Source organism: Anas platyrhynchos, chromosome 1 (genome assembly GCF_047663525.1).
Source record: "Anas platyrhynchos isolate ZD024472 breed Pekin duck chromosome 1, IASCAAS_PekinDuck_T2T, whole genome shotgun sequence".
Classification (NCBI taxonomy): Eukaryota; Metazoa; Chordata; class Aves; order Anseriformes; family Anatidae; genus Anas; species Anas platyrhynchos.
Window position 1 is genome coordinate 47045923 of NC_092587.1, and position 558950 is coordinate 47604872.

A 558950-nucleotide genomic window follows, 5' to 3' on the forward strand; every position below is an offset into this window, starting at 1 on the left:
TTTTCCTGGGCATCCCAAATCTTGGAAGCATTCTATGCCAGTTTTCTCCAGCTTTGTGTAACCCAGATAACAGCAAGATGGAAATAAAAGCTTGTTTTCCTTCTAAATGCAGCAGACTGTGCAAATATCTCTCACATCTTTGCAGATATTTTTTACTCCAGAGCTTGAGCCTCAGGCATGATAAGCAGTTTCTTGTTTACCGCTGCCCAAAAGATTTGGCTGATGTGGCTTCTTCCATGATACTGTCTAGCTGCAGAAACAGCTGAGAAAACATCAGTGTTCATACAGGTGTAAATCTTAAGGGATTGAATTCCTCATCGTGTATATCTTTGACAGAGCAGTGTTTTGGAGAACGTGGCCACAGAACCCTATTTTCTCTGGATTTCCTTTATCGCTTCCTCTTCGTGGCCCAGTGTGGCCTCGTAGACAAGTTAGCCAACTTCACCAAAATGTGGACTGCCAGCACCACTGATTACTGGTTCCTTAGGCTGTCTTACCTCAAAAGCACCAGAACCCCAGTCATGTTTTACATCACTTTCAGGTGTTTTACATGTGCCCTTGCTGTTCTTTTTTGATGCCTGTCATCTCTGGCTGGCAGCAGCAGATCCAGATCCCAGTGGCTGACTTTTTCCCCTTCCACATCTCTTATTGATGTATTCCTGGTGAATTCCAGGGCTTCATCTGGGATTTTTTATAAATAACTGAAATCAGGAATTCAACCCCTTTATGTTTTTCTTCTTAAATCCTGTCTCCAGATCTGAGTCTACCCTTCCATCACATGTTGGGTAGCAAGGGATTATCATCAGTCATCTTGCTTGCGTGTGACGAGAGACTGTCAGGTATCTTGAATCTAGTTATCTTGACCAGGTGAGAGACTGAACAGGACAGCCATCTCCAAACCCGGTAACAGACGTGATTACTTCAATGTGAGAACAGTAAGGTCATGTCACCATCAGCAATCGGGATATCTCAAACTACATTAGGGGCTTTGCTCAATAACACCTGTACGCATCATTGCCAAAAGGACAGTGAGTTCAAGAAATCTTCAACCAAATTGCCAAGAAGTGTCTGCCAGCCACCTTGTTCTGAGCATGTGGGGACAGTTAATTACAGGTTGTGTGGCCCCATATATATGCACATAAAGAAAAACTTCTTATATTGAAGAGACTCCAGTTGCTTTTGTTGTCCACGTGTGCGATAACCATACACCCTCTCCCTTGCTATGTGTAGCCAACAAAATACGTAAGTGCTGTACTCACTGCCAAATGAAACAAAAGGGGAGAATTGAGCGCACACCTGCAGTATCGTGAGGGCCCCAAAAAAACATGTTATGATCTTGGGTACCTGATCTGATGTTTGGACCTCTGTAGAGATAATGTGCACATATGCAATGCATTGCAAAGAGCTCTGGCTACTGGTAAGTAACTTTTTTTCCCCAAAGTTTATTACATTTTTTCATTGTAATTTCAGTACTGGTTTAAACATAGGGTGCAGGCTGGTCTGTGCTGCTTAGCAAGTAATCTCTCTCTCCTTTCTTTGCAATGATCAAGAAGCCAGACAGTGCTGGTTATTGCTTCAGTTTATTCACTTATCAAGATTTTTTCTTTAATCCTTTTGGATTCTTAAACGATGAGTTCATGCTCTTGATAAGGAATGAAACATAACTGGGATTTCTCAGAAATAGGAGCTATAAAACAGGTAAATTAATACAAGGATGAAGATGCATTTTTCTTATTTCTGGCTCTTGACCATTGCAGTTATCTTTGAGAATAATGTGGCATCTTACGGTAGGTCTAAACAATGAAGTTCTCATTTGGTTTGGTTTGTCTGAAGGTAACCGTTGCTCGGTTAAATGGAGCATATTAAGTTACCTTCAGCTCAGGCTGTGAACGTTTTGAACAGCTATTTTTTATGGTGACAGGATCTCACATTACCACCTGTGTGATTTATTATTTTTAGTCCTGTGAATAAATGTTCTTTGCTGCTGAACGAAAGGCTGGCAAATATTACAAATATTACTGTTTTTTCATGCTGTTAGTAAGACTGTTGTTCTGCTAACAAAAATGTACACAATGAATCTCACTTAACCATGGATGTTAAAATATCTCATTATTTTTGTGACATTCTCCTTTAAATTTTTATTAAACTTTTGATCTTCAGCATTCTGACAATTTTCATACCTATTCAGGATTCAACCAAACTGTGGCGTTTTCTAGCCATAAAAATAATGAATTTCTTTGCCAATGAAAGAACAAGTTTAGTTTCAATAGCTTTAAAATGTTCAATGTTAAGAGCAAGAAGATTCATTTTAATATAAATCACATGAATTGAAAAACTATTTTATACATTTTAGAATCCTGTCACTTCAGACGGGAGCAACGTTACACATAATGAATTGACTAGATTGAAATATTTTCCTTGAAAATGTGTGTTGTACATGTACACATGGGTTTGGGTTATTTATTCCATACTGGTGGCGTTCCTGGTACAAATCATTGTATATTTTAACTTTATTTTTTTTCTTTTTTCTCCAAAAGTACTTTGATTGCAATACCTTCCGCAGTTACAAACTTAACCTGTCCATACATTTTGCCTCTTCTGTGGTCATCAGGGTCATCAAAAGTCAGTCACTGGTCTGTTATTTTGTTCAGCTTCTATGGTTCCTAGCACATCAGTTTCATTGTAAGCATTAGAACGTAATTGTCTGCTGTGGTGTAACAAGATCACTGTAAATGTCTTGAAAACTGACTAAATTTTGAAAATTCTATTTTGGGTGTATTTTTTAAAATAAATTGTAACTTTCTATTATAGAAAACAATTGTAATAACCTATCACTTTGTTAGTGTTTTATACTGACTGTCCTATAGACCTGAAGCAGTGTAAATGATTACAAAGACTTTGTGGATATTTCACTTCTGTTTTACTATGTAGTAGTGTCAATTATCTTCAGTCTCTGGGATTTGTGATAGCTGCAATATCTTGCCGTTTTCTAGCCCTTGTTGCTATTAACTCTGTTTCTGTGCTTACTATTTTCTGCCCAATGCAATTGAGTATTTGAAAATGTAATAATTTATTATAAAATTTAATTCACCATCATTTTTTGCCTTTAAAACACTACATACAAATTTGCTATAATGAATTCTGATCACAGGTCTTTGTGCCATACAACGCAATAATCTATATTTGCAAATGTTTACTCAGTTCATTATGGATCGGTTTTAGGTTGAAAGTTAAAATATGGCTGAATACATTTTTCTTTTTACATAAATACAGACTTCAGGTGTTTAGGTTGAATTACCTCAGTTTTAAATATTACTGGATAAATAGTGAATTTATTCTTGTTCAAATTTGTGAAAATATCACAAGTTTTGATTCATTCCAGAATTGATTTCTCAGTGATAATTGAAAAAGTGTGATTTTTTTTCAGTCTTCTTTTATAAATGATTGTGCTACTTACATAAATATGCAGACAACCTATAAGTGTATTCCAAATGAGAAAGGAGCTACCACTCTTTCCATGTTTCAATTCTGAAATGTCTTTATCATGCGGTAAATGGAGTATCATGGAGAAAATGAATTACCCACTGATACAGATAAAAGATAAAGCTTGGATAATGCAGGGAACAGATGACTTACAAGAAGTAAACATTTAGACTGTCTTCCCCATTAGCATTTACACCAGTATCTCTCTTGCTTCTGTTCAAAAACGTACCTTTCTCAGCACTCCTACAGCACCCTGTTCTCCAGTCAGACTGCTAATAAGTATTCCCTCCTCCTCATACCAGTAACTTCCCACAGCCTTTTGGTCACCTCTGAAGGAAAAAGGAAGAGCTCTCTAGTGACAAGTGCTCTTTGGGTAAATAGCTGTCTGGGAAAACAAAACAAAACAAAACAAACAAAAACAGTCTGGGAACTCTCCAGCTTGGTTACTCTGGAGTATCTTCTTTTCTTCTCCCTGCTTAACAAACATCCCTAACAGTCCTGCCTTTCCTCCTCTTCTGTACGAAATAACCCCAAAGAACATCTGTACTTCATCATATGAATGCTTCTCTCCTGAGCTCCTACGTTTTTCTCGTAAATATAAAAAGTCATGTTAACACATGGAACAGCCCCGTTCAGCCACCTCAGTCTCCCTTTTACCCTCTGAGCTCTCAAGTGCCACCCTCACTCAGATATGTAACTGCTAAAATGTAATACCATCTTCTATTACATTCATCTTTCATGGGAAATCAGAGCTGTGTGTTTTGGCTTGAGTGTAGGACCTGAGTGTGTCCCCAAGTCACTGCAGTGGAGTTGAAGGTAGGTCATGTGGACCACGGGAGCACCACCGTGTTCAATATCATTACCTCTGGACACGTAAGGTTTTTGTGGCTATCGATGCATTTCCTGATCTCTTTATTTATTTATTTATAGCAATCGGATCTTGTAGCAATGCTTGCTCAAAAACATTTTCAAATGAATTAGGCTGAGGTCTGGGGAAGGTGGATGAGGTGCTAATAAGGAGAGAAGAGTATTTTGTGGCTTGGTTGGAGTGATAGTGGAAAAGCGTACAGCACAGGAGCAATGCTGGGGGCACCCTTATCTAAACTTGTGTGGTGGAGTGCCCATGATAACAGAGAAACCAGACGGGCCTGCTCCCCCGTGGGCTCTCCTGCATTAACATGGCGCCCTTCACTCAGCAGAACCGCTCACTGCACACCCAGAGCACCAAACTGCCACGCGCTGAGCCTCCAGGTAACACCAGGTTGCTAAACACAGAAGTTAGTTGGCAGGAGGCTGTCCAGCAGCTACAGATGACCTGCTTCATCTTGTTATATATGGAGTGGTGATTTATGTCCAGAAGATGGTTGATATTAACAAAGAAGAGGGAGATGTGGGAGTGTGGCCATGGGGGTTGGCAAGCCCCATGGTTAAGAAGGGTGATTCAGGAGACTCCATGCAGTCTTGGGTTGCTTGCTCTCCAGCCCTTAAGGCATGGAAGTTTCTGGGTATTTGCCGTTGCTGTTATTTGCAAAGTTGTTTGACCAATTAAAAGTTGTTTTTGAAAAGGACTGCGGTGGGGAGAAGGGCATAAGAGGGGAGCCTGCCCTCAAGATAAAAAAAGGCAACACGATGAAGTTATGTCATCAATAAAGAAACAGAAAGAAGGAATGAAAAGGAACAGGCTGGCAGAATGGAGACCAGGATGGGAACAGACACACTGATCGCCTCATGAAGATAGGTTCAGCCAGACTCAGCAAACTGCTCAGAGAAGCTTGTACAGAAAGTCGCTGGAAATGGGCGCACCGGATTTGGGAAGAAGCTCAAGCTAAGAGAAGCGGAGCCGCGCACACAGCTGCCCCTCGCTGGTAAGCAGTTGTGCATTATGGGGAATCATACGTCCTTAGGAACAAAGACTGTCCTGGTAACCTTACAGCTTATTCTCCTTATTAACAATGACAGTTTATGATCCTGAAACATGGGAACAAATTGAGGTCAAGGTGTGGGACTCTGCAACTAAAAACGACAAGGTTGCAGCGGGATTGTTCGGCACCTGGTGAGCAGTCTCTGAGGCCTTAAAGAGCCGTGTGGGGCCGCAGTCAGACACGTGTGGTTTGCCAGAGCGTGAGGGAGCTGCGGGCTCCTTTACTGATCCGACTGCTACGCCATCGGCCCCCCCACCGCTACTGCCATCGAAGGGTTTTGCTGTTACGCCCCCCTGGTGACCTGGACGTGCCTTTTGACCCAGACCGATTGGCCTTGAAAACGAGATGGATATGCTTTTCGTTGATCCGGGAAGAGCAGGATACATGAGGCCCAAAGACCGAGTTGCTTGACAACTTAAAGCGAGACATATTGCTCAAAAGGAATGGAAAATGGAGACTTGTTAGTAATTAAGAAAAGGAATGGAAAATGGAGCCTGTTAAGTCATGGAACTTAAAGGATTGTTTGTTACCTTTTCTGATTGTATAGGCATACTCGGGTTTAGTATGTAAAGCAATGTTCTGTGTATTGAGAAGGTTTGATGTTTGTGTGTGAGTGTTGGTGGAGCGTAGACTCCCCGCACACCCAGCACTGTTTACTTGCCTTTTATACCTTTTATAAATATTCCTTTCATAAATATTACTAAATTCAGATTGAGTTGAGACTTCATTTAAAACAATCTTAAGGAGTTACAGGCAGATTGTGGGGCAGATTTGCAAAATCTACATGGTCTGGTCTGTATTTATTTGTCTTATTTGTTACATAGCCAGCCCGCTCTGCTGGGACGCGTCCCTGCCCACGGCAGGGGGCTGGAACCAGGCGATATTTGAGCCCCCTCTACCCACATCACTCCCTGAAGCCGTCACCCCCGTTCCACCCACACCCGGCGCCTCACCGCGCCACCCCGAGCCTCCCCGAGCCGCCCTTCCCGTCCCTTCCCCGCCCCGCCGGGCAGGGGCCGGGACGCGGCGCGGGGCGGGCTCGGGGCGGCACCGCCCCAAGATGGCGGAGTACGTGCAGGTGGCGAAGCGGGCCCTGAAGCACCTCAGCGGCCACGGCGGCGTCCGCGGCGCCATTTGGCAGCTGCTGAGGTAACGGCGGGGCCGCGGCGCCCGGCGGGGGCGGCTCCCGGCTCCCCGCTCCTGCCCCGCCGCCCCCGCGGGGTCACCTTGACGGGAGGGGCGGGCCCCGGGGCGCTGTGCCCGCGGGGGGGGGGGGGGACGGGGGGGGCCGGCACGGGGCCGGCTCTGTAGCGGGGCGCGGAGCCGACCGGGTGTGGGAGGTGTGAGAGGTTTTAGAAGTGTGAGAGGTGTAAGCGCACGGCCAGAAGGCTGCTGCTGCTTCCTTGCCAGCAGCGGGCACGGCAGTGCAGGGCCGAGGGGCTGCCGAGTTCCCTGCTGCACCTCAAGGACTCGCGCTAGGATAAGCCAAGCTTTATGGCCCCCCTCCAGTCATCGTAACAGCGCCTTCTGTGGTGTTTCTCGTGGCTTAATCCGGTTGTTCGGAGCTGTTTCTGCAATTTCTGGTTAGGCCTCAGCAGTGTTTTGGTACGGTGGCTTTCATATGTGCTTGCTTTGCGCTCTAGAGGGGCCTCACCTGATAAATCCTAGCAGCAGCGAGTGGGTTTTATTTTCCTCCACGTCACTTAACTGGCAGCTGGTTCCTGCTCCGTGACACCCAGGTGCTCTTCTTGTCCTTACAGTCACGGTGCTGCCTGTCTTACTAATCTCCAGGTGCCATGACCTCATGTGACCGTCATGCCATTGAATTTCCTTCTGGTGGCAAAAGAAAGAGAAATATTTGCAAGTTGGAGTATTAGGTTTCAACTGGGTGCCTCTCCTAAACGCATCTTAATGCCTTGTCAGGGAGCGTTTGTGAATGAGAGGTGCCAGCACAGCCTGCGATCTGTCCGCTAAGCAGAAAGGGGGTAGGCAGTGCTGGAGGCAGCGCTCTTCATTTTCCTTTTGGAAGAATGAAAACAGAAGAGAGGTGTGCAGGGTGCACAGTCATACCTGTTCCTCACGGCTGCACCAGCTACAAATGCTTTTGCTGCTGCTCCGTCTCCTTTCAAGTCACATAATCCCCAATCCTAGCTCAAGGAATAGAGTTGATGCTTACTGGAGGAGTGATTAAGAGACATCTTTCTTGAAACGATTACTGTGTTTAAGAAGTAGCAAATGGTAACTGGGAAAATGATTTACCCAAGTCAGAAGAATTTTTCTTTGCAAGGGTTTTATGCCAAATTTCCTTGCTTTTCTTTATAGGCATCCCACTGAGGAAGGTAGATTAAATTGTATGCAGTAGAAGTCAAGTTATTAAGGGTTTGTGTGCCTGGAAACATTCTCCTTGCTCAGGGCTCAGTGCAATTGACTGGGAAAGCCATCTCCTGCTCTGGAAGCCATAAATACTGCTTAGTGTTTGGTAATGGTATTGAGGGCATGAAGTTGGGACAAGGGCATAACAACTCTTCCAAGTTAGAGAAGGGAAGAAGGAAGGGAGAGCAGCAGCAAAATGTCCATTCGTTTTATGAAGGTAAGAGCTCGGGCTTGAATAATGTAGAGGTAACTGAGTTTTTCCTTGGCAGAGGAGAGCAGTGTCAGGGAATAATCCTGTCTGGGACCTCTTGGTGAAAAATAAAAATAAAAAAAATCCAATTTCATTCTAGGACAAAGTCAATTAAAACTGTTGTTTTGGGAATTCACAGGGTCAATGATTTGAAGACTGGTACGCTGGTAGGAGTTGACAAATACGGAAACAAATACTATGAAGACAAAAGAAACTTCTTTGGTATGTGTGGTAATGTGAACACCTCCTGACTGGCCGCCCAACTTTGTATGGGTGGCTAGTGAATTAGGATTTATTGCCTGCCCAGCTTCCTTACACTTGTGTAGGTCCTTAGAGAGGGAGCTTGTAGAAATGCCTTGACATCCTCTGCTTCTCTGCTGCTTCCCTCAGTTCCTTTGCAAACATATTCAATCTGACTTGATAACTGTGGGATACATCTAAGCCAGTCAGGTGCTTTACATGCAGGTATGTCTTTATGATAACGTGACTGAGAGCTGGATTTGATCCCAAACCTAAAAGCTGGAAGCTTACCAGGTGGGGGAAGAAAGAGAACTGCCTTTAAAAACACCTCACAGCTGGGCTTACTTGGATGATCACTTCAGGGCAAAGAAGCACAGGTTACCTTGAACTTCCTATTACCTTAAGCAAGGGGTTCTTAAATAATATCTGAAGAGTTCTTCAAAAGTTGGCACCTGCAACAAGTCAGGTAGCATGTAAGCAGTTGATACTGGTTAGGCACAGCCCTGCCTGCTGCAGGAGTCGCTGGGGAAAGCAGAGCTGCTGGTAAACTTGTTGATTAAAAATAACAATAAAAATAAGCTTGTATGGCTGAAACTTAGTTTAATCTTAGGTTACTAATGGCAATGTCCTTTTGGAAAAGGCTTCTAATGGGACAAAAAAAAACCAAACATTTATCTGTCTGAAAATCTTAGAAGCTCCTATTTCCATTTACTCACACAATAGATATATTTGCTTTGTTGTGTGAGCATTAAGTTCTGTAAAATGTAAAAGTGTAGAAATGCTGTGACAGTTTAAATACAGAGAACTCAGAAAAACAAAAGCCTGATCTGCTTTATGGTCATACCTGTGCTAATCTTGAAATGAGTGCCCATAATGGTAGATTTTTTTAGGCAAAATACTTTGTTTTGCGTTTTCATGAATCCTGTGCTTTATATGAAAATAATTTATTTTCTTAAGCTAATACGGCATTTGTTTGTTTAATTAAGGTCGACACAGATGGGTCATATATACGACTGAAATGAATGGCAAAAATACGTTTTGGGAAGTTGATGGAAGCATGGTGCCCCCTGAGTGGTAAGCCTTTTAACTTAATGTGGGCAAGTTGTGTAATTGCCTGTACATTTTCTTGTATTACATAGCAGAAGATAAGAAAAGAAAATACCATTATTTGGTAATAAGTTTTTGCGGATGCCGTTATCATTGTGTATGATAAGAAGGCTGCAGACTGGTTAATATTAATGTAGAAGGGAATTTGTTGGAGGTTTACGTTGTGGAAGGAAGGTACTGTCCAATAGGGTGCTTCCATAGATGAAGAGATTTTTCCTTGTTTAAAACAAATATTGGTGAAGATATTCTGTGATTAAACCGTTTATTGGTTAATGAGCAATAGGAGAAAGCTGATCTAAAACCTACAGTGCTGTTAGCTGCTGTGTCCAGGAGTGCTCTGTGCAGGTTCAAGGTGCCTGTTCTTGCAGCTTAATGCAGTTAACACTTCTTTCATCTCCAGTGAGAGTTTGATGGCATTGTTTGTTTTTTTTTTTTTGTTTAAAGATGACATTAAAATTTAAAATCTTCACCACTAGCACATTCATTCCAGTTCATGCTGGTCCATATTGACTGCATAATAACTGCTTTTAGGATTTACTTTTTATCCTTCAAGCTATAAGACTATGCCTCTTCTCAAGTTTATCCTAATCTCGAGGTGCTGTTAGTTTTTGTTCTTTCTTGTGTTTATGTGTTGTGTCCTTACAAGCCACAACAAAGCGTTTCTTCCTGAGTATCTGTCAGGTTTCTAGGGTAAGCAGTCCTGCATTCCAAGATATTTTTGTCAGGTTCTGCAGTACTTCTTAAAAAATTGCTGATAAATTCATATATCCCATGGCAACCTTGGATATTTATTATTCTTATTCTAATCCTGGCTTTGTGGTGCATGTAAATCGTTGAGCTGTAATTCTACACTTTTTAGATAAGTTTTTCAAAATTGAAGTATTTTGACTCGTAATAAACATCTTTTAAATTGTATTTTTTTTCCATCTGATAGTATACTATCACAGACTTTTAACATGGCACAGATGTCTAATTTGAGACTTAATTCATTTTAGGAGCTGCTGTGCATGGAGCTCTGGTGTTGTACAACCACTGACTTTTTTTTTTTTTTTTTGAACCCCCATTTTTATTGGAGATTGGACTGTGTGAAATTGCTTCTTTTAATAGTTTCAGTTGTTCCATAGTATACTAATATCTGGCCTGCCACTTTTAAAAATGTTTCTTCGCGTGTTAGCACTTTCCTTCAACAGATGGAAAAATGAACATTTGTCACCCTTGGGTCAGTGAAGAAGTATATCGAGTATGATCATAACAGTTGGGCTGTGATCTGAATGCTACTTCTAAACACTGTTTTTTGACTCTGGGTTTTAGTTAATTCATCTTGGTGGAGCGTTGCATGGGTTTGCTGTCATACCCTCTGCAGGTGGAAGCAGGTTTTATCGTGTTGTTCATGCCAGTGTTACTTTCAGAAAATATTTTGCAATTGTCATGACTAAAGATGGCACTTCTGACAAAATGCTGGTTTAAGACCAAGGCTAACCTAGAGATTTCAGATTTGCCTTTTAGTGGTAATGCTAGCTAGTTTATAATGATTTTGCAGTATTCTTATAAAAATCCTACTGTAGGCCTACGTATAGCCATACTATTTTAATTGGGAAGAATAGAGAGCACAGCAGATATGCAGGAAAAACATTTTCTTTTATTCAATGTAAGTCATACTACAGGTAGGTTTTCTCCATGTTTCTGGTTGTTGAAGACGCCGTGCCATCCTAAAGGGTGATTTTGTGGTCAGCGATGTGCCTTTGGGATTGTGGAATATGAACAACTGCTGAGATACAGCCAGATGAACCTTGCGTGTCATGCATGATGAGTTGGGAAGGAAAGAAAAAGAAAACATTGGTATAGTGGAAAACTGTAAGAACAGCTGTCTTAGAAAAAATAAAATAGGAGTTAATTAAGCCAGTATTTACATTCCATCAGGTATTGGAGAAAAGGAAAAAAGCAGCAAGAGGAAACATCTCGTATGTAATGTAGTGTAGCACCATTTTTGTGAACTACTGAATGTGTTCAGTATTCTGAAATAATTGGTGTAAGATTTTTGACAATGGATGCATTGAAATCACAGTGTGAAGGAAATCAGGAGTTGTTTTGACATGATTTCTATACAGGGAATTGGGAATGCAGCTGTTCTAAAGTTGCCGTGCGGTTTATTTTGATTTAATTTATCTTATTTAGCCTCTCTTACTCTGGGTTTTCTTATCAAAATCAAGATGACTGTATCTACTTTGTTTGAGACAAGTTAATTAGATTATTTTTTTTTAAATCCTTTCAATACTTGTGGAACGATTAGTATGAAACTTCTTGTAGTGCTGTGCAGCATATGGGGCTTTTTTTTTCCCCTGGATAAAGATGTCTTTTATGCTGTTAGCTTTGAAAGCCAAAACCTTTGTTTCATCTCCTGATGTATAGAGTGTGTATTTTGGTGGAACTCCATTTTTTAACATGCTGATCCTGTGAACGTACAGTGATAAAGTTGTATCTGCTCGTACCAGTGCACAGAGGCTCTGTATTTAGTGCTTTCATAGGCATTGCCATTAAGAATTGCTCTAATTGTTGTCCTGTGTATTGAGCTCATTTCCATTTTATTGCTACTTTAGAAAGGTCTGTATCCCTTTTGTTTCTTCATTCATTTGTCTCCCAACCTAAAAGTATTAAGGTTAGCAAATCGTCTCCAGGAGCCTTCAGGTGATGCTCTTTTTGCACAACTGGCATGTGCTCGCATTCACTTGCTGTCTTAACTTGGCATATGGATTCACTTGTTAAAAGCAAAGCTTTCTTCAATTGGCTCAAAAATAATCAAAAAAAAAAAAAAAAGCAAGAAGCTGGTAAGGATAAATGACTTTCAGGTTTTAGTATTTTGTACTTCTGCCTCTGTAGAAAAGCTTTTGAAAGTATTCAGAGAAGAAAATCCTAATGTTAAGATCAAGAGGAACCTTTCCTAACGTGACCCTTTATGAATCTCTGAACAGGCAGTAAACGGTAGTCAGGGTACAAAACTATTTTCACAGGCAAAACAGTTTTTGTAGTAAAAAAAAAAGAGAGGGAAAAAAAGGCTATCTTGAATGTGTTCTTTGTGATAATAATCCAGCTTGCTCTTTTCTAAGGCAAGGGTTATCATCTCTGCTAATTCTATCCACCCCCCTGCAGAAGCTGGTTTGGATCAGAGGCGAGCTGAGGCCTGGGTGAAATGCACTGGGAAGAGCTGTTAGTAAGGAGGTGTGCTTAAAGCAGCGTTAGCTTTTCTCTTTCTCCCTTAATCAGGGGCTGCACAGAGAGGTGAAATAGTAAGGCTATAAAATACAGGTGAATGAGTCAAAGAGCTCAGTGCTGCTTTTTCATGGATGTGATTACCGGCTGCAGACTATCTGCCCTTGTAAGTTCAGCAGAGTAGCAAGCTGCATTGTCCCACTCTGTGATCAGAAGTGACTTTTTTCAAAGGTGTGAAATCGTGTGGTTGGGTGCGGGGACAGAGGGCAAGACCCTGCCCTCCTGGCACCGCTAGCCACTCACTTTATGGCATGCAGGAGAGCAGCAGGCAGTGCTGCAGGATGATCGAGTGTTGGGGGGGGGTGGCAGGTTGAGTAAATCTCCATTGCCATACTGCTGAGAAAGAAGCGTGCCTTCCTGAGGAGCAGAAAGAATTGCTGCCTGCCCTCATGCAAAGCAGCTCTTCCTTTCTGCTTAGTACCTGGAAGACTTCATGTAGGATGTGGTGCTCAGCTCTGGTACTGTGCTCTTCTGGGGAGGATGCAGGGTAGGGGTTTATTTGTTTGAAAATATACTTTTTTTTTTTTAATTTAAGATTTTATTAATCTAAGCCACAAACAAGCAAACTGGACCAGCGGAAGAAGCTTAGGGAAGAGCAGTGAGGACCATCAGACCTCCAAGGACGGTTGAAAAGAATTGTTTGCTTAAGAAGTAGAGAAATGACCATGGATATAACCCTTAAGCAATTAATCTTTTGCAGAGGGGAAAGGCACAGGCTGTCTTCCAAAGATAGATGGGTAGAATAGGAAGTAGTAGGTTTAAATTGCAGAAGAGGAGGTCCAGATTGGACACTGCTATCCTTACCGCTAAAAACTTCTGCTCATCTTCAGTGGTGTAACTTGGTTTGGGAAGATTACTAAACCAGTGTCACATCAGTTTTGTAACAACTTCAGTAGGTGTCTGCTGGGAGCAATGTGGATGCAGCTGATACTTCCTTGGATCTAGAGCTTGTGCAGTGTTTAAATCCCTTCCAGGCTTGTACTTCTTGATTCTTTGCTTCTCACAAATAAGATGTTTTCCATTACTTCCAAAGAAACGAGGTGAGGGGAGAGGACTAAGCATCTCACTGTCCTTAATCTGCTTGGGATCAAAGAAGAGAGTACCACTGTTCTTCCCCATCCCCCAATTCTCTGTATCAGTCCTGATTTTCAGGTTATGTTCATTTCTCATGCAGAAGTTCCCTGCATGTCTGCCTATTCCTGTTGTGGATAGCTATTAACTGTTTGGAGGAGCACAAGGTTGCATTTGGGGAATTCTGGGAGGCTCAGACTGAGCCCACTGAGGGGCAGCTTAGAACCCAGTTTTCCAGTTTCAGCAGAGCTGTGCTGTCAAATAAGGCTGCTTCTTAGGAGTCCATAAGGTCCATGCAAGCTGAGGCCTGATATCCTGCTGGATGCTGGAGGCTTGATTACTTTGTATCATATTCAAAGCCTTTCATGACTGGCTGCATGCCTTTTCTTAACCATTTTCCTGGTTAATGCAATTTGAATTGTGTTGGATTTGCTCAATATGTGTTATGTGCCGTGGAGAAAGCAGCACTGTAATTGCAGAGTAGCTTTCTCCTTTCTCGGGAGCGCTTTGTTTTGCCAGCGTCGTTCATTGTGTGTGCAGTGTTTGTCCAGCACTTTGGTGTTCGTTTCCTTGTAGTGCAAACCTGACATCTTTGGAAGGAGCTATCGGAGTGCTACCTTCATACAATGAAATTTCAAATTTAACTTCATTCCAGTAATCTACATCCTCTTTCTTAGACGATCTGACAGCTGAAGGAGGGAGGAATGTGGCGTCTCAGTGCTAGCACACCAAGAAATGTAAAAGAATGTGCTACTCTTGTAAAACTGCTGCTGTTCAAGAGTGCCTGCAAGGAAAACAAAAAGATTGATCAGGAAAGGAAGGAGAGGGAGAGAGGAAATAAGATTTTCATCCCTTCAGTAGATTTACAATAAACTTGTGGGCTTTCTAACTAGATTTAATGCTGGTGTAGTGCTTTTAGGTAAATGGGTTAGTCACATTGTACAATGGTATCTAAGGGTAGCTTGCCTGAGAAATTGCATATCTCCCATATGTATACAAATAAAAATGTTTCTTGTACTTTTTTCCTTCCCTTCTGTCGTGGTTCCGCTCGAGTGGGCAGCCGAGCTCCACCACAGCCGCTCTCTCACTCCCCCTCCTCAAAGAGGAATGGGGAGAAAATAGGTGAAAAGGGCTCAAGGGTTGAGATAAGGACGAGAAAATCACACAATAATTATTGTAACGGGCAAACCAGACTCAGCATAAGAAGACAGATAGTAAGATTTATTGCTCATTACTAACAAGCTAGAGGAGTGAGAAACAAAGGAAAGAAACCAAAAGCACCTCCCCCCCTATCCACCCTCTTCCATCTCCTCCTCCTGAGCAGCGCAGGGGAATGGGGTTATGGTCAGTCTACAGCACTTCTTCTCTGCCGCTCCTTCTCGGTCACTCTCGTCCCCTGTGCTGTGGGGTCCCACCCACAGGATACAGTCCTTGATGAACTGATCCGGCGTGGGCTTCCCACAGGCAGCAGCTCTTCCAGAGCTGCTCCAGATATGGGTCCATACCACGGGGTCCATCCCTCAGGAAAAAACTGCTCCAACCTGGGTCCCCTATGGGCAGCAGCTCCTGCCAGGTCACCTGCTCCTGCGTGGGCTCCTCTCCACGGGCTACAGGTCCGGCCCGGAATCTGCTCTGGCAGGGGTCTTCCACAGGCAGCAGCCTCCGTCCATGCAGAGCCACCTGCTCCACCGTGGTCTCCTCCACGGGCTGCAGTGTGGAACCCTGCTCCACCGTGGTACTCCATGGGCTGCAGGGGGACAGCCTGCTTCACCATGGTCCTCACCACAGGCCGCAGGGGACTTCTGCTCTGGCGCCTGGAGCACCTCTCCCCCTCCTTCTTCACTGACCTTGGCGCCTGCAAGGCCGTTCCTCACTCCTCTCACTCTCCCAGCTGCTGTGTGGCGCAGCGTTTTTTTCCCTGTCTTAAATGTGCTCTCACAGAGGCACAAAACAACATCGCTTATTGGCTCGGCTCTGGTCAGCAGTGGGGCCCTTCCCAAACATGGGGCAGCTTCTAGATCTTTCTCACAGAAACCACCCCTATAGCCCCCTGCTACCAAAACTTTGCCATGTAAACCCACTACACCTTCCAACACACAAACCTGGAAGAATAAGTGAGGACCATCTTTAAAATAGTTTGACTAGCATCATAAGAGGATCTTTTGATGTTAAACCCCTGGTTTCTTGCTCACTTGAAGTACTTGGGAAAGCACCAAAATAGTTCTGCCATTTGACCATGACACACATCTTCGCTTCTCTTTTGTCTTAACGCAACAGAGTTAACTTGCTGGAGAAGGAGGAGATGCTATCAAGCTGGCAGGCTTCCTGAACTTACGTAGACAGTGCCCGAACTTTGCAGATGCACATATGGTAGTAGCTACGCAGTTTGTATGGCATCGGTGCTTGTTTGACAGCTTGTACATCATATAATTGGCTCCGGTCCCTTGTAGCTTCAGTTTGAAATCTCCTTGCTTCTAAATATTTGTCTAAGACTTGGGAGAAGATCTTGCAGAGAGCATTTGAAGGTGTGTTGATGGGCGTCTCATCTGTTTACCCAAGCAAAAGACCAGAAAGAGGCTTTACTCTCCTCAGACTGCTTGGTAGTTACTTTGCTCTGAGGCTCAGGAAGCTGCTCCAGCCTCTCCAGAGTTTTATCTTTCTTATTTTCTTTGCTGTAAGTCATCTGCTTCTTTTGTAGGTTTTAAGTCATTAGTTGCTTTTGAATCCTATTTTTCCATGCGTGGATTTATGGGTAAAGTTTGTATAGAAATCTGGCCATCTGCAAAATGTCAGATCTCTATTCATGCTGATCTGTCGAGTGCATGAAAAGCTTTTCTTGAGCATCTGGGAGGAGAGCCTATGAGACATCAGGGCTTCAAAGGACTCTTTGAGGGAAGTTGTCAAGGGGAAAGTCTTCCCAAAATAAAGTTTTCAGTTCTTGTTTTGCTTAAATGGGGAGTGGATAACAACAAAAGCTCTTCTGGAGATAAGTGTTTCAGTACCTGTGACTGTACTGCCATTTCTCACAGGTAAGCAATTTTTGTTTCTACTTCCCAGTGAGAAAGCGGGATTTTAAGGGGGCTTCTTCTGCAGATCCTTTTAAACTTGAGCTCAATTTGATGTTGATGTTTTAGTGTCAGAAAATCCTGAAAACTAATGTTGTAATACTTGGACTACTCCAAAATACTGCGTGTTAAGAGACCTCATCGATTTAGTCTTGGAAAAACTGCAAAGTTTAAATTACAGAATAATATTATCCTGTGTTGTCATCCAGTTTAAATGGGCAAATAAACTCAGTGTTAACATAATTACTTTCCCATTTCAAGGAGTGAATGTATGCTGTATATACCCTTGAAATGAAAGAAGTGCTGGGCATCAAGTAAGCTTGAAATGTAGTCAATTTAAACTAAGCTTTCATACGTGCTTGTGCTCCACCTGCCCCAGCCTGTCTTTCAGGGCCTTTGTAACAGCATTTCTAGCCAAGAAAACAATTTTCTTTTTTGTCCTGGTGATTTGTATGGCTCTCAAGGGAGTGGGAGGCTTGGGAGGATGGTGAGGCTTGGTGACAGGTGCAAAAATAGGATTTTGCTTGCAGGATTCCTATCTGCTATTACCAGAAATGTCAGTAGGTGAAGGTGTACGTGGTTAAGTTGTCTCCGCATGTTACGGTGAGCGAGTTTGAAGAGCTGAGTGGAGTGATGCAAAGCATTTTGATACGCAGTCAATAGTCAGTGCTGGCAGGATGCAAATGGATACTTGGATCTTGTCCCTTCATCCTGTGCCACAGGTCTGTTTCTTTGTATTATCATTGGAGAGCTGGCTTATAGGGTCTGTGATCTCACCTCTGTCAAATCAGCTGTTTTACTGTGCTTTTGCTGACCTTGGTGCAAGCCCTCATGGGACAAGTGATGTCCTGCATAGTGGGAAGCCTGCTAGCATGCAGAATCCTTCTAATGGCTTTGATCTGGTATGGTGCCTTTACAGAAGGTCAGAGCTTTGTGTAAGGTGGCCAGGGCACCGTCAGATGCATGTAATACCAGATCAGAAATCAAGCAAGGCCTGATTCTATATCCTCGGGCCACAGCATGACTGATGGAGGTGCTATGGGGCCTCCTCCTTCCAGACAGAAATCATTGCCCCTAATCTTTATTTTAATAGAAGTAGTGGGAGAAGGGTAGTTCAAGTGATAGCAGACTTGCAAGGGGAAGTTGTGGAAGAGAAGGATCCTCCTCCTATCCATGTTGCATTGTGTCAATCTGAAATTGTGTATAATCTTCAAACTCATCACTGGATTATTTTTTTTTCTCATGAGAGGAGGTTCTTTACCTCTGAACAAGCTTTTTCTTATTTTCAGAGGATCTTATGCTTCCATCCAGTTTTATATTCAAGTCAGTTTCCTGGCAGTTGTTAGTCCTACAATGTGTGGCTTTCATTTGAGGTTTTTGTTTATTTTTCCTTTTTCTTGTAGAATGAACATATGGCTGACATATTTTTTACATGAAATTTTGTTCTAAAGTTATATCCAAAGTTGGGATTTTTTTCTAAATAAATGTTTAGAAGCTACTTGACTGAAAATTATTCAGCCTTCTGTAGAGCCCTTCGGATTAAAAATATACTTGTCAGTCAAGCACATGCATCTATTTCATACTACTTTTATTGTGGTTTTGTATTGATGTATCAATGAAGTTTGCAGGAATGGTTGCTGAAGGCTGAAGCTATAATTTTTAGGCTTTCTGATACCTGGAGTTAGAGGGTTTTTTATTTTTAGGTGAAGTCTTTGGCAAAAGCTGATTAGCAGAAGCTTCTTTTTAAGTCCTCTTCAGTAAAAATATAGATAGGCTTGCAAAAAACTCGCTTCTGTCATTATATGTACTTCATGCTGCGTGCATAGTTAATTGGCATATAATAAAAGTGATTCAGGTTTGAAAGTTGCTTTGGTCACTGAAATAGAAATGAGGTGAAATCAATTCTTGCTGTTTTGTTTCAGTAAATTATTATCGAAAATACTTTGCTTGATCATTAATGTTATTTGCACAGGGGCGGGTTGACCTTTAGTTCATAGGTAAAGGATAATGGCTGTAATCACTTGGTAATTACCCCATTACTGACTGGTATTACACAATTCATTGTGGAGTCAGTAAACATTTGCATGATTGTTTTAGGTGAATTTGCATCATTAGTCTGTATTTCCCAAGTGGCAGCCTCGTGAAGGCTTTGGAGATGGGTATAGAAACTTGTACAGAATAGTCTTCTGCCAAAAAAAAACACTTGGTTTTGCCCTCTGTAGTGCTTGCCTTGAACTAGCTGGCTTGTTAAGGCTATACAAAGGTAACAACAAAATGCTCCCTGCCCAGAGACCTGTTGATCTAAGCCTACAAGGGAACAGGAAATTGAAATTCAGGTGTACTTCCACTTCCTTTGAAGCAGAACTTTTTATTTGTCAGCTACATTTCTGTAATTATTTTACATCATTATCCTGTAGTCTCATTCAAAGTTATACTAGAATAAAATCAGCTCCGTCCAGCTCCCTTCAAAATAAATGCTTTTTTTCAGTGGAGAGGACCCTTGGGAGTCAGGTGGAAGGCTTGTTATAGATCATGTAATGCTCCTTAATGTGTCTTAACAATGTTTCTTTTTCCTCCTAAAGGCATCGTTGGCTTCACTCGATGACGGATGACCCTCCAACTACTCATCCACCAGTTGCTCGTAAATTTATCTGGGAGAACCATAAATTCAATCTGAGTGGTACTCCCGGGCAGTATGTACCTTACTCTACTACTCGCAAGAAGATACACGAGTGGATCCCACCCACCACAGCCAGCAAATAACAGCAAAAAAAGGAAGTAATTTGCCTCAACTTTGGCTTTCAGTGTAAATTGTATCTCATTGGTTTTGTTTAAAATAAAAACCTCCTATAACTGCTGTGGTTTAGTTTATTGAGCTGGGGGGGAGGGGGGGGGAATTAAATGAGAAAACACCGGGAAGATGTAGAGGACAGAATACATGGCAAGTCTTAATTTCAACAAGATACTGGGCTTTTTGTCATATTATCAGTGGCTCTTGTCTTTACAAGTGGTTCTCAAACTTTTTTTAGCATGCTAATCATTCCTGTGGCAGTTTGTTCTCACCACTCAAAAGACTACAAATATAAATTTGAAATACATGATCTTAGCCTTATCCTATTACATTCTTTGCATGGCATATGATGTATAATTCCTGTACTATTTTAGGAAGCAGTCTGTTTAAATATTTGCATGTCAAGTTAGATTAAGGCCAATCAAGGATTATGTTTTTTATTCATAAATTTCTTGCACATGGGTATGTGTTGGTGTATTTTAATATGGTGTGATAGGCAGTATAAAACATGTAAAGCTACAGTATATACAGTATAAAACATGTAAAGCTAAGTCCTATGAGGAGCGGCTGAAGGAGCTGGGCTTGTTCAGCCTAGAGAAGAGGAGGCTCAGGGGTGACCTTATTGCTCTGTATAAGTACATTAAAGGAGGCTGTAGAGAGGTGGGGGTTGGCCTGTTCTCCCATGTGCCTGGTGACAGGACGAGGGGGAATGGGCTAAAGTTATGCCAGGGGAGTTTTAGGTTAGATGTTAGGAAGAATTTCTTTACTGAAAGGGTTGTGAGGCACTGGAACGGGCTGCCCAGGGAGGTGGTGGAGTCACCATCCCTGGAAGTCTTCAAAAGACGTTTAGATGTAGAGCTTAGGGATATGGCTTAGTGGGGACTGTTAGTGTTAGGTTAGAGGTTGGACTCGATGATCTTGAGGTCTCTTCCAACCTAGAAATTCTGTGATTCTGAGTAATCAAATAATATCCTGTTCCCCAAGAAAATAACCATAAGCAGGCACAAAAGCTGTTCCCTGCTTCTGTGCATCATCACTGACCAGTCGGTGTACTGGTTTTAGACCCATGAGCGTTGTGAGTAGAAAACTTGGTTAAAATTGCCTGTCAGGTAGACTTGTAGGGGTGTTTAATTTCTTGCTGTATGGTGCCCAACCAGCAATCTTGCTGATTCAAGCAGGTACAAAGATTAGACCCTGTCACAAAGATTTTATTGGTTGCTTCTGTGCCGTTGGGTTTCATTAGAAGGGGATGGGATGTTTGTCCTGCTGTGACAGGACCTTAGAGGTCTGTGGAGGCTTAGGAGTACATACTGTGGGAGATTGAGAAGCAAAGTATACCAGAACCCATCTCAAAAAAGTAAGTAATTTGCAACTTAAAGAGATCTGGGACTGTGGCAAAAAATACATGTATATATCAAAATACATGTATATATCAAAACACCATCTTCCCTTCTGCCCCTGTTTCATAGGCTCAGCTTCACTCCTTCATTCCTCCACCATTTCCTGCCCCGAGGAACATCTGGGAATGCCTGGTTATGGTCATTTTGCAAGTTTGCATCTGACGATACCTTTTCCTCATGCTTTGCCCCGTGCTGTGTGGACTCTCCACAGGCTGCACAGGAATCTCCTCCAGTGTCTGGAGCACCTCCTCGCCTGCTTTCTGACCTTGCTCACATTGCTGCTTCTCGCTGTTTCTCCTCTCTCTCTGTAATGTGTTTTCCCTTTCTTTCCTGTGCTATCACTGAGGCGCCGCCATCTTAGCGCCTGGCCCTGCCCTGTGGTGGTGGTGGCAGGGCGTGGCCCTGGCCTCGCCTCACAGGGGAGCCCCACGGCCCCCTGACACCCAGCACGCTGATTTTTATTGCCTAACTGGTCTTTATTGAAACTGCTACTTCTGACAGTGGGAAATAGCACTTTGGGAGCTCCTAACGTAATTGAAAAGGGTAGCGTTTAATTTATGTTAAAAGCACAGAGCGCAACCGAAAAGCAGATCGCGCCATACTGAGCAGCATGTATAGGAAGGACTCGTTCAGTATTTCCACCTTGGGAAATCAGTTGACCTCAAGAACCAAATTTCTCCCAGAGTTGTTTAAGAACTTCATTACCAACATTCATCTCTGTTTGTCCTACAGGCACGTGCCTGGGTAGAGCAATTAACTCTTAATAGTTTTAGCCTCTACTCTTTTAATGTGTTTTTACCTATTTCATGCCTCTTCCTCTTCTTGTGTGTGTGTGTGGTGTTTTTTTTTTGTTTTTTTTTTTTTGATTGCAACCTCAACACATACCAGCATGTGCAGTTGGGAATATTTTCCTGCATTTAGGGAACAGACAGTAATGTAGTAGCTTTCTACAACTTCTCTTCTGAAGAGACAGGCTCAGAGGTGGTACAGGTCTTTGCTGTCATCTGGGACTGAGATGTTGAGGGAGCGCAATTTTTATAGTTTGATGTGGCTTTGCGTGCAGAAATGCTCCAACAGAAAGGAACAGCAGGAAGACAGCTTTTCCTCCTGCCCCGTGGAGCTGAACCAAACCTAGGATTTGGCCGTTCAGTCTGGGAAATGCCATCAGTCACGTTTCTAGAGGGCACAGAAACTTGCTGGTCCTGCGTTAACCCACAGGGACCATACGTGCAGGACTTCAGAAGCAGAATTTCACTGGTAGTGCCTGTAACATTGCTTCCTCAAGGGAGATTGCAGAAAATATGTACAGGAAGCAGAGTGAACATATGAAGGAACAATAGCGGTCTTTCACAGGGCTCTCTGTAAACACTCCTGTGATTCAGCCCTTTTATCAGCAACCTCCTTCACTTGCGGAAGTTCACCTTTGCTGATGACATCTGTCTCAGTAGATGGAGGATGCTCACTCGCTTTCTGGTTTAAATGACGTTTTAAATGCCAAGCTGGCTGAGTGCTGCAGCAGATGGTGTCTTCAGTCAAGTGCAACTGAGGCAATGACAGGAACATTCCCCTTACAATAAATGTGTCTTTAAAAGAGGCAACTTTCTGACACGCAAACCATGTCCCATTAAGAAGACAAGTACTTCCTCCAGGAGCAGCAGTGCTGAAACTTGTTTTTATTTTGAAGCTGTGTCCTTACAAGTACCTTTGTGTGTCCCCACAGTCCTGGCCAGCCTCCCATGTGCCACGGCCAAGCCATCAGCTGCTGTATGCAGGACACCTGCCCTGTCCCCTCCACCGCAGTGACTCTGCCTGTGGAGTTACCCACAGCTCTGGCAGTGCAACAGGCCAGGCCAGCACTGCCTTCCCATTAAAGAGTTGCTCCATCAACAGCATCCATCAGCAGCACACTGCTCACTGGGCCTCTGGATTTTCATCTAAAGGACCAAAAATAGCCCTGGCTGCGCAGGTTTGGAGAAGGTGGAGGTTGCCTTGCAGACAGAGGTCCTGTGCTGTAGGCAAGTACAACACTGCCCACTGCTCTCCTGGGACTTGATATGGGCTTTGATGCTGGAAGCAGCTAATGAATCTGCAGTAGCCCTGTTTGGCAAAATGTCTTCAATAGCAGGGAGGCTAGTGGCAGCTCAGGTGTCCAGATGTGCCATAGCGAGCGGTTAGGGAAGGGAAGGGCTCTGCTGCTCAGCCCTGCTCAACCTGTGCAGGGGCTGGGGTCCCCAGGGGCCTTCCTGACGCCGCACAGCTGGCACCAGAGCCAGGTCTGGCCATGTCCTTCCCCTATGGTTTTGAGTTGCTTGAACCCACCTAATGTCATGGCCCAGAACAATGGGTTTTGTAAATGCTCAGGAACAGTTTTTGGCTTTGTTCACATGTGACAAATACCAAAGCATGTTTTGAGAAAAAGGCAGTATTTTTTAAAATGTATATATGAAATATATATATATATATATACATATATATTTAAAGAGCCCTGTAAGACTTACATTTATATTTTCCTATATGAGTTTTACTAAGAGGTTTTGGTTCAGGATTTTCCTCCTATTAAATTTCAACAGACTAAAAAAAAAAATCAGAACACAGCTACAGGTGTGCTAAGCAATGTGTGTATACATAAATGTGCATAGATATATTTCTACTATTAAAAAATAATATCAAATTTAGTATAAAGATATTTAGTTGTAAATATGTATTACAAAGTTTCTAACGAAGCTAAACTTCATGAAATTATGAGCCTATGTAAAACAAGCTAAAAACTGATATTTAAATCAAAGCTTCTTGTGTGTTAATTGAAAACATGAATCACTTAAATTTATAGAGTCATCTAAGTTGGAAAAGGCCTTTAAGATCATTGAGTCCAACCATCCACCTAACACTACAAGTCCACTGCTAACCCACGTCCCTTAGTGCCATGTCCACACATCTCTTCGATACCTTCAGGGATGTTGACTCCCCCAGTCCCCTGGGCAGCCCGTTTCATTGCTTGACCACCATCTCCGTGAAGAAATTCCTCCTGATCTCTAAGCCTCCCTTGGTGCAACCTGAGGCCATTGCCTCGCAACCTATCACTTGCCACCTGTGAAAAAAGCCCAACACCCTCACTGCCGCCTCCTTTCAGTTACATGTAGACAGTGATGAGGTCTCCCCTCACCCTCCTTTTCTCCAGACTAAACCACCCCAGTTCCCTCACTATCCTGCACTACAAACCTGGTAAGGTAGAAGACATTGATGCTGCAATGAAAATTTTCTTTTGTGTTCATATGAGTGAAAATAAGGGTTACGTGAAGCGCTTGCTAATTTTTTAAGTGGGTATTTAGATCAGGAGCAATGATTAAGGGGCAACTTCACACACTGTTTCTAAAATCCAAAATGTTTTAGAATTTGTTCTGATTAAGAAATATATGCAGCAAATTAAAATTTTAGGTGCTTATCTTTTACTTTATGTAAATTACCCACAAACAACTGCATTAAGTACTTAGTGTAATCTAATCTCTGTAATATCAACAGTGGATACAGAATCTATTGAAATGATCTGTAGTACCGTCAGCACCACTTAAGCAAATTGTAAATCAAGAGACTTCTGTTTTACATTGATTTATGTTGGTAGAATATTGTGCCTATTTGTTTCTCTTTGTCTGCAGGGTAATATATATTTTCTGTTCCTCTAATGGACTGCTTCATTTTTACCTATGATACATATTTTAAATATTAGTTTTAGATAAAGTGGTTGCGGGGCTGTTCTATTTCCTTCATAGCCCGAAGGATTTGTAGTTGATGGAACAGCAATCCATCAAAACACAGCCTGTATTTAACAGATGAAGTCTCATGCGGTTGAGCATTCAGACACAGGCCTATTAATAGTTTGTTTTTTGAGGGTAACCATCCATAAAAATTCAATGAGGCAAAACCAAATTCAGCAATATCTGTCTGTGTGGCGCTTCCCGCATGCCTTGCAGCAAAACAGTGTCCAGAGAAAGCAAGAAAACACTAATGTGTTTTAATTTGAGGCAGCTGTGTTAAAAAAGAAAAGAGCATTTGTTTACCCTGGGTATTTGGGAGTTCATGGGGCTGCTTAGCTTTTTTCTGTGGAAAGTAAAGTGCAAGGGTGGTAGAGGATGAGCCTCAGGTACATGTCACTTGTCCACAAAGCAACCGTGGTTGACACAAGCAGCAAGTTTCTTTTCTGTGGCACCTCTTGACTTGACCTTGAGCATCTCCAGCCTGAGCTCCAGGTCTCCCTGGGACCCAGCCAAGGGGTGCTTTGGCCACTTGGCACAAAGCCACCCTGAGACAGAGCCCCCTCTGCCTCTGCTGGTCGAGGTCACCTCCAAACCTCAAAGTGAGCCTCATCAGTGCGGGTCTGAATAAGGTGCTGGATGCCAACAGCCCTCCTGGCCTTCTGCATATATCAGAACTTAATTTCTGGATGTCTGTGCCCAGAAAGTCCATTAACAACGTGAATCTATTCAGAAGAGCAATTCTGAAAATAGAAAATTCAACAAGGGAGTGGTGCTATCTCCAATGTCACGAGCGTGAGGTGACACCAAGAGCTCTGCCCGGCATCTGGGAGCCGTGGTGGCTTCAGAAGTCTCTCCAGCTGGAGCCTGGCCAGGCAGTCAGAAAACAATTTGCTCCATTCAAAAATTCTCTATTTGCTGTGAATAGCTATTAAAAGGGAGAAAAACCCACATCCACTAAAATAAGCCTGCTACAGATTGCCCAGAGGGAGCATATACATCGAGGGATAAAGTGATGTTTGTGTATTGAGATAGCGAGAAATTAAATCACAAAAAGTGAAGCAAGATTTCGATTTCTTACATTGGGGTGTGAAAAATTCAGAGCTTTTACACATTTAGAAGAGGAAGAGTAAGGGAAATATCTGGCTTTATTTCTGCTGCCTTAGAGAAAGCTTTCTGAGCTGACAGTCTTAGCCATGAGAGTTAAAGCCCTGACCTGGGAGATGCATAGGGAGGTGATACCAGCTCAGACACAGAGATGAGATAAAAGCCATGGGATGAGGGACAGGACCCAATATTAGGCTATCTGAAAGAGCTCAGCCTGAAGGTGCTCATACTATTTAAAAAACAAACCAAACCAAAACAAAAACAAACAAACAAACAAACAAAACACCACTAACAACAAACTATCAGATTGAGAACTATTTGGCTTTCCTATAATTCTTGTTGTTTAGCTTGCATCCTCCTCCAGCAGGATCTGGTTTCATCGTTGTAAATGAGCAGTTTCAGTCTGGGGCTCTCCGGCCTGCTGTGCTGTTGCTGTAAATGCTATCAGGGAATGGTAATTTGGCTTTTATGATCTTCAGATGATTTCTGAGGGACTTCAAATGGTGAACTTCAAATGATTTCTGATGGATATTTTCTGATTATTTTTTCTTCAAAATAATGTCTTACCATCTGTTGGTCTTTGGGTTTTAAAGCGCGGTTTGGCCATTACAGTTTACATTTGAAAACCAGCAGCAGAGGCAAACGCATGCTGTCAGAACCACTTCAAACACTGAAAAAAAGAATCCATGCTTAATTTAGTTCTTCAGTCATTTCTGCTAATTGGTAGCAGCAAGACATAATTTGGCACTGGATGAATTCCTGCCCTTTTCAGCTCCGTGCTGTCCCACACATCACAAGCTCGCTTTGGCCAGTGCTGGGTGTGGGGCCGTGACTGCTGGCAGTGCCCCTATCACCCAACACAAACTGGTTCCAGAAAATGCACACGGAAACAGCCACGTCTCCCTCATGGCCAAGCACAGACCGGATTCTCTAAATCCAAGCTGTGAGCGTAACTGTGTACCTACAAAAGCAGAGCGGTGCGCAGTAATTAATTTGCACTATAGCAGTTGTCAGATTACACTGAGTAAGCTTTTGTTTCTTCTAAAAGCCAAGCGGGATTTTACCTGTTTTTGTAGCTCCTATTAAGGGGATTGTAATTACTGTTGGTACTGAGCAATAGGAGGACACAAGTCGTAGGTGCCAGCGTGCCAGCCCAGGCCTGATTGCTGTGACGGGTCTTCTGCCCACTTGTCTAACTCCACACTGAGCAAAATGATGCACAGCTACTCGCGCCCTCATGTCACAACACGTAATCATACAGTATAATTAACTTCCTGCGCTGCAATTAACAAAATAGCATCTTGATACAGGAATACATCCAGGAAACAAACAACTTTTATCACCCACCATATGCTGCCTAGAGCCAGACATGTAAGAGCTGCTGCAGATCAGCAGTTGCACATTATAATTCCTATAGGTCTTTCAGGGAGGATGATGCTTCACAAGCATCTAGGCAATATTGTTCCTCAGGCAGCTTGCCAGTACTAACAGGGAGCTGTGAGTGAATTTGTGCCACCATCCTGCCCTCCTTTCTGCTGTTCCCTTTCTGCCCTTCCCCTGTGCCTCAATTACAAAAACATTTACAATTACAAACTCTCCTGGAAGAGACCGACCTCCTAAACAGAGATCAATAAACATGCATGCCTTTATGTACACAGGGAATGTGTGTGCTTATCCCCTGAGCTGCTTGAGCCTGTGATTGTCCTTTGGTAGCTATACGTTTCATCTACAGGGGATCCAGTCTCACCTCCAACATTGCCTGCATCTCCACTTCCCCCCAAAACACATGCCACAGTGGGTCAAGAGAGCTGAAGCCTGGGGGGAACATAAATGTTTTGTGTCTATGTTTCAGTGAAACCGTGAAGAGCACTGAAAAGCTTCTCAGTCACTGTGCTGGGTTGCTGGAGGAGTGGCTGAGAGCACTGCAGCCATGGCTGGTGGCCGCTGGGAGCAGCCTCTCGGTGCACCTTGTCCCCCAGCAGGACACACCACTCCTGCAGGATGGCTGTAGAAGGCCGTGGGGGGCTGGCAGCACACACATTTGTGCTTGTAGTCACTTCTGAGAGGAAAGCAGGGGAAAAGTACAGCTGTTTTGCTTCCCTCAGAGCAGTAGATGAGCTGGTGTGCCAGTGCTCTGAGGTGGCTCCGTGCATCTTTCACCATCTCTCCTTGGTGATGTGTTGTAATGACCAGTTGCCTGCACTGTTATAAAACTGGACTGAATTTCTAATTTAATTTGCCTGTGTCCAGCTTCCAGCCACTGGATCCTGTTGTTGTCTTTCTCCGCAAGCTGAGAGAAGTGATGACTGCCTAGCATTTTCTGCCTGGGAAAGCACTTGAATGCTGTAATCAAGTCACCTCTCACTTTTCTTGTTGACAAGCCGAACAGCTGGAACTCTACATCTGTGACTGAAAAGCAATTTTCCCTTGTCATTTTTGCGGTTCTCTACCCTCCCCAGTTTTTCATTAGCTTTTTCAGAATGAGGGTTATCTATCATACCAATCCTGCACACAAAGTGTAAAAAATCATCTTTCTTCTGATGCTTGATTTATTCCCTCATGTGCAGCAAGAAGTCAAGGACACATTAGCCCTTTTTTGCTGCAGGATTGTGCAGGGAGCTGTGTTTGGGTTACTCTTCCACCAAAACCCACTGTGCCGCTCCTGGAGTCACCACTTGCCAGCCTCTGTTTTGCAGCACAGCTTGCACCCTCTCTAGAGGGACACGTTTACTTCTGACTGCTCAGAGATGGGTATTCTGTGCACAGAATCCAGCTTACAGGGTATTTCAGACAGAGCCACCAGGTGGCTCATAAGAAACCTGTCCCTTTGGCTGTGGCTCTCTCCCTGCGCAATTACACTTCGAAGTCTGTCAGTTTGTCCACTTGTTTTGGAGCAGGGAAGCAGCTGTATGTTAGCTGTATGTTAGCAAACACTGAGAGTGAGGACACGATGGGATACCCTTGAGACACAGGGGGAAGAGCCAAGTAGAAAATACATTCATGGGAACTGCTGAACTAACCCATTCTTAAACCAAGTAAGTGCTTTCAGACGTGGTAGAGTGCTATCTTTCCATCAGGTTTCACACAGGACACAATTAAGCCCCCAGGTGTGTTACATCTCCATGTTTACCTGTACAAACCTGTAATCTGAAATGAGGAAATAAGACCTCTCTGGCAATTCTCAGTATGTCACAGCAAGACGCTCTGTGCCTACCATCGGTGCTGAGTGCTGTCACCCCCTGTTGTCTCCACCGGGAAATTTTTCCACACTCCTGGTCAGCCTTAGGGTGTATTTATGGTTGTCTATTTTATATATTAGCACAACAAAAATCATTTTCCAGTCTCCTTCAGTTTCCCCAGTGCCTTCAAAATCAAGGCGACTGAAGAAGAAGGATCCTTTGCTAATTTTTTCACCATGTTCGGGGTTCACTTTGTAGTGTTCATCCCCCTCAGTTACTGACAAAGAACAATTTCTCTCTAGTTGATGTAAATACATAATCCTACTTCTTTCCTGATACAAAGTAAATAATTAGCACTTGTTAAATTAGCACTTAGTAAATTATTAGCACTTCTAACATCCAAATCTGGATCATGTACTCCACAAGATGTTTTGCTCTTCACATCCCTCTGTACTGGCCTTAGCCTCACAGCTGGCCTGCAGTCCTCAGCAGGGACTGTGAGACCTTTGAATGTGACAGTGAGGAGAGAAGCACCTGCAGTGCTCGTGTTGCCACACCTGAGGAGCAGGGAAGCTGCTCTCCCAGAGGTACCACAGGGCTGATGACACCTGTGGGGAGAGCAGGCTATGGAGCAGCCTTCAGTTCCCCGCCCATTGCTGATGACTGTTAATACCTTCAGCTGATGATAACCCCCTCACAACTGCGGCAGTTCAGGTCTCCGGGTGCAGGGAGTGCCTGAGCCTGTTGCTACCACCTGCGGGGGGCAGAGAGACTGTGTGTGTGAGGTGCGAGCAGGTGGACGACCTGGTCTGCCTTGTGGCAGACCTGAAGGAGGAGGTTGAGAGGTTGAGGGATATCAGGGAGTGTGAGCGGGAGATAGACTTGTGGAGCAACTCCCTGTGCGGCCTGAAGGGCAGGTACCGGGGTGAGACACCCCAAATGGGGTTGGACCCCCTGCCCTGCTGTTATCAGGCAGAGGGAGAAGACCTAGGAGTTGAGGAGGAATGGAAACAGGTCCCTGCTCGACATCGCAGGTGATGCCCCCCCCACCAGCCCCACCTTCCCAGGTGCCCTTACACAACAGGTTTGAGGCCCTGGAGCTTGAGAGACCAGTAGCTGAGGAAGAGGTAGAAAGTCTACCCAGGAGGATGCCTAGGGCGAGGAAGTTGACTCCACACCTCAGGACTGCCTCCACCAGGACAGAAAGAAGGGTGATTGTTGTGGGCGACTCTCTTCTCAGGGGAACAGAGGGCCCTATTTGTCAGCCTAACCCTACCCGTAGGGAAGTCTGCTGCCTCCCTGGGGCCAGGGTCAGGGACGTTGCCAGAAAGCTTCCCAACCTGGTTTGCCCCTCTGACTATTATCCTCTTTTGATAGTCCAGGCTGGCAGTGATGACATTGAAGAGAGAAGCCTGAAGACCATCAAACGGGACTTTAGGGGACTGGGACGGTTAGTGGATGGAGCGGGAGTACAAGTGGTGTTTTTGTCCATCCCTACAGTTGCAGGGAGGGGTACAGACAGGACACGGAAAGCCCACCTGATAAACACGAGGCTAGTGCCAACACAGAAATTTATTTTTTTTTGACCATGGGGAGCTTTACTTGGCACCCGGCCTGATGGCCACAGATGGGCCCATATCTCTAAGGGGAAAATGGATCCTAGGCCAGGAGCTGGCGGGGCTCATTGAGAGGGCTTTAAGCTAGGTAAGAAGGGGGACAGGGCTGAAACAAGGCTTGTTAGAGCTGTGCCAGGGGGAACAATGGCAAGGCTGGGAGAGAAGGCAATGGCCCAGCTGAAGTCCATCTACAGGAGGAGCTGGAAGCCATCGTGCGGCAGGCAGGCTATGACTTGGTTGCCATCACGGAAACGTGGTGGGACCGTTCTCATGACTGGAGTGCTGCGATGTCTGGCTATAGGCTCTTCAGAAGGGACAGGCAGCATGGAAGGGGTGGCTCAAGAAAGGCCCAAGAGCAACCTTATTGCTCTTCATAAGTACATTAAAGGAGGCTGTAGTGAGGTGGGGGTTGGTCTGTTCTCCCATGTGCCTGGTGACAGGACGAGAGGGAACAGGCTAAAGTTGTGCCAGGGGTGTTTTAGGTTGGATATTAGGAAGAATTTCTTTACTGAGAGGGCTGTGAGGCATTGGAATGGGCTGCCCAGGGAAGTGGTGGAGTCACCATCCCTGGAGGTCTTTAAAAGACGTTTAGATGTTGAACTTAGTCATATGGTTTAGTGGAGGACTGGTTAGTGTTAGGTTAGAGGTTGGACTCGATGATCTTGAGGTCTCTTCCAACCTGGACAATTCTGCGATTCTGAGTAGAGCCTGCCCCACGCTCAGATCAGCAGGGCTTGCCTTTCCAGGTGATGGCTGGGTGCCTGATGTGCTTCAGCTGTTGGTGCTGTGCTTGGCCTTGGTCTAAGCTTAGCCCCATCAGCAACACTTAGTCCCTGCTGACTTAAGAGCTCCGTCAGGTGTTGAGAGAGCAGTGCGACCTACAAGAGTGCACGTACCTTCTGAAACAGGCAGCACCCACAGGTAAAGGCATAACAAGCCCCAGGCTTGCACCCCGTCCCTCTGAGCAGGGGGCTGACCTGCAGGGCCGGGAGTTGCCTGACTGAGCTGGCTTTGCTTCAGGCCCCAGATCTGCGTACTGACGTGGGGTTTTGTGCACACCCTGCAGGCAGCGGGCTCCTAAGGAACAGTGGGAACTCCTGCTCTGCTGTTAGTCACTGAGTGTTCCCTCTTCTCTCTATTTCTACCAACACAAGAGCTACACAGGGACCGTGTTCCCTGATCACCAGGGAGGACTGCGATCGCTCTGATCACCCTCCATTTAAAATCAAACAGGAAATTAGAATTAAAATGGAATAACAAAAGATCAAAGCCAGGATTCTCATTGGGTTCTGTTTCCTGTGATATTTCCTGTATTCACATTTCATTCGAAAAGAGTTTTTTTTTCTCCTTTTGCATTTTTTTTTTTTTTTTTTTTTTTGTGGTAATCTTTTTAGTAGGTTTACTTCTAACTAACTGGCATCAGTGAAAACTTCAGGGGATTGCGGGTCTATTTTTTTCTGTGTTGCACGGCTGTAGCAAAGCCAGAGCGTAGGAAGCAGCGAATGCTAAAATTACACCTTGTTTGTATATTTAGCGAAAAATTACCCTGCAGGCTCCAGACACCCGGAGCGCTCTGCTGGGGAGCGTGAGCATTGCTTCTGTAGGCCTCCCTGTGCCCAGCCATCCCCAAAATGATGGGGGGGTTGCACCCACTGTTTAGCATTTGGGGGGCTCTGCGAACACAGTGCTTTAAAGCTGTTTGTCAAAATTCCCTGCTGGGTGACACTACCAAGCCCTGTGTGTCTTATGCGGTGTGTTTGGCCACGCTGCCTCGGTGACACCAGCCCCGTGTCGGGCCTGTTACTCTAGGTGTGGGAGCTTCTGAAGGAAACCAGGCTACCCTTCTCCAGTTCTGTCTGACTAGGCTACACATTAGGAATTTTTTTTATCACCACCAGTGCTTCCTGAAACATTGGCTTCCTGACACACGTGCACCCCATGAAGAATTTGGTGCTGCGACAAGGCTGTTTTTGTTTGTTTGTTTTTGCTTTGAAGATACCATGGCTGCTGCTCATGGTTCCACAGAGAAAAGTATGCTGCCAAGCAGAAAGCGAGGTGTGAAGGTGCCAGGGATGCCTAGCCCCTGCAAGGTTTGTACACAGTAGCAGCTGGGTGAAGGAGAACTAATTAAATTAATTACTCCCTGTGCTTCTCTACAGCACTTCGGCAACAATGTTTGTGTTCACCTACATTTAACAGCTGACCTATGGAAAATAATAAACCAAATCATGAACCGAAAGGTTGCCTTACCATTACCATGCTGTCCAAGATCCCACCTATTTTTCCTATTTAGAAAGTACGGACCTTCTACAGCTTGACTGACTGCCACTGCAGTAAGCATGTGTCCTTTCCCTTCCCTTCTCCTTCCAGCCTACAAGAGTCAAATCAGTTTAATATGTGCTGCCACACAAGATTTATTTAAGTTTGTTCAAGAAAAGAAATCTTTGGGTATAGTAATTGCTAAAAACCAAGCAAACAAAAAATCCTATGTCAGAATACATTATATATTGAACTTGCAGTTCTAGCATTTGATTTGCCATTCAGCAGCCAAAATATATACAAACATCTGCTGTGATGTGAACTGATTTTTATATGATGGGTTTTATGAAGGAGGAAACGTTATAGTACTTGCCTTCCTTGGCTAATTCAATGCAGCCATTCGTGGCTTTCTGTATTGCTCTGCACAGCCCAAATGCCACTCTTGACATTTGGGGTTGAGCTACAAGATAGGAAAATGCCAATTAATAAAAGTCATCTTTCCAGTGTCTCAGCTTTGAGTGCACTAGTTCTTGCGGTCTTCAAGCTGGTCACAGTTTACATTGCTCAGCTTTAAATGGAAATTATCTTGGTGAAAGCCTTTTTAAGTCTGAGAGATTCCATTTTTGTATTGAAATACCAGATGTCATCCTGAGATTTAATATATTTTTCCCTCTAATCTACAGCAGACAAACTGTTTGATCTGACACTGAATGCTGAAGTTATATTTTTTTTCCATGCTGTGTGCTAAAGATCACTTAAAAAACCTGTCAGTAAATGCCTGACAGCTTTATTTGTACTTGGTAATTAAGGGGCCCAATTTGATATCCAAATAGCTCTGGAAAATATTATGTTTTCTTTGTCAGATTTGTAATTTATACTCTCATTACTGCTATTGTTTAAAGTATTTTCTCCTCTGTTCTGCAGGAAGGGAAATGGCTCCAAATATTGGCTTGGGGTGGGCAGTTGAGTGGAGGGGATATTCACACTACCTATTTTAAGTAAATTTACCTAATTTGCCATTTAAAGAGCTTCCCTCTAGGCAAGGTAGAGGTAAACAACTTCTCAGCAGCTGAGCTAGACTCTGAGCATCTGTTGTGTGAATACCCTCCATAAGACACACAAACTGGGAAAAGCAGAGAAATACTTCTCGATTCAGCCTGACTTGCTATGTTCACAAGTCCCTGCTGCTAACAAAAGTAGGCTGTTGTTACAACTTCGAGGTGGAGCACGCTGCTTTGCATACACCAAGTTATCCCATACTTAGAGTTTTGTGCGGACGTACACACCTGTTCAGCTCTGTATCCTTTATCACTATTACCAAGAGAGGATCTGTTCCTCAGAATATCCTCCACGTAGTGAAGGTAATGGTAGTGGATTGTGAGGGAAGGCAGTGCAGGAATGTTTCTAAAACAGCATGTCTTCTACAGAGGCGGTGGAAAGCAACGTTGAGGAGGACATAAAGTAATTTCATGAGAGTCTAGTGCTGTATAACATAAGCTCAGGAAATTGTTTCAACGCATACTAAACTGTAAGTACTTTAAGCAAGTGCTTAAGGGACTCGAGTATATTATTAAATGCTTTCCTGAGTCAGAACCAGTGTCTTAGCATTTAAATAAAATTTAGAAATCTGTAAGCAGAGGCAGAATGCAAAATCCAAGTCAAAACTGAGCTTGATAAATGATGTGCAGCCCAGACAGGGCAGGGACTCTCAAATGTCAGTGTCAGTTAAGAGATGCAAAATATTCCTTGTTAGAGTGAGCAGAGCAGCAAACCTGACATGGGCTTGGACTTATTTTTACAGCAGTTGGGGGAGATCTACTTTATCTATAGAGTAAGCAAGGCCCAGTGTAAACATCTTTTTTATCTTTTAGAAAGTCTACAGGGTAGAATCAGAACAGCAATTACTGAAATTATTGCCAGTGCAGCTGATATGCGGAGTTCAACTAAATTACATTTCGATAAACTTGCAAACAGCAGGGTTAGCTACCCGCCACGTTGCTGGAGAAGAAGGTGCTGGAGAAAAGCACAAATTCTGGCTGAGCTTGTTTTCTTAGCCACTGGATAAAGTATTTCCATTAATTCTGATCTGTTCCACCTGCCTAGAATATTTTGTTTCTTTCAGTAGGTTTTTAGTCCTTGAGACTACCCAAGTGCCTTAAAATACTGGCTTATGTGGCTTTGTTGATCTGTATTTGCTTTAATAACAAATGCTGGATACTGGTACTAATGCTATCGCTGTAATAATTCTCATCTCAGGATTGGGTGATGATATTGAAATAGTGATATTGAATGTGTATCTTTATTATTATTCCTTTGTCTTCTGTTTGGGGGAAGTTATCCTTTTATATAATTTATCTTACATATCTAGATCTGTCTACCTATCTGTTTTTAAAAGTATATCAAAATAACAACACCATAACCAGTTATTTAGCTACAACCTTTTAATATCTGTTTCTACTAGTTGTATTTTAAATGTGATGCTTATTTCACAAAGCTGATCTCTTTCATCTTCCATTATTAGCTCAAATGAAAATATTCCCATGTAAAATTTTCTAATCCCTTGCAACTGTCTATGGAGGAAGAAAAGCAAGGGCAGATTCAAAATCTCTGCTGGACTGAAGCACTCAATTCCTGACTGTTAGGCAGTTGGCTAACTCATCTAATTCAAGTATGCAAAAGGGTGAGTAAGCAATAAACCATTTCAAATCAATCCATCTGGCAGTAGGTAAAATAGCTATAATGAACAACATGTTTACAGAGCACATTTCCTACTCAGTCTAGTCATTTGCAGGATTCAGGGCGCAGATGTCACAGGTTGTCTGAGAAGCATTAGATGCAAGGAGATGACTGCATGTGAAAGGGGAGTTTGAGGATAATTTATGGTGATGGATGTTTGCTGTTTATGCTCACTTCATTAGCTAAGTCAGTCTGGATAGCAGTCATGGGACTACTCTGCTTCCCCTACTGCTTGCTGATGGCCATTTGCTCCGGAGTTCATAGGTGAGTGCACACAAGCATATGTTTTTTGGATAGATGATTTGCTTTATGATGACTAAGGAATGCACATGGCATCTGTTCTGGAGTTGTTAGAAGTTGCCATGTCCTTTGGTACGGAAGTCAGGAAGAATATACTATCATATATCCCTCTTCTTCAGGCAGAGGAAAGGCACAATCTCTGAAGTTTCTGTCTAAAATAAAGCAATTACATTTCGACTTCAGATGCTCTAGGAACTAACAAGATCCTAAATCCACTCTTAACATGAGAAGCTTTGTATCTGCCTCAGCCAATGCTATCAGCTTAGTGTCTTGGCATTATGAATCTTTGGATTGCCTTAGGTGGGAACATGTGTTCATAAATAATAGCAGGATTTGGCTTTTTGTACATAAAATCATTAGGCAAATCAGTAGGAGCAGCAAAACCAACCAAATAGCTGTCTGAAAAGTGAGAACATGAAGTGCTGTATAATGAGCCTGAACACGAGACAGCTAAATTCACAGTGAGTTAAAAGTTGCATTGCAATTGTGGCAGAGTACTATTTACCAAGAATGAACTGGTTCTTTCCTCTTGTGAATGAGGAATACCACTAAATTTTACAGTCGTAATCAGATTCCTGGTGTAAGTACATATGGAAGCATTTATTGGGGCAGGAACAGTTATTTGATTAGCATCACGTACCTTCCAGATTTCTAGGAAGAAAGAAAGGGCACTGCAAACAAGTATATATTTGGAATTGTATCTCTTTATTATGAGTGACAGCTCCCAGGAAATCCTGCAAAGGACAGAACTGAACAGACAGCTCACTCAGGCTGCTTTGCACAGCTTGAAAAGTGCAAATAGCAAGAGCTGAGAATATTACAGTAAGATGAAATATTGTAAGTGACAAAGCAAGCCCCCTTAATAAATTCAATTTTCTGTTCCACCATTTAACACAGTCATCAAGGCACCTCTGCAGGTGTTGCCAGATAACCAGTACGCATCAGAAGGAGCTGAGGCTGCATGCCCATGGCACAAGCAGCTCAGTAGTAAAACCACTTTAAAAAACGTGCTCCCACTTCCTTCCCAGCCCTCCTTTCCCCACATGGTTTTTCCTTCAGTTGTGCTGCACATAATTACATCAGCTTAACAAATTCAGCAAAAGAACTGAACTGACAAAATGCTCCGAGCTTAGGCACAATCCAAGTACTTACATTGGAAATACTTGTCCTTGAAAAGAAAATTAACTATCCTGCTATAATTGTCCTTTACCAAATAGCTTCTTTATTGTACCTGCATTTTTTAAGCTTGGATAGCTGAAATAGCAAGCGCTCTCATACTCCTAACTGAGAAACAGAGCTAATAAAACTGTGATGCATAGAAAAGGCCTCAAGACCTTCTTCTGTGTTTATTTTGAAACATCTCCATTCTCCTTGCTAGAGTGGTATGACTCACGCTCTGCAGTACTGGGCATCTCTTCATACCAAGGTGGGAAAGTGGTGAGGCAGCAGCCCTGGTTGGTCCTCAGCATGCTGGGCACTTGAGTGCTCCAAGCCCTCCTTAAGTTCTTCATGAGCACCCCCTCAGACTTCATGATATCCACACATTTTGGGCTGAAGTCTGCTCAAGAAACTCCTTGTGCTTCTCTGGCTATTTACGTCATGTGCATGAGCAAAGCTATTGCATCTCTCCTGTTCTTAGGGTTTGCACTTCCCACAGGGCAGAATTTCTTAATGTCTCTGCAGGATGGACCGAGCCCAGGATCTGCCCCCTGACTCTGAGTGATTACCGCATCGGACAGCACCCTGACTAGCATGAGACACTGAGGTGTTGCCATAACACAGACCATCACCGTTTCCTGCTTTAAATCCTCCTATTGAATGAGGTTTGTCTAATTTTAAAAGGTTTAGTTGAATAATGCTTATATGAGACCTGAATGTAGGCTGATCTGTAACTGAATAATTTATGTCACTATAATTTCCTATCCACCTGTAAGAACCACAAAGCACAGATCATTCTTCTATTCTAGATAAGAAGAAAATAATTAGGGTGATACTCAAATTCTAGTTTGTATTTATAAATATGGTGTTATTTTATTTTTATCATGGATCTTATGAACACACTGTTACTTTCTTTCTCCTGTGGACTGTCTCAGTTTTAAATTGACAGCTCCTGGAGGAGAGAGACAGCGTGTGACATGTGAACAGAACCGGAGATTGATAAGGGTATGCATTCATTCATTATAATGACTAAGAAGGAATGAAGATTGACAGTTCCATCACTCATTAATAAAGATTTACTGTATTCTCATTCATGTATGTGTTAGTCAAATTCTAAAACATTTTAAAAAGATATTATTATTATTATTAAAGTTTGATTTAGTGCTTTCTCCTTACTTGACTGTAGAAAATTCTCTATCAATAAACAGAATTTTAATTAGTCTGAAAAATACCACAAAATTAATGATTTTTTTTTTTTTCATTTTTGGAAATGTCTTTTCTGTTACAGACTGATGCGTGGCAGGACTTAAATATTTGATTCCTGTAGTTTAACAGACTGCTAAACCTCAGCTGAGCCAGAGGACTAATGCACCATTCCAGACAAGGCAGGCACAGGCTAAGTTATGTTACTTTTAATTTGCCCTGGTCAGAGGTCTCAGACTCCCAGTGACTGAATTAAGACCTCAGTGACAGAGACTAATGACAGAGTGCACTGTGAGGGACTTGGCAGAACAGGGTGCAAGCCTTGCCTCACAGAGCATCTCTGTCCACAGCCCCCTTTTTAGGGGCTGCTGCTGGATCTCGGGCTGGTCACTGCTCCTGCGGGGCAGCTGTACACAGCGCAGCTCCCTGGGGGAAGCCAGCGGTGACCTTGTCTCCCATGGCATCCTTGGTTGGAGCCTGTGTAAGAGCAGCCTGGCCACCTTGCAGTGTGACGGGAAGCAGAGCTGCTGGCTCAGGGTACGTGGTGCCAGCTCAGGGAAAAGCTCATGGACATGTAAAAACAGTCTCAGTACAGACACGGGGTAAAGGAGGCAACCAGAGAACCATGTTAAATCTCATCCTGTTACAACTCTTCCTCTTCCAAATTCTTTGAGCACCTCTTCAAGCAAATGCTTTCTCTCCCAAGTTAAGACTCAGATTTGTACAATTCACGTTTTGAGCAGCTTCACACCCATTTGTTTCCTTGATTTCATTGCCAAATGGGATTGATGTGTCAGTTTGTGTTATTGTCTGTTCGTGTTCTACAATAAGATGGCAATCTCCTTTCCCTAAAAAGACCTTCCTCCCCTCCCCTCCTCTCTCTCTCTCTCTCTTTTTTTTTTTTTTTTTTTTTTTTCCTTCTGGCAGTGAACAAGTCATGTTTTTTCACTGTTTGGCTGTGAAAATGACTATTCTCTGTTTCATGTTGACTGATTAGGTGAAGTGCAGATATAGACAATTTTTAATTTAAAAGAAAATATCCTCTTGGTTCAGCTGGTCGGGTGGAGAGAAGGTTTTGTTCCCATGGCAACATTTTGCATTTGAGCCTGCAGAAATGAAGCTGCCTAGAGGCATTTCAAACATGCTGCATCCAAAGAGCTGCTTGCACTCTACAACGTGTTTTCATTTTTGTGTATGACAATTGCTTAGCAAGCACCAGCGAAACAAAAGGAAAAATCTTTGCCTCCAAATACATTAAACTCGAGCTTGCTGATATGAGGTACGCAGCATCGTACTGATACGAGCATTGCTCCAACTGCTCCTGTAATACGCACACAGCGAAGCAACCCTGAAGCTTTACTAACAGCTGTCTGCACAGACGCCACAACTTCAGGTAAAAATCCGTCCAAAGCTCAGGTGTCACTTCCGTAAGAGTTCTTCTGCCACCTCCATCTGAGACAATGCTGAGCACGGCGTTGTGAAAACTGGTTTGGAGGGAACTGGCTATCAGGCTGGGAAACACAAACCCCATGCAGGAGGTTGTGTCTCAGAGACATGGGGCTGGAGCAGGGGAAGGGCTGTAAAATGCTTGCAGAACGGTGAGATGGGGTGGGAGCAAAAAGCCTTTCCTAGCACAGGGATCTGCCGAAGGAATACACCCGTGGAAAGAGTGGAGGACAAATCCAGTTTAGGTTCAGGTCTTTGCACTTCATACCATAAAATTTGACCATACAATAGCAGCGGATAAAGAAGAAGGACTTAGACTTCAGTGGTGACAGAGGAACAAGACAAGGAACAGATTTCACTTCAGGACGTTTGGTTTACTTGTAAAATACTGGGAAAGAAGGACAAGACACAAGAAATTCAAAGAAATCTTTAAGGGCAGTGGTGTACACTAGCCCTTCCTCTTTGGCTACTGTCTGCCTGTGTTTCACCAACCAAACCCTCCCACTCTGTACAAATCTTGTTGAGGCAGAACTGGAAAATTCCATGTTCTTGTCCAAGATTGAACAAGATTGTCTGGGAGGGACACAGACCAGTGACACAGAAGCACGTCAGCACAGAAGCACAGTAATTTTTTCCAGGAAAAAAATGATGGAAAGTCACCCAGGAGCACAGAACTGCAAATGAAATGCACACACAGAATCAATGTTATGGTATCTTATGAATTATATTGTTAATAGAAAGTGATACTTTCATGGGAAATTCACTCACCTTTTGTGTCTGTCTTTGGGCACCAATAAGCAAAGTAGTGACATTAACAATAGTGGTGTTATTGATAAATACTTTAGAGGGAACAGGTTGACAGAGCACTGAGGTGTCATAGCACCATTTGGTTGGTAACATAAAACTGTAAAATGCCCCCAGTATTAGGAGGCAGTAAATTGTTACCTAAAGCTTCGTGGGGGGAAGGAAATAAAAGCAGAGTGGTTTCGGAAGTTTTGTGGAAGGAAGACACCTCAAACCAGGAAAAGTGAGTGAGACAGAGGAAAGAAGACGAGAGACCAGCAAATTAGCATGGCATTATCAAACCAGGCTTGCAAGTAACAGTACAATATGAATTTTGGAGAAGGAAGTACCTCTGTGTAAAGAGAAACTGATCAGGGGTCTGTTTGTGGAGATCATGGACCAAACCCACCAAACCATGCTCTGCTTCGTGCCCAGACTTCCTCTGAAGAGGCCTCATACTGTATGAGCATGATAAATGGGCTAAAACTGTAGGAGAAAACTGGCACACGGGGTGACATAACGGGGAGTGTGCTGGGGAGGAACGCAGAGATAGCTTACAGTAACATGGGCAGGAGAAAGGGTGGGTGCCGAGAGCCATGCAGAGTCAGAACAACTGATGAAGATCACAAAAAAGAAGATAGAGATGGGATGAAAGAGTGGAAACATAAGCAGTGCTGAAGCCTTGAAATGATATTATCTCAGACAAGACAAGACAAGTCAGCAAAGGTAATTATTTACTGCTGGTTGGCCAGATGGTCCTGGAGTCGTATCAAGAATCCCTGCCCACCACATTTCTCTACAAGTCTGGAATCCAAACTTTTCATCTACCCTAAAATGCGTGCGTTTTCAAAATAAAAGGATGGACTCAAACTTCTATAGCTCCAGGCAAAAAAAAAAAAAAAAAAAAAAAAAAAAGCAGAGGTCTACAGTGCAAGAAGGAGGCAGCAGTATTCCTGCTGTTATGAGAAGACAAATAAAAAACACCCCCTGAGGTGAGAGATCTAATACAGCTTTTGAAAGATATGGGTGCCAGATCTATCTCCAGGGCAAATGGCTCAGCTTTGCACTTTCAGAGGACAAAAGCTCTGGTCCTGAAGAGGGGAAACAGCTTTCCAACAACCTGTTGTTAGAGATCGGGAGCAGGCTGCTCTATGGAAACCCCTGGACAGGAGCCAGCTTTCAATGGGTTTTGTCTCATCAGGGAGGTAGATTGCTATGAAACCTGTTCTAGGACACCGAACACATGGACGTTAAGCATTACAACACTCGTATCTTATGGTTCCAGCTGTCTTTTAAGTAGCCTCAGAGATCTCCTTCAGAAAGAAGTTATTCAAGAGTGTATGTCTGTTAATGAGTGTAACTACAGAGAAAACAACCCAAATACCCAGAATGGATTCCCAAATATCTATATGCCTATGGTCCAAAATGATTGCTGATGTTTTTACTCCTCTTGATTATCCAGTTTCATTTATAGGTAAACAAGTAACTTGATCAAGCTCACACAATCAGTCCTCATGCGAGAAGGACACTTGCACTTCAGTGAGAAAATGTCTGGAAGAAAGGAAAGCACAGAGCGGGACGGCAGCACATACACCGAGAGGGGTTTGTCCCTTACTGTTTTACACAGGGCAGTGGATGAGAACAGTCAGTGACTGCAGCAGGTAGCGTTCTTGGAAATGCCACAGACTTTGGTAAATAACCATCATAAACTCTGTATGCATCTGCCAGCAAATACTCAGCCACTTAGGCTAGGCATCTCCCGTCCAACTACAAGTGTAAACGTAACGCCACTTTGCTCCGCTTCTCTTTCATCCGGAGCACAGCCTGTAACTCCGGCAGCGCGTACAGCTCTGGAGCCGGTCAGTTCTTGTGGGGTGAGGCTGCTTTGGGTGCGGGGAACCAGCACCAGCACCAGCACCAGCACCAGCACCAGCACCAGCACCAGCACCAGCACCAGCACCAGCGCCCTGCCAGCAGCACCGAGCCTCAGCCCACACCCCCCGGCGGAGCCCCCTCAGCTGCAGCCTCCTCCGGCCCGAAGCACCCAGCCGGGACCGGGGGGGGGCTGCAGGGACCCCGGGGGGGGCTGAGGGGGCCGGGGGGTGCTGAAGGGGCCCCGGGGGGTGCTGAAGTGGCCGGGGTCTCCCCCCGCGGTGCCCGGGCTGTGGCTGGGGGCCGGGCGGGAGGGGCCATGCGGGTGGGCCCGGCCCCCTCACGGCCGCGCTGCCTCGTGCCGGCCGCGGCGCCGCCGCTCCGTGAGGGCGGGCAGCGAGCAGCGAGGGGCCGGGGGGCTCCGGGAGGGCTCCGGGGGGGCTCCGGGGGCAGCGCGGCGAGGGACGGGCAGCGCCCGGCGCCTCCCGGCCGGCATGCAGCGCAAGGTAAGCGCCCGGGGAGCCCCGCAGAGCCGCCGAGGGGGTCCCCAGAGCCGGGGGCGCCGCCCCGAGGGGCCGCCAGGGGGCGCGGGGGGACGCGGCGGTGCCCTGAGGGGGCTGAGGCGGGAGCGGTGCCCGCAGCCCCTCGGCTGAGCCCCGGGCTGTGAGGCACCAACGGCACGGGGGGGTTGGGGGCGCTTCGCTGTGGCCGGGGGAAGAGCCCAGCGCCGAGCCCGGCGGCCAAAACCCAGCGCTGGGGAGCTCCTCACAGAGATAATCCCAGAGCAGCGCGGTGCTGGTGCTGGTGCTGGTGGTGTGGCTGCTGCACGGCGTGGACAGGCTGGGGAAGGGGAAGCTGATGGGTTCAGCACTGCGAGAAACCTGGAATGGGGGTTCGTGAGATGCTCCTTCCACGGCTCACCACACTGCGTTATCTGCTCGGAGTGCAGGCATCATCGGGATCTGGAATTATGGGCTCCGTAAAGGTCAAAATGACCTCAGGAGCCGTGGATATAAGCTGTCCGAGCCCTGGTTCTTCTTCATGCTTAGTTCCTAGGCTGCCCGAGGGCTGATTCACAGCCTGAGGGTTGCCCTGCCCTGTGCCCTCCATACCCAGCCGCCCGTCCCACAGCAACCTCCGGGTGAGCTCAGGGCCGCCTGTGCTGAATCCCTCTGCGCTGTCAGAAGTCGAGCGACACGAGGAGAAGTTACGCTAAGCTAACTTTAGGTCAGAAGTGATAAAAATAGCAATCCCTAATTCTCTGGGGACACCTCAGGGCTAGTGAAGGCTGGACGAAGAATCTTCAAAGAGAGGGAGTCTGCTGAGAGGGCATCTTCTAAGGGAGGGTGGAAAAAGCAGCAAGAAATAAGAACAATTGCAGACCCCACTTTGGATCACAAGTGCCCAGATCCTGTTTTAGGCATCCAAACGGAGAACTTTCACTGGTTTGTGGATCAGGTCCTTGGCGTGTCTTGGTAAACCAGTAATGGTGTTGGCAGCCAACAGATAAAATTAATTTTGTGCCGTGGCTGAAGTGTGGAACCACAGTGTCACACTCTTTATTCTCTGCAGTTCCAGGAGGTTCTTTCATCTGTGGCATGGGGTCCCCGTTCTGCATTTATACCTGTCGGGAAGGGGAGGTGGAACAGGGAGAAGCCCTGGTTTTGTTGTTCCTCTGCTGCTTGGTGTTGTGGTAACAAGAGGAAGCCTCGCATTTGGGACCTTTCTGACTGCGCTGTCACTAAATGCACTCGGTGTTTCATTGATTGCTTCAAAAATAAATTAAGCTGGAGAGAACTGGGCCACTGAGTAACAAAGCTGAAATGCTTGCGCGGGGTTTAGTGCGGGTCGGCAGCTCAGCGTTAAATCCACGTTTTCTGTTTAGATCGAGTTCTCCACTGCCATCTGTGCTCATACAGGAGCAATAAATAGAAAAGTTTCAGACATCTCGGAAGCATAGTAAAAAAACACGATTCTGCCGAGGAAATAATACCCTTGCTCTTCCCTCTGGGGGTGTACCAAATTTCACCTGCAGCATGGAGCACGTGGACTCGGGATGGGTGGAGTCGGTGCCATCCTCGTGTGGTGTCGGAGCTGTTTGTGTGGTGACCTCTCTGTGGGGGCTCCTGGGGTGAGCCAGTCTGCCTGGGGGCCTGCCTGCGCCCCGTGCTTCAGCCATGGCAGCAGGCAGGGGGGAGCCAAGCCCTGCAGCGTTGTGCTGAGACCTGGCCTCAAGGCTGAGGTGTGGTGCTGCGTGCAGCTGAGAGCTGTGCGGTGGGGGTGGGAGGACACCCCAGGGAAGGACAGGCAGTGGTGTGATGCTGTTAGTCTGCTGCTTTTAGGGCTTTCTGCTGAACCTGGAGCCTAGCCGAAGCAGCTCTTGCTGTGTGCTCCTGCTAGGGAGCAGCTGAGACCCCTCTGCCTGCCGCCAACCTCCTTCTGCACCTCCAGCTACACGAGCTCAACGTGTTCTCCATGAAGGGAGTGCTTTCTAGATCCTCTGGGTGTGCGTGAGGTCAAGGTTTCCTAATTCTCCTAGCGTCTTATTTGAGGTGCTTTACAGGAGTCTCACCTTTCCAGAGAATGTCTCATATATTGCCTCTGCACAGTCCCTTTTTAGACTTGAGAGACACGACGTACAGAGCTCCCAGGTCAGCGCTGCTTTTCCTCCCTCCTCAGGTGGACCAACATAGTTAAAGATGCTGTAGGCATTTCCTCGTGCTTTCTTGCTTATATGAATACACATTTTTAAGAACTCCATTGCATAGCATCTAGGTGCAGCAGCAGGATTTATAGCTTAGGCTGGTCTACTTGCTTTCATTCCTAGCGGAAAGCCTGTTGCTTTTTCTCACATGTGCCCATCACTTTTCACTCAGTTCTGCATTAGTATGAAAATACCAATGCAAATACAAGCAGGAAGAAAATCCCCGAGGTTTTCTCCTGTTTTTACATACCTCCCCCTCCTCACTGTTCAAATAAAATAGATAAGTGCTCCTGTTAACAGAGACAAGCTGCTGTTAGACGGCGCAGGGAGGCGGTAACAGGTAGGAGAGGAGACAAAAGACTGCATTTCCAAGCAACTAATGGAAAACCAGTCCTTCAAACCTCAGCATTCTTACCTCTTTGAACTTGTTTCTCTTTTCAGCTCCTTTTACCAGATGTATGTGTCTTAATTTATCATATTAGGAGGTAATTTATTCAGCCTAGACAGTCTTTTACCAGATCACTGAAGTACATATTAGATATAAACTGCATTTGATGCTTTTATTCTGTTTGAATATCACCACTGTGTATCTTGTTCATTTTCACCAGGGAAAACGGGAGCCCAATTCACCTGTCAAATTCTGCTGGAGCTATTTTTTCAGGCATGATGTACCTACCACTGGAAATTAGTGGAAGTCTAACACATCAACACGAAATTAGTATTTAGAGACAGCAAAAGGAAGTCATTAGTGCAGTGAGAATATACTGAAAATACAAGCTGAATAAAACGTGTAATGAAGGTGAATGTGTCTGTTACTTTTGTTTTTATTAGGTGTAATTTAACATTCCTATTTTTTTTTTCTTTTTAGCCTCTGACTCTCAGCTATCAGTAGCTATGCTTGTAGGTGCAGATGAGGCGGGGAAGAGAACAGGCTGCTTGGTGATGCTCTGTTTAATTCCTCAGGCGTTTAGGAGGGATATACATATCTTGATAGGTACAGATCAGCACCGCATCTTGCTGTAAGTTTTAGTCACCGGATATTCGAGCAGAATGAAAGTCTTATTTTTATCCAAGTTGTCATTGTCTTTTCTCTACAACCTGTGCAAAGCTGTACATGCTGGAACAACTCGGGATAATGGGAGTGGGTGGCACTGGAGCTGTGCTGGGGAAAGAAGTGCCCTTTTGGTGCTTTTAGTTGCTCAGAGATTGTCTTCAGAGCACTGCCAGTCAGAAACTACACTTCAGGGTTGAGGTAATAACGAGGTTTTCCTTATTCAGCTATTTTGGAGGTTGTACTATGTTGGTTGCCCTCAGGGAATATAAAATACACTACCAGATATATCCATGACAACAGGTAACTTGCTTAAGCGTTAGATTTATCCCAGCTAACATGCAGGCTGGATAAGACACAGGGCATCCCAGGAGCACTGAGTAAATTCCTGCTGCAAGCACAGCAGTGAGGATTTCAGTACAGGTCTCCTGCCTTGCTGCTGGGGGAGACGGGACAAGTGGGCAATCTGAGATTTCCCCTGGAGCTCGGGCAGGCGTCACTGGGAGGGTTTCAGTGGATTTTGCCAATTCTGTCAGTGAAAACTTAGCTGCCTGGAGGAGTTTAAGTGCCTAAAAGACTGCAGGATTTCTGAGTGAGGATTTCAGTGGGACATTGGTGTTAATTTTGAAGGACTAAAGGTGAGAGGATCCCCTGCCTTTACCTCCAGTACCCCTGTTAGCTAAAGAGTTCAGCTTTCCCACCACTGCTTTTTTTTCTTCTTTTTTTTTTTTTTTTTTTTTTCCCCATGGCTCAACTGATCAGCAGCTCTACCTCTCTACCAACAGTGAACATGATGCAAATATGGACATGTTTGCATGCATTAGGAAGTTCTTGCCCCAAAAAAGTAAAGGCTTGAAGCAGGAGCAAGGGAGTCAGGGGGATGAAGGTGGTGAAGCTGAGGCATCAGGTTCTGTGGCGGTGTGTGCTGTGGCGGGCAGCAGGTGACAGAAAGGCGACTCGTTCTGTGCTGCAACGTGAGGGGGGTGTTCGGAGGGTAGGTTGGTATTCCTGCCAGAGTCACAGACCTGAGGCTGGAGGTGTCGTTGTGGTGCACGTAAAAGTTGCTGGGCTGTATCAAAAATATCTACCATCTATTTGAAGTTCTTAATGTTATTTTCTTAAGATTCTAGAGTAAAATTCTTAAAAGTTGGGCAATAAGGAGCCACTGTCTGATGGAATGACAGTGAGGTTTATGTATTGTAATCCCCAAATTTGCTTTTGAAAATGAGATTTAAATGAGTGGTGCTTACTGGCCATACTGTTATCTGCCACCTTGGTTGGGAAGCAGAGAGGAGAGCAGGGAGTAAATGGCTCAGAGAGGAAGAATTCAGGCCTGGTGACTGATTGTTCGCTGTCTCTTTGAGTAGAAGATCTGGGGGCACCACGTGAAGCTGTCAGGCACCAGGTTCAGAGCAGAAGGCATAGCTGCAGATCTCCTTCCCACCGGGTGTTGTGGAGGACACAAGCTGCCCTAGATTAAAAACCAGAACCAAATAGATTCAGAAAGAAGAGTACTTCAAAAACTCCTGAGTACAAAACTGACACTTCTGGCTCAGAAAGCCCTCGGCCTGCAGGTCCCTAGCAGCTGGCAGGTATTCTAGGGAGCATCATTACTCCGTTATCCTGGGCTTGGAGTCTTCCCTGAACATCTGATGTCAGCCACTGTTTCAGCCAAGATACAGGTATGGATTTAACGCGAGCCAGCGTGCTCCTTAAAGACCTTAAAAACTGAGCTTTGTTTTCCCCAAAGGTTGTTTGTGAGATGCTGAACCCGCTGGAGTCATACTGTTGGTTAAGCAGGTCAGCTGGGAAATGTTTCATGGGTCTAAGCTGAGAATGTGTGCATGACCTATAGCTGAAGTGGTGGAAAAACAAATTGAGGAAGATTAAAATCTTTTATGCATATCGGCTTCATTAAGCTAAAAACAGTAGGATTTTTTTTAAAGTCATTCCAATGGCCTGGACATGACTCCTGTTCAGGGGGATGGAGGTCAGAGTGTCTGGTTCCAGGTTTCCCTATAGGATGCCCACGCCAGGACTGAGATTTTCCGGGCCTCCTGTTCTGAGCTTGTGACAAAGCAGAATTTATCATGAAAGGTACCAAAAAGGGCAGCCAGCACCTCTTCCTCTTGATGTTCCCCAGTGCTGGAATGTTGTCCTGGTGAAAAAACAAAATCTTAACTTTCAAAAATACGTATGAAAAAAAAATCTCCTGACATGGAAGAAAATAAAAGAGGGACAGATGTGTTGACTTACCTTTTTGTTTGTGAGGGTGGAGGGGCAAATTTTGCCTCCTTTAACATTTTTTTTTTCCATTTCCATTGCTTGGGAGCACGCCTGTGTTTGTTTGAGTGGCCAAATAAATAGAGTTAATAGGTTCACCTTGGTATGGGTTCCTGGTAAGTGAGCCACGTGTCGCTATGTTTTCCTGTCAGTCTTTCCTGCAGTAGTTAGCAATTAGTGCAAAAATGGATTTCTTCAGGCTGACACACAGCAGAAGTACATTTAGAAACTGGCATTGGTATTTTGTGTTTCTGTCTCCAAGGCTGCCTGTTTCCTCCTGGAGAAAAATGACTCCTGCTCTGGTCCGTGCTGCCTGCTGGGTCTGCCCAACGCACCAAGCACCAACAGCCCCGCTTCCAACAACTCAGCGGGGATTGAGCATTTTGTATGTCCGGGGTTCAGGACATACAAAATGAAGACACCGGCTCTTTGGTCACTTTTTTTCCCGTGCATTTGAACAACTGGTCTTAAGCTATTGTGTGTAACGTAGAGGAGCATGACCTTGCATGCCAGAAGCCATTTTAAGAGAAAATGCCTCACTGGTCCACATTATTTTTGTCAAAGAAAAAGAAAAAAAAAAAAAGCTACTTGCAGAAAATGTATTTCTGCTGAAAATATAGATCATTCCCTGAAAAACTAACCTCTAGTTGAAAAATGATTTAAAGCTCTTAATTCACAGCAGAAAGTCAAAATCTTTTCCAGAAGGGGAAACTATGTATTGTTCCCCAGCAGCAACATAGTAATAACGCTTGCTAGTTTGATTTAGGTATCCTACTGTTTTGTAAATAAGTATTTACGTCTGGTTTTTTTGTTTGTTTTTATTATTATTCTTATTATTCATCTTGGACATTTGCTAGCATGTAATTATTCATGCCAGTATCTGAATTTACAAATCCCCTCGTAGTTCTCTGTCCTTTTCAGGTGCACTAAAAGCTGTTCTATTAGATGTTCTCTTCATCTTTTTTTTTTTCTTTTTCTTTTTTTCATGCTTATTTCTGGAGAGATGAACAAACGGACTTTTTAATGCATTTCAATTACCTTACTTTTTGTTAAGATATATTTTCAGGTAACACAATTAATTAAAACTCCATTAACCGTTTAGAAATGAAATATCCCCTAGTGGCAGGTCTTTGGTACTGACCTACTTGAGGTAATGATTGCAAATGGATGTATAATACACATTGACTCGCTCAGAATTAAAAGAGGGTTTTTGTCCTTTTTCTTGCTCTTTGATGTATAATGGAGGCCTGATAGATACTCTTCCCTTTGCTTTCTACCATTTAGATTCACTTAATTCTGGTCTTCCATCTGAGCAAACGGCTTCCCTCTGACCTTTAATAGCAAAGAATCAGGGAGCGTTTTCTAAGTTTTTTGACATTTGCATTAGCTCTCAGCTGAGGTGCCTGGCCTTGCAGTGGAGAAGCTGTGTCCACCCTCGGATGCTTTATCCCTTTTGCCGTCAGGCTGATCTGCGCCCATCTCCTGCCGCGTTCTCACAACCTGAGCAGGCGGTCCCGGGGGATGGTTGTTGTGTCTGTGGGAAAGCTCGGCAAGACCGAGTCGTTTTTCTAACTGCTTCGTAAGACAAAGAAAACCTTTCAGAGAGGTCTGCTGTAAGCACCACTCGCTGATGCCAGCTCATCTACCACAGAGGCAAACCAGGTTCTTGTGCCTTGCGAAGCACCTGCACTGGGAGGCCTTCTGCATGTCGGCACAGAGGCTGCCTTGATAAGAGGAGAAGGCAGGCAGGTAGCAAGGGCCCTCCTGCAGTGGGATGGTATATTGCAATACACCTCCCAGTGTATGTTACAGCGGGGAATATTGCAACAATAAAGTTTGGTGTTTGTTATTACCGGGGAGAACTGTAGCAAGAGAGCTTTTTAGGCTATGAGTGCTGTCATTGGAGTGACTGTGCAGAATGAGTTGCCAGTATGCAAAATGAAACATCCCCAGCTTCAGGTGGTAACAGAAGCTACGTTTTCCTGGCACATTTCATCTCTCTCTCCTTTTAATATGTGATGCAAGAGGGTTTTCAACTTAGCCCTACAACAGGTGACTTTTTTCAACTACTGTTTGCTGATCTTTAAAAGTAGGAGTGCAGCTTTAGCAAGCAAGAATATCCATCTACATACATAATGCTCTGGTAATTCACACCTGTTGAGAGAAAAATACAGATTGATATCTTAATAGCCTGGCGTGACAGATCTAGAGGTGAGAGTGAGTAGTCAAGACTTTTGTACTTGACACTCTGCCAACAGACAGTACAGAAATTGGAATAATTCAAGGAAAAGGTAAAGTTACTTTTATTAGGTATGTCTCTTACAGAAACACGGGGATGGTGGAGGCTAAAGGAGTCAGAATCACTGGCAGCGGGTAGTAATCTAATGTAAATCCCCAGGCAGGTGAAGTTAGCCTGTTCTCGGCATGCTGCCCGGAGTAGGGTGGGGGGAGGGATGGGAAAGGATGAATCAGCTCTGGTGCTTTGCAAGATCCTGCCTTCTAGTTCAATATTGTCTTGTTTTCTTTGCCTGAATTTATTCCTGACAGGTGGTGACAGAATGTTTTCATAGCAGATATGCTTATGCCTTGTTAGAATCAGAGAAACCAAATAAAGTCTCCCGTGGCAAACTAGCGTTCACACTGACAAGCGGATGGGTTCTCTTCTCTGCTCCCGTGCAGCTTTGAAAATCCCCATTGCTGTACAACATCCCTTTTTGCTCAGCCCTGTCTGAGGAGTCTGAGCAAAGCCAGGCTGGGGGCAGTTTCCAGTTGGTTTTGGTTCACAGGGCTGCCACCTCCAGCCTGGAACAAGTGCCCGGTGTGCAGGCTGGGTTTGCTGTGCTCTCCGGTAACTAAATTTAGGCAGGATATGATTTAGAAATGAGAGGCACAAATCACTAAATTGGAGGGAAGCATGGCATTGAATCAAATGAGGAAAAAGTAGTACTTTCTGAAAGCTAAATATCAATCATTAGTTACTTGATTTTGAGCCCGCATTGATTTCATAAGAGCATTTTTTTCCTTGGCACTGCTGCTTTAGGGGTTTTAAAGGGTTCTCGGGTTTTCACTGTGCATAAGAGCTGCAACATGCACTTCACTCATCGGACTGGCTGGTTCCTTCGGAGCAGCGGTCAGCTTTTTGTCCCACGGGACAGATTCTGGCAAACAGTTTTAGAGGTGCTGATATAAGGAGGTGGTAGAAGAGTAAAGATATTCAGGGTAGAGATGCAACTACCACAGGTGGATTTGTGGTTGAGTGCAACGCACACAAAAGTACATTAATCACTGTAGGGTAGAAATGAGTAGGATGAATTAAATTTTTCATGCGAAGGATTTAAACTATTTCTATCTGTATATAATCCACTCTTTTGAGTGAGAATCTTCTTTCATAAATAAAATGCTCAGGTAGAAATAAAAACCTATTTCAGTACTGTCAACTTCAAAGGTAGCAGAAATGTTTTCTTAACAGCGGTCATTAGCCATCGTTCCAGTCTTTCATATAGAACAATTCTAGAGATGCATTGGGAGTAATATCTCATAAGACATTACATTAGGTATCGTGAAGAACTAGGACACGGATAATTATGTTTCCTTTCTTATCAAATTAAGCTTCTGCATACTGACATAGCCACGAAACAACCCTCCTAAGGTAATAGAAATGGCATAAAACTCAGCAGGTTTTCCCTGCTGATTTCGTTGCCCATTGCAATCCATGTGCTGTGCGCACCGCAGGCCTGAGACTGCACCTTGTGCCTATAAAGGGTGACCGGGTTCATTCGCTTGCAGTAACGCAGTTTCAGAAGCTCTGAAGGCTGTATTTTTTGCTGTAGGAGTTGCTCCACGATAACCTCTGCTTTCTGCTGGCACTTCCCTTTCTCCCTACTTCTGAGGAGCTGCTCCCCAAAATACTTGGAGTTCACCCACCAAGGCCACCTCCTCTCAGACTTCCTTGTCCTGCCGGAGACGTGGCAGTCCTGACTTGCCTTAGCCCAGCTCCCCAGCTCCTGCTATATTGCTTTTCTTTAGCTCTTCTTTGTTCCCTTGTCTGGCTCTGGGAGCTGCTCGGTCTAACCTGCAGTCACTGGGCTGGAGGGGTACCGGGCATTTCTCAGCCCCTCTCCTTTCACTGAATCCCAGTTCTTGCAGAAGAGATCCCCTCCGAGTCAGAGCCTTTGCAGTGTTGCCCTGCCACTAGTGCTCTGTGTACGTGTCCCTCTGAGCTATGTCACACTGTTCAGCTGCTTTAAGGCAATGAGCTAGGAAAGAGCTAAATGATTTACTCAGTCTTGTAACTACTAAGAGCTGGTGCAGGTTCATATATCACCTGTAAACCTGTCTTCCTGAAAATAGAGCAAAAACTGATGTCCCAGTTTTCACTCACGATCTGTTTTTAGACTTTCTTTGTTAGCAGGATGTGCTGCTACCTGAGAGCCCAACTCCTGCGATGTGGAGCTTTCCTGCGAACACCGAGTGCCTGGTAGTGAAACAGAGCTCTGTGCTCCCTGGACTTTGATTGTGCGTCCCATGGTTTTGTTTCCTCTCGTAAGAACGCCAGGCAGACACTAGCAAGGTGATTAGTGAGTCTGGTGCCCTGCTATTTTTGTGTATTTCTGCCTTTGAGATAAACACAGGGGAATTAATTCATTCTGTGGAGTTCTGCGCAGGCTGTCACGAGGATATAAAAAGGGTCTATGTGAAGGCATATGCTGAGCTCGCTGTGTTTGAGTGTCTTGCGTGGCTACAACAGGCTAAGGATTAGTAACTCCGTGCTACATTTCATAGTACTAGCTTAAACTAATTGAGCTGTGTGTGATTTGCCTTCTGGGCTCTCACTCCTACTAAAACCAACTGATAGTCAGTGCCAGCGTAAGTTAGACATTAGTAAAATGCTGTTCAGCGAAACAGCTTGAATAATGTAACAAATGGTGCCATTTCGCATGCCTTTTCAGAGCACAGAAAATCAATCTACTTCAAAAGCTGGAGCCATGCCCCACGATTTTTGGTTCCTAGCAGCTCAGACATAAAGCAGTTTACCTTATAGTTAGCATAATCATGCTGTCCAGTCATCAGCATATAAACTTCATGCATTATGTTAGGGAATTGCATTGTGGAGATACAGATGGGTCTGCTTAATGAGGAACAAACCCCGTTTTGCATGAAATTTATAAACCTCAATTACCCATATGCCACGAGGGACAAAGAATAATTTTGATAATCAAGCTTTCAGAAAATGGAATGACTGTTCAACATGATAAGCACTGAGAATCATGACCTCATCTAGCACAAGACTTGGATGACTGAAGTGCTTCTGTATTGGATTCTAAGAGTGTATTTAATGCTCGGGCTCCCGTTCAGTAACTGGTATTAGTATCCAGCTCAAAAAGATCTGTAAGAGCCAGCTAGGTCCAAATGCTCCTCACTGCCACTGGTAGTCTTCAGTTAGCTATTTTTGAGGACAGACAATGAGAATTTGATAGCCTGCTTCTCAAAGAAAGGCAATGTAAAATTTTGCACAGTTAGTGTGTCTGCTGACTAAAAAAATAATAAAAAAAAACAGGCTTAATTTTCTCTGAATGTTGTTTTTTTAAAGTTAAGTCTCTCTCTCTCTCTGCTAAGGTTTGGAGCTTAGAATGCTTTGGAATATTTTTCCTGCTCATTTAGAGTAAATCTGTCTTCATTTGTGTTAATTTCTGCTCCTATGGTGATATTTGAAATGCAGGCAATCTATCTTTGATGCTCAAAAGAGGAAAAAAAAGGCAAAAACTCATCATGAATCTTACTGATAGAATGTTATTAATTCTGCATAGCGATGTTCACAAATTCCTGCCGTTCTCCTGCCTCCCACTGTCTCCGCATTTTGTTCAATAAATCCACGGGAGATTTTTCAGGCAACTCCAGCATCTGAATATAAGCAATCCTTTAGTAAATAGTAGATATTAAGTAAAAATTAGCTGAAATGCTACACATTGGAGAGATCTGTGCTTACATTCTTGATACGAATTAGCATATTCTTCTGTTTGAAACTCCAGTAAGTTTATAGTAAAGTAATTCATCTTCATGTTTGTGTGGTTGGGCCATTCCCGTGACTCTCCATCTGTTTTACTTCACTGCTTTACATTCTGCCAGGCTGTGTATGGGCTATGTGTCCTCTGCTCCACTGTCAGGGTGACTAGATGGATGCTAACAGGTCGGGGAGCAGATAGATGATCGGATGTTGGTTTTCAGCTGGAATGCAGCTGGGTCAATCTGCTGGCAGCCGCACACTCCTGAAGTCAGTCTGTAGCTGACACTGCTGCATTACTCCACCTCATACTGCTCTTGGGAGGAGGTCTGTGGCTGACCATTTATCAATGGCTTTTTGAACACTTTAAACGATAGTCAAAAGGAATGCTAGTGCAAGGTCACTACTGGGATGTAATGCTAGATCAGACGTGTTTGTGAAAAAGAAAATGCCGAAGCCTGGGCTCAGGTAGTTATGCTGACAGTTCCTAGTGAGCATGGCATGGGGTAGCTGGAGGTGGGCAAGCCGTGCTCTGTGACAGAGACTGCAAAAATAACAGCTGCTCAGGAACTTGCATGTTCAGAGCACAGGGCTGCCAGAAAGCTGAGCAGTTCTTTTCAGTGCCACCGAGCAGCTGGATGCAGAAGATCAAGGGAGACCTGAACTCGTGGCCTTGATGTTTTTAGATCAGTTGGGTTCTTACATGAAAACCTTCCAGAACGTTCTTCAGTTGGTAAGCCTTTATCTTCTGACCCATTCCTTTTCCTTGCACTATAAATAATTGGCACTGTACACTGTCACGCAACCAGCGTCTCACCCTCGGCATGTGCACAGGATATGTGGCAGATATGAGCTGTTCAGGCAGGGTCTTTATCTTTGCATTTGAGAAGATTTGCTACGAGTGACAGTCTTATAGAATCACAGAAACACAAGGTTGGAAAGGACCTACAAGACCAAATAGTCCAACCGTCCTCCTATCACCAATACTACCCAAAAGCTACTAAATCATATCTCGTAGCACCTTGTCCAGGGGCTTCTTGAACACCGTGAGGGATGGTGACCACCACTCCCTGGGCAGGCCGTTCCGGTGCCTGACCACTCTTTAAGAGAAAAAGGTTTTCCTGACATCTAATCTAAATCTCCCCAGGCACAGCTTGTGGCTATTTCCTCGAGTGCTATCATTAGTTATCTGAGAGAAGAGGCCAACCCCCTCCTCATCACAACCTCCTTCCACTACTCCCTCATGGACTGTCATCACCTCCTTTATTCTTACACCTGCCTTTAGGTCCCTTTCACCATTCATTTAAAGTGGTGTCTGCTCTACTGTGCAATTTCACAACAGCAAATCAGTAGCACAGGGAATCTCTGCAGTTCCTTTTGCCATAACCATCGTTCATCTCCAGAGATTTCCAGTTGCTGGTGCCCTGCTCACAAGCCTGCTTTCCCAAGCTCTGTGCCAGTCTTGTCCTGCACATGAGAAGTGAAAGAGAAAATTACTTATTAATGTGTCTTTGTTGGGTGTTCGTGTGGCACAGAAAAGGAACAGAATCCTTATTGTGCTAGATGCCAGAGGACAGTCAGTTGTACAAAGCGTGGGAGGGGGAGGCGGTGGGTGAGGGTGTTACCCGTACAGCCACTTTGGAAATACACTTTGGAACTGGAGGTACGGTATTTGAGCTAAAGTATCCAAGACATCTTGTTTTTTCGGGACAAAACTTAGCAATTTAAGAGTAAACAATATATGTGAAAGTATGTATGCCAATAACGTTAGCCCTCAGTGTACTCAGAGGTCTGAAGGATGGCTTTTTTCACTCGATTTCAGGGGCAACTGTGTTCCTTAGAGTGTAGATAATAGCAAGTCATGGAAAATACTGGGAGGTAATGCTTCAAGGCAGTGCCACCTAATGGTACGTTTCAGAATAGGAATGTGTGGCCTCCCACTCATGCAAAACATGGTGTGTACGAACATAGCTGGGCTCTCTAACTTCCTTAAATAGTCACCTTCTGTGTTTCCTGGTCACAGGAGGCAACGGTGGCCTGTACCTATCCCTATTAGGACTAACTGCAGGGGAACAAATGCAATTAATGTCCTGCTTCTCAGAGCCGTTCCCACTGTACAATTAACCATCACATGGGCAAAAACTCCTGCCCCTAGGTCCCTCCTTCCCAGTGTGCCTGCAGAGATGCACGTGCAGTTACTGTTTAGGACTCCAATTTCTGCTGAGACATTTTTCTCCAACCCAGTGTCATGATCTATAAGCCAAAATCACTTGACCATGTCTATGGCAGCCAGCAGTTTGCAGCAGAAGTTCCAGGAAAGCAAGATGTTTTGTTGTGCTAAGGACCTAAGGCAAAGAGGGAAGGAACAAGATGGAAAATAACTTTCCCTCCATGTAGTTTTGCTCTACAGGGAAGTGGCTGTAAGGCTGGCTTCCCAAAAGTGAGGTCTTTCAGGCTGTGGAAACTAAATAAGCTACTTTTTCCCCCACCTTGTGCAGGCTCTGTACTGGGCCACCGTGGGCTTTCTCAGCCCAGCAATGCCTAGCAAGTTTAGGGTAGAAGAAGAGAAGAGTGTAAAAAACCCTTCTGCTGTTCTCCCACCAAGACTGGCGGTCGGAAGTGGGGGTAGTTTCTGCAGCTGGGATAGAGGAGATGGAGGGGCAGAAGGAAGAAGTGCTCTGATCAGGCTGCTAGCCAGAAGCTGGTAGTATCAGAGACACAAGGGTATCTTGTGAAGCCTAGGAAGGGGGTGTTACTGGGAAAGCATGCTCCATGCGCATTTCTCCTCCTCTTCCTTCAAAAAAGCACACCGACTTATACTTATGTGCCCTTAAAGATCTCTAGCTTTTCAGCAGGGGAACCTGGTGCTCTTGAGTTCAGCATTTCCAAAAGGTAACTAAGCACACATTACCACAGGCCACACTTTCATCCTGAACACTGTGCGAACAAACAGGAAAAATACTAACAGATAAAAGTAGTATCTTATTACTGTTTCTCCTTATCATTTACTTTGGTTTCTGCATTCTGCTCATCTTTAATGTGTATGCCTATATTGGCCCTTCTGGAAAACAAAAAAACAACAAAACAAAACAAAAAAAAAAAAAAGAAAAGAAAAACTCTATTTTATGTTTAGTATACCTTTCTGAGTGATGATTCCATAGGAAACTATTTCCAAAGCAGTTCTAACATAAGGGTGAAGTCTTATGTCAATTCATATGTTGCTTGCTCCTGAGACAGTGTCCCAGGTGCATGCTGTGCTGTCATCCTGCACCTGCTCAGGCAGCTGGCGTGCAGCTTCTTCCTGTGATCCAGCTGGGACAGGGAAAGATTTCCCAACTCTGGGTGCTGTGTGCAAGATGTTGTTAAAAGTCTGGAGTAGTGGGCAGTGAAACAAACCTCCTTTTTCTTTTAGAAGAGGCATGTAAATGGTGGCAGATTTAGGATTGCAGGCCTTTCTGAATCACTCCTTGTAAACTAGTGATAGATGCCACCATGAAACATAATGGAAAATGCTCTTTTCAGCTGAGTGCTTGAGAAATCTGATGCCAGAGGTAGAGTAATGGGACAGTTTCTGTTGGTTACCCTGATGGGATTCTGGTACATGCAGGAGTCATCAATAACTTTTCATTACTTGTGTTGATGACATTTTATTGACAGCTGCACCCCATATTCATCATACCTACTCCTGCAGTCCTGTCATTCACACCACAGCAAATAGTCACTGACTGGTCAAGAGCAGGAGGAAAGGTTTTGAAGTGTTGCAGGCCTGCTGCTCACCAGTGCCCAGATCCCTGATCCTTAGGCAACATGGCTTCAAAGGCCTGGATGTGACACTGCACCAGATGATCTTAGAAAAATCCTTGCAGAACAAACTGGCCTTAGAATATCCTGAGTTGGAAGGGACCCACAAGGATCACTGAGTCCAACTCCTGGCTACACACAGGATCACTCAAAAATCGAACCCTGTGTCTGAGAGCGTTGTCCAAACTCTTTTGAACTCCAGCAGGCTCGGTGCTGTGAACATTGCCCTGGGGAGCCTGTCCCAGTGCCCGAGCACCCTCTGAGTGCAGAACCTTTCCCTAACCCCCAGCCTGACCCTCCCCTGTCCCAGCTCCATGCCGTTCCCTCGGGTCCTGTCACTGTCCCCAGAGAGCAGAGCTCAGCACCTGCCCCTCCGCTCCCCTCGTGAGGGAGCTGCAGGCCGCCATGAGGCCTCCCCTCAGCCTGCTCTTCTTGCTCTTGTTCCAGTTTCTGGCAGGACTAGCTGCTGCCAGGATGCCAAAAGCTTGTCAAAACTGTTTGGTTGTGTGGCTGCACTGAATTCTCTGAGAAGTCAATTACAAATTGACATATGCTCATGTGTTAATTACAGCTACTGGTACAGCTTGGAGACCTCTTTTGCCTGCAGTAGCCATAACAGCTTGTATAATTCTGGTTAGCCTGAGAGAAAAGGATCACTGAATTACATGAGAAAAGTCCTGGGGATGCTTTAATTAAATTCTAGGTTTAAAAGTAGCAGTTACTTCCAACAGCTGCAAAGCATTAAGGCCCAGAAGGTGGATTAAGGAAGATGGGCTTCCTAGCCACCCTGCTGAATGCAGAGGAAACCATTTCATGTGGAGATTACTGTCTGAACCGGAATGAGAGGCGGCACAGGCCTGTGGCTGGAGCAGCTGGGGCTCATGTTCAACCCGTACTGCAGTGCTGCTCAGTGCAATCTATCAGCCAGTACCGTCGCTCTTCTTGGGGTCAACCTGCCATCAGCTGCACTGTGGGTAAAGTAAAATACAAGCTATTAGTTAGGCTTCACCTAGCCTCTCTCTGTTGGACCAGTTCATTTGTATCCAGTCCTTTCTTCTTCCTTGTAGGTACATTGAGTACACAGCAGCTTCACCAAGCGCTGCAGAGATGGACAGCACAGCAGGACAGTACTGCTAAATTCCCCCTCGGTTTCCACCAACAGTTCCATTTATCATGGATGATAGTAAAGCTTAAAAATAAATATCATTAATATTAGCTTAAATATAGCTACACAGTTTGCAAAGGTGTGTGTGTTAAGTCCTGTGGCTACAGAGAATGCTGAAGTCAACAGATTGTAAATCATCCTTCCGTGACCATTAAAGGAAATCATTAAGTTGTTCCTGAGCAGGGGAACTAATGAAACTCAGTTTCCTATGGTCTTGAGCACATTCACTTTTAGACGTTTAAAAATTAAATTATACTACTATTTTCTATTCTTGACACATACCCTATAAAATTCCCATCCATTCTCATATAGCCATTCTTCTGTCAAATATTTTGATAGCTGCGTGCAAGCTGCCTCATTTGACTGATTTGGTGAACAGGATCAAAAACTTGGCCTTTCCTTGCTCTAGTTTTAAAAAACACATAGGAAACTCATCATGGTTGAGATCTCTTGTACTGGTATGAAACTAAAAGTTTACTATAGATATATGCACAGACCGATGTTGGCAATCTGAATTCCATAGGAACCAGGCTAGCTATGCAATGTCAAGAATATGGGACTTAATACCAATGGGAGATAAAAATGAAAATGATGATAGTACGGAGATATAAGGAAACAGTCATGCTACTCTAGCTGCCTTGTAAGAGCACTTGAAACTTCACTGTTTTTCATGGTTTGGGGAATATTGCAAACTTTGCTTCTGAATGTCTTGACTCCTTTACTGGGTTCATCTTCTGCCTGGGAATAAATTGTTCCAGTTTTGCTGATGGCAGTTTCACACTAGCACATTGCTGAACACCAACTGAGGAGGAGTGCATTTTGAAACAATTTTGCAATATATCTTGAATTGAGTATTTCTTGAATTGCTTCAGAAGAACTGTGCTACTCTGCCCTGGGGCAGCCATAGCAACTCTATGCATGGTACTGATTTGGCAGGCCTTTCTATATTTTACTTTTTTTGCTTGATGTTTTTTCTATATAGTTGATACTTCCCTTTCATCGTAATAAACATTTTTTAAAATCAAATGGTGATTGTATAGAAAATATAAAAATGTTATAAAAATATTTATCCTAAATGAGGGGACTCACTGACAAGAAGCTTTACATGTTTATCTGTGCCCTTGATGTAATCTTTCAACAACACTGTCTGTTCATAATGTATATTCTTGTTTGGATGCATGATGGGTTCATGGGTGTCATACAAACTACTCAATATCTGAATGATGAACGATTAGGGAATTAAGTATCTGCAATGCTGGAGACATTCCCAGTAGATAATTTCAGTCCAGGTTCAGGTGAGTTGTAGATACATATGGGAGGTCAAACAAAAATTATAGGATAAATGAACATGCTTGTGACCATGCATAGCTTGTCATATCAGCCTAGAACTGCAATTATAAGGGCTGCAAGTAAGAGCTCCCTGCTCAGCAGGCTTCCCTTGAAATACATGTGTAGCCATATAGGACCAGTGACTCAGAGGTATCTAGTGCTGATTGTGTTCAGCAGCATGTGAATGGTTGCATTTGTGCACTCTCACTCTTTGCAATATTAAATAAATTGAATGCTTTTGCTCTCCCCTTTCTTTATATGGAAAGGGGTTTAAGTTTTAGGCAAAAAGCTGACTTTGGAAAAATAAGTATATTCTCATTAATGATATTAATGGAGTAATTGTTATAGCTTTGTTTTGAGTTCTCATTTGACTGCTTAGCATTTTCAGTGTATAAATTCATTTTGTTTTATATATTTTAGAAACCTCAGTTGTTAGTTTGACTTCTTTTTCCCTAAACACATTTTAAGGTGAGACAGAAGATCAGTTTTATACAGTTTTTCTTATCTTCAATATTATGTTGCTGAATTTGAGAAACAAAGAAACAAGACTGTTAAAGATTCTTCCAGGTTCTTTAATGTTAGGTATGGAAGAAGACATTTAGAAAGGACTAATGGTTGTATGAATAGTGAAAGAGTTTTTTGGTTTGCTTCTGAAGACAACTTGCAGAGGCTGTACAGCTGGCCTTAGCCAGGTTCATGAGTGCTCACAGGTCTAGTGAGACTCCTGCCATCAGCAAGTCATTACTGGTGAGAGCTCTGTGATGCATTTCCACAAAGAGTCTTCTGGTTTTCTTACGTCTTTCTTTCCCTTACTCTCCCTAATTTTCTTACCTCAAAAACAGTATGTATTTTTGTCACAGTTGTTTTAGTTTTCTCTGGCGCGTATGGTTTCAGGTGTGAAGTGGTGAAGTGGTGACACACTAGTTCTCAACCCCTGCCATTGGTATTCATGGCTGGATTTAAAGATGTGCTGATCGTCCTTTGCCTCCAACACTATTTGCAGGTTTATAGCATCTCTGATTTTCAGATCATGAATGTTTGCTTATATTTCACATACAAGATCTCACTGTTACATATGTAGTTGAATATTGTTTTATTTCTTTACATTAGAAAACCTCCCAGCTTTGTGCAAGATAAGAAGATTGAAAGCCATACTGTGTTTTTTACATCTGTCAGAGCATTGTTATTTGTGACACTTAAACTATGATAAGCTTCTAGCCTAACTGCACCAATGCTAAATATTCTTGGCATACTTTTATATTGTTTATTTTTAATGCATTTGAAGCCGTTGTATTGTTCTCACATTTTTAGCAAAGAAATTGTTGTTGTTGTTTTTTAAAATCGTGTCATAAAAAGAATCAACATGCCTTTCTCTCCCTTTTTCCCTCACAGATGCACAAATACACAAAGTTTGTGCACAGTGATTAAGCATGCAGTGCACAGAATGATGAACTGTAGTTGTTTCTCCTGTGAGTACATTTTCTTTGTTACACTGTTTGCTGTATCCCCTGGAAAATTATTACAGATGCTACAAACTGTATGGAAAAAGCAGTGCTGCTAAAGAGCGTGGGGCTATTACTGATCTGTAGGACTTCATGCTTGCCTGGATCCTGCTGCAGAATCGATGTGTGATGTTGGTGTGAATTCGCGTGAGAAGCTTAGCCTGTGAAGTGGAAGTGGCAGGCTTAGGGGTCTAAGATGCAATATAAACCTTTGTCTTTCAGTTTGTTTTTCCAAGCTCTGCAGTAAATGCTACCGCTTGAATACTCTCCTCTTGATTTCCTTTCTTAGAGGCCCTGCCATGCTCAGCAGGAGTGCATCAGAACTGAGATCTTTCGGTAGCTGAGCTTTCAGCCTCCAGTTCTGTTGTGTCCTTCTAACACAGCACTGCAAGAGAAAAAGAATTATTTATGAGAGATCATACTAGGAGCTAGGCTTCCTGCAAGAGATGGTTAACCCCATCTCCCTGCAGAAACAAAGCATATACATGTATTTTCCTGCATCCTGAATTCCTTTTGTACAAAATGACTTTAAGCTCCCACAAGCTCTGTGTCTGCTGGTGCAGTCAGTCTCATTTGTTCCCATACACTCAGTTTTCAGAGGTGTAGGTTTTGTGCATACGTTGCTCTCCAAATCCAGGGTTTACAAGAAAGACATGAGGTACCCAGTCACTTCAGTGAGCTCTGGATCCCAGCTTAACTGATGGCTTTCAGAGGGCCAAAGATTAGAAAGAGTTTTGAAGCAGGTGAATCAGCAGGATCTGTATGCAAGGTACAACATGTGAATCACAATCTTCACCTATTCTGAAAGTTACTGCCTCCCCTCAGATTAAGGGATGTGTTTTCATACCAAAACTAGTTTGTGGTGTGAGAAGGTAATACAACTTTCTGCTTTCTCTATGGTTATATATAGCATACATAATGTGTAAATGCAGTTGCAGTAACACCTTGGTTACCCATTTAGCCACTGAAGTCAAAAGGAGTAATTTTTTTTTCTGCAGTCTCTAACATGATTTTGGATCAACTCTTTAAAAGGGTCAACAGTTCATGGTTGTCCTAGGGGCGAGTTCCTTGTTAACAGGGGTGTGTGGCTAAGCCCATGTGTGGCCACCAGAGCAGGAACACCAGGAAAAGATCCACAACCTCCACAGGAGGGGCTTACTTCCATTCACACATTGGCCAATCCCTGTGTAGCAGGAGAAATTCAAGGGATCTCAGAAAATGTTCAGCCCTAAAATTCAAGCAGTGGCTGTTGTGGGTTGGGCTTTCTCCAGGCTGCAGCAACTGAGAGCATGGTTCCAGACGCGCTGTGGGGCAGGAGAAGGCTGCTGGAGTCTGGGATGCAGGAGAAGAGGGGTCCTCCTGGCCCACCTCTGGGGCCAGTGTGGGGTTGTGCCTCCCACAGCCACAGGTAGTTCAGTCAGGTGCTGCGTCCTCAGAGAGGTGTGAATACAGGTTTCTGTTTAAAAATGCTATGAACTTGTAAATTCATACAGTACTTATTTTGTAAAAATAACAGAATCGCACTTCTTTGATAAAGCAATAAGTACATACAGCTGAGAAACCCATGTGTTGTGATTGTAAAGGGGGACTATAAAGCAGCTCCTCTCACTGTAATCATCTCCCTGTTTCAGAAGATTGGCGTGCCAGTGAGCTTTCACCCCTCCTCTGTCTTTTTGCGTGGGTCCTGAGATCAGTAAGGCAGCAAATATTTGTTTCATTCTTGCTCAAAGACTCCTCTGGTAGCACAGAAAAAAAACCAACAAAGGTGTATGGGGAAATGCAGTGCTGTTGTGTGGTTTTGGCAGTGGGATTTTATTACATTCTTAAGGCAATTTCAGTTCTGGGCTGTTCAGGCCCATGCAGACTGCAATGAGCATGGCAGCAGCGCAGGCCGGCGTGCCGAGGCCCGCTGGTCGCAGCTTGCCATGCCTCACTGCGAGGCCTTGTCAGCGCCGTGCCCCATGGCCTGGGCCACAACGGGGCCGCTGAACTCTCGCCCAGCCCAGCTCTCATCCTCAGCCTGCGAAGAGGGGCCGCCACCCCAGGGTCATGGCAGCCCGCAGCCTGCTCACTGAGGCCCAGGGCTGGGAATGTTTTTTTTTCTGGATGTCACCACTCTGTGCTCTCCGGGAAGCCATTCCAGTCTTCTGAGCAGTGTCTGCTCCCCATCCCATGCAAAGATGAGTGTCATTTAATTGGCTTTGCAGCGTATTCCCATGTCTTTAAATGTAAAACGATCTACAGAAATGAAAGAAGATCTGTTTATATTTAGCTACGGCCAAAAGCCTCACCAGTCTTTTAAGTTTCACTTACGATACAGAATTGCTGGTGTTTTGTTGCTGGTCCAAAAGTTATGAGAGAATAAAACTCCCAAGATCAGCTAGTTCGAAGGAGAGTTGTTTTATTTTGAACAGTATACATCTTCTGAAACCGTTGTTGACTAGGGTTTATTCTTAACCAGTCTTTTCAAGTTTTGGATCTAATCTCACCTTAAAAGCACAAGGTTAAATAATTCTTTACACCTGTTTGTGGAGTTCAAGAGAGGCTGCTTCACAGTTGCTGTTTGATCTGATTTCAAGGTCTGCCAGCTTGCGAACAGAGTTATTATTTTGTTTTTTCTACCTCTGCTGAGGAGTCATGTGAGGTTTTTTTCAGCTGTTGTTGCTTCATTTGAACAAAATAGCAACAAAACCTTCAGGTACAGCACTCCTTTCTGGAAAAATGTTCAAAGTCTGCTAAGTTATCAAAAAAAAAAAATAAGCACCTAGCAACAGATTGCTTAGGATACATGTGGATTTGATGTGATTCAGTAACAAACAACTCAGCAAACATTGCCAAATGTCTTTTCTGCACTACAGGACAGCAGTTTTAGCTCAGGGTCTGAGCCCTTTGATTTCTTCTTATTTTTTGGTGAGTCACAGGTGGGTAGTGATTTTAATTTCCTATAGCTAGTGAGGTTTCTGCATGGTCTGAGCAGAGGAGGATCCTGCCAAATTAAAGTGTTCTGTGGTTGCATCAGCAACACAAAAGTAGAGCTAGGTGGTGAAATGTGCAGAGCAAGTTGGGTGCTACTGGGTAGCCACCGGCTGGCTTGACGGGGAGGGCTTGGTCGATCTCTTTGCATCAATAATCAGGGATTCAGGATTCAAGAGGGCTAGAAAGGTGTAGAAAATTCCTTGCTTCCCTTCTTTTGGCTGAAGACTCTCGCTACAATCAGTGGCAGCGAATTGTCCTCACTAGGAGGTGTGGTTGTTGGGCTTGGCTGAGGACGTGGACCCACCAAGGGGGAGGGCTGCAAACTGAGCTGAGCCTTGTCCCAAGCCCCCTCCATCATCCTGCTCTCTGGTGAGGATTCCCAGTGGCTCTGCCTGCCAAAGCAGGAGGAAGAGCAGCTTCTGAGCTTGGAGGAGGGCTGGGAGGCTATGCACATTAGCGCTGGAAAAGCCCCATGAAATGCAATAGAAATCAAAATACCATTTGTTGTCTTACCCATTGGAACAATTCACAGCAAATATTTCCGTTTTATGAGGACAGCAATTTATTTGAAGATGTGTTTCATAGTCATGTTCTTAGCATGTTGTTGAAAGGCCTTGCTCGTTCCCGTTGTGATATTTCTAAGAGTGATTTGGCAAATGAGAAAGGGGAAGTGCTGTGTAACAATTGCAGCAAAGGCACAAAGTAAATTGAAAACCAGACAGGCCATGCTATTCTTTGTTAGCATCTTTTGCTCCAGTGAGCTTAGAAGTTGCTGCAACTATAGCAAGTAAAATTCAAATCATGAGTGTGCTATTTGTGTTCCTTTAATCAGGTAGCTCCTTCCCACATGGTGGCTGAGAGTAGCTGAAGTGTTTTGTTTCCTCTCTACTGTATGGCTTAAATAGACCCTTTTTAGTAGTAAGAATATTAGCTTCCATTTCGTATTTATCTTGGGTCTATTTATCAAGCTTGTTGTATTAAACGATCTAGAAGAAGCAGCTAAAAACTCTGAAGATACAGCCCAGTATCAGAAAAAATAGGAAGAAAACGAAGTTGCAGCAAGAACCTCAGCATGGTTTTTAATACTAGATGAAATGTTACATGTTGCTTGCATGTGCAGAAGCAAGTTTTACAAGATATGCAACATTATTTGTCTTCACCACAGGGCCAAATGCAGACATAATGTTGGGGGAAAGGGAAGGAAGGGAAGGGAACGGGCTGGGTGGTGGGCTGGCAGCTCCTTCATTGTAAGACCAGGACTGCAGACCAGCCCAAGCAGTATTACTGAGGGTTGGTAATGCCTGTGCTATCTGCTTCCACCTTACCTTACAACAATTCCTTCAGGACAAAAAGAAAGTAAATCTTTAAAGATATAAAATGAAACAGATTTTTTTTCCAAGAGAAAAAGTGGTTTCTGTGGCATTATCTCATTCCGTGGGTATGGTACATTAGTCAGAGATTTTATTTTGAAAAGCAGAGTTATCATTGCTTTTCTGTAAAATCACCATTTAACATTTTTAAATAAAATTACAGTTTTTAAGCAATAATCATTTTGCTGAACATGAGAAAACTTTGAAATTTTTCTTTGGCTAGGAATTTAGAAAGTGCTCATTTTCACTCTGTAAAAAAATAATAATCTTCTGAGAAGGAAGAAAAAAAAGGAACAATAAGAATCCTTTTGTCACTTACAAATGCCGTTAAATGCTATGTGAGTAATAATATTTATTCACTTGTTCCAATGGCAGAAACTAGCTCAGGGACATGCTTCTCTTGTCTGTGACCTAGCAGTCAAATTTTAGGGGATTCAGTGACAGATACGGTCTCTCCTGTCCCTCAGGACCATCGCACAAGGCTGGATTTTTCAAGAACAACCCCTGGTTTCTGGAGGGCCTTTGGTTGACATCTCCAGGCAGAGCCCATCTAAAAAAGTCAAGGCAACACTGTCCATGAGCTAACCAAGTTAGCTGCATCAATGGTTGCTTATTTTGAGCTCTTCACCTTGTGGTAATGGTTTCGTTTCCTTTTGCTGAGCGTTTTGCTCAGAAGCTACTATTTCAGGCAAGCAACATCCGAACCAATTAAACCTAATTTTAAATGTGTGTCCAAAATGGTATTACATCTTCAAAAATGAGGCTTGGTGTGGTTTTGAATACAGGCTTTGGTCTCCCATCAGTTTTTTAAATGCACGTCTCAAGAGTTTTCAGCTGGCTCCTCCCCTTCTTCCTGCAGAAATTAAGGGAATAAGGTTTCCTTTAGAAAAACGTCACATCAAAATGTTCCTAGCTACTACAGTCCTGTTCTATTATCACTGTGTGTGCACAGATGTAAGAGTTCATAAATAGCTTTTGCTGTGCTGTACAGCTCGGTACAGCCCAACACGCTGTGGTAGAAGAGCTGTAATAGAGGGGAAGGAAAGAGCACAGCCGCAGGTGTTGTGCAGCGCCCTCAGGCACAGCCTCAGCTATGTTTCCCTTGCAGTGTGCATATATCCCGGCTGTTGGGAGCCATGAATTTTCAGTCTCTAATTCTAATTAAGATGAAGGAAAGAAAGGATGGGATGAACACCACTGTCATCTCACAGTGCTAGACTGTATGCCATAAGGTAGCATTTGCTTCTTGGTGACAGACAGAAAATAAAAGATACTGACTGAGAAAGGTCTGAAGCAGATCATTTTGTCTAATTAAACATATTCTCCAAGCTCTGTATTTTAAATGAACTAAGCTGAAAAAAATCAGTTCACCTTTTCTTTCTCTAGACCTTTTTCAAATGCCTCACTTTTAAATTGTATTGTTCTTGATTCCAGAAAATAAAGCTTTCAGGTCATTAGTGCTAAAATTTATTTCTGAGGTCTTACTGGCTTTTCTTTTCTTACATTTTCTTTTTTACAAAACATCTAAAACCCATTCCTGACACACAGAAACAGGGTTGTTTGATTTCAGTTTTGTGCTAACTAATTAACTTACCCTCTTGCTTTAACTCTCTTGTGGTAATTGGTATTCTTGGTATAAGCTCTAGAAGTGCTTGCAGGAAATATTAAAGAAAATCACCTTAAACCTGTAATTTGGAGAGGAGGGCTGCGAATACTGACCATGAGAGAGAGCTGTGCCAATTGAAGGGAATGTTTCTCTATCAGTGGTGATAGAGCTATGCGACTGCCCGTGTACTTTCAAACCACTTTTAACCTGGATTATGTGGTAAAAATACAGCTCCAAGTTAAAGCAGTAAAGCCAATATCAGATCAAGAAGAACATCTGTCAGCTCTTCAAATAGCTGTTTCAAGATGAACTCATTAGACTTGTGTGTAGGCAAGCAGATGTGTGCAGATAAAGTCCAAAACAAACAGATATGTCAACAGGGGCTTACAGTGCACCCAGAGAACCTGATTTCTCTTTCCTTTGCATGCTGTATGTTTCTTTTCACAGCTGTGTGAGAAGAATGACAGTGTTACTGAATTCACACAGTCCACAAAGCCTCCAGTCCTGCAACCCTGGTCCTTTATCTTTTAACAAGCTTGCACTTCATTTTCAGTGTGTGCGTTCAGGCTTTACTTTTTCTATCACCAATCAGATGAAATGCAGAGCTGCGGACTAGATTCTGATCCTATTTATAGAGTCTTCCTGCTAGTGTAACTGGACTGAGTTTGCTGGAGCCAGTCCTGATTTTCACTGAATGTAAGAACAGGGCCAGACCCTTGCTTTCTTCATCTTTCGTCTTGATCACTCTCAGATTTTTTTTTTTTTTTTTTTGTAAGAAATGACTGTTGATGCTGACACGTTTTTGAATATAATGTAACTTTTCCCATCCATTTCCCCAGCTCAGTTTCCAGGCTGGATTAAGGTACTGCCTTTGAGGAGGGATGTAAAGAGGAAGCTGAGCATGTGTTGCTGCAGGGGGACCAGCACCCCCTCCCACCTCACCACCATGCTCAGGCAGCAAGCACTCTGTAGGCCAGAAGGACCAGGATATCTCAGGCAGCACAGATCTGAAGCAGGAGCTGTAAGGCCACTAAACTTTCTCTTCTTTTTGTTTAAATTGCCAGGGCTGCTTGTTAAGAGCAAGAGCAAGGCTTGCTTTCTCATACTTTCACTCCCTAATCCTTTATTCCAAGATGGCATGAAAGCCTGCTTTAGTCCCTGGCAGCACTTAATACGTACATGTAGGTGTGAGCAAAAATACCTAATTTGTTGTGAAATGTGCTGCCAGCTACAGGCTTTGAGAAAGCCAGAGAGTCCTTAGGTTGACTTAAACCTACTGACAGTCTGCATTATCATGTGTGTTACCAGACAGTGTTCCCATACTTAGTCAAGCACGTATTGCTCCAGAAGAACCAGAATCCATCCAATGATACGTGCTTTTTGAGTACGTTGGTCATACCAGGGCTGAAAAGGGGGAAGTGGTTTTTTTTTTCAGTGCACCCAAGTAGAACCAGGGTGTCCCGCAGGCCTCCCTACATAGCCAGCTCCCTCATCGCCTTTATCTCCACTGCAACAACAACCACAGCAGCACTTGTCTCCCTGCCAGGTAACCTTGCTGATCTCTAAAGCACACACGTGCCGTGAGGTGAATGAGGTGGAAGGTGGAAAGGCTGCTCGCTGTCATCTCCCTGACCACAACCAGGTGGCAGCGTACCTCAGGACATTTCTGCTGCATCTGCACATGCAGCTGGCAAGCCATTAGCTGCCCCATCCCTGTGACCCCGCTGGCTGTGCTTGTATGGGGCCCCTGCTGCTGCAAGAGCAGGAGCCATGAGAAGAAACCTTATCAATTATAAGTCTCTGATAGTGGCCACAGCCCGCTGTAGGTCTTGAATGTAAGCATCAAGTTGTGTGGGTGTGTGCTCCCTGGTGGTTGTCCTCCCTGGCTCCTGCAAGCTGCTTCATTCCCTTCCAAACCGGAGGCTGACGCCAAGGTGTGTCAGCAGTGGAAAGACAAGGAATGTAGGACTACTTGCTCCCTTTCTGAAGACGTCTTCACCAGTGTGTTTCAGAGGAGCAAGTCGTTGGGCTTTTTCACTCTGAGCTTGCTCAGCTGCATGCAGGCCCACAGATGTATGTAAAATGGAGGGCAGATATCCCTACCAGCTTGTAGAGGTAACACCAGTTTTTGTTCATCTGGAATAACCTTTGTTTGCTGGTTTTGCTGGCTGATATACGAGCCTTTTGCTCTTTGTTGCATACACAGCGTCCTGATTTACGGCGGTGTGGGGAGGTACCATTGACTATTTTAGTTAAAACAAGATTCTTATCTGAGATGTTTTTGCTTTCAAACTTCTCAGAGTCAAGATACCCACTCTCCGCTGGAATTATATTCTTGTTTTACTTTTCAGCCTCCTTTTGTGCTTGGATTGAATTTGGCTGTTCTTTTGCAGTCCAAACAAGAACATATTTCTTCTGGTATTTTTGCTTCAGAGTTTTGACTTTGGGACTGTGTATGAACAGACACAAACTTCCTGAAAATACTTCTGGAAGGGAACAAGCTTCAACTGGTGACTTAGTCATACAACTTTTTCTTATAGTTGTAGAAATGTATCCTTTTAGCAAGCGATCCTACAACTTCAGAGGTGTAATGATTGCAGAGCTGGATTCAGGCTTGAATTCATCACAGGTTCGCTGGATTTATAGCAACTTTTGCTGGTTGTAAATCCTGTCACAGGTTTTCAGGATTCAATCAGGAAGGTGAAAATTTTCTCTGCTACAGCTGTCTGAGGGAGACAGCCCTGTCTGGAGAAAGGTGAGACTGGAGCATGTCCATCAGAGTTTTTCAGCAGCTTGCTCTGAAGGACTGCAAAGCAGAGCTGAAGCTGTTCTCATTCCTCTGGGAACACAAGGAGGCTAAAACATTGACTAATCTTTCCTGAGGGAGGTGTTTTGTTGGAGAACACCGGTTCACAATAAGCCATTTCTCTAGAAGTCTGATTTCACATTGGAAGTAATTCATGTCTGGCCCACAGACTGGGAAAAAATGGTAGACGATAAGTATATTCAGTCCTTGGCTGAAATGGGTATCTGCGATCAGGTTGGAAAGCAGAGGCATAAATCAAAATGTGACAAGTTCTGAGGCTTGCGTTTGTTAGTTCCAGGGTGTATTTCACTGCTTTAGACTGCTTGCATAGCATCAGGAAATAAAATCCAATTCCAAGGTTCAGAGTGTTTACTCTGTGAAAATCCTCTGAGTTGAATCTTTGTTAGAACATATGTATGGTCCGATGAGAATTAAACCTTAGCAGAAGGCTTACGAAGCATGAACATATACATAAACAAATGTATGTGCTTGGGTATGCACAGCTGCACACACTGCATCAAAGCCCTGCTTAAAAGAGAGGAACAAAACATTAATTGGCTCAGAATTACAGAACTGAATTTAGTTCCTTGAAGTAATTAGGGCAGCCTATATGGCTTGTAGAGGAGCCATGAGAGTTGACTGTAGCAGATCAGTACAATTGTATGAAATAATAATTCCTCCTAAGTTTCTAACTCATTAAAAGATGAGGTGTGTGTACTGGCTCACTTGTTTCAGTGGTGCTCAGGGAGAGAACTTGAGCATCTTGTTGTATCAAGGCTGCAGCTTCTCCAAAACACAGTGGTGGTTCAAATGGGACTTCCCAAATGGTGTTTCAGTCTGATCAGCACAGCCAGCTGCTTTGGAGATCATCCACAGCTGTGAAAGAAGAGGTACTGGTTGCTCTGAGGGGGCCTGTGTAGTATGGGATATGAGGGGACTAATAATACATAATTCTGGCTTCAGTACTGCTTGTGTACTTTTTGCACAGGGAGGGAATAATCCTTTGTGGAAATCATTTAGGTCTATCTATCTCCTCTCTTTTTCCACTTGTGTTGAGGGTTGTGGTGTTAATCCTTAATACCATCTGGGGAAAGAATCCCTGTCTTAACAGATTTGCTTTTACCCATTTATATTTGCAGTTTTCAGCTTTTTGTGGCGTACTGTGTAAAAGATGCTGCGTGCACAGTACATGGAATGGGAGCAAAAGGTAAACTGGAACAATAGGCAGACGTGGGGGATCTAGAAATGCTAACACCATTTTGAGCTAAATTGCTAACAAGTACTTTGCAGTAGACAAAAATTAAATTGGAGCAATTTCTTGGCATTCAAATGTATCTGAGAACAACTACTATTATCATTCTAGCTTTATGCGCCCAGTGAATAGAATCCAATAAATGTTACATTTTGTTCTCATTTTCCTTACACAGACTTCAGTTTCAATTTGCATAAATCATACGCTGTGGACTGCTTTGCTACTTCCTCTGTTTATCATTCTGTGTATATTCCTGTACACGGTAATGCTTTGAAAAGATTTATAGTCTTCGTGAGGCATACTGAACTAGGAGACGTATTCCCCGGATTTATTCTTCTGGTGTTAGTTGCCTTAGTTTGTAAATAAATTCAGCAAGCCTAAGCCAGAATATTACAACTTATGTTGATGATGATCGTCAAGTGAATTGGCAAATTTACAGGTCCTGATTATCCTGTGCTTCTTGGTTCTTCTACTGCCACAGTGTTCTAGGTTATCTGTCTTTGTCATCAAATCAAAATATCATAAAAGTTTGTTTAGACCGTGTTGTGCTTCTGAATGCTTTTATTTAGCAATATATGCAGTGCTTGGTAGGCTGCAAGTCTGATTTTAGAGAATTTCTTGTTCTACAGTTCAGGGGGATACAATTATTTGAAAGTCAGTTCTGTGACATTTTTTCACTTTCCTGCTACTTCTGATTGTTTAACAGATGTACTTTCCTACAGCTTCTACTAATCCTTGGTAATATAAGTATTATTAACAGACTTAATAACAAAGAAGAGAAGTATAAATTTTAATTTTACTTTCCTTAAATGTGGTGCCACAAAACTTCATGCAAAACCTAACAACCCTCAGGTACTGTACTCACTTATTGCCTCCAATACCTGGACTCTGTAGGCTGGTTTGTCTTCTGTCTGAATCTGTTAACATTTTTTTTTACATTAAAAAAAAAATAAGAGGCTTAGCATTCTCTCAGAGACCTAACGCTGTACTAACCAGTAGCCTCCATTCACATCCTAATTTTGCAGTCGTAAAATGGAGTAGAAAAATATTTCTTTCTGACGTACAGTTTCGTTAGCTATTCAAGAGAAAGAACTTGTGACCATCTTGTGTTTTAAAAGGAGGCATAATTAAATCATTGGTAACCAAGAAGACAAAAGTTCTCTCGCTAAAATACTTAATTTGCAGTGTTAATTCACAAAACCCTGGGGGATGGTGGGGGCTGATCTGGTGAAGGGTGTTTAATTCGATGCTTCTGGTGCATGCAGTGCTCTAATCCTAATGGCTTTCAAATGCTGGAAGAAATGAGTTGTGTTCATCTGCCACTGTCTGAGGATCTTGCTTGCATATATCAAATGCTGCCATCAGTTGCGAGGACCAATGGAAAATGACAGCACATCATCTCATTTCAGTGAATCTGCACGCTCTTGGTAGGTTATTACTGGGTTTCTTTTGATCCCAGCAGATTCTGCGTGTTTCTCTGTCCTGTAATTTTTCAGACCTCCTTCCCAAACCTGTGTCACCCATGCAGCTACTGCACGAGGCAGCAGAGCTGACTGATGGGGCGAAAGAGACAAAAGGCCTCGTGGTCTCCCCTATCTCCTGTGCCCTGTGAACAATATTCATCCTGTAGTCATAAAAGCTTCATATGGCTGTGCTGGTAAACACAACAAGAAAGAGAATTGTTTTTAAAATTTACTGATGTTCACTTACTTTTTATTTCTTGGTACACCCCTCATTTGTCTTTAAAATGTTCGTCCAAATACAAAACTCAATTTCCTTATGGGTTTTCTGTAGTTGACCAGAAGTGTAGTGATGGCAAGTTCATAATAAATGTACTGCTTTACGCTGAAGGTTGAAACCCTTCTCTTTGGCCCCGTGGCAACCTGCAGGAGGGCTCGTGTTTGTCCTGCAGCCCGAGCGTGCGTCAGCGGCACGGGGAGATGGAGAGGCCTTTGTAAGCTCAGGCCTTTCTCAAGGCTAAAGTGGTTCTGCTTTCCTTATCAGGCAGCAGTATCTGAAGCAAACAAAAAGGGCCTGCGAGCCAGCAGATATTTTGTATGACATGTATTCATACTGAAATTGCCGTGGCCTCTGGATCACCTTAGCTTATGTAAGGGAGGGGAGGATGGTGAGGAGGGAGGGAGCCGGCTCCTCACCCCGCAGGGGAGCCGTGGCACCAGGCAGGGCAGCTCCGACATGAACACAGATCCGGGGTGGCAGCGGTGGCTGGCCTGTGACCAGGAGGTAGGTCTCCTTCGGGCTGCTGTGGGGCTTTTCCTCCCCGTGTGCCTGCCCTGGGTCAGGGAGCACAGCCAGCCCCACGGCCGGGCCCTGGCTGGAGAGAGCGGGCAGCTGCTGCTGTGGAGAACCGGCCCACAGCAAAGAGGCTTCATGTTTTCCTGAAAATAGCAAACACAAAAGATTTTCAGAGGCAGTGTGTGGTAGCCTTAGCTTCCTACAGGCATTGGTGTTGAAACAGGGCTGGTTTGTGTTTTCTGGTCAGAGGTAAGCATACCTTCTCCGGACATTTCCATAACTTAACTCCGGAGGAGCTGAGGTTTCTGATCCAGCACTTCACCTCTCTTACTTACCTTCTCCTCAGGTATAGTGTTTCCCAAGCATTTAGTGAGCTGAAATCACAGGTTAACTGCAGCGTCTCGCAATAGGAAAATGTCGAGGCTAATCTCTTCCATCTCTCTGTTTTTCACATACCTATGCAGTACAACAAAGAAGCACAGGTCCCTGTGAAGTCCCTTTCTGCTTCTAAGACATCTGCTGCTTTTGATTTCAGTGTGCCTGGTTGATACTAATTAACACTAAAAGGAATGCTTTTATATTTCTTTCAGAGTGCTTTTGGTGCTAGAATCACTGGTGAGTGCATTTGGACTCTGGAGGACTGTCAGATGCAGGGTTTTCTCCAATTAGCAGCAACTCTCTGTCCACTGGCTTGCTTGCTTTATCTCTTTGAGTATGCCACTTTCACTCCTCCTTCTCTTTTTCATCTTTTTTTTTTTTTTCTCCCTGTCACTTTGCAATAGAAGCTGTAATGTCACTGAACTACTGCTGTGTCTCCCTGTCCTTCCTGCATCAATCATTTCATCTGGGACAGAGAGAAGAGCTTCGAGGTCATTCTTTGCTCTGGCTGTACAAAAAGGTGGAGGCAAGAAGGAGATAAGCCATGCTTTGAGTGGGATGAGTTGAACCCTGGGCCTTCTTTGGCCACTCTGGTAGTCCATGCTTCCTGAGAGGTGCAGTGCCCATGTGGAGTGCAGGACTCATGCTGAAGCATTAACACCTACAAGTAAAACAGAAGGTTTATAGACTCCAGTGTAAAGTTTATTTTAGGGTCATCTTTCACTTGTCTGTTTTGCAACAGAATGACATGGTTATTTAGGACCCTATCTATCTGCACATCCTTTCTGGTGGAACTGCTGCGTATGTTCCCGCTCTGCGCATTGTATTGTGCAGCCGATAGCTTCAAGTGTGCTCTTCTTCCCTTGTTCATACTGTGTAGCATGGTATTTGGAATTGGTGGAAATTCCACTAATATCTCAAACATTTTCAAATTCTAATTCTACCCTAACATGTGCTTACAGCCCCTTCCAGATGCTATCTGTATTGTGTATAGAAAGTGGATATTCTCTGTGTTGCTATCCCGTTGGAGACCTAGGAGAATATCACAAGGCACATAGTTCCTGTTTGGCAGTGAACCATCGAGAAGCGCTTTCTTGCTGGAGATGTGTATTGTGACAAAGTGCAGAAAAGGTGTGCATTAACCAAACATGCAGAGAGTCTCCTCGTTCTCTTGTACCAAGGATGGCCTTTATCCTGCTCTTGGAGGAAGACTGACATGGTCTCTCTCTGATAAATCCACATTATCTTTTTCTTAACACTGCAGAACCTTCTGGGTACTTGCAAAGACAGCTTGCTTCCTCCACTGTTTCCATGTTTCCCGTGAAGTGAAGTTGAGCGGGGTCAGGAAATTGCTAATCAGCCAACATATTTGTTGTTCCCAGAAAGACAGCAAGTTTTCTGCTGAATGGAAATTCCAGAGCTCAGTCTGCCACATCTCTTACGTGGAGTTAACTAGCAATCTATTTCATTCCTATTTTTACAGCAGAAAACCAGAATGATCTGCATTTTATACAAACTGTCTTTTCCATCTATACTTCTGATGGAAGGAAGATTCCTGGCAAGCTTTCCTTCAACAACCACTAGTGAATACAGTGTCCTTTATTTAGTGAATTATGATGGCAGTGAAAAATGTGGTAGTCTACTTTTCAAAATAGTGGGAGTCCGAAAGCAGAGTCCTACCCGCGACACAAAAGGATTGATCTGTCTGTGGTTGTCATTACAGGGAGTTCTAGATACATCAGCCCAAATTAGTTCTGTGTAGCTTTAAGTTTTAAATGCTAACTCATTTCTCTTTGCACAGAATACAGAGAGCACCCAGGCAGCAATTTAGGTACCACAGTAAAATAAAACAAGTTAGGTGGATGAACTCAGGCAACAGAGAGCAACTAAATGCATTTGGAAGTCAATGATTTACGGCGTGCATTGATGCAATCACTTAACCTCCTGAAAAAAACATGGAGACCTCACTAAAATTGGAATGCTCTGACAGGGTCTCTATCTGTAATCAGTTTGGGCCAAAAATATAATGACTGTGACTATCCAGAATGCTGAGACTAAGAAGACAGGCTGGTCAGCCAGCTAATTTAGGTCGTGATCCAAATTGCACTAAAATTAATGGATGGACTGTGACCTCATGAGAGCCAAATTGAGCTCTAATTGATAAAGGAATTCACTAAGCACGAGGCACTTCAGAATGTTTTTATTGCTGCTCAGAAGTCATACTTAGTCTAAAAGTTTGGAGCCTCTTTCTTAAAATAGCATTTGCCTAAGGTGAACTGTAAATGACTGGTCTGGTTTGCAGTAGAGCAGGAGTTAATGAAACCTCAGTCTGCTCTCGTCTGTCCTCTGAATTTTCAGTTAGCAAATTATCAGTTACCCTAGCAAACATAACCTCCTTCGACTGTTACCTTGGTTATTTTTTTACATTAATATCTTGCAGAGATTCAGCTCACTGGTTTTAGAAGAGAGATGAATCCGAATCAGGTAGGTTGGGCATGACTGCTGGATGTCGCTATTCCCTCCTTTGCTCAAAGCAGACAGAGCAGCTTGCTCAGGTTCTTTGCAGCTGAGTTGTGAGTATCTCCAAGGATTGAGCTTGCACAGACTTTCTGGACCACCTGTCCCATGGTTTGGCCAAAACAGAGCTCTGTTGAGCAGATGCCATGCAAAACAGAACTCTGACAGGCTTTGCTGTGATCTCCATGGGCTCCATCCTAACACAGCCTCAGTTGGGATCTGACTAGTGTATATGGTCTGTGACCTTGTTGGAGTTTTTCCAGACGAGGAGAAAACCCAGTCTTAACTTGGTCACTTTATTTACCATTATTTTTTCGGGTTGTATTTCTTTGTTATCTTTGTTGGCTGCTACAGAGGCTGCATTTTAGGGTTGTTCATTTGGATTGGTGATTGATGGAGCTGTCTGAGCTGGCTTCTGAGTTCTTTGCCTTGATCCAGTCACTGTGGTGCTTTCTCTGTGCATATTTGGCATTGCTTTAGTTGAAAGCCTGTCTGCATGCCAACAGGAGGGAGAACATCAGCTCTGATAGCCTTTCAGCAGACACTTGAACTGAAGTCTGCCGTGATGCTAGCCTCCATCCCTGCTGGGGTGATAGCCTTCATCCCTGGCAGCTGCAGAAATCAGTCTGAGGGGATCAGAAAGACCAGAGGAACAGTAAGACCCAGTTGTAGAATTAATGACGACTCCTCTTTTGTGCCAACCCAGGCCAGGAGACTGCAGAACTTGCCTCTTTCAAGATTTAGCTTCCTCATTTCTTGAGGCTGGGCCCCCCTTTGCCAAGAGGGACTGCAGGCAGCTGCCCCCTTCCCTCCCCATCCTGTGAAGCTCTGTCTGTAAGGCTGCTGTTGGCATTTAGAGGGACCGAGGCTGCTTTTTTCTCTTGCAGCCTCCCGGAGATGCGTCAGTAAATCATATGCATCATGTTATGGGAAATATTAAATGCAATAACTTTATTACAAGATCCATTTTTTTTTACTCACTGAGCATCATGAAGATTAAATATATCGGTTGAGCAGAATGGCTGTATCACTAGCAGCGTGCACCTCCGGGGACACCCACTGCACTGTGCTGGCTCTAAACTGACTTCTTTTTGGGGTGATTATACTCAGTTCTCACCTTTGCATACTGTTTGTAGTTTCTGAAGATACAGGAAAAAGCTGGGAGAATAAGAATTAAGAGATTTATAAACCAGAAGACAAAAACATTGGAAATAATAATCTAAATAATATCTAAATATCTAAGTAATAGATAATTAAATAATCTAAATAATATCTAAATAATATAATCCAAAATGTCCTGAATGTTTTCGTAAAACAATGTCTTGAATCTCAGGGACTGCCCTCAGCCATTTCTCAAAATGCTGATATTCTGCCTTGACTGCCCTTGCTGTGCAGCTTCATGTTGTCTAAAGCAGTTGAAACCAACCTTGGCTTGGACCTCAAGACTCAAATGTTAATATCGCTAATTAACTTTTGGCGTGTTAAAATGGCAAGAGTATTAAAATAGGTTTTCATTTTGTTTCCCTGTTTTGACTGGTTTGTTTGGATGTCATTAAGCTACTTATTTCCAGCAGCAGTACGAACGTTGCACTGTGAGCAGTGCAAGTAATTTATGGCTGCTTAGCTAGAAGTCCAAATGTTAATTTTTGTTAGTGTTTAAATTAAATGACAGCACCATTTTATTCTGTTCTTCAGTATCCAAATAAATTGATTACAGAAGTGCAATTAAGACAACAAGCTTAATCTCTCCTTTTATTGTGCAAGTTGGCAGTGCCAATATTAGCCTGCAGTCTTCTTGAGTTGCTTATGAATATTTTACATTGCTTTGCAGTCACTTAATAAAATTAAACTTCCTGAACTGAAGAAAAATAGTTCAATTATTTTTAGAATAATAGACCAGATGTCCATAGCATGGAGGTAGCAGTCTTATTTTAATCAAAATACATCCTCAGTAGAAGATATTTTGCAAAACATGTCTCAGTGGAGACAGTATTTAATCCCACTGTTGCTTCTGGATTTTAGGTACGTGATTGAGTTCATGCTCCAGCACTGTCTAAGACAGTGGTTATTCTTGATACAATGTCCTTAGGTTGCAGAACGCAACTCTTAATTAGAGCAATGCCTTAAGGAGCTAAAAGTCCTATTATGAACAACAAAAATACAGAAAAAACAAATACTTTGTGACAGGAAAAAAGTTAGGAGCAACTGTTCCCTTCGAGCAGAGACTGCATTATGGACTCAGCATGCTCCTCCTGCACCAGAACTCAATTAATGAACTTTCCTTTTGTGCCTACGAAGACCTCAGCCTTACAGAGCTCCTGCCTCCCTCCCTCAGCTCTGGCTTTCAGCTCTTTTCTCTCTTGTTCCTCTGCATCTGTAAAAGAATTGCACTCTACATTTGTTTGACAGTCTTTGGAGTCTGTCTCAAGAACTTAACCATTTCTGTAGATTTTTTTCACCCTGACAACTGAGTTTGTATTCTTAGGTCATCCCATTGTGGTTTGATAGCCGTGGAGCCCCTCTAGCCTCTGTGTGGAGATCGTGGCACCTCCAGGGATTTAGGTAGTCCCATGGTCTTTAGGAGAAATACCATTGGGTTGCACAGCAGCCCGGGACCGAGCTAAGAAGAAACTATCAGTCCGAGGAGCCTCAGTTTGGCTTTGCATCTCCTGCTTCCACCCTCACAGCCAGGGCAATGCCTGTGCCTAGAAGTCCCCTTGTCCCTTTTGTTAACAACACCTGCTGGAAATGGATGGACGTGTCAACACGAACTCTGTGCAAGTAAATCAAAGTGGACCGTGATGCTTCATCCACGGTCCGTGCATTAGCATTCGTTGGGAGTTACGTGTTAAGAGTTCAAGCAAGGGAGTGCTCAGCAATGTTGATGTGCTTTGGACTGAAGCAGTTAGCAAGGTGGACCCCAGCTGGAGAGTAAATGTGGCACTTAAGTCATTATGTCACCCTGGAGTTAAAATCTGATTAGGATACCCGACAGAAAGCAGCACAGGGAATGTATTTACAGGAAATCGAGTTAAAAGTACTTCTAAAAAGGGAAATGTAGCTGAGTAGGAAACAGAGTGAAAGTGCTAGTGAGCTAAGTCCCGTTGGTATGCTTTAGCTGTCACTCAGAGTCTCCTCAGTAGGGACTGTGTTTTGGAGCTGCTTTGTGGCTGGAATACCACGCTGTTTGATAGAAAGCAGCTCATGTCTTCTCTAAGTCTGCTGATTTTGCAGAGCGCAGGGAAGGGTGCAGAAATAGGAGCTGTAGGCAGTGAAACCACCTTGGTTGTGTCCATAACTAATAAAGCTGCAAGGGTGCAGGATAGGGGAAAGACCCTCTGCTGTATTTGGGGCTCTGGTGACAACCAGTGGAGGAAGGGAGCAGGGAAGAAGCGAGAGTGAGCCACCACCTAGCTGTGCTTTCTGGTTCTCTACTGCACTCGTGTATTTTCCTAAATTTGAGCAATATCCTTGCTGGAAATTAGCATCAGCTTTATTGACGAGCTGGGTGTGGGTCTTGGGATCCTGGAGTTCTTATCTGTTCTCAGACTTGAAGAATGTTAGAAGTGTTTTTATGGTTTAAAATGAGGAACTTGGGATCTAAACTTGAAGTCCATTTGCAGTTTTATAAATGTTTCCATTTATAATGCAGTATGTGCTTAACGAAATCCTCTGTGTAGACTTAAACATAATTCAGGGGAAACAGAAGAGTCCTGAGGCTTTCTGTGGCTGGGTTTATGCAGTTCAGGCTGGCTGGTGAGCATAATAGTCTTCCTGGCATTAGTATATATTAATTCAGATCATGTCACTTATTAACTGTTCATCTTTTTCCTCTTCTTTTTTTAGAAGAGGTACTCACATTTTTGATCCGTTCTTAATGAGGTGACTCTGTCTGATTCCTTTGAGTAATTGCAATTTGTGCACATCTGCAAGAAGCAGTTTTGAGTTTTGCTTTTCATTTCTTCCTGTTCCAGTAAATCAGTCACAGGAGAAAGCGTGGAGACATCTGAGTGGAAGATCTAAGTAGGCTGCCAGGCTGCCTTAAGATCTGACATCCAGCAGACTGGACTCGAAAGAGCAATGCCATCTGGACATGGAGACAGCTCTGAAGATGTCTTTGCATCGCACGGAGTTATTTATGTGGTTAATGTGCTGCAGCAGAGCCTGCCAGGGATCTGATCGCAGGTCCGTGCGCTTACCAGCAGCTGTGGCTGTTACAACTCCAGCACTAACAGCCTCCAGTTTCACTTTTGTTTGCTCCTCATGAGTTTCAGTTCTCACTGAAGTTCAGTTCCTAGACAGTAGGACTACTTAAATCCAATGAGACTTCTATTTGTTATTATTTTTGGTTCCCTGATATGAATCTGTCCCAAAAGCTTTTTCCCTGACAAGAGCTGAAACACCCTGCTTTATCCAAGTTAAAGCGTGTGCTGGGGTTCTGGGATGATTGCCTGGCCACCTACAAAATTCAGCTTCTTAACTAAAACCGTTCAGAAGAACTAAACAAAGTTCAGAAGAACTAAACAAAGACTCACAGAGCTGTTCATGCCCATTCTCCAGACTGGTGTCTGGCAGACACTAAAACTTCTTGTTACAAACTTCCCATTGAGATGGTTTGATTCAGCCGTTCACCTAGCAGAAGCTCAGCCGATCCGTTGGGTTAACATGGCCAAGGCAGCCTGGTTTCTGTGTCCAGCAGCCCAGAGGAAGCCTGCCATCACGTGTGGCCGCGTTGCTCAGTGCAAATAGGCGTTATTTGTGTCTAGGGTGCCTGGGGCTGGGGGTTGGGATTGTCCTGGTTTTGGCTAGGATAGAGTTAGTTTTCCTCCTGGTAGCTGGTAGGGTGCTGTGTTTGGGATTTAGGATGAGAATAATGTTGATAACACGCTGATGGTTTAATTGCTGCAGAGCAGTGCTTACACCAAGCCAAGGACTTCTCAGCTTCTCGCTCTGTCCTGCCAGTGGGCAGGCTGGGGGTGCAGCAGGAGCTGGGAGGGGACAGAGCCAGGACAGCTGATACAAAATGGTTAAAGAGATGTCCCGTACCTTATGGAGTCGTGCTGAAAAACTAATATGGGGGAGCTGGCAGGGGTGGAGGGACCACTGCTTGGGCATAGGCTGGGCATCGGTCTGCGGGTGGTGAGCAAGTGCACTGTGCATCACTTGTTTGTACACATTATTAGTAGTAGTACTGTTATTGCTACTGTTTCCCCTTTCTTTTCTGTCCTAATAAACTGCCTTTATCTCAGCCCACAAGCTTTTGCTTTTTTCTGGTTCTCTCCCCCACCCCACCGAGAGCGGGGAGGTGCTGAGCTGCCGGCCGGGTTAAACCACAGCAGGGCTGCGGCTGGAATAATGTGTCAGCCCTCGGCAGGAAGGAGATGCCCCAGTGAGTCCATCGCTGCGTTCAGTGCCTGGTGTTTGTTATCACTGGTAAATCATGATTTTAGGGCCAGTTTTTCACAAGCTTCCTCTCCAGGTCTGGAGGAACATGTTTGATCTTAACCCCTCTGAACTGAGGGGGGGTTATACTGCATCCTGTAATTCAGCTGCTCTCTCCCTACCCTTCAACAGCTGTCTTGGCTTTGGGGAAATGTAAATGATTTCTGCCATGTTCTGCTAAGCAGGACCTTTCCAGGGGTGAGTCCAGCTTAAATCAAAATGTGACGAGAGTCAGGTTGAAAGGAAAAAGGCTTAAAAGCCAGCCTGTGCAGTAATCACCCCATGAACCTTTCCCCCCTCATTTGGGCTCCTCATCCCACCTGAGGAAGCTTAAAATCAGACCAAGTGCAGATGTTGTTGAGCACAGTCCCGTACCCCGTGTGCGGCGCTCTGTGCCGCCTCCTGCCTCTGCTCCATTTTTAGCCGCAGAGTAATGTAGTGCTCTCATGATTTATTACACAAAACATTCTGGCAGCAGAAAGGATCAAGAGTAGGTGGGTCCATTAGAGCTGTTATCTAATTCCTTTTGAATGTTAGAGACTATTTAAATAAAAAAGCCTTTTTTTTTTTTTCTTTTTCTTTTTTTTCTCTCTCATGTGTGCTCCAGGATTTCCATTTTGTGTTTGAAAAGAGTGATGTATCTAACAGCCTGTTGACCCTCGTTAAACAGGATAAGATCCAAACACTGAATATCAAGAGCGAAATTTATGGTGTTTCCAGTAACCTCAGGAGGGACAGGGATTTTTAATACCTGTGATGTGACCACAGAATAAATTTCTCCCCGCTCTCTATGGGGCAGCCTGGATCTCTCCCCCCATCTGCATGTGCTCCTGCTTTTGTGGAAGCGGAGGCTCTGCTCGAGGGGAACAGGAGCTCCCTCCTGCTTGTCCTGCTGGTGTGTGACCCCCTGGCTTGCTCAGCAGGCTCCTCTGAACCTCTCTGGATTATGGTTTAAGTAAGGAGAGAGTAGGCAGGGACAAATTCATGTTTTGGAGAAAAACAGTCTGATAAAAAAAGAAAAAAAAAGACAAGCCGCTGGTTGTACTGCTCCAGAGAAGCTTGCTCCTCAGTGCAGCACACTGACAATTGCCTTACTCTTTTGTTTGATCTAGAAGTGCATTAGTCAAATTATAAGAACAAAAGAATAAACTGAGTAATAGCCTGAGAGTGAGACACAGCTGGCCTGCCTCTGCAAGAGCTCGGGGCATTTGCAGGCTGCGAGCACTCTGTCTGTCTGCCAGGCAAGTGGCTGTGGCTGGGTAGGGAGGAGGAGCAGCAAGGGGCTTTTCTTCCCCTCGTTGGCCTTAGAAACCTTGCAGTGGAAATTCAAACCAGTCTACATATTTTTGCGGGCTTTTTAGTGATGTTTACGAAGAAAAAATGCACAACTGGAAGTAAAGTCAGCTCCTTCTTGCAGTTTCTGCCTCCGGTGTGCTCCTGCTGGGACCCCAGCCTTGTCACTCAGCTACCAAAACTCAGACAGGAAAGGTTGCTCACACACCTGTGCTCTGAAAGAGCAGCCTTCAGAAGAAGTGGAGGCACTGCATGCCCTCCTGCAGCTTCTGCACATCCTGGATGGCCAGGGCGAGTAGGCTGATAGCTGGTGTCAGCTCGGTGCCGGGCAGGGTGTGCTCCAGCAGCGCGAGAGGCTTTGCCTTCACGCCTGCTCTGCGTGTGCAGAGGAGTCTGGCTTTGAGGAAGACTCTCGGGCTATCTTTAGCAGACAGACCACGGCTGGGTTGCACTTCCAGAAACCAAAGCAGCCCTACTGTCTCAGCTCACGCTTTCATTTCTCTCCAGGGAATAACTCATACAAGCATTACATCCAGGCTGAAAACATCCACCTCTCCAGCAGTTCGCCGTGGCGGAGGAGCAGTGTCCTTCTGGACTGCTTAGGTAATGCTGTTGGCTTTTGGAATACAACTTTTCTCTATTAGATACTGCTTTTATCTGCTTTTCCAGCCACGACTAGGTGGTCTGCTGCGGTGGTGGTCTGAGAATCAAGATGTTCTCCAGATCCTCCAACAGCTTGTAGTCTGACCATGCTTCTGCCCTCTTCGAGCAGCCTTACTCCTTGCCTTCACCAGTGAGCCGTGCCGTGTGTGCTAAACAAGCAGCAGTCAGCCTGCAGAGGTGGCTCTTACGTAGGACGGATTGTGTTTGCATCCCAACTGTCAGGCATTTGGCAGTAATAGCTACCAGTGATTAATGGTATGACACGAGCTGTATGTGATAATACCAGTATTTATGGGAGTTGCTGTACTTTTGAAGTTCATGCAAGATCAGAAAATAGGTCAATCAGCATTGCTCTAGTCCTTGTTTGCAACACTTACTGGCAAATGCAGTAGTTTGGCTTCAGGTACCTCACAATTTTGCTTCCATTTGGAAAAGCAGAGAAAGATTGCATTTACGACGTTCTGTATGTATTTGTCATGTTCCTCACTCATCTCTTGTTTTGCAAGGGCTCGTCTTGAGCATTCATTGCTCAAGTTAGTGGTTGACTCAGCTTCTGAATCTATTATCATATTTTTTTGGAAAAATTGGCTCAGGAAACCAGTTCCACTGGCACTGACTTGAGTGCCCAGATACAGAACACAGCGTTATAAACGAGCAACAAATTTATCAGAGTGGGTTTTGGCCTGTTTTATCTAGTACTAATTTTTAAAGCTGGTTAAAATCATTGAGAGTTATTGATTCCTTCCTTTTAATGTATTTTTTTTTGTTCTGATACCTGCTACAATAGTCAAGATGCTCCATTTTTATTGTATTGACTATATGAGAAGACAACATGATGTTTCTTACTTCAGAAAGAGAACATATTTGGGATTTAAGGGCTTCTTTAAATCCTGACTAGCAATTGACAGTACAGTAACCTGGTGCTTCGGGAGTGGGGGTGTTGTTCTGCGAGACAGAGGGAGGACACTAACCGAAAGTGGAACAAGTTATTTTACAGTATCCCCTGACAGCATGGTCACATGAAGTAAATGCATTTTGTGGGTGGGAAAAGGCTGGTTTTCTACAAGCAAACCCAAAGAGGAATGGGAGTAGTTTACGTGAGCAACAAATACATGCAGAGGACAGAAAGCAGCAGATGTTAAATGACTAAGGGCTGGGAAAACAATTCTTTTTTCTTTTTCCCAATTCAGGGAAAGAAAACCAGAAGTAGAAAACACACAGGCAAGTAAAATTGATTTTGAAAAATATTTTATTATTATTTTTTAAATGCTGAGCAGGAAAGCGTCGGGGGCTGGGAAGCCCAGTGGGGATTCCTGCTCCATCACCGTGTCAGCTGGGGTGCACCTGGCCTACCTCTCCATAGCGGGGACTGAGACAGCGACGGGGACAGCCCAGGTCAGCCCACTCATGGCCACTGGTAATCAAGGGGATTTACACTACAGCCACCTTGCAGTGTTATAAATAAGACAACTTCCAATCTGTTCGAAAAATAAGGCAGTTTGCAGCCACCGGGTTGCATCGGTGAACATGCGCAGGGTAGTTCAAACAATCAGGTGAGGTGGATGTGTGTGACGGACTGACTCCTGGCACTGCAGGAGCCCTTTCCCTCTGCCAGAGCTCAGGTGCCAGGCTGCAGAGCGGTCGGTGAAAGCCCGGAGCACCTCAGGGATGTGCTCAACAGAGGCCCCTGGCTGCTGCTTCACCTGGGGCCGAGCTGTGCCCGCTCCTCCCTGCTCCACGTGGCGGCCCCAGGGAACATCTCCTCCTGCTCAGGAGCTTCTGTAGCATGTGTGTGTGTGTGTGTGTGTGTGTGTGTAACTGTGAGGAGAACAGGAGGTGTTACCTCATGCTAGGCCTCTCCTCACTCTGCCTCTTCCCCGGCTGCTGCCCGCGGTGCAGATGAGACGTGGCAAAGCTGCTGTGCTCCCAGCCTGGTCAGAGAGCCCCGCTGCTGGGTCAGCTCCAGTGAGCGGTCTTTGTTTCTGTGGGGCACGCGTGTTTGCCTGGAGTTTGCCAGAGCAGCCTGGGTGAACACAAGTGAAGTTTCATGGGGGACATGTGTAGCAGTCGGGCGAGGTTGCTGCAGCCCCTGGAGGGTGGATGGTCTCCAGCTGTGGGTCTCCAGCTGAAGGAGAACAGCAGCGGGGTTACCTTACTGTAAGAAGGAAAACTGCGAGGTCTCGGTTCTTTCTTAAGTCCTCCAATAGTTCTCTTAGCAGGAGGAGATTTAAGAAATGGGATCCCAGCCTCCCTGGAAGGGATGATTATCCGTAGTGACTGGTAATGCAGCATGCATGTTAAAAGCATATAGGTAAAGGGAGGCAATTAAATCCCTGGGGAGAAACTGGCCTGACTTGTGCTTGGATTTTGAACCTCTTAAACGTAATGTAATGGTGTGATCATTGCAAATATCAGCGAGCAGTTGCCCTTGGCTTCCCCTGACCTAACGCGGTTCCTCTGAGGAAGACGGTTGCTGTAGCATTTTCATCCATTTCAGCCCAGTTTTTGCCACTCAGGCTGCCTGAAAGGCAGCAGCTCCCCTCTGGCTTTGGAGCCGTGTCCATAAAACTGTGCATGAACTGATGTAATTCCTGGGGCAAGAGGTGTGCTGTTCTCCAGCCTTCTACCGCTCCAGCCTGAGATTCACATAGCGATTGAAGTCAGGAATAGCAACAGATTGGGAGATTGACCTTCTCCTCCGAATTATGCACCTCGGTGAGCCTGTGCTAAGGAAGGAATTATGTTTAAGAGAGGAAGAGGTCGAGACATGAAGTGTGAGACGCCTTCCCAAGAAGCACAGGGCTTCACTCTTGTTTTCTCCATGGCACCTCCAGTCTGTCCAAGCAGGGTAAAAACACCCGGAGTGGGTGTAGGCCAGCCTTCGCGTGAATCAGAGTCAGGCCTGGGACAAGCGAGCTGAGGTCAGCGTTCAGTCACGAGGCTCAGGAGAAGTCGCCTCTCCACCGGGGGATTCCTGGGTGATTTCTGTGTCCCATGTGATGCAGCAGACCCGAGTTGCAGGTTGTGGCCTTCTAAAATGTCTCTGCTTATATGAACCAGGAACCAGCGAAAAGTGGTGCAGTTGTGTGTCAGAAAAACCAAGAGACTGCATTGGCACTGGGTTTAACGCAAGCCCTTATTTTGCCCTGTGTCTTGTTAATTGGATGCTATTTTGAGTTCAGCGAGGGATACGATGTTATCCAGACCTTTGTGTTGCTGTTACTCCTTTAAACAGTTATTTGTGTTGCAGGATTTGGTGGCAAGTTATCTCCATTATTAATGGCTTTCACCATTAGAGTATTTTTAGCCTTGTGAGAGAATGCCAAGCAAAAAGGAAGGAATCCACTAGCAGATACCCAAGACTGAAGTATGGCTTTCCCTTCAGCAGGTTTTGTTACTGCTTTTGATTTTGGCTGTCTGGAGTGTTCACAGGTAAACGTCCCTGGGTGACCTAAGCTGGTGCCTCTCTTCGTGAGACAATCAGTTCAGGTGCTCTTGCACCTCTGTCAAAGTTGGACTTTTTTTTTCCATTAGGGCTGATAAAAGGCAGATAAAGATGACTGAACCAATGAATTTTCTACGTGACACCCATGTGCACTTGTAGCCCTCTTCTGGAAAATTAAAAGCGTAACACAAAACGTCCCCCAAAGTGTCAGTCACTCAAGCCTTGCAGATTTTCACCAGTCCTGAGCTGTAAAAGAACCTACTTTCCTCTTGCTTTCTGGCTCTTGGCTGCGTTACTTCCAGTCAGGATGACTTGGCCAACTGGTCCGGGTCCTTACTAAACAGGAGACAGAAAAAGGGAAGTTTGTAAGGGGGGAAATGCAGAAGAAAGAATGGTTTGTATTTTCTGGAGCTGTAGGATTTAACTGATGTCACTCGTAACTGAGGTATTGCACTCCGTGTCACTGGCAAAGTTTTCATTAGTGAACAGAATGGAAACAAAAATTCTGGTTACTTCTGCTCCTTTCAGATCATCCTCAAGGTCCATTGACTCTTTGTGTCTTCTAGGTAGGTAAGTTCCAGAGAGCAACGCTAACTGCATGCACTCCAAATTACCCCTCTGAACGCTTTCACTCCAAACCTGTCCTGCTTCAGTCTAAACCTCCCATTTCTGGATTATTCATGGTTGTGCACCCAAAACCTTCAAAAGCATTGGTCGATTCTTCTGCTTTAAAATACAGATGGTGTACAGTGATTTTTCCTGTATTTTTTTCATTCTCCTTAGTTTTATGACTGCTGCTTTTATAGCCACGTCTCTGTGTAGTGACCTGAGTTGGATTTCATTGCCTCGAACAAGAGACCTCTGCCTCACGCCCTTCTGCTCACGCACAGCTGAGCTGAACATTGCACACATTTACTTCAAATGGAGAATGAGAACATACATGCTCTGAGAAAAAGGTCTTTTTTTGTTGTTGTTGTTTTCCAAAACTGGGATATTGCAGTGTGATTGCATTATTAATGGGCAAAGTGCTTTGGTTACTTTATTTTTTATATGGTTTCTGGATCAGATTCCACTCCCTGTTAGTTCTGTCCTTGTGAGCTGAGATTGTGATGTCTTCAAGCAAAGTTACTGTATGGTTTAGTTGTGTCATGGGAAAAAAGTAAGGACGGTTATCTTTCTGCAGCTGACACATTAACTGACACTGCTAAGCCTGTATATAAATATGTCCAAAATCTTCAGAAGAAGAGAGAAAAGCTTTCCAGCACCTGGCTTTTAGAATACGCTGGGATTTATGGTAAAGTGTGTAAATGGTTGCAAAAATAATAAAAAAAAAAACAAAACAACTGAGCCCCTTCCCTCAAATTTATGGCCTCATTTGAAGTCCAGATGAATTGTGCGTTTCTGGAGACTTCAGCAGGCTTTGGATCACGCTGATATTTTGAAAGGAAAGTATTTATCTTCAGGGGACACATGTTAAGAGGCAAAATAATAATGGGAGCAGTAAATTACGAGCGAGAGAAAGCCCCTTGTATCATATTCTTCATTACCGTGACTCCTCGATGAATTTCCCTGTGGTATTTATGTGGTTCTTTTCACATGATAGCAAATCACTTCAGTAATGAAGCTTCTCCCAGCTGCCAGAGGAGAGCAGTCCTCAGCGTGACAGCACTGACTTCCCGGCACCCGGCACCCATTCTCCCTCCCTCAGCTGCAAGGAACCCCTTGAGAACAAGAGCTTGCTGCCTCTCAGCCTGGTTTGTTTCAAAGTGTTATCCTCTCCCTGCTCTCTCAGGCTAGCAAAGGTCAGGGGCTGCCTTTACCTTTTAATTTGCTTTTGCAGCCACTTCTGCCAGAGGCAGAAGGCGGTGTGCCAGCCCCAGGGCTCCCCACCTGTGCTGCCCCATGGACTGCTCGCATTGCTTTAGGGGAAGGAGGGATGGCTCTCCCAAACTGAATGACCCGTGTCCCTCCCTACAGCATGGATAGCTGCTGCTGTAGCTAATTTTGTTATAAATATCACTTTTGTTTGTGTTTCTTTAAAGACTAGGATCGGGCATGAGGCTGTGTCTCTCCGAACAAAGCCCCCTGAATTATGTATTCTGCTTCGTGTTTGTATTGTGCCAGGCACAGTGGGAGCTTGTCCTAGGCTGGAAGTGCCACTGTGTTATAAGTAATAAATAACAGCATCTAACAGTAATTGTTTCATTACTTTGTGAGTCAGACCCTTCACCGGGGGATTTGCTCGCTGACAAACATGTTGTTCGGCTCTGCCTTTCCATTAGGGAGACCATGCCAGGCTCTTCTGTGGCTTTGTTCTGCGACGGAGACTTGAAGTCATTCATAGTATTAAAAAAACAAACAAACAAAGAAATTAGGCAAATACATTGAAATTCAGTGCTTAATGGCCTGCTTTAGGGTTCTCCCAAGTGCTCTGCGCTGCTTGTAGCTGGTGCCTGGGGTGACAGGAGGCAGGGTGGCCCGGCCATCCCCATCCCCGTCCCTGTTTTGTGCCAGCCTTGCTGCCCTGCTCACAGCCCCGTGCCCCAGGGCCAGCTCCAGAGCACCAAGGGACAGCCTAGGTGTAGGGCTAAGCAGAGGCCTGATGCTGATCCGAAATTGGAAATTCCCCTCCTCGTTCTGCCACAGGCTTCTGGTGATGCCTGCAACGTGTTGCTTATCTCCTAATTTCCAAAGAACCATGGAAATACTAATTTCCTTGCACCTTGCCCTGTTTCCTCCCACAAATGTTGTTTTCAGGGAGTTAGGGACGTTTACTGATTAAAAGATGTTTGCTTAGCCTCTGTGAAATGGCACTGAACCCAGAGCAGTGCCCTCTGAGCAATGTGGCAGGTCTGCTGTCCCTGCGGTGCTGCTCTGCCCTGCTCCAGAGCTCGGTGCCACCAAAGGAGGGGCAGCAGTCCTGCCTGGACAGGGCTTGCTGACACTGCTGTATTAATTTCGTACTGCACAGGTGATTCTGAACAGCTTGTGAATTGTTTTTCTGCGTTATGAATAACTCCTCATTTGACAGAGGAACGCCACTTTTCTCCACGATGTTTTCCAGTGCGTTTTCATCTTTCGTGCCAGTTGCAGATTGGTGTCTCTCCACATTTATTAATCGCAGCGCGTGAGTGCTGAGCTGGTGGGTTAGGCTCTGCTCTTACTGTAACCTGATTCTCCTCCCGTAAACTGGATGGCATGTGATATTCTTTTTTTGCGACTACAAGTTGTGAAGTGGATTGAACGAGAGGAAATTGTGCCATATGGTGCTCACTCTCCTTAGCTCGCATTTCTCACTCTGCCAGCTGTGACTCTGCTCATGTGTCTCTAGAAGGTGGTTTCTGCGGGCACTTCTGCGTGCAGGCAGGGCATGGCCAGAGCCCTGTCCCCACCTAAGGGACAGTCCTGACATGGGTTGTGGTGTACAGGAGAAAAAACACGGCATTCATTTTCTTCCTGTCATTTTGGCAGCATTGCCACAACATTCGTAGCTCTGATTTCACCCTAGTAACACATAGGAAAGTTACCTGTGTTGGGATATGAACACAAAACCAGAACTGATTGATATTTTTTTCTCCAGATTCATCCCTACCTGGCAGCTGAGCCCTGGCAGCTCTGTGTGTGCCTGCTCAAGGCACCAATCTTGTGGCTTACACCAGCGGACCCTGCCTTTGTGTGGGGCACGCTGAGGTTCGGTGCTGTGCCCTGGGTTGTGCAGGGAGCGTGCACGCAGCCAGTCGTGGTAGCACAGTTGATGCACGACAACCCAGCGAGCTGCAGGCCAGTCACTTCCCAGCTCATGCCCATGCTGTGGGCACTCTGCTTTGTACTAACTCGAGCAGCTTTAGCCTCACCTGAGAAGGCTTGGCCAAGCCTTCCCTTCCCCTGCAAATGCCCAGGTGGCAGCACCAGCGTTTGGGTGCTGTTGGTGTGCCCGGATCAGCCAGAGCAGGGTTACCTCAGGGGGTTGTGCTGAGGGACACCAGAGCCCTAAGGACTGGGGAGCTGGAAAGCTCCTGAACCTCCTCGCATATTTTCCACCTTCCCATGGTGCAGAGCAGAGCTCCGGTCTATTGCCCGGTTTTCTTGTGCTCAGATGCCACCAGTGAGACTGCTCAAACCATGCTAAAAAAAGGACAGCACTCTGAGAGAGAAAATAAAGAGAGTTACTAGGATCAAATAGATCCACATTTTTCTTTGGACTGCAGCCTGTTTTACCATATGGTTCAAAGTCTCCCCTGAACTCTAGTTGAGCCAGAAATCACAAAATGAACTGAAATACCAGTTTTAAAAATGTTAACTTTAAGCTGCATTTTAAAATATTTAAATGCCAGTAAATCAATTGTCTTGGAAGGAAGGGAAAAGTTCAGATCAGACTGATAAAAAATGTCCTTTTGCTTTGACCTCTTCTTTTGCTTTCCTAATCTCATAGCATAAGCTAGCTCCAATTCTGAAATGCAGAGATGTTAAAGATTGCTGTAAATGTCAGAACTGCATAGGCTGAGCATTCCCATTCTCTTCTCAAATCAAGATTTGCCATAAGCCAAGCATTTTATGAACAGTTCATTTTTAAGAAATCTGTCAACGAGAAAAACCCTTAGGAAAGTAAATGGCATCCCACTTTTTAAACTGTCTGTCTTTGATAGGATAAAGACTGATCAAAAAGAGAGCACGTAAGTTTTGCTTTCCAGACTTTATATATATATTGTATGGTCTTTATTGTGGCTTAATACCGACTGCTTCAGAAGCAAGGAATTCTGCCTTTCCATGTAGGGAGGCAATACATTTAAAGAGCAGGAAGCCACTTTTCCAGAAAGGCTAACCCTAAGGGTAGGAAGAAAGTTAATTCCCCACCTAGAACTGGGACTCCAGCCCCCTGATGCCCAGCTCAGCCACTGATGAAGCTGTCCTCACCAGGCAGGCAGAAGGGATAAAGGATCTCCGCTCCTCTTGGAGTGAACGCTTCCAGAAAGCCTCCAGTGCCAAAAGTAATGATGTGGCAGTTTCTTTTTGTTGCCTAAATGCAGATGCTGTGCTATTCACTGTCCAAGAAACAGATTTCACATCTGGCTCAGCAAGTAAGTAGCTTCTTGCAAGAAACACCACAGTGCGTTCATGCAAATAAAGTTACACAGGTGCCAGAACGCTTGCAGGACAGTTTTCAGAGAGAAAATGGTTCTGACACCATTTCTAAGCTGAAAATACCCTACTTTGTAACCAAAAAGGCTTTAATTGAAGTGTGACCTGCACTGGCAACTTCTGGTTTTGTTTTCAATGTATGCCTTTGTGAGTGGTGATGGGACAAAAACTTTCCATGAGCAGGATTCAAACGTGCCGTTACAAACTCATGTAGTGGAAAAAAGTCTATTAAATACGATACAGAAGAGACCTTTTTTCATATTCAAATTGTAGGGGGCATAAGGAGGGAGGTAAAATTAGCATTTATTCATTTTTTTTAATCTTATTTTTTATATTAAGGACGAGCTCTACTTGTAATCTATTTCTTTTTTTTACTTTTCAGAGTGCCACTATAGTTAGAATCTGAAGAGGTGGTATTTTGGGGCAAATAACTGAACTGCTAATGTCAAGTGTTAAAAAAAAAATCCCAAGGCAGCAATCTTTGCCAGACCAGAAGACTGACCAGGAAAACCCAGCCAAACAAAACAGGCTTTCTTCGTTTGTCTTTTGAGTTCTGAGCCTTCAGACGTACCGAGATCACATTTCTCATTTTCTCTAGGAGAGCTAAAATCTTTGAAGTGCTGCATTGTTTTATTCATGCTGCTGTATTCATCTGATGACAGGGATGCAGGAGCCGGGTCCTTTAGCACTGGTGTGGGATTCATCACAAAACCACGGGTGTTGGAACTGTGCGCTGTAAGGCTCATGTTCCTGTGCTAGTGGCTTTGCAGTCCTTTGAGTGTTTGAGCAGATATGATAATGCTGAGTGTCTGACTTGGGATGAAATCTTCATCAAGAATTTGAGAAAAAGAGCATCAGTTCATCAGTTTTGAGGGCAAGATTAAGGAAAGTAGTTTGGCATTGCCTGCTTGCTGGTCTTTGAGACGCTTTGCTTCAAAACACAAGCACAGAAACGCAGATATCCTGCTCATCCCGTATCCCTTGCTGACCCAAGGGTTCAGACAGTCCTTGGGTTGTGCTGATGAGTTTATCTTCCCCTGAGGGCAGCTAAGCAGCAGACTGCTTGCTCCCAAAAGGGTCGTGGGATGCTCTGCGGCATGCTGGTGTGTCTGGCCTGGAAGGAGGAGGATGAGGGCATTTCCTTTTTTATGCAGGCAGATAGCTCCAGAACACCAATTTTGGCCCCAAAAAGCAGACAGGTGGAAGCCAGTTCTGGGAAAAGCTTAAATCAGGGTTCACAAACACACCAGAGTTCAGGAAGCCAGACTGCAGTCCTGCTCCTCAGAGAACTTTCTGTCTCCTTAGAAGATCTGCAGAATAACTGAGTGAGCCTACTGCAAACCATACCAATTAGAGATGCACTTTACGTTGTATTAAGTGCTGCAAAGTGCAAAGTTCTGTACAAAATGAAACCAAAATTGGTGGATATTATGGCACTGATGTTTGTGTCTCGTTTTCCCTCCGGTAAAATTGTACCCTGTTACTTTCTAATGCATTTGAGATAACTCCAGGGAAGTTTGAGCACTCAGGGAGTCTCGTGCAGTCATGCCCTCAGAGAGGTGCTGGGTTCAGGGATTGAGTGGTGACATTAGAAAAGAAGGAAAACACAGCTCGAATGCCGGATGAAGAGCTGGCAATATCACCTGGAGGAGAGGTGGGAGCATCGCTCCAGATGGGGCAGGCGGAGCTGGGGAAGGTGTGCTGCGAGTTATTAATTGTGCGCTCGCTTTAGGCTGCCTAATCCCCTCAGTGAAGCCTGGTGTGGTGGAGCCCAGGGCTGGACCCTGGAGATTACTGAGCAGGGATATTTGTAGGTTCTTTGGCACTGGTGTTCATTTCAAGAGCTATTAAAAATAATGAGATGCTGCAGCTTTGCTAATGATTTAAGAGATTCTCCCTGCATCTCGGTATGAGGCTGATCTGATGCAGCCATCTTCGTGATAGCATCCCACAGCGTTTTGTCTTTATGGGTACATCTTGTTCTGGCTTGTTTCAGAAATCGGCTCTTAGCTCTAAGGTCTGCAATCGTTGGCCTGTAATTAGTACCAGTATTACAATGCTATTACTGCGCTGGTCTGAACGGCTGGCTATTTTTGGCTATGACGTTGCTCAGGTTTTTGTTGCATAGCTTGTTTCTCTCATCATGAATCAGCAGGCCTCCGAGTATACCCGAGCACTGTTGTGTAGAACAAGTTGTGCAGACCTGCGTGGATAGCTGCTGGCCAGCGTTTACGCAAACACGGCTTTAGATGGAGACCACGGTGCAGTCCCAGGCTGAGGGGGCTGGGGTCAATATTCCCTTCTGGTGGCTGGGTTGCTGAGTCTCTGCCTTGCCTGCGGGCCAGGTAGTTGGCTGGATTTGCATTTAGTTTCACGGAGATCAGACACTCGGTGTGCACACGGGTCATGTAGGCAGTATTTACCACAACTGAAAATGTGAACTGGGTTTTGAGAAGCAAAATGCTGCTGATGTCTTACTGGGAAACAGCCAGGCCCATGCCTTATGGAGGGCTGATAACAGGAACCCTGATTTCATGAAAGTTTGGGTAAACACTGGGACAAGTACTGTGTTTGATCCCTGTAGCTAATGTCTGAGGTCTCTCAGCTTGTACCTTCTCTCTGAATAGTAACGTGCTAGCCCTCCGGTGGCTGGAGTATCTCCGAGCATTAATCAGAGGTTGGGTAGCTTTGCTAAACGAGCGGCAGCTTCATATTTCAGAAATCTTCCTTGAATGCCCTTAGGATTTATTCACAAATAATCTGCATTCTCATTTTCTTTCTCAGCTCTGTTGTTAGAGCACTTGCTTCCTGTTACGCTTCTAAAGCACGACCAGGAGATGCTCGGTGTGAAGCCCCCTGAGCCTGGCTCAGAAAAGGAACCGTGCGGTGTTGGAGATCCAGCCGCTGGTTCTGCAGCAGAAACGTTTAAGGCTGCAATCCTCCAGAGGGCAAGGCCACTCTGCATAAAGGCTCAGACTGAGCGAGGGGTAATTAAAGCTAAATGAGAAGCAGGCAGCTTCCATCTGTGATTCGGGAATCCTAGAAAATATTTACATTAGAAAGGAAGGCATCAGAGCACAGAATCAGAAAAACAGAAATCAGGAGCCTACCTCCAACACAGTCGTTCACTTTCCATGCGTACTGAGCAAATCAACAGAGAAACACACAAATGGGGTCAGAAAACAGAGCGAGAGTCGGTCTTAAAAATGTAGATCTGGGGGGAAATCTTCATAGAAAGAGAAACACCTGAAAGGATTAATTTTGAAAAAAATCTCTGGATTGAGTGTATGCAATTAATCGTGTATGACATTGCAATTAGTATGAGTTATTCCTTATAATTTGATAGCATTCAGAGATATCACAACTAAATCAGCATTAGTTTTTTTCTACATATTTCTCATTGTTTGACCTATACTGACTGGCTAATTATTGTTTAAATCTCAGTGTGACGAAGCTTAATTCATTAATGCATTTAAAGAGCTTCGATGCTCTGCGCTAAAATATGGCATCAATGTAAAAATCATAATTTAGCACTTACATTTTAGTTTCATTCCCGGATTTTTATAGCTGACAAATTGCTCTAGCGTGTTCCAATGTATGTTATGAAAATGTATGTGTTCTCAGTTTCAGATCTGGATGATATGTACTCTGCTCTTGTCTTTTACACTGTGTTTCAGAATGAAATTTAGTGATAGTTATAGAAATCAAATTTCTACGCAGTGGCATTGTAAACCTTACATTTCAAGTGAGGAAAATACATCCTGAGATACAGCTGACCAGAGCTGAAACCACTGTGTATCATGAGCAGACAGCAGGTGGGACAAAATGTCCATGACCTCACGGCCTAGAGGACTGCTGGCGGTGTTCACTGTGGAAGGTGTGGATGGAGTCAGGACGTGTCAGCCCTTCTGTAGGTGCTCCGTATCCAGATATCAGGGCAGAGGAGACCTCAAGACTGGAGTGGCTGAATGTTGTGATGTTCAGTCACAAAACCCAAGGGGGTTTCTGGAGAAACTGGGGCCAGGACATTCTTGAGTACCTCCAGTGGCAGCGATCATGGCCTCATTCCTCCAAGTGCAGACATGAGCCTCTTCTGTAGGTAAATATGAGGAATTAATAGCACTGATTAAACTATCTTGTAGACACGTATGCACAGCCATGAGATGCTAATGTGGCCATTCACCAGAAGGAAAAAACCCTTCACTTAAGCAAGAGGCTGCCGCTGACAGGACAGCAATATTTCTCAAGCCAATTTTCCTGTCAGATTACTGAGCAGTCTGCTCTCCACAGGAAAGCAGAAGAGAAACCCTCTTAAAAGGTTAAATTTGGCTACTAAATTGAAGTCTATTTTTTGTCCTTTTTGTTTATTTCCTTTTTTTTTTTTTTTTTTTTTTTTTAGATCTGAAGTTTTATCTTTGGGGAAATAAATATATCTTTATTAACCCTACCAGGAAATGCTGCCGAAGATCATCAGCTCCTTTTAGCACGTCACATCTAAATGCACACAAGTGAAATTTCTCGGCCTGACTGAGCTGTCTCGGTGCTGAATGTATCTCCTCACTTTGCCCCGGTGCATACCCTGCTTGTTTTATGAGCTGACTGCAGCAGGTTCTTGGCAAGCTTCGGGAGGTTGTGTACCCCAGCAGGGCAGCAGGGTGTTCCTGTACCTTGTGCTGCCTGACCCTCAGGCTGAATTGCAGCTCCTTAGGGCCTTTGCTTAGTGCCTCTCTTCCCCTTCACCTCCTTCCATGGTTGTGTTCAGGAGGGCAGGAGGATTGGGATGGCTTCACAGGGATTGCATGTGCTTCCTCTTGCATTTTGGATTCTTGCCTTTCCTGGCTGTTGGAAACCCTCAGGAAGTTGCTAAATCTGCAGATAAACAAGAGTCTCGAACCTCCTAGAAGAAGGGAAGGCTGCTGACTCCTGCTGGGGTGCTGCAGGCTCTCGAGTTGAACACTGAGCACTGACAAATCCATCTACCTTTGTCTGGAGACACAGTATCGCTTGGGGATTAATGTGGTGCAGAGAGACATCTCCAGCTGCTTCTGATTTCCTCACTGGGAGCCCAGCTGTCGAGCTGCCAGGTTGTGGCAGAGCCGTACTGCTAGGTGCATTGACTCACGCTCTTTTCCTAGCGATGCACAGGGATCAATTACCCATATGTTGCCTCCAGCATGTCAGTGTGCCTTTCAGACCACCCGTCCTGGGGGGGTTATCAGCGTTCCTGTGGAGTGTGAGAAACGGGGGGGACTATGGTCTATGGTCTATGAAGAGATCCCAAAGGGGGAACTGGGAAGTTTCCCTTCCCTTATATTGTTAGGTGATAGACGAGTGTCTGCATCCTCCCTAGATGGGTTTTCTTTTCTTCTTGATTTCTTCATTAAAAGGTGTGCCACACTTATCTTCTTACTATTGCTTACGGCTACTGTGCAGCCGAGCGAGTTTTTCAGTATCATGTCAAGACTGGAAAACAGGAGAGTGAGCTGGCTCATTCTCCGTGCAGATAAAACTGGCTTGGGAAAAATACCCTGAAAAATACCAGTCCTCTTTACCCAGAGGCAGCGTTAACACCCATCTGCCACTGGTGGCCTCGGTTAGACTCCAAAATATGGGAAGGTTGCTTTTAGGAGGTTGGTTTTGACTGGGCACAGCGGCACATGGGAAGCAACAGGACTGTCTGTACAGAAATGGAGAGTTAGCGTTCTCTGTCTTAACACAAACTGGCAGGAGCAAAACCTGCTGCTGAACTTAGCTTTTGCAGCGTGTTGGACTTGGAGCATTTATTCATGCTTAACTTTGAATTTCCACTCCAGATCACCGTGGCAGGTCACCAGCTCTAGTTGTGATCACAACCAAGTGCATCAAAGGGAAGCATAATGAAATGTAGCATCCACTGTACTTCATAACTTGTCTCCACAAAAATGACCTTCTCAACCTCTTGGCTGCTCCCTTTCCCTCCCCCAACTGTGAAGACCTACTTTCGAACATTATTTCAATTTCTTTATTGTTTGTTACCTGCACTATTCTTCATGGACTGTTCAGACAGAGAATTGTTGGGCACACGAGTCCTGTTTGTTCCCCTCTCTGAAGCGATTTCCTAACCATGAAGATTAGGCCCTGGGCGTCTGTGCTGATTCAGGTGGCAGCCGGTCCCCTGGGAGCCCCGGCGCTCACAAGATGTCTGAGTGAGGTCTGTGAGGGTGGGGACAGAAAGAGACCCTGCGGGGGAGCCGAGGAAGAAGCAGATCAGGAAATAACCTTGAACAGCAACACCACCAAGCATCAAACTGGGCGGGATGGAAACTTCTTTGTGAGCTGTTGTATTCTCAGAACGTGATTCTGTCAGATGGCCATGGGATGTGTCGCAGGCTGCGAGGAAATAGCTTTTCTGCCTGATGTTCCTCTGGAAGGCCACCAGCCTCCAGCAACCGTTCGACTGCCCGCTCGTGTTTGCCACTCCTGGGCTTGATCTCACCCAGACCATCGGACAGTTAAGCATAAAGGCTGTGAACCTTGTTTCCTGCATCAGTGGGGTATTGGTTTGTGCATTTATCGGCAGGTGAGAGCAGAGCACTGAAAGCCGTGCTGCTGCAGGAGGCACCTGTACAAGGCGTGAGGCTGGCTGTGCTGCAGAGGCTGTACATGTCAGCCTTTCCAGCTAGGAGGGAAAAAACAGACTAACTAAAACTGCACTGGAATTGGGTATTTTTGTCCATTCTTGTAAATAAACAGAATGGCATCCACATCCCTCTGCCCTGCGGGCCCTAGGAGCCGGTGACTCAGGGCAGGGTCCCTGCTCCCATCACAGCGCCGGGGCCAGCCAGCAGCTCCCGCAGGCTCTCTGGAGTCTTCATCAGTCACCCCTGCTGCACTTGTGCTGGCATGCTGGAGGTTTCTTCTGGTACAAACTGTCTCTCTGAGCTTCTCGTACTCATCTGTCACTCACACTGGCATTTCTGACTGAAGCTTTCATTCTCAGCAGAGCTTCACTGCCCAGAGTCCAGCAGCCTTTGGCCTTTCCCTGGTTTGGGAAGGGTGTGTGGATTTCTGTCAGCAGCCATCAGTCCTGCCAAGAACTGTGCAGCTGGCTGGTCCCCAAGGCAGGACCAGCTCTGTCTCTTTTCAACTCTTTCCGTTTTTTTTTGTTTGTTTGTTTCTGTGAATTGTGCATTTTCTGGATTTTCTTTTAATCTCTTTAGGAGAGTAACCAACCCCTTGCCAGTAAGGGGATGTGATACCACCGCCCCCTCATTAGTGTTGTGGAAAGTGTGTAACTGTCTTGTGAATTTAGCTGGAAGAATGAATACTCATGGACATGAGTGAATACATTAACTGTTTTACAAATAACTTACCTAATTAATTTCAACCAAAACTTTTCAGTGAATGCTAACTGATAGCATCTTTTCCCAGGTGAACTGAATCTGCACTGTTTTTCTGCAGATTAACTTTTTGTTACCATACTGACTCAGTCTTTCACATTAGTCTACTGTCCTGCTTACAGTACGTCAAACCCAGCTATGCTGTGATAAAATAAGCATGTTTCCTTTGTCCTGTTATCAGTTTCCACTTCATCATGGGGACACTACTCTGGAAACGGGGGAAATACGTGCATCTGTCAGAGCTCCGGTTTGATTAGAAAGGCTGAGTATCATCAGGTAAAACAGATTTGTGAAGCGGTCACTCATTAGGAAATTTAGAACTACTCACTGAAAGGTTAAATGAGCCGGGCATGCCACATGTTTTCCCATTTTTCTTTTCACAGAGCAATGGAATAGTTGGATGCTATTTCCCAGACAGGGGCATCTCGTGAATGAATCCCTAAAATCCCTTCCTTTCATAAATATGCAATAAATAGATTCTATCTTTGATTAAGATGTTTTCTAGTGACTATTTTGGTATTACTGGAAAAAAAACATGACCATTTAAATAACCTTAAATGAAGCAGTTGTATTACAGCTGAACAGCAACAAAACCAGAACAGTGTGCCTCTAACATATACCCAAAACACTCGTGTATTGTTTAAAGCTATTTCAAGGACCTAGTTAGAGTGGGCATCTTTAATAGGAAGGGTAATGTTGAACTGTACTAATGCCATAATTAACTTGCACTGTTACTAATGAATTTTCTAAATCCATTTTTATGCAAGTTGTTACTATCCAATTGCTGGAGGCAAGGGAGTGCTGGGGAGCCCTGCAAGCAGTTGCAACAATGTCTGTGACTAATTGCATCTTAGGGCTTGGCCTTGCCAAATTGCTCCGTTTTTCAACTGCAGTGATTTCTTTTCACAGAACCAGAGTCAGAGAATAAGAAAGCAATCAAGAAGTTTTGCTTTTGAAAGGCCTCATCTGTTGCTCGTTGTCAGCAAGTGCTGAGACAGGGATCTCCTTGGGCTGCTGCAGAAGGAGCCCAGCTCCTGGCTTAGCTGCACTTGTAGTAACTTCGGTGAATTGTTTCAGCCAAGATGCTCTGCGATATTAATCAATTTTTTTGCTACATCAGATTTTGGGGGCAGGATCCACAGCTGTTTGAGGCGGTGTTTAGATGTACTGTGTCCCCACTGCCAGCTCTAGCACTGAGCAGCCTGAGTCAGAGCAATGAGATTACAGGCAGTGACTTTTTTCATTGCCATCTGTTTTATGAGTTGTCAGGTGACACTCCTGACAGATTTTCAGCTTCTCTTTGTAATCACAAATTTGCACTATTAAAAAATAGGAAAGCTGAGAATCTCATTGAGTTTTATCATTCTGGGATTGGGAGCTTTGGGAAACTCTAGATGTCAGGAAATTTGGCTAAAATCATGGATGTAGACAGGGCTGCCACAGGACAATAGAGCCCTCATCAGGATCTGCTTATGAGCCTGCTGAGGATGTGCACACCTCTCGCAGGGACATCAAGGAGTCAGTGCCTGCTGACCCAAGAACCCTCTGGGACAGGAGGAGACCAAAGTTACAGTATATTGCTTTTCCGAAGCCTGTGTTTTCTTTTCCCTGTGAGGCTGAGGCTTGTTATTGTGGCAGGACACAAGCCAGGAGCAGTTGATGAGTAAATGACAACGAGGAACTACAGAGCAGGAGCGTGGTCTCCTTTGAAGGGTTGTGCAGGATCCTAGCCACTGCTTGCCCTCATTCTCCAAATCGTTAGCCGTATATGGATGAGCTGCTGAGGAAACTACCTCTTCCTCAGCTGTAGTCAGTCCCTGTCAAAAATTGATTACTTGGCCCACGTGCAGCAGTACTGTAGAGAGAAACACTCTTTAGCTGCTTCTTTTGAGTTACGTGCCATGAGAAATCCTACTCTTGGTGTAGGGAAGGTCATGGTCAAACCTATGTCTAAATCTATGTCTGTGACAACAGTGCAGTGTTAATCTACCCTTGAAGAAAAGGAAGTAATACCTGAATTTACTCTTTGGTAGTGAGTGCAGGGATTTACTTGGTCTTCTTAGACAACTGTGCAATGGAAGAAAAACAGTGTTTACAAGACAGAGCTCCTTACTGCATTCTGCTTTCCAGCTGTTTGTCAAAGTGACTGCAGCCTGTGCTACAAGGGCACAAGAATAAATCCTAAAATTAGCCATAGGGATTTGAAGTTGTCCGTATCCCCTAAGACTTTGTAGCTGCCTCCAGTAAGGAACTCAAAACAGAAGGGTTCTGTTAACCCTGGGTAATCCTTATTTGGTGGCCAAATAGGAGAATGATTAGAGAAAATGTCAAGACAGAAATTACTCTTGTATTTTACAGAAATAAAGTAAAAAGTGATTCTCTCTCTAAATTTCTACCTGTTGGCATCAGAGTTTAAATTGTTTTCTCCTGTAATGATTTAAATAAGATGTTAATGTATTCCTCTGATCCAAAATGCTGGTTATTTTATCCTAAGGAAGATTTTTGCATCGTTTTGTGACGCACGTTTTGGGAGCTGCCTGCGTTCTGCTGAGAAGTCATTATACTAAGGATGAGGAATGGGATATATTAGAAACGCAGCGGTGTAATTACGTGCAAGGACTCTGTTACAGCCTTTGTTGATAAACTGCAGTCTAGATCTAGTCCTAGAGGATCCAGACAGCATTACCTTGTTGAGTTACTTAGCCTGACTCATTGCTGAAACTCTGCTCTGTAGTCTTACGCTGCATGGTGTGTTCCCACCCTGTGGGAAATCTGAAGGCAGTGGCCAAAATAACACGTCTGTGATCAAACCATTTCCTTTCAGTATTTGTATTAGTCTCACATCCTTTTTCTGGATGTGAGCAAGTGAAAGGTGTCAGCTTTGCACGCAGGACTCAGATATACTCTTTTTAATCAACCAGTCTAAAAGAAGGTGATACATATTTAAAAAGCCAACCATACGAAGAAAAAAGCAACCAAATGTCCTGTAGCGTAGTCATTTTGGTTATGATGTACACATGCTCTTTGATCCAGCCAGCCCTGTGGAGTCCACAGCCTCTCTTCTGGAACTGGGGGAAGTTGAGACATGAATATTTAGAGCAAGATGTGTTGACCGTACAGAACGGTCGATTTCCCCACCCCCGATGACACTTTCGCTTCGTATCAGCCCTCTTGCTTGTACACTGTGTATGTGCTGCTCCTATGGCTCTCCGCTGGCAGTCTGCGTGCTCACAGCCAGGCTCTGCGTGGCTCTTATGGAAGTGGTAGGCTGGATGGAAGGATGCCCAGGGCAGAAGGCACGAACCACACTCAGCGTGCAGAGAGGGCGTGAGAGGAAGAGGCAGCTCATTGAGCTCTCCTGCTTCAGTTCCACCAGATGTGTCTGATCAGACATGCAAGAAATTGCCTTTTTTTTTTTTTTTTTCCCAAGACTTAGAAGGCTAAGGCAATGACAGCTTTAATGTTATGAAGGAACTGAGAAGATCTGGACCTGTGCTGAGATTTGCAGTAGGTATCATATTTGGTATATGCCTAGAGGAATATCTAAGTGGTAAATTATATATATTTCTCACTGACCCCCGTATGAATCATGGAGAAGACAATCTGATCTCAGAAGACTAGTGAAAATTCTAAGCAAAAATGGGAGAATTGGGCAAAACATTGGGAGGTCTGTTGGGCTGAAGGAAGCCAGCTTCTTCTCAAAAAATGAGATAGCTTTAGATAAAATCAGGAACCAAACCTGCTACAGGTAACTTTATTTTTGATGTTATATCTGACATGGATTTTTTTGAAAGTGGCTGGCAAACTTATCTTTGTTCTCAAAACTCAGTGGAACTCAGTAGTCACTGGCTGCCAAGGCTGGTAAGAACAGGACCTGACTTTTCTGGGTATTTTGAAGTATTGAAGAACCCCCCATTTCATTTATTTATTTATTTATTTATTTATTTATTTATTTTTGGATTGCTTTAGATATGCCAAACTGTCTTGAATGCATTAGCATTCTGCATTCCGAGGTGCACTGGTTATGAGACAGGTCTTTGACTTTTCTGAGCTTTAGTTGGCAAAAAATTTATTTTCTAAGTTTTACTTAAAATCAAGTATAACTGATGACATTTGTGTAGCTGTTTTTTTTTTTTTTTTTTTTTTTTTTTTTATTGGAACAGTGATTAGTCATTTTTCATTTTGTATTTGATTTGCTTATGTAAAGTGCAAACAACCTTTCTGGAAGCTGATTATTTTGGTAGAATAGCAGGTGCTATCCTCTATGATCTTCATTAAATGAAGGATTGGGGAAGAGGCTGTGTTAACTGTGTGCAGGTGAAGGACTGTGTTCCTCCCTGTCCCCATACCTAACTCAAAGAATCCTGGCAATTGGCAAGCTGGTGAGAACGGACAATTTAGCAATTCAGATTACACTTACAACTAGAATAATTTATCTTTGTGTTTCCCATGGTGATCCAAGCCAGATTAGTGCTAGATATGCCTCAGAGCATTCTTTCATAGACGAGACTGGACAGGTCGGGTGGCAGGTCTGCTTCTTGTGCTGGGGGCCCACAGGCATAGCACAAAAGTAGCTGGAGATGGTGAGTGGGCCCGTGCATTTGACATCCCAGGGGAAACTATCTAGAGAGTCTGAAGGCAAGCTTAGCTGCTGTTGGCCACCCTGCAGCAGCCATTTGACTTATGAACAGTGGATCATATAGGGCTGGTTGAGATAACCTTGCAGCTCCCCACAGCTTTACATCTATATTTGCATCTTCTGTGGCAGTTCAGCTAAAGGAAACCCCTTTGTTTATGTGGGAGCTTTGACATATGGTGAGGAGTCTTACAGGTGCTCTGTTTGCAAAAGGATGCTTTGCTGGCTTGTAATATGCTTCCAGCCTTCTGAGTCTCAGTTAAAATGTATATATATATGTGTGTATATATATATATATATATATATATATATATATTTATTTTCTTTATTTGTGTCTTTCCTAACCCATGGGTGGGATTTTTTTTTTTTTTACAAGATGAGCCCAGGTCATGGACTCAAAGAATTTCACCTGATTTTTTTTCATTGGATCATCCCATGCTTAATGGTAAGCCATCTGCCAATAAGATAATTGACTGTAATTTGGGGTATCTCATCTGAAGACCTCAATCTCCACCACCAAAAATGGGACTAATGCATATGACACAAGGATATTATTGTGTAGAATGACTCCCTGTATCTAACTACTGAAGAGCTCTTTGCATGTGTAGAGTGCTTGTTAATGGCTAATTAACATTATTTAACTGTACTTCCTGCCATTAAAACTCCACTGTCCCAAATTAAACCAAATCAAGCTTTTATTCTAACCTGTACATAGAGAATATTTTTTCCAGCCATAACTGTGTGTAACTTGCCATTTGCTCCCATCTGAGCTCTACAGCAACTTGAGTTCAGCCTCATTTGACTCAGTTGAGGAAGTAGCTCAGGTGTTCCCAGACCTCTTCCAGAACATCTTTGCACACCAGTGTGCATTAAATCCCCATTTTGTTTAATGGGATGATTGTCCCATTTCAAGCAGTTGAGGGGTGAGTGTCCTATTCAGAAAGTAGGGTTGCAAGTTAAAAAAATCACTATGCGCCAAACTCAGCAGGGTGCTTTTGGGACTGGTAGAAACAAGACGCAGTGATCAGTCAGGAGGATCGCAAAGCTGCAGGCTGCAGAGAGCCCTTCTCCAAAGGAGGCAACAGCTTGGTCAGTTCAGGTGTATCCAAAAATGGCACATGCTTCATCTCTGCATGTACCAGAGAAAAACAAACTAGGATAACACAATATTTTCTTTTTTCTTTGTTTCAGTAGCTGGAGTCAAGTTCATTACTCATTTTCTCAGCACAAGTGTCAGAGCAGGCTGTGTGAAGTAGCACAAGAATACCAATCATTATCTGTAATTTCGCTGTGATGCTTATTACTATGTTTTTCAAAAGTGATTGTCTTTATGAGGCAATTTCATGCCTTACTATGTCCTAATGCATCTTGCTGCTACCTTCCACAACTGGAGTGCTGCAGTGGATGGCTACAAACTCTTCAGAAGGGATAGGTTAGGAAGGAGAGGTGGGAGGGTAGCCCCGTATGTTAGGGAGTGTTTGGACTTCAACATACCAGATATCTGCTAAAAATACAACACAGTAGAGAGGAAAGTCTAGGAGGTTTCTGGATTGTGTGGAAAGTAACTTCCTGACAGCTGGTGAGTGAGCCAAGTTAGGATGGTACCCTGCTGGACCTTTTGCTTGTTGACAGAGAAGGACTTGTGGATGATGTGAATGAAGGCTGGAGGCTGTCTTGGGCATAGCATTCATGAATTAACAGAGTTTTTGATTCTTGGGGAAGTAAGGAGGGGGGTTAGCAGAATGGGACTTCCAGAAGGAGGTGATTGAATGCACTCTCAGTAGGTTTGCAGATGATGCCAAGATAGGCACGAGTGCTGATCTGCATGAGGGCAGGAGGGCTCTGCAGAGGGATCTGGATAGGGCAGACCAATGGGTCAAGGCCGACTGTATGAGGTTCAGCAAGGCCAAGTGCCGGGTCCTGCACCTGGGGCACAACAACCACATGCAGTGCCACAGGCTGATGGAAGAATGGCTGGGCTGGAAAGCTGCCTGGCAGAAAGGGACCTGGGGGTACTGTTCGATAGCCAGCTGAATATGAGCCAGCAGTGTGCTCAGGTGGCCAAGAAGGCCAAGAGCATCCTGGCTTCTGTCAGAAATAGTGTGGCAAGCAGGGCTAAGGAAGTGATTGTCTCTCTGTACTTGACTCTGGTGAGGCTGCACCTTGAGTACTGTGTTTGGTTTTGGGCCCCTCACTACAAGAAGGCCATGGAGGCCTTGGAATGTGTCCAGAGCAGGGCTATGAAGCTGGTGAAGTGTCTAGAGAACAAGTCTTGAGGAGTAACTGAGGGAGCCAGGGTTGTTTAGTCTGGAGAAGAGGAGGCTCAGGGCAGACCTTATCGCTCTCTATAATTACCTTACGGAGGCTATAGCAAGGTGGTAATCATCTCTTCTCCCAAGCATTAAGTGATAAGACGAGAGGAAATGGCCTTAAGTTGCAGCAAGCGAGATTTGGATTGAATATTAGGAAAACTTTCTTCACTGAAAAGATAATGAAGTATTGGAACTGGCTGCCCAGGGAAGCAGTTGCATCACCATTCCTGGTAGTCTTTAAAAATTGTATATGTAGAGCTCAGACATGTAGTTTAATGGTGGACTTGGCGGTGCTAGGTTAAAGGTTGGACCAGATGATCTTAGAGGTCTTTTCCAACCTAATTTATTCTATACTTCTATAGCTCTGTGATTCAAACACACAGTTTTAGAAGGCATTTCCACAAAATCCTTTTCAGTTCCTAAATTTAAAAATTCTCGGTATACTTCACTGTGAGTGTCATTAGGCTTTGGAAACTATAGAACACTCATGTTTTATTTTAAATTTTGTTCCCTGTAAGTATTCAGTTACTTAGAGCAATGTGTGATTGCTGATCCTGCAGTCTGGTGAACCCAATTACTTGTTCAGCACAAGTTCATTTTCGAGGGGTCACAGAGGGAACACATTATCTTAGAAACAGTTTTCATCAGTTTCCCATTTTCTCCTCCTTACATGTACCTGGGAGTTGTTTCAGCACTGGTTATGCTGTGCTGGAATCGTGTCTCCACCAGCGTGGTTCTTGCTCTGGGTGTGTGGTGTAATCTCACTCATACCCATCCAGGTGCTGTGGCTCAGTTTGCCTTCTAAACCAGAGAGCTTGACCCAGAGCGCTTTGAAATCGGGTTTTCCATTTGTGCTTACAGGGCCTCGCACGGAGCCCTGGGTTACCAGCACCCTCCGGCCAGCTGCGGGAGCAGCGCAGCCCTTGGCCTGGGTTTCTTGAAGGCAGGCAGAAGGCAGCTTGTCTTCATCTCTGTCATCCTTCTGCCGGTTTTCTTCAGTTCAGCCTGAGTGCCTGCTGGCTGAAGTTTCTGCCACAGGACATGTGTTTTTACAGTACCCAGGGGTTGTTTTAATTTCTCCAAGGTAAATTACCTGTGGGGAGAGGAAAAATGTGTAATTACTCAGCAGTGTGAAGTTTGTCCTAGTGGGGAAATGGGAATGGTACACGTGTGTCAGAGAGTGAGAGAGACAAAGGCAGGACAGCTTCACTTCAAAACTTCAGTTTGTTCAGCCTGGAGAACGGGAGGCTGAGGGGAGGCCTCATGGCGGCCTGCGGCGCCCTCACGGCATGGAGCTGGGACAGGGGAGCGTCAGGCTGAGGGTTAGGGAAAGGCTCTTCAATGAGAGGGTGGTTGGGTGCTGGAACAGGCTCCCCAGGGCACTGCTCATGGCACCGAGGCTGGCATTTGGGCAACGCTCTGAGACACATGGTCTGATTCTTGGGTGGAGCCAGGAGTTGGACTCGATGGTCCTTGTGGGTCCCTTCCAACTCAGAATGTTCTATGACGCTATGATTCTGTGATTCACAGTAACTGGAAAACAAGAAGTCAAAAATCTGTACATGTAGATCTGATGCTAGTCAAATTTAGTAGTTCTGAATGGAAACCTAATAACTCCCAAACCTAAGTATCTTTGTGTTGTTGGTAGTCCTGCCAGCTGTACATGTAAAACAAGATTTTCTGTGTTCACAGTTGAAAATAAACCTGTATAAGTCCCTTCACCCCTTAGTTAAACATCACTTTAAAGTTTTCCAATCTTGAGCTTCTAACTGGGAGGAATCAGGAAAGGACACTGCTGGATCTGCAGTACCATTTGGCCACGCGCACATGGTGTAATTCTGTGGCATGCCAGACAGGAGCTGCTCTGTGTCACTCCGATTAGCAAATGGCCTCTGTATCAATAAGCTACTGCCCGTCACGATGTCAGTCTGCACAATGCCGTTGATTTGGCAGACTTTTTAGATAAAGAATTCTAACCTCTTTCCTCTTGATCACTTTATTAAATCCAGATTGATCTCTCCTCCAAAATGGCAAGGAATCTGCCAGCAGCTTAGCAAGCAGAGAGAAAAATGGCCTGCTGTAAAACAAACGGCTGTGAAGTAGAAGTACAGGCCATGTCTGCATGGTCCAACGAGATAAAGATAACTTTTCTTCAGCTGTTATTAATTCTCATCTTTAACGATTACTTAGATACTAGGGAGAGAAGGTCCCTGTTAACTGCAGTTAATTCTGGCTCCTGTCTGAGCACCCCTGAGGCCTTTGCCCTCCAAAGGGGCAGCTTATGCTAAGGCTGCGGTACCGCCCCTGGCCCCGAACATTTCTCTCTGCCCTGTTTCAAAGGTTTCCTGCCCTTGCTATGAGGATTGCTCGCCTAATCATACAGCAGTCATTGATCTGCTTAAATCGTAGTGGATGCACTGGGAAAGACCCAGACTGTCATCAGTCTGCATGAATACACCAGACCCATAGGGCATCTCCCTCACCAGACGCTGAGCTAGCTTTGCCAGGAGGGAGGGAGGCATCTAAAATGGGCAGATGGTTAGGGCAGAAAATTCTTCTAAGCTTCCCTAAGCTGAGCTCTATCTGCTAATGACCCAGAGCCTTAATGCCCAATGAATTAAACAGATCCTTCCAGAGGGCTTTGTACTTGAGAATCTTTATGAATCCTGTCCTTAAATTCCTGAGATATTTCGATGGTAGGACTGAAGCTCCTAAATCACTTAGACTTGTCCAGTGTTGTCTGTAAAAGACTGTAATTCCTTGTAATAATTCACACAGCTGTGATACAATCTCCAAAAAAAAGTTCTTGATCAAAGAAGCTGCATGCTCCAAGAACATGTGCTGTTTCTGGTTCACAGTTAAAATTAAAAGGGTTTTATTTTAAAGGCTAAATGTCTTTTATTTTTGAACAAACATGGAAGTGAAACTGTTTCAGGTTAATGTAAATTTTAATAGCACTTCTACTTTCCTTTCATGTTGACAAAAGCCATGTTGTTAAGATTTTATCTGACTAAATGATAAGAAACATCCCCACTACAGTACTAGAGAATGTGGGTAAAAGCACAGTTTAAGTCAGAGGCAAAACCCTCATTTTACTTGAGTGAAATCAGAATTTTCCTAGGATATATTCCTAGTTCGTTATAAAACTTATTGTTCTTTCCCTTCTAATAAAACATCAGAATCTCATAAGTATATGCAACAACAAAATCAAAAAAAAAGTTTAATCAGGTTGAAATCCAGTCAATTACAAAAGCAGAGGTAATTGTTTCAAGGATGATGCTTGCATGTATCATTTTTTCCTGTTTTTATTTCCTCATTCTATTATTTAAAAATAACCTGTTTTCTATTTTGCTGTGGAAAGACCCTACACAGAGAAGAGGTACAGCTAGAACTCAGTTTTGCACAAAATGGTGTTGAATGAAGGAATGAGAAAATGAGGAAAAGGAAATAGTTTTTCCCTTACCTCTTTGAAATCCAGTAAACGGGGCTTTATACTGGTGAGTTTAAAACTTGGCCATTTAACCTGAATGGAGCACTGGGAAACATGTGCTTGTATCAGGGAATTTCTCTAATATGTATAGTGTAAGCCTACTTCTCTGCTGAACAGGTAGTGCTTTGCAGATGTCCACTGTAGTATCTATTTTGTACCTTGTTGCATGGAGCTTCACATCCAATTCAGATTATCCAGCATGTTGTATTTAAGTGGTGGTTGTGTTTCATTCATCAGCTCATAATTCTTTTTATGCACTCAAACATGACAAAAGGCATGCCAAAATATCTGCATTTGGATCAGAATGATTCATTAACGCAAAAGATGGAGATATCAACATCATTTGTATGCTGTATCCGTGCATATGTTAACTAATTTTGTTTTCAGAAGAGGTATGTCATGGCTCTCTGACTCTGAAATAATTACAAGCCTCAGCAATGGCTGAGGTGTTAGTCACAGTGTTTTAGCTCTGCTGGTAATGTTGTGAATATACAGAATATTAATATGGTGTGGGGCAGCTGTAGCAAAGAGGAATCTCTAGCTGTGCTGAGTGTCCACCTTTCCAAACAGCAACATGCATCTGTCGGTCAGTACTGGCACCCATCCCCTGGTGTCAAACTGGGAAACCCTGTTAAAAGCAGATCCTTATGTTCAGGGAAAAACATTTTTTAAAGTGGCTTTCTAAAAAAAGACAGCTATATCCTTCAGTTTTCCAAGCCGTTCTGTACCTGTTGTCGTGCCCATCCTCATGTGCCCTGGTGTCTCTGTGCTCTCAACACATTCTGTACTGTGCTTAACAATAAGACCAGTATGTGCCAGAAGCGTTTTACTCTATTACTCTGACTATATTGTTTTGCTGATATTCTGGTTTCCTCAGCCTTTCTCAGAATAGCTAGCACTCACAACTTCTTTTATTTTTTCCAAAATACCAGGCATATCTGGAAGTGACGGTGCAGGTAACAGAAATAGGAATTCAAATAAGCTCAAGTACTTTGTTAGGAGATCTTTCTGATTGACTTACTCATAGACAATGATTGGTCTGAGCAACAAGCACTGTAGTCACCACTATATTTAACTATGATTAAACTCCTTTTTTTAAAGACAAAGGAAAAAGATTTCCAGCTGAAGAGGAGAAAGTTCCAAGTTGACAGAGGTTGCTCGCCACCTGCAAATGTATGTTCTCATGGACTGAGGCAGGTTGTTGTTCCTCCTCTTAGACTGGGCAGCAAAGAAAGGCAGAACAGCAACCACATCCTTGCTGTGCAACTTTGTGTTCTGAGCTGTGGCATGAAGATAACCAAACCACTGATTCCTCATTCGGCAGAGCCACCAGCTAGCTTCACTTTTTGGACTTCTGCAGCCCCAGCCTGCCCTGCCCCTTGGCATGCGTTGCTGCAAGTGGGGTGCTGCAGCCTGTGTCCTCTCCACGTTTCTCCTGCCTGCCTGCAGAAGCTACCTGAATAGAGATGGTATCTGATCACTGCAAGTATAGAGCAAGGCTTTTTTTTTTTTTTTCCTCTAACATCAGTTTTAATTTTAGCCATTCTTCCACTGAATTTTTGAACATTTTTCCTCATTTGGGTGAGTAGCAATTTACTGAATCTTACAGTAGATGTTCAATTGTAGCTTGTAGCGGGAGAGTTGATGATGCGTCATCAGTGAATTACATGGTAACAAGTGAGTTTATCAGGATAAAGTGCAAGGACAGCAAGTTTCCCTGCATTATTTTTCGTAATTAAGGAAGAGAATACCTGTAGGTGGCAATAGCGCAGTAGCTGTAGCCACATCATACCTTTTTCTTTTTGTTTAAATTAGTAGGTTAGCATCAAGTTAGCTTTCTGCAATCCCAATTCAATAAGTAGCACTACTGGTACTGGAGACTGACCCAAATGTTGGATTCCAAAATGCACCACGTTCTCTGTTCTCCCAGCACTGCTGAGCTTAAGCAAATTCATGGATAGCTTTAGAAAATTAGTTTCAATATTTATTTGTTCGTTTATTTTCAACCTGGGGGCACTGACACAATTTTTTAATGCCGGTGCTGAGAGAGATGTGTCACTTTTACCATTAGCATTACTGCAGTGCGCAGTATGAAAAGCTGCAATGAAATGAAATGAAAGCATTCTCTCAGTGCGCACCTGACATTAAAAGATGATGTTGGTGGGCCCACATTCTAGCCTGTGGATGCCCTTTCAAGATGAATTTGTTGTGCAGATGGGTGCCGGCAGCATTTGGGGAGCATGGCAACACCTGTGCAACTTTGAGAGGGTGGCCGAGGGAGAAGCGCTGCTGGGAGCATGAGCAGCGTTGTGGGGCACCCTGCCAGGGCCAGCAGTTGAAGGGTTGGTGTGCTCTGGGTTTCACGCCGGTTGTGCAATGCCTTTTGCAACTCACTGCTTGAATAGCAACGCATCTGAAGTGTCAGGAGTCACTAACTCAGCTGGTCATTGCACGGTGATGCATTGGATATATCAGTGTTGGTTAAAGACCAACTAAGGGTACAGAAGTATTGCAAACAACTGCACAGATAGGAAGCAATACAGAGTTCTTAATTTGCAGTCTGCATCAGTATTTCTTCTGTATAATTATTATTACTTGGTGGGCTGTTTAAATGCCTACTGAAAATTAAATAAGATCCTATCTTGACACAAATAGAATGCATTAAAGGAGGCAATGTTAATGGAACAGAAAAATCTAAGCTCTATTTATGGCCCACTGTCTGTGGAGGTATTTTTCTTAAATTTCTCAAAATGGGGAAGCAACATATCCACTCAGAGCTGTATATGCCAGTAGAATAACTATTTGTCCAGAATATTGTTTTCTGGGAGACTCTAATTTACGCATTCCAAATGCTTTGCTGGGTGACAGTAGTTCAAAATAAAGAATATTTTTTGCAGAAATGTAATCATTATCTTTAGCTGTAAATCCCCATTACTCAGTGAAAATTGTCGATGCTTATGTTCCTGTAATTGCACTATCATTTTAACTGGCATTTTAATTAAGGCTCTTCTGCTAATCAGCTCAAAACTGGGGGCCATTTGTTGTGCACCTGAATTCACAGACTAAAATGAACACGTTGGAGAAGTAAACTCTGTGTAGAATTTTGGAGAGTTATTTAAAATAATGAAATAGTTGCAAGTGCCAAACTAACGTAAAATCAAAGCCACCGAGAGCATGCCTCGTGTGGCTCTGGGAACAGCAGGTGAGGTGACGACTCCGTGACCTACTTTGCAGGGCAGGTTTGTTGGCATTAATCCTTCCGGTAGCTGAGAACCAGAATTCCACATCTGATGATATTGCTGCCCACATGCTGGTAAGGGGAAGTCTGTGATGGCAGTTTTAAGCACAGCGGTGATTTAGCTCTCTGTAATTCACCCTACCTGACTCAACTTGTTGTCCTTCTAAATAGGAGGTTGGTGTGTTTTTCTCCTCTATGTATTTTATCCCTCTTTTTCAATTCCTCTTGCTCTGCAACTTCAAATAGTCCAGAGCTTTAAGGAATCCTTTATGGTGGTAGAACTCAGCCGTGTAATGTCTGGGAAAATACAGTTAAGACTAAGCGTGCAACTGGTGTGGTTAGAGCTTGTCTTGCATTTAATTATTGATCCTAACTTATTTGAACTATACAGTAGCATATGTCTGCTTGCTTGGGAGTCTCGGAATTCAAGCTTGCAAGGAACAGTGTTACAGCCTCCAAAGGTCAAGAAAAATGAGCAGCCAACACAGATTAGAGGAGTTTTATAACAGTAGTGGTTGGTAGAAACAAGGTTTAAAATCTTTCTGTGAACCACATATCAGACACAGGTTTCTATTGTCGGGACTGGGAACTCAGTGAAAGGATGATGACCTCAGCTGAACTTAATTATCTTGTTGTATAATGGTCATAAAAAAGGGGAGAGGCTTAGAAACACTTCCTTTGCTGTTCTCGTGTAAGTGCTGGGCAAGGAGTCATGGGTTGAGGTTGTTTGTGTGTACGTGCATGCTTCAAATCTGTGCATGTGTTTTCTTTTTTCATACGGTGTTTCAAAAAGATTGTGAGAGAATTTAAAACTTGACTTGGTTTACAGGTTATTTAACTGCTGAGGAGCATGGGACGCCACCCAACCCATGATGATTATGCTATACAATATAGATCAATGGTTTACAGACCAGCTGTAATGTTCTAATAATAGGGCAGCTTCTCAGTTTTACAACACGGGCAGAGCCTACGCACATGCTGCTGGGTTCATGCAGGACACCAAACAACCCTCCAGCAAGTCACAGAGTTCAAGTTTCCTGTGAAATGGTGCCACTGTGTCTGTCTGGCTTCTCTCAGCAGTTGTGTCTTCCCTGGAGAGCTTCACATGAGGGTGATGGTGAGGTATTTTAAAAGAAACACAAAAAAATGCTTGTTCCTCTGAAGAATGCAAGCATACAGCCACTGCTCAAGCTTTCCTGGTCTCCTCTCTTGGCCCATGTCCTCCTGCTTTCTCCTCCCCGTGCATCCAAGATAATGGTGCAACACATGGGTTAAATGTAAGACTTCTTGAATGAAAAACATATTTACAGCAACAACACAGGAAACAAATATCAATAGAAGTGGTTTTATGGTTCACAGTTTCATTAATGTTTTCAGCTTTAAACTGATTTAAGATTTTTGTGAGGTAGATGACCCATGGCAGGTTACACAGACATTTCAAGTTACATAAAAACGTTAAGGCATGGTCAAGTGCTCGTGCATGCTCCTGGGGATTAAAAGGTTACTTCAGATTTTAGTGTTTTGTTTGTTTGCTTGCTTTTTCTGTGCATTTTATTTGGAATCTTGTGTTGTATGGATGGAAGCAGAGGTAGCAGGTTGTTCAATAGGTTATCTGTGGAGCAGGAAGGTTTTGTCCAAGTGTTTCAGGTATCCCCCATCCTGTACATGGCAGGTGCTGCCTGCTCTCCTGTCTGTCAGCTCCTCGCTCGGGACTCCTCTCTTATTTTTGGGCCTCCAGAGCAAACTTCAGCAGCAGGTCCTGTTCCCCTGCCCTCACCCCCATCCCACTCTTGTAGAGATGCACCTGGAGAATGGTCACCAAGCCACGTTGCCCCCATCACTGCCAGCGCTGCCCTCCCAAATAGGAAGGCCACAACCACCGCCATAAAGCCAGAGCTGCTGACGCTGCACTTGTCCCGGCATTCATCTGGAGGAACCAGCTCTGTAGATAAGGCCGGGGGCGGGTTTCATACGGCAGAGCCCAGCCTGAGGATTCACCAGGCCACGTGGAGGATGTGTGGGAGCAGGATATTCCTGCACGCTGCTCCTCGAGGGCAGGGCGAACGGGAGCTGCCCCGAGGGCCCTGCACCTCAGGGCAGGCCTGGCCCCGCCGAAAGGAGTCGTGCGCTGCCTCAGGGTGCTCTGCTATGGGCAAAGCTGGGGCTAAAACGCCTGCAGGACAGGGTGGTTTTGGTTTTTTTAGGCTTCCAGTCTCCAATATAAGTGTTGACAAATATAAGCAGATTGTTTACGTTGAGTTCTCTCACCTCGGGGCAAGTTTGAATCCCGGTCCCATTGCATTACAGATGCGGTGGGTTGTCTCAGGCAAGCTTTCGTGCGTCCTGCAGTGTCACCTACACAGCCGATTGCTGGGTGGTGTTGCCACGCTGTGTATTAGCTGTAACTTTCTCGGTGCCCACGTGCTTTTAACTTCCCTTGAAAAGCGGCTGCTGCCACAAAATAACCCAATTTCTGTTATTATTCTAACATTTAAATGACATAGCAGGGTCAAAACAAGCCATCTGTGCTGACAAGAATGTTCCACCCGTACACAGCTGAGGCGTCAGCCTTCAGCAGCAGAAGAGACCCAGCTAACGGCATCCATCTCCCTTACAATTTATTTCAAATTCATCCGTCTGAAGCATCCATCCACTGCCTTCCATCTCTCAGAGAGGCTGACAGAAATTAGATTAGTTGGAAACCATCTGAGGGGTGAAATTCATCCTGCGCTGACACAGAGCATGGAGCCCGCTGCGGAGATAGCTGCAGAGGGATTCCACTCCTGGAACGGTGTCATCTACATACCACTTGGGTATAGCTGTCTGTGCTGTGCTAAGCACAACTGATCGAAGGAAATTTTATACATACATATATATAAATTAAAATACCCTTCAGACTGGTATTTGAAAGATCCCTGTATGTGTCAAGTGTTTCAAGAAAGCCACAAAATCAAAGGACGCAGAAAGATCAAGGTTGAATATTAATCAAGGGTTGCAGCAGGAGGGCTTTCATACTCCCTGGGTAGTGGTGTTAGTGCTGTGGCTATGTCTGAAAGTTAATGCCATGCTTTTTTTCCCCTTGTGTGCGTGTGTGTCAGTGCCTCACCTCCAGATCTTCAGGACAGAGAGATTAGTAATTAAGTAAAAAGACCCAGTAAATTATTCAGGGAAAGTTTAGTTTTAATAAGTGATTCATATACTATAACCCTGATTAATTCAGTAAAATAGCAGTTTGCCTTTGAAATAAACCTCATGGAAGAGGCATTGACCATAAATTAAGTCAACAACTTGTATGTGCCCATTTTTATTACCTGGAAAATAGAGAGCTTTCATGATCTCTCTCAGGTACCACATGATCTGACAAGGTCAGCATATTCTTCAAAGTACTTGCATAAGTACATCAGTGTCCTTGCAAAACTATGTGAAATTCAGAGTACACAGAATGCCTCCTGAGCATCCATTGCAGTCAGTGCCTCACCTACCTGGTAAATCCTGCCACGGCTGCTCCAGGGACCGACGCTGGTCGGTGCTGACAGCATGATCTACAAGGTCGAACAAAATTGTGGCCTCTCATGCATAGGAATCCCTGCATGTCTAAGCAGCAGCAGCACTAGTATGCTGATCAAATCCTTGACAATCAAAATCACTTTAATTACTGTCATTAGACTTGAAACAGAGGTAACATACATGCAGAAACCTAGGATATATTTTTGAAATTTCTTATGAGCAACAAACTGCTGTCATGTAGATGGCCTTCAGGTAGCTTTTCTGCACTCCTTCAGTTCAACCTTGGTAACTGACTGTCCTGCTGGCAGCGATCCTGCCAGCTTGCAGGCCCACCTATAAAGCTGGCTTTCCTCACTGACATAACAAAACACTGTAGCTGCTCAGTGTTAAAAATCAAGTTCTTATACAGTGTCTCATATTTGTGATTCAAGAAATGATGCTGTGATCTTATAACTTACTGCATATTCTCTTTTTAATGAGTATTTATATATACAAATACATGTATTTATGTTTATATTTACTTGAGGTATCTAGATCTGCACAAGGAAGTGTGACTGAGAGCTCTGTATCCAACATTCAAAGGTATCCATATGTCACAGAATTTATGGTGAATATTACTTTCAAGTTTACTAAAAAGCAACATTTTATTGCATGTCTCCAGTAGGGCTGTAATTAGCCACAGACTCTGGTGCTGCATCTTATTTGAGTGGTTCTGCAGACCATGAGAAGAATTTGTTCCAGTTACAGGACTGATTTTTTCTGTGGTTTATTGGCTGTCCACACTTTGCTGAACTAAAACCCATTAGTGGTAGCAGAAGAGATTTGGAAGGATCCTTAGCTGTTGTAAATTGGTAATGGTTTCAGAATTCAATAGGTTTGTCCCAATTTCTTGACATTTACAAAAATCTGTTGCAAGAAATCAGCTCAGAAACCCCTACAGACAAGCCATACCATGCAGAACAAGTCCATTTATCCTTTTTCTTGGGGTAAATGCTCTCTTTGAGTCTGCTACACCCCTCCTGAAACAGCTGACTTTCTCCCCCCTGCCCCGTTTTACTATTTACTCTTCATCTAATAGAGTGCCCACTTGACAGCTGCTCAGACTTGTGGCAGATGATGAGGAAGGCACAATGTGTGTGTTCCCCAGCACGCTGCCCTGTGCCACAGCTAAACTGCTCTGCCTGTGATGTGCGGGAAGTCTGGGGGAGGCATAACTAAATAATGTGTGTTTATAGATGCGCGTGTCTGTGGAACGGCTAATGAGCAAAGAAAAGATAGCTCGCACAACGTATTTTTAACCTCATCAAGTTTTCTGTCTAGTATTTTTATTTCTGCAGTGCAGAATGAGGACCTGTTGAAAATAGTGGGTGTTCACGTGCCACTTTAAGCATCCTTCACGACTGCTGAGGAACACTGAAAAACCAGAGGAGGGGGAAATGCTCACATGCAGGTGTTTATCTTTATCTGCACACGTGTACCTACACATCTAGCTGTGTGTAGATCGGATGGTACAGAAGGAAACAAGAGGGCTGTATCTACAAGTTCTGGGGGAAGAGGTGTCAAGTCAAAGTGAGGTTTGTCGCAATACAAACAAGGTGCTGAGAATTTAGCTCTGTGCATGCAATAAGAAAAAGCTTTTCATAATTAGAGAACATGCCTTCTGGGGGGGAAACCTGATGGTTTAGGGTCTGTTAATCTCTTCTGTTTTTAAATCACTTATGATTTTGATATATGGGTTGAAGATGTCTTGCTGAGAACAGTTAATAAGCATTTGTTTGTTTTTATTCGCGTCTTAAGAAGAGAACTCACTTTAAGGATTTTAAATGCTCAGGGACATTGTTTAACTTTCAGATGTTTACTCTGCTGCCTGTCCACATTCACTACAGAGGAATGCAAGAAATCTCTGCTGATTTCATTGAGTTCATTTGCTTTTTTCTGCATCAGTGAAGCTGAGTTGTGTACAGATGTGCCCTTGTTTCTTACTATTGGATGCCTTAGAAAAATAAATACATTATGGTCTGGGAGGCTGACCAGGCAAAGTCCAGATAACTAGAGGAAATTTCCGTATCAGTAGCAAGAGTAAATTTTAAACAGATTTAGTGAAGCATCCCCAGAAGATGACACATTCTTACAGATGACACACAGGCATAGGTTTCCTGCTGGGTCATTTATTTTGGTTATATAGAGAGTCTTTCCCTTTCCTAGATCAGATAATTGTTTGAACTATTACCTTAGATGTTTTATCTCCACAGATGTTCTAATGCCACATTTGCATTTTCCGCAGTCCTTCGGGCAGTCCTGTTAGTTTTCATCTCTCCCTCGTCAAAACTTCAGCAGCTGGTATTGTGATACCCAGAGAGATGACTTTTCCAGATATGATTGCTGATCTCAGGTTCACCAGAAGAGTCACTCTGAAGCTTCCTGCAAGGTTTTTGCTTGGATAAAGCTGCTTGTGGTATTTCCAAGGCCTGAATGCACTACACTATTTTTGAAGTTCTGTTAGAAAAGGGGGAAGCAGTCCATTTTGGGGTGCTCGTGCTTGTACAGCTCTCCATTCATAGATGTTAGATGGCTTCACACTTGTCTGTATCCCCATTCCTTATCTTTTACAAGGATCTTAAATCTCTATAAAGATCCACAGTATACTGGTGGCAAGGGTCTGGGTGCAAACGTACTCAACATGCTGCAACACAACAAAAAGCATGGCAGCTAGGAATGTGATTTCATGACCGACTTAAATCCTCACTTCTCACTCTGCTGGACTCTGCATCCTGCCTTCAGGCTGCCCACTTGCCTAAGTCAGCCCCACTGCTTGAGCAGCTGTGCAGCCAGCCAGATGCTAATCGAACTAATTTCTCTCTATGTTGCAATCTAATAATTTACTTTGTTTTGACAGAGGTAGTTGTCACCTGGACCAGCTCTCTGACCTGCTCTACACTGTTGTATCCAAATTACAACCGAGCCTCAAGGGTAAGATACTAGACCAAACACAAGCATTAAAGGTACACATCCCTCTGCCATGACAATACATATGTGTGTAGCATTACAGGGTACCGAAACGATCATTTCTGCACACTAACTCTGAATCAGGGTCACCCAAGCAGTCTCTGTTTTTTGTTGCAGCTTAGGAGTGTGATATAAATCCACCTCCGCCTGTGTTACTGCCTGAGGGCAGCCTGCACGCCTTTATGCTATGTCTGTATCAGTAATGGGCCATTTGAGTTTATGGCCCTGGGGCTTCTGATACCATCCCGTGCCGGTGGTTTCAGGGCCACTGATGTCATCCTGCTGGGAGCACCTACCTGGAGCTCTGATCGTTCTTGTGTAGGCAGTCTTTATCTACGCGGCGGTGGCATATATATAGCGAGCCCTTTTACAGCTGCGTGTTATTACTCTCCGTGCAGTTCCAGCAGCGCTGCAGGTATGTTTCCCAGAACTGCTCTGCTTCCCAGCCAAGGCAGAACGGTTCCTTTCAGCCTAAGCAAATCCTCAAGCCATGATTAGAGTTTCAACAGTACAGAACAGAACAGAAGGAAAATGGTAGTTTTTTTTTGTGGAAACTTGTGACTGCAGTGAAAAATATTTTTTTTCTCTTAAGAAAAAAAACCAGCACAGGACTATTTTATCTGCTGAGGCTTCAAATGGTGTAAAGTTTGTACTACTATTTTTTTTTTTTAATTGAAAACATGAGAAAATACTTTGTTTAGGAAAAAAGCAACCTCTCATTGTAAGAAATGCAAGATTTTGGTGAGTGTTAATGAAGATTATGTTCCACCATTTCATGACTGTAGCAGACCTGTTTGTCTGAGATGCTGAAACTTGTTGGATTTGTTGAGTGTCAGAGCAGGTGGCGAGGTATGCACACTTTCCATTCATACAGTAGGTCTTTGCGATGCCAGTTGCTTCTGAATAGTTTGTGTTTATTGTTGTAATAGGACTTCTCCTCAGCTAAAACTGGTGGACATCAAGCTGTCTTACTTTGTCATGACTTTTATACGCCTGGTCACCAGAGCTCTGAATTACTTATGATATGTACCATGTTGCTATTAGACATTTTATGTTGCTATTAGAGTTTACATATTGCTTCAATGATTTCTACTAAGACTTGTGATTACAAACGTTTCAAAGTCTACGTGTAATAATTAATCTTTATTAGCATAATAGGAAAGTTGGAGTATTCAATTTCTCCGCTCATAATAATTTAAATAGAATTGTTTATAAGGTTGTGCATGTGAGGCACACAAACAGAAATAAATTCAAGGGAACATTGTAAAACTACAGTTTCACTAATAAGTCTCTAATTATTTTTAATAATTTTCAGTTTTCTTCCGTGTTTTGATTTGTAAGCGTGTGCCTGTTAGCTTCCTGTTGATAAGGTCATGCCTTTATACTGGGCTTGAAAAATCTATCTGACATCTGGAAAATCATTGGCCTGAGGTGGTTACACAGAAGAAGTGGGGAGCTGGTAGCTCGAGCAGAGGCAGTTCCATGCCATCGTTCTGGATCAGACCAACCCCAACCCTGCTGACATGTATTTAAAATTTTATTTTATTTATTTATTTAAGGCAGGAGGACAGACAGCTTCATCTTTCAGAAGCGCTTGAGGCTAGCTGGTGTTGGACGGGGCAGCAGCTCTGGGCACCAGGAGGGCAGAGGATGTTCGGCTCTTCCAGGCATGGAGCTGCCCAGCTGCTGCGTGTCTCTGCTGAGCTCTGCAGCGGGGCCAGGCTTCTGCGGGCACGGGGGCTGACTGAGCTTCTGTCCCTTGGCATTGCTTCGCATAAAAGTGCTTGATTGACATGGCTCTAGTGGGTAAAAAGGTAAAGAAAAAGGCCCACTCTTCATGTAACTTCATTAAGAAAAGCTCAATTAGCAAAGTTACGCTGGGCAAAAAAAAAAAAAAAAAGAAAAAGGTTACTAGTTTTGTTCCAGAAAATTATGTTCCTATATGGCAGAACGGGAATTCTCACTGACAAATGTTGTATCCCCACCATTCCACACTCAGGTGATCTCATGTATACATTTTCCTTTCACGGAACTTCAGGGGAGAACTCCCCTGAAATGCTAGGATTGTACCTCGTGTTGCTGCAGTTTCCAACAACAATGCAAAGTATGCTGCTGTTTATATAGTCCTGCTAAAACTCAGGTCTCAGGGATTAAAAATAAACCACAAAACTGTATGATATCTCATACATTTTATTTGTTGTAAAAGAACAAAGCAGAAGAATTCAATCTTTCAAAAATCGTCGCCAGATTTCATAACAAATGATAGCTTATGAATTTACAGTTTTGAAAGGTCCAAGAGGGCATGAGTAGATGTTGAAAGTTCAGATTTTTTTTTCTTAGTATCTGTATTATCTCACAGATTTAAAAATAGAAATAATGTTATATCGTGATCTAAATCATAATTTCAATAGTCAAAGTTATATGGTTCTGATCCATAAAAGTATGTAAACAGGTGCTACAGTTTGCTGTTGTGAAGAATAAATACTCCTGGAAAATTTATTCCAATTAAGCAGAATGGCATTTTGGCTTTTCTGCTTAGTTGAGGTTACTTCACATCCCTGTCACCCAAATCAGAGATGAATGTCATATGTTTAGATCTGACACATTGAGAAGTAAACTGGAAGGAGCTTTCTGTTTGTACTATGCTTAACCGTGTTGTATTAATGCCTGATAACCCATCAGACAACATACGTAACGCAGTTCCCCGCATAGGTAATTGTAAAGGAGAGCTTTCATGTTGCAGTGCAAAAAGATTTAGCAGAACCACAGTTAGATGAGTCATAGGTGCTCGCCTGATAGTGGCGAGGAAACTCGAGCTTCATTCTGGTGTCTGTAAACAGAGAGTGACTGTAGTGAAACCCGAAGGGCTGCAGCAAGTTTCAGGGCTGTACAACACTCACCAGGAAGAGGTGCAGTCTTACTTGTATAATCATTAATTTTTCTGTCCTCTGATAACCCATCTGTATTTTCTGGTTGACTGGCAAAGAAGTCCTGCTCCAGCATTTGACATTGTCTGTTGGTATGGAAATCATTGATGCCACACATTTAGCGTGACATAACGCTTGCAGTCACAGCCATGCAGTGCGCTTCACAGGCAAAGAGAATTGACAGGTTCCTACCCAGCACAATCTCTCTGTGCAAGCAGAAGCCACAAATTGGGCTGGGGTGTCTGTGGAGCTACAGCCAAAAAGCAGTAGGGTGAAACCTGTGGTGCTCTTGTATTCACTTACAGTGCCTTTAGGAGCGCAGGTGTCAGCTACCCAGCTGCACACAACTGTGAGTGCTTCTCTGAATGGTGGGTAGAGGTGGCATGCCCTGAGAGCAATTCTTCTGCTCATGGGCTATATCTAGTCTATGCTTTTGCCTTGTTTATTTTAATTTGGGACAGATGATCTCACTGATAAAACCACCAGGGTATGCAGATTTAGGCTTGTACCTTCTGGCTGCAGTCTGAATGGTTTGGATGCAAGTTCACGTTCACGTTTTGGAAGGGGGCACAGCTTTACGTGCCAGCCAGCTGCAGCCTGGGTTCTGCAAACCTCACAGCAGCAGCAAGGAGGCTGATCTGGGACAGACAGGTTGGATATGCTCATATCCAGCCATTCCCCATGGGCCCCGAATTGCATACTGTGAAGCAGAATAAGCATTGTATGCTGGTGAGCAGCAGCCATTCCCATTGCCCAAGGGAGGCTTCTGTACTTGCCTCTGCAACACGGGTTATCTTTACTGTAAATAGCCGGGTTCCAGGCAGGCTCTCGGCACGGCTGTTATTTACGTCTGCTAAAAAGGTGGCTCTTACTCATAGCACTTAAAATGCAAAACACTGCCACCATCCTGCAGGTAGTTTGCACTAGTGCTGTCACTGCCGGCAGCAGCAGAGGGGAACTTTGCAGCATAATTTCCTTGTTTGTAGAAGAACAAGAAAAGAACCCGAAGGAGCAAGGGACAATAAATAGTAAGCAGGGGAAGGAAAGAAGAAGAAGGACTTCTGCTACCCTCAACTGGAATTTTTCACTTGCTTCTCTGTCCTTCACCCTCTGTCAGTACACTGCACTGAGGGGCCAAGACAGTCCTGGGTTGGGAGCTTTTTCTGGTGTACAGAATGGGTACTCACAGTGTACATGGCTATTACATCCTGAAAGCTCATAAAAAAACCCTCTTGATGAGGAGGGGACAGAGAGGAGAGGAGCTGATTTAAAATTTTAATTAGATACCTGAATGTTTGTCAATATCTGATCTTCAGAACGAATGTCACAGCCTGGCAATGCAGCCTGTAGATCTCAGAGTGGTCCCTTGGCACTTTGTGTTGGTGCAGACAGAGTATCTCCTTTCCTGTGGGTGTGAAAGGCTCATGCTTTGGCAGAAACACTGAGAACGGTGACCGCGTGCTCGTGGATGACTGCAAGGCCGGTGTCACTCAGCACTGTCCCATTTGCTGTCAGATTTAGAAACGGTGCCGACAGTCTCTCATCACGTAGGACTTTTCCCTGGAGACCGGTCATGACAAGCTTTTGGAAAAAGGTTTGGAGGGCACGTTAAAAAGTCTCTCATAAAAAGCCCCAGTATCCTGTTTAGCGTACAGATGTTACCGCTGTGGAAAAAGGGACCTTCGCCTTCTTCCTGAGTGTGCCTTGGCCGATATATACTTAGCGCTGTATGTTATCAGTTTTCCCAACAACTTCAGAACACAGCATTTAATAATAGCACTTTTAATTCTGGAAAGCTCAAGGTTCTCCACGGAAGAAAGGTGATGTGGTTCTCTTCTTATAAACACGTGCTCCCAGATGGGATGGCTGCGTCTGGTGAGTAGGGTCATGGAGCAGGAAATGGATGACAACGATGCAGCCCATGCAGGGTCATGAGATGGGACTCATCCGTAGAGATCTCACTTGGTCACTGCCTCTGCTGCCCCTCCAGGGATCTTACTTTCCCAAAACAGGACAATGCAGGCAAACCTGCACTGACGTCTGTCCCACGGGGAACTGCATACACTGGTGTATGCCCTTGTTCAGTGATCCTAAGCTTAATCGGATCTTCAATAATTTGCAACATTTTTTAAAAGGTCACTTCTTAGAAAAGGACAACAAAATGATGTAAACATCAGGAGTTAATCACTGTGGGTGGTGCCAGTGTCCTGAAGTGAGGAAAGGCGTTGGAAAAGGATGAAATTACTCTGTGCCTCTAAGGACGGCTGGGAAGTTGATGAATGATTTTGAGAAATCTGAACTACAAAATGACACAATGGATGGCTGGGATGATATAACAGTTCTATCATTAACTTAAACCACAGAAATGAATTTAAAAATTACCTTGTCAGAAGAACAAGGGATGAGAGAATTCATCTAGGGGCTACCACTTCTACCCATGTCACTTTGAGCTCAGCCTCAAGTTCCTGCCAATATTTGGAAGTCTTTGCTTTAGTGGATGGAAAGTTCAGTTGGGAATGGGTGCAGTGTGTGGGAAGAGCATTTATTCCAGATCTGTGGGCTTCTGAAAATAACTGGGAGGAAATATCTGGTGAGGCTGCCAGAAGTACTGTGCTGCGCAGTGTTGTGCCGTGTTCAGGCAGTCCTGTCTTTCGTAGTGGGGAAAGAGAACTGTGCAAACCAGCTCTGTGTGTGTGAGGAGGGGAGTTGTCTGTGCTCAGCCAAACAAAATGAAACACGTTCAGCAAATGTGCTGTAGGATAGCGGTCTTCCTGCTCCTGCTACAGACCTGCACAAGGGTGAGGGGGAGGAGTAGAGGGGAAAGGAGCAGCCTTCAGCTGGACAGATGGCTGCGTGGCACCACAGTTTGGTGTACACTTGATTGTATTCTGAAGACACAGATTATCTATCCAGCATAAGCAAGGAGCCCTTTACTGGAGATGCTTGCAAAGAGCGGCACCTGCAGAGGCTGCTGAGATGGCAACAGCTTCTAATTCAGCTTGTGGGAAGGGCTCTTCTCACCTGTGGGACGGGTGCTTCTGCCCAAGCTGCTGTTTCTGCTCCACGGTAGCTTTCTGCTGTGCCCAGCAGGTGTTCCCAGCTGCTCAGCCGGCTGCCCCGTGCTCACAGCTCCTCTGGGAAGCCGTCAGTGCACAGCACAGGGGAACTGCTGGAGCTGGTATGCACGGCAGGGACTGCCACCGCCGATAGCGGTGCCCGAGCAAACAAACCTGACTGGAAGGCACACCTAATGCCACACCTGGGTCTTGTGAGGCTGACTGTGTCGTCTTTTCTTCCTAGAAGCTGTGGCAGAAGAGAGTGCTTTCTTTGTTTATGTATTGGTATATGTGTTAATACCACTTTGACCAACTGCACACAACTTCCTTCTAAATATAAAGTACACACCCCCGTCTTGGAAGAGAAATTTCATGATCTTCCTGCTAGCCTCTGATATTATTTAAATAAAGCTGATATTATTTAAATAAAACTCTAAATTTTTGAGTCAACTATGATTTATAGTAAGCCTTCTGTTACTCAAAAGCCAACCAACTGAAGCCTTTTATGTGCCCTTTTTCCGTCTACCTATCCTCTCTATGCTTTGATCAACTACATCTGGCAAGGCTTAAAAAAAAATCCTGAAAGTTTCTGAGGAAGTGAGGACGTTTCATCCTAGGTGCTGGAAATTGCACGGTCCTCTTTGGAAATGTGCAATTATCACTTCAGTGAAAACCCCAAACCCACAACATTTGCCTATTTAATTATTCTTACTGACCTTTACCTCCAGAGTTTCCCTCCGTCGGGCACATTTTGAGTCATGAATTAACTTTCATGTCTGAGCTGAGGGACTGAAGAAACCCAGTTCCCATTTTAAAGCCTTTTCCCGACAGCCTTCCAGCTTCAGCTGCCTTGTCCAGCTACATGAGTACAGGAAGAATGGCAAGGCATCACTTGTGTGCAGGCAGCCTGTGTGACTGGGGTTACACCAATACTGCACAGGGCAAATAGTGGTCTTTGAATTTGGGATAACTTTGTAAAAGACTGATGTTAGAGTTGAAGAAGAAGCACCTGCCAAGAGGGTTAGTTCTAGGATTTATTTTTTCCCTTTGGAATGTCAGTTCTTTCGTTTCTGAAAACCTCATTTGATGAAAACAAGGAGGCCCTTGTGTCAGATAATTCCCTCTGATAGCGGTGTTATCTCAGTACATGAGATTCCAATAAAAATGTAAATAGTGGCAGGGATTTATTTATTTTTTCTGCTGTAACCCCCTCCAGGGCAGTTCGCTGTGTTGACATGTATGTATGTTTATACATGCGTATGCCCTGGGACACTTGCTGTCTCTGACTAGAGCAGAAAGGCGGCGTGACTCATGCATGCACATCGCAGCAGCTGCCTAAAAGGTGAAGTCCTCGTTCACTTTGGAAGGAACTCCACGTTCACTTTGTGTCACAAAGAAGAAGTGCTGACAACTATTATACTTATTCCAGGAAAGGGAAAAGTACTTCTGTACAATTTGCTGAGTGACTATAGAAAGAGTATTCAGCTTTTACTTTTCAAGAGTTTAACATGTGTTCAGTGTTACTGATTTAAATATGCTTCTTGGCATAGGTATTCTGAAAATAAATGCAAAAAGAGTTCTGCTCAGCTCTTAGCAATTTAAGTAGAGGGTGATGCGCTGCAAGATGTGCTCACAAGCATGGTTTGGAGCTCCTGAAGGGTTTATCTCGTATGTGTAACAGGGACTGAAATGTCATCGGCTGTCATGCTCCACCGCTTTGGAAACTGTGAGCACTGATTATTCAGGGGCTTTGACGGAATTTGTGTGCTTTGTGGAAAGCCCTGCGTGTGGGGGACTCCCCAGGTGCGGCACCCAGCCGTGCCCAGGGCGCCTCGCCCCATCCCAAATTGTCAAAACCTTGCGCTGATACCGCCCTGAACGGCACCATTAGGGCTTGTGGTGCCTTATGTCGGATTTCTGAACCTTTACGGTTTGGTTGTGCTTTCTGGGGCTTCCCTGCGGCCACGGCACCTCGGTTAGTGCAAATCTACCACAGGAGTGGAACCCGAGGTGGCCGCTGGAGTCCATCTGGAGGGTGAGGAGCCGGAGATTTCCTGAGGAGCCCGAACCAAAGCGGCAGGAGGACGGGGGCTATGACTGTGGGGGCTGTGACTACAGGGGCTGCGACTCTGGGGGCTGTGACTGTGGGGGCTGCGACTACCAGCTCAGCTCTCCCCGTCCCGGTGCGGAGGGGTTAAGGCGGGTGTGGCGGCTGAGGCGCCGCCGAGCCATGCCGCCTCCCCCCGGGCGTGCCCGGCCCTCCCGCGCCGCGCCGGCCCCGAGCCCTCAGTAGCGCGGCCGGGAGCGGGGCGGCGGGGAGCGGGACCCCCGGCCGCCGCCATGCCGGGCAGCGACACGGCGCTGGCCGTGGACAGGACCTACTCGGACCCCGAGCGGCACCGGCGCCGCAAGACGCGGGTAAGGCGGGGGAATGAGGGGGGCGGACAGCACACAGCCCCGGGGCTCGGCTCCCACAGGTGCGGGGCTGTAGGGCGGGCGGCTCCTGCTGCGGGCTGTGGGGCTGGGGGAGCTGCTCAGCCCGCCTGGGGTCAGCAGGACCCCCCCGCTGTCCTCAGTGCCCAGGTGAGAGCCCGGGTGCGCTGCTAGGCGAGCTTTTTCCAGTTTGAAGCGTGGGGATTAGCTCTGTGTGAAGAAAAAGGTGTTGGTTCGGCTTTCTGCTGCTTACTGTGCTGCAGGGCAGCCGCTCTGCTCATCCCCTGCCAGCTCCTCAACAGGGCACTGAGCAGGAGGCGGCGAGCCCTGGGTGCCCTGCTCCCGATGTAGGGTGCTCCTCGTCCTGCAAGCCGGGTGCAACAGCCACAGCGCAGTCAGGGATTTTGTGTGTTGCCTTGGTGTTTCTCGTAACGAGTTGAGCCAGTTGGTTTTCCTTATTGCTTTTGCTGAAAGAGTAATTTGCTCTCTAACTTAATGTGGCCGTGGAAGAAAGTTGCTTACCTTCAAGGCTGGTTTTAAACATGCTTAGGAGTTGAAACAGAAGCCTCCGTCCTATAGTCAAGTTTATCTGCTTAACAGCATGAGGTACCGTGATTAACATTCAGCGTAGTACCTGTGTATTGAAAAATAAATCGCACTCTTAAGACAGTTTTACAAAAGCATCGGGCTTCTGTCTGGTTCTGAGTTTATTTTCATCAGGTTTAGCCTCTCCTTCTGTTTCTGCAGCCACGGGTCGGAAATGTAACTCATTAAAGAGTTCCTAGAGTCGCATATAATTGCGTTGCTCCAGGGTCTTACAGGTTGTGCCAGATCTCATGCAACCTGCAATATAATTGGCAGGGATGGTAGCAGCAGGTTGTATTTTCCAGATGATGGCAAGAGCTTGCACTAAATCCATTTGTGCTTATTAGGGGCAAATAGGATTTTTTCCTGGGTAACTTCTACGTTCCTCTTAATGCCTTAACCAGAGGAATAGAAATGGTCAGGCTCCGGAGCGGCTACAATCGGTGGTATTACGCAGGAAAGAAGCAAGAAAGCAGGATGCTGTTTCTCTCTTACAGACTGAATAAAAAGCAGCTGAGCAGCTGGAGATAAACCTCCTGTTCTGAAACATTCATGGCAAAAAGCAAGACAGAGAACAAACACAGCAGTACAGGGTTGGTGGGAGGATGCTCAGGGAACCCTGCACACCTGGGGGACCTGCCAGGGTGAAGAAGGTCTTGGAGCTGGTTGTATCGGCGTGATGGGGACAGCATACAGTAAATAGGGTGAGATGCATTTAATACAGCTTGGGGGAAGGAGCGGCAAAGTAGTTGCTGGGCCTCACAGTCTGCATGAAACAGGCTACCGAGTCTAGTTTTTGGGTGGGAAGGTTCTGAAGGACTTCCCCAGTCCTGTGGCTTGCTGTCTGTGTCCTTTATGCCCCTCTAAGGATTTTTCTCATGAGAAAGTAAAGCCTTCTCTGTGCATGGGGAAGAAGACTGTGCCACAGCTGTAGGAAGGCATCGCCAGATTCAGTTTGCAGAAGTGCTAGAGCGACTTACTGTGAATGTAGCCTTCTGAGTTTGTAAATATTAGTATCTGAGGGGAAAAGGTTTTACAATTTGTGTTGCAGTTAAAAACCACCTTCAGCACAATGCAACGGGTCTCTTTGGTACCTTCCTGTTTGAGGCCACTTGGAGTACAGCTTCCTGGGCTGTGCTAACAACTTTCTGATGAACCACGTCACGTTTTGTGCAAAGATCCCAGCGCCTGAAAGGAAGAAAATATTTTAATGAGGGGCAGCCAAGTCGTTCTAAACGTGGGGGGATTTATTGCTGCCTAATGAGGTCAAGTACTTGGAGGGAGAGGTCGGGCGCCTGTTCCCTTCCCTGTCTGGGGCACAGGTGGGAGCTGTGCGGGGTGGTTCAGCTCACCTCTGCTAATAGCAGCTGCCGTGGGCTGCAGCTTCCCTGCGCTTCGTGTCCACCACTGGTCAGTTCCTGCAGCACTCAGAAAACTAACCCAAATCTCTCAAAAACAACCGAAGCCAGGAAGTAGAATGAGATACAGGAGCAACGGCTGTGTTTTCAGCTGTTGCGTACCAAGTACTGCTCTCACTTGAATGTAGCTTGCCGGACAGCTGAGGAGTGTCTTGGTGCTTTCTCAGGGACTCATTTTTTGCAGCAGGTACTGCAAAATGAGACCAGAGGGGCTCAGGTTCTGTCCACACCAGGCTTCTTAGGGGGCAGGTCTGTGCAGAGGGCTGTGCTATTACAGTAGCAATGCTCCTTATGCTCAAACTAGCTTCACTGTGCTAATTTTTGCCTCGTTGTGTTAACCTGTGCTTCAGGACCACCCGGCAAGGCCATATTAAAGCTCTCACCTCTCAGTGCTCACCAGCTTGTCCTATTTAGACCTAAGAAGCCTGAGTGCTGATTTCTTTTGCTGCTGATCAGGGTATTGCTCTTCACCCTTGATCTTTTAACCATTACAGAGCAAGAGTCCTCCACAATTCATCAGCGTTATGAATTTATGCGTGTGGTCTTGTAGAAGGAAAGCCCTCTTCTAGCACAACTAAACCACGAGTCCCTTACTGCACCCCATGAGAAGTCCCTGCAGTGATACAGCCTGCTTTTAACCAACACCAGGTGCTTGGGACAGAGATGCAGGAAGTCCTAGCTACATGATTCCTCTCAGGCTGGAGCGTATTCAGAACTTTTCGTTAGTATCTCATCTGAAATAGTAACAATTATTTCTTATATATAAAGAAAAATCTCACCTGGAACAGATGTGGATGTGCTATTTTTTTAATCAACAAATGGGGATTCCTATTTTCAATCTTGTTGTGCGCTCAGCCTTAGTGAGACTCGCAATAGAATCAGTGTGCTGTGGATGAGCTGATTCTTATCTCAACACAACCAAAAAAAGGCTTACATTAAAAAAAAATGCAGAAGTCTGCTGCTTTTCTTGTATTGTAGTGATGAAAAATGTCCTCTGGCCTGTCTCTTCTAATTTTCCATGTCTCTTTTATGATCCCTCCCATTCATCTCCTCTGTACACGAGGCAGTCTTTTTAATAATCTCTCCTCATATGGAAGCCTTCCTAAGCCTCTAATCACTTTCATCATCTGCCGAGGATTCCCTTTATTTCTTGTAATCTTCAGTCTATTTAGAGGAAATAGCATAAAGAGATGGTGGAAGATTATTACTATTATTTAAAAACAGTAAAAACAACAAAATCCATCACCGTTTCAGGAGAAATTGAGATTTAATCTGTATTTCTGGTGTTCTTTAAATACAAGGGTCACTTATGTTGGAGAAATGTTTGGTCTGGGCTTTTGTGGCTTCTAACCAAACCTCCAGATACTTTGTGCCCGAAGAACTTATGAATGGTTTTGTTGCTGTTTCATTTTTTTGACATAAGATGAGGATAACGTGATGAGACAGAATATTCTGAAATATCAGCTGTAAATCCACAGCGTGTCTAGAAATGTGCAAAGCCTGTCAAAGAGTAGGCTCCCTGGTGCAGGGATGCGGGGAATCAGGGAGGGAAGCCTCGATTGTGGGATTAACCCCGTAAAACTGATCAGCTGCATAGAACTGAAGACAAGCCCCTTCATTTAAAACAATTATGGTTTTAATATTTTGTCACTGTAGAGCTGTTTGGAAAACTGTAACGGTGTTTTACTAGCGCTAGAAAGGACTGTTGGGAAGTTTACAAAGCAGCTATCCCTTTTTTTTTTTTTTTTTTTTTCCCCTATGTGTACTTTGAGTTTTGGGATTAAATACATCTAAATGCTAAAGGTCAGTGTGAGGTGTAATTTGTTGTTGCCAAATGAAATAAAGGGGGGCAAATGCTGCTATACAGCTTAGCATGGTGTTGCCGTGCTCCCCCTGATCCTGCGGAGTGACCCTACATGGTAGAGTCACGAGCCATAAATATTTTATTTTCACCCAGTCCATCTTCTTCCTTCCAATCCAAGATGTAAACAGCAAGTGAAGGTGGGGATTCATGTTCTTTCCGGGGTTTAAGGTGACTTCTAGGTTTGGAAGTTTTGGAAAGGTACTTAGACCTTTCATAGCTTTGGGTCTCTGCCGGAAATGTAGCATCTCTGAAGATTTTGTCGTCTTCCCTCTGCTGTGCTTTTGATCCCTCCCTCCTGCAGTGGCTGGACTTGCTTTAAGGGCTGGGGCACCTACAGCAGCTCTTCAGATGTTAGGTCTGTTTCAATCAATCAAACAAACAGCCCCACCGACTTAGCTCCTGGTGGGAAGTCTCCATCCTCTTGGCTCACGCTCTTCTCGAAGGACGCGCAGTTGCCCTCCTGTCAGGGTGCCGGTGGTGGTGCAGGGGGTGCAGACAGCTCCAGCTCCTGGCTTGCCTCTTGGCATCGTCTCCGCAGGTGAGGCTTCAGCTAGGTGCCCCCTGGCACGGGGTCAGCAGTGAGGCAGAGCCTGCGATTGCTGCTGCCCCTTGTCTGCTTTTAGTGGTCTTGGCACCACGAGCAAGTGCGCGGCTTATCCTCTTCGCCCCTGGAGCCGAGCGTGGTGTGGGTGGGAGAGGAGACCGTGCAGTGTTGGGGTGGGGTGGGACAATTCCCACTTCTCTTTTATATGTTTCGGAGAGCGCCGCTTTAGCAATAGTGCAAATCCTCATTAGCAAGGAAGGTCGCATTATTTTTACTATAGGCATTTTCTGCCTATCTTCCCTTAGTCCAAAGGAGGAACAGAGTATTAATATACAAAGCCAGAAATACCCCTGCTGCTCTAAAGCCTTGACATATGGGGGCTGGTATGCAACTGGGCTGCGTGTGCCTGTGCAGCTAGCCTTCTGCACGCTCGCTCAGCAAGTGACAACTCTGCTCAGGCACTTTTTGTATCGTCCTACGTAATCTAAGCTTTAATTTAGGGACAAGAATGGAAGAGGAGGGTTGTCCCTGCTAGCTGAGCTATAGAGAATATCTGCAAACGGCAAGCTGCGATGCTGGTACTGTAGAAAGCTGGAATGAGGCTTTTTGTTCTGTTTTTCTTTTCCTTTAAAAAAAAAAAAAAAAGGAAAGAAAAGAATAATACTTGTCCCACTTTATTATTGTCATGTTTTTAGTGTTGCAAAAGCATAAAATTGGAGAGGATAGAAGGTGGTAGTAGCAGTGGTTTCCCTAATATTTTCTTATTTACTTACATTATAGTGGATACTCAGACTGTGGAGTGCTTTAGTGGACCTTTGATATAAAATATTTGGCATCTTGATTAACTGTTAGTTCAGTAGGCACTTCTTACTTGTTTTATTTATTTGTAATGGTTTGGTAACAGCTACCTTCCCTCATACATTTCGGTTCAGTAGCCCTGCCCGAAGAGGTTGCAGGGGATGCGAAGCACTAATGCTGTGCTATTGAATCGAAATCAAAGCGTGACGCACGCAGTCCTGAGCTCCAGTTGGACCCTGTCGCTGCCAGCAGTAACCTATGGAACTCATCCCAGATGAATTAGAGCAGCCTGATGGAAGATTTTCTGCGCATTAAGCAAGCGCTCGTACAGGACAGCAGGTGCTCCTGTCTGTTTGGATGCCAGTCTCATCTGGCTTTAGTCAGGATGGTTTCGGCGGGTTTTACTCTTTGGTTTTGTTTTGTAAATAAACCACCTTGTAGCAGGCTTGGCTACAAACGTGTGGAAGCATGTGTGCTTTCTGGCAGAGGTGAGGAAAAGAGCAGCCCCTGTGCCTGTGTTTGTTTTAACTTACTTATATTGATACACTGAGGATTGCAACAACTAAACATTAAGTAATGGTCTGGGTCATGCGATTTCATTGGGATAATCGGGCTGTGCCTTTCAAAAAGGCTACTCACATCTACGAGATACTACACCACTGGCTCCTTAAGCATTAAATAAGATTATTTCTTTTTTATTGACCTGCTAATGCTGTGTTTAAAGCAATGGTTTTTATCTGAAGACAGAACATTGTGATGGAAGCTGCTGTTTTAAAGACTGGGAAGACTGCAGTGCTCCAAAATCAGTTTATGTGAGCAAATGGTGTTGATTTTCAAGGGTGATACAATCCTTTAGAACAGAGCTGGGAGAAGTGTACATTCTCCTTTCTCACAATAAAAAAGCTTCCTAACACCACCAAAAAGGCCCTCCAGTTCAGGTAAGTAATTCAGCTTGGAGGAAACGTGACGAGTCAGTGCTCTGGGGTCTGCAGACCAGCAGTTTTCAAATGTAAGCGGGCTTCCAGTGCTGTTCTTGAAGCCTGCTGTGACAGGAAGGGAAGCCCAGCCAGGGTAAGTTGATGCAGCAAGTCTCTCTGGTGTTACAGCATTCGCTTCTCCTTTTCTCCTGAGTTATTCCAGTGCATTTAATCTGGACATTGCGATTAAGCTGGTACTTACTATTCAAATGCAGAATGTCATGAATATGCAGACAATGTGCTGCTCTGTGCCAGCGTGCCCGGACACGAGAGCGCCTCCCAAAGCTGGGGCCAGCAGAGCAGTTAGTGCTGACCCCTCGTGTGGTGTGACCCAGCGCATTACCACCTGGGAGCAAACCGTGCCTCAGCTCCACGCCTTCGCTCTCGCTTCCCAGGAGGGCTCATCCCAAATCCAGTACCAGCACCCCTTACCCTAAACTCGCGCCTTGTCCCAGGGCTTCCCTTGGGGGCAGCAGCTGGCCCCGAATTGGGAGGCTGTGGGGTAGATGGGTGGTGGAAAGAGGGATCCAGTGGGACTTTGTGTGCTATGCCTAGAGTGTAGCCACTCCCATTTTCTCTCTTCCTTCACCTTTTTTTTTTTTTTTCTTCCTTTGGGGGACTGTCTATGTGCTGTAGGTGCACCCTGGTCACTGAATCACCAGCCTTTTATGTAAGTGCATGAATTCCCATCTGATGGGAAACAGGAAAGGACAGAAGAAATGCTTCTTGGTGTTGGGGGTGGGGCATGCACAAGCAGAGGAGGAAAAGGTAATAAAATGTGTGAGAGTGACTAAATCCAACAGATAAGAAACGTGCATTTCTCCTGAGATCCATCTTTTGTTAGGCATTTTGTTATGTGGAAGCTTTGTTAAATGTCAGCTTTTGCAACCCTTTCTTCTCTTGCCTGCACCAGTTCGACTGTTTGCCAGTAGCGTTCTGACACATTGTCTTATGAAGAAGATGCATCCTGCATCACATCACATGCCTTTGGATTCTCTTTGGCGTGGTAAAATAAGCTTGACAGCACTTCTTGAATTATGTATCTGGCTTTTTTTATTATTATTTTTTGTACTTAAATCACTCAGGAGAATATGCAGTGTGTTGGAGAAACTGTGACAAAAGTGGATTTGGCTAGAATCACACTAAGAACTTATTCCAAAGGTCAGATGTAATTTTCTTGTTTCCTTTCTTGACACCACACATTTATAAAATAAAATGCTTTGGTACTTGGTATTGCTCCACTTATCAATGTATGTGCATAGTATGGGTGCGTGGCTCTTAGTATGTTAGGAATCTGTTTAATGAGAGGTTTTGGCTGGAATAACATGATTTTGTGGCATGGTTGTCCCTGGTATTTATTGCCAAATCTGCAAAGTACCTCTCTACCTCCTCATCAAGTTTCTGATATCCTTTTCCTGCTATGTCCATAGAAATGGGCTATCTCTGTTCAATTTTTCTCAATTTCTTAAAAAAAAAAAAAATAATAAATCTGGCCACATTTTATCACCTGTAACCAGTCCCTTTTTTTTGAGTAAATTCCGTGATATCAGTTTTGATGATCAAAGGAGGAGTGACAGCCTGCTCCTCAGAGTATCTCTCTTAACTCTTATCTTAGGAGTCTCTTTAGAGCCAGGCAGTGAATGGCAGCAGACCGACTGGGTTGCTGCCAGGCTCCTGCTGTGCTAAAATGGGCCCGGAAGGTTCACGGTGAGTTTGCCATACTCCTGAGTTGCCTTTCTCCACAGCTTTTTGGGAAGGTGAAGACCTTCAGCAGCGCTGCCCTTTCCTTACCCACGAATCCATAACACAGGTGACCGTCAGGCCCTTCCAAAATAAGCGTTGTCGCCAGCAGGTGTGCCTGGCCCTGGTGAGAGCCTGCAACCTGCGTGTGCTCCTCCTGTCCTGTGCAAGAGGATGGTGCCTGGCAGACGTGAGCCAGAGGCATGGGGTGGCTGGGGGATGAGAGAATGAAAGCAGCTCTTGATGAGGTCTGAGCAAGCCTTAAGAAAAGGAGAAGGGTGAAGACAAGGAGCTCTCTGACAGTCGGTGAGAGTTTCCTCCCTGTTTGCCAGTAGGTGTATCCAAGAAACTCTGAGGCCGTCCTTGTTGATGCCTGCACATTTTGTTCCCAGAAATTGTATGGACATAGTCCGTGTAATTTGTTCTGAAGAGTACCAGGGAGCATTGCTGTCTTTCAGAGCTAGACACAATGCTGCTACTAAAGGATGTGTGCCACTGTCAGGTTATCCTGCTGTCTTCCCAGAGCTGGCTCCCGTGGTCTTCTCTATCTTTAGAGCAGACAGATCCCGCTAAGCAAATCTGTTTCTGATAGTTACAAAACCAGCTTCCCGTGGTTTTACACCTGAGAGGCATGACTGTCTCTTGCAATATAAACTTAATGTAGAAAAAAAGATGCATCTTCCTTTGTGCTTAGTTTGTTTGTTTATTTGCCTACAAGATTTCTTTTAAATTTATTTTTTACGTATACCAAGGAACTGGAAGGTGTGGATTGCAGGTAAATATTCAGGAGGATGAATAAGAAATGTACTGACAAAGCTTGATCTGAAAGTGATCAAGTGGCATCTCTAGTGGCGCCTTATTTATAGAATTTGGTATCTAGCTTTGTCGGTGATGTATTGATGCAAGAAGCTGTGATATCCGCGTTCTTCTAGATTTAGGAAAGGGCTTTGAGCATTGAGTGCAGTAGTTTACAAATTGTGTTTTCAGAAAATGTTTTGACCTGTGTTGCCACTTTTCACGTGCACCTTGGGTGGATTTCTCATTCACTAATGAATGTGTGCATTTCACTGAAGCGTATGTATAAACTGCTCTATAGTTTTGAAGAAGTACTCTAGCAGTGAGGTTACACCTACCCATGGTGTTCAGAAACAAACAGCCAAGCCCTTGCTTCAGTTATTCTTGTTTGGACTTGAGAGCGTCAACCAGACCAACCTGCATGTGCTTTGTGCCATTATGCGGCATGGCAGTTCATGTCAGAGGAGGTTGAAGCTCAGTGGTTTGCTTGAGATAATCTCTGTTCTGAAACGAAGGCTGGAGCAGCGGTGACAACGTCAGCCTGAGGCCCTGCAGACACGGGTTCAGCAGACTGGCAGTGCTCGGCCCTTGTGCAATGGTGGCGTCGCTTCGCCCCTCCCAAGATGATGGGATTTCACCCGGTGTGCACAGATATAACTGCTGTGCAGGGTCTGTAGTTCAGTATTTCACAGAACCTAGTCGTCTGGATGGCTATTACCTTTTCTTTTTAAAGGGGAGGGAGGGAGAAGAGGACAATGAAACAACAAAACCGAATGAAACCCAACAAAACAATTTTTTTTTTGATGCTCCAGGGATACATAGCACCCTTCTGCTTTCCATGTAGGCAGATTTTAAGGACACTACCTGTCGTAGGTGGCTCTTCCCTAGAAGTAGTGTAAGCCTTGTGTAACTTCAGGGTTGTCCACCTGCTCCTAAGGCAGTAGTGGGGGGCACTTGTGTAGCTGAGAGGGGCCCAGCTCCTGCGGGTGCCCTGTCTGATCTCTACTGACTTGGTAGAAGCTTGAGCTAACTCACATGAAGCTGGGCATCTGAAGCTGATTTAGATTAAATCCACCTGAAACAGCTGTGTGGCTGTGGACACTGCAGGAAAGGTGCAAATTTCACCGTTTTTCAAGTATTACAGAACTCGCTGTACGTGGTGGATACCCAGGCATCTGTGCCAAGCCACCTTGACTCCTGAGTGGGAGAGTCCTTAAGGTTCTTGTTAGGCCGACAAGCAAAACATTTTTCTGGCTCTCCCTCTTGCAAGGTGCATTCTTAATAATTCTGAATGTTCATTTCACATATGCTTAATTATACTGTTTTATAGAACTTCTCCTCCGCGATCTCTGTATTTTGCCAGCTTTGCCATTATGCATAGAAACTATTGCTCTCGGGTCGCTCAGACACTTGGCAGTACAGGATGTTACCTTTCCTTTTCCCCTCCTCTCTCTGTTTTGGCTCAATTATGGTTATTACAGAGTGCTCCTGTTGTGAGTGCTGCACAGAAGTGCACAATTTTCCTCTGTGTAGTTAAGCCAAAATTAAATTGTGGATGGATTGCTTTTTTCTGTTCTTTTTTTTTTTTTTTTTTTTTTTCCCTGAGGAGGGCAGGTGAAAGAATACCAACGTGTGACTTGGAAGGAGGGAGAGGAATGCTGGTTTAACTTGTTACTGCAAGAAAGTGAACGATCGCTTCTGTAAGTGTGTAGGGCTCTCCTTACTTCTGGCAATGTTAGGTTTGGCAATGCTTGGCATTTTGGTAGTGGTGTGTTAAATTGGAATCAGATGGGTACTGCCTTTGGTGGGTTGTCTTCTGCTTCTTCTGGGTGAACAGGGTGTCTTTGTGTATATGCAAGAATACTTTGGGTTTGAAATTATATTTTTTTTTTATCCAGTAAAAATCCTGTTGGTTTAAGGAATTCAGCTCAGCCTTGCCTAACCTACGGCTAAAGATGTGGCAGTAGGGAAGGGTGGTTAGCCCTCATCTGGCTGCCAAACAGACCTCGGTCTCCTGTAAACTTTGGGGCAGGTTGTGCCAAGTTAAAATGGATCCTCGCAGAGGAGCATCCCTCAGAGCTTTCCTAGGATACAAAGATGTCTAGCAGTTGAGCACGTGCAGCAAGTCTTCCCCATGCGGCGAGAAGCGCCGTGCGGCAAGTTTGCAGTGTCATTGCTCATGTGAGGCTGCTGCATGCCAGACCCTTGGCAAGTTTTTGTGCTTTTGTTCCACAAGATTTCTGTGGCTGAAGGAGGAGCCTGTGCAGCACAGTGGCAGGGCAGAAGGGCACGCAAGGCTGAACTCTGAGCTCTGCTGTTACACCAAAGGACGTATGGGATTTGTAATCAATTGCTCTGTCGGAGGTCCAAAATAGAGGCTGCCTGATAAAATACGTAACTTCACTTGCACAAACCCTGGCCTTCAGAGGAAGTATGATGCTGTGTCTTAATTCCTTTGAGACTTAGTTCTTATGATGATCTTCTAATTGCTTCTGTTCCAATCCTCCGAGGAAGAATACAGTCGCTCCCTGTGTAAGTGCTTCTTCAGCATGATCTGTCCACGAATCCCCCAAACTGCTGTGTCATCTTCTCAGAACGTGCCCCACGATCTTCAGTATGTAACTGCTTTTGCTGCTGTGGAGTAGTCCTTCCCATCCTGAGGAAAATGGGGTGAAGGAGGGAGATGGGGACACCTTTCTGTGCTTCATCTACAGTGCTGTGGCTCAAGTGGGTGTTAGGGAAATTTGTGTCCGATGCTCATCACTCTTCAAGTGTAACCGTGTAGATGATCATTGGCATGTCACTGTGAGCGATGGTACATAGGGAGTTGCAGCACCAGTCCCTGTTCCTGCAGACATACCTGACTTGTCCTTTTGCCTCACTTTTTCTTTCTCTAGTAATGAGAAGGCAGAAGTGGTTCATGTATATACTGTTTCTATGGATGCTGAAGTTGTTAATACGCACACTGAATTCTTACTTGAGAACTTGGGTTAGCATATGCATTTTTAAAAGTAGAGAAAGAAGTTACATGCATAAAACAGAACTATCATACTGCTTGGTTTCTTTCTAATGTGTTTGTGACTGATTTTAGAAAAATAAAGAGTAACAGTTGATTTAATTAAAGAAAGGGCTGCCCAAGAAGCTGACTTGACAATGTCACACCGTTTAATTCGTTTATTGCTATCCCTTGCAAATTGCAGTAGACCCTTTATGTCTATTTTAAAGAAGAAACTTTTGTCTCTGATTACATCCAGTGTAGCTCACTGGATGTAGCTAATTTTAGGGGTGTGAACTGCTCACGATTGAGTGAGACGAAGTTTTAATAGCTGTGTCTGAATGCTTGGTTAAAATTTGTCACTGTATGTCTCTGTGTGGGGCCAAACATGTTGCTTGTGCTGTTGCTGTTTTGATGACTAACAAGCTGAGTGATAAATATATGCCTTTATTAAAGTAGGGGTAGTGGAATGGGATGAAATTCTCATTCGGAGATGATTTTGAATGGTTTCATGTCTTGATAAACCGAGTCATGGCACCAGTGTGTTTTAATGCCGGAGTTAGAACTGGCAGGAAGGTACCGCAATTGAACTGAGTTCTTGAAATTTCCATCTTGGTGGTGAACTTGACGTATGGTTTGCTAGCAAACACAAAACGTTACCTTTATCTTCTGGAGTAATTCTTCTTTGCCAAATGTGGGGAAGCTTTAATTTTAGAAGGGTAGCACCTGGTGTCATCCAGTGCTGTGATTAACATACTGGGAGGATTCGGTTCGAGCTGCTCCAAGACTCCTGTAAGTAAGTTGCGTCACTCTCTGAAATGTTTTTTCCTCCTGGGGCAGACAGGTCTATCTGTTGTCATTATCTTTGCAATAGCAATAAGATTTAGGAGACAGTCATGTTAACAAAGGTACAAGGTGTCCTCAGTTCAGCAGCTCATTTCCAAACACAAAAACTCAGCATTGTCACAGCAAATGTGCGTGCTTTTCTGAAAGTTGAATGCTCAGAAGTAATCCTTAGGCTAACACTATGCTCAGCTTTCTTCTGCCTGAATAAGTTTTGTATTGTTTATTCAGCCCTTTTCTCATTTTAAAAAGGAACAAGGACTAAAGATGATGTCCGTGCATTATTTGAAGTTGGAAGTATATGTTATGTATTCTGCAACATTCCTGCGTAGCTTTTTTCAATGAGTGAACAAATTTGACAATGGGAAAATTGCAGCGTTCTGATATTTGAACATCCCAGAAGATGCACTTCTATTTTTAACTTCCTTATTCCTGGTTATGCCAAGTCATCCCCTGTCCCCACCAAAGTAACGGGCTGACTCTATGCTGTATAGAGCTCTTCTCTGGCAAGGTGTGTGCTGTTTGTGCAACGGAGCACTCTCAAGAAAACTTATTAAAGTTATTATTTACCTGGACTCACAACTCCATATCCTTACTATACTGGTATACCAGATACACCCCATGTACTTAGGATACTCTTGCAGGTGCCAAGTGGAGCTTCCAAATTGCTAGACGCTAATTAAAATGACTAAGGTACTAGTGGAAACTGGAGCTGTAGCTCCTACCAGTTCCTGTAGTTTTCCATCTCTGAGCGCTTGCATCAAAATTCTGGCTTATCGACTTTGTTCTGAAAAGAAGCTGGGAGAAGAGGGGTGTGATAGCTGTGAAGATTGGGAAGCTGCTGTTGAGCGTTATCGATCTCCAAGCCACCACAAGCAGAGCAATTTTATTGTTGTTGGCTCAGGGCATATCCTCTTTTGGGTTTTAATGGCCAGTGTGAATTATAATAGCAGTACATATTAATTATTTGTAAAACGTTCGTATTTCTGTGGCTAAACTGTGCCTCCTCCTGTGTGTGACACCATGACTTCAGCCACAAATCTTGAGCTGTGTTGCCCGTGGTGGCTGTAGTGCTGCCAATACTTGTGTTTGGTAACACAGAGCCTGTGCTATTGCGTCCACATGGGCTTTTCACAACATTAAAGAAAACCCAGAAACCCTTTAAACAGCTTCAAAAGATCCTCATGTTACAGCTCTAAATCCTGTTCAGAGATCTATGAATTTAATGCAACTCTCTTCAGATGTTTTAAGCTTTTTTTTTCCACTCTGAGGAGCACAGATTTCCAATTGCCTCCTATACTAACCTTTCTCTTCCCTCTGCATCCATCTCATCTTGCAGCAATATGTTTAATGCTCTTTGGTCTCATTAGGCTTCATCTCTCTTGGATACATTTAAATTGTTTATTAAGAGACTCAGGCACTTGTTTCAAAGGCATTTTACTTAATCCCTTGGAACTAGAAGCAGTATGTTCCACCCTGTAAATAAAGAGAGTAGGTAAATCCCCCAGGGGAGATTAACTGGGAATGAGATTAGCCTGTTCAGGTATCTGCATAGATTCCTAAATGGTTAACTTGGACGTGGGTATTCAGCAAGATGCTCCTGTTCAGTGGAAGAGTGGAGGCAGACTGGCTAATCAGGGTGTGTGGAAAGGAGAGGTACTTGCAATCCAGGTGAAAGGAAGACACAGAGACCTTCAGCTTCGGTCTTTGTGCTGGAGTCGGTGGGGCTGACCTCCTCCAGGAGAACGGCCAGCATGGGACCTCTGTGGGGAAGAAAAGAGGATGTTCCAAGTAAGTAAAACCCTTGGCATCGCTCAAGTGATATGGGGGGGTTGAAAACAAATGGATCCCTGGGCAAATTTTCAAGGAGAGAGTAATTAAGTGCTTAGTTGAAGGCTTGAATGTGAACTGAAGACAAAATAGACTTTAACTTTTGGGTTAGCTGGTGATGGATTCTCCCAGCTGAAGTGGTCTGTTATCTTGGCAAAGGTGAATACCAAGTCTGCTGAGTTCCCTTTGCTTAGGATATGAGAATATGCAGCCCTGAGTCAAACAATTGTTATAGTGTCACAGGATAAACAGTGTGAGAAGCTGGAGATTTCACAAGGGAGGGGGGAACAGAAGAGAGATGGAGGTCGAGGTGGTTAATAGTATTGCAGAGCATCTGGTATAATTCCCCTTTAAGCACAGAGAAGTTTCAGCTATTAAATGAGCTGTCACTTACTGTGTGTCAGCCTGCACCTGTGCGCCGGTACCAAGGAGGAATGATTGAAATCAGGTTGGGTGTAGAAGAGACAGACCTAGCTGTGAGTTAAGCCAGGCTAGGAATCAAGATAAACTTATCCCTGGGAGTGATGGTGTTCTGAAATTGCTTTCCTAACGTGAGTAGCAGGAAAAATACATAACTCCTTTTGAAAGGAAGCCTGATAAGTTTATGAACGTAACTTTTCAGTGTTAGGAGCCAGGAAATTCCTTTAAGTCCTTTGTTTCTGCACTGGAAATAATTTTACTTGTTTCCTGAGGCTTCTGCATTATTCAGATCCTTTGAAGTGAGTGTATTCTGCCCATTGGATTTGGCCTGGCTTCAGCCAAATTTGACAGGAGAACAGAGGCTTCAAAGGTAATGAGCACAGACATTTTGTGAAAGTAATTTTTCCATCTCCTCACCAGGTACTTATCTGTCCTTTTAGGGCATGAAAGCTGGAGATAATTTGCCCATTATCCACTTGCTGGCATGCTGTCTGGTCAGCAGGTAGATAAATTGAAGATTCTCCACAGAACATGCCCTCTTGCCCACCTGCCAGGCCAGAAAGTTTATGGCAGGGACACTAACAAAGTAGGAGCTGTTATAAATGGCAGGAGAAAGCAGAAAACACTCTCTAAACTTTTAGGGACATAAGAGGCTCTTGAAGGTATTGTGGTCAGGGTAGGGGATGTGGGAAGATGCTGCAGATGCTGTTGCTGTAGGAAACGAGCGTAAGGGCCACGTGGTACCACATGTCCTTGGTTTTGCTAGCCGTCCAATCCATTCAGTGGTAGGAAAGCCTTAGTTTCCTCCAGTGTTGAACTACAACGTGTTCGCTGCAGCACTGTCTGTCAGCTGCTGGTCCTGGTACCTTCCAGGTGTGCTGGAAGAAGGAGCGTGGGGAGATGGGCAGTTTTGCTGCCAGAGATTGCTGCCTGGGTCATTGAAGCCAACCACAAATCATTGCTTTTAAGCAGTAACGCTGTGTTAACAGAACGATGGGCCTGCCCGCAGTGCTCACCAGTTCAGGAATTAAGTCACAGTGTAACAGAAGATTTATGTTCCAGGGCATCCAATCTATTATTTAAAAAAGAAAAAAGCTAGACTTGTGGGCATATGTGGTTTGTAGCCGTGATTTAGGGATGCTGATGGGAAGCCGCACACAGTGTCACGGGAACTTGTTCCTGTCACTTCTCAGGTGCAAGAGAGCTGTGTTGCTCTCATCTTTAAAGCAGTTACTGATGTTTGCCTTCAAACTGTAGACCTGTAGACAGCTTGAGTAATGTAAGGCCATGCTTAGGCATGAGATTTCCTATTTAGCCCCTTTGGTACCTCCAGAGGTGGATGCCTGGTCACAAGCACAGCGTGGTGTTGCTGCCTGTTGGTTTGCCCGTCAGCAGCCCTGCAGAAGGGCTCTTTCGTCTCTCTGCAGAAACGAATAGTTAATTATCCATGGTGCTATTTGCATTGTGTGGCTAACAGTGATGGCTCTCTTCAGAAGGAGCACGGAGTTGCCCACCTGCTGGTGAGCGCACAAAGCACTGGTGCTTATTCAGGCCCAGGTCAGGCCTTGGCTGTGACCTCTGCCGGTGCCTGTACTGTGGTGCTCTCAGCTGTACACACTGACTGGGATGAGGCTGTTACATCAGCCAGTAACGAAAAGTTGACAGAGTTAATGGTGAAAGCTCTGGCAGTGATCTGCTCTGAAGGCTTGGGTGGGCCTGCTGCAAGGCCCTTGGTGCGCCACAGGGCAGTGCAGAAGGGGGGGAGCGGGCTTGCCGGAGGGAGAAGCTCTGGGCAGGCAGAGCACAGCTTCACGGTCAGCCCCTGTGCTCTGAGCAGCAGGCTGGTGACCAGGGACCAGCGCAGTGCTGAGGGAAGGCAGCCCGCCCCGTTGGGGGTGGTGTGCCTTTGGGAAGGCAGGGCGAGCTGGGTGAGCAGGCAGGTGCTGACATCAGGCGCTTTGCTCCGCTGTGGTGCTCGGTGTAACTCGGGCTGCCAGCCACAAACCAAACGCATGCTTCTTCTGTCCGCTGCTTGTAACGGGTCTGCATCCCATCACACTGCTTGCTCGCTGACGGCAAGTGCCATAGGAAGTGGGTTCTGGGTTTGCCTTGACACAGATAGGACCCGTCACTGAAATGTTAGAGAGGGGCAAGTTCCCTTTTCTGTTCTCTTTGACCTTTCTCGTGGTTACACTTGTTATTGGAAATGGAAATTCTAGGTTTGGTTTCAATCTGGTCATTGGTCTTTTTTATTATCATGCACGTTTCATGAGTTAATTTAAGAGTCACAGAAAACCAGTGTAACTACGTTTGGGCATGTGCTTTATGTGGCAGGGCATATTTTCTTTATGAAAGCTGTCAACCCGTATTCGGAATTGTTTCCAGGAGCATGGTGCATTCGCTGCTGTTTAGTGTGTTGGGTCTTTTGTTTGTTTTCATTCATTAGGTGCACTTAATTATTTTTGACTGTTTCAGTCTCTGCAGCTGCATGATATAGTGATGTTCCTGATCATTTTTTGGGGAATGTGGTTTCATCCATGCTTGAAAACACAAAAAGTAGTTGGTTAGTCAGATATTTGAGATTCCTTTCTGCACTGTGTAGCTGCCACATAACATGGAATAGCAGTCTGTGTTGAAGGACCTCTGGTTGCTGCTTCTCAAACTCCACATCTAGGGGCCTTGACAGAGCTCGAGTTTCTGACTATGCTTCATTGCTGTGCATGGCGCGAATATTTCACTTTCATGAGCACTGAAGCAAGAAAATCATGACCTTCATTAAAAAAAAAAAAATTTGCTTTTTTGGGCAATGGGTTGTTGCACAATGTCTTACCAAGTGTTCAGTGTTTAATGCCTTGCCTACATGTAGTGTGCTTTCATTAAAAAATAAGCTCTTGCTTTTTAGAAGTGTTTTGCTGCATACAAGGCTGGCTGTTGCAGGTAACCCTTTGGCTCAGGTACATTTTTTTGTTTTCTTGCCAAATTTTAGGCACCTGTGTTAATATCCATAGTCTGAGAACTAATTCTGAAGTTGATTCAGAAATCTTGTTTTCCAAATCTGTCTATTACCTTTTCTAATACCTGGCACATAAAGCAGGATTGCCCAGGAGAGTGTTAGAAAGGACGTAAGCTGTTTTGTGCAGGTATGTGCTGTTCTTTGAGTAACTGATGAAAATAATTCATGAATATATTTGGTGGAAAAAAAATAAACAGTGTTTTAAAACAGCACAGACTGTGCAGTCTTAACAGTTGATTTTTTTCAACTAACAGCCTGGGGTTCTTGAGTCAGGAGATGCATGCAGAGGAATCTCAACAGAGACAGACCCTTGGTGCTTACTTCAAACTGGAGTGCAATCACTGCGCTTCGGTGGTGAATTATTTAGGTGTATAAGTCAATTCGAGCCTACCATGATTTGAGAAGTAATTGGATGGCATTACTTGAGTTATGCATTTACTGGAGAGGTGAAACAGCGTATGGAGATCAGGTTCTGCCTGCAGTCTGTTTAAGCGCTCTGGCTCGCATACAATCCCTATTTTCAAGCTCTTCCTGTCAATATCAGGTAGTGATGGATGTGGGGTTTGGTACACTCTGTTCTGCTCATGGTGGGAAGCATTACAGCACAGTGCTTTTTTAAGTGGAGAGATGTGTGGCTCAAGCACTCCTGATTAGTAAAGTACTGAAAAAATGGTCCAAAATACAGTGTTACAGGTATAGGATAAAAATCAGACTAAAATGTTTCATGGAAGTTCTGCAGCTTGAGCAAGCTGCTGCCGATACAAGGAAAGGAGTCTGCTGGGCTCCTTGTGTGCTCCCTGATGTCTCGTTCAAGCTGCCCTCTTTCAATAGCAGCATATTTCTTCCCAGCACATCTGTGATGTGAGCACAGTGTGCATGTTCTCCCAGGGCATGTCCTCCCTGCCGAGCTACTGCCCTGCTCCCTTGGGTAACCTCTCCACAGGCCTCAGGGTGCTGTGGGCTTGGTTCCTCAGGAGAGGGAGAGGAATGCCATCACCTTAGCTAGCAGCGTGGTGCTTGGGGGGCTTCCTTCCCCAAAGCTGAGTTCGAACATGTCTGAAGCTGAGGAGCACCTAGAACCCAACTCTTACTTCCTTGATGAGTAATCTTAACTGAGAAGGAAGTCTGCCGGTTATTTTTCTCCCCTGTGCCTGTTGATGAAGACACACGTGTGTGTATATATATATGACTAAACAAGTGATTCATCTTTGGGATATTTCTCCCCCCTTGGTTTCTGCAGTGATGTCATGTTACTTTGTGCATCTGAACTGATTATCCTGGCAATGGATTGTGATATCAGTGCTTCAGCTAGTAGACGGGTATGAAGTCACTGCAGAGAAATCCCTGAAAAAGGAGAGAACAAACTCCTCAGGGAAATATTTTTTTCAGCATGTGAAATAATAGAAAAAGAATTTGGGAAATGACTAGCTAAATGCATCTTGTTTGAAACAGTGACATTTGCCTTAGTACAAAGCCTTCAGCCTACCTGGGTTAGTTCTTGTAGGTTGTTTAGAGTTACGGCTGTTCCAGTTAGCTGGAGCTGCTGTTGAAATGTAATGTAGCATCCTTCCAGTCTTTGTTCTCTCAGTGTCATGGAGGGAGAAAAAAGATGTTAAATTATGTCCTGTTGTATCTGTATAATAAAAAGAATTGTTCTCTTAATTGCTGCTGCAAGCATTAAAAAGAAAAAGAGTAGCTAAAAAAGATGAAAAGTATGTTTTAGAGCACAACTAAAATTGTTCCTACCTCATGCAGTGTCTGCAGGACAGCACAATTAGGTTCTAAGGCAGATGTTATTTTGCTTGACTCCTACTTAAACTTTCAGTATTGCCCTGTGTTGTATGTATTCCTCCAGGTTTGGGTTTATTTGTTTTTAAGATATACGATCCCTCTGATATGTCTTTGCACTTCTAATAACTGAAGGTGCGGACATGGGAGAGGAGAGTTTCTTCCAGGTAGGGGAAGGCTGTGTCAGAGCTCGTTATGTGGCTTACAAAGCTCATAGCTCTGCATTGTATTGCTGCTGCTGCTTCCTTGTAAAGCTACAGCTACGCAATTAAAGCCTATCTGCACACTTGATAAGGCATCTTTTGAGAGACTGGGAATGACCCATTAGAAAGATCACGCTTGGACAAAGGGAGATTCTCTTCAAATTGCTGAAGAGAATTTACACCTAACTGGTAAGTTGTGATTTGAAGCAAAGTCCTTGTGTGCGGCATCCTCCTGTGTGCCAGGAAGGAACAAAACAGGCCCTGCAGTGTCTTCCCCAAGCTTAACGGTGGGAAGTTCCAGGCCTTCCTGCTTCACCCAGCATAGTGACCGATTCAGCCTCCCCCTGCCAAGGTGGGTACCATCATCACCGGTGGATGCCATCCATGCCAGGGCTGAGATAAAGTGAGGGCAGAAGAGTCCAGGCTCGAATTTGCAGGTAGCAGAATCACTATTTGCAAGGTGTCAGATGCCTGCGGTATCAGATTGAGAATGAAATTTCATCTGAGGTGGCTGCAGGAGCCATGTGGCATCTAAATCTGAGCATGGATCAAGTGTCTCTGGTTGTCAAAGCCACACTTTGTTTAATTTTGGCTGAACACAGTCCTTGAATGTTTCAACGGTGAAAGCAGTTGTGACACTTGCTCTGTGGGCAGGAGATCACAAATTTTTCATCTTCTGAATTTATGCTGAGCAGGTTCAGGGGGCAACGCTGACAAAAAGGGAAATAAATAGAATGTGTCTTAATCCTTGGAACCTGTGACTGGCACGAAGAAACAATGCGGTGATGAGATTTTGGTCGTTTCATCTCGGGCTCCAATTCCACACCCTGTGCGCTTTGAGGGGAGGGGGAAAGACAAATTCCTGTGGAACAGCTCATTGAGTATATCTGGCACGACTATCTCAGGGCAAGCTTTGAGAAATAACTTCCCACTGGAACTTCTCTTGCGTCTGGTGGAGTTTTCCCAGGGTTGGCCTTTCTGCAGGTCAGAAGTACTTCCCAAACCGTTCCAGCAGGTCATTGCGGAGACGGCTATCTGGAGCTGCCAGCTCTAACTTCTAACTTCCAGTATCCCTGTGAGAACTATTAAGAAGGTGATCAGAAAGACATAATACTCCAGCTCTGATAATTCTCCTCTGAAAATGTTTTGACTGGGCTAGGTTTGTTCACTCTAAGGGATGCCGGCAGGCTGCCAAGTCTGTCAGCAGCACTGTGTGTGCTCACACAGCTCCTCACGCAGCCGCTCTGTGGCAGGGTGTCTGCTGAAGGCACGAGATCCTCCGTTAGCTGCACCGTCAGATGTTGTCTGACAGCGAGAGCTCAGCAATCCGGCCTGTAACAGAATTTCTCTGGTTGGGTTAAAATTTACATAGTGCCTGCAGCGTTTTTGCTATGTATAATGAAATTACTGACTTCCTGGAGCAAAGCTCTTCCCAGGAGGTATTTCTAGGAAGATTCCTTTCCTTTCCCTACAAATAATGGTAAAACTGCAAGAAAACTTCAAATCGGTTCTGACATAAGACTTTCAACCCCAGTACATTAGATAATCAAATATCATAATGTGTTGTAAACATGGTGAGACCTTTTCCTCTTATCTATTCACTTTGTTTGACCCAGAAACCATCTAGAGATTTCAAGAAACAGAGGTAAAGTGCTATAAAACTTGTATTACTCCACATCATAAGGCTCTTAATTTATTTACACTCTGCTGACCCGCAGCCCCAGCCCTGCGTGCTAAATAAAAATTCATGCGTGGCATTTTGCAGAAATCTTTTAAAACCTGTACTGTGAAGACAAAACCAGTAACTAAACATGACCTACCTCACAGGAAGAGGAGTGAAACTGCTTTTCAGGTAAACAGCTAAATGACTCAGAAATAGCTGTTTTACTGGTCTATTTTAATCAGCTTTAAATGTGCTTAAGAGTTGTTACATGGGCGTTCTGCGTTGTGGTGGACCCACAATGAACTAAGCAAACCTGAAACCATTTGAACATACAGCTTTTTTTTTTTTTTACTTTGAGAAATCTTCAGCTTTCAGCTGGCAGAAAGGTTTAACAAGCATTTTCAATAATTTTTAAGGTATCTTCTTGCTTTCAGGCTGTATGGCTGTTGTCTAAATAGCTTTTAATTACTTGGAGGAACATAACACCTGGCGTATTTAATTCTGTACTGACCTTTGTTTTTATAACACCCATGTTAGAACAGTAAATGAACAAGAAAGATAACCAAAAGCAAGTAAAAAGCCTACAGAGCAAAGGGGACAAGTAATTAAGTGCTTCGGCCTTTCCATGAAGCTAAAATGATGCAGTGGTGCCTGGGTAGTCCCAGCATCATATGTACGGACAGGCTTTTAAAGTCTAAATTTGGAGAGTAGGTCAAGCCACTAAGGGACTTGTCATTTGCTCTTTTGTTGTGTGTGGTTTTTTTTCATGTGTAGTGTATTTTTGTTGTTGTGTTTTTTTTTGTTTTTTTTTTTTCCCCAGGAGTGGGGTTGCTCCTTGTGTTTGTGTTCTGTTGCATGAAAGGTTTGGGCCTGTGCAAGTCATTACAACTCATTACAGGTTCCCAGAGCATTTCATGATTGTTTGCAAATCTGCAGGCTTCCCTGCTAGCTGACGTGGAATATAAGGCATCCAGTACCCTCTGAGTAGCTTGAACATCAGGTATTCTTGGCTTTAGTTCACTACCTACTTCTCTTTCAAACCTTGCTTATTATAAGCAATGCTAATTTAAGCCTGCAAGACCTAACTTTTAAAGTATATTTCTGTATAAATTTAATGCCAATAGCAAGTACTTTTCTCAGCTTTGGAAAATAGTTTAAAAAAAAAAAATCTTCTTAAAAAAAAGAAACTGAAGTCAAGGTGTGATGGGCTCCTGGCTGAGCAAGGAGCAATAGTTGAAGAAAAGAGTGGGATTTGCGTGAGGAACTGTTGGCACCGTGGGCTTGCGAAGAAGCTGTGGTGTGATTTATGTTTCTCAAATGCGTTGAGTAACTGCCTACAGAAAGTGAGCGTATTTATCAGTCTGTTTCTCTAGGAAGAGTGTCTGGAGAATGTTTCCTCAATGTGTAACAGTGTAGGGTATTAACTGACTCCGTGAAAGTTGTAATTAGCTTAGGGTTGTCTGGCTGATCTGGCAGGAGGGGCATTTCTCAGAGTGTGTGGTGCGTGCAGAGCTTCTCCTGCCTGTCGAGAGCACCGCATGCTTCATTTACAGCCCGGAGTTCATGCTGCTTAAATTACTCCACGGACGCGACTACACGAGCGATGAAGAGAAAACAACATCCAGCCAACTTCCCACCGCCTTGCTCTTTGAGAATCAGCGCGGTGTGTTGGGTTGGTGCTTCTCCACCTCCAGCGGTGTGAGGTCTCCTGCGCCAAGCATCCAGCCGCTTCCCCTGGGTGCGGAGCTGAGCTCCCCACTCCCATACCCCAGCACCCTGCTGCTGCCTCTGCTCGGCCTCCAAGGGCAGCGGGACTCTTGTCTGCTTCCTTCCCCTCTGCTCTCCGCTTTGTTCCTTTTTTTTTTTTTCCTGTGCCGTTGCTATGACTGAATATGGTAATATGTTTATGAATCTTTTACACCAAAGCCAGCCGTGTGATAAAGCCGTATCCCTTTAGACTGCCTGAATAGAAACTCGAGAGGAGGAAGAAAATAATGAATCTGTTCAGAAAGCTCAAAGGAGAGGGAGGCAGGCAGATTAGAAATGAAGCCGTGACCAATATTCCCTTCCTAACCAAATCGTATTGGTCAATAGGCTGTAAACATCTCCACAGCGCTAAAAATAGAAAAACATAATGCAAGTTTAATATGTAGGAGCCAGCATTTTGGAAACTGGTGTTTCCAAACTATAGAGCATTGAGAAGCGCTCTGTGTTTACCTTGAATGGGTGCTGAACACACGCAATTTGCCATTGCTAATGTCTGTTGGACACTGAATTAAGATTGCACTCTGGTATAGAGACCATCGGGCTTATTGCGGTGGTTAATGGCTTAATAACAACATTTCGGGAAGGTGGTACCAAATCCTCTGACTGAACTGCTCTGTCCTGCTGAAAGCACTGTGGTTCTGACCAAGAACACAGGCAGCAAACTTGGAGTTGGGCAGGCTGGGGCTTTTGTCCTGACGTGTTGCAATGAGAGGAGTGCAACTGTTTTGCTGTGTTACGCTAAGCCGTGGCAGGAGCTTGAAAGATGCTCTCCTGATCCTCGCTGGTTAGGTCGGGGAAGTGGTGACTTTCATTGACCTGAAAGTTAACCATTAAGAAAACCGTGTGTATTCTGTCGCTTTCATCCATTTCTCAGAGAGCTTGACCGCGGTGCTCTGTGACTCAGTTCCTGGAAGGTACAAGTCCCAGGCAGTGAGCGTCGGTGTGACAAGTTGACCAGCCTGATCCGCTCTCGTTTCTGAAGTACGTGCTGGACTGGCCTAGCTAAGAAAGGTTGTGGCTCTACAAGAATCTGTGATATCTTTTTGTGTTACAGGACGAATAACACCTATTATTACCATTTCTGCTTGGACAATACAGGTAGCTTTCGGTTTCTTACTAGCAAATGAAGGCTGCTTCCAATGACGGAAGAGACACCAGTAAAACACAGGTCTATGCTAATGACAAACTTGAAAATTCATGTGCATTTTTACCACTTGACTTAACAATCACTGGCTTCAGTAATAGATGCTACTGAGGATGTAGCAAAGCCTCTTCTCTTAGGATTGCATTTTGTTATAAGTGACGCTATCGGTTGTGTCAAGTATCCATTCAACTTGAAATGTACAGATTGCATAAAGTCATGTGCTTTGATTTAGTAGTATCCAGAATAAACTCTTGTTATCTGTGTAGCTGTATCTGTAAATTATCCCTATCCCATCCTCGTTAAAAAGACAAATTGTTCTGTGATAGGCTTAAGTTCCTTTATCTCCTTCCATGGAACTCTTAAGAAACATTAATATGTAGTTTAGCAGTTTTTGTAACTTCTGGCAAATCCTGTGCCAGGTAAATTATATTCCAGATAAAAAGCACGATTAAACTTAATTCAGAAAAAAAATGAAATTGTGAACGTTAGGGCACAAGCAAGATGGGAAGTGGAAAGATAAAAGAAAAATGCACAAACTCAGAGCATGAATAAGCATGTCACTGCCAATGTAGATACTATTTCTCCTGCAAGCTGTATTTATTTTTGTTTCTGTAAAGTCATTAGAATAGCACGCAGTACAGTCAGCAAGTACTGGGGGTTTCTCTTCCAGCAAATCTCTTTGGTCAGCTCGTGGTCCTTGCTAATACAAATTGGCAAGTTTTGTCTTCAGACTCTAAATTAGAGTTAGTATGGCGCCTGGCTGCATGAACATCTCGGTGAAGTCACCCTCTCCAAATTTTAATTAAGTTTTATCAAATATTATTTGCAGAAATCTTATCACTGCCTCAGAGACATTATCCCAGAACAATTGCCCGATGTGCAGCGTTGCCCTGCTGGATTGAATAAAGTCCTCTGACACCACCCTGTCCTCTGGAGGGCTCGGGTGAAACAGCCACGATACCTGTCATGATGCCGAGATCCAAATTAAAAACATTGAATGGGCCTTAATTCCCTCTGTCCACCTGGACAGTTTTTAACAAAAATACAAAAACCTGAAAGGCCTTGAATATGGCGGGGTCCTGCAGCACTCACCCAAAGGCAAGAGAGGACAGGGAAAGCAGCACAGGCTGCAAAGCCGCCACAGCTTGTTGTTTCTTTCTGTGACTCTTGACAGCCGATTGTTGCTGCTGTTTTCTTAGCCCTGCTGCCCACTGTGGTACGTCTTGACTAAATCTGTGCTGCAATGAGCACAATTTCACTTAACTATATTAATGTAGCAAAGAAGCGCCATCAAATTAGTCTATAACATCTTATCGACCTTCTCCATTTCAGTATCTATGATAAGTGTTTTTAATTTCCCTGTATTAACTGACTTCTAGATTAGCAGCATGGCTTTAGCAGATTAGGACCGACCAATTTGGACACCGTTTTCCCACTGCATCTATTTTATATCCTGCTCTGTGCAACTTCATGTGCTGTGGGAGCGAGCGGTTTCTGAGCCCTTTCCAGCAGTCGGTTAAACAAAGTCACTTCTGTTACATGCCCCGACCCCGATCTCACAGCCCTGTGCTGGGTGGCAGGGGGAGGGCAGGGCAGGGTGGTTTTGGCTGTTTGGTTTTACAGAATTGCTGAGCACTGCGTTTGTGCACACATTTTGTGTGGAATACACAACTCTGTGTGTGTATACTGCAAAAAGAGATGTTCAGCAAACGTGCCTTGCAGTCGAGGTGGAAGGCAGTGAGCTTTGTAACGGGCCTTTGGTATCCTTGGGAGCTCCTTCCCCCCAGCATTTGAGATCTGGCCGAGCAGAGCGAGATGTGTGTTTAGCTCATGAGCATCTCAGTGAGAAAGGGTTTGCCTCTCCTGCCCAGGCTGCGTGTAGCCGTCACTGCTCGAGCACAGGAGGCTTTGTACCGTGCTCACGAAGTTTTATGGATCCCAGTTGCTTAAACAATAGTTTCTTCCTTTATCCCTGAAACTTTAAAAGCTGTGATTATCTCTTTTTGTTAGAAACAACACGGTGGCATAAGTATAATTAATCCAAGTTTATCTTCTGAAATTGTCTGACTTGCTATCTCAAATTAATTCAGTTCAATAAATCTGGCTAATTGGGGATGTGTCCTCTCAGGATATGAATATTTTCACAACTAGATAAACACTTTACTGTAGGGCTTTATTCCTCGCTAATTGGGTGAATCTCTTTGATTTCCCTTTCAGTCGAACAGACCTTCTGCATTTCAGTTTTTTTTTAATTAATTGATGTTATCTACTGCCTTGTAGAACTTCTGCCATCCAGTTTTTCTTACAGGTTGTGATATCTTCTGTAATGTACGTTAGTATTTGCAGTGTATGGTGTATACAGAAAAGAAAAAGAAAACAAAGGAGTACGGAGATGACCCACCACTTAGCACTTATAGCGGGTTATTTTAGTTCATGAGATTGTTATATCAATTTTATTGGATATTCAGTCTTAGCTGAACTTTGTTCTGGGAGAAAAGACTGACAGGAAAGCTTGTTTTTTTTTGTTTTTTTTTGTTTTTTTTGTAAAGAAAAAAAAAAAAAACACCTTGGACATGACTCAAGCCAGTACAAGCTGATAAGCGTTTTGAAACACTGTGTGAGAATCTGTCAAAATCATATGCCATAAACAGTGTTTTAATGTGTGGTGGTTCTTCTATTTCAAGTACCAAGTGGGCAATGAGTGCAGAGTGTACTGATTGACACGTTGCCGGTCATGGCCTGGGTGTGGAATCAGAAGGCTGCTGTCATTGTGTTGCCCTCTTGGCAGTTTATATGAAGTGAGCAGGATGATTTCCATCATTTTCCATCATGGTTCCCTGAAATAGAGTTGTTTATTGGCTGGTAATTGTCATCTTCATCACTTTAGAGCTATTTGTCAGTTCAAGTAAAACTTCCTGAATATCTTAGTCCAGGAGAAGAGATTCAAATCTACAGAAACAGGAAGGCAGAAGGTGCTGCCTACATGCATCGAGGAAGCAAAGCAGTTGCAAAGTGGGCCAAACTCAGGGCATTCTGCAGCACTGGGGATTGCAAGCCCAAGTGAAATGCTCCTGGAGGATGCACTAACTCTAGCTGAGGAGATCATTTGCTCTGTGGTGCTGATGTGTGCTTATTGAGCCCCTTCAAAAAGAGGGATTCAGGAAGAGCTACTTGTGGGGGCACACTTACCTTTAAAATGTGTGCTCTGCCTTTTATTTTCTGGAAGGAATTATCTTTTTTGTGAAGTCATGTTTAGTTCTGACCATTTCAATTGATCGTTAGGGTGTAAACTTAAAATACTGTGCCAAGGGCAGGTTCTCTAGAAGGTGCACGTCAGCTGAAATACGGTTTTAATTTCTGTGGGATTTTCTGCAGACTAGTACTTATAATAATAATTTTGTCTATAGTATGCATATTTATAAAATATTTATAAATGCATACTTATGCATAAATATCCTTTTATTTAAATAAGACGTGTAAGCATACAAATAGCATTTGAAGATACTTGCTCAAGAACAGTTGAAGCTGCTCTCAAAGTCTGATTTCCATTTATGAGGAGAACTAAGCATCGCTTGTGACCCTGTTTAGTAGCAGAGTCACAGCATCAGAAAACCTTGTTCCATCGTATTTTTACTTTTAAATACAAAACCTACCACATTGTTTATATTAACTTAGGGGATGTTTCATACTCCTCCAGGAAGGAGATGTGCAATAAGCACTGCCCAGGGGAGGAACTGTTGCCGTGTTGCCTGATGTTTTATACTGCCCCATCAGTAAAAAGAAAGGACAAGATTTTGGCATTTTAAAAAAGAAATGTGAACAAGAAAATGCCTTGAAGTTCTGTTGTGGTCTTCAGGAGACAGAAGGTTAAATTCTGCGGAGAACGTTGGCGCTTACAGCGCTGCCATTCAGATGTTTTCTCCAGCGTTTATTCAGAGCCCTGTTAAACAGTGCCGTGTGGTAGCTTAAAATGCCATTTATTGCAGCAGTGTGTTTGAGTAACAAATGACCCATGTAATAATAATGAGTCTCTATGATTCCAGTTTTAGTTGTCATTATCGTGCATAATGAAATACATTTTTGATAATAAAAGTTATTTTAAACTCTTTTTAAAGTAGGCTTTCAAATAAAGCCTTGTGTCTCTGTTTCCTGGGGTTGTCTCCCCCACACTTTTTTTTTCCCCCCCCATTTCCTTCTTTCAGCACAGGTGGATCATGAAATGTGGCCCAGGCTCTTGAATTTTGGTGGTTCGATCTCCCTGCAGTTTTGAGGCCTCAAAGCCTTTCGCCTGCCCTTACGGCACTGGGTGCAAATACAAGCCTTTGGTAGCAGGGATGGGAACACAACTGAAAAAATAAATGTTCTTCGTGGGTGTGTAATGTGACAGCCACAGCTTGCCTGTGTATGTAGGTAAGTCAGCTTTGAGATATGTGCTGATTATTCTGGAGAGGCAAACAGTGTGCTCTTCTAAACAGGGCAGCCTGATGCGTGAGGGCAGGGGTGGAAGGAGAGACCTGACGGGCTCAGAGAGGTTTAGCTGGCTGCTGCTGCTACGTGGGAGGAGGGCTGCCAGCTGGGGGGCTTAGTGGACAAGCGCTGCTTACAGCCCCTAATGCCTGAAAGTCAGAAAAATATCAGATATGTGCAAACTCTTCTTAAAGTGGGATTAAAGCCCCATCTGTAAGCTTTCCAGGAGCTCCCATAACACTGAAAATTGGCATCGAAGCTGTTCAGGCAGCCCGTGGCTGTCAGTCACGCAGCGTAGTGACACAGACTGAGTCTGGGGATGATACCTTCACGTGGAAAATGAGCTAAGGGCCCCCTGTATAAGGCAGAACAGCACATGTAACAAATGTTTTTCCGAGGTTTTACTTCATCAGTCCAGTGCGCTGAGACAGAAAGGAGGGAAAAATGAAGAAAAAGCAGGCTCCTTTCTTTAACTAAGTGGCTCGGTTCACATACAGGACAAGATGTGATTGTTTATGTGCTCAGGATGTGCTGCTGCAACATTAACGCAAACGAAGAGCTCTCCTGCGTGCTGGAGCCATTGTTCTATTGTTTAGAGCTGGAAGCTTCGCCGTGGTTAAAACAAACAAAATACCCACGGCTCGGGTCTTCTGCACACCACGCTCATTCTGTCTGGGTTTGAAGTGCCTCGTCTCTGAACGGTGGTACTGCCAAATTCCTGCTACCGTTCAGTCTTCATAGTCCCGTGACAAAATTGGTTTTATACAAGTGTTGTCATCTAAGAGCAATAAAATATCATGAATTAGACTTCCTAAAATGAATGTTGGATTGAGCTTTAGATTTTTGTGCATCTCTAAATCAGTTTAGAAAATAAATCCATAACATTGTCTGTGTTTTGGGAGAAGGAGGACTTTGTTGGTTGTTGACCACTAAGTTAGATGTGGAAGTTATTTCTCTCTGATAACAAGAAACTTTTAGTAATATTCCCTGAGAGTATCTCGTATGATTGCACACTTCCAGGAGCCAGGATTTCAGGAAGTGCCGAGGCTGTGTGACTAGCAGGTAAATCAAAAGAACTGATGGTCAGCAGAAAGACCCAGGTAGGGTGAGCAGGTGACCTGCTGGCGCTTCCTCCACACAGCACAGATGAGCTGTGATGCCAAGGAAGATGTGCTTTAAGTCCCTGGAGGTGGGAAGTCAGAAGGATGTGCTTAGCTCTGAGAAGTGGGTAGCGATACAGGTGTGCGCCTGCCTTTTTATCAAATTCTCCTTCACAGCGAAGGATTTAATAATTGGACATGTATAGGGGCTGGCTCTTCACTGAGTATTTCACAATATTCAGGGAAAATCTCATTCTTGCTGCCTGTTTTGAACACTGTTGGAAAAGGGAAGTAATTATTGAATGGGAAGGGAAGAAAATCTGTAAGAGCTCGTGGGTGGGGGGAGGCGCTTGTTAGAAACACTGAAACTGAGTTGAATAATCAGTTTACAAGAAGAGATGCAGAGTGTGTTACATGCATCACTCTTCAGGAGTCTGCCACCCCTGCTGGTTCGTGCTGGCTGTAACAAGAGGGACGTGTGTAGGGTGCAAGGCACCTCCCTCCAGCGGGAGCAGGGCTGTGGGATGGCACCCCGAGGCCGTGGGACCCCCAGGTGTTCCCTTACATTGTGACGGAAACCCGAGAGGAAAGGAACACACAAGTATCACTTATTGTAATTTAAGAAATCAGGAGAGAGCATTTTATTGACTATTTCTTTATTAACGGTGCTTACTTCATGAGTGGGACTGACCCGAAGCGAAGTAAGTAATTACGGGGTGTGGAGCCTACCTCTTGCCCTGTTAGGAAACTTTATAAGTGTCTCACATTTATAAATGTGAGTGGTGGCTCAGCACCATGTTCTTTGCCCTAGGCAGGACGGTGACTTCAGGCAGCTGCCGGGCAGTGAGTGGGGAGCGGCTCCCTGGCTTTTATAAGGGGCTGGTGGGCTCGCAGTGCCTGGGCACGGAGGTGGTTTGTGTTGGTGCTGCTTTGCTCGTGGCAGTTTTATGCTGCAGAGCAGCCTGGAACAGGACTCGTCGTGGGTCACGAAACAGGAGACTTCTCAGTGGATGCTGTTGTGTTTTGAAGGATTTGGTGTTAGTCATTAAGCAGAAAGCTGCCGCTTCCCTCCTTTGTTCCCTTCCACCTTGTTGGTTTAATCTGAAGTAGTGCTGTGTTTAGGGACTTACCTACAGGCAAGCAGTGACCTAGCTAATTTGGCTTCAGTTCATTCGTTTAAAGTTCATTCCTTTAATTAGGAATTAGAAAAATGGATATCTTGTGCTGAGCAAAACCTTTGGAAGTACGGAAGCAGCTGGCTGGGCTCCCTCTGTCTGGTGCCTTGCTCATGGGGTGGCCTTGGAGCTCCCCAGCCTCTGAATGCTGAAGTACAGGTGTATGCCAAAGGGTGTCATTGCCTCAGCATCTCTCCAGGTGGATTTAATCCTCTAAAGAGACGAGTTGTACACAGCCTGGGCAGAGCCGTGCTTCGGGTTGAGGCGTTGATGGGACCGGGGCTGTGGAGCAGGATCTGCTCTTGGACAGCCACCTGGAATCAACCCCTTGTGTTTGGGTGAGAGATCCTTACAGCTTTGGTGTTCATCTTCTTGATAGGCAGCAGGGGGACCGCTGGTGGTAAAGGAACCGTCCTTGGTGCTGTTTGACATGCTGAGCGTAGGCACTTCGCGGTATTACTATGAAGTAGCTCTTTAAAAGAAAAAAAAAAAAGAACATGAACGAAAACATTAGCAAAGGGGTTTTGCTGTGACATACTGTACAACAATAATTTTGTGGGCTGGTTTTATATGACTTAAAACCTTCTATGATCACTAACCCTGTTTTGAGCCTTCTGTGAAGGGCTCATCTGTGGATTTTAAAAGCAGCAGCGAATTCGTGAGCAGTGCTGAACCTCCCCTCCCAAGCACAGTTCAGCTTTGATAACGTGCTGCAAAAGTCAGAAACTCCTGTGTGTGCTGTCTTACCCGTTGGGACCCCTGTACTTCTTGTGTGCATACACTGACAGAAAAAAAAAGTCGTGCCTGGCCCTGATGCAGGCAGGGAGCCTGCACTGCTCTCCTCCTCAGTCACTGCTCTCTAAGGAGCTCTCTGCTGGGCTGAAGGCTGCTAACATTTGTGACCTGCTCCATAAAATCCAGCAGTCTCTAAGCCCCAGGCTTCTTTCAAGCTAGTGTTAGATATGGCAGTCCCAGTAACCATGATCAAATTGTTTTTTCCTGCTTTTCCTAGAAGCCAGGCTCTGGACACGTCTCTTGTATTTCCTTGGAAATTTCTGGGTTTTTCTCGTTACCACTTATCTCAGGGCTGCTTCCTCTCCTCCACTGCCAATCCCCAGCTCCTGATAATTGTTATTGTGATACAATACAATACAAATGTTATTGTGATAGGAGAGATGGATGGTGATTGCATTCTCTTTTCCTTTGTGCTTCTCACTAACACAGGGTAATTCTTCTCAACTCCAAACAGGAATGCTGCAGCAAGCAGGATTTAGGATAGAATTTGCAATTGGACCCCTGGCGTCTTGGGGTAATGTGGAGGTTGGGCTACAGAGCAGCCACAAAAGGGTTTTTGCTGAGCCGGTCAACCTCGTCGTTGGGGTAGAAGGTGGTAGGGCACTTGTCCTCCCTCCAGTGTCTGCTCCTTTCAGGTTTAAAAGAGGGGGAGGGGGAATGTTTTACATCAACAATATTTTGAGAACTTTTGTTGTTAGAATAACCTGGAAAAATGATGGTAAGAGCAATACTGCTGCTTCAGCCAAACACACTCAGGGAATGCCTTGGTTATAATTCTTCTGCACCCTCGCAGAGCTCTCAATCCCGTAAGGTAAAACACTACTCCTAGCAGTGTTTTGGGAATCCAGATAGTTCTTTTTCTAAACTTTGCTGAATTTAAACTGAACCTCCAATTGATGAGCCTACAATTGGTTTTACTCATTTCAGACGTAGACTCACCACGTGCTAATTGATTTTCTCAGCTCTCCTTATCCCTGCCTGTAAAAGCAATGAAGCTTTCAGCTGATGTAATCCTTTGTCAGTATTGTTCCTCTTTCCCCTGTTGCTGCTGTGACCTTGGTGTTCCAGGAAGGCACAGGGTGCACGAAGGTGACAGACCTTGCCAACCGCTGGAGACTCCAGAGAAGGAGAGGACATAAGGGAGAAGGGATCTGCTTTGGGCTTGTATCCAACTATTGCAATATATTTTTAGAGTATTTTGTACTAAGGAAGTAAACATTTAATGCTGTGCAAAGGTTACAGACGGAGCCACCCATTCCTGGAAGTATGTACAACTTGTCCTGAGTAACACCAGCAATGGAGCTGTCTTGTGTGTGTATGTGATTCAGTGATTTATTAGAGTACGCTTTGGGGCCAAAAAGCTTATTCAGAAATGTCTTTGGTTGTTTCAGGAAACTATTGGTTTACACTCAGTTTTTTCTCTTTACTGAATTTGTCCAGGCCTAGTAGATACATTTAAAGAAATATCTGCAATACGGTGCACAGATCTAGCATCTAAGCTCTTGAAGGATTGCCTTGGTTGCTTTTCTTGCCTGTGTGAGTCTATTGAAAGGTCCAAGTATCCCATGTGAAGCTGTTTTTGCAAATTTTAGCTGTCCTAGCAGTATTAGGAGTGTTCTCACTTTAAAAAATGATATGCAAAAGCTATTTTTTTTGCCATGAGTTATATTTTTAAGACTTGTTCTAAATAAATATAATTTTGAGCCACCCGTAATTTTTGTCACTCTTCAAATTAGACGTAGTAAATATAGAATGCCATCCGTCTCTCATCTGTGCTGTGTACAAAAATGAGATCCCATTAATGAGGTATCTTTCATATGAAATGCATATGACCTTGGATATGATATCATATAAATCTCATATATATATATATATATATGCTACTTGTATCCCTTTTCAATAAGCATGCAGCTCAATATTAATCCTTTTAATCAAACTGGTGAAGTGCAGAGCTAAGGCTACAGCACTGGCTTAATCCTTGGAATAGACTCCTGGTCTTAAATGTCACCATTAAACCAATATTCTCTAGAAGAAATTGTCAAATCTGGAGCTGTTCAGTTTGCATTTTTCAAGTGTCCATTTATCTCAGAGGTGAACGTGAATGTGAACTTTTATGTTACCTGCTTTTTTCCACTGCCAGAATCCTGGCTCTGCCCAGACCCTTTCCCAGCAGTGATGCCGTGATTGGGAAAGAAGAGGCAGACTGTTCTGGCTTCCTAGATTTATATAGAAAAGGGTTAGCCAGGAAGGTTTGGGGGTTAGACCTTGAATAATTGATTATGATACCACAATAAATTGGTATTGTGGTTTTGGTGTCTTGCGTTTTTCACTATCTGCTTGTGCAAGGCTTGGTGAAATGCCTTTTCTGAAGCAATTTCTGAAGCAGGTATTGCTGGCTGGGGCCAGTTTGGTATCCTGCTGCCTGTCCTTACAGGTAAATTTGTGAAAAAGGGAACAGAAGAAAAAGGAGACCTGCAGACTTCCAGGCAGTTGTAAGCTGCTGCTTTAATGAGTGCAGTAGCAACAAAAACAACCAACCCAAAACAAAAATCCTAAACAAACAAAAAGAACCCCTGTAATCCTCTATAATCCTCAGTGATACAAGGATAAGAATATACAGTCGGAACAGAGATGATGTTGCCTCTGAAATGTTTAGGTAGAGATCCAGTTTGTGGCTGTGTTTGTAACCCATCTCAATGGTTCTCGTGATCAGCCTGTGCATGATGCATGCCGTTAACAGTAGGATGCCACGTCTGGCTCCTGAGGCTGGATTTTAAGAGGGATGGAAGAATGCTGGCAAGAATTCCCAGGAGGACCACCAAAACTGTGTAAGATTGGAAAAACAAGTCTTACAGCAATGTTTAATGATGCCTTTATGTTCTTAATCAAGAAAAAAATTGAATGGTGATGACTGGGCAGGTATGTGCACGCAGGTCTTGCTTGCAAGGACATCTACAGGACTACAGACAATAGCAAACACTGGTTGGAGGTCGACCTTTGAATGCGGTGTGTCAGGCCTTCTGCAGCAATGAGTAGCCACACATTTGAACGGTATTTCACAAATGCATCTTTAAAAGATGTACTTTAATAAAGTTTCTGTCCTGTTTCTGCAACGGGATTGCTCAAGCAATTTTATTTGATCCCCCTGGTGTTAAAGCTGTGAAAACCCATCGTGGCCAGAAGTGTGTTAAGCAGTCTCTCTAGATGCGATGTTGCAGCAGCTTTAATGAAATGAACCTTCTTTGTCACGGAGACTGGCATGGGATGGTAGAGATGAAGCTATTCTGGTTAGGTCATTCTCATCTCATGGATCCTCTGTGGCTCTGACTTTCTAGGAGGAAATACTCTGTATATTTTGTATCAGATCATCTTGTCTGTCTTCTGAGAAAAGTGAATAATCTGTGCTGGTGTTGTGTCCAGGTTGCCTGATTGTTTTTGCTAGCTCTCTTTTGCTAAGAACATTATTAAGGTGTATGCATCCTACACTTAAGTGAATGCATTTTTTCCCCTGAGTTCCTTTCAGCAAAACCCACTCAATTAATTTGGTATTAAAACAGACTTAGTCACAGCAGATCGAGTTGTTAGGCACCTTCATCAAGTGTGGAAAGTCAAATATGGGCCAGTTCATTCCCTGTGCTGTCTGCACTAAAAAGTAGCAGCTGCTTCCTGCTGAAGTATACAGTAATCTTCAGGATCATTCAGCAAGGTGTGCAAAATGTGATGAATCTGGATCACTGAGTGGTTTGCGTTGGAAGGGCTGTTAAAGAGCGCCCAGTTCCAACCCCTGCCATGGCAGGGACACCTCCCACCAGCCCAGGCTGCCCAAAGCCCCGTCCAGCCTGGCCTTGAGCACCTCCAGGGATGGGGCAGCCACAGCTTCTCTGGGCAGCCTGTGCCAGGGCATCACCACCCTCTGTGGGAAGAATTCCTTCCAAATACCTAATCTAAACCTACTCTCTTTTAGTTTAAAATCATTCCCCCTTGTGCTGTCGTTATTTGACTGAGCAAAAAGTTGCTCTCCGTTTTTTTTCAGCCCCCTTTAAGTATTGAAAAGCTGCAGTGAGGTCTCCCTGGAGCCTTTTCTCCTCCAGGCCAAACAGCCCCATCTCTCTCAGCCTTTCTTTGTAGGAGAGGTGCTCCAGCCCTCTGATCATCTTCATGGCCCTCCTCTGGACTCACTCTAACAGCTCCATGTCCTTCTTGTGCTGGGGGCCCCAGACCTGGATGCAGCACTCCCATGGGGGCATCACAAGGGCAGAGCAGAGAGGGACAGTCACCTCCCTCCACCTGCTGGCCACACATCTGTTGATGCAGCCCAGGGTGCAGTTGGCCTTCTGGGCTGCAAGCATGCATGGACCTTTCATCCACCAGACCCCCCAAGTCCTTCTCTGCAGGGCTGCTCTCAATGAGTTCTTCTCCCAGTCTGTACTCATGTCTGGGATTGCCCTGGCTTAGGTGCAGCGCCTTGCACTTGGCCTTGTTGAACCTCGTTAGATTCACATGGGTCTACATCTCAAGCTAGGAGCATGTATCAAAAACAGGCTTGAACCTGGTAAAATATACTGTTCTGTACAATTACTGTCACTGAGTGAAAAATCTGTTTGCAGCTCTATCAGTATTTGACCGTTTCTAAGAAAACAATAGTGATTATTAGCTGTGAACTCTTTGAAACTCTTAATAGTAATGGAAAAATACATCGGAACACTTGCTAACTAGGCATTGATCTGATTTTGTAAATGTAAGGGACTATGATTACCTGCATAATTTTCACCATAATTAGTCTTGCTTTTTTTTTTTGAGAGAGACAGGTAGTTCCCTTATCTGTTTATCAACCCAGGGAAGTTAAGAAAAATGCTCCTTAATTTTAAAGAAAGGCTCATTGTATTTTGCTACAATAAACTCCCTTATGTTCTGTGTTTTTATAATTGTGTGCAGTGATGGAAGTTGAAAGTTGGATTTCTAAAATAAAACTCAATTTCTGTTTCTCTTTTGTCTCCTCAGGTGGAAAGACATGACATGAATACTCTCAGTTTGCCCCTTAACATTCGCCGCGGAGGCTCTGACACCAATCTCAACTTTGATGTACCAGATGGGGTCCTAGAGTTTCACAAAGTCAAACTGAGTGCAGATAGCTTGAAACAGAAGATCCTCAAGGTTACAGAACAAATCAAAGTTGAACAAACAGCTCGAGATGGAAATGTGGCTGAGTATCTGAAGCTGGTAAACAGTGCGGACAAGCAACAGGCTGGGCGCATCAAACAAGTCTTTGAGAAAAAGAACCAGAAATCCGCCCACTCCATTGCTCAGCTACAGAAGAAATTAGAGCAGTATCACAAAAAATTGAAGGATATTGAACAAAACGGATCTTCCAAAAGCACTAAGGATACTTCCAAAGATAGCTTGAAGGATATTCAACATGGAAAGCCTCGTGCCGCCGGGCATGGACCAGAGAGCAGCAAGTCGGGTGTGCCGGGTGTATCCTTGACACCACCGGTCTTTGTTTTCAGCAAGTCAAGAGAGTTTGCAAATCTGATCCGAAACAAATTTGGTAGCGCAGACAACATTGCTCATCTCAAAAACACCCTCGATGAATTTCGGCCAGAATCGAGTTCTAGAACCTATGGGGGCAGTGCCACCATTGTTGCCAAACCCAAATACGTTAGTGATGATGAGTGCTCGAGTGGGACCTCTGGCTCAGCAGACAGTAACGGGAACACTTCATTTGGGCCTGCTGCGGCAGGCTCCCTGGACAGCCAAGGAAAGCTCTCCATGATTTTGGAGGAACTAAGGGAAATCAAGGAAACGCAGTCCCAATTAGCTGATGATATCGAGAATTTAAAAACACAATTTAAAAGAGACTATGGCTTTATTTCTCAAATGTTGCAGGAGGAAAGATATAGGTATATTCTTTTAACTGTTCTCTTGAAATGATTTGTATGGGCATGTGAGCATTTGGAAAGAAAAGTGTGTGTGAGAGAGAAAGAGAGAGAAAGAAAGAGATAACTTGGAATTATTTTTTCCTTTTGCTTCTAATGGGTATCTGGTACCAAAATGTTATTCCTTCCAATAACTGAACATCTATGCATAACACTGTCACATCACTCGATAAGAAACATTAGCTCTTTGCCTTCAGACTAAGGCCTGTCAGAACACTTGGTCTTCTTATACTGTAGTGGCATATTGTGAATACTGCGTATAGGTGGTGCCAGTTGTTTTGTGGGTGATGGAAGGAGTCTGATCTGTAATGACTGGAAAATGGCAACCAGTCTGTGGTGTAACAGCTGCCTTACAGCTGATAAATATGTCCCTAGTCCCAAGTACCTTGTGCAAATACTTCTCAGACACGTTGCTATCTAGTGGATGCCATGTCACAGCGTACCCTGGTGTAGTATAATTTTCGGTTGCTGTAGCACAACTTTATCTTGCATTTCCTACTTGTAATTAGTTCTTTTATTATCCACTGTGGAAAGTGAGATGTTATGCAGGGGGTTTGCACCTGCTGTACCTACATGCCATTTGTCCTATCACTTGTTAAAGCAAGCATTGATTCTACACTAATGGGCAAAACCTCAGTATGAAACCATATTTACTGTTGTCCTTGCTTACAGATGTTGAAACACAGGAAAGGCTGGATGTCAGATGGTAACATGAGGGAGGAAAGAACAGAGCAAACATCCTATTGCTCTGAAGATTTGGTTCCCTGAAAAGGCAGAGTGGCCTTTTTTGACAGCTCACTTTCTAAGGTGTCAGGCCTCCTGCCATCATTTCTACAGCTAGACGATCTTGCTTCCATCATTTTTGTGCCAACTTCATCATTTCCCTCTTTGCCTGCTAAACCAAGTTAAAAACTGACCCCCCAAAAAAGAGGGAAAAAAAACCAGCTTTCTGATGGTTTAGTTGAACTGGTTTACCATGTAGAGATGTGCCAGAATGGCAGGACATTGCAGTTGTGAGTGAGAGGGGATCCAGGGAAATGTTCATTTCCTTTCACTACTGTGAGTTGTTAACTGTGTCAAGTTTGCTCATGAAACCATATTTTCTTGACTGAGTGAAGAGTGAGAAATAGAAAAATGTGAATTGGAGACTTTTAACCATTGGTTTATAGTTCATATGATTCACCAATGATACACAAATATTTGCTCTTTAAAACCCACTGCCAGGAAGGGACGTTCAGAATAGGATTTGAGTTTGTTGAATAAATGCTTATGGAATGTTTCCAGTATTTCTAATGGTTTCTCTACTGCTTGGTAATGCCAGTCAGATGAATCCATAGTACGCTGAGAAGTTGCCTTTTTAAGTGTGTAATTGTTTTCGTGACCTAGCATTACTGAAATAGAAAGCACTAAATTTAGACCTTTTTTCCTGAAAAGATACGAAAGATTGGAAGACCAGTTAAATGACCTCACCGATCTTCATCAACACGAGACAGCAAACTTGAAACAAGAGCTAGCCAGCATAGAGGAAAAAGTGGCGTATCAGGCTTATGAGCGATCACGAGATGTTCAGGTACTTTCTTATGCTTATCCAACTTCTAACACTTGCTATAAATCACGTACTGTAAAAATATTGTACTGTAAAACACTTGCATCTTCCCACATCTTTGTATATAAAAATGTGGGGAGACACTGAAGGCCATGTTTTCTGCTTTTTACGGTGAAACTCCAGCACCTTTAAATCAGTGACAGTCTCCATTTGTTTCAGTAGACCCAGAATTTTATCTGCTGCAATTGATGATAAAATCTAGGCAGATTTGTGGATGAAGAATGGACTGTTATAATCTCTTGCACCAGAGGAGGAAGGATTTGAGTCTATTAACAGTGTCCTAACACAATCCTCTTGCTCAGACTTTCCCCAGTGTATAGTTATATCACACGACAAGGCTTACTGTAAATTGTGTTTAAGGTTAAAAAAAAAAAAAGTGTGAGATAGACTTCAAACAGATGGTTTATAGTCACATCTGTCTTCAGGCAAAAGCCAGTAATGTCTACGAGTTTGTCCTGAACAGCATGTAGTTATGTACTTCAACATTTATGTGCAACATAAGCATCAGTATAATCCGTAATGTTTCTACCCAAAATCTGAGGAAGTGGTAAAAACATTGTTTGCGTTACCTTTGGGTTTGCATTCAGTAATGACTGGGGGATGCTCAATGACTGCCATCTTACTGGCTCAGATAGTAAATAAAAACCTTCCATCCAGTACATCCCTGTGCTCACATTTCTAAACGTAGAGAGCAGAGGCAGCAGGTCAGCAGCAGGAAGATCAGGCTCTTTCCTGGCTGGTATGAGGGTTAGAAAACCCCTGGGAATAGTGAGAAACGGATAATATTGCATCTGAGCATATCAGAGGTTCCTTTGTAGGTTTAAAGAGGTCTCAAGTTCAGGACTCCTTTCTGTGTAGGCATCCTGAGGATGTAAATAAAGAATGAGACCAGAGCTTTTCAGTAGATGGGCTGTGAAATGTTTGTTAGCTCATTAGCTGAACCCTGAGGGGACAGTCAGCACTTCAGTTTGTTTTAAAAGTCTCTCAGTTGATACAGGCTTGCTTCTGTTATCTCTCTACAGTTGGGCCTGTTTAATCTTATCTAATTTGGGGTTTGGCAAATAAGCTAAGATAAAAGAAAAGCATTCAAGTTGTGGATATTTCATGTAACAACTGACCTTTGGAGCACTCTGACCTTAGGGGTTGAGCAGATGAGTTTTAAAACACTGGCTGGTCGTGTGGTAAACCAAAAACCATAGAGAACTGGCCCAGCCAAAGAAAGATAATAACTCTTTGTGCAGTGTTTCTGTTTCTACACAGAACACTGTATTAAAGGAGTTTGCTGGGTGATCAGGAGAGAATTCAAGGAAAATGCTTCAATGGAAAACAGCGATCCATCTCCTGAAACTAGTCTTACGTGGTGTCACCCAATGGTGCCCAAGTCACAACTCGAGCAAAAAGGGGCATTTTGGCAAGTTGGTGAATTTAGCAGAATTTGGTGGTTAATTAATTCACCTTTCCATGCGAAGGTTTGAGTGTGGAATTAGTGATTCAGCCACCATTTTACGAAGACTGTTTTTAGTTCGCTCAAGCAGAAGAGGAAGGCCTACTTGCTTTGAACAAATGGTGAAGTGGAACGTATCGTGAGAGAGAGGGAATGCCATGCAGCGTCGCCACAGGTGTCTGCACTGCATGTTGTCCTTGTGGGGTGCAGGTGAATGAGCCTGCACGCTGACAGAGCAGGGCATCAGCAGGACACTGAGAGGACACGTGCTGTGGCTTTGAAAACAAAAGTACTGGAGGCCAGAGAGGTGGTGTAAACCAAATGGTACGTGTTGCACGGTAGATTTAATTAGTATCACAGCGAGTCATTACTACTGTAATGATTTCTGTGGTGTATACAAAGAAACTAACTTTGATGCTGTTTTAATGCAAGGGAAGCTGCCATGGCAACAGCTTTCCCAGTATTTTATCTCATCAGTATATGCAGGAAACATTATCTACTGTGAACATTACAGCTATGATACTTTTTTTTGAAGCATGAAAAATGGAAATAGTACATTTTGGACAGTGTTGTCAGACTTCATTATGCCTGGGCAGGCAGTGATACATAGAAGTAGATAAATACATGCATTTATTTTTAAAAGAGTTGGTGGTTCATTGAAGTTTGAGGAGTCCAAAATAAATTACACTTTCTAATCTTAATGATGGATGGTCCTGCTGCTAAGACAGGAAGTGTTGTATGGAAATACAGCTGCCCTGATTCTTGTTTTCTATCTCCAGGAAGCCTTGGAATCGTGCCAGACCCGTGTTTCGAAGCTGGAGCTCCATCAGCAAGAACAGCAGGCACAGCAATCCGAAACGGTTAATGCCAAAGTGCTCCTGGGGAAATGTATAAATGTTATCTTGGCCTTCATGACTGTCATCTTAGTGTGCGTTTCTACTATTGCAAAGTTCATTGCTCCTATGATGAAGAGCCGTTTTCATATCATCTGCACTTTTTTCGCAGTGACACTGCTGGCAATATTTTGTAAAAACTGGGATCATATCGTTTGTGCCATAGAAAGGATGATTATACCAAGATGAAGCTGCTGGTCTGGCTGTTCTGTTTTTGTTTTCTTTTCCTCCCCGTTTTCAAGTGCTGTGTATATACAAGTTTTTGTCAGTTTAAATGTGCAGACTGAGTGAAGAAGGCTACAAAGACTCTTGGACTTTAAGGGGGTGTAAATACATAAATGCATACTAGTTGGCAGTCGGTAGACTGTTCAGTCAGATTGTGTCTAATTGGGTATGTCTGTGATGAACTGCTTGCTTATGTCAGTTTTCTGCCTTAATCCCACTGTTTTTCCACTTTGCAAACCTAACAAAAGAAGGTAGGATGCTTTGGGAGGGATCTGAGGAACTGTAAGTGTAAGGTGTGCTTTTTACTGGACCGGAGTGTAAAGAGTGTGGTCAGGAGGGAGTACATCATGATGTGTATCACCTGTGTTAGGCAAATTATCTCTTGTGAGTCCAGCTAGGATGATAAGCTGAATTATATAGTCATATTTATTAGTAGTCTCAGATACTAAATTAATGAGTAACTGTATATGGGGTTTTCAGCACCAGCAAAACTTGATGCTTCTGCTAGTAACCCTTTGCAAGAAGAGTTTACTGTTCAAAAATTAGACCACTGATGACTAGTGACCACAGTTAGCAGTTGTTTTATCCTGGCACTGTTCCTTGTCACACTCAAGAAAAACGTAAATGTGGCATAAAGCTTCCAACGATGAAGAACTGAATTAAATGACAAGATCTCCAGGCCACTTCATAAGGGAGCAAAGGAGCAAGTAACTGGTGGGTGTGTTGTCATGCAGACCAAAGTGCTCGCTTGCTTCAGGCACTGCAACCTGCAAGGAGAAGGAGGTAAACAGAAAGGCAGCACTCAGGTTAACCTTTGTTAGCCCTGAATTTGTTGGGATTCTCTAACTGAATGGAAGGCAGAGAGGCGGTGGGACTCTGGGTATGGTGGAATTTTTTCTTATGTCAGATTAAAGCATGCAGAAGAAGTATGGGGGAACACGTCCTTAGGGGAGCAGGGAGTTAAACTTCTGTAAATATACAAACACTGTGCAGACTCTCTTGACAAACATTCCTGAAATAATGTATTAGCATACACTACCACTACTAGGAGACGGGTGGTTTTGTTTTCCTACTGGAACTTATTTTAAGAACTGCAGAAAAAAATCCCTGAAGTCCTCTGCTTGGCTCTCAGTCATGATGTGAAACAGTCTTTAATAAAAAGGAAAAAAAAAACAAAACCAGAATTCTCCTCCACTCTGTATTAAATGGAAAAAAAAAAAAAAAAAAACAGTCTCTCTCGTTATTTGGGGTTCAAGGTTACTTTTAAATTAACTGTCATGATGGATTTTTTTTTTCTTTGTAGTATTTGTTATGCTGGTTTTACAAGAAGGGGGAAAGGGGATTACTTGATGTGTGGGGTTTGCCTTTTTTTTTTTTTTATGAATTGCAATACTTGGTGTAGGGATTCAGAAATCCTTATACTGAGGAAGGGGAATGGGGAGGGGAGGCAAGGGAAGAACTTCTGACCTTTTACTGCTATTGAATTACCAGTGACTACAGTTACCTTCTGTGGCTTCAGGGACTGAAGAAAGGACAGAATTAACTGCGTAAATAATTATATGACTCAGCAGTTAGAAAATTAAATTAAAACACTGTAAAGGTCATTAAAGAATTACTTGTGTGCGCTGCAGCTTTGAACACAGAGATCAGGAAGGATTGTGCCTGGCCTGCAGGCACCGGAAGGGGATCAGCTCAGGCACACCCTTGTTGTCCTGACCCTGCACTGCCCCAGCCTCGGAGGAAGGTGGAGGTGAAGGCAAAAGTCCTGCCGCAAGTGGTGTCACGGCATAAAGCCCAAACTCACCAGTAGCCTTTTCTGTGGTTGTGTCAGGAAGAATTATTGTACAGATAGGTTCTTATTCTACTTAATCTTTTTTTTTTTTTTTTCTCTCTCTCTCTCTATTTTTACCCTCTGTATTCCTACGATCCCTTGAAGATGGCTATAGCGATTGTGGTGTGCTTAACCTTCTCTGTCTTACCTCTTGCATGTGCTCCTGCTGCTGCTTGGTTCAGGAAGACCTTTCTTCCTGTGTGCTTAGCCCATTTTGGCACCATGTGCATGCCTAGCACCAGGCCTGCACCCCCACCTTCCCACTATCTGCACTTCACCTCCTTTACTAGCCAGCTGATAAACAGAGATTGCTTCCCTGGATACAACTGACAAATCTATCCTCACAGGAAAGTCTGTTCCAGAATGCTGAAGAGATGGAAAGGAAAAAAATACTTCGTTGTTGTTGTTGTTTGTCCTTCACATCACAAGGAATGATTGCCCTTGGGTTCTTTATATGCCCTTTAAGTAACCTGAGATCCTCTTGGTCTTTTCGACTGTTTTAATATAATTTGTTCCCACTTTCATTTTTGAAGAGGCATGTAATATCTTTTTAGTTTGTACTTCCAGTTTTTTTAGCTAATGAACGTGCTTCTATTCAAATTCAGAGTTCATTGTTTCCAAAGTCGTCTTGCTGAATTCCACCAGGTATTTCACTAATAATCCCTATGACTGTGATTTTTTTCCTCATTTCCTGAGGCCACAAGTTTTTTTTTAAAAAAAAAAAAAAAACAAACAAAAACAGTGGGAGTGATCCTCAGAAATCTGTGCCTCTGTAGTGCTCTCTTGCCACCTTTATTATAGTCTTTGTTCTACTTTGTTTGCACAGCCCCCTTCTGGTTTGGCCACTCAAGAACACGCAGTTTGTCTAGCATTTTGTTACATGGGTTCAGAAGGGTACATGGGCAAGAAAGGTATGGTAATGTTACTTAAGGAAAAACTCCTTTGCCTGTTGCATGATAAAGGGAGAATCCTCACCGTACGTAGTTAAACATGTAATGTCAGGTAGTTGTCAGTTGTATATCACAGGGAAGTTGGTGTGGTACAGCCTGGGAGTGTGAAGGCGTCTGCTCCAAGGTTATCCTGTTACAGTGCCGAGAGATGTCCTCAGTGCGAAATGAAGGTAGAACATAAAATCAATGGGCCTCTGAAAGATTGCTCTCTGCCCTGATAAAATCTGACTGGGTCCAAATTGGAAGCAGAAAGGCCTTGTGTTGGCTTTTATCTGGCAGAGGACACAGAAAAAGCTGTAAACTCTGAATAATGTTATTTATGCAAATTAAACTTTAACTGGTAAATGGGCACAGCACTTCTCTAGGTTATTTTCTGTGCTGTATTTAACTCTCTGGGTGTTGTGACATGCATCGAGAAATTAAGGAAGATGTGAAGGGCAACAGGCAGCCTTTGGGTGAAACTGCTGTAGTTGTGCACACAGCAGTGCTGAGAGCTCTGCTAAGCTCCTTCCCACCTGAAGGGGAGGGAGATCTCCGCTCCTGGCTTCACTCATTTCTTACCTTACACTGGTGTGTTGCAGCCTTCCCTGTGTCGTGTTGGCTCACGGGGCTGGCAGAAAACTGAACCAGCAGAAGAGCAGGTAGTTCTCCACCATACCAGAGACTTGAAGGGGCTGAGGGAAAGGTCTCAGGTGCGCCAGCACCGGCAGAGGAAGTGGAAACAAGAAGATGAGCTGCTTTCCTTTTTTGCTTCAGTGAATCTGAACCCCTGAAACTGTGCTCTAGGCAGCTTCCCTAGCGGAATGATGGCACAGCTGCAGCACCAAAGGCTCTTCCTACCTCTTGCCTACGTGGAACAGACACAAACAGCAGCAGGACTGGGTAGCACAGGCTCACTGGCTGTGTCTGTACCCAGCATCAAGAGCAGGCTGACAGCCAGGCCGATGACTTCAGTATCAGCATCACTTCCACTGCTTGGGCTGCGGACAGAACTCTGCTTGCTGAGAACATATGTCCAGGCCATGCTGAACAGTAGCAAAACCTCTATTAATGAGAACTTCAACTTCTCAAGCAATTAACCATGTCTGGTTGGGACAGTGTTTGCTTTATGGTCTCCTACAACACATCAGGTGTAGTTCTTAGTATGCCTGTTGCACTTAACTCATTGTGAGCCTGTAAAACACTCCCACCCAACCAAATGATGAACAGCGTCTTCTCTGTTTGATACTGCCTGGTAATGAATTATTTCTCTTCTCTTTGTTCTCTAACTAAAAAGTCCTTCAGTTAATATTAATACCTGCCCCATTGGCGTTTGGCAGCTTTTTTTGCTCAGAAGCATCTGGAGACTTAATTTCTCATGAAGGTTGGCACAATTTTCCTCTCTCCTATTTAGGCATAAAAATCTAAACAGGGGTTCCTCTGAAAGCTGTGTAATGGCTCCCTCCACTAGCTTTAACTCTAATTCGATGTACAACAATGAGGGAATTAGTCATTGTCAACACTGAATGAGACCCAGTTTAAATCCCTTCTCACTTCTGGTTTGCCTTATGTGCATTTGTACAGCTTCCCATTTTACTGCAGTCCTAGGGTGTCTCCTTGTTCTGAGTTCTTAAAAGAGCCCCGTCAAATCTGACTTTTCTGCTTTAACACCAAAATGCCTGTGTTATGCAGTGTCTCTGCGCAGGAACATCAGGTGTAGACCTGCTGTCTGTGCTCTATGAAGGATATTTAAAAGCCAATGTTTTTCTTCAAACACAATTGTGAATGCTTATCTGGGGACTAGAAAATCAATAGACGAAGACAACTTGCTCTAGCAAAGATACAAGATCCAGTGACTAGAAGTTGAAGCTAGACAAATCTAATGCAAGTACAAGCTTCAGTTTAGTAATCATAAGGGCTGTGAGCATATTATTAGCTACAGAATAAACAAGGACTTGAAAATTTTAGGCTAAAGTTGAGTGGTGTTCAAAGAGGAATCAGTCCAGGCTTATGCTTGATCCAAAATCAGTTGTATAATCACAGGCAGTGCTTTCTGGAGTTGCATTCAATGAACAAGAAACTTTTTTTGGGGTGGGGGTGTTGTAAGATTGTGGTTAATTTAATTGGCTTGGAATTTTGAAAGCCAAGCCCATTTCCATTGTGATATAGACATTTTATTTCTGGATTCAGTGGTTCAGCAGAAGGTAAACACAGATTAATGTAATTAAACACTTTAATTTGGATAACAGAATTTAATCACTTCTGCAAGTCCAGCTAGGAATAGCAATCAGACAAGTTTGCTCTCCTCTTTATTAATCAAGCAAATATCTATCAATTGTCTGTTTGTTTCCATTTACCAGCATGCCAAAACACATCCTTTAATTAATTATATTGCTCCCTTTTAGAAAGCAATAGATTTGTTTTCAAACAAAGTTCGAATGGTCTCTTTGATGCTGGGTAGAACGCAGGAAAAAGAATCAGTTTCACATTACAGCAGTGAAAGACTAGGAAAAAAATAATTTGAGTTAATGGACTTGTGTATTATCCCTGCAAAAGCAAACTGAGTTGATGTTGTATATAAAGACTGCATGAGGACTAGTCAAACTGTCTTGTATGACTAATTTGCTGTATGTTTAGCATATGAAATTACACTGTTGTTGGAAAGTTTTGCACAGTCATCTTTCCTTTTTTTTCCCCCAGAGAATTTGGGCCTGGTGTAGTATTAAACTGTACCCCAAACTGTCTGTTTTAATTGACTAAAGTTAATAGTCTCAGTGTGTAATCTACAGTGTTTCTCATAGCATAGCCATTTTGTGCAGCACTGTGGAAAGATGCAAATACAAAAAAGTAATTTTTGTATATTTTGTTCTGTAGTCATGACTGCCTTTAAGGTGTCATTAACATTTTTTAAAATAAAAATACTTACATTTATTTGATGATGTAAGTTGTTTCTTAAACTTTTTCTTATCACTCTGTCCCACATCAGTTTCTCTTTGTCAGTAACAGAGTTGTACAACCGAGAGAAAACCCCAGCTTTAAAATACTGGTAAAACAGGATTCTGCTCTGTTGCAGTTTTGACCAAAATCGGTCATGTGGATTTTATTTACAGCTATGACATAGCAGAACTGCAAACATTAAATGAAGTATCATCACTGCTCTCCTCCAGAGCTTGTGTGAACATGCTATGCAAACATTATGTTAGTGTGCCAAGCAGTTGGACTTGCTTTAGATTACTTTTTGGGAAAACTGAATTAGAAACCAAAGCTGATTTTTTTTTTGCATGATTGTCAGAGATCCTGGTCATGTGCCAAAAAATTGAATATAGGCATGCATAATAGCTAACATAGCTGACATAACACAAAACATTTGCATTTATTTTTCACAAAACAGAGCTCTTGTCAGCTGGCACCGGCAGCCATTAGAAATGATCTTATTTTTATACCAAGAGCAGAGTAGACACAGTGCAGTAACTGTGTTTTGCTTTGCAGTCATGCTGCCTTTCTGATTTCCTCCTACGGAAGCACACAGCAGGTCCCGTGTCACCTGCAGACAGGTCTCGTCATGCTGAGTTTCACGCATATGCCTGGAACTCAACTTCTATATTAAGATAACTCAATTCGACAAACAGCAGGCTCCCCCTAGCTGCTAATAACATTTGCCCGCTTCTGACATGGGCTGCATAACCCCTGCTAACACACTGACTAACCAGACATTGAAAAGGCATCTGACTCATCATTGCTTCTGAGCTGCTTGTAACTGGTTTTGAAGAGTGCGTAATGCACCCTGACAAGTGTTTTCATAGCAGTGTTGAATATCCCCAGTTGGAAGAGACCCACAAGGACCATCGAGTCCAACTCCTGGCTCCACACAGGGCCACCCAAGAATCAGACCATGTGTCTGAGAGCGTTGTCCAAACTCTTTTGAACTCCATCAGGCTCGATGCTGTGAACATTGCCCTGGGGAGCCTGTCCCAGTGCCCAACCACCTTCTGAGTGCAGAACCTTTCCCTAACCCCCAGCCTGACCCTCTCCTGTCCCAGCTCCATGCCGTCCCCTCGGGTCCTGTCGCTGTCCCCAGAGAGCAGAGCTCAGCGCCTGCCCCTCCGCTCTCCTCGTGAGGGAGCTGCAGGCCGCCATGAGGCCTCCCCTCAGCCTGCTCTGCTCGGGGCTGAGCAAACCAAGAGACCTCAGCCCTTCCTCATTCATCTTGTCCTCCAGACCCTTTATGATCTTCATTGCCCTCCTTTGGACACTCTCTAATAGTTGTATGGCCTTCTTATACTGTGGCACTCCAAACCGCACACAGTGCTTGAGGTGAGGCTGCCCAGCGCAGAGCAGAGCGGGACGATCCATCCCTCATCCAGCTGGCAGTGCTGGGCCCGATGCACCCCAGGGTAGGGTTGGCCCTTCTGGCTGCCAGGGCTGAGTGTTTTAGCACCCAGAAAACAGAAAGGCAGAGAGGAAAATACAATGGTAATGTCGTAACTTAACACAGGAGGAGAAGTGTCATGCATAGGCAAGCAGTGGTTTCCATACAGCACTGACAATCACTGGATGAGACATTTGACAGATGACCCTTACCATCACTGTACACCAAAAACACTTCACGGTGGTGCCCGCAAGTAACTCCAAGAAGCAAAATTTTACAAATGAACCAGAAACCAGCTGAAGGCACCCAGGACTCCATCTGCTGTTACACTGAACAGTAACCACAGCTCATTTAGACACACCAAAAATGCGCTGAACTACCAATGTACCTGCTGCTAGCAGTGCAGCTTAAACTTAGAGATAAATGTTTCCCGAATGCATGCATGCCATCACTGTACTTGTGCTACGGTGTACTGTGTACAGCAATCAAAAGGTGGGTTTTGACTGCTATGACAACTAGCATAGAGTTGTTATCACTGAAAAGAGGAATATTCACATTGTGCCCTCCTGAATGTATATCTGGACTGTTGATGTAGGTGAAAACTCAATAGTTTTACAAAGTTACCCAGTGGAGCAATGTTGTGTTACTTTTCATGTGCAGCCTACAAGGCAAAGAATCCACGCTCCTTTGCCTCAGAACAAGCTTGAAGCTGGCCAGTGCCCAGTTGCTGAAAGAAGCATAGATACTCTTTGGACAAGAACTCTGCGAGCTGAGCTTACATTTGATGCAGTCATGGTGGCTTCAGCTGATGAGTGAGAGGTTCTACTCACCCACAATGTATGTGTAAAATTTGGAAAAACTCTTTAGTTGTGGCTAGAATGGAGCCAATCTAATGGAAATGAAAGCTCAGTCAGAACTGAAGCCCATAATATGAGTACAATGTACTTAAATGTGATATAGCAGACCAATAAATTCCATCTGCATTTTTTATGTTTATTTATTTTTTTAGAATACCATTTTAATAACTTGGTACTCATCTGGGAAACATCCTTTTTTACCATAGCTTCATGTATAGACAAGCGGTTAGAGGGGAAGGAGGCAGACGGTCAGTGTTGTATGAACAAGAATCTATGTACACGCTGAACAGAAAAGTAGAGAACACCTCTGTGCAATCACTACTGCATTTAAAAGCAATTTCATCTTCTGATTTTGCAATGCCAAAGCATTATTTTTGTCAGGCAATCTCCACACAACTACGTACAGTTTTAGCTCTCCAACACAAACAGCATGCTACTTGGACACAGATGTCTCTGCCACAATTGTATGGGATGATGATAGCGTTTACATGCTTTCAGGCTCTGCTGACTCAGAGGCTGACGGGGCTTGCACTCCTAGCAGTAATCCCCCATTTGGCCTCTGTCCTGATAGGTTGGATTCAGGTCAAGGTGACAGAAACTAAGCATGGATTAAACTACAGGTATGAACAGCAGCATATGTGCATAACGGCAATATCCTTCTCTAAAGATATGCCACTGGGTGACAGAAGATGAGGATTTATCTAATCTAGCAATTATTTTCAGCTTGCTCAAGTAAACCAGAAAGGAAGTCTAAACAAGCCTATAAACTCATCAAGATATTTTCTGACCATACCTAAATATTATCTATCTTTCTCCAAAGAGTGTATCTGCAAACCACTTCTAAATATTTTCCGGAGGTTCGCCACTGATTTAACAGCTCTTTGTGTGTTGTTTTCTTTGTGTGAGGATGAACCTTGCTGCTGTGTGAAATGCCGATCTACCCAGAACTAATCTGAGATGACATGCAAAGAAACACAAATAACCTCTAACCGTATCAACCAAGTACCTTGACGGTCTCTAAATGAAATCTGTACTTTTACTTGAGCCCCACAGTGCATTTAAATTGTGTATGTTAAAGAGAATTTTTTATTTTTTATTTTTTTGTAAAATAAGCTATTGACATCTGTAGCTGCATACATTTCTATTCCTATGAAAAACCTTAGTGTTGGGTGATGTTGCCAAGAGGTGAACTTGCTACTGCCTGAATTCAATATGTTATGAGGGTGTTTATTATTCCTGCTTCCTTTAGGCACTGACTTCATTAGCAGAGTCGGACTGACACAAAGAGAAAAGGAACAAACACACACCAATGTGTCCCCCTTTTTCCCCAACAGTTTGTTTTCCTTTCATATTTACTTATTGCTCTTTACATTTCTCATTTGCCTTGTACTATATAATTTTCATTTTCTAGCTGTTTCTCCCTCTTGTTCTCTAGGCTCATCTCTTGTCTGACCCTTTTGCCTCTCTGCTGTGTTCCCGAGTCCCCTGCCTGCCAGTTCTTCTTCCCCCAGCCATCTCCTCCTTGTGCCCTTGGTCCCTTGCTTTCACTCCTCTTCCCCTGCACTCTGCAGGATTCCCAGGCCAGGCCCATCTGAGTCCCTACAGCAGCATTATAGTAAAAGCAATCACAGGTAGGAGCAGGTTTTCCGTACTGCTTCTTGCACAGCTGTGAGATGTCACTGGGGAGACGGTCACTGTAAGGCTGTTGAGCAGCTTTGCTGGCAACAGACACCTAACCCTGTCTGCTGATTTTAGTTACCTAGATAATTTAATATTTTAAAATTTATATTTTATTTGTTTTTCACAGGGGGACGGGTGCCGTTTCCCTGTGCCTGGGGGCACGGCCCCGTTGTGCGGCGGGGCCGGGCCGGGCCGGGCGGGCTCCTCCTCTCCTCCCCTCCCCTCCCCTCCGCTCCCCTCCGCTCCCCTCCCGCCTCCACGCACGCGCGCGGCCGTTCCCCGGGCGACACCGCCCGTCCCGCCCCGCGCGCTGCTCCCAGGCCGCCCCGCGCCCCTCGGGCCGGCGGCGCCATTTTTAAACGGCTCCCGGCCGGGGGCCGCTGGGTGTAGGGGGAGCCCCGCGAGGGCGGCGGGGAAGGTAACGGAAACAGTAACGGTAACGCAACGGCCACGCAACGGCTGCGGGCTCCGCGCTCCGCGCTCCGCTTTCTCACACGGGCTTTGCCTGCATGGGCACAGCAGGGTGGGTGCTGCCGCGTTTGCCTGCAGGGGCCGCGTAGGGCACGCAGGCTGAGGTGAGGAGTGAGCCCTGCCTGGACGCCGCCGGTTTGCAGTCAGTGTGCAGAGTCCTGTCAGCAGCAGGGGAAGTGTTGTGGGCTGTGCAGATGTGTGCGGCAGGCTGCGGGCTGTTGCATCTCTAACCCCAGCTGCAATGTTGAATGAGGTTTTAGTGAGAAGTTTCTTGTTTGTATCTGAAGGTCTCTTGTCACAGGAAAACAAACAAACAAACCCTACCTGGTGTATGCAGACAAATTGCTCTGGACTGCAGCTAAGAGACTTACCAAATATAACTCCTGTGACAAATTTTAGTTTGATCAGTGGCTTGTGCTAGCAGCTTGGCTTACTAGTGTATGCTTTTAAAGCAAAACCTTTAATCCTGGGTTAGCTTATAACCCTGTTTGTTTTCTTTATCTAACAAAAATAACCCTATTTCTAGTATAAGACAGAAATGGCAAGAGTAACCCCATGTGCTATGCATGAAGGTGGCACTGCGAAATCCCGTGTCACAGGGTGGGTTGGGTTGGGAGGGACCCTGAAGGATCACCCAGCTCCAACCCCCTGCCAGGGGCAGGGGCACCCCCCTCCCCCAGACCAGGTATACTCTGACATGCCTGGCAGTTGGCACGTGTACTTTAAACAGCGTAGTGAGAGAAGTGACAGTTGAAATGAGACTGATGTCTTTCGTAAGTTATAAATCATAGAGGTGTTCTCCTATTTCTGCACTTAGGCATGCAGAAGCATTAAGTGTTTATTTTCACTGGATTCTCAACAGTGATGTCTGAGCAGTTACCCAGATCATAGAGATTCCTATAATAAAGGTTTTCACCTTTTGCTGATTTTTTTCCCCAGTTTATTTTGTTTTTTATTATTATTATTTATTTTATTTCTTATTTCTTAAATGTGGTTACTTTGGCTATTGCAAAATGTAAAATGTAAACTGTTAGAGCAGTATACAATCTAACTTCTCAAATGATAGATAACTTTGCTTTTTTTTTTTTTATTTGCTCAGTGTTCATGGGAAGTGTGACCTCGGGTGTGTTGCATAGTCATTTAAGGTAGGGCTAATTTAACCTAACTTTGTTGAAAAGCCGAGTGTCTAGCCCAAGGCTGTGACCGCATGAAGGTCTGAACTCCTGATGTGACAGTTCTCTGCTCCTGAAAGGAGAGAGGCGTGCTCCTCCTTCCGCCACCTTATTTGTCTCCTTGTTTCTTTGTGCAAGCCAGTACCAGCTGCCTACTTTCACTGATTCTGTGGCTTCTTGGGTTTTTCCTTATGCTGGAATGACTCACTGGCCTCACCAGAAAAAGAAACTATTGAGTGTTTTCTGCTCGTTTAACTATTGGCTTCTTGAGTTAAAGCAGTTCATAGAAGGGTCTGATGAATGGCAGTTCCAGGAATAAGGATGAAGGAGGGAGGAAGGCAACCTCTCATTCCTGGTGACAGGGAGCTGTCAAGTGGGTTACGGTTTCTTGTTAGCTCCTTATCTGCTCCGACTCCACAGACCCTTAAGCAGAGCAGTAGTGTCTGGAATCACTTGTGTGAGGCTCTGCTGCCTTTGAGTGTCTCACTTATTCTTCCAGACAAATAGCTTATTGTTCCACGAGATGTGGCAGCAGTCGTTGCAAAACTACATTCAGAGTATCATCTAATTTAACTGTTCAATGTTCAACCGTGGTAAATTTATGTGTTAGCATGGTCAGAGGACACAAAGAAGAGCCGTGAGTGAGTTGTCACCCAGGCTGGTGCGTGCTGGAGTCCTGGAGTTGGGCTATGCCAGGGAAGTGAGAAGGAGGCTGTGGTGGTCAGAAATTATGGTGACGTCTTCATGTTTTTCTCTAAATGCAAGTTTTCTCACAATTTTAAGTGCTTGTAGAAAACAAAATTTAAAATAATGTAGCTCAAAAATCTTGTGAAAGAAAAGTCCTTTCATGATGTGTAGATATAAAGGAGAGAGATGTGAAGTACGTATTTAAAAAGTGTTTCTTTGCGTGTGAAAATAGCTCTTTGGAGGAGAAAGGCAGAACAAAGGTGACTCTTGGAAATGTAGTCGAGTTACTTCACTTGACTGGATATTCTACCAAAAATATTAACCAATATCAATATATAGATATATGTATATTATGTAATTTCAGGTATTAAGTGTGCAAAACCTGGGCTTCAGGACTTTGTACCAATACCTTTCCTTGTGTACCTGCACAAAATGATGTTAAGATTGCATAGTATGGATTCGGGGCAGTTGATACAAGTTTGCAGCTTTGTAAATTTACCAAGTTTTATGTTATGTTATAGGTGGAGAATTAATTTTAGATATGCTGGGGTTTTAGTTTCTTTCAAGCATGTTTTATGGTTCTCTACCTTTTTTGAACAGGTGTACAAGGGAAGGAGTTTTAACTAGTGTTCCTGTAAAGTATTACTTAAAAAAAAAAAAAAAAAGTGTAGTCCTGCATAATCTTGAAGAATATTTTAGGTCTAATAATTGACTATGAGAAAGTGCCACTAGTACAGAAGAGATTCATGTTAGTAGGGTACTTACTCTATAGGGCCAAGACAATGGTGAGTGTTTGCAGCTCTGTGAGGACTTGTTTTGTTTTTGAGGGAAAAAAAAAAAAAGAAAGCTATTTTATTTAATTTTATTGTAAGAAAGTGTGTAGGCTAAATATCACAAGTTGCTGTCAATGATTTCAAGGAGGGAGGTCTTACAAAGTAATTGCATTTCTGGTACTGTAGATTCTATCACTGGGAATGTAAATCCTGAAGTTTGCCACTAGATGTCCCTGCAAGCCTAAATAGTTTTGCTTCCTTAACTACATATTGCTTAGGTTTTTGAATGTGTGAAACGGATTTGTAAGCCACATTTTTACCTCCTTCTGTCCTTTTTTCTTTTATGTGAGATCTTTAGGCAGATGCGCACACAACTGTGTTTTGCTTTATAATCTGTGGACTTTCTGATAGTAGCCAAAGCTGTGAGGAGAGGATGCATTTCCCACCTTCAGCAGCTTGGGGCTGAAATTACAAACAGTTGCATTTCCATTTTTTTCTTTTTTTTTTTTTGTTGATCATAATGTTGCTTCAGAAGCATCTCCTTCTCCTTATCCTCTCAGCAAATTTGAGTAAAGCAGGATAAAAGAAATGGCTATTGCCACCTTGCCTGTGCTGGTATTGGGACACTTTCCTCTCACCTTTTCCCCATCCTAGTAGTGGAGGAAGAAAATGGGCACTAAATGTGCCGTGCTTATTTATCTATATGGAAGATAATTTTCATCTCGCTTGTAGCTCAGGGTTTATAGAATTAAATAGTGAGTGCTTAAGGTAGGCCCATGAGAGATGTTAAGAGTGGAATACTAGAAAGCGTTACGTATTCAGCTGTGCTCGAGAAGGAGGCTAGCTAGTTGCAGTGATGCTGGAGATTTAACTTTTTTTTGCATACCACTGCAAATACAGAGTTTTTAGGCACCAGTCCAGTACTGCCGAAAGCCCAAAATGTCAGGGTAGCTGGTTTCAAAGCTTTATAACTTCCCTAAAATTCAGTTGCAGTCCTCCCTCCCCCAGATCCTTTAGAAGCACCAGCAATAACCAGTCTCAGGCAGTGCCTGGTTTCTAATATCGAGAAGAACCGATGGGGCGCATGTTATAATACTTCCTCATTTCTCAGCATCTGGCAATCTGCAGCTTTCTCACACCCATCCGAGATTGTCACATTTAGCAAAACTCTTGCTGGAAAGGTCACACGAAACCACCAGAAAAACTTCAAAAACTAGAAGTGACACGTATCACTGATACGTTTCAGAGGTGAGCTTTGGACAATCTGGAAGATACCAGCCTGTTAAGTCGTAACTCTTCCAGAAGTGGCCTGATAGGAGCTCACCAGTGAGCATCATCTCCTGTTTGGGGTGATGTGATGGTGTGTGGAACAGTGCATCATGTTAGGATAGTGCGACAGACTGTGATACAAACAGCTTTTACTACTTCGTATCTGATGTCTGTGACCCCTGCTTGAATCCTAGTTAACAGGGCATAATTAACATCATGGTTTGATTCTCAGTGTGCAGTGCAAGTAAAAATAACATTTTGTGTGGCCTGGTGGTTAAAGATGCTTGTTTTGTATTGGCTCAAATAATCTCCAGATTTAACTTTATTCTGTGTCTCTACGACAGCTAGACAGCTAGTACATCTCAGGGCAGGTAGAACGAGCAGAGAAGAGTGGCCCTTTCAGTAGGGGATTTCTAACGTGAGCTACAGCCAAGCTAGGATTCTTCTGTATTGAAAGCAAAAGTAGCACGTGAAGTCTTTGAAGTGTGAATGTACTTGATTGCTAACTACACGGGTTTGTATTTCTGTCAGGTGACCTGATCTCCTGGGATGTCAGCTGAAAAGGTGCACGGCGATGTAGATTTGTAATAAGTTCATTTTTTTTATTTTTTTGTCCTCTCAATACCCATCGTGAAGAGTCACCATAAAATGGATGCTTTGGGTAGTCTTCCTCCCATGGCTGGGAGTGGTGATGTGGCTAATTCACAAGAATTACAAAAACTTCTGATTGATGAAAAAATGCGATGTGAGCACCATAAAGCAAATTATCAAACTCTAAAGGCAGAACACATAAGGTACAGTATTTTAAACAGGTTTCTTCATTAGAGCTGTTAAAAGATGAAGCAAAATCTTAGGTAGAAGGGAGTTTGTGTGTGTTAGCTGTTTGTGTATTTAAGGACATATTTCAGTATTGTTCACTTCAGAAAAACACAATTCAAAATACCTTAAGATATTGTAGGTGAGGTTTCTGAAGTACATTATATGTTTGTAAATATGGGATAAGTTTTCAATATGTTACAGGATGAAGGTATTAACTTCTTAGTTTTAATTGATATTCTTATTTTTGCATCTGAAGATGAGGTTTCTGAGCTTAAATTTATTTTAGATTTACTCTCCAAATGAATATTTTAACTTACAGGTTACAGGAGGAATATACAAAATTACAAGATGAACTGAAGCGGTTGTTAGTTGAAAAGCAGACTGTACATGAAAAATTCCAGTTTCTCCTTGCTGAATATAGAGAGGAGTTGTTGGGTAAAACACAAGAGTTGGAAAGACTGAAGACGCAGGTGAGGCAATTTACTAGTAGAGTTTAATATGTATTTCAGTCCTGGAACAGGGCCATGTTTATGTTTCTGTAACAGGCATACATTTGTCTTGAATCTATTTCAGCTATCTTGAAACCGCCCCATCTGAGGAATGTTTCTTCCTTAGAGTGACTGACTATAGGATGAAATTGTTTTGTTTAATTAAATATTCTAAATTCTGCTAGGTACTACATTAATAGTAAGATCCTCAGTCTCTGTCCATGCATGTTCTGTTCCTGCTATGGGGAAAATCGTCTGCCCTGTTGGATAACTTAGATGCCTTTTAGCATAAGTGGTTACAGAAGTAGGTGTTTGTTTCTCTTCATGGTGGCAACTTTCTTCATCCTAAAAAGGAAACAAACAAAAAAAAACTACCAAAAACATTTAAGATCATTTGGATGACATTTTCTATAATTGCTTGTTTCCCTAAACTAATGCAGGACGTAGCTCTTAGGAAACAAACACAGCATCTAACAAAGGATCCCCAGACACTGATTGACATTTGTATTGCTTCTACCAGTGAATGCTGACATTTTAAATGTCAACATTATTATCTTCCCAGAATATTTTTAGATCATTAATATCACATTTCTTCTGTAGCTACCATTGAAAAATTCTTTAGAAAAACAGAAAATAAAACGGAATTCTTAAAGCCATGCTTGAAATACTTTATTCCTGGATATTTGGCCTGTCACAATGTAAATAAATGAATAAGACTGGTTATTTATGATACCTTTCTGTCTTAAGGTCCTAACTCCTCAGAAGTTAGAGCTGTTAAAAGCACAAATACAGCAGGAATTGGAATCTCCTATGACAGAACGTTATCGGAAACTAGAAAATGTAAGTATAGAGTATTTAGTAGTATTTTATTTCATTTAGAGTAGTGATGACCAGTTTGTAATTGTTTCTAAAAACCTTAGGAAATTAAAACTGAAGGGGGAGCAAAATAGGACTTCCCTTTGGCTGGCTGGTACTGTTTGCTACTGTTGCCTGAGGTAGTGGAGGTTGAAACCCTAGAAAAGGGAGAGGGAGGGATTCATGTCTACAAATGAAACTTTTGAAGTGACAGGAGCATTGCATGGATGTTTGAGAGAAATAAAACTGAAAACTTTGGACTGATTTATTTTTTGTCTCACTCAGGAAGTGGAAAAATACAGAACAGAATATAACAAACTTCGTTATGAACATACTTTTCTGAAGTCAGAATTTGAACATCAAAAGGAAGAACACGCACGTGTTTTAGAAGAGAAGAAAATAAAGTATGAGGCAGAGGTACATGGATTGTTATGTTAGTTTAAATTGTATCTGATGACAAAACCACTTGAGGGGTTATCAGTTTGACATCGTTTCATAATGTAATATTTGTTTCTGATCTTGTAATTCTCAAAACGCTTTAATGACTTAACCCTAAGGCTGTCTCTGTAGGTTTGTTTGGTGATGTGTTGCAATATCATTTGTGCTATTATAAGTTAGAGTAGACTTGCCTTCTGATAAGTAAAGCTACTGGCTGTCATTTAAATGCTTCTTTAAAATCATATTTTTGATAGAATTTGAGACATGAAATTAATAAGTTATGAGCAAGTGATAGAAACTTAAATTTTTAAATTGAGGAAGTCAGGCAAAAACACCAGGAGGCCTGCATGGTTGAACAAAGGAGCTTCTGGCCAAACTCAAGCAGAAAATGGGAGACCTGGTTACCCAGAGTATGGTGAAGGCTGAGGTACACGATGACTCTTTTGTCTCTGTTTTCACTGGCAAGAGCTCTAGGCACACAGCTTAAGTCCCAGAAGGCAAAGGAAGGAACTGGAAGAATGAAGAACCACTCACTGTAGGAGAAGCTCAGGTTTGGGACCATCTAAGGAACCTGAAGGTGCACAAGTCCATGGGACCTGATGAGATGAATCCCCAAGTCCTGAGGGAACTGGCGGATGAAGTTGCTAAGCCACTGTCCATCATATTTGAGAAGTTGTGGCAGTCTGAAGTTCCCACTGGCTGGGAGAGGGGAAACATAACCCCCATTTTTAAAAAGGGAAAAAGGAAGGAGGACCCAGGGAACAACAAGCCATTCAGTCTTACCTCTGTGCTTTGCAAGATCATGGAGCAGATCCTCCAGGAAACTATGTTAAGGCACATGGAAAAGAAGGAGGTGACTGGTGACAGCCAACACGGCTTCCCCAAGGGCAGATCATGCCTGACGGATTTGGTGGCCTTCTAAGATGGGGTTACAGCACTGGTGGATAGAGGAATAGCAACTGATGTCATCTACCTGGGCTTGCACCCTTCTACCTCACGCTCCTGAGACACCACCTGCGGTGCTGCATTCAGCTCTGGGCCCCCAGCACAAGGACGTGGAGCTGTTAGAATGAGTCCAGAGGAGGGCCACGAGGCTGATCAGAGGGCTGGAGCACCTCTCCTGTGGGGACAGGCTGAGGGAGTTGGGGTTGTTCAGCCTGGAGAAGAGAAGGCCCTGGGGAGACCTGACGGCGGCCTGCCAGTGTCTAAAGGGGGCCTGCAGGAAAGATGGGGAGGTGTCAGGGAGTGGAGTGATAGGACATGGAGTAACAGTTATAAACTAAAAGAGGGGAGATTTAGATTAGATCTAAGGAAGAAAGTCTTCCCATAGAGGGTAGTGAGGCCCTGGCACAGACTGCGCAGATAAGCTGTGGCTGCCCCATCCCTGGAGGTGCTCAAGGCCAGGCTGCATAGGGCTTTGGGTAGCCTGGGCTGGTGGGAGGTGTCCCTGATTATCTTTAAGGTCCTTTCCAACCCAAAGCATTCTATGATTATATCCATGGCAACTGATCATAAAAGAAGGAAAGAGAATATACTGTTGACAGGACAAGGATACAATTTGAAACTATGTGGGATCAGGACAGTGATTGTTGAAAGGATACTAAAAACTTTTTGGTATCTTTATTTCAGTTGTGTTAACTCTTGAATAAATAATCCATAACTTTTTTGTTTCAGAACTGAACTTTGAAAGGCGTAGCTAAATAAATTGCCAGTTTATGTGTTTTAAATATATGCAGCTGTGTAAATGAGTGTTGCATATGTGATTTGCATATTCATTTAAGTATTTGTCTGGGAGTATATCACAAGATGCTAGATTTGAATGTATTAGTCCCAACATGAGGTACAAATCAAGGGCAATCACTGCTTTCAAATCAGTCCAAATTCACAAATGTGGTGCATCAAAAACAGAACGCTTGTCCTTCACAGAGCTAACCCACCGTGCTGCTTTATAGCCTGCCTCTCTTGTGGGCTTGCTGGCTTTGTGCTAGTCCTGCTGCAAACCAGCATGCTTAGAGAACGTGGAATTACCTGGATGGAGCCCAGGGCACAATGTAATCTAGTTTCACTTATTTAGAATCCTTTTAACCTCCCCTGCCATTTAATGCAAGGGTACTACAGAAACATCCTAATTCCTAAATGCTGGCTTGAACATGTCATGCAGTAACTCTTTGATCTGTTCATAAAAGGGATTGTGTGGGTATATGCTGCAGAATTTGGCATTGTTCCATAGAAATCACTGATTAAATTCATAAAAACAGTGCAGAGTTGGGAAAGTGGTCTCCAAATATGGAGAGAACTCTTTTGCACCTTACTTTCTTACTCATTTGCCCCCAGTCTGCACAGAACATTCTGTCACTGTAACTTAGTTTGAAACTCTGGGATCTATATATTTATAGTGTTTGCTAGTTAGATTCTCAAGATTAGTTCATACCTATCACACTGCCTCGGGAACTTGCTTTGTTTTCTGTCTGACAGGGATGGTTCACATTGACTATCTTGAATTCTGGGCACAGTACACCAGGTGTGGTCTTAAAACTGCTGGAAGGATGCAGAAGATCACTTTTAGGGACCTGCTGGCTATTCTTTTCATAGAATCATTAAGGTTGGAAAAGACCTCCCAGATCATCTGGTCCAACCATCCCCCTACCACCAGTGTCACCCACTAAACCATGTCCCTAAGCACCACGTACAACCTTGAACACCCCCAGGGATGGTGATTTTGTTAGTCTCCAGGAATCAGTTGGTTGTCTTTGCTGCAGGGGTGCTCTGCTGCCTAATACTGCAACTGCCCACAAGGACACCCAGCTGCCTTCCTGTGGAGCTGCTTCCTAGGTAGCTGCCCCCAGCCTGTGCAGCTGCAGTGGGTTACTCCACCCCAGATGCGTTGCTGTGTACTTGCTCTTGTTGAACTTGAGGTTCCAGTCAGCACATTTCTTCAGTCAGAGGAGCAGTTCTTTCAAGCATATTGACCATTCCCCTGAGTTCAGTGTCACCCACAAGCTCGCTGAACGTGCACTCCTGTCATCCAGGTCATTGATAAGGACATCAATCAGTATGGGACCCTATACTGACCCCAGAAAGGTTCCATCAGTTACAGGTAGTCAGCTGAACTTTGCATCACTAATCACCACACCTTAAGCCATCCAGTTTTCCGCCCAATGCATCATGTGTTTATTCAGCCCATATCTCACCAATTTGGTGAGAGAGGGAAGATTATGGGAGATTGCATGAAAAGCCTTGCTAAAATCAATTTTTTACAAGATCTACTTTGCTCTCCTTTTCTGCAATGCCAGTCCTAGAAAGAAGTAAGCTGAGCAAGTTTTGACCTTGATAAACCCTGCTTCCCATTGTCTTGTCTTTCATGTGTTTAAAAATCAATGTTAAGAAGATTTGTTCCACAGCCTTCCCAGAGGCTGATGTGAAGTTGATTGTCCTATAGTTACCTGGGTCCTCCTTCTTGACCCTTTTGCCCTTGATGAAGGGTGTGCTATCTGCCTCTTCCCAGTCTTCCAGAGCCTACTTGGGTTGCCATGACCTCTCAAAGATGAGAATGGCCTTGCGATGATATGAGCAAGTTCATTCAAAGTGCTTGGGGGCATTCCAAGGACTAATGTGTTTCCAGTGCATTAAGGATCCCTAACTTTTTTTTCCTCTACTCTGAGTACTGCTTTACTTCCACAGATTGCTAGGTGGTTCACGGACATCTGAGGACAAGCCTTATCAGTGAAAATTAAAGCCAAAAAAGGTGCTGACTACTGGGACTGTTGATTGTCCTATTTTGAGAGAATACAAATGCAAATATAATTTCATAATTTTTAAATGTGCACTGCTGCACTTTCCTGAATTGTCAATCATTGTATTTGTTGCTGTCTGACACGTAATCAATATAAAGGCTGTTCTTTTTCCAATTAACAACGATCAGATTGCAAGGCTGGAGAAAGATAAAGAAGAACTCCATAATCAGCTGCTGAGTGTTGATCCCACGAGGGACAGTAAGCGTGTGGAGGTACTCTCCAGAGAAAAGGCACAATTGTATCAGAAATTAAAAGGCTTAGAGGCAGAAGTAGCAGAACTAAGAGCTGAAAGAGACAACTGTGGTGCACAAGCAGAAAGTGTTCAAAGAATACAAGTCCGACAGTTAGCTGAGATGCAGTCTCTGACAAGGTCTCTAGAGGTAAGATTATTATTGTTTTTTATTTTTTAATTTTGTCTCCTTGTAGAGAGGAGTGAGAATAACACTTAACCTAATAGAACTGTCACTGAGGTCACTGATAATTTTGCTATTGAATCCACAATTTGAATTTGTAAATTTCAGATTTAAAAATAAGGTGCAAGTACATTGCAGTCTTACTACCAATTTAGCTTCGGAAAGGTGGAGAGCTTACCTGAGAGATTTTAATTGATTTTCCGTCTAAACATTTTAGTAATACCATGTACGCAGCCAAAAAGGTGTTCAAGTCAGCACTTGTCATTTAGTTGGAGTTAGAAACTGGTGACAAGATGTTAATAATCTGCTACAGTAAATTTTCAACTTTTAAAAATTCCTTTTGTTTTTAATTTATCTACCTGTGTCTCTCTATTCTTCAACATATTACCATAATTATTTGGTTCTCAGCTTTTGCTTGCCCTTTGAAGAACCTTTGGTATTTCTGAACAGTTATATTTGATGGGATTCCTCTGCATTCCTCGTCTATGGTCTTCAGGTCTTGCTACCTGTCTAGGTAGTGAGTCTTTCTGTGTAGACTTCTTGGACAGCTGCAACATACAGATGCATGGTTCATTTTCCTTTTTACTTTATAAGTGCTATATGCACTTGTAACAAAATGCAGTGAATCTCTGTCAAGTACTCTGATTCCAACTTAAAAAGCGTCACGATATTCTTCATTTAGAAAACTTTAAAAGACCCTGCCAGAAATAGGAAATTTAGCTTGGAAAAAGTAAGGTGAAATCCTAGGTTATACTGCCTTTTTGATACTTTAGTAAATCTCATGGTCTTGAGCCTATAATACTTACACACTGGTGATACCGGTGTTTAGAGCCGAACAGGAATTTATGGGTAGGAATATGTGCTGCTTCCTAACTAAGCTCTGCCTTTTCAAGTAGGATTGACAGTGTGTGTGATTCTGTGCATGCAGTGTTAATAAAAGCTTTTGTTACTTCTGAGTAAAGTACAAAACCACGTGCTGTTGACCAGAAGTTAAATATTTTTAGGTATAATTATTATAAAAGGTCATTAATATCTTGAAGCCCAGATCAACGGAAACATGCAGGTGAGTAGCTAGAAACAGCCTTGCTCCAAAAATGTAACAAACACCTCCTTTATTCAAGGCAGAAAAGAAGTCAGCTGAACAACAGATTGATCGAGTTGAGAAAGAATTGCAGATGAGTCATGAACAAAACATTCTTTTAACTAGCAAACTTCACAAATCTGAAAGAGAAGTCAATTCCTTAACTGCTAAAGTAAGTGCTATTATGATATTCTAAATATACATTTTTCATATCATGTTTAAGTTTCTGTTCATATTTTACATTAAGAATAAAATGACAACATTTTTCTTCAGTGACTTAAAATAGGCTTGGAATTTTTTTTCCCCAATTTCACTTGGAAAATATAGAATGTGACTTCACAGGAAAAACTTGATCTCTAGGAACATCTCTAAAGATTGAGGTTACACTTTTTTAATTTTATATTCTAGGTCTTTTCTCTAAACATAACAGTGCTCAAAGAGGTGTCTTCAGGTTTTTAATACTCATGAAGATAGCCAGACTTCTTCGACTGCAAAAAAGAATTTCTAACCCATGAAAAGTTTTATTTATTTATTTATTTTTATATCCTGTGTAAAGTGCAACGGAGCTCTAAATAGATGCTATTTTCCTTTCTTTAAGTTGAGGTATGGCTTGTTGATTTAATTAATTAATTAATTAATTTTTAAGTATCCTTGGAGCAGGCTATGTTAGCTAGAGGCAGCAATCAGCATCAGAATCACTGCTGAGATCTAGGTTGTGCTAGAAGTGGGACAGTTGTGTAGCCCTCCCCTTGGGCTAATGTCAGCATAGCTTATACAGAAATGTTTCTGTACAGAGCTGCATTGTATCGTTTTAAGTAGATTATTGTTTTACAAAGTTTGAGTATCTTAGCTGTTGGATCAGCACCGTATCTAAGGGATTTTGTTTTGTTTCTATGCCTTTTCTCAACACCTTAGAGAAATTTTTAGAAAAATACTTAGGTGAAAAAAAAATCAAAAGACTTCTACTATAGGGAAAACCTGGAAGTGCTTAATAAGAAACTTGGCATCACTATTTAGTAATTCAGAATAATTAGATTGGTATTAGATGCCAGATTCAGAGTTTTATCTGGTTGCATCTACTCCTCAGCTACATAATGTACAAAAGACAGACCTTTATGTAATTTTGTATGTGGTTATTTGAATGAATAAGCAAAATTGAAGCACTAGTAAATTGTTTTACCTTCAAATGTTGCAGAATAGTTTTATTGCTTTATGTAAATCTGAGTCAGCACACTCATATTTCATTCCTAATGAAACAGGTACCTGGATAAATGTTAGCATTCTGTTATTTCTCATTCTGTCCTTTCTGCAGAAAATATTGGATGATCATTTTTAGCACATTTGTCAGTTCTTGCTAGCAAACTTAATGTCCTGTGTTTTCTCAGTCTACTAGAAAGGCTTTAGTTATTTCTGAACTAACTGTAAAGCCAGTAGTTTTGGTCTTGTATGTATAGTTGAATGCAGAACTATTTTAAGCTCTGTGTTGACTCAAAGCTATCCTATATTTCTAAATATTCTCTAAATTAACACTGACATGTGCATTGTATGGGTATGACAGACAACATTGGCATAATATTTCTCAAAAAAAAGATACCATATAGGAAAAAAAATCCTTCATTTTCTTCCATAGTTGTTCTTCAGCAACCTCGGATTTCATTTAAGACGTGTTTCAGAGTACACATTTATGAATGTGAAGTATTTCATTTTGATCCTTTGTCCTAAAAAGTTCAAATTTACCATAATAGGATCTGCTGGTATTTTAATGTCTTAAACTTGTCTAAATGAAAAATAAACTGGAGGAAGAAACTTCTTTGTTAAACATTTTAAAATCAGTAGCCTATCAGAATATCTAATCATCACCAGTCTTTTTGTATCAGCTGGTGTTCTCAGCTTTACAGCTCTGCGCACCTGCAGAAGTAGGAGAAAATTATGTTTCTTGAAGGGATGAAAGTAGGAAATAATTTCTATATACTAATGTCCCTGTCCCCCAAACACTTCTGTACCCACTCATACTCATTGCTGAACAATTGCATGCATTTGTGTTGTGAATCTGTGCCTTAAAAAAGCCACCTTAAATCTTTCCAAGTTGCCCTCAGATGTTCTCAACATCATATATAAGCAACCAAATCCACCATGTAGTTACTTAATAAGCTACTATGTCATTCTTAACCTTTTGCCACTTGCATGTGCTAGCAGGTTGTAATTATGTTTGTCACTGTGAATGGATTTTCAATATAAGTGCTTTCCTCTAGGTATTTAATTCTCATTGACCGTGTAATTACTGTGTATGAATGCCTAAACTATAAAAAAAAAAAAAGTTTTTGTGCAAGCAGTAATTGTCTTTGATTTGATATTCTTAAGACTGCTTTTATGAGGCTGTTTGATGTGCATGTCTTAGCTGCAGAGAAGTATTTGATTTAAAATGCACTTTAAATCTATGAAGACTTCGACTTTGAAAGTAATGTAGCACTCCAGGAGGTCAAGGGTGATTAAGGGATAAGTGGTTATCAAATTGAAATGACTTAGGGGAAGCAATGGATACCCTGGTTTTGCATATCCCTGCTTTGTTTTACTCCAGGGAGATTACATTTAACTTTATTTTAGTTTGACTCAGAGATTTTCAGTCGGAAGTGAGGTATGAGCAAACTGACATGCTAATGCCTGAGTTAGTGAGGCATCCGGGTCTTATGCAATATTGGTTCAGTGTCATAGCAAGAGAGTTCAAATGAGTAGTCTTCTCAAAAATATGCCAGTGATCACAGGCTAGCTTGGAGAATGTCTAGTATTTGCTCAGAAACTGAGTTTTTGTAGGCAATCCTGCACGTTTCTGTGCAAATCTTTGTAGAGAGTATCTTCTAGACTTGTAATAACTTGTAATGAACTGGCTTGTAACAACTGGCTGGTTAAAGATGAAATACGTGCCCGTAGTCAGAAAGCTTGTTTCCCGGAATGGATAGTATATTTGGGCACTTTAATGTCTTCGTCAGGGAATATGCAAACCTTGTGTTTCAAGATAACTGATAATACATCCATTAGCCTGTAATAATACCAATCATCATTTGGGGAACCAGATCATGTCAATAGATGTAGTGCTGCAGTATCCATATAAGCACCATTTAAAAATTATCTGCAAGGCTGGATATTCTAGAATGGCTTTCAGAAAAGCAGTAGATGGAAAAATATTTACAAAGGTGTATTTAGAATAAGCGTAATTACCCTTATTTCACAGATTTTCTTGTTAGCAAAGTATCGCCTGACAAACTTTGAGCTGCAAATACATACGTATTTATTTTCAGTGGATTTTTTATTTTTCTAATTCTTAGGTAGAGGAACTTAAACATTCACACAAATTAGAAGTAACAAATGTCAAACTGGAGGCAGCAAGAACAAAAAGCGAAGCAGAAAGAGAGAGAAACAAGATTCAAAGTGAAATGGATGGTAAAATGTGCAATTAATTTCTAGTGGTTTCTTTTATAACTTTCAGTTAGAATACTTCAATTATTTTTCCTCTAAACATTCCCTGGCAATCTTTACCTTCTGCTTCTGGTCTAAGTGATAGATCAAAAAATGAATTTTGTTATCTGAACTGTGTCCTATCACTTGATCTGTCACACAGGTTTTGAAGGACAGTTACAGAACAACTTGCATTTATGTAAATTAATGGATTTGTGATACAAATTGCACGTAATCTGTTTCAAATCATGTCCCTTCTAGGGCATTTTTTTTCTCTATTGTCTAATTCTACAGCCTTTTGCACTCTGCTTGAAACCTTAATGTATTATAGGCTTCAGTGTTTTGTTTTCTGCTTCTGAATCCATGGAATGGAAAAAAAATGGGTTAGGCTGTCATGTGAAACAAAATCTAATTTCTAGTTTGTTCTTTAAATAAAATAGGCAATGGTCTAAGCTACCTAATATATCTGAGCCTGTAGGCAATGTGTAATAGTCTTCTGTAGTGAGAAGAACAAAGCTTTCTAGTACCAGTTGCTGCTAATTTAAATCACTCTACAGCTTTTAAGTGGACTGTCCTCCCTGATTTACCATAATCTCAAAATGGTACCTTCTTCTTCCTGGAACAGTTATTTCTGTTGGTTTGTTTTACTGTTAAGTATCCCAAGAGCAACTAGGTGCTGATTTCTGTATCAACAATGCACTTATTGCAAACTAAAAATGTTGGACCCTATGAAATGTGAAGTACAGACAAGATTAGAGCCAACCTGAAGCTGCCTGTGGAATCTGACTTGTATCACCGAATTAGCTAAATAACCAGGAGTTATTGTTATAACTTGTCTACCTATTTGCCTGTGGAACACAGCTGCCTTTTACCATGTGCATCCATTGTTCCTTTGTGTGGAGTCACAATTGTAGAAGTGAAGAATTTGGTAATATGACTGGGTTAAAATGGGAGATTTGCTGTAGCTGGGTTATTAATTTCAAAGGTAACCTGCTACTGGTTTCTGTAAATGTAATGTCCTCTGTGAAAATAACACATCTTGCTTGACCTTTTCTTAGCTATTGTGGGACTCTTTTTTAGCCATACACAACTGTGTACTAGAAATAACTTTCAAATTTAAATCTATAATACCACCTATTACATTTGTATAAGGATTCCAGTGCAATGGTCACTCTTCAAAAGTTTTCTGAAATGTTGCTGTTACACGAATGGTCTTCTCTCTTTTATCTGTCATTTAATTTCCTTCATTCATTTACATTCAATTTTGTGAATTCTGATGTTTAGTTCCCTTTTTGCAATTTATAGTTATGCTATTAATGGATTTCATCAAGTTGATATCAATAATGACATTTTAACTTTTTTTTTTAATGTGTACTGTAGGATTGCTGTCAGACAACGAAATTCTTAAGGCAGCTGTTGAGCGTCATAAAGTGCTTTTAGTAGAAAAGGATCGAGAGCTAATTCGTAAAGTGCAAGCTGCTAAAGAGGAAGTTTTTGAAAAAATTGCAGCCTTACAAGATGAAAAGTATGTTTGTTGATTTATTGCTCAACTTCTAAAAGGGCTGGGAAGAATGTTTTGAGTAACTTATTTAAATGTCATTCCTAGTAATAAACTCTTGGCACTTTGTCATGTTCTTCGGTAAATATTGTTTAATATCTCAGGTTAGAACTTGAGAACAGATTAGCTGATCTAGAGAAGATGAAACTGGAACAAGATACTTGGAGACAAACTGAAAAGGATCAGTATGAAGAGAAGCTACGTGTTGTACAGCTGGCAGAAGAATCTAGCAAAAAGGAACTTCAGCGTCTGCGGTAGTGGTTTTTCTAACCTTAAAACAAATTTCTCATTTTTTTCCATAATTTCTTTACAGTAGTCAGTATAAAAGTTAACTATTTACAGGTGCATAATTGTTCATTATGGTAAATAAAACAAATGACCATGTGCAGTGTGTAAAAAGATGACAGTAGAAAAAATATGCTGTTTGTAAAGAGTTAACATTTTTCATCCAAACCTTAACAAAAATTACAATTTTAATGAACATTTTAAAGAAGTAAATTTGCATTACCTTTGTTAAAACTTGGTCCGTGTTGGCTGCTCAGAAAAACACAGTGTTAAAATGAACTGTCTTTCTTTCCACAATAGCACCATATCATCAACTGGCAAACTGGAATCCTAATATGATATCTTTCTGAGATGGTTATTAGAATTCTCATTGAAGTTGGTTTGCTACAGTATTTATATGAAGATCAGTATGAGGAAACGAATAAAAGTCATACTACAAAAAACAAACAAATAACCTATTTCTTAATCCTATATGAAGCCTAATAATCAATAAAAATAGATTTTTAATCACTTAATTTGAAAGGCTGCTAAATATTTATACCATATATTTTGTTGGCAGGCTGATTTTTACTGACTTCTAACATCAATATTTTAATTAGATTAAAATAATTGTATTTTATACAATTTTTAGATTAAAAATTCAACAGCAAGCTATGCAGGCAGAGGAGCTAGAAGAGAAGAAACGTGAAAGTGGCGATCTAAAACAGGTAAGAGTTTATTGCATTGTAATATTTTATAGAGAAATACAGTCTTTCCTGCAGTGATCATGTCCAGCATTTGAAGATCAAATTGAATTTTTAAGGCTTTTTTTCCCCCAAGGGACAAAATGTATTCAACAGATATATATATATATATATATATATATATATATATATATTTTTTTTTTTTAAAAAAAAAAGGTGTACAGGAATCAGTCATGCTTTTGTGGACCTTCATAAATGGATTACAGCTTTTCGCTCCATGCAGTTTTTAGGTATCAAGGATTTCAAAGCTGAATGTTTATGGACTGGTATATTGAAAACGGTTATGCACTATTTAACTGGAGATTCAGTTTCCATGGAAACTTATAAATTGTTTCTAGGTAGTGCTCTGCATTTATACTGCATCTCTCATCTGAGGTTCTTCAAGTGCTTAACAGATGTTTGATAAATGAATAAACTGGTGTAAAGTGGTATATTTCTATCACAAAGTGAATTGATGGCAGTGTTGGAAATAAAACCTAATTCTTTTAACTCCTGCTCACCCATACTGTTACCTAGTAGGTAACAATATGGGTGTGGATTGAAGTCATCTGGAACCTGCATGCACCTGAAGGTCAATGCAATATTTTCTTTTCCACTCTAGAAACTGGGGTATCTGTGGGTGGGGAGAGGAAAAGAAAAGGGGAACAATCGGCCTTTCTGTGTGCTGACTGCAGAGATTGGACTTCTCAGACTCTGTAATGACTTGCTTTTGTGAACTGGTTGGTACAGCCATTGAGGGCTGTAACGCGGTTGGAGTCAGCATTGTGTGTTAGGAGAGAGAAGAGTCTGGGTAGCTCCAAAGCTAGGCTGATCAGTGTGGCGTGGTGCTCTAGTTCTCTAAGTGCTCTAAGTTGTAAAAGATTCTCTGAGTTCTAGGAAAAGACTGAGGATTCCTCTCTTCCTTTCTCTTTCTCATTTCAACCACAATTGAAGATTTCTTCCTTGTCTAATAGTAATTTATTGTAAAACTTCTGGAGAAGCTGTTAAGTAAGGAGAAAGGGAACAAATGAGATAGATTTATGTAAGTTAATGCAGCCAGTTGGTGTCTGCATTTTGTTCTCAGTATCTCAAAATTAATTGTTAGTTATTTGCATATCTTCTCAAATGGAAAAATTTCATTTTTATAGCAAATTCAAGACATGCAACTCCAAGTTGCTTCACTTTCTCAGTCAGAAAATGATTTGCTGGATTCTAATCAGAAGCTGAAGGAAACAATAGAAAGACTGAGACAAGAATGTCAAAACGCCAGGACTCAGGCAGAAAAAGCTCAACTGGAAACAGAGAAGTAAATTTTTTTTCTTCATTTTTGGTTTTACTTTTCATATTGCCTGTATTGCTTTCACATGGATTACTTAGAACGGATTGTGGATTCCGAATAAAGTCTGAAATTAAATGTGAACAGGAAATACTAGACAACTGCATATTTTTTTAAAGCCATAGCTTCTGTTATCTGTTATGCAGTATGTATACAAGCTTTGCTTGTGATAACTTCAAAAATAGGAGTTTGTTTCTATTCATGTCTGTTACAATTTACTATTGACTAATGAAATACACAATTTAATAGAAATAGGATCACATTTTATAAGGAGTGAATGTCAAACTTACTACGTAAGAGTAGATCCAGAATTTTGTATGCGGTGTTTTAAGAGTGTTAAGAGTGTTTAAGCATGAAGAGTGAAAAAAAAAAGTGGTTGTGTGTTACATTATGCTTTGATAAGATTTCAGGGACCCAGTCTATATGTGTGTATATACGTTTTTTCCCTTTCACCACATACTTTTAGCTGATATGAGGCAAAAAAATAGCCTCTTGGGTGTCTACTAGTTGCTCCCATCAAAACGAAAAATAATCACTTTAGTACACATGTGTGACCACATACAATCAAAACATGCTAAAAATTGCTAAAGGAAACCAAATCTTGTCCAGAGGCAGTCCAGTAATGAATGTTTTCCTGGAATTTAAAGATTAATTTGTCAGTCGGTATGAAAGAGCTGTTCAGTATTTCCTAGCCTAGTAACCAAATAGATGTGTAACTTGTAATGGATTATTGTGCTGTGGGTGTTAAAGAGAGTCAGTGTTCCAGATCAAATAGAAAACTTCTAAGAGGTGCCACGTGGTATACATATATATATATGTATGTATGTATATACTAAATCCTTCTTTGCTATGGGTTGCTAATGCAATTGCACTATTGTCGCTGATTCAAGTATTGCTTTTCAGTTTCACATTTGAAGAGATTATTGCATTAGCACCACAGAGTGCTGTGTTTTAATGCCATCAATGCAGGTGTCAGTAGCATGTTAAATACTTTGGATGTTTACTTCAGGAAAGAGTATCCATATTTTGAGTGAGATCATCACTCATTTACACATTTATGGGATGTAGATCTTTTATCAGTCAGGAGTCAGTTTTCCTGGGAAGGCAGTGACAGGAGCTTGGCAGTCCTCCGAGGTGATTTTATAAATCTGTAGGTAATGTGAGATGCACCAAGTCCAATACTGCAGAAATTAAGAAGCTTTGCAGCCTACATGCAAGTCCTCCCAGTCTGCCCTCCTCTTACCCTGGGAGCCTTGGTACATTTCCATTTCTCTTCTGACTCTGTGGGTGATGCAACTTCCTTCCTTGGTTCAATAATTCTTTCGAGCTTGAACTCCAAGGGTAAAGTTGCATCAAAACAACTTAGCTTAAAGAGGAAGTGAAGTAAGGACCAAAAGATAAGAAGGCCTGAGATACACAGTTTCGGATAAGTTAAAATAATGCTAGTTGGGCCATGAGTAGGTAAAGCAGTTGGCTGGGTCTGGCTTAGGCTTGGAAATGAAAACGTGAAATGAGAAAAAGCCAAAGGCGAACTACTGAGACTGATAAAGATGAGCGATGAACTCAAGCAGGCACTTGTTTAGTGTTTCAGGAACAATATTAGTGGCATTTCTTTAAACAAAAACTCAGGGCCTTTTTAACCACTGTCTCAGCTGAAATTCTTTTAACGTTAAGCAGTGCTTTTTGGGAAAACTCTTGGGTTCCTGGGTAGTAATAATTACTTATAGTCAATAGGAAGATACAATCCCCACTGGATCTGCTAAAAGAACTATTATGGATATCAATAGGGCCAGGATCCTGGTTCTGGTTTGAGAGTGGATGACTCATAATAATTCCACTGTGGGGAAGGTAAAGGGTGTTTGGTGAGAAATGTATGGAGATTCATTCAGACTCCCTGCAGGGAACCTGCATCAGCCCAAGACCAGAGTGGTATGGATGCACTGATACCAATCCCTGGGCTGCATTTCTTAAAAACTGCTGCACAGAATCTCACCGTTTGATTTTTATATAACAGCACAGTCAAATAGACAGTTGTTTCTCTGCTTTGACCCACAGTGCAGATAACCACAACAAACAAGACGAGAAGCTAGCTCCTTTCCTTTGCACTGCTAGAGAGCACAGCCTCATTTTAACATCTTTTAACCATGCAAAAATCTAAACAAATTACAGATTTGGGTGTCAGTGTGGGTTCAGCTGGATGTTGTCTAGGAACCGTATCTGTGGGAGCTTCCTGTTATATTGGTGTTCTGGTTGGGAGCACACAACAGTCAAGTCTGTACTTCTCTGTTACAGAGGAGTAGAGCACAGAGGGCAGCAAGCTACTCCCTTAACATCTCACCTCCCAAACACAGAAGGCAGTTGTCAGCCCTTCTGACAACTGACACTTGGCATAATTGTCTAACGTTGTGCTCCAGTGTGAGTATTTGATTTGAATTTAGAAATGTTCTCTGGACAGTTGGGCAACATGCCAACCAACAAGCAGCCTACAATTACTGGAATTAGTTTTCAGAATTTGCCTTGTGGTTGAACAAAACCTAGGATTACGTTAAGGCACAGGTTGAAATTTGGTGAATCTTGGACACAAATTTAAATGATAAGCTTCAGTATATAAACGTACGAGTTGTGAAAAGAAGCATTTATTTTAAGAGCCTTAAGGCCATAATCTAAAACACTGCTTTGTCTATATAACATTTTACTCTTTTTACCTGATTTTTCTAAGGACTTTAGAATACAGACGTATTGAATGGCTGGAGGAGAAGCACATGCTTACTCAGCGCATCACAGAGAAAGAGGAGAAATACAATGAAGCGAAGAACAAGCTATGTCGGGCTGCTGTTGCTCAGAAAAAGGCATGTTGGCTCTTCCTTTATGAATGATCATGTTTATGAAAAGATCAGTGTTGCTTTGGCCAGCTAGAATTGTTTTAATATTACAAGTCTATTTGCAATCTACTGTGTATAATTATAAAGTACATCAGGTTCTTCAGGATTAGCAAAGAAACATGTCGAAGTGATATGCAAAGGAATATTATGGCTGGCAACTTTGTTTTAGTGCCATCAAAGACTTTGTAAGGTTTTCCTGTGTGTATTTAAATGTAATTTTTGTGTGTTATTTTAAGTCCTTGATTAGTAAGGATGTTGTTTCAGGTATCAGATAGATGCTGTTCTCCTTTTCCTTGCTTATGTGTGACCCATCTGTTCTGTGTTGCGGTGTGGTACTCTTCATATTCTAAGCTAGCTTTTTATGTAATAGCTTGAAAGGAAAAAAATGATTGTTTATAAAAACTCAAGATTAGTTGGCAATTTTATACGTTGTTCGTATACTGATTGTGAAACTTACAGAAAGTTTCTAAGCTCGTTAGAAGTTGAGGTCAATATGAGCAAAAAAAAGTCACAGAATAAAGTGTACAGGTTTTTGTCACGTTTATACATGGCCATGTAAGGAATGATTCTTGTAATTGCACAGCCAGTGAGTGTTAATACAGGCAGTCATCGACCAACGGGTGACTTACTGTGCCTTTTTCAGTCATAGCTCTGGGTTATTTCCCGTCTCTTTTGTTTTCTATCCTGGGGATTCAGAACCTCCTAAGAGCATAGAAAGGGAAATTCCTAAAAACTGTCACAACATTAAACCATGTGCAGTCTGGGTTTAATTCTTACAGAAGCTCATATACCAAGGCGTTACTTAGCTTTGTTTGAAATGTCTGCTTGGCAGAGAAAGACGCTCAATGATAATAAACAAAGGAGAATGCAAGAGAAACTACAACTTCTGGAAGCCAAGATAGAAGAACTGGAAAAAGAAAATCATGTGTTAAATAGGTAATAAACATTCATTTTTCTTACCTTGAAAAATTATGTATGGCTCAAATCTGACTTAGAAATATGAAGTACTTATGCCACTTAGTTTACTAACTGGAGCCAGTCTAATGGCATTTTCAGTACTAGAGTTCTTTGGATGGAATCTGTCTGTGATAGTTGTGTTTGTGGACAGCTAAGAGTTTATAAGACAACTGTAGGGCTGGCTCAGGTAGAAATGGAGGGAAAATATCTGAAAAGTATAGATGCTGTTGCAGGAATCCCTTCAAAAAAAGGATTTATGTTTAAAAAAAGAAAAAAAGGAAAAGGTGTGAGCGAAGCAGTGTTGGAGTTGAAAGCACAGTATGTGAAAATAAATGGAAGACCGGAAAGAAAAAAAGACTTCAGAATGGCAAGGGAAACAGACTTAACATCCTCTTTGAAAGAAAAGCTCCTTTTCTTTTTTTGCTCATTGAGCAAGCATGGAGGGCATGGTTCAAATAATTAATGCAACGTGGTTCACTCCTGTGAATGCTATTAAAAGCTTAATTTATTCCATGTAAATTCTAGTCTGTAATGCAGCGGGTAGGTTGGCGTGTGCAGGGACTCTGAGGTGTTTAGGCTGAAGAATATACACAGATCTTCCACCTTCAGGATCTTCTGGTACATAGCTTGCCTTCACAGAGACAGTGAACAGCAGAGTGCTCATGGAGAGGTGTGCTTCTGTGTTGTGATAATTAAGGTTGCGAGCAATAAGACTTCTCTTATTCTGCAGGCAGAATGTGTCCTATGAAGAATATGTGCGCCTCCAGAAGAGACTGAAGGAATTACAACGTAGACACAATGAGTTCCGGAGCTTAATTTTGAATCCTAACATACCATCACTCGGTCCAGCTGGTGTAATGTCATCATCTGCCCTGCCTCCTGGGCCTGAAGTGTCCTTCCCCCTCCTTCAGGTGGTGATGTATTACCATGTATACGTGAGAAAATAGTATGACAAAAGAGGGGTATTAGAACAGTCCTTCACTGAAGACCTTAGTCTTAAGGAAGGAAGGAGCTTTAGCTATTTGAAAAGAGGAAAACTCTTTGGAATGCATCTTTTGGTGTTCCCTTCCTCTGAATAGGAAGGAATTCTTCAAAGACAAAGGATACATTACAGAATGCCACAAACAGGCAATTTTAACCCTGCTCTCTGTAGTTTCTCCTTCTCCTGAGAGGCTTTAAGTGGCGCCTTTTGGACAAGAAATCCCATTCTATTTGTATCAAACCATCCTTTCATAATTAAGCACTGATATTGCTGCTCTTGATTTCTTGTGTGCTTAAAAGCATTTTATTTACCCCGGTGAGCTTCTGAGGGTGGAAAAATCTCTCTAATTGAGGCTGGCCAGGCCGACTTTACTGATTCTTGGTAAGTGACGTAAGGCCTCAGCTTAGTGTGCATCTTCATACGAGAGAAGGAATGCCTGCGCTCATTTCTCGTTGTGGTTATTTGTCTTGAATGTCAGAATGATATCCACTAAAATTTGGGATGGTGGTGGAATCTAATGAGTAAAAACATTCTGCTCTTCACAGTTTTTATTTTAAAACCATTAATAGTGATAATAATAATAAAGAAATTATTGCTCATTTTGGTCGCCTGTAGGTGTGCAAAATGTAATACAGCAACTTTTATTGGTTTTAAGGAGGAACAGCATCAAAGAGAGCTTTCCCTGCTTCGCAAGCGTCTAGAAGAACTAGAAACCACACAGAGAAAACAGCTGCAAGAGCTTGGACCATCTAGAGAGCGAGTAGCAGTAGGAGCATACAGGGACTTAGCCAGAAACAAGACAGCCGAGGAAGGTGGTGCACAAAGTGAGGACTCCAAATAAAGCCTGTGAATTCTACGTAGTGTTAGTTTTCAGTAGCTTATCGTTTGTACATGCTTTTGGTATTCTGCCAAACCATGATTGTATGTGCCTGAATTGCGTAAAAAATACTCTGCATAGTTTTGTATTTATTTTTGACAGACTGTTTAAATTATCAAGAATGTTGTTTTCTAAACAAAATCATTGTAAGAGTAATGGCATTTTTAAAATATCTTTATAAATGGTGTAAAAATATTTGGAAGTCAAAAAACAAAATAATCTTGTTGCACAAAATTTTAAAAAATATTTTAGCAAGCGTTGTGTGGTGCTGAAATTTTTACATTTAAAAAACAAATTGAGATTCAATTTTCTGGAAAAATCCTAAAATAATGTAGTTGATAATATCCTCTTCCTCCTTTGATGCAGAAGTTATTGTATTGGTGTGGAATTTTGCTGGGTTGATATTTGGATTGTAAACCAGTTGCTCTAATCTACATTTGGAATGTTATTTTGAAGTTCCCAAGCACATAGACAGGATGAAATGAATTGAAAAAGCGATGAAAACTTTTTTTTGCTAGTCTTGTCAATGTGCCTCTTGTATTTTTATAATGGGCAGAAGCAATAATTTTTTTTTTTTTGAAATAATGTAGTAGAGTTGAAGTATAACAAATTGCCTTCACATTATGAAAATAAGTTTGTATTTGTTGTTGGTACTGTAATTTGTTTACTCCACTACAATAAAATCTATTTATTCAAGGTTTATTTGCTTTATTTTTTTCCCTTCGTTACCACTTTAGTAACAGAAACCTGTAAAGGACCAATTAGTCTTTATGATTTGATAGTGAAAACTTTTGTGGGTGTAAAAATTGTATCTGCTGTTTTTATGAAGATTTGCAATGAAAATGTATTAGTGACATACGCAGTATGTTTTTAATATTGTTGTTAAATTGTAGTACTAGACACCTGAGGAACGAAATTGCATTTAGTGACATTGTCGTTAATATTGACTGAGCTTTGCTCTCCTGATGCAGCGTTTTTATTTTCCATGCCGTGTGTCAATGTAAGCGTGGTATTGCATTTTCCTGGGGAATTTGTTAAACCGTTCTGAGAAAAGCGCTGTATTAGCCTGTGACCACTAGAAGCCATGGAAGGTGCTTCTGTCTCCTGGAGGATTAACCTGGAAAAGGTAACGGTCTGTGCCTGAGCTAACTGCCAAATGTTGTGCTCACCAGTGCTGATCATTATGTGGCGCACCGTGCATAGTGGTTGCCAAGAGCTAGCGCTCAACAGTCTTGTTTCTGCCCGTGACACTGGGTATGTGTTGTTTTGCAGGGCTTCTACACACTGTCAGGGCACGGGGAAGGGGATGGATACAAACTAGGGAAGCCTTGGAGGGTAGAAGGCGGCTAGGAACAGGAGGAAGAATGATAATTAGCCACAGGTGTTGTGGGCTCCCTTTCCCAGTTGGTCTCAGGCTCTGTTCCTAAGAGTTAATTCCTCTCCTGAAATAACAGGTACCAGGTTATCCTCATTTTTAGTTTTTTAACTTAAAAAAAAAACACCATTATCATCCTCAGAGCCTTGAAGCAAATGAAGCCATGCACTGCATCTTCAGCCTGCTGATGCTTCCCCGGGGCTGGGAGGCTGCAGGGAATCCCCCTCCACGTGCCTCCCACCCCAAGCCCCCCGCAGGGAGGCTGCTGCTCTGTTTCAGGCCAGTGACTCCCCACCCACAGCATCACCTGATGCTGCATCAGGCCTTTTCTCTTCCTACCGCCCAACTTCAGGGGCACTGTGGTGGCCGTAAAACACGGGGCTGTGCCTCGGAGCCCCTGAGGGGCTGGAATCAGTGGTGCCTCCCAGGTGACGCCAGCCCGTGTCTTGTACAACCACAGCGTGGCTACAAGCTCTTTGTTCTCTTAACCATATTTAAATACACAAACTAATCAAAGTAACCTTCAAAGGCATTTTATTCTAGATAAACCCATACAAACACCAACATGTATTTGTCATTTGCACTTTTTTTTTTTTTAAACCATTCATTTTAAACAACAGGTTAACTTCTGTACAACAGGAATTACTTTACACATTAGTAGCATTTGACTTCAAACTAAATGACTGCAAAATAATGCTCTGTAAGCTAGTGTTAGAAAATATGCTGTTTGCAATAGCAGTTTGCCTGTAAACATGTGAAAATAAGTTAAAGAAGTTTGCTTTCATTTCAGAGAATGCGATTAGAATTGTTGGGTTGCCATTAGGTAGCTTTAGTCACAGGTTGGTTGTTTTGTCTGTGTAACAAAGTAACAGCAAATTGTGAATGTGGAAGGTGTGCCAATGTTTTGTGTGCTGACCCAAACCTACCAAAAGAGCTACAATCACTTAATTATACTTCACATCACTTTGTGAGATCCACCTTACGGGTTACAAAGTCCCAGCATGACTTCAAATGGGTTACGAACAGAGTGAAGCTGTTTAGGAGGCTTGAATAAAAGGCAATAATCCTATTCCAGGCTGTAGGCTAAGGCTACAGGGCCTGCTTTAACACATAATCTCTAGAAATCATCAACGCTATTGTAGCAAACAAGCAGTAGTACAAATACAGAATAGGACTGATTTTTGTTTTCTCATCATAAAAACACATAGAGTGAGGTTCACAGGTTCAGACCCACGCAAACAGATTATATTTTACAGCTTTTCAAGCAGAAATTTGGGTTGTTTTTCTGCCTGTACAGAAGATTACTGTTGAACAAAACGACCACATTTCCTTCAAATGCACTTCCAGCAAACACTTGAATTGGAACTGAACTTCTGAGACATCTGTCTAACCAGAAAGAGTAAATTGCTTATGCCTGTCCTTCTGCGTTAATTACTGTGCTTTTTTTGTTTGTTTGATGCTGCTTTAAAAGTTTAGGTTAAGAATGTTAAAAATCAAAGCCCTTAAGTACAGGTAATCTAAGCTTAAGTGCTGCTCAAGCCATGGTCTGCTCCTTTAGGACAGAGAGCAAGATAGGTTAGGGTTGTTTGTTTGTTTGTTTTTTCCCCATTAAAACTAAATTTATATCATACTACATGTATATTGTGCCAGGTAGAGAACTGCTGAAAGTACTGCAACACTGTAGTGCAGCTTCCTGAACAAAGCCATACATTCCATCAAGTATAAAGTGTAAACTTAATAGCAAGTAAAAGACTTGAATTTTAAAAAGCCATCACAGTATGGACTGGTGGCTCCCCTCTCTGATATGTAAGAGGTACAAGTTGTGCAATCACATGGTAGGGAGGGGGCAGACCAGTAGGCAACGTGTTGCTTTGTTTTGTTTCGTTTCCCGTGTTAGCAGGCGGCCTCGCTGCTGCCAAACCCTGGTTAGCATTCCCTGGCACCGGCCTTGGGCCTGGTACCAGCGTCTGGCAGCGCGTGCAACAAACCCAGCCGTCCCCCGTGTTGTGCTGCAGCCTCCGGGCTCCTCCAAGGCCACGGCTCACAGAAATAAATGGGGGCCGTGCTCAGGCATCGCTGTCTCGGCCCAGCCCCAGCACACGCTGCCTGCCCTAAGCGTGAGCCACCTGCACCTCTGAGGGGTGCCCCTGGCGCTGCCCAGGTGCGGCCCTCTGGGAACACGAGGCGAGAGCTCACCGCCTCCTATGGTGGTGGCTGGTGTGTGCGAGATGCCTCTTGCCAGAGCCCTGGCTCAAGTCTAAGGGTGTCTGCAGCCTTAGTGCGTGCCACCACGGCAGTCGCAGCAGAGCCTGTGGTGACCAAACGTGGGTTTGTGGTGGGGGGGGGCCGTGCTGGCGCAGCAGCAGAGCCAGCGCTGCCGCTGTTCCTCTGTAGCTTGGCACCGCGGCCACTGCACCAGCAGCAGCATGGCTGCACTCCTGCATTTCAGCTGGGCTGACTTCAGCCACAAATGCAATCCTCCCCTTCCCCCCAGGCTCTGAAAATAGCCAAGCCTCAGAAAACAGCCCCGGCAGGACTAAGGCGGGCTGTTCCCCTCCTGCCCCCAGACCCTGGCTATACCATGTGCACATCGACCAGGGGTTACCAGAGGCCTCCTGCTCTTACACGTTGTTAACCTAACCTTCTTTTGACAAAGCTTTTGTTTGGACAATCTGGAAAATCAAACTAAACTAAACTGAACTGCTGGCATTCGGCTTGCAAGCCCCTCGCACACGGACGGCAGGACGGGTGCGTGGGGCTGTGCCTCATGCACCCGAATACGGGTCTGTGCCGCCGTCCTCACGGCCTGGTCTGACGCTGTGCAGCCGCACGGGGGTTTCACCTGTGAAGCTGCTCAGGAGTTTCACAGCTTTTGTAAGGGTAGAAAGGTAACTGCAAACAGGGGCTGGTGCCAGTCTGGCTCCTGTCTCCAAAAGCCTCGCCCCTGCTCAGTGGTTGGCTTCACCTCGCGATTTTTAAGCTCAGAGAAAGAAGTCCCGCCACGTGCCATTTGCACTTCAGACCTCAGGCTCACTTCTTCTGCTAAGCGAGCTTGTCCTAAGTGTCACCTGGGTGCTGTTTTTTATTCAAACAGGAGCCAGCCTACATTTGTCTGGAAGGAAGGAAACTGCAGCTGACCTGTATTCTGACATCGGAGCTCATCCTCACAGCCAGGGCTGCTGAAAGGATGTGGCAAAACATCAGCTTTCTGTCTTAAAAACAGAGCTAAGCAACTTAACACGGGCGACTCTGACCTTGCAGTGTGCATTTGCACCCCCTACAAACTTGTTAAGTAAGCAGAATGCTTACTGAGGCAGTATCTTTGAACAAAAAGGTACACACTCAGGTACCTGACAGTGCCGGCCCCGCGGTGCCAGCCTCACTTTTGCTTTCTCACACTCACACTGGAGTACCTACCCCTGCACACACGTCATTCCCAAACTTGGATTGTACTTGGAATGGTCCGAGTGGAGAAGAGTGTCCAAATGTTTCAAACCCTGTACATAAAGTCAGTCAAAGCTGTTCTGGGAGCAGTAGCGCTTATTTAAAATTCCCCACAGCGAGGCTGTGAGTCAGTGCTCTGCTCAAATCCATTTGCATTTTTTCTTCTCATCAAATAAGGCTTTTACTTGCTGGAGCTGTTTCTGGACTTCTTCAAACCCCCGTTCTCGCTCGAGTTTGCTGACAATCTGTTAACAATTAGCAAAAAAAGAGAATAATTTTCTTAGTGCTTATTTGATTTGCAGTTCTTTAAAGCCCGCTTTTCTGCATTCCAGTGACTACTGGCAGAAAAATCCATCTGAATGCCCGCCTGTATGTAAACATTCTCTTCTGACTTTAACACTTTATTTTGGTAGTTTCCCTTTCAAGTCATTATGATTACAGGATTTGCAACACTTCCACAGAGGGAAGAATGACAGAGCCAAGCTGAAACCAAAACAAGCCCCACACATGTTCAGCTATTAAAGTGTGAGGCAAGGCCACTGCTCCAGTTTCACCCCGGAGCAGCTTTGCAATTGATCTCTTACTTCTCTTCATCTGCCCTCCAACCCAGGGCAATGAACCGCTTCTCCTCCTCCAGCCGACCCACTTGGCAGTGGACCAGGTGATGGGAAGGAGCACGACTGGTGTCTGAGAACTCTTTGCTGGCAGCTCTACAAAGGGACTGAGGTCTCGGCAAAAAGCGAGTGAGGTTTAGCTGCTCCTCATCAAATACCAGAGCAGGGAAGAACAGGGGGAGGGAGGGAGGCAGGGATGTCTTTCTAAGGATGGGACAAGCGTAGCTGGTGCTACCTTCAAAAAAGCAAAAAGGGGCATTAGGATTAGAATGGCTGCTGAGCTCTTCTGTGTCAACAATTTTAATGAGCTTAATGAATCGCAGTCCTTCTCCAAGTATTACTCTAAAATTCTTTTAAGAGGCAAAGATTTGATGCTGGAGCCGTGTAGTTCAAGATGTTAGAGATCAGAAGCATCAAGCCAGCTAACAGGTGACTGAGAGCTGGCTGATTATAGCGAGCGCTGACGCTGTGCTGTCGGGGATGAAAGAGAAGAAGGTCCCGTTGCTGGGAGACCCAGCCAGCCTGCTGCAAGCCGTAACCAGGCCCCCAGGCTGCACACGCGGCCGGCTCTCATCTGCATCCCCGCGGGCACACGCAGCCGCTGTTAAGGCTGCTGAGCATCACGGCGTGCAGAATCCGCCAGGGTAAAGCTGAGGGCAGGGATTGTCTCACAAAGCAGCTTAGAGGCAGCCTGTGACTAACTGCATCCAGGTGAGAGAAGGCCTCTTCTGTTGGCAATCGCGGGGACTGGACGCTAGAGCTTCTTTTCGTTAAGGGGAAGTACTGGAGCAGAGGATGAGAGAGCCGCGATGGGAAAAGAGCACTTGTCTTACTGCAAGGCCACTTGTGCCCTGCTGAGGGGTTTGTGCTGACTGTTACATCGAGATCCCTGGTGCTACGGTCTAATCAGTTTTCTGAATCTCCAGGGAAAAAGAGGGCAAGCGCAGGAGTTGTGACAGGCATTAACAGATACACTGCAACCTGAGATGTGTTGACTACACAGGAACTTCCCCAAAACTGCAGGGAGTTTCATTTCTATCGCCTGTGCAAATGCCAGTGGCAACAGCGAGGGCACATCACGCACCCTCGGCCTGTGAGCCCTGTCGGGGTGGGGACTCGGGCAGCCCCGTGGCTGCGCTGCTCGGCCCTACGCAGCTCGGGGGCGGCGCAGCCTTGGCACAGCACTGCCGGCTGCCTCTGGAGTGGGCACCCAGGAAGTCACAGCACAGCCCCCGGTCCGTCTGCCAAGCCGGCTTTCATCCTGCGATGGCAAGTGGCTGTCGGGGGGGAAGCAGCAGGAACTGCAGATGTGCTTACCTCATCATAATACTTCACTATGTATTTGTAGATTTCAATCAAGGCCACTTCCTCATTAAATTCATTTTCATGTTTCTAAAACAGAAAACAGCTCTGGTCAGATGGTTCTCCTTTTTTAAAAAAAGTAATGGGAAGGCAAATGAAGTTCCCACTTTTCGACCACACCTTAGATTCCTGAGTTAGAAATTCGTCAACCTCTGAAGTGGTCAGCTGGGGCAGATCCCTGATGGCTTTGTAGTACGCTTTCACCTCCTTCTTGTAGAGCGGAATGTCCTTAGCGTAGAGGAGTTTATTTGTTGGTGCTTCCTTAAAAGAAAATATTTGAAGCCTTGTCAATTTTCGCAGCACAGATTTCCTGAGGTTCCACCTGCTTATAGTTAATTGCGTCTAATTGTGTCTCTGTGTGACTCATTTCTCTTTGCAGTGGTTACAGGCAAGGAATCAAGGTTATGAGAGAAAGACGAACAGCCTTCAGTAACAGCGCACTGTGCTTCATGACAGTTGCCATGTGATTATTTCCAGTGGCATCGGGAGTGCTGAAGATCTGTCCCTTAGACAAACTTCTCTTTCTAGCTTCCTCCCCACCCCTCTCTGGACCTGAAAGACTGTGAAAGCTGAAGCAAAGGGCTTGAGCTATTTACATACAGGATACAGCAGAGCTGGGGAAAGTTCCCCTAGGGTCACATAGCGGAGAGCCCTGCAAGACACTGTGCTGGCAGAGGTTCCCCTAAAACACTTTGGTCCCTACTATTCCCCCCTCCCAGGGCTTTAGCAGTGTGGGGGGCTGACTGCCAGGCATACACAGCCAAAGGGATTTTTTTTTCCCCCAGGGCTTCAGCAACCCAGTTCAGTACTGACTGACCAGGCAGCTTTTGGCTGCTGAGGAAAAAAAATGCTGCTGTTTGTGGCAGGAGCTAAAGCCCCACCTGGAAACCATGTTTTCAAAATGTAAAAGTGGGGGCCGGTAGTTTCCTGTGACTGCTTTTAGTTTTAAATTCTGGGGAATAAATTACATGAGCATGTGATACGTTGTCACTCCTGTTTCCACTATGTGATAAAGGGTTCAAAGTATCTGTATCTTTGTTTTCTAAGCAGCTAAAGAATGTTTTAAGATGAAGGGCTAAAAATCATGGCAGTAAATACATTTCACTAACATCTAACAGGACGGGAACTATGTTACAAAGCATCACGTTTCAGCACCCCTTCCTTTTCCCAGTGGCTAAGGGGAGCTGCTGTACCAATAGTACTTCACAATCCAGGTTGACACATCCGTGTCTACTTCACAAGTGCAGAAGCTTAACAGACCATGCTCATTTGCAGGTTTTCATCAAACAACTGATGTGATTAGTTTTAATTCATGACACTTCACTCTTGAAGCAAGATAAACAAGCACATTATTTGTTATTTACCTTTAGCAGAAGAGCAGTTGCTTCAGACCACATAGGATATTACTCCATTTTTCTATATAAAATTTTAGACCGAAAAATCTCTAGCCTTTTTTTTCTTGGTACCATGAGCCTGAACACATACTGCCTGCTCTGGTCCAAGGAAAATGAGTATATCCTCAGGAAAAATTAATTATTTCTGATCCCCAGGGTTCTGGATATTGTACTAAAGAACTTCTGAATTTAAGATTTCTGTACCTGTTCCTCCGGCAAATAATTTTGGATATAAAAAGGGTGTAGCTAATATAGATTAAAGGAATTTTTTAAAACTTAGAGCTCTTTCAAGAATTCATACAGATCCCAGTAGCTTACTACTTTTGTCTTCTGCACATCTGTGTCTGGCAGGCAAAGTCTGGACTACTTATTAAATAATGATAATACTGTTAAGACCTCTGCTTGAAAACTGTTAAAAACTTGATTAAAATTTTACAGTTTGCACCTTCTTCCACATATTCTATCCACTGCACAGAAACTAACTGCAGAGAAGACAAGCAGTAGTTAATTATAAATACAGCATTTTAGTAGGTGTGCCTGTCTACTCCAACAGACTTTTTAAAGTCTTGTGAGACAGAGCAACAAGGAATGGAAGCCCAACTTAATGAAGCCACTGTCAGTTTTGTCCTCAGCTTCAGCAGATGCAGGGCTCCATCCCCCAAATCAGTTGAAAAAGTGATTGTTTGAGAAGTTAGCAAAAGACATGAAGTGCAGCATTACCTTCCCCATTGTCTGTTCTGCTAGAGAAAAGGCATCCATGAAAGCTTGTGCGATTACAGACAGGCAGCCATCTATATGTGAAGTCTTCTTAATATCAAAGACAAACTGGGGATTCTTCAGGATGTTCACCCAGAAGCGCAGAGGAAGACTAGACAGGGAAAGAACAAACATCTTTAAAATTAACTGCTGAGGCTGCACAACTGCTTTAGAATAGCAGTTTAATTGCACTGTGCTCATGAAAAGAAGCACATTTTGTGCTGCTTATTCATGTTAGAAGAGAGGTCACGGAACAAAGGCTACGGAGCGCACACATCAGTCGCTCACCCCTCCATCTTCAAACAGCGCCCTCAACCTGCAGGCACTTCTTTCTGAACCTGAAGTCAATGTGCAGACTCTAAAGTCCTGGAGTGGTTTTTATCAGTACCTAATCGATCTACTAAAATTGTGGGGGGCCCACAGGGCCAAACCACACCTTCACCCTGACATAACAAAATCTGATTCTTCTGATCACAGGCGACCTGCTCCATCTCTGCAACTACACTTTTGCAGACTGCGTGCACTCCCGTGCTCATCACACGGATGTACCTGTTGGTTTTCCAGATGTGAACCACATCGGGGTCAGTGATTTTTTTGCTCTCAGCCTGGGCATCCAGAAAGTCAAAAAAGTACTTGATGGCAACAGGTGCTTTATTGTTGGGTAAACTCCAAATGCTTCTGAAGAGATTTTCGACAACTGAATGAATGGCAACCTGAAAAGTAAAGAAAATGAGCAATGCCACTGTCACACAAGAAAAGAACAGTATTTTTTGTCTCGGAGAGCCGAATCTGCTCCGGGGAACCACACACACAAACTGCAATATGCTTGTGGCAAAAATCTAGGCCACAGGCTACTGGAAACACGACAGTCGGTAACAAAATTGAAACTGCAAACACACCATAACGAGCTGCTTTCACATATCACTTCCATGATGCTGACCAGAGAATTGTGAGAAACGTTGTGACAAATTGTATGTGAAGGGAATCAGTTGCTAAGTTTCCCGAATGGAAGACATCAGCTCTCCAGACACTGAAGAAGGATTTAATGAGATGGATTTAAGTGTATCGCACGGCCTTGATGTGTTACTGTCTGTTTCATTGTGTCTGTGTGCATGTCTATGTGATAGGAAGAGGCAAAGAGATTTAATGCCATTTCCTTCAGTGCCCGGCTCATCACAGGCAGAATTTCACAGCGCTGTTGTTCAGAGCACTCTCTTACTTTGGAGAAAGATGATTCATTTAAAGCCCTCTGAAGGACTGCTTCCTAAGAGGCTGATCTTTTCTTCGGTACTTCAGACTTCCACTGTAAGATTTTAATGGTTTTTCCCCGGCAATTCCTGAGGGCTTATGGTAGTTTCCATGGCTAATGAGAAGTGACCAGTCTTCACTCTCACTTTGAGTAGTGTCCCAAATTACTTCAGAAGCTATCAACAATCTCATTAAATAATGACTGATAGATTTTTAAATGCAAGAAGGTCATAATCATCATCCCTTCAGGCGTCTTGCATTGCACAGCTCTCAGTGTTGTGCACTGATTAATACTGTAAGTAATACGCTGCTGCAAAGAGTTTTATATCCCATCTGAGTCAGTCAGAAACCAGATGACATTACTGGAGGGAGCGAGCACGGCTTATTCCAAAGTAATGGGTACTGTATAAATTAGCTAACTGTATTACAAATGCTAAGGGCCTTGTTTTTAAAATTCATTGTTATTTGGAGATATCATTTGAGACCCTAAAAGATTATTTGATTTCATGGGCAGTATTTGCTGAAACTCAGGCCTTGGGAGCTTTCCCTTTAAGCTGGGAAAACTCCACCAGAAAGCAAGGAAAAAAGGAAAATGTTGACTGAGAGCTGTTCCTACAGAAGGGACTGTTTTTCCTCTGTGGAGCCCAGTGGCAAAACTCATTTCTATAACCCCAATAACTACATTTTTTATTTAACCTTAAAAAAAAAAAAAAGTTGTGCTTACTGGGGAGATGGAGACTGAATAATGGAGTATTGTAAACCTTGAGCATTAGAAAACCTGAAACGTGGTCATCTTTGCAAATGGTTATAAATTGTAGTCAGCAGGGTGACTTTCATAAGTTTTTTATTTAACGTTTGATGTACATACAGAAAGCTTGCATAATTTCTGCTTAAAATTCTGTTTCCATTGTGCCAAATTAGCCAAGCCTGACACCAGCCCTCCCTGCAGAAAAGACCTTCACAGCTCACCTTGGTCGACAGGAGCTTTGTCAGATACATTTCTTTCACTTTGAATTTCTGCTTTCCTTTGTGGCCCGCTCCTTTCACGTCTTTGTTGGCTTCAGAGTCTGGTAAAATCTGTCAGCGAAGAGATTAGAGGTGACACAGACACAAATACAGGCCAGCATTAAATCTACCGCGCAACAGTGTGCGGACTGAACTCACCAGATGACAGTGTTCGTCGGAGTAGTCCACACCTAAACAGCAGGAAGCAAACAGGCATTAGCAACACACACAGCCACGAGCCTGCGAACCGTGCTGTGCACCACGGCGCGCGTCAGGATGCTGAGCGAGCAGCCTTGGTGTCACACTTTCTTGCCCGTGGTTTGGGGGAAAGCCTCAGAAATGCAGAGGCCCCAGCTTCCCTCCCCGTGTGCCAACCTGGATGGCTGATGGTCATCATCTGCTGCCGGGTGAGGCGGGTGCAAACCACAGCTCCTCCGAGGGGAGGACAATGGGCAGCAGAGGGGATGGCCGCCTGCTTTGGGTCTGTTAAGGGCACTCTGCAGGCGGGCAGAGGTCAGGCTTGAGAGCTGGCTGGGAACAGACAGCCCTGCTCTTGCCGCGGGCGAGGGCAGTGCCACCCGTGACTCGTGCCCCGGGGCCACATCTCTCCTGGCTGCAGATGTCTGCTCTGACGGCGAGGTGAATCGCACGCCGGGAGCTGCTTCTCCCCTGGGGCTGATGCACAGCAAGGGTGCTGGAGCAGGGCACGTTTCCTGTGCCGATCTTATCAGTCAGCACTTTCTGTCATCTTCCCTGCCCTCTTTTCCTGCCTGCGAGTTTGCACCTTGAATCACTCAGTAGCCGAGGGCTGCAAGTCCTCCTGTCCTTTCCTTCACCTTCTTCCCTCCTAGGCCTGCTGTGCCTGCCAGAGGCGCAGAGCCAGGGTAAGGTGGCTCTCCATTCGGCTCTGTTATACTGAAGTGCCAATTTTGCTGCCCTCCTGTTGCCCAAGATACAACTGGCCACAGCTCACTTCTCTGCATCCCCAGCCCACTCTCCACACAAGATTAAATAGAGCGCAGTTTCTTTGTTACCTGGTCGAGTGTTTGTCTTCTTTTTAAAGACTTTTATGGTTGCTCCATTTGAAATCTGAAAGCAAAACCGAAGATATCTTGCTGAAATAGGTCATGGTTAGGGTCTAACCCACTTCCCCTAAGAGCTATTTTCAAACCTCAGTTCCCAAAGTGACCAAAATATTTATGACCCATGGACTGTAAGGTCAAAATCCATACCTAGTTACCTTGTGATTTCTAGGAAAAATCTTCCCCCTCCTTGCCTGAATTTATAGTGCTGCCAGGATAGAAACCATTATCTTTGAAAGAAAGAGGCAAGTCATGCTTTTATTGTCAAAGGAAAGTCCAAAACAGCTCCTGCTGAGAGCTACACCACTGCTCTGCCGTCACACATTGGGTTTTGCCAAGTGCTAGTATACTTCCCTCTATAATTACAAAAACAACTGGCCAGTTCTAGGAAGGGATGTCTGCCAAAATAATTTAAGTATTTTTTAAACCTTGGCAGCCAGCCCAGTGTTAGAAACCAGTTTAAACACTAAGATACTCTATCAAACGCTGTGTCTTTGTGCCAAAGAAATCTGCTCTTGGAAAGTAAATCCCATGTATTTTATAAGCCTTATATTTTGCAGGGTTTCCATTTATCACACCGAGTCTCAGAGCTCTTCCAGATAGCACAGAGCACTTTAAAACCCAGCAGCAAGTGCGGATATGTTCTAAGGCTATCTCGTGGTGTGACACAAGCACTCAGAGAGACTAAGAGTCCTCCTGCTCCTCCCTGAAGACAGGTGAACAGGATCTGTCTGTTCCTAGTGTGTGAAGCTTGGGAATTGAGATCTGTGACTGGACAGCGGATCTAAAAGTGGGTCTCTAGCTCACTTCTTACATGGGAAATAAGATTGCTTTTTTGTTGTCGTTGGCTTTTTTGTTGAGACTTGTGGTTACTCTCAAGTAAACAATGGTGCAGACCTCATAAATAATCATAACGATATCCCTATTAAGAGCACAGACTTAGAGCAAAAGGAGCATAAAGAGACACATGAAGGTCTTAAGAAGGGTGTAGTGATTTCTCTCCCTTCAGAAACAACACACAAAAAGCAAACATCCCCTATTTGTACATCTTTAGAATTACTGTAGGAATTAAGTCTGTTTTTTCAAGAGTAGTCGATGAGCCTGGCACCTTTACAACGCAGCCCTCATGCTTGACTATCTTAAAAAGACATGATAGTACTTCCCAGTTCCAGATACTTGGTTAGTTTTGAGTGCTTAAGGCAGGCAAGCAAAAAGAAAAAATCAGGTTTGCCACAAAACTCTAGGTCCTGTCGAAATGTAAGCTGGAGATCCTCAGGCAATGTTACTAAGCTCACACTGTGTACGCAGGTTTCCTTTTCTTGCTCTGCTTGATAACTAGACAGCTTTACATTCCTTTTTGCATTACAATGCATACAAGAAAATAAACTGGATATGCTAATTGCTGATACCTGCCACCAAGCCGCTGCCTAAAATGCCTCTGAGCTTCTGCCTAAAATCTACAGCTTTGTCAAGGTCAAAAAAAAAGGACTAAAATATCTACCAGATACCCAGCACGCTTTCCATAAGGCAGCTGCTAAGCTATAATTAGTATAGTTACAGCTTTGCAAAAACAACCGAACCTCCTATCTAGCTTGCATCTGCCTGCAGAAACCACAGATGAAAACAAGGTCTGGGACAAAGATACCCAGGGATGGCGGTGACCAAGTGGAGCAGACTCATCTGCCACGAGGTGTGGCAGCCACAAGCCTTAGCGCGCCACGAGCTCAGAAGTGCAGAGAGCTGCCACGGGGAGTTAAGGAGCACCTGTCCTGTAACAGGGCTGGCAGTGTTGGTACCATCACATTAGACAGAAGTTCGGGTACCTAATCAGATTCAAATCTATGATGACCTTTGCTGCACAGACACTGATTGCAACACTGCAATGTCCTAATTTGTACAAAATCTTTACTGAGTGGAGGGAAGTTCCACGCTATACAGATATGATTCAAGAGAGGCACAGAGGAGACTGTATTTAGAACACTGGACTGGGACTGGGGACATCTGGGTTCACCTCTGCCTCCCTACAATGTAAGGAGGGCAACAACCTCCCACAGAAATCTGTAAAGTGGCTCCAAAGGGGCTTGCTTCATCCCTGAGCAGCCTTGTGCTCTCAGGCTGCCACAGTCCTGCTAGGAGTCCTTGCTCCTGTCTGTGGATGGTGCTCTACTTGCTCATGCAGGCAGCAGCTCAATCAGGGCTTCTCAGCACCATGCTACATTGCAGGACACAGATCTACACTTAGCAGCAAAACTTTCAAATAAATAAAAATTGAGTTTGTGCCAAGAGCCAGACTTTCAACTTCAACGTGCATGAAAGCATGAAGAAAGCTCACTAAAAGCGCTCAGCACACTAACTCCATTTCCAGCATCTATCTGTAAGCATCAAAATGTGAGCTACCATATCACCTGAGGCCAGTTGTCTCCTGTACATCTTATCCCAGCTTCTTGCCCTCTATTTTGGCTAGCTTCAGTGGAAATTCCTTACACAGGCAACGCTTGCTATGATTTTGCAGTGTGCTATTCCTGAAAGGGCTCTGCCACTAGATATGGCACTGCATGGAGCTGCAATGATGGAGAGAGAATTGCAGCTTTGAAAAGGACTGGTTTGCAATTGGAAGTGGATGGGCAAAAATAGAGTATAAATGGTGACAGTAGAGAGAAGCAGAAAGAGACAAAAAGAGAAGGAGTGATGCAGAATGTTTCAAGAGAATGAAGATCAAACTTAGCCTAGTCATTGTTTTATTTTGGCTCTTAATGATCTTTCACAAAAGTTCAGAGAAGAAAATACACGGTAGGATAAGGTGCACAATTCTTCATGGCATGACAAAAACTCAGCAGCAAAGACTAGAAGAGGCTTAAGGTAGTGTCCATAACTGGAAATCTGATGATCTGTTAACTGAATGACTGCCTGAAGTAAGAGTTTCTCTGCAAGAAACCCTGCATCAAGTTACTCTCTGAAGAGTAACAGAAAATGTGACTCACTGGCAAGAAAGTTGTGTCATACTTGTTTCCTTCTGTTGATGATGCTCAGCTGTATCTTCATGATTTTGATCAATCATGCTATTTCTGTGCAGTCAGCATTTAGGAGCTGGGAAGGAACTGCTTCTCAACTCATCGGTATGGTTTTCATGCTTACCTCATAATGGCCGATGGTATTTAGCTTCCTTATTCCATCTTCCAACACCTCTGAGGTACCATCAATGTCTAACAATTCTCTCTGCTGCTCCTCAGATACAAGTTCTGCAGTACAACAGCAACAAAAAAAATTACACCTCAACCATATTCTCACTGTACAGATGCTTGTAAAACACCACCTAATTATTTTAGTACCAGTGGCTCCCAACTGAGCTCTGTTTTCTCTCTGTCCCTGTGCAAGTTCACACAAGAGTGGTATTGCAATCCCACACACAGATTCCTCTTCTGGGGTGACAGCCTGGATGGCTTCCTGGAAGCTACTGGCCCTTCATTTTGTGTTGGTCAAGACAGCGTTTTCAGAGGTGCTTTCACCTAACGATGCTATTTGTTCACACAAGTGTGCCCTGGCATTATGGTCATACATAGAAGAAAGATGCACAAGGTAACGTGTTTGCTGATAACTGCATGCTGAACTCCTTGCAGAAGCAAAGCAGATGTAGTTTAAAGCCATTACTCCTTGTTCCATCACCACACTCCCTGACACAGATTCCCTCCCCAGCTCTCCTGCAGGCCCCCTTTAGGCACTGGCAGGCCGCTGTCAGGTCTCCCCGGAGCCTTCTCCACAACCCCAACTCCCTCAGCCTGTCCCCCCAGGAGAGGTGCTCCAGCCCTCTGATCAGCCTCGTGGCCCTCCTCTGGACTCGCTCTAACAGCTCCATGTCCTTGTGCTGGGGGCCCAGAGCTGAGTGCAGGGCTCCAGGTGGGGTCTCACAAGAGGAGAGCAGAGGCGGACAATCACCTCCCTCGCCATGCTGGCCTCACTGCTTTTGCTGCAGCCCAGGGTACGGCTGGCTTTCTGGGCTGCAAATGCTCATTGCCAGCTCATGTTGAGCCTCTCATCAACCAACACCCCCAGGTCCTTCTCCTCAGGGCTGCTCTCAATCCATTCTCTGCCCACCCTCTGTCAGTGAAGCCTTTGAAAATATAACATGGTAACACACTTACCAAGACCAATTTCATCCATCTGAAGACCGTAGAGAAAGCCATTCTTATTCAGGAAAGCCTGAAGGCTCTTCTCCTTGGTTTGGCCTATGGTGTCACAATCCAGCACATTCACTTGAATGGTCTGACAGGCATCTCCACTCTCATTTTCCGGGATTTTTTCAAAGATCACATTCAGTGTCTGGGGTAGAAACACATGTTATTCTGACTTACAGGGAATACCTGGCATAGAAAACCTCCTGACAGCAAACCTGACAAAATTACAACTTATTCATTATTAAAGCTATTTCAAATAAAGATTATTTGAAGGAACTAAATGATGAAGCATTTAGAACTCCTTGTGTCTGAAGAATCAAAGACATGTATTTCCAAAAACGCATCTTGCATTTTGCTTTTGCGCCAACCTACTTCAGTGAATTACAGCAAAGACAGTAGACCAGAAAAAATACTGTTCTAAAAAAAGCAGATCTTTTTTTTTGAAATGAATGCGTTAAAACTATAACTGACTAGAGATCTGATAAGGTTGCTAAGTAAGTCTCGTGGTAAACATGACTGACTTCAAGCAGAGAGGAAGCAATGTTAAAATATATATTTACACCAGCAGACTATGCTGAGTACCTTGTATCATACCAAAAAATACACCTCCCTTGGATATGTCAGTGTCCGACTGCATACAGCCATGTTCCCAGGAGAGCCAGGGCCTACTGCAGGAGCAGGGGAAAAGGAAAGCATGTTGCAGGAGACACAACCCAAAGCTCTGGTCCAGATCCACATGGAAAAGAGTGATTTACCCTGTGTAGTGTTACTCCAGGTCATACTCCAACACGGCCTGTCTAGGTACAACACCCCTGCCCTTCAGCTCAGAGCAGCTCTTGGCTGGGAAACAACTCATCTGCCAGGCTGCAGACACACAAGGTAAGTATGGGCCAGAGGAAGGTGCCAATGAGACTGGGTGAGCATCTCTGGGGAACTTTTTTAGTCAGGCTGTATTTCTGGGCAGGTCAGGCGGATCAATTGCTTCCGAAAGGCAGGGAAAAAAAGGATGAGCACAGGATACCTAGTGCAGGGTAATAAGAGAAATCTTTTCTAGTGCCGCAGCCTGCTTCCCCCCTGCTTCACTGTTCACTACACCAATGCAGACGTTCTGCTGGAGATGTCTGGGGACAGAATTAAAGTAAGAGTTGTAGGTGCCTGCATGGGAAAATCTACTTACTTGACTCATTCTGGCTGTTGGACACTTCTGGTACAAAAATTATCTCTTGACTGAAATGTGAGGACTATAGGTATGACTCAGTAAAGGAATGATTGTTAAAAGAGGAAGCAACGAAAAATGTTTATTTTTTTTCATGCTGTCATGTGAAGGAAAGAACTTCTGTCCAGGTTGCTCCAGGGACGTACTTTCTCTCTTCTTAGAAAAATGAATAATTAATATTAGCTGTAAAGTGCTATTTTCTGCTCTACTAGCCAGCAAGAGTGGAAATTCCCACTCACTGATGGTACGAAAAGGAGTCCAATAAGACATTAATTAACTTTACTGTTTCTATAGAAGCAAAAGAAATATTAAAAGCAGGGTTGCAAATCTATGAAGATCAGGATTCAATGAAGACTAGGACATACCTGAAGTAACTGACAATAACTTAATCGGGACATGGAGAGGCTTAATTGTGATGAAAATGAGCTGACCAAAAGGACAGACAGAATGGAGGAGAATGAGATGTGGCAGTGGTGGCTGCAGAAGGAGAAGCAGACTGGATGCCCTGCCTCAGGTTAGGATTTCATGCAGAAAATTAGTAAAAAATGTATTGGCATAGGAACAAGGGAGTCATGCTTGGTTAGGCCCACAGACCAACTGAACAGACAACAGTCCTGTCCTTGACTTTGACTGCCCTGAGGTCATGGCCTTGTAGGATAAAAATGTGGACAGGGACTAACTGTATTTTGTCTTTGGGAAGCTCTCCTCTACATCTGAATCAGTCTTTGTCAACTGATCTTTCTGCTCACTCTGTAACTGATGTTGATTTGCCTTTACATCCTTTGAAACATCCCTTCCTTTAGTCAATCCTTTCATCCTAACCTTGTTCCTACATTGCAATATTCACGTTCCTGCTTCTCCTTTTTTTTTTTTTTTTTTTCCTTTTGGACTGTCAAGAGAAACTGTTCTTTACTCTTCTGAATCTCCTTTTCAGCACATGCTCTCACACAGATCGCACGTAGAAGTGCAGCCTCTTCACTTATTAGCATGCGAGAGTCCTCCCAGCCCCACTCAACTCACTGCAGAGTGACTGGACTGCAAAAAGAGAAATGTAGTCCTTTAGGTAGGTGGAATATAAGTCATTTACAGGCTCCTTAATCTAAAGTATCCATAATGTGAGGACAATGATACTTTATGACTCAAAGAAGTGGTCAGATGGAAAGAAATATTTGAACACATAAAAAATCTCTAAACCAGGAGAGCCAGGCGGTTTTGCTGATACGATTTCCTGCAGAAGTTAATCTTAAGAAATGAAGCAATTGATGAGGAGCTAAGAAAGCCAGTTATTATTATGTCTTCTCTCTGTAGCTGAAGTTTTCATAAATCAGATTCAACCTGTCTGACAGCACAACCCCTGGCTTTAGAAACCATTAATCAGAAACTGACAGTCGCAATCACTGCATTTAGACACAAAGTGCAGAACAGGAAAAAGAATCAGAAATGACCGTACAATTATGAAAGCCTTTTATGATTAGCTGTGAAGGTCAGAAAACACTAAGAGAAATAGCAGGCGGACACATGGAAGTCATGAGGAAACCTTGTAAGGCCCTTTCCTAAGCTTGCTAACTTTGTAAAGGAAACCAACCAAACAACCAAAAAAAGCCAGTTAGCTTAAGGAAAGACTCAGGAAGAAATTATAGGACATCTGGTGCAACATAGCAATATCTTGAGTTGAGATTTTGCGCACTAGAAATTAGTGGTTAGCAAGACAAAGTCACAGTGCTCTTCAGCAAAGACTCAACGCAGTTTGCAAGAATTGTTAAGGGCTATTTCAGGAGAACAAAGCAAGCATCTGGAACTACTTGTATGGGAGCTAGCTTGGAACCTAACTAAAACACGGGGGAAAAAAACAAACAAACAAAACCCAACATTTTTCACTATTGCTGTGACAGTAATAATGACATTTGAAGACAATGTTTACAGACGATTTTTCAGATTTGTAGCTTTCCTGAAAATGAATCTCAAACAAGGAATTTTTCTGTAAAGCTCTTAATAAACATAGCAAATAACAAATCAGATGTGGTTTAATAAGGGAATGCATTACACCTTTTTTATTAGATGTAAAGAAAATTCATCTCAGAAATTCAAGGGCTCTTATTCATTACCCTGTTCTCTGTTCAGCTTTGCATCTGAACAGCATACATTTCCATTTATCAGACAGTCTAACAGAACATGAAAACCTTTTGATCAGTGAAAGAGATTTGTGTAAAGGAGACAGCACCATCATGTACAGACAATACTGCCTTAAACCTACGTCCTTGTATCCCAGACCATGAAATACAGCAAACAAGAATAATCAGATTGATTGTATGATCCTTCCACAGCAGCCAAAAGGTTATAGAAAAGCCGAGAAATTGGCACAGAAAATGTTACGGGAGTTAAATTTGGGCTAGATGGGCACTGTGCTACAGTATGGTATTCGATCCGTATCTAACTCGGAAGGCTCTTCTGTAGACAACAGCTGCACTGCTGACTTCCTAGCAAGGGCTGCTGTGTCCCTTCCTGTGATGAAAATCCCCATGTGTCACATGCCTTTAATAGTTTCCTTATCTCTCACAAGTATGACCAATAATACCACATCCATGGTGTCTCAGTAGGAAATTGGGTTCTCTCTCTCTGCTTTGCTCCCTGACATCCCTCCCACTCTTTTAACACCCTTCTTTTAACTAGTGAAGCAGTTCAACACTTTAAACAACCTTTTACCACACAGCTTTGCTTCACTTTCGATAAAAGACTTGTCTGAATGGGTGAATTAGATTGTTTCTTCCCACCCAAAAATGCAAACTTATTTCAGCACATAGAATTCAACAGCCCAAATCCCTTTTTAATATTAAGTAGTGACCATTCAAGAGAAGTTTGTAGCTCTTAAATGCCCAAGCATGAAGTCTACCGTATGAACAGGTCCTCCCCTGATTTCCCACAGGAGAGATTCCACCAAGAATTTCTCCTAGACTGGGTCCACACTGTGTAGCTTTTCTATTTAAAAAAAAATAACAAACAACATTTCAGTCAAATGTTAACACTCAGCTGGACAGCGTTTTTTCATTAGTCATTGAGCAAATTGTCTACCGAGAGGTGCAGCCGCTTGTTTGCTTGTGAGAGAGCAGACTTGCCTCCTCAGCCTCCGAAAGGCTCTGTGACACATCCAAGTCTCTTTAAAGGCAGTTTTATTTCTCAATACTCAAATATAAGCACAGCATGAAACCACACAGCTCCCCAGCTCACACTGGACCAACGCTTTTAAAAGCATCCTTCTTTCAATTCCTCTGCTTGAGTATTGACTTCAGAAGCCCAGCCCTATTCAATATCTGACCCTTTCCAGCAGAGAGTGGTAACAGTAGGGGGTTGGCTGATCCCAAGGTCTGTGGCCTTTTTAAAAGAGGCACACAGCCCAGCTCTAATGTAATTCAAAACTAATGCACTTCTTAGTTTTCTCTCTTTTTTTTTTTTTTTTTTTTTCCTCATTACAAATGGCCTGAATTTTAGAAAATCTCTCCTGTCCTTCTTTATGCACACCCAGCACTTCTTCCTTCTCCTGCCCAAGGGCCTAAGTGATGTGTTTAGGAGAAGACTCTCCCTGATTTTCAGGAGCCTGGCTGTATCCTGCTTTTATTGGTTTGGAATGGAAGTCTCACTCCTGAAAGGATTTGCATCTCCAATGCCCACACCCTTGTTTGTGCCCTGCCACTGACTTCAGAGTTCAACCCTGTACTAGCTGCCTCCCTGCATCTTCAAGTGTCTACATACCTCAAAACTCTGGACACTATCTGTCTGCAGACATGCTGCAGTAACTTCCTAACACCCACTTTTGGGTTGCTTTGTATGCTGTGCTCTGGACAAGCGTGCTTTAGCATACCACTATGGTGGGACCTTTGAAAAGCACTAAATACACCGCTTACAAAAGACTGCAAGACTTGGAATACTATGGCAGTGACCAAATGTGCAAACACAGCTCAGAATTTATTTGATGCAGAAAACAACAACAACAAAAAATGCAATCTTTTAGGCAGAGATTTGCTTTCAAAGAAAGGAGAAAAAGATGCTCGGTTCCCTGTCTGTACACTCACAGCTCCTGTATGTCACTGCAGTGCATGTGAAATGGTGTTAGTGACAGAAGAAAAGCTGACTTCTTCTGCATCTTGCTAAGAGCTATTCTTGAAGAGAAAACGTGCACAGTTGGCCTGCTTTCCCAGCCCAGAAAGCCTCTCTGTTCCACCTAAATCTCTTCCACAGTACAGCTTTAATTTCTGGCATAAATCTTATACAAAACACCAAACAAAACTTTTTCCTTGTCCATCCAGAGCTAGAGTCCTTCTGCTCCATCCCCATAATTCTACTGCAGGATCCTCTCCCCTCTTCTGACAGCTTTAAAGGGAATATTCAGCCACTTCTCACTTGAGTCCAATACACTGCTGAACCTCAGGATAGCAAGCTGCCTTATTAATCTTGTAACACTATCATTTATTAAAGCAGTATCATTAAAAAGCAAGAATAAGTGATAAAAGTAATAAAATAAGAAATAATGAGAAGTACAAGGGCAGCAACCAACATTTGAGAAAAGCTATCTACTCTCACTTCCTCATCCATCTGCAGACAGCCTTCCCCACAGATACTGAGTCCTTCAGACCACTTCTCGTCTCTTCTCTTCACTGCTGGCTGCCTGCAAGACCCTATCAGCAACTGCATGCATAGAAGTAGTACTAGGAAAAGTATTTAAGGCAATGTTCCGTAGGTTCACAGTCAGCTATCCCCCGAGTCATCTCTCAGTGTGGATTTGTGCTATAAATAAGAAAAGACAATCAATTCCACAGGACCAGATATTCCTGCATAGTCTACTAGTAACAGGCATATTGAGCTTGCCTGAAAAATATTTATCTGCATAACTACTGGGTTTTGTATCCTATGGCTACGTATAGTAATGCATTTAAACTTACCCTCGATCCCAAATGCAGTGCACAAACAAGGAAAACAAAGATATGGTATTATGCATTTAACTAATTTTCAGTCCAATGTCCTTTCCGAATGCACACAGTGGTAACTTAGCTTGAAGTATCTTCAAATGATGCTTCCAACAGCAGTTTTGTAAATGGCTCTAAGAATTTGAGTATAAATTTGGTAGTTCAAGAACTTTGGTCTATTTGACTATAAATTTGGTAATTCAAGAATTGTCAGCTGAAAATGACAACTCAGAAATGTGCCACAGAAAAGCAATCATTTTGGTGAGCTTCCTACATGACCCAACTTTTGTCCCAGCCAGTCCAATGGGTTGCTGACCAGCCACAAGTTCCAGGGTCATGTAATCTACTCCAATACAAGGCATCTCAGGACCTCCAGGTTCTTGCTGCAATCATGGAAAACAGGCAGACCTGGAAACTCCAGCCCTACCCGAGGCTCAAGATCTGGGCTGTGGAAAGGCCTGATTTCTCCTCCAGAACCACTGGCACCTGCACTGTCCTTTCCATGGCAGCTGCTGCCTGGCCATTTTTGCTCCCAAGCTCTGAATTCCCCTGTCAGACATACTTCCCATACTCCTAAGTATGTCTGGTAACTCCAATAAGAAGTGAGGAGCTGAGGAGCAAGGAAGCTGAGGAAATGACTGGAAATGTGGATTTTTAAGCTCTCAGCCTCAAAATCATTTAGAAATTCTGGAAAAAATGGACTCTGGTTACTCTGAAAAGTATTTCAGATCTTCTACTCAAAAAGTCACAGCTTTTACACGCTTAAAAATGCAGTAATCTTTGCTGTCCCTTCTCCCCTCAGTTTCAGAATGACAGTCAGGGAAGTCCAGTATTCAAAGAATTCTCTTTGTAGCTGTAAAATAGGAAGCACTTTGCAGTTGTTTTGGGAAAGAAATCTATGGTAAAGTTCTGAAAGTTAGCTAAGTTTCCCAGTTAGCTTGTTTTTAACCAAGCAGCTAATTAAAATGCACCACTCTGTAACCTTGCTAATTTGGAGCTAATAACACGGAAGCCCACAGCTGCCTGAAGATTAGCCACAACAAAACACAACAGAAAAATAAAACCTCTGCATTCCATTCCTTCATTCGTTGAAGAAGTGCAATTTAGTTAAAATTCTAAGCTTATATTTACATTTTTGTAATACACTTTAAACTAAGAAGGAATTTTAATACCCGGACACTTCATTTAACCTAACCTTTGGCGATTAATTTTGTTCTTCTCTATCTGGGAACTTAACCATCACCTTAGTGTGATTATGCCTTAACAGCCTTAATTTACCTTCCTAGAAAAAGAAAAAAACATTGTAGCTGTCTGGTTTTGTAATGCAAACTGCCAAACGTACCACTGTTTTGAATTCAGACACTTGCCACAGCAGCCAGTCTTCGTTAAGTGTGTACAGGGCTTTGCAAGTTATTGCATCCACAGGTCCTTTGTTTATCCTCTGATTGAGGGTTGTCACTAGCAAATAGAAAGGTTCACCGATTGTCTCCTAGGATATGAAACAAACACAAGGAACATGTTTATATTTGTAGTCACTAAAGGGGCATGAATAAATAGAAAAAAAATCAAGTGTAACAAATTGAGTTATTTCCGTTTAACTAAATTGTTATCTTGCAATTAAGAAAGAAAATCCCTGTGAGCAGACTTACCAAGTTATTTGTTTAACCTCCATCCTTTGACTTTGCTTTTCAGTGTGAAAGTCTCATGCAAATAGCAAGAGACAGCTGGAGTGTATGGCAATAGAGCTCACAGCCCCTTGCTGTGCACAAGTACACTACAGACAAGCTGCTCCTTCTCCACCTGGCAGATGCTTCCTAGTTCCACCAAAGAGCTGGTGGTGGGGAAAACGTGCATGTGTTCACATGCATACATCAACTATTTCTTCCTTTTCAGTCTTGTGAGAAAACAAGCTAACATCTAACTTCCTTTTAAACTGGTTTCTCCTCTTGTGACCCCTGAGAAAAGCCTTGGGAGCAAAGTGGTGGGACATACACTGGTATCAATGAAAGAGGGAATGATATTGGGGTTTTCCTGTCCAGCCTGAAGCCCAGGGCCCAGGTAAACACCCGAGCAAGGAAGGATGGATCTTCGCTTCCATGCAACATCAATCCCGCAGCCCAAATAATCTCACTAGCCCAGCTCCATAAAGATGACTGGTGTGTCAAGAAAAAAATCTCTCAGACAGATCCTTGGCTTTCTCCTGGGGTTTCAGGAAACCAGTGCTGAACCCCAAACAATTCTGCTACTGTATCGATGGTACAGCAAGGATTGATATGACTGATACCAAGCGTGATACCATCACACCAGTGAGACAGGAAGCATAACCAAACACTGAAACCAAGATTGAAGTGCTACCAAGTGGGCTAAAATAACAAGTTGAAAAATGAAAGAAAACGCTTATTTTGTTTCCACTTGAAGTCATTTAGCTCTTGAAATCTGCAATGCCGCCTGGGGGTTAAAAAGTTGGAAGGAAGATGGTCTGCCTTAAACTTCCATTACAGGGTAGCTTTTCAGCAGCTCACATAGAAAGGTACAAACTGCATTTTACAAGTGTACCAGTCTTTTACTATTATCGAAATACATCTCATAGAGATGAAATAATGGCTTACACAAGAAAAGGATATGCAAGAGTTGCAAAATTACCCAAATCTCAGCCAAATAAATGAAACAATCATCTCTTACAGACCTTCTCTTTTTCTACATCCCCTTGCTGATAGCTAGCTATGTCACCTAAACTAGAAGAGGGTACCTTAAATGTTAGACATTGCTTAGTACAGATTCCATTAATATTACTTAGGGAAGACATCAGTTAACAATACTCTTTGTATATCTTATGCAGTGAAAAAATGTACAGATACCCGGAGAAAACCAGAAAGGCAGACGGACATCCAGTTTGTCAGCAATTTTTCTACCACAGATTCAGTTCGTCTAAGCAGGAGTTTAGGCTGTACATTGCTTGATTGTTCCATCAAGTCCTTTGTCAACACTTCCAAAATTTGGGTTAGATAAACTAGCTTAGTTTGTAGTGCAATAGTCAAGAAGGATGCAAACAAGCACCTGTTCAGAAAAGGAAAAAAAAAAAAGAGACAATGCTGTATTATTTGGAATTTCTCTTCCCAGTCATCTTCAATAAAAGAAACACACTTTAGCAGAGTTCATATCCTAAGTTTTGCTTTCTCAGGCACTGAATCTGTCCACTGATGTATAAAGAAATATAAAGAAATGCAAGTCCATCTGCTCTTGTGATTATTTTTTAAACACAAAATTTGTGTCTCTGCATTTAATTCTGCAGAATAACACCTGCTTCAGTGACAGTACATTTCTAAACTGTAAAACTGTTGACGTAACTGCAGGAAGTCTTTGTAGTTTTGAAGTGAGTTTTCCTGCTCCTTTGCCTCTGTTTACATGCACAAACATTCTGTTTTTTCTTTAATAGCTTGTTTAATGGCAATGTTTTTTTCTTCCTCAGTGTGTGCAGATGGAGAACATGGAAAAATGTTCTGGAGTAGTTCAAGCTTATTTTGCAAGAAGTGGAAGTTACATTTGGGTGCTACAATCTATGCTGATTTTTTCCTGCTAGCTCTTTGTCTTGAAGATGATAAGCATAATCATACTATACCTGTCTGTCACAGAGAAATTTTTCTGCTTTTCAAGGGTGTGAATGAGAGTAACAAGAAAGTTCTTGTTACAAATTAAAGCATGCAACATGTTGAAGCTTTCATCCTTGCGCGTTTGGTCTCTGCTCTGGAACAGTTAAAGAAAAGTAAGTACGCTGTAGTTTGGCTATGAGGGATTCTTAATGCTCAGAAAGATGGTAAGCAACACATAGGGCAAGATCCTGGCCTCATTTAAATACATGGGAATTTTGCATTTATTTCATGGGTCTCATGATTTTACTTAAACGCATTTGTGTTTGTGTACAACACACTGAGAGCACGCTTTTCTAGTACACCCACAAAATCATGCCAACAGTTTGCCTGTTATCTGCCACGACTAGATTCTGTTTATTTTATTTCAGTAAGTCGTAACATACACTAGGTAACAGAATCTTACACATCAAATTCCTTTTATACATAAATCCATGTAACCCTCCCCATGGGGACAAGGAATGTAATGAAAGTGCCATCTGATGTGTTATAGCACAACACTCAGATAAGGGATGCAATCACTCATGACAAAATATTCAAGGCATATCACACTCCATCGACTTACTTGTGGCATGTCTTCACTGAAGATGGACGCAAAGCCTCCTGACTAAAATACAAGACAGGTCATATGTATCATTCTGATGTATACCACAAGTTTCTAGCACATGCACATTAAATACGCCAAGCCTGTTCCTGATGGCATACAACTTGAAATAGAGCCTAGGATTTCCATTAAGCGTGGCTACAGTATAAAAACTCTACGCAATGACTTCTGCCAGGTTCACTGGAAAATAAACTCCGAAAGATGGCCTGATATTAACTTCAGGACTACTGTGTGTTACTCTGGGCTGCCGAGCTGCACTAGCACTGCAGTGAACTAATGCCCTGCAGGAAGGGCTGTTTATTATCTTCATCTGCCAATGTGCTGGTGTGCAAGGGATCCTCCCGGCTGCACTGTTCTGGAAGGCAAATATACAGTTTCTGTGATGCAGTGACACTTGAGTTCATCTGTCTCCATTCATTGCAAAGCACTTTACGGATGTTCACAAATGAACTCTCCGGGAGGTCTCCACGCTGTCAGTCTCCACAGAGGCACAGGTGCCACCACACACCCAGCCCTAGCAAAAGCTGCCACAGCAAAAGGAAGCCCACAGTTCTCAAATACTTTGTAAATGCTTCTTGTCTGACTCTCGCAGCCTGCAATGGCCCCAATGCACTTGCATGTTCCCAAAGCAGTATCCTTGAGCATCAAATTTACACTAGTAACATTTACTATTGCTTGCTTTATCTGTGGTGCTGGCAGCCCCTGTTTTTTTAATCCTTCCCTTTCCTCATGCCTCCTGTTCTCTTCTTTTCTAACGTCATATTCCTCTACTGGCTATATTCACATTTTTTCATAACTTTTCTTCAGCATCCCTACCAACACCTGCCAGTAAAGCTCCCTCTCCCTAGTCATGTTGTGCCTCTCCCCCCTTTTAAGCAGCTGGAACCACATAAAAGGTGAAAAATGGTTGCAAACAGGGAACAAGCATGGTACCATTAAACCAAACAGTGTGGAAAATGGAGGGAAAACAAAAGTAATAAACCAGATTTAACAAGTAAAGCAAAAATCAGGCTGAACATAAGGAATATTTTAAGAATAGCTGTAATATCTGTTTAACACCTATAAGCATTAAGCATGAAACAAAAGCTATCAAGCCAGACTAAATACAGAAAACTGAATCAGCAGGAAGCTAGAAGCTCACAAAGAAGGGGTTCCTCACTCCTAATCCTAGTTATCTGACTCCCTCCTTCAGCAACTACTCCTGTCCTGAGGCAGATGTCTCAGGCAAGTGGGGTGAATCACATCGAGCTGTCTGTCCTCACACTAACTACAGAAGATGCTCAGAAGAGAAGGTTAGCAAGGGAAGTGATGGTTTATCACTTTGACCTTTCTGACCGTTGGTTGACAGTTTATCACTTCGACCTTTCTAACCGTAGGTTGTAATCTACTGTCCCCGAACCTTTTCTGCTCATCTGCAGTATCTGCTTAATAGAGCACTTCTCTCCTGCCACATGCACATAGCACAAAGTATGTTTGGATGCTCCTGCAATATAAGTGATAACTACTTTGCAGGAAAAATTGATACAGAAGACATTTAATAACTTGCCGGACACAGCATGTCTGTAGAGAGTTAACAGTGGCAAGTTTACATCCATGTTACAGGTATTTCAAACTGAGACTAAGTCTTAATTGGAAACATCTCCAGGATGCAAGGTGGCATGAGACTCCCTAAGGCAAAAAAAGGATTTCATCCTTTTCTGACCTTACATAATGCAACAGAGTGACATACTTTGTGCCTTTTTTTCTTTCCATTTTATTTGCAAAGCATTTCCACCCAGACAGCTTCTACAGATTGTTACTGTTTTGACAGGGGATTATCAATAGGAAAAAGATACATTCCTAAAAATAAAAACACAATTTTATGCTAATATGCCTGGCAATAAAACCGACTGAAATGAAGAAATGCAGAAAGCAGATTTTCTTGGTCCATTTTATTTGAACCTTGCAATGACTCCATTGAAAATAAACCCAGAGCATTACAACAGGTGAAGGAGAGATACTGCCAACCTCCTTTGGTGTGAGAACTGGACTCAAGTATATAAAGATCACATATACGTACTTGTTGAATACAAATCTGATTTAGTATCTGCTGTTTGGCATGGTACAAGCAAGGGACCCAATTCTGCATCCGTCACATGGGTTTAACCTTATCACGATGAACCTTCCGTTGCATTATGCACAGCAATAAAGTGAAGCAGTGTGCAGACAAGGCTGCAGGACTGGGCCACAGCAGTGGTAAGCGACACATGTTGACTAGTATAAACTATGTACCAGCTATAACTTAACACACCACTACACTAACCAAATGTTTCTGCTCATTGGTGTCAGTTACATAACAAATGTTACCAGCTGAGACCAGAGCTTCTGCCAATTAGTAAATGCCAATAAGCGCTGGTTAACGTGGCATAATTTTGAAAGCTGTGGCAAGTGCACTTACCAGCTTGTCAAACTGTGACCAAAAAAGAGAAGAGAAAAAAACAAAACATTTAAGAAAAGGCCTCTCCTGTCCTTTTATCATGCTGTGGCACAAACTGCTTCAAAGAATAATGAAAATACCCATTTCTAAACTGGACAGCACTTAAGTACTTATGTAATTTTTAAGCATTTGATCTGTATTCCTTTGAATCAAGGTCCTACCATTTCTGTCAGCAGCACAAGTCTAATTGGAAAGTGTCATGATGTTAGCTAGCATATTAGCTTGCCTGACTGTTACTTTAATTAGCTATAGCATGGGAAGTGAATACATGAGAACAAAAAAGCAATGGATAAATTATAGCTTTGTTAGGATGGCCTGAAAGGCAAGCAACTTAGCGAGGCTGGGCAAAAAGAAACTGATGAGTACACAACCCTTGAAAATTCAACAGTGGTGCTTTAACTACAGCATTTAGGCTTGGTTAAATATAGAGATGTACAGCCTTAAGTGTTCTCTGGGAGCTCTTGATTTAAGAAAAGTTTCTTGTGAAAACAATGTGCAATGACTGTGTAGTATTTACTTGAGTTATTTATCCTTATATTCCTAGCTTTTTTATTATTATGAAGGGCTGACAACTGAAAGACTTGTAAATATTTACCTCTGGAAAGAAAGTTCTAATAGCAAAGTGTTTGTAGTCAAGGAAGGGAACAGTTCCAAAACTGTCCACCACATCTAGTTCATCCATCTGCAGTTCAGCAAATCCTGAAAAAACACCCCCCCTCCCCACCCAGAGGGTTAGTTTAGTTGACACAAAATCATCTCCACAATTATAACTTGGATCCAATAGATGTTCCTTAAGAGCAGTTTTCAGGCAAGAGGGGTTGTTTTTGCAAAGCAATTAAGAGCTGGAAAGTATCAATCCATTTTTATCTTCACTTTTGTTGAAGGAAATTATTACATAAAATCCTATTAGCTTAGGGCTATCTGCTACTCCAGTGCACACCAACATTAAAGAGAAACTCTGATACAACACAAAAATATTTTAATAGCTATAAAATTAAAATGTTTATATTATGTGCGCTTCTCCTTGAGCATTTCATTTCAGAAATAATACTGTGTACTTAAGCACTATAAAGCTCTTTAGACCTACCCTCGCGTATTTCTTTCCGAATCTCGTACTCCAGCAGTTCAAGTTGCTGACTCTGTTTACGGGTTAACTCTTTGGATTTGTATCTAGTAACTATGAATGCCACTAAAAAGGAAGGAAAAAAAAAAAGAGTAATGAAATTTCAGAACAGACAACTCCTCGACAGGACGTATTTTAATATTATTTTAAGAAACAGAAAGATTAATATACACTTGCATTCTTCAGAAGGGCTAATGCTTCTACTGTCACCAGTGTGATAGTACCCATGAGCACTAGTTACCTGGATCCAAAACCATGTTTAATAAAAAACATTTCTTGTAATGAGGTCATGTCAATCCAACTTTATTTGAATGTACAGCATATTCTGGTATATACAACCTGCACAGTGAGTCAGAGACTCTAACAAGCATTTCTGCTATTAACAACCTACTTAAGGTAGCCCTGATTAAGCAGAAAAAGCAGTTTTAAACAGGAAAACCAATTCCTAACTGTTAACTTCCCTAAAGCTTATTTTGAGAGAGAAAAGGCACTAGATAAGGTTGTTGTAAAGCACTTTAAAAAAAGAAACCCAATCAAACAAAAGAAGAGTCAAACCCCAAACTTATTACATTAAACTGAAATTTATTGAGCACATAACTGGGTCATGACATTTAGAAAAAGAGGAGTGACAAAAAGACAATGGGATAATTATGAAATTATGATACCTCCTCAGTTTCATAATGAACTATTAATTCACAAATGATCCAAATGAGACTGAGCAGAAACACCACAAACACTGCCTGTGGATAAACTGTTGGATCGAGAACATCTGCCCCAAGGTATGGGAGGGAAGCCCAGCTCTGACAGCTGGAAATGCCTGACTTGTGACACAAAAATGTAGGTCCTAAGGCTTGCTTCCCTACATGATGGTGAATAATCCCAGCAGAATGGCCAAAACTACTGTCTTATAACATGCTGCAGTAGAAGATGGACTTCACTACCAGACCAGAGTAAACTCTCCACTCTTATTGGGAACAGGCAAAAAACCACCTGACTGTGACCGTCTTACACAAGACAGTTTGGTTTGTGTATATATCTTTGACAAATTTCAGTTTGTGGGTAAGTAAGTTTGGGGTTTGGCTCTTCTCTCTTTGAAGTGTTTCTTTGTAGGTGTTTATGTGTTGTGATTATCTCCTGCGGCTAATCAAAAGCTGAAAACACATTATGGTACTTACCTATAATGACACCCACTACAATAGGCAGCAAAATAAGGACATATAAATATATATATGATGATGTTGGTTTGACTTCAAGCTCAAAATTTCCTAATTTGACCTGAAGAAAAACAATGCCTTTGTTAGTAGAGGACAGATGTTACATCAATACTTAAAATGCCGTTTAATGAATATTTGAAGCATATTAAGTACCCTGGTTCTGCAGATACCTGGGAAGATGGTAGCAATTTGGAAAAAAATATGTGAACCAAAACAAACAACTTCTACTATATTTGTTGTTTGATCAGGATAACAGAGCAGTGCCTAAAGAAAAAATTGGAAGTCCTCGTGAAACACCAAATTTTGCCACTGTTTATGCTGCAAACAAGAGCCCTCAACTGAGCATAAAGAAGGGCAGAAGGAGGCCTCCAGCTGTCCAAGTGGCTCATGCACTTTAGAGTCACAGCTAAACGTTCTGGTATGTTACAGCGAGGGAGGCACGTGTTGATAGCTAAAAGCATTTCCTTGCACTCGCAGTGTTAATCTGCTGAGCAGAAAAGCAAGGTAAGGCTCAAGCTGATAATGAGGGAAGTAACATTTGTGATAGAGGCCCTGGCACAGTCCTCTTCCCCATTTCTTGGCAGATGTTTCAACCTCTTCAAGTAGGACTGCAGGGCGTTCCCGAAGGTCAGTTGCAGAACAAATACAACATACAAAGCATGTACAACATTCCCCAACAACCACTGGCCTTGTCAAAGGCAGGACAGACGTTAGTTCTTAGGAATACACTGAAGTCTGCCAGACATCGAACTAAAGCATTCACCAATGATAATTATGGCAGAAATTTTGCAAAGGAGAATCTCCAAGAGGACAGTGAAAACATGTAAATAAAGGGTAGCTAAGACTATAAACAGACTAGAAGTAAAAATACACTTGAATACAGAAAAAGAATACCACCAAGTGCTGGGGATAGAAATGAGCCTCAGATAATTGAAAGGAAGAGTTAGGTTGAAATTATTTTGGGTTACAGCAGGGAATGCAGAGATGTGGTGATTCATTCACTGGCTTGTCACAGAATGTGAGCAGCCAGGGCAGCTGGAGACTGCCAACTGGATAGTCACATTGCAGCTACAGGGACAAGAGCAAGCAAAGAAACTAGGGCTACAAAGCGCAGAAGACAAATCAGGTCTATTTCTCCCATCAAATGTATTTTTCCTTGTTTGTTTATATGTTTTCACTGTTCTTACACAAATTACTTTTGGTCTGAGCCTTCCTAGAATCCCATTTGCCTTTTGTAAGACTGCAATACACTGGTGGCTAAACATGTTAGTCATTCCATGACCAACACACCTGCCTTTCTCCTCCTGTCATGTCCAACCAAAGTGCTCCTAAAGAAGAAATTCCTGTTATTCATCCCTGCTTATTGAAAACTGAGGCAAAACACTCATTTAATTTTCAGATCATACTTAGATTATCTCTAATCTTCACCACAACCCTCCTAGTCAGTGGCCCCATTTTGTTCCTTATCTTCTATTTATTCTGCTTATGAATCATAGACTAAATATGGTACACCTGAAATCATCTGACTCCTGTTCCTATATTAATTTCATTCCTCCTGCATGATATTATAAAACATCCTCTGGATTGATAAAGCCTCCGAGCTTTACGTCATCAGCAAATGTTATTAGCACATGCCTTATTTTTGTGCTCAAGTCACTAGTGATATTAAATAATATCTGTATGAAAACCAGCATTGCCCAAGGGCAGCTCCCCATACACAGCATCCAGTTGTTCTTATCCCTAGTGTCTTCATAATGATCACATTAAGTAGTTTACTGAATAACTTCCAGGTACATGTGAACTACTGCTTCTTGTTTCCGAGGAAATCACTCATCTTACCCAATAAAAATATCTAGCATAACTTGCTTTTATTAAAAAGAAGTTGACAATTATCTCATTTTCCATTTTCCTCCAGGTCTTTCAAGAGCTTCTCATTCAAAATACATTATAAAGCTCTGCACAGAGTTAGGATTAAAGCAACAAACCTACATCAAGTTTTGATTTGTTTGCTTTTCAAACACTGATGGTACATTTGCTGTTCTCCAGCCCTACACCAACTCTCATAACTCTACCGTTTTGTTTTTTTTTTTTTTCTTCAGTCTTTCCTACCAAGTCTATAATATCACGTGCCAGTTCTTTGTCAGTGCTGTGGTAAGAATGAGCCCACTCTTCCTGTCTTGAGCTCCTTGATCTGTCTGAATCTTACTTCTGTCACGAGAATGGCATTTTCTCTGACACCTCCACTCTGACTGATCATCCTGTCTTTGAGCCAACACTCAATAACCTCTTTCTTACTGAAAACTCAGGCAAGAGAGACATTTATTCATGGGCCATACCTAGATTATCATTAGTACCTAGCTTATCCTTTTTTTCATAGAAACCTCACTTCTTCTACATGTATAATGATTCATTTATATGGTTGAAAAAACACATGCTTTTTTTTTTTTAACGTATCCTATTTTTACATTTTTCTTGATGTTAGAAAAAGTGTTTTTAAGGCACTAGAAGTAAAAAGTTACATTACAGCTACTGACCTTGATTTGCCTTAGTGAAGTGGTGACCTTTTGATGACAGTTACTCCTGAAGCTTGCAGGATGGGCATGTAATACTGCAAGGCAACACTAATACTAAAATGCAACACCAATCTCAGAAAGACTTTTCCATGCCATAACTGGCTCAGATGGCAGGATCCACAGATGGGGGACCAGTTAACAGTGATATGGAATTGAGAATAGCTTCGTTAATCTTTGCTGTGTGCCATATGCCTTGAAGTCAATAGAGTTATTTCAGTTTTATACCAGTTTTATATCACCATACATTGCAGTAAGAGTCTGGCATCATTTTTCTCCCTTATAAATGGTGATGATTGCATTTAAAAAAAACATTTCTCCATCTTAATCATGGAGCAAATATCTTAAGATGCCATTTAGCTTTGACATCCACGCTAATGTTCCTATATTTGGGCCTGGCTTTGTGCCATATGTTCATAGTCTTTTGGCCTCCTTGGTGCACATTGAAATTTCCCCTTTTTTTCCTCTCCTGTGTCTCAGTGATTACTATGCACAGTTCAAGATACTCATTTAGTTTTAATGGGGAAAACTGAACAGGATGACAGAATCCTTTTCTTCATGACCACACTGCAGCAGCAGATTGCTTACAGATCTAAGATGAGGGGCACTCCTGATCCCATTAATATTTTATCACCAATGCCTGTGCTATAGCCAGAGGTGTGACAAGCTACTGCTCTCCTGGAGCTCAGCAGGAGGGAGCTCAGTTTGGTCTGCAAAGACTACTTCTGGCACCACAGCAGTAACCAGGCAGTAAGCTAACTCAGTGCTGATAGAGGTACCTAAGCTACGGAGGCATGCTGAGATGTGAGAAATATAACCTGACAACCAAGTACCAAAAGAGCATGATCAGAGCAGTAATGCTACATTTACTACATAAACATCCAAACACTGTTAAATTGCAACAAAAGGGAAATCTACTTACAAAAACTTTCACAGTGGAAAAGTCAATCTTGTCTGTTCCTTCTCTTTTGAATTTGCACAGTATGGTGCTACGGTCTGGTTTTTTGGTAATATTTTGGACATTGAACCACACCTTTTTGGTCTGTGTACCATTCATATATGACAGATAAACCTCTACCTCAGTTTTAGAAATATTCAGGTTGTCATTTTCTTTCTAGAGGGGAAAAGAAATTAAGATAACAAATAGTCACTAAATATGGTAAGACAAAAAATGACCCTCAATGTTATAACTAAGGAATTGTAGTTTATGACTTTCAAACTTACATATATTTTTAATTCCAGATCGGGATCCAGCTCAGTGTGCAGCTGGTAGTTAATGAACACGGGGTCAGGGTGATAGTGTAATTTGACACATGGTATAAAGGTAGTTTCCACTTTCAATATCATATCAACAACTTTACCCTCTGTTGCATGGCTCAGACTTGGCGTTAAGTAATGATATTCAGATTCATTTCCAGAACACTTAGAGACCTAGAAAAGCAATAGCAAAGCTGTAACAGTCATTAAGCACTCAACGGTGGGTACAATTACAAACAGAGGCACTCAAAATCATTTTAAAGCCTTCCTGACTTCATACAGATACCTGGTAAACCTCTTCTCTGTGATCACGGCTGCATGCGGAGCACCTGAGAAAGTTTCTGCACTGAGCCTGTGTCTGCCTTTAAGCACATTTATCACACTCTCCGTGTGCTGTTTTAAGGCTGATTGCACACTGCTCAGGCAGCTATTTCCTGCAGTGAGACAGGAATAGTGATAGCAAATTCTCCTTCCTTCCCCTTAATGCAGGTCATATGAGACAGGCAGGACAAGCTCTCCAGTACCCCTTGAGCACTGCCTCTCCCCACCCCTGCTCCTGTTAAAGGGGGGGTTGCTGCATTTGCCCAACAGACAACTCCATGGCCTGGTGCTGCTGTTTTCTGGTCTTTGTGCTGCAAGACCAGGAAGCAACGGGGTGCCCACTGCTTCAGAGCCTCAGATTTCATTTCAACATTAGCTTCAGTCACCTCCTGCTTGCTGAGGCATTGGCACCATCTGTGTTCTCAGCACAAAACCAGAGAGATGTACAAGACCCCCTCCTCCAACAGACCTGCAGCTGGAGGCTGGGGATGGTGGCTCAGGAAGGACGGTTTTGGAACGAGTTTTTAGAGCATAGAAAATGTCACAGGGAATCATGCTGAAGAGTAGCTTATGTTTATCCATGATCCTGTACTGAGGATATGTGCAACCATAATCCTACAAGTGGTCATATTTATTTCTGTAGAATGCCTCACATTTCGTGTACATAAGCATTTGCAAAATACTGAGATCCTCCTAAAACCTTAGGAACAAAACCTAATCCCTTAAGAGACCTCTATTTGGTATTGTAAAGGAGATTAAGACTTACGGTGAGGTTTGATCTCTGGTCATCTGAAATAATCACACTGTCCACCACATTAAAATTTCTACCACTTGCAGTTATTTTGCGACCACCACTGGAAAAAAAAAAAAAGGGAAGGGGAGGCAGTAGCGAGGTTAAAATTATCTGCTTTCCTACACGTAAGTCCCCCATTAAAGCTTTAGCTGTGAATGAATTACTCATGCATTTTGCTCTGGTAGCAGGCAATACAATAAAGTCAAACTGCAGGACAAGATAATTTGAGCTACATAGTGTAATGTCATTCTTTCTTCATAATGTTATGATAAATGCTTTTGCACAGAACCAAATGACTTGATAGCACACAAACACATACTTCTTTTCAAGAACTCTTAATCTTGTTTTCTGTTCATGCAACCTAAGACTATATTGCAAGTTAATATTCTGTCTGGAGGAAAGAACATGATGGTATTTCATTGCCCTAGAGCAGTCCTGCCGTGCTTAATTCTTGCTTTCCTCAGGACAAACCGATGGTGCCAGGCACCTCGCAGGGAACATGCTTGGCAGTATTCAGACCATCTGTCTCAGCACACACAATGGTGCTTGTGTCTGAGGGCTCTAGCCCAGCATCTCTGCTGAACGCAGTTGGAGTGGTTTAAGGTATTATTAATTTCCAGCTGCCTGCACTGCCCCTCACCTGGAGGTGAGGGCACGTGTCCTAGCTGCTCAGCTGCTGCAGCTGCCAGACCAACCCATTACCTCAAACCCACGCTTGCTGGTGTTTGATGCCAAGATGTCAGATTGAGAACATGAAAGTGGGTAAAATCCCTTCTGCTACTCTGCTGTGCACGCAGAGGGACAGGCAGGTGGAAAGCTGTGCTTGAGAATATCTCAAACTGCCCTGCATGTCTCCTGCAGAACACAGCAGGGGCTTGAAAGGGCCTTGTTTGGCTTTAGGGAACCCCGTCCTAAAGCAAGTCTGCACCTATCACTTCAGTGGAGATAATTTTCACCTCATTCTCAATTCACTGATACTTTATGCTGTTTCGAAGGTGAAGTGTATATTAATACCAAGAATTCAAAGTTATTCTGAGGTTGAATTTGTGTGTGATGCCCAAAGTTTTGGATTTAGCTTCAGTATAAAGAGACTATTTTTCACTTCTATGATGGAGACTTGGGGTGAACGGGGGAAGTTTATGGAATCCTACAAAACACAGGATCTGTCTTGCAGCTATTGTGACTATTGTAAGTTAAATGTTAAACCAGTTCACCAGTATAAATTCATCCTTCACAACAGGTTACTGCAGTCATCCAAGTTCCCATCAACTGCAGTCTGGCCAAGGAAGGACGCTCATATTGGCTCAGTGGAACTACATTTTACTAAATACATAAAAAGTACGGAAAGACACACTTTACCTGATCCAGGAGGTATTTGGTGTGATTCCAAAACATGACGGCGGTGAAACATAATGCAGGGTTATTGCTGGTGAACACCTTCTCCCGTCAGCCTGTATACATACACTTTTGGCCTCTTTACGTGTTGGTGGGAGAGCAAATGTCATTTGTGTATCATTTAGCACATTTCTAACTTTAATGCTGGAGGAGAGAGAAAATAGTCACAGATGCTGAATCACAGATTCAGCCACTCATTTGGTGTTACTGCATGAAGCCTATAACCTAAAGCAAAGGATGAGGAAAGAAGAGGAATAAATCTTTGAGCTGCCAGATGGAGGTGAAAAGAGAGAGCAGGGAGTTGAAAAGACAAAGTAGGGCATCTTTTGAATGAAGTTGCTGTGTGTCACAATAATCACACAAGATGGTACAGATATTGGTCTCATAGCCTTGGGATAAGGCTATGTAATGTAATGTGTCATTCTGCTGTTTATTTTTTTAACTTCTTTGTTCTATCAACACGGTTCATTAGCTAGTCAAGAATGAGAACCTTCAGTTTCCTTTCCTTTATTCTTTTTTACTCTCTTCCTCTTTCCCTCTTTGTCTTTTTCTCCTTCCCCTCCTCCTTTCTCTCTTTCCCACCCCGCCCCTTTGTCTCCCCTTCCCCTTTCTCTCTGTCCTTCCCTCCCTCTCTCTCCTTCTCTTCTTTTGTTTTCTGGGGTCCCCAGTAAATTCATGGTTGAAGTAAAAATTGAGCTGTACTATGTGAATACTTTTTCAAGTGCGAGCTATGTACAAAGGACTTGGTAATCACAGGCAGCCATTGCAGCTGCACCTGAAAATGATTGAGAATAAGATAGCCTAATTATCTAGGGGTTTACACTGTGCAATCATCAACAGAGAAAAGTACAAGCTGTTGCATGAGAGATTCCCTTCCTGGCACAGTGTCTGTGCTTTCACAAGCCAAATCCTAGAATATATGGGGGATAGTCTGAAGCAAAGGAGAGCCAAACAAAAGCCAAGGCTTTCCTGTGACCTAACTTCTTGTTGCCTGATGCAAGACCAGAGAGCCACAGGTGCAGACCTGTCCTAACCACTACTGAGAACTGCCCACACACCCACGCCATCCCTTGTATTGTACCAGCACCACATTCATGTCCATCCTCTAGGAATTTAAAGTGGAAGAATAACTAAAGGAGTGCAGAGCACCCCCCCTCCACTGAGGAGAGGTCCATGACAACTGTTCACACAACTGTATTGCTAGGGAAAAATGGGTTTTGGGTTATAAACACATAATTTACACTATGCAAAGTAAACAGTAGTACTTTTCAGAGCTGTGCTAACTCACATGTCTGGTTTACAGCCACTGATGCCCGTCAGTATGAGTTTTATGTCCGATGCACGTGTGAAGTTTTCTCCTTTGACTGTTATTTCACTTTTGCCTAATGTTGAAATCCACAAAGGTTCGATGGAATGAATTTTGATATGCTATTAGAAAACAAAGCAAAACAGACTGTTTACAAAAAGGCTAGGCAGTTAAAACAGCAGCAAAAACAACCACTGCACAGGAATGTGGGTTTGACAGCACTGAGATACATTTTTCTTATTAATTTCAGATCTTGTTAAGTTTGATCTTGGGAAGTACTGTCAATCACAACTTCTTTACAAGCCAACTATTTTTACCTACATAATTTATATTTCAATTTATCTCATAACAAAGTTGCCAAAAGGAATCATAATCTGACATGCTAGAAGGTATGTATCAGAAAAACTCAGCTTGAAATGACACATTTAGCGTGACCCTCGAAGAACTACAAAACAACACGAGACAAAAACCATGGTGCTGTCACTGTGAGAGATCTGAGAAACAAATGAAGGCATCTCTCCTGACCTGAAAAGGGGAAGCAGTGTCAAATCATAGAACGAAAAGTCAAGAAAGAGCCCAGAATGAGCTTTACTAGAAAGTCTTTTCAAAGTCATACGTTGACCTGAAGGTATAGCACAATTGCAGGGATCTTTTGGTATCTCATTTTGATGCAAACAAGTTCAGGAATCTCTCTCTCTGCATTTGAGAGTAACCCTAGGTTGCTCTGATGCTGTCTGTCTTAAAGAAACATAGCCAATTTTTAAACTGGGCTTTTCTTTGTGTATCTTTCCATTTACTTACTCTAACTTACTAACGCTACTGAGAACAGAGATTTTTTTTTTCCTAGTCTATTTGCTTGATGCTTCTGACAGCATCTCGCGTTTAATCAGTTTTGCTTCCCCAGTTTTATAATCAGACAGTCAGCCTCCTCTCTGTGCATCTTTCAGACATCAAGAGAAAACTGAAAACATTTCAAACAAATAGGAAAACACTCATTTGAAATCACAATGCTTGGGACCTTTTCAGGCAAACAATTTCTAGCTTGGTTTTGGACTGCCCATACGACCAGTTTGAGTTTTTAGTGTTTTGTGATTGTCTTGATTTCTGTTGAGTTTGCCTGTGGATGCATCGATGGGTAAGTTCAACTTCCCTGATACTGAGAACAGAGCTGGTGTAAAACCTCTAGGGAAGTTAGGGAACTGCTTGCCACAGTGGTTTTCTCCCCATTGATCTTTTCATGTCCCAGAGCAGCATCAAGACTTCAGGCTCATGGCCTGAGGGGACCACCTGTGTCCCTTCTCCAGTCCTCTGCAAACACAGCATTTGCCTGTTTCAGAAAGGACCCTGGGGCATTTTCCCCACACACTGCCATGGCCCAACAAACACTGAAACACTACAGAAAAAATGTGAGACCTGTCACAGCTGACCAAAAGCCACAGCTTTTCCCTTAGGAAAGAGCAAGAGAGGGCAAAGGCCAGGGCCAAAGGGCCTGCAAAAGTAAGGAGTTTGTTAAAGAAATTCTTTCGCTCCAAGGTGACTTCTGACAGGAGTAATGGAGGAGGGCAAAGGAAATGCCTGACAAACTGCTGAAGGGGAAAGTTCACTCCCACCCTGACCTGGGGATCAGTTTAACTCTTAGTAAGCGAGGAGCATGAATGAGGCAGAAATCTGAGAGGCTGAAGTCTGTGAAAGAGCAGTGCTTTATTGCAGCTATCTCCTGTCCTGTCCCTCCAGCACACTGAAGGAACCCAAGTATCCTCACACACACCCAGCAGCCAAATACTACATAAAGGAGTGCAAAACTGCTTATGGACTCCTGCAGGCAAGCAGCAGGGAGCCCTGAAGGACAGGATTGTTCACTATCACACAAGCACACAGGGACCCCCAGAGCTACTTTGGGACTGCGAGCACCGGAGAGGAAACACAGGGCACCCAGAGGTGCTGCAGGCAGGAAATGAGGCTTCCTCAAACTTCAGCTTATGGCCAGCCTCTAAGCCAAGAAAGAGAACGATGGCATGGTTGTACAGAATGCTTTGTTCTCCTTCTTTCCTTTTTTTTTTTTATTATTTTTTTTTTAACGCTAGCTGGAAACTGCAGCGAGCACAGTTCACCCAGAAGTTTCACCGCACAGCTGCACCTTCCCTGCGGTGACACGCCGCCGGCCTCCTCGCTGGGCCCCACCTCAGACTTGTGGTTTCAGGCAGACACCAGCGGTTCTGGGGCCAGCTGGCCTTGGACACTGAACAGTCCTGACCTGACTGTGGTGGTCTGCGACACCTTCCCCAGCAGCAAAGAAACTGGATTTCACCACTGGATGCAGGGGAGGCAACGCTTCACTGCGGGCTGGCTGGGCCTGCGGTGCTCATTTCCAAAGGGACCCACTGCCCCCTCAGCCCCTGCACACACAGCCACTGTGAAGGGAAACAGCAGAGGCAGAAGGACGTTTATAAAAACCAGTAGTTGTGAGGCATGCAGATGCCATGGTGATGAAAGAGAGACACGCAGCAAGGGCGCAGCAGGTCCTCAGGTGATGTAAATCAGCACCACCCTGTCAGCTTCGATAGAGCTCTGTGCTGCTGAGACTTAGCCCCCTGTCCCTGGACAGCGCAGCGCTTCCCTGGGGCTTTGTAAACTGTGACAGACACATCCTCAGAGCTGTGGTTAGCGCGGCTGCAGGTCACAGCGAGATGTGTGGCTGTGGACCGGTTTAATCAGCCTCTGACACCCCAGGGAGCACATCCCCGTCCCTGTGCTGCTCCTCCACCAGCACTGGTGCAGGACTCCAAGGCCACACAAAGACCTGGATCATGCAGCTAACCCAGCTGAAAAACAACCTGCCAAAAGAAAACATTTATTTCCAGCCAAATCAGTTTCCTTGTCGAGAGCATGTGCACAACCAGTCCAGCTGCTGCTGCAGCACAAGGGGAGGAAGGTGCGGGCATGGAAACCAGCAGCTGGAATCGGGAGGAGGACTGGGGCTGCCATCCCCAAAATAAAGTGTATTTATATAAATGCTTGGCTGGAGCTGAGGATGTGGGAAAACATAAATCCTCCTTCTCAGCCCTCCAACACGTTCTCCTTAAAGCACCAGCAGCCAAAGGAAAGCAGGATTTCAAAAGCAATTTCAAGCCCTCTGAATGGCTCAATCACATCTAAATAAACATCTGTCTTTGGATTGCCTCTAGTGTTTTCAGAGCCTTGTCCATCACTGTCTTTCCCAGATAAGGCATGTGGAAGAAAGCCATCTCTCAGGCAATTCCAACTATTTACCAATGTCAAATTAATGCACTTGGAAGAAGAGCAAAGAATCTTCTCTGTTCTTTCACCAGCACTAATGCTTGTATGCACACCAAATCCAGAATATTAATGTTCAGAAGCCCAAGTATTGCAATTCCACTCACCTCTGCAGAAAACAAAACAGATTTTGTGATCTTGTTTAAGATACCTCAGCTGAACTGCTGGGTTTAAGAGGTAATTCCTGTCTTCACAGGTAAAAGTTTGGGTAGTTCTAATGAAACACTTAGAGGTAAGAATGCAGTGCCTATTTATACCAACCATGTTATCATTCACAGAAAAGCAGAAACCCAGAAGTGTAGGCAGCAAACCTCTGTGCACTTACTCATCAGTCAAATTTCTCTTCACTACTCATTTCTCTCCTAACACCTGTATGTCATAAGCAACCACTGATGACAAGATTGCTCAGTTTTATGAAAAAAATAAATACATTTGGTACCATAAAGAACAAAGGGATAACCTCATGGTTAAAGAGCTGTCCCTATGAGAAAAAAGGGATAGGTTCACACAGTCTATACAATTTCAGAAGAGAACCAAACAACCAGATTCAGAAAGGTCTTTTGCCACCAGTAACACTCCTTCCTTTCCAATGATTCTTCTTGGGTGGGATGGATGGAGGGTAGTTCCATCTCCAGCTAATCCACTGGCTTTTGTCACTAGATCACCTAAACACAGTACACATGGATTCTGGCATTTAAGGCAATATTGCAAATACCGTGTCTAAAGCTAGGCACATGACTTCTGCAGTGCTCTCAGTGGCTGGATCCAAAATCCAAAACTTAGTTGGAATCTTTAAGCACCATCCAAGCACTAAGAAAAATAGTACTAATCCAAGTTTTACATTATCTTTTTGTATAACAAACTGTTTCCTCATCCATAACTCAATTCTTCCTTCAAAGTTCTTTCATTTTACATGAATTTCTTCTCCAACCCACATTACTTCAGCAATGCTGATCTGAAAAGGCTAACTTACCTCTGATTTCTGCGTGGTGGCGATCCCTTGGGAAGCAGTTGTGGTGCTGCAACTATCCTGAAAAAAATCAGCATTTCTTCATGTCAGGACAAGAAAGAGATAGATTACTGCTCAGATGTAAAAAAAATACTACGAAAAGGGGATTCCAGCTTTCCTCATAAACTTCACCTGGCAGGCAGTGGCAGGAGAGACCCGCGTCCATTTACAGCTGGCACAATCACCATCGTTTATACACCGTGGACAGCTGGTAACACAGAAAACAAGGTTTTGTAAAACACAGGGACTCAATCTAGAGTCAGTCATGAATGTGAAATTTCAAGTGACAGAAAAAAGCACAAATGCAAGAGAAAAACCTGGCAAGCATGTAATGAAATGTGTAAAACATAACCTGAGTTTACCCTCCAAGCCTATTGTTCTGTTCTGCTTATTCTGAGGACAAATTTAGTATGAAATATCATCTGTGCTAAGATGCTGAAAGTCATACATTTCTAAAAAGCGTGAAGCAGACAGAGCACTTTGGATTTCATTTTGATGTGTTTTTTCCGGTATTTAAGTGGCCAGATTGTACTTTCTATCCTGAAAAGGACAGAGAAAACCATCACTGATTCTTTTACAGCTTTCCTGAACTTCTATTCTTTGTGTGTAGTGTTAGCAAGTATTGTTGGTTTGCTGTTGTCTCCTCTTTCCCAAAAAAATGCCTGTTGGAGACCAGCTCATTGCTTTTCCATGCATCAATGAGCACAGAGGACAGTGAAGAGTAGCATAGGCTTTCTCCACACATGTTGAGAAATGCTGTGATTTAGAGGAAGACAGCTCTTTTCCTGTGTTGCAACAGGGACTGGGCAGTGATGTGCCACTTCCCAAAACGCAGGAGATCAGTTTCATCACTGGTGCCTATAAATTAGGCTCCATGTAAAGGACAGGGGTGTGTAACACTGCAGTTACCTAGAGTATACATTAGTCACATCTAAGTTTTAACAAACAAAAATCATACACTGTTAGGTGACATACTGGGTAGAAATGATTTCTACTACAACCTCTCAACAAGAAGTGCAGCTCTGAAAAATAGTTTGTACAGAACAATAGGCATTTACTATTACTGTTAGGAGATTAGTTGTTACTTTCTGTTTTAATTGTATTCATTTTACCCATGTACCACATCTAAATCACAACCTATTCAATTAAAAAACAGCTCCATAAAGTTACTTTCAAAAAATCTCTTTGATTTCTCTGACTTAGGTCTTATCCTGAGTATCAGAGGACCACCTTTTTCATACAGACAAAAAAGATTTTAATGGCATTATGGCATCCTTTATTATTTTTTCAGACATTTGTCATTCAGTCATTATAACGCCTCTCCTACAGCTGCCAGGGTCCCATGAAATAAGAGAGTTGTCAAAAGAAGCAGCTCTTTAAGGGCAATAAAAAAAGAGGTGAAGGAGGAAACAGGCCAAGAAAAGGGATTCGGGTATCTTTAGTGGAATGTATTTCCTTAAAAAATACCAGAAAAAAGAACAATCATAGTTCATACCCCCCCTTCCTGTGCACACACATAAACCCCTCAAAGAATTTCAATAGGAATCAGGCTCTTACTTTTCCAACTGAAATGTTTGTGAGATATTCCAAGAGCTCGAGGACAGCGATGCTTCAAGGACTAGACAATCTGGAAAAATGTGACTGTTAGACATATGCTGGATATTACAAGAAATACCTGTTAAAAAATAATTGACTTGAAGACTCATATGCCTTCAGCTGTTCTCTACATGGTATTCTCAAACACATATTCCTCACACTTTTGACTGATAAAAATAACCAGATTTTATCCTTCCATAGCATCCTTCTGCTGAGTTATTTAAAGACTATACACACACTCATTAGTTTAGCTTGATGCCACCTATGCACAATATAGACAAGTAATGCAATTGTAAAGATACAGATAAGGAAATGTCACTGTAAAGTGGGAATGTAAAATCATCTCCTAAAGAGCATGCAGTATACCTGTGGCACAGCCAGACCCTGAATTCAAACGTTCTAACACAACGGACTGTTCTAATGCAAGACACCCCAACATACTGTACTTCTATTTCTTTCTGTCTCACTTGGTTTCAGAGTCTTCTTTTGTAATCTGTGCAGTAGCAATTTTCATCCTATTTAAATCTTTTATGATTGCATGAGTCAATTTGCCATTATTTCAGCTAGTAATTACTATACCGACAATTCGCTGGCAGCTGTGGAATGAAAGACTATCTTCTCCCATGAGCAGAATACCACATCGAAAAACAGAGTTAGATATATACCACTTAAGCCATAGTCTCTTTCATCTGTGTGCCTGCAGATGTGTACGTCTGCAGAATGAATGGCTGTCTGAGATCAAATGAAACCCATGTGTGCAGACCTTTCTGGCTTTTCTATGCTAAGAAGCAGATAGCTTTTTAATGCAGGAAAGCTACATAGATTTAAAGCATACCCACCTTGTAAAGGTAGGGAAAGCTTTATCTTTACCGCAGGCTGGCTTATTCAGATGAAAACCAGCTTTGGCTACATCTAAACTGCTAAATCAGTACTATCTCCTAGCTCCACATGCCAGCACGGCACATGGGTGCTTACTGCAAAGGTCACCTGCCCACTTTTCAGAAACAGCCCTTGGAACTGTTCATGTGCTTAAATACCTTGCTAAATGGAAAGCAAAGAGTCTGATTTTTAAAGGTATTTCAATGCTTGAAGATGTAGATGAGTGCACACAGACACTCTGAAATCCTCCACCAAACACCTATTTGCATCTCCAGAAATCTACCTATCCGCAGAAATCTGACATGCTGGGCACAAAATTGCCCAAATCACTTGCCTAGGTCATTATATGAGATAAGTCTTAAACCACAAACTACTGGAAAACAGAATTTTACTAGGAGTAATAAGTAAAAGCAAGCAAATTACCGCTTCTGGCAAAGCTTGTCTTCTAAGTTTAAATACTTAAAAATGACACAGTCAAAAATGGTTTCCTGATTTTGTCTCTGTTGAAAATAACAGAAAAACAAACAAACAAACAAAACAAAACAAAAAACTTGCTTTCTGCATGGTCTGGTCTGACCTTTCAAAATCCATCCAACTGCATTGAGTAGCAGATATTTTCAAAATGTTTTTTCAAGAAATTATACCTGAAGCAGTTTTGCAAATGCATGTTCTGGTGAGATTGAGGTCACTTTACACGAGGTGCTATAAACAGTCAACATAACTCCCACACTTCTATTACCCACTAATGTAACTCTTAAGAACATGTGAACGGCAGTAACACTGGCAGGCATGAGCTAAGCTCACAGCCTTCTGGTTAAGACTGTAAAACATTCATCTTTGGCACAAAACACAAGCAAGGCAACCAGGCTTCCATAATACTATACTCCGAAGACCTGCTAATGGAGTAAGAGAAAGCCCTAGTCCAGAAAGACACAGAACCAAAATGACAGAGAACTCCATAACTACAAGAAAGCATGGCATTTGGGACTAGGTCAGTAAAGGACATATTTTCTTCTCTAATGCTTTTGTCCTTAAAAATCCATTTACAGTGTTTACTAAAGCCACCTTAATACTCTAGAATACCCAATCCATATCAGCCTAGCTGTCACCTGCTACGGAAAAAGTCTTTTCCTCTTGATTCTCAGAGAGGAACATGGCACACAAAGACATATGGTATCAGAGGAGTTTTTCCTGTGCAAAGGCTGTGGATAAGCTCCTGAGGTCATCATATTCCAGGGAACCTGCCTCTATTCTATTTTGTATTCTAACATAGGCAACTGAAAAAAGGTGAAAAGACAACCTCTAATAAAAGAACCCTGTGCTTCTATATAGATCCCTGAAGCAATGCAAGGGGGACATTTTACTCCTGCTAGTCAAAAAGACTCTACTGTGAAGGATTATCATCTGAACTTTGAGAACCTAGAGAACAGCTCAAGAAGTTCAGATAATCAGTAATTTACCACATCATTCTATTACTTAATGACAGAATCATAAAATCATTTAGGTTGGAAAAGACCTCCAAGATCATCAAGACCATTCCTGTGTTCAGTTTTGGGCCCCTCACTACACGAAAGACATCGAGACCCTGGAGCGTGTCCAGCCTTCACCTTGGGCCTGGAAGGGCCCGGAACACAAGTCCTGTGAGGAGCGGCTGAGGGAACTGGCGTTGGTTAGTCTGGAGAAGAGGAGGCTCAGGGAAGACCTTATTGCTCTCTACAACTACCTGAATGGAAGGTGTGGGGAGCTGGGGGTTGGCCTCTTCTTGTAGATAACTTGGGATAGGACTAGAGGGAATGGCCTCAATTTGCTCCAGGGGAGGTTCAGGTTGGAAATTAGGAGTCACTTCTTCTCAGAGAGAGCAGTCAGGCATTGGGATGGGTTGCCCAGGGAGGTGGACCCAAGTGCAGCACCCTGCACTTGGCCTTGTTGAATGTCACGGGATTGGCCTCGGCCCATCAATCCGGCCTATCCAGATCTCTCTGCCATCCAGCCAGTTCTTCACCTAGCATGCTGTACACCTGTCCAAGCCATGAGTTTCTCCAGGACAAAGTTACCCACAAGATGCACAAAACAGATGACACAATCCATGCATTCAGTACAAATGGCTCAGGTCTCTAATTCTGAGAACTACCAGTGAACAAAGTAGAACAAAAATTATTAATAGCAAATGGATTCAACCAGTAATTCAGAAAGATTAAAGAAACCAAGTCAAACTCAAAAAGATATACCAGCCAAATTGCCCTTGAACATCTAATTGGGAAAATCCCTTTCTTACAAGTATCCAAGATAGGTTGACAGAGGGGTTCACTGAATGCTGAGGTTATTCATTTTACAGACATTCACAGATTCTCCTCTTAATTATGCCAGTACTGATTGTTGCAAAGACAAATTCTGTTTGCAGGTGAGAGAAGGGCTAAGATAGGTTAATTTGTCAAGGCAGGGCACTGGAACAACGCTGTTTCTATGGCTCCAGCCAGCTTGATTGTCATTGAAGCTAGCTGAAGTTTCCTTACATAGCTGCTAACTGCACCACGTAAATATACTCCCCAAAGCCAAGAGACTGCACTGCTATAGGCTTATTTGAAGAAACTGCTTCTAGTTATAGGTTAATATGTTTTATTACTTCTAGAGAGGATTCCATATTAACAGATATTTAATTATCAAGAATAGAGTAAGCATACTCAAATCACTTGACAAAACAGGAACTTTTTTTCAATGACATTTAATAAAGAGTATTACCTACTACTATACTCATAAGGCTAGTAATTGTGCTCATTTCTCCTCAGCAATAAAAGACAGCGAATAAGTACTAAATAAATGTAATATTAAAACATACCATGATCCATTGTCACCCGATTAGTTAGTGTGCAGACACAGGATGTGTTTTCCAGTGCTATTTCACAAAATATTTCAATAGGTTTTACAATTTCTATCGTGCAGGAAGTAAGGGGTTTGCTTATGCTTGTAGACACAGTGACCTATAAAACAATAAAAACATAAAAATATAACATACTTCTTGTAAAAATTGTTAACTTGTCATCTTTTTTTTAACAGAAAATTTGAAACTATGAAATGCAGGAAAGAAAATTTTTATGGCAGAAGCAGACGGTTCATTAGGTAGCCTCTCCAAGGAGAGGACTTCTCCCAACAGGAAAAACAATACAAAGAGTCCTGAAAGGAACAGCATTGCTTACTTATGGAAATTAAATGGATCTCTAAGGTATGTGAGGGGAGCATTCGGGAATATTTTTGATCTAAAAAAGAAAAAAGAATTTTGCTATAAAAGTATTATATGCTGTTATAATTCCTTCAAAATATTTGAGCAAGAGCATTCAAGTCCTCACAGAGAGCCTACATTTGCATCCATATCCAAAATGCACTTAATTATGAAACAGAATTTGTCTTGTAATTAATTATTCTTTGTTTCTTGCTGAGAGTGCTTTACAAATATGAACACACTAATGCATTCAATCAGGAAACCAGAAACAATAGCATGCAGATTAAGTGGCCGGTCACAATACTTGATAATCAAATACTCAAGGCTATGTTTGCTGTGAACAGATACTGAGTAAATACTAATATCAAGCACTTAAAGACGCATTTGTGTTAGCATATGCGCCCCAGTGAATGTTTTGTAACTTGTTACAAAGCTCAGAACTTACATAATGCACTCAATCCATATTCACTGGAAATATGAAAATAGCTGATAGTGATATAATGGAAAAGTTCTTTTTGTCAGCATAGTGAATCTTTGAGTCAACATCATGAAGTATAGCTTCAAGATACATTTTATGGGAGAGGAAAAGAACATCTGTCTGATCTACATATTCAGCATACTGAGATTTCCAGTACTTTTGCCAATTGTTGAGGTAAGAAGGACATACATATGGAATGTAGTGACAAAAGAGGGGAAGCTGCAATAAGTGACAAAATTACACGTTTTAAGTCACAATAAACAAATACACATAAAATTGGGTGTACATACCTTATTTCTCTCAGGGAAACTTAGCAGGATTTTCAGATCTTTATCAGGTGCATGTGAAATGTTATACCAACCCTTTGTGCTGTTTGAACGTGTACAATTTTCTTTTAATGTGCACCTAAAATTATACATAAAATTATACTAGCTTCCTTACGATGGCTTTGATTTCAGACACTGTACTTCAACTTATTTAGTATGCTATTGATTTTTTACAGCAACACTATTGATTTTTTTACAGGAATATGGTTAAAACTGCAAAAAGCTCCAGGGAAACAATCAGCAAAATCTTCTGCTTATCAGAATAAATTACTCTGCATTGATATATGCTCTAGGGTCTTCATTACGTCAACAGAACTTAAACATATACAAGATACTTGGCTAGTAACAACGGACGTGGTAGCCTGAGATGGAATTCATCATCCCCACTTTCAACTACTTCATTGTACAGATCTAGATCTGACCCCTTTTCACTCTAGACTCAATGGGAAGAAATATGCTCTTTCAGGGTAAGATTCTCCTAAGTTATTTTGGACATTCACACAAAAATGAAATGAATCACACTATAGATTCTGCTGCTTCTCTCTAATAAGACTAAGAGGAGATGGGGATGAAACTCAGACGTGGAGCTGGGCTTTGAATGTGTAGAGCTGAGATGAATTCTTTTTCCTAATCACCTGTATTGTCCACTGATGTGAATGGTAATCTTTGCTCTTGGTTAAAAACACCTGTTTTGAAAAGGTAGTTCTAAATAGATTTCTCCATCTTCAGTAATAAATTAATTTCAGAAGTATGATGGCAAATAGTAAACAAGAATGTTGTAAATGTCAAATTGCAGGAAAGAAAAACTATACAACAGCACAAAATTAAGTAAGAAGGAGGGAACACCAGGATATATAAGTACTATAAGGATAATACATATTAAAGCATGCAATAAAAAAAGAGAACCTTGGAATACAAATTAGATAGACAGTCACTGAGTCTGAAAGATGAATCTTTAAAATACTGTCTGTTGCGAACAGCTAATGAACAATTCATAGATTAACTTCACGTAATTTCCTATAGCTAGCAAGTAAAGACAAGTTACTGCCAAATGCGTATAACTTAATATTTTAATATGAATTTGAATATTCATAAACGTGATACTTAATGTTTTAATAATAATACTTTTCTACAAAAGGTAGAAGCATGTCTTGCTTCAATCATGTGACCAGTGACATGTTTATTAGGGAACTATTCTTTTACTAAAAACTAGAAATGTGGACATTCTTGCAGAGCATGGACCTTGATATAATTTTTCCATGAGGAGCTCACTGTTTAAACATAATTCACAATGTTTTTGTTCTTTGGAAGGAGTAACACATAAAAGACTTTCAAGAAACATGTCCACCACTTTCCAAAATGCCCCAAATAACCCCACAAACCATACAAACCCTAAGGCCACCTTCTCTGTAAATTAAGATGTTGGCAATAGCAATGAAGTTAATCACAGGGTCACTTCCTTTGTGGTCTAACTGAGGAAACCGCTATGTAAGAGCCTGGTGGAGCTTTGCATCTGAATACATTCAGAACACAACTACACTGTCAGAAATTGAAAGAATGGCTAACAATCAGGACAAATTGAAGTCTCATTTATATCTCTGTTCACCTTACTGAGATCACAAAGGTCCATCAGCACCAGCTTTAGAACTACAATGGGTGGCTGGGATCTGTCATTAACTCATGTCCGTAAACCAGATGCTCAAATATGTATACATAAATGATTTTCACTGGGAATGAGGCATGGCAGAGAGACATCCAAAAGTTTCTGATGGGCTGAGGATCACACTCTTGACCATGCAGCAAGGCAATGTACTTGTCAAACTTGGTACTAAATAAATACATACATTTCAGTGACACTAACATTAACACAATAAAAAAGAAAACAGTTGATAAAGCTGAATATTTAAAACCATCTCAGGACAAAGATAGTTACATTCTTAGGCTGACAGAGGAACACAAGGAGGGAGCCAGTTTCCCTAAACTACAATGAAGAATCTAACAATTTCATTGCAAAAAATGTACTATCACCTAGGACCAAGGTCTGAAACTGTCTATTCCAGGAAAGAAATTGTCTTTTGTTGCTCTAAAAGCTGATCTTTAACTTTCAAACAATTGGCAATGGAAAATGGTCATTTCATTGGAAACAGACACATAAGGGGAAGTAGAGCATCTGATACCTCTCAGCATAAATTTTCACAATTGCCCTGTAGAAGCCAAGAGTAACAAGAAGTCCACCCATTTAAGGATGAGATTATTTTGTTTTATTCCTATTTTGAGACAATCTACACTGTTTGCAAGCACGCTGTAAGGAATACAACAGACAAATATTATTTGTGAATCACACGGTTCTGAAAATTTACATCCAAATTTATAGAGAAATACTAAGAAAGTAAAAAATATCAATACAGCAAAAGTAGCTGAAAGTTTCTGCAGTCTGGCTTTCTTGGAAAGGTGGAGTAGCCCAGAGCCCATCCAACACAAAAGAGAATTTAGACATAGTAGCAAGACAAGACACAAAGCAGAGGGTGAGGTTAATTAATTGTCGTGGTTTAACCCGGCCGGCAGCTAAACACCACGCAGCCGTTCGCTCACCCTCCCCCCTCCCTCTCTGGGACGGGGGAGAGAAATGGAAAGTGAAGCCCGTGAGTTGAGATAAAGACAGTTTAATAAGACAGGAAAATAATAATAACAAAATAATAATAAAATAATAACAATAATAATACAATGGTGATAATAGGAAAGTAATAATAGTATGTACAAACAAGTGATGCACAATGCAATTGCTCACCACCCGCTGACCGATGCCCAGCCTAACCCCGAGCAGTCCGGCCCCCTCCCCCCGGCTAGCCACCCCTATATATTGTTTAGCATGACGTCAGATGGTATGGAATACCCCTTTGGCTAGTTTGGGTCACCTGTCCTGGGTCTGTCCCCTCCCAGCTCTTACTGCACCCCCAGCCTGCCCGTTGGCAGGACAGAGCAAAAGGCTGAGATGTCCTTGGCTTAGTATAAGCACTGCTCTGCAACAATTAAAGCATCGGGGTGTTATCAGCACTCTTCTCATCCTAAGCCAAAACACAGCATTCCACCAGCCACTAGGAAGAAAATTAATTCTGTGCTAACTGAAACCAGGACATTAATTAACTGGGGGAAGAGAGCAAATTGAGAGAGCAGGATTCCGAGGCTTCCATGAGAGGCAAAGGGGCACCGTCTGCTTTAAATACCCTTTGGAACTTCAGGTTCAGATTTCAGGCACCCATAGACATACTCTGTTATGTCCATATTGAAAATACATGTAAAACATCAGTGCCTTGTACTGGAATAATTTCAACATACTTTAGGTAGATCTGATTCATCTATTAAATATCTATAAACACTAGGAGAAATCACACTATGCTATGACTAATTGTTTTGAATGATTTTAAGGGAAAAGAAGAATTTATATATTTGTCCCTACGGAAGACAGAGTAGACATGGGAAGATTGGCAACATTTTGTTTCATCTGTAATAAAATATGCATATTTTTTCGTCAAAATACTGGATTTGAATTCATGCAGTCTTCAAAATGAATCCCTGCTATTAAGTTTTATTTAAAAAAATAAGTGCGTATTTAATACAAAATTTATTTTCCAGTGAGAGTATAAAACATATAACTGATCTCTAATTCAAAATAAAAACTTTTGTGACAACACCATGTGCATTTTTTCAAAAAAGAATAAAATATTACATATTGCTATAGTGGACTTTGATAAAAGTATCTGTTAAAAACATGTCCTCTTTTTCTAAAACTTTAATTAGAGCTCTCTTTTCACAAAAACATTTAATGATGCCAAGTGCTAACAATGAAAAAATATGTAGGTGTTGAAGAAGATCCATATTGTAGTACTCCATTTTTTCTCCAAAAGAGTAAACTACTTCTTTTTCAACCGGGTGGAAACTTACGGTGATTCCCCTACTAAGTAGGGGATTTACTGACTGAAAACTGTTATTTGTAAGCTCTTTATAAGGTAACTAGAAGCCTGAGAAGCTTAATGCTGTAACTTACAGAGTCTCTAATAAAACAGGAAAAGAGGATATGAAAAAAAGAACAAACAAACAAAAAAAGCACCCTGGAGAATAAACACCTACTCTCTTCTGATAACCACCTTTGCAAACACAAAGAAGCAAAATCATGGTAACAGTGAAACAAAATCAAAATGAGTTGTATTAACCTTTTAAAGGATGCTTACTAGTGGAAATCCTTAAAAATAAATCTTTTAAGCAGTTTTACTTCATGTTTTAATCAGTGACGAACTGGCATAAAAATAAGGTATACGCTGGTAACATCAGCTGATGATACAAAGTTGGGAACATAGCCATGCAGAGTAGGATGAGACTACCACACAGCAAAGCTTAGATAACTTTGAAATAGGATGACATTTCAAAGCACAAGTACAAGAATGTGTACCTACAGCAACAAAAACCTCACAACCCATATGTGCTATAGACTGGAAACTCATCAGTTGGAAAGAAAACAGAGAAACAGAAGGGCCTGGGGGCTTTATTTGATCATGGATGATTGTGGCCCATCAATATGATGCAGTCATGAAAAAGACATTTATGAACCCAGGACACAGTAAGTAAGGTGCTTCCTGGACAGACCGGGAGGGATTAAAGACCACTGAACAAGCTGAAATCTCTTGTGAAATACTTTGACAGCCCGGTCCATCCTTATTTGAAAGGGATGCATAAAAACTTCTCAGAAGATCTACTGGAATGGAGTTGAAGAAAGGAGTGCCTTATGTGAAAGGAGCTGTTTCAGCACAGCATAACGAAAGTGAAGAATGGGACTGCAAAACCAGGGAGACAACAAATGTGAGGGACAGGGAAAACCACTGTGGGCACTAGAACAAGTATAACCCCTCAAGTAGATACATGTGTGATGAAAATGAGCAGAGAGATTTTAACCAGGATAGCCATTTGGATAGCCATGCAATCAGAACAAGCAGGACAAAAATCCTATCTAAATTTAAGATGGAGCTTGATCAGTTTATGGTGGGTTTACATTATGTGATTTCTTGCAATTGCCAAGACTAGGCTCGATGACCCAGGAATTGTTTAAATCCAGGCCAAAGACATGCAGTAGCTTTAAAACCTTATTCAAAGAAAGCAGCAAACCTAATCACTCAAATGCAAAGATGAAGTACTTAGAAACTAATTCTCCTCTAGTCTAGACCAAAGGCAGTGGATCCAAAGTAGGGAATTGTGAATACTGAAGACAACTGAGTGCTCTTTCCCTGTACTAACCTGCAAGAGACTCCCAACTATTAAGATAATTCAAGTATGAGTATACAGTTTTCTCTCTCAATCAATTTAGAAAGCAAAAGCATCTGCTCTAAAACCAGAGCAATTTCTTCTTTTTAGCCCAACATACATTTTATGGATAGATCTCAAAAGTCTAAGGGTTAACATAGGCTGTAAAAGGTACAGAGCTCCTTTGCACATAACAATAAAGTGGGTCATAATTACGGCTATGATTGATTTCATAAAAGTTCAGTAGATACAATCTTGATGCTGAATACCCCCAAGCCTGTAAAAATGTACACTGAGTAATAATGCATTGCTTTTATATGCAAGGCTAAAATACCAGAAAATACCTTCGATTCAAAGAACACCACCCACAGTAGGGATCCTTTGCAGATAAGCATTCTTGCTCGGAAACATATCTACTGCAATTTGCAACTGGTATTCTTCTCACCTAAAACCAAAGAATGCAATAATACACTGAATTATAATAGCCTCCAGAAACAGGGAAATCGAGGGTTACCATTAAAATTCTGACAGCAACCAAGCACGATCCCTTCAGGGAAGTTTCCTTACAGACTCCCCTCTGCCAGGAGACCTTTGGATAGAAATATGCGGCCTATTTTACACACACTGCATTTTGTCATCAGATGATGAAACTCCTCTGACAATGACAATTTGGTTGTACTACTCAAAGGCCAGCATGGACAGAGTAATGCAGGAAAGACTGATTAGCATAGTGAGTTATAGGTAATAATAGAAAGGAGGCGTATTTTACAAATAATGCTCTGCTTAGCAGCATAGTTCTCCTCTCATTAGAACTGAAATTTTTAAATGATAGATGAAGATGCATCCAAAAATGCATGCGCAAAACAAAATGCATCTGTGTTTACATCAACATGTCAGGTAACTGCATGTGCACACTGGAACAAGCGCATGCAACTACTTAGCATGCATGCAAGCAAATGCTATTTCAATAAGCAAATATAATTGTGGCTGTATTGTATATATCTATACTTGTACATTCAGCTTGAATATCCTAGTCAGCCATTTTCAGAAAAGGGAAGGAAAAAGAAAAAGAGAAAGCTGTTTACAAATACAATAATGCTATTAATAACAGTGCTAATTAATACTTTTAATAAGAAAAATGTTCCTGATTCAAACCATTTGTTTACAAATCTGTAAAAATTAAAAGTTTCTATGTTTACTGAACAGAAAGAAGGATATATAGCTTTCTGCAGAACTGCATTTACTTTTTCCAACTACAAATTTTAAAATTCAATTTAGCTGAAAGTGTTTGAGATTTAATTTCAGAAACTAGACAACATCTTAGACGACTAGCAAGTAGAAAAAAAAGACAGTGTAGATGCCTTATTTAAGCTACAAGAGATGATTAGAAAGGCATTTATTCCTAGAAGCCGTTGCTCCTCTATAACAAGTTGCTCTTGCCAAAGAAAACGCGAGTCTTTCCTTTGAATATTTACATATATTTTTGACAGAAATTTTGAAACCTTCTGCATTTGTGATAGATGGTTTGTATCAGTCAGGAGTTGTCCCACCAACTTACCCACTCTCTCAGACGGCAGGTTAAAATGGTATGTCCACTGCTGGAGAAGGGATCTTACTGTAATGTAAATGAAGGTAACCAAGTGCTGGGTAAAATCCTGTCCGGCTAAGATGGACAGCCAGCCCTTACATTTTCACTTCCATCTTCCCAGCTGCTGGCAAGACCACGGGATTTGCTGAGTTGATGCTCAGCAGCCCTGCTGCAGGACATGCTGCAATGACTACACGGGCTCCTGGGAGCCACTGCTGGGATGCAGCTCTGACTCAGATGCCCACACGCAGCAGCTTCCAGGGATTGTCGGACTCCTTGGCCTCACTATGCATACACATTAATCACTTCTAATTCTGGGGTTGTTTTGTTTATTTGTTTGTTAAGTCTAGGCCTAACTGAAGATAGTGAGAACTTTATCACTGTCTTCATCAGGACTAAGACTTCAAACCCATCTCTCACAAATTAAGAGATTTCTCCACATCAGAAAATGCATAATTGAATAGCAAGCCCTGGCCTACCAATACCTGGATTACCACTTCAGAGGAACTCAATCTCCAAAGAGCCTGCAAGTTTTGTTTGCAACCTCCAGGCTTGATTCTGCATGATTCCAGCCTCCAGGAAAAAAAGAGAAAAAAAAGCCTCTCTTGATTGAATGACATAAAATAATCATGGGATTAAGGGCTTTGCTGGATCAGAACAACAGTGGGCAGCACCATGGAAACAGAAGCTCTTCAGAGCTCTGCAGAAATGCAACCAAAACTTAGAGAACATAACCCAATCTTAGATATAAAGCTGGTAACTGCAGTTTGGATGTTTAAGTTTGGACTCTGACCCATACTGATGCTTCACCTCTAAAGTGTCAGAAATCCTTAGAGCAACAGTTTACTTTTTTATTATTATATTTTTTAATGCTTTGCTTACCTTATTGGCAGATGACAGATAGATGTAGTTATTATCTACTGGATCAAGTCGAAGTTTGGGGAAAATAGAGGTTTCTTCTTTAATTTCATATAAAACCTCTGGGCAGTTAGATTCCATATCCTCATTAAGAATAGCCTAAAACACATGAAAGAAAATGATTCACAAACCTTTTTATTGATCAGTTAGTATTTTAACCAAAAGCCCAATTTCTGTTCTTTCAGTAACTATATCAGAGTCTCTGAGCTGATTTACTGGGCCCTGATACTGTTTACTTACTGCACTGGGTCTCACGCTGTGGGAAGATGGAAGAAAAGACCATCAGAACAGAATTTCTACAACATACACAGCAGACACATTTTGCACTGAACCTAGCACTGCTTTAGTGTATGAAACATCCCACTCACCAAGTATATTCATGATTGTCACAGAAACTGAATGTGGAAGAGACACCTATATCCCTGTCATATTGCGCTAAGTACTCCTATGAGTGGAGAAGAGTAGTAGTCCTCAGAAAACAAACTAATATCCAGGTACCCATAGTGTAAAAGTGGATCTATGCAAATAATTGACAGCAGTCTTCAAGACAGAAGTTTCTTTGTGGCTTCTGTGAGTATACATCTTAAGTGGTTCTTTCTTATTCTGCTCAACGGTAGTTTTCCACCACCCTTCTCACCAAATTCAACAGAACTAGAGACCACAGAAACTTTAATTTGCAAGTTAATAAGCACACTAACACTGATACAAGTTTCTTCCATAAACATGACTAAACAAGGTCATGTTCATGGTCTCTGCTGTGCTAAGGAGACATGAAAGACTTCAATTCTGTTTTTCATTATCAAAAGCACAGTGTGATCAAATAGACAAAAGCTTTTCAAGCTCTCTATTGTATTCCTTTCCAACTGTCTGCAATAGAAGCAAAAAATTAGAGTCATCCTTTGCAGTGTAGACAGGAAATGTACATTCTAGCAAAACTCGGAAAAAAATAAAGTATAAAAGACCTCTGGCTGGATGGTTGAAAAGTTTGATAGTGAGATAAGATGACTTTCACTTCTAAGCAACTTATTTAAGCTAGCGTAGGTCAACTATATAAGCTAAGGCAAAATTAGCCTTGAATTTTCTCTCTAATGGACAGCCATTCACATCATAGAGGCCAACGAACAAATAAATATGCTCTTTGGCCATGCTCCCCAAATCTACCAATATTTAATATTTCCACTGGTAAATGTAAGGGTATGTAGAAGGAGAATGTCTGCTCCTTTAATGGTACCTGCTCAAGGACCTTTTCTAAGGCAACAAGGAAAAGGGAGACAGTGATGGGAACCAAGTCTGGTCAATAACAGAAATCGATGAGGGCATGAGACAATGTGGGAATCTTTATTCCAGTAAGGTTATCTGGTAGAGGACTTCTAATCTGGGAGACAGTCACAAGACAGAAACATCCCAGTCACACTTGTTGCTGGGCTATCAAACTGCAGGTTCTGGTTCCAGGAAGGTCAATCTGGCCTTTACAGCTGACAAGATTGTGCAGTGGGAGAGCCATGGAGACCGGGAGGGTGCAGAAACTGCAGAGTTCTGCAAACCCACAGGGATGTGCAGGGGCAGGAGGGACAAAGAGGTGGGGAAAGGTTTAAAAGGGTATAAAAGGGCCGGTCACGTGTAACGGGGCCTGTCAGTGCACTTGTCTGGCCAAGTCCTGCGTCTGATCACCACCGCCTGTCCTATCTTCTCATATTTTCCCATTAAATCTTTCCTTGACTCTCTCTGTGCATATTCATTGTCCCTCAGTGTACATGCTGCAAGGACTACTTGCCAGCTCCTGGCCAGACCTGTGTGTGTGTGAGGGAACGTCAGTGCCAGCTGCTGGAGTCATGCTGGGAGTGTAGATGTCCCCAGCCTGTGGTGCCAGCAACTGCAGAGAGTGGAGTCCTAGCATCACATACTGGAGTGACTGGGGTCTTCTGCTCCCTGCCAGGGGCAGAGCCGGTCTATGTTCCCAAATCAGCTACGGGGGGGGGGGGCAGTGCGGGTGAGGTGAGTACGGGCTCCACACTGGTGGCTGGAGCGGGGCTGTAGGTTGCAGCCCCTGTGCCTGGTGCTGGCTGCTGGAGGGGCCCACGTGTCTGTATCTTCCCCAGCCTGCTGTGTGTGGGGTGTGCCTGTGTATTTGCCAGCAAACTTTAAGCTGGACCAGGCAGTGAGTAACAGGCACCTTGGATCCAGGTCGGGTATCAGGTGGGCAGGGAGTCCATGCTGGTACGCCCGGGGGGACCTGCGAATGCGGTGTGCATGAGGGATGAGTCTGTGAGTGCTGCGTGTGTGCAGCAAACTTCAGGCTGGAGCAGCCAGTAGGACACCCGTAAAGTGGGTAAGCAGGCCCAGAATCCAGTCACGGATGCTATGCAGGCTGAGCAGCCATGCCAGTACTTGAAGGATCCACACGTGTGTGCCTGTGAACCTGGAGAGTGCTGTGAGTGTGCCTGCACCAGTGACCTTCCATCTCCAACAGCTGGAGGAGGAACAGGCCTCATCTGTGTGTCTGTGTTTTACGTAAGGCCTGTGTGTAAGTGCTGCTGAAGGCAGCCCGTGTGTCTCTGGATACATGTTCAGCTTTGCTGCTGGTGGGACCTGCAAAGGGGAAGGCAGCAGCCACATCCCCAGCCTGGGCTGAGACCCTGGGACCACAGGCACCAGGCTGGGTCCCAGCGGTCCTTCCTTGGAGCGACTACAGGGGATAGCCACGCTCTTTACCTCACTTAACAGAAAATCAAAGCAAGGAAGTAAACAAAAGACAGAGTAAATGAGAACTCCACAGTCCATAAATTGATTACCGTGGGCATTAGCAGATTAATGAAATGCTTCCATGAATTCTAAACAGGGTACATAATTGCTTTTGGAAGTTATCTCGTTCTCCAAGTAACAATACAGCAGTTACTTCACAAACAAACAAAAAAGAAATTCAGAGATGCAGGGTGGTATATCTCTTTATAATCCAGTGCCTAAACAATAGGAAAAAATACTGCATGTGAGCATGGTAGTAGCTGATGCAGAAGGGAGAAATTCCCACACTCCACTTACCTTCAGTAGCTGTCCATCATCTGTTCCCAGAAAGAGAACTATCTGATTTAAAACAACTGTGCCATAAACAGCCGCTAATCCAGAGTGAATCAAGGTAGGTGATTTCTTGATTGATCGTTCCTCCTGAAAATCAGATATAGGAGAAAATCATTACAAAACTATTCACCTGTAATGCAAAATGTTAATTAAAAAAAAAAAAAGAGAGAGAGAGAGAGAGAGAATCCCTGGAAAGATTCTCAGAAAACTCAACTTCAGAAAATAGTGTGGGTGACATTTTTATTCTGGCAGAATTTCAGAGCAACATATCTTTGGAAATGTCACAGAAAACTACTTTTTTTATACATGGCAACTGGTCATATCCATGATAGGGATTACATATACTGCAGCTAAACCACTGATCTCAGTGGGACACAAATTTAGTCTAATAGCAGCACATTACTTTGCAAAAAAAAAATCTCTTTTGGGGGACATAAGGCCCCAGACCTATTCTGGATTGCCAGTACTTCTCAATGAAGCCATGTTTTCCCATCACCTGACATCATGTATTATAAAGGCTACATATACACTCAGCAACCACTTTTAAAGGCATGCAAATGTTCTGGAGAAAGCAGACTTCAAACACACAGCCTTTTTTTTCTGTGTCAGAAAATGAAGAGCTTCATCTGCCTGCATGGTTTCCTGCTTTACACTAAAGGAAGTTGAGACCTTATTACATAAATATAAAAATTACATAAAGCAGCATAAAGTTCATGTCAAGGAGAGCATAAAGGTATTTCCATGAACTTTAAAATCAAAATGTTACATGCAATTCTCTGTCCAAACTGGATGAAGTTAAGAGACAAATGTATGTAAGCAGCTCATGAAGGAAAAAAATGGGTAGGGAATCCCTGTATTTTGTGGAATAAGAAACCCCAAGCCAAATAACCCAGACCTATCACCTTTACTGTAGACAACCAAGTTTTGAAAGGAAGCCCTTACTGTGTGAGAGAGTGGGAGAAGAGCTCAGGCAGAACCAGGTCTTTGGGAACAAGCCCTATATATCAGCATAAAATGCCCAGAATTTCAGCCTCAAGGACAGATCCCTAAAACTACAGGAACCCTCTGAGTATGGGACCTTATTTTGCTTTAACACACAAGACACAGTGTAAGAAGGGACCCTTCATATCCACATTTTGCAGAAACGTGAATGCATTTCTCAAAGTTACAAAGCAAATCTCTAACATGGTAACAGCTGAATCCAGCTCTCCTGCATGCTAGGATGATGGCTTAACCCCAAAAAGCCTTTCCATATAGAAATACATTTTTTCTGAACAGCAATCCTAAGTCAATTAAAATCTTTTTCAGTCATCTGAATTATTTTAATTAGCTTGCAAGAACGGTCACTTGGAGTAAAAGAAGACTTGATTAACTTTCATATTTAAAGTTTTTTTTTCTTTCTTTCTTTTTTTTTTTTTTTTTTTCATGCAACAGGAAGAAGACATAGGAACTGTCATGTAGTGGCACAGAACTCCAGTAAAACCCAGTTCGGTATGAGACTTTAGTGCCACAGAGATCTGTTTTATATATGGGGGAAAAAATGATTGCAAGCATTTTGAGGTGGAAAAAGCTAACTCACTTTTTTATTAGATCAGAGGGTAACAAACTTCAGCACTGGTGCAGACAATGAGCCCTCGCTCAGACCAAGGAGTGAGGAGATGAAGTGTTCCAGGCTTTGATTTCCAAGAGAATTAGGATTTTTTTCTCAGTGCACTGTATAGCAGCGTGAGGAAGACAAACCACCCTAAGTTCCTTGCAGACTCTATACAATAACATCACAGAAGAAGGGAGGACTCACCCAGTCTCTGAAAAGCTTTGCTGCCAGATTTTATTTTGACCCACATACTAGTAAAATAACTAGTGTCATATCAGTGCATCCTCCTCATCTGACGGAGGAACCAGTACTGACAAGTGTGGAAGCCTCCTCCCCTCACTCTGTTTGCTAGAGGGAGGGTCACTGCGACATTGAGCTAATACAGATAAGGAGAGGAGGAATTTAGATGGTGGGCAGTCACAACAAAAATAGTCTTCTCTCCTTTGCAACCTATTTCTCCAGCATGCCCATTCCCTCCAGGGTGCAGCTGCTGCTTTCACCCTTCTGTCATCCCTCTTCCAAGTGCACTGATTTTTTTAACAAGCCCTTTTACTTCTTCCACTGTGACTAATGGGGTTACAGCACTGTAGGGCCTTCCCAAGCTTTTTCTTTCACAGACAAATCCAGCCCTAAAATATATTTACAGTCTAAACTTCCCTTATACTTGAAGAGTCATTCATCTCCACAGTCATCTATGCTGTAACACTTCCAGGCTCATTCAAACACAAGAAATGCAAAAGAAAAGACAAATACCGCTGCAGAAGACTTTTCTTCTCTCTTTTTTTTTTTTGTTTTTTCTTTTTTTTTGTAAATTTTTCAGTTCAATCTTCTATTTTATTGTTTTGTTCCCAAAAATCTTCACATAAACAGGTAAGCTTAGAGATCTCTTGACTTAACTTGCATCTTGCTTTTAAGATCAACCCTTCTGTGCTGTCTGGTTATTGGCACGAAAGGCATTTATACTCATTTCATATTTTGCATCTCTTTTTCAGGTTTATCTCTGTATGATTCCAGCTGCAGCAATCATATTCCCACTTCTAGTTTCTGTCTTGATTTCCTCTTGATTCTTTTACATTGCTCACCTCAGAGGAAAGGGCAGCATTTTAGCTCACTCAACATTCAACATATTGCAGTTGGCCAAAAGGCAAAAATTAAGGATTTGCAAATCCATAGTGAACAAATGGGTGCAGATATACAAAAGGGCACACAACCTGTGAGCATTGTATAGCAATAGCCAACACTGGAACAATACAAAAATGTCCTTCCTAGAGGGAAAAATCTTATGGAAACTCATTCTTCTTCCTGAACTTTACCACCCTTCAAACTCTTCCATCAGTGGCTACTACATCAGAGGGTAGCAAATACTGGTGCATGCAGTGAGCCTTTATTGATTGCAAAGAATCAAGGAGACAAACTGATCCAAAAATTTATTTCCATCATTTTTTTAAGTGGTATATAGCATAGCAATGCTGGAGGACAAACCCAGGTGTGCAAACTGCAAAACATGAGGGAGGGTGGCAGGAAATGTGAGGGTCTTCACAGAGAAAGATCCTGAGCCTCACGATGCAAGGCAGGAGGGCCAGTCAGAGGCTACCCTCGTGGAAGAGGCTGATGGAGGCTCCTGAGACATGGGAGGCTAGAAACACGTGACTTCTTGCAGCAGAAGAAATGTTCCTACTCCACCCTCAGTTCTGAATTTACAGAATCAGTGAAGCGCACTAATAAGCAGTGAGGGAGAACAAGCTCCATTAAAAAAGGCTTTGAAACCAACTGGGCTTGAACTGAGCACTAGCAGAGAGAGCAAGAGGAAGTGGTGGGTGACAGTGGTTGGAGATTCCCTTCTGTGAGAGATGAAGGCACACATCTGCTAAACAGTCTTGCTGTTAAAATGGGTTTCTTTTTTTAGGGTCCCTGATCCAGTACATTGCAGAGAGACTGCCAATGATTTTCCATTCCTTTGACTACCACCCACTGTTGCACACCCACATGGACACCTAAGACACTGCCTGGAGCAAATCAGGACTACAAAGCTCTGGGGGAAAAGTGAAGGAGAGAGGACTCCAGGTTTTGTCAGTCCTATGGGGACAGTGAAAGGGTGATGCTTTCCTGGATTTGCTACCCACAAACAAGGAAGAACTGACCGGAGATGTGATAATCAGTGGCAGTCTCTGCTGTAGTAACTATTAGCTAACTGAGTTCAGGATCCTGAGGGCAGTGAGGAACAAACAGCAGAGTACAGATCCCTGGACTTCAGGAGACCAGACTTCAGCTTGTTCAGGGAACTGGTTAGTGGGAAAGGATTAAGCCACGGGTCTTTTAAGAAATCTCAACTTACAGAATTTCTAGGGACCAGATGGGATCCGTAGGAAGATGCTGAAAGAGTGATGTTACCGCAAGGTCATTCTCTCATACTTCAGAGATTGTGGAGAGCAGAGTAAGTCTCCAACAACCGAAGAAAGGCAAACATTGCAACCCATCTTCAAAAAGGACAGTGGATGTCATTTACTTTAACTTTAGCAGGCTCTTGACACCAGCCTTTTTGTATCCAAGTTGAGATGTTGAAGGCTATACAGCAGGACTAAGGGATGGGTCAAAAACTTGATGGATCATCAGGCTCAAGGAGCATCAGTTAATGGTTTGTACTCTACCTACAGATTAGTTATGGGTAGAATTCCTCAGGGAACCTACCCTGGGACATGTCCTACTCAATATCTTTATCAAGAACATGGAGAAATACACGGTGTCAGAGGGACAGGAGATGCGCAGCCAAACTCTTTAGTGAGGTGCATGCAGGACAACAAGCAATAATGTCCACAAACTGAAAAAGGGGAGGTTTCCTGTGGATATGACACTTTAAACAAGAAAAATCCTGATGAGGAGAATTTTGCAGAATAGGTAGTGCAGTTTCTATCCATGGAGTTTTCAAGATCCAACAGAACAAAGCCCGGTGCAACCCTGTCTGATCTCGGAGCTGACCCATGCAGGAAGCTGAACTGGAGACCTCCTCTGAAGCTCTTTCCAACCTGAATGACTCTCTGGTCCCAAGGAAGCAAGTCCTCTGTTCAGGAGTCCCCAGGCCCCCAAAATTTCTCACTCAGAACACCTCGTGAAGCCAGACGACAAAAGCAACTCTTCTCCTTACTGGTAATATGAGAATTTAGAAGCCTCATGTGGCTTACTTCCCACACCAAACATGGGCAAACCGAAACTGGAAATTCACTGCAACTGGGCAGAAATATTCACTCTAGAAATGTTAATTCGATAAGTCTGTCAAACATCAGATGAAATACTAGCAGCCTGGTAATACACAGGAGATGACTTTACTACTGGAAAGTTAATTACAGGGTCAATTTTTGATACCAAATGATATTTACAAGCCTGTAAATCTCTCCTTAAATAAAAGATCATGAATCTTTTGGAATGAGTTACCAGACAAATTCAAATGTCATTCCTGCAAATTAATGGCCAGGATTAAACTGATGCAACTCCGGTGACTTCAACACCTGAATCTACCAGCTAAGATTTGTCCCAGGGTTACAAATTATGCTCGATAAATTAAGGAGCACATACCGACTCACATACTTAGCACCCACTGAATAACGCAAAAATTCAAAGAACAGGCTGTTATGTATCCTTACTTGCATTAAATAGCAGATGAAAATTCAACAGAAATATCTTATCATTTAGCAACCGTCTCAGCCAATTTTCATTTTTTAGGATTTTCTCCCTCAAATATTGCAGAGCCCTTTCCTTCCCATGCAACTTTTTTCAACTGCAACTCTAATTTCCAGATTTCTCATTACAGTTAGATAATTTCCTGCAACTCTCTCCTGTTGATGTTACTTCATTTGAGCACTTTTCCAATACATCTGCTTATCTGTGATCCACAAGATCCTTAGATCTCTGGGAGAGATCTGAAATTCTAGTAGCTCCTGTTCAGCCACGGAACAACAGAAGCAAAGCCCTTCTTAAAGCTCGTGAGTTTCTGGAACAAGTTTGTGAAAGATTCCAGCATGCCTTGTATTTCCTGGCTAAGGAGCTTCTACTTCATAATTATGATCCACCAAAAATGTTTGTTAGTGCTCAGTCACACTTCTGAAAAGAAACTGAGAAAAAGATTTGGCAACTTCAGATGTAATGACTATGGAAATCGTGAAGATGATGTACTTATGTACACATAGTTTACGCTATCAAGTTCAATAACATACACCTCAACAGTGTACATAAGCAGATATACTCAAAATGAAGAGATATGGATAAGAGGAAAACAAGTTGAATATAAAATTGCAAAATATTTTCACAGTTTCATCGAAGACGTCACTTTTCTCTTGCTTGTTACAGATCATGTTTCTGGAAATAACAATGTTGCATACATCCAGAATAAACACAGCCAAGTAGGACAAAATGCTCTGTGAATTGCATCTCTCACATACTGCAAGAAATTAAGCGAAATTAGCTTCTTCTCATAAGCAGAGATTCCAAAGAATTTGTAGGAGTCAAATAGTTTTTGACACAGCTGGTAAGCAAAGATCTTAAAAATTACGGATTTTGAATGACAGGATCAAATCCAGCATCAAATCTTACTGCAAATGTCAACGCTGGCCTAAGTCGTGGTCCGAGACCAGAGACCACACACCTACCGTGAGCTCCTGCAGGAGGGTAAGCAGTTTGGCACCAATCCAGGGAGGTACTCAAGTTCACACTTAACCTTAAATGCATGGACATCTCCCCTGAAGATGACAGAACTACTCATATGCCTAATGTTAAATATGCCCTTAAGTGCTTTACTGGGATAGGGCCAGAGGGCTCGGTACCTTACAGGAATGAGCTCACGGTGGGGCGTGCAGCAATAGCACGGCAGGGACATCAGGAGCACAAACACCTCTGGGTGAGCCCCTCTTGCAGTGTGCCATTCAGAATCACAGTGCCAACACAGTGCAAGCACAAGCAGCCGCGTGGGTACAGAGAGGGATGAGGATGTCTTGCCTAAGAGTAATCAGAGTAATTACAGAAATGTGAGGAATGACAGGATCGGAAGGAAGATAAACTGCCACCGATCCCTAACATACTCTCACTAAAAACCATATTTCTGCAGTGAGGAAATTGTATTTGCAGTCCCTACACAAACTGACAGGCCGTGTCCGTGCACACACACCTCATCACATCATGTCCGAGCTCGACAGTTCAAGTGCACCCAGCAAAGGCAATTAAGACCCGCAGCACACTACAGCGCCTAACATCTTCAACACAAACATCAGGATCATGTTTGACAAGGTCCACCAGCCACAGACACCATCCAGGTCTTGAACTCCAGGTGATCATCATGTTATAACACACTCTTTTCCTCTGTCCCAACACCGTCTTCAAAAGACTGGACACAGAGGCACATGTAAGCACTGCTGCTTGTCTACACACCCCCTACATCACGCTCCCGATGCTCTGTGCTCCAAAGCCACCCTTTCTGGCCACAGCCCGTGCCAGGGATGGCACACAACTTCCTCGCATGCTGCGTGCTGTCTGACGTGCTGCGTGCTATCTCCCTGCCAGCTCCTTACTCTGCACGCTTCTGAGTCAGCGAAGGGTATGTTCCACTTTCACAGGGACTCACGATTTGGTGAGAGACAGTAGAAGGATCTGGACTCAAACAACCCAGAAGCAGCAGCATATGGGCCTGTCATCTACAAAAGCATTCTGCATTAGCCTAGCCTAACCTTCTGTACTATAAAAAACATATTACAGCTGAACTAGATGCATTTATTTATATGTTTATAAACTATAAGCACATATCATTAGCTTAAAAAAGGGAACACAGTTAGTCATGTAACGCTACAGGTCGTATTACTACACAACACCCCGATGTCCTGTGATCACACAAAATATTAAAATACCATTATCCCATCGGTGGTAAACTGCACTGTTGTGCCAAAATACCATGATTAATGACATCACTGTAGTTAGGGACATAATATCAGGCAATCACTTTGGTCCTTTTTAATGTTGGGATTCTTCAGCACTGTGCCCAAATATAACATACATTTCCAGGAGGGAGACAAGATTTTTGGGTTATGAAAGTAACTTTGGAGTAACAGGAGTCCAATGTAAATCAGACAGATCCTTTGATCTGTCTGATCAGTGGATCACTGATTTTTCGTATTCAGCCATTTGGATGTGATGGAGAGAGGAGACTGAAAGGAGCACAGCTCAGGGAGGTATCTGCCTCACCTGACATGTGCAACCTTACCCTGTGAATTCCCAGGGACTCCTCTGGAACTTGTAGCACGGGGCTTTGAAAAGTGCTTATAAAGGATCTGCTGCCCAGGGAAATTTCATTTTTCTGCTTCTGCATGCTCAGAAAGCACCTTCTGAAGAAAACCCATGAGTAATTAGAAATAAGGAATACAAATTGCAAATCCAACTAGCAAGCAGATATTTGGGGATGAGGATGAGACTTCCGATTCATTCAGCAAGTTTGCCTTGTGAGAGCACCATAATCACGCACTAAGTTACAAATTGGCACTGGATATCAGAGAACTGGCTCTGGCTCTGTTGTGAGAGTTTCACTATTTACTTCAGCACAGTTGTTTCACCCACATGGTGAAATGGGTGTTCCCATTCATAATGACATCCTCTGACACTGGCAGTGGTGTTGCAATTCAGCAGGGAATTGAGCAGAATGAATCATATGTGCCCTCTGGTAGCTTTTATTTGGAAGAATCTCGGCACTCTGCTTTGCTGTGGGCTACATTTTGTCGCCCAGGAGAGACTACTACACTTCTTTCAAGGAGTTTCCAGCAAACTCCTGTCATAACAGTGTAAGGATTCAGGGGTTAAGCTGCAGACTCCATGGATGGCTCTGGAGCTGCAAAAAGATACGGCTTGCTTTACGATGGCTTGCTCGATCCCCTGTGGTTCTCCCTGGTACTTTTCAGCATTGTTCCTTTTTCCACAGCTCTGAAAAGACTCTGAGTGTGACTTGAAAGCATGGATGGGCCTTGCAAAAGCACCTTCTCGTCCTGAATTACATTTTTAGCTTCCCGAATTTCCTTTTTAGTTTGTTTCTTTACTAGCTGCCAAGGCCACAGCAAAGCAGGTAGCCTTGCCCACCCTCTCTCCGTGTGCACAGGCCACCCTACAAAAGAGGAAGGAGTTCACCAGACAGTGGTACAGAAAGAGCTGACCAGGGGATCTCCATGGGGTACCGCTTACCTCTGAAAATGTAACCACTGAGACAACAAAGACACACTGGCTACTGCTGACTGCTGTGCGTGCTTGTCTGGGGGGCTTGCGGGCCCTCTTGAGCAAGGCCAGTCCCGGGAGGTCTGGAGAACACCCGCCACCGAGCAAGCAAGCATAAATAACTCGTGAGCAATGGGCATAACAACAAGCACAGCCCAGTGCACAGGAGTCAAACTGATGGGCTTTTTTTCCATTTCTGATGTAGCTGCAATGACACGAGATGTGAATGCACAGAATAAGGTAGGAGATGCTTTATCTAGGCTCTGTGGAAAATACAATGAGGTATGACTAATTCTTGGCAGAAAAGGGCGCACTGAGCGAACAGCCCGAGTCTTGAGCCTGACCCAGCATGCCCTCAGGTGTTCCCTCAGACACATCCTTCCTGAGACATAGCTGGGAAGGACGCTCCAGGATCTGCTAAGGGATCATCTCTGTAGAAACAGAAAGCACCGCACAGATCTTCAGGGCTGCCGGCGCCAGGGCTGATGCGCAAAGCCGAGCACGGCTCTGAAGTTCCCCTGAACTTCGCTCGCCTTTGGGTCCCCTCACCGGGGACAGCCCTTGAGTCATGCACAGCAGCACCAGCGACAAGACCGGCATGCAGGGCGAAAGCTTAGCAAAACCCCGGGCAGACTTACGCAGTGGTTCTCGTTGACGGCGAAGTGCGTGGAGGCGCAGGCTTGCTCCCTCATCTCCTCCATCCCGAAGATGCAGACGGCGGTGGCGTTCCAGGTCTTGGTGCTGTGGCTGTGGTTGAAGACGCCCACCCACCAGCCCTTGGCGCCCTGGCGGACGAGGCTGGAGGACACGATCAGGCTCCTGCAGCCGCAGTCCAGGTACACCTGGCCTCGCAGGGAGAAGCCGCGCTCCGAGGGCTGCAGCTGGTGCAGCACGGCCATGCTGGGCGGCTCGGGGTCCGTGCCCGACTTGGCCTTCCAGCGGTAGTAGGGGAAGAAGAGGTGGCCGCCCCACCACAGCGCGTCGACGAAGTGCAGCGGCTCCACGTGGTACTTGATGATGCCCAGCTCCTCGCTGGGCAGCAGCGAGTCCGTGGGGCGCACGGTGATGGCGGTAGTCTGGTCGGACTCGGAGGGCTCGCAGCCCTCCCTGGCCTCTCGGCGCCCGGCCGAGTAGGTGGCGGCCACCGCCAGGTACCAGGCGCCGGCCTGCTGGAACACCACGCCGGCCGTGGAGCCGCCGGGCAGGCAGCTCACCACCTCGGTGCGGTTGAAGCGCTGGCGGTAGGCCGGCCGCTCCCACACCTCGCAGCTGCCCGACGCCCGCGTCCAGCCGGCCAGCAGCACCCCGCCGCCGGGCTCCTCGTAGGGCAGCAGCAGCTTGCTGCGCACCCCGGGGGGCTCCCCGCAGCCCGAGCCCTCGGCCAGCGGCGGCACCCGGCGGCGCGGCCGCAGCTCGGGCAGCAGCTCGTACAGGCAGCTGCCGCCGGCCACCAGCACGCCGCCGCCGCTCACCTCGATGTTGTCGATGGGGGCCCCGGGCAGCTCGAACGACTGCGGGCCGCCGGCGCCCGCCAGCGCCGCCAGCAGGGCCGGCAGCAGCCAGCCCAGCCCGGCCGGCGGCGCCATGGGCGCGGGCAGCGCGGGGCTCGGCGCCGCGGGGCGCCTTCAGGCGGCGGCGGGCGGCGGGCGACGCTGCGCCATGCTGCGCCCCGGGCCGGCCGCCGCCGCCGCCGCCGCCTCCTCCTCAACCTCCTCCTCCTCGGCGGGGCGGGGAGGAGAGGAGGGGGCGCGGTGCGGGAGCGGTGGGCCGGGCTCCTCCGGGAGGGCTGCCCAGGCACCTCGCCGCCCTGCGGCGCCGCTCGCCTCGCCTCGCCTCGCCTGGCTTCTCCGCCCTCCCTCCCTGCCTCCCTTTCCTGCCGCCGCTCCCCGCCTCGCCGCGGACGAGGGGCGGGAGGCGGCCCCGCCGCCGGGCGTGCGGGGGGACGGGGAGGGGAGGGGAAGCAGAGGAGGGGGCGAGGCGGGGCGCCGAGCGCTGCCCACACCCCCGGAGCCTCGCCTCGCCTCGCCCCCGGGCGGCCCGCGGGGCTGGCACCCCCTCGGGGCACCCCCGGCAGGGCTCCGGGCCCGCAGCCCCAAGGGGGTCGCTGCCGGGGTCCGCCGGGAGCCGGCGGCCGGGGAACAAAGAGCCGCTCCGGCCGGCCCCGCCAGCCCTGCCGGGCAGGCAGGGGGCTTCTGCCACGGCTGGGCACGGAAAGGGGGCTGTGGAAGCTGGCAGAGACCCGTTTATGTCCTCCCTTTGAGGTCTGGGTGAGCATGGGCGTACAACCCATGGCCCCTTCTACTGGGAAGAGGACGCAATTCTCCAAGCCGACACCACTTTCTCTAACACCGACCCTCCATTTACACTGCTTTTGCCCCAAAGTGGCTTTACAGCAGGACAAAATAAGAACTAGAACAAACATATCCCCTGTACTAATGAGTCCAGCGCCATGTTTCCAAGTAGGAAGCACGGGGCAGTTAGCGAATTTGTGTCCTCTTTCTCCATTTCCGTACGAGAATCATTGTGCAAGAATTGCTGTCGCTCTGGTCAGCAAAAATATTTTACCAACTTGCAGCAATCAGGGGCTAGGACGCACACACCCATCAAATACAAAACCCTGCACAACTTACTTGCTTATCACAGTGACTTTGACACAAAACGTGTCAAAGATCTACAAAATGCACGGGGAGCGTGGAAGGGAATCGTTGCACGAGGATGCGAGGTGTAATGCTAACAAACACTGCCTGCAGCTCCCTGCGCGGGACTGAACTTCTTCTCATCTTGTCAGCAGGTAAACAAAGTATTACAGATCATCGTGCCGGTATCACCAAAATAGGCTGTGTACACAAACACAATTTACGCAGCTTTTCAAAGGAGGCTGAACGTGTCACACGAGTGCACCATGTGCTGCCTTGACTTGTCGTGCTCACAACTGTGAGGCTGAGGGAGAGTGAACCCACTTCAAGGGTTCTCCCACTTCACTCTCTGTGGCCAGTACCAGAGGTGCCTTGCAGGTCCTCGTCTTGCAACACTGAATTTGGTGTACACTTCCGAGAGCCACTGAAGTGGCTTTATGCTGAAACTCAGTGCATGAAGTTTTGCCCATGAGTGGCAGAGTCCCCTCAGTTCCTTTCAAAGCCATGAAGTAAAGAGGAGCTCTTGTCTTCAGCCTGTCCTTCCTGAGGTACCCAGGAGGACACCAGCAGAGCTGAGCTCCTACTGATGTTATGGAAATAGAAAGCAAGGCTATGGGTTTATTTCGTAATGTTGCTGAGTGTGATAATTCCTATTTAATGCAGAAGACCGGAAAGTGGTGCAATTAGTTTGTAATGCTCTTAGAAAAACTAAACAGAAAATGGCAGGTCATATTGCTGTACTGCCTTGGTCATTGGTCCCATAGTTGGTACAGGTATGCTATTGTTGGCTACGTTTTATTTCTCAGTCACCTCAGAAGGGGCAAACAAGGGCATCTGCCTGTTCATCTTACATTTTACAAAGCATTGCTGGCTAACTCTGGCACTCCAACCTAAATTTCTAAAAAAGCTAGGGAAGCAAAATGAGCCTCTTTCACTCCAAAGAGCTCTCTTAGACCTTCATCAATATTAGCAGAACACATCCTGAATTAACTTATGATTGCCTTTCCCACTGTGGATCAGCTGCCTAATTCCCTCCTTATTTCTGATCTGCATGCTAAATTTCTCAGCAGTTATGACTACACAGAGAATCTGACAAAATATTAGTCAATAAATGAGATTTATGTTCTTTAATTTATTTAGCTTAACTTCGATATTTTTCCTGTTTTGGAACTCCAAGCCCAATTAAGATTTGGGCTGATCAGTTTGTTTAATGCACATGGTTACCTTAGCTGGGTTCTGAAATTATTTTTTTTTCCTCAAAGGATGAATAACCTGCTGTTTATAAAGCAATAACAGGTAACATTACTCAATTATCGGTAAATTTATCAGTAAAGCATTTTATCATCAGTGTAATATTTGAAAAAACTGCACTTCTCATTCTGTAGCTAAGTTAATTTTGTAATGTAACTAAATGTTGACTAAATAAAAAGGAAATGCTGGGCAGCTTTTCAAAAATCTTTGCTGATAAGGATTCAGTTCCTCACAGAGTAACTGCATTTGACTACTGAAACTGATTTTGCAATGTTGGATTTCATTTTTTTTTTTTAAATGCATCATTTAGTCTAAAAATTACCGGCACTTTTGCATTTTTTGATGGTCTTCACAGCGAGGAAATGTCAGCTTCAAGAACAGACTCCTTTCTGACCCTCGAGGAAATTCCTACCGCTATTGCAAAAAATGAGCAATTAACTCTGAAAGGTCTGCAAATAATACAAATGAAGGTAGAGGAGATTGGCCTGAATTCATGAATCTACTAGTCATATTTGCCTACATTAAAATATTCACAGGTATTAATGCTTCCCGTATGGTGGGAGGGGGAGGGAAAGAAGGAACGAAGGGAAGGAGGGAAGGAGGAGAAGAGGGAGAGAGAGAAGAAGCAAGGAAGGAAGCAGATTTTCATCCTATTTTCATTACAAGCACTATAAAAATGTGGATAAGAAAGCAGGCAGCCCCTATTGTGTAACTAAAATGCAGTTTTTAAGTCACATTATTTGTTTTCTTTTCAAATGTATTTTGAGATACAGTAGCAATGTTACAGAGAAGGAACTGAGGAGTACACACAGGAAAGATAGTTTGCTCTTCTGTGTGTTTGAAAATGCTCGTAATCAAAACCAAGATGACACTGAGAAAGTTGATTTTGTGTCAGAAACACAACCAGGGAACCTTTGTTCTAGATGACCTGTGCCTCAAGCTTCCTACGTAACACTGGACAAGAAAAATCTCTCTCTGAACCCCCTGTTTCTCTGCTGTGTTTATGAGAGAAATAAAATTAGTTAGATTTCAAGGAAACTCCATGGATCAACATTAGGAAAGGCACTACATAAACGGGAAATAAAATTACAGGATTACAGGAAGGCACACTTGCAATACAGATAACATCACAAGTGAAAACAACTTAATGTTTTTTATGCTTAGCTTATCATAACTTCCACGTCTGATATGTATCAACTGCTATGTTTTACCTAGAACGTATTTATTTTATTTTATTTTATTTTATTTTATTTTATTTTATTTTATTTTATTTTATTTTATTTTATTTTATTTTATTTTATTTTATTTTATTTTATTATGTTTGTACCTCGGCATCCAACAAAATAATGTCTCCATGAAGTAACTGCAAAGCAAGAGAGCTGAACAAGATCGGTCTCTTTTTTCCCTCCCCAGCTGGTAGGGTCCATCAGCAGCTTGACCAGGCTTGTCCCACAGCTGCAGCTGAACAGTGACTGGATGGTACTGGCCAAACACTGGTAACACACCTGAAACTTGTATTTTCTTCTGTATTTGCATCTACTGTTTGGATGCACACAAAAAGGACACAGCACACAAGGAATTCTGGACACAGAGCTTTGTCCACAGCCCGCTGGGGATGGGTTTAGTGTGTCAGTGTAATTTCCCAACATCCAAGGCAATGCAGAATAAGAAAGGCACAAAGGTGTCACAAAACCATGGTAGGCTCCTCCATCCTCTGTAGGCACGTTTGTTATTTCATTCTTCTGGTGCTGCCTATCAATGAAGGCAAAAAAAAAAAAACAAAAAACAAAAAACAACAAACAAACAAACAAACAAACATGAATTTGAATAAAAGGGGCCAGGGTTTGGGTGAAGGAAGAGTGTTGTGAGTATGACAAGTGAAAATCAAGTGAGAATATGTCCTGGTTTCAGCTAGCATAGAGTTAGTTTTCCTCCTGGTAGCTGGTAGGGTGCTGTGTTTGGGATTTAGGATGAGAAAAATGTTGATAACACACTGATGGTTTAATTGCTGCAGAGCAGTGCTTACACCAAGCCAAGGACTTCTCAGCTTCTCGCTCTGCCCTGCCGGCGGGAGGTTGGGGGTGCAGCAGGAGCTGGGAGGGGACAGAGCCAGGACAGCTGATACAAAATGGTCAAAGGGATGTCCCGTACCTTATGGAGTCATGCTGAAAAATTAATATGGGGGGGCTGGCAGGGGTGGAGGGACCACTGCTTGGGCATAGGCTGGGTGTCGGTCAGTGGGTGGTGAGCAAGTGCACTGTGCATCACTTGTTTGTACATGTTATTATTATTAGTAGTGTTATCAATATTATTATTATTATTCCTCCTTTTCTGTCCTAATAAACTGTCTTTGTCTCAACTCACGAGCTTTCATTTCTTTCGATTCTCTCCCCGATCCCACAGAGGGAGGGGGAAGGGTGACCTAACGGCTGTGTGGTGCTGAGCTGCCAGCCCAGTTAAACCACAAGAGAGTGTAAGGGTAACGCTGAGGATTACTGAGGGAAAGAGGGTGAACCACGAAGGACAAGAAAGGATGTGAGCCGGATGGGAGCAAGGGATCAATATCTTTTTAGATAAGTGAGATCAGAGGGTAGATAAAACTGAAGAAGAGGCCGATAACAGTCTGCTGTTATATATGCTGTTACAACTCCTTGGGGACCTGCGTGGGGTGGTGTAACCACCAGCAAAAAGTCTATGGTCTCCAGGTAAACTGTTGCTTCGCAGGGTCCCACTAATGCATCTGAGCTCCTTGCCCAGGGACGTACACCCTTCTGATGAACAGCGTGTGACCCTGGGCAATGCCGTGCCAGCAGAGTGCTCCGGGTGCAGATAATGCTTCGCTTCACGGGACTGGCATGATGCAAACAGAAGGCTCGCCCTCCAGCTAACTGTGGCTGGAAATGTAGAGATAAGCTCTGACTATCAGCATGTGGTCCTAGAAAGTACTTTTAACAGGAGCAGTAACCGCAGAGAGCAACACTGCTCTCAGTGTGGAACTTGTTAACTTTATGGCAGGGGGTGTGTGACATGGAAACCTGCGGGAATTTATGACCCAGAGGGCTCCTTCCAGTGCTTCGTTCTTATGCCATACTTGCCAGCAAGGGTGGTGATGGGATGAGTTACCTCTCGTAGCACAGATGCTTTCAAGAGTGACCCAAGCTCTTGATCAGGCTGTCTTTAGAAAGTGATAATGATCATGCAGTGCAAGTGGCTAAGATTTATAGCAGGGTTTGAACCAGTAGCGACTTTGATGAAATGAGGAAACAGAAAATGCTTTGTGATGTGTCCCTTCCTGTGTGAGCCCGAATACAAAACCTCCATATTGCCAGTTCCTCAGTGTCAGACAAACATGCCCTGAGTAAAAGCAGAACAGATGTCATCTGCCACATCTAGCTGCTCCAGCAGAAAAGAAATATTATCACAAACCTGTTGCAAACTCCTTTAATTCTTCCCCTGGCAGGACTTACCGACTCTTGACACCTGCAGAGCAGATACTCTGCTGAGAGCTTACCAAACAGTTTCAAACAAAATCTGCTGGATCATCATGTTTGCTATTTAGCTGTCTAAACCACCCCATCTGACCCATCTGATCCAAATAAGACAGATAGAGGGGAGGTTGTGCAAGTTTTTCTGCTGCCAGATCTGGAGGGCTGATAAATTCAAGAAAAGGGTTGTGCTGATAAACAGCTGCGTATGGGCCGAGCAGTGGCAAAGGAAATGGTGGCCATCCCCTGAAGAGTGCGGGTAAATCTCTGGTATCTGCTGATATAAAGTGAGGCTGAGCAAGAGGCACACATCCCTCTCACAGACACCATGACTGTTTCTTAACTTACCTTTATATTAAAGACTCATTAGCTCTCATTAAAAGTACCCCAGCATGAAAACACCAAAACCTCTGTGTTCATCAGCACAGACGGTTGCAGTGATTTTCTGCCTAAATATTTTCGCATCTCTGGTGCTCTTTCCTTGTTCAGTTTTGTCCTCACCCCACTCATAACAAACATTACAGATTCATAAACAATATCTAATAGATAACTCTAGCAATAGTTTTTTTTTTTTTCTTAAATACAGCTTTATCACCTGTTTTCAAGAAATTTTCACCTAGCAGAGTTTGAAAAGCTTGTGTCATTCCATTAACAAGAACCTTCAAGTCCTAGAAAGTCTTAAAAGGCATGCTAAAATTCATCCATCAAATTTATTTCAAATTAAAATCACAATTCTCACTTGGAGTTAAAAAAAAAAAAAAGTGCTCAAAATTGAAAAATAAAATACTGTAATCTTCCTCAGAGTTAAACTAAATGAATGACTGCTTTGGAGTCATTTCCATTTTAGTTACAGAATTGGTGCTTCAGCACTGTAACACTGACATTTTTTCCTTTACTTCCAGTATGTGGACTAAAAGAAGACAGAGTACTGAGCCTTCTTCTCTGGCATGCATCCTCTTTGGACTAGCATCCTCCATGATCTCTTGTGTGCCAGAAATGACAGTGCCCTCCGCATGCTCTCCTCCTTGAGCCTGGGAGCCCTCCCATCCCAGCCTTGCTTGGTGCTAACTGTGGGAGACAGCCCTTCTGAAACACTGAGTGGGGCAGCCAGCCACTGTTGGGTGTTCTGCCCTCTGCAGACCCATTCCAACATGTTAAAATATTTATCTGCATCAGAGAGAGGCTCAACCTGCCTGCAGAACGGCATCTTGGGTTTTTATTTTATAATTAAACACGTAAACAACATGCCAGTGCTAGATAGATTAAGATACATGGAATTAAAGTTGATTTCAGAATAGAAATCATTTTTTTTTCTTTTTCCAAATGCTTGTTCATTTAAGGGACTGTTTAACTAAGCATCTATTTAAATAGGTAGCTACCTCTCCTAGCATTCTGACCTCCAAATTTTGAAATATTGCTGGCGAGAGAAAGAAAAATAACGGTGTCATTTCCCAAAGTTAAAGGTCTACTTCACAGCAATTATGCTGTGAAATTAATGACTTGCCAGCAAAAAAGAACTTCACAACTCGCTGTGCATAAGAAGGCAATGAGTGATGCTAGCTCCACTTGGAGGGTAAGCTGAAAACTTTTCTGGAGTTCCTGACCAGCCTTGATCTCTCACTGCTGGTGCTTGACCTTTCCAGATACATTCTCACCTCGCTGTCTCCATGGCTGGTTTTTGGGACCACATCTTCAAGGAAAGGTGAAAGTTGACACAAGTTCAGCTCATTAATCATCATTCTGGCAATAGCTTATCAGCTATCTCAGTCTCACTTCCCCCTTTTTCCTTGTGTTTGGAGACTTTTGCATGGAAACAGGATGTCAGGGGCTGACGAACTAGTCCAATGCTTCAGGATGTTCATTGCCCAAAGGCTGCACTCTGCAAGCTGATATTGTTTTCTTCTGTGGTCATCTAAGAGGAGTCAAAGAGAGAACAGAGGGCTAGACAAACTTGGCATGTAAAAAAAAAAAAAAAATCTATAGAGAATGCTGTTTGGTGTATTCTAGGTATCTGCAGTCTTTTACTGGCCATTTTTAAAAACAGTATCGACATGACAGGAGTGCTTAGTTTGTCTTTTCACCATTTTAATGAAAGTCTAATTAATTAAGTTAGCTGAATTAATTAAGCTAGTGAAATTAACGTAGACAGCTTTCAGTTTTGTGTCCAGAGGCTACAAACACAGTTTCTGCCAAATTATCTCCTCAGTAGTTACACTCTGGGCTGATAGAAAGACCCAAGATATACAATACCTTTGCCACTCAAGAACAGTGGAATTAAGCATTTTAATTAGGATCATAATTGTTTTTAATTAGTGCCGTGCACTAGATGGAAGAGTTTGCCTTTCCTTGAATGCTGTTGAACAGTGGTGTCTCTGAAGAAATGGGGCAATCCCTTTAATTTGATAGGATTTTGTTTGATTTTTTTTTTCTTTCTTCTGATGTGTTCCTTCACTGTGTTAATTCTGAGGACCTGATTGAATTGTCATTGTCTCTGATGGTTCACCAGTAAATTTAACCAAAAGGTAAATGCAGAAGAGCTAGCATTTGGTGGTTGTATCACCGGAATACCATTTGGAAAGCCTGTCTCCAATCTTTTTATTGTTTCTTTCTTTCTCTCTTTCTCTCTCTCTCTCTTTCTTTCTGTCTTTCTTTCTTTCTCTCTCTTTCTTTTTCTTTCTTTCTTTCTTTCTTTCTTTCTTTCTTTCTTTCTTTCTTTCTTTCTTTCTTTCTTTCTTTCTTTCTTTCGTTCTTTCGTTCTTTCGTTCTTTCGTTCTTTCGTTCTTTCGTTCTTTCGTTCTTTCTTTCTTTCTCCCTCTCTCTCTTTCTCTTCCTTCCTTCCTTCCTTCCTTCCTTCCTTCCTTCCTTCCTTCCTTCCTTCCTTCCTTCCTTCCTTCCTTCCTTCCTTCCTTCCTTCCTTCCTTCCTTCCTTCCTTCCTTCCTTCCTTCCTTCCTTCCTTCTCTCTTGCTCTTTTGACTTCTCTCTCTGTCTTTCTCTCTCTCTTTCTTTTTCTTTTATTTTTTTTTCCATTTTCCACTCCCTTGCTTTCTCTTTCTCTCTCCCTCTTTTTTTCTTTCTTTCTCCTCTTATTTATCCCTTAACCACCCCATCTTTCAGGTACCTTTTTCTTCATGTTCCTAAAAATGCTGCATGCTCCTTCACAAATTCCCACTCCTGTGGAAGTGGCTTACACCATGGTGTATGACCATATTTCTACAGACTCCCCTTCATTCCTCTCCTTTCAGTCTGGGATGTTCATTGCAAGTTCTGGGCAACAGTTCTGTGTTGCATGCCCTATTTTGTCTCTTTCTTGAATAAAATCCACATTGTGAATGTGAGGTCAGAGCATCTAGTTTGTCAGAGGAAAAATAGGAACAGCAGATTCTTTTCCTGAATGAAGATCAGTGGAAGCAAGAAAGCCTGGGATATATGAGATCACTTTGCTTCCCCGTTATAAGAGCCATTGAGCTTATTTGTTATCTGCAGAAATAGCTTACCTCTTCTGTTACCTCTTCTGTTACAAATATCTGTGGCATTCCTCATTGTCCACATATACATTGAGGATGCTCTGTGTTCCTCATATCCTCTATACCCTCTAACTTTAGCAACTCACCAGGGAACCTACCAGATGACTTCCTATCCAAACCACCCTCTAGGTATGACACCACTTATATAGAATTAAATATTTACTGTACAGTTTGCAGCTAAACTTAAATTACTGAGGCACATCATGCTTTAAAACCTTCCATGACTTAATCTATGTGAAAGGATACTGGATATCTTTTCCTTTTTGGAGGAACAGTATATTGCTTTTAGTACTCTAGTTGAAATACAACAGAGACAGGTCCTCAGCTGGTATAAAATGTCGCAAGTCTGCTGTGGTTAATGAAGCAACAGCAGTTTATCCCAAAGGAGGATCTGAAACAGAGGAGAATATTTAGTCTGAATTAAAAGAAAAAAGCTAGAAGTTTGTTAGTCTGCAAAATCAATGCCTGAAAGATTATAGTGTTTTCTATAAGTCCATATTCTCTATCTACTTATTACTTTATCTCATAATATCTATATTCATCAGTTCACCAAATAATGCATCGAGCCTCATCCCATTCAAATAATCCTCCAGGTAATATGATGTTAAGCCAAAATCTACTTGGGAAAAATGCCACTCTGTAATAGGATAAGGTAATAAAGATCCAGAAACTAAGAGCTTATCCTGATCCAACATTTACCATGGTAAGTAGTACTGTTTTTCTGTACGTGCATTTCTGTTAAGTATTTCTATGAAATCCAACATGTACTGAAAGCCTTTGAATCATCACTGTGTTAAAAAAAAATAATAATAGGCATAGACAATTAGCTCTGGATTCAAAAAGTCTGTTCAAGAATTAGATCTGTTACAGAAATATGTGAAGGCCAGACAGTGGCTCTAAGAGCAAAACAAGAAGCTTGCTTCTTACAGAGGGATTAACATAGTTTGCCAGCCCAGATTAGTCTCCTCCTTTGGAAGAGGAGCAGTAAATAATTTTTCTCCCTTTTCAAGGTACTTAGAGTTTCTTAATCCACACAAAGGTAAAATACTTTTAGAAAATACCTCATAGGTAATGCAGCTCAGAAAAAAAGTAGGTTGGTATACGTTGGTATAAGAGCTGTGTTCAAAAGTCTCCTGGGGTTATTGTTTGCTGTGAGCGCTGGCAGGCACCAGGCTGGGAGGGGCTTCAAGCATTTTGGAGGATAGGATTATAATGCAGAATGATCTTCACAAATTGGAGAGGTAGCCTGGGGGAAAAATAGAATAAAATTTAATAAGGGGCTAAAAAAACACATAATTTTTTTTTTGGCTGTAATACTTGAAAGACATGGCTTGAAAGATGGCTCGAAAGATGATTCAAGTTCCTTGAAAGTATAATGTTCAGCACATAGCTGAGACAACCAGCGCTGCAGGCACAAGACTGGGAGAAACAAGGTAACTCACTGTTTTACAGGAAAGGATCCACAGGGTATCTTATCACAAGCTGGAACATGAGTCAACAGTGTCATGCTTCTGTGAAAAATCACTTGTAGAGGAAAATTCTGCATAAGCAGGAATATTGCCTGCAAGAGTGTGAAGCAATCCTTCCGCTCTGCTCAGCAGTGGCAAGGCTGCCGCTGAAGGCTTGCCTCCACGTTTGGGCATCACCCTCCGTGGGTGAGCAGAACCAGTGGGGAGCAACACAAACAGCAATGGGCCTTTGAAGACAGGATTGGGTTAATTAAAATTGGTTTTAATTGATTTTTCTCCAGAGAGAGAGAGAAAAAGATAAATTGAGAGGGGTTGCTAGGATCTTCAACAGGAAAGGAAACTGTTTGTTCCCCATGTCCGCGGTTGGTTGCATCACAGGAAAACTACAGCAAGGTTCAAGTCTGACATTAGGAAACACCAGTAAAGGGAAGTCTCACAGAGCTGACCACTAGAAAGTGTTTAAGAAAGTAAATCTTAGTCAGGAAAAACAGATTTGGTCTTGCCTGTGTGGTTCACCAGGATCCCACCAGGTCAGATAAGTGTCCTGACTCCATCTTGCTGAAAATAACTGGACCTGAGCAGGCAAGACAACGAAGAATCGTAGGAGGGAGATATGCGTAAGTGTATAGTGATGACACCATGTATTGGGGAAGATGTGTTTTGCATTTGTGTTTGCTGTCTCCATCCCAAACTCAAGCTAATAAAATTTGGTATGATGTTAGGATGTTATTTGCTTCTAACTCTAAAGCTTTATTAGTCCCCTGTATTTTTATTTCCTTCTCCTCCTTCAATTTTTATTTATTTATTTTTTTTTCTCCCACTGGGGAGAAATGGGGAAGGGTTTCTCACTCTTTAATCCTATTTTTTTTTTTTTAATTATTTTTACAGGGATTAGGAAAGGACTCTGGCAAATCTGCGTGAGGATGATGACCTCTTCATTATCACTGTGGAAAAGGGGAAGATCCCTGCTAAGCTTGAGCAAGGCGAAATGAGGGCAAAATTTTGCAGACTGAACATTTTCAAAGCATAGTCTAGAAAAACTGAGGAGAAAATATCTCACTAATAAATATTTATTAAAAGTAGAAAAATTGCCTCAGCTGTGAAAGACAACTATTACTGAAGCATGAAAAAAGGATGTTGAGCCACTTAAAAAGTACAATTTTAAATGTAATGCAAACTATATCATGCATAAATCAGAACCTTTTTAATTGACCAAAACTAATCATCAAGTATTTTTTTTTTCTCTTAATGGGCTTACGACAAAATAAGATTTTACATTTGCTACCAGGAAGTATCATTGTTCTTAGGGTACGAGAGCTTTCTTGTACTTTTTTGTTGTTGTTAGGTATTGCAATCAATGTGGAAAGTCCCTTGACATCAGTCAGAGATCTCTAGAGACTGAAAATTTCAGCCACAGCTAGAAATCATAGAAAATAGACCTGAGCAGCACCTTAAGAGGTCCTCTAGTTCATCCTCCCTCTCTCATAATTGAGGAACAGCCCCAAGAAAATAATTCTCAAGAGATTTTTGTCTCTCTGGTTTGTAAGAGCCATCAGCGACGGAGAGTCCTCTGCCTCCCCAAATGATCTATTCCTGAGTTTCATTAACTGAGAGGCAGAGCCTGAATGGATAAACTCTGGCAGGTCTTCTCTGGCTAGGTAGGAAACTCTTGTTAAAGTTTTCCCATCCCATCCTATTGTCTGAGGTGTCTGCCCAGCAGCTGGAGAGTCAAAATGGAGAAAGCCCCAGAGCTCCAAGCTCACCACCAGGCTGCCAGTGCCCATGAAGGCAGGTGGCTGAGACACATTTATTTTTGCTGTGGGTGGAGGAGCTTCTGGAAGAGGGCTGGGGGTTTGAGACAGGGATGTCTTCAGCTACTGGCTTCTTGCTGATTCCTGCAGCTTCCACTTAGAAGGGGACTTAACAGCTAGGGGGAAGGGAGCAGAAAGGAAAACAGCTTTGGAAACTGTCCCTCCAGGCCTTTTATCTTGGTGGAGAAGGGACAGAACAGCCTGCCAGCTGTTAGTGCTTGTTTTTCAAGCTCTTTCGGTGAGTGTGCTTGGCAGCTTCCCCATGACCTTCGCAGCTGGCTCTGCAAGGGAGCGGAGCTCTGTAGCTGCGACCACAAGTCGGCAGGCGAGGCCTGGCCTGCTCGTCCCCCGCTTCCCACACGCCAGGTTCTCTCTGAAGCACCACGCTCGGCTGCGTATCTGCAACTGCCTGCACCTCACACCACCTGCGCTCGTTGTCTGCTGCGAGGGGAGTGTTGGTGGTTTTCACACTCACAGCGGTGTGCTCGTGCTGTGCTGAAAATGGCATTGCACTTTATGTAGTGCGCTAAGAGCTCTGGCTAGGTACTTAGAAATGCATTTATTACAGCAAGGTGTTCCTAGCTGCTGCTGTCAGAGTATGTGCCCCTCTGTGGACAAGCACCCTGGGGTCCACCTCGCTTGTTCAGCCCTCAGGGTTTCTGAAAGTGTGCTGGGGAACAGCCTGAGGAGCCAAGGCCAAGCAGGGAGCTCCGCGAGAGTTTTGTCAGTAGCAGGGGAGACGTGGCAGCAGAAGTCTTCCTACACGTGCTGACATGCTGCTGAGGACACCTCTGGTTAACTGGGGTTACAGCCCATGCCACTGCCTGCTGCTGCGACTGTCCTGGACTGTGGATGAAGCCTGCAGGGGTGTGCACATCGGCTGCCCTCATGTCCAGGTGGGGTGGATGCAGGCAGGGGGCAGTGCTTCATCCGGGGCTTTTCTTCCACGAATGTCGCTGTGCACACATATAATTACATATAACACGAATGTATGTATAAATACATACATATATAATGTCAAAGGCAGGGTAGGTTATCCTGTGTTATAGCACAGACTGCACATAACCAGGAACTCACTGCAGACACTTTGCTTCCTAGTTGCAGTTATGTGGCTCACATCCCTTCCCACAAACAGTTATATGTCTCCCATGGCAACTGCAGCAGTTGCACAGAAAAATAATGTTAGGAAAATACGTATATTTAGCTGTTTCGATGAAAAAGGGCCTGTTCCAGGGCAATCGAACACCCAAACGCCAAACTCTTTCAGTACCTGTGGGAGAGGCTGCAAACAGTTTCCCCCTTGAGCGGCTCTGTCTGAGCTCAGCTGGAGGCAAGGAGGGCAGGCAGGGCTTTTTGTCTGGCAGAAACAGGTACAGAGCAGCTAGGAAATCCTGGGGCTGTCAGCATTTGCAGTTTGTGTTTTAGCCACTGGGTGCCGCTGCCCATTCAGGTGACAAAAGCAATTTCCTCAGCAAATAAAGAGATTGTAATTTTAACAGCATGCGTTGTTACAACTCAGCCTGCGACACCAGGTTTTGCGGGGCTGCCCTTTGTCCAAAGGTTTGTGCAATAACCATCTCCTCGCAGTCGCTGAAGGGATTCAGTTCAGCTGCAGTCAAGATGTTTCTTCACAAAAGAGTGACTTTTTATTAAAGTGCACAAGTGATGGGTGAGTGGAATTAATAATAGAAGGACGTAAAAAAGAACTTTAAGAGGTATTTCATAAAAAAGGTATGGCTTATAAAGAGGGTTAAAAGAACTGATTCTTATGATATGATTTGAGATGAAGCCTCTAAAAATAAGCTATACACCTCTACTGTTACACAAACTGATAAAAAGTATTAGTGAAATGAGATGATCAATTAATCCTATTCCAAAGTTTATGGATTACTTAAAACTTTTCCTTCATGGTAATTAAGAAAATTCTGTTTCAGTGTTGTTTTGTTTTGTTTTGTTTTTTCATTGATTGCAGATTTTTAAAATCTGCTTTTTCACATTACCCTCACTTGTGACCTTTGTTATGTCAGGAACTGATGGATATAAAGTAACCCAATCACAGCAGTCTAATGATATATTCAGACTTGAGAATATTTATTTTGCAGCCCTCAATAGTTAGGAAAATGTGTATTTTCTTACATGGGAAAAGCATATGTCCCAACATAAACAACTACTTATCAAAAAGCCCATCAGCGTTTTACAGCAACTTCAGGTACATGAAGAAAATGTGATGCTGTCAAGTCATGTCTCCAACGCAGATGGGCAGGTGCCAGCTGGAAGCCACTGATGCTGGCATTGAGAGGCAATGTCAAAAGATGGGGAGAGGAAGATGTGGTGGCTGGCTTGAGAAGAAGAGGGAAGGGTTGGTAGCAGCAGCACTAAGGACAAGTGCAAGGAGAAAAAGCAGCAGGCTTTGAGGGAGGGCATGTAATGATACTGATTTTCTTTAGTGAGCCTCTCTGATGAAACAGTTGGGAGCCACTGACCTAGATTTCATGGCTCTGCAGGCAATAAAGACCATTTTCTCATCCTGGAATTCATAACTTCTTCCTGGAAATCATAACTTCTTGAATGCTGCTGGACCCTGGCCAAATCAGATATCATTTCACTGATCCTCTGCCTAAAATCAATTTATGATAGTGCAGCATTGAGAAAGCCTGACAAATAACTTCACAGAGCTGTTCTTGGTTGTAGAATGGATTTCTTATTTTAAACAGAAATTTGCCTCTATTCATAGCCATTTGCTTTTACTTTCCTGATATTAGCTCACGCAACAGTGAGTTTCAGGCATGCATTTCAATGTCAAGCCTTTGAAAAGAATTTCACATTTTTTGGTTATTTATATATCACCTTGTTTCACTTCCCTGTGTTCTGCAAGATCCATGATTTTAAAGAGTAAATAAAAGAAATTAAGGGTGGCTTCATGCCATTTCCGTGCAAGGTACAGGACTGATGTTCCCACAGGAAATATTCTTCTCGACTCCCTAAATGTGAGCTCAGTAAAAATCCCCAGATTCTCATTAAATGGCTGGAATGTGTCAGACTGGAGAAATAAAAACACTCTGCTGAAATAGTTCAGAGAAGGTTCTGGCAGCCTCCTGCCTGATGTGTGCGTGAGTGCGCACATGTACGTGTGCACATACGTCCTCCTGCCCTGCTCCGTGGTGGCTGGGCGGCTGGGATGCCTCTGGTGCTGGATCCAAGTGGCCCACGGCCATACCTCCTTTCAGAGAACGTGGTATCTGCTCCACAACAGGAGGAACCCCCCTTCCAAAATACCCAAATCCTCTTCCAGACAAATTCTGGTGAGCACAGCAGTGCTGGGACTCTTTGGTGGCAGCGAGGGCAGGAGCTGGGAGGTGCTCGCAGTTGCTGGAAGAGAAGAACAAGCACTTGACCCTGTTTGCAGATGTAATCGGTGTTGTGTTTTCCCAGACTGATACCTAAATCCCTTTCCCTTAATAAAGAGCTCTCTGTTTGCATTGTTTCTCACATGCCTGCATGCAGCAGGTGTAAAGGCATGCAGGACCAGTGCCTTTAGCTTTCACAGGTCTCAGGAAGTGGGCTCAAGTTGCTAATACACTTGGCAGATGATTGACAATTGCATTCATCACAGTGGGAAAGAACAATATTTATTTAAAGAAGTAAACTAATGAAGAAGATGGCAGAAGGATGGGGGAGGAGGCAGTCACACAGCCCAACTGCCAGAGAACTGGTGGATAGCCGCAGTTTCGTATATTGTAGGTGTTTGTGCTAAACAAAGACAACTGGTTTTGTCCTGGTTAGAGCACTGGTCAAACTCATCCTGTTTTTCAAAAAAAGATCTAACAGGAGCAAAAGTGCAGATGCAGCGGAGGAGGCCTGATTCAAGCAGCCACTTTTTTTTTTTTTTTTTTTTTTTTTTTTTTTTTTTTTGATGCCCCACACAGGCAAGCTGGCGGGAGCAGAAATCTAAGATTTCCTGCAAAAAAATGCAGTGTGGTCTTCTGTAGTGAAGACTGGAGAATAAAACAGCGAGAGACCTACTAAGCTTCTCAGCAGGGGAAAGAGCCTGCCCACCTTCACGTGCACAGCTGAACAAATACTCCGCCTGTGCTGCAATCCAAAGATGCGGTGTCTGAGCCTCCTTGCCACTATTAGCTTTCTAAGCACGGCACAGCAACAGCAGGCTTCAGCTGAAGCTTGCACAACTCTTGCAAAAATCAGTGCTACTGCATCTTGGCTAGAGATGGCTTGGATATTCCTGAAAAGCATTGCAGAAATAATCCTAGCCTGACTGCCTTCTGGAGATGTTGTTCTGACTCTAAAACAACAACAGCTCAGGGAAAAAGAAATGAGCCTGCAGAAGGATCCAAATGCCTCAGACAGGTTCCATTGCTCTCTACGGATGGACCTAAGCTTGGGGCCTGAACAGAGCTGCCATTGCAATTAGTGACTTCAGGGGATCATAGAAGGGGCTCTTTTTACTACAGTGAGACTCGTAAGATGATCTCTTTCCCAGCCTTTTGCTCCCAGTAGTCCAATAATAACCAATAACTGGGATTTCCATCATATGTATCCTCAGGGAGACACATATATCACTGAATCAGATTGCAAGTTTCCTTGTGATGTGACTGCCATAAGCCTGGCAAACCAAAGAGTGCTGACAGCTTGCTGAAGGAAGGGATAGTGAGCTGAGCTGGACAGGAATTTTTCAACAAAACATCATGTCAACACCAAAACATTTAAAAGAAACAATATGAGTGCCAATGAAAGTTTAACAAAGAAGGTATTTCAAAGGGAGACCCATCCACTTCAGACTGATGCACAGCGATGGGCACTCTCTGGCACGCAACACGGGTCTCCCTTCTGACGAAACCACCACACGCTCTGTTTGCACATGGGGTCTCCCTCCATTCTGGCCTGCTGGAGCTGCTGCGTAGGACATACACCAGGAGCATGCTGCTTTCTGTCTGAGTCTGCCAGATGGCATCCTCCCTTGCAGAATCGGAGATGAAGCATGTTGGCAGACGCTCTCTGGGAACCAGGAGATATGTCTGTCTCTCAAGAAGGCGAGATGCTTCCAGTCCCTCTTCCAGCAGCTCTCTTTTCTGCTTCACCTCGCTTCAGATCAGCAGCTCCCACTTCCCACCAGCTGCAGGACCCAGAACTCCTTAGTGTTCTGAAATTACGGACACCACTCGATATAGCTGAGCCTCCTGCACCCACCATTTTATTTCCAGTGCTTCAAAACCCTGCTTGGTTATGTGCTATGATGATAGCAAGATTTTATAGGTCTAGGTTGATACAATATGTTTGAATCATTGAAAGTCAACTCTTCTGGTAGTGTCCAGAAACAAATACTAAACAAACAAAAAAACCCAACAACATTAAACTCTTAAAATGTTCTTTTAATAAAGAACTTTCTAAGTTTTGAATTATTTGCAGTAAGTTTCCACAACGAGGTATTTGAGACCAAAAGATTGCATCTGACAAATCTAAGGCATAGATTTAGCATTTCAGCCCTGTGCTAGCAATCCCACAGTCACACACCTAGTGCAGGATGCCTCGCCTGTTTTCCTCAGACACCGTTTGAGATGAATGGCCTGCCTATTCCCTTGTGCAGAGACCAAATTTCATCTGTTAACTCAAGGACTCGCAACAGGTGTAAACAACTTTCCATTAGAGGTAAAGTTCACGATACATTAGACAACATCACACTTTACCCTTCCAAGATCTAATTTAATTCCTAGGATCAATAGCTCATGTTACTAATACATTTTGCCAAAACCCTGGGATCATGTCCTACATATTACAGTAATTCTTTCCAGAAGAATTTCGATTTGTAAATAATGAAGAGCTCGTACAACTCCTTCTGTTAGCAGCACTGCCGGGCCCTTTGCCAGTTTGTAAGCTGAAGAATTTTGGTGTTTAGTGCTCCCATCTGTTCAGAAAGCCTCAGGGTGAGTAGTTATCAAAAGCAATATGTGGGCTTTTTTATTCCATGTCTGTGATTTTATGGCACACTTTGTCACAAAACAGGCCACTAGGGACAGGAGATTTCCCTCCTCCTGAGCCTCTCTGCCTCGGGAACCTCTGAAGTCCTGCATACTTGGTTTTTGCCCAATCTTGATCCAAACAGACCCAAAGTTGCACAAATATCTAATAATTCCCATCTTTCATGCTTCAGATAGAAACATCACCGAGTGTTTAACAGTTATGAAAGAATTAAAAGCCCAGGCATGTATATAGTCAGTGCTGAGGAATTCGATAAATACAGCTCTATTTGAATGAGGGCTTTGAAGGGAGCCCCGCTGTCAAGGTATAAGGAAACTTTTGTTCCCCAAATGTACTCTTCAAACCCTCCTGCTGCATCATGGTGGTGCAGGCGGGCTCTTGTCTTCCCACAGGGACTGTGGGGCTCATGGGGGGACGTGGGGCTGCAGCCTCTGTGGGGACGGCCTGGTAGGAGCTGGTCCAGCCTGCCCCAAGGAACGGCACTCAGGCCATGCTCAGGTGGGCCAAACCAACCCTTCCACCCTGAATGTGCTCCATCATAAAGATTATTTTCCACAAGCGACCATTTCATTAGAAGTCACTCCAGATGTGCAAGGACAGGTAGTTTGGCAGCTACATGCTATCTACAGGCTGAGCCAATGGACCATTTGTCATCCGTCCTCTGTCTCACCATACAGACACTCCTCTCCTGCTGAAGGTCCTCTCTGCCTCTTCAAATCCTGGGCAAGAGGGTCTTATGCGGCACAAGCATTTGCATTGCATCTCGTGCAGGGTCTCTCTGCAAAGGAAAGAGCCGCACAAAGTAGAGGTTGTCACTGACTTCTCCTTCTGGAGGCACAGGAGATGGGGCAGCTCTGGGGCCGGTGGCACCCACTGCAGCCAGCAGATCTCACTGTCAGCAGCAGTGTCAGTCTTTGTAGAAACCTCTTAGTGGTTCATCAAAAGAAGGTTACTTCTCATCACTGCACCCAGGCATTTTGAACTCTGGTGTGATGCCAGGATATAGAGTAATTCCTCCCTCTGCATTTTATTTCTCCAGGAAAGCTTAGCTGCACAAATTAACAAACTGAACTCCTGGATTGGACAAAGTAAGTGAGAAACTCAGAGGGCCCTTAGATGACAAGTAGATTTAAACTGCTGTTTAAAGTTTCCAGTTTATGTATGCTAGCTTCTTCAGGGTTCATTCTTGGTCTGCTCTAACTTGGAAGACTCACTGTGGAGATAATCATGAGCAGGATCCTGAATGTTTGCTGAAGTGTCTTCACTGTTTGTTGTAAATGTTGTAAATGCTATAAATGTCAATGTGGTAAATGTTGATAGTTTTTGTTAGGTTCATCCACTAAAAACTGGTGGTTTCATGTGGCTGTGTTTTAGCACAGCAGAAACCAGACAAAATTCAAATGAAGTCTATTACTAAAATTAAAACCAGTACTAAGAACCCAGAATTCAAATGAGCTCCTGGAAGAAGCTTGGCATAGCAGACACAAGGTGAAGAAATGTCAAAACATGATCCTGAGAAGGAGCTCCAAGGAACCATTTTTTAACACCCTTTTATCTCCAAATCGGCCAATTTCCATATTCATTAGATTACTCTGTCTGTGCAGTTATCTCCACAATAATTCAGCATACCACATTCTCCTGGTTTCACATAACTGTCTGCATTTACATCGCCATCTCATTACAATTATGAAGCAACCCTCACTCAACCCTGCACACATCTACTGAACATTTTAGAGTTAGAACAGCCAGTGCCATTAAAAAAAATCCTCAGCAACAACTGTCAGAGCTGCTTTTCTTTTACTTACAATGCATTCCAGTCCTAACGAACCAGCACAGCAAGAGGTTTACTGCCTTCCTGCTTGGTTAAGAAACAACAGGAGCCCTCCCTGTTGATACAGATCATCTAAAAACTGGTCTGCTTTGTATTTGTTATCAAATCTTCTAACTCACTCCAGCTAATTAGGCCTTTGCCTTCCATACCCCAATTCTGCTCTCACTACTGTGCTTAGGTTTCAGTTTTAGTTGGCTTATGTACATGCAGCTGAGCAATGCTGGTTTTGTTAAATTTTCCTGCTTAAGAGGGGTCATTTGGAAAGCGATGAGAAGAGCCTAAAACCAGTACCTGAGTGAGATTTAGGCACGTTATTCCTCGTTTTCATTGAAGTGGGAGGCACATATTTAAAATATTCTTGAAAGCTGGGGCCTTAAGGGCAGGAAACTGTACATTTAGGACTTTATCCTCAAGCTGGTAGAAATCATCCTAACTCTAGCCACGTGCGTGGCTTGGATAATGAGCAGCTCCGCAGCTGACAGTGGCCAAGCCGAACCCAGGCGTGAGCGGCTGCTGCTGCCCCTGCTCAGAGGGGCTGGGGGCATGGGTCCTGCTGCCACAACAGGGTTCAGGCTGCCCATACATGGTGTCTTCTGGAATGAAGATGTGAAGGGCATGGCCCAGCAGAAAAGAGAGAGGCGTCAGGAAGCTATCAGCTCAGCGTGCCGCCTGGCTGATCTAGCCGTGTTGTTGGGAGCCCCAGAGAGATGTCACGGCCAGGGGTCAGCAGACATGTTATTTCCTTGCTTGTTGGTCTTTTTGTGCGTTTTTGAAGGGAGCCTCCTTTCCCCTCTTCTCTGCGTGACTTCAGCTTGGGCAGAAACCGTGCCTGTAGAGCAGCATGAAGCGCTGTGCAAAGCCATATGGACACGTATGTCTGTGCGATGGTGGCGACATAGTGTGTCTTCTAGGGCAGGGAAGGGCTGTGGAGGCACAGAGTGGTGAAGTGAAAGGGTCTCTTTCAGCAGCCAGAAAAGCATATCAGTGTTGACTGGAAGCGCTAAGTTTATATCCATAGTTGTATAGTTTAGAAAGTTTAACTTCTTGGAAATGAACCAAACATTTATTTTCTGATTATGAGCATAGTACACTCTCATCAAGGATCCAATGGATGAATTCACGCTTTTGTACACTTTGCAGCATGGTGCTTGCCATCTGTGGCATTTAGATACAAATTGTCTGTAAGACTTGTTGGCATTTGAAAAACTAAAGCTTTTGGTGTTGTTTTCTTCTTTAGTCTGAAGATGAGCTACAAGAACTTCAATTTTATTTTCTTGAAAAATAAACTCAAGCCCCTCACTGGGCCCCTCACTACAAGAAGGACATTGAGTAGCTGGAATGTGTTCAGAGAAGAGCAGCAAAGCTGGTTGAAGGGACCAGAAAACAGGGCTTATGAGAAACTGATGGAACTGGGGTTGTTTAGTCTGGACACGAGCATGCTGAGGGGTGACCTCATCACTCTCTACAACTACCTGAAAGGAGGTTGCAGTAAGGGTGTTGGGCTCTTTTCACATGTGACAACTGATAGGACGTGAAGAAATGGCACTGAGTTGCACCAGGGGACATTTAGATTGGCTATCAGGAAGAATTTATTCACAAAAAGGGCAAGCATTGGAATGGGCTGCCCAGGGAGGTGATGGAATTGATGTCCTTGGAGGTGTTTCAGAGATATGTGGATGTGGCACTACAGGATGTGGTTTAGTGGTCGACTTGGTAGTGTTAGGCTGAAGGTTGGACTGATGGCCTTTCCCAACCTAAACGCTTCTATGCTTCTATGCTTCTAAATTAAATGCACACGATTTGTTTGTTTTCAGTGCCCAGACTATCAACATTAAATTTCATAGTGAACCACCACAAGGAGGCACAAAGCTAGTATTTCATGCTTCCTAGACAGCCAGATGCAATCTCAGGCTCTGGGTTATGTGTTTTCAAGAGTTTCTTTGAAATCTCGGGAACTGGCCTGGTCATTTTCTCTTCAGTGAGTGCTGAGCTGCAATGGATGGTGCTATGGGCAGAGGGGGCTTCCACAGGGAATAGCAGAGCTCCCAGTGGCCAGTCCCTCTAGGGATGTGAATCCAGCAACTGTTACTTCTGTTAAGTTGAGATCAGGCTACAGAAGTCCTGTTTCAGTGAGGGTTTTATCTGCAAGGTGGCTGGAAAGTTCCAAATTAAAACCTGACCACAACAAATCTTTCCGAGTTTCACTAGAGTTTCATACGTAAACATATGAATGTGCAAAAATTTCTTTTTAGAGATCATAAAGAAAGGGAACTCAGCACATAGAAACAAATTAATGACATCACTTTAGAACAGATTTTTTGAAGTAGTTTCTTAAGGGGCACTAGTTCTATTAGTTACTAGAATGATGACTTAGAAACACTTTAGATTTTGTCCTTCCTTCTGCACTTTATATATTTTTGGAGAGGAAGCGTCACTGTTTTAAGAAGCAGTTCCTTTAGCAGAAGAGTTGATGAGCTCTGGTTACTGGTGCCATAGTGACTAATGATATTCTGTGTCTAATAAGGTGCAAGCTCTTGCTGAAGCATTTCCTAGGACTGGAATAGTTAAACTCCCCTTCTCCTGGGTGGCTTCCCTTAATGTCTAGTAATAATGTTGAGAGCACAGACCAAGAGAGCTATTTTAGGTCTTTCTCCTCCACCCAGTCAAAAGATCACTTGTAGGGAATTAGTATTTTTAATACTTCTCTTTCTGATATAGCTGCAACTGGCCAAAAGTTATCACAGAGGACAGGGAGAAAGAAGGGCAGACCTCCAGGCTCTGCAATCATATAAAAAGCCGGATATCTGTGGGAAATTTGACTATAAATAGTTTCTCTGTAAGCCCTTGCTGTGTGAATGTCCTACACGAGCCACAGGATATCCTCATTAAGGGACTACACTAGGAAACAGGGAAACTGACTTGAAAGTGATGTCAAAGGTTCAAACCACAATATGTAATGCTGATTTTTTTTCCAGTGTAGTCATCCTGAGTGTTGCTTGTTGCTACTGTAAGCTTGGAAGGACGACCTTGAAATCTCCATGTCACCTCCCTCTCTGTTGTTTTTCTAAAGTTCCCTTTCCCTTCCTTTTCTTTGGGTCTTGCATACACATCTGTCAAATCGACTGCATGAGCATCACGTATATGCATGCACAAGAACACTTGCATTTGTCAAAATGTAAAATCTGAAATTCTCAGTGTTGGGTTATTTCCAGCATTACTGATTATTCAAATTAAATATTGTGTATGTATATGTATATGTATATGTATATGTATATGTATATGTATATGTATATGTATATGTATATGTATACATATGTGTGTGTGTCTATTTTAGTCTGGAGAGGGGAGGCTCAGGGAAGACCTTATTACTCTCTATAACTACCTGAAAGGAAAGTGTGGGGAGCTGGGGTTGGTCTCTTCTCATAGGTAACTAGCGATAGGTCTAGAGGGAATGCCCTCAAGTTGTGCCAGAGGAGGTTCAGGTTGGAAATAGGATACATTCCTTCTCAGAAAGAGCAGTCAGGCACTGGGACGGGTTGCCCAGGGAGGTGGTGGAGTCACCGTCCCTGGGCGTGTTCAAGGAAAGGTTGGACATGGTGCTTAGGGACACGGTTTAGTGGGTGATATTGGTGGTAGAAGGATGGTTGGACTAGATGATCTTGGGGGTCTTTTCCAACTTTAATGACTGTATGATTCTATAATGGGTAAACGTTCCTTTAATGTACAAAAAAACAAGGCAGCCGGGGTTCATTTTAGGCAAGGTAGCACACCATGTGTAGGCAGTGGGAAGCAACCTCGAATATGAATCCTGGCTTAGCTTTGATATAATCTCTGCTGAATTTGAGGGAGTTGCTCTGGATTCACACTGCTGTTTACGAGAGAGGAGCTTGGCGCAGAGCCTCGTGGCCCAGCCTGTATAATACATACATAATATCATCTAATTGTACTTGCTTCTACAAGATTAACCCAGCAGGTGAGAGTTCTGCATGTAAATAGCTATGAAATACATTGTGTAATCCCCATGATTGATGTTCTTGAACATATTTTGGGCAGAGCTGTGATGCCTGTCTACACCAGATTCATAATACACCAGAGGGCTGACAGTATCAGCCCAAATGCTGCTTTGCAATGTCTCCTCTCAGTCAGATCAAGCCAGAGTGAAACCACTTCAAAGCAAGGATATGTAAAAGGCAAAAATTTCTGACTCACTCTCCCCTGAAGGAGGAGTAATGCTGGCATGTGTGTGGCTCTTCTCCCATGTGCCTTCCTCTCCCCACCTTCCTTATTGATACGTTAACAACCTTCTTGACATAGGAATGGGTATTTACGTAACCATGCCAACTGGGTATTTACCTAACTGTACCACAGCTCTTGCTGCTCATTCCTCAAGGGACTGGGAAGTCCCTTTGTAACACCACAGCTACCTGCTGTGACAGTGATCAACGATTAGGTTGTCCCATGGGAAGAATTATGGCCAGGGCAAAGCTGGGTGGTTTTCGCGGGAGGGTTTACTGCGATATTAATCTCTGACGTTTTGCTCCCAGCTAACTTTGTGCCCAGCCCTCAGCTCACATGAACTCAGAAATCAAAGCAGAAAAAAGATGTCTCCTAAGACCATGCCCCTCTCATTTGGGCTAGCCAAAGTCTTAAAGCACAACTTTCACCCTTTTTTTCTAAAAATACACAGAATACATGCCATAGATGCAAACAAACAGAAGTGTGCAGGTCTGTGATGAAAGCTGGGTTTGCAACAAAAGCCGAGCAACAGGTGAGTTCCGTAATAAGTTTGTTCAAAATAAGAACCCTAATTAAATAACAAGCGAACAAAGAGCAAATAATGCTGCTTTGTACTCACAGAGCTCTACTGAGAAAGAGTGGAGAATCCACCCAGCTCCTACCAAAATTAAAGACATATTTATAAACAGAATTGTTTCTAACAAGAAGACAAATCTCATCCTTGTGTAACTGTCCTGAGGTCAATGGAAAACCCCAAGGGATTAATTAAAATCAGAATGTTCATAAAAGTCTTATATGATGCGCCAGCTGCTCTTAAACGGGGAAGCACGTTAATGGTTTCTCAACAAACATGTTGCAAGATCAGCTCTTTTTATTCAGCAATTCTGGTTTTCGGAAACAGACATTATTATTTTTTTTTTTTCTACAGAAACAATATTCCCCAGTACTGTTGGAAAAAAATTAAACAGTAATACTCTTCGGATGGATTTAAAATCTTTAATTTGGTACGGCATTGTTCTGGGAGTTCTGGAATCTATTTTTTCCCTTGCTATTATTATTTGCAGAATAATTCTTGATCTGTAAAAGCTGATAAGGGTGTTATAAGTCATTGATTAAAAATGTTCACTGTTTTGCTTAACTGTGCCTAGGCAAAAAGTCAACATAAAAATGGATCTCTCTCACAATTCACTTTGTCCTTTGTTTCAGATTTCTGATTCAAGTATTCATGTTTATACATGAAAAATTATTTTGGAAAATGCTTTGCAGTTTCTATGTAAATACACTGTCTCTTTAAGCAATTATCCCCAGCAAAATGTCTTTTTGTAGTTTCATTTAATTTAATACACAATAGTATGCACAAAGTCTACAGAAATCTATCAAAATAACTGGAATGAAGAAATATTGTCATTTGAAGGGATGTTCCCATGGCTTCTCTTATTTGTTTTTAGCAGCTTAAAAAATAGCTCATTATAATGTCAATATGTGATTGATATACAACCTGTTCCATAAGCAATTTTCCTTCAGATTTTCTTTACTTTTCAAATAAATTAATTTTCCTTATGAGACCCTGCCAGTTCCCTGATCTTTGAACAAAAATTGTTTGTAAAACACCATTTTAAAATGTATTTCAATTTCAATATGTAATAGTACCTTGCTATTTATTCTAAATGTGAGTGAATGGTAATACATTCTTATTTTATAATATCCTTTCATTCCTAAATCTCATATTTTTTTCTAACTCAAAGTAGAACGGGAAGTAGAATACAGTGGAGCTGTATGTGCATGAACAAAAGGATAGAAAATGAGTATTAGTCTAGGGAAACAAAAGCAGTGATTATAAAGCTTGGATTTTGCTCCTCAGAAAACTGAAAATTTCAAATTATTTTTCTGTCTCTACTTTCCATCTTTTTGGAAGACACAAGGACATCCTTCAGAAACAGTTATGGGAAGACATGTTCTGGTTGCATGAGGCAACACTGTAATATATAGCAGAGAGATTTAAGGATTGTAGAAGAAGGGACACCCTGCTGTACAGTAGTAGACCTATTTTGTGGCACAACAAAAGATCTCTATAGAAACATTATATCCTGCAGCACAGTTCCTGGAAGTTTAAGAACTGGCTGCAAATCCTTATAGCTGGTTTATTACATAAAATCATAATGACTTACTACTGACTATTAATTTTGAACTGTAAGAAGCTCTGTTTAAGGAATGTCATGAGTGGACTTCCAGGGGCTTATTTGTACAAAGAGAAATCTGGCTTCTGAACTTTAGCCAAATCCAGAATCATCTTAGAGTGTATAAGGACCTCAGGCCTTGTTCCTCAAAGCCGAACATTTTACATATGAAACCTTTTAAATATGTTGTTGGTTACATTCCTGCTGACTTGATGCAACCTACAAACCATTTATCTCTCCATTATTATTATTTTTAGTAAAAGATTATGATGGACAGCAGTCAAAAAGCCTTGACACAGTTGCCAGGGATGTTCTGTAGAAATCTTATATCACCGCTTGCGGTTGGATTTGATCAGAAACAAAAGGATTTTCCAAACCATTCAGTCTCGGCGTAGCCCTGTTTTTTCCATTACCTGTACCACCAGCCTCAGAGGGACCGATCCTCAGAGGGACGGATAAGATATTGCTTAGCACTTGGCGCAGCCATCTGCTCAGTGGGCACCAGGGCTGTTTTCCCTTGACTCAGCAGTTGGTGGTGTGAGGACAGCAACCACTGTGCTGCAGTGGTACTGACACAGCTGTCCACAGCTGCAATGAAACACATGTAAAAGGGTTACTGAAATGAGTGCCCGGAAAGAGACACTGAAGGCAACATTAGGCAACACTCCTCACCTCCTGAAGCTCAGCCCTTAACCTCCCCCCATCTCTTCCTTCCTCTTGCTTCTTACCTTACCCTTGTCAGCCCAGGTCAGATCCTCTAAAATGCCATGAGATTAAGTACCTCTTTCATCTGCATGTAGACTATTTTCATTGCTTCTGCAATCACACAGCACACAAGGAAAGGTTGCAAGCAGGAAAAGAGGAGTAAAAAATGAAGCCAAACCTCACTCATCGTGTCACAGCACGTCTCCACATCTTGGAGCCAGACATGCTGCAGGAAGGAACAAGTCAAGGTATGAATGGCCCTCTCCTCCTCATAAACCCCCAAGCTGCAAATCTGAACATGGAGATACACAGAGAAGGGTTTATATGAGTCCATAAACCCAAATTAACTGCCAGAAGTTATGTATCTAGTACAATAGCTTCTTCATTGACAGAGTAGTGCAATACCTTTACTACTCTAGCAAATCTTAATGATGAGTTTGCACTTTTGTTTCCCTCAACATCCTTTAAATCTTCAGTTTCCTTTGATCTAACTTTAATTGCTAACTTTAATTTAATTCCCAATGGGAACTCTCTCCCTCTCTTTTTCTTATATTTCAGGGCTAGTTGCGGATCTTGCTTCTTTACCTATTCTACCAATGTTTAACTTGTGCTCATTTAAGGAACGCACAATAAGCAAGAAACAACAGCTTTTTTGTTTGTTTGTTTTTCTTTTTTTTTTTCCTCTGCTAATCACTCAGTGAATTATGTAGCAATTATTTGTTGGAAATGACCTCATAGTTTCCTAATTTTACTGGGTAATCTGAAGAATAATTCTATTGCAACCACAACATATAAATGTCTTGGAAGTATTCAGCTGGAACCTATAACCACAGAAGATTCCTGTGCTGTTGGCAGCTAAAACGTAGCCCACATTTGTAAGTTACAAATGATATGATAATAATAACCTATGTGGAGTTAGATATCCTGGAACACATGATGCCAAAAGACAATAAAAATGACTATGCAAGTATGGTATGGAGAAGTGCTATTTATATAGTGACCGTATGCTGAAAAGAAAACCAAAATAAAACAGTATACTTCTGTACTGACACTTTACAATCAGGAAAGGTTAACATGACAAATGTATTTTTGAATTTTTAGAAGTATACACAGGCAGGCTTTGCCAGCACAAGCATTTCTTGCTGCCCTCTTGCTCTTAACTCCCTACTTTTCTCATTAAATAGTAAGATTGTTTGGTCTGGTCCCTGTTAATTTGCTGATTCTTAAGAGGAAAAATAATTTCTGGAATCTCAAACACTTCAAAAGTGCAGTTACCTTTTTTGCCACCTCTTTTTTTTTTTTTTTCCTTCTTTGTCTTCTTTGTATGGTAGATACATGTAGCCATGAGGCTTATTAACTTTAGAACAGCCTCTGAATGAATGATTTTTCATTCATGTGGAAATATTTTTTCTAATAGCTTAGATTTCTGACTATTTTATAATGACACACTGAAAGGGTGTCATCACTTTGAAGAAAGTGGTTTGGACAGTGGCTACACTTCTCTCAAATTCTTTTTACCTCAGATACTGTTCATCAGCCCTCAGCACGCATACCTGATCCCTGACTGACTGTCTTTTAATAAACATAGTCCTACTGTGCATGGCATTATCACAAAAGCAAACCTTCAGGAAATAAGAAAAACTTTTTTTTTTTTTTTTTTTAATGGAATGAAAAATGGACTATTTCAGATCACATTTCCATAAAATTTGGACAAACTTCTTGCTTGCTTGACAGTAGCTTATGACCTAAATTTATCTGTATAGAAATTGCTTCCAAATTTCCCCTTTGGAAGCTGCAGACTTTAAAAACTCAGTTTCAAAGTTCTCCTAAATGAATTTTCTGCAAATGGACAAACTCTTTTTGAAAAACGTCTCTAAGTTCCAAGCCTCCTTCAAGAAGACAGATCCTTCTCTTTGTTTGTCAACAGTGTGTGTACACAGTCCACATTGGATATATAATATTATCTATAATTTTAATAATTTTAAGTGATTAATTTACGAAGTGAGGTTTATAAATTGAAATGAATGAGTACTTTGGTAATCTAAGGGCACCTAAACCACTTGAGCCTTGTACAGCTATTCTTGAAGGACTCTATATGAGTTTCCAGCATGCTTCTACCTTGCATATTCATTGTGCATCAGTGGTTAGCCAAGCAGAAACACTGAATTCAGAGTGGGTAGCTTAGGGTAACCCAGGCCATATGCTCAGTAACAGGTAAAAAAAGACAGCAGAGTAGGTATTCTGTCCTATAGAAAAGCTTTTAATTAGTATCTTTTTCTAAAGTTAAAACGCAGCTAAAGAAGAAGAATGCTATTCAGAGAGAGGAAATGTATATTTCAGAGTTGTTTTGTATGGGTCTCCAAATAGTGCTTTTAAACTATTTCACTTTCAAATCCAGCAAAGCTCTGAAACACAGCTTATGGTAGACATGTAAACAGAGTGCTTTAGGACCAATGTACCTATTCATGCAATAGAAAGGTAAGTACCTATTTAGGTGCTTTGTTCGACTCTAAACCCCTTAATCTTCACTTTTCTGTGCCTTTCTGTGCCTGGAATTAGTGTGTATAGTCTTTAAAACACAAGCACTTCTACCATAAATAGCACAAGCAGGAAGTAGAAGTATTAACAGAATTCCATACAGTTATTACAAGCCATGAATGCTGAAATCGCTGTGAATAGCAACAGGGGATGATTTGATGGTCAGTTAAAGGTGAACCTGATGCTTCTACAGTTTGTATAATACATGACTACAGTAGCCCAGAAAGTAAGAGTGCTGCAACTTTCATTAAATATAGCTATCATACCTCATAGCATCAACCTCTTAAATCTCTGTAATGAGCAGCAGTCATTTCAATAAAGTCAGAAATAACTATGACTTTTTGAAGTATTACTACTTCATGCTTCTATCCATTTTCAGCAGCTAAAGACACCATCAACAGTCCAGTTTTCTACTTACTACCCCTGATTTACAGGCTGATTTTGTTATTTCCGTTGTGCAGTTGATAGGACATAATTATTTAAAGTGGAAAAGAGAGAACTTCTAATAGAAATTTTATTGCAGACAGTTTCTGCTTTAAATTTATTTAGTTCACCAGACTCTAATATCAAGGAAGATGTACTGGCTTCCAGAGGGAATAAAAATGACAGGACTGTGATGAAAATGAGCAATAAATAGTGAAGGATATATTACCAAAGTGTTCATTATTTCAGCCATGTAGTTTCTGTACTATAAAATCAAAACAGAATTTGATCCATCACTTGAAAAATGCATCAAAGAACCTTGTGGCCATAGGGAACCAACATGAGATTTATTCTCCTCATAAAGCAAACAGCCTCTTTGAGGAATGGTGATTCAACCATTCAACTCTAAAAAGCAGTGCTTAGTTTCTCTTCTAGTTTATTTAACCCCTTTTTCCAAGATGCTTCCTTCAATATCAAACTGAAAAATAGTTTTGAAATGAGTCCAGACACTGTCTATTGAGAACATTTAAATTAAACTATCCTTGCTACCAAAATCAGAATTTTCTTTGCGGTTCATGTCACATGCCTACAAGACATCATGCTGTGCAAAACAGAATTTTCAAATTTGTTCAAACTCATTTACATATTACATAGGCCCATTTTATATATCGAGTGCATAATATTTGCCAACACTTAACTAGAGAGCATATGCATCTGAAGATAAGCTACTACGTTTAGATTCTTCTTTTAATGATAGGATTCAGCAGCAACATCAAATGCAGGGCAAGGAAAGTGAAAAAGAAATTGTCCTGACTTTTGTTTGGAAGATGGGCACCAGGGAGCAGCAGCTCCCAGGAGTTGAGGAGCTGTCAAGCAGCAGAGCAGCTCCCATTGTAGACTGTGTTATGGGAAATAAAGCTGCAACTTGCTGTCTGTGAAATCAGCACAGTTCAAACGAGCTCTTCTAGATTAAAATGAGATTTTGTGTTATTAACAGTGACCATGACCGTTATGACAACTAAAATTTTTATGTGTACTAGAGTCAGCTCAACAACCCCTTCCCCAACTCCTGTTTTAGGGTTTTCTGAGCCTGTGAAGCTTCAGTGTTTGAAAGGGAAAGTGCTAATCTGCATGCTAGATATAGTGCTGGGGAATCCCAAGTGCCCAGTGAATGACCCTGGTGCTCATCCTTTAATGTCATTAGAGTTTCACCAGTAACAGCTCAGGCTTACGTTAGACATTTTCCTCCTTGCGCTTATCACACACCTTGTTTTCTACCCAGACTTACTAACAGTGTATTTCTCTGGGTTGAAGGATTGCTACCTTTTAACATGAGAGCCTTCAGCCTTGGAATATCATTCATTATGCTGAACTGTTTTGAAGTCTGAGACCCTCACTTTTACCCTAAGATTTTCTATGCACCTCAGTATCAGCACAACTACCTGCCCAGTCTCCCTCTGGCCTCAAGCAATTGCTAAAGTGAACAAAAGCACATGGAGAATTTATAGATGATGTGCTGGTTCCAGCTATCCCACCTGGCCACAGCAGGTGCAAGCAGAGTGTGTGAGAAACTGGCCTTGTGCAATCCTTACATTGCTATATTTCCCTGGAAATCAGAGGTTAGAAACTTTCTGAGCAGAATGGCTGTGTTTAACAGCCACAGATCACACTCCATGTAGCTGCCTGAAAAGCTGAATTATTCCTTTCTCTTCTCTAAAATCGTTCAGGATTTTTTATGTCTTGGGTGAGTCCTGTTCAGACCTTCTTTTTCCAGTGTTAGCAGTCTTCATACATTAAATTCCTCTTTGTATAGAAAACTCTACTCTTTTTCTTACCTTTCTCTCCTAAGTTTTCCAATTCTCCTTCATCCTTTATGAGACAGAGGTTGAGACAGAAGTTGACCTTGTCTCTAAGATATGACAGCATCATTTGTATCATGTTGTTCTCTGGTTTGTTCTCTAGTGCTCTCCTAGTCTGTCCCTATTACTCTTTGCCTTTTTGACAACTTAATGTTGTCAAGCAGATGTCTTTGGAGGAATGTCCTAAGTTCTCCCTTGTCTCCAAAACAAAACCAGCTAAATTTGGATCTGATCATTGCCTAAGTACACTGAGGACTGTGTTCCCACAGTCTATTACATTGCATTTATCAAGGGTGAATTTTATCTTTCATTTTATCACCTACTCAACATGATGAAAGCTTTTGAAATTCTGCAGTTTGCTTTAGTTTCCATTCCCTCGAACCATTCCGAAACACTAGTGAATTTTCTGCTCTTTCTGTTCTTCAGCTTTTCTAGGTGATTTGTGGGCATGATGAACAACACTGCTCCCGGCAAGGTCCCCCTGGGATTTCCGGGTAACTGCTCCAGGAAGAACACTGACCATTTATTTCTGCCTTCTTTTCCGTCTCCTTTAAGCAGTTATTAATGCACAGAAAGCTCCCCCTGAAGTGAGGTTTCTGTAAGACTGTTTGGGAAGGGATATTGTGGAAAGGTTTAGGAATTCCAGTGTAATTTTGTTCCTCAATTTACCTTTGTCTACAAGCTCAGTGATACTTCCAGAGAACTATACAGTGTTTGTGAGGCATGATTTCTTTTCTTATAAACTCTCTTCACTCATCTCTAGTAAATTGTATATATTCATGTCTACTAATTCTGCTCATTATTACAACTTCCATCAGTCTGCCTCAGCAGGAAGTCAAATTTACAATTCTCTGGTTTCCTGGCTCCCCTCCGGAGATTATTTTAAAAATTGAGGCCACATTTGCCACCTTCCATTACTCTGGAACCTGGGCCAACATAAGCGATAGGTTACACACTACTGTTAAAAGTTCAGCAATTTTATATTTGAATTCCCTTAGGTCCCTTGAGTGATTGTTACCTGCTCCTGGCAATGTGTTGCTACTCACTTTATTGATTTGCTCTAAAACCTCTCTACTGACAGTTCAATTTGACACAGCCCCTCAGCCTCACCCCTGTAAATAAAGACTTTGTTGTGCAAACTTCCTTCAAATTTTCTGTGCTGAATCCTGACACAAGGAATCCATTTGGTTTCCCTTCCCTTCCCTTCCCTTCCCTTCCCTTCCCTTCCCTTCCCTTCCCTTCCCTTCCCTTCCCTTCCCTTCCCTTCCCTTCCCTTCCCTTCCCTTCCCTTCCCTTCCCTTCCCTTCCCTTCCCTTCCCTTCCCTTCCCTTCCCTTCCCTTCCCTTCCCTTCCCTTCCCATTTACTTCTCAAAATGGTTTCAGCATGCCCTTTTCTACTCTTGTATTTGACTACCAGGATGTACGTTGTTATCTGTTTTCCTCCTTTGGAGTCAGCTTGGTTTGCTCAGCTCTAGGCAGCTCCTTTACTCGAATGTATATTTGTAAAGACTATTCTATTTCTGCTTTTTAGGCCTGAGTTTGGATTTGAGTCCTTTTAGTAGGTAATGTACATTTATAGTAAGTATCTGATAAGGTGTCTAAAAAAAATCTCATTTTATTTTATTTTTTAATTTTTATTAATCACCCATATTGAAGTGCCATGATAATGTAATTGACTTTTTGACATTTTTGTCCTACTAGAATATTGAATTTTGTTTTTAAAGGTGCTCCAGAATGTCTTTTCTACAGTTATATCTTGAACAGTATCTTGCACAATGCCCACAAGATGCGTTTTCTCTTTGTATGTCTCTACTATTCACCTAGATTGTTTATTTTCTTTTGTTTTTCATTTTTTTTGAGAAAACATAATCATTTGTGATGTCTACACCTTTTGTCTCTATATGATGCTTGTAATAAAAATTGTTCATTGTCATCATTGTTCTGTTTCTGATCCTGGAGACTGTGGTCACCACCGTGCTCCACTGATGTGGGGCATTATCCCTCTACTAACCTTTAACCCACAGTTTCAATCCATAGTGCTACCCTAGCACTTGTTGACATGGATGACTTAATCACGTCATTTGACTGTCGAGGCTTTCTTTAATACACATACTGCACATACTGTTGCTCCACCAGCACAGACAGCTATATTTTCTGATATATTTTTTGCCTTAGTGTTACACTATTCCCACCGATTTCCTTTCCTTCCTCCTAGTTCACATACTATCTCATAACAATATCTTCATTTAGAACTGAGTGTTTCCGTTCATCTGTCTCTGGTTTTAGACCATTTACTTTTGCCTACAGGCATTATACATTTTTGTTTCTATTCTCATCGTATGCTCTATTTGATCGTGACTATATCTGTTCTCCAATATTACCCAATAATTTTATTGGCTTCTTTTGTGTCCTCCTTTTTCCAGAAGACAGAAATTTTTCTTCTTCCCCTCTGGAAGATGAATCATCCTAATTGGGTGTGATCATTCATTTTTCATCTTTCCTTCACTCTTACACATCTATAACCTTTTAAAGTGAAGTTTCCTAAACTTCATTTCACTTGCAAAACAAAGTGCAGAATTACATCAGGCTGATATTAAGGAGAGTCTGTTTACAAACCAGTCTCTGCAAATAAGGGTAGAAATTGCATTCTGTGATCAAGTATTCTTTTTTCTTTTCTGATTTATTTCTGACTAACAATAATCTAGTAACAACTCAAATGTTCTCCATGACCACTCTGTGACCTTATTTAATAACATCTGAACTTCTCAGTATAGGGCAACATAATTAACGGCAATAGCAGTGCTGAACTCCTTTGTAAATGCACACGTCTCTTAGAAACTGTAGGAAAGACTGATGGAAGTACATTAGGGGAGCACAAGGTAATGTAAATTACACCTGAAATCATATGTCCCAACCGTTCATTTGTACACCACAATCCTTCACTTTTTTATTTTTATTTTTTAATTTTAATCACTGCAAAGAGGACACCCAGTAAAACCTCCTTTGAGAGATGTGTCTAAAGCTTCAGTGAGGTTAGTTGAAGCTGAAGCTTCACTTCAGCAGAGTAGTTCCTGCTCCTGGCCCTGATCCTGTTCATGGCTCTGATCCAGGGCAGGCAGGATCTGCGCCAGCACGGAGCCAGGCTGGGCTGGAGGAGCTGGGGAAGGTGGCTCCTGGCTGGAGCCAGGTGCCATGCAGCCATGCAGGTCGGAGCCCATCTCAGTGCTGTTGACATTCCTGATGGGAATGACTTCTCATGCTCTCATCACGGTTCCTCAGTTCAGAAATGTGAAAATTATACATAATTGCTATTTCACTGTAAATTTTGAATTGTAAAGTATTAGTAATGAAAAACAATATTCAATACATATGTGCATGCATATATATACACATGCATTTGCGGATTTAAAGCATACACAAACACACACATGTATGTGTGCTGGCCCTCATGCACATAAAACCACTAATTATACCTTTGAAATGGAGAATAGAAAAAGAAATAAACTTTTTCCAGGCACTGGGTTAGTAATGGAGCACAGCAGGAGGAGGTAAAGAGCAGCAATGATATTAGAAAATGGCAGTAAAGCAAATAATCAATCCTGTAAAATGTCGAGGAAAAAAATTAAACATAAGCTCAGCAGTGCATCACAAAGAAGGATCTTTCCCTGCTTCGTACAGTCTGAAGAAAAGTCTCCAAATGTCACTTCTCTTACAGTAATTTATTTAATCTCTTCCTGGATTTAGCTCATTTTGGGCTACTCTTGCAAAGGTTGTGTTTGTCTATATGTATATATTTACAAATGAAAAGTTTGCGTATAACCATGTATATACACATGTTCTTATATCTATATATGTTTAAGTGCAACACTTTCACAGTCAATATGCCTTTATAAGGTAAAGGTAAATCAAACCACATGTATATTTAGAAAGCTGAAAGAATGTTGCTTTGTGTTAAAGTCAATGGGCATTTTCCAGGGAAATATGTTAAATACAATAGTTGAAACTTGTGGCAGGCAAGCCTAGCTGTTGCTTATCTTAGCAAAGAAGGATAATGCTCTGAAGTCTTCCATGAAAGGAGAACTAACATGTTAAGGAGGGGAGAACGTCCACAAAACCAGCACAGCACTGAAAAAAAGAGAATGTATATTTCCCTGAGTCTATTAGATTGAACTCTTATGGACTTTGAAGACAAAAAGATATTTCTGTCTTGCTCAGCTCTCCTTGCAACTGGGGATTTGTGCTTATGTGATCCATTCACAGAAGTAAAAAAGTTGTGATATGGCTGAAAAGGTCGTATAAAATTGTCAGCAATGCAGAGGAGCAATGCTTCTCAAGGTCTTATGGATCTTTCAGTATAGCAATAGGTACTGAGTTGATGAAAGTATAAATAAATAAAAAGAAAAAAAATTTCTTTCTTTTTTTTTTAATAAATGCATTTTAATGTGTTTTTTTTTGTTTGTTTGTTTTGTTTTGTTTTGTGTGGTGGTGGTGGTGGTTGGTTGTGTTTTGCTTTTTTTTTTTTTTTTTTTCTTTTGGTTTAAATGTATTTGAAGAATTATCATGACCCATATTAACTCCTGATCTTATGCTATTAAAAGCTTTTAGGTTATATAAGGAACACTATTTAGGCAGTATATTTTTGCTTAAATGAAATTTATGTAAAAGCCAATTAGCTTATGAAATTACTAGCTGATCTCTGGGAACAGAATTTGCTAACACATTAAATTTCCTTTTGGCAATTTGTAGTCTCTTCTGCTGGAAGGATATTTTCTTCATATCAGATTCATTCAATTCAATAGCTACTTCAATAATGTAATAGAATTTGACAAACCAGATGGGATTTGGAAAAAAAAAGACAAACAAAAAAACAGAAAAGCCAGGTTAGTTCTTCCAATTTCCTTATAAAAATGAGGCGTGAGGGGCTAACAACTATTGGGCCTAAAATTCTGACCAACATGGTGATCAGAACCCATCAGCTCAATTGTTTCTGTGAATAATGCTTTTTTTGTTTAAGGTATTATTTTGTTGCAAATGTGTAGCATGCTCTGATTAAAAAATTTCTTGTTCATTCAGCACAGGAATTGTATTTTTAAGCTACATACTTAATGTATGTATAGTATATCTCCTTGGCTACCAAAAAGGAAATACCAGTTTTAGTTATGGGCTACTTTTAGTAACAAACCAACATATTTTAATAGCTACCAACCAGTGAGAATCAGAACGTCTGTAGGAAAATATATCTAAAATCCAAATACAAGCAGAAATTCAAAATCCAATTAAACAGGATTATTCAATTTGTGGATAAAATTAGGTTACTTCAGATCATCCAGTGCTATCCTGCCTTGGAAAGCATGAGAAATTTGCTGGCCAAGGACCCGGCCCCAGAGCTGCTTCAGGCAGAACCAACGTGCTCTGTAACAAGCTGAGCGCTCAGGGCAAGAGCATATCGCCTGCCTGGGGCTGTGGTTTCCCTGCTTGACACACCGGGCAGCAAAGTCTTTGATTCTTTTTGTGTAGCCTGTGCTGGTCCTGAAATATCCATAAGACAGAAAGACTGTTGAGAGCCAAGTTAAATGTTGTATAGCCTTTAAAGATGCTTAGCTATTAGAAGAATTATCTTGGGCATTATCTTTGGAAAATATACCTTTAAGAGATATTATGTTTTCTGGGGTCATTAGATTCGATATTAATTTCAAGAGTAAGCTGTTGAACTTTATTATAGGCAGTCAACTTCACAGAGTCACGGAGTGAGTTAGAAGTCAAGAAGACCAGCAGTTGCCTCACTCTGTGCCCCAGTGCATTGTGCACACTTTTGTTCTGGCCCACCTATCACTTTTGTACCTGTAGTTTACGTGGCAAGGTTTTGGTGGTGGGGGCTGCTGGAGTGGATTTTCTGTGCACACCTGAATAAAACCACCACAGTACTCGATTAAAACATGCCATTTTCAAAGCCTGGCAGTTCTGATAGGAAAACATCAAGAGGTGAGCACCTCACCATGCACATGGCAGCACAGTCCATTGTTAAACAACCTAATTGGTCAAAATCTAAATTATATTTGTCATTTGATATGGCTTCGGTGTCCAGCCACTGTTCTTGTTGTGCCATTTCCCATTAGAGCAGAGAGCATTTTGTAGCTAGTATTTCAATCTCCTAAAAGCACTTATATGCTGTAATCAATTATTTACACTGTCCTGCCTAATTGTCTCTTTTTAGCTGAAGTTCTGTTACAGTCAGGGCAGTCACTGATACTTTTGTGCCTCCAGTGGTAATGCTCACAGAAGTGGATGAGGAGCCAGATTGTCATTCTTCAAGAAAGGACAAATCTTCACTAGTTAAAGAGCAAAACTTTTCATTATTTTCTGTGTTTGGATGGAAAAACACAGCAGCTAGTTTGTCACATGCACGAAGCCACTTTGATCTACCATGGAGACCTCGTGAATTACTGACATTTTGGGATCATGTAGAAATTTCTCCCTCAAAGCACCCACCTCCTGAGGCTGGTGCAGTTACCAGGCTGCTGCTGCTGCTGCAGCCACAGGTCCAAACTCTCTGTTTTTCTTCTCTTTTCTAATATCACAGATAAGAAACTTGTTCAAACTGGATTGCCAGAGTTTATTTATTATACTTTACAGAATTTTCCCTTTTTAATCTCTTTAAACAAAGAGCCACTTCACAGCAGACCTCTGCTGGTTCCTCAGTCAGACCCTTTGACCTTTCAAAGCTCAGAAGTCACTGAGGACAGTTTTCTGATCTTGGAAAGCTCCTGAGGGATCCCAGTTGCTGACCCACAGATCACAGGGAATAGCCCTGCTTGTTCAGGGAACCCAGCCAGCCCTTGTTTCTCCACTCCCTGCACTCTGGATTAGTTTTGGGGTTGTTTGGTTGCTCTGTTAAGTTCTCTGCAAAGTCACATAAATCAGCACAGAGCATGCAGCCACCTCACCACCTGACACTGCAGCTTTTTAGGAAAGCAGGCTGGAGGGCACTGAGAAGCAGGGTGAGACCCTATGAGACAAAAGACCCAGAGGTAAGAGAAGTCATGATGGGGAAAGCAAGCTCTGTGCCACCCTCACTGTGGTCCCAGGTGCCGGAGATGGTGGCTCCTCACCTTTTGATGAAGGCCCTGCTCTCCCCACTGGGAACTACCACAAATTTATCTCCCAGATGCCCAGTTTAGGTCACCTGCACAAACGTCATCCCATGCCAGTCCTCCTCGGAGACAGTCTGGAGGGGCTGCTGCTCTGAAGGAGGAAAGGATGTGCCCCAGTCCCCCAGGATTTGACCTGTGTTGTTTTGTCTTAGCTGAAGGGCTATTTATAATCACTGAAGTGTAGGAAAAAAGAAAATTGTCCTGCCATTGTCCTGCCTCCAGCCAGGGTGCTGCAGGGTGCTCTCTTCAGGGTCTTGTTTTTCTACTTTCAATCTCTCTCTCTCTTTTTTTTTTTTTTTTTTCCTGATAGGGAAATGAAGTGGACAGTGACAATGGAGCAATGGAGATACTGTTTAGGGAGAGTGAGAGTGGTGAGAGTGTAGAGACCTCAATGATTAATTTTCTGTTACTTCCCAGCATCCACAGTTTGCATCCTAGGGCTGCTACAGGATACATCATTGCCTGTTACCTTTCGCATCTTTTTATGGCTGCTTCATCCCTTTAACTGTTTAATTTGCCCTTTCCCTCACTCCATTATGTCCTTTTGCATGAGTAATGTTTTCAAATCTATTAAGAAAGAGGGTGTCTCAGTACACTTTCTTTGACATTCGTGATGGAGGCTTTTAGTTTTCCTCATGGGTATCTAATTGCTTGAAAATGAATAGGGTACTCTTTATGCCATGCTCTTTCAAATTACTGTTTTTTATTTCCCTGCAGCGTCTCCTTGACTCTAGCCAAGTCTATAATCTTATCTACAGTATTGATTTTGGTAGCATCCCTGAGTACAGTGTGTCCAAACTAAGCAGAGGGGTAAGTGGCATACAGAACAGTCTTTCTACAGTGAGTCACCAAATAAAAATTTGTCCTGGTCACTGTGTTATCAAGGTACTGACAGTTCTGCCTTTTTCAGTGCAAGACACAGAAATCTACCTTGTCCTTAATTACTCAGGTTCCTGGACAATATATTAGTGCTCCCTGGATAGAAAGACTAGCCAGTATTCAGGCTTTGCAAGGAGAATTGTTCATAGAAGTCAATTATTAGCTCTCTGTGTCTGTACTGATTATTTACAAAGAATGCAGTATTTTATACAAAACCTATTTCTGTGAACACAGTAAGAACAAATATCTGGCAGTTTCCTTGCTCACAATTTCCAAGACTGCTCTTCCAGAGAGTACACTCTCTGCCTGTCCTTTCTCTCAGGGACATAACAACATCTGTCCTTATTGCTGGCTTGCTCTTGTGTGCTGCCGCTTTTTGCTTGTGATACGACTGATGCATCCTGGGCTGGCAGTCAGTCTTCAGGAAAACTGTGAATTTTTGGTGGTGTCTTATCTTTTGCTCGGGTCTTGTAGTGATGGCTAACCATTTCTTTGGGCAATGGCTTCAGTTATTTTTACATTAGAAAATGCTTAATAATTCCTTCTTTTAGCCCAAACAAAGGTTCTGAGTCTACCAGGTCTGTGATGACTGACAACTACAGTACAGCACAGTAACATTGCCAGAAGTCTGTCAAAAAGTATGACCACATTTGTTAAATTGTGCAAAACTGAAGCCTACAAGCTGCAGTGACACTCTCATCTTATGCTCACTCCTTTTAATTAGGTTTGTTTAAAACTCAATTGTCACAGTATCTCTTAAAAGAGGAAGCCAGAAGGTGGCCCGGTTTCCATACCCAATTATCAGCTAGGAGGGATTTGTTGCTGTCATGTCTAGACAAGCAAAATGCACTTATGCAGCTGCATTTGGTAATCCCAGATCCTGGCTGGGAGCAGGAAGTTATTATGTATTGCACATGCAATTTGTATGAGAAGGAGCTTCAGTCTGTGATTTAAACATTTTCCAGGAAACTGGGACATGGCACTGTGCTTTGAATGCAGTTAATGACTTGTTGGAAGCTTACTGAAGTATGAAAAGAGTCATTAAACACAGAGTTCATCTTGCTTATTTTAGATTCCTCCAGTGCAGATACTCGCATCTGAGAGAGCTGCTTGAGGAAATCATGCTTGAGAAAGCATGATTCATCTGGTCTTCTTGAGACATTGCTCAACTATGCGGGGAGCACAGCCCGGAAGCTTATATAAAACATCCTCGGCTATAACATGAGTGTGGATCCCAGTGTCAGTTGTTGGTTTCCACATTACAGATGTCCATGTTTGCTCAGAAAAATCCCACTCTGTCCAGCTGGTCAGCATGGCTTAGGCCATGCATGGTTAGCATCTCCAAAGCATCTCCAGGCATGTTTGGAAGGGAGGAAGATCCACACCTTTTCCACCTCAGCTAATGTAAGAAATGGGTGGGGACTTACATGTGTAATATGCAAACTCTGGTCTCAACTATCAAAACAGGTAGCGAAGTTTGCTGCTATTCAGGCCCAGGCTCTCCTCTTTGAATACAACTCTGAAGAAGTGGGACTGAGTGAGAACCAGGCTCCCTGGCCAAGGCACAGCAGCCATGGCGAGGTGCATCTCCTGCCCTGGTGAAGTCTGTTGGAGAGGTGGCGGTGCAGGAGTCCCACAGAAACAGGATCACCCAGTGGTCAGGAGCATGCCTCCGGACCTGGTGAGGTGGCAGCCAGCACCTCTGAGCACAAGGAGCCCTGAGGGGGACTTCTGGGCCTCCCCATCAGGGAGGCCTCCTTCTGTTCCGTGCCGCTCTACTCCGTTACGCTGCTTTTATTACAGCCTCATTACATGGAAATTGAGCGTTAAACTAGCACAAAACCACTGGAGTGGAGTGAGGAATTGGGATCCTCCCATTTTTACGCATATAGTTATGCCATGAGCCAAAGTGTGGGTTTCAGATTTGAAGCTCTTGGCCTTAGGCTTTCTGTATGCTTTGCTGCAGCATAACTGTAGGTTTGATGGTCTCCTACTAGACAGTATATTGGCAAAAGACAGCAAAGTTGTTTGACTCAGGAAACAGCATACAGCACGAGTAGAGCAGGGAGAAAAAACACACAACGTGCCTTCCCGACCGCTCCCCTTGCTGCTGAGCAGATTCCACCTCTCCTTGTCACCAGCTGCCACTGCCATCTAAAGGAAGGGAAGGAAGGAAAAAATACCAGCGTGAGGAGAACAGACCCAGGCAGGGCCACAACACCAGTGTGTGGTGTCCCAAAGGACCAGGAAGGTGCACGGGGAGACCATTCCCCCAGGCTGGGGATGGCCACGGCCTCCTGACTTCCTAGAGCCAGGGGCCTCTCCTCTTCACACCCTGAGCATGGCGGCTCCTCCCTGGGCACAGGAGATCTGCACCTACCTGTGTGACATGTAAGAGGGAGGTGGTGGTCTGGGTGGTGGTGCAGGAAGGTGTCCCCAAGGTGGCCTGGGGGATGCGATGGTGAGAAGATTGGTGGGATGGGCCCAGGTCAGACGCTCAGACTGCTTATACCTATGGCCAGCTTCCAGCGGATGGATAGCAAAGAAAGGCTCCAAGGACAAGTGTCAGCAGGAACATTTGGCTGTCTCATTGCCCGAGGTGAGGAACGTCTTTTTCAGGATGTCCTGCCAGCTTCCGGGGATGGCGTTACGTGCCACCATGAGTGCACTTGGGTAGGAGAATATCATCATGCTCTAGGTTAATTATAATTGACATTTGAATAAAAAATCCTCCATTCCTCACCCCACTGATCCCTTTGCTATTTGATTCCAGTGTGTATGTCTAAAATTAGTCCTTCAAAAGTACGTCATGGCAGGGGTTGTAAATGGTGTATTTTCCTAAGCCTGCTGCTCTCGAGGCTTATGTTCTGCCATCTTATGACTTGGCTTATGGCCAGCATTGCATCTGCGTAAATTTGGGACGTGAAGGGTCAGTAATACACTCACTAGTTAATACTTCACTAACAGATGAAAATGGAAAAAAAAAAAATCCATTAATGTGTATTGGGTTCATTTAAACAAAGAGCATTATTATTTAACCAGCAGAATTGTGCTAATAAGAATGTGGGAAATAAATCCTCAGCAGTCCAGGAACTGCCTGACTCTCATTGCAGAGTTATCCCCTGCTGAGGTTTCCTTGAGACACACACACCAGCTGGGACTTTTTGGCACATGGTGTATGATCAGTTCAGTACTGGTGGGACATGCATGTGCCAGAGAGGGCAAAAATGCACATTAGCACTGCTAACAGCCTGAGCACCTCATTTTGCCAGCATCTTCAGGACACAGCAGCTAATTTTTTGTGTAATGATCTTTTAATGACCACCAACTACAGAAAAAGAAGTAACTGAACCATCTGCACAAATAGGGCAAATTTTGTGTAGTCAAGGATTTGGCTTCAGATCACATTTCACTGGGGCGTTCCCTGAAGGGTATCTCAAAATAAAACCAGCCTATTAAAGGAAACAGAGTCCTATTTTTGTAACAGCTTTTCTAATTTTAGTTGTAAGTTCCCACTACTGGCCCCATACTCTTGCAGGTTTTGGACAAGAGATGGGCTGATAATAGAGAGCAAGGTTCTCCCATGCAGTCTGTCTTTTTTGGTTCAGAGCTTGCTTACTTGAAGAAGTCAGCAACGAATATACTGAGGGTGAACACAAAGGGCAGCAGCACTCCCTCCTCAGCCAGGCATTGTGTGTGCATGCCTGGCACACATGCCTTGTGCAGATCATGCTGATCTCTATGGAAGCAGATTACCTCCAACTGTGAGAAAACACTTGCAGAGAGCAGTAAGGGTGAGATACACTTGCTCTTTTTTACTCCCTCATATTCCCGTTTGCACTTAGTCCTGCTTCTGACATCAAGGTAACACCACTGCTATTAAATCTCTCTAGTGCCTGGCTCACAACAGTATTTGTGAGATGCTGTATTAGCTCTCTCCAAGCCTGCCTTTTTAGGGCTTCGCTCTGCTCTCTGCATTTTAGCTGCTCTTTACTGTGGCACCATTCTTGTCATTCCTTCTGATATTTTTGTCTTTGAGTTTCTCCACATCCTGTCATTAAGTGATTTCTTGAAGCCACACTATGCACCCCTGTTATTTTCTTTCCCTCTAAGTGCTTGTATTTGTCCACCATCTCAGCTAATATAACCAGGATAATGATTTGGTGTTTACAATAGCTAAAAAAAGTGAAGACCATAGAGTATTTAGGCATACCAGTACCATGATTTCACTACCAAATCATTGATAGGAGCAGTGTGGCCTGAAGGGTGAGGGCAGGATGGAAAAGCAACACATTTACCCTCCAGTTCTGGTGAGACATGAGCAATCTCTTAATTTGTTCTCTTCCACTTGCCCCAGATGTAGGATGAAGCTGACAGGGTGCCCTTAAGTTGTGCAGAAAAGAGGTACAATAATTGGTGAGTAATTATTAGCATTGCTTGTTTGATTTTAGGTCATGACATTTTGTCTCTCTGGAGGCAGAGGTCATCAAGGAGCTTCAAGAGAAGGAAATTCCATGTTGCTTGAAGGCATTGAATGCATTTGCGTTATTGATAGTGAATTAAAAGAAATGCTATAAAGTTTAAAAAACCACCCATGAGTGGCTTTTTATAATAATTTTCTCCTTTTACAACCCTCTGGTTGAATTATTCTTGTGCATTTACCTTGTCTGCTGGAAATCCTCTCAGGGTTGCAGATGCAACCACTTTTGTGACGACTCGTATCACTCCACTCCAAAGGAAGACGTATTGCCCTGTCAGCCAGCTTTTAACTATTTCTCTTGATTACCTCTAGCCCTTATGATACCCTTCACTGGAGCTTTAGCAGCCATTGCCAGCCCAGACAGGCTCTGTGTATGGCCTAGGGTCCAGAAGAGGCCTCCCCTCCCTATGGACAGTCCCAGGCTGGAGATACCCATGTCCTGCTGATGCCTCTCAATCTACCAAGGTTGATCTGTCCTGCTGTCAATCTCTTTTGGGCTCTCTAGGCATGCACTGGAAATGAAAACCTGCACCTGGCATCCCCTGCAGGGATTTCAGCTCCTTGCTGCCCTGAGGTGAGTGCTGCTGCTAGAGACACTCCATCACATGCACATCTCTTACCTTTCTTGGACACATCCCACACAAGTCTATGGGACCCGATGGGCTACTTTGCAGGGTGTTGAGAGAAAGACTAATATCATTGCAAGGCTGCTTTCTGTTATCTTAAAAAGGTGGTGGAGACTGAGGGAGGTCCCCAGTGATGGAAGGAAAATGAGGAAAACCACAGAGCATTAGGATTGACTTTGGTCTCTGGAAAAATCATGAAGCAAGTCCTCTTGGAATACATTCTATATTTCTGGGCACACAGCAAAGAAAATTACTGTGAAATGTCAACATTGGTTTACCAAGGATATCTGAACAACCTGAGTGCCTCCTATGACAAAATGAATGGATTTGTGGATGAGGGGAGAGCACTGGATGTAATTTTACATTGTCTTTAATTCTCTGTCCCACAATATCCTTGTATACAAGGTGGGACATTGTGGCCTTCGTGGGCAGATGTGTATAAAACTGGTTGGATGGACTCAAAGGTAGTGGTTAACAGGTCATACTCAAACTGAAGGCTTGTGACAAGTGGAGTACCACAGGGTCTGTACTGGGACCTGTACTGTATAACGCAGTGACCCAGAGGAGGAGGTGGTGCACGCTCACCAGATTTACAGATGACAACAAATTAGGGGACCAGTTGATGATGCTCAAGGACAGCACTGCCATTTAGAGGAACCTAGACAGGCTGGAGAAATGGTTCAAGGGGAACCTTAGGAAATCCAGCAGGGACAAATGTAAAGTCCCTGGGAAAGAAGTTGTCCTACACCCTGGCAGCAATACAGGCTGGGGACTGACTGGCTGGGGAGCAGCTGTGCTGAAAGGGGATGTAGGGCTGTGATATGCAGCAAGCCAGACATGATCAAGCATTTTGTCTTGGCAGCAAAGGCGGACAACAGCATCCTGGGCTCTGTCAAGAGAAGCAGGGCCACTAGTCTGAGAGAAGTGATTGTGTGCCTGAGCAGTCATCAGATCACATCTAGATACTGTGCCTCGTTTTGGCTCCTGAGTACAGGGAAGACATTGATAAACTGGAATGAGCTCACCAAAGGCCCACCAGGACAGCTGGGGCTGGAGCACCTGCCCTGTGATGAGAGGCTGAGGTACTGGGTCTGGTACAGCCTGGAGAAGAGTTGGCTTCAGGAGGACCTGATAACTGTCCCTGACTGCTTACATGGAAGTTACCAAAGAGAGGGTGCCAGCCTGCTCACAGCTGTGCACAGTGGGAGGGGGAGGGACAACAGGCATAAACTGAAACAAGAGATGGTCAAACTGGATGTAGGGAGAAACTTCCCCGCTCCATTAGGATGGTCAAACTGTGGCTGATCAGAGAAGCTGTGCATCCTTGGAGGCTTTCAAGTCCAAAGTAGATGAAAGCCTGAGCAACCTGGCTTATTTTCAGACTTAACCCTACTTTGAGCAGGGGATTGGACTAGAGGCCTCCTGACATCTCTTGTAGCCTGTAATGACCTGAAATAATTAACATGATAAGACTACCTCAGTCTTTATCATCAATGTCAATACTTGCATTGAAGTCCAGTGAATTTCCAGGGCAGCACTGCTGAGCAAATGTTAGCCTAAGGATCTCTTTTTAGCCTTTTTATGAGCACATTCAGGAAGGCAGCAGCTCTGGAAAGGAAAATCTGGATGTTGCAGATCATAATAACATTGCCAAAGAAGTGCTGGAGTGACATATAAATACCAGTATGCATCTACTCAGTGTCTGCCTCTGTGCAGAAATAGTTTTAAGTCCTACCAGAAACTTAAAGAGATATTTAGGTTTAAAAATACAGGGTCATGACATCGCTGATGTTATGAAGAGAAAATAAGCATGGCTCTTTTCACTGCTCTCAACTTTCTATGTTTAAAAATTAGTTCTTTTTCTAAGATCAGCCCTACTTGGATTGTGACTTTTGTTTGTTTTTCAAGGATGATGGAATAAAGCTTCATATCAGTCCAATCTTTTTAATATTTGGAGATCAGCTTATCTTATTGGGCAAGCTGCCAAAAGTGATTATAGCTGCAGAAACTATAGATTTGAAGAGGGATTTTATCAAATCACTCACATCTGGAAAAAGGCCAAGAAAAACAGCGGCTGGAGAGAGTGGAAAACATGCCTTAAAAAATGGGATGAGAAGCTGTGGAATAATTATTCAAAAGCTATGTGAACTTACATGAACATCTGCCAGGTGACCAAAATTGCCATCTGAATAAGGCATTATCCACATTTAAAACAGATTTAGCTAAACAAGCCATTCCACCAGGCATAATTTCACATTTTCCATCCTTACAACTTTTCTATCAAGTGCGGATACCCCAGGAGCACTGTAAATTCATAGCCTATCTTAATGCTCACTACCTTCCTCTTGTAGACAAGCCCTTAGAAACAGGGACACCTCCTAGAGCGTGAACAGATTAATGCTTGTTTAAAGGCTACCAGATGAGGAAGTAATTCAATGGTCGCTGCAAACAAAAGCAGGTAAAAATACTAATGGCCACTGGAGTAGACTCTTAGGAATGAGGGCATGCATCGCATATGTTTAGCCAGAAATAAAGGCATATATGTGTAGGCACCCAATTCATATATCAGTGTGCCCTTCACAGTATACAAGAACACAGTGTGCAAAAGTAATTTCTCAGGCACAACTGGATGCTTTTTTTTTTTTCCACTAATGTGAGAAAAGGGGGAAAAGGATACAAGACTTTTTCCATCCCAGTTGTGTTCCACAAAGCAGCTGTCCACAGCCATAATTGTCAGGCACCCAGAACACCTGGGGTCTTCCAGGAGACATTAATCACAGGCCATTGGGGAGGAGAGACATGCGAACACCCGCGTCAGGACTGGCTCTGTGCATGGGCCAGGAGAGTGCTCTTTGAAGGTGGAGTGAGACTAGCCTGCTTTTTGCTAATGCTCCAGGAGGAAGTCTGCACCAGCCAAAATTACTCCAAGGAATCAAAGACACCAAGGACTTGAAAATAATAATAATAAAAAATGTTGGTTGGTTTCAGGCCATAATCTGCATCTGCATAGCAAGATGCTATTCGCACGTGTGTAAATTCAGCGTCTACACTCCCTTTGCTCCTTTCAATATAGTCTGTGAGTTCACAGAGTGAACCTAAAATACAGATGTAGCTGGAAAAGATTGTTTTTTGAACTAACACTGCTCTTTTGTTAATTCCTTCTGGACTGTGTTGCTTGGAGTAAAAAGTTTACAGGTGTGATAGTCTCAATTAATTTGCCCTAAACCATAAATTAGAGATGGAATGCATGTTCAGGTGACCTACTTTATCTGCCAGTATAACATTTCACAAAGAGAAGATATGGAAGATATAATTGCTTGTTCACTCAAAAGAGGGTATTCGTTATTTGCAAAAAATAATTCCAGTGGTATTCTGCTGCCACTCGAGCCACTGTAGCCTGTAGGAGGTCTGCAAAACAGGAGTGCACACGTGCACACATGTGAATACACGTGCATGTGTATGCAACAAGAGAATAGCCAATGAGAGTGAAAGAACCAAAATTATGTTCATGTCTATGCAGATGGGTGCAGACAGATGTGGTCTCCTCTGCAGGCATGTTATCTTGGGCATAGAGCTGCAGGAACATGGCTCGATGGTTTCCACACTTGAACTGACTCCCATTCGACCAGCTTGAAGCATGGCAGATGAGCACACTTGTCTGGACACACCTGTGCAGACATGTCCAGACCCAGCTCCAGACTTCCAAAACATCTCTGGAATGGAAAGGAGCTTTTCCAGTTAGGACCTAAAATAAATATTTGCTGGGATAACATGTGTACTTGCTAAAGCGTTTGAAGTGGGGAAAGACAAAAATGACAGTAGAAACCAAAATTAGATGATGATGAAATGACATTTACTAGGTTGTTTAAGCAGGGTTCACTAATCATGAAACGATGGCAGATCTCTGCCCCAATGTCAGGTATTTTTTTCAGAAAAATAAAGAGGGACAGAAAATATAAAGACTAAAATTTGGCAGAGCTCAAAGAAGAGTGCAAAAAGAAGAGAAAAGGCAAAAATGAATTCCCTTTATGATGTTTACTGACTGAACTTTCCTTTGGGTTTCTTGGTTGCCACTAGCAGCATTTCTCTCCTTTTCAGCTCTCTGACTTCTGGAGAAAAAAAGGGTGAAATCATATTACATTAGCATGCACTAGCATGGTCATTAATCACATCTATATTTAGCCATCTAACCTGAGCTGCGGTCTGTCCAAAGCCAAGGAAGAGAGTAAATCACTTCCAGAGGATGCATTTAGGGTGATGTGATAGAAATTTAAGTGCCATGAATTACACCCTGTGGAGGTTAGTGTCTCTCTCCTTCTATTGACTGTAGCAATGAGTAGCTTAACCTAAATCACCTGAAGTCAGGGGTGACAAATCTCAAACCAAAGGGAGTAACAAAACGAAGAAAGGTAAATAATGTTCACAAGGATTCTGAGCACACCGGGTCCACCTTCAGCTCTGGTGTAAGCCTAAGCGTGAAGAAGTATCTCAGAGATCAATGAGGCTGAACATATCTGCAAATTTTGTAGCTGAAGAAAACGCTTCAAATGAATATCCTCAAATAAAACAGGCCTTGGAGGTACTGCTGTAAAAAAGATAGACTTGCTTTTGACCATCTCCCCATCTTGCAATCCACGTTCCTTTTCTAAATATGTACCTCAACCTATTAAGGTACTTCAAAGGCACCATTTCTTTTTATGGGGGTGCTAACACTGACGGTCTTAGTAGAAAATTGCAACTTGTATTATATGTTTCCTCTGCTTATACAAATATTGTCAAGTCAAATTACAGACAAAACCAAAAACAAACAAAAAACAACAACAACAACAAACAACACTTCTCTTGCTCCTTTTAAGAGTCTTATATTAGGGTTTTTCCACTGCCCAGTTTAGTAATGATTAAAGGTCAGATTCACCTCCAGGCTTCCTATAGCACACACAATCTGCCCATGATGTAATCAGAGACGCTCGGATATTCACAGTAGAGCATATTCTAAAAATCCTTGTTAAACAAAACAAACACTTGCTGGTTCAATGTTTCTCATCACTTACCTGACCAAATCTGGCTGAAAGAGTGGCATGTGTAGGATGTAGTGGCATCCTTGGCCATCCCTGCGCAGGCTCTGAGAAAGGACTGGACCCAAACATCTGACATTTACAGCATGTGAGGATCAGTAGGCTCATGTTAGAGAACATGAGCAATAACAAGTGTGCTTACAACAAAATCCTTAATAACAGTGTAGAGGGGTTGTCCTTTCCCCTTTGCCCCATAGCTGAGATAAAAAAGTCAGTACTGTAATCCCCTTTCAGGTAAGAGAAAGCCAATTAGATTTTCATTGCTACCTCTTGGTAAAAAGACTAGCATGGAAAGAATGGAAAGTTGCCATATACTGTAAAAATGGTAAGTATTAGAATAGCTGTCTGAAAAAGCCAATACAGCACAAAGGGAAACCACATCCACAGCAGCAGCTAATTATGCTGCTTCACTGTAACGACTTGAAGGCATCCCTGTGCTGAGATGATGAGCAGTCCAGGCCTGCACTATGGCTTGTTGTGTGTGTGATTGGTAAAAACAGGTTGTGGTGAAACCTGGTCCTCTTTCACAGCTTTAGCAGAGACCTCTCACAGTGTTCTTTGGGGATGAAGCAAACATTCAGCAATTAAAACCTCTCCACAGAGTTCCTATTGGTCTTCCACCTTCAATCCCAGAGCAACCTCTGTAATAAGTCACCAGAAAGGTAACATCATTGGACCAGGAGTACTTCAGATCGGGATCAACTGTGATTAGGAGGTGACTATCATCTGAAAATTTGTAATTATTATTAGAATAACTAATGTTAATATCTTCCACTTGGGCTTGTCCATGTATGCTGGAGATTATTGTAATTTAAAAATCATAAAATAAGAAGCCTGAAACATTTGTGTTTCTCCAGATTTATTTATCTATTTATTTATTTATTTAATGTGCGTTTCATTTATATAGTCCAGATTTTAGTATCTTACTCAGAGCCACAAGACAAATAGGCCTACCTCAAACTGATCAAAATGGAATTTTTCCATTGGGTTCAATGTTCAGTTGACTATCCAAACATCTGTTTTGTGGTTCGTTCAACCTTATATGTCAATATGATGTTAATCTCCTTTATTCACAAAAGCTGAAGCAGTGCCAATAATTTAACTTCCTAGGAAGATGGAAGATCCTTTCTCAAGCTGTAAATCCTTCTGGCCTATATCCAAAGTGAAAAAATGTAAATCACCGGAGTGGAAACATGGCAAACATAATATTCTGTCTAAACAAGGGCAGTCAACTTTGGAAATTAATCAGACTCTTTCTTAGAAACACCTTTAATGACAATGAAGACAAATCTTCTATAAATTTACTTGGGAAATTAATCACCCTCACTTTACACATTTTTTCCAGTACTTTTCTGAGAGATTTGTCTTTGTTGCCATTAGAAGGTGTTTTCTAAATCAGGAAAAATCTCTTCTTCAAGAACAGAGCCAGCAAAACTATTTTGTAATATACAGGAAGCTTCCTTTCTCTGAGCTATTTTCTAAATAATCCCATTCCTACCTTTCCCTGAAAACAAAACAAAACAAAACAAAACAAAACAAAACAACACCTGTTAGTCTATGCAGAGGTGAACCTAGAGAGGAGGTAGAGACAAGGGGCTTTATAGGCACCACTCCTGCCCACATGGCCAGCGCTGCCCACAGTGGCACTCAGATGCTACCCACTTGGGAGGCATCCACTTGCACCTAGACTCACTCTTGCATATATGAATCATGCACTATGTGTGGTAAAAAAGACGAAGAGCCAACTGAGAACAAACCTACCTTAACATCTTTATTCGGAAGCTTGAAAATTTATCATTCACTTTCAAATTTATTAAAGTTTCCTTTGGGAAGCTGCAGCCATTCATTTTTTACTACTCTTTTGTATATGTTTTATGGGCTCCTTGCTCTACAGTGCAAGCCCAATAAACGATGAAGTTTAACTGTCCATGCCCCTTCCTTGTTTCTTCATTCCCTGAAATTTTCTCCAACAAAACAAGCTAGGAAAATCCCAGCTTCCAAAGAATCATAGAATATCCCAAATTGGAAGGGCCCCACAAGGATCGTTGAGTCCAACTCCTGGCTTCACACAGGACTACCTAAATCTTAAACCATTTGTCTGTGAGCATTATCCAAACCCTTCAACTCCAGCAGGCTCAGTGATGTGACCACTGCAAGGAGGAGCCTGTCCCAGTGCCCGAGCACCCTCTGGGTGCAGAACCTTTCCCTAACCCCCAGCCTGACCCTCCCCTGTCCCAGCTCCATGACGTCCCCTCGGGTCCTGTCGCTGTCTCCAGAGAGCAGAGCTCAGCGCCTGCCCCTCTGCTCCCCTCGTGAGGGAGCTGCAGGCCGCCATGAGGCCTCCCCTCAGCCTGCTCTGCTCGGGGCTGAACAAACCAAGGGACCTCAGCCGCTCCTCACACATCTTGCCTTCTAGACTTATCACCATCTTTGTAGCCTTCATTTGGATGCTCTCTAATACTTTTCTGCCCTTATACTGTGGCGCCCAAAACTGCAAACAGTGCTCGAGGTGAGGCCGCACAGCACAGAGCAGGACAATCCCTTCCCTCAACGAGCTGTCAGTGCTGGGCATGATGCATCCCATGGTACAGTTGGCTCTGTTGGCTTCCAGGGCACATTGTTGGCTCACAGTCAACTTGCTGTCAACCAAAACCTACAGCCCCCTTTCCATGGGACTGCTCTCCAGCCTCTCATCCCCTGCTCTGTACATATAACCAGGGTTGCCCTATCCCAGGTGCAGAATCCAGCACTTGTTCATGTTAAACTTCCTGCAGTTGGTGATCACGCAGCCCTCTAATTTGTAAAGATCTCTCCTCAAGGCTTCTCTGCCCTCAAGGGAGTCAAGATCTCCTCCTCATTTATTATTGTCTGCAAACTTAATATTCATTCAAGTCCTGCAGCCAAGTCATTTCTGAAAACGTTGAAGAGAACTGGCCTGAAAAGGGAACGCTGGGGAACCCCACGAGTGACTGGCTGCTAGACAGATATAACCCCATTTGCTACAACCCTTTCTGCTTGATCCATCAGCCAATTCTTCACCTTCTCTTCTTATGTATTTATCTAGTTGTATGATGGACATTTTGTCCTGAAGTTTTTTTGATTTTTTTTTTTTTTGAGAGAGAGACGGTATCATAAACTTACCTAAAATCCAAAGAGATCACATCTACTGGTTTCTCTTGGCCAGCTAGGTGACAAGGTTACCTCCTTCAAATCTACCCCCTTCTTTTATGACAAGGTTACCCCCTTCAAATCTAGTTTAAAGCTCTTTCAATCAGCCCTGATAACTCATGTACAAAAACCCTTTTCCCACTCTGACCAAGGTGCATCCTGTCAGACACCAGCAGGCCTGGTGTTGTCTAGGCTATCCCACGATCAAAGAAAACCAAAATTCTGCTGGTGGCACCAGTCTCAGAGCCACATATTGATCAGCTCGCTCTGCCTGTTTCTTCCAATGCTATTCCCTGCTACTGGTAGGATAGAGGAAAACACTACCTGTGCTCCTGATCCTTTAACCAATCATCCCAAGGTCCTGAAGTCTCTTTTCATCACCCTTGGACTTCTCTTTACTACTCCATTGCTTCTTACATGATAAGCCAATAATGTATGATAACCTGAGGGCAGTACCAGGGTAGTGAATTTTAGGGGAAAATGGGATTCCTCAGGCAAGCAGAAATGGAGGAAGCATGGCAGCATCTGCACAGCGGAGGTTCAGGGGCAAGGGTAGAGGAGAGGAATGGAGGAAGGGAACAGAGAGAGGGTGGGGTGTGAGTGCAGCAAAGATGTGGAAGAAGGGAATGTGGGGAGCACATGATACCATAAAGCAGCAGTTTCTGCAGAAGGGCTCACACGTCTGGAAGGGCAAGCTGAAGTGACACAGGAAGTGGGACTGTGAATAAAAAAGTTTCAAAACTGCTGCCAAAAAGTAATTGAAGTTTAGGAACAGGAAAGCAGCCCTTGCTCTGATCCAGTCTGCAAACTTTGTCAGGTCCTCCATAAATTCTGGCAGCAGATGCTTCGGGGGAAGGTGTAAGAGCTGTAAGTGGGTGAAGAAGTGAATGCAGCTGTGCTCAGGTTGGGAGGAACAGACAGACTGCATTGCCCTGGTAGTCACTAGCAGTCAGAAACATTGCACATGTGCCAGAGTCGATTTGGGGCTCAGAAAGCTTCATTAGCTTTCATGGCAAATGGTCACCTTGAGAGAGAAAGCCACTTCCATGTCTTGAGTCACCCTAGCAACTTGCTGTCAGAGACTGCCATGAGTTTTGGAGATTTAACCTCTTTCTTTGACACTGTTTTCAGTATATATGCTATCTGGAAATGTACGCTATCCACATCCATGCCCCATGAGGCTTTTTGAATTTTACATCTCAGTTAAAAAGAGTTCCCATGGCAATGAATGGTCTAATGATAAGTCTGTGGAAAAAAATGCCTCCATTTATCTGTCTCAAATTTCTTGTCTTTTACGTGTCAGTGACCTATTATTAGAAGAGAGAAAGAACTACCCACATCTTCTACCTAACATAAACAATCCCGATCTCCCTTGTACTTTCACAGCTATAAAGTCGCAGAGTAAATACAAAAGGAGAAGATTTACACAGGCATGAGCACAGTGGGCTTTTGCAATAGCAGGAAGATCAGATGAATGCAATGTTTTCTCAGCAACTAATAGAACCACCCAAAACATAAAACCTGGTATTAAAGAGAACTCCTACACAGTCGTTGGCTAGAAAAGAAAAATAACAGGATAGAGATGGGCCACAAGATCTGGGGATATGTTGTGAGCAACATTGTTAGTGCAGAGAGTGGAGAAAGAAACTAGAAGAGAGGGTCTTCTACATCTGGTTTTATGTAAGGATGCAGAAATGAAGGTGAACTGTACAAGTGTGAGCACAATATGATTCTTAGAAAAAGGAGGAAGACAGAACATCAGAATAAAGAGAATGAACTTTCAGAAAGAAGTCCTCAAAATACTCTGATATCTAGCAGGTAAGATCAACACAGAAAAAAATTGTAAGAGAGAAAAGACTGAGGGACAGTGAAGAGCCCCTGAATGTTACACTAAGGTCAAAAGCATGAGCTATCCCAGTGAGGAGGAAGGCTAGAATGGAGTATCAGAAGCAATTGTGGATAAATCATGAGCCTTAAAACAGATCTTCATAGTTCTCATCTTTGTCAAGGAACTGGGGAACTACAAGGCAATCAGCTGGTCTTCATTTCATAGAAAAATCTGGAAGATAACAAGCAGATGAATGACACCTAACATGGACCTGTCATGTCACACTAATATAGTTTAATCTCTGTGGCAGGCCAACAGGTCTTGTTAATTGGGAAAAGGAAGTTGATGGCACATACCTTTACTTTATTAATACTTTCAACATGCCTTGCATGATATTTCAATAAATAAACATAGAAAAAAATGGATAAACATTTTAAAGTACCTTAGCTCATCAAACACTTGCTCTCAGAGAGTAGTGATCAAAAGCTCATTCTCGGCAGCAGAAAGTATCTGCTGAGGTTCAGCAGTGTCTGTACTGTGTTCAGAACTATTCTGGATTTTTAACAGTTCCTTGCGTGAGAGAGCAGACATATGCTTTTTAATTATATGAGTGACTAATGTGGGAGAAGCAGCAACGATGACAGAGGACAAGATGGGAATGTAGAATGGTCTTGACAAACTGAAGAAATGCCTTGGAAGAAATAGGGTGCAACTGAAAAAGGATACTTGAAAAGTGTTAATAATTAACAAGGAATATCAAACTCCAGAAGCACAGAAGAGGAATGACCAATTAATACAAGGTAATGCAGCTTGGGGGGTCTAGTAGTCTGCAAATTCATTACGACTCAACAGTTCAGATACAAAATAGGCAAGAGGTTTATACAATGCATAAAAATAAGCTGTCCATGAAATATGATGTGATTCTTTTGTTCTGTGTGGTGTCAATAAGGTTAAATGGGAGAATATGTCCCATTTTGGTCACAGTGATTCCAGAAAGATTTGTCCTCCAGGGGCTGCAATGAGGAGGTTTGGAGGAATTTCGCTTATTGTGTAGGAGACTCTGGTGAGAGATGATGAGTACATTCTCATGATGAGTCCTTAAACATGAGTAAGTGACTAAACATAAAAATAATCCCTTAAATATGCAACAGATAAGTCATAGGAAAAGAATAAAACCTTCTCAGTGTCTGCTGGGGGTTGGATAAAGAGTAATGCCAGACATCACAGCAAAGAAGACAGGTTACTCATCAGGAAAATTTCTGTGATGATAAGGACTGCAGCACTGGAGCACACTGCCAAAGGGAGGCAGGGAAATCACCATCACTGGAGCTCTTGAAAAATGGATCTGTCAAGATCCAAAAAACATCTGTCAAGAACAACATGTATTTAACTAATCTTTCTCTACTTCCTTCTTTGAATCAGCCATAATGTTATTACCTTACAGCTCTCCCTGATTTCAGAATCATTGATAAACATAGCAAATAACACAGGCTCCTGGACAGGATCTTCTGCATTTCCCCATTTTGTCATTGTCAAAATAATCATTTAGTCTCACCCATTGCTTTCTACCTCCTGCATGATGTTTGGCTCAGGACAGTGCTCTCTCAATTCTTCATTATTTAGCTGCTGGGTAAGACCTGACTAAATCTCTGTAGAAATCCAGACAGTTTATTCTGCTTCCAGATGTCTTATTGCTCTCATTTCAATGATAGTTTCAACCTGTTCTGAGGTACAGATGCAACAGTTAATGATCATCACCAGTTTTTTGTTCATGTGGGGATAAATTACCAGGTAAGATTGGCAAGCTCAGGCAGACAAAAAGCTTTCTTTCCTTCAGCCCATCAGCCTCCTTCAGGACTAGAGCACCTTCCCAGTCTGAGATATACAATCTAAATGTGGCAACATACATGGTTGTGGTATTTCCTCAGCAGCTTCATCCCATCTTTAAGAACAGGACCAACATCTTCAGTGGTAAAGACTTCCACTAAAAGATAACCTTAGTTCTGAAAATGCCCTTGTTTTCCTTTAGTTGCTTCCTTCAGCCCCCAAGTGCTCTCACAGCCCCATGAAGTTTCTCTTCCACCTACTACTTCTGATAGACTTACGAAAACATCTTTTCATATTCACTTTTTTTTTTTTTTAGGCTATATTCCTTTGAAATCTATGTTGATCCTTCTGATTTCCTGCTAATTTATCACCTACCATAATTTATAATCCTGTTTATTGCCCTCAGTAGGGTCAGATTTCCAAATGCTGAAGGACTGGCTCAAATTACCTCTTAAATCTTGCCACTTGGCATTCCTCTGCCCCTGTCTGGTTCCCTTTTATTCAACTCCATGCATATCTTCTGACACTATATAATGGTGATTTGATTAGGTGACTTTCTAGGGATTTAATTTTAATTTTAATTTTAAAGCCTTTTAAACTAACCTGTTCATTTTTTAATGTGTACCAGAGCCATGTAACGTTCTGATATTTTATTTTCCCTTTGTGAGTCTAATTATAGAGTTGTCTCTAATTATTTAATGTTCAGCTACTGTCATCTTCTTTAAATTAGCTCTTGTGTGTTAATACTGAATCAAGAATAGCTTTCCCTCTAATGTGCAAGTTCTTGGCCTAGTTATGCCAAGACCCAATACTTATATCTGAGAATCTGTGTCTCCAGGGCTGGTGCCAGCTGTCCAAGCCATGAGCAGGCTGCTGAGCTCCACCACCACTGCTGTTTCCCTCCTGCTGCTGTCATTTCGTCTGGCACTCACTGTCCTTCCTTTCATCTGGAGACACGTAGCTGAGCCTTGACGTTACTATCAATACGGCAATGCCGTTTTTCTCTGCGCTCATGATGATGTTACAAGCTTTCCCTTTCTCTTCAAAGGTTGCACATGTCTGGGTTTTGCTCAGGTTGGCAATTTGTCAGTAACACCTACCAAGTTGTGTCTGCATCGCCCACCACCAGTAATTCCCCTCCCAGGCCTGGGTGCACGCTGGGCAGGAGGAGACCCCTGCAAAGGGTATGAAGACCTCTGTGGTGGGGTCCAGCCCCTGTCCAGAGGGGTGAGGAAGGACATACAGCTCCACTCACAGCTTCTCACTTGGCCAACAAAGAGTCCTTCAGAGAAAAAGCTTACTGCTGCCTGTGGTGCTAAAGCTGCCAGCGCTGATGTGCCTCTGTTTCAGTCCCGAGCAGATGATCTGCCTCGTTAAGGGGAGAATACAGGCGACTATTCATACACTTCTTTTGAAGCGTTCTCATTTGGGGAGTTAATCTCATTAAATGCATCTGCAGCAACCCGGGCAGCCTCTAACATCTGTTCAGTCGGCTGCCGTAGCGCAGCGGTCCCTTCTCCTGCTCAGCTGCCACCAGCGTGGCCCGGCAGCCATGCATTGTCCATTATGCGCTGTCGGCGACACTTGTCCATCTGTCCTTGGCAGGAACATCTTGCACAAGGCTCACCACTAATCAGGAGGATGCACCGGCTGCATGGACACATAAACCCTCCCGGCGTCAGGTTACGCGTTGCACAGCTGTTTAAATTGTTGGGAGGCTTTCCCCCGGTGGTTATTTTATTTGGTTTATACGGTGTGAAGGGAGCATTATTCTTGAAGGGACTTAAAGACCTTGGCCTGGTTTGTCTGTGGTCTTTAAAGATCCCATGACACTTTTCGCAAGAGCTGGAGAATTAATCTTGTGCTGCTTAAATTTCAAGAGAGAGAATTATATTTTGCTTTCCTGTCCTTTCTCTCTCTATGCTCTGCTCTGCAGATTCAGGCATTATTAATCCCTTTTATGGCACTTTAAATGTACACTGTGTGTGGCATTGCGAATGGCAATCTGAGGGGTTGAACCTAAAAGTCAGATCCTGAGCAGTTTGTGTCGCTGGGGGAAGATCATGGTAACAGGCAAGAGCAGCACTGGCAGATAACACAGGAGCACTGTGAGTATCAGATATGGAAGGAGATCAAGGTAAAGTGCTGTTACACACATAACATATTCTTTAATTCCAATTCCAATTTCAAAGTACTTTTTATTTTTTAGAAATTAACTTATCCTTCACAAAGCTCTTTCTTTAACATCATCGTGGAGTACCGGGGATAGCAGACCTAGCATCTGATGTAAATAGAGAGTACCGTGATCAGATGTCATAAAACAACACCGCTTATGTCAGCGTAAATGAAAGCAGAATTCGACCCACAGCAGCACGCACATGCAAGGGGGTGTTAGTGGGGTGGGTGTCTCACGCTCTGATGCTTGCTGAATGTAAGAAAAAAAACGAATGCCAAATTCACAGGAATAACTTGGCTTTGCGTAACAGGTACATAAAAGGTGATGAAATGGGGGGAAATGAAATGGAAAGAGTTCTCTGAGAATTCACAAACAAAAGTGAGCAACGAGAAAGAAATAGCCTCAGAGATGGGATTTTAAAGCCCACAATTAATTTCTAATACCTAGAACATGCCTAAAAGCTTTCTACAGTAAATAACAACTGTAATTCAATTACTAAGGGTAGAAAGGCTATCAGCACCACCGACTGTGTCTGTCCCCAGAATGGGCTATCTACCACAAGTGGCGGTGCCTTTCAAGCCAGAAAGCCTCCATTTGCTGTCCGTGCCAGCCCTAGCAGCTACGTTGTGCCCAGAACGGCACATCCCAGAGGATGCTTTCTGCAGGCATGCAAGCCCACCAGCCACAAGCCACCCCACGCCCACCTCTCCTGCCCCAGCCCCTAATGCTCAGCCACAGGGTCCCTGGCCAGCCCCCTCCCCACTGCCTCCATAAAGTGCTCCTCCAAAAACTCCAGCAAGGAGCCTGAAATCTAAACTGTGCCTTCCCTCTGCTTCAGGAGAGACGGCTTAGGACCGGGGAGGTGGAATGCCAGAAATGTGACTGCTTCATGTCTAATAAGCAATAAGTGGATTTTATTATTTGCCTTAAATCATAACCCTTACGCTAGCTCTCAGAGCTGATGCAATCTGAGATAGCCAGTATATTAGATAATATTGTGTCATGGGGAAATACAGGGCTTCCTGAGGTTCGAACTGCCAAATCACACCCAATCACCATTGTTCAGAAACTGCGTGAGTGTTATAGCTGTAGCAGCTGACACGGAGAAGATATGCTGAAGTGCCATGCTCAAATATCATCAAGTATTAGTAATCACACAGTGGGGCCATTCTGATTTAACAGGAGCTGGAATTAAGTTTGGAGTAGTATATCCGTATTTCTCTTTGATTTAACATGGGCCATGACATATGGCATTAGCTTCTTCTCTTCCAGATTCTGCAGAGAGCCTTCAATCTACTCAAGGGATTAAAAATCTAATATGCTGCTGCCCTGGAAAAAAAACAGAAGCTTTTAAGTGCAGAAGCCTGTACTTGGGCACGGCTTGGTTTTCAGGCTAAAGGCTGTTATTTATTTGTAACCTAAACACACAAGAACAGCGAATTGTTCAAGTAGATGTCACACAGACAGGGAATGGCACACAGGGGCCATGTGGCTCACAGTGGCTGACACGGGAACTGGGAAGGGAGCTGTGCACGCAGCTTCAGGACCGTGTTTTCCTGCAGACACCGGGCGACGTCTTGAGAAACAAATAAAGATGCAATTGTTCCCAACTTCTGCTTTGCAATTCCAACTTCCTGATGCGCACGTCTGACGTGCAGTGAGAGGTACATAATTTGCTGGCACGTAAAGGAGGGGAGCAGGGCTTGCAGCAGTCTCCAGCAGAGCTGATCTGTCTAATAGGAGGGCAATTCCAAGCAGAGCAAAGGAGAAAAAGTATCAGTTCCCAAGGACCAGAGAGGAAATGAGGGATTATTCCAGTGTTTAGGAAACTTCCTTAGTTCACTGGAAAGATTTCACAACTATAAACCCGACACCTTCTTTGAGTCTTGCAAAGCTCATAAGCCTTTCCCCCGGACACATGGGCCAGCTCGTGCCTCTGCACTGAGCCGCTCTGGGGGTGAGGGGGATGCCCTGGCAGCACGCAGGGCTGGGGTGAGCAAGCCGCCCCAAAATTTGATGTCCCAGCACTGCCTGATGCACCCAGCGACAGTGGCCATGTCACTGCCTCTTTGCTACAATAGGCACTGAAATTTTCCATGTAACGTGCCATTTGCTCACTTCTCCCACAGATGTGGTGATTTAAGGCAATCAGGTTGCTCCCCATTAGAGCGAGGCATTGCCTGCAGCCCCATATCCCAGCCTGCAAAAAGCACTGGAGAACTAATCCCCCATCACCTTCCTCAGGTGCAAGCATTGGTGGGACCTCTCCTGCAAAGGAGATCCTGAGCCAAACATGCTTGACACGTGCCTTGCTTCAATTAAAATATAACAAAACCCACTTTGGATACTTCTCAGCAGATTTTTCTCCAGCTTTCTTCCAGCAATTAAAACATTAACGACTCCTCTGGTGCTTCCTGCAGGAGTTAAAAGACAGCCTTCGAAACAGGCTCAGGCTTTGCAGTCAGTCTTTCCAGTCTTTGTTACATCCATCTGATTTTGTGAAATGCATTTTCAAGTAAATGCTAAATAGTATTAATTTTCATTTTCTCATGAGCACTGCAGGCAGACACAGCTGAGTGTTTGTAACCTTTCCATCGTGCACAAACCAGAGATTATTAAAACCTTATTATCATACATTCTGAAAAGCACAGTTAATTTCTCCATCTTCCAAAAACTGAACCGTTTATCCACAGCTGCTTTTAACAAAACCTGATTTGTGCACTTCACTGCATTTGAAAAAAAAGAAATGTTTTCTCCAAATGAATATAAATGAAATATAACTGTGAGCAGAAAAATGTGCACTCACATATCCCTTCTCTCCTACAGACACACAAACACTCACAGAAGTAGAAAACTGTCTGAGGAGCCAAATTTCTGTTGCCTGCTTTTATTTGCATTTTCTTGAGACCATGAATCATAAAAATGTGAATATAGAAATTCTATAAAGTTTTTATACAAGAAAAACTAATTTCAAAATGACAGTACCCTCCGGTGTACTCATGCTCTGAATGCTAAAAATATGACATATTGTTTTTCATACCCTGTTCTTTGTGATCAAAGAAAATAGCTAAGCTCTGTACTTTTGAGATACGATACCAGAAGCATTTCGGTATCTGCTGCCAGTTACACCAGCACTAATCCAAAATAATTCTATTATGTGCAGTTGTTTCAGATTTGCTCCCTAATGTGGCCATTAATTTTACCATCAAGGAAGCTTGCTGCCCCACCAGAACTTAATTCATATCAGCACAGCACTCTCTGCACAAGGCTGGGCATCAGCACAAAGGGATAAAACAGTGAATGCCACACAGCAGAGGACTGGGAAGAGCGCACGTGATCAAATAATTCGGGATCAAAAAGTGTCCAAACAACTAATGGCAAAAATAATTCTGTATCCCAAGGTTCCTTTATCCGATTGAAAGAAGTGCTCTCAATGTGATTTCGCACACAAAAGACCCTCCCAGACTATTGCAAACCCTCTGGCAGAGCTCGCAGCCTCAGCAGAGGGGCAGCAGCAGCAGAGAGGACAGCCCTGGCCCCCCAGGTGAGGGCCAGCAGATGCTGCTGGAGGGGATCGCTGCCTGATGCCCTGCAGGACACCGCCTGTCCTGGGATGTCCTTAGGGTTTCCAGCCTTGCCAAGTGACTTCACTGCTGCTGCACAACGAGTGGCACCGCTGTCCCACCTTCCCGTTTCCCCAGAAGAGCTGAGGCACAGACTGAGTTTTGTCCCCGCCACGCTCAGCAATGGGCCCTGGGGACCATGAATGAGCTCCTGGTGTCAGCCCTCAGCCAGAGCAGCACGGCCACGTTACAGCTGTCAGCCAGGGGTACCTGACCCGAGCATCACGTTGCAGAGCTGCCTTGCAGGCTGCCGTGCCCCCTCCTTCAGGTTTCTGGGCTCGCCAGGGACCTCTCAGTTTTTGTCCCCCCTGTCTGGACAGGAGGAGTGCCCTGGTCCCAGCTACAGGCCCGCATCTCAGGAGCAGAGGTGTTCACTCAGCTGGAAACTCATCAAAACGACTGGATACGGGTATCAGAGTGCTACAAATGGGCTGTTTGGCTGCTGGACCAGCTGAACTGAGGCATAACAACCACAGTCTGCCCCTGCAAAAGCTTTTACTGACAGAAAGATATGTAAGGAAAGAGAAATCAAAACCATGAGAGATGTAATCACATCAGGAAGGCCTGCGTTTCTTAATGGATCTCGTGTAATCTCTTTTGGAACCAATGAAAATTAAAGGTATTTATATGCCTACCTCTCACAGATTTCAGAACACATTGGACACTTGCTTACTTTTAAAGATTTGGCTCTAGGATTATCTGGGGTCAGTTCTCGCCTCCATTTAAAGCCAACAGGACTGAAGTGATGCTAATCATTTCACCCTAGCATCTCTGCTGGATGGTGAAACTCTATATGCATCTTTGGCATCAGCTGCCCCTTATCTGGCCCTCTTGGAATGAAAACATTGTTAGGTTCACCATCAGGGCTATCTGCTTCATCGGGCTGCCAAAACAGAGCAACGCTTACAATCAGTATGAATGAGAAAGATGAAATCTTCAGGAACAGATGCAGTGTTGATGCCAGCCGATCTGAACAAGCTTTGTGCCTGCATACCAGCACCCAGAGTGCACCTGGGGACATGTTTGGTGCCACTCTTGATCCCACCGGGAGGGCATCTGCCTGTGGGGAGAAGGGACAAAGTCTCCTTGCACGTCTTCACATCTCCAGCAGGACTGTGGTATGTGAAACGCCTCCCAAATACACACTGGGTGCCATGCAACCATGCTCAGCGTGCCCCATGGCATGTGTGGGGCATGGCTCCATGCAGAGGGGACCACCCCACCCTGTTTGCTGGCACACCTCTGCTATCTGGTGGGGGATCCTGCCTTCTCTGCACACCATGGAGAAACGAGCTTTAGGGACTGAGCTTTGGGAAATGGGTTTATGGCAGCTGATGAGTTCCTCCAAACAAGCCCTGCACTTGTGCTGTGGTTTAACCCAGCAGACAGCTCGGCATCATGCAGCCATTTACTCACTGCCCCACAATGGGATCAGGGAGAAAAACAGAAAGGTAAAACTCATGGGTTGAGACAACTCAAAGGGGCAGAAAAGGAAGGGAAAATAATAATAAATTAAAAAATATATATATACAAAACAAGTGATGCAGTGCACTTGCTCACCAGCCGCTGACCAATACCTGGCCAGTCCCCAAGAAGCAGCAGTTTCCTCCCCCCATCCCAGCCAATTCCCCCCAGCTCTATTGCTGAGCATGATGCCACACGGTGTGGGACACCCCTCTGGTCAGCCTGGGCCAGCTGTCCTGGCTGTGTCCCCTCCCAGCCCCTGGTGCACCCCCAGCCCCTCGCTGGCAGGGCAGTGCGAGGAGCAGGAATGGGCTTGGCTCTGTGCGAGCACTGCTCTGCAACAACTAAAACACTGGTGTGTTATCAGCATTATATTTCTCATAAATCTAAAACATGGCACCATACCAGGCACTATTAAGAAAATTAACCCTATCTCAGCCAAGAGCAGGACAGCTTCAGTGGAGTCTGGTCCTAGAAATATGACCACACCACTCCTTGCCGCTCTTCAAAACGTAATAATCCTGATTTAGGGCTGCAGCTGGATTCAGAGGCAGTTAAATACTTCTCATCATATTGTACAAGATGGGGATAGACTGTAAAGATGATCTCTGAATGAATACACATGGCAAGTTTACAGCATCAAGCGCCTCTTAGTGCTTCTGGCATGCAGACCTACTCCAGAGGGTAATCAGAGCTGCAGTGCGCTGGAGAACACATGCAACCGTAACAGCCTCGCTGACAAATGGTGAGAGCTCACAAACTGCAACCTGTGGTGTGCAGTGGCGATTTGGCTGTTAAGTGGGTGGTGGAAGCCTGAGCATCCCTGTGGGCTCAGTGGGACTGGTGCCATCGCAGCCCCAGAAGGTCAGGCTTCCTCAGAGGGACAGAGCTCCCGCTGCCAGCCACCACGCTGGGCTGGGCACAACAAGGGCAGGATTGCACCCAGGGCTTGGGAAAAGCGTGCCCACCACAGCTTTCCTGGGAAAGAGGCAGCAGGGCTGCTCTGTGGCTGGGGGCAGGCTGCCACTGCAGGCTGCGCCTACTCTGCCTTGTGAGCGCCAGCTTCAAACAGAGGAGCCTGCCTGGTGAAAGCATCAGTTTTTACCAGCTTCCTAAAGGGAAAATTTTATTGCAATTTTGCATAACTGATGGTGTTATCTGAGAGGATAATTGTTGGGTGTAATAGAAAACATTCCTGTTCTCCGCACAGCCAGCAGGTTTCGGGAATGAATAGGGGATTCTTGTTGGAGCAGTTACCCCTGATGTGTTCCAGCTCCTTCCCTGAGACACAGCTCGCTGCGTGCCGTGCGAGCTTGGGACAACTGCGTCTCTCAAACACAAGGCTCCCTCAAAAATCAGGAAGCCCACAAGGCAGTGCTTGTGATCTTCACTATTTCTTTACTTTTGATCAATATGGATTATTTACTTGGTTGTGGTTAGGGGTACTGTTTAGAAAAGGCTGGAGACAGCTCCCACAGGACTACAAGACAGTCAACGGTGGGCTTTTATCAAGACACTCGGTCCCTCAAGGGTCCCTCTTTCAGCCCTTGCTACCCCCATGGGCACAACTTGGGGGTGGCACTTTTCTACTGCCATCCTGACACTCAAACCAACGTGGTCAGGGTGAAAGCAGAGTTGGGGAGGAAGGTAAATAAAAAGCAGTGGTGGAACATGAGAACAGACCTACGGACTAGCAAGCCCAGCGTGTGTTAGATTGCATGCCTGTTCCAGCCTAAGTGTGTCAGATGAGCAGGTGCAGACAGACTCCAGCTCCTCTGCCAGTGCTGTGGGTGCAAGCCAGCTGGGGATCAGTCCTGTGTCAGCACACCACTGACCACAACATGCAAAGCTGGCGGGAGTGCAGCCGCACACTGTCGTGGCAGCACGGCTTTTGATCAAGAACTCGCTTGCATCTGTTTGCACCTGACTGTGAAGACATGCCCCAGGGGAGACCACTGAACTTTGCTTTTCTAAGATTTCCTGGTCTCTCATCTTTGTGTCCTGATGGTTTTCACAGAAACACTGTGGATTTCCCTCTGCCACCTGTGGCCCTCAACCAGGCTCACCTGTTTGCTATTTTTTCACAAACTACCTTCTTTCCTAATACCCTTGCAAAAGCTAGATGTGAACACAGACGTTCAGATTCTTGCTTGACAGGGCCATCAAAACTATTGTCTTTTCTTCCCAGTGACGAGGAGCACAGGCAGGCATTTTGCCAAGTGCATGTGAGAACAGACAGTAAGTGCCATAAAAAGCCCTTGTGCACGGCAGCTTCACATCTTCATGTCATGTATAAACACCATCCTAAATTATCAGCCATACAGGTGCCTGCAAAGTGGAAAGGATGAGTGTTCTGGCTTTGCAAATTTGCTGCAACCTACAGTGTGCCCTGGGACAGAGGACAGAAAGAGTCAGAAGAGCAGGGAGTTTGCAGAATCTTCCTACCAGCCCTGCATTTGTGTCTAGGTTGGTAAGGGAGCAGTTACTGCTTTTTCCTCATGTGCTGTCTCTGTCTGTCTCCTTTTAATTTCTGTTTATCAATAACAAAACAAATAAAGAATTCATTGTGCTGTTTACTGTGCTTGGTACCTGTCTCAGTGAGTAAAGGTATGGATTTTGTAATTTGAGGATAAGTATACAGCAACTCAAGTGGTGTGAACAACAGCAGACAGAAACGTGAGAAACCTGTATGTGGGGGGCTTGTGCATAGGAGAGGGGGAGGACAGGTATTCTGCCTGTCAGTAATCAGAAACAGGAAGACGCCATCTTCTTGGGCTACAAAACATGAAAATCTCAAAGGATGGAAATCAGGAAAAAAAAGTATTTTTCAGTCAGGATGTCTAAATTTTCTTTGCCCATTTGTGGTACAATGTGAGCATATGCACACCACTGTCAATAATATAATTTTACAAATCACTCTGTCTGGTAACGCCTTCCTCCAAAAAGCTCACGGCTATGGCCTTAGGAGGCTCAGGACCTGAGTGCAGCATCTTCTGTGTCCAGCAGGAGAGGTGGAGGCAGGCAGAGGGGCTGGGGGCAGCCCCTGCTCCAGCCCTGAGCCCTGCATCCTACTCAGGGCCGGGCAGGATGTGTGCTCCCTGTGCCACCAGCTGCCTCGTGCAGGGGACAGGAGGCTGGCATGAGGTGTCCTGCAGCTGTACAAGACATGGCCCTTGCTTTGCACCTCCGTCACTCCCATGGTGTTGACAGCTACATTCACCTAGCTCCAAGGGCTGCAACTTGCAGCAAAAGCTTGAAGCCACTGCCCAGCATTTTATCCTTGAAGCCTTCTGTGAGACAGAGCTGTCATTCCAGGCACAATCCTTGTCAGACATGCGCTGACAAATATTCAAGTGATCTTCAGGTCTGACGCACTTCTTCTCGTTGACAGCATTCAAATCTCGCTGGTTTCAGGCCAAGCTTGTTCAAAAACAAAACAACAACAAAAAAATTATTAGCACACTTCTGCAACACTTTCTAGGAAGACAACTGAGTTTCAAAACTACCCTTTAAGCTGACAAAAAAAAAAAAAAAAAGAAATTCAAGAAGATGAAAACAAGCCCTAATTACACAAAGAGACATGAGGTTGCCATTCACTCTGTAGTTCTGGGCTCTTACGTGAGCCCAGCGTGTTCCAGCAGCACCTTCGACCCATCCATTATTTGATTAGGGTGCATGAATTAAGTGGCTTCTACTTACGGAGCAGACAACCAGACTAAACTATGGGATTTTAATTAAGGCAATTCCTCGTGTGGAGCAGCGAGGGGTGCTGGGGGCAGGAGCTGCCGGTGGCTCCGCTCCCAGGCTGGGGCCTGCTCCCTGCAGGGTCCAGGGCTGGGGCCTTGCCCTTGGCCTCCAGGGCACCTTGCGGGCAGCCAGCACGGGCCTGCCCCGAGCGCTGCGGGGCTGCACTGGGCGTGCTTGGGGGAGGAGAGCTGGCCACACCTGCTGCTGTTCTTGCCAGCTTGCACCGTGCAGCGTAGGCAAGCCTGGTCTTGAGGGCAGCCCTACGGCAGCTCGCATGAGCCAGCGTAGACAGAGCCATGACGGCCCAGAAAGGCGTGGCGGTGCAGACAGAAGTGTCTTCTGTAACACAAGGAAGAACGGCTGATGTGCATGAAGAGGACCTCTTTCAGCCACGTGGACCTAGAGGAATTCGTGAATGTTACTGCGTGAAGAAGAGTTTAAAATTACATCTGTGGTCTACAGGATGGGGTGTGCAGATGACTGGCTGACAACCATAGCTGCTAGGAAGCGGTGTTTGGAAAACAACAAACTGCTAACAGGAGTTGAATAGATAGTCCTCTGACATGACAGCAGTGCTTACAGGCAGTTGCTGTTTGCTAGGGAGGAGATCAGGACTGGAAGGATAGTGTAAGGGATGTTAGAGGCACGTGTTGCCAGGCGCAGCAGGGTGGAGGGCCTGCCACTTCCTTGGAGATTTGTGTTCTCTGTCCCTCCATCACCTCCGTCCCCTTGCCCACAGCAGATCTAGTTCCCAGCTTCAAGTTCCCAAGACTAACACCTGCTACAAGACTTTGAATTCCTCCCACATCTCCTAGATCCCTTGCTTCCCTCACACCCTGATCCACTCTCTGTATCAACTCCTTTCAACATCCCTCTGTTAGTAGCTGGACAGAGGGCAGCAAGTACCATGCTGTATAGAGCTGTGCAGGTTAGATCAGATAATTGCTTCACTCATGTAGAAGCTTTCCTTTCACAAAAGGCCATGAATCTGTCTCTTCCCTCTCTGTTATCACAAGACTTGCAGAACCTTTGAGATTTCCACCTCACTATTAAGTATTGTAGAAATTAGTCAAGTTGGTCAAATATGTAAAGAGGGGGGCAACAGACACCTAGGTACAGCACAGTTGCACAAATAAAATTACCTTAGGAAATCAACTACAAAAGATATCACTGCCAGACATAAAAATAAATGAAATAAAGAACTTGGTTTCATTTGTAAAGAATTTGCAGTCTGGCACTTGTGGTTTTCTTCAGGGAAGAGTCTGATAAAGGTTTGAATTCCATTCAGGGGTGTAGGCAGAATAAAAGAATTATTCTTCTCTTTTAACTGATTGGAAAAAATCAAACTGTCTAGCCCAGCAGATCTGTACAATGAAACAATTTTCACTACTGTGCACAAATAATAATGATACAGTCCATCTCTACAGTACATATCAGTCGAGGATGTCAAAGGGATAGAGATAGCTGAGCATTCCTGCATCCACATAAAATGCACCATCTTTTGAGCGACACACAATAGCTGTTTTGCACAAGAGCTGGCAGGAAACATGGAAGACATCCATATTGCATCTTCCCTAAATGGGGATTGATCAATATGCTAAGGGTAATGTGTTGTACAGTCACTAAGTCAAAAGAAAGTGTTGGGACATGGGTGTTACACTTCGTGGGTTGCCTTTTCTTGACCTAGCTAGATACGCCTACACATCTTTTAGGCTGTGTACAGCATGGTCCCATGGCACCCATGAGGATTTGGCAATGTCATGTCACCAGATGGCAGAAGGGAGGACTGAAAGACAAGATTTGTTGGTGGTGACCAAAAGTTTTTCTCCCAGGATGGCTGTTTCATCACCCATGGGACATGAGTCACTGATGTCAGTGCAGTTCTCACAGAATATGAGAGAAATTACCAATGCTGTCACCGAGGTCAGTACAATTAGCTTTCTTGCTGGTTGCTTCAGAAATGAGCCCAAGGGTTGTCTCGAGCCTCTTCCCACTTAAAATCTCATTGGCTTAAATCTAAGCCAGATCAAAACCCGGAGAGTCCTAGAAGGCAGATCTTCCTACACCCTTAGGAAACAGCTACTGAAAGAAGTTGGAAGTACAGCTGCCAGTGCTGATTTTCAACAGTCCAGCCTCATCCTTGCTCCAAGTGGTCACATCTCATGGTCTCACATGTGTGACTCTCACTGCTACCCTCTGCCTTGTTCTGCCCCACTCAGAGACCCCTTAAGCATGCCTGCTGTGGGGCTGTGGTTCTGCCCAGATTGGACCTATACCAGGGCTGGATGTAGCCTCCTCCTTGTGCACCCAACAGCTGTCTACGGCTCCTTTGGTGGTAGTGAAAGAGGTTGTGGGCAGTATTCATTAGCACACTTTTCCAAAAAATTAGCACAGAACTCTTTGTATATTCTTGGGTTAAACTACCAGTCTTCTACTTTGATCATGCTTTTGCAAAGGAATTGTGCTGTGATTCTTCAGAAAAGCTTCCAGTAATAGCTTAATTTCATACTCATGACTGGCATATGAATGGAAGCCTCCACCATAAATTGCATTAGCTTTGCAAAATCCATTAAGCTTTTTGTCCACTGAAGAGCTTTATTTCTTTTTGTCACTGGCACAGACATGTTGTTGATTGTCTTAATGGAGTTGTGATCTGTCTATACACCTTGCAGCATTCATACTTTGATAGGTATGTTATTGCCATTATATGGTACTAAGGTTTTTAGCTGTTTACTTTTAGCCTGGCAACTAAAACTGGTTTCCAAACCGCCCTAAGCTCCTGATTAATACCTTCCAAAATCTATCCTAATTCACAGTGCCATGCGTAAACCTTTGTATTATCCAAATAATATCTGCAGATGCTACTCCAGTGATAGCTTGAGTGTTCGATGTTTGAGTTGCTTGCAAGTGATCTGCTTTATTTTGTGTCCAGCTTGAATACAGCAATTAAAAGAGCTTCAGAATATCTCTGCCTCTCTGGGAAAGCTGGCCTTCAAAACTGCAGTCCCCTATGCCACAAGACTATTAACACCATTATTAGTGTAATGAGAACGGAGCTGTATGTGGGTAAAATGTGCAAACAAGAATGTCTGAAATCTCCCTGTGTTCAATAGAGGGTGCCCAGGGCCTAACTCCCACCCGTCCGTTGCATTGCAGCTCTCTGATTCTCACTTGCACATGTTAAAGCTCAAGGTTGGGTTCCAGTCCCCAGTGGACAGCCAGCAACCATGTGACAGAAAGGGCAAGGGGTGGGGGTAAGACTTGGAGACCACTCAGTTAAAATGGAGAAAACTGTTACCTACAGCAAAGCCTCCTTACTGGGAAAACTAGAAGAGCAAGTGCTAAATGCAACCCTTGCTAGCAGGCGCTGGTGCATCAGTTAGCTGCCTAGAAGGACACTTGCAAGGTGGCCTGGAGATGCTCACAGTTGTGTGTTTTTTTTTTTATTATGTGAAGAAAGGGCATCAGCCTCTCTTTCAAAAGAACAATAAACTAAGTAAATTTTAAAAACAAACAAATGAACAAAAAACATAATTACAGTGACATAGCTACTGACGTAAAGTAGTGAAAACTGTCAGCTCTGACAAATGACTCTACTGCAGACAACCCATGGATGAAAGGTTGTCCTTGTAGATAAATTCTCTGATAGACCCCCGACACAGGCAAAGCTGTTTTTTCCACCACCTGCATTTTAAACATCACTTTCATAGCATTCTTCCCTCTCTTCCCAGTCCCCTCTGCCTTGTACTGAAAGTATCTACATGTGAAGTGGACTTAGCATGAAACTCTGGGGCTCTTTGGATGCACTACAGCAAATTGCAAACGATGTGATCTGATGGTATGAAATGAATAATGGCATGGTGTACTAGCCTGTTTGCTGCATTAGTCAGACACACGCTTCAGTTCAGCAAAGTGCTGCCAGAAATTCTGACCACACCCAGAAAGAAACATGAAAATATTCCTCCCAGGAAAACAGAAAGCTTATTTTAGTTAATTTTTCAAATGAGATGGTGGCCAGCTAACTGGATTTGACACAAAAAGAGAAAAAAGCAGTATAGCTTTCCTTCCTCACAAAGGAATTATAAATCATTCAAAGGGTTCTTTAATTACTGGGCCATTACTAAAATGCAGACAACTGCTGAATGTGAGTGAGCATATATAAGGGCATGTGTCAATTTAGGGATAAATGTGTCCATGTGCATGGATCCTATGCAAGTGCACTGCATATCATTAATGTTCCCTTTGAGGGTTTCTGAATATAAGAATATAATAAATAAATAAAAAAGTTCTGTTAGGTCAAAAGCAGACCCGGCCAGCCCGGTATCCTGACTCGGAGAGTTGCCAGCAACAGATGCTTGGGAAAGAATATAAGAAAGCAATCAAATATAGAGTGATCTGACACTTCCAACAGTCAATTAGGGGCTGTGGGGACTTTCTTAAGCTGGAGCCTACATCTGGAGCCCAGCTCTTAACAGTCACAGAGATGCATACTGCTCAGGTGGTCTATCCACACACCAGAGAGCTTCACCTTGTGTCTGAAGACCAGCACCAGACATTGCACTCATCTGCTGCAGGAGTACCTACCACCACACTTTTCTGCCCCCATCTCTTGAAGGAGCCCCCATTTTGGGCAGTATTTACCCCTGGGTTTCTTTGCTGAGACAGCCAACTAAAGTTATTATAATTAATTTAAATTGTGGTGATGGACTCCCTAATTCTGTTCAGAGAGGTTATTATACAGCTATTAGACTGCAACAAAATGTGGCCACTACTGATCTGGGCTGGTTTGAATTAATGACCCAGAAATGAATGGCTCTGCATCCTATTAAAAATCTGCCAAGCCATGCCAGATCCCATTACTTTGGTTTATTTGTAACCCGTCATGAAGGACCCAATGTAAATCCAGATCTGGAGTCAATCCAGAACAACTCCAAAAGGCAGCTCCACAATCTCTCTCACATAACAGCAGCGTCTGGCTATTTTCATTTGGCCTGTGACAGTGGGGAAATATTTAGTTCTATGGGTTTTTGTTCACCTGGACATATGTCAGAGGATAGTGGAAAGTGACCAGTTAGACATGAAGAAGGGCTTGGACACCCAACTTCCAAAAGCCATCTACTGCACTGGTACCACTTTGCACATGTAAATATGAGAGAACTGTCTTAAATTTATACCTCAGGTCAGTGTGAGCCTCCAGTTTGTACTTCACAGGCTCCAGCTGGCAGAAGAGTGCTGGGGTTGGCAATGGTGGGGCAACAGGCTTTGGCGCATGCCATAGGGGATGAGCTGGAGCAGGTACCCCTGTCACCAGTGACCCAGTGACTTGTGGCCCTCGTGGTTTATTTGAGCCAGTGGGACCTTCCTGCTGGGACAGGGGCACCGCAGCCATGCCGGTGCACGGCGGCCTTCCCAGGGCATATTTCAACTCCAGCCCACCACCTGCGCCTGGCCCTATGGAGCTGCTGTTGCTGGCTGGTGAGAGGCCTAGGTACCAGCTCAATGACTTCAGGCTATGTCTACCAGCAGTGAAACAACAAGAGAAAACCAAGAACGAAATGCTGGGAGCAAGCTGTGATCACCGGGGCCTGGGCTGCTCTGTGCAGCTGGCACCACCACGGCCTGTAGGACAGCCCAGGTGTGCTGGCGTGGCACTTGTAGCATGGCTGGCTGCCACATGGGCTTAATTCTGAAGACTGACAGCTAGGGATGAGCACGCCCGTGGGTTGAGTCAACCTGCAAAACATTACCCCTTCCCTCCCTGTTATTTGTGGGTGACGTGAAGGGCTTCTCAGAAAAGGAGAAGAGGAGAGAAGGTGGCCTGAGCACCCTGGGCCACCGCTCCTGAGCAAGCAGCCGAGCAGGCACCATCCATCCATCCCAGCACCGAACTGCAGCCCTTGATCCAGTCCAGGCTTTCTGCAGATCCCTACTGGAAGGAGGCCATTTTTCTTGAGTGTATTTCCAAGAAACAGTTGACAGGCTTGGCACAGCTATTCCTGGAAATGTTCAATAGGTCATCTTCTGGAAGAGAGTGCTGACTGATGGAATTGAGCAGATCTTGTTCTTCGCTCCGCGTGCCGCTCACTGCCTCCGTTGCCATTGCTTGTCGTCTGCACCCACCCCGTGCCCGGGACCCCCTGGCACCGTGCCCCTGCCACAGCCCTACCTCGCCATCTCCCCCGGGCTCGGCGCTGCACCAGCCTCGCACGAAGAGCACCCTGCACCGCACGGGCCCGCAGGACTCGGCATATTTGGAGTCCTATTTCCTTTCTGGCAGCGCTGCCGTGGCTGTGCTGCGCTGCCAGAACAATTGCCGCATGAAGGCGGACGGCCCCAGACTGTAAATTGCAGCGCTGCCCGCTCGCACACACGCGCCGGTGCAATGGCAGCCCTGCACGTGTACGGCCGCGCGCTGCCCCGCCGCCCTGTCCCAGCTTGTCCCGCGCCGTCGCGCCGAGCCGAGGAGCACGCCGGAGACGGGCTGCTGCTTTTGCAGCATGTCAGGGTTTGCCAGCAGTGAGAAAGCACGGGGTGAAGTCATGCTGTGAGAAAGTAGCTTAAGGTGAGGAATGCTGGCGAGGAAAAAAAACAAAGATCCATGTTGGGTGGTTTCTTCAGCACTTCTCGTGCATTTAACCTGTTACTGGCAGTAATTACCCTGGCGAGATCTATCTCCTTTGCTGCTTTTGGGGCAGACCCTGGCACATTTGGCTCACTGAGGAAAAGGTCCTGGACACTGGTGGCAGCCTGTCTGGGGCCAGGGCCGGTCAGGATGCTCTCTGGCACTCCTGCATAGCCGAAGGAGTGCTGCCGGCCAGGCTGCCCCAGCAGGGATGGGCTGCAGACAGGGAATCCTCCAGCCCACCCAGCTGGAGGTCATTAGCCCCCACACGTGGAAGGTGCCAGGAGTGCTGTTCTGAGAGGTTTAGCATGGCTGGGTTTAATTCTGGCCTGGAGAGCACCTTTTCACATTAAAGTGTCTTTGCTTCTGTACCAGCATGGCTCAGCAAGTACCTGCCGGTACCACAAGCAACAGCCATGCAATGCTCCCTGCCTCTGTCCCATGAGAGGAGCACAAGCAGTGGCTGCCTTTAACCACCTTGCCATGAGTAGGAGGTGGGTCAGGGCTGGGAGGGCCAGGCAAGGTACTTGGCAAGGTAGGATATGATGGAAAGAGCCCCCCTTGCCTCTGTGTCTAGCCTATGGTGATTGTCAGGGTCTAATATTGCTTTTGCCTGGTGTCCCATGAGCTTTCTCTTATTCTTTCAGCTCTGCAGTCTGTGAATGCAGCTGTTCACTAGTATGAGTTTTAAATAAAGTCCTGCAGGTTCTGTGTTTTCCGTATTCAACTCTATCCACAAATAATGTACTTGCTCTCTGCCAGGAATTTAATTGCATCCATATCTGTAAAAACATCAAGACAAAACACACTTGGCTCAGACAGTTGCCCAAACTGGCATCAGACCTGCTGGATCCCCCAGCAGAGGCTTGGAGAAGCCTTCCCTCTCCCTCTCTCACATCATGGATACATTGCACTGCTGCTTGATTTTCCACCTTATTGACCCCTTCCTGATTCCCTTTGGCTTTGAGCTCATCTTGTCCAGGCTGTGAACTCCTAAAACTAGTGTAGCATATAACTGCAGAGTACAATAGGTTTTAGTAAAGAGCCATGAATTTTAAGACAGGAGAAATGAGGACTGGAAGGTACTTGTGCTGGCAATGCAAACATGGGCAAACATGCAATGGGCAATCAGTCCCTGCATCTCAGGGGCACACCCACTTCACACCTTCCCATGCACTCTTAGATGTTGTAAGACTTCCCCTCTTGAAAATTCAAAGCAATTTGCAAGGACAAAGTACAATCACTGCCCTATTTCACAGGTGAGTGGAGAGAGGTGTGAAGAGGTGCTACACTGCTCACAGCTCCTGGAACCCCAGGTTACCAATTCCAAACAAGAAGCCCCCCAGAGAGGACCACGGTGCTCGAGGCTGTTCACACCATTACAAGCACAGCAAGCTGGCTAAACCACGAAGTTTAGCCCTAAATGGGGACTTTCCCCAGAGCTGGGGGCAGGTGTGAAATGACAGTGCCATTTTGGAGAAACTCTTCCAAAGAGTTGTAACCCTTCTGAGAAGAGAATGGGAATACATCTGATCTGGTTATGAGTAACTCCTTACCTCCAAAGAGTGGGACTGGGGAACACTTGGCCCACAGACACCCTCTTATGCCTGGGTGTAGGTTGGGATGGGGGCTGCCTTCCCTCCTTTCCTTGCCCCTGCCCCCTGTGAGTCCTCTCGTTTCTGAAGATACCCTCAAATATGCAGGCACTGTGGGCCTTCTTCCATATTTCTCTAAATAAAGCTCACTATGGGATGCACCTGGTCTGTAACATTGACAAAGCTGTTTTTCCAGATCTATGTCTTCTAATCCTTTTTTATGCATTAATCAAAACCTTGAATCATCATTCGTTACTAAGCTAATTACCAATTATGACCACTCAGCAAAAAATTCAAGGAGTGGACAGTGGGAAACTCCCTGTCCTGTGCAGTTTACAAGAAGAGCTCTTGCAAAGAAAATGTCTAAAATAAAAAAATCATTCATAGTGATGCTTTTGGGGGTCCTTTCCATCCAACAGGATGACTTACAGAAAAATGTGCAAAAATCATTAACCAGCATTCATTTATTCATTCAGAAAGAGGTTCTCAGCAAATTCACATAATTTTCAGAAGCTCATGGTCACCAGGGAGACCAGCTGCCCTGCTTTCCCCAGGGGCCTGGGGCTCTTGCCCCAGCAGAAGGGAAGCTGCATCTTCATGCTCCCCATGGCTGGCACTGGGCTAGTGGTGAGGAAAATCACCTGGAGATGGAGGCTTTTCAGGATTTTGTCAGGCTGAAGAATATGGCTTTCACCTGATCTTCAAGAGACCCCTTTCTTTAATGTGAGACTTGACAGCTCTACAGAAAATGCAGTTTATGGGTAAACACACATAAGTCAGGCTAAGAGTGAGGAAGGGGTAGAGCAGAAGGGATCAAATTCTGTTTTTTTTTTTTTGAGTAGCTACAGGAGAACTCATCCTTCTCTGTCTGAGAAAGAAATATTAACGTAGTCTAGGACAGGATTCACATGTAAGCTGTATCTTTTAAATCATACAGTGTTTATTTATAGAATATGCTGTTCTTCCCTAAACCTAAATTCCCTATAGTTCAGTGTCTTCTGATAAGCAGCTAAAAGTCAGTGTTACTTTGTCATTTTTGTTGATTTCTTGTTGTTGTTGCCGTTTTTTTTTGTTTGTTTTTTTTTTTTTTTTTTTTTTTTTACAAGCCATTTAGAAATGCCTCTTCCACTTTAGTTGCTTATATATCTCTCTGCTGTCTGGCCAGCTTGTGGCTGATAATCCTTAGTGACTCACAGATAAAACCTATTAAAAAAAAAAAAACTAAGCAGTGACGCACCAGATGTGCAGTGAAATTTTAAAAACATGCTATGACTTTTTAGGAATACATGCAATTAATATTAAACAGATGCCTGAAGTTTCCTGCACAGCTGTTTCTCTATTACGTGTCATGACTTTTAATGGCACTGAGGTGAGACACACAGACATGAGGAAATGCAAGGCTATTCCAAATTCAAGCTTTTAAAATTCCAGCAACAAAGAGAAGAAGAAGGAAAAAAAAAAAAAAAAAAAAAAAGGAGAGAGAGAGAAATCCAACAACCTACCAAACCTCTCACCGTGCAAATGGAACATTTTTGCTCCGGTGCTTCACAAAGCAGACAGTGAAGAATGTCTGCAAAGGTAACACATAAGGTGTACTGCTTGCTTGTTTATCACCTTTGTTAGGCACCATCATCTTTATTGGCTTCCTCCGATATATTTATTTTTGCAGCAGAGATCCACTCTGTGTTTATACACAGCTAAGACTAGAACTGGATTACAAGGCTGCATTTTGTTCCAGAATCCCTCTTGCTGTGTGTGAGCTGTTTATACAAACTGAGTAGGTCTTTTTCCAGGGAAGCTTGTCTACCAAATTTCAATTTCCTTTTATTGGATACACGAGCCATTTATTACCCCATGAAAGGCCTCCCTGAAACCCACACTGTCAGGGCCTCCATGGACCTCCACGTTGGGCGAGGTGGCAGCGGTACTGCAGGGGCCGTCCGTGCTGGCAGCCAGAACCGCCAGGAGCGTTCAGTTCCTGTTGGAGCATGTTGTCTCCAAAGACCAAGTTCTGGGGTGGGATTCATTTAATCTGACAGGAGTGATGGGGTTCAGCTCAATAAATGTCACGCCTACAGCTGAGACAGGCATCAATTATAGTCACTGGGGTGGGGCCTAACCTAATCCTAGCAAAAACATGTGGTAAAGAAGATAAATTGCACCCAAAAGGGGCCCACTGCTCTCTCTTGACGATAGAAGGATGTGATAGGAATCAGCTGTGATGTAGGCGTCTCTACTGTAGATTACTAAAGTTAGATTAATCCTTCCCTGGCTTTCTAAAGTGAAATGGTTGGCCAAAGCAATTCATCTAAGTTCCCTCGATAGCCCTAAAAGAGATCCCTCTAGATGTCCCTCGTGTCTATCTGGCAGGTGGGCTGAGCTGTGTCCAGCGGGGCCCATCTTCCTTCTGCTGGCTCTGGGAAGCGTCGGCTGCACGCCTGATCCTTAGATGGTGCAAGGCAGGCGGGAAGAAGCCAGGCCTCCATCTCACAGGGTTACCTTGCTTCAGGATCACACCCTTGGCCATGACCTCACTAAGGCCTCATTATGTCTTTTGACTGTCATGTCACAAATGCAGTGGTGCCTGCATGGTTCTTGGGATGTCTTTCCTGGCTCCAGGGTTAAGCAGTTAAAGTGACAGAGGAAAGCCTCTGTATAATAAGGAGCTCCACCCCAAGAGATGGTCCTTACCTGGAGGATGCAGCCCCCACTCCCACCCACTGCTGTCCATCTCAAGGGGATCTCTGGGGACCCCAGGTTCCTCCAGCAGCAGCTGCTGTCACTCCCTGTGTCCCTTTGGAGGCTCATTATAGTTCTGATATGTGCTTTCTCGCTATTCATTGTGCCTTCTCTGGGGAGTCACAGCCAGTTTATCAGCTACCAGGAGCATGCTTTGTGGGCTGAAAAGCAATTTCCTCTTCTCCTCTTATTGCAGGAGCCTAAAAGGGGTTTGATTTATGCCATCAGTTTTAGATTTAAAAATCTTCAGCTTCACCTTGGTACATTTCCTGGAGATCGGCAATGCTTAGTATAGTAAGCATTTAGTAATGCTTAACAGATGAGCAATTCTGTTATGGCATATGATCATCTTCTATAAACTAGGCCTGGATTTTTCCTACCATGTTAGTTATAGCCACTGTCAAATGGTGTTGTTCCTCTTTTCCTCCTTAACTTACCACGCTTGTGTCCCCAGGAGAGTTCACAGCAGTGAACATGGCAACACTCTGCTGCTGCTTCTGATCAGCTGCACTTCTGGCTTACTTTTGTGCAGCACTCCTACTTTGTTGCTGTAATGGCCCTTAAAAACATAAGCATTTGCCAACATGCTCAAGTACACGAGAACACAATGCCACTATTGGAGAAACGCTGGCTTTTTAATGAAAAACTCTGCTGTCTGCCAGGGGAAGTGGCATTCACCACTGCATGGACAACTGCGACTCAACAGGCCGCACGCTCCATTACCAGGTTGCTGCTGGGCCCACCACAAGTACACTGCAGAGGAGGTTTCTCTGGCCAGGCCTACGTGTTTGCCCGGGTATGGGTGCCCCTGCCTGCTCCCAGCACAGTGCCTCCAGCCACCAGTTTCTGTGTTGTTATGACTGGCGGAGCCCTGGCTGCCTGCAGAGCCAGTCTGGCTTGGCTGCTGCCCACGTGTGAGTCCTCCCACAGGACTTCTCTGGCTGGTAGCACTGGTGGTACCACCACGGGGTAGGGGGCACGTGGGAGCGAGGAGGTTGAGGGCACCATGAATGATTTCACCCTCCCGGAGGGAGATCTCTGCAGGTGAGTGGTGAGAAGGAGCAAGACGGACTGAAATGTCCTGCCATGGTACACCCTGAGGTGCTATGCCAGCCCACACCGGGGCTGCCCATGGCAGGCACAGGCAGGCATGTTCACCAATGGGGCAGGAGCATTCAGCTAAGCATAAAGCCCTGCACTTACCCATTCCTCATCTCCTTGCTGGAGATGCTTATTTTTATGACACTTAAGAGAACAACCTAAGATGAGACTCTCGAGAGAGGCTTTGAAGCAGCCAATGTTTCTGTTGACTTTTCATTTTGTTTCCCAAGGAACCAGCTATTTTGGGTGCGGGTTTCTCTGAGCCAGGCTGTGTATTGACTCGCAGTCCCACACTGGAGCTGGGCGAGTCCCTCAGTGCTCACAGCAACAGAGAGGTTTTGTCATTTGATGCAGTCTGGTCTTCCCATAATGTCCTCCATCACCACAAGGCTGGGCAAGAGGTTAAACACTTCCCCAAACTGGGGCCCAAAAGCCAGCAGGAGGTCTTGCATGAGGCAGCCGGAGCGGCACATGTCTATGTCCCAACGTTGTTCTGGTGCTCACGTCCCTGCACGAGATGGTGGTGACGGCTGCGTGCCCCTCACGTGGCACTAGGAGGTGACAGCCGTGGCCAGGAGCATTTGCTGTCAGCCATGCTTGGCCGCGTGCCTGCTGGCACCTCTTTGGGATGACGGCTGTGCTTCAGTCACTCATGGTTTATCACCTCGGAGGATCCCTTGCCTCCTGGGATTAACTTTTGGATATGGCAGCTGTGTGCCCTGTGAGCAATGTCCCTTCTAGGAAAGCACGTTAAACCTGGACCCAGTCTGTCAGCTGGATTTCAGGGTGAAATCTGATGTGTCAGTTGTGTCTGCCCACTGAAAGAAGAAGAATAAAAAGACAAATGCTACCTGCTGTGGCATCTGCCGAGGTCAGGAGGACTTCTCCTGACACAAGGTCTCATGGCAGGGCCAGGGAGGTGCTGGGAGCCAGCCCTCAGCTTTGGAGTTCATTCCCTCCTCTCCCACTGCCTTTACTTTTGTTGCCCTGCTTCTTGTCCCCTCTATGCTTGCGGACACGTGTCCCTGTCTGCCCTGTTTGCTTTTCCCTCCGCCTTTAGCAGGAGCCACGGGGGCTGAGTCACCAGAGCCCTGAGCTGCCACCGAGGCAGGGAATCTGACAGCCCGTGGCACACAGCCTGGTTCAGGGCTTGACTGGAAAAAAAAAAGCACAGTCCTCAAACTCAAAGCAAACTGCTCAGCCAGACTTGGGGTTTCACTTCTAGTTTGGCTTTCTTCAGATGGCTGCCCGTGTTCTCACGTGCTTCTGTGATGTGACTTTGGGATGATAGCTCCTGTCATTTTTTGTGCTGACTTCTGTGGGATCCAAAGATTTGGTGCTGTGTGAGAAAACCCTTGTGTGTCACACGCCCCGTGCTCTGCCCCCTGAAGGTGCACGCCAACCCGCGCCACTCTGCTGAGGCTCCTATGCTGCACCCTGCTCACAGCACGAGGGTGGCTCGCTCAGGCAGCAACCCCCCAACATTTATGTGGTAAATAATCCAGCACTTGCTCTAAGTTGGGCTCTTCTCATAGGAAGCCTGCATCGTTCTACAGGTGGTAGCCCGAAGTGGTTTCTCAAATTTTGCTAAGTCAGGGCCGGCAGTGGAGAGGAAGAATATTTAATTATGGAGACGCATTTTGCATGCAGACATCTGACCCGATGGCACAGAGAGCCCAGCATGAGGCGAGTAAAATTCCATCAGAAGGGTTGATTTCCCAGGTCCATACGTGGCCGTTTTGTTAATGCTTTTTCTCAGAAGTCTTTATTATGGAGAACAGGGGTGTGTGCTGATCGCACGCTGTTTCTTGGAACTTGATGGGAGGCACCGCACCGGGAGGTAGCTCGGGATGGGAATCTGAACAAAAGGTGTTGCTTAAGCATTTTGAAGAATAATCGAGCACTTGTTATGCAGCCTGCTTAATAACCTGAAAGAAGGATCCTTATCAGGAGGCTCCACATGTTCTAGTTATTCAACTGCTTTCTTATTTAAATAAAGCGTAGCAAAAGTGTCCGTAAAAATAAAATTACCTCACAGAAGACAGTATCACTGGGGTCTGCCTGCTCAGCTCATTGAAAGTTACCTATTTTCCTGTTAGTATGCCTTCCTATCCTTTTTTACAGGGCTGTCGAGTGCCCCTCAGGATCTCAAGGGCAGAGACTTGGCTGTGTACACCCAGTGCTGTTCCTGCTGAGGTGCCACCACGATGATGGGGCCATCAGCTTGGCCCTGCCAGCCGCAGCTGAGCAGGACTTGGAGCTCACGGGGCTGTGCTGTGTGAGCCAGGAAGCATCACGCTCCTGGCAAAGAAGGTACTGCTAAAAAATCAAAATGAACGTCAGCGGAGCGTAAGAAGCTCTGTGTGCCTGCTTCCTAGGGAACGGTGCTCAGCGTGCGTGCGCGAAGAAACTGCTCTGTTTGTGAGGATAACTCTGTGGCTCCTTTAAAAATAAGCCAAAGCTCACTGGCTTGCACTTGCCGAATGGCAAGGACCCTTACCATGGGATTCCCCCCAAAAAAAAACAAAAACAAAAACAAAAACAAAAACAACATTGCTAGTCAGGAAGTAGCCCTGAAAATACACCCTGCAGGAGAAGCACTGCTGATGGGACATCTCCCAGCTGAGTCTTCCCCCTGCCCCAAACGTGCTGGTGGCTGTGCCTTGCAGCAGCAGCCCCTGGGGCAGGTTACATGTGGTGGGTGGGCACACACTGCTCGGGCAGGGTGACGGCAGCGCTCACCGAGAGCAACAGGCAGCCAGCAGGCGGGCACAGCCTCTGGGTGCTCTGCAAGGCACTCCTAGGAGGCTCCTGGGCATCCTCTCTGCTGAATGAGCCTGCTGCTGGTGCAGAAGAGCTCTGGGCGGCATCTGTGAGGCTGGTGCCTGCTCTGCACACCCCAAGAGGACGTAACACTGGCCATGGCAAGGCGTGCTGGATACTGTGCCCCTGCCAGCCACTCTGGGTCTAAGTGCCTGGCCCTCTTCTGGGCAAGGACTTGGCTCACTCTGTCCTCTGTGCCCCTTTCTGCTCCTCTCTTCTTTTTCCTTTCTCATGGCGCTGATTTTGAAGTGGATAGTGCAAAGTAGCACGCAAGGCAGAGAAAAAAGGACCCCGTAACCCAGAATGCTTCCTACACCCACAAAAAGCCTTCACTTTTTATTGCCCCAAATTCATAAAGACTGCTTTTCAAAGGGAGGTAGTAAAAGTACCACGCTTCAGCAGGTTCCAATTAGAGACGGCCTAATCCAAAGCGCATTGAAGTCAATAAGAGACTTTTTGTCTCCTTGCTTCTGGGGCCTGGATCCGACATCCATGTCAGAAATGGCATCTGCAGCATGTGCAGACATTTTAATGCAGTCACTGCTGCAGAAGTGCCAGGAGCCTTCCCGCGCCATCAGCCCTTCAGTAACCGCTCTGCTCCGCTGATCGTTCAGCCCTCCCCGACAGCTTCAAGGGGAAATTACCAATTCATCTGTCTCACAACTAAAATGCCAACTTCAAAAGTGAATTCTGCTAAAATACATACTTTTTTTAATCTGGAGAGACATTTTGAAGGATTATTTCCGTTTCCAGCAACCATGCCTCTTTTTCAGAAAGATATTGTATTCAGGCCAAAAAAAAAAAAAAAAAAGAAATCACAGGGTTTATTTTTAGGTCTATTTACCAAGTGATAGAAAGGCACCTTGAAAGTAAAAATTATTTTCATTTCGTGAAATGTGGAAACTCATTGTAAATTCACAGAAAGAAAAATCATTGTAAATACGAAAACCTTTTAGGAACTGCCTTTTCAGCTCTACTTCTGCTGTGTGTTGAGATTAGTCTATGGTTATTGAGAATATGGAAGCTTATAAATAGATTAGCTCTCAGAGATTGTTTTTATTTCCAGTAAGAAACAAAATTGGCAGCATGACTGTATTTAGATCAGATCAGCGTGCCTTTTATATTCTTTGAATATTATATGACTTTGTTTATTTTTCCAGCCTTTAGCAAAATGTTTTATTCCATAGATCGATGGCTGCTGTAACATATGACTCAAGATGGAAACTCCCCCCACATCATCCGGGAGAAGCAGCTTGAAGATAGCTGCATTTTAGTTTTCCTCTACTCTCCAGGCACTGTTTGGAGCAGCATGAAGCCTCGTTGACCCGAGGAGGTCCCTCCTTTGTGGTAGCCCGTGTTGCTCGGTGCAGGTGGGAAGTGGTGCTCTTAGTCCTTTCCTATCGCTGTGCTAAGAGTCCACCTCTACTCGCAGGGTACTAAACAGCTTTTATAAAGCCTGCTTACCAGTTAAGAGAATTTAAGTGGGATTTCAACCTCTCCTTTACAGACCGAGGAAGAAAACTGGTGGCTGCTTTTTCCAAGGACTAGAAGTCAAGCCATCCATTCTGCAGAAGGTCCATCAGGGGCCACTTTGCTTTCCTCTCTCAGGCCACCTAAATGCTGCCACAAACCAGAATATAGCAATCACACAATTTTCACTCGAAAGGCTTTTTCAGCTTCATCTAAGAAGTGCATCAGAAAACACTTGTTGCTGGCCACACCCCACCCCTTGCTGAGCCCCCACCGCAAGCTATGGCCAAGGTGGGCACAGGCCCCGTTGCCCACCACAAGCAGTGGCTGAGGCAGGGCTGGGGGCTGGTGCCAGAGCTGCCACCAGGCACGGTGGGCAGGGAGTCCCATAACCTTACCCAAATGTGCAGCAAAGGGAGGGACAGGCGCTTGCTCACGGGGCTGCCTCCATCCTGAACAATGAGAGCTGGAGTCACGGGATCGCCTGTGAGTGACATTTAAACGAATAACACTTGCTCCCAAATTAGCCAGAGAAGAACAAGCCTTTTAAGATCTTTTGGCTGGCCTAAGAGAGAATGAGAGGCGTTGCTATACATCTGAAGAATTAAATTGTCTTAATTGCATCCTTGTGTATAATGAAGCGTTACATTCAGAAGAAAAACATTTTTAAATGGATGGAAAAATACACTGGGTTAAAGGAATACTACTGTCAAGTTAAATGTGTCCCTGTATTTGTGTGGTGCAAAAACAAGCTTCTATAAAACTGAAGAGTCTAATAGGAACATTTCCATGAATTTAAAAATAACAGCAATGGAAACTGTCTCGTAAAATAAGTAAACCTCTCCCTTCAATATTTGCAGCCCAAGTATTTCAGCATTAATTTAGGGCCTGGGAATGTGAAAGTAACTATAAATTATGAATTCAGCGCTTTGTTCTACAATATGAGAGACCAGGTTTTAAATTCCTTGTCTAGTCCCGGCTCTTGTCATTTCAGTACCACTGCTGGGATGCAGAATTTAGCCCATTTAAAGACCAGTTTAAGGACTATGTAGAAATTACCCATTATGACAGTGACCCATCAAGCTTCCAGTGGTCCATATTAGATACCTAGAAGGATACCTTACTTGTTAGGAAGGTTTCTTTGGCATAAGGTTTCATACTTACTCCAAGCTGTTTTCTTAAGAATGCTCTATGTAGACTAGTTATGGGTAATCTGACATTGGTCTTGCAAAAGCAGAAAGTAAAATCCGAAGTTAATCCAAAGAAGAAAGTACCAGGGCCTGCGAGCACACCCATTATAACACTGCTTTACTGCCGGAACTGGTCCTATTCCTGAGCACTGCGTTCAGGCTGGTTTAACTGGGGATAGCTCCCTTGGCCACCCCTTTGTGTTCAGACCAGGGCCGTGCTGGCTCAGAACACAGTAAAGTACTTGCATTTACGTGATGGGGAGCTTCCACCTGTAAGTTGGGCTTTTAGTAGTTCTTCCTGCTCCTCATTTCCAGCTTTTGTTCCTCCAAGCTGCTGCCATGGACACTGCTTTGCCCCTCACACCACTGCTTAAGTCCCAGCAGAGTTCTCACATCCCCTGCTCTGAGCCTTGTCTACCCGAATTTGTCAGATGTCTCTACACCTGCTCTATGATGGTTTTCAACGAAAAGTATATGCTGGCATTAAAGCATCATGAAATAGTAAAATAAAAAAAAAATAACAAGGCCTAAATTGTTTATTGTGTATTTTGGACGTGTTGATAGGTTTAAACTCTGTAAGTAGCTGTAATAGGATATAATTAGTTAAGATCTGAGTGAGGTATAACAGGATCATGATTTACTGAAGGTCAGATCTGTATACAGAAGACTGAAATGCCATCAGATTGCTTCAGGACCTGTAGGAGAACTGATCCTGCCAGGATATGTTATCTGTTGCCATGCTTCTGAAATACACGGCAGGCAGGGTGTCCTTGAAATTTCTTTGTCTTTCCTAATTTTTCATCTTCAGGAGAAGTCTTCCAAAATCTGGATAGAGGAAGAATTTTTAGAAAAAAGGCAAAAAGGCTCATTCTTTCCCTAGTATAGAATTCTGACAAGTTTGTTAATCTGTTAAATTATATGGAGCAGATCCTGTAAGACGGGAATTTATTTGGCAATGACTCTGTGTAGATTAAATGATCTACCAGAACTTGTTCATAAACAGACCTGGAAACTCTGCATCCAAACTTTGTTCATAATTTAAGGTACAGGAAAGCATCCAGAAAGAATTTAAATGCATTCAGCCTCTTATCATCAGGTCTCAGAGAGCAGCTGGCCACTCCTGGATACATACCATAGTACAAAGACTGCTTGGACATCAGCTTATCTTCCAGTTTATTAGCTGAGACAAACATGGACGACCTAGAAGTCATCTCTTTTCATAAGCGCCTTCTTGCTCTGTTTACCATCCCCTGCCCATGCTGTGGTCCCTTTTCTGCTGCATATCTTTCCAGAGAGTTCCCCACCCATGCTACACTTAGAGACAGCATACAAGCACAGTGCCTGTCTCCTTGGAGAAACCTACATCCATTAAATAATAATGGGAAAAAAACCTCACAGGCATGCCATGTTCCCATTACTTCCGCTTGGGGCCAGTTTCAAAGGTAGATTGAGGTGGCAGCTATCTAGCCTAGCAAGAAACTGTATGTGCTAAAACTTCTATGAATGTGAAATGGGCCACCTGCAATAACTGTTATAAAATTGTTAAATTAGTAACAGTGATTATTCTCATTTCTTACTGGGATATCAGGGAACTAGCACGGAACAGCAGTAAAAAAGGCTCCTGCACAGTCCAGAATATAGGTTAAACCAAGTGTTATGCCCGCAGTGAAACCAGAAACCTTGCTGAACTCACTGCAGGGCCTCCTGCTTGCAAGGACTTTAAGTGTCACCTTATATCCCCGTTGGAATAGTACAAAAGCGAACAGGAAAGAGTGATCCATTTTTTAATGCCTGCTAAAAATTAATCTGGCATGAAAGGAATTATAAATCACAAGATGCCACAGAAAACTGGAATGTATAAGCTTAATAAAATCACAGTTCTCAGTCCCAGTTCTCCCAGTTTGATGCACCAGATCTTCAATACATCTTAGTGAATCCTCTTTATTTAATTTAGTAAAGTGCGTGAAAGCTCCCAATCAACAGCAAGGCTTCACTCGAGCATGTACTGTATCACAGAAGGATCCACTTCTTCTGCCATCAGACTGGCTTGCAGACTTTGGATTGTTGCTTTCTTCCCAAAACGCTGTCTCCACAGGACAAATGCTGCTACAATCTGTGACTGCACGTTGTGAGGGTGATTGACTTTACATCGATAGATGTCAGTATGGGACAAACCCAAGCACAGAACAATATGCTCCCATTCAGGTCCCAGTCTCTTTGCAAGCTTGTTCATCTGCTGATCTGTTGGTGAGCTCTTCAAAATACATGGTGCAATTTCAGTTACGTCTGTAAAAACAAAGAAGAAAAAGAACATGCATACACATGTCTCTAGGCAATGCTGCAAATATTAATGTAAAACCTTGACAAAGGAGAGAATAAGCAAAGCTGAGGTGAAAGAATTAATTAACTAGAGAAACAGAATGCACACTCAACCAGAAAAATGAATTACATAATCAACCAGAAGATTAATTAGAGGAAAACTAATGCTCAATGGACCTTATTAGAGAGCCTGGAGCTTCTGAATGTCAATAATCCAGATATCAGAACTCTGCTCTGAAGCCAAAACTTTCAAAAGTAATTACGGATTTTGGGGTAGCAAACAAGAAAGGTTTAAAAGCAACGTGCTTCCAGCAGTCAGCACCTTCTGAAATCAGTCTGGTTGTACGAGTATGAAACAGTGACAAATGACAAACACAGGACCAGCAAAACCTTATTGCTCCTGTCATGTGACTCTCTGTTTATACACTTCACAAATAATTGATTCCTTAGTTACCAGGTGTTGCCCCATTTTTTTGCTGATGGCTGTTCACAAGAAATTTTTCTGTCTCCTAAGATGCTACTTACCAGAATATATTCCCCTTTGTGCCCTCTCATATATGGCAAATCTACCTTTGTTTCTGTGTTTGTGTTTTTTTTTCTTCTTTTATTTGAATAAACTGATAAGCGTGGTTCAGGTGAACCCGTATGAACAAGCCATCAACACCGTTTCCCAAAATGAAGCATGAATGTAGCTGTAATTATCATCGGTAAAAAAAATCTCTTAGGCACCGAGCCAAGTATTTCTTAAAAATACAAGTGATCTCTTCGCTATGGCAATGTGGTCATTTCAAAAACAACAACAACAACAACAACAAATTAATTAAAAAAAGTGTTAATAGCAGAGTGAGATGACAGTGCTCTTCAGAAATATGCTGCAAGGGTTCCATCCCACCCAACTATAGATAGCCCCTCCTGAACTCATTATGCTATGATTAATTATTGCTAAGGAGAGAAATAGGCTCTTCTAGGAGACAATCCATTTCATCGGAAAGAAGATGTCTAAAATAGACCAGATGAATTGCTCCTCTAAAAACGCACATTTCTCTCCGTTGACTATAAAAGGATCGCTGGGTATAAGCTCAGATGTTGACGTCGATGCTGTAAACGCCCAGTGCTGGTGAAATGGTTCTCTGCCTGCAAATTCAAACCACAGACCAGTTGCTTTAAAAAGGTGCATTTAGAAAAGCAGCGTATCTGTAAAACATTTTCACTCTCTGATACCTTTTGAGATCACAAGCTGAAATGAACGGTCAATGCTGGCTGCAATTGCTACTCTACTTTTGTCACCGAAGATACTGCGTCAAAACAGAGCAAAAATATCCTCAGGAAAACGCTAATTATAGCCTGCCAATCCAAAGCAGCAGCCTCCCTCCAGAAGAGCTGCTTTGCAAAATCTAATTTATAGCTCCCATACCATGTTCACAGTCTCTGCCACAGCAGAGCAGCAACACCAGAAAGCACCACTCCTTGATTTCCTCAAAAACAAAATGATTTTGCATAGAACACCCAGCGCCTGCGAACATTAATATTGCTTGATCCCAGTCACACGAGTGCTGCACAGAGATGCTGTGAGTAAAGGCAAAATCGCTTTCTGAAGACCATCTAGGTGTCATGGTTTTGGCTGGAATAGAGTTAATTTTCTTCATAGAGGCTCACACTGCTGTGTTTGGGATTCTTGATGAGAATAGTGGTGATAACACAGGGATGGTTTCAGTCGTTGCAGAGCAGTGCTCGCACAGAGCCAAGGCTGTTCCTGCTCCTCGCGCTGCCCTGCCAGTGAGGGGCTGGGAGGGGACACAGCCAGGACAGCTGGCCCAGGCTGACCAGAGGGGTGTCCCACACCGTGTGGCATCATGCTCAGCAATAGAGCTGGGGTAGAGAAGGAGGAAGGGGGGATGCTAGCAGTGGTGGTGTTTGTCTTCCCAAGGAACCGCTCTGCGTGACGAGCCCTGCTTGCCTGGAAGTGGCTGAGCACCTGCCGGCCGATGGGAAGCAGCGAATGGGTTCCTTGGTTTGCTTTGCTTGTGCACGGCTTCTGCTTTACCCACTGAACTGTCCTGATCTCAACCCATGAGTTCTCGCACTTTTACCTTCCCGATTCTCTCCCCCATCCCACCAAGGGACAGTGAGTGAGCAGCTGCGTGGGGCTGAGCTGCCTGCTGGGGCTAACTCCAGCCACTTTGATCTTTGTCTCTGCATTGCCAAAGGAACTGGGGCAGCGGCTGGTTTGGGAGCAGGGCACAGGATGCACCACTTTCCCCACAGGTCACCAAGACAGCCTGGGCTGTCCCAGCTATGACAGTGATGGCTGAGCTTTGAGACCACCCTTTGGCCTCAGTGGATCCTGAGACACGAGGGTGCATGACAGGATGGCGGCCCCAGGCCATTTCACAGAGCTCAGGAACACCTCATCTCTTCAGGCCTCATCTGCAGACACTGAACAGATACGTCTGTGAAGACAAGGGCCCATGGCCTGCAGGATGAACGTACTGCTGGTGGTGTCAGCAGGGGCACGGAAGGCAGGACCTAGGTGACCCTGTCAGCCCTAACACCACTCCCTGAAGACGGCCGAGCAACGCTGGTGGGCCTGCCTCACATTACACATGATTCCAGTCCCACAGGAGCACCAGGACAGCCGAGTAACTTTTATGAATGCAAATATGAACGCAAGTGTTGGAAAACAAGTAAATTTTACAACAAATACAGCTACAACATGCCACCAATCTGCTCATACTAAACCCCTGCATTGTCCCATGGTCAGCTACTAGGCGGAAGCCCTGTGCCCCAAGGAGTATGACCTGCCAGCCCGAGCCTCTTGCTCTCACACTGGAATTTTTACATCCAGCAGAACGATTTTATGGTACTGAAATATGATCAAGCAGGGAGGCCTAACAACAATACATGTCAGCTTGTCCATCCAGCCTTTGATATCAGGCAGATTTTTTTACTACAACAAGTATCTTGCCTTCAGCCTGTTATCAGCCCTTTAATAAGAATAAGAATAAAAACCATCCAGGAAATCTTTTCATCTTGAGCTAGCATCTGATTCTAATATGGATGCAGAAAATTCTGGGACAGAAGCCAAATGTTAAATTTAATACAAAGGCCTGTTATTTTAGGCCCATTTTATTTTCTGTGATAGCTCTTTTTCAGCTCCCATACAAAGTCACCGAGAAAAACCCGAGACAAGTATTACATGACAGGTAACATTATTTAGAGGCATACTGAAATATTTAGTGAGACCATTTCGTTATGACAAATGCAAAATCACATAAAGGTTTGGATATGATCTAGGACTAATAACACCCTTAATTTAATAAACACAAGGGCATTTCAGGTAAAAGGGAAATGCATTTTCAGTCCTCAGCACCCAAGCTGCTTTGGACACACTGCAAAAACATTAAAGACGGCTTTTTTAAGTTACTTTTACTATAGACCCTCACTTATAGTCTGCATTGGTCAGGAACAGGCTGAGGGAGGCAGCAAGATTATAGCAAAAGTTTCAATTATGCAGATCCTCTGACTACATTTGAGAACTACATTTAGGAAACCAAGACCTCAATTTGCATATATCCTCTTCTAGCTCTAGGTGGATCCCCTGTGAAGATGTACATGACAAAACAGACGTGGGCTTAGGCTCAGAGAATTCGTTCTGCACTGTTGGGAGAAATGGGGCCTGGGGAGAGGTGACGTGACTGGCATCCAGGGTGTCACTGGGCTGCTTGCTCATTATCAGGCTTGCTGCAGTGCTCTGAAGTGTATCTTAGACAGGGACCTGGCAGGTGATGAGGGGTTTCCCTGGGAAGATCATTTGCAGCGTTTCTACCTCTGGTAAGCACACCAAGTGAAAGACCACAACAGCTGTAGACACGGTCTGTGCTGTGAAGTGCCACGGCTGCGTGCTATGGAGAGAGGGAGCCCAGCCTGCTGCTGCTCACACCAAAACCACCGAGTGCCTGAGAAACGGCGAGCTGACAGCTCTTTGCTGGGGAGCGAGCTGACCTGGGCCTGCCTGCCAGATTGCTGCTGCAGCACTGGAACCATGAAAAGCACCTTCCTCAGGGCTGGAAGCAGGGAGGATGTTATCCACCCTGGTTTTGGAGTAGGAACAGACCCAGAGAAAGAACTGCAGCTCCTTCTGTTTGAAGTCGCAGCACAAACAGGTTTCTCCCCTTCACCTGCTCCTTGCCGCCAGCTCTAGCTGTTCAAGGAAGCTCATTCACCCTAAACCTTTACCCCATCTGTCCCAGCTGAAAAAAAACTACTTCTGGCCTGTGTGTACGTGTGTGCTTCCAGGCTGCTGCACTGACAGAGAGATACGGCCATGCTGGTGAGTGTGGACAGGAAACAGACCTGGATATAAATAGAAATTATCACAGATATGGACCAGACAAAACAGAGTAACCCAGATGCCAAAGATATGTCTGGGGCAAAGGCATCTGGTTGCCACTTTTGCATTTCTTTTCCTTCAGGACATTTCCAGCTTCCAGCATGAGACTACAAGATGTTGTAACAAGCAGGGGGGTGGAAAATGAACTCACTCCAGTTTGCCCCTCTTTGGCAGAAGTGAGAAGATGTAACATAAAGTCCAGTGAAAATGGGCTTTGAATCACTTAAAACTTTTTTTTTTTTCTTTTCTTTTCTCGTCATCATCTCAGCTGATGGCTGTCTTGTGTCACTGGAAAATCTTTATCAGCATCAAGGAACTGACTTACTCTTGATATTGACAGAACTCAGTGGGGAGCAAATGAGCTTGGCTCCTGCACTGGGCACAGCAGCGAAAAGCATCAAGGCATTTTTGGGTGATCTGCAAGGTACCCAACTGATTCCTCAGAACTGCCAGTGGCCCAAAATGCCTCACGGTTTTGTACAAAGCACTCTCCTTTATGGCAGTATGGCCTCTCTGTGTGTGGCAAAAAGCATCTGTAAGAGTTTCAGAGATCTTCCTCCCTTATGCAGTCAATTCATTTTTACATGATGTAATGATGTAATGATCATAGAATGATGTAATGAAATATATATATATATAACAAAAAAAAAAAAAAAGATTTTCTGGCTTTTGCCATCTGCTATGTACTTTGATGGAAATAATGTACCTGATTCCCAAGTGCTGAAAAAGTCCCAATCAGCTACCACCTAATCCTGTAAGGACAACTCCATAGCAGTTCAGGATACTGTTAGGGAGCCAGGGATAACATGGCCCATTGTTATCTAATAACTGCTGTTTAAATTTGCCACTTGGGAAAGGATGTTCTGGGGACTGGTTTCGGCTCCCAGCACTGCCTCTGTATTTTATCTATTTAAAATGATCACTTACACACTCACTGAATAAGAAGGAAGGAGCAGATCTGAAAGAGATCAGAATCCAGGTCTCTCTGAGCTGCACATCCTAATGCCGAGATGCACAGTCATGCTCCGCTTCATTTCCTTTCTCCAGATAAATCATTCCAGAAAAAAATAGAAAGATTTCCCTGGGAAGGGTCAAGAACACTTCTTAGTCTCCAGAGTGGAGCCTGATGGAGAGAGAGAAAACTCTCCTAGGAAGAAAGGGTTACACTGAGACACAACAAAATTGAATGCAGGAGTCCTTGGCTGAAACAAAGCTAGACAAACACTAACTATTGTATGATCATATCACAAACAGGCAGGTGATTCTGGACTTCAAATCTTACATAGCTGGGAATGAGACCACAGAAAGGAGTAGTTTCTTAGTTATGCATCTGGCCTCAGCATCTCCTGTTGGTAGGTGTACGGAGTCCTTCAGTGATCTGGACTCAAGTCCTTAACATTTTTCACTTGACCACCTAACCAGATCTGGCTTGTAATATCTAAAGAGTTCAAAGCAAGCATTTCGGAGTCCTCTTCAATCAACTTTCCTGGCATCCGGAGTACACTTCTTCCCTGAGAAGTGCTGAAGTTAGAGCAAGCAGTCCCACAAGCAACAACCCAAAGAAGCCTTGTTTATCCCAGGTGTGAGTCCTGCAGCTGATTGACTCCTGCTTCAGCCACGTTCCTCACAGGACCTCTCCAGCTGCCCACTAATTCTCAAGAAATTCATGAAATCAATTCTCGCCACAACAGCATCTAGGCAGGCTTCCTTGAATTGGCCAACAGGTTCAGAAGCTCGTAAGGGTAGCTCCATACACACAGTAGCCTTCAGAAGAGGAGCGCACAGCCTTGCTTACAGTAGGAAACCACACCAAAGATGTTGGGAGCTCCCAGCGACAACGCTCCACAGAACAATCATCACTAATGCACCAGCAGCCAGTCACATTTGGAGCTCTTCAGCAAAAGGAAAACACATATGATGAAGAATTTGTGCCAGCCTCTGCTTCCCTCCAGCCCCTTCCGAGCGCAGCACACTTACTCCGCTAGTGTGAACCATGGACACACTGCTGGATACTGAGCGGGCCTGGTCGTGGTTGCCAGACTGTGTGCTGTGTATTTTGGCAGGTGCATTATGTTCCAGAAATCGTTTAATGACTAAATGTCATAACAGCAAACAACTTGCATATAACCGTGTAGATTCGCTTTAAAGTGTAATCCCCTTGGCCCGAGCACAACAGCCGAACTGGGTCTGTCACGGAGCAGAACAACACCTGGAGGATCAGGTTGGGACAAGCTTTCGAGAGCACTGAGGTGGGGTTGCAGAACCTGAACTGGAAGGTGTAACGCCCCTGGTAAAGGAGGGAGCTGAGACTTCAGAGAGCTGCAGCCCCTCACGAGCTGCCAGAGACCCCAGATAAAAGGGAAAGAGATTACGAGTCTTGGCTCCCAGTGGGTGCTGTCCTTCACTGAAGTCAAAGACCAGAAGGTGAAGGTGGTGACGGTGGGAAGGGTGGAACAAACAGGTTAACTGCTGGGTAACTGCAGGGGGTGGGTTGGCTGGGTTTGTTAGAAAAGGGGGTGGGTGGTGACAGTGGGCCTCCTTTTGTGCACTGCTCTTCTGCTTTCCTTTCAGCTGTTCCCTCCCAGCCCTGTTCTAACAGGCGGAACGCAGGCAAATGCCTGCCCTCCTCGCACAGCACATCCAAATCCACCAGCACTAAGCCAACCTGCGGCAATGGATGGCTGGAGTGCCAAACGGGAAAGTATCATGCTAGATATACAGCATTTGGCACTACTGCGTGGGGAGTGCAGCACTTATTCTGTCCTGTGCAAATTAAAAATGGAAATGAAGCAGCATAAGGCTATTTCCTTGTTGTGAACTTCAGAAGGTCTGATTCAGGACCCATTCAATATGAGACACTAGCTCAAATCACTGATCAGTAAAAAAAGTAGAATAGACTATCCAGAAACCAACCCCTGCTCTGTAATTTGGGTGTTGTTTTTTCTACTTGTTGCTGCTAATTAAACACCAGACTGATTCAAAGGCAGGGAAGAGAACACTGGTGTTTTGTAACAGCTCCAAATAATCATGCTCCAGGGAACGTGGAAAAATATTTCTCTTCCATATATCACCGTGGAGCTATTTTTTTTCTATAACTCTGTGAACAACACGGAGCATGCAACCCATCCAAAGTATGTTCAAAACCACTAAGGTCCACCCCTGGTCACCGGGGATCAAAAAGTGTTTTACCAGGGAGCGAGAAAAGTGGAACCGTATCCTGTAAAACCTGAACACTGACAGCTGACCCCATTATAGATATCTTTCTGTACATAAGGTTAATACGCTCAGATTAAAATAATTTACAGAAAAAGATTAAAATGACTTAGAGAAGATGTATAGCCTTCTGCTTTTAGCATGTGCACAGCTGTTTCTATGTCAAGTTCGCAGACTGTGGTTGTTGCTCCACTTCTCTGTGCTTGTTGCCTCCTCTGTAGGTTTCTGCTCACTACCAATGAGACAGCCATGCCTACCTCTTTCAACCTGTTTGAGTATATCAGAGGTGATTAAGGAGGTATTGGGGAGGCATTGGGGAGGCAAGGACAATCCCCAGACATGGACTGTATATCTCGAAACAAGACACTGGAACTCATGATAAGGAAGCGGCGGACGGACAGAGAAACAAATGTAAGGACTATAAATCTCAAAATTGGACATTGGAATTCATTATAAAGATACAACAAACGGAAGAATTGGCAACAACCAGCTCTCGCAATTAAGAAACATGCCAATTCAGCAGATTCCTGACCAAAGGTGAAAAGTACACTGTGAGGAAGACTCGGGGTCTTCCTCCCAAAGACCCCTGCCCACGTCCCAAAGACCCCTGCCCACAATTCTTGGGAGGCTCTACGCAGGCGCAAGGTGCCAAAAGGCTAATTAGCATGAGAAGCGAGGGAAGGCGGGGATAGGTAATGCATATGTATAGGCGCTTGTAGAATATTGATAGATTGATTGTATAAATTCAAGACTGCTTTCCGCTTTGGGTATGCACGATAGGTGGAGAGATCCCCCGTGCATCCAGCGCTGCAATAAAGAATATACCACTTAAAGGAATTTCGGCTTCGATCTTTGAATCAATCTGGCACCCCAGATGGGACTACCTCTCTGCCGGTCCGCAGGACCCGCTGGGGACAGGACTCCCTAGGGTACCCCCGGGATTTCCCGGAGGGACTCCTCGACTCACCGGATCACTGCGGAGGCAGACAAGGACCCCATCATTGTAAGTGAGTATATTCTTTATTCTGGTTTGGTTTTCTGGTAGACCGGTCATCTGGGACTGTCCAGTAAGTCGGAAGGTGACTTCTGCAGGACAGTGTTTGGTATATACTTTGTGGTTAGTACCACAAGTATATTTGGGGACCTTGGGGTCCATCTGTATCTGGAACTGTCTGTAAGTCAGAAGGTGATCTTCTGCGAGGCAGTGTTTGGTATATACTTTGTGGTAAGCACCATAAGTATATTTGGGGACCTTAAGGAAAGAGCTCGCTTTAAGGTCCATCTGGAATTGTGTTGTTTATTTCGGTTTTCTGACTCATGGAGTATGGTATTTAACTCTGGTTATTGTTACTGTGATTTTGGCTATTTTTCTGGTGGTAATAGTAGGTTCGTGGCGTTGTTATAAGAAAGATATCGTTATGGTGTTACACAGTTCGGTTTTCTGACTTATCGCATGTGGAATTTGACTCTGACTATTGTTATTGTGATTTTAGCAATATTGCTGGTAATAGTAGCTTTGTGACATCGCTACTGAAAGATATTGCGTGCCTGTAATTTTGTGAGTGATACGTTTTTGTGATACGCTTTTGTAAGTAACACGTGTATTCTGAAAGTGTAAACTGGAAAATGGGGGGGCGAGTAAGCAGTGAAATTCCTAAGAAAAGTGCGTTAGGATGTGTTTTGAGTCACTGGAAGGATATTGGAGGATCTGCCGGTGGAAGTGTGAACAGGAAAACATTGATAAAATATTGTAATAAATGGTGGCCGCTTTATAAGCTGGAATGTGGAGAAAAGTGGCCCCTAAATGGAACTTTAAACTCTAATGTTTTGCTACAGTTAATGTTGGTTTTGAGAAGGAGAATAGGATGAAATGTTGTATACTGATGTTGTTTCAGCATCTTGGTGGGAAAAGGTACGGAATTAAGTTGGCCCCTGACTAAGCCTTTGATGTTGGCATTAGAGAAGTACAGGCTGGAGAAAGATAAAGGAAGTGTTAAAAGGGTTGTTGAAAGTGTTAAAGGTGTTTGAAGTTGAATGAGCAGGGAAAGAGGATGTAGGAATGTTAATAGTTCTGCCTCTGCTCTAGGCAGAGATCTTAAAATCATGGGTGTTAGCCCTTTGGGGCAAATGGATCATGATGGGTCCGAGAGAGAGTTGTTATGGAAACAGAAAAACAGTTAACTCTTAAAACAACCTGAGTTCATGTGCGAGCTCAGATTACCGATGGGACCGCTCAGGGAACTGTGGACAACTGCATTCCCCTGACCGACCCCACTGAGACCCTAATCATCCCTAAAATTATGAACGGCTAAGTAAATACTAAAATCTGGATGAATTGGGAATTGAGAATATGCTTCCAACAAGGTCTAAAAGAAACCCCTATGGAATTTTTGGACCAACTCTGAAATGTAATGAAAATAAATAAATAAATAAAACAAAACGGTTTGGACCTGGCTTCGGAGGACAAATTGACTAGCCTTTTTCTAGGGTAATCATTGGTCCCTGATTTCAACAGGAATAACGGGGACCTGGGGAATCTACCCTAGCGGATCCTCCACTGATTATAATGAAGCTAGGGGAGGAATGGAAGTGAAATTTCTTATTGATATGGGGCAACGTATTCAGTTCTAAATCAAGCATTAATGCCTGCACAGAATTATTATGCTAGGGTAAAAGGTGTGTTGTGGTTTAACCCGGCTGGCAGCTAAACACCACACAGCCGTTCGCTCACCCTCCCCCTCCCTCTCTGAGACGGGGGGAGAGAAATGGAAAGTGAAGCCCGTGAGTTGAGATAAAGACAGTTTGATAAGACAAAATCTAACTGAAACCAGGACAAGGTGTAACCGAAAAGGCTTATTTTTGTGAACCTTTGAAGTACAAGTTAGGGAAACAATGGGGCATACACAGATTTTTATATACGCCTAACTCCTCATGGGCACTCTTAGGTAGAGATTTATTAGAGCAATTAGGAGCAGAAATTGTCGTTGAAAAAGGGAAAATGAAATTAAGAATAGGAGGAGAACAACTAATAAATGTGTTAAGCTTGGCACTAATACAAACTGACCCTAAAAGTGAAATACCTTTAGAGATCACAGATCAATATGTCCAGGAGTTTGGGCTACCGAAGTCCCTGGAAGAGCAAAAATGTGACCTTAATAATTATTAAATTAAAGCCAGGAGAGAAACCCGTTAAGGTTAAGTAATATCCTTTGAGGATAGAAGATAGGAAAGGAATTAAAGAGATAATTGATAGATTTATACAGTATGGATTATTGATTGAATGCGAATCAGAATACAATACACCCATATTGCCAATTAAAAAGGCAGATGGGAAAAGATATAGGCTAGTTCAGGATCTGAGGGCCATAAATAAGATCACTGAGGATATACATCCAGTAGTGGCAAACCCTTATACTTTGCCGACTAAATTAAAGAATAGTCAAGTCTGGTTTACCGTACTGGATTTAAAAGACGCCTTCTTCTGCCTAGGCTTAGCCACAGAAAGCCAAAACCTATTTGCCTTTGAATGGGAAAATCCCAATTCAGGCAGAAAAGACGCAGTTTACGTGGACATTACTACCTCAAGGATTCAAGAATAGCCCCACTATTTTTGGAAACCAATTAGCAAGGGAACTCGAAACATGGATGCCTCCGGACACTGAAGGTGCTTTGTTACAATATGTAGATGATCTCTTAATAGCTACCGAGACTAAAGGGAGCTGTATTCAATGGACTATAAGTTTTCTTAATTTTCTGGGTTTAAAATGGATATCAAGTCTCTTGACAGAAAGTCCAGCTGGCTCAACAAAGTGTGACCTATCTGGGATTTGAAATTTCGGGAGGACAACGAGAACTAGGAACTGAACATAAGGAAGTCATTTGCCGGACTCCAGAACCTCAAACGGTAAAGGAGCTACAAACCTTTTTAGGAATGACAGGTTGGTGTCGCCTTTGGATTTATAATTATGGACGATTGGTAAAGCCTCTATGTGAATTGATAAAGATTAACCAGTCAAAGTTAGTCTGGACTGGAGAAGCACAAAAAGTCTTTAAACAAGAATTGATGATTTTAAAATATCAAGCAATATTAGTAGAACTAGATGATGTGGAAATTGTGGTCACTAATGTCGTAAATCCAGCTTCTTTCCTTAGTGGAACTCTGGATGAACCTATAACTCATGATTGTATAGAAACAATAGAGACTGTGTATTCTAGTCGACCCAATCTTAAGGAAGAACCTTTAGAAGATGCTGACGAATCTTGGTATACTGATGGGAGCAGCTTTGTAAAACAAGGACAACGTAAGGCAGGATATGCTGTTACAACTGCTCAACAGGTAATTGAGTCTAAACCATTACCCCCTGGGACATCCGCCCAGAAAGCAGAGATAATTGCTCTTACACGAGCACTGGAACTAGCAGCAGGAAGGAAAATAAGTATTTGGACAGACTCTAAATATGCATTCGGCGTGGTACATGCTCATGGAGCGATATGGAAAGAACGTGGATTGCTGACTGCTCAGGGAAAACAAAAAGAAAACATGCTGAAGAAATTTTAAAATTGTTACAGGCTGTAAAACAATCAGAAAAGGTAGCTATGATGCATTGCCAAGGACACCAAAAGGGAAACTCTGATTTTGAAATTGGAAATCGATTGGCAGATCAGGAGGCTAAACAGGCACCTGAAATAACTGAGGTGAAGGCATTGTCTTTAATACCAGACGGTAAAATCCAAACTATATATATGAACCAAAAAGCCAAATTATACAAAAGAAGACTTAAAATTAATTGAAGATTTGAAAGGTAAAATGAAACCAGATAGATGAGTATATTTAAAAGATAACTGTGTAATAATACCCTCTAATTTGATATGGCCCATAGTTCTTACAGAACACAATAAAACACATCGGGGAGCTGACACATTGCATAAGAGCCTGAGTCAGACATTAGTGGAACAAAATTTATATACAACAATAAAACAAGTAACTCAACAATGTAGCATTTGCTTACACAATAACCCCAATACCAAGAATAGAATAAAATTTGGAATAATCAGTAAAGGAAATTATTCGGGGCAACTGTGGCAAATTGATTTTTCAGAACTCCCTAGAAAAGGGGGGTATTGTTATTTACTGGTTCTGACTGACATGATTTCAGGAAGGCCTGAAGCCTTTCCCTGTCGAACAAACAAAGCAAGAAGAAGTGGTTAAAGTCTTGTTAGATGAAAAAATACCATGCTTTGGGATTCTAGTAGCAATGTCTTCTGATAGAGTTTCACATTTTTGTGTGCAAGTGGTACAACAGATAAGTAAGATTCTAAAGATATTCTAAAGACAACTGCATACTCTTTATAGACCGCAGGCAAGTGGACAGGTAGAAAAAATGAAACATTTAATTAAACAACAAATAGCTAAAATCGGACAAGAATCTAATTTGTCATGACCTCAATCCCTCCCTTTAGCATTACTTAGAATTTGAGTTAAACCTAGAATAAAAGGGAATTTGAGTCCCTTTGAAATCTTATATGGAAGGCCATATCCATTTCTATTTAGTGGAGAGGACCGAACGCAGTTAGGATGAGAATATTTATGTGCATATATAACTGAACTTCAGAAATAATTAAATAAAGTACATAAATTTGTTCTCAGGACCTGGGCTAGACGGTTGGATCAACCAATCCACCCTTTTAAGCTCAGGGATTATATATATAAAGACTTTTTCAGGACAACCCCTAGAGGAAAAACGGAAGGAAAGTGGACGGGACCATACCAGGTATTACTGACAACACACACCGCCATTAAGATTAAGGAGCAAGCAGCTTGGATCCACGATTCGAGGGTGAAGAAGGCCCTGGCGAGGATATGGACCACCACTCCAATTGGACCAACAAAATTATGGTTTTCCAGATCCTAATGATTGCAGGGGTGTGGTTCTCAGATTCGGGGTGGGCAGTTTGGGATGAGAACTTACACCTGTCCCTGATACAAACAATTTCTCAAGTAATTAATAAGACAAACTGTTGGGTATGCACCCATCTGCCACAGCATGGGAATAAGGGTGTATCGTTAATCAGGATTCCCTTGCCTGCAAACTTACCTTGGACTAATTTGTGGGAAAACACATCTTGGGGTCAAAAATATGAAGAAGTTTTGGAACTAGAAGTTAGTAGCTTCGTGCCATTGGAATCTTACTATGTATGTGTACAAAGGTGTAACCCGCCTAAGGGTATGGGAAAACAGGATTGTATAAATACGGGTACTACTTATGTGGGAAATCAGACATCTTGTAATCAAACAATTGATATTAGTACAACTAGCAGTTGGGCAAATTCAACCAGCTGGACGGTTCCAGAAGGAAAAGGGTGGTATTGGCTATGCAATGATACAGCCCGTAAGGTCTTGCCCGAGAACTGGAAGGGAACTTGCACTCTTGGAGCAGTAGTCCCCAGTATGACAGTACATGATGTAGTGCCTCGAGGTTACTTGAGAAATCATATCTGGAGAATTAGACGAAAAATTAACAATCCATTGATAGAGAGACACACCGCTTTTCATAGTTTTGTTCAATGGTTTATCCCATGGTTAGGAGTGAATGAATTGGAAAAGGCGATGGTTAATATTTCTGCAATTATAGAGAAGTTAGAAAACAAAACTCTGGATGCTATAAAGGCTCAACAAGAAGAGATATCTAGTTTATCACAGGTAGTATTACAAAATCGGATGGCCCTAGACTTGTTACTGGCCGCTCAAGGGGGAGTCTGTACAGTAATAAATACAAGTTGTTGTATGTATGTAGATCAGAGTGGAAGGATCTCTACCGACCTGGAAGAAATATGGAAGCAGACAAGGGTCCTACATGAGATCAGTAAAGATGATCTTTCATGGAGTTTTAGTGAAATATGGAATAAGTTAACCGCCTGGTTGCCCAACTTCCAATGGTGGGAACAAGTGTTCATTGCTCTAATCACATTAGTAGTGTTAGGAATATTTGTGTGCATGTTGTTTAGATGCCTGCTTTGTTGTGTTACTGTAAATAATGAAAGTATCTGATGCAAAAGAATTTGCATGGGAAAAGAAAAGGGGGGATTGATTAAGGAGGTATTGGGGAGGCATTGGGGAGGCAAGGACAATCCCCAGACATGGACTGTATATCTCGAAACAAGACACTGGAACTCATGATAAGGAAGCGGCGGACGGACAGAGAAACAAATGTAAGGACTATAAATCTCAAAATTGGACATTGGAATTCATTATAAAGATACAACAAACGGAAGAATTGGCAACAACCAGCTCTCGCAATTAAGAAACATGCCAATTCAGCAGATTCCTGACCAAAGGTGAAAAGTACACTGTGAGGAAGACTCGGGGTCTTCCTCCCAAAGACCCCTGCCCACGTCCCAAAGACCCCTGCCCACAATTCTTGGGAGGCTCTACGCAGGCGCAAGGTGCCAAAAGGCTAATTAGCATGAGAAGCGAGGGAAGGCGGGGATAGGTAATGCATATGTATAGGCGCTTGTAGAATATTGATAGATTGATTGTATAAATTCAAGACTGCTTTCCGCTTTGGGTATGCACGATAGGTGGAGAGATCCCCCGTGCATCCAGCGCTGCAATAAAGAATATACCACTTAAAGGAATTTCGGCTTCGATCTTTGAATCAGAGGACACCACTGAATGATGACAGCCAAGTATACGCTGATCTCTGCTTGGGAACTCCCTCTCCTTCCACAAAACTGAATTAACATGGGAAAATCCTGGGGATGGAAAACCTACACCTTTGCAGGAACAGCAGGTCCAATTAGCTTCCCAAGAATGCCTGTATAAATCCAGAATAAATACTATCTCCTCTAATGCAATCAAAATCAAATCTTGGTCAGTTAAATACTCAGACTGAACTACAGAATGAAACCTGCACCTTAAGCACATTAAAAAAAAAAAAAAAAGTAGAATGCTGCACATTTTTTCCACTGACAACACTACTACAGTAAAACGAAATTGACAGAGAATTTCATGTTGAGTATCTGCCATAGGTATGCTTCACAACTGAAGGATTTTAAAGTTTCTGTACATTGATAATTTCTGGTCTGATGAATCCACACAGTCATTAATATACAGAATGTGTATGTATAAAAACCAACCTCTGTCAATTAGTGATCATAAAATACACTTAGCATAAGTGTACTTCTATTATAGTAATTTACATTTCCACTTCTCATAATTAAATTATCAAAGACACTAATCAAAATGAAAGTAAATATAAATTATTAAGATTGGCTGTGTTCTTCCACATCATGCTGTTTTTTTAAAACTTGCACTACATGATAGGAAGTTCTCTGTCTTATTTTAAATAAATTTGAATATAATACCATGGCAGTCAACATGCAGAAAAAAAAATGTGGCCGTGATTTTGCAATAATCAAATCTACGGCAACTTTAAATGGTCTCCCTCAAGAGAAGCAGAATTCACCCGTGGTACCAGGTTCAACTCCTTCCTGCCAAAATGCTCCTGGGATTCTACATTACTGCAGGAATTAAAAGGTCCATATATCTTCATTCACTGGCACTCTCTTCTTTGTGCTCTCTAAGGCTCCATGCTTTGTGACACTAACTGCATTTTTGGTACCGGGGTATGAAAAGGAGGCAGCATAAAATTTTGTAAAATTACAGGCAATTCGAGAATGCAGATGTTTCTATTTTGGCTCGATACCAGCAGCAGCTAGTTCATGTATTCTTTATCACTTGCTAATGACTGCATAGTAGCTGCGGATGTGGCAACAGACTGCTAAAACCTGAAACATAAACATTCGGAATTTGTGACGAAAGTTTTCAGTTGTATTCTCACTATTCAGTTTCAGTAGCTGCCCAGTCTTGAACTTTTTTGTAATGTGTCTTACACGTTTTGTACTTCCACAGATTTCTGCAGTACTGATGGCCTTCAGTACCAGCCCATGTTTAATCCATGTTAAACAGATTGACAGGGAAGCCCCTAAATAAATCCAAGCTGTCTTAAGTTTTCACCCTTTTCAAGCTGTAGGAAACAACCCCTGTGTTTGAGGAGCTGAAACAGATCCACATTTCACTTTTCATTTGCTTTTTATTGGGAAGAGCAGGGATGAAGTTTCAGCAGTTAATGCTGTGGATTTTATTCTGTGACCTGTGTGAAAAATGAAAGAATTACAATCCTATCTAGTATTTCTCTGCGGTTGCATACCATGAAATCAGATAAACGATTCCACAAATAAAATGGTGGCTACAGATGCATACAAGGAAAATAATGTCTGTGCAAAGACAACACAAACACAAGAGGTTTTAATATCTGCTCTCTTTTTAGGCAGGATTACCTAAGCATTACAGACAAGATTGGATTGAATTATACAGTGTTTTTATACTACTCTAGTTTTTGCAGGATTTGATACTGACTGCTCCTGTACCTGAAGTGGAAGCAAAATTTGCTGATATTTCCCATGGATTTCTAAATAAGCCGTGTGCACCAGCACTGAAGCCACAGCTAATGACTGCATCCTTGCAGTGACACCTTTGGTATAAATGCACGAACGAGCATGGAACATCACACTAAAGAAAAAAGCAACGTCTAGTTAATGGAAAGGTTCTGAGGAACACCTGAGCTTTTAGGAATTATTTGGAAGAACTGCTTAAATAAATCTGATGCCTTGAAAAGTTATATGGGAAGAACAGGTGTGACCGTGCTTTTAGAAGCCAGGTGCACCCATCTGCTAGCACAAAGCTACCTGATTGCGTGACGGAGCAGAGACAAGACTCTCTGGCTCACATGCCATCCGTCACACCAAGAATCAAGACTAGAAATAATGCTGAAAATCAAATTCTAAAGTATGTCAGTGGATTTCTATATAATTTTGAATACTCTGCAGTTCTTAGTGAATTCAGTAGAGTTCAATAATACTCATGACACATTCAACCATTAATTACCAGTCTGAACCATACAGAGCCATCATTTCCCTCAATCAAGTCTCTTCTCCATCCTATCACAAATAATAATTAACAATCAGAGGATGGTTGTACGGAGCCATGACGATCATAAAGCGCATTAATACTTGCAGTAGACTTCTTGTGGTTCCATAGGAAGCAAATGTTTACCCAGGTGGGCAGGGCAGCTCTGACAGAGCAACTCACCCACTCTAAGTGCAAAACAAAGACAACTGGAGCAATTAATGATTATTTTGTCAGCTATGTGACAAACTCATCATGCAACTTTTGTCACGGGGATTGAAATTTAACTTCTTGTGACAGAAACCTCTTGAATGCTTATTTTAAATAGCTGGAGCTGTCTTTCAAGGAGCTGAGGCAAGTATTAATTCTGCTGTTCCTTTGCAAGTAAGAACCACGGCAGAATCTACAGGATGTTTATCTGCAGAGCACAATAAGTAATTTTTTTTTCCTAGCAACTTTCCTACCAAGAAATCTTTCTAAAGGCTGCAGCATTTCAACAATAAAATCATGCGCTTGGACTTAGCTGTAGATGTTTCTCTCCTGCAACAACAAAACTAACAGTGCCAGCATGAAGGGCTGTTTTGTTATGTAACACAACCAGTCACACATTTTTCCCTTGCAGGACTTAAACCAAGTATGACAACAAGCCATTATACTTAGCCTTGATAAAACTGTTCATTCTGCCTAGAGATTTTTCTTCGAGCTGGCTCTTCTTTTTGCCTTGGCTTCAGTAAGTCAGAAATATCAGAATCAAAGATCTGCACAACAGATGGAACTCGGTTCAGAAGAATGCCTTTGGCTGGTGAAGATCTTTGCCTGGCAGGTGTCAAACCAAAATTAATACTGCACATATTATGCTTTACCGAGTTTCAGATTTTAGCGAAGTGAGACTGCGTTCCTTCCTGACCACAAACATATATTAATAGAACAAGCCATGCAGAGCAAGCTAAAACAGTGCTATCATTATGCTGAATCCTTCACTGCTTGGCATTTTATTTAATCATTTACACCTGTGAGAAGCAAATAAACAAAGTGCTACCAACATGTTAGCTGAGTGTCTCTTTATAAACATTTTGCACAGGTGCAAAAGACTTCACAAAATTTTGTGAAGCAACATGGACTTAGATCCCTCCTGTTTCTTTTTCCCTCCTTTTCTTGTGTCAGGGCCTTTTTCCTTAAAGGCTTATGAACTTTAGTAGAGTTTCTGACATTTCAAAATCCACAGGAAAACCAGATACTGGTACTCAAATACACTGCTCAGCTCCGGCCGCTCACTATGCCTGGCATGCCAAGCCCGGGTTTCAGCAGCCCGAGTCACAAGGCCGGGTTTTCCATAGGTGCCGGGAAGGGCAGCTTCAGGTGTCACCATCTGCTCCTCTGCATTTCCAAAGGAGTGGGAGGTTCAGCATCACCACCGGCCCTCTCTCGTGCCAAGTCACTTGAAGATTTGAGAGAAATTAACCTGGAATCTCATGACTTGTTCGACACAGCTGTACTGCCTAAAAGCAATTTCAGCTGACTGATGGGACAGTAATTTTAAAAAGTCACAGTCAAAGGACTTTTAATCATCTGTAAGGCAAATGACAGATTATATCTGTGTGTGCATACGTGCATATACATATACATATGAACATTTCCAATTTCTTAATAAAAAAGATGAAAGCCTCGTAGGTATCTGCAAGTCAGATTCACCCCCTTTTTAATTTCATTTCCACAGATTTGGTTTAGGGAACTGGCACACCACCCTGTGAGGAAAAATGATGGAAAGAAGACAGTGGGTGCAGCCATTGCATACCCAGAGGACCTATTCCACCGAGCACTTTACGTGACCGAGGGGCTGGTGAGTATTTCTTTCCCCTCTGACTCAGTACTGATCTAATACCCGGCAGGATTTGCTCGCCGGCGTGCTTTGTGGTTGTCCTGGGACACGGCACTCCGACCAACTGCGCTCATTAAAGGTCCCAAGGCAGTACTGAAAGCAACGAGGTGACTCACTGCTGTAGCTGTGTGCTTGAAGGCTGTGGGCCCGGTTACTCTTTTTCTCACTCAGGAATAGGATTTTGCCAAAGTGACTGAAGCAAGTTCAAAATCAAACAAGCTATTAGCAAACACGTGTATTACTCGGGATATTTGTGTAAGATTTATGCCGGTATTAGTGGGACAAGTCCTATACAAAACTTAAACATCAAAAACCCTTGTGCTCCGATGATTAATTTTCCTATCTCATGCATACAGAACAATGTTTTCCCTCACAGCTTTCTAGTCTACTAGCTGCCAGGTTTTGATCCAGTATCAAAATTTCAGTCACTTCGGCTTTTGTGTGTAGCAAATCAGAAATAAAAATGTCTTAACATCAGAAATGAAAAGGCTGGGAGATCAGACAGACCATAAAAGATTTGTTTTACTTGGTTTGGGAATTTTACATAACTATGCCTAACCTAAGTAAGATTGAAACAAAACCAAAAGACAAAACAAGAAACTAGACAATTCTGTTCTGTCCCAGAGATGCAGAAATACAAACTATGCTTGTATCCCCATGGGAGCCAAAGCTGAAACTGTGCTATGAACAAGCAAGAAGGGCTGCTTATTTGCTCCACAACTGTTCTTGACATGACAGCTACCTCCTAAAGTTAAAAATGGTAAAGCAATCTCAAAGAAGAAAAAAAAAAAATCTTAAGCAAACATCTTTCTAGTTAACAAACTCATAAACAAAGAGATAAGGGCTTTTTATAATGCTGACAATTTTTGTGCTAGAACTGCAGACTTCACAGTTTTTCTCTTCCTTCCTTTTTCAGAGGAACTGCTAGGTGCTGGTTGACTTTAATACAGAAATAAAACACGTGGTGAAGCAATGACCTTCTAATTGGTTTTGGTGTTAGCCAAGGCTGAATATTTTGAGCCTCACACTAAACATGTTACCTAATTTTGTGCGGGGGTTGCAGTAAGACTAACCAAATGTTTTTGAGATGCGCGGCCGACACATTCTGAGAAAGTATCCTCAAATTTCCATTTGAGGAAATACGACATACCACATCAGCATATGTGAACTGTGTAACAAACTACACAGAGCCCTGCTACCTAACCTGACCTTTTACTTGCACTTTAGTGTGCATAAATATGATGATAACAGGTACAGAGGGTTCATGTGCAAAGTTGACAAGTTCAAGTGCAGAAGACAGATGAAAATTTGGCTTAAATGCTTCAGTTTTCCCTCAGTTTGTAAGATCCCTGCTTTCTAAGGTGATTATGAAGCCTTGGAGTTCTGTCCTAAAGATGTAAGATTGATTTATTTAAACATCTTAATTTCTGTTTTTTTTTTGGATTGAAAATGAGGTCTTCTTGTCCACTTGAAAGAGGTCAACAAGAATGTGAAAGTACCTGTGACTCAGGCTTTTTAAAACACATTATTTACTGCTATTTATACTGTGTTTAAATTGTCTTAACTCTTTAGCCACAGCATGCAAAGTTCTTGTTACAGACATCTTGGAATCTAAAGATTTATGAAGGTATTTACTTCCAAAATTGCCAAATGAGTTGGGATACTCAAGACAAAAACTGCAAAGCGTTTTCAGCAGTGTTTTCTGGAAATTCTGTGCAGGTAGACTGTGAAACTGTGGACAAGAATCTCAATAACAGCACAAGAAGACAGCAGTCATCTTTAAACAAGCCAGATACAAAGTATTTGACTCAACAGACCTCTGCCATAAACCAAGCAAGGAAAGCACGAGGAATTTTTAATATTGTTCTTTGTGTCTTGCAATTATTTCCACACGCAACTGGAGAAACTTAGGCAACCGAAGATGCCTGCATCTGTAAGTGCTGCTGCCTACAGGGAGCAGAAGTATGTTTGGAACTACTGTGTTCAGCTTAATGAAGCAATTTCAAACAACATATAAAATTGTTTCAGATACACAACTGTAAAAAAAATCATAGCTCTGTAGCCCCACAGACTGCTATTTTAAAGACAGTTTCATTAAGAAACACAGCTTGAGAGTATCTGTCAAAAAAGATCAGAGCTTCACGCAGGGACAGCAGGAGGCAGCTGAAGCAATCTGCAGCACAGCCCTGGTGCTCATCGGTCTCTGACCCTGTGGAAAAGTGTAATTACTGCATGAATATACCTATTAGATTAAAAGAGAAAACCCAGGGAAAGGCAAAACCCTGCTAGAAAGAGATGGTGAGAACTCTTCTTGTTTTATGCGAGGGCCTACAGCTCTGGATGTCCCAATATGATTAAACTGTTCGACTGACAAAACAACTTTGGCTTTAATTTGAAGTTCACATTTTTCTGTGGGAATCATTAAATATGACACACTTGCCCTGTTCCACAGAAAAGCAAATCTGCCTCTACTTTTTATTCCTCTGTAGCCTTAACTTAATTGTGCAACATTTGATTTAGAAATATATTTGAAGATGTTTTAGATATTACCTCACTTGTACACCATCCCAGGCTTTCCAGGAACTCTAACCCAACAGCCTTCTAGCCTTGCTGATATCTGGACTACTGTATTTTATGGCTTCCACACTGTACTGTCTGGAAACTCCCAGTGAGACCGTCCTCACTGTATTAAATATGAGCATGTAGGAAGGACAGATGCTGTGCTGGAGAGTTTTCAATCTCAGGCCCAGACCCTGAAAAAGGCTTTGCTTGTATGAATTTATGTATGCGGAGATTGCCATCAGAGAGTTACAACAACTCTGAGGAGCTGGGCCTACACAGGTGAAGAAGGAGAAGAATCAGAAGGGATCAGAGAGACAGCGAGGAGCAATCCAGGTCACCCACGCTGCATTTCCTGCTCATGACCACTGCTTTGACAGGTGTCCATCTTCAGATGCTGGTGGAGATCCAGTATGCCTCTGCTGTTTTAATCAGAAAGCTTAACTTACAGGGTCCTAGAAATGTCAGTAATAAATTGTCCCAAATCATTGTAAGTATGGAATTGAAAATACTGGAATTTGAAACTGCAGTGATATGATGACAACCAATGGGAGCAGACTGATGTCCAGTAGTTCTTTGAGCTAGAAGGGCTGAAATGATAGAGACTCTGTGAGACTTGTCTTTGTGACAAGGCTGGGGCTCCTGTCTTGCAGTTCTGCCCAGCGCAGGCCCGCCTGACACGTCTGAACTGAGGAGTTGAGGTTCTACACAGAGGAGCTCCCCCACACTTAAACTGCAGGATGGAAACAGTGAGGTTTCACCCAACCATGTTTCACATAACTTCGGTCAATCGATGACTGCCGGTAACTCATTAAGACATCTGAGATATCTCCTGTCTGTGAGATACTCCTGCTACCAGTAGTTTGCTCCTTGCCTCCTCCCCCTGCTCAGCCTTTGCAGGTAATGCCCTGATACACGACCACCACAGCAGTCCCTCTGAGCAACACATCTCGTGCTGCGTGGAGGTCGGTGAAGTGCTTCATCCACACCAATAGCCCTGGTGGTTTGTTTTCCTAAGGCAACTGAGGGTCTTTGGCACCTTCTCTTTGTGGACGCAGGTGCTGTCGTGACCATTTCTCAAAGGAACTGCTGCCTTCACTTAAAGCTACGCCAAGACGACAGAAGATCGACTGCCACAGCCTACCTGGGCATCCTTCAAAGTCTGCACCTTGCCTCCACGCTGCCACTTGCTTCTAGTTTTTCATCAGGTGGAATTCAAGACATTGAGATTAATTTGAAAAAACACCTTTGCGCCAAATCCTGACGTCTGCACTTACACAAAGTAATAGATTTTCCCAGGCAATCCACAGTGTGAATTGCTTCTGGTCTCCCACTCTTAGCACTGACTTAGACCTCCTGCCGTCTCATCCATCCCTCCTCTCTTTCCTGCCTTGTGCTGCAGCTGGTGAAGGCTCTTGGAGCTGCAGCAGCGTGCTACCCCCGTGCCTTCACAAGGAACACAGCCCTCCTGGTCACAGATGTGCAATATGCAGTTGTCTGTCACGCAGTCCGTGCTGGCCCAATATGCAGTACTTTGGCCAGATGGGTGGAATCTCTTGCGCCAAAGGTGTGTTGCAAGCTTTGCTGTAATAAAAATCCCCTCCCACTTTTAAACAATGAATTATTTTTCTCTTTTTTTCTTCTTTCTCTAGCTTTTTCGCTCCTTCCCCTCCCATTTTTTCAAGTGGGAAGGAAAGCGACAGGGAGAATAACGATTTCCTCAGCTTCTGTTGGAAAAAAAAACATAGAAAAAATTCCACCACGACAGATTTTTCTTCTTCTTCTTCTTCTTCGTTTTTTTTTTTTAGTGAAGTTGAGAATCCATTTTTTTTTATTAAAAATTTCCTACATGAGTGCCCAGCTAATACAGGCACTTGGAACCGAAGGCAGCAGGGAGCTGGTAACTCTCTGCCTCTGCTTTGTTTATCAGAAAGCCCAGCCTTGTGTGTGGCAAGAGGTCAGCCTGAATTTTTCTCTTAAACTGCATCTTTAAAAAAATGTTTTTTGGGGTCTAGGATGTATAAATCACACCCCATAGCCCAGCGTGGAAGCACAGCTTGTGTTGCTTTCCTTCTGCCAGTTGGCTTTACACACCCCCGGTGTAATCCCCACCGTCTCCGCATGTTAGGGAAGGAGGGAGCAAAGCCCCCGTGAGTTATGAGACGACCGGGGTGGACAAAAGCGCAGCAGCTTTCCCATGTGCAGAAGGAGAGGCAGAGACAGGAGTGACCAGCAAAGTCCCCAGGACCACAGAGTTAAATGATTTTGATGTGCAGAGGCTTGAGCCTCAAGTTTGGGACCCCAGAATCACCGAGGAGCATGTGCGTGCACTGCACGCTGCCTCTGTTTCTACTCGGGAGTCAACCTTGTTTAAGGCTTGCTTTGTCTTAGCAGATGGCAAGCACGACGGCTGCTGGTTTAAGATTTTTCTGCCAAACCGGCCCCCGGCTGTTTTCAGAAATAAAGAATGCTGCTCTCTTTACCAAAGCAAAAATAGCTCCTCTCCAGTTCTCTCCCTCAAACTATTATTTCGCATGTTTCAGGAGTAAATATCAAGCCAGACTACATAATTGCCATTACACAATTTTTAATTAGCTACCTACAGCAATCTTCCCACTTTAATCGGTGGTGGTGGTGCTTTGGTTTTGTGGTTGGGTTTTTTTGAGGCTACAGCAGAAATCTGAATTCCCAGCTGGAAAATCCCACAGTTCAGAGCACTACAGCACCAGGTGCAGAATGCGACCTGTCGCGCTGGTCATACTGTGTCTGCCACCAAAAAAAACAACTGTGACACAAGAACAAGCCCAGACCTCATTTGCACTAGCAAGTATGTAAGGCAGGAATGCACCAGAAAAGACAGTGACGGAAACACATACTGATTTAGTTCATTCCTTCAGCTGTTTTTTTTTATTATTATTATTTATTATTATTATTTGGCCAGGAACCTCCAATAAATTTTGGCTGTTAACCCAACCTGCCCGTGCCAGCAGTCTTCAAGGGCATGCTGCAACTACCCGGTGGCACGGCTTCCTCTGGGAAGGCTCCCTTCCCGCAGCGCAGAAGGGCTCCCAGATACTGCGAGATGTAACTCAATGCCTCCCTCAACCAGCAGCAGGGCGTTGGCTTCCTCATGCTCAAAAACTACCTACAAAACACGAAATAAGTGAAAGTCCAGCAACCTTCGTTGGCACAAGTAAGCTCCACGCAAACCAACAAAAATATCAGCTCTGGGAAATATGATGAGGTCTGGGGACAAACACTTCTCATACTCTTTCCTCCACGACTGGATCTGCTTGCACCTGGAGGTACGGACGGAGGAAACACCCCAACCACACACACACACACGTAGCTTCTCAGCAGACCACCAGCAACTGCTCAGCCAGAAAGTGCAGCTGGAACGCAGCAACCCTGCACAAGTGATAAAGCACCGATGGGCTGGATTTTATGGTGTCAGCCCCAATTCAATAACAGCATCACAGAGTACATATATCCGTCAGCCAAGCCAGCTGTTCTCCCAGGTTTCAGCGAGCCTTTAGCTGCACCGCGTGGAATTGCTGCTCTCCACATGGATCGTGTCACTGGGAGCAAAGTCTGCCACGGCAACTGCAGCAGCACCGCACATTCTCGGTGTGATAAGCTGTAGTCAGAGTGGAAAAGTATCGCTTTGTGAGCTGAAAGCAAACCAAACAATGAGCAAGAAAGTCAGGAGCTTCAGGCCAATAGTTCTAATATCTGGTGTTTGTCCTGTTTCCCCAAACAAAGGGTAGTTTATGCACGCTGCAGACAGTTTCTATTCACAGCAGTGCTAACACTCTTTATGTACGCTGCACATGAAGGGCCCCATAGCCCCCGCACAGGACAGGCTGAATATGGACCCACCCTGCTCTTGTTCTTGGGAGGACACCTAGGAAGCTTGCAGAGCTGATGGGGCCAGATATTCTGCAACAGCATCAGGCAGAAAAAAACATGTGTCCTTCCTTGCAAGGCACCAGGGCTCTCCCAGGATTATTTTAATTTTGCCTGTTTTGAGGGGAGTGGAGAACGGCTGGCAAATCTGTGGCAGAGCTGAAAAGCTGGAGTCTTGGTCATGCACCATAATTGCAAAATCATGCTTCCTGCCTTCCACGTACACAGCAAGTCTTCCCTCCCCCTTCATCCCAGAAGGGATGGGATTATTAGGAATTTCCTTAAGCTTCCCTTACTTTTTTTTCTTTCCTCTTTCCTTACCCTGACACCAAAAAAAAGGATCACACCATTAAACGTAGTCTGGGCTTTTACTTCCAAATACCTTTCAGTATGGATAGGACCAAAAACCAATGGAATAACCAAGCAAGTCACCCTATTATGCAACAGATGGTGAAACTATTTGTGTCGGTAAACTGTGGCTTTCATTCCTCTGAAGGCTGCTTTCCTCCAGGGGATTCCAGTAACTGGACTAACTGAAGTGTGTTTTGACAAGTTATAACAGCGCAGAAAACCCACCTATGAAATTACATCCTGGTAGCATCTTCCAAAGTAAACTGAAATCTTGGTATCACAGCTCATTTGGGAAACTACTATGCTTTCATTTGTTATGAGAACATAGCTTGAGTTTTTTTGTAGATAACAACTGTTCTTATACCTAATGATATGGCTTCATCTCCTCCAGAACTAGGTTTCTGCACCAGCATGGGCCCTGTAGGATCATCTCCTGTGATGCTCACCACAATAAGAATATACACACTTCGTTTATTTTCATTTCATCCACTTTCTTTCACTGTATGTAATTCCCTCACAAAGTCACCAGATCATCTCCAATGTTGTCTGTCTGTCCCTAAGATGCAAACTAATCAAAGCAAATACAAACGAGGTGCCAGTGTAGATGCCAGCCCATTGGGAAGACAGGGACACCAGCAAAGTTCAAGGCTCAGGCAATGCTATCCTGAGAAAGGCTTCTGACTACTAAAATGTAGTAGTGCCGGTGAGCCCTAGCCATGTGCTGGTCAGGCCTGTCAGGCACTGCACCTTTTCGTATCACAAATGTTTTCTGGGTTTATTCCCTTACACCAGAAGCCTACCAGTCTCGGACTGCCACAGTGAGAAAATGCACGGTGGATGGGAAGCTCTTGCCGAAGTGAGCGGGCCCCCTCGCACAAAGCACCACCACCAGGCAGAGAAGCAGACCCAGAAGAGATGAGTGACGGCTTGCACAAGTCCCGAAGTTGCTGACTACTGAAAGCAGGAACAATAAGCACAAGGGTCACTCTGTCTGCGTCCTGCTCTTGCGTTCCTCCAAAGGAATTTGCCGCTGCCTGTTCTCGGAGACAGCTCTTTGATTGCCATCATAGCAATTGTTAAAAGCAGACAATCTTAGACGTTTGTGACTGTGCTTTCTGCTGTCCTGACCACCACATGTGCCAGCAGAACTGGGACAGCCTGCCCAGAGTGGGTAGGGACAGAGAGCAGCTGGATCCAAGCTAAACGGAGAAGGACCAGTCCAATTCCTCTCTGTTAAACCCGAGGTTTTTGCATCGTGACTGCATTTAGGCTAGAACCTCTTTAACATGGGGCAATGCTTTATATACAAGTAATTTAGGATTCGGAAGGCAGATGGCTCCAGTTCCAGTAACCACCTCTTCTTCCTCCGGTAAGCTTTAAAATGCTAGTGGTTAGAGATTTTGGACAGGGAGGGACAGACTGACTCAGTTCCTACTCCCGAGCGCAGTTGCAGCCTGGACTAGTGAGCACATACGATCAATATCCATCAGGAAAACAAAGGAGACAAAGGCCGTGAAAAGGAAGGAAGTTGCAGACTGAAACATTTCATTTTTCCATATTTTTCCTCACAAATATCCCAAAACATAAAGCAGACAGATTTTTTGCAGAAGTGACCAGGATTTATTAAAGACAGGATATTGATATGAAACATTCATGACCCTCAACTTAGCAGTATTTCTCTTGGATGGGGTAATGAAGTGAATTTATTACATATCAGTGCCAAGAAGCTCATAATAAAAATACAGATTATAGTTCTCAGATTCATCAACTCAACCCAGATATTTTTGAAAAAAATACGCTGCAGCAGCAGGAAGAATGTAAGTCTCATAAGTTACTTGGGTTACCAAAGCTGCATATGAAATACATATTTTATCCAACAACAGGATGCAAAGTAAATGATTTGATTTTAAAATTCCGGAACAAAGGCACTCTGTGAAGACATGAGAAGGCGAACCCTTGTTGTGTTATCCCAGGTGTGCGGTGTAAGGGGGAAGATATATAGTTGTGTTGGACACAGACAAAGCAAGCAGAGATTTTATTGCATTGCAAGTTGCTGATTTTACGAGACTTGAAATAAAATAATAAAAGATGGATAAAGCAAGGTAGAGAAATACTGCATCTTCTCAGGAAGCTTGGCTTCGGAGAGGATTCAGACAGAACATGGCCACGGCAGAGCTTGCCATTGATCCTGCCCTGATCGCTCGCTCTCCTATTCTCTTCTGCTTCTGACCTTCACTCCTTTCTGCTGCTGGGCAAATATCTGCTGGGGAATCAGCCAAGGAGGATCCATTTATTAAATTCTTAATATTGAGCTTTGAATATTTCATTCAGCTTCTGCCACGCTCTCTGCAAAATGGGAATATCCCTCTTCAAAACGTTCCCAGAGCTTGCCTGCATCGCATCTGCATGGGCTGCGTGGCTTCAGGAAGCCTGAACACATCTGCGTGCTGTGAAAGAAGGAACTCATACATCTCGAGGTGTGACTGAAGGCAGTGTCATGCAGAAAGCTTCTGTACATCACCCTGTAAGGGACCAACCCTTGAATGACTCAACACCCTTCATATGCAGACATGCTACCAAGGGGAGAAGTTTATTTTGAAGTTAAGTGCCAAGGATTTCCAGGGTTTCTAATGCCTCACTTCTTCCAGCCCATCCTCAGGAAAAAAACAATGAAAAAATAAATAATTAATTAAATAAAGCAAAGAAACATAAATCAAACAAGCAAATGCCATGGTGTTTCTAATTGCCCTCTGATACAGAACAGGCAAAAAAAGCATTAAAGCTGCTTTAGGTTTGGGAAATTACTAATCATGAGATCTCTAGAGTGTGTCTGTGTTTAGCAGAGAATGTAATGGAAAAAAAATAGAGTATTAGTGACTATCCAAGAAAGATTTCAAGAAAACAGGGTGGAAAGGAGTTTGTTTGGATTTAATGTTTCCCCAGCAGCATCTCTAATCCAAACATTACACCACAGGTCAAATGGAGGGGAGCCAGAAAATGAAGCACATTAAAAATAGCCCTTAAAAAGGAAAGTGAAAGTGACCGCTCTCATTCCACCTTTTGTGACCATGAAATGCAAATTCTGTGATGAAACCCAAATTTGGGCCCTGGTGCCATCACTGACTGCACGTAAATACAGCGACCTATCCATGCGAAGTCCAACAGAAAAATACAGAGGCAGATTTAAAATTCTTCCAGACTTAGAAATCCAAGCTGGTATTACTGCTTGTAAGTAAACTTATGTTAAAATATTTTATTTTTTTTTAACTGATAGGATTCATTTAGAAATCATGTTATATCAAAATCTGTCACGTCAGTTTTAATGCATTAACTCAGTTCGACAAGTCAGAACTATAAAAACTAAACAAATATTATGCCACACTTGAAATACAATGAGCTGTCCTCAGCCCATTGTCCTAGCACTTCCAAGCTGCCTCCTTGCAGGCAGAGAAGTTCAGCAAAGCTCTCACGAGGCTGCCTGCCACCAAGACCAGAGCAATGGCATCTGGCAGCTGCCTTGGTAGCAATTTATAGCCGTAAGGTTAAGTCTTCACAGCCCTGTATCTGAGCTAACAGCCTGGTTCACACATTGCAATACTCAATTTTCTCCTGGGTGATCCTTTGAACTGAAGGAAATTAACCTTTTTTAATGTTTGATAACACTCAGACTTCACATCCTGATGCCGATAGTCTCATTTCGCCTCTATTTCACGGGGCCATGAATTAGAAGAAGATAAGGGGAGAGAAAGCATCCTGGCCATGGGAGGCAGTGACATTGCCCCTAGCAGATCTTCCCAGACAGAACTGCAGTCCCCCTCCTGCCTATCAAAGTGTTGCAAAATGTCTGTAAGGCATCTTTTCTCTCTTCTCCAGGTGCTCTTTGAGAACAAGACGTGCGCCATTAAACAGGGAGCCAGAGGGTTAAGCACTACATTGCCTGAAGGGCAGAGCACTGGAGGCCTGAACAAGCAAAAGCCTTAGTCAAAGAAAAGGCAATTCCAAACTTCTTGTCATCGAGGAAAAAAAGGGATCTTACCAGAGGATGAAATGACCAGCAACTTGCAGCAACAAAGCAAGAATTATTCAATTGGAGAGAAAAGTCTGAAGCACTCTCAGGGAGTGCTGACAGCCTGAAAAAATTAATCTCTCCCGAGGCTGGAGGGAGACTCCCTGCGAGGGACACCTGCCCGTCCTGACGTGTCATCCTGTGGGAAAAGCAGCAAGGGAGAAAAAAACGAGGAAAGATGAGTTCTCTATTTTGGAGTTCACCCAGACAGGGAAACTTGTTCAAGTGCTGCAAGCTGATCACTTGAGGCTGCTGAAAGGAGCAAGCTCTGCATCTCTTAAAAGGAACAGGCTTCATGTAAACAGCGCTCCGGGGAAAAGACGTTGATGAAAGGTATTGTGCTGCGTGCTTAACATGAAAAGCCAACGCTGCTCCAAACAGCTAAGGGCTCTGCAGAGGTCTGAACAAAGGTAAAGTGGGAAATGCAGACTTGCAAGATTTCAAGGACTGGGTTTTGATGGGGCCTTTACGTGCCTTCCTGAATGGTGAGACTGCCTCAATGTGAGAAACAGCTCATGGGAAGCAGAAACGCCGTGCTCCTCTCAAGACCTCGGGCACCTTGCAGAGGGCTACCAGGAGGTGCCTCTGTTTGGGGTTCTCAGCCCAGAAGCCTCTTCCAGAGCTAAACAAACCCTTTATTTCACAAGCAAGCCATGTTACAGTCCCCTCTAATAGGATCTGAGGACCAGTGCTGCCGCAGACCCACTTCATCCAGCATCCCTCGGCACCCACCATTCATTGCTAAGGTTTGAATCCACACCTCCCAGTGCCCAGAAGGATGCTCCAAGCTCTCGTCCCTGCTGGTGAAGCCGTTCCTCTGGCTGCCTTCTGACACTGAGAGCACGTGGGGCTTCCTAGCCTCCGGCCTCGGTGCTGGGGGTGTTGGTGCTCAGCCTGTTACCTCCCGTGGTTGCGATGACCCTGACCCCTCGCATGACCCTCAGCATGCTGCACAGTTTTTAGGACGATAATAAAAGAGGCAGTTCTGAGGCCTTACGGGGCCAATTTCCCCCTCAGACCCGTGGTTTCAGGAGGGTTTGCAAATGGCCAATAAAACTCTGGGCCTGAGCCGCAGGAGATGAGTCTGAAACAGAGCACAATGAAACTTCCCTGTCGCAGCAATCCCAGCGGAAGCCAGGGAGGAAACGGGAAAATTGAGTCAATTGAGTAAGCAGTCGTGGCCAGGAATGTCTTTCATTTCTAAACTGCCTGATTGAAAAAGAGGAAAAAAAAAGGGGGGGGAGAAAAAAAAAAAAGGCTGTGGTAGAAAAAGCCCAGTCAATCAATTAGTCAGTCATTTCCAGTTCAAATATTTCCATAAGTGCTTGGCAGTGTTTTCTATGTAAGGGATGTCTACTGCTGGTGAAAGATTTCTTAGATGGCAGAGAATTCCTCTTGATGACAAACTCTCCTCAGACAAACTCCAGTCTAGGCAATTTCCCTTTGGAAGCCCTCACAACTTGTTAATTTGTTCAAGGATTTTGAGCCTTCTTAAAAGAAAAGCCAGTTGGCTATCAGTTGCATTTCTGAACCTGATACACTGAAAGAGAGAGACAGTACTGAAGTGTAGGAAAATTCCTAAATTTAAGGCACCAGTAACATATTATGTATCTGACCTGAATACTCTACCTTCAGAGAAAACATTTACACAGGTCTTTGATGTGTCCCAAACAGCTCTACAAACAAGCTGTGTTTAAGAATAATTTTGACTATTACTGAAATTCAGCCTCATCTGAATTATAACTTGGCAGCTGAAAGCTGGCAACTCTTAAATAGAAAACTATACAGCTAAAAGTAAAGAGAAAGACTGCAATCTTTTATATTCTGATAACCTAAACTCCCCCTTAAGTTATAAAATCTAATTAATTTGAGATTTGGCTGTGTCGTTTGAATTTAGGCATCTCTTCTTACAGAAAATATTGTGGGTTTTTAGTCAGTCCCATGAGCTCAATAGAGATTTACAAGATAAGGAGTTCGTGATCTGGCTCTGCAAGCAGGCGGCAGTTATGTTCCACTTATTAAAGCTGTTAAAGCATATATGAACATCATGGCTGGTCTGTCATCTGCTCCGCTGCTGATGGGTTATGTCCTTTGAGATCACCTTTTATGCTTCCAGCGTGAATCAAATTGGTCATGCTGGACGTCCAGCAGGCTTTGCCAAGAACCTCGAAGCTGTTCTCACCAATCCAAGTCTTCGTCACAGCCAGACAACTGCCTCACAAGTCGAGCACTGTGCATACGAACGTAACACGCCTGAGTCCAAACTGGAGAGCAGGGCACAGCCAGACTCTGGTTATTAATCCCAGATCAGAGCATACTCCCACAATGGGATGTACATGACAGCAAGCACGCAAGCAGGATTAGGAAAACTAACGACACAAAGGCAAATTTTAATTATGGCACGCAAGTGCCTCCACTGGGCAAAAATATCTAAAAATATCTACTCCTTTATTCCTAAACTCCAAAATGTGGTTACACTGCCACTAATGGAGGATCTGCAATCACAGTACTTGGTGGCTTTGTCTTATTTTTCTTAATTAGTTATGCTGGCAAATTACATATGAGGACAGATGATAGATATTCCTCATACTGGAGAATGCTCTAATGCTTTCTTATAAAGAGATCTAAATTATGCCATTTCTCAGGGTGTTATTTATTTATTTTTTTAAATTTTTTTAGCTTTGAAATGGGAAGTGAAGTGCTCATCAGCTGCAAAGTGCTACTTTAATATCACCCAAGCAACAATTACCTCTGCAATAACCTTCATTAGATTAAATTACATACCATCCTTCCTCAGCTCAGTGTGAAGACTAACTGAAGAATAAAACAAGAAAAAGAAAGAAAAAAAAAACAACACTGGAAAGCCATTGTACAGTACAGTGCCTGTATAACAAAGGCGAAGGTACTCGCTGCATGGAAACCATGCGTTGCTTAAAAGCTGCCTGCCTTTGTTTGAAGTCTTAAATTAAACCTAAGAAGTCCCCTACCTATTTCAATATTCATTTTACTGATGCAGTGTCATTGCTGAAAATACACATGTATGACAGAATAATTTGAGTTTTGCAATACCCAGTCACGAGGAGTTAAACAATGAAGACAATTTTGCTGTCTTAATTTTTAATAATTCTTGTCGCAACCGAAATATTCTCATGAGGTCTCTTTCCATATAGAGCAGAGATTTATTGATTCCCTTACTTTCTCTAAATAACCAGTAATGGTCTGTTTCTTTCTATTCCATTCTAAAAATATGTCTGTCTGTACTTGCTGGCTTTTAGCAAACATACGCAGCTATTAAAACTTTGGGTTTTTAAAGTGTGATTTGCTCTGAAAAGTGTCTCATCAAAATGACATTAAAATCCTGCATGTTTTATGTCTCAATGGCTTCCAGATAAAATTAATTTCATTTACAAGGCATAGGCTTGAGGGGAATTTTTTGTAGTCTTTTTTTCCTCAGCCCCACTGCCTGCCTAGGACTTAGAAGCTCAGCTGCTCTCTTTTTGATTTAAACATTAACACTGGTTAACAGCAAATATGCAGGACAAGACATGCATTTAAGAGAACAGAGCAGTGTAAGCAAAGGCAGAACATAATAACTGAGAAAGGAGATAATTCAGTGACAGTGAATTTTTCTATTTTCTATTTTTCTATTTCTACAGTTCATAACTGTACAGAATCATCTGCATTCTGAAGAAAAAAGCAACAAAAGTGGGACTGGTGCGTTTCAAGATGCCGTGGGCAAGGCACATTCTTCATTGATGGATAATTCTGCAGCAAGGCCACGAGCAACCGCAGCACCAGCAGTGAGAGGAGATTGAGAACAACTGTACCACAAGGGTGGACTCTGACAGAGATGACTAACAAGATGAAGGGTTCTGCTTCAGGATCTGCAGCCCCAGAGCACAGCTTGAATACTGAGTTATGGGTCTCTCTGCGTCCTTTGACAGGCAATGTTCTGTGCCAGGACAGACAGCTCGGGGCCATGGCTGTGGGCCCTGTCGTGGCACCTCCCCACTCCGTGCCTGGCTCTGGAGAGCTGCTGGTCCCGGTGATGTCCTGCCTGAGCTGGACCAGTAACTCTGGTTGTGTGTGTAGCCTGCGTGTTTGCTGGAAAGAATGTGGAACTGCTTAAGGTCTTTGACATTAACACCATGAAGCAAGCACCAGCTGCTGAAGTCTCCATGGAGGGTGGATATTGCCAGCTCTACACCAGCTAGCTTGGGTCTCTGGAAGTGGTCATGGCTTCCTCTCCTTGGCCCTTGGAGATCTTGTTGAAACTGGAGGAACTGATTGAGAAAGAAAAGGAGACCACAAGCAGCGAGACAATGATCTATGTCCCTGAACTCGTGCTCCTGGAATGAAAATGTTGGCTTTGTTAATGCCTTTGTCAGCAAATAGATCACAGGAAGCCCCACTGATCTTTATCAGCTCAGCATCGGCTTCTCAAGAATTGCCCTTCCGCTCTACAAGTTCACAAGTTTATCTTTACCTCCCGCAAGTGAAAAGCTAACAGACACTCCATACAGATAGTAGCATTTCAGGAGTTCGAGAGCTCTCAGGTTTCCAAAGAAGCATGAAGGGGCACCTACTTCTTTTTCTTGTCAAGTGTCACCAAGATCATGTCCATCAAGTTCTCCACTGTAGATTATTGGTAAAAGTGAGGATACAGAATCATATTTTCTGGTCAGTGTTCCAAAGCATTCATGGGATGTGATGTCTTCTAAACACCATATCTGGAAGCTACACATTCAGCTAGGCTCCCACATCATTCTGGAAACTTCTATTTCTGCACACACAGGGCAGGTGCTCCAGCCCCAACTGTCTTGGTGGGCCTTCAGTGAACTCATTCCAGTTTATCAATGTCTTCCCTGTACTCAGGAAGCCAAAGTGAGCCACTGTATCTAGGCATGATCTGACGACTGCTAGGGCAGATAACCAGTTATCTCTATCTACTGGCGCTGCTTCTCTTGACAGAGCCCAGGACGCAGTTGCCCCCCTTTGCTGCTGGGGCATTCTGCTGTCCTGCATTTGGCTGGCTGCATATCACAGCCCTACAATCCCATCCAGCACAGCTGCTCCCCAGCCAGTCAGTCCCCAGCCTGTATTGCTACCAGGCGGCCTTCCTTCCCACGTGCAGGACTTTGCATTTGTCCCTGCTGAATTTCATAAGGTTGTCACCGACACATTCCTCCAGCCTGTCTAGGTAGCTCTGAATGGCAGCCTTGTGCTTGAGCATGCTGACTGGTTCCCCCAGCTCAATGTCATCTGTAGGCCTGGTGAATGCACGCAGCCTCCTACCCCAGGTCCTCGCTATTAAAAGGAGCACGTCCCCGGACAGGCCTGGTGCTACTCCACTTGCTGAAGGTCCAGGTTGAGTATGACCCATTAACAGTGGGTCATCTGACAATGACAAATTACTCCAATGACTCCAAACAATGACTCCAAACACACCACCATGGATCAGGAGGCTGCATCACCAATGCAAAGATGAGGACTTTCACAGCAGCAGTATCACAAACTGCTTTGTGGGCTACAGTGCTTCCAAAGATGATAAAAAAGTATGTGCTTATCTTACTGGCACTAAGTGAGTCCGTGGACACTAAAAAGCCATCATCTGTGCACAGAATACATAATCTTCTTGAAAAGATTAGTTGCCCTCATACTTCCCATTTGGTAATCATATTTTTTTACTTAGTACCTATCACCATGTCAGCAACACTCGCTGAATACAAAGGAAGAGAAAGACAGATGCAAACCACCCTTGGGCACAGGTGCTTACCAGGTTAACAGGCAGCTTATACGTTTAAAAAAACGTAAGGAAAAATTATTTTTTTTCCTCACCCTACAGTTTGCCAAACTCACAGACGCAGGATGTTCTGGAGGATAAAGTAAAACTGGGTTCAATATAGATTAGAAAAATTCCAAGGATAAATAATCTCCAGTGACTACAAAACACAGGGATCCAAATGCTGCTTTGGACACACTGAGGTTCTCTACTTCTCCATCATTATCTCCTACCAGCCTCTTCCATAGATACTGTACTGTGCTAGGCAGGCTTTTTCCAAGCCAGTCCACAGCTATTAGACCTTTCTAACAAAGAGAAATGCTTAAAAATAGAGCCTTCCATTGAAATAAACAAACAAACGAATTTCATCAATGGTTCAGAGGTTTCAGGGGTTCATCTTAAGCTCCAGCAGAAATACCTGACCATTTTGTCTGAGCTGTCATGGTATTTCAGGTTGGTGCTAAATACTTCTAACAGGTTATCATTAACAGTAGATGCTATGATGCAAATAATCAATTAATCAATCCAAAGTACCAAGTCTAGATCATCTGAAAACCTGGCATAATTATAAGAATGCTTTCAGAACTTCTAGAAATTGCTCTCTCTATTCACAGGTTGTGTCAGCATCTCCTAACAGACAGTATCCATTCCTAAAGCAGCTGGCTAAACTTGAGAGAAGAACTGTAGTTTGCTTCAGATAACCACCTTCCAACTGCCTCTCCCAAATTCTCCTTTGCATTTTTGCTGCCTACAAAGCCTCAGTAATATTTCGAGCACTGAGGTGCTGAGTTCAGTACATACCTTGCTGCTGACAAACATCATTTTGTTATGTACTGTGGGCCACAGTGGGTTTGCTTGCTAAATAACTGCACTGGTGTAAATAAAGGTTGGGATTTCTGAGAGGCCCAGCAGATTAAGATCTCTGTTGGTTGGCCTGAAAGGCAAATCATTTATTTTTACATAATCCAAAAGAAGGAATTGCGTACTTCAAATTAGGTAGGAGGCAATGAAATGTTTAACATGCCAACTGGCCAGTTCGGATAGCACTGAGAAGGTAGGAAAGGTGATGTGGTGCTGGACAATGTGAGCACTTGGGTATGGCATTTGAGAGACAGGGCTGAGATAAAGTTTTGATAAGATATTTGTAAGGTCATTGTGACACTGATTTTATTCAAAATCCACAAGTAGGGTAAATATAACCAAAACAAAATGTGATGATCTGACTTGATTATTTATAAAAGGATGTGTATTCATGGCTTCCTCCAAAATGAAAACTCTTCATCTCAACAGAGCAAGATCACCAAAATATAAGTATGAAAGAGATCTCAGGCTGCTAGGAAAGTTATGCATTTTAAGAATCTCTCTTTGATTTTAGTAACAAAGCATGCTTCTGCTTACACCAGTTGACAACTTTAAGTACCAAATGATTTATTCTGTGCTATGATAATTTATGTAAAGTATGACTTAGAGCAGGAACCATATGTAAAATGAAGATGACACTTTGCATTTACATAATGGTCCCTGGTTATTCCCTTAGCATGTAACAAAAAGCCTTTAATAAAAATAACAACAAAAATGCACTAATTAAAGCAATGTTTCACAGTCAAAAAAGAATAATAATCTGACAACAAATACCAATTTCCCAGTGATGTATTACTTCCTATCATCTTCTCAGCCCTATGCAGAAGGACCAGAGCTATTACTGTGTTCTGAACACAGCTCCCCAGGAATTGTAATTTACTGATATCTGAAATGCGTTATAAATGCTGTTCTTATTTTTAGGCCAGTAATTTGCATAAACAACTTTTCTCGGAGTTTCTCTAGGCGGGTCAGATAAGAGCAGGTAATCTGAGCAACTCATGCCAGAGATTTCTAGAGAAGACCAGTCGAGTTGATGGGAGCTGAACCTTTACGCAGGGACAGGCTTTTGTAAGTCTCAGACGCGGTTCACAGTGATCTGCTGTTTCTGAGTCATGGGCCCACAGCCACAATTCAGCCAGATGAGAAGCATTCTCGAGGCCACGCTGGTTTCGGTGGGAGGATCATAAGGAGCGACAGAACTGTGACCTAGCTGCAGGAGTCGCAGTGTACCTTCTGCTGCCATAAGAAAATAATTTCACTAAATTATATGGCTTTCTTAATTGCTGAGCGCATTATTAATTCATAGCTGACTCATCTTCAAGGCCTTACACACACTTCGGATCACAAGAAAAAAAACGTTGTGTTCGTAGTACCTTCCATCCAAGGATCAGAGAGTACGCCATGCACACTACCAGGCATCTGTGAATTAGCCAAATGTTATCTCTGTTGTTAAAATGGGCATTTTGAGTTACATTACTTTTGCTCCTTGCTCATCCTGTCCTTGTATCTGTTCTTCTAGAAAGATCTGACTGACTTCACCAGCAGTCATGTTCACAGAAGGACCACTTGTGAGCCGCTTGATCCTCTCTGAACTGCAGCGTGGGAGGTCAGGCCAGGCAGGGCCTCACAAGTCCCCGCTTCCTCCCACCAGCCCCAGCCTTAAAATTGCATCGAGAGGATTCTTCTCGCCTGTTTCCTTCCTAGGTCTTAACCACAGGACCACTGCATCCTGGAGGGTTATGGGTTCCTCAGCTCCATCCCCCTGCGGTGACACCATGGTGGTGAAGAGCAGCTCCCCGGAGCAGCTGCTCTGAGCTTCTCCCTCATCTTGCAGTCGCTGAGATTTGACTGGGGGTAGATTGCCTCATCTTTCTAAATGACTGTATCCACTTTTTTTACCCTCTCCAAGCTTTTCTGTGTATCTAATCCTACTTAAGCAGAATCTTTACAAGTGTGACAAATACAGGACAAATACATGTTTGTCTACAGTGCATATTCCAGAAAATCCTCTAGTCTTTACTTGCAGGTATGGAGAAATATTTAATTTGCCAACCAGCAATTTTCTCCAAAGGTTAGCCACCTCTCTTATTAAAAATGTGAACCCTGCTTCTAATTTGAAATTTTCTGGCCTCAGTTTTCAGGCTGTGATTCCTGTTATGCCTTCTGCTCCTGTTAAAGTGACCTTTTATCAACCCACTATTTTAGCATCAAATATTTTCTCCCCATGTGCTTACACAGTACAAATGACCCACCACTTTAGTTTCATTTTAACAGGAGAACTCAAAGTGTTAAGTTTAACTCTCCCCTTAAGTAATTGGAGGTCATATTAAATATATATATATATACAAAAAACCTTGTTTTCCCTCATTTCTTCATTCTGTTAATTAGAGCAGAATGTTAGAAATATCCTCAGAAACACAGAAATAAGCGAGACATCCCTGCTTGGCCTAGTTATACAGCATGACTCAACAGTGGCCACAGACTTGCAGCACATTAAAACTTTAAAAAAAAAAAAAAAAAAAGAAAAAGTACTACTTATGCAGGCAGCGAGCCAAAGTTACTCCCTGTAAATCTAGTATAGTATTGAACACTTATAAATGATTAACTAGCACGGAAGTTAGAAAGTTGAAGAGAAAAAAAAGACACCAACATGAACAGCAACAGTACACAAAATACCAAACTTCAGATTTCACTGTGAGTCTCCAGTATGAATTTAGTCACATTTGAAAAGCTGTAATAGTGCACATGTGGCCTTCTTGCCTCTTATGTCTAATAACCTTGTAAGCTGCTACTGCTAACCTAATTAATCCAAAATTGAAGAATGTTTTTGCTCTGATTTTGTGACTTTTGTGCAACTAGGAAAAAAATATCTTCAAAAGGTTTATTAATTATTTGTTAAATTAAAATACATTTCCCATCTTAAAGGTAGCCAGCTCCAGTGAACGAGAGACATGGACACATTGCACTGCATCAAATGAAGGTACAGGAAGATGATAAAGGGCTGAGAGCAAATGGCACATGGGGAGGGGCTGAGAGAGATGGGAGTGTTGAAGCAGAAGAGAAGGCTCAAGGGGATATTACCAACACGTGTTGAAGATGAGCCATTCTTCTCAGTGGTGTCTAGTGATAGGATGGCCCGCAATGGGCACAAACTGAAATGCAGGAATTCCACTTAACTACAAGAAAAATATTTTTTTTTACTGTAGGAGTGATCAAGCACTGGATGAGGTTGCAGAGTCTCCAACCTTGGGTGTATCCAAAACCTGACTGGTCATGGCCCTGAGCAACCTGCCCTGGTTCACCCTGCTCTCAGCAGGGTGTTGGACTCTATGATGTCCAGGGGCCTCTGCCAACCCCAAATGAATGTGTTTTGAAATTCCATGCTCTGTGCAATTTTGTTTCCTTGGCCTTTTTGATTAACAGTTCTTTTTCTGTGCCCCATCCACTCTGTAAAGTATGAAATTCCTCCAGTCTGAAAGAATCTAATGTGTTCTGGGGATGAAAAAGAATGGAGGGGAAGATAGTACAGGATGAATGGTTAAATATCACTTCTTATGCTAGCAGAAAACAAAGCAGGCTATATTTAGAGAGGTCAGCAAATGGAGTCTTGAAGATGACTTTGTCAACACCCATGATAAGTGGGAACATCCATATGGTTGGAGTTAGGTTTGTGATTAAGAACTCCATTGAATAAGGGCCCGAATTCTGCTCAGCATATGGACAATATCTACAGTTCAAAATCAGCCAAAAAGGCCAAATTTAGGAATTCTCAAATGCAGCAGTATCCCTTATGGGTTTTCAGTAATTCTTCCTCCTACTGAAGATATTAAAGCATGATGTACTAATGTACTATATAACCAGTAGCCCACTGTTCTTTAACATACAATTGGCCTTAAGGTCAAGAGGACTGAGGGAGGAAAGCCAGGGAAGTTCTAACCAGTTTCACTACTGCTCACTAAGAAATCAGCTTAGCCACTTGTCCTCATTTTAATTTAGCTATTCTAGAGGGAAAATAAAATGAAAATTTGGGGACAGAAAACTTCAGAATAGGTAGTAGTGTTCCTTGGGAGTCCCACTCTGCCTGAAGATTGGTTTAGGGTGTTGTTTTGGGTTTGTGTGTGTGCATGCTTTTTTTTTTTTTTTTGGCGACTTTGAGAGAAATACCTGAGAGCTGTGTGTTTTTATGCTGCACAGAAAATACCACTTCCTATGGGACTGGTGAACAAATACGCCCTAACCGCATTCAAAGAGCTCTTTTTTATTATTACATGAATAAAAGAAACATGGAAGGAATCAGTTTTTCCCTTGCTTGCTCTCTCTCCTTCACATAAAATACAAGACAGCCCCCAGATGAATTTTACTGTTTAACACACGAATTCAAAAGTGCAGCTTTCCTACCTCTCGGGTTCCTTATCAAACACCATTAAATTCTCTAAAACTACCGATCACATTCCACACCTTCTGCAGATGTCAAAGACTGCCATTTACTTCAAAGCCCCAAGGGGCCTCCAGTTCCCCTTTAACTCCAGTGAAAGCAAACCCCAGTTCAGAGAGGAAAAAGAGAGATTCAGTGTTTTGGCCTTGATACACAGATTCTATTAAAACGAGCAAACAAACCTCAGGGAGAAAAGAATACCAGGAATAGGGGAAATGCTCTGAACACTTAAGCCACCTGCTCTAGTCTTTCTCACCTCAATGACTGTACCCAAGTTTCAAGGATTTCTTTACTAATGGTGGCTTTAGAAAGCTCTGATTTACCATGGATGAGAAGTACTTCAGAAGCCTAATGGTACTGTAAAAATGAAAAACCCAGCACTGACCATGTCTGATTGCCCCTGGTTTCTGCAAACCCCTCTGCTATTCGTACCACTCCATCAAACGAACCTCACGCCAAATGGATGTTTTGGCAGTGGTCCCAGACACATATGCCACCAAGTCCCAAGCAGCTCACTGCGTCACTTCTCCTGCTAATGAGCAGGAGCAAGCTTCGGCAGCAGCTCCTCAATGTTCTTCCCTCCCTGCTCTCCTGGGGTACATTCCTCATGCCCTCTCCTGCCTTTGAGAACGGGTGGCCCTGGGAGAAGGTGGGAAGGGAGGGATGGGGAACTGCAGGCTGTGTCCTACATGGACAAGGCCACCCTGGCTAGGAAAACCATGGGGAACTCGGTTTGCAGTGAGCGGGCAGGGATGGCAGGAGGAGGCCCACAGAGCTGACCACAGCGCAAGGAGGGCAGGCTGGCAGCCTCCATCACAGAAGATGGAGGCCATGTTGGCCACTAGTTACCACACGCTCCTGCTTCTCCTGCCCTGTGTTGTCTGTCCCCCTCCTTCATCTTCCCCAAGCAGGTGAAGGATCCCCCACCCCTGCACAGGTCCCTTCCTCCTCAGTGGTCCCTCGGCTCTGCCTCCTGAGGCCCAGCACGGCCCGGCCCCGCCATGTAGCCCACATTCCCCTCAGACAGAGGTGTGTCCCAGCCTGGCAGGGCACCACGCGGCATTGCCGGCAGAGGAGAACAGCAAAACATTATACGGTGCGAAAAGCCGCTTGGATGGGAGGGCAGGCGGCTGGTATGCGAGAGCAGGAGGATTCTGCAGGAAAAGCTGCCGAGCAAAGCCAAGCCCAGCTGAGACACTGAGTGGTAGGCACAGCAACAGCAGGGGAGAGAAAAAGTAAAGACAAAGATCTTCCTTCAAAAGAGCTGGAAAGGATTATGTAGGATGGTGACCACATCTTTCCTCAACCATTCAGGCCTGCCTCCCAGCTAAGCAGAAAAAAAGGAGAGCTCATTTTTTATTATGTGCGAGGAAGCTCTGCGAAGCTTCTTTTGAGAAGAGCGGGTATTCCTCAGTCAGGGGACAAGAAACAGATTTTTCTTTTGCAAATTGCTTCAAGTACTAAGATAACCCGGGCACTGGTTTCTCCCCGAATCCTGGGAAGAGCCCTACTGGTACACAAAACGTTCATAAGCAGAATAGTCAGCCGTTCCAGAAAGCAAGGGGAAGAAAAAGCAAACAGATCCACCAGACCATGACAGCATGTGTGAACGCTGGAAAGCAAAGTGGACACTTTTGGGAGCAGTCAGAAGGGGAATGGCTGAGGACAGAGACCTTGGCCGTGCACATGGCCCACAGGTCTAATAGGAGGGACCAAGGTTTTGGCAACCAGGGAGTGTAAGTGTAAGCGGCTTGAGGTTTCTAAGGGAAATCAAGAAGAAAATCATGACCAGGAAAAGTTACTAACATGGAGAAAGCTCTCTGAGGAAGGTGCTGAAGCACATATCCATCACATCCATGTCTTCCCTTCCAGGGAATTGGCACCTCCACTCTATGCACCACGCACCTGGCTGGGGCTGTGTGCACGCCGTATCACCAGGACGGGGGAGTCCCTGCTGCCATGTAGGCAGGACCTCGCACAGCTCTCCCTGTCCAGCAGAAGCCACCACAGCCCTGAAGCTAGACCTAGCATTCTGCTAGATCAGCACAGTTTGCTCTACAGATAGGCAAAGACAAGGGAGAAGGAAGGCAGTTTCTCAGTGTGGCTTTGGGGTGTGACCTAAGCCACACCACAGAGCCCTGAGTCAGCCTGCCTCCATCTGCAGGACAGAGGCTCCTCTTCCCAACAAGCCCACCAGCAGCAGGGACTGCCAGATGAATTGGCTGGCACACTCAAAAGGGGACAGTCCTGCAGAGAAGAGGCAGCGTGAGAAATCACTGGGCTTCTCTGGGTTAAGAGGTTTTGGACGGTTTACCTTAACCAACTCTGTGGTCAATATTTCTGAATGGGAGAAAACATTGCAGTGTGTTCGAGAGAAAGAAGGCTCCAGCCTCCTCCACTGGAAGGAGGGGATGACAGGCTAGAAACAGACCTACTAGGTGCCAACAGAGCCACTGCCCGCACAGCGACACGGTAGGGGTAGCAATCTGCTGCCTTTTCCAGCAGCGTGCCTGTGGCGATGGCAGCCAGCACGGGGTCTTGTACGTGGCACTCAGGAGCAGCACAGCTTCAGGGGTCCAGCATGCCTCTCCCTTGGAAGGCCTTGTGCAGATTGCATCACGGTTAAAACACATTTCACCGCCAGTGAACACACTCTCCTTTCTTATTTTCTGTTATCTACCAAGAAGTCATTTGAATGAAGGATTACTCTCTAAGACAGCACAGGCATTTATCTCACTCAATTTCAACACCTGGTCCTAGCAGCACAAACCCAGAGATGTTTTATGGAGGGATCTTCTATTTTTTTCTTGTTGTTTTTATGTACTTCAGCAGCCAGAGACTTCTTACCAACAAGATCATGCTGTGTAGAAAACTCTTAAGATCTAAATAATTAATCATAAAAATTAGAAGCTTAGTTCTCAAAGTGATCCTGATGGAAAGAAAAAAGAAAAAAAAAAAGAGCTGCAAAAAGCAGGATAGTCAAATAACACAACTGATAGCAACATTTTAAGTGAGTCTGTGCTAAAAGGCCAACTCTGCTGCTGTTAGGCAGGGAGAAAATTGCAGGCTGGGACGAAAACATGCCTTGAAAATATAGAGCTTCACTCAATTACCTGCTACAATGAAGTGAGAAAATGAATGTCACCCCTGTCACCTGCAACTGCAAAAGAGTAAACTCAAGCCAGTCTCCACCCACAGGTACAAGTGCCAACATGTCAAGCAAAAACATGCCTATCAACAGGAATGTAGTCTTCTCAGCACTGACAAGGCTATAATTTAATTTACTATGGTTGGCATAAAGCAAACACCAGCTATAAGAAAGGAATTGGAGTCAAAGATTGTATCATTGGGTTCTTCAGAAGAAGCTCATCCGCAGAGAAAAAAAGCTTTTACCCAGGCAGAGAAAAAAAAGCTTTTACCCAGGCAAATAGAAGTGCAGAAAATGTATTGCAAGGCAATGTTCATACTGGAAGAAGTCAATGAGATCAATTATCTGCCCCAGCAATCTAAAAGAGCCACATTAAGTCTTGAAATGGGTAACCGTGTATCTGATTCTAAAGGTCTTCTACAGAACCTGAGAGAAATGCAGGTGTTACGTCCTCATGGTTTATTCCTCGCTTGGTTATCAACCACCAGTCGTTGGTACAGGGCTGGCTCTCAGATGGGAGAAGTGAGGAGCGCATCCCAGCATGCGTGTCAGGACAAGGAGGAGGGACATGCACTGCTCTGGGGGGAGGCAGGTCTTGGCTCCTGGGGGGCTGCCACCACGCTGGTTGTAGAGAGGCGAGACAAGGGCTCAGGTGTTGGCCATGCCTGCTGGAGGAGAAGCTGCTGAGCCTCAGGTCAGATGGGAAGGGCCATGACCAGCCCTTTGCAGAGATGCGGAGGAGCAGAAGCTGCCCCTGGCCATGTTCCCTGCCAGGGCAGGGCACAAACTGCACACAGCAGCCACAGGCACTCCTCTCCCTGCCACAGGGCTGGGGTGCTCAGCCCTTACTGCATTACCCATCCCCCTGCCCAGAAGCAGCACTGGTTGTGTTTGGCACTTCTCAGATTGGGGAGAGGCAAAATGGGACAGAAAGAGTCTGGGAGCCACCATTCTCCACCAGCGAAGAGGGAAAACAGGGACAGAAACCATGGGAGGTTTTTGTTTGAAAGGGCAAGATGCCAGGTCCGGTCCTGCAAACTTGCACTTACTCAAGTGAATGGTTCACTGAGGGAATGTGACGTAGCAGAGAGGACACCAGCACGACTACTGCAGAGATGGGTCAGGTTTAGCAACTCATCTGAAAAGCAGCCTTCAAATCAGTAACGTTTCCTGCTTGTGGTGGCAACTGGTTTTGCTACCAGCTGTCTGCTTCAGAGCTGCTTTCCCCTTACAAAATGTTGGAAAGCAAACTCCTCTTGCACACATCAGTAATACTTACCCATACAATAAAATTGGGCTGTGATAAATAAAGTATTTGTGACTGTACACTGACTGAGTACTGGGAGAGCACTCGTATTCTCAGCTGACAACTCAATTAAGTTAAGCGCAGGGTCTTTCACCAAAGACATTATTCACTTCCCTTAGATGGCAGAAACTGCTGTAATCCCAACCAGGATTAGTGAAGCTGTATCAGTTTACATCATGTGGGAACTGGCCTGTTTACCTTAAACTGCATTTAACTTCATAGACTACTTATTTCATCTCTTCCCCGGAGTGATTATTGTTATACTGAAAAGAGAATGAGGTGAGCTACGATGGATATTAAAAATAAAACAGGATAGGTCTGGCAGCTGAGAGAAACACTCTGTAATCACAGGGCAAGTGAATTTCTGTTTCTGAAAACAAGCTTAAACTCTGCTGATGTGATACCTGTGTTTTACACTTACTAGCCTAGTGTTTCTTTCTCCCTCATTTTTTATTAATTTAAAATTAAAAGAAATAAAATAAAGGCAGCATCGATGATCAATTTCAGTTTGCAGCATCTGGTGCCGGTGACTAAGGGAGGGATGTTGTCTTCTATTCTTCACTAAGAATAGGGTTGGTCCCACGAGCTTAAGGAAAAGGCTGTTACGGTTTCCTCTGAGTACTGAGCATCACTGGTGCTGGGTCCTGAGAAGTGAAAAATGAGGGTGGACAAATAAAAAAGGCAGAAAAAGACTAAAGACAGAATACTTCTGAGGAAACAGTTGAAAAAGGAAGAGAATAAAATCAGAGAAAGGTCAAGTTTGGGCATCTTTAATGTGAAAAACAAATTAATAGGAAAATGGTAGAAAAGAATGAACTTAATACTTTCACAGAAGCCAAAAAGAATGAAGATCAGATATGTTTCATTCAAGTGCAGAGGAGAATGTCAAGAAGCTATTACATAATTTCTGCATTTCAAAAAAACTCAATTTTTATTATTTATTTACATATCCCTTCCTTCCTTATTTGGTTTGTTATTAAAATCGCCCTCTTTTGGAGGGCAATGTTTGTTTAATGTAGCAAGAATGTATCTGCAATTACTGTCTGTGGTTTTTTTTTGCTCCACAAAGTGCAATTAAATTATATTAAACATGTTTACAAGATAGCACATAGAGTAACAAATTAGAAACCTCTATTTCACTGGTCTTCCAAACTTAAAAACAAACTCCCTGAATTGAAGGCTTTATGTTTTCAAATTCTAAGTAGAACATTTCTTAGTTCCAGAATTCCTGGAAAACAGTAAGAGTAACCGAGAAAAAAACTAGGAACAGCAAAAGCTCAACAAATAGCAACTGTAACTTAATTAAAATTTACTTAATTTCTTACTCGACTACAGAAGACAACTGCAATTGTAATAGAAATTCTGGTCTCTTATTCAACTATCAGATTGAAATAATTAATCAATATTCTATCTGAATATGCTCTTAACATAGGTTTTGCTGGAGAGGGAGGAACATCTACTGATTTTTCAAAAGATTTAAACTATGCTGTTCTGTAGTTAAAAAAATCTTCAGTCCCGAGAGAGTGAAAATGTAAAGCTCTGACTGTGACTCCACTAACAAACAAGCTTTACTGAAGTAATGATTCAGTAATTCCCCAATTACTGTAAATGATTTACATGAACGATAAGAAATTATTCTGAACGTTGCCTGCATTTTTTTCAGGCTTAAATATACGATGAGAATTAATCTTATTAGAAATCAGCCATATTACAGAAATATGTGTCTTTAGTCCATTAGTTAGGCTTTTATACAGCTTCAACTAGAGAAAAGTTAATTTACAGAAGCATCTTCATTTTTCAGGAAAAGAAAACATTCTCTGAAATTGCAACTTTAAAGTATTTATGTTAATACATACAGTCCAATATTAAAAAGCTTTCCTGCAATGCTGCTGTGCTGGTTTTGTTGGTATGCATTCTAGTCAGATGTTTCTTTACTACAGTAACAAGCTCTATTAAATTCATCAACTTTTACTACACTGTATGCAATTCCTCGATGTAAGTCTTTCTATTAAGCAATTCACCAAGTGATTACGGTATGTATTTTCTTGAGAAAGAAGCCAGTAACCATGGAACAGATCCAGCAGCCTTGGAACCAGCGACGGAGAGCAGAAAAGAGGGCAGTGTTCAGGAGTTTGGAAGAGGAAGGTTTTTCTCATTGTTTTTGTTGTTATAAATGTAAGGCAAGGATGAGAAAACAATGACAGTGACTATGCCTGCGGTGGGGCAGACCCAAATAATTACGAAGACAACAAAGATGACTGGATATTGAAAGTGAGATGTCCCTTATCCTCGACTGGGTATTCGACAGATCCTTTTTTATACAGGAAGACGACTGGTACAGCTCAATACCGTGGCACAAACTTGGCACAGATTTGCAAAAACAAAACAAAACAGAAAGGTCTCGGAAGAAGCCCCTAAATAAGGATGATCATGTAAGCTGAGGAAAACAGCATTACAAAAAGAGAGAAGAGCAGAACATCTAGGGACTGGACACTGAGGAACGGCCTGACAGTGTACTGAAGACTGCAGCTTGCACAGAAAGCAGGATGATCCACGGACAGAAGGATTGGAAGAGAAAGGAATCAGAGTAGTACTGACACCAGGAACAGGAGGAAGATACATATACATGATGGGAGACTGTTAGGAAGATCTGCAAAACCTGTCATGAGACTGGATCTAGAAGAAAAAAGAACAGTGTGTCAAATGGATACAGGATATGGAGTTAGGCTGGAAAATTATCCTGAAAAATCTTGCTTTTAAAGGTATGGCAATGGGAAAAGGAATGTCAATGAGGGAAAGGAAAGACAAAAATGAGAAAGAAAACAGATTCAATACTGCAGAGAGCAGTAATTGAGAGGAAACACAGGATTATACCTAATCCAGTGAGGGAAATGGATGTGGTTAGTGAGAAACAAGTAAAATGTTTGTGTACTAATGCTTAGGACATGGACCAGAAAAGAAAAAGAGAAATTTTAATTGCTGGTGCAAAATGTGAAGCAATACATTGCAGGAATAACAGAAAATGCAATCAGGACCTAAACATAACAACGTTCAGGAAAGATGAAAACACAAGTAAAATAATGGGGAAAAAAAATGAACATGAATAGTATCACTGGCAATGATAAGAAAAGAATAGTATTTATAATACCACATCTGTTTAGGGGAAGGAAGCTTTGCAGCAGACTCTGAGTTCACTTGCAGCAGATTTTTTTTCTCATTTTTCCCCAAAGAAATTTTTCACCTGAGGCTCAAAAGACAGAATTCCTAGTAGAAAACATGATTTTAATTTAGGAGATACAGACAGCAGAACACATGGAACAGCAGGGGAACAGATATTTCTGGATGTGAGATTCTATCTATTTCTTTACCAAATAACTATTTAAACAGGAGGGCCTGTTGGTATGCTCAGGGTTGATTTGGAAGTAGCAAAGGTATCTATAATAGAACTGGATTAAGAAAATAATTGCAAGTTGAGAGAACATTATTTGCTTTTGTTTAAATTAAGCAGATAAGCAACGTGCCTGTTATAAAAGTTCAGGACTTCAAAGGGGCAAGTTTGATAAAGTAAAAGGAACCACTTTATTAAATAATCACCTGGACCGAGGAGATATCAAATCGGAAGAACTGACCTTGTGAAGCATAGCTGCAGAAATGAAACTGAAAAAGGAAGATCATGAACAAAAGGACTAAAAGCAAAATTTCTGCCATAAACTGGAAACTTGTCAGCTGAAAATGTCAAAGATGACAAACCCATAAAATCACACAGATAATCCCCCTGAAATAATCATAAAAGACAAAGATTCTTCTGAAGTGTATCAGACGAGTTTCTGTTAGATACAAATCACGGCCATTCTGTAAAGCTTTAGAAACCAAGAGCTCACATGGAGCACTGAGAAAAGTTTTTATTACCCATGTTGAAGGAAACTGGCCTCAACCTGATGAAAAGCAGGGTTATTAGAACGGTGATGGGAACAGACCAGCTTCTGATACTAGAGAGGAGGACCTGAGGAGCTTGGCTTGATTAGCCTCAGGAGACGTAGGCTGAGAGGGCTACAGAATGTTTCTATAAATACATCACAGAGGAAGTAAAAGAGCTATTTAAGCAAAATGACAATGTTAACTGAAGAACAAGTGGATATAAACAGGCCACAATGAAATTTAGGTTGAAGTTAGAAGAAGGTTTCTAGCCTGACCACACTGAGGTTTTGGAACATATTTTTAATAACAGTAGTGAAGACAAAGAACTTAACAGGATTTTGATCACTTTGCAAATGGAATAGCAGGAGGAGGTTGCCTGGAACAGTGAGAGAATGAATGCTAGGTTCAGGAAATCTTTTCCATTCCTAATTTAAATAAAAATTTGTTCACTGAAACTTGGCAGAAGTTATTCAATACTGTCTTTTAATGGATGTCTTTGTTACTTCATGAAATGTACTTAAAAGGAGTGTTAAAAGGAAAACCTGTCTGTTGAAAGACAGCATTGTATTTTTATGATATACAAACAATAAGTATCCTGGAATCCTCACAAGTACATTGAAAGCCATTAAAAAAGTTGCTGCAAATTCATTATTAGCAGTGATAACTATAAAAATGAAGAATTACTGAAACAGCTTAAAGTTCATGCATTCTGGAGTTATGTATTTTGGTAAAATTCCCCAAATCCAATTCCAGATTCCAAGTGAAAATTCAGTGCAAATAATCCGATACCTATTCTTTATGCCCACTGGAAGCTAACGTTCAGACATGTACAGCTGTGCTGCAAAAGAGCCTCTCTCTTTTTAACACATTCATCCCTGTGCTGCCCAGTCCCCAGAGCTCCTGGATTCACAAGGAAGGGAGCAAGAACGATAGGAAAAAGTATTTAGAGCTAATGCAGGGTAGCAATATTTCAGGAATTTAAAGAATTATTTTACCAGGTTTTCTAGAAAACACACACACTCGTGATTTTGAAATAATGCCTCGAGTAACTCTCTACAGAGGAAACCACAGTTTCTCTCTTTTGGGGGTTTACAGAAGGATTTAAAAGTGAGGTAGTAGGAGATTTTAATCTCAGAAATTAAGTTACTGCTAATAAAGTAAAATAGATACCATTTTAATACTTAAGCAGAATAGGTACTAGACCTTAAAATACTCACAGGTGAAGAAGGACCAGTGCAGTCAGCTCTGAGGTACCCCTGAAAAATAGCCTTGAAAGATTTAAAATTACTTTATTTAATTGATGATAGGAAAAACTGTCTGTGGTTAGGACAGTGGACTGGGACTTAATAGTTCAGTTCCTGAATCTGCCATAAACTTCAGGGAAACTATTCATTCTGCTGCTCAATTTGCTGGCTGTAAAAGTAAAACAATCATCTTTTTTCCCTTGCCCTACATCTGGAGGCCTCCACACCTGGAGACCGTGACTGACGAGAACAACAGGGCCTGTTCTCGTTTTACGTTCTCACATTACTGGGACCAGCGAGTAAATATCACAGTATGACTTTGGCTCCACTGGCTTATTCCCAGTGTGTCAGCTCCTGGTGACTGACCAGGCTCAGCTGTAAAGTAAAACCACGCAGCAGCCTGGCGCTGAGCGTCAACCGCAGAAGTCAACCACGCTCCCCTCCGCAGGCTGCCCCCCGGTCACCGAGACCACCAGCTCTGCTGCTGCTGGAGGGGGCAAGGAAGCTCCACAGTCCCAAAAGGAAACAAACGGGTGCACATAACCCCCGAGACCACGTATCTCATCCCAATCTGGGCCCAGTGAGGAAATGAGCCTCATGACGTGACCGGGCTTTGTGTGCTGAGAGTGCCCGGTCACGGCCCAGCCATCGCCACGCTGAGGGGCCGCCTCCATCCGCCATGTCCTGTGACCCGTGCCGTGAGAGGAACACCAAAGGAACGCCGAAATGGGAATGCAGGCAGTCGTGACACTGGCAAGGCCCGTTTTATATTAACGCAAAGACTGATGGAAAAAAACGTGGCACTTATCCAGTCTGGATATAAACTAATCACCACTACCCCACACCGGGACTTCCAGTACTGTCCAAGTGTCTCGAGCTGCAGTTCATAGGCTGATCTGCGCTGGTCTGGATCAACGTGAAAGATCAAAGCTCTGGCTTGTAAATGAATTACATGTAAACGGGAGACAATTCAATTACAACCACACTTCGTATGGTATCAAACTGCAGTCACAAACACTTGTATTAATACGCCCTTGTCTTCAAGTTCGAAGGTCATATTTAGTCATACTGTTACTATTTAAGTACAGAAGAAACGTACATTAACATCATTTTTAACAGCTTTTCTCTTCACAGAACATATGCTATGTGTAAAAGTCTTTCTCTGGAAACTCCAGCTTTATTCTACTCTACTACCTCCCAACAAAAGGAAATAGACAGAAAAAAATGTTGTCAACATAAAAACCTGCTTGCAGGCTTTCTCTCAGAAAACCCCACTGCAGGCCCTAAGACACTTCTCTAAAAAACAAGGATTACCATACTCGCACATTACCATATTTGCATAAAAGTTGTTTTAATTCGTATTTTGTAGTAAGGCCTTTCATAATTTTCTTGCCTGTTATTATTCTTACAACCTGTACTACAACACAGAAAGCCATTTGAGCTCCTGTGAACTTCAATCTTCATTAAAAAACAAAAGACAAAAACAAAACCACATCACCTATAAAATAATCAGCACTATTAGTATGACACAGAACAAATTCTATCTGTGTGGAATGCGGGGAACATATTTTTATTATCTTTCTTCTGCCTGCCAAGAAATTTAGCTCGGGGATGAAGCAACAGAGTAGACGGAGTGGCTCTCAGCAGCTCTGGAAGACCACCAGTTTGCAGTCACTTCCACATCACAGCACATATTATTTCACATTACTGCTGAATGACTACACCAACGGCTGCAGATTAATCCTACACAGGAAAGAAATAATCAATGCTGAAAGCTGCGCCTGCCGGTATGCAGTCACTCATCGTAACACCGCTGTGGACTATTTCATGTGGGCAGACAGACAGCAGACACCGTCCTTCAGCCCTTCAGCACGTGGAGCTGCTTTGCCGAGCGTCCTACACCAACAAAAGGAAACGCTGCAGTTCTTTGTGCGAGGCTTTACGTAAGTAACACCAAACTGACACCCTGAGGCAGTCATGTGCCAGTATTTTTCATCAGAAGCATTCCTCAGGCTAAAACAGTCCCACTGGCTGACTTCACAGTGCCAACCGTGAAAGTAAAAATGGCTCGTGTCAGCCTGCGAGGAGCCCTGGTGAAGGAGCAGGTACCAGAGGAGGGAAAGGCCAGAAAGAAAGCGCCTTTCTGTGGGCAGCTATTTCCAGAGCTGGAACTTGCCCTTGGGCTTGAAGGTACCTGTTTTTATTAAATAGTCATTAGGGGCTACATCCTTAGTCAGAGTATACTGGTGTCAAGTGAACAGTGTTTGGGGGACAGAAATGCAGCTCATGCAACAGAATGGGGTGGGCCACCAGTTAAATCTGTCACAGTCTCCAGACACAGATGCCAGACTTCAATATGCACCTCCTCAAGTTAAGGGTGAGAACAATCCATGAGGGGCTATGAAACAGAGAGACACAAATTCCAGCTCACGGAGCCTCTGAACACCTGCCTGAGGAGGAGCACGGCTTATACACACTGCTATGGGCACATCTTGTTCTCACAGTGTTCCCTCGGGCGCTGGGCTACTGATTGCTATTGGAAATAGGTTGCTGAGACAGATGGACCTTGTTCCGGCTTCGTCTGGCTATCCTTGGATTCGTTTTATGTTCCTGTTTCCTCTGTTCATGCAAAAAATACACACATGACGTGATATTTCAAAGAGTTAAAGCACAGCCTGAAAGAAATCGGTGACACTGTACAACACTGCCAGCCCCAAACAGCTTACACACAAGGAAGACAAAACAACAGAAAAATCTGGAAATGACAGGGAGAGGAAGTTTATTTTGCAAATTCTTGACACAGTAGCCAATTTGTTTCTCGAAGTTTGTTTCCATAATTGGTAGGGACAATGCTGCTGCATTATTGAGAATTCTTTGCAGGATTCATGCACCTTTGCAAAAGGTAAATGAAGTGAGAAGCTCTGAAATTGCTACAAATCTGAGCCACAGTCATAAGCATGCCACTACCTTCTAAAGTCAGAACTTTTTTTTTTTGCTCACAGTACTCCTCAATATTTAGCTCTTCTAATACACAGCGTAAGCATAAATTGAACTTGCTAATGAAATGGATGCAGTGCTCTCCCTCCCATACCAAACCCCTGAAAGATGATTTGAGAAGAAAGTCAGGGGGGTGTTTTATCTGCCACATCATGAGATTTGTCTCCCTCTGCTTATGTGGGAGTAACAGCTGTCACTGCAGAAGATTCCCAAGATACTTCCTTGATCTTGGGTAATCTCGAGAATGCCACGACATCCCACTCTGGTGTTGATTCCAGGAACTACCAATTTCACAACCATCAGCCCAAACACCGAGCGTGCCCCTACAGGACCTGCACCTACTCCGGCTTGGCAGGAGGGTTCCCGATGTTACACTGAAGACTGTTTGCTAAATTTTCTTTCCTAAGCTGTATGGCACTGGAGGTGGGGCCGGGACTAAGAATGTGTGATTTAGTGCAAAGCTTTTCCCTCCTGACAAACCTCTGCTCCCTGCATGTGAGTCCAAGACCCTTTTGGCTTTCCCAGGGACTGCGAGAGGATACAGCTCAGCCTTTGATATTCTCCCTGTCTATACATCGTAATGAAAAAAATCAATGACCAGAGGGAAAGCATCAATCTGTCAAGATGTTCCGTGTCACAGCAAGAACAAAGCTCCTGAAAATCTCCCAAGGCAGCCAAACTGCAGCTGAAGACAGGAGAGGCTGTTGCTTACAAAGCATGTTCTTAATTTTTGCTTCTCCCTTCCTGTCGTGGGCAGAACAGTCCCAGCTCAGGAAATTTTACTTAATTTAGTTTATTGCCCATTACCACAACATTTTAATTACTCGTTCAGATACCGCGGGGAAAAAAAAGAAGATGTGAGCAATGAAACACTGGGGGAAACACCTTTTCTCCCCCTTCCCTGAGCTCCAGCAGCTCTTCTCCCTTCTCCCTACCCCCAGTTCCCCTTTTCCCCGTGTGTCACGCACCCTGCGAGAGGCAGGCCAGGCAGGAGGCTGATGTACTGCTGGCCCTTCCTGCTCCGCCTGCCATCCTACTGTCTCTCCTCTGCCACCCCCTGCTTCACCCACAGCCCCTCAGAGGGCAGCCCCAGCCGCGGTCCCCTTTCCAGGAGTCTCCTCCTGCACGTAGCTGCTGCTCCTCCTCGGGCAGTGTGGGATGAGCACTGGGGCTGGCGGGGCTTTGGCACCTTGCAGACACCCCCCATGGTGCCCTGCAGCCCCCACCACCCTGCAAATGATACCCAGTGCCCCCAACCAACAAAACCCCAGACGCCAGAGCTGCTCCAAGTCCAGAATTCACACCCTGAAGCCTCTTTTCGTACCAGCAAAACAAGGAAAAGCAGCAAAGGCCAAAACATGCCCTGCCCCAGCATCTCCTAAAGCCTGCTAAACAGCAAGCCTACAAATAAGCACGCAGCTGATGTCAGCTAGACTGTTTTTGCAAGCGACTCATTCTATTTTTTTCCAGACAAAATTACTTTTCTCTGCAAAATCCAGTTTTCCAGGTGGGCGTCTCTGGTTTGGTGGGAGGAAAGGAGAGGGAAAACACACGGCCGGGGTTTGGGAAGGGGCAGCAAGAACATCTGCCAGGGTTGTAGCTCGCACGGCCACATCGGCAGGAGCATGAATTTTGTGCCAGCAAAACTTTCAGGGCAATGCCTCAAAAGTATCAGCTGTAAATATTTATCTTCTGCGCTTAACAATCCTATTGCACAGAACTATTCGATGCTGATGCATGCACTGCGGGGACACGAGAAGGGGAGGAGAGTCGGTGCCCACAAGGTTGCCTGCTATGCTCCTTCTAAGGTAAATTTTCTGTAGTATGCGAGCAAGAAATCACCAGCTTTAGAGAGAACACACATTGGCGTGTTTTGTTTTCTCAAAGAAGTGTGGAATTTGAAGCCAGGTCCTTTGGCTTATCTGTTGTAAACCATGACTGCTTCTCAGCGCCACACCACTCAGTATTTCCTAGAGAAGGGATTCTGAGAAAAAGAAAGAGCCCCAGTTCCCTAGAAGCATTAAATTAACACAAGGGATCTGTAAACGAAACAGCAGAGGTTTGAAAGCCTTACCCTTTACTGTTTCCTGCTTTCTTGGAAAAATCTCAGTATTAAAACAGATTGGATTACATTACAGGGCTAGTTGCTGCTGAAGAATTTTATTTTGGGTTATAAAACACAATGTTTGCTGTTTTTCTAATTCAATTTGCTTTCACCTTCATTATGTCACGCTGTTACTAAGGTTCCTGTGAGAAAATGCAGGTTATTATTGCCTGCAAACTACCCCAATTATCATCTGCTCTCACTTTGCAAAGAAATCATGGGTAGAGACTGTACAGCAAGTATAATGCTGACCTAAAGAAGTATGTCATACTTTCAAACCCATTTAGAGCTTTTGCTTTGGGCATATAAAAGTTACATTAAGAACTCATCCCCCCCCCCAATGCTAACATCTCCCCGAATTCAAACAAACACGGAGCACAACACTATCGAGCAGTTTACATCTCCGAATGGTAAAATGTAAACAAGGGATCAGAAGCGATCTTGCAAACTTTGCTTCCAGGAGTCTGTGCCGTTGTAGCTGAGCTTTCGGTTGGAGGAACAGCACCAGCAGCCTCGCACGCTTGCAGGATCATTTCACCACGAAGGACTGCCTGCAACTGCGGACCTATTCCCGCAGCCCTGACACAAAGACGACTCGCTTTTAATGCAGCGGGACTTTTTTTTTTTTTTTTTTTTGCTAGGTGATAGCCACAGAATCAAGCGTCCCGGGGAGAATAAATTCTGAAGCAAATTTTATACTCACATTTAAATGTTTTAAGTAGGTGAAGTGAAAATTCTTGGCACTCCCAGATGACATCAAAGATCGAGGGAGGAAAAAACCAGAAGATTCTTGGTAGCAATATATTTAGCACCTTTCTTGGAATGTAATTGTTACTGGAAACTTTGGGGGTGTATCCATGCGCGTTAACCACTCTTGTACAGTAAAGTCTGGTCTCTGAACTCATAAAAGAATTACATGATATTCTAACTACCTCACAAAGGCCTGATAATAATCATAAAATCACAACGTTCTACAATAATCCTAAAGATAAAGGGAATAATTAATTTGCAGCTGGAAAAAATAGGCAACTGCATATGTTACTGCAGCAACATTTTTTGCTGCATACTGCAGTGATGCTTCTCACATTGCAAGGAAGAGCAGAGTTAAAAATATAAAAGTAGCAGGCCCAGACAAGTAATTGACTTGGCCAAATTTATACACGCATGTAAAAAATTGATTTAACAATGTTTTTTCCAAGTATCCATCGGTTATGGGAAAAATGGGGGAGCGGGGGGGTGAGCGGGGGAAGTTTACACTGAAAACAAGTGATGCAGGTCAGCCCCAGACTGCTTTTCCTGCCGTCTCGCAGTAACATTCTTCTGCGTGGTTTAATCTTCCTACTGCCACCTGTATGCTAAAAGACGGAAGTTTTAATGCAGAGCATTTCATGATCCTATAGTGCTTGTAAGCAATGCTGCCTCCTGAAATGGCACAGCCCAGCACTACTCGTTTTGAAAAGGAACCGGGTGAGTGCAAATCTACAGCCTCTGCCCAGCCTGGGTGCTTGTTCACCCCTGTTTGGGGGCATTTTGCTTTAAAAGTAAGAGAACAACAGCGCAGCACATCAAAAGCCCCTACAGATTCCTCCTGGCACGTACTTCAGCACTGCCACCCCTATATTTAGAGAAGATGTACATCAAAACAAAACCAGAAAGCAGAGCCCCTTTTAAGTTAGGCATGAAGAAAATATAAATGAGAAGAACTAACGAAATTTACATCGGAGCCCTGAAGATTTTTAAATTATTTATTCTCGGTCTTTTTTACATACTAATGTAGTTTCTAATACCATGAGGAAAAAATAAAAATAGATATAAAAATAATTATTACAATATTAAGCAAATAGCTAGAGCGTAAACTGAATTATTTAGGGTGGGCTGTGGTGCTGTTTTTATTTTTTCCCAGAAAGTTAAATACAAAAAGCATGGCTCAGACCTGCCTACAATTTGCAGACAAACTGACTGAACAAGAAAAGAAATTAAGGTACTATTCACCCGGATGAATTCACAGCTGAGCATTCAGATCAAACAGCAAAAAGACCTGAGCTCATATAATCTTTAATTTTAAATTTGTAATTTTAAAAACTCAGCCACAGAATTATAGCAATTTTGACAGCACAAGGAATAAAATTATGGTTCATACAGAAGCATTTTCTCTACGAACTTCACATGCATCTAAGAAGTTATAATAAAGTAAAAAGATACTTGCTGAAGGAAAAAAAAAATAGATTTTGTTGTTTCACACACAATATTCCTGCTCAGCTCTCACTACTTTCAGAATGATTTTCTTTTAGCTCATCTCTTTGGGAGCACATTTACCACGAATCATGAGATTTTTCGGAGTGCTACCACTTTCTGTCCCTGGACATGAGGGCTGCTCTTTATTTTAGCAATTAAGCTCTAGCTACATAAAAAGCACAAAACATTACTGGACTAAAAAAAATATTCTAGGCTGTCATAACCAATAAATGTCTAAATGTTTATAAAGCAAGCTCGTGTTAAATCTAGGTGCTTGCTCCGGGTGAGCCACAAACATCCCCAATATATTGCAATTCAAGTAGGAAGGAAGCAGACCAAATTCTTCTCACTGCTACGGTGCAACCCTTACCAACTTCTGGGAAAATCCTGATTTCAGTAAAATCAGACCGATGTTAAATGAGTGCATTGAATTTTAAGGAAGCATGCATTTAAACTCTGTGTAAGGCTCTATGCCCATTTCTTCTTCACATATACGCGCAGGTGGGCATACACCTAGTTTATACATATATACGGACACCTGACTTCTTCCAAAATCTTAAATATTCATTAAAGATTGTGTGACAACCAGTGAGTGCTAATCTACCCACAGCCAACAACAATAACAAAACTATCCTCAGAAAAGATTTTTCTTAGGCTCTGGATACTTGCAGAAACAGTTCCACATTATTAGTATTTATAACTAAAAATCATTCCACTAGATTTGTGTAAAAAATACAAACATACTCATTATTTTGTGCAAGTCTTCAGAATAAATACAATTAGTGAATAAGGTATAGCATCAGGTTTTTACTCAATTTTTGGGGAGTGATGCACTTTTTTTTATTTTGAAGAGGCTGTGCTGGCAAGTAGCTTTTAAGAACTTACTGAATATACGAAATGCATTTATTGTGAAAATTATATGCTTGGAAGATTATACTCATGATTTAAATGCAGATGATATGACAAAGTATTTGCTTTGAGGAGAGGGAGGGACGGAATTAGAAAAGCAAAGTCATTCTCTCCGAAATATTTAACCAATTTAGTGAACTTCCTACTCTAGATCCTATTCGTGATATTCAATATGAAAACAAGTGAATGAAGCTTGATAATAAAACCAGGGGCAGTGCTGTAATCAGCAGCCTTGGGTGCAAACTGGGAACTTGCTTAAATGTAGGATGTGGGAGAGGTTCTCGGTTGATGGTCCACTGATTTAGCTCCGTTCAGTGGGACCGTGACAGCTTAAATGAAACCAAGGGATAAACCCCACCATTTTGCTGTTCGAACAATACAAGGTGATCCTTACTTCAAGGAGAAAGGGAGGGCAGGATTTCTAATGGATTTTTGAATACCACCACCTGAGTTTGTGTTTTTCTTTATTTCTAAAATAGGCAGAACTCTAAAAGTCAATAATAATATCACACTGTAGACGTGGGACCGAAGTCAATAAGACACAGTAAATTCAGTTATGGGAAACAGCTTTGAATGGTTTTAATTATATTTTCCTAGAAAGGCTTATAGAATGTTATTGATATTTGACCTGGATAGTTCTGTTTTCTATTACAAAGTACATTATATCAATACAGCACCATATATGTCTGCATTCAGCAGTCCTTAACCCTTTGCAGGCCCCAAGTGAAAGGCAAGGCAGGTGTTTTTTTTTTTATTATTATTTTTTAATCTGAGAAAAGCAGACGCCACCCAACCAGTCACCTGTCAAAAAGCATTAAACATCTTCAAAGCAAAGGACTGGCGAGGTCTGAAACACCACCATGCCCTAGCACGATGAAGAGAGAGAGCAGACTATTCATTCTGAGCACAGTATTTGTATGTTAACTACATCAGACGTCTTTTATTTTACAGTTGCCTCATTCTTCCTCCCTCCTAAAGCCGGCTCATGCATCTGGCCTCCTCCTGGAAGCCTCTGCCGTGTGCTGCTTTCAGAAGTGCTCATTCCAGCTGATCGAATCCTTTATTAAATTAGGTACCCCCATCTTGAAGTTTAAAAGAAAAAAATAAAAAAAAAGCACACCACCACTAAAAAAAGCAGCCATACAGAAGGAAGGACTCCAGCTTCTCAGAACTATAAATTTCGAGTCCATCTGGCCCGGGAGGAGGACGAGGCAGGAGCGCAGCAGACGATCCAGCGGTGCCCTGCGATGCCCGAGATGCCACAGGTCCCCACGTGCCCCAGCCGGGGGCTGCAGGAGGTGCGTGGCCACCACCTGCCCCGAGCACAAGGCAAAGCAGGCCAACTTCCCCAAGGCCAGGCTTAAAACAGGTCGTGGAACCAAGAATAAAACTCCCAAACCATCCTGCTCGCCTGGATCGGGCACGATTAAAAGACTGCAGCACAAAGGCAAGCAAGCACATGGATAAAATTAACAGCTGGGTGTAAAGGCAAAATTATTGCAAGGGAGGAGGGCTGTGACAAGGCGAGCAGCAGCTGAACAACGTGCATTTGGGCTCAATCTGAGCACCGACCTGAAACGTGAGGGCTGATAAACCTCAAGGAAAAGTGGGGAATCGTGAAAGATTTGGGCACTATCAGCGTGCCTGCTCAGGAAAAAGGCAGGATTTTAACATGCTGAGGAAAGAGTAACCAGCCTGCTACTGCCAGTAAATACACGTGTGCACCCACAGGGACGCAGCAGCAGCCCTCCGTGCTAGTTCAGCAAGGGCAGAACTGCAAATGGGCCGCGGTGTTTGACCTGGGGATGGAAACAAGCCGAGACAGCAAGGGTCGGGTGCCTGCCTGAAGCCGGAGTCGGTGCAACACAGAAAGTCCGAGCCACGAGTTTGACAGCAAATATAGGTTAGAAATACACGGGAGGAATTGGTAGAATAGGCCAGGAGAGTTGTTTCAAAGCCCTGGCATGCTGCTTGGAATGATCTTTAATATCCATTTAAAAGAGAATATACGGTGAAAATGCTGCAAATGTTTTAAGAAAACAACCTTCTGCCCGGCGAGCGCTCTGCGGGGCTCTGCTCTGCACTGACACGAGATCAAACCGAAACCAAGGGGGCACCAACAGACAGAGGAAATTTTTTTTGCTTTTTTTGTCCTAAATACCAAAATAAGCTTTCTCGTGCTCCGCAACTTAAATGCGACCATTAACCCTAGGAAGGTAGGGAAGGAATTTTAAATGGCAGAGGTTTTTCTCCTCACCCAGTAATACGGGGATCCTTGCACTTTGCTCAGAAACTAACCAGCCCGACGCCGTGTGGAGGGAGTCACGTTGTTCTTGGTCATCGTGACGAAAAAATACGTATATTCTTCATGATGAATGGGGGAGGACTTGAAAATATTGACCCTCATGGCTAAGAAATGAAAGCCAAGCGTTACCTCCACCCCACGCAGTGGCCAGGCTGCAGGGACTCCCTGGGGTGCCCCGGGAGAGGCAAGGACCTCACACAGGGCCTCCAAAGACCTGGCGTTTCGGGCTCTTGGGCTGGCACCCAGATGAAATTTAGTCATGGTCCAGATCGAGACCAGAGTCTTCCATTTGAATCTCTCTTCAGCAGGCACAACTTCATGTAAACAACCAGCTAAGCCCCATTTTCTCTGGTGACATTGTTTTAGGAACGAGAACAATAGGACGGCATGTGTAACCGCGGCCCATCGCAGCCACCCTTGGGAGCTCGCAGACAGTCACATTAGCTTTCTTACATCGGTTTTGTTGTTGAGTTAAAAGGGGAAATTAATTTTCCAACCATTTTATGGGCAGTCAGCATGTCCTGCAGAAAGATTAAAATGCACGCAGAGTAAATTACAGAATAGTTTAGGAAGTTCAAGGGCCGCAAATCACTTGGTTAAGAAATTCTGAAAAAAATAAAACTGAGTAAAGCAGCAATGGTACTTGCTGATAGAGGAAACTGAACCATATAAAAGAGCAACTATTCCTGAAAAGTCAACTGTGTGGTGTCATTTTTTAAAGCAGTCAAGTCGAGGCAGAACATGGCAATTAATGCGCCAGACGTTACCAGCAGCGAGCCTTATCTCAGTTCCAGGGGAGCAGCACAAGACAAAAACACCTGGATAAGGATAACATCGTGCAGTCAAATCAAAACAGGTTAAATAAAGGAAAATTGAGGTTTTTGCAACTACTGAAACCATGAGCTCAGCTGAACAACTACATATACTTCAGACCATTCTCTTCCAAATGCAATACAAGGGACTGATCACAATCTGCTGAAATGCTAGAAAAACTGATGTAGTTAACACAGATGTCTCCCGTGGTGAGATATGAACGCATGGCACACCTCGGTTTCATCCCAGTGTTAAACTCCCCTCCAGCACTGAAAGGTGTCTTGCAAAAAAACTTTGAATCTTTGGAAAATGCATGCTCTAAAACATCATGCCTCTGCATCCCTGGGCCTAAATGTCTTCAGCATTACACCCATCGGCTGTATCTTCTTTTACGAGTTTTAAACACATACTACTGCAAAAGCTTCAGTGCCTATGAGTACAATGCCTAAAAATGCAAAAATCAAGGCTTTCAAGTTTTTTTTTTTAATTTTTTTTTTTAGTTTTATTTTTATTTATCTACTTCTTAATAAAAAAGGATACCTTTGTTAGGCTTCAAGAAGTCTGGGAGTTTTGTCCCTATTAAAAAGAGCTCTCACTAGTCCTAGTGCCTGGGAGGAACATGAGATGTGACCTAACACTAACTCAGTTTATAGCTCAACTTTTCCCTGTATATTTCACAGGGCACGTCACAAAGTAGACCAGAAATCTAGCACCTTCACCTGAAAATGCATAATTGTAAAAGTCAGCAGGTGATACAATGACTTCTACTTCATAGGTGCGGTTTTTTACATCAATTTAAATAAATTGTTAGCAAATTAAATTATTTTCATCTCACTGTTTAAAGGTCCTATTGTGTATTTTTCTTTACAGCTTACAGTTCAACCACAGAAAAAGCAAATAAACAAACAAACCCACATCATGTAAAGAACAAGTATGCTATAAAAACACATTTCCGAGTTCCCAGAAGTTTGCTGGTTTACAAAATCTTTACTAAAAAATATATTCCACCTGTATGTAGTTCCTGTTTTAGATGGTCCACCAGAAAACAAATACTAAGAAATATGATGAGATAACACAGAATGGACTGGACTGCATACATCAAGAGCACCTTTACCTTAACTTTTCATGATATTCAAAGAGTTGATTTATGTTCAGAATTAAATAAATAATAATAATAATTGAATCTTCAACTTGTAGCAAAAAGAGTTACAATTGGCTTCACCTCCAAACAGCAGTGATCTTTTATAACTCCATTTCAAGACTTCATAATTAAACTACACCAATTACAAGGCTTGGAAGATTAATTGAAACTCTAAAAAACAGCTGTAGACAAAAACCAAATTTCAGCTTTTCCTCTGGCTTTTGTCATGAAGAAAATGAACCTGGAATTAAGTGCTGGTGTATTTTACAATGTAAATATAACACTCACACTTTCTGTACAGGGGCAAAGCTCCAGCTGCTAAGTACTCCTTGTTCAAAGGGCAAGACGCTTTTCTGAGAAGCCTGCTCAGCTGGGTGCTGCCTACAGCGTAACACTCCCAATTTGTACCAAGGAAAAGGAGAAAATGATTTAAAACAATTCTTAAGACAAGCAATTTAGCTTTCTTCCGTATCGAATATAATGCAATCACGCAGATTTCCCCATAAGCCGACGTCAAGAACAGCATCAGATTTGGCTGTTTTTCTTTTTCCTCCCAGCACCAAACATTTCCAGGCAGGCTGGGTGCTCCGCAAGGTAAGAGAATCATGGTCTGCCAGTAGCACCAATTCTCTTGAGCCAACTCTTTTCATCTACTTAACCACGTTAATTTCTCACAGGAAACAAACTACTTTTATGTATGTATATTCTGAATTCAAGCTACCAAGAAAGGTGACCCTCTAAAAGCTGAGAACAGCTCTCAACACTTTCTCATAACCTGTAGGCAAAAACAAGTGTGGAGTTGGTAGTAGTTCTGTCAAATAACTACCTCCTCTTTGGCATTCCTCAAGCACCAACCGCCTCTGTGTGCCGACGCCAATCCTTATTTTATAAATCTGGAATGAGGGGGGAAGATTATCTGATAGCACATTTCCCGTATCTTGATCCTAAATCATAGCTTGTTTTGAGTGATTGCGTTCTGCCTCCACCTCCTCTGAGGTAATCCATTTCTGTGTTCCAGACACGGCATATGCACTTTCTTCAGGTACGTGTTGCATTATCACTTTGCATGAAAATAACTATGACTGTGGTGTTAAAAGATAGGACTGTGACTAGCTACTCCCAGTCACATCAAAAGATCAAACTGAGCACTAAAAACCTATGCCTAAAAAGGCAGTCACCGAAAACCCTGGAATGAAACGCTCGTCCCTCAGCTTATGGGGCTTGTGGACATCTGTTCCTGAACACAGTTCTGACCAGCTTGCCCACCTGGGACAAGAATCAGAGGGCTAGATGTGGGAGAAGCCATGGAAATGACTGCATATGACAAAAAGGAGGAAAGAGAGAGACTTGAGGGTCAAGAGATTCAAAAATGCATGAACATAGTGCCCACACAAGGAATCCCTGGCATCCCTTTCCAAAGTCATGTAGGGAACTAGCAGATGCCACCTGGCACCTCTCTGTCTGGAAACAAGACAGCGAAAGGAATCCTACCCCACTGTCTGGATTCTCCCAGTGAAGCTTCCTTCACTGTCATGGGTGTCCAGATTGAGAGAGCCTAGGAAAGGTTAATGGTGAGTTCTTTGACTCAGTGGATATACTGAGCAGCACAGTAAAATCTCAGCCATCCCTCCTTTTTCAGCTAAGACTTCTTGGTAAGGAAGCTTTCTGAGCAGCTACCAGGCTTCCATACGAACAGGAATATTGCTAATAACATAATGCATCCCACAGATGGGAAAAAAAATCAAAGCCTACGTGCCTCTACAGCTCCAAGGTGAGACAAAGATTTGCCTGTCACAAACACAACAAGTTCATAATGTGTGCTCTGCAAGGATAGGAGAGGACTATGATTAAGTCTTGAGAAAGCCCCTTTTTCAAAACCAAGGTACGGAAATACATAAAGCATAGTATCCCGTCATCGGTGAGTGTCTGCTACACAGCTGCAGTGATTTAAAGACGAAGCAGGACTCACAACTGTACTTTAGAATTTATAGCAGATACACTGCAATCTGGAAAAGATAAAAGACCACGATGGCAAGGGCAAGCATGAATGTTACTACTGCAAAAGAAGGACGAACAGCTTTCGTAGTAAAAGGATAGTTTATGGTTATTCTGGCATGGACAATTTTTAACCAAGGAAGAAATGATATCCAAAAACCCAAATGTAATAGTCTACTTGGTGCAACAAAGAAAATAAGCACATTGATAGCAGTTCCCTATGGTGAAGCAAACCAGTCAATTCTCAATACTTTTTCTGTATATTCTGTGTGCCAAGGGAATTTTGTTTGTAACCTCATGATACCAGTGGACTTGGGAGAAAGGACAAGAAATACTCCAAACATCTTACAGAGGCAGAACTTTCAATTCTAAGGAAAGGTCCTAGTAATGACTTCGCTTTTTGATCTTTAAACAAGATGCAATAAAGATGTTCAGTTTGTTCACAGAAATGCTATTGAACTCTTCACTGATATGTATGACCAACATGTTTTTTGTCTCAGAATTAAATCAACTATATATTATAATGGTAACTTATCCGTGAAAGGGCTGTGCATGTGGAAGTAGTGCAATCAGAAGGAAAAAGCTATCCAGAATGAGGAAAAGGCACAAATGACTAGAACTAGGCAAGGACTGTCAAGAAGTGAACTAGAATCAGGCACACATGGAAGTGGTATAGGAACACAGGTGATGTTCCAGCAGATATTACACCCTGCTCATGTGTTAGCTTACTAAATACACCAAATGACTTAATCTTTTCAGAGAGTAACTCTTCATTGATGGCATGGTATTGTAAAGGCTTTTCTTGATGCACAAGATTAAATTGCCAGTCTGAGTAACTGAATGGTGGTAGCCCTAAGGGAGGAAAACAGGCTACAGCAATGACTTGTACAGTCAATAGGAACTGAGCACTAGAAAAAGCAAAAAGCAACACTTCAGGCATGCAACAGGAGAAAAAAAATGTTTATCAGTGCAAAGCCTATAAGCTCACAAACATCAGCTGGTGCTACATCAGAAAGCTAATTAACACCTGGCAGTACAGTCTCTTACCACCTCCCCCTCCTCAACCAGGAATACGGATGTTTTGCAACTGTGTTCCCACTCAGATGCTCCAGGATTAACAGTTATTTGGCCCCAGTTCCAGGACTTCTGGTTAGTGCAATGGTGTTCTCCAGCACTCCTGAGCCGCTTGTGGAAACAGTTCACGATCATCCCACAGACAGTAATGCAAGCCAGTGATGAAGCCTTAAGAGCTCCAAACTTGTCTGGATATGTACATCTCAGACAATGTTGCTGACAGTTTCCCAGAATGAACCCGCAAAGTAAGGACAGTAAGTACAAAAAACAGCATCTGTTTATACATAAACCAGAGGGTTTGCAATTTTACCTGACAGCAAATTATTTAGTACAAGAAGCACTGGTAATGCTGTATCCTGAAGAAATAATTCACAATTTTTCCTCCGTCCATACCAGGAGGAATTAGCTGATCCCAAAGCAGTATTAAGATACGGGCATCCCGTACATTTCCATAGTTGAGGCCTCTGAAGCTTTATGGACAAAAATACCTGATATTTGATAGCATTCCAAATGTTTAAATTGGAAAAAAAAAAAAAAGCTCAAGAAGTGTATGATGGTGAATTTCATCTTGGGGGACACAATCAAAAGGGAAAGACACTGACATGTACACGCAATCAACAAGTTGAAGACCCACGAGGAAGGTCTATGCACAAAAATGAAAGACTAATTCTGACTTCTCTAACATTTACAGATGATTACAGACGTGCAGAGAATCTCAACATATTACCATTGCTCATATTACCAAGATTGATGCAAAAAAAAAAAAAAATCCCGAAATGTTTTCAGCACTTATCAAAAAGGTTTTGGAGAGGAAGTAGTAGTACATTTGGACAGGTAGAACGAGAGGAGAAAAACGCAGTGCACTGCTTTCTTAAGCCCAAAGTAATCCCTGTCAACAAAAATACTCCGTGATACAGAAGGAATGTTACCAAGTGCATGGGCTGTTGAGCAGTGGAAGTGAAAGCTGTTCAATCGTAAGTTCAAGGCTGTAAATCACAGTTCCTTTCTTATCTGGCTTCACAAAACAAACAAGAAGAAATCTTCTAAACTCAAGCCTGGTATGCAAAGAATTTTATAAGAGGGTGCACATACCAGAGGCACAATGAACGCTGCAGTTGACATATAATCACACTCGGAATGCCTCTGATCAGCATTAGCCATGAAAACACCTTGTTGTGCAGCAGGCTAGTGCATGAAACGCAAGTGAACAGCAGGTTTACATGCCAGTTCTTCCTGATATTAGGGAAGGTACCACACTACTGAGATTCACTTTTTCTCTAAATACTTTTATGGTTTTTTTTGTTTGTTTGTTTTTTTCACTATTGTAAGTCACAAATTGATTTTAAAACAAATCCAAAGCAGACACACAATACCTTGTAATATCCCCCTGTACTCTGTGCATCCTTCAGTCACAGTTGCTTTCACTCCTACAGACTGTTTAAGCATCATGGCCGAGTCCTGCAGACGCTTGAAGTAAGATTTGACACAAGTAATCCAGTCAAGGCCAGCAAGCATGCCTACATGCATTCAGGCACGCAAACAAATATCCACAGGATGAGTCTAACAAGAAAATATATTCACTCAAGCCTCTAATTACCTATTACAATTAAACCAACTTTAGCAATACACATTTCCACTAATTGGGATATGGACATCATGTAAAATGACCTTTCAAGTCTTTGTCTTGTGCAAAGCACCAGACCAATGCAGTGCCACGCCAGTAGTTGGCCAACTCAATTTTACCAAAGTATGGAAACAGCCTTTTAATAAAAGGGTAGACATTCGTGCCAAGCAGGTATTAGTGTGTTTTTCTTACCTATATTCCACCTACTGATCATACTGGGAGCTGAAAGAAACCCTAACATGTGTAACAACTTCAAAAAGACAAGTGACGTGTATGCATCTACAGTTTGCATAGGAAAAGAAAGACCATGCACTTACTTAACAAATTAAATGTACAATAATATTGCCATGTAAGAGAACTAGGGTAAGTGCAAAATACAAGCAAGTAGTGATAAATGAATATAGGACTCACAGCGTCAATTCTTCTGGTGTCAGATACAAGGCAGAAGCACGGCACTATCACCAATCCCCTTCTCCCAGGACAGGTCTGAATTATTTCCCTAAAATCCATGTACAATTTCTGGGGAAATTTAGGTGCATTAAGAATGGGGTTCACACAGGCCAGAGCGCCAACTGAGAAGCTGCCTAAAGTAGCCCATAGGAGGAAGGAGGAGCAAGGAGGAGAGGAACTCGAGCCCTGTCCTCTCTCTTCCTGGGGCTTAGATATGTTTCTTTCAACTGCTGGGAAGTGCTTTAGTCTGGTACAAATTCAAGTCTCTCTCTCAAAGTGCCACAAATGTAAGGAAGTTGAAGGGCCCAGTGGTCACATGCAGCAGAGGTGCACTGTGTAGGGAAGTATCTATGAGGCAAGCCACACAGCAGCCTCCCCACAGCAGGGCTGTACGAGTATTCAAGTGTTCCAGCATGGAGCCACAACACGAGGGATCGGAGGCCCCCTCCTTCAAGAGGCACCACCGGGCAAAATGGTGGCACGGGCTCCTCGTCCCACCGCCAGCAGCTGGCGGAGGCTGCTGGGCCTGCAGGTAGTGCAGATAATGCCCAGCAGATGCGGCCCCGCAGGGCAATATAGCTGGAGAAACACCTCACCTTGCCACACCGTGTGCCCCGAGGCGAGCAGCCTCAGGGTGGGAGGCCTGGGACATGCCCTGCATGCCGCAGGGACTCAGGAGGACAGAGCTGCAGTGCCCAGGGACCTGGCTGAGGGCACATCCAGCAGCCCAGCGAGAAGGACTGAAGGCTTCCCATTCTGGGATCCGGGTGCCTGCCAAGTGCTATGTCCCCGTAATCCTGCATTGGGTTCTACAAACAGCCTGCTAGCATTTCTAGCCGTAAGCTCAGGTTGCCTTTAAAACAAGTGCTTTGCAGGTGAACGTGTCAGGCCCCCGGTGAGCACACGAAACAAGGGGATTATGAGAACATTCTGCAACCCTGACCGCAGGAATCACCCGCCGTTCAAGGACAGGAAGAAGAAACTAATCTCTCACGGGATGTGGCATAACTGGATCACAGAGAAATACATGAGTTATTAGTTAAGCAAGAGTGGAGAATGAAGAAAATACCTCTTTGAAGAGCTGACCGAATACTGCCATCAACTCCAGTAAACAGAATCACTCTGGAAGAAATACTTCCTTTACACAGACCTACTAGAAAGTACTGATTTACCTTTTGCTCCAGCTTTCCTTTCTCAGCAGTCAATTGGCTGAGGATCCCCACACCCCTGCTTAAAGGCAGCATCGATGCCCTTTTCGGATGCCCCAGGGCTGGCAAGGACTCCGTTAACCCTTTACCTGTTTGAAGTCACACAAAGCCCTTCCACCCAGCCGTAGCACATGTATTACAGAGATCCAAAACCTGAAACAGGCTGTTCATTAAAAAGCTCAACACATCATTAACTACAAATGAAAGGTAAGACTTTCAAAAGCATCAGCACAGGACTAAAATTGCCTTCTTTAAAGCCAAAGGGAGCTTACCCTTGACCTTGAAGGGTGGAGGGTTGGGTTAACTTTGAGCACTTTTGCAAATCCCAGGCAAGGTGGTGAAACACTAAGATTAAGAAGGCTGCCAAAAGAAGTGGTGTACTAATGGCAATTTATTCCCCTTGACCTGATGCATTAATGCTTATTTCCCGCACACACAAACTGTGTAATATAAATCAAATCAACTCCTCCTCTAAATGTAGATTGGAAGAAACACTGAAGCTTCACTTCAGTTCATAGCACTGTGAAACAGAGATGTTTATCAAACACACGTACAACTTCTTGTCAACATATGAGGGAACGCAAACCTATTTACAGACAAAGAGAGCAGGGAGAAAACTTTAAAAAGAAAATCTGACTGTATAATGGAACAATGGTTCAATGGCTAAAAAAAGCAACAAGACTGGTTTTCTGTTTACACAGACAATTGCCAGATAGATAAAAATTGGCTTTAAAAGTCTTGTGTACAGAATCTTAAATCTAACAAGATAAAGTGCAGCTGCATCCCTCTGAAGTTACAATGAATGCTGCTTGGTTGCTCTAATTCTAATTCACATAAACATATATGACCAAAACCAAGTGAACAAATCTGCGAGGAAAGCTTAGTTAAGTATGGCAAAGCAGGGAGGACTTCAAGATACAACAACCATAAATAATTAACTGTATCTTAGAGAAGCTTTCTGACCTTTGTCATACAAGTGACATTTCCAAGTGAGAAGGAAGTCACATCACTGTTGATCTTCTCAGTCAACAGGCAAAATGCCACAGCACATGGGGTCTGAACTAGTAATAGCTTTTCAGCTGCAGAAGTGACGTTGTTTTGAAGGACGAGACATAGTGTCAGCGTAGGGAGGAGAGCAGCGTATCCACTCCTTCAGTGGAGAGAACATCTCAGTCATCAGTGGTAAGATCACCAGTGTCCTTGATCATCAAGTTATCGGCGGCCCTGATCTAGTCACCAGGAGGCTGGCCCATGACCTTAGAGAAGCCAGGCTTTCCCTGTGAGGCACTAGTTAAATGTTTTTACTGACTCTGGACAGCCATCTAGCCACCAGAAAGCATGCAGGCTAAGGTGGGTGTGTTTGTTTTTCAGTTTCTTCTTAAAAACAGACTTACCAGTCTTATTTTATAAAAGACAATAGATTTCCCCCCACAATGGGACTACCAGGATTATACAAGCGTTTCCAGATAAAGCTCCAAGGCAATTCTGGAGGTGTTAAAATACAAGCTGGACAGCTCTGAAGGAAAATATCCATGAAGAAAAATCTTGTGAAAAGAAGTCTAATAATTCTTAAGAAGGAACTTCTCTCCGTTATTCTGAAGTAAATACTAGTGTGTGCCCATAGACACCAAGAAGCATTAATTAGTATCAACAGAATGCCTATACTGATAACGTAATGCAAAAATAACAGCTACATCTCCATGTTTGTTTGTTGTTTTTTTTTGTTTGTTTGTTTTTAAGTTTATAACTGGCTTTATCAAGCTGTAGGATCAGGCCCTTAGTAGAGCATTTCCCTTCTGTTCTGGAAAACAATGATTATTGTCTGCACAAAGCATTTTCAATGGTTCCCATGCCACATTCTGAGACAAGACCAACAGTGGGAAGCTGGCAATAATTAACAAAAGATTTCAAGGATCATAGAGGACTGCAACTATGCATGGTTTTGGAAATATAAAACGCTGGCATGATTTTATCATACCATGATGCAAGTTAAGGAGGAAAATGGAGAGAGAATTGATTAATTAACTACTGACCACCATCCTTTGAGCCCAGTGGTCCAGCTTTTATCCACTTACCATGCAGTCCACCCATTCAGACTATACTTTCACAACTGGAATGCCAAGAGACCATGTGGAAAGCCTTGGTTAACTCAAATTAAACAAAATCTATTCCTGTCATCCACAGAGGGAGTCATTTTATCAGAAGCTCAGTTGGAAGTTCCCCTTACAGCCAAACCAACCTCCTGCCATGCCTGTTTTTTTTTTTTGTGTGCACATCGGAATGGACTCTTTTCGTGCTTTGAAGACGTTTTCCTTGATGATCAGTCAGGTCTCCTGGGTGCTTTTGTTCTTCAGAACTTTATCGCACAGTGTTCAATTGACTAGTTTCACAAACAAGGTGAAGTCCGTGATCTTTGCTCTGCTACATGCCTTCCTGACTTCTCTCGGGATCTTAAACTTCAGTGCTGTGTGGTAACTGCAGCCAAGACTGACATTAACTAGCAGAGCCCTGAACTGTTGCTCATCTGTGAGTAGCAAGGCCAGCAGAGCACCTCCCTTAGTCCATCTAGGCCACTCATCAATATATTGTTCCTTCTGCACTCGAAAGACCTTCTGCATTGTACTACTGTGTCACATTTCCAGTAAGTATCAGGGTGCTTAAAATTCCCTGAGAACCAGGGACTGCAACAAAAGTGCTCTTTTAAGAAGGCTTCATAGCATATTAGGAAAATTCAATTTGGAAGAGACCTCAGGTCTCACGTCCAACCTCCTGTTCAAAGCAGGGTCAGCTTGAGATCATGCCATGTTGCTCAGCATCCTATCCAGCTGGGTCTTGAAAACCTCCAAGGATGAAGACTGCTCATCTTCTCTGGGTCTCTGTTCCACTTCTTGACTGTCCTTACCATGAAAAAATTTCCCCTCATAGCCAGCCAGAACCTCCCATTTCAACTAACACCCATCATTTCTCATCTTCCCACCACACATTGCTGAGAAGATCCTGCCTCTGTCTTTTCTTGATGTCTTTTCTCTTTGCAGGCATTGGAAGGCTGCTATCAGGTTCCCCCAAAGCTTTCTCTCTTTTTCTCTCACTTTACTAGTGCCCACATGAAAGAATAGCAAAGTCTGATGATTAGACAGGCCTTGGTAATTTCTCTGATATCCCTGATCCAGCCCCTGGGGAAGCAGCAAGCCTCAGAAGTCATCAGGTCTGGTCAGCAGATGGACGCCTCCATTCCCTGTTAGCCATTGCTTGCTCCTAGTGGCACTGGTTATGAGAAGTTGTTGATCAGGTGCAGCTGGCCCAAACACCTCTCTTGACAGAAGTCACTCCTCCTCTCCTGTTTTCAGGGCACTATACATTTTATTAAATCTTTATTATTATTAGCCTCACGTATCTGTATTACTGAGGATGACACCACGTATGATTATATCCTTCTGTCAACTTGTATGAAAGAGACTAAGCAGGAAACTACAGTTCTTATGAGTGGTGCCTATGATTTAGGCTTCTCAAAGTGAAAAACTTAAACATAAGCAGCACAAACACAGGTACTTATGAACATGGCAAAAAAATAACAAAGAAAATATTCCTTAAAGTATATAAAAAAATAAAAATCTTACAGTCATATGCACATTAGAAGTGAACTATATATGCAGAACACTCTGCAGAACCAGGGAGGTTGATTACTTGTCCATATCACAATGTATGCTGTTTATTGAGTGTGTGTGAAGACCTTTAATGCCAGACTTCACAGACCTCACTGCGGTCACGAACAAAGCCAAAGCCATAAATGTAACACCCGATTTTCAGGGGAGATGGGAATATGGAAAAGTGTTTGGGAAATTCTCCTACAAAGATGGAATTGAATCTCTCAAGAGAACTAGAGAACAGTTTCTACAGCCTCCAGGCACCGGGATGTGGCACAGGGGCACTCCTTCATCTCCAGGTCAGTCCAGTGCGGCCAAGACTGCTAAGCCCATCCCTTTCCTTCACGGGAGGAAACTCCCTCTTCTGTCACTGGACTACACAAGAGAGGGGAGGGAAAGAGAAGAAAGAAAAAAACACCCTCTTCTGTCCACCATTTTAGAGAGAGAAAAGGAATTTCTCAGCTGCTCTCCTATCTGACATCCAAATGGAAAAGGCAAGAGACCAGGCTGTTTCCTCATTGCATTAGAGGTGAGAGGAAGCAGGATAGGAAGAGGTCAGGAAGCAGCCAACAAAAGGTAAGAAGAGATGTTAAACTTCCCCATGTCCTAAAGCTGCTGCATTTGAATCAGGATTCTTAGAAATCTACAACCCAGATGTGGAAAAGGACTTTGGTAAAGCTGGGGGGGAGGGGGGGATGGCTTTCTCAGCGAAAGTACTTGTTCTGCTTTCTTTTGCGTTTGCATGCTTCATCCAAAGTGTTACACAACACGAAGCTTTACAGAGCTATACAAAAACATGCATTCCACATGTGGCCAGGGAAAGACCCAGTCCCACCAAAATCTGTTCAAAATAAAACGCCTCACCCAAGTCTAACAGGATCCTAATGCAGATGGCTGAGTATGTACCACAACAACAAAAAAAAAAAAAAAGAAAAAGAAATCATGCGTTAGAAAATATTCCTTGCTTTTTGTGACAAAAGAGCTTTTCCAAGATGATTCTGCAACTCCATGCCCCAAATTCACTAACGTTTGCCAGGATAGCAACGGCTGCTGCAGAATTCCACTGGCAAACACTGTATCTCACATTTTTCTCTTTCTCAATATGCTGTGATTTCCTGTGGAGTGGAGAAATAATCTATACTACAAAGAGGTGCAGTACTAACACTTGTAGAAGTAAATAATTTTACAGCAACATAAAGTATATATAGAAATATAATACTTGAGTGAAGAAATTCCTGAGCTAAGAGAGATTAGAAAAACACTCCGATAAACAAATGCCTTCAAAGCTTACATTATTTTACTCAGTGCAAAAAATATTGGGTAACTGTGTGCTGTTCCTAGAAAGAATGGAATTTTGTTGCCAACAGCTGTAGTTTATCAGAGGAATTATAATACTATATTCAAGATTTATGCTCCTGACAAAGGCATAAAGTTATCCAAACTAGGGCAGAAAAAACAATGGTCTCCTAATGAACCAGACGCTATTTTTGTTAACTCTTAACTACAGCAGAAGTTATGACCTTCAAAAACAGACGCTCACAACTGTGGTTGATCTTTACAATGATTCGTAAGTCTTGCAATAACACTGTACATAGGGTGAACTGTTTTATCACAGGTTTTTAAACAAGCTAGAAACACACCCTTATCCTATTGAAATCGATTAAAATCATAAATATTTACCTCCAAAGCACACTCAGTTTTCTTCCTGACATTTTTGGGACTTACAGTTATGTTTTCCCTACCTTAAGAAAAGGTTTCCTCAAGATGTGCCATGTGCCATCTGACAGGACCGTACAAGACTGGAGAAAAGTGCCCCTAGTCAAAAGGCTGCTCTATGCATAAAGTAAACAAGCAAGGGGAAGCAACCTGGGGTCTCTTTGCTGCATGTATACGGACAGAAGTAGCCCTACCTGCCTGCACGTCACGCTCCTGATTCCAGTGGAAACTGTTCCTCATGCTCTGCAGAATTAGGGTCTTCTGTGCTCCTCATAACTACAGTAGCTAACAGCATATAGAACTATTATTTTTAAGTCAAACTGATATTAAGCAATAAAACTCAGCATGTCAAAGCTTTTAAGGCTCATTTATTTGCAAGCAGCCAAACAGCATACCCTGGGTTGAACTGTGGGCCAATTTACAGTCATGCTCTGTGCTGTTCCATGAACATCACACCACGTTGCACAAATTGTGAATCGACAAATCCATCGTCTTAAAATAATATGCCCAAGCCTCACGATGAGTCAGTGGCAGCGTCTTGTTTACGTCTCAGACTTTGGCTTCCATTTCATAGCTCTCAGTCCACCAGATCATAATTGCACTGCATCACCAAAAATGTTTTTATTTCTGTTCTTCTGAAAGTCCTGTTTACTTTGGTTGTTTTTGTTTGTTTTGCTTTTACTAGGGGAAGAAAATAAATTAAAAGCTTCTTAACAATTACAGTTGTGATTTTTTTTTTAAATGGGAACCAACAAAATATATTTCTCAGCCGATTCACAGAAAAGATAGAAAGCCTGAGCTATTTGAACCAAATGCACAATAATCCAAAGGCCAACAGAGAAAAATCACTGTGCATGTGCCAGAGTTTTCACGTACAGATAAAGTAATAGTATACCTGTATTGACTCTAAAAATACTGCATGTAGTCAGTAAGAAGTGAAAGACTACAAAATAAAACCTTCCTTCAAGGAACAACTTGCCATCAGTCCTTAATCCTGCAGAAGATCTGCAAAAACTGAGAATATTTTGCTTGAGTAAACAGAATTTTAATTGAGCATAAACAAGTGAACAGCAGGCATGTGATTTCCATAAGTATGCATGATTGGAAGGAATAAAGACTTAAAAATCTGGGGCCATGAAACCAATTTCAATTTTTTTAAGTCTTCTGGTTTAAAAAAGGTAGCATGTACATAGAAGGCTCTTTTCATTACAAACAGATTCTTTAGAACAAATTGCCAGTGACAAATCACCATTTATAAGAACTGTTTCCAATAAGGTAGAAGTTATCTAGCATGGCACTAAAGAATACATTTAATTTTAAGCATGCTTACAGTTTTATTAGAGCCAATGGCTTTTTCCATGCTTAAAGCCAAGCATATGCTCGAGTACTCTGGTGAGACAAAAGCTTACAAGTTTGTTGTTTAGAATGCAAAGCGAGGCTTTTTATCCCAAACCACATTTTCTTGCATGTAATCAGCCACGGTGATGTCACCATAGTTTCCAATTCATTTCAGGGCACACTCATCATTTATTAGGACCCAGATGGTGCTCTCTTTCTCTGGCTTCTAAAGAATATGCCCAAATATTAAAACAGACTTGGCTATCTGCCTCTTATCCTGTTCTTACACTCTGCATTGCCACAGTAAAAATAACAGTAACCTTTGATCTAATCTGGAAATCTTCTCTAATTCATACACAAGATTTGGCAACATCAAGTACAGTCAACCCACTCGAAACCAGAGAACCTGATAGGCATAAATACAGCACGTTAATCACGATATATCGGGAACAAGCAATCCACAAAACAGTCGAAAGAATAAAAGCAGCAACAATTTTTTGAGTAACAAAATACGGGACCTTGACTGTACTTGATGGCTGTGTGTGTTTTTGTGGAACTGTAAGGATTATTCAAAAGCTTAACCGGCAATTAGCAAACACACACACTGATTTGTAAGGCAAATAAAGAGCATGAGAATGACAGGATCTGTCATAACAGCAACAGCTTTCAACACCACAAGTTTGCATTGTGCTGACAGCTCACGGTGTTTTCACCCATGGGCAGCGCACAATATTTGGTCTCCAAAAAGTTCTGAAGATTATTTACCATCCCTGCAGCTGTGGAGCAAGTGGAAAGCAACCTCCACAGAGGCCCAACAGAGCAATAAGCTGTGGTGATATTCTGTAAAAATGTCCTAAGGTAAAATAATGCCACATTTGTCCAGCAGATCTTGACAAAACATTCTTGAGTGTGCAGCTAATTCGGACGCAGGTGCACATGATGTTCAACAGTCCTGAGTCACACATCTTCCTTCCCAAGCTTAGAGACTCACGCAAAGCACACTGACACTGGAAAAATCACACATCACGTGCATCCTAATGTGACCAAATCCAAATGGGGTGGGGGGAGGCTTGGAGGGGAAGGAAGGAAGGTTAGTGAGAAGTAATGTTCCCAAATGAGAACTACTTCACTATTTAACTGTCATTACCTTCTCCTATTTAACAACTAATGCATGTTGTAAGAAAATAGCGCAAGAAGAATGTATTTTAAGCAGTCTTCTTGACTTGAAAACAGGTCAATAATTGCATGCACATATTGGTAAAGAAACCACTTTGGAACGAAGATCAATCCAGGAAACTCATTTTAGAACTACATTTAAATATCAGAAAAACAGGGATTTGACTAAATAAGATTTTAAAACATCCACTAGGTTAGCTCCTAAACTTTTTTTTAATACTAAGCAAGAGCTAGTAATTTTGGAGGTAATAACACTAGACATTTGCACTCCAATAAACACAATAAAGCACATAATTCTTAATTAGTATATGCTGCTAAATAAATTAAAACAACATTAAAATCATAACAATAAAGTTAAGTAAATAAAAATTCTGTCAGTCCAGAAACAAAACACCGTAAAACATACATAAAGCACACATTAATCAGGTATGGATGGTGAAGAGACCGCTGTTCAGCTACGGAAAATTACTTTTTATAGCCCATTCCCTTTGTAGTAACGGAGCCTGGGTCCTCCTACATCTCAGACTCTCCAAAGGCAGCTGTAGAAGAGCTGCTGTCTCCCCACATCCAGAAACTCAGGCTTGCTCACACCCCAAACTTTGCAACGCTTCCTGGCATCTGGCTGGTTCCAGGAAATTCAGGCTGTGCCCCGTGGTGCTATCACGCTCTGTATCTGTATGATGCATAACTTGAAATTACTGGGTATGTTCAATACTTTCAAAGCCACAGCTTGAGAATAAGCTTGAAAACACCAGCAACAACAACCCTGGCCTTACCTGCAGGATCTTGTACTGTCATTTCCTTACGCTTTGCCTTCAGCTTGTCTTTAACCCACGGGAACTCCTGTAAGGACTCCAAGAATGCATCAAAAGCTTTAGGTCCTCTCGTAGGGAGAATGTCAAGGAGCATCATGGTTTTCCTTTGACTTGTGGTTTGGGATTTTATCTCTTGAACGTGACTGTCTGTGAGAATCCCTTCTTGGTAGAGATACTGAATAACCAGTCCATCCACCAGCACCTCCGTACAGAGCTCCAGGCGCAGGGAGCGTAAAAGCTGCTTGTCTCTGGCATCCATCTGGCAACCTAGAGCACGAGTAAAGGGCAAGGCATGGAGATTAAAATACAACCCTGAACACCCAGAAGTGATGTCTGATACCCAAAAACCTTTAGAAAAAAAAATGCCAGACTCAGAATCACCAACCTGGGAAAACTGCTCATGGTCCCCACCATCTTCTCTCTGCTCAGATTACGCTGTCTGACAAGCTAAAACGCAGCCACTTCTGGGAAATATTAGAGAGAACCTCTGGCATTGCGAAGACCAGTGCTTGGTTGGAGCAAAAACCTTGCCCAAACACCCCACTGGCTAACTGGTCAAGGTCCACACCAAAGCAGCTGGCATGTTTGCCAGTCCAAAAAAGACTCTATCCCCAGAAAGTTAAAGAGATGCCACACGACCTGTCCCCAGTGTCTGAGACGTGACGGCTGCTCCGTTGCTGCCGCAGTGCAGCAGCAGCAGGACGGCGAAGCGCAGCGCAGCCAGCCGGCAGCAGAGCCAGCAGGTAGCCCTGGCCTGCGCAAGACATTTTACTTGTAGCCAGGGTGGAAACGGACCTCATGCAGCAGGTTGCCCTCTCCCCTCGCTCATCCTGGAGGGCTGTTCGCGAAATCGATAGATCTGATGGTGAGCTATCTTCCCCAAATTTCCATCTTAAATTTATTCATCTTCTATTTATAGGCGTTTTTGCTGCCAATACTGTTCTTTAGCTTAGACAGCTCCTCTCCCTCGCTGGTATTTGCCCTTCTAATGTGTTTATAGGAAGCAGTCGGGTGCCGTCTGCCAGCTTCCATTTCACTTGACTAACACTCTGACTAGACAAAAGCTGGAAAAGATGCATTTTATAGCCACTCTACAGAAGACGAATCAAGGTCCAGAGAGACCAAGCAGCTCATCCAAGATCACATCAGGACTCAGTGCCAGAGCTAGGAACTGAATCAAGATGTCTAGTCTAGTCCTTAATGACAAACATATCCCCAGGACCATTAATGGCACTTGAAAAGGAAAATTACTTAGTAATACAATTAAATACTTTCTCATGACTAAATCATGAAGTCAAAAAAAAAAAAGTAGCAGGTGTTGAATGTGATTACTAAGAGATTTTCTAGTGATTAAACCAGAAGCTGCTGTACTGACAGCCTGACCTTGCAGGAACTGCACTTCATTCAGCTTAAGGACACAGGGAGAGATCAAGGTTCTCAAAGCTTTTGTAAGAGACCTAAAGTCTTTATATTGTCAGAGATACCTACTGACTCCCAAGACCCCATGAAAGACAAGCCTACACGGCCTGATTGTTGAAATTTAGGGCATGTAATCAACAGAACATATAGGCACACAAATGGCATTCTGGACAGAATGGAAGAGCCTACAGCCAAAAAAAAAGAGACTGGAAAACCCCATCTGTGGCTCCTCCTGATAAAGGCACTTTCTGAAAATGCTTTCCCTGAGTGCTGAAAGCAATGCTGGATGGCAGCTTCCCAGGAGGTCACCCAGTGTGTTTTTCTGTGCTGACCTGAATTTTGAGGTGCTCACCTTCTGTCTGGGGTCATCTCAGAATTGAACAGCAGCTCTCCTGGCACATGTCCTTTAAAAGGCCTGGTTTGCTAGGCATAGCTCAAACACCAAACTCCAACACAGGGTGAGATAACAGTGAAAGTAAGGAGACAGAAAAACAGTAGGCAAAAAAAACAGAACTGGGTATCTCATCTGACATTAGGATGCTCACTTTAAATGGGTGAAACTCAAGATTCCAGTCTCTAACATGAGCTCCTTTTGGAGGCACTTACCAGACTACAGCAAAACCAGAAAAAATAAAATCTAAAAGCAGATCCCTGCAATTTCTCCCTTCCAGAACTCCCTGTCTGCCTGCAAGCTCACCAAAGTGCTTGCAGAGTTCAAGCCCGGCACCCAGCCACAGCTCAGACAGCATTACCTAAACCCAGGCAGGAAACTCTTTCCAACGCTACGTAACCCTCCTGCTTCACCCTTGGCATGGGCCACCCAAAGTCCCAGCCCGAGAGCCTCACCCAGGTACTGAGGGAGGAGAAACGAGGTCCCCGGCCACTGCCTAACATGCTCCCAGCTCCCCTTCCTTGTGGCCAATGCTTCTCAAGCGTAAGCCTGTTGTTCACAGCGTCCCAGTTCGCACCTTCACGCGCCGGGCAATGCCTGCTGAGTTATGAAAGCGGAGTGGAAATTTCTGCTGAAAAAGGCGTTTGGCCCACGGGCTTCAGAGCGAGCCCAGCCCATGTGTTAAAGCCTGCGGGGCTGCTCAACGCCAAGGCCACTGGCCCAGCACACCTTCCAGGATGCGGCGTTTTTGATATTTAGGGTCTTTTGAAAGATTAAGTGCTTCTTGATGTGTGTTTGCCACGAGGAGGAAGTGTCTGACTCAGGAACCGCGGGGCCAGATAGGGCGGCGTTATCGGGCTTTCGGTGCACCTAAGTGTAGGGCCGGAGTTTAATGCGCAAGGGAAAGGGCTCCGGCTAACATCAATCACCGGCTGCCTCCACAGCCCCACAGCCAGCTCCCGGGCACATTTCCTCTGGGGACTGCGGTGCTGGGGGGCACAGGGAGGGACGAGAGCCCGGTGTGGCCAGGCGAGGACACTGCTCACACCTCCCCTGCACACCCCTACGGACCGCGGAGCCCCGGGGCTTACGGCAGGGCCACATTTACCACACACACCTGCCGAGTACGCGGGCCGCGCACAGCCCCCGCCTCGTCCCCGCACCTCACGGACCCCCCGGGGCCGCCAGCCCCAAACCTGCCCCCCCCGACCCCGGCGGCCCCCCCCTGCCCAGCAGCGCCGCGCTGCCGGTGCCTCCCCGCCGGCTGCCGCTCGCCGCCCGGCACAGCAGGGCAGGGCAGGGCAGGGCAGGGCCACGGCCCGGCCCCACGGCGGCGGGAGGAGCCCCGCGCCCCCGCCCCCGCCCCGTACTTACGGGAGGGCAGCGGGGAGCTACCGGCGGCGCCCCCGCCGGGCCCGCTCGGCCGCCACCATCTTTGGTGAGGGCTCCGCCGGAAGACGCCGCCGCCACCGCCGCCGCCTCCCTTCGCCGCGGGCCGGCCGGGGAAAGGGCGGGGGGGGGCGCCGCCGCCGCCATGTCGGTTGTGGGCAGCGAGGCGGGCGGGAGGGAGGCGAGGCGGGGAGGGGAGCCCGGCCCCGGGGGCGGCCGGAGGCTGAGGGGGGACGGGACGGGACGGGACGGGACCGGGGATCAGGGATCAGGGCTCCGGCAGGACCCGGCCACCGACTGCTGGGGTGTGGGCAGCGCCGGGGGGGGGGTCTGCGGGGCGGCACCTGAGCGGCGGGGTGTGTGGTGTGTGTGTGTGTGTGTGGGTGTGTGTGTGTGTGTGTCAGGTAATAAACTTCGTGCGAGGGCTCTGGGAGGCTTTTAAGTGGTTGTATGTTATTCAATAGTCGCTGGATTATATCTTATTGAATATTGGATAGGTTGTATTCGATAGGTTACGTCTCATTAAATAATTGATGGGCTATGCCTTATCCAATAACTGGTATATTACATCTTACTCAATAATTGATGGGCTATATCTTACTCCAGTGCATCCATTAAGCCAAGGTAAATGCTCTTGTCCCGGGCACACGTTGGTCTTCTAGGAAGACCGGCTCTGAATCTGTGTGCTGTGTCCGTAGTGCACGCAGCGCACTGTCAGCCGTAACAAACGGTGCTGTGGTAGCCAAAGTGCAGCCCTTAAACCTTCATGTCATGGGCAGTTTGTATCGCTGGCTGCGAGAAAATACATTTGTAAACGATACGAGCTGACACCAGGGAGCAGGGAGCACAGCAGTTGATCTATAAGATCATCCCTCAGCACAAGCTGCATCACTACAGATAGTTTGCTTTCTTAACTTACTGCCTCTCTGACTGACAAGGTTTGGATTTTTTTCTTTCCCCATTTCTAGTCACTATCTAAGGAACTGTGTTACCTCTAGACCTGGAGTGACCAAACTTGGAGACTTGAGATGTCACCTGGCAGCCATACTTAATTGCCAATACCGCACCTACATTTTAAACCAGAAAATGCAAGCAGTTACATCACTTGCATTTACTCCGTCTTTTTGCCAGATGAGGCAGCTACGATTATTTGTTTTATACTGTCCAAGAATATCTTAGAAAGTTAGCAAAACATATGGATATGCATGGAGCAACTCCGGTTCCCACTCACATAAATAGCCGCAGCCTCGTTGTCTTTAGTGCAGCCAGCATTAGTCACGTCTTTGCTTGCAGTCTAAACATGCAAAGAAGGAGAGTGGTGAAAGGAAACAGATAAGCCTCAGAAGGAAGAGGATAGCAGCAGAGGTCCAAGTCTCATTAAAGGGAAAATCTGGTGTTTCCTTTTCCTTCCACTGGTTTGTAAGTGATGGGATCTGTAAATGCACTACCAGTGGTTCAGGTTGATCAATGGATACAAGCCAGGTGTTCATTATGCTCTGTGCTTACACTGCTGCTACAGAGCAAGGATGCACACAGGTAAACACCTCAAGTCCAAGGAGACAAGCTCTTCAACTTTTTGTTTCAGTTCTGCTCGGGTTCAGCTCTGTCCACAGTTCCTCCAGGTCTGGTCCAAGTTCAACAAAACTTCAAAAGAATGGTTCAGTTCCATTCCAGTTTTAGGGGAAAAAAATACTTGAGCCAGGTTGGGTTCAGCTCCATTCCCCGCTATCTCTGCTCAGATCTGAACACTAAACTTGGCTAAACATGCAGACTACAGAAGTATTTCCTAGCCTGTGTAGATCAATGGGCCACTGTCAATCCTGCACATCAGACTTTGGACCTAAAACTTTGTTCACTGTGGTTCTGCATAGGGGGGAATCACCAGGGGGCTTCAGGCCATGCTTCTGTGGACTGCTGAATCAGCGTAGTGAGCCCAAACCTGTGGGAGCCAGGCTAAGTGGCATCTCTTCTGACAACACTATTCTTTTTTACACGTGTCTTACTCCAGATCAGAATGCCACATTTTTAAATTTACCACATACATTTTAAAGCTCACTTAAAAATCCCAAATCTTTTTAGAAACTCTGTTCAAGTATAATAAGCTTATTAAAAAAAAAAAAAAAGCTTTTAAGAGGATCCTCTATGCTAATTAGAGTTAAGCTCCATCGTAGCATGTATGAATTTTCTTTGTTTTCTGCATACTAATTTGTTTCTGCTGATAACGAGAGCCAAACTGTTTTTAAAACTCGTGCAACCAGATTTAATCTATTAGGACTATGCTGTTTCCAATTGTCTGTAGGACAGCATTCCAACTTTATGGACAAAAGAAAAGAAATATGAGTCCCTAGATTTGTTTATTAAAAACACATCTAATTGGCTAAATCTCTCACAAAACCTCTGAAATGAAGATGGAAAAAAGAAACATATATTATAGGGCTGACTGTCGTCTTTGGAAGGACGAGCACAGAACGTTTCTGACTGTGATGCATCTCAAGAGCACTGTTAAAATAGGAGCCAGGGCGGCCCAAGCTCTGTGGCCTGAGAGGCAGAAGAGGGTTCTGTGAGGCACTGCCACCCACCGCCTGTGCAGGCGGCGCTCCCTGCCCTTCCTCCCCCATCCTCTTCCTCCCCATCCTCTTCCTCACCCTCACCCCGCTGCATGACCCTCCCAAATGCCAGCATCTTGTCCTGCGCCAGCCACCGAAGGCCAGGCTGGTGCCCGGCGGGGCGCTGGGGACAGCGGCAGCGCCTCACCTCCCTGCCGGCACCTGCAGCTCCTCGCTGCTGCGAGGGGGTGCCAGGCTGGCCCCACACCTCTTCCTAAGTTCCCCCTCATTGAAATGGTAAAGGCTTTGAATTAATGCACTTCAAAGAGAGCAGTGGGCATAAAACGGAGGTGACACGTCACAGAAGTTGTTAAAAGTGTTGTTTTATTAAAAGGCACATCCAGCATGGAGGTGAAATGTAGCACAGAAAGTTTCAAACCATTAAAGCACTGGGGTCTGAAGCGACCGCGTAGTGCCCATACATTTACATTCGTTTCGATAAGAAAAAAAGCGTTTGTTAGCAGTACTGCCTTAACAGCTCCTAGTGCCGCTTGGTGCTAACAATCCCTGGCCAAAAGCTGTACGTGGGATAGCTCTGAGAAAAGACGCAGGCATCAAATGTGAAACCGGCACATTCATTCCAGAGAAAAGGAACCTCTGCAGTGAATCGGAATAAAAAACCTGCGATGCATATTTGCAAAATGTGACTCAGTATTTCTCCTGCAAGGAATTTTTAGTCCATTTTCTTGAAGCATATGAATTAATGTAGTTCTCAGTTTGTTTTTGAAGTTTAATATAAAGATGCTTTCAGGAGACAGTTGGAAATACTGAAAGTCTCTAAGTAGTCCAGACTTTTGAAACTTTTTTTTTTCTTTTATGTAAAGCAAGCATTTTACTTATGGGAGAACAAAGAAATTAACAAATTATTCTGAAAATTAAATACTGACAAATAAGTAAACGGAATTTAAGATTCAAGCCTGAAACCCTATCATAAAATGAACTTCTTTTGTTTGCAAATTACAGCATATGAAATGAGTGTCTAGCATTTTGGATAAAGCCAGGGAGATTGTTTTTATTTGAGAGGAGAATAACTACTGATTTTTGTCATCCACTGCTTCTTTCCCAGGCTTTGAGCTGGACAAGCCCATATAGAGCACATCTATTTTTAAAGGCTCATACTTTCAGGTTAAGCATTTGACGAGCTAGTAATGATTCATGGAAAGTTTTTGCAGGTAGCCTATCCAAGGACTTGCCACTGCTCAGACTTCTTCCATATGTCCTGTTTCCAAACAAAAAAATACCCTTCGATTAACAGTCCTCGCACTCGATTTTCTTCCCTTTCAAAACGAAACCTGATGAAGTGGGCACTGCATCTTCCATCGGGGGCCGTAAAGGAAACAGATGAGTTTCCAGAAAGCAGTTATCTTCTCGCTCTCGGTTTCTGCCTGCAGTACTTCAGCTCCCAGAGGAGCTGTGATGCCACTTCCACCGCAGTGGAGGCAGACAAGAAGCTGCCTTCCCTAACTTACTCTCTTCTCTCTGCTGAGCAAGAAAAGAAAGCTTCTCTCTGCTGAGCAAGAAAGTGGCTTAAATGCTGTCAGTGGTAACTGAAAAGCAAGCAACTCCTCGCCCCACGCTGAAAAACTACGAAATGTTAAGCTCGCCTCCCGCTTTGTAGATATGGGAACTGCAACTAGTACAGGCTCAGTCACACTTAATATTGTTCTTCTGAAAAGCAGGCGAGGCAGCTAAAATTTCCATAAACACTACCAGCTGATCCCCAACTTCCCCTGCCCTGCAGACTGTCAATAAGCAATGCTCTAGGTGAGAAAAATGAGAGAAAAAAGCAACTGCCTGGTGTGGAGTTGGGGTGTCCAGAGGAACCCCTCCAGGCTGGGCATTGCCAGCGGGACAGACTGAGTGTGGGTGCAGAGCTGCAGCTCCGGGTTGGGGGCTGCAACCTGAAGAGGTACAATTAACTTCTAACGAAGCATTGTGAAAAGCGAGTTTACAGCTTTCAAATGTCCATCTCGCAGCTGTTTCTGCTACAATTCTGGTTACCAAGCCTGATCTAAAGTCTGAGAAACAATAACTTCAGTAAAGTAGAAAGAAGAATTTGCAGTGGGCTTTCAGTCTTTCCCACGTTTACCGTACCTCTGCGTTGCCATTTGTTAACTGACAGTGCACCCAACTGCAGTCCTCAGCTACAAAACACCAATTATGTAGCAATTGGTCTAAAAACACAAGGTTTGACTTGCATAAACCCTGCCTGACGATGAAAAAGAAATTAAGGCAGGCACATTGAATTTGGGGATTTTTTTTTAATGTATTTTGTTCTGTGCAGCAAGCAACGCTGAGTTTCCTGAGTATTTCCTACTGCAACTCTTTTCAAGTAACTGCCAGCCTCTTTCTTATGCTAATCTAAGCAGCTTTTGCTCCTGCAGTTTTTTTCCTCCTTTGTGTCACAGAAAGTAATGATATTATTTCGGTATTTCAGTTCCTGGAGAGCTAGTGGCTCCAACTCTGGGGAAAAAGCAATACCAACAACAAGCAGTAATAAAATAAAAATAAAATAAAATATTAATAAAAGGGTGCAATTTTTTTTTATTATTATTTTTTTTAATAGGATTTAAGCAGAATAAAAGCCACAGTTTATCAAGGAGATTAAACAGAGTAATTCCTGTGCTGTGTTTTTACATTCCCATAGACTTTCTCAGAGGAACTGGCTACTTCGAGCCCCTAAAGATAACCTGATAAATAAACACGGTTAATCCCTCATCCCCTTGGCAACCCTGGGACCAGGACAGACTGGTTTTGCTATAAGCTTTTTTTTTTTTTTTTTTTTTTTTTTTTTTTCCCCTGAAGTTGAGTTATCTAGCCAGACTTTCTTTGTATGTGCTTTACAACCGTGTGCTGACACTTGCCTCCCCTCCCTCGACTTCTGATCTCTACCAGAGCACCATAGCCCCGTCTGCGCTCCTGCGGCTTAGCTCCTCGCACACATCTGCCAAGTGCCACCTCTCGCAGGAGCTGTCCCTCCTGCCCTCTGTCCCCGCTGTCAGAGCAGGGTCCCCATGTGCTGTGCCCTTCCCCGTCGCCTGCAGCGTGCCCCCCATCAGACGTGGTGTCCGGCCCCACTGCCCTTCGCAGCCCCGTAAGAGCGGCACTGCCTTCCAGTGTCTTTGGCTGATCTTCAGCCCATTGTGGAAATGAGCCCGTTTGAGCAATACCGTGGCAAACCGCCATGGTGTTGTAAAGTGAGCTCGGGTCTGGGTGATCTGAAGTTATGTGTCAGAGGAATGCTGTTTCCAGGCACTTCCAGCCGTGCGAAGGGCTTAGCAGCATACTGGGACCTGCTGAGGTTAGCACTGAGGAAGAGGAGGTTTCCGGGAGATACCCCCGGAGCTCGTCATCCCCACCACCTTTTGCATACAGACCCCGCTAAGGAACTGCTAGCTATTCTGGAAATGGTATGCTTTACCTACTAAACCTTTCCTTTATTCCTGCAGTTTTCAGCTTTTTAATCCCCCCTCTGACAGAGAAGTTTCTTACAACTACTGAAAACTGATAACAGACACTTCAGCATCCCTCAAGCCGTTATTTGCTCCAGCAGTCACTTTGATACCTAGATTTATTTTAGTGATAGCAAAGTCAGCAGAGGTTTTGTTTTGCTTTACTTCAGATGACGGGTAGACCCACATCTGAAAGTCGCTTCTCATTCCCGTCATGTGCTTGGGACGAAGAAGAACAAAGCAGTGACACAACTCAACTGACTTGCTGCTAAATCCTAAGCTTATATCCAAAGGAAAAGTCCATAGGAATTTTATGAGGGATACAAGAAAAAGCTCTTGAATAGAAAATGTGAGTAAATGGAGCTTTTCAATTACATGTGACAGGGTCAGTCCCCCACGGGAGCACTTTTCTAAGACATGAGAGGTAACTAAGAAATAGGAATTCATGCAACCGCACAACGCTGTCCGTCCTATTGTAACGAGAGTCTCTTTCTTAAGGTGATGAAATGTAGTGAGAGTCTCAGATCTCAGAGCCCTGCAGTTTTCAGTGAGGACTAAGTTCCAGACTGTTCTAGGATTTAAAAATAAACAACCCCCACCCCATATTCTGTGAACCATTTTTCTTCTTGCGAATAATTAGATATTGTTTATCTAGAATGTGGTTACATAAATTATAATTAGGACAACACTGAGGAGATCAGATTAAAATAAAATTGCTTCTAATGCGATGGGTGCAGCTGCTTGGTTGCATTCCCACTCTACCCACCCATCTTGTGCTTGAACCATTTTCTGTCCCTGGTGATAATACCAGTGCCAGGGAAATGCCCAGGCAGCTAAAATGGAAACATGGATCACATTTCTGCTGGGTTTAGTGCTCGGCTAAATCCAGCCACAAACTGCATTTTCAGCATCCATCTTGGGAAAAAAAAAAAAAAAAAAAAAAATTAATCATCCACTTTTACGATTGTGGGATTCTCAGCTTTTGTTTAATTAAAACAAAGATGTTTTCAGAAACTAACATTCCAGACTTAGACTGTAAAATCTGAAACCTCAAGACTTAAAAGTGGAAAACTAGACCAAGACATGGAGGAAAAAGAAAAATAAAAAATGTAAAAATTATTATAGTCCTTGTCATGATTTTTGGTTGACTCACAGGTGTTGAACCTGTGAGACTGACTTCACTGAACACTCCATACTAGCAATTCAGGATGACAAACATCAGTTAGAAGTCATTTTGGGAATCTGAAGGGACGGCAATTTAAAAGCTAGTGCTGTGAGCAAGCCACAGCGACATCCATAAAGTCAAAAATAAATTTAAAAACAACAATTAAAAAAAAGCACTGCACCTTTCTTTAAAATGTTTGGACCACATGATTGTGCCTGAAAATTCAGGGGGTCCACATGCAAGATTTTTTCACCCCTGTAATCTTAATCATGTGCTATCCCTGCATTTTTTGTACCAGAGCCCTCATCCCTCCGTGCTGCGTTAGGGTGAAGCCGAGCTTGCAGCGAGCTCCAGTAAAGCTCGGTTTTACGAGTGTAATGCATCAGCCCTGGGGCTGGCATCCTAATGAGGACAAGAGCTCTGCTTTCATACAAAGAGGACTAGTTCCCCCTCCAGTCTGTTCAAAATATTGTTCGTAGCTCCGAGCACAGCCCGGCTGCAGCCCCTGCTTCTCCCTGACCGTACCAACCTCGAGGGACGCCGTACCCGGCGGGAGGCTGCCCGTCCCCTGCCTCGATGCTGCAGCCTGGGGTTCCCCGCTGATTCTTGGTGCTTGTTGCCCCCTCTCACCCTGCTATCTTCAGCCTGTGGTTCGCCCACACGCATTTTGGGGCACCCCAGAGGCCCCCGAGCAGCGCTGCGTCTGCCCCGTGTCTGCCGAGGGCAGGCCTGGCCTCAGCTCACCCGCAGCGGCTGCGTGGAGAGCCCTGTGTCTGCCCCATCGCCTCTGGCACCCGATGGGTGCCTCCTCTCCAGCTGCTTCTTCCATCGGTGGTCTCACTGCCAACCCCTAGGCTGGGGGGGCTGCTTGGGAAGGAGCTCGGCTCGCCACCATGGGTGGCTAACAGAGGTGACTTGTCCTGTCCAGCAGCTACCTCATCACCGGGTGAGGGACAAGAGCTGTAGGAAAGCAGATTTGCCAAGTGATGTGCTCCCAGGAATTCAGCTCCTTCCCTGCTCGGCCCGCAGGACAGGCTGCTCAGCACGGCGGTGGCACGGGCACGTCCAGCCAGGGCTCTGCTGGGGTGGGAAGCGGAGGGTGGAATCCGTCCAGCACGGCTGCATTTTGGCACGGCGTGGGAAAAATTATGTAACAAAAGCTTTTGTTTTGTGTTTCAGGAGAAAACTGCCCCCAGCCCAACTCTACACGACTGCTCGCATGAAATTCGGGGAGAGAGAATGGCAGCCGAGGAGGAGGAGGCAGAAAAGGCACCTTTCCTGCAGGGGCAGCAATGCTGGCATACCAAGCGTTCGCCAAGGGGCCCAGGGACCATCACCTTGGCATCCTCCCTGTCTCAGCAGCCGTGCCACTCAGTTCTGCCTATGCAACTGGGACAGCCCGAGTGCACGATGCTGGAAATCCCAGTGCCATCAGACGTGGGGTAGCACCCCAGGGTGAGGAGAGGGACACAGCACCTGGGTAGCACCACCGAGCGGCTAAGTCACAGGGAAGACAAGATCGGTTTGTGTTGTTGCTATTTCAGCCTGGGCAGGGCTAGACTACAGCAAGTCTTGACAGCCCTCCTTGTTCAAACACAAGTCTATTTGCTTTAATTAAGGTAAGCTAGGGAAAGAGTTAAAACTATGAAATTGTTGACTGAGAATGCATCCATGCCCTACTTTCCCTCTGTACTGCTCTCGTTGTACCCCCACCCTGGATATTTCTTCTATTAAATACTTTACATTTAGAGAGAGGAATGGGTACTGAGGGTCTCAGCCCCATCTTCCCATCTGGGGGACTGCTGTAATGCACAAAGCAATGTCCCGTGCTAATATGTAACCACAGAAATTCGGCAGGCAGCCTCCAAACCACTAATCTGAGCATAAACCAGCTCTACCTCTGAGCAGCCACACAAAGGCAAAGCCGGGGTATTCACCATCACCGGCCCAGGTACGCTTGTTGAAGTGTTAGCTGGGAAATGCTACAGGTTCTTAATGTCGTTGTCTCCTGAATGGTAGCAAATCCATACGTACAACGATCGAGATAGGTGTGCAATCTGATTGCTTTTATTGAGTAATAGTCTGGTAGCTACAATGGTGAATTAGAAGAAAAAAAAAGGAAAAAAAAAAAAAAAAACACAAAAAACCAATCCCTCAAAAAAAAAAAATCCAGATTTCCCCATATTTTGGGAAAGAAGCTGAAGAAAACATTCTACACTGTAGAAGACAGCCGTAACTGCTGATATCCATGCTTTGACATCAGAACCGAGCAGCTGCAGTTCTGCAGCGTGGAGTCCTGAAGCCTCAACCAAACGAGGCTTAGCAGTAATAGCATGGATATATCACCACCAGGAAGATGTTAACATGTTAACAAAGATTCTGGGATACCAATCTGGTATAATCAGCAACATACTGGGTTCCTATGAAAGATGTGGCATTTCTCCTTAGTATCAGCTTTTAGAGAACTTTGAAAAACAATGTTTTAAAGTGATTGCTTTCAGTTCCCCTTTCCTTGCAGAAAAGCACAGAAATTAGAGTTCAATAAAAACTGAATGGATGATCGCTTTTTTTGACTGGATTTGATTAGTTGCATAACTTTGGCAAGATTATCACAGTGTGATCCAGTTAAGCTCTCAGGATTATATGAACACCAGCACCAAATGAATCTCGGAATCAGACCACTGACAACTTCCACGCTCTCGTACGTCTCTGACCACTTTTGCGGTCTCTCCCTGTCCCACCGCTCCAGTTAGCACTTTGCAGTTAGTGCAGCTTTTATGCCGTCGACAAAGCAACACGATCCGGAGGGGTTCCTGGCTTCTCGCCCCTCGCAAGGACAGCACGCCTCCTTGCCGAACCCCCGAGGATGCAGGCTGGGATTATCCTACATAAAGTCTCCCTTTGTGGCATCTGAAATAAAAGCCTTTCCCCAGAACTGCCACTGTTTTGATAGTGAATTCCATGCTGAGCCGTGCAACCGGTTACTCAGTTCTTTGGCTGATTTTAAGAATTGCATTTAAAAGTTACTCTGCGTTGGAGGCATTGAGAAAAGATAGCTATACCTGGTACCGGTACTCTTTCAAGTACTCTTTTAGTCTGGTTGGCAAGGGCAGCTCCCAGATCTGGTTTGTGCACTTGTTTATCGTTATCCGGCAGCGGTGTTGCAGGGATGGAGCCGACGTGTAGAGAGGCTTGTTCAAGTAAAGATGAACCGTCCCGTTCGAGGGCGTTTCGGTTCTGTCCTTGCACATGAGCACGTAGTACTCGATCAGATGCACCACGCTGTTGAACTGCTTCAGCCGGGACCTGACGCAGGTGATGGAGTCCAGCCGAAACTTGCCGTCCTGGTACTCGATGCGTAGGTTGGTCGGTCCCGCTGATGTCTTTACCGAAATAGTCAGCAGGTACTCTGAATGCGAGCTGTCCCGAACCAAAAAAGTCCCTTCGGGGGCATCCTGTAACCTCTCCTTGGCTTCAGCAACGCTCATGCTGCCCCAGTACCATCCTGTCACGAGAGCAGAGAAAGCAGAGTTTTACTTCTTGCCGGCTGCCTGTTCGTTTCAGAGCCGCCTGCTCTTTGCCTGGCGGAGCCGCAGCACCCGTTCCTTTTGGGGCGAGCAGCCCGGGGTCCCGCCGGCACGGAGCCTTCGTGCTGGCTGTCGGCAGCGATCCTCCTGCCGGTGCCTCCGCTCCCCGCCCGGCTGGGATCGGGGCGTGCGCCCCGCACCGGGACGGGCTTCTGGGCACGGAGGGGCGGCAGAGCCGCTTCTCCCGCTGCCGGCGGGGACGCGACGATGCCAGCCCCGTCCCCGCGGCCCCCTCTCCCGGCGGACAGAGCTGCGGGTACCGGGGGTGCCCCCGGCCCCGCTCCCCCCTCCGCCGCCCCGGCCTCCCCCTCCCGGCGCTCCGGGCGCCCGCCGGGGAGCGGCGCTGCCGCCGCTTTCGCTTCCCCCCGGCACCGCGGGGCCGAGCCCCCTCCGCGCCGCGCCGCCCCGCTCTTCCTCCTCCTCCTCCTCCTCCTCCTCCTCCTCCTCCTCCTCCTCCTCCTCCTCCTCCTCCTCCTCTTCCTCCCCCGGGGCCGCCCCGCTTACCTGCGCGCCGCAGCTCCTCCATGGCCGCGGCCAGCCGCGCCGCCTCCCGGGGCTCCTCGGCGACGGGCGCGGCCGCCACCGCCTCCCCGGGGCGCCCCCAGCGCTCCCGGGGACCCCCGGCGCTCTCCAGGGGCTCGGCGGAGCGCAGGGTCATGGGGGGGCGCCGGGCCGGGGGCGCCCGGGGGGCTCCGCCGCCGCGCTCAGCGCCGCGCAGGGGGCATGGCCCCGGCCCGGCCCCCGCCGCCGCCGCCTGCGAGCGGAGAGAGAGCGAGGTTAGCGGGGAGCGGCCCGCGGGGACCGCCCGGCACCCCCGGGGGGGGACCCGGCCCGAGGGACCTCTCCGCCGCCCCCCTCCCCGCCTCGGTGCCCGCCCGAAGCAGCCGCGCCCCGCGGCCCCGCACCCGCCAGGGGCAGCGGCGGGGATGCGGCGGGGAGGGGGCGACGGCTGCGGGACGCCCCCCGCGCCCCCCGCTCCGCCACATCCCCACGCGGGGACCAAAGCCCCGGCCCCGCGGGGCCACCGAGCCGGGCGGTGCCAGCGGGGGGCGAGGAGGGGCCGGTCCCACTCGACCCGGGGGGCTCGCAGCCCCCTCGCCCTGCCTCCCCTCTACCTAGCGGGCGCACCGGCCGCCGGTCTCACGGCGGGGCCGCCGCCTCCCATCCCCGCAAGTTCCCCGCGGCGCAGCTCGGCAACTTTTCCCAGCGAAACTTCGCCGGCTCCTGCCGCTGCGAGCCCCCGGCCGTACCCGCCGCCCCCCGCCCCTCCCGCGGCGCCCCCTCGGAGCCGCCCCGGGGACCGGGCGCCGCCGCCTCGCAGGTGCGGCCGCCGCCGCCCCGGGATCCCCGGGGGCAGCGGGACCGAGCCCGGCCACCTTTCCCCTTCCCCGTCCTCGGGGGAGCGCGGCGGGGCCGCACGGGGCGCGGGGGGGCCGTCGGGGAAGGCGCGGCCCGGCGGCGGGGCTCGGGGAGCGCGGGGCACGGCACTCACCGGGGCTCGGCGGGACGGGACGGGGCTGCTGCTGCCGGTGCTGCCGGTGCTGCCGGTGCCCCCGGAGGCGGGGCGGTCGGGTCGCTGCGGCCGCCGGCGGTGTCAAGGGAGCGGCGGCATCGCGGTGCGGGGCGCAGGCGGACAGACGGACGGGCAGACGGACGGACGGACGGACGGGCAGGCGGGCGGGCGGGCGGGCGGGCGGCTGCCGCTGCGAGAGCAGCAGCAGCAGCAGCAGGAGGAGGAGGAGGAGGAGGAGGAGGAGGGAGGAGGCAGCAGCAGGAGGAGGAGGAGGATGGTCCTTGTGGGGAAACAGCCCCCGCCCGCCCGCCCGCCCCCCTCCTCGCCGGGAGCGGGCAGGAGCGAGCGGTCCGTGCCGCCTTTGATTCGGAGGCGCGGGCATCCTCCCCCCGGCCGCCCCCCCGCCCGGGCAGGCTCCATACAAAGGCTGCTTTCCAGGAACTTTCCAGGAACCGCATCATGTGACGGCCCCGCTCCGCCGCCGCCGCACCGCTCCCCGGCCGCGCCACCGGAGCCGCGGCACCGCCCGCCAGCGCCCCGCGCCCCCCCGACGGCCCCCGACGGCCTCCGCGCTCCCCCCGCGCCCGGCCTCCGGGGCACCGGGGCCGCCTCCCGACCCCCCCCTCCTTCCTTCCACCCCCCCCCCCCACAGCCCAGGCCCCGCGACCCCACCGGGGGGGCCGGGGCCGGGCCGCGGAGCCGCCGCAGGTCAGTGCCCGGGGGGGCGGAGGGGGTGGGGGGGCGGCGGGGGGCGCCCCGCAGCCGCCGGGCACCTGAGCGCGGGGGGCGCAGCCGGGCCCCGAGCCGGGTTTCGGGAGCGGGAGGGGGCAGAAACAAAGCGAAAGCGGCCCCAGCCCGCCCCGGCCCCCGGCAGAAGGTCGGGAGCGCCCTCAAAGCCGGCGGCGGCGTTGGGAAGGCGACGTTTTCGGGTCGGGAGGGGGGGGAGATGAGGGGGGTTTGGGGGCCGAGGAGGTGGGAAGCAGTGCGAGGTCGTCCCCAAAAAAACGGGGGGGTGCGGGCCGGCCGCCGCCGGGGGGGAGGCAGCAAAGGGCGTGCGGAGCCGGGCGGCGGCGGCGGGGGGCTCGGGGCAGGGCAGGGGGCGAGCCCCGGCAGGCAGCGACAGCGACAGCGACAGCGACAGCCCCGCCGGTGCCTCGGCTCCGTGCCCCTAGTAAATCGTGGAGCCGAGCAGTTTTGTTTTTTTTTTAATAACGAGGCCACCGAGGAGTTCTCCGAAAGGCTGCCGTGATTTTTCAGCGCGATTCTTGAGGATGTGGGTGAAGAGCGTCGGAGTTAATAATTCGCCTTTTTCTTAGAAATCGCCGCGGAGTTCGGTAGCTGAAGCGATTCCTCTGCTGGGGAAAAAAAAAATAATTCTTTGTTAAGTGAACTGGTCAGCGTGGTTTCGTCTGCTTGTCGTGTCTGGGTGCTTTCGAATTGAATTTGTTCTGTTTATGAAAAAAAGGTGGCTTTAAGCACCGACAACAAAGCAGGTTTAAAATGGGGGCTGAAAGGCAAACACGGTCTTTCTTACTTAAGCATTCTCAGAAATGGCTTAAAACAACACAGGTCCTGAAGGTCAGTTTTGTCCTTGTTTTCGTCGGGGCAGTTCAGAGAGCCTCGGGTCCGGCTGCCAGTCGCTCTTGGGGAATGCCCACTGGCTTCTCCCCGGGTAGAAGTGAGGAGGGGACAGAACAGGTCCGGGTCCTCTGCGATTTAGTTAACACTTCTGCTCCCGGTGATGAGAGACCTTGCAAAAAGTCTGATTGACTTTTTTCAAAACTGCATTGGCTTCGTTATGTCCAAAACATTTTTTTTTTAATGGAATACCGATTTATTTTTATTGCTAAAATCATTCTCCATATGCATATGCATCTACAGATCTTTTTCTCCAAAATATATAACTTTGCTACAACAGTTCTCAAATTAGGAATCTTCCCTTAAAGTTCACAAATTCATCTCAGAGAAATGCAGTGCATCTCGTCCCGATCCAGAGCTGCTTTTCGCAGCTGTTGTAGTCCTCTTTTCCTATGTTATTTATTAATGACATTTTTTAACGTGGATAGGATCTCAGGACTTTCTTTGCTTTTGCTGTTTATTCGTCGCTTGAAGTCATAATAATTTGTTTCTAAAACCACAGCTGGCTGCTAGAGGCACGGAGAGGAAGACTGTGATTTATGTGGCGAACGAGAAACAAGAACAGGAGAATGCAATAAATGTTTGTTACTTAAAACTTCAGATATTGTTATGAAAAAGGTAGAATAAAAATTAAAGAGGCAGTATATCAGCAGGATCTTTCCTAACTAGAGTTCTGTTAACTTTTCCATGGGAAGTTAATGTCTCTTAAAAATAATACTGGAGGTCTGATAAATTTGCAAGAGTAATGAAATTCAAACCTTAAAAGTGCAAATCGATCTTTAAATGATGCTTTTGGCACCTCGTAAGAGTAGCTCGGGGCAGAGCTGCCTTCATGCTCTGTGCTGAGACTCCCCCGAGCTGCAGAGGCTCGGTGGGAGAAGGGGACGTTTCACTTTTTCTTTCGGCACTGTTAGTTAGCTGCTTTCCTCCTCTGTCTGTGCGAGCCTCTCACACAGCCACAGGGGAGAAGAAAATAATTTTTTAGTGTAAGAAAAGGTGATTAAATTAAATTACTTTTGGGATTATGGGCCACATGTGGTGTATTAAACTACTTTAAGCTACTTTTTAGCTTCTTTGGCATTAGGATGTTTAATACATACTTGCTCTGCCTTTAGTGCTTTACTGGATAAGAAAGCAGAACGGAGCAGGAGAAAGGTGGGAAATAGAGAGAAAAAAGAGAAAAGGAGCAGCAGGGAGCTCTCAGGCTCTGAAAACTAAGCTTTCCGTCATGTAAACAAAATCAGGTTTTTAATTTACCATGTTACAAACAATAATTCTTCAAATTAGTAATATGTAGTAATATAAAGAGAGAATTACTTTGCATAGACAGGGATTTTAAATTCGTAAGTGCAACTCAAACCGAGTGCTTTATTTATTTCTGGTGGGCATGTTTTGGGGTAGCAGTCCTGGGACAAATACTGCCTGGATCTATAGGGATATGAATCTTCTGAGCCAGTTTTCGAGGCATTTCGTCCATCTGCGGATGAAAGGCACAAACTGCAGAAATCTCTGATTTCTTTTCCAGATCCTTTCTACCGTGCACGAGCATTTTGGTTTGGGCAGTGCATCATCCATATAGTAGAAATTTAAAATCAAGGTTTAGATTAATAGTGAAAAAATGAACATCAAGAATTCTTGAAAACCATAGCAGAATATGTTACATTTGTGACTTTTCTCAAATGTTCACAAAGAGAAAGGGAGGGACGAGTGGGTTTATTTTTCAGTTTTCCTTTAGGCAAAAATCCTTCTCATGACCAAGGAAGGAGGCAGCAGAACTTTCCCAACAGTGTGAAGTGCTTGTTGCTAGAAATGTTTTTCACTTTGTTCCTGAAAAGTATGCCAAATTTACTGGAGAGCTAGCACGCTGATTTATTTATATAATATGACGTGAGTAGAGAAGGGGGTAATGCATTTTTGGCCCGGCTGATTTTGCTGAATTTGCTTTGATTCGCTGAAAAGGCTTAAAGCTGATTTATTGAGCTACCTGAAAGAATAAAAGGGGCCTTTCCTTGCTCTCTGCATCCCTGTGCCCCGAAGATGCTGTGTAGCAAATCCATGACATGCTCTTTGGTCAGATAAAATTTGCTTCAGCTAAAAGGCTCGATATTGCTTATCAAACACGTCTGCTTATTGACCAGAGTTTGACAAGCGTTTACCCGAGCAGATGTAAATGGCAACATGTAACTGCCCTGCCCTGTGGTCACGGTGGTCAGGCAGCACGGCTAGGGGAGCAGGAATATCGAGCCTTTCCCTCCAGCAAATTAGAGCAAGTTAATTGTGGATACACACCACGAACGAAGTCTGCGATGAAAGCCCCTGGAGAATTTCTCAGCCTGCAGCCAGGAGCTGCTTGCTTCACAAAGAGTTCCTAAAACGTAGCAAATAGAGCAGAGAGAAAACAAGTATTTTCATAAATGGCATCACACGGCTCTTTCCAGCTGCCCAAGGAACAGAATGTTTTGATGAAATAAATTATAATGTATACCAAACAATTTTACTCTTAACCAGCTGCCACCTTATTTCCTGCCATTTCTATCCATTCGGATATGAATGCTTTATCTTTCTTAAGAATATACATTTGCCAAAGGAGAATAATCAAAAGTTCAGTGAGTGGTTTCTATGAATCAGAGGTGTTCTAAAAAGAAATCCAGCACATGTAATTTACAAGCAAGCCATCAGGAGATAGCACTAAGAGCAGTACGCTGAAATAACATCCAGATTATTTTCTTTCAGAGACGGCTGAGAAAAAGAAGGATCATTTCCTTTGGTTCGGTGGGTAGGTAGATGAACAGTCAGCAGCAAGCTTGAAACTCTGAGAGGTGGCAGTTAAATCCTTCTCCTTATCATCACGTGCTTTATACTTCTTAAAACTTATGGTAGCATCCAGAGGCCTCAGCTGCATCGAGTAAGAAGTTCACTAGACACATTTAGGATCTTTAATTAAAAACATGTTATATGTAAAGCTTTTAGAGTTTCTCCAATTTACTATTTAAATTAAAAAAAAAAATTAAAAGAGTAACAAAAATATTTTGGCTTTACTTGTTAAGGATAACTGGCATGTGGTGGCACAGGGCACTAAGTATAAAAAAGGGGAATTTACACAGTCGTGTTCACCTTACCCTGTGTTAGACTTCTTTCATAAGCAAGTCTGCTCTGTCACGTTGTCCCGTGAATACGCAGTGTCGCCCTGACCAGGATGAGCTAAATATTGCTGGGAGTTACCTTGGGATGAGTTGTAAATATTCGTGCTTTGACAGCATTTTCTTCCCTGTTGGGCTTCCTTTTTATCAACACAATAGGCAAGACGACTGCTAGCAAGCACTATGTTGATAGCAGTCGTTTTCAACAACTGCTAGGAGAGTATTTGTTGTGAATCTTAAAATATAAATACTTAATACTTAAATATAAATACTTAAAATACTCAGACCACAGCCTGTGATGGTGTGGCTGTACTATTTGTTTTGCTTGTTTCTTGGCTGAGAAAGTGTGTATATGCCTGAGAAAGAATGCATAGGTGTGTACACAGACGCACACCTATGGGTACATGTGTTTGCACTCACCCTCTTTGAAGTTCTGGATGTTTGGAGAAACGTACACCCTTGCCTTTGTTTCAGAAAAACCCCAGAGATAGCACAGCTGAAAGCACTGTGAAATCTTGCATTCTTGTCCTAGCTGCTGCCAGAAAAAACAAGCCTTTTATACTTGAGGAGGCTCGAGATGTTTTCTTGCCAGTTGCGAGTCCTACTTCTCCGAGTAAGAGAGAGGAAGTAATGTCTGTGAAACAAGTTCTTTTTTTTTTTTTTTCCTGACAGACAGCATGCAGGCAGCTCTCCTGGGCTCTGCCAATCTGTAAGTAATTAAAGTTCATTCGTTGGCAAGGAGTCATCTCTTGGACTAATAAGGAAAATTAAAATAGGTGGTGCAGGGGCTATCTCCAAAGGAGAGAGTTTTGAGTGCAAAGTAAAATGGGGCTGGAGAAGAAGCTGGGTTATATGCCTCTGAACAAACCGTCTCCCTTCAGAATAAGATTAATTTTAAATCACTGTTGTAGTTCTTGTATTGAAGATGGTTTAATTCACCCAGAGCTATTTGGCCCTGAGGATGAATTCCTACAATTAAGTGTTTATGATTGAAAGTGCTGCCATGGAAAGCAGACAGATGAATATCATTTCAGGAGTACTGCGAATAATTAAGAGAGTAGTAGAACCTTTTCCTGGGTTCAAGCCACTTTTAAATTTCAGGCTAAGGCTATCGTGGACTTCAGGGTAAGGCCTGATGTGTTGCTACACCTAGGGGTTTGAATAACTAGGTAATCGATGGGGATCAATGTGCTCCTACGATTTTAAACTTCTCACAGTCAGTGAAAATACTCATCCCGTGGTATGTGTGTATGGTGCTCACCTCAAATATGTTTTTCAGATCGGTGCATTTAGTGTTAGCATTGGGAGATGGACCTGACCTGCCTCTGATGCTGCTTTTGGCTGGTGAGCGAGGTGTCTGCTTTCCCTGCCACCTCACGGGGAGGCTGGGCACGGAGCATCCCACAGCTGGACCAGGCTGCGAGACCTGCTGGCTGCCAGCTGCCGACTTGTGCCCGTCCTCTGCCTCGGGAAGGCTCCAGGCATCTCGACTGGCATGCTAGGAGTCACCTGAAGCACAGGCCAGACGGACAGACCGCCGTTTGGGGGCTCAGCAGCGTTAACAGCAGGCTGCTCTCCCTCCTTGTGGACAGCACATGGGTCCGCAGCTGTCCTCCCCTGGCCGCCGCCTGCCTCTCCCCACGAGGGTTGCCCCTCCGCGAGCAGCTTTGGTGGCCAGAGCAGTGGCAGATAAAATCGGACGGGCTGCTTGAAGCAGTTTCTGTCTCCCCTCACCCTGTACCTGAGCCATCTGTGCTGCCTGCCGGCAGCAGGGATGGGAGATTAACTCTCGCATCTCCCCCCCGAGCAGCTCCAGCTCTCGGTGCGAGATGTGGGCACCATCCCCAGCTGTGGTGGGCTCAGTGCTGGGCCCTTGGGGAGGGGAGACAGGGGGCTCATTCTGCCCTAGGGCTGGGGGCGAGGGCAGGAGCCCCGCCATCTGACTCCAATCCCGTGCCATATGCGACTCGAAGTCCTTAGATGCCCTCTGCTGCCATGTACCAGAATTAACAGATGGCTCTGCGTAACCAGACTCGGGTTTGCGGAGGCTCGTTATTATCTCCGTTTTTGTAAATGAACAGGGGAGGGGAAATAAAATCCGGAATTACCACAGAACATGCAAAGCTTTGTCAAGGTTAACCTCGGACTGGGTGTCTCTTCTGCCTTTCGGTGCCACTGTCCTGAACTTTAAAATTTTAGCATTACTTTTAGCTTTCTTTCCAGACCTCACTTCTCTGATAACTGATAGATAAGCAGGTCCCTCTGGGAATTAACTTGGCCCAGAGAGATGCCCGGCAGAGTTTTTCCCCGGCATTTCAGGCCCCATCGTGCTAAATGGAAGGAGGCTGTGAAACCTGCCGCTGTGGTCAGGCTTTGTTGGGGTGGGGGCTAAGGGATGCTTCAGCAATTGGCCGCCTCTTTTGCATGAGACAGGCCAGCGCCCAGGAGCCTGCATCTACATGGAACAAGATTGATGCTTCTGCCCCACATACTTGCCTGTGTTAGGGCAGTTTTTGTGTGCTGGCAGGCACGCAGCAATCCCAAATCGAACACAGCAAATCCTGGAGGGAATCCCTCGACAGGCTCCAAGAGTCGAGTGGTTTTGCCGTGCGTGAGCTTTCGCTGTGTTTGTTACACCAGCTCCCGTTCCCTCCCCTGAGGAAAACCCAGGCGAGCACTTCTAATTCCCCAGCCCGCTTCCTGACACAGATGTGAGTGAGCGGGTTTGATCTGTATGAAGTCTGCAGCCCCCGTTTGTGCACATTTCTGAAGCTGCCTTACTTCTCCCGAGGCCAGCCTGTTGTGCTGGAGGGGGCTGGCAGCGGCGCGCAGGCAGCACAGCGGAGCAGCAGCAGCTCTCCGGCAGCACGGGATGGGATGGGATGGACGGGATGGGATGGGATGGACGGGATGGGATGGGATGGGATGGATGGGATGGGATGGCACACATGACCGCAGGACCCGATGCAGGTGGGCGAGGGGACCGGCGAGAGGGACGTGCAGGATCCTCTGCCAGGCTGGCGGAAAGAGAAAGCCAGCGTGCAGCGGCGGGGCGAGCTCTCACGCTATGCTCCCTTTTCCCTCCCGCCCTCCCCTTTTAGCCACCCGGGTGTAGAATATGCTGCCTACATTGTTCAGGAGCTTTCTTTTTCTTTTTCCTTTTATTTTCTTTTTCTTTTTTCTTTTTCCAGAACACAATCTCCAGCTCACAGAAGTCCGCAGCAAAGTCTTGCTGTGAATGGGGTCTTTGTTCTGTGAGACTGTTTCTGAAGACTCCTGGCTCTCTGTTCGTCTTTGCATACGAGGCTGAAACACAAATTTGTCCAGATGCTTTTGTTTTCAGCACGTTCGCGTCCTCATAACTCCCCCTTTCTCACAGAAGTGCATGAAGCTGTCTGGTAGGTGTGCTGTATGTTGTCACGGTGGCTAACCTGCAAAGCTGTGCTGATTTATACCACCTGACAGCACGCTCCGTAGCCTGTATTTTTACTAAATCCATATTTTTCCAATTTCTTCATGCTCTTGCAGTGGCAGTTTTTTTCTATCCATCGGGGAGTGGGATCCTGCATCCAGAGTATGTAAATAACAGCTGTTTCCACTCAATTTGCATTTATATACTTAACACTTCAAAATAGATTATTTCTAGAAGCTTTCACAATCTGGTCACAATTCCTACTTAGTCAGAGGTACTGGGGAGATGTTAATGAAACCCCTCTGGACTAGCTGAGAGAAAAAAAAAAAAGATACAGCAGCAACAATGAAATTCCCTGAACAGGATGGATCGGTTATGCCTCTGATGGTCATACTTCAACAAGGAAAGGAAGGATCTCTTTTCATCTCCTTGGGCACATTCAGCATCATTTCTAAGCGGGTGACGGTTTTGCCAGGTAAGGAGAGAAACTGCCACAACTGTGCTGAACTGGTGGAGCATTTCTAGTGAAATTAATTTATTGTGTGGGTGTAGCCAAAAAGGAAAAATAGTGGCAAATCATTTATAGCGAAAAGTTTATTTGCCAGTGTCACAGCTATTTAAATGAATTAACCTATTACATCCTGAGAAGAAAAGCAGCTCTTTAATTTGTTTTGATATGACTACTTTCTTGTGTTGCTATTTCACTAGCCCTGAAATGAAAATACAGCATTTTAATTAAAAATTATAAAATGGAGATTTTAAGAAATTAATGTCCATTTATTATTTTTGTCCAGAAAAGTTTGAAAGCCTTTCACCTCTGTATTTTCGCAAATGCCTCAACCTGAACTATTTTGTTAGATTTCTTGGATCCTCTGAAGGCTGAGGATTATGGAATATTAATATTTAGTGACCTTCAGTTCATGTAATTTACTCTGATGTGGACTATTGGAAGAGATATTTGTTCCTAAACCCAGATTTATTATTATTATTATTATTATTATTATTATTATTATTATTATTATTATTATTATTTGTTATAGAAATGCACTTTTCTGTATCTGTAATTTTGTTTATCCAGAAGAAAAATACTTTTATGTTTACTGCAGTCCCAACTGGGGCATCTCTGGACTGGATCGGACGATGCTGAGGACTCAAGTTGTTTGGGGAGAGCAACGATTGTGTGTGTGAGTTGTTGCTTTTGCATGTCCCAACAAGCCTGTACCAGAGTCATTTAAACTACGCAAGAAGAACAAAGACGATCTGAGCTCAGGTTGTCCGTAAAAACAACATGGGTTCCAGCTACCTGGTTTCAGAGGGCATGTTTGTATTTCTAAATTTAAAAAACTTCCTGATGCCAGGAGGACTGACTTATATTCGTGATGGCTGGGGCTAGTTCCCTCTAGAGAGGGCTCCCACTTCCACACCCCTCAGCACTCCTTGGGCTCTCTGTGGTGCCCCCGCAGACCCAGCATGTAATTATGATTATTATTTTTTTTGTGTATCTTTTCAGTTCAAAGTATCTGAAATGATGTGCAACTGTCCTGCAGCCTGCTGTAACAGTGCTTTCCTAGAGTGAAAGCAAAGGTATGTATTGCACGTTCTGGGATGTGGTTAGGCTTGAGGGTGCACGGCCCACTTGGGTAGCTGGAAGATAGCACAGAGCGGAGTGAAACAAGACGTGGCCTTGGGACTCTCCCTGCGAGGGTGTGTGGCCTTAAAGAGGGCTGAAAGAGAACTGGGGAAGAAGGGAGGGTGAGCAGCGGCCCAGAGCTTGACCCGCAGCAGTAAGGACACGCTCAGAGGGGCCCAAGGTATCAGCCTGCTGCACTGTACCTGTACTCTGGTAAAGGAAAGGAGTTTTATAACAATACAAGGTGTTCTTGGAAAATGACAAATGAATTCATGCTTAAAGTCAGGATTAAAAATTACAAAATAACCAAAATTATGAAAAGAGATGTGAGCCTTTACAATACTGTATACTAGCACAAACAAATTGTATTATAATTAGATTTCAAGGAAAAATTTTCTCTGCCATTAGTTTATTTTTTAACTGAAAGCCTCAAAGTGTCTTAACTGAAGTAGGAGTTGAAGAGCACTGCTGCAGCACAGCTCTGATCCAGTACAACTCCTACAGATCCTGACCAGAAAAATGTGTGTGTTTTGAAAAGAAACAATACATTAACTTGAACATTTGAGTAATGAGAAAGGCTAGCAGTGTTTAAGAAGCACTAGTCTTTACATGAAACTATAAAGCTCTGCTTTAGTGAGTAGGAAATATGTCTGTACAGCAGGGCTTTGCTTTAATGGTTTAGACTTTTACTTAGGCTTCTATCCTACAGGATAATGGCTTAATAGAGTAGCCTAATCTAACACAGCCGCTTTTCATTGTTCATTTGAATTTTCTGTGATACTTACATGGTTAAACTTCTATTAGTTTTGGCAGAAGAGATTACAAAAATCAGCTCGTCCAGAATTCTTTTTCTATGACATCTCATTTTGCTGGTAGAAAGATTCTTTCGTTGTGGAATTGTAAACTTTGGTAGCAGTCAAAACTGGCATCGTTTAAAATAGTAAATTGGGTCTGATCCAAGACCGTTGTTTCATCTTGACAAGCAATAAAGCTGAGTGTAAGCACAACTATTCTCTGTATTTATTACCTATTTGATTTTCAGAAAGACTGTTTGGCAAAGTTTCTCAGTTCTGTTGGCCATTCCAACCCCCTGTACTGCTTCTAGGTGATGAAAGACTTTGCGATACATTGATTATAATCTCTCACATACATCATGGCACTAAATAAATTGGTATTCCAGGCCAGAGCCGTTGCCCCTCTAGAAGCCACAAAATGCAGTAACAAACCAATTGTGCTCTTTGTTGATGCAGCTCCCACGTAGCTCCTACCACCTTTGGGTGTTGAGCAGTGGCTGAGTGGCTGTAGTTACATAAAGTAGAATTGCCATTCTTTGTAAATTGTATTTAAATTTTCAGAGAATTCTGTTGAAATTACCCAGTAAATTATCATTTGTTGTGTTCGTTTTTCTGTAACTACCAAGAGGTAACAGTTGGAACCATGAGTGCATTAGAAGAGATGCTATAAAGATAAGCAACTATCTTATTTCTTCAGTGACTAAATAAAATGAAACAAAACATGCAACGGCTTAACTATCATCTCAGCATTGGAAGGTTAGTTAGATGTAAGGTGAGATAATTTATTGAAGTTATCAATAAAATGTGCGTGCATTACTCCACAGAGAAAACAAAAAGCAGAAAGATAAAATAAATCTGTTGCAGTGAAGGCAAAACACATTACTTCATCTGTTCAGCAAGAGAGAAATGCTTATTCTTTAAAATATTTTGCTGACTTTGCCAACTTTGTATTGCTCTCAGACTTCCCCCCAAACAAAACAAAGCAAAACAACAAACAGTAAACATACTTTTATTTGCCATGATAGAGACATCTAAATCTTCACTAAGCTCCATCCTCCCTTCATAGAAAACAGAAAAAGCACCTCCAGGAAGCAATGTACAGCTTATTCTAGACACTCATTTCAAAATGGGATTAACTGCCTCGTTGAGGTACTGTCTTGTGTGTGTTAATTAACTATAAGGTGAGCCTGCAAAGATTAAATCAGTCTTGGATGTCTAACTGGTTGCTGTCTCAATGTTAAGAGACAGGTCCAGCTCCTATGTGTTGTAGGTACACAAATAATCTGAACTTTGTTCTAGTGAAAGAGAAAAGCCCTGGGCTTTCTCTTCCCTTGAGAAGGACCTGGGGGTTTTTGTTGACGAGAAGCTCCACGTGAGCCATTAATGTGTGCTTGCAGCCCAGAAAGCCAGCCTGGGCTGCATCAAAAGCAGCGTGGCCGGCATGTTGAGGGAGGTGACTGTCCCCTTCTGCTCTGGTCTTGTGAGACCCCACCTGGAGCCCTGCACTCAGCTCTGGGCCCCCAGCACAAGGACATGGAGCTGTTAGAGCGAGTCCAGAGGAGGGCCACGAGGCTGATCAGAGGGCTGGAGCACCTCTCCTGGGGGGACAGGCTGAGGGAGTTGGGGTTGTGGAGAAGGCTCCGGAGAGACCTGACAGCGGCCTGCCAGTGCCTAAAGGGGCCTACAGGAGAGCTGGGGAGGGAATCTGTGTCAGGGAGTATAGTGGTAGAGGTAATGGCTTTAAACTAAGAGAGGGGAGATTAGGATTAGAAATTAGGAAGAAAATTTGTTAGGAAGAAATTCTTCCCTCAACGGGTGGTGAGGCCCTGGCACAGGCTGCCCAGAGAAGCTGTGGATGCCCCATCCCTGCAGGTGCTCAAGGCCAGGCTGGATGGAGCCTTGGGCAGCCTGGGCTGGTGGGAGGTGTCCCTGCCATGGCAGGGGGTTGGAACTGGGTGGGCTTTAAGGTCCCTTCCAACCCAAACCATTCCATGAATCTGTGACTGGAACAATGGCTTATAGTCAATTTATTACACCGTAGTGTTAAAGCAAAACGTACACCCTCCATCACAGAAGACTGTAGCCTACATCTACTAAATGTCTTTGTTATGTAGCCTTGTGCTCTTTGGGGGAACAGAATGAGCACGTGAGAAATTAGAGCAGCTCGCATGCTAAAATTCACAAAGACTGGAATAACCAAGAAACAGCATTGACTTTAAACAGAAATTACTACTGATAATGCAGCAGATACAGCAGTGATTCAGTCGTGGTACAGCAGAAGGTAGAGATGTCAGGTGAAATGCAGGCCTACTACAACCAACAACAGATAAGGGAGCTTCTCCACAGCTGTGTATGGCTGAAGGTAAGGGATGGATAACCCCTATACCTCCATTTTGGTCATGAGGAACTGAAACATAGACATGAAACTTGTCAAAGGGGCATATTTGGCAGTTGGGTCCCATTATTCCTTCGCTGTTGACTCTTTTTTTTCAAAACCTCGAGATGTGTTTCTTGTTGTTGTTGTTGTTGATAAGTATGAAGACAGGTACATCTCCACTACACATTACAAAAGTAAAATTGGTCAAAGCAAAGAGGAAAAGTCCTACAAATGAACCCCTACCTTTTGAATCCAAGCACTTTCAGACCTGCCAGTAAATTCCTTATTCTTACAAATTTAATTCTTATCATAGTGTTAAGTTTCACAAGATAGCTAAACTGTCTATGGTTTCAGACAAATGCTGTAGAGCTGTTGTGCAAGATTGCCTCCCGGTGGCGGTACCAAGAATCTGCAGAATGACATAATTTGCACACAGACGAGGCAAAAACCTGTTTTAAAAGAATGCTTCCTTTTTAAACTCAGGTCTAACCAGAGAAAGTGAAAGAACTTTCCTCTCAGTTGAACACCAAAATAAATTTGTGTGATTTTAAATGGCCTGAATTGAGGACAAAACTTTTGGTATTTGACTGAAACATTTTTCTAGTGGCATACTAACAATCAAAGTTTCAGCAATTTTACCGAAATGTTAAAAAAATCAGTAAGATGTATCCAATTGCACACTATCCACGGCAATGAGGCTAACAAAGTCTGAAACACTTAGTAACTATTCAATACAAAGCAAATGACTAAGTGGCGAAACTTGGATAAAAGTGCACCAGAGTAGACTTACCCTCCTGTGAGTTCTGTGCAACTCAAGTTCTCAGTTACAAAGGTAACAACAAAATAAATAAATACATAAATAAAAAAGGCAACAATACCCAGAAATCCCAAACTACCTTTCAAAAGTGTTTTTTAAAGACAGCTTTATATAGCTGTTTAAGACAGAAAATCAGGAGGACAGCTTGGAATTACTGTAGAAGTAGGACTTCAGTAAATTCTGCTTCAACTGACCCAGCAGATCTAGTATAACAGAACAGGAAGTTTGAATGGCAGTGAAATGCAGGGAAAGATTTAAATATCCCCACTTTACGGATTAATGTAATAAAGTTAAATAAAATAAAATAAATAAAATAGCAAAGGGTACATGTGGTGTGTTTTATACTTGGTTTCCTGTAACTGGTCAGAAGAGTAAGTGCTTTAAATATAGCAGTCCAGCACAAAATGGATTTTTAGCCCTCAAAACACCTGAACAGCATCCAAAAGTGTGTAGGAAATATTCAGGAATTGAGCATTTCTACAGTGACTGGGTGTTTGGTCATCAACAAGTTTGGCAGGCAGGAACAGACAAACATCGTAATAACATAACAGGAGGTTCCCATAAAAAAAAAAAAAAAAAGCCTTTATAGTATTAGGCAGGAATAAGCAAAAGTATGTGTGTGGGGAGGGAAATAAACACTTGAAAGTTTAATCCAAGAAAGAATATATTTTCTTAAACTGGAATGGAGTCAAACAGTGACAAATTAGTTTTTAGCTTTCCAAAATGAAGGGCAGTTCAATTTTACACATTGGAATGTAACAACACTAAGTATAAGATGTAAGCTTCTCACTTATGGACTAATGTCAGTACCAGGCACCATGAATTGATGTAAATATTAAAATCTGCTACATCTCTGATTACTAAAAACTCTTTAAATGTGATGTCATAGGCAGAAAAAAATATATTTTTTTATTCAACTGAATTTGCAAAGGAAGCAGCCATCCTTTTCATAGTTATACCTTCACGATAGTATCTTTGTTATCATGTGAGCAACACATCGTATCACATGGAGCCAAAATCATTTGGGTGATGTAGGATTAAACATGGAGTGAGATTAATTTACAAGCATAACAGAGAGAAGCAAAACTGTTTCATGCTGTGCCATAGTAAACCATTATTGGCTAACTGGCATTAGGTTTCAAAAATTCATTTTGAAAAGTATTACCAAAATGAAGACTTAGAGTAGCTTAACATAGTTTTCCAGAAGTACTTAATGACAGCCTTTTTGCATGCATCTGACATTACTCTTACACAATTAAAGCACTCAAGGAAAATAAATTACTCCACAAAAAGTGGTTGTACTCGGTACTAACAATGACCAGAACTAGACCCTTTTATGATACTCAGCTTCTAGCAAAACATACAGATAGCACATGCAAAATGACACCAGACTAATGCAAGAAACAAATGCCTTTCTAGCTTATCTAAGTTGCCTTGGAAAGGAAATACAATCAAAATATGTGACACATGGGATTTTTTTTCTTGATTATTTACTAGGATGTGCAAAGATGACTTAATGTCGTCACTGCGATCTCTGCAGAAGCACAATGTTCCAAGCTGGCCTTTTCTCTAAGAAGGCTGGTGCCTAAAATTGTAGAGTGGGGTAAAGGGTCTCCTATTTCAGAGAAAAATGGTACATCACAAAATATTTAGATAGCAGAAACATTTAAGCACTACAGAACACTGGAGGCATGGATTAGAATATGTTTCTTCAAAGCATTTGATGCTATAAAGGGCCACTCCTTCCGTAAGCTGGAATGAGCTGTGTGTCTCCAGTGATTACCTGGCTAAAGCAAAGAACTCTTCCTGCCCTGAGCTACAGCCATTCAATGTATGTATGAACATTGCAATCTTACTGAACAATAGTTGGGGTGAGTTTAAAACAAAAAACAAAGCAAACCGACACAGAAACATCTCAAATATTTGGGAATGCCAGGTGATTTAGAAGGATGAGTGATGCTGCAGAAGCTGAAGCTTAACCAAGCTGGACAGTTTCCAGTACATGGCCAGCCTTAAATTCTTTAAATGTCAGCACTCAAAGCTTATCTGCATTTCAGGTATTTGATTTCCAAAAACACCAAATCCCAGCACGTCCAGTTCTAGAACTCCCATTCTGAAATATTGCTTCTATGTATTCCCTTTACTAATGTTAAGCCTCTGGCCTGCTTTAATCAGATCTCCCGGTCATGCTACACCCAGTTCTAAGACTGGCACATTCACTGACCCTGCACATACCATATTTTTCTGAGTCCTCACTTCATTGCTGTAGTTTTGCTGTTTTTCTACTGTTAACTAATTGAAATAGAAAAACAAACAAACAAACAAACAAAAAACAACAACAAACAAAACAACCACAAATTCAGTTAAACATGGTTTATTTAAAACATTCATGTAGAAATGACAAACATCTCACTTTCTGTAATTTTTATTTCCAGTAAAGATTAATTGCAAATTGCTGCTGAACAAGAAGTGATCTTAATTATCTATCTTTAGGAGGATTAGGATTCTTCCGTCTTCTATGATACCTAGAAGAAAGAGAGGCTGCAGTGAATGCACGCTTTGGGAAGTCTTTGATTTTCCTGACAGTATTCTGCCCAGCAAGTAGTCTGGAGGTTACACAAGTAAGCAAAACACAAGATACACAAGCACAATCCACAACAATTCATTAGATGTCATCTCTGTTGTTCATGAAGTTACATAACACTACTCATTTCTATTGCTACATCTGCTACAAGCACGCAATAATCCAATCAGTTCTACAGCTGAATAGGTACTAAGGCTGCTGTTTATTCTTAATCCTTTATGCAAAGTTAATTTTATTATATAGTCAGGGTTTCCTCTGGCTAAAATGATTGCTACAGAACAATCAGGGGTACAGGAGTTATAGCAGACTGTACTTGAAATAGTGTAATATTCTGCAATAATATATATATATATATATATATATACACACACACACACACTTGCAACAAAAATAATTAGATTCCTACATTCTTAATTACCCACCCTAAAACAAGGAAGATACAGTTTGATGCTCATTAAGTGACAGCTACCCTTTAGCCATAGGAAGTTCTACCATTTCATCTCTTTCACCTGTTCCCAAAACACAGTAACTTAAAAAGTGTGCTGGGGACCAGAAAAAAAATAAAATAAAATCTCCCATTCTCTCTGTATCAGATCTTCAAGACTATAAAATTAGCAGTTATGATTAAGTGTAGTAACACAGACTGGAAAGGAGTTACACAAACTAAAATGCTGTTTGTTTCTAGTGGGGTGTCTGAGCGTACATAGTCTCTCTAAGCTCAGTTGGGAATGCTTGTACCTCTCCTAGTAGCTTTCTGAATGCAGGGTACACCAAGGCACACCTTTCCTCATTTCAAATGAAAAATCACTGTTCTCAAGTCTGAGGATCACATTTTCAAGCTGTATTAGGTGTAACTTCACTTATGCAACTTTAACAAATAACGTGGACCCGTAGCTGAATAGGTAGTATGAAAATTTTCTACTCCATGATATTTTTCCAAAATCACAAAGGGTATCAAAGGGGCAGAGTTAAAAAATAAAAATAAATAAAAAAACCACAGGCTTCAATTTACACAACATTGCATTTCAAGTGGTATGCAGTAGCCCATGCGCTAACAGTATCCCATCTCACAAGACATATCCTAGGTTGAATTTGGTCATAAATTATTCCCGTGTTTCCCTTTACCTCCAAAAAGGAAAAAACACTGAAAAGAAAAAAAATTACTTACTGTCCTACAGGATACCACCGATGTTTTGTTGTGTAAAACATTTTGCTGAGCTCTTCAATTGTAGGACCTCTATCATTCTTTAGTTCATTTTCATTCAATCTGGATTTCAAAACTTGATCAAGGGTTTCTTCTTTATGGTTCACTGGATCTGGCCGTGGTATGGGCTATAAAAACAGTAGTGCATATATTTCCTTTTTCTCCTCTTTGATGAAAAACAAAAAGTCAAGCTACATTACTAACATTACCATTTACTAGCTGAAACCAAGGAAAAAATAAGAATTCTGATGAAAGTAAAGGCTATTTACAATACCAGTACCATCCCCCAGTGAAAACCACATCACCATGGGGCAGATCTCTGGAAACATTACCCCAGGTGCTGGAGCTGATTACTGTGCCCCTAAAATCAGCGCTGCTGTCATCACTATGGCTGATCTTTACAATTCACTGGCTGAATCATAAGCATCAATTTACTGACACAGAAGTACTCATATTATTCCTATTTATAAGTTTATTCATACTGATCATCAGCATTTAGTCACACTGCTAAAAAAAATAATAATCTTTAAATGGGTTGTACTTTGGAGAAGAACGTCACTTCCTAATCGTGCATCATCTAACACCAAGATATTTGTTCCCATCCTAAAACTTACCTACTAGCACAGCTACTAATATTTTTCCCTGGTTTATAACCTTTTGCTCCTGAGAGACATGTAAACGATAAATTTTGAAATACCAATATCTAACTTACAGGCAAAGAGTTCTAAACTAAGTTTTCAGTGGAAAAAATTTCACATTGAGTTATTTCAGCAACGCAGCTACCATTTGCAATATTTTACTACCACATGAGAATTGGAAATCACAGAATCACAGAATCACAGAATCTCTAGGTTGGAAGAGACCTCAAGATCATCGAGTCCAACCTCTGACCTAACACTAACAGTCCCCACTAAACCATATCCCTAAGTTCTACATCTAAACGTCTTTTGAAGACTTCCAGGGATGGTGACTCAACCACCTCCCTGGGCAGCCTGTTCCAATGTCTAACAACCCTTTCAGTAAAGAAATTCTTCCTAACATCTAACCTAAAACTCCCCTGGCGCAACTTTAGCCCATTCCCCCTCGTCCTGTCACCAGGCACATGGGAGAACAGGCCAACCCCCATCTCGCTAGAGCCTCCTTTAATATACTTATACAGAGTGATAAGGTCACCCCTGAGCCTCCTTTTCTCTAGGCTGAACAAGCCCAGCTCCTTCAGCCGCTCCTCATAGGACTTGCTCTCCAGGCCCCTCACCAGCTTCGTCGCCCTTCTCTGGACCCGCTCAAGCACCTCGATGTCCTTCTTGTAGCGAGGGGCCCAGAACTGAACACAGTACTCGAGGTGCGGCCTCACCAGAGCCGAGTACAGGGGGACGATCACCTCCCTAGCCCTGCTGGTCACAGTGTTTCTGATACAAGCCAGGATGCCGTTGGCCTTCTTGGCCACCTGAGCACACTGCTGGCTCGACACAAATCGACACAAGAAGCATTCACTTTCTCCAGTGTAAAGAACACACCAACAGTACTACTGATGGATTAAAAAAAAAAAAAAAACAAACAACAAACAACAGTAGTTAGATTTTTCTGTGCAGTTTATGAACCCACAGTGCTGAATGGAATTTAAAGCTTGAGTAGAAAATAGCAGCAGCAGAGGCACTTCTTCATATCCTCTTGCCCAGACTGCTGCATCTGTGCATAGCAGGATGTGTGAACCGTTGTCTGAATTTCAAACATCCTCTTTGTGGAGAATGCTCTTAGGAGCTCGCTTTTTCTGTAGCACTCAACTGTGAGTATCTCATTTAATTCTTTGTTAGTTACTGTATGCTGTAATACCTGAGCATTTCTTACTCTGTAACTTTCCCTCAATTTAATTAAAAATAAATGCCCTCCTCATAGCAGCAGCTACATTCATCATTCATTTGCTGCACAGATACGCTGATCACATAAGAACTACCTCAGTCTTTCAAATTACAAAAAAAAAAAAAAAAAAAAAAAGATGCCCTAAAACTCAGAACTGCCATGCTTTTACATGACTAATAAATGTAAGTGTGTATACTTGGACATACCTTTGTATACTCATATGGAATCTCAATCGAAGGGTGGTAGCAGACAATTGTCTTCGAATCTGATGTCAAGGCAAGTTCCACTTTGCTATAAAAATAAAAAGTTACCTTCTTAAATATATCCAAGTTTCAGAAATGCTAAGCAACTGAGCACTCGATTCCCAAAGAAAACTATATTTCATCCTGAATTCATGAATTATTTAGCAACCTTCTGTAAAATAATACCTAAAAAGGGGTCACAAATATTTTATCTGAACTTCCTGTGAGTTTTTCTTTCAGCTACCTTGGTGGTATTTTTTTTTTTCTTTTGGATAGAAAAGAAGAAAGGGCTAAAATGAAGGACTTCAAATAGCTAGAAACATGGTTTGTAAAAAAGTCTTTAAGATGTTGAATGATTACGTATAAAACTAACAACAGATGGGGATAACAAACGTCAGTAATATCTAGGACAACACACCTTTATAAAAAAGTGTGGCACCCAGTAAGAAGGAATACAAAATAAAGTTCTTGGGTTTCAACCTTTATATTTGGTAACAGAGGGTGGTCAGCACAATAAACAAAGTTCTGTGAGAACTTCCTTGAGGGAGTATGACTTTTCTCACCTTCCTTCCCTACTTACTTCTATGACACAGTAGCTTCCTAAGAACTTCCTAAGAAATGCACGTGTTGCATTTCTCACTGTTTGCATCACCTTTTCCAGTTTCTACTCCACTCGTACCTCCCTTTCCAGTTTCCCATGCAGCAGCCCAGCAGTTTCTGGAGTTTGTCTTAACAATAAGCATCGGTGAAAATCACTGCTGTCAGTTGCTTTTGCTTTTCCACAAACAATACTGTAGCGGTACTGGGGTCATCAACACATTTTGAATTTAAAATTAGTCCTGCATGATTTTGCATTATGCTTATTTTTGAAATATTATCTTTAAAATAAAATTTTAATTTTTTAATAATAAAGCTTTTTAAAATAAAACTTCATATATTAACTTTACAATCATTAAGAAATAGAATTTTAGTTTAAATTATAATATATGTGTCTCCAAAACCAGCATTGTATGACGTCATGACAGAGTAAGTAGCCTGGAATAAGCATCAAATGTAAAGTTCACACATCAAAGCACATTAAGATACCAGTTGTAGTCTTCAGGGAGAATTGAGTATGTGGATTTACGACAAGCATGATATACAGCTCCATCTGCAAAAAAATAAAAGTCACAAACACTGATGTAAAAAAAAGCAGAGCTACGCCAAACATAAGAATATCTTCTGAATTTAAGAAGAGATTGGACTGTGCACTTAGTCACATGGCCTGAACTTTTGGGTAGACCTGTGCGGTGTCAAGAGTTGGACTTGATGATCCTTAAGGGTCCCTTCCAACTCAGGATATTCTATGATTCTATGATTTACATTTTCATTCCAATCTAAGTCAGTTAGGGATTATATTCATATTCACTTTTAGATTAATAAAACCCAAATACGGTCTGAATAGAAGCTCACTTTACTATGATTTCTAGTGCTATCATAGACATTGTATGTAGGTAGCCACGTCCTACTTTTACTTTTCCATTGTACTGTTTTCCTGAGAAACATCACAGTATTTAGAAAATACTGACAGACTTCACCGTTAGCGTATATTCTTTATATACCCTGACTCTCTATATATTTAAAGGGTGAAAAACATTACCATATGGCTTACAAGTAAGATCATCTGATCTGATTTTTTGTTTTAATTCATAGCAGCATTCATTGGAAAAACAAATTTGTACTGTGCTAGAAACTGGTATGTATGCTACAAAGAACTACTATGTCTTGGCTGCTGTAACATTAGAGAACTTTATCCCTTCCCTAGACTACTGTTACTCCAAGGAAAGCAATCACAAGAATTACAAGTAGTAAAGTAGCATGCTGGACTATACTAGCAAACGGACTGAGGGAAGTGATTATCTCCCCGTACCCAGCACTTGTTAGACCACATCTTAACACCATGGCCACATTTGGGCCCTCTGATAAAGATAAAATGGAATAAACTCTGCAAAGGCCCACCAAAATAGCGAGGGGCTGCAACACCTGCCCTGTGCGGAGATGCTGCGGGACCAAGGCTGTTTCAGCCTACAGTTATGATTTAGCGTAGACTTTTCTCAGCATCGTTTGTAAGCCTGAAAAACTAAGTTTAAATCTTCAAGTATAATGTAATTAACGGTTGCAGCAGTGTTATTTACACGCTAATTAATAAGTTAGATGAGCGTCATGTGTGGGCATGGAAAAAACAAGCCAAGACATCCTTTAATAACTGAAGGGAGAAAACAGAGTATCGGACTTGATTCAATAATTCACTTCCACGTTCCTGTTGCCGCAAGCAGCGCAGCGCAGGGGCTCTGGGGCTCCCCCAGCACAACCCCCCCCACGGCAGCCCCGGCCCCAGCCCCGGCCCCAGCCCCGGCCCCACTCACCCTGCGGCGGGGCCTGCGGGCAGGGCGCTCCCCAGCGCCTCAGGAGGACGCGGGACCAGGCTCTGAGCGGCGCTGCCATGCTGGCTGCAGCCAGGAAACCGGTGCTAGGCGGTGTTTATTGATTATTTATTAATTTATGGGCCGGGACCCCCGAAGGGTACCCCCCGTCCCCGGCCTCGTCCGCCCGCCCGCCCGCCGCACTGGCTGCGGACCTCCCCCCGCGCCGCTCCGCTTCCGGCGCCCGCCCCGCGGCCCGCTGGGAAATGTAGTACGCGGGGAATGGGGGGGGGGGGGTGGAATTGGGAATTTTATCTTCTCTGGTCCGTGGCGTTGGAATTTCACGCCATCATCAGTGGAAACCTCCCGGGTTCGGCACCATCTGACTCTGTTCTGCAGTTGCAGAGCAGTCAGCCCTGCTGATGCTTCCAGGAGCCCAGCAGAGTCGCTGCCAGAAATCTCTGGTCAAGGGCTGCTGGTTGCCACAGATCGTTCCCATGAGCAGCAGCCAATGTTTGTTTTTGGAGATTTTTCCTGGCAGTGGGAGGTGGAAGGCTTGGAGTGCTGGAATCAGTAAGCCATAGAGAGAGGGGCAGAGAGGTGCCACAATGCTTCACAATGCACCTTGGAAAGATGCAACCAGGATCAGACACTGCATCTCCACTGTGACACTCCTCCGCGCTTTCTCCATCGCTCCCACCAAGTTTCTGTGTACGGCCGCAGTGATGTGAGCTGCGCTCGGGCACCAAACAGAAGCCACACAGCTCTGTGTATCTTCTGCCACGTACCAGCTCGTTATTCCCACAAGGAAATTGTTGTGCTAGGATGAGGTCAGCTCTTGGATGGAGAACAGCCTTTTGAAGCTGAATGCAAGCAAGAGAGCGGTTCTGCTGATGAACAAAGAGAACATGTTGGCGATTTTAAGCTCAAGGACAGTGCTGACAAAAATAAATGATTATAAAGTGTCTGAAAGAAATGCAGTCTGGAAATTGCTATAAGAAGTGAAGTCGTGTTTAAGGAGTGAAATTCTAGAATACCTTGTCCATAGGTGTGGTGGAGATAAACTGATTTACTTCTCACTGCATCTTGCTGAGTTTATGAGCACGTAAACTTTGTTGTTGTCACAACGTGGGTACTGCTTGTCAGGTTTCTTACCAGGATCTTGCACGTGGTACAAACTGGTCAATGTGACTAACAAGTTTCCTAACCTGGGAAATTTTGTAGGCCTACTGTATTCAGCTATTAACCGCCAAGGAGCTAATTCTTCAACAGGATTATAAAGAACAGCGAAAGATCTTGATCTTGTAGTTCCTTATATACGTACATATATCCAAGTTTTTAGTTACTTTATTTTTTTCCACACAGCCAATGCTATGTGGCTCTTAGGAGGGAATGTCTGGCTCCACACAGGAGGGAAGCCACCAGGAGGGTTACTGGTATCTGTTACTGGCACTATCACATCCTTAGTCTTGTCTTTCATGTTGTGACAACGGCATATCACTTACAGGGTGTTTTAGAAATCCATAGTAATGTTTTGTGTCTCGTATAAACTTATTGGGAATACTTGACAGCCCTCTCAAATTTTGATTCACAAAACAGCCTCCACTAGGCTTTCAGATTCCCTGATTTTATACCCTCGTTAGTTTTACATTAGAGGTAACCTGTGGGTATTTCTTATTCTGGAAATGCGTTCTTTTTGAAGATTACTGTGGCGGCAAACCTTGTAACCTAAATCCCAGTTCTAGAAGGTTGCAATGGAAGACACCGAAGAACTTTATTTTTAAAAACTATACCACATTCCCTGTTAGGTTTCCAGACTATTTTTAGATGGTTTCTAAAAAAGGTTTTGGGAGACAGTATACGAGGTCTACCCCCTCCCTAACACATAATGTTCTGAGAGTCTATTCTTAGAAGCATGTTCTGACAGATTACAACTTTCTGGTAGCAAGACAGGAATTGCTTAAGGACACTCAGAAGCGTGACTACACACTTCTCAAGTATGTCTGGAGATGGGGTTATTAATAACTGCCAACTGCATTGCTTGCCTCAGCATATTGTGGGCAGCAAAGAGGAAAGTTGCTTGGTCTGTATTGGCTGAGCAGAAAGGAGATTTCTCTGCCCGTTAACTGCGAGGATACTGTGAAGGCACCAGTCATAATTCCATGAGTTGCTGACCTCTTCCTGGGACTTCATGTCTCTGAAAACCTAGAAAGCATAGTTTCTAGATTGCTCTCTTCCTGAAGAAAAAGTCTTACATTTTTTTTTTTTGATCTTACTGGAGCTGTCAGTCATAAATTTCTCCAGGAAATAGTTTAACTGCTTGAACACTTGATTCACAGTCAGGCAACAAACTATGTAGTAATGAAGGCAGGGCTGTGTTGGTTGGCTCTGCTTTAGAGGAACAAATACATAAATCAGAGCTTGTATCTAGAATTGATGTGGTCATTTTTTTTTAAATTATTTTATTTATTTATTTATTTTTGTGTTGTTCCCTCCCTCTCCACCTTGCCCTGTGGGGAATAGAAAATCCCGACTTGGTGGTTCTAGTTCTCTTGCTGCAGTGGTATATTTAGGAAATTGTTTCTTGGTACATTTGTTTGGGCTGCTCATTGGCAAAATGAACACAGAAAGTATTTCTTTTTGTGTAGAAACCAATGTTTCAAAATCCTCAAGGAATAAGCAATTGGTTTATTTTGTTTCCATTCAGTCTGGAGTAGAAAGGTACTATATAATAATATCTAGAAGTGAAACTGAATTTGTGAATGCATGGGCTTGTTTTACTGCAAGTAAGGTTTCCTAAAAACGGAGATGGACAAGCCTTTGCTCCTGAAATAATGTGTCTTAATCTTTGTGTAGTTATTTTACAAATTTAGGGCACAAATCTCTAATAATGCACTGCAGGAAGTAATTAGGGTGTTAATTATTAAATCTTTTCATGTTACACCGCAGTCAGAGAGGTGTCTATATTTTAAGTCAATCTGTAAACACCCAGAAACAACTCCAATGCTTATGTCAGTAGCCTATCTTCATTCTTTTGTAAATCTCATCTCATCCTGTCACCTGTCCATCTGGGTACCGTTAAGGAGTCAAGCTGCAACTAAAGTGCTTGTAGTATATCAGTGCTTGTAGTATATTAGTGATTTGTGCTTATGTTGATTACTGTAGTTCAAGTAAGCAATATTATGCTTGTATTCTAGCAGCCACTCTACAAAAAAAAAAAAAAAAGAAAAAAAAGAGGGGTGTTTCCTACAGTTTAGGCTTGGACTCTCAGGACTCTCAGTATCCCGCTGTGATGTCCTGTGTAGGTAAAACATACAACTGATTTCTTCTCCCAGGACAGCTTCAGCTGCCAGTTAAGATCATTCTGAAGCTGTTCAGTGACTACTGTGATTTTTGCCATGTACAAAACTGCACTTCCGTGCATCAGTTTCCCCATTTATGTGTAAGGATAACAACAGTTGTTTCAAAACACTGACATTTACTAAGAAATATTTTTTAATGTAAACTCTAGATATTACTTTGAGGATTCATTCAGTATGTGTACATATATACTTTTTTTTTTTTAATAATCATCCTGATGAACATCCTGTTGAACAATGTTGATCCTTTCTACAATATTTAACAAAAAATGTCAAAATGGTTTTATGTAAAATAAAGACTCAAGGTTTTGTAAGATTTGTAATTGCAGTAGGACTTCTGTGAGATTGCAAAGGGGGTAGGAGGAGGAGTAAGATTAGTCATCCACAGGCTCAGCTGGTATGGATGCACCCACTCAATGAGTAACTAAAAGACAGGAAAAGCTGCACAGGAAGACGGTCAGCAGCTGTGTTGAATTGTCCTGGGAGTATTAATTGTATAATTGCAATCATTTGTTTACATTTTCTGTCTACAGTGACATTATAGAGCACGTCGTTGGTAAATAAGGTGGTTGCTTAAGTTTGTTCTCAGAACTGCCATAATCCTGGGGATGGTGTGACGTGACTGTCACGGATTTGTGCAAGGAGGAGCACGCTCCTTGTCCTGGCTCCCACATAGGTGCAGCGGGACAAGACGGGCTGAGTCACCAGGACACGTTGCTGCTGCTGGAAGGGCTGATCCTATTCCTGCTGCATCTTACTGTGGGTCCTACTGTTCCTCTTGCGCCAGCTTTAGTGCCTCAGTGAGCTAGTCAGAAAGGTAAATGAGTCAAAAACACATAATTAAATAAATAAATAATCCCTCACTCCTCCCATTCTTTTAGCAGATAAGCACCTATGGAAGGAGGGGGGTCAGGAACACAGAGCAGAGCGACCTTGTCAAAATAGTAAGAGACATCAGAATTGATTGGTTTAATAACTCACGGATACTAAAAGGGGAAACTTCACTCCCATTCCTGGAATTTACCTTCTGGTGTCTCTGGTACTTGCTAGGCCACAACGTAAGGCAAATCAATTCACCCTTCCAGCAGAAGACTGGACTAAACGGCCGTGTTTCTGCCTGGTTAGTGAGGTGAGTCAGGTCAGTAGAATCTGATAAGATCCAGGAGTGAACTGTGGGGAAATGCTGTGGATGAGGAAGGAGCGTAGGAGTGGGATGGGAAGAGGAAATAAGGTCTCCTCCTTCTGACAGGTTGACTCAGCTGCCTGATGTAACGTGACCCCAAATAGAGAGTTTCACCTAATCCAGTGAGATACAGTTTGTTCCCTTCTCATACCCCCAGGTGTTCCTGTCCCCTTTCTTGTGCCAGAACTACACAGCTGTATGGCTGCAAGCGGTTCAGCTCAGTCCACAGATCCCCCAGGAACTATTTGGTCTTCTGTGAGACAGGTGAGCTAAGGGAGCAGCAGTGTGTGGCAGAGGATGAGGGCAGGATCTCTCTTCAGTAGGGGTGCAAGTACAAGGTGGTGTAACCCTGATGTTAAACTACACCCTAAATAACCACTGCTGAGGGAGGCCTTGTCAGAGCTGGTCTGAATTGGGACTACAGGTGACAACAATTTTTACAAGCACTCTACCTGAATTTCCGTTGCAATGTCTGTGTTTGTAACCCTTTGTAAAAGGCAACCAACAGCAACAGCACCTAGGCAAGATTGCTTTTCAGCATTGAACCTGCATTTTCAGGCAACCTGCATTCAGAAGCAAGGCATCAAGCAGGGAGCAGCACTGCTCCCTCCAGGGAGCTGAGAGCACCCCGGTGGGAGCTGAGCGGTGACCCCACCTGTGGCACCAGAGGCAGGAGAGCAGAGCAGGGTGGTCACCACAACTCGTCCTGTCACCACAACTTGTCCTGTTATTCATCCAGGGACCAATAGGCCTGCCAGGGTAACAGGTGGGTCCAGGAAACCCAGGAAGAGGGCCAGGGTAGGCACCCTGAGGTGTAACTCAGGAAGGGACTGAACACCCTGATCCTTCAGATGGTGAGGGTGGAGGCCCCACTTGAGGCCAATCACAGCAATTAAGGTCCATTTGTGCACCCTGACACACAGCTGTGGAGTCAAAATACCACGTAACAAGGTCTTTACTCATCTGAGGGCAGTACAGCTACCACGTTCTTTGAGTTGGACTCAGTGATCCTTGTGAGATCCTTCCAGCTCAGGATATTCTGTGATTCTACCATTCTGCCTGAGCTGTGGGGTTTGTTTCAAGGATACTGGGGAAGCAAACAGCAACTGACAGCTCTACGAGACAATCAGACAGAACTCCAGGCAATAGTCTAATGAAAAATCTCAATTTAATTTAAACAAAAGTATCAATCTCAATGACTGTCAAACACATAGCATCTTTATCTTTCAACCCACAAAAAGAAAAATACCAGGTTGAGTCAGGGGAGGCGGCTGTCTGAATGAAGATGTGTGACTTCATTAATTACAACATTCAGGATGAAAGTAAAGCTTTATCTTTCCCCCCAATAAACTTTTATTTTACAAAAAAAAAAAAAAAAAAAGAAAAAAGAAAAAAAAGGATTGCTGAAACACTTTACAAATTTTGACAAATTACCTGGGTAGTGTTGTGAAAATCTAGTTTTTCAGATCTACTTTCTCTTCTCTACTTTTCTCCTGTCTGCTCTCCCTCCCATGCCATTCAAGAAGTTTGCACATCTATTTAGGTGGTTTTAATGGTACATCTGTTTAGGTGGTTTTAATGGTATTGCTATATGTGACTGAAAAATTGTGTGGATAAGGAACTCCTGTGCCATACCGCTCAAAATGTATAATGTAGAAGGGACGAATAAAAGCATTTTAGGGTCAACCTTGAATTCTGGAGTAGGAGTGTTGAAGAACTATTCCACCAGCGGAAGCAGAAAGCAGAGCCATGCTGGGCTGGATCACCAGTGGCTCTTCTCCAAGGAAGCCTTCCAAGAGACTTGCCAAATGGAGGGGGAGCACACGGTGCTATGTGGGCTGCAGTCCAGAGCCCAGTTACAGTGGCAACAATGGCTGAGTGGGAAAAGTATTTTCCTTTTGGGGTGGACACTGGAAGATTATTGGGGTGGAAAAGCACCAAGAAGGTACAAGAACCTCCCCACAGGCTGCGACTAGCTGAGGAGACATACTTACGTGTCTTGTTCCAGCTCTGATTCAGAGGATTAAGTTGCATTCTTTGTAATTTTAGAATGCAATAAAAGGACAGTTTTAACTATAGCCTCTCCTGGAAGATATCCCTTGTTCAGAGGGAGTGCAAAGAAGCAAAATCTAAAGCCAGGATTCTGGAGTAGCCAGTTTTGATGGCTTTTCCTGCACCCATATGGATGCTCAGGGACCTCCATAGCAGTCTTTTTAGGAGCGGAATAACTTAGGGGTATGACCTAAATCTTTGTAAATATGAAAATAAAGAAATAATGTTTTTGTTCCCTGTTACTTCTGGAGCAAGTGGACTACAAAAACATCTTCCTAAAAGCCAGAAAGAGAGGCATCATGAAAACTGCAGCTTCCCCAGGATGTGGCAGGCCACTTGCTGAGCAATGAAAACTATTCAAACATAATAGCTTGCCAGACCAACTTGCTGCAGCCACAGGCTCAAGTGAGATTCCTGGTCTGCAACACTTGTAAGAGAACACCACATACAACATTCATCAGCATTTAAGTCAACTGTGCTCTACTCTTGCTGCATCTAGCAGGCATGGGGCAAGGTTTACAGAGCAGAAGTCCCAGCACTTTCAAGGAGCTGTGTGGCTTTTTACTTACACTGATCCCAAAAGCACCTTTTGGCCTGTGTTTTTCTGCCATTTATGCCAGTCCTTTCATGATCAGTATTGCAGGAGAAGGCTAGAAGGTGGAAGAATGGTGGGGGGTGGAGAAAGAGAGAAGACAGAAACAAGGAAAAATGTGTAATTCTGCAAGCAGTGTAGAAAGAGAAATCAGTTCTAATTACTTCAAAGTTATATCCCACTGAAGGTTCTTTGACATGTAATAAGCACTGGAGTCATTGAGTGTTTCTCCCACTGGGACTACCAAAACCTTTTCTATCTTTTGCCCACCCATTTTTGAAAATTTCACAAGGAATTGCTGCCTTTAATTTCTCCAGCTATATCCTGATATCTGTTTGATGCTGACAAGTGCATACTTGGGTTTCTGGGTTACTGGCATAGGAAAGAAGGGTGAAATGGGACCATTTGGTCCCTTAGCTGTCCGCTGTATTATGTGAAATTTACAGAACATGGAGAGAACAATTTTTAAAATAACCTAAATGTATGCATTCCTTCTGTATATGTCAGCATACCTGCTAATTCAAAATGAAGACTCCTCGTTATTACTGGGTGTCATAGCAACATGATTACAAATATGTGCAGTTATTCATGAAGCTGCAAGATTATACGAATGTTAATGTCCTCTTTTAAATAACCTTCTGTCCTCAGTTTTCTCTCCTGACTCCCTAAGCAAAGTTTGCTCTAATCCCTTTCCTCAAAAGCAATTAGATTCTCTAAACCATTCTCATACTGCTCAGTGGTAAGCAGTTATTTACACAGATCAGCACTATATTGTGGTCATCACTAGATTGTGTTAATTCATTTGCACCAATGCCATTGCTTTCCCAAGGGGCAGACGTTTTGAGAAGACATTACTGTGTTTATAGCTTTTATAATTTACTGCTAAGTAATCCTTCATTTGTGAAGATATGAGTTCTACAGGTGGCTCTTAAATGTAGCCTCAAAATTCTTCAAAATAAACAAGGTTTGCTCAAGAGCTATTATTGTACCACATAGGATCTAAACCATCCACGTGAGCCCAGGTCTGAGGTTTACTTTTGCCCATTCAAAGAACATCTCGAACACAATATTTTTTGCTTAGGGGTAGGAAGCTGTGCTACAGTCATTTGCAAGGGACTCCACATCTCTGTGCGAAAAAAATCAACCAACTAGTAAATCACCAAGACTGCTGCCACCAGAATCAAACATGAAAGCACTGTGCATCCTCAGAAGGAGAGCCCTAGCAGCCTAGGTTATAATAATTTGCTGTTAGGCACCAGATATGCTATAGATACTGTAATATATGAAGCAAGGAGAAAAAAAAAAAAAAAAGGCAAACATCCAACTGAAGAAACATATTATCTTAGAAAGGCTTTTTTCTATCTTACTCTACCTTACTTTTTTTTTTTTTTTTTTTTTTTTTTTTTTTTTGTAGAGATCACCATTTCACCTTTTTTAGATGAGATGGCAAGTAGTACGAAGTCACTGAGTATACAGAAGTACACATTCAGTCTAGTTTATTAGTAGCAACAAGCTGTAGTAAAGTAAAAAGGAAAATCCACAATTAAAAGTAGGTATAACTAGCAAGACCGGCCTTTGCTGAAGGACCACATCTAAACACAGCCATTTCACAAGCTCAGTAATGAATGCAAATAAACTCACCCTTCTCCACTGCAGGATGAGGGTGTGTTATTGATGAGTCCTTTAAGCTCCAATTCTGCAAATGTGCTTCCATGCACTTTTCTTGCTGTATGTCACGTTATTGTTGATTTTATTGACTTCATAGAAAGTTACATCCATTAATTTAGGAGAGCAACAAAGTGTTTAAAGGGACAAAGATGTACATGAGAGTGCACAGCAATTAAGTTTTTTTTTTTTTGGTCACGAATTCATTCATGAATTTATTGGAATTACTGCTCTATTCAACAGCTAAGGAGATCAAATAGCGTAGAACAACAATGTAGTTGTTAGTTACCTTCTGTAGCGTGAAGGATAAAGAAGGAAAAGTAGGTACGTTTTGGGGAAGTATTGTGGGGAGGGTGAAGTTTTCAGCTTAGAGGAGACTGAGGGGAGGCCTCATGGTGGCCTGCATGAGGGGAGTGGAGGGGCAGGCGCTGAGCTCTGCTCTCTGGGGACAGTGACAGGACCCGAGGGGACGGCATGGAGCTGGGACAGGGGAGGGTCAGGCTGGGGGTTAGGGAAAGGGTCTGCACCCAGAGGGTGCTCGGGCACTGGGACAGGCTCCCCAGGGCAGTGGTCATGGCATTGAGCCTGCATTTGGAGAAGCGTTTGGACAATGCTCTCAGACGTGATTGATTTTGGCGTTGATCTGTGGGGAGCCACGAGTTGGGCTTGATGCTCTGTGGGGCCTTCCCACTCAGGATGTTCGGTAATTAATCTTAAGGAGGGGGACACACCGCATCTGACGTGTTATTGCAGCCACACAATATGTGTTGATATAAATGCCTAAATTTTAGGACATAGACCACATTTGTGTCAGCAGTTACGCGGTCCGGATTTGCCAGTGTCAGAGACCTTTCCTTTCCACCACGGCGTGGGTCACCCGCGAGCCCTGTTTATGACAGGGAGACAGCACTTGAGAGGGAGCCGTGCGTGCAGCATCCTGCTCCCGGCCGTGCTGCTCGCTAACCTCTGGCGGTGCCTTCACCCCTCGGTGCTTTCATGTCCCACCCGTGCAGCAGCGATAGCTGGGATGCACGGGTGGGACTGGGATAGCAGCGATAGATGGCGGGACGGGGCGCTGGGGGGGTGATGGTGTCTGTGTGGGTGACCTCTGGCTCCTAGCGAGGATGGAAATTCACTTAGAGGGGCTTTGGTAACACACGGGTATTGTGTTTGGGGGTGCTTCTGTGACACTCTAGATGCCGAAATGGGACCAACAAGAGCGAGGCCGCCCCCGCCCTGTCAGCGGCCGGGGCCTCGGTTGCCCGGCGTGCCGCGCCGAGGGCGGTGCTGGCGGAAGCGCGGCGCGGGCGGCTTCCGGCTGTGCGCGAGCGGCGAGCGGAGGCGAGCCCGCCAGGCTGCTCCCGACGAGACAAGATGGCCGGGCTGCCCCGCAGGATCATCAAGGTGCCGCCGCCCGCGCCCCCCGCGGCTCCCCCCCGGCCCCCTCCGCCCTCCCGCTGCCGGGGAGCGGCTCCTGGGGGCACCGGGCTGCGCCCCCCGCCCTCCCTTCCCCTCCCTTCCCCTCCCCGTCCTCCCCCCCCCCCCCGGGCCCGGCCCCATCCCGGCGCAGCGCGGCCCTGCCCGGCCGTGAGGGCCCTGCCCGGGGCTGCTGCTCCCCGCCGGGCTCGGGCTCCGCCGGGGCGCTCCCCGCCGGCCTCGGGGCCGGTTCTGGCGTGGGCCGAGCCCGGTGGGGCCGCACGGGGGCTGAGCGGGGCCCGCTGCCGGCCCGCGGGCCCCGGGGGTGGGTGGGCGCTGGGCTGGGCGCCCCCGGCCCTGCCCCACAGGCGGTGGTGGGGCTGGGGGCCCTCAGGCCGGGGTCGGTGGGTGGGTGTCGGTGGGTGACTGCTTGCTGCGATAGGGTTGGGGAGTGGTCAGGGGAAATGGGTAGCGCCCCGTTTCTGCGCCGAATGAATGAATGTCAGAAGTGGCTGGCGGGGCTGGGAGGCTCTCCTGGCTGGGCAGGCCAAGCGGCCGGCCGCCCTGAAACACCGTAACGCGGCCTGTGGGGAGTAACTGGTGCAGAAATAAAACTGGATCGTGGTTAAAAAGATCAGTTTGTGTGATAGGTGATAGAAGAAACGAGGTAAAAATAAGACAGGCTTAGGACTCGTTGTGTGTCAAAGCAGTTAAACAACCACTGCTGCTCAGAAACGAAGCCTTCGTAACACAGATCTGAGTGTGGACATCCAGCTGCCTTGGTGCACAGCATACATGTACAATACTGAACGTATTTCAGGTGCGAGAAAGCAGTTTCATAATACAGCAGAACCAGGACTCATCGCAGAGATGTGATGAGAGCTCACTCGTGGAACTGATGCCTGCGTTAGGTTTTTCTGTAGCTTTTGACAATTTTCCTGCGTGCAGCCAAGAAGCGCACCCACTTGTAAGCTGGTACATACGTTTCCTTCTTGGCACTTTCGGTTTTTCAGCTTCTTTTAGGAAAAAAGTGTAGAGCAATGCTCACAGCTCTTTTTCCAATATAGATGATGGCACAGGAATGTTTTATCCCATCCTTGGAGATGGATGGGCAGACACACACTCCTACCAGCAGAGTCCTAGAAACTCCAGATTTCCTTCACAGGGGTCTTCCTTAGACCATACCAGGAGTAATGTCTCCTACAGGGCGGCGCGTGCTGTGGGTTGTGCCCTGTGTATGCATTATGGGATATCTGCGTGCAGTCCAGAGCTTTTGAGTCTTGATTTGGTTGTGTTGGATGGCTGTATATCTCATGCTGTGCGTGCATTAGGACATCAGATGGATGTATGGTCTAGGGTTTGAATCTGACTAGTCATTGCAGTCCTGAATGCAGAAAGTAGTGTTAGCACAGCTGCAGAGCTGCAGGTGAGCAGTAAGTCCGCTTGAGTCTTCAGGAGTCTCAGACGAGGGTGGATTTGATGGTTGCTATCCTAATGTTGGAGTTACATACCCCAGTGTTGGTTGCCTTATGTGGAGGGCAGTAAATGAGCTTCACTGCTAGTGTGAATTTGAAAGATGAGGAAAGGAAAAGGAAGAGAAAGATGGGTCAGAGGATAGCGAAGGGCTACTGAAGGCTAAACGAGCTGCAGTCACAAGGTGCTTCACCAGAAGCCATTTCTCTCTCCAACTCGCCAAGGATCCTGTTAGCAGAAGTCCTTTTTGCCTTGATCCACGTCCTAAGCTGGGGAGGTGCAGCAGTGGCCAGCTGGGTGGAGGAGCCCATACCCACAGCAACCCGGGACGCAGAGCCCAGCAGCCCGAGGTGCTCCTGGTGGTGCCGTGCTGCTGGCACACGGCCTGGCCCTCGGGGTGACAGGCGGCCCCGCGCTCTCCTCGGCTCAGCAGGGAGCTCTATTTATACTTGCAGTGCTGTCCCACGCTCATTTGAAAGGTGACGGTGTAGACGTGGTGAAGTATTCCTTACCGAAGGTAAAGGATCACTCCTGGCTCGCTATATGCCAATTACTTAGAAACACGGGCTTTAAATAAGTGGGATGGATGATCTGTAAGCTCAGGAGATGACTTGCTTTAGAGGTATGGCTTACAGCGTTAACACATAGCAAATGTTGAGCAGAAAATGACATTTGAGTCCTTGGATGTATAACTGGAATTGGAGAAACTTTTCTGTTGTGAATAGAGAGCAGGTATTTTTATTTTCTTCAGTAGCCTAATGCCAAGGGTCCTCTGGAGAGTCAGTTTGTGAGGAAAATCTGTTCATCTGAGAAGGTGTGGTGTGCTCACATAGAGCTGTGTCTCTGTGGTGGACTGCATGCTGTTCTCCTACTGCACAGTATTCAAAGTGACTCTTTGCAATGTACACGACAAATAAACCCAGAAATTTGTACTTTCAAGCATTTATTACACCAATTATCTCCTGTGTTGCAAAGTCACGTAGCTCCAGTGGAGTAAGGAGTTGAATTGCATCTGATTTTTTTTTTTTTTTTTTTGGCTGACATTCAAACCACCTCATTTCTGTGTCAAGTGCAGTCAGTGTATCTGAATGGGACGGGCAACATTGCCTTGTGTCATCTTTTTGAAATGTTTTTCTCTGCTGTTTTCCCTGCTGCAGTGATCTCATCATTCATGCTTTGGTGTCCAGGTCTGTGTTAACTGTGTAACCAGCTGCTAGAAACACTTTTGTGAAATCACTGCAGCTGCTCCTATCATGAAACAAAACAGCTGAAGCAGTCTGTGGTGTTTCTTCAAACTTTTTTTTTTTTCTGTTAAGGAGTTTATCAGTGTGAAGCTATTGGGCTCTGATTTCCTCCCCTGCACAGTAGTGTTATTTTCTGAGATATTCCTTCCTTGCTGTTTAGCATAAGAAGCCATTTCCTCATCACTGCCAGTGAGCTCCTTCTTGCAGTATTTTTTTTGAGAGTCTGGGTAACGCTTGGACTGCAGTTATAAAACATTACCTCGGAAAGTAAACTTTTTGGGAGGTTTTACAGAGATTCTGGTGGTGTATGTGGGGACAGGCACGTGCAGAACTCTGCTCTAGAGGTAAGTATGATCTGCTTTACCTGTGTGTCTTTTTTTTTTTTTAATATAAATCAGGTATTCAGTCTGCAACTTCTGAAACTATCTAGGGGTTCTTAAATTCACTGATGGCCTCTTGCCTGGCTAGAAGTTGCTTGCTTGATCTTGAAAGCTATGGACTGCTGTGGCATACTTTTCCCATGAAGAAAGTCTCTTTAAGGTTGCCATTACTTCTTGATTTCTCTGACACTTCTGGGCCTTTCTTTGTTTCTTGGATAAACAATTCTAAATTTATGTCCACTCTTCTCTATTTAATATCTTTCAGTGGTATTTTGAATCTGAGTGGTGGCGTGGTGTAGAAAATAGATCACTTCTGGTCAGAGCAGTTCCTTGGCATTCACCAGAGAAGCTGGATCTTTGGTCTTTGAAACGTGTTTTGCCCCGTGTATGCTGTTAGGATCTTGTGGAGAACTTCACATTTGACAGAAGGATGGAAACTTTGAATTTTTCAGAATTTTTTTGAATCTCCAGCAGTTGTAGGAGGGTGATATATGCTCTGTGCTTCGTGACCCCTCGAGCACAGCCTGGGCTGGCTGTGGCAGTGCAGGGTGCCGAGGCAGGTGTGGCAGCCTGGGGGCTGGTGGCACGGATGGGTTTTGTGGGGATGGGGAAGGCTGAGAGGGAGACCCAGCCCCAGAGGGTAAGAATATGCTGAAGTTTCACCAAGGAGTTGGCCTCAAATGGAAAGTGTGAAGGCTTAATAAAAGGTCTCAGAGAGAACATCGCTTACTTTCCATAGCCTTTTCTTTACAGAAGCTTGTGGTAGAAACCAGAGGACAAACTCGGAGGAAAGAATGGCAAATAATCCAGCTAGAGGCAAAATTTTTTTTTTGGAGTACCTTCTTATATAGTCATTGAGCACCTTTTACATACAAATATGTAGTAAAATAAACTTCTAGTATTGATGGCAGTGTTTTATGATCATTTCGCACACAGTTTGCAACGGTTTGTGCTATTAGCGTACTGCAGTCACTTGTGCCTGGCTCTACTGTAGCTGCAGATGCACCGTAAAAAGCTTGATCTGTGCTAGCGCCCAGATAATCCTCGAGGAATTTGCGTAGGATCTCGCTTCACAGTTCCAAAATCCCGTAATCTGCTGCAGAAAATCTGGGGATGCTGTCAGGGGAGAGTGGTGCTGACCTGTGCAGTGTCCTCCCTGGGTGAGTGTTGGGGGGCAGCAGCCCCAGCAGGCAGGTGGGGTGCCCGCACCCCGGGCAAGGAGCAGAGGCATCCGCGTGCAGCCCAGCTGCTGGAAACCACGAGCACAGCCTTCTCTTTACGATGTCTGACCTCTGCGTTAAAGTTTAATGGGCTTTATTGGTAATTCTTCTGTTCCTAAAAGACAGAGAGCATTTTCAGGAGACTTTCTCCAACGCAGCTGTTTTACAGCATTGCAATTCTCATCTAAACATTTTGAGATCTGGCAGGCAGCGTGGCATTTGCCTGGGTAACAAATTTGTTTTCTTAATTGTAGCTAATGAAATGATAGAGCCTGGAAGAGCCTGTGCCAAAATGTGATGTGCTGTTAGAAGAAGTTACTGGGTCTTTGAGGTTTTCTGATGCAGCTTTATCCGTGTCTGTGGAAGACAATTTTGACTGACAACTTTCTTCATGTCTCCTGCTGCCTTCTCAAAGCGAAAACATGCGTGCAGTTTACCTTCTTCTGTGCAAGCCATCAGCTTGTGGTGAAGTGCGATCTTCCTCTCTATCCCACGCTGAAGGAACGTGAACGAGTTGCCATTCAGCAAGTAATTATAACTTGTCCGCGTGCCAGTGTGCTGCTTTCAGTTTAGCCCTGTGCAGCTGAAACCGTTAGCTTCTGGTTCGTGTCAGAAAATGAAGCCAAACTACTCGCTGGAGCTGGAGCATAAAGGTAGTGGTAGCTGGCAAGGGGCTTCTGTGATCAGAGCAAAGATAGGAAATAAACGTGTACGGTATGTGCTCCGAACTGAAGCGCTGGAGCTGGTGCTATGCTCCTGTGGTTCTGCAGGCAGCCAGCACGAGGTGGGAAAGCTGCCACCCTGTGAAATCAGATGACCAGAAGTTCTCAAGGTGGTCAGCCTGCGGTTCTCGTTGGCCCGCCGTGCTGTGTAAACAGCGTTAACCTGGGCTGTGCTGGCACAAAAAAGCGTGTGCTGCTGCAGCAGGCTTGGACCGAGGGACTGCTTTGGCTCCGAACTCTGCAGTAAAGGTTATTTCTTAAGCCAAATCATTCTGTGATCTCATTTGTTTGACTTTGCTACTGCTCGGGCTGATGAAAGGGCTGCATGTGACTGCACGAACGAGCCCTGCTGCTTGGGGTACGGCTTCCCACTCAGATAGACCCTTGTGGGTTGTGAGGGAGGGTGGACACAGGCACAGATGTGAGCTGAGCTGGTTAAGGACTGGTGGGCTGAAGTAGCAGGGAGAAGAGTTTGACTTAACTGCAGAGGCAACATCTGGAGCAACGAGGAACAAGATAGTGGGTTAGCACTGATTCCCAGTCATTCAGAGCAGAACTTTGGTGTAACATACATCAAAAATAGGTTTTTGCTATTTGCTTTGCCTTAGAAATCTTCCTGGAGAACTTGATGGGAAATGTTGGCTCTTTCCTAGGGAGCAAATATTAACAAGTGACTGATCAGCAATTAGCTAAACTGAAGGATATCTTATGTTTTTTTTCTTTTCTCACATAAATCGGGGTGTGTGGTGCCCTCCAAGTGGTAAGTGTTCTCTCTGCTACAGCAGAAAGTGGAGCTGGTGGCTTTCATTTTCTGTCCCTTTTTATTGTTGTTCAACTCTAACTCGCAGTGTCATCTGTAGAGCTTTGTGGTGGTTTTACCGTGCTAGGCAGCTAAACACCACAACCGCTCTCTCACTGCCCCTCCTTAGATGAGGAGGGGAAGAAGTAAAGTAAAGAACAACTCACGGGTTGAGATAAGGATAATTTAATTAAAGGGAAAAAGTAATTATTAAGGAAATATTAACTAAACAATTTAAATAAAGGGGAATAAAAAGGGAAAGAGGAAAAGGGAGGGGGAAAGGGAAAAAAAGGAAAAAAAAAACACAAAACAACAAATAAAGGCTGTGTGGAAGTGCAGAGGAAAGAAATTACTCTCTACTTTCCACAAATGAGTGATGCTTGACCATGTCCTTGAAGCAGGGCCTCAACGCACGTAGCCAGTGTTCAGGAGGAGGCCTGACATTTTCCCAATGAGAGCCCACCCCTCCCCTCTTCTTCCTGTTTCCCCCTTTTATTGCTGAGTGTGACATCACATGGTATGGAATATCCCTTTGGCTGGTTTAGGTCAGCTGCCCTGGTGATGTTTCTCTTCTCACTTTTTGCCCACCCCCTAGGAGGGCTGGAGATAGTCCCTGTGCTGTGCCAGCACTGCCCAGCAGCAGACACAACACCGGTGTGATATCAGTGCTGTTCCAACTGCAAGTGCAGAGCCCAGCACTGTGCGGGCTGCTGCAGGGAAAGGTAACGTCCCAGCCAGGCCCAGTACAAACTTGAGCTCTCCACCGCATCCTCTCCAAAGTGCTCTGGATGTGGCAGTTCGAGCCTGCTGCCCCGTGAGCCACCCGGGATAACTGCCCTGGTGCCTGGGGCGCCTCCTTCTGCCCCTTGGCCTCGGTGTTTTGATAGCAGGAGCTCTACCTGCAGCCAGTGCCAGCTGTTTGTCCCTTCTTCTGCTGGGAGTTGCTGTCCTCTGCCAGGTGGCGGCAGAGCTTGTGCTGTCAGCCAGCGTTTTTGGGTTAAAATCGCAGGTAAGAGAGCCCAGCGAACTTGTACAGAATCAAGTAAGGTGTGCTGGCGGGATGTGCTTTCTCAGTAGGGCTGAGGGATGGCAGTGCCTGGCGAGGGGGCAGCAGTAAGCACTGGGAGCTGTAACTCTTGTTGCAGGTGATCCTTTAAAAGAAGGATATGGTTCCATCATCTGTGCTCCCTGGATGCAGCCGTTGAGGGTAGGTTGGACTTGCAGGTAGGGATGGGTAGTAGCTAAAATGTTTCACTGCCTGGAGAGGATTGGTAAGGGCTTGTGCCTTGCCTTGGCCTGAGAAAGCCTCAGGGCTGTAAGCTCCATCCTGCTGGGTGGCGGTGAAGGGAAACGGCCTGGCGGCCGTGCAGGGAGTTGTGCTGATAAAAATAAGAGTAATTCCCCCGAGACCTTGCGTGAAGGTGTGGTGCTGCAGCACTCGAGAAGCCTAAATACTGCACAGCTGTGGTAGCCACAGCGTTCTCTTCCTGGATAAGAGGCCTTGGTGATGTTTTCTTCCACAACTTCCAGACAACTTCTGCAACTCCTGCAACTTCCAGAGCAGTTTTATCACGGCTGTGTTGAACTCTGGGATGCTCGGTGCTGTTACATCTTCATGGTACCGGCACAGAGCTGCTAGGCATACGGATCCTTTCCCTGTGCCGTGGGCGCTGCCAGAAGCTGCTAGATAGCCTGATAGTGAGTAAGAAGATACACAGAGCCCTTGGTGCTTAGGACCCCATAGATGGGTGAATGCTTTAATGCAGCCGTTTGCCATCTGGTGCTGAAATTAGCACTCCTGGTAGTTAAGCCTCTTCCTCCGGGACGAGGAGGAGCCTCTGCGTTTCCTTCCAGGCTGTCACCTGCCTGTCCTGCCACCACAGCTGGAGCCGTCTCCTCTCCCACCCTTCTGACACTGTGTCTTTACCCCTTCCTTGTGGTCAGCACAGCTCTTCCTTTGCATGGGCACATATTGGGACAGCCCACGGACTTCTCTCTCTTGTAATTTTTATTTTTATTTTACCCCCCTGGCTTGGCTACGCGCTGTGCTTCACCATGGGGTCAAGAGACCACCATGCAGACAAGTGTTGGTGCCCTGCAGGCCGAAGTGGGAAAACCCCACAGCTTTCCTTGTTCCTTCCCCCTGGTGGCCACTCACTCAGCAGCTGAAATTGTTCAGGCTCTGTATGGTGTCTGGATTTTCCTAGGTTCCTCTTGTTGTAGTGGACTGGATGAATTTCACTGGGTGATCTAACAGTTGATAGTAAGGGACTGAGTAGAGCAAAGGGTGACAGTAAGTGTGTCCCAAGTGTATTCCTCCAACTGTAACATCTCTCTAAAATCTTCTGTGTTTAGCTATGTTTATGGATTAACGTGCAGGTTTTTGTTACCGGTGTTACCTGTACAGCAGTAATACTGAATGTGAAAGGAGAAAACGGGGGTGATGAGAAGCTGAGCATCAGACAGATACATTGCAAAGCAGAGCAACTCTGAAGACATTGAGTTTGGATTTCTTCATTGAGGTAGTTTGTGCTGACTTTGCAATTTCTTTCTGAAATTCTGGAAGTCTTCAGACAGTTGTTTTAGTGTTTCTTTTTTTTTTTTTTCTCCTGTATTTTGTAGATGTTAGATGCTGATTTTTCCTTTATTACCTACTTTAGCCACCATCCCTTGGTAGGCAACATGAAATTGGTGGTGGTTAACTACAGCCAAAGTACATGGAAAGAAATTGCACTCGTTTTTCCAAGCAAAGAATACAGCACTCCATTATAAAAAGCAACGAAGAAACTTTAAAAGTTGTCTAATTCCATGTAACAATTTCTTCCTTCTCTGCTGGAATGGCCTTTACCAGACAAGCCTTCTGATTGCCAGCGTGCCATCGTTTGGTGCTGCCATGGGGCTGATAGCAAGTAAGGCTTCTGAAGTACACTACCAAAGCTTTTTGTTTTACAGAGTTGTAGATGTAGTGATATTACTTTTTTGTTGTTTTGGCTGAGGTCTTGGCAACTTGAGGCTTTTATAAAGACTATTGCAAGACCAGAACGGGTGAAAATAATGGTGTATTTCTAATGGGTTCCTTCTTCATACTGGACTTTAAAAATTGGTTTTCATGCATGTCTGTGTGGCAGCATCTTTTCTCTTGTTCAGCTGGTTTCCTTAAAGAGGGGCTCTGTCATGCTCTAGGTGTGGATGCAGGAGTATCCTGGTGCTTGTCTGCTTCTCAGTATTTTTTTTCTTCTTCCACTGAAAGCAGGATGATGAAGGTTATTACTCAAAGAGCCAAACACTGAAATCAGTATGTTGTTTGTGTGGCTGCTCTCTCCGGGTAACCCAAAAAGTCTCCAATCCCATCTCCTGCTCTCTGCTTAACCATCACGGAGCTCTTCTGGGCTACCTCGTCCTCACAGGTTGCTGCAGAAACAGGTTGAGGTTTTCTCCCCCCTCGGGTCCAATTAGTCTTCCGTTTAATGTCTTCATAGAAGAATAGCTGCAGAGAATGTCAGCTCCGCCATCTGTCCCACCCGGATCAGCTGTCACTCTACTTCAGGCCACCTGTGTTAATAAGCAAAGCTTTACTTCTGCTTGTCAAAACACCTTCAACACTTCTGTGTTTCTTTTAAGCGCTTAATTAAAAATAAGAAAGAAAATCGTGGGGGGGCGTAACCAGTTGTGAATGATAGTGTTTTTTTATGGAGGCACTGACTGGCATGTATCTTCATTTTCCACTTACTTATTCATTTTCTTCAATCAATGAAAACTGTGAGATTAACTTCAACTGGAAAAAGTGGAGTAAAAGTAAGAGGGAGAAGAGGTCTCATTCTAAAAATGCTGCGGAGTACGGCAAATAGAAATAACTACTTACGGATGCACGGGGTGCTTTGTTAAATGCTTTAGAGCTCAAAATACGTCTTAATGCTTTCTGTGAAACTTCAGTATGCTAGAGGAGAGCTAGTAAGAAACACTGTAAGATGCTGTTCTGAAACACTTATTTAGATGGAAATTTGTATTTCTGTGAAGACAAAATGAATCGCTGTATTGCGAACACACTTGTCTTAGCAGCAGAACTGTAAAACCTGTTTTTCTGTGAATTGATCCTTTTGTGCTTCTTTACATGATAAAATGTGGGTATCCTAGCTCCAATTTTATCCCTACTGGCGCTTTCCTTGGCAAGAAGCAGGATGTGCTTTGAAGTGAAGTGGCTGAACCACAAGTCACATCAGGGCTTTTCGTGACGTTCCCATCAGTAACGCGGAGCATGATTTCTGTCTTAGCCATTGACTTCTTACAGAGCTTAAAGAAACTAGCTGAAATTGGACAAAAGGTTCAAAAACTATTCTGGGGTGAAAGGGGGAAGTAGCAGCTTGCACAAGAGTTGCTTGCTCAGCTGAAAAGGTATTAGAAAGCTGATTGCCCAAAGAGATACGGGGAAAGAAATACCGAGTATCTTTGAGCTTCCTGATTAAGTTCAAAAACGTAGCATGTTTAAAAGTTTAACTGGAGGTGATTATTTTCTTTTGGTGTTTGAGAGACTGGTTTTCATAGGGAAACCATTCCCAGGGGAAAGTAACCTAAAGTTACAAAATCTGATTACCGTGTTAAAGGAGATTAAATGCTTCCTTCTTGTAGATCGAGCCCACTTTTGGTGCCTCTTCTGTGGGTGACTTACGGGTTTGTTTTTGACTTTATGTGCGTAGGCTTTAAAACATTTTGATTCATTTTCCCCTTTCTACTACTCTTCTATGGTTCTGCCCAATATTTATTAAGGATATTATAACTTTCCTCATAACTGAAGGACAGAAGTCTTGTTTCCTGTCAGAATTTGGCAGGTGTCTATATATTTAAGTAAAGCCACTTCACATTCTCTCAATGAGTGGCATCATCTCTGTTGTTTTTCCATGGTCTAGCAAGCTTGTCTGTGGGTAGAGTTTTAAAAAGGCTTCTTTTGATGCAGAGATACCTCTCAGCTTCTGCATAAAAGAGAAGTGGGGTATGCTGAGAGGAGCCACGGCTGTCGTTGTGTGTGCCGTGGAGAAGTGCTGGGCAGGTGGCTGCGTCACAGCCCCACCGCTGTGAAAGACGAGCGTCAGCCACTTCCCTCGCAGGCTCCTCGCAAGTATTCCTCCTCGGCTCTGTTTGGAAGCAGTTCAAGTTGTGCTGCTGGTGCTGGAGCTCCGTGTGGAGTGCAGGAAGCAAGATGTGCTTATTCAAAGCACTTTTCCTCTCATATCCATGTTCTGCATGGGCTCTAAATAGCCCTGACACCAGCGTAGCTCTGTGTAACATACATGATTTTTTTCATGCTCACCTCTTCTGCGTTACCTCATAGCAAGATGACCGCGTCCGCATCCTGTAGAGGCGTGAAGGGCTGTCTGAACGTGAAGACACGCTAGCAGTGGCATAGCTCCTTCCCTACGATGCCATTCCCTATCAAAGGAACCATTTTTCTCGTACACGGGTGCTCTCATTGTTTACTGACAAATGGCTTTTCGTGGCGGTTTGTGCAGCTCACAGCCGGACGTCGCTCCCTCAGCTCTGCTGGCAGGTAGAAGTGCTGATGCTGCTGCCAGAGGACTGCTGATTCTGGGTTATTTTAAGCCAGGTTTGGCTCGGTGGTACGGTTGCCGTCAGCATGCTGCCATAGCTGGGGAGGCGGGGGGGAGATCAGAGGGACTGACTGGGGCTAGGGACTGCTGAGGTCAGCCCGCCTATTGAAAAGCCTTCCTATGTTTAAGGCTTTAATCACCATTATATATATGTTTGAGAGCCTTGGCTCCATCTAAAATTTAGGCACACCCATAAGAAAGATGGGAATTAGCACGTCTGGTGGCAAAGTCCAGGTGGTAGCAGCTGTGAAGAAGCTGAAAAATCGGACCTCTTCATAAAGTTTTGTTAATTTCAAGCTGGCTCGTTGTAATCATGTATCTGGCATAAGGCACTATTTCCTCTTTGAAAAGTGTCAGACTGCCATAAGTATATGATCCTTCGTAGGTGGAAATCTGAATTACTGCGTTTACCTGCGGCAGCCCTTTTACAAAACACGTGCTCAAAAAGTGGAGACTGTTATCCCCTTTCCAGGGGTAATCCATGGCTTCTTACTTGCTGACTCTCATGTAAAACTAAAGCTTTAAGTACTGGTTAGAACTGCTCTTCTACAAAACTACTGTACAGGGAAATAACCAACAGCTCTCAGTCTGAATATGCAGTAAATTCACCCGTATCCTTTAAAATATATTTGCATGAGTGAATGTAGAAAGCTTTGAGCAGCGTGGACACCCTTCAAGTAACGTGTATAAGTGGCATTGGCAGCTACTCCCTGTGCAGATAAGTAGACAGCATGTAGCCACAACAAGGAATTGGACCAGATAAATCTATTTTTTGTGTGTTTGTACATGACAATAACCTCAGTGTTAGGAGGTGTGGGAACTTGTTGAATTTGAGATGACTACTTGGATTTTTGCATTAATTATTGTGGCTTCCCTGCTTCGTACATCCATTATCTTTTGCTACAACGAGGTGTTATTTAACGGCATCAGGACAGCTGCATGAGTGCTGTGCCAGTTTATTTTAACAAAATGCAAATATTGTAACAGTCCAGTTACATTTGAAGAACTGAAGTAGAGGCATTTTGTGCTGGTTTTAGTGCTATTGTAGCCACGGAGTAACTATGCTATAAAACTAGAGTAATAAATTACTATTACACCTACAAGTTACCATTTTTCCTTAGCAGAAACAGGAGAATTTTTCATTGTGAAAGTCAACATGGAAAAAGGTGGTGATAAAATTAACTGCACACAGTGAAAACAAGCTGGAGGAAAAGCAGGAAATGGGGCTAAAATTACCTGAGGAAATGAGGTTTCTGCAGAACTTCTTGTCCCTGCCTAGTGTCCTTTTGCCAGTTCCAGCTTTTTTTTTTTTTATTTTATTTTATAACAGTGGAAAGGTGCCTACAAGACTTGTGAAGACTGGCAGCAGGGGAGAGGGAAAGACGTACAGAGCTTAGTCTGTTCGGTGCATTAGCAGGATGGGCAGGACGTGGGCAGCTCTTGCCTATGGCCACATCTCGCTGTCTGTGGTAGGATTAGTGCTGTAGGCAGAAGAGTTGAGCAACAAAGAAACCAAATCTGTGTAGGAAACCAGCCTCTCCTAAGTCTGCTGCTTACAGAACAGCTTGTCTGTCTCCAACTGGTTGTTAGAGCAACTTCAAATGGGCTTATTTGTAGACTGAATGTGCTTGAACAAAAGCTATTTACAGGTATATGTATAAATATATGAACCATCTTTAATATTGCAGCAGAGCAGTAGTTTCAATTCTTCAAAATTGGCTCTGATTCCAGTACAAGCACTCATCTTAATAACCCTGTCCACTCATATTTGAGTAAATCTTGAATACTTTCAAGGTAGTCAAGGTAGAATGGGAAATGCTTTTGGTATCCTCGCTGTGGTATTCTTTAAATTGCTTTTATGTATACTGGAAAAAAAAATTAGCTTGGCAGCAGTTTAATCAGAAGTTAAGAGGTTTGCTTAGGACAGGTTGTTATCTATTACCTGGTGCTGCTGAGGCGTGCTGAGGTGTTTCAGCAGCCGAGGGATCGGAAATTTTTTTTTTTTTTTTAACCTGTTCACCACGTCCTGCTCTTTGACTTTAAGATATTCATTTAATGTGGTAATTTCAGTGGGTGTAGTCAAATAACTCCTGATAAATGCAGCCTGTACAATCTATATTGAGCAGGGTGTTTTTGTTACATTGCCTCTTTTTTTTTTTTTCCTTCTTTTAGGAAACCCAGCGCTTGCTGGCAGAGCCAGTCCCTGGGATAAAAGCAGAACCAGATGAAAGCAACGCACGTTATTTTCACGTGGTCATTGCAGGTCCACAGGATTCCCCCTTTGAGGGTGGGACATTTAAACTTGAACTATTCCTTCCAGAAGAATATCCAATGGCAGCTCCTAAAGTACGTTTCATGACCAAAATTTATCACCCTAACGTAGACAAGCTGGGAAGAATATGTTTAGATATTTTGAAAGGTAAGTGTGACCTTATTTTCTCAATTTTTATCTTATAAAGTACAGAACTTGTAGATTGACCCTAACAAGAGATCTAATTTGTTTACAAGAATACTTAACTTACCCTTTAATTCGGGAGAGGAAAACTTGTGTTTTTTTTTTCCTGTAGACTGTGAATGTGGTGTTTCATACTGCTATAAATGTCTCTCTAGATAAATGGTCCCCAGCTTTGCAGATCCGTACAGTTCTGCTATCAATCCAGGCTTTGTTAAGCGCTCCCAATCCAGATGATCCACTAGCAAACGATGTAGCTGAGCAATGGAAGACCAATGAAGCCCAAGCCATAGAAACAGGTGACGTATCTGACACTATTTTTCTAACTTTAGGAAATACATTGAGCTGATAACTAACTGGTTGGGGTTTTAAATCCCGACCTCCTGTTCCATGCCTGCAATGTGCAGACACAATTATTGCATGTGGTTGTAGTCCAAGTTTCCTCAAAATGCCTGCAGCACTCTGTTGAAGAGTGTAAATGCAGCCTTCTAGAAGAACACAGATCTGTTTTGTCTTGAGCTTGTACGTTCCTAAATTGTAAGGGTGTCTAATTTGCACTCATAGTAAAATAAAAGTGCGCATCTGTATTTTTAGTGTAAAGTTTAAGAAACAGATTTAATTCACAAAGTACATCTCTTCCGTACCCGCCTCTGTTGCAGGCTGTAATGGATGGAAAGAATTATTACATTAACACCTTCTCACTGTTGGCTTCACTGCAGTCAGACTGCTTCAGCAGCTGTCAGTGTTTGTGTATTATATCTTGGATATTATAGGGGGTCAAAATTGCACACAAAATCTCAGAACTGATATTTTGTGTACTTGCAGCAGCAGCGTAAAAGTGGTGTTAAATAAAATAATCAATGACTTTAATAAAACTTGAAAAATACTTTTTTTCTTAAACGTATATTTTTTTCTTTACAGCCAGAGCATGGACTAGGCTATATGCCATGAATAATATTTAAATGCGCTTTGAACATCAAGTGTGCATCACTTCTCCTGTTCTGCCAAGACCTCTTCCTTTTTTTGTTTGCATTTAATGGACACAGTCTTAGAAACATTACAGAATAAAAGCCCAGACATCTTCAGTCCTTTGGTGATTAAATGCACATTAGCAAATCTGTGTCTTGTCCTAATTCACTATTGTAACGCATGAGCAGAGGCTAGAAGTATCATCTGGATTGTTGTGAAATTGTTTAAAAGCAGCAGCACATCTCTGCTTTTAATCCCATCATGGTTTAAGTATAAGCACTGTGAATGAAGGTAGGCAGGGTTAGCTGCGGGGCTTTTTGTTTTAATTTCGTGGGCTCCTCCTCCCTTTTTATGGTGATGCTAATTGCATTGGTAAAAGCAGCTAACCAGTTATACTTTAGAATATACCCTCTAGCCCAGTCTAACTTAGACGCTGTAGATGGACAAGCTTCATTGTTTGAACAAAAAATGGGAACATTAAACAAACATCCATCACCTTCACTAATAATATTGTGATTCTGCTGTCAAGTGTAGAAAAAAATCCCTCCAAGAAAAAGCTTGTGACCATTTTGTATGGCTTGTCTGGAAAATCTCCTGTAAATCTTATGTTTTAGTAAAATATTTTTTGTTATTCTACTTTGCCTTTGTACAGTTTATTTTGCTGTGTTTTCATTTCTCTAATGTGACAATCGTATTTAAAAAAAAAAAAAGAAAAATTGAATCCAGAATTGACAATTTGTTTTCACCACCAGTCTGACAGATTAAAGAGTAAAGAGGTGGAATTCACAATATATTTGCTTCTGTTTGCTGACTTATTAATTTTTGTAATGTGGGTGCCCTTACCTGCCCAATTTAATACAAAATTACATTGGGAGTGACTTTTTTGGGGCAAGAAGTCTCTGTAACCACTAATCATAATTTCAGTAATGCACTGATACATGTTTTTATGGAAATTGAGCATAATCAAATAGGAGGCTGAGAGGAAATGACAGCACTAATTGTGAGTAACTGCATAACTTGTCTTTGATTATCATCAAATGTTAGGCTACACACTTTTCTAACTTCTTTAATTCCCGTCCTCTATAAACATGAAATACCAGTGTGCGTAGAAACCACTGTTACAGCCAGCTTGTATATTGACTGATGTTTGCTTAACCACTTCTAGCTAGCGCCTCTTGCCACTGGTTTTACTCTACAAGCCTTATTAAGCTACTTGCTTGAAGAGCCAGTCTGCTTAAATAGCAACAAAGCTTCTTTATTGGAGGGAAGGAAAGTTTTGATGGAAAAACTTCCTTCTTGTCCTTGTTCTCGAGTGTATGCATCTCGTCTGGGAGTCCAGCATCTTTTCTGGGAACCCATCTTATTACTTCCCTTAAAGTTCCTGTATCCCTGTTCTCTTCCTGTGTTACCCTCCACTCCCCAAATAAAATCTTAAAAGCTTTTGACAAAGCCAACCTGGAGTGTGTAAATGGCAGCTTGCTGTGGTTGCAGTGGGGAGTGTTACGCCATGCAATTCAGGGCTGTGGTTGTATAGTCTATTGGTATTCTCCCTCTCTTACCTCTTACTCTAGCATCATCTGAAATTTCTATAGAATGTGGTGTATTTATTGTGCTCTTATGTAAGATGAATATTAAAACGACATTTTTCCAACAGACAGTGCTTTCAGTGGTTAGTAACTGGTATTGTCCCTTGCAGTTCTTGAAACGTGGTTCAAGCTTGGTTCAGAACCCAGCTTTGGGATATTGGGCTATAAAATCCTGTTCTAAAAGTAGTTTCTGTGTTGAATGTAAGCTAAAGTTGCATTTGGGGCTTGGTGGCGGGTTGTTCTTCAGGATGGGTGTGTGCCATTAACCCTACCTCCTTGTTACAGATGAGCACGTGCTTGGGTTTAGTTGACATACATCCCCCATGCGCTATTGATGCGGGCAACTTTGGGGTGGGCAGCTGAGAATGCACGAACTGTGGCCCTGGATTCACCTCGCCCACCTCCTAAAGCTTTAAATGGATGCTACCTGGCACGTAGGGCTTGCCTTGGCTCTCCAGTCCAGGGATGTGGCTTTGAATGTGGCTTTCCCTTCCTTCCGCAGAGAAGCGGGATCTGAATTGGTGCTGAACAGAATCGAGCTTAAATCCAGGTGGGATGAATCCAGGCCCAAAGCCGTTCTGCAGATGGCTAGGTGTTCCTATGTTCAGGGCTTAAAACTTGGCTGGAGTTGGTAGCTAATACGGGGATGTAATTAAAGCTACAAGTAGGTTCTTGATCGAATATTATTAATATATAAATAGAAAAAAAAATCCTCTGCTCCCATTTGATAGTGACTGAATAAAGTGGATTATGGAACTGTTTGAGTACGTGGTAGCCAGTACATGTCTGGGTTATTTCATTTTATTTTAATTAAGTATCTCAACAAATTGGGGACTTTATGAAGTCAATACTGAGTTTGAATGTACGAGTCCATAGTAAGGATATATCTGAAGTTAGTGGTATAAAAGGACAGATAAAATACTGTATTTCAGAACTGTTTTGAATATTTTCAAGTGATAGTTGCAACGAAAGCAAACTTTAAATAGGGTTCCTGAAAAGTAAATACCTGTTTGTTGTGGGGTCTATTCAGGCATATTTAATCCTTTTAAATTTGGCATTATGTGTGTGTATATGTGTATATATATATATTCAAAAAAATAAACCTGATTTAAGAGTTCTGTATAAAGTAAAGCTGGGGATTTTATTCTATCTTGTGTTGGGGGATGTGTGAAACTTAGACTAAATAGACTAAATTCTCTGAAGCCAGATAGATGCAGCTTTTTTTTTTTTTTTTAAACTCAGCTGAGCAGATGGATATGATCACAGGCATTATCTGAAACTCAAGGTTGCTTCTGTTCCACATACCTTTACAGCTGGTTAGCAATTGCAGCTATCTCTTGGGGAGCATTAGTTTTGTCTCCACTTTGTAACGGATGGCCACTGGATAAACTTACACCAAGTTTACAATAAATGGGTTTCCTCTGGCATTACTGGTGCTATGTGTCAAATGTCCCGAAATCCTCAACAGGAGTGTTGCTACTGCTTCGTTAGGTTCTGGATAGTAACTGCAGCTGTTAAGCCTGGATTATCAAATAGACTCTAAAACCACACATGCAAAATACATCTGCAGAAATTTCCTTTAGATCAAGGCGGCTTGGGAGGGTTTTGTTTTTGCATAAACACTCAGTGGTTGTCTCTTAACACTTAACCATTGCTTTCATGGGTATGAAGTGTATTATCACTGGGAACTGACGGAGCAGTTCCTCTGTTTGGTAGCTGACTTAATCTAAAACAAGTGAAATGTTGCTTCTATAGCTTTCAAGAAAGTGTACTTCTGACACATGGAGATTGTTGTGAAACATCTAAATGGACTAGAAACATCAAAAATTGTGACATCTCAATCTGTGTACATTCCGTGGGGTATCTTTTTCTTTTTGAGGGTTTCTTTTGAAGTAAAAATGTCTGGTAGGTTTTGTCAATAACATGTCTTGACTGTAATGTAATATGACACTGAAATAAAAGGAAGAGTGATTATTCATTGTAGAGATGCTGAGCTTCATTTGACTGTAGTGGGCTGCCATTGCTCTGCAATACAATTTCTTAACAGTTCTTAACATCTGTTAAAATGAGGAAGATAAATGTTAACTTTGCTTATAACTCACTCACAACTGCTTTTTTAAATTATTTTTTTATTTTTTTTTTCCTCCTCTCTTATATATGGGGAGAAAAATGGGGCAATGCTTTGGTCCTAAAGCTATCAGAGAGGACTGCTCTGGTTAGAAGCTCAGAGGGATTTATTGATTTTTCCTCCTGTGTTTCAATGGGCCTGTGTTAGCGCAAGACTTCTGCACCTAAGTAGTCAGTTTGGATGCTTCCTAGTGCACTCAAGCTGATGGATGTAAGGTGATTTAGCCATGCTTGATACATAAGGAGTGTAGCTCACAGCTGCTAATTGGGTCTGCTACAATGGTTTTCAACACTTCAATAAGAAGTGTGCAGGAAGATCTTAGGGTAAATACGTAACTGTTACCTTGCACTGAGGTCCAGGAGTAGCAGCGAGCAGCTTGACTGCCTTACCCTTGGTATTTGTCTCGATAACCTCCCTTCAACACTTACAGGTGAAAGCCAGAAGTGGTGAGGTGTGAGCGTTTTTGTTTTTTTTTTCTATCTGTTTGCAGGACAGAACACAAAGAATAAACACTGCTCTGGTTTGGAGGGGTGGCGGGGGTGGAAGCTGATAGCTGATGTGTCCAGGGCATGACCTGGGTGGGGATTGGGAGCGCACCTGACTCGACTACTGGGGCTACTTCAGGTTGATGCTAGGGCACTGTCACCTGTGCTTGGGCTGCCACTGAGGCACTGGGTGCTGAAGGGTTCTCCTCAGAAGAGTGTTAGGAGTGCCTGTAACTGTGCATTACGCCTCGGGAGCCTTCCCAGAGCCTGTTACATGCACATGCCAAATGTTTGCTGCTGTGCTCTTCCCATCAGCTGCTTTTATTACAGGGTAGCACTAAGCATGGGATGCGTACTGATAGATTTATGGAGGGGTGGCTGTGGCATTAAGTTCCATGCATTAAAAACTGGCTAATCTCATAGGAATATGACACATATAAAGCGTGTCTAATATTGTTTTCCTTTGCTATGGAAGTTGGCCTGGCTTGTTGAAAGCTGGGTTCTGCTCGGATTACACCCAGGAAGCAGGCAAGAAGGGAAGGTTTAGCATTGAGTCGAATGGCAGCAAGAAGGCCCATAGGACCTTGTTATGAAGTCTGGGTACCTGCAGCAGACGCTAGGCCACAGGTAAGTGCCAGGGGAAGGGGTAAGGTGATGGCATCTTTGGCCGGGTGCCTGCTCCTCTGTCTGTGCCTCTTAATATTGTCCCTCAGCACTGGTGGTAACAGATCACCAGAAACCAAGGCTGGTGGTGCGAGCTGGGGAAGGCCATTGTGGTCCATCAAGCAGAGAGCAGCTGATCACATACCCCGCTCACAGAATGGTCTCTGCTTTTCCTTAAGTAGCTCTCTGACCAGCATGTCCTACTTACTGAGGGACAGGGCGCTGACAAAATTGGTCCCACTGGCCCATAACACTGTGGTTGGTACAAGCAGGGTCAAGGGCTCTCGCATTAAAGAAAGGCCCCATTCCTCTTGTGGAACACTTGTCCTAGTGTGGACACAGCTTCAGCAGATGTGGGGTGTCCAGTACCTAGCTTAATACGCCCTTAGCAGCCCATGGTGTTTAAAGAGGTACAGTGTTTAAAAAACAAAACCCTACAATAATAATAAAACAAAAACTCCAGGCTTCTAGGGTCTTAGAAAAAATAGTCTTGTCTTTCCCCAGTGTATGTTGTGCTTTGGCACACACATACTTCACCCCTAGTTGTGTGCTTCAGCATTAACAGCAAATGTTGATAGGATAGGAGCAAGGTTCAGAGAGGTTAAATTGAGATGAAATGATTACACCCTCCACAGGGCTAATTCAGATTTTATTTTGGTATTTCTCAAATATAAAAAGTCAAAATTCTTACATCAATCTTTAAAGAAAATCCATGCAAGCAGGTCAAAATGTTTACAGCTTATTTTGCCCCCCCACCCCCCACCCCTTCCCTTCAGTTTTCACTTCACAAACCATGTTGGTAACTAAACCAAGTGTTTGCTTTTTTTTTTTTTTTGTTTACAGCACATTGTTAACAGACCATTGAAAGGTTAAGTCAGGGTGCAGTAAGCACCAAAATAAGATTGTTCACTTTAAACAGCCTCTGTGCAGTACTTCAGTATTTCTTCTGGTGTTCAACATACCCCTTCCCCTTCGTTCTGGCTTCACACGTTTTGAAACGTTAAGGCTATTTGTTTGATACTGCCATAAGCTAAGTTATAATAATCTTACAACTTAACAGGTAGGAAAAGCAGTGGTACAAGTTTAGGTTTCTGAAATCTGCAGATTCATGTCCCTAACCCTACTCTGCAGAAGCAGATCTGGGTACATCATGCAGAATTTATGGCATGAGAACAATTCCCCACCTGCTCTTATACAACAGGTTTAGTCCATCTAAAGAGAGATGTGTGGACAAGCAGAATGGTTTTACACTTAAAGTGGTAGGTACCAAAAAAGATGTAGCTTTCCAATTGAGTTTTGAACAAACCCTTCCTGAAGTCTAGGTCAGATTTCATTTAGACTAAAGCTATACCACTGCTCATTTACTAAAGCAGTTTTCCTGTGGCAAAACTAAAGTGTTTTCAGTATACCTTTACTGTCAAGGTTTGTACAATTCCCAGACCATTCCTCTGAAAGGGAGTAGAAGTCAAACTAAGCAATACAGAGCTTCATTCTGAAGGTTGCATAGAGACCGAAGAGATTTATACAATGAATGCTGCTAAAAAAAATCCATCTGGCACTATTGAACAGCTCAAATGTGTGACCAAAAAATAACCAAAATATTTATAGGCAATCAGCTGAGTTTGTTAGCAACAGCAATACTGTACATTTTTACATTATTATCAAATACATAATTCAAGAGTTACAAAATAAGATCATGCATTATCACTAAGTCTTATACAAGCTTGGATTGGTTTTATTCCAAGAATCTGAAACTGAGACAGAAGCATTTTTATGAGTAAGAATTCTCTGGATTCTTGTTGTAGCTTTCACATATCCTATAGAATCTTGTTACAAGAAAGCCTGTACAAGTTTGCTCAAATTAAAGTGTTAAAAGTACTACTGAACAAATAAAGCATCAAAAGTAAGTGACCAAAAAAAGAGAGCTAAATCTTCCACTCTTTTAAAGGCAGCTTTAGAGCCAGAGGTACCCTTACACACCATAGGTATAATTTTAACAAAGATTAGACATTCATCAAAATGCTCAACTCCACCTTCTTCTGTTTTGCCTAGCAAAACCTTGCTTTTGACACCACTGAGAGTTCAACCTCTCACCTCATGACTAAAAGCAAGGACAAGCTACTTGCAATAAATACCTCCATGTTTAGATGCGCCTGAACAAAGTTGTGTGTTCCTTCCAGTTCTGGGAGTGACCTGGACAGAGGGATGAGGAACACACACCCTACCACCATTTCACAAGTCCTCAGCTTTGTGGCTCATGCCTCTTGTCAGTAGTATTTATGCCTCTTCAAAGAGAGCAGCATTAAGAGATCAGAACATCTGTCTCCCTAGTTTCACTGCATTTACATATGGCACAAGATTATTTTTCTAAGGAGTAACTTCTGGCAACAACATTTTTTCCTAAAAAAGTGTAACAGCACAAAAAAGTTTAATTTATAGCAGCATTTTACACAATTTGTGTTAAAAAAGTAGAAGTTAACCATTTGTGTATTGAGTAACAAAAGGTTTAAATTACATTTATTTTCCATTTTACACTCACTATTTACTAGTTGGACTATTTACAAAGGTTCCAATGCTATGAAGAGAATGAGCTATAACCAGAATAAACTTCACATGTGAGGTAAAGCTTTACCTCAACCTCTGTTTTGATTGGCTGGAGAGGAGGTATAGTTGGGTTTAGATCCTACAAAAAAATCAGAATTAGGGTGTTCGTATGAATTAGGTTGTGTTCCTGTAGAAGAAAACCATACACAAACATACATACATCCACAGAGAGGGAGAGAAAGAGGGAGAGAGCGCAAGAGACATAGAATAACCCTACAGTAAAAACATTAAGACCTACAGTGGATTTAGGTTTCATCTTTTTGGCTGAAAAAAAGAGAATAATGAAAAACAAGAAAGTTGTCAGCTGTGCCTCATTTCTGCCAGGCAGGTTTTATGAAGAGGTCAGCTTTTAATTCAAAAAGCTAAAACAATTGATGTTAAAACAGTAAAATTTAAGTGTTTAAGAGCTAACTTAAAAAAAAAAAGGGGGGGGGTTCAGCATACCTTCTGAATAAGACAAAGGAATATTATTCTTCCATTAGTGTATCAGCCCACATGCCTCCAAGGCCCAGGAAGAACCCCAGCTGGTTCCTGCTGGGCAAGACACCTCAACACGTGCTTGCTAACAGACACCTCTGTAAGACACAGGTGCCTGCTGAGTCTTATTTTCCTTTAAGTACTTTTAAAGGGCAACAAACTGCACAAGCACTAAGTAAGATGCTTGTCACTGAAGGTTAGAAGTTTTTGGAACCTGGAGTGCAGTTGCACCATGAACAGGATGTATATCCAAATGCTAGAAGGAAAAACAGGAGGTGAGGGGGGGAAATCCACAGCATTTTCTGCATGTATCTTCTGACAGCTCATCAGCTGACCAAATAACAAAAGTACAGCGAATGGTTTTGGTAGTCACAAGACACAAGTTCACCGTCCTTGCTCTAGTTCTACATTACGTGAAGATTGCATAGGATAAGGCAACCTTTCGGGTGACTGAGGCAAGCAGTGCTTTAGGAAGGTATCCTTTGCTCTTGACAGGCTCAACATGGTTTAGTGCTTTATTGTAGTCACACTTAGCATCTCTGCCTTCACCACACTCATGTCCCCAACAGTGCCATCTTCAGTTCTTAGCGCTTCACTTGTGGATACCAGGTAAGAGTTTAGTATAAGACTATTTGCTCAAGCTTTTCTATAGCAAGTACTCTTGCAGAACTGCTAACTGACAAGTCTTAAATAAGCTGAACACCACTGAGATGCATATTTTATTTTAGCAGATAAGGAAATTTATATACTCAAGTTTCCTATTTCTTTTTTAAAAATGGCCTACTAAGGCATCTTAAAAAAATCCATATGGCTTTGGTTTGCTGAAATACTATTTTACATTGTTGAAAAGGAAAAACGTGTTCAAATAAACTCAACATTATGACACATTCACATATTTCATTTAGAATTGACACTTATACAGATGTCTACGTGTGATCAAAGATGTCTCCCCTTGTGATGACATGAATAAAGAGGTAATCCAAACGTTTATCTCACAGTAGAGGGCAACCCAGAAGTCTGTGCAGAAGTGACATATAAGGAGTTACTATCTGGAAGAGGGGGAACCACAGAGTTTCCATTAGTGGGCGAACAGCTCAGTTTCAGTTTTTCCAAGTACTCTGCATGAACAGGCTTGTGACACTGAAGGACCTTGATTGCATCTTCTACTTTAAACCATTCTCTTTTCCTTCCTGAAGGAGTACAATCCACAAAGAAAAAACAAGGAGTTACAAATTTTTACCAGCACGATTTGTTGCTATCTGATAACTTACTTTTTCTCATTTACTTTAGAAGTTCAAGTTTTCAGGCAGAAGACAGTAAAGAGACATCAAAAATATTGATGAATGCAAGAAAGTCACTCAAGCTTACTGAAACAGTTCATAATAAAGCATTTCAGATAAATCTCTTAAAGCAGGTACCAGACAGAAGCTCACATAACTGTCTGTATGCTACAGAAGCTACATCTAGTCCTTAACAGAAAGGACAATATTTAAAAGAGTACCACCCTCCTACATTGTCACGTCTAGCACTGAACCAATCTGAAGAATGAACATGCATGAAGTTACAGAGTAAGAGTAGCCTGGTCTAATTTGGAAATCAGTGTTCTGTACTCAAAACACACCCATGTACAGAGTTACTAAGGTTAACTCTAAGTTTTCAAAAATAATTAACATATACCAGAGAGATGTTTAGATAATTTCTAAGACATGTTGGTAAAATAGACCTAATACCTTCTTTCTTATACAAGTCAGTCCTTTCTGAACACTATTAAGACATCTATGAACTGCTAGTTTGAGATCAGGGCACGTGCCCCCCCCAGGGCACACCCCTGCCAGCAGTGCTCCCCAGAGGTACTCCAAGGAGAGGGGAGTCAGGAGCAGCCCCAGGGCAGGATGCTCCCATCTAGCCTGAAGCTTGGCACTAAGCAGGAACAAACCAGTGCTGTCCTCACAGTCCTTGCACAATTCCAGGCATGAAAAGTAAGGAAAACCACCCCCAACCTCAATCTTCTTAAGTAATGGACCACTCAGTGTTGCTGTACAGAGAACCTGGCAGGTAATTAACAAAGTGCACTCCCCACAGACTTGGGATGATATCACCTCAGCTGTACATAGATGTACATAGACAAGTACCTACCTTAACATCAGCACTGTCACTTCTGAATAACAAGGTTAAGGTGAAAGTAAATACTAGCAATTACTTATTTCACTGTATAGAACAGAATCAGGAATTTTACCCGGTGATTATAAGGACTGCTTCGGAAAGTAAAATGTATTTGATAAATAATTTCAAGTATAGTGTATGAAGACAGAATGTGTTTACCTATATTAACAGAATCCTCCCAGTCTTCCAGTATTTCCGTCACAGTAAGAACATAAACATATGTCCTATGCTTCCGATCCTGGTTCTGCTTAAATGTTAAAGTAGAGGTTTTAATTGCAGCAAAAAAATAAAGTATTACAGACTTTCCACAACTGTAAGATTAGCAGCTACTTACCCTGGAGAATATTTGCCAGTAAACCCTAGCTCTTATTTTCAGACTAACCATCTGTACCGATACATGGGAAACTGGTATTCTGTGCTGTTGGTCACCCTGTTTAGTATTAGCAGTTGCCCATTAGTACTACCCACTACTTATCCTCTACATGTGTTGTACTGTACTGTGATTAATTACATGTCCTAGAACTGTTTTCACAACTCAAGTTCCTATATGAAAGGCTTTTTTTTGTCAAGAGGGAACCACTATATAATGTGGCCTGATAACCTATACAACGCTCAGAAGTTTCACTCAGTAAGTACAAGTACAATAGCATCTGTTTCCAATCATGACAAATGCAGAACTCCTATTACCTCTATAGGTTTGCCATGTTAGCAGCACTAACCACCTATTTTGAAAGCACAGACTTTTTTTGAACAAGCTAAATCAAATACATGAACTGACAGAGGTAATCCACACAGTGAAAGGTCACTGTGCTGCAGCCAGTCCACAGTTTGTTTTGTTCTTTTTATTCTGCTAGATACTGATTTCCCAGAAAAATTCTAAGTATCACTCTTACTCAAACCTTCACCCATCATGTAGCAACAGAAGAAAAACACCTGTCTGATGCATCTTCCAGCAGCATTCAAAGCTGCACAGCAAAAGTACAGGCAAGTAACACTTAACAACTTAAGTCTGACTCTGTTGCATGGAAGCTATTTTGTTTTTTCCCCATGAGAGTCGAACTACAGACACTCCACCCCTTCCCCAGCCCCACCAAAAAAAGATATCTTTATGAAGTAAATGAAATATCTCACCTCAAATATCCCAAGCAGTCTGCCTAGTTTTCCCTTTACTCCAGCCTACAAAAAAAAAAAGACAGGAAAAAAAGTATTAACATGTGCTTTTTAATTTAAAAAACTGCAATATACTATAGCAACATTTCAGCAAGTGCTTCAACATAGGTTTTAGCTACACAGTGCTGCATTGCTTCTGGAGTTTCTAGCTTCGGAATATTACACTAGGACAAGTTTGTGTTCTGTGGGTTAAAGAATATATTATTCTTTCAAGCACTGCCATCCAGACCAAAATACTGTTTTATTTACCATGGACTTTGTGAATTGTATTTTATTAGAGACATCCAATACTGAAAAAATTATCCAGGGAAGAAGATAGCCTAAGAGGTAAGTTAAAGTAGTAGGGTAGCTTTCCTAGAGACAGAATTATCAAAATTCCATTGCTATTTCTTACAGAAACTCAAGTCCAAGTCCTCAAAATAAAGCAACAAGTTGAACTGCAGGTAAAAGGATGGATCTTACAGCATAAAGCATTAAGGTATGCTGGCTTTCATATGAAAGCATAGCTTTTGGCATGTCATTTAAAAACTAAATTTATATTTCCAGATCTCTACAGCTTTGAATTATTTTTCTAGTTAGTAACATTATAAAGAAATTTACATTTAGAGATTTGCTCCTAGTTTCTTAAATAACCCCTATGTATGTCATCCTGTGCTTAGTAATCTTTTCAACAGTTAAGGCGGTCATTGTATCCTACTAATACTCCAGGGTTTGTTTTTACAGAAGTAATATACAATGCCTCTTCCAAGATAAGTTGTTTATGGTCATCCATTATGATCATCAAGATCTGAACATGTATGCAGTCTACTGGTAGACTAAGCCATATCTACATTTTGTCTTGCTTTGTATAACCAGTAGTTGAAACAGGGCTTCTTAGTGCTAAGATGCCATTTTCTAGTGTTCAGTCTTTGTTTCCAGCTTTAATCAAGGAAAGTTACTGATGTCTTGTGTCTTTATACAAAGGACCATATGGATCTTATTTACATTTTAATGTGCAACTCTGACAGACAACTGGGCAGGCTTTGGCAATAAGTCTAATCAAGATCTCACAAGTGAATGTTTTGTGTCTCTCTTTTTAAAGAAAGCAGATGGCTGATGTTATTTATTAAGCAGTTTTGATGAAAGAAATGTGATCTCAGCCCCTGCAACAAAAAAGCATTTTGTTTATCTAGAGCAAAAACTAGCCCTAAAGTTGATGCAAAACTGTATACATTACTCTGGTCATGTGCTGAAAGAGATACCTGTTCGAGCTCATGAAGCTGAAATGTTAACTGTGCCTGTTGGATAAGTGATTAGGCAGCATGTTAATTATGGAAGCGACAGGCCCCAAGAGACACCAAAGACTGCTTGTGCTTCACACAGAGCAATGAAAGACTTCAGGAGCCTAGAGAAACACCCTAAATAAATGTTCAAGCTTTTTGTTCCTAATCTCTTCAGCATTATAGTACCTTCTGAAGAAGAAGCAGAACTTAAAGAGGCCAGAAGTTAATGTCTATCCTCAGTTTTTGCCCTTCTTCTCAAGCAGCAAAATCTAGGAATCACTATATTCTTCAAGATTTCTACTTGAAATAAATGAAAAAAAAGAAAGCCACCCAAAAACATCCTCCCAAACTTTCAGGAGTTTAGAATTAGCCAAGGCCTTATTTATATCAAAGATCTGGGAAAGCATTTACATCCACTACTATCACGGGCAGGACTCTGACAACAAGAATGCTGACAGACAAAAAAAAAAATCACAAGAAACACAGGAGAATTTCTCTGAACTAGTGAGTGGGAGTCTCAAAATTAACTAACACATGGCACAAACACCATTACCAATATTAAATAGCTTTCTTGCAGAGCTTTCTTTTTCTCTCCATTTCTTAGTGTCCCATATTCACAATGTGAATCTATCATCAATTTCACAAGGAGCACAAGGAATTTACTTTTTAACAGCTTCTGTTCTCCCTCCATACAAATCAGTGGTTTAAACAAATACTCAACTGAGTAACTGTGAATGAAACAATTAGCTGCACTCCATGACATTAAGTGTAAAAATCCCCCAAAGCTCAGAATGAAGCTTTTGCCCAACCAGATGGTGTCACGTAGATGTGATCTCTCACTGATTTCTAGTTAATCTCTAGGCAAAAGATACATGCTTCCAAAACGTAGCACCATTCCTTCAGACAGAAGCATTTTTCAAAACTTTCATACCCCAAAATATAAAAAGGCAGCAACTTCTAACAGAGACAAAAGTCTCATAACTTTTTTCCTCTGCAAATAATCTATTCTGACCTTGACTGAATCATCTTCATAATTTAAAAAGTGCCATTAAATTGACAGACCATTAAAAAGTACTTTTGCTAACAAAAATATTTCCTCCAGGTTCTTTCCTTTACATAGTAACTTCAAAATAAATCATAAATGAGTCCTAGAGGACCAAGAAATGCTTTATCTTTTTCCTGGAATGTCAAATAAAGTTCCTACACTCCCAGTTTTAAGCTTTTAACTCAACACGATAGCAAATTCTAGAGTTTGAACAATTTCATCTTTCTTCCCACAGCCATTATGTTGTTAAAACAAAACACAGCTTTTTAAATAAAAAAAATCCAAAGGCTACTTGAAGACACTAAACTTCAAGAGGAAGTTTGAATAAACAGCATTTCCTTTATCAGACAAGTTACTGCATGTCTATAAGCACCAGGTAGATTTCTTCTATTTCAGATTCCTTAAATCTGAATGTATACATGTATTTAATATTAAGTCTAAATCCAACCGCAGGAGTAAACACTTTATCTCGTATTTTTTTTGGCCTGGAGGTCACTCACTGCTGGCCGATCCTGATCCACTGCCCTGCAGGAGGTGCAGTCATGCTTGCCTTGGGTTTCCTGTAGATGGAGCAAGAGTCACACTGGAATTTTATTTTTAGGCTAACAGTCTACCAGGGCAGAAAGTTGCTTAAAATCTGCAATACAGAAGAGTTATTTTAACTGTGGGATCTGTTGGATAGTACTTTACTGGCTACTCTCCTGAAAAGACAGTGCAAGGCTACCCTTGCTCTCTTCTGCATACTTTTATAGAACTCAGTGTTTCATTGTGCCTGTCAAAATCTTTAATTTGAAAGGATGTTATTTTTTTCTTTTAAGTATCTACATAGTTCCAGTCTGGAACACCCAATCATTTTTCAACTATTAGCTGCTCACTAAAGCAGATTCCTTTATTTCCTTTGAGAGGTCTTAGATAACATTACTGGCACTTACACTGCTGCAGCAGATTAACCATCAGAATCTGCCTCCTCTTCTCAGAAGCTGTATTCCCACAGGTCAGGGAGGAATTGAATGTTTTTTGGCTGGCAATTCAGTATACTACTAGGTACAAATAGAGCAAGAGTCTTTTTAGTGAGATGGAAGAAAAGGGAACGGGAGGGTGTTTATTCCTTTTGAGAGGAAGATCGTAATCATTTAATCACCATTATTTCTGTTGTGTTTCCCTTTGAACACCCTGTGTGCAAGCAATTCCCATTTCTACCTTTCATACTACCTTGTTGAAGACTAAGCTCCAAATTCACTAACAAAGTAGCTCCACAGTTAAACAAGGTTTAATATGTTTCTGGGACTGCTTTATACTGTAATTTCACTTTGTTATCCTAGTTTCAGGTTTGTACAAACTTGTACCAAAGGAATTGTTACCTAAGGAATCTTAGCTACTATAACCCATAAAAGACAGATGTTCAATTTATAGAAAATAACAATGATAAAGCAGAAACATTATTTACTAGATGTAAAAACCCCAATACAAACAGAGCTTAAGGATAAAAAAAAAAATCTGAAGTCACACAATCTGACTGTAGGACTGCAGTGCATACATATTTGACTACATTTGATCTTCGTCTGTGTTTTAAAACAAGGATTTTAAATGCTCCATTTTGGTGGGGAACCAAGGGACTTTTAGAGCCAGTGGGCTCTCGTACTGTGAACTATTAACACTCCTACCACTAGGAACTGCCACTACAACACCCACGATCTGTTTCTCCGTTTTAATAAATTAATGGTAACTGACGGTTAGTTTATGCATGACCCAAGACTGAAGAAACACAGTTCAAACCAGTGCCACAGTGTGCCTGCTTTGAAGTTTATTCATTCACAAAACCCTTAACAGTTCACTTCACTGCACTGTAACCAGCTTGCCAGGTGATACTGACCTTAGTATAAAAATAGAAAGGACATCCATCTCTAGAAAGGTTAGTATGAATTTCCATGATTCAAGTCAAAGCCCTGAATACCATGCTGGCTTTTGATCAAAAGTGGCACTTTCCTTTGCAGTCTCATGGCAAAACACAAGATTCAGCCCAGAGTTTAATAATACTTTAAATTAGGACATGAACTTTTAATGTTCATCGGATACACAAGCCATCAAACGCTGAAAATCCTGAAGCTGTAGAACAAGCATCTTCAAATAATTGTTGCTTATTAAAGCCCCTAGCTTCTGAAAAACCTTTATGTACTTTCAAGCACAGATAAGAGCTGAGGCATGGCTGGCAGGTCACACCTTACTTGAGAATACCATAAAAAAAAGGTGTAGTCACCATAGTAAGGATGAGTAAAAACTCAGCCTGTAACTAAAACACCCCTGTTAGCACCAGTCAAGATCTGTTGGGTTCTCTAACTTCAGAAAGTTTCTCACAGTGTATAAACACTAATAGTGACATTTTTTCAGACACATAACATGCAGCTTTTCTATCATGAAGGCTCCTACTGAAAATTTTGACTGCAGCAGTATTGCGGTTAAGGTAACATGTCAAATTTCAATGGATACAAGACAATTTTTGAAGACTCACACTTGAATCTGTAGGTTGCAGATGTTTTCAGCATTCTGAAAAACAGTATCCTGTTTTTTCCTATGCATCATCTGCAAAATTTTTTCTTCAGGAGTAACCAATGTCTTAGTATATCTTTATGATGCAGCCATGAAGTTTGCAATGTCTGGGCAGCACATGCACTCTGATTGGACTTTAACAGAAATTTGTACCACATGTATGCTCCACAATGTACCCCCTAACCATATTCTGCACCTCTGCTGCTTACCCTTCCCCACTCGCTCCCCTCTCACCACACCACTGCAGAAATTTGTGAGCAAGGCCACAACTTTAAGTACACGAAATATTCTCTGAGCAGAATTGGTGTAGCAGAAAACTAATTATCAGCCTCCGTACCACAACTCCCACTGTGATACTGCTTGGCTATGAAGTTAAACTGACAACTGTGTCTAGCACTGCACTGTCTGCAAACTGATGCTTGACCACTGTTAGCTTTTGAATAGTTGGTCAAGCCCCCACAGCAACTTTGATGACATTAAGTGCAACCAGGTCCCCTCAAGATGGGGGATGTGTCATGACTTTCCCTAGAGGTACCTATACTGTCTCTATCTATACAGTTCTGGATATTTGCTCCCTTCAAATGGCACTTGACTGCCTTGTGGCTGTTTCCTTCACTTTCATACAGGAGCCCTTGTTTGGATATGTCTTGGGCAGCTCAAAATTGGCCCCCACAGCAAAAACTGAACACAGCCCAAAAGTCTGGAATAACCTTGTATAAATTAGGCTTATTTATTCTTGCATCTTGTTGCATGAGGGTTGCTAAGAGCGCTGAATACCATATTGGTCTGTTCCCCACATAAGGTGGGGAAACAAGCTCAGTGAATTAGAGACCACAGAACTCATTTAGACACTAAAAAGCAAGCAGAATTTTGGGCAAGCTGCATTTACATTAAACTCCCAAGCCTCCACAACACAGCAAAAACAGACCTAAGGGTATGCAAGCTAAAACACCAAGTAGTACAGCTAATCAAAAATAGAGAAAAGCTCTAATAAAAACATTATGCATGCTGATAATTAACAACAACATTAATGTGTTTTGTCATAGTGGGATGACAAAGCTGTTTAATACTACCAGACGGTCTGTACTTCACTTACTTCCCAGCATGCATCCACTTTCTGCAAAACCTTGTACTTGCTATTTTAGAAACATGATGTAAATTATTAGAGTTGATCTGTGGTCAGCTGCACATTACAGAATTTCCAATTAAATTAGTTAACTCAGTGTGATTTCTAGAAGTTTTATTGGGCTTACAGTACCAATTATTACATATTTAATCTACCATTTTTAACACTGCCTAAGAAAAATAAATAGCAAGTTAGAAAATTTTGCATCTGAAATTTAAATACTATACCAGAGTAAGGAAACTGCATTAATTCATCTAGACTTAGACTTATAACTGCTTTGTCTCGGGGTACAAGCAGGATTAGAAATGCAGACCATACCTATGGTACATTCTTTATAGATAAACAACCTCACATGTACTTACAAGTCCTTTTATTGTTGAATTCTCAACTGCTCAGACATACTAGTTTCCAGTATTTACTGTAGTCTGGAAAATCCTCAGAGGTCTACTTATTTATCCTTCTTGCATAGCTGTACTTCCATGGTTTGTTCACCTTCAGTGTTCTAGAAGAACTGCAAACCGTACATTTTCTGCATTAACACAGAAATGCTACACTACATCTCATTTGGCATGAAGTCACAGTTGTGCTTCCAGGTAAGTGTTTATAAAGTTCAGCTATGAAATGAGAGTGTGCTGTGAAACCGTTTAGTTCACCTCACCACGCCATACCTTGATCCTAACATACAGAACTGAATTTCACAATCATGGAAGTTTTGGTCAAATCCTTGATAAAGGAGGTAGAGCTTCCTCTTTCTTCTTGATTTCCATATGATAGCAAAAGCACAAATGGAACAGGTTACCCAGAGCGGTTGTGGAATCTCCCTCCTGGGACATATTAGACAGCCATCTGGACATGATCCCGAGCAACTGGCTCTAGGAGGCCCTGCTTGAGCAGGGGCTTAGAGAGGACCTCCAGACATCCCTTCCAACCTCAGCCATTGCGTGATAAAGCAGATGATTTTTGTTTTGTTTGTTACCTCTTCATACACCTCTCTGACAGCTGCTCCCCCGGGTTCTTCTTCTGGTTCCATTCCTCCACCTGGCACAATCCACTGATCTGGGTATCGGCTACTGCTTACCAACAGCACCTATGAATAATTGCAAATGACTGTTAAGTATAGCTTACAATTCAGCAGTCTTGGTACTACCTACTTCTCCTGCAATGCACTGATTCACCTAGACAAATGGATTATAGACTTCAGAAATGAAGCACAATAGGAAGCCAGGAGTTGTAAGAAGCACAAAACAAACAGAGAAGTAAAATTATTAACATTAGCCTTTTTAATATAAAGCCAAGACGCTATTGGAGTATCGTGCTCATACATTTCATTGTGTCTAAGCATCTGAAGATAAAGTACACAATACAATATGCATGAGAATGAAGACATACTGTAAAAAAATCTGATAACAATACCAAGTTTTAATATCATCTAATCAGCAAAGTACAAAAATTAAGACAACACATGTTAAACTGTTTCAGAAATGGCAACTTTTGGCTGAAGAACTGACCATCTGAAAATGTGTAATTTTTAGTCGTACACAAGCTTCTTTTCACTAACTGAAACATGACATTAGGACAGTAAGGTTACAACATTGCGTAACTAAATTATAAAGAGTATTTCACTGGCTTTTGTTCAATCTGTTTTCTTTTAACACTTCTCTAAGAGGGAAAAAATGGAACATTGAATTTTAAACAATTTCTAAGCTTAATACCAAGTTTTCACTGACAACATTTTAATTTCACTTAAAACTTGTGTCACCTGGTAATATCACTGATATATACCAATCTATGAACCACTGCCTACAGGACTTGTACTTTACAATGTATGGAGCTGAGAACATCTCCACATTCATCTTCACATACTGAAAACTAGGATGCCTCATGTCTAGAGTAATTTTCAGTAAAAGCCTATGAAAGTAAGACCTTGATTCATAACTACATAGCAATGAACAGTTTTCCTTGTCTTAGAAGGACATGTCTGAAATACACTCCATCATCTAGGTGCCTAGATGAACTCTTTGTATTCTAGGCAACGTTTAGATAAATCCTACCCTGAAGTCACAGGGCAACAGTACAGGATCAGTACTCAAGTCTTGAAAACCAATTAAAAGACATTCGTATTGCTAAAAGTTTAATGTTGTCCACAGGTAGATGAGTGAAGTTACAGTCGAGCCCTCACCAACTACCTCTAATGGTCTCTAAACTCACCTCCTATTTAACTAACTAGAAGAACAATTATGTGATGAAGGCAACAGGGATATGTGCAACACATGTATTATGTCCCTTCAGCACTCACAGAAATGTGCTGTAGATTCACCTACAGCAAACTGCGCAGTGTAATTACAGTGACTGCAAAAACATACATTCATACTGATGGACACCTAGAAAAGCCTTATCAGACAGGTATTTTCTCATTGCAGCATTTCATTGCAACCAAGAACCACCCTACTCCAAAGGATTCTCTACTGCACCAGTTGCCCATGATTTTTCCTACACTAAAGAAGAAACACAGCAGAGACCATCATTTAGTACAAAACCATCCTCCATATCTAATCTAGATGTTCAGATTTTCAGTCAAATGAAATATTTCATTTGGCTACCTAATCTAACAGCCAGCAAAAGGAACATTGTTAAAAACAAGTGCGTCTGAACTTGACCCTTACAACCAGCAGTTTTGTCTCCTAGCATGCTTTGATATCAACAGATTCCCGCAGAGGGTGCACAGCTCAACTAACTGCAGCTTGAAGCAAGCTTTTAAATGCATAGGTGGAGCACTTAATCACTACAAGGAAGAACCACGTTGAAAACGCTTACAAAGCAGTTGTAAAAATCGAGTTTATGAACACGCTTGTGGGATCCCAGACATCAGCATTACACATTATCTTCTGCTGATCAAACCAGCACTCGCTGCAGTCATGTGAAAGCCAGCAACAGGGATGAACAAAAGGATGATTATATCACATTAAATCATTCCCAGCTTAATAAAATAGTTTAATCAGCACTCATTGTTTAGTTAAGGCTAAATATAAAATTCTTAATTACTATTAAGGGATAAATCAGGTTGCTGGTTCTGGCAGTGTAGCATAAAGCCAAGAGCTTTTTATGCCTTAATATATAGTTGTTTACTACTACTAACCCAATCAATAGTCTACTGTGCTGGGTTTGTGTATTTATTAGTTTCAAATTACCCTTTCAAAAAGCAGAGGCAAATACATCTAGCAAGCAATCAGCATTAAAATACATCACTCTACTTGGTCAGCTTTACAGCCATACATACAATCAACTGCGAAGTGCTTGGGAGTTCATTTTGGCAACTACCCAAAGATAGTTATCAAAAAGTCTCCACTAACCTTGCAGCGGAAGTATTTTCTCAAGCATTGTTTTTGTGTGCTTCAGTCTCCTGTGATCCCAGTGCTTTTGTAGTCTGAATCTAAGGTACATCCCTGGGACCTTCAAAGGCACAACTTCCCCCTCCCAGTAACACCTTCCAGAAGCCACCAGGGCATGAGACACCCATCTTGGGAGATGCTGGCAACAACATACTCAATGGTAGGCAACTGCTACACAATGTGAGACCTGACAGCTGCTAATTGTAAGGTCGGGTCATGAGGCTAAAAAGCACCCCAGACATTCTTGCACTCACTTGCTTTTTTGGGGGGGGAGTGGGAGGGGAAGGATTCAATTCCATATAGCAAGTTAATTTTCAGGTGTTTCCATCTGTAACTGGCCCAAAGACAGACCCCACGGTGCCCAAATGACTCGACAGATTGCTTAATGACTGCACCAGAAAGCTGTGGCTGCTTGAGAACGCACTCGCTTGGCAGAACAGGTGCAAGATCAGCAGCATAAGGCTATCAATTCATCTCCCCTCAATATCAGAGGTGCAAAACAGGACAACTGAGATCCAGGTCACCTGGACATCTGATGACATTCATCTTCATGGAGACAGGGGTACTCTACTGAAATCAAGACTGGAGTACCTAATGCACCTTTCCTTTTCCTGGCCTACGCACAAGTTTTACTCTTGTACTTTTGAGCACTTTCTACATAGGGAAAGTGTGTCACATCTCTCTGAACGCAGATGCAGGATCGAGATTCCTTATACTGGATTATTTGCCAGTGATCACTTCCCTTTTCCCATCTCTGAAAACGCCTTACAGATGACTGTTTCTCTTCTTTAAAAGATGCCCAAAATACAGAGTAGTGGTATCAAATCTGCTTGCCTAGTTATGCTCTTAAGGTTAACTTACCCCAAAGACTAAGTTAGAGGTATTATTTTCTATCATTGTCTACCTGCCAAGTGAGGCAGTAAAGCTGTAAAATTCAGCTAAGAGAAGAAAACGAAGGATTCTTCCACTCAGCCTGTCTAACCAAGTTTTTACCTTGTTTTCAAGTCCAGGAATAGCAATGACCTTTGAGCGTAGTGAGGAAGAGAAACTGCTAGCCAGCCTACTTGTAATAAGCAGCTATCAGTATGCTTAACCAAGATATGGTTAACCAAAAAAACAAAGGTAATTGCAGAGCATGTGGCATCATGGGACTTGCTCACTATAAATGTTAAACCTGCAGACAAACAACTGAAAAAGTTTCTAGAGACAGACGCCAAAGTTTTGGCCTGTTTAACATTCAAGTCAAAAAGAAACCTGTGAAACAGTTAGCAGCCATTTATTCCAGAAGATTAAAATGGCAACAGCTCAGCATAATACAAATTACAATCAAAAGCTATTTTCCTTAATTTTTCTCCCCTATCAAGCATTTGAAGAAGTAGAAACTGACTTAAGTCTACAAAATACCTTTTTTTTTTTTTTGTCTTCCTTAAGTGTGGGACACTGTAGCTTACAGAAATAATTGTATTAAGAAGAGCTTACTTTAAAAAGAATGAAGGTTAAGGTTGAAGCTTGCTAGACAGAACAAGCAAACCCACACGGCCGGATTCTTTGACTTCAAAGCACGACTGCCCACAACTTGAAGTAATCAAGAGAGAAGCGGAAGCCACTATAAGCCGACCAGAAGATGCGAGTTTTTCCATAGTAGATGCATTATTCACAAGGAAAGCCCTATAGCTGAGAAGGTTCCACAGGAATTACTTGTCATTAGATGTCTTTGTAAACTGTCCTCCCAGCCTAGCTATGTCGATTCCCCTCTCTTCCCCACCACACTCCCCATTTTCTCCCGTCACTCCCACTAAGCCACCAAGTCTACCCTGCTGCTTCAGCTACCTGACAGCTAAGTTCACCCTTTTTTCATTCCACATGTAATAAAACTGGCAATTAAAAGGAACAACTTTCAAGAGAGGAAAAAAAAATCACCCCCTTGGCCCCAAATGCCTGCTAAGCACACGCAGCTCCAGTCCAGAGCACAGCTTGGGCACATGGGCTAAATAAACCCTGCGCAGGGAAGGCAGGGACAAGGCAGGTGCACAGAAGATAAGGAATTTAGGTCCCAAGTTAGGTGAGGTGGTGTACATGCTAACAATTGCAGAAGCTTTAAACTGGTTGGAGTATAAGAAAAAAATAAGGGCAAGAGGTACCTCAGGTAGAAAACCCTATCAAAATGCTGTTACAGAGGACTAACACACTATGTTCTCATGTCTTTTGGAAAGATCTTTAAAGGAAAAAGCCATCCCTACTGTAAGAAGAGATCCTACTTTGTTGGAAGTCAATACAGCCTAGCCTAGCACACTCAACATGGAAAACTTCGACCTGTGTGGTTGGACTGCCAGTAACAAACAACTTGGAGACACAGACAGCTGAAGCCAAACACAGCCAAAAAGGTCAGTCAGGCCCTGTAATCTGTTTAAACATGGCCATCAGCAGATGCTCAGGTAGGAACACAAACAGAGCATTTTACTGTTCCTCCAAACTTGTGACCTCTAATTGTTTTTAGCTCAGGAGGTTCCTTAAAAGAACTGGGAAACTGACTTGAACACTACAACATAGGAACATTACTGCTGAGCAAGGAAAAGCATCTCTTACAAAGAAACCCTATCAAACGATAAAATAGATACTTGCATCACGTTTGCAGGATTCCCTGCATGAATTTGGGTAAAACACAGGCCTTTCAAGTTAGAGAACACATTTCAACCTGCTGTTGTAGTTAGATTTCCTTTATCTGACGCTTTTTGCTATTTTAAGTTTCCTCGCCTCATTTCAGTAGTTCTGAAATAGTTTCTCAGTTCCCCTATAGGTTACCATGGTATCCTTGTCCTAGAATATCTCATTTTGGACTCCAGAAAGTTGAAAAATGCAGCGGAGCTTTACAACTTGCTGCAGCAGTACCACACAGGTTGCATTTATTCTCTGTAGACTGACTCCTTATTGTTCTCATTCTTTACTGCTATCAATTTCAAAATTTTTTTTTTCCCTAAACTGGAAATGTAATGTTCACAAATTATACATTAGTTGAAAGAAAAACCTTAGGATCAGACTTGACAGCATTTAAAAAACAATTCAATTCAAGGCTGCAACATCTTTACTTTCCCCCTTACACTGAGGCAAGGAGTTCAGGAAGCTGATGTGTCCAGAAACCAACCTGTAGCTTAAAGCTTCATTTTCAGCCTGAGCATGCTCAACACTGAGGAGCACACAGCTATACAAGGGTCAATGCTGTACAAACTGGGGCAGAAATGCATGACTGCAGCCACCTGATTCCTGATTCCTGATCAACCCAAATTCAAGAGCTTCTCATACAGTACTTTACAGAAAAAGCACTGAAAAGCAGTGTCCCCAGCTATGGCAGGTTTAAAAAGATTTAATCTCACTGAACAAACAGAGAGAAGAAATGGCATAATAACTAACAGTACATTAATCTCAGAACTGAGTAACTTGAGCAAAGTATCTTGAAAGCAACCCATAAAGCTGTGTTGTCTGTACAACATCCAAGTCTGAAATACCCTCCTAACTTTATGTCAAGATCACTTTTCAAGGCAGTTAGTGAATCAGTCAGCACAACTTTACTGGCATTCAAAAGATGAATGATTGAAAACTAATATATACATATTTTTACAGCACTTCAAAACCACATCTGTAAGTGATTTTTGCATTCAGATACGGCAATAAGGAAGAGAACAGACTTCCGTGAGAAAGGTTTTGCCTTTACTTGCAATTAAAATTGTTATCCTATAAATTCTATTTTCCATGAAATTCACATACATGGGTGACATCTTGTTGTGGCAGATCAGAGTTCGCGTACTCTTCTCAAACTGCTTGAAGTACTTTGTTCTGTTCTTAGGCTAAAGTGCTCATATCAGGAGTGGGCAGCCCTATACTACTGCAGCACTTCAGTTACACCATGTTTCCTCATGTCAGCAAGCACTCAAGTCACCTGTAACTGCAGAGCTCCTCCTAAGCTTCACTAAGATTCTGAGAAGCAGATTTGACAGCACGTAGGTGCAATGAAAGGTATGTATTTTGTGACCAGCCACGTGTAGAAGTGAGATTTCTGGCCTCCCCAAAGCCCTGCAAATGAACAAGGGCCTCCCCAAACACCCATAGGAGTAAGCTTCACTTCCAAGGCAGGGTCACTTCCCCAATCCACTTTAGAGCAAGCCCTTCCCCACTTCTGCTGGCAAATGCGGAGCAAGGAAAAAGACATGTCAGACAGGTAGCAGCAGAATAGCTGAAACTCATCTTGCTGCCCATTTCTTTGCAACTTGAAACCCTGTCCTAATCTCGAGCAGCAGAACTCAGCTTTACCGGTTACTCAGCAACATAATCCGTCTGACTAAGGGATCAGCTTCCAGCTGCTTCTCAGCAGCCAGGCCTCCAAGTCCCAGAGAACCTCTGGGCTCTACATACAGACATGACAAGGTTACTTCTTGACAAGCACCAGTTACCTTGTAGCCTTCTTTGTCTAAAGATACTTTGACACCCCCTTCTCCCTCCCACCCCAAACAAAACAAAAACAAAACCCAAACCATACATCTTTGAAGATAACTTTATTTCAAAATATTTACATTTGCAGGACTGGTTCCACTGAAGTGCTTTAGCACTAGATCACATTGCAGTGTGCTGTGAAATCAGTATCTGGACAAATCCAGCACATCTTTCTTCAAGCTGGAATAAATGGAGAAAGCCACCTAATTAAAATAAGCTTCATAAGTGTTCTACAAACAACACTTAAGAGAAAAAACAACAAAAAAAACCACCACACATCAACCCATGGCCAATGAACTCTTATCTACAAATAAAATATTTAAAACATGCCTTCAAATTCCACCTAGAGATGTGTGTCTCTATATATGTCTCACACGTGTGTACAGATATATACAAGCATACACACATATGCATGAAGTTTCTGAAGAAGTCTGCCACTTTTTCGTAGGGATCAGTGACTTGAGAGCTTGTGCACCATTGAATTAACTGTGGTGACTCAAAGGAAAATGTAGCCACCAGTTTAAATCCTCAAAGTAAACTTAGCATGGTGAGAGTAAGCTACAGAGGATATTTTCTCAAGTGTCTAAACACGAGTATTACTAGTTCGGAAATAAAGCCTCTTCTAAACATAGCAAAACACAAAACAGGTTTTGATTCACAACATGTTAGCCTGATGTCAAGCAGGTTCAGCCCTCAGCCCAGTTTGAGCAACTATCTGCCTGTTGAACACGTTCACACTGACTGAGATCAGTAATGCCACGGGTGCTGAAAAAACAGGAATCCAGGTTTCCCACTAAAAACCAGCTGGTAATTGACTGACTTCAGCATCTAAAGAGGCATGAGTTAAGACTGCAGCTTCATCCCTGGCTGACAGCTGAACTCCTGCAGCTTCACACAGCTTTCAGACTTCCACTGCTGGCAAACAGTTTGTCAAAAAAGATCCCAAGGTTAAGGCAAGCTGGATACGCAATGACTGCAAAAAGCTGCTTTTCCTGTGGAAATAGGAATAACAAGGCATTTGTGTTCAGTAAGTTCTCAGTCCTGATCTGAGTCCTACCACAATGACCTAACATTCAATTTTTTCTTTACATTGACATGAACTTAAACCTCTGCAGAATCCCATAGGGGCCTGCAGGGACACAACACAAGCAGATGCTGTCTCTGTAGACACATTATAACCAAGGAGACTTGGGACTCCTCAAAGAGGGCCATGGTGGAAGCTATTTATAGGTCGTGGAGCTGATATGCTCCTTCCTAGACCACACAGATGATGTCCTAATGCCAAGAAAATGCTGAGGCAGAACTAAGCAGGCCACCATGCTGTGTCAGTTATTCCTCCTGTACATTAGCTGGGCAAGGGCACGACAGAGAACAAGTGATAGCTACAGCACACCTGCATGTATGGAAGTGTGTATTCCCCAGTATTTTAAGTCATGCCTAAATTTTATTAGACAATCAGAGCAAGCTAGATAACCTGCTCCAGTCCATACATCAGCCTGGAGAGCATGCCAGCCTCCACTATGGTGTGATAGTCACAGTTCAAGTCACACCTGAAAGCACGCATCAGCTGTGTTTACACCTGGGAGCTTGTGCTGCAGGATAAAGAAGCCAAATCATAAGTCAAATATGAAGATCTTCACTTTTAAAGTTCAACTAATTCCTACACCACTATTTTGTCAGCACAGCCAGGTGATGCTCCTGGGCTCTGGGCTTGTAATTTGGGCTACATTACACCAGTTTATACCAGTTCTTTTTGGTTTCTGGATGATACAGACCAATGTAAATTAAAATACTGCTTTGTTGCTTCCTGGATCCTTTTTATCTTTTAAGGAAACTGTTGTTAATATTAAGCAAAGGTTTAAAGAAATTAAAGAGCACTACTTAAGTAGCAAAATAGTGACTGCTAGGAACAACAGACTAAACCAGGGTTTTTAAAATCTTGACATCCTATAGCCCAAGAAATAAAAACCTTTAAACTGGACCAAAAAGGATAAACAATACTAGCACCCTAGCATTTTTAACTCAAAGATGCAATAACTAACAAAGAAGCATACACCCTGGTGCAGTGAGGAGGGAAAACCCTATATTTCCCATATGTGACAATATCATTATATTTACTACTGTTTCAGTAGTAAGTCTCTTCTAGAAGGCTGACCAACAAAACCAGAAAAAATAAGAATTGAAAAAACAGGTGTTTTTCCTTCAATTTTTGCTAACCATTCATATAAAACTACTTTTTAGATCTGTCACTACTAACTGCTGGCTGAACACTAAAGTAGAGCTTTCAATGCTATATTGAATTACATAAAGCAGTGCTTGCAGCTGCCAAAATAATTAGAACACATTCAAGTTTTACACTCAAGGTATTTCAGCATAACTGCTCATTTATCTGTATAATATGTAGCTGATGGAATAAAAATTAAATTATCTTTTCAAGTTGTTTTAGCTATCCAAGTGACTAGAAAAAAAATATTTATTACTTTACCCTTGGCTCGTTCTGCACTTTGCAAGGTAAGCATTTCCTTGCCCAGCCTGCCCAGACCCTGTGCCAGCAGCATCTATGTGAAGCCAGTGCTCACACAACCCTGGATGAATAAGCAATTCCAAGTGAGGGAAGCAGGCAGCCCTCACAGTGCTGGGAGAGGCTCTCCTGGGGCTTATCCTGGAGGTGCCGTCCACATCTCCTAGCTGCTCAGGAGAGAGACTCACATTTCCTCACGCACAAATCCGCCAGCCCATCCCAATCTGCTGAATGCCCTCAGCCTTCTGCACGCACCTAACAGCTTCTGGCTGCTCGACGCAGACAGCCTGCAGCCCCCGCACACTTCATGCCTGCGTAGCCTTGATTCATTTTTCATTGGATTTCTCCTGCTTCCTCTACAGCAATTTGTTTTGTTCAAATGGCAGACGGTGCCTGCAATTACTGCTTCATTTCCATTAAGAATGACAGTAGGAGCCAGCACTTAATCTCATGTCCAGCTATCTCGCTCCCTCAGCCCAATGACAGTATCGGAAGAGACCAAAACAGGCAACACTAATGACAGTAGTCTAAGAGATGTTCTTTTAAAACACTCCAAAAATCTCTAAAGCAACTGGCCATATTACTTGACTATTTAGGCATCCCCCAAGATTTTTGTTTTATAATCATAAAATATCACAGCAAGAAAGCTAAAAAAAAAAAATCAAAAAGGGCTTTACCAGTGAACTGACATACACTGGGTCCTTTGAAAGATGATGCAACGACAAATGATTTTTGCAGTGGTGCAGCCGTTTAGACAAACTTCACTCCTCTCACGAGTACTTGCTTCATACTGCAAACACCAGCTCTCAGGACAGAGCAGCAGCTCTTGACAGGTTACAGGACTGTGGGCAAGGCCAGTTTCCACCCCCTAACACTGAGGAGAACTGGCTCTTCTCAAGTCTGTCACAGCAAGGATTGTTGGTAACTCTAATGAACAGTGTTGTAGCCAGAGCACAGGAGTTCAGCAACCATTTCCAACTGCTTGCAAGGGCCACCAGGCTGGATTTGGCCTCACAGGTACTCTAGAGACCACCTATGTTTTGAATTAAAAAATAAAGTAGTAAACAGAAAGGGAAAGGAAATAGTGTGTTTACCGTCCTTTGCTAACAGTCTTAAATGAAATCATGCTATTACTGAAATATTTAAGTCTCCAAATTGATAGGCAGCATCCATAAATCAGCACAAGATCCCCTGTTGGTATTCCAAAGTTGCAGCAGGAAGAGGGTAATTGGTTAGGAACGTGTAATGAATCCAGCGTGCAGGACACCACGAACTTCTGCTTCAAGTTGAGAGGTCAGAAGGTGGAACCGACTCGATGATTTGATATCACTGCTAATCACAAGATGACTACACAACAGCCTGGCAATCGTGATAAAGACAGGTCCTATTGTAGCATTTCTTCCTGGAAGCAGTAGTAACTTTTTACATAACACTGTGAGACTCCATTCAAAACCACCACTACTGTTGCCCACATTCCAGAAACATGGGCAAACTAAAGGACATGAAAGATGATCAGAAAAATGGCAAAACTGTTTTAGAGGAGTCTGTAAGAGCCTGTAAGACTTCAGTGCCCAAAGGAGTGCTAAGAATGAAAGGACTGCTGTCTACAGATGTGTCAGAAGTACCAGAAAAGAAGAAAAAACTAGCAAAAGCACAACCACAACTGGATATGAACTATCCATGTAGAAAGCCAGAGCAGAAGTTGAAAGACAAGCTAATTCTGAGGTTTGTATCGGAAGATTGCTGCAGATACTCATTTAGACAGGAAGAAGCTAACCAGCTTAAAGGTTGAAATGTGAACTGTTTCAAAAGTCTTGCAGACAATATATCCATTCAAACAGCTTGAGTTTTTTGCTTTCTAGCTTAAGCCTCTTAAAATGGAGTACGCTGCTTGATATTTTCTCCCCATTTACCTGCTTTGTTGTCTCATCTCCAATGCAAAGCAACTCACAGCCTATGGAGTAGTAACCTTGTGGATCTAACTACTAAAACTGATGTTTTTTCAATGGCTTCTGTAGGAGTCTGCTGTTCCCCTCCTTCCCCTCCAGTTTCCCAAGTACTACTGCCTTTCTGCTCCTTCAAAGCAGAGGCTACCCTGCACTCCGAGATAGATCCCTGAAGATGCAGATCAGCTGACGGTGCAATCTCTAAGAGATGTGGAAAGGAAAAACACTGAAGACATTTATGTGGAGTCTGAAGTACACCTACACAGAGCTGTATTAAGACAACAGTATTCAAGAACATCAGAAGCAAGCCTCATCCAACCAGTTTGGGGAATGCGGCTGGTGATACAAGTCAATCACAAACAGCACCCAGAGAGGAACAGGTTCTGTAGCAAGACAGGCAGTTGGGGAACATCTAAACAAATTTAAGATATTACCACTCTTTTCTGGAAGTAAATCATCACAAGGCAATGCCGTTTCAACACATCTGATTTATGCCCTGAATCCAATTCTGCGTTATCCCATTCATTTCACCCTGGAGTGTGCCTGTTTGCACAACGCCCGAGCCCAGCCCCGTGCCAGCCGTACACCTGCAGCACCCCAAAGCGCTCCGGCACAGCGTGTGCCAGCATCCACCCTTCCTACATGGTGCAGCAGGGCTGCTGCCACCTTTACCCTCGGAGGGTGTTACGAGCAGGCAGTGCTTGAAATAGCCAGGGGTCACGTCTGATTCAAAGAGCCGATTCATGGATGATATGAGAAGTGGCAGCAGGAAATGAAGGAAGGATGGAAATCACAGACAAAGGTGACCCCGGCCACGCATTTCCAACTGCAACTGCTGCGAGCAAGCCCTGAGAGCCTGGTGCTACCCAAAACGGGTGCCTGAACTCCAGGAGAAGCCTGCTGGGGGGCGGCATCCGCAGACAGCGCTCATACAAAGGGAGGCGTGCTGAGCTGAGCAGCCGGGGGAGCCGCCGAAACCACGGAAAAACCAGACCGACTGCAAGCGCGAGCAGCGCTTCTGCCGGGCAGCCTCCTCCTTATAAAGCAAGGCAGATGCTGGTAGCTCGCAGAAGCCGGGCAGGGCGATCGGGGGCCGTGTCTGTGCCCCACACACACCAGCACGGAGCGGCCCCCGGCCCCCGCTGCCCCCCGTTGCCGCCGCCGGCTCGGTGCCTCCCGGCGCGGCCTCTCCCCGCCGAACACGCGAGAAATTGGCCACGCGGAGCGCGCCGGCCTCTCCCGGCCGATAGATAAAGGGGAAAACCCCAACCCACAGCCCCCGCGGGTTCCAAACCAGACCCAAATCCCTAACAAATAAAGGGGCGCAGGCAGCAGCCGGTGCCCCCGCGCCTTGTGCAACGCGGCCGCCGGGCGAGCGCGCAGAGAGCGGCCGGGCCCGTGACCTTGGCGGGGCTCCGGGGGGGCCCAAAACCCCCCCCCCGGTCACCGCACGGGGCCGGTTCCCCCCCCACAGCCCCCTCCCACCGCCGGCGGGGCCGCGCACAAAGGAGGCGCCGCCGCCGCCCCGCGCACGTGTGCCCGCGCCCCGGAGCGGTGGGCGGCGGCCCCCGGCCCCCGGTCCTCGCCCCCCCCCCCCTCCCCCCGGTGCCCCCCACGTGCGGGCTCACCTCGTCCTCCCGCTCGCTGCGGAAGCAGAGGCACGCCGCCCGCTTCTTGTAGCCCTCCCGGTCGTACGTGCGCGTCTGGTTCGGCTTCAGTTTCATCATAGAGCCGCTCCGCCGCCGGCAGCCCCCGGCCGCCGCCACGGCTCACTCCGACCGAGCGCCGCCGCCGCCGCCGCGCCCCCCCCGCTGGGCGCTGGGGCGGGAGGGAAGGAGGGAGGGAGGGAGGTTGGGAGGGAAGCCGAGAGGCAGAGCGAGGGCCGGGCCCGGCCGCCGAGCGCCTGTCACAGCCGCGCCGCGCCGCTGCCACCGCCCCCGGAGCCGCGCCGCGCCATGGAGCCCCCCGAGCCGCCGCCCCGCCCGGCCGCGATCGCCGCGGCGGCCGGCCCAGCGCCCACTATTTAACCCCAACGCGCATTCCTGCGCCCGCCGCGCCGCCACGCTCCGCGCAGGCGCCGGGCGGGGCGGGGGGGAACCGGGGGAGGGCGGTGGTGGCGGCGGCGGGTGGGGCCCCGGCGCTCTGGGGGTGCCGGCGGTGGGCGGGGGCTGCGCCGCTGCGAGGGCCGGGGGAGGCGGGCAGCGGGCCCCGCCGGGAGGGGGAGGCTCCGGTGTTAGCTCCTGCCGGGCATGGGGACCCGCAACGCCCAGCACGGGGCACAACGGGGGAAGCTCCGCGCCTCAGGGTGGCAGGTGGCCGCCGGTAGCCTGCCCTTGGGCACTTCTGCCGGCAGACATCCCCCGTTCACAGCGTTGCATAAGCGTTCCCCTTAATCCGAGTCCTACCTGATGTTAACAGTATGCAAAGAAAGGCCTGATGCTTTCGGAGTGGACCACTTGCTTGAAAAAGTCTGTCCTCCCTGCACCAGAACACACCTGCTTTTTCATCCTTACATATATGTACTTAAATCCTGTTGATACGTAACAGGTCAGACCCGTATATATGTATGTGTGTTTTCTGGCATGCCATAAAGGGCCGTGGTTCATCATCGCTGCCTATTCCGCTTGTTAGGAAAATTTGCAGCTTTTGTTCTTCAGAGTGCAAGCCACGTGCAATGACTGTGCAGTACGACGCTTGAAAACCAAGGAAGATAAAAGCGGGAAAACACAATTTTATCGAATTTTTGTATTAAAGGTGTAAGCTGTAAGCTCAAACACACGAAGATTAAGAAACTCCAATTTTAGTTTGCTTTACCCATTATTTTACTTCTACAAATGTGTTTTATTCTTGAAGGCACCTAGCAAACGGTCTGTCAGATTAGCTCTTTTCCTTCTCATTCAGTCAGATCCAAGTCTCATTTATTGCCATGTGTCATCATGCAGACCTTAGGCTACATACAGTCTTAGCAGTTATTGAATGGTTCTCTAACCATAATATATATGTATACACACATCCATACATCCGTACATCTATATGTAAGGTAAGGAAAAACATATCCTATCAGTATCTGAAATTGTTAGTTCAAAAATTAAAGGTTTGAGGTCTGAAACATTAGAGAATGCTGAAGAACAGATTAAAAAACCATGTTTTTGATGCTTGTATTCATCAACTTGTCCATGATGCAGAAAACAGTCTGGTATGGTGTAATTACACTCAAGGGCTACAAATTAATAGTCTCTGTACCAATATTTCTTAGATTTCACCTCACAGCCTACATCTGTACAATCAACATAAACATGTATTACAGTAACACGTGTAGTTTAAAAAAAAAAAAAGAATATTGCAATTAGTCTGCTTTTCAAAAAAGACCATTGTCATACAACTCGTTTACTTTGGGATGTTCTTTGAGCTGCTGTTTCAGGGTTTACCTTTTACAACAAACACGTTTTAAGCCCTTGCTATGGTTCTTGAATTACCTTTTTTTTTTGTTTGGGAGGTTTTACCTCCCAACGCGATTGGAGGAAGTTCAAAACTAGGATTTATACATAACGAGAGCAGTGTCCAAAGATCACATGAGCTCAGGCCAAATTTTCCACTTTTGTACAACTCACCCCACCCACCCCCAAAAAACAAACAAAACATTTGACTGCCAAATCAGAACACAACATACAAATCCTCTCTCCGTTGTGAAACTCTGTGGTTCTTCGTCACGTATCACAGAGGTAAGAGCTGGAAGAGAGAGCTCTGCAAGATGGGCCAGTCAATAAGAAATGTAGGCTGTCCGTAGTTACCTTTTCTCATCCAGGTATCATCAAACAGTAACAGCTCCAATGATCTGTAAGTTTGCTGGGGCTCTCGTTGTTTTTCTAGAAGCCTTAACTTTTACCTACATGTAATGAGGCTTTTATTTTACATCAGAGGTTAGGGAAAAAAAAAAAAAAAAGCAAAACAACCCTTTGTGAATACAGACAAAGAAAATAATGACAGATGAATCTATGAAGTGAAGCAGTAGGTTGTTTTAGTTTTTAGACCTTGAGGGATTGTTTTGAGAGGTGCTTTTTTATGAACAAAACAACAGCAACAACTTGTTTTAGAAAGGTTGAGATTCATTGGGCTAGGAATTAAATACCTGAAACTAGTTTTTCTTTGGCCTTGTGATTCTTCAGTGGACCCCAGTTTTGGAATCTGCAAAAGGCTTGAATCTTCAAGTTTTTGTATGTATTTTTTTGTTTTTAATTCTTCGATCCTCTTGTAAGTTTTAGACTGCTATCTAGACACAGCAGTTAGCAACAGCAGTTTGTGGAAACAGTTAAATCATCAGTAAATAATTAACATTTACAATGCTATCACATTCATATTAGCAGTAGTTCTGCAATGATGCATTGCCTCATGTTTAGCTTATGCAGTCTATGAATACTAGGTATCGAGTTATGATTGTATAGGATATTACCTAAAGGAACTGCTGCAGTGGTGTACCAAAGGTCAGTTCTGTTCAGAGGTGGCTCTTTTATGTGAAGAGTGCCCCTGGAATTTCCACGATAGCAATGGTAATTGTGAAATAACTGATGATACCTTGAGTACAAGTGTGAACCACAGCTGAGAAAGCCATGCAAGATGCAGAGACGCTGTTAAAGGAAGTTCAAAAGCCTCTACGTTCAGACAAAAATAACTCTCCGCCTCACTGTAGTTACACTTTAAGTGAAGTCTGCTTAAATGCAAGGGAACGATTTTCTTTTCCTTGAGAAGAAAGAAACAGGTTTAAAAATTTACAGAGTAATTAGATTTTCCAGTTCCCTTGACCTACATTTATTGCCCAGATTAGAAACGGCAGCGTTCAATAACTTATGTTCTGGCAAGTTTTATGTAACTTTTTTTCCACTCTTGGTTTATTATGGTTAATAAAAATGAAATATTTGATGGAACTTTCAGTTCTCTACTTAACATTTAGTCAGGAGAGAAACATACACTTATTATTTTTTTTTCTCATGTCCGCAAATAGCACATCAAATCAATTATATGAAGGAAACTCGTGCCTTTAGTTATCATTTTGGACGATCATTTGTTCTGTCAGGGTTATAACATTTCTTTGCTATACAGCAGTTAAGCCAGCACAAAAATCCAAAAGTTCAGGAGCGAACAGTGTATTTAGAGAGCATCCCTCCAGTGCTGCATTGTGTGGCTTTTTGGAACAGTAAATCCTCATTCAGCTGCATTGTAGCCCAGTGAAAGGCTGCCTGCAGCTCTAGGCCCAGTCATCGTGTCAGCAGAGCTTACAATAGCGTTGAGGCTGGTGAGGTTAACCCGGCAGCCATACAGATTAGCATCTTTCCAAAAACCAGAAAAAAATCTTACACGTGTTTGAATATATATATGAAGGAGAAGAGAAGTGTTCATTGGTTTATTTCTCATTTGAGGTGATACAACAGAAGGGAATGCTCTGAGATTTCGTGCTGCTCTGTTGGTAGCTATGAGGAAGCAAATGAGAGCAGTGCCAGGCTAACTTCCCTGCAAAAAGAAAATGTCATATTTCTAATGATTTAGCAGTTACAAAGATGCTAGCATTAATCTTAAAATACTTTTAAGTGGCAAAAGCTTGCCAAACTGAATACACGCTCTCTTCTGGTACACACTGAGCAGAAAGAACTAACTTTCAAAAACGGAACACGCTTCTCAATCATGCTTCTGCAAAAAGCAGTTTTTTCAGTATGCCCCAGTGTCTTTTCCCTTAGAGGCAGGTCTTCACCTGCATTTGCTGTAAAATGAACTTTAAAGAGAAAAGGCAAACATGCTCACCAAAGGGTTGCATTCCCAATCCACAGGGCTCCCCTCTTTTCAGGTGAATCTACAGCACTGCTACAGCTGCCAACAAATATCTTCCTTAGGTTGTTCTCGTCAAACAAATTGCATGAGCTATATGCAATTATACTGTCTGCCAATCCAGCTTGATAATCATGCCTTTTATGAAAAAGTAGAGCTAGTGTTGCTTTGATGCCTGGGAGGAGCGACCCACAAGCACGTTTGCTTTCATATGTTAAGAGTACTGTACGCTTTTGTGCGTATTTCATGGGCTCAGGAAAGGTGGATTGTCATTGGTTTGGATTTGCTTAAAATTGAGCTTCTTTTAGCAAAACATAAAATGTAGTATTTTACACAACTATGTAGCATATTTTGTTGAACGTCTATGATAAAACTGGATTGATGATACTTCCCTAAAAGTACCTCAAGAGGACTTTTTAAGAGGACTTTTTTTTTTTTTTTTTTTTTTTTTTTTTTTTTTTAACAGATGCAAAATTCTTCTGTCTTTAATAGAGACGATCTGAAACCCTAAGAATTTTGCCAGGCTTCTTGAAACATGTAAGTATGAATTAAGATCATTGTTTCAGATTCAGATTTCAGATTCTCTGTGAGTTTATTTAATCTTAAACCTGAGTTTAAGCCCTGTAGCCTGTAGGGCATTGTTAGTAGGATGTCCTAGTGTTTAATAAATGCCCTAGTGTTCATAAAGATTCTTCCCGTGAACAATGCATTTTATGATTAGATCTTTAGTATTTTCTCCTCCTTTGTTATTAATTCGTTGTTGTAACTATCTTATTATTCAAATTTTGAGTTAATTCTGGTAGGAGACTATTCCTGCAGTAAGTAATCATTTGGGGAGACTGTATAAACTACTAGACTTGTTCAACAGTAAAGTTGTGCCTTATAGTGATTGCAGTGAAATTTTGCTTTACCAGCCAACATTTAGAATTAATAGCGAGTTTCCATGAAGCTTGTAGTATTATAAGTAGACTCTACATTGACCCCCTTTCAGTTTCCTGAATACAATAGGGTAAAATATACCTAGTTTTTTGGAGAGTTGATTTTCATGTGAGAATAGGACTTCACTGACTCAAAGTTGAGGAAATACCTGAACTGTTTTGGAAGTCTACCTTTGGTTACCTGTGTTACCACTCCCACAGCTGCAGCAAGGCTGTACCAAAGATCAGCTGCTCCAAAGCCCTAGTTTAAGGTACAGAGGAGATCAGACTGGGAATTAGGTTCCCAAAAGATTGGCACATGTTCTGTTCGGTTGCTTCCACATTGGAGTGTAGTCTCCAGCAATGGAGTGAGTCAAAAAGTTGGTAATGGGATTACCTCAAAACCATGTGTTTCTGTATGCTTGAAGCCCGGTTTATAACAAGTCGGTAGTTGCGTTGTATTATTAACAGGTGCATCAAAATGGAAGGATAGGCTGCCATTTAGGCAGTCTTCCTAATCTAACAGGAATCTGCTTGGCTAGACTTGCCACCCAGGTCCCACAGAATAGGTCATTTATTTATTATGTTTATTTAGGTATGTTTGTGTAGCTAGGTTACTGACTATTTTAGCCTGTCTATTTTTGATATGATGCTATATAAATCTAGAATAGTATTTAGTATGATAATGCCCATCTTTTTTCTGACTATGTAGTAAAAAAAATAAATAGGAACTTGTGGCAGAAAAAAATATTGGAGGCTTGAACAAACTATGCTTTATGACGAGCAGTCCTAAATAGGAATGGAGACTGTTTTGTATAGCTATGAGTTCAAGAAATCATAGAATGGTTTGGGTTGGAAGGGACCTTAAGGATCACCTGGTTCCAACCCCCAGTCATGGGCAGGGACACCTCCCACCAGACCAGGCTGCCCAAGGCCCCATCCAGCCTGGCCTTGAGCACCTCCAGGAATGGGGCAGCCACAGCTTCTCTGGGCAGCCTGTTCCAGGGCCTCACCACCCAGATATAAGTCACTGATGTGAATCCACTGACACCAAGTATTGATGTAGTGTTGTGTATTGTTTAACCTAATGATTTTGGTGTGGCATTTCCCTCTTCCCTCTTCTTTTTGTCCACATCTTGCTGACAGTAACTGAATACTAGAATCACAGAAATGTGGTGATCTTGGGGGTGGGATGCTATCACTCTGTAACAGGAAATTGTAATTCTATGTCAGAAGTTAACAGTGATTAGATTTTACTCTTGTATGTCTAGTTGGATTTGAAAGGTAAATCTTGGTAGTAGAGCGTAATGATTTCTTAGATGTTTGAACAATGTTTTGAGTGCTGTTACGTTGCAGGATCCAACCAGGTTATTGGAAAAAGTGATTAATGCAAAGGTGTGGTGGCAGAGAAAGCAATAAAAGAACCTGACTATTTCCCTTTGCTGTTTTCATCTGAAGTCTTCATTCCAAAATGTTGACTTTTGACCCTGATGTGTTTAGTCAGGCTTAACCTTTCTCTTATGAAGCACCCTTTAAAAAAACTCAGATCTACAGGTCAATGTGGGTGGAGAAGACTCATAATAAGCACCCCACCAATCTTTTTATCATAGTCATTATCATCTTTATCAACCCTTACAAAAGTGTAAGATTGATCATGGGTTACTTGAAGACACCTATACATTCAAGCTGATCATATGGTACTTAAACTGTGTACAGGGGCTCTGCTGGGGTCAAAGCACAGATGTGTGCATATTTCCCTTTTGCATGTAGAGAAATGTGCAAGGGCACAAGTTTATGGGCTATCAGAAGATAAACATGCAAACTTGTGTGTTGATAGCAACAGGGAGTCACTATGGTGGCTCTGGATTTTAGATTAGTGATTTCCATGTGGTTGGGGTTCTTATGCTCAGCTTTTGAGCAGGTAGAGTGTGTTTTCCCTGTATGGTTACAATGAAATGGCATAGATATGGGGGATGGCATCTAACAAAAATGGTATTAGAGCTAGCTAGAAGAGCTAGGAGTCCTTCAACTTATCTGTCTATTTATTTATTTATTTATTTATTAAGAAAGGGAAATTTTATTGAAGGATTGCATTTATTTTGACAAACTGTTTCTGGAGAACTTTCCAGGTCCAGAGAGATAGAATTGATACTTGGGAAAGATCATCAGACTAGACAGAACGATAGAGCATTGAGACCAGTGAAGCTCTAAATTAGCAAGAGCTAGGTGGGGAGCTTCTAGTTGTTTCTCTTATCAATGGGACAGTGCTCTGAATGAGGTGCTTTTATTATGGAACAATCCATATTTATTATTTAAATTATTTAAATCGTATATTTTTATAAGTATCTGTGTAAAGTTGTCTATTTTTTCATAAGATTTTGTAAACCCTCATACTAATTATATGAGGGGAGTCCTGTATACATATGCAGGTACATATACAGTCTTTAGAATGCATTTACTTGTGCAGACATTTTCTTGGTAGAAATTTAAAAACTCTCTCCTAAATTTTAGGAAGATAAATGAAAAAAATGTGGCGATATGGACTCAAAACAAGTTTTCCTCCTAGAGTTCCTCCCAAAGGTAGTAAGTTGGGTGTTAGTTATTCTACGTTACTACAACTACTGCTTGCTTCCAACAGAGGCTGAGTAAACGGTTTTATTGGACTATGTCCTAAGAGACAACAAATGTGGGTAACTTTAATTCAAAGCCTAGGGGTGTTTGATTCTGGAATACAACTCCTTATTGAGGTGTGCATTAACAGCTTCACTTCTTTCAGTTTAATGAGGTTCTGGTTTTACTATTCTTATGATGACAACTGTTAAAATAATGATGGGAGTGGCATTTAGTGTAAGTATGCTGTAAATTAATACCTCTTGCGTTGTTACTGCTTGTAAAGATGAATCACAATAACAGTTGGTTTGTCCATTGTTTTACTAAAGTTTGCCATTTCCTGAATTTGGGAACACAGCCAGCTCTTTCAGACTCCTCCACAGAAAAAAATGTTCTTTATTGCAGTGATTAAGCCTTTCTTAGGAAAATCTTATTGATTTAGGATTTTTCTGATCTCTCTGTTGCCAGTATTGATAGACTATCTCTTCAGTCTGTAGCTTATGACATTGTGATTGTATTTTAATTGTATTTTCACTTATCTGAAGACTGCTTTTTTAGTAAACTTTTGCTATGGTACTTCATTTATTGCCTTATTAAATTAAATTAGTTCAACAAATTCCAAACCTTCATCATGCTTGTGCAAGCTTTAACTTTACTTCACTGACCTAATTAGATACAACTGTTCATACAAACTTAGTTGACTTATGTTATTATATTGTAGCTCCATGGTTGTCATAAGATTTCCTAAAACACTGTTTTCAGCTTTATCTTGAGTCCATTACTTGTGTGCATGGGAGTGCATGCAGATTTTCATAGGCAGTGCTGAGTCCATCTCATTCTCAATTGACCATGTGGGACTATTAAGAACTTGCAAAATTTCAGCAGTTATGCATCTTATCAGTACTAAGATTTAGTTTTAAAAGCTTCCTTTTCCACTGTGTTTAGAACCTGCATTTACTGAGATGAACAAGTAATATTTCTGGCCAAATGAGTAGTATTTCTGATGAAATTAAAGTTGATCCTTCTGAGTGAGTGCTTAATATTTTCACTGTGGGTAAAGGGTAGGTAAAAAAAAACTGTAAGTTTTTAAAAAAATCAAAATATCTTGGCCCTTAAACTTCATTTATGTGTATTCTATACAAAAATACAACTCTGGAACAAGAGCTTACAGCACACCTTATTTCTTATTTTGTAATCAGTTTTAGTATTTCTCACAGGACATCAAAGACCAAAACGTGAAAAGGATGTGGCTTCTTTTGATTTGTATATTATTTCTTGAGCCCTAGTGTTGATATTTTTAAGTTTCAATAAAACATCTTTATTGTATATACATTATAAATAATAATTATATACATTATTATATATAAAATTAATATTTTAAATGATTAATAATTATATAAATATTTACATGTATATAAATAATTGTATATATAATGTATATAAGAGAAATTTCTGACGATAGCAGTGCATCAGTGGAAATGTAAAACTTGCCACAAACAGCCTTTTTTGTTCTAATGGCAATAAAGGACCTGGTCTCTCTGGTTCATTGTTTATTGCACCTCCCTTCTGCTTGAATAGTAAAGACTCATCTTAGGAAGAAATGAAGGATACCATGGTCCTTAAATGTATATGTTTAGATTTTGCTCGTATTAGCAGGAAAGTTGTAAGAAAGACCCACTAAGGCGGCACTTGGCTATACATATTATCATTTTAATAGAAATGAGAATATTTCAGTCTAAATTAAGTTTGGAATAGGGTTTAGAATCTGACTGAGGATGAATCAAGTTTAGATGGTTAGAAGGCGTAGGCTTTGCAATTCATATCCTGATTATGGAAATGCTAAAAGACCAGTTGCATTTGCAGCTGCAAATTTGTCACTATTGAAGTGGTGACATGCCTTTTGAAATCATCTCTTAGAGTAAAGATGCCTGTTTTAGAATGTGGCTCCAAACAGATTTTGCAACTGGATACTCAGTTTGCAATTGTGTACTAGTTTTCCCCTGATAGTAAGACTAAAACTGTTGACTTAAGTGCAGATAATTTCAAGAGATGCATCATAAGTGGCATCAGAGTCCAGTAAAATAAACGAAACTGAACCCATAAAGTAAAATCAGTAATATAAATGCTGAGTAATGATTTTTAGCTTTTATCCCCTCTTTCCTTTTCTGTTTTTCTCTGATTATCTCAATGACATCTCAAGGGAGAAAAAAAAAAAGATTAAAAAAAGAAAAATGTTACCTGTCTGCATCAGTTTTGTGTCCTATTCATACCTGCTAGATGGACTTTTAACAAAGGTTTGGTAAAGTTCTTTGGGAATTCATATATATGAAAGTGACCCGAGTGAATCCAATTGTAGAATTGGGATTATGCTTTGTAAGTGTTCTGTGAGTACGGTATGTAAGCATTGCCCCACTATTAGGGATCATAAGGCTGTTTCATTCCCAAGCATTGCGGAATCGCAAACTAATAGTATTATGTGAACTCCAATTGTACGTTTTCCTGTTCAACAAAAGTGAAGCAGTCCCATTTAACTATAAAGTAATGTCTGCCATTCCATTTGTCCTCAACTGAACTCAATGTACAGGCCTCTTATATAATAAAAAGGAATGAATAAAAAGAATGAACATGTCGTTCCAGTACTTTGCTGTACATATTTCAATTTTATGCTGACACTGCTTGTCCTAAACTGTTTTAAAATATAATGTGCATGCATAATACCAAGATGTTAGTTTATTTTAAGATAGGATAAGTTATTTTACCAACTTCTGCTACAATGATTTTTATTCATGCAAAGAAACTGTCTCTGTTTCCTTTCTAAGGGACCGTATACTTCCACAGATGAAACCACAGAACTGCTCTCTTGGCAGATATTTTAAGAGATCTTACCTGCATATAGCTTTTGAATATTTGGCACCTTATGAGCTATAACTTGATGTACAATATATTACCTCGCAGTATTTCTGAGTGAATAGACTCAGTATTTTAAAATGCTAAATGCAGTTTCAAATGTAAAGTGATCTAAAGAAACTGTACCTTTAGGTATTCTCCTTTTGAGTAATGTTTTATGAAGTAAACATTTAGGAGAAAAGTAGACAAATATATTACTCTGCACCTGAAGTCCAGCGTAAGACAACAATAGAAGTCAGATTTTGATGTGCTTGAAGACAACTCACTAGGTGGGCAGCAAAATTTGGATCACAATCAGCAGACTTTTCCTACTGTACTATCAGTGTAAACTGCAAACTGAAGTTGGGGGGGGGGAAGAGAGGGGATGAATGAGATATATTTAACTGCTTTTTTACATAAGCTAGAAAATGAACTTCTAAACTTATTTCACTTGAAGATGCAAGCTGGATGGGAATCCAGCTATTTAGATAATGTAATTTCATTGTCAGATCAATATGGAGTACCTGTTTTTGTGAATATAAATAGCAATTTATCTGTCCCAGATCCCATAAATTGTCAAATTAAATATTTTCTAGTCAATAACAGTAGCTGAAAAAGATCTGGATTAAGGCAGTGTGATTTAACACATAACACTATGAATATTTTGAATAAACTTTATAGTCAGGTGGCCACAGAGTATGTAATTCCTAAACAAGGCGTCCTATGGGGAGCAAGTTCTATGGTGCACAGCATATCCTAAGCCACAGCTGGGATCTCAAGCTGTCATCTCAGCTTGACTGGCTCACAAAGTTGGAAGTATGTAGAAAAATGTTAAACAATGCCTTCCACACTTTTTAGTCCTTATGTCTAATCTGTGGTGGTTTGCAAAGGAGTTTATGCACTGGCAGGAATACGTTAAAATAGTTTTGTGGCAATGCAATGTATTTTGGAGGTTGTATTGCCCTTTAATACATCTGCAACCTCATCCCTTTATCGAGAGGAGACATTATGAAGTTTGAAGTTACAAATCGCTGATGTAGAATATGAGCCCCACAAAGTAAAGGTAGTTGTTCATCTTGAAGGGGGCGCATTTGAATCCAAAACTCATCTTTAAGACAGAAGCAAGACAGTAAGCTCTTTATGTTAATAGGAACATGAGTTTTTCTGCCTGGAAAAGAGCAATCAACCATTTCTTTAGCACTGAAAATGTTGAAAAGGACCCTGGGTTAAAAAGAACCAGCTCTGGTCCCCAGATCTGGTTCCCATGTACATTTTGCTAGGTGAAGAGCTGGTTGGATGGCTGGACTGAAAGTGTCCAGAGTTCATGCCAGTTGCTTGCTGGTCACCAGTGGCATTCCCTACAACTCAGTCTTGGTGCCAGTTGTTTTTAACATGCATCAGTGATCTGCATGAAGGGAACAAGTGACCCTCGCTAAGCTTGCAGACAATACCAAGTTGGGTGGCACTGTTGATCTGGTTGAGGGCAGGAGGGCTTTGCAGAGGGATCTGCAAATGTGAGGAAATGATCTCATGTTGTGCACAAGGAGGTTTAAATTGGGTATTCGAAAGAATTTATTTTTTGAGAGGGTGGTTAGGCATTGGAACAGGCTGCCTAGGGGGGTGGTTAAGTCATCATCCCTGGAGGTAATTAAGAGGTGCATGGATATGGCATATAGGGACATGGCTTAGTTATGAGACTTAGTGGGTCAGGTTGATGGTTGGACTTGATCTTGAAAGTCTTTTCCAACCTAGATGATTCTATGATCTGTATTTTGGAAGGGCTTTACTTAGTAAAGTTAATGTGGGTATCTTATAAAAGTTTAAGTAAAATGAAGTGTTCCATTCTCAACATGTCTGTTTTCAGCAATGTGTCTTGCTACACTGGTGAAGATGAAGAAACGTAGAATAACTGAAATCAAGTCTGAAAATTCAATGTAAAAATAAATATTCTCTGTAATTAAAAAGTAAATTCCCATATGAGTAGACCGCTGTAGAATTTGTTACTTCAGGGCTTCTTATAACCTCCTTTGAAAAATTTCTTTTTTTACAAGTACTCATGGAAACAGCAGAAGAGGAGGATCACTGGCATATCTAGTAGGATTATTTCTATGACTTCAGTGGTAATCTTACATAGAAGAGAGCTACAAATTGACTTTAGTAGTTTTGCAGACTCATGTTAACCAATGATGCTGATTCTACTAGTGAGGAAAAATTTCAAACATTTCAAGTATTTTTCAAACAGTAACCCTGGCCAGATTGGCTTGAATAAATTCTAAATGATTATTTTTCAGTGGTTAAGTAAAACTATCAATTTTTGCTTTGTTTTGAAAAAAAAAACCAAAATGTTCAAACTTTCTTGTAACAAGTCCCCCCTCCCCCGCTGTTCCAGTGGCAGGAACTAAAATTCCCTGCTGCTGTGCAAAAGAGGACTTGAAATAGTTGCAAATTAGCTTTTTTTTTTTTTTTAACCAAAATAATTTGAGAACAGTAGGTAGACAGTTAGTTCTAGGCTGATCTGAAAGTAAGGCCAAGTGGAATTATAGAAAGAATTTCTGAAAACCAAAATAAGAGTGAGCATCAAGAAAAATAATGGAACATAAAGGGAAGGAAAGTATGGTGAAAGGGAAAGGTAGATATGAAGGGAAAAAAAAGAGAAAAAATATGTTTTTATGGTGCAGCCACAGCTAGTAAAAGTTATATTTCCTTTATCCATCTGGATTGAGATATAGCTTTTTTCATCAGTGAAGGCAGTTTGCTGCTTTCAGATCACTGCTGCCAGCTACCATTTTGGGAACTTTGTTGCTTATGGTATTTGTGATATTTCCCCCTTAAGAAGGAGCCAACATTTTGTTCTAGTGATGACTGAACAGAAGAATGCCTCTGAAAATTTGCTTCATTTTTTTTTTTTTTATACACTTTGGGGGTTTTGTTACACAGAAGCCATCAGTAGAGATGCAGCAACAAAACAAATCTATTCAAAAGGGAGTAAATTCATTCTGTGCATTGTACATAAACAGGCTTAAAAGTACATTGTCTTCAGGAAGAACATGAAACATCAAGTTTTTGAGGGTGGTAGAAAAACAACATTAATTTCTCTTATTCATTAGTGACAAAAGAATATTTGCTTACCTGCAAGACAGACATGTCTGTTGTTACATCTGGTATTTGTACTTTGTACAATATTTCTGTAGAAAACAAAGCAAGTATTGTCTGTATTGTTTTCTCAGACCATTGTTACTTGTTCTGATTTGTTTACAGTATTTTTGCTGTTGGTCAATGGCAAAGCCTGCAGACATAGACATTCCCGCATTTGGGAATTTTCATACTAAAAGCATCACTTTAAAAGCACAACACTGCAGATTACAATAACCTGCCCCATATCAAACCACGCAATTCAAGTGCAAGTTCTGGAGTATCTCTTGTCATATCTTTTTCCATAATTAGCTTGTAGAGTGGAAAGCTCTTCTGGGGTGGGGAAGGTTTGGTTTCATTGCTGTCTTCTAGTTACCAGCTACAGGCTGTTTTAGATACGGAGTCAAAATGCCAAAATATGGTATAAAACCTTACAGTCCTGCCTTGGAGTAGAGGAATGGACTGGATGACATTTTAAGTCCTACTTTCTTGAGTCCTTGTTGTAGAAAGAAAGAACTTTTCTGATTCTTTGCCCTTGGGAACAGAGTAGTCCAACCAGTAGCTGTGTCTCATTTATACAAAAGGACATAAATTGTCAGTCAGCTGTCACTGCCAGAGAGCTGCGATGACAGTGTGGAATGTAAAAATAAGTGGTGTCTATGGTTGTTTGTCCATAAACCATGTAAAACTTTAAGGACTAAAAGTCTTATAAATACTGTTTATCATTTAGCACAGTTCTCTCTGTTGCCATAACAGGAAGAATTTCTGCTCCAAATCAGAGTTTCTTAGACTAAAACCTGTTATTGGAATGTATTTCTGCTAATACGCCGTAGAACAAGGGTCAGCATGTGCTAGCATTCTCCATTTCTCCATTTTCTTTGACCTTCATGATTTCTAGCACTTTTTTTTTTTTTTTTTAATGAATATCAGATCTTCATAATGCCAGCAAGGATGTCCTGTTGCCAGGCAAAAAAAAAAAAAAAAAAGCCAAAAAAAAAAAGCCAGAAGGCAATAAATGTAATTGGTATATTTTTTTAACTCTTTTTACTCTTACAGAAACTTGCACAGAATGCAGGGTTTCAGAACAAGATGTGATATTTGTATATTTTGGTAATAGCTGACACATGATATTTGTCTTTTTCCTCAGTCATATCCTTTCACAAATGGAGCTGAACACTAACAGAACGTAATTCTAAAGGGAGGCACCTTAAATACGGTTCTGCAGCTTCCATTGTGGTATTATAAACTGATGTGAACAAACTGCTTGACAGCCGTGGTGGCTATACCCAAGTTTATCCTAATGCATTTTGCATATAAAACAGCTGTTAAACATAACCCAAATGTGGAGCCTTAAGGCTAATTTTCAAAGATGTCCAAAGGAAAGAGAAGGAGAACTAGGAATTTCCTTAATATTGGGCTATGCTGTCAGAGTTTCTGGAAGAGTTATGATAATGTGGTTGTAACTAACCAGTGCTGTCACATATTGTTAAAACCCAAACATAATGATATATCTTTTTGTGCTGGTTCTGTTGTTATCTCCTTGCAAAAAGAACATGAATCATGCCTAAGAAGCACAGGTCTTGTTTTTTTCCCCCTTTCTCTTGACAAGGTATTGAGTCAGAAACGGTATAGTAGAAAAGATTCTCCCTGCTCTTGGAAGGCAAAGACAGTAAAATCCAGTGACAGATGCCTGACAAACTCCTGCAAATCAGGAGCCTGATTCCCACTGAAATCAATAGGAATTGGGTGCCTAAGGGCACTCACAGCTTGCACTCCGGCTTGCACTTCTGGCTCGGCTGCATGACAATGTTATTGGGAGGAACCGCAGATGGATGGGATCAACCAGCACGTTTTGGGTTCCACTTCAATTCTCATGTTGGTGCTACCCATTGTTTGAAGGGCACTAGTCAGCCCTTGGACCACCATCAGCGATGAGTTTGCCGACAGCTCGTTCTTTGTGACAGTCAAGTTGAGTTTTCCATTGACAGTAGCCCAGAGCAAAGACTCCTTACTTTCTGTGTCATCTTTCCATATTTTAATTCCTACATCAGCCACAGATGTTTTGGTGTATGATGTATGTTGTTTCTCACTTTTTAACTTAAAAAGATCCTCTCTGTAACCAATAGCATGCATTAATTTTTAAGAAAGGCACGTTTTGGAGAGATGTTTGCTTCTTGGTTTTATTTTTATTTTTCATTTGATTTTTGTGTGCAGTTGTGTGCCGTTAAATCTAACTGTTCCCCTCTCTCCCATTAAAAAAAAAAAAAAAAAGAAAAGAAAAAAGAAAAAAAGAGAAAAGGCTTAAATCCTGAATTTGTGTGGTAGCATATTTTGTAGCTATGTCATGAGAGGTGTTTGTATTCTTTCCCTAGTTCTTTTTAACAAACCATAGCAAACATACATGCAATTTTTATCCACTGATTTTCCATACACATTACAGCACAATGATCTTACTTGTAAAGGGACTATAGCAATGTTTTTCAGCCATGTACTGGAGATGGAGTCCTGGCTGATGTTGGTCTAATTATTCATACCTAGTTAGCAAGGTGGAAAAACACATTAGCCCTATCAGTGATGTAGCTGGGGGGTTCTGTGATGTAAAAATTCCAACTGGTTTTACTGCAGGGCTACTGAGAACCAGAGCTGTTGCAAAGGAGAGGTGACAGGCACTAGATCTTCCTCTCTGAGATGTGTCCCATCTTCTGCATGCACGTAGTTCACGTGTACTGAAATTACATGCAAAACATGCCCAGGCAGTATTTATATCTACTGTCACTACACTGTGCAAACGTAGCCATCAGTATTTTCTGGGCTGCAATTTGCCTGGAAGAATTTCTTGTGGTGCTGACTCACAAGGGGTTCTGCAGATGGAAGTTGTAAGCACAAGCTCCCAGCTTTTGCCTTCTACCTCAAAGTGGAAACTGAAGATGGAATTTGCGTATTAGCAGAAAAACAAAAACAACAAAAAAAAACACCCACAAACCACAAACACCACCCTTGAGAACAGCCAGGGCTAGATTTAAAAGAAATTTAGTATACCGATGTGGATGTATGAAAGGTAATACAAAGGCAGTGGCTCTTCTGATAGTGCTGTTCTTCACGGGGATGTGTGCTCAGGGATAGGTGATAGGAAGGTGGCACTGCTATTCTGAAACTTCTTCCCTCTGCATCTGCAGGATAGGCTTTTGATTATTGCTTATAAAAGTATCAGGGCTGAAATTGAATAGAGGATGAAGATTCCAGTAATTCTAAGACATTTCAGGTGTTTTTTTGTTAGCCTCCATTCTCTCCTGGATGCTTGGATCACCGAAGGTGTTTCTTTATTTTTTTCCCTTTTGCTTGCTTGTTTGTTTGTTTGTTTAAAGACAATTTCTGGGTATGCCTTTATGTGTATATACGATGCTATGCTTTACCTTAAATACATACTTGCACTGCAATGTAAAATTACCCATAGCTGTGATATAATATACTGCTTTCAGAAAAAGTTCAAGACTGTTGTGTACATCAAAATGGAAAATTCATGTTGCCAGGCTAATAGAAGTTTCTCATGACTTATCTGCTTCCCCTCAAGTTTCAGTGTAATTTCAGTTCATGTAATTTCATGAGAGCATTAGGTTAGGTAATCTATATGTGTCACAGTGAATATCTAGGATCTGTTGTTGGAAATCTTTGTTCACACTGTTGTAGATTTAATTCCTGCACTGCTTCTCTGTTTTGTCTTCTCATTTACCTCTTTGCAATGTCCTTCCAACTGTGATTCATAGTTTCTAATAAAACTTCGCCTGCTTCCTAAAATTTATTGTTTCAAATAACCAAGAAGGCAAATTGCCCATTTTGGTATCTATGTGAGTGCAGAGCATTGATGACGGCTACCTGTGACTGTATCTACACTACGTTCAAAGGTGTGATGGCAATGTGCGTAGATACTGCTTTGCAAATGTTGGTCCAACTAGCCTAGGTGACAGCAGCGAAGTTACAACAGCACTGAATTTGGCTTCAGCTGTACAAACCTGGGCAGGATCCTGGTACTATCTGATAACTGAGGCCTCTGCTGTGTTCTACTTACAGCTAATGGGATTTTGCATTGTTAGCTTCAGTCCTACCTCTGATTACAACTTGTATGTAGCCTGAAGCTCATTCTGAAGAAAGGTGAGGTAGTAATACTAATGAAAATTATTTACTTGCAGAAATAAATAGTCAAGACTGAAGAGATGACCTCACAGTCATCTTGGTCTACTTGCCTAATCTTATGACTTCCTTGACAGGTTATCACTAAGGATGCAGCATCAGCAGCCAGACCATCTCTGACTGGCATTTGTTCTCAGCTTGACCAAGAAGCTATGAAAATATGTAGTTCACATAGATCATCTAACTCTTTTCATTTTTTTTTTGAATTAATTAATTTATTTATATATTTTGCCTCCAGACTAATCTAATTTCAACGTTTCATGTCAGCTACTGCTACCCAGGAATCAACAGTAATGCAACATGTGTAACCCACTTGTTGTTAGTGCCACATATATGAATCATGTTCCAGGAAATCATGAGATTTAGAAAAAATCCTCATGCACCTGACTTCTGTTTGTTTTCCAAGGTTTTGACTCACTGGAGGTTCACATTTTAAAACTTTTCTTTAGAAACATGGACTTCATTATAAATGCCTTTTAAAATGCTGATGATCTCATGCTTCCAAGAACCCCCTTGGCTGAGTATTCTCTTACTTCTTCCCTTTCTTCAGCCTCTACACAGCTACGTAAAAGATGGATGGTGCCACTTTCTACTTTGAATGTGCTTCTAAGTGTGTGTATTATACTCAGTGCTTCAGTCTGATCTTCTTGGTATGGCACTTGTACTATGAGCCTGTCTATTGGGTATCAGGAGATGAAGCACAGGCATGACAGACTGTGAATCTTAAGTAGCTGTAGGCATCAGATAGGCCCTAGAAATGCTCAGCTAACCCAGGATCTTGGCAGCAGATTACAAGACCTTTTGGCTCTCAGTTATCTTCACCGGTGAAAGTTTAAGCACCAATGACTTTTCAGGTGCCAGAGCTTTGAAAGCAGATTTATATTTATAAATACAAATACTACTCAGACCAGAGCCAGTTGGTATGAGGTAACAAGTTTCTGTGCCTCAATAGCTCTGTATACTCTGTGCTCTTAATATGTGGCAGCCACAAGTAATTTGAGTGAGCATACTCCATAGTGAAGGGGGTTGAGCTGCTGTGAGTCACATTGCATTTTTTTTGTTGACTTGCACAGCCAATTTCTGTAGGTCAGCTGAGGTGTGGTACTTTATTAGCTTCCAGCAACTTATTTCAACCTTTGAGCCTTCAGACATCTAAATATCTTTGTGGATGCAACACTAATGATACAGAAACAATTTATCTGAAGGTTCTTTCATCTACTAGTTGATCAGGGAAGACACTTAAGCCTTCGTTTGTATGAGAGGGGAGCAGCTGGCAGGGCATTTTTCCACACTGCTTTGGAACTTGCACTTCCCCCAGTACCAAAATAGTTCTAGGACATGCTGCAATGGCCCACTTGTTTTTCTTAGCAGTAAGGGGTTGGGAGGATTCTGGTGGAAGACTGTAAATATATCTTTTCAGCTGTTGGGCTATGTTTATTATCAAGTAAAAGGGAGCTACTGCTTTAGTATATCTTTATAACTGACAGGCTAAAAATATAATCTAAAGCAAAGGGTAAGCGTCCTTTTCTTTACAGTGACTGTATTTTTATGGAGGACTAATGAAAAATCATACATAAGAAAGGAGGCAAAGGCTTTTTGCTGAGAACTAGAAAAATATGTGGCAATGTACACATATTTAGATACTGATGATAAGATTTGCTAATGAATCAATGGTAAGTTTTCAGTGAATGGATCATTACGCTGTAATATTAACTACAGTAAGTCTACCTAATATTGGATTGTCATTTACTTCCTTCCTATGAATAAAAATGATCACTCCAAATAGCAAAATATTTGAGTCATTGGGTGGAATTGTGGTTAGAAAAGACAGAAAATGAGAATTATTTATTAAACCTATTTCAGTTCTGTAGACTTCATTACTTTCAAACAAAAATTATCACCTCCCAGCATACTTCACATCACATATTCTCTCCAATAAATGGAAGGTAGGAGGAGTGATAGCAATAGGGGTTTTAAAATAGGCCTTCACATATTAATGGCTCTAGTGGCATGAAAAATGTTAGTAGAGAAATAAAGTCTCATTGAAAAAATGTAACTGAAAATAGGAGTAAAGAGCACGGAACAGCTGGTAGATTGATCAGGGTAAGAGAGTAAGTTCTCCCACCTTGTTTTCTAATAACTCTTGACTCGCTCTCCTTCAAGAGGTTGGGGAGGGTGGGCAGACAAATGTAATACAACAAGGCTGTCCTAACTCTATATAGAAGATGATGAGCTTGTATCTCATGAACAAATATATCCCAAGCTTCAAGATGCCATGGAATCATATTTCATTTACATCATAAGTTATAAGTGATCTCTGTGTTAGCTTTTCCCCTCCTTCCATCACCTTCTACCTTCCAAAGTACTCCTAAATAGATTACATCTCTGTAGAGTTATATTTGTTTTGTTAATGGCTATTTTTGGCTTATCCAATGGCTCTGTCTACTGTTGAAGCTCTAT

At 43.3% G+C, this 558950-nt stretch overlaps 9 protein-coding genes and 9 long non-coding RNA genes across 45 annotated transcripts; 9 read left to right on the forward strand and 9 right to left on the reverse strand.

Annotated features, from left to right (window-relative positions):
- The first annotated feature begins 6394 nt into the window (after positions 1–6394).
- Positions 6395–19635, forward strand: NDUFA12 (NADH:ubiquinone oxidoreductase subunit A12). The gene is made up of 4 exons (XM_027452179.3): positions 6395–6554; positions 8168–8250; positions 9255–9342; positions 19361–19635. Exons 1-4 carry the CDS (start codon positions 6466–6468, stop codon positions 19539–19541), a joined length of 441 nt encoding a protein of 146 aa, XP_027307980.2. The 5' UTR covers positions 6395–6465; the 3' UTR covers positions 19542–19635.
- An 11508-nt stretch (positions 19636–31143) lies between these two features.
- Positions 31144–41403, forward strand: LOC106014832 (uncharacterized). The gene is made up of 5 exons (XR_003495675.3): positions 31144–31541; positions 34307–34407; positions 35401–35559; positions 37599–37738; positions 38362–41403. It is a non-coding gene; the product is annotated as an uncharacterized lncRNA (long non-coding RNA).
- Positions 41404–42748: 1345 nt separating this feature from the next.
- On the forward strand, positions 42749–172544 carry TMCC3 (transmembrane and coiled-coil domain family 3). Of its 5 annotated transcripts, none has more exons than XM_027452137.3 (4): positions 42749–42883; positions 166266–167164; positions 168635–168770; positions 171030–172544. In XM_027452137.3, exons 1-4 carry the CDS (start codon positions 42872–42874, stop codon positions 171330–171332), a joined length of 1350 nt encoding a protein of 449 aa, XP_027307938.1. In that variant the 5' UTR covers positions 42749–42871; the 3' UTR covers positions 171333–172544. The 5 variants fall into 5 exon arrangements, with proteins under 5 accessions (XP_027307938.1, XP_071892600.1, XP_005012454.1 ...); XM_072036499.1 differs by lacking the exon at positions 42749–42883 and adding an exon at positions 63869–63906; XM_005012397.6 differs by lacking the exon at positions 42749–42883 and adding an exon at positions 84585–84712.
- Positions 58898–59704, forward strand: LOC110351480 (uncharacterized). The gene is made up of 2 exons (XR_002398983.4): positions 58898–59191; positions 59285–59704. It is a non-coding gene; the product is annotated as an uncharacterized lncRNA (long non-coding RNA).
- An 8756-nt stretch (positions 172545–181300) lies between the features above and the next one.
- Positions 181301–207046, forward strand: CEP83 (centrosomal protein 83). Of its 14 annotated transcripts, none has more exons than XM_027452060.3 (17): positions 181326–181452; positions 182605–182650; positions 185938–186200; positions 186545–186695; positions 187461–187553; positions 187854–187985; positions 191929–192180; positions 193335–193466; positions 196618–196732; positions 198128–198272; positions 198410–198559; positions 199222–199297; positions 200461–200618; positions 203368–203497; positions 204363–204466; positions 205218–205398; positions 206125–207046. In XM_027452060.3, the coding sequence occupies exons 3-17, from the start codon at positions 186055–186057 to the stop codon at positions 206308–206310; spliced, it is 2151 nt and encodes a 716-aa protein (XP_027307861.2). In that variant the 5' UTR covers positions 181326–181452; positions 182605–182650; positions 185938–186054; the 3' UTR covers positions 206311–207046. The 14 variants fall into 14 exon arrangements, with proteins under 14 accessions (XP_027307896.2, XP_027307866.2, XP_027307904.2 ...); XM_027452079.3 differs by having other exon boundaries at positions 186043–186200; XM_027452087.3 differs by having other exon boundaries at positions 181345–181470; positions 186043–186200.
- Positions 207047–208238: 1192 nt separating this feature from the next.
- Positions 208239–278045, reverse strand: PLXNC1 (plexin C1). Its single transcript, XM_027452022.3, has 31 exons — positions 276819–278045; positions 267315–267437; positions 264240–264374; positions 262114–262214; positions 256442–256556; positions 255293–255434; positions 251539–251608; positions 250114–250189; positions 249946–250002; positions 245661–245800; positions 244337–244516; positions 242951–243038; positions 241831–242037; positions 241529–241720; positions 237998–238097; positions 236787–236888; positions 236295–236398; positions 233185–233226; positions 232592–232716; positions 231831–232029; positions 230315–230461; positions 222766–222943; positions 221762–221865; positions 218579–218633; positions 217704–217735; positions 217509–217616; positions 215841–216004; positions 215256–215403; positions 213262–213402; positions 213097–213171; positions 208239–211410 (listed from the first exon to the last, which is right to left on the reverse strand). Exons 1-31 carry the CDS (start codon positions 277764–277766, stop codon positions 211306–211308), a joined length of 4503 nt encoding a protein of 1500 aa, XP_027307823.1. The 5' UTR covers positions 277767–278045; the 3' UTR covers positions 208239–211305.
- On the reverse strand, positions 274031–276808 carry LOC119715665 (uncharacterized). Its single transcript, XR_005262953.2, has 2 exons — positions 276151–276808; positions 274031–276073 (listed from the first exon to the last, which is right to left on the reverse strand). It is a non-coding gene; the product is annotated as an uncharacterized lncRNA (long non-coding RNA).
- Positions 278046–280212: 2167 nt separating the features above from the next.
- LOC101803416 (uncharacterized) lies at positions 280213–288624 on the reverse strand. Its single transcript, XR_216756.6, has 4 exons — positions 288520–288624; positions 288139–288323; positions 285208–287468; positions 280213–281819 (listed from the first exon to the last, which is right to left on the reverse strand). It is a non-coding gene; the product is annotated as an uncharacterized lncRNA (long non-coding RNA).
- A 76848-nt stretch (positions 288625–365472) lies between these two features.
- Positions 365473–447959, reverse strand: CRADD (CASP2 and RIPK1 domain containing adaptor with death domain). Of its 5 annotated transcripts, XM_072036562.1 has the most exons (5): positions 447777–447959; positions 446858–446999; positions 446364–446457; positions 444554–444859; positions 365473–365990 (listed from the first exon to the last, which is right to left on the reverse strand). In XM_072036562.1, the coding sequence occupies exons 4-5, from the start codon at positions 444849–444851 to the stop codon at positions 365695–365697; spliced, it is 594 nt and encodes a 197-aa protein (XP_071892663.1). In that variant the 5' UTR covers positions 444852–444859; positions 446364–446457; positions 446858–446999; positions 447777–447959; the 3' UTR covers positions 365473–365694. The 5 variants fall into 5 exon arrangements, with proteins under 5 accessions (XP_071892663.1, XP_027307795.1, XP_038028853.1 ...); XM_027451994.3 differs by lacking the exons at positions 446364–446457; positions 446858–446999 and having other exon boundaries at positions 447777–447953; XM_038172925.2 differs by lacking the exons at positions 446364–446457; positions 447777–447959 and having other exon boundaries at positions 446858–447002.
- LOC140002276 (uncharacterized) lies at positions 372823–387206 on the forward strand. Its single transcript, XR_011808630.1, has 3 exons — positions 372823–372837; positions 373848–385433; positions 387192–387206. It is a non-coding gene; the product is annotated as an uncharacterized lncRNA (long non-coding RNA).
- On the reverse strand, positions 393885–436860 carry LOC119715506 (uncharacterized). Of its 2 annotated transcripts, none has more exons than XR_011808629.1 (3): positions 433995–436860; positions 396325–396493; positions 393885–394942 (listed from the first exon to the last, which is right to left on the reverse strand). It is a non-coding gene; the product is annotated as an uncharacterized lncRNA (long non-coding RNA). The 2 variants fall into 2 exon arrangements; XR_005262564.2 differs by lacking the exon at positions 433995–436860 and adding an exon at positions 397087–402216.
- Positions 439942–457576, forward strand: LOC113842834 (uncharacterized). Its single transcript, XR_003495643.3, has 2 exons — positions 439942–440123; positions 456194–457576. It is a non-coding gene; the product is annotated as an uncharacterized lncRNA (long non-coding RNA).
- Positions 457060–460761, reverse strand: SOCS2 (suppressor of cytokine signaling 2). The gene is made up of 3 exons (XM_038172900.2): positions 460094–460761; positions 459106–459355; positions 457060–458519 (listed from the first exon to the last, which is right to left on the reverse strand). The coding sequence occupies exons 2-3, from the start codon at positions 459257–459259 to the stop codon at positions 458071–458073; spliced, it is 603 nt and encodes a 200-aa protein (XP_038028828.2). The 5' UTR covers positions 459260–459355; positions 460094–460761; the 3' UTR covers positions 457060–458070.
- Positions 460762–460835: 74 nt separating this feature from the next.
- LOC119715504 (uncharacterized) lies at positions 460836–470941 on the forward strand. Of its 4 annotated transcripts, XR_011808627.1 has the most exons (4): positions 460844–468290; positions 468421–468779; positions 469411–469488; positions 469815–470941. It is a non-coding gene; the product is annotated as an uncharacterized lncRNA (long non-coding RNA). The 4 variants fall into 4 exon arrangements; XR_011808625.1 differs by having other exon boundaries at positions 460844–468779; positions 469386–469488; XR_011808620.1 differs by having other exon boundaries at positions 460844–468779.
- A 5339-nt stretch (positions 470942–476280) lies between these two features.
- Positions 476281–482439, reverse strand: MRPL42 (mitochondrial ribosomal protein L42). The gene is made up of 5 exons (XM_027451967.3): positions 482218–482439; positions 480899–480962; positions 479777–479861; positions 477675–477838; positions 476281–476447 (listed from the first exon to the last, which is right to left on the reverse strand). The coding sequence occupies exons 1-5, from the start codon at positions 482294–482296 to the stop codon at positions 476402–476404; spliced, it is 438 nt and encodes a 145-aa protein (XP_027307768.2). The 5' UTR covers positions 482297–482439; the 3' UTR covers positions 476281–476401.
- Positions 482440–492046: 9607 nt separating this feature from the next.
- Positions 492047–507979, forward strand: UBE2N (ubiquitin conjugating enzyme E2 N). Of its 2 annotated transcripts, none has more exons than XM_072036604.1 (4): positions 492047–492100; positions 506095–506341; positions 506533–506673; positions 507296–507979. In XM_072036604.1, the coding sequence occupies exons 1-4, from the start codon at positions 492062–492064 to the stop codon at positions 507334–507336; spliced, it is 468 nt and encodes a 155-aa protein (XP_071892705.1). In that variant the 5' UTR covers positions 492047–492061; the 3' UTR covers positions 507337–507979. The 2 variants fall into 2 exon arrangements, with proteins under 2 accessions (XP_071892705.1, XP_027307751.3); XM_027451950.3 differs by lacking the exon at positions 492047–492100 and adding an exon at positions 492315–492469.
- Positions 507980–512835: 4856 nt separating this feature from the next.
- NUDT4 (nudix hydrolase 4) lies at positions 512836–539018 on the reverse strand. 2 transcript variants are annotated; one of them, XM_027451924.3, is made up of 5 exons: positions 538569–539018; positions 525576–525686; positions 518581–518625; positions 517609–517696; positions 512836–516476 (listed from the first exon to the last, which is right to left on the reverse strand). In XM_027451924.3, the coding sequence occupies exons 1-5, from the start codon at positions 538665–538667 to the stop codon at positions 516274–516276; spliced, it is 546 nt and encodes a 181-aa protein (XP_027307725.1). In that variant the 5' UTR covers positions 538668–539018; the 3' UTR covers positions 512836–516273. The 2 variants fall into 2 exon arrangements, with proteins under 2 accessions (XP_027307725.1, XP_027307733.1); XM_027451932.3 differs by having other exon boundaries at positions 517609–517693; positions 538569–539009.
- Positions 532517–538557, reverse strand: LOC113842827 (uncharacterized). The gene is made up of 2 exons (XR_003495614.3): positions 535672–538557; positions 532517–533465 (listed from the first exon to the last, which is right to left on the reverse strand). It is a non-coding gene; the product is annotated as an uncharacterized lncRNA (long non-coding RNA).
- Positions 539019–558950: the final 19932 nt, after the last annotated feature.

What these genes read in the sequence shown, in the direction of transcription:
- NDUFA12 (XM_027452179.3), top strand. Translation starts at nt 6,466, where the DNA reads ATGGCGGAGTACGTGCAGGTGGCGAAGCGGGCCCTGAAGCACCTCAGC. An exon ending in GCCATTTGGCAGCTGCTGAG is followed by an intron (nt 6,555 to 8,167) that starts GTAACGGCGGGG and finishes GGGAATTCACAG; the next exon opens with GGTCAATGATTTGAAGACTG. An exon ending in AGCATGGTGCCCCCTGAGTG is followed by an intron (nt 9,343 to 19,360) that starts GTAAGCCTTTTA and finishes TTCCTCCTAAAG; the next exon opens with GCATCGTTGGCTTCACTCGA.
- CEP83 (XM_027452095.3), top strand. Translation starts at nt 186,055, where the DNA reads ATGGATGCTTTGGGTAGTCTTCCTCCCATGGCTGGGAGTGGTGATGTG. An exon ending in CTCTGACAAGGTCTCTAGAG is followed by an intron (nt 192,181 to 193,334) that starts GTAAGATTATTA and finishes CCTTTATTCAAG; the next exon opens with GCAGAAAAGAAGTCAGCTGA. An exon ending in AAAGTGGCGATCTAAAACAG is followed by an intron (nt 199,298 to 200,460) that starts GTAAGAGTTTAT and finishes TCATTTTTATAG; the next exon opens with CAAATTCAAGACATGCAACT.
- MRPL42 (XM_027451967.3), bottom strand. Translation starts at nt 482,296, where the DNA reads ATGGCAGCGCCGCTCAGAGCCTGGTCCCGCGTCCTCCTGAGGCGCTGG. An exon ending in TTCCATATGAGTATACAAAG is followed by an intron (nt 477,839 to 479,776) that starts GTATGTCCAAGT and finishes CTGTTTTTATAG; the next exon opens with CCCATACCACGGCCAGATCC. An exon ending in CGGTGGTATCCTGTAGGACA is followed by an intron (nt 476,448 to 477,674) that starts GTAAGTAATTTT and finishes TCTTTCTTCTAG; the next exon opens with GTATCATAGAAGACGGAAGA.
- PLXNC1 (XM_027452022.3), bottom strand. Translation starts at nt 277,766, where the DNA reads ATGGCGCCGCCGGCCGGGCTGGGCTGGCTGCTGCCGGCCCTGCTGGCG. An exon ending in CCAAATACCTCCTGGATCAG is followed by an intron (nt 243,039 to 244,336) that starts GTAAAGTGTGTC and finishes TTTTTTTTCCAG; the next exon opens with TGGTGGTCGCAAAATAACTG. An exon ending in ACCAGAGATCAAACCTCACC is followed by an intron (nt 242,038 to 242,950) that starts GTAAGTCTTAAT and finishes TTGCTTTTCTAG; the next exon opens with GTCTCTAAGTGTTCTGGAAA.
- NUDT4 (XM_027451924.3), bottom strand. Translation starts at nt 538,667, where the DNA reads ATGATGAAACTGAAGCCGAACCAGACGCGCACGTACGACCGGGAGGGC. An exon ending in TCAGAGAGGTGTATGAAGAG is followed by an intron (nt 518,626 to 525,575) that starts GTAACAAACAAA and finishes TTTTTTTTGTAG; the next exon opens with GCTGGAGTAAAGGGAAAACT. An exon ending in GACTGCTTGGGATATTTGAG is followed by an intron (nt 517,697 to 518,580) that starts GTGAGATATTTC and finishes TTAACATTTAAG; the next exon opens with CAGAACCAGGATCGGAAGCA.
- UBE2N (XM_072036604.1), top strand. Translation starts at nt 492,062, where the DNA reads ATGTCCCACCCGTGCAGCAGCGATAGCTGGGATGCACGG. An exon ending in GCGATAGCTGGGATGCACGG is followed by an intron (nt 492,101 to 506,094) that starts GTGGGACTGGGA and finishes TCCTTCTTTTAG; the next exon opens with GAAACCCAGCGCTTGCTGGC. An exon ending in ATGTTTAGATATTTTGAAAG is followed by an intron (nt 506,342 to 506,532) that starts GTAAGTGTGACC and finishes ATGTCTCTCTAG; the next exon opens with ATAAATGGTCCCCAGCTTTG.
- TMCC3 (XM_027452126.3), top strand. Translation starts at nt 129,248, where the DNA reads ATGCCGGGCAGCGACACGGCGCTGGCCGTGGACAGGACCTACTCGGAC. An exon ending in TTGCAGGAGGAAAGATATAG is followed by an intron (nt 167,165 to 168,634) that starts GTATATTCTTTT and finishes TTTCCTGAAAAG; the next exon opens with ATACGAAAGATTGGAAGACC. An exon ending in AGCGATCACGAGATGTTCAG is followed by an intron (nt 168,771 to 171,029) that starts GTACTTTCTTAT and finishes TTCTATCTCCAG; the next exon opens with GAAGCCTTGGAATCGTGCCA.
- CRADD (XM_072036562.1), bottom strand. Translation starts at nt 444,851, where the DNA reads ATGGATGCCAGAGACAAGCAGCTTTTACGCTCCCTGCGCCTGGAGCTC. An exon ending in GACAGTACAAGATCCTGCAG is followed by an intron (nt 365,991 to 444,553) that starts GTAAGGCCAGGG and finishes TTGTTTTTACAG; the next exon opens with ACGTAACTGAAATTGCACCA.
- SOCS2 (XM_038172900.2), bottom strand. Translation starts at nt 459,259, where the DNA reads ATGACCCTGCGCTCCGCCGAGCCCCTGGAGAGCGCCGGGGGTCCCCGG. An exon ending in GGAGGAGCTGCGGCGCGCAG is followed by an intron (nt 458,520 to 459,105) that starts GTAAGCGGGGCG and finishes CTCTCGTGACAG; the next exon opens with GATGGTACTGGGGCAGCATG.